Here is a 509325-nt window from a genome sequence, read left to right on the forward strand (position 1 = left end):
AAGGGAGAGAGAGAGTGAGAGAGAGCTGCCATCTGCTGGTTCATTCTCCAAATGACAGCAACAGCCCATGCTGGGCCAGGCTGAAGCCAGGAGCCTGGAGCTCCATCCAGGTGTCCCACTGGGGTGGCAGGGACCCAAGGACTTGGGCCATCTGCTGCCCTCAAAGGCACATCAGCGGGAAGCTGGGATGGAAGTGAATTTGGGATGGCAGCGTCACAGGCGGTGGCATCACGTTAGCACCGAGCCACCCCGACAGCCTTCCCCTGCGCTAACCGGCCTCGTGGCCAGCGAGCGAGCTGTGGGTGGGAGATGACCACACACCCATCCAGCCCCACGCCGCCCATCGCAGCGCGCAGTCCATACTTCTCGCCTGCGATCTGCACCGACCTCACGAGCTGTGTGACCAGAATCGCACACAGAAGTGGGGCCGTGTGACCTCCAAGGCCGGGCCGTGAGAATCAGCAGCTTTCGCTCTCACCACCCTATTATTATTATTATTATTATTATCATCAAGCAGTCATCGGGAGCAGCCCTGTGGCTCCCTGGCCGAGCGCCCCAGCCGGGCTCTGAGTCGGCTCTGAGGCCAGCTCGGTGTCCTGGCCAACACCACGGCTGGCAGAACTGCGTCAACCCACAGATGTGTGTCCTCCAGCAGCTGTTGGGCGCTTCAGCTACATAGTGCGGGGATGGTTTGTGACGCAGGAGAGAGCAGCCAAGGAATGACTCACCTCAAAGGCGACTGTGTCACCCCACCCGGCACCCCCTGGGACTCTGCCGGCTTTAGTTCTAGAACCTCAGGGCAGGAGCAGGGAGCGCCAGTGGGGCTGCGGCCGCCTCCGTGCCCGGCCGGCCCGATCCCTGCTCTGTGGCAGAATCTGCCTGGCAGCGGCAGCGCAGCTTCTCCTCGGTGGCTTCCCCTGCCCCTGTGTCCCCCTGCCCCCCACACGGAGAACGCGGGAGAGCAGACCTGGCTCTCCCCTCCTCCCGGGGCCTGCTCTGGCCAATGAGAAGGGAGCTGCTGTGGCAGCCTGGGCGCCTCTGTCCTCTGAGGCTGAACAACCTGGGGGCCCAGAGCAGCCTAGCGCTGCCCCCTGGGGGCGGAGCAGAGTGGTCCCTGGGTTCCCACCCCAGTCCCCCATTTCTCAGGGCTTGGGTCTCACCACCTGCACCTGGTGCCCCCCTGCGCCATCCCCCACCCACCCCCCTGCTCTCAGCATGGGGCCGAGCAGGCAGTGAGCACCCAGCCCCCACAAGCCCTTGAGGGGATGGAGCGGCAGGGGAGCTTTCTATGGCCCCCTTTTCATTCCTCCTCCGGGACCTGGGACCCACTCGTCCGCCCCCTGGAAACCAGCAGAAGGGAAGCGGGGCGGGCCACCAGAGGCTGCCCAGGAACACAGAGCCTCCACCCAGCGGCACACGGGGTCACACAGGCCCCTGTGGCAATGTCAAGTCCGACCGTTCTGAACTTGTTGCTCCTGAGCCCTGGCCCTCCCCTGTGCTGCACTGTGGCAGGGGAAACTGAGGCAAGAGGGCTCAGCCACGGTACATGCTGAAGGGAGGCAGTGGGAGCTGAGCCGGAGCCCCCACCCCACTCCTCCACTCCTCCACGGGCCTCTGGGAATGTGTGAAGGGGCTCGGTCACGCGTGACCCATCCCCCCGCACCTGACACTCCCACTGCCAGGTGTCCCCGGCGCACCAGGCCTGGAAGATAAACAGCGGGGCCCTGCGGAGGGTCCTCGCCGAGACTCACACAGTGCAGGGAACGTGGGATCTTTTATTGACAGCAGCGGTGCACAGCGCGGAGGGGCCTCCTGGCCCCAGCCAGGGGGGCTTCCCCGCCCCTGCACAGCGCCTGGACGCTTTCTTGGGGAGGGGCAGGCGGGGAGCAAGGGTGCAGGGCCGGGGAGGGACTTGTCCTGGAAGCCGAGGGCACTCAGGCCCGGGATCCGTGTCCAGGCGGCTCTCCAGGGCTTGCTCGGGCTCCTTCCCAGGGGGGCGACGTCTCCAGCTCTGCCTCTCAGGCGCTCAACACCAGAATGTCCTTGGGGGGCGGAACAGAGAGGCTGGTGAGCAGGGCAGGGTGGCTCTGGCCAGACGCTCGTCTGCCTTTGGTGGGCCCGGGGCGCTCCAGGGCAGCAGTAGCCCTGAGATCTGGCAGGGTCGCGGGGACGGAGCTGCCACACCCCCATCTCCCCTCTCCCCCAGATAAGAAAAGCAGGCTGAGCCGCTCGCCACGGTCATCTTGCAGGACCCAGTTTTCTTAATACAGATTCTGCAGCCACAAAGCAGTAACAGAGCATAACCCCCGTATGTGAGTGGTGCTAACATAAATCAGTGAATGAGTAGATAAATGAGTGGGGCAGAAGGGGCAGCTTTTCCTTAAGGAATCCCCATCAAGTGTCTAGGAACTGCAGAGACAGCAAACCACCACTAGGCGGACACTGCTCTGGTCACTGCTGCGGGCAAGACCCAGCCAGGAAGCCACAGCCAGTGGGAGAGGTCCGGTGAGAAACTGGACACCGGCAGTCCCACGGGGCGTGGCGCGGCGACAGCACAGCAGGGGTGCACCTGCAGGACTAGGTCCCACGGACAGCAGGCTCCCTGGCAGGGCCCTCGGGGAAGGCCACCGCGTCACCTAAGGGGAGTTTTGACTGAACCCCAGCACGGCAACCCAACCATGAGAAAGCATCAGTCGAAGCCAAACTCAGGGCCTTCCCTCCAGGCAGGCCACAAGGAACGGGCCAGGGACTGTCCCAGGCCGGGGGAGACGAGGGCGCTGTGGGGAAGCCAGCGGCTCCGGGGCGCAGGTGAGATCCTGGCTGGGTGGCGCTGTTGATTTCCTGGTTTTGATCATTAGACTCAGTTATGTCAGACTCTAACACTGGGGGAAGCTGGGAAAAGAACACTCTAGAATCCTTTGTACTATTTTTGCAATCAGTTCGTAAGTCTACAATTATTTCGAAATAAAAGTCAGACTAACTGGCCAGGTTCCTGTAGCGATGATAAGCGCAGCTGACACCCACCTGACATTCTGTCATAGATACTGTGTTATCTCCTTTATGACTCTGAAATCGAACTCACAGACTGTGTAACCCACTCACGCAGTATAATTCCTGACTGCGAGAAGTGGGAGGGGTGTCATTTACGATAAAACAAGATGTGTTCTGACGCGAGAATACGCAAGCACGACTTTCCAGGAAGGAAATATTCACCCCCACGGGTTCCAAAGAGGCCCTAAGAAGAGGGGCTGCAGGGCGGCCGCGGTGGGGACCCCCGGTTTGAGCTGCCTCCCAGGTGCCAGGGCAGACACCACTGCTCACTCGCTCGTGGCCGTGGCCGTGGCTGTGGCCGTGGCCCACTCACACAGCTGCAAGCGTGTACCAGGGCTGGACTCAGGCCCAAACCCCTGACGACTGTGCACAGGCACTAGGCACGCCGAGTCGGTGGTGGAAGTCGTGGTGATGGTGGTGATGGACTCGTGTCCATCCTCTCACGTGTCCTAGCCCAGCCCTTGGTTTACGTGAACGGCGCCTGTGAGCAGGAGGATGCTGCTTCGTTGGATCTCAGCACAAACTCCACCAGGTGGGTAGTGCCGGTGCCCATTCCCGATGAGAACACTGAGCCCCGCCCACAGTCACCCGGCGGAAACTGGCAGGGGCGGGATTTGAACTCTGGCCTCACTCCGTACGCCAGTCCACTACTGACTCCCTGATCTGAGCTGGGTCTAAAGGGGAGATCCCAGGGAGACTGGCGTGAGAACCAGCAAACTATTCCTGGGGGCGACTTCCGGGCTGCTTACACACTGGGGGAGACCGCCTGTCCGCTTCCTCTTCCCTGCGGTTCCCAAACTTCAGAGGACAAGCAAGCAGAGTTCTTAGCGTGGGAACAGGGCCCCTGTGTTCGAACCTCAAAGCACCCGCCATGATTCTGCTGAATCACTTCGACAGTCTCTGGGGGGGCCCCCTCCCCCGGGGGCTGGGGGCACGGCCAGGGCCCACATTCTGCTGGTTCACAGCTCGCTCCTCAGCCCTCTGCACAGTGCGGGCCCATCATCCTTCCACCTCGGGCCAGCTGCTTACCACTCTGGGCCTCAGTTTTCCCCACCTGTAAGATGGGAGCAGTGACCGCTGTGGTGCGGACCCAGTGAGATTGTGGATGTGAGTTTCCTTCAAGGACTTGAAACGGCCTTGCTCCTTGCTCCTGAGCCCCATGCTTTAGAAGAAGAGGCCTCTGTTCCCCGCCCTTCCTCCCCTCCTCCTCCTCCTCCTCCTCCTCCTCTAGTTCTGGCCTGGGCTTGCAGTGGTCCACGGTGAGCAAAGAGCTCCATTTCCTCCTACCTCCAAGAGGTCGATGTTTGCATTGCTAAAGTCGATGTTGAGGATTTTGGGGAGAGGGACGCCGGAACCCAGCACAGCTGCAAAACAAAGCCAGGGGCGTCAGCCTCGTGGAAGGTGCCGGCTTTCAGTTCCTTCCCGGACGACGCAGGCCTCACTCCGGCCCTCCCCTGCAAGGCTCCCGCACCCCAGGCCCAGTAGCCCCAGGCAATCGCCGCGCCCCAGCCACCCGAACTCCAGGACAGGAATCACACACTCTGCTTCCCTCTGCGGCTCCACAGCACCGTGAGTTCCTGGTGGGCATGGGTCTCGGCCCCAGAGGCACAGAGCCCTTAGCTGGGCCCAGAGCAGAGGGAGGGAGGCCCAGCCAATGACCACGGGGGACGGGCTGCCTGGACAGAGGCAGGCAAGGAGGTAAAGGAGGGCGGGTGGGGTCCTTGGCCTTCCAGGGAGCTGAGGACGCCGTGGGCTACTCTACGGGGGCAGATCGTGCTTGGCCAGGGCATCCTTCCCCCGGGGTGCTCCGTGGGATTAATGCTTTAAGGGACCCACTTTGGCCATCACAGGCTGGGCCAATCTCTCCCCAACATGAGAACTTGTACTTCAGGGAGATGGAAGGACTCACCCTGAGCTCACACCACCTCTGGGGGGTGGAGCCAGGTGGACAGGCCCCACCTCCTGCCTCCCCGCCCGTGCTGTCTCCCATGGAGCCACAGTTCCCCCCATGCCTTGCCCACGGCACCCCTGATACCACAGAGAGAGTTGCCAGGCTGGGCCTGTGCTGTGGAGGACGTGCGGCAGCGTGGCGGCCAGGCCAGGGTCGGGTCTAGGGGCTGCGGCCTGGGGGCTCTGTTCCCACCGCACTTCTCGCAGCAACAGCGTGCCCAGGGCGGCCCGTCACCAGCACACGCCGTTCTCGACAAGTCGGGAAACCTCTGTCTGTACTTTGTCAAAAACGGAGGAAGAGGTTCGGGAGGACGCGTCCCGAGGTGCTGAGGTAAGCCCACCTGTGTTCTGTGCTTTCTGAACGCCCACACAGGCTTCTCACAGACAGGGCAGGAAAACCGGCACCAGCCCGACAAGGGAGGAGCAAGGAAGGGGCGTCACCCCTGAGGCACCCCATAAACAGACACAGTCATCATCTGGCAACTAACAATAAATTTTGGGGGCCGGCGCTGTGATGCAGAAAGTTAAAGCCCTGGCCTGCGGTGCCAGCATCCCATACGGGCACCGGTTCAAGTCCTGGCTGCTCCACTTCCTGTTCAGCTCTCTGCTGTGGCCTGGGAAAGCAGTGGAGGATGGCCCAAGTGCTTGGGCCCCTGCATCCATCTGGGAGACCAGGATGAAGTGCCTGGCTCCTGGCTTCAGCCTGGCCCAGCCTCAGCCATTGCAGCCTTTTGGGGAGTGAATCAGCGGATGGAAGATCTCTCTTCCCTCCCCCAACTCTGCCTGCCAAATAAATAAATCTTGAAAAAATAAATAAATTTTAGGGGTGGGTGTTTGGTACACTGGCTAAGATGCTGCTTGAAACGCCAGCATCCTATATCACAGGGTCCGGGTTCGAGTCCCGGCTCTGCTCCCCCTTCCAGCTCCCTGCTGATGCACCCTGGGAGGCAGCAGGTGATGGCTCAAGTACTTGGGTCAAGACCCGGATGGAGTTTCCAGATCCTGGCTCTGGCCCAGCCCCACCCTGGCTATTGCAGGCATTTGGGGGATGAATCAGCGGATGGGTGCTCTGTTTCTGTTTTGCAAATAAATAAATAAAAACTTTAAAAATAAGCAATGGTTTAGGGACTGAAGAACACTGGATCTTAGACTTCAGTCAACAAGCTGCGCAAGTTCTCAGAAACACCATCCGGCGCAGGCCGCAGCCCCTCGCTCACCGTTCATGGCGGGCAGGAAGGCCAGGTCGAAGATCTTCCCCACCAGCACCTCCAGGAGGCCTACCTGCAGGGCGAGAGGAGCGCTGAACCCAGGCCACACTGCACCCAGCCCCCGAGGGCGCCCTGGCTCCCGCAGCCGCTCCCGGACGCTCTGAGCGTCCCCATGGAGCCCCTGCTCCCCTGCCTGCCCAGAGCGGGGTGAGCCCTGGCCCCAGGCCCCGCGGAGCAGGCGCTGAGGGAGGCCTTGTTCCCCGCCCGGGGCACACAGAGCACGGGGCAAGGGCAGTGGCCCTGAAGGCTTCGGGCTCGGGCAGCCGACCGTCGCGCTCCCAGCTCGCTCAGCTGTGCAGGAGTGCAGGGTGGGGGGCGGGGGGGGGGGCAGGTCACGTAAACTGCCTGGCCACAGCGGTCTCTCGTGTCTGGGGCCGTGCGTCCGTGGGTGCTGTCAGTGGTGTACGGGGAACACTCAAAACCATGACTATGTGTGCACGGAACAGCTACATGGCCTTCTCGTCTTCAGTCCCTAAAAACACAGCGTGCCAGCTGTTGGCACAGCACTCACACCGTGCTGCCCACACAAGGAACCCAGAGACTGTTTAAACACACGAGAGGGGCGGGCCTTGCAGCAGCGGCTAAGACGCGGCCTGCTACACCTGCGCCCCGTCCAGCAGGGCCTGGGTTGGGGTCTCAGCTCCATTTCTGATTCCAGCTTCCTGCCAATGCCCACCCTGGGGGCACAGGGGCAGCTGATGGCTCAAGCTCTCGGGCCCCTGCCCCCATCACGGGAGACCTGGGTTGAATTTCAGGCTCCTGGGCTGGGCTGACCCAGCCCCTGTCATCCGGGGGAGTGAACCAGCAGAGGGAGCTCTCTGCCTTTCAAGTTAATTAACTGAAAAAGAAGAAAGGACACGAGAGGACTTGCCGAGGGTTCTGTGCACAGACCACGTTCCACGGGAGGGGGTGGGGCATCACGGACCGGGCACCCGCAGGCTCCCACGGCCAGCCCCTCTGCCCGGGTCACCCCCCACCCAGAACCTCCCCAAGCCTCGGTTTCCATGTGTGAAGCCGAGAGCGGGTACAGCAGACGCGAGGCCCCTGCTGCCCGTGCCTCTCCCTGGCGCTGCCTCTCAATAGCACCGGGACCCGGGCAAGTCGCTTCCCCTCCCGGAGTGTGGCCTCCCTATTTGGAAATCGGATTGACAACAGCACACAAATCCTAAGAGCGCTGTGAGGCCGGAGTGAGCAAAGCTCACGAAAGAGGGGGAGGCGGCTTCGGGGCCCCACGCGGTGTCTGTAACACACATCCATGCGCACATCCATGGCGCATGAATACGCATCAGGTGTGCACAGGTGAACCCTGTGCTCCCCTTGGAGTCCAGAGACTTCCGTTCTAGTCCCGACTCCGCCCACGCCAGCTGTGACGCCTGGGCCAGGTCCTCCCTGGCGATGCCCACGTCACAGGCTGCGGTATTCAGGGTTCGCAGAGACAAGCACCCTAGCGACTAGGTTTGCGGCCTTGATGTGTGCACAACACTCACCCAGGCTCGGCCGGAAAGCAGCAGCTGGGGGGCTCTGGAGCCTTAGGTGGGGTGGAGGTGGGGTGCAAGAAGGAGCCAGGCGAGGACCCGGCACCAAGCCCAGGCTGGTGGGCGCCCCAGGGCACGGGGCTCGGAAGGGGGCCTGGGAATAGATCCATGCCTGCTTGCTTTACAGGTGGGAATCCGGGCTCGCAGTGGGTGGCTGTGGCTCCAGGTCACCCCATAACTCCAGCCTCATGACTCCAGGAGCAACGGGGTCCCCAAGGCTGCCCCCAGACCTCCTCACCCCGAAGTGGAGAGACCTGGGCCTGGCAGGTGGCCCCCACTGGGGGCAGCCGTCCCCACGGGACCGTGCCATCTGCACAGCAGGAGCTGTGAGTGTGCTCTGGCCACTGTGGCCTCAGTTTCTCCATCTGTAAAAGGGGGCTGACAGGGCTGGTGCCAAGCCTCTGGAACCCACATCAGTCTTGCGGGCCCCGGCAGCCTCCCGGGGATGCCCTTCCCGGGGCCTGGGCCGAGCACTTACGTCAAAGTTGCCCACATTGGAGGTTCTCAGGTTGAGCTCTGTCCTGCAGAGAGAGGACACAGCCTGTGAGAAGCAGTGATTGGTTCATGGCCAGGAACTCCTTCCCCAGCCTCCTCAGGGAGACTCCTGGCTGGCCCCGGGGCGGGCAGGGAGGGGCAGTGGTTACCAAGGACAAGGCTGGTTCCCAGCCACTGAGCACCGGCCTTGCTAAGGGCCTCCTACACATAAGGGCTCAAACTGCGGCTCTGCCACCGCGGGCTGCCTGCCCTTGGCCTACACAGCTCAGTTCTCCGTGCCTCGGCCTCCTTGTTGCAGAGTGGGCGCTGCTCGGGCTGGACGGAGGGCCTGTTATAGAGCACCTAACAGCTGCCATCGCTTTGTTCAATTCCTGGAGCAATGCCGCGGCGGGGGGGTTGGGGGGGCACTGAGGCCCAGGCACAACTTGTCCCAGTCCCAGAGCGAGGGCAGGACGCCAGGACCCAGGCCCTGCAGCTGTGCCCTTGGCCACCAACGTGCTGTTCTGAGAGAGGCCTGAGGCCCAGGTCTGAGTCATGGCCTCCGTCTCGTGGCACCTGCGTCTCACCTACAACTGCCAGTCCGGCTGGAGAGGGGCCGGGCCAGAGTTCCCCAGGGGTCTTTCCTAAGAGCTGCTCAGTGTGTGTGGGGGGGGGGCAGAAACGGGGACCGTGTGGGAGGGGGCTCTCCACATAAGGCTCCGCCCTCCCGGCCTCCACGCCCACCCCTGCCCCGGCCACTCTACAGCTCCAGGCTTTATCCCTTTGCTTCCCTGCCTGGAACTGCCAGCTCTGCCGGCCAGCGGGCTGTCTCCTCCCCTGCTTCGGGGTGAACGTCCCTTCCCTAGGCACTCCTGGGGCTCCATCAGAGAGCCACTCAGCGCCGGGCTGAACCAGTGCCTCTGGTAAGAGGCCCTGCGGTAGGGGTTTCGGTGCAATGATGAAGCTGCCACGCGGGAAGCCACGTGTCGGAGTGCCTGGGATCGAGCCCCGCCTGCACTTCCCATCCGGCTCCCTGCTGTGGCCGGGGAGGCAGCGGAAGACGGCCCAGGTGCGTGGCCCCTGCACCCTTGTGGGAGACCCAGATGGAGTTCCTGGCTCCTGGCTTCGGCCTGGCCCAGCCCTAGCATTTGGGGAGTGAACCAGTAGACGGAAGATCTCGCTATGTCCCTCGCTCCCTCTCTGCCATTCAAAACCAATCCTTAAAAAAAGGAAAAGAAAACTTAGAACGACACGAGCGCACAGTGGGAATTTTGCACCCAGTCTCCTTCATCCTGACAGGAGGACACCAGACGCACTTCCAGGAGCTGAGGTCAGAACGAGGTGAGGGCACAGCTCGGGTTCAGCTCAGCGCCCGGCACAAAGGCTTCCAGCAGTGTCCCTAGTTCTGGGTCCCACGTGCTGGAGACCAGCATCACACAGCTGTCACCAGTGTCACACAGCCTTCACCAGTGCCACACAGCCCTCACCAGTGTCACACAGCTGTCACCAGCATCACACAGCCCTCACCAGCGTCACACAGCCCTCACCAGCATCACACAGCCCTCCCCAGTGTCACACAGCCCTCACCAGTGTCACACAGCCCTCATCACTGATACACAGCTGTCACCAGTGTCACACAGCCCTCACCAGCATCACACGGCTGTCACCAGTGTCACACAGCCCTCACCAGTGTCACACAGCTCTCACCAGTGTCACACAGCTGTCACCAGTGTCAAACAGCTGTCACCAGCGTCACACAGCCATTACCAGTGTCACACAGCCCTCGTCAGTGTCACTGAGCCCCTCATCACTGTCACACAGCTGTCACCAGTGTCACACAGCCCTCGTCAGTGTCACTGAGCCCCTCACCAGTGTCACACAGCTGTCATCACTGTCACACAGCTGTCACCAGTGTCACACAGCCCTCAACAGTGTCACTGAGCCCCTCATCACTGTCACACAGCTGTCACCAGTGTCACAGTTGTCACCAGCATCACATCAAGACTGGAGCCCACAGTGCCTGGCTCTGTAGATGGCGCAGTTGCCACTGAACACAGACGTCGCACAACCTGGGTCAGCTCAGGGTCCTCTCTTGTGCTGTGCTCCCTGGCAGCCTGGAAACCCCCTCTGTGCTCCCTGGGCAGCCTGGGTGCCACTTCTGAACCTCAGTCTCCTCCTTGCAAAGCGGGAACAAGGGGTCTGCACTGTGGCACAGCCATTTAAACTGCTGCTTGTGTCGCCGCCATCCTTTATGGGCACTGGTTCGAGTCCCGGCTGCTCCACATCCGATCCAGCTCCCTGCTAATGGCCTGGGAAAGCATCGGAGAATGGCCCAAGTGCTTGGGCCCCTGCACCCACGTGGGAGACCCTGATGGAGTTCTGGGTTCCTGGCTTCAGCCTGGTCCAGCCCCTGCTGTTGCAGCCATTTGCATGAACCAGTGGATGGAAGATCAATCTCTCTTTCTCCCTCTCTCTGTCACTCTGCCTTTCAAATAAATAAAATAAAATAAAAATTTAAAGGGAGAATAACAGTGCTGACTTCCCAGGCCCATCGGGAGGCCGGAGCTGGGGAAGCCATGTGCAGGGCAGGTGGGGCCCAGCCTGGTGCTGCCCCATCACTGGCATCGTTATTATTACTGTTGCCGTCGTTGTTGTTGGCAACAGGTCCAACAGACCACGTTAGGGCCGTGGCTTCCCCCACCCTGCCCGTGGGCTCGGCAGGCATGGGCGTTGTTCACCTCTGCAGGCTCCTGGATCCCCCCGGGCCTGACAGCCACCTGGGCGCCGCGTCCCCCAGGGCCCCCTGGGAGCCCCGGCCGCAACCCCTTACTTGTCCAGCTTGGTGTCGATCATGAGCTTATCGCCTTCCACGGAAAACGAGGCCAGGAGGTCGGTGTTCTGGGGGGAGGCAAGGAGGAGGAAAGGTCACTCGGACCCCGGGGGGCCGCTGCACGCCTGGCCGAGCCGCCTCCAGCCCCGAGGTCGCCGAGGCCTTGGGCCGCCTCCTGCCCAAGCCCCAGCCTCTGGGCAACACGCACGGTGCACGGGGCCCCTCTGCGGGGAAGGGGTTAGGAAGAAGACATGATCTGCACGTCAGTCACGCTCACCACGTCGATGAGGCAGATGGTGGTCTCCACGTCGTTGGGCTGGGACACCACGACCTCGGAAGTGGCAAACACCTGCACCAGCGCCTTGTCTTTCTGCAGCGTCACCGACGGCGGGTTGGGCACCTGGATCTTGATGGTGAGTGGGCGGGGCTCGGGGTACTGCTGGAACACCTGTGGGCGGGCACCAGGCCAGGTGGGCGGGGTCCTTGGTGGCAGTGGGTGCCCAGGGGGTCATCGATCACCCTCTAAATGCAGAGCCCCGGGGCCGCGTCCTGCCCAGTGCAGGTGAAGCCAGTGGCCCTGGGGAGGACGGACCCCTCCCCCGCCTCTGACACGGGGTCACCACTGTGCAGATACAGTCACAGCCTGGAGCGCCGAGCCCTGTGCGGGAAACGCTCACGACCTGGGAGCGGGAAGGGAGGTGGGGGGGGGGGGCGCTCAGTCACCACAGCTGCTGCAGGCCGCGAGCCCAGGCGCTTGGACACCCCTCCCAGAGCTTCCCAGAGCGGGAAAGTCCCCACCTTGGGGTGTCCACAGTTTCGCTCTAGAGCGAGGCTCGGGCCATGCCACCTGCCCAGGACTTCTGGGTCCCCAGCTGCCTGCAGGCGGCTTCCCCCCCAAGCTGATCTGCTGACCAAAGGACCAGCCTGCCACACGACAAAATAACTGATTCACCCCCAAAAGAGCAGGGAGGGAGCACTCTTGTTAAGCGAGCACTGGCACCAGGTTGCAGGGGCAGGCGCCAGGGCCTCCGTCCCCGTCCTTGCCGCCGTCCCACGTGCAGCTCTTGGTCATTGGCAAGGTCAGCCGTCGGCTCACGTGCTGATCGCAGCCTCCGGCAAACTGGCTCCCGGCGCCTCGACTCCCCGGCTTCTCAGAGCGTCTCTGCAGAGCAGCCTGCATAGCCACAGCTCCCTCGCGGGGATGCCGGCGTCCCCAAGCAGCAGGGCCCCGAGCGTTCTCCTGGCTCCCGCCAAGCCTGTCCCCCCAGGGACTGCAGCCCAGCCGGGGGCTCCAGGACACAGCCCTGGGCATCGGCTCGACCTGCAGCCACCTCACGGCCTGAGGCTCCCTACCCCTTGGGCCCAGCCCTGCCCCGGCCGCATCAGGTGCCTCTCCGCCTCTACCTTCTCCCTTGTGGCCCCAAGTATGGGAGCCGATTGGGACCAAATGAAAGAGTGCGTTCTAAGCATAAGTCATGGGCTGGACAGCGCAGTGCAGTGCGCAAGCGCAAGGGTCCAGCCCCCCCCCACCAAAATGTCCCGGTTGGAGGGGGTCCCTGGGACAAGGTGGAGCCCCCAGCGTGTCTTAAGTCGGATTTTCGCGCCGCTGCAGTTCTGCCTTCAGCCACAAGACGGCGATCGCGACTGCCTGTTGAGCTTGGTCTCCGCCCCCCCAGATGCAGGCTTAGAACCTCGCCCTTGAATTCCACTCAGGACCAGACAGGGCAGGTGGGAAAAAGATGGAAAGCGTCCACGCAGCTGGGATCCCGGCCTCCCTGCGCTCCTGCGAGGTGAGTACCACCGACTGAGCCCTGGCTACCAGGTGCAGGCTCACGGGCTTCGCACAGGAGCTGGGCATCCCACAAGCCTTTGCTCCAACTGTGGATGGCCTCCCATGCGACGAGAGTGTGCTTGCGCCAGTTAGAAGGATTGGTTAACAGTAATAGTTAACGCTTGCCAAGTGCCTGCCCTGTGCCCGGGTTCCAGATGCCAGGTCCACAGCCACCCCGGCCGTGGGGGTGGCCAACGTTGTTAAGCCCATTTTCCAGCTGAGAACACTGAGGCTCAGAAAGATGCTGTCATTGGCCCAAGATGACGGGACTGGGATGTGCTGGTTGTGTCTCCCTGTCCCACAGAGCCGGCTGGTTCCCTCTGAGCGCCCAGGCACCCCGTCTGCCTGGCCCTGTGTCGGCGCCTCCCAGAACTATCTGAACCTGCATCCTGTTTGGACAGATGAGGAAGCTACAGCTCAGAGACGTTAAGGCTCCAGCCCAAAGTCACACAGCAAAGGAGCAGCCAGGCCAGGACCAGACCTGCACAGGCTGAGACCGGCTCCAAGCCTTGGTCACTGCCGCCCCACCCAGTGCTGGGCGTCTTCCCTTCTGCCTGCGGACCGGAGCCCCCCGCCTCACCTACCTTGGGAATCAGGGCCCCGAGCGTGGCTGTGGTAAGTGGAGGAAGCTCTTCAAACTGCAGGACAAACAGAAGGGTCACATGAGGCCCTGCGGGGACAGCAAGGAGCTGCTGGCGCAGTGGTCAACTCCCACCGCCAGAGGGCGCCTCTCCCTCCGAGACACTCTCCATCCCCCCACCCCACCCCAGGCGGCCACGCCCTCACATGGGGCAGCCGCTGACCGTGTACAGGACAGGAGGTTGTACCGGAATCGCTCTTCTCTAAAAACCCGCTGCTGGTTAAAACCGGGGTGCAACGCCGTGTCTGCGCACCCCTCTGGGGCCCAGGACGCCCTGCCCCTGCTGCTCTCTGTCTGGCTCGGCTGTCTTCAGGGTGGCTCGCTGGGCAGAGCTCCAGGCCGAGGGGCGGGAAGCCCGCGCCAGGGGCAGAGAGGGCTCGGAAGGAAGAGCGATGCAGCAAAAATGAGACCCGCCCCGCCCGCGGAGTGCAGCTCGGAGCGGAGGGCTCCAGCCACAGGTTCTGCTCTCTGCTGTCAGCGAGAGGCTAACCGTGCACTGGCCCCAGCGGTCACTTTCCTCTCGCTGGAATCAAAGATCGTGGTGGATCTTTGGAGAACGCTCTTGTTCTTAGAAGATGAACCATGGCGTTTGTGGAGCCAAATGTCGTAGTGCAGCTAAAAGCTCCAATCGCTCACTAACAGGGTGGACAGAAAGATGGGAGACAGAAAGACAGGCAGGTCCTGGATGACGGGATGGGTGGGTGAGTGATGGCGATGGACTGGAGGATGATGGGGCGGGTGGGTGGGTGGGTGGATGGGTGGGTAGGCGGCCAGGTGGATTGGGTGAGTGGCGGTGGGTAGGTGGCTAGGTGGATGAGTGGGTAGGTAGATGGGTGGATGGGTGGGTGGGTGGATGGATGGTGGATGTGTGGGTGGGTAGATGCATGGGTGGATGGAGGGACAGATGGGTGGGTGGGTGGATGGATGGTGGATGTGTGGGTGGGTAGATAGTTGGAGGGGAGGGAGGGTGGATGGGTGGGTGGAGTGGCTAGGTGGCCAGGTAGGTGGCCAGGAGGGCAGATGGGTGCCTGTGAGGCCAATGTGGCAGAATACTACCTGGTGGGCTCGGTGAGGGTCACTCGTATTTTCTAACTTTTCTGAAGGCTTGAATTTTTTAGGAAGCTGTGTGGCCAGGAGTCGGCCCCACCTTTCTGTTCCTTGGGCATCGGTGGCACCGCGAGAACAGGTTCTCGGCGCTCACGCGGAAGTGCACAGGGACACACGTGTGTGAATGCGGCCCCTTCCAGAAAGGACTGGAATGAACAAACTCGACTGGAGCGGGGAGCCACGGCCTCGCCTCGCCGCGCTTGGGTGTTGCGCCGAGCCTCGGGCACCCGGCCGAGCGCGCACACCAGGAAGCCGCGGTGTGGGGCGGCACGCACCATGCCGCTGGTGATGTCGATGTCCAGCGCCCGCTCTTTCTGCAGCAGCGTCAGCACCGAGCCCAGGAAGTTGGCGGAAATGGCCAGCTGGGAGTTGGTGTTGTCGCCCATCGGGGGCAGCTCCGGCATCCTGGGCCTGGGCGATGTGGCCGGCCGCCCCAGCGGGTAGTCAATGAGCTCTCCTCCCGCCTCCCCGACCAGGGTCTGCGGAGCAGAGGGGGCCCTCAGTGCGGGGAGGACGGGCGGACGGAGCCTGGAGGCTGGCTGGGCTCGGAACCTGCCTCCAGGCAGCCCTCCTTGATTCAACCCCCGGGCCAGTTAGGGCCCCAAGCCGCCTTCCATTTGTGCTGGGTTGGGACCTCGTACAGTCCCTGCTGTATGGTCACCACACACACAGTGACATGGATCCCCCTCTCCCAAGCCCCCCACCATGTGGCTTCCCCACGGGCTCTTCCCTCTATCGCACTTTTCCCCTGTTACATCCCACTCATCTGCTAGGTCTCTGGTCAGGTGTCACCTCCTCCAGGCAGCCCTCCTTCACTTCCCTGAGGCTCTATCACAGCACTGGATTGATAACTGCATCTTCGTTTGAGAGCGTGAGCCTCTACAGCCCATACGCTGCAATGGGTTGGCATTCCCACTGGGCAGGGAGGCCCAGGGCCCGGCACAGCAGTGACCCCCCCCCAGGTGTCTCTGGCCCAGATCTGTGTCTAGGAATGCGTCAGCTGTGCCCGTGTGCACAGGTGGGGAGCACGGGTGTGCACCTGCACGTCTGCGTGGGGTGTGGCAGGTGGGGGCCGCTGGGGAGGGGGTGGGAGCCTCGTGCGTGTGGGGGCCGGGCACTGGCGCCCAAGCCCCGACTGTGGCCCCTCTTCCCACCTTGGCCTCCAGCGGCCTCACACTGGGGCAGCTTGAAATCAGCCGCGGTGGGTGTGGCGTGCCGTGGCGGTCAGCAGAGCTGCGAATTGGGACTTTTTTTTTTTTTTACAGCGGTCTCCGTGAGGCGCTGGGGAAGTACTCCCCGGTGCTCCAGCAACTGGCAGGGGGGCCGCCGGGGTTCACATCCCAGGTCCATGCCCGTTAGCTGCATGGCCTTGGGCAGGTGGTCTGACCTCTGCTGCGAGCTCAGACTGAGTAGAACTGGGTATGCAGCGGGCCGGGGTCGGCTCTGGCTGCAGAAGGGGTCCGGGTGATCAGGGAAGGCTGCCATCAAAGGCTGCCTCCCAGGCACTCGCCAGGGGGCTGGGACCCTGGCTCCGCCCTGCCTGTGTGGGGGGACCGCTGCCCCAGCCCCGCCCCGCCCCGGCCCCTCCCCGGCCTCGCACTCACATTGAGGTCCAGCTCCAGGAACTCGCCCGTCACGAGCGGGAGGCTGGAGAAGGTGTACTGCACACTTCCCAGGATGCCCAGAGGCACGAGAGCTGTGGGCAAAGGCGGGGGTCACGGGGAGGCCCCGCAGCCCACCCCGGGGGCCGTGGCTGGGGTGGGGTGTGGCCAAGGCGCCAGCTGCAGACCCGGGCAGCCTCTCCCTTGCTGCGTGGCCTCAGGAGGTCCCGGCACCGCTCTCTGCACCTCGGGTATCTCCCCCATAAAGGGGTTCCAGGAGCCTCTCGGGGAAGGGGGACTGGGATCCTGGAGGCGTCTAAGCCTTGCAGACAGAAGCGTGGTGCACCAGGGAAACCAGTTTGGTGCTCCAAACTGGCGCTATGGGTAGCCCCACCTCCTGGGAGAGGCTCGCCCTTCCTCGCTTCCCTGACTTGGGACAGCCATGTTCAAGCTGCCTGGTGTCCCAGAGCAGTGGGCGCACCGTGAGAGAGGGCTGCCTTGCACAGTTGTAGAGGCCGCGCACTGCCCAACTCAAGGTGCTGCCATCCATTGTAGTCTACGTGGAAGGAGGTCCCTGGAGAGGGGCAGTGCACCAGCTGTACAGCCACCCAGGGCCGGCTGCCTTCAGGATGTTCACTCAGGGCTCCAGGGCCTGGTTCTGAGGACCTGCGCAGTATCTACTCGCCCTCTGGTCCCTCTGTGGGCTGCAGGCAAGCCCCTGGCTCTAGCCGGGAAGCAGCCAGGGAGGGGCTGTCCAGGTCCACACAGAGCCCTGCCGGGAAGCCCCTCCCTCCAGGGGGCAGAGGAGAGGCCAGGCAGCCGGCTGCCGTCCCCACGCGCTGGGCCCTCCTCCCACAGGCGGCTGTGCCGGGCTGGCCCAGGGCAGGCGTCAGTAGATGGTGGCGAAGGACTCACAATCCACGAGACCCAGCTGGTCATTCACGAGACCCAGCACCACGTCCACAACGGGGCAGAGCTGCAGGGGGAAACATCAGGGAGCCGCGGTGACGCTGGCCCTGCGCCAGGCACTGTCCTCCCCACGGCCCCGTGGGCAGGGCTCTGTCCTTACTCCCATACCACAGATGGGAAAACCAAGGCCCAGGCAGCTGGCGTGACTTGTCACCCAGCAGGGAGTTGATCCCAGAACTGGGCCCTTCTCCAGCTCCCCAGCTTGTCCCTAACTGGTCCGTCCCTCCGTGTTCCTGGGGAGCCTGCCCAGACGGCCAGGAACACGCCCAGCCCCTGGCTCCCCCCGTCCTGGGAAGGCCGCCGTGCGCCCTAGGGATGGAGGCTGGGCCGCGGCCCGGGCCTGGGGGAGGCTCGTGCTCCCGGCTCCCCAGGCCGATCCTTACCAGGTCGGGGAGGACGTTGGCCAGGACTCGGTTCACCAAGTTGTCCACGAGGTTCGGGAGAAGCCTGCAGAGAGGGGAGCAGGCTCCGGTCCCTGGTTTGGGCTCTGAGTGCCCAGAGGGACAGAGCCCGCTCCCCTGTGTCTGGGGCCAGGACACCCAGGGAAATCGGTTTGCTGAGCTCTTCCGCGGGTCTGGCTGTCCAGCTTCATAGCTGCAAAGCCAGTCCCTCCCGGCGCACTTGCCTCCGCTCTGTGCCTTCCCCTAGCGAGGCCGAGTGCATGGTTTTACCCACATGCAGCTGCCAACCCAGAACTTGGGAGGGCGAGGTAATGGTGCAGGTGGCTGGGTCCCGGCCACCCGTGTGGGAGAACAGGTGGAGTTCCCAGCCCCAGCCATGGTTGGCATTTGGGGAGTGAACCACCGACGGGAGCGCCCTGTCTGTCTACCTCTCTCTCTCCATCTGTCTGCCTTTCACATAAATGAAAACAAAAAAAAATTTTTTTTAAAAGATGGGGAGGTGTGATCCATTTTACAGATAGGGAAATCAAGGTCCAAGGGCGTGACCTAGACAGAGCAAGTTCTCAATGTACCGTCCCCCTCCCCCGCCCCCCAGGCAGCTGGTGACGGAGGGGAGTGGATGAGACCTGCAGAGCCACTGACAATCCAGAAGCTGGCCAGAACAGGAGGTGGGCAGTGTGGCCAGAGCCGCACCAAAGGCCCCTGGGGCTTTCACCCTCAGGCCCCCACTGGACGCCACCCAGGTCCCCTCCCACAGCGCAGTTGGGTAGAGCAAAGCAGTTTTGTGACCCAGACCTGCTCAGACCCCTCCCCCGAGGCTCAGGACACGGCCCCCCTTCAAGGCCCCCCGAGGTCTCCACGCGGTGGGGGGGGGGGTACGCACCCTCGCAGGAGCTTTACTTTGATGCCTCCCAGGAGGGTGTCACAGCGCTCGATGACGAGCCGCGGGTACCCCGTGCGGTCCATGGTCAGCCGGACCTTGGCGGTGATGTTCACCTCCACGGCGATGTCCAGGAAGCCGATGAGACTGCAGGCGACCCAAGGGCCAGGGAGCAGAGGGTCACCGGGCGGCCGAGGCCCTGGCTCGTGCTCGGGACCCCTCAGGTCATCTGTGCCCAGATCTCCTCCCCCTGACCCGCCCTGTGCCATCTGCAGGCTGGGGGAGCCCCAAAGGCCAGGAAGGGGTTCAGTGTGCACTCTGGTTGCCAAGGGGACCATCCCAGCCCCCCTGAGTTTATCAGAGGGGCCCTGAAGGTGGCTTTGTCGCTGAGTTGAGCACCTGCTATGTGGCAGGTGCCATCCAGGGAGGCGCCTTGCTTATGGCTATGGCCACAGTCATGTGACTCTGCCTCATGCCCGCGTTGGGACGAGACAGGAACCGACAGGGAGGCGCCGTGCCCACGCCCTCCTTGCCGAGTGGGGTGCACACCTCTTCCCGTTGATGGCCACGCGGGTGTACAGACTCAGGTAGACGCCGACGCCGGGCAGCAGCCGCACAGACACCCGTGGGAGGGTCAGCTCCACGATGCGTAGCCTGCACAGACCGGGCCGTGAGCAGCAGCCCCCCCCCCCCAGCCGCCTGTTCAGCCCGGAGCACCCGCCCCGCCCTCACGCCTTTCTCCTCTGAGGCCTGCGGCTCACAAACAGCACTTCAGAAAAATGCACAGAGGTTAAAGGCAAGCACGCCACGACCCAGCAGCCACAGCCTGGACCCGCCACCCACGTTCTGTCCGTGTCTTCGAGTCACTGTGCCACGTCAAACACCTCTTTTCCAGGCTTGTCCCTACGCCCCTCTGCGCGGGGCCCTCCCAGGCATCCTGCGGATTTCAGTTCCAGGCCCTCCTCCTCCGGGAAGCCTCCCCTGACCTGCCCTCCCTCGCTTCTCCATGAACTTCCTGCACAGCTGTCACTGAGCCACACCCATGAACCCCACCAGCCTGCAAGCTGCCCCAGACTGGGCTGTGTCTCTCCTTGGCTAACCATTGGCTCTGTCCCTGGTGCCGGCACGGTGTCCTTCACAGAGTGGGAGCTCTGGGTATTTGTTGAATTAAATAATGACCATGAAGAGGCGGGGCATTGTTGAATTAAAAAACACAGGGGCGGGCGCTGAGGCGCAGCAGATGGAGCGCCGCCTGCAAGACTGGCTTCCCATATCTGAGCACTGGTGCAAGTCCCGGCTGCTCCACTTCCAGTCCAGCTCCCTGCTAATGCGCCTGGGAAAGCAGGAGAGGATGGTTCAAGTCCTTGGGCCCCTGTACCCAGGTGGGAGACCTGGAAGAAGCTCCTGGCTCCTGGCTTCAGCCTGGCTCAGCCTCGGCCATTGCAGCCATCTGGGGAGTGAACCAGCGGATGGAAGACCTTTCTCTCTCTCTCTGTCTCTCTCCCTCAGTCACTCTGCCTTTCAAAAAAATAAATAAATTTTTTTTTAAAAAGCTATAGTATATCATCATTCGGCATACTCTTACACCTTTAGGCTTCTCCCACTTACCCTCTGCAACTGTGCATGCTACAGATGGGGAAACAGGTGAACAGGCCGAGTGGGGTCTGCCTGGGGGCGGGGCCGGGGCGGGTTGGTGGGCCCAGGGGAGAGCCTGGCCTCCTTACCCTGTGATGCCTTGCACGGTGCTGAGGATGCCGCCCTCTCCGAGCACGCCCAGAACGCCCCCTCCTCCGAGAAGTCCTCCGTCGCCCAGGAGACCGCCTCCGCCCAGCAGGCCACCCTGGCCCGACAGGATGCCGTCGGTCGCCAGCATGCCCCCGGTGCCCAGCAGGCCGCCGGGGCCCAGCGCGCCCGTGGCCACCCCAGCTGGGATCTCTCCGGGCTGCAGGTCTCGCCGCAGGTCCCGCCGGTGAAGCCGGTGCCCGGGGGCCGGAGCCTCCGCCGACCTGTAGCGCCCGGCGCCCGGGGGCCCGCCGTGCTCCCCCGGGGCCGCGCGGTAGTCGCCGCGTCGCAGGTCGCGGACGCTGCCGTCGGGCTCCAGGATCTCGCCGTAGCGGTACTTGCCGCCCAGCTGCGCGGCGTTGTCGCTGGCCTCCACGCGGCCGTACTTGTAGTTCCCGCCCAGCTGCTTGCCGTGGGCGTATGTGGGGGGCGGCTCCCGGAAGTGGAAGTCATTGTAGGGGACGCCGCCCACACCTCGGGGGAATTCCACGCGTCTGTAGTCGTCGGGACGGTGGCGACCTCCACCCAAAAGACCACCGCCCAACAGACCCCCACCGCCGCCACCCAGCAGACCCCCGCCACTGCTGCCACCACCGCCCAGGAGCCCCCCGCCGCTGCTGCCACCGCCGCCCAGGAGCCCCCCGCCGCTGCCGCCACCTAGGAGCCCCCCGCCGCTGCTGCCACCGCCGCCCAGGAGCCCCCCGCCGCTGCTGCCACCGCCGCCCAGGAGCCCCCCGCCGCTACTGCCACCTAAGAGCCCCCCGCCACTGCTGCCGCCGCCCAGGAGCCCCCCGCCACTGCTGCCGCCGCCCAGCAGGCCCCCACCCAACAGGTCACCCCCGCCCCCTCCACCGCCACCTCCAAGCAGACCCCCCAGGAGCCCGCCGCCCCCACTGCTTCCGCCTCCGCTTCCGCCGAGCAGGCCCCCCAGGAAAGGCCCGCCAGCGCCGGCACCGGCTTTACCCACGGGCACCTCGCGCAGGGCGGAGCGCAGGGCGTCGCTCTGCTGTAGGGCGCCCGAAATGGCTGTGGGGGGCAGGGGGCAAAGACGCGCCGTCAGTGGCTGAGCCCCTCCTCCGCCTCCACCTGCACCCTCTGAGCCCACGGTGAGCCTGGAGCTGGCTCGGCTCTCCCTGCGCTCGCCTAACCTGCTCGCTCAGCCCAAGGCCTGCACCTCCCTCCTCCTCCTCCCTTCCAGGGGCTGCGCCCTTCATAGCCGCCTGGGTCGTCTCAGCCGATCCCCGGGAAGGAGGCAAGGCCAGGGCCCTGGTCCCGCTGCGGGGAGGCCTGCGCACACATCTGCTTCTGATGGCCTTGGCTGGGAACTGGGGCGGGAGCAAGTCCGGGGGTGCCAGGAACCGTGGCAGCGCCCCCTGGAGGGCCTTCTCTGCAGCGGGCACTGTGCTGGTCTCCAGGGGGTCCTGTCATTTCATTCTAGTGCTTGCAGGTAGGGACCATAATTACACCCGCTTTCCAGATGGGGAAACTGAGGCCCAGAGAGGAGTAGCCGCCTGGCCGTTTGGTGTGGGGTCCGCCGGCAGGGGGAGGGTCCCTGGGCACTGATGGCCCCGCCCACCCCAGGCCACCCGACCCCCTTCAGGCCTGGACTCACCGTTGCTCAGCACGTCCTTGGTGACCCTGAGGACCGTGTTTGTTTTGACCGTGTCTTGGCAGACCCCACGCGCCACCACCATGGCCAGAGCAGCCACATAGCAGGCTGCCCACATGCTGGCCTCTGCCCTGCAGAGGGGACAGTCACTGCAGGGCAGGACCCCATGCCATCACCCCGGCCAGGAGAGAGTTGCATGTGGACCCCGAGACCCAGAGACAGGGGGACCAAAACTCCCTGTCTCACCCATTATCTGATGCCACAGTGCAGGCTCATTAGCCAACGTGACGCAGTGTGTGGACGTCTGATTCCGCCCCCAAGAGCTACAGACAGCCTCAGGGAGAGCAGTACCGGGGATTCCGACAGAAACAGCAAACGTAGCAGGCAGGCTCTACGGTGGTCTCTCCAGCATCTACTCACTGATTCACTCACCCACCCACCCACCTGTCCACTCATTCTCCCCCTTCCAGCCAGCCAGCCAGCACTATCATCCATCCTCCCATCCATCCATTCAACATTCTCCCATCCATCCAGCCAGCCAGTATCCATCCATCATCTACCCATCCTCCCATCCGTCCACCCACTGATCCTTCTATCTACCACCCATCCATCATCCATCATCCATCCATCTACTCATCTACTCATTCTCCCTCTCCTAGCCGTCAATCCACCCATCATCCATCAACCCTCATCCATCATCCTCCCATCCATCCAGCATCCACCCATCCGTCCACCCACTGACCCATCTATCTGCCACACATCCATCATCCATCCATCATCCATCCATCTACTCATCTACTCATTCTCCCTCTCCTAGCCATCAATCTACCCATCATCCATCATCCATCCTTCCCTCTACTCAACAGCACCTCCAGCCAGCCACCTCCACGTTCTCCCCATCTTTGCAGGGGTAGGTTCTGCACCACATGGTGGAGACGAAGGCTCCGGATCAGAGCTGTCTGGGTTCACCCTGAGGCACGAGACTGTACCTTTCTGAACCTGTTTGCTCTCTACGCGCGATATCTACTACAGCGCTGCTGTTTAGAGAGCGCTGTTTCAGGCCCCCAGGAGGCAGTGGGGACATAGGCGATTGGAAGGGTGACTCGGGCACTGTGGGACGAGCTGGATGCCAGCCTGCAGGAGACTGGGTCTTGCTGCCTCCGCGCCTCAGCCTACTTCTCTCGGGCCACCAGCCCAGGCCACCCACTCGCAAGACCCAGCACCAGCACAGGCACAGCCTTCCCTCCGGGCCCAGCTAAAACTGTTGGCTTCTGCCTCTTACGCCCCTCTTCTCTTTTCCCTGTCCCCAATTATCTCTCTCTCTCTTTTTTACTTTTTATTTTTTTGACAGGCAGAGTGGACAGTGAGAGAGAGAGACAGAGAGAAAGGTCTTCCTTTTCCGTTGGTTCACCCTCCAATGGCCGCCGTGGCCGGCGCACTGTGGCCGGTGCACCGCGCTGATCCGATGGCAGGAGCCAGGAGCCAGGTGCTTTTCCTGGTCTCCCATGGGGTGCAGGGCCCAAGCACCTGGGCCATCCTCCACTGCACTCCCTGGCCACAGCAGAGAGCTGGCCTGGAAGAGGGGCAACTGGGACAGAATCCGACGCCCTGACCGGGACTAGAACCTGGTGTGCCGGCACCACAAGGTGGAGGATTAGCCTAGTGAGCCATGGCGCCAGCTCTCCCACTTCTCTTGAAGTTCACAAAGACCCCAATTTCCTTCCCCACTCGCATCAGCTCCCAGGAGAGTATTGGAGGTGCTCATTTATACTAGAACATGAAGGGCTACCATGGACAGTCATTTTTGTCTGGCTTCCTCACCTCATGCCAGCACTACTGCCCAGAGAGCGCTGTTCACAGAGGAGTCAGCCCCTTGGGTTAAAACCACAGGTGCCAAAGGAGGGGTCTGTGGCCCCAGCAGGCCGCTGAGGCGCCTCAGGGAGGGAGCACAGCTCTCAGGTCCCTGTCCTCCCAGCACAGACAAGCGCAGGCCTGACAGTGCATGGCAGAAGTGCGAGGCAGGCCTTCGTCTTGCTCCCCAAGGGGTTCTCGGGATGAAGCCCCACTGCAGCAAGACTGGAGCTGGCGTGGATGCCCTGGCAGGCTCCTCTCCGGGGCTCCCCCACCTCCCCGGGGGAGGGGCTGCTCCTTACCCCAGGAGGTGCTGGCAGCTCAGTCCGGAGAGGTCCCTTCCCTGGGCCTCTGCGTCGGGAGGAGGCTGGCCCTGGAGGTAGCTTATATCCCAGTGAGAAGAGACACTGTGTAGTGACACGAGACCGGAATTCAGATTTGCTCTGCGAATCGGGCGTGGAGCCCCAGAACCACAAAGGTCTGTGGTTTGTGGCTAATTCCAGGAATGGTCCTCAATCCCGGATGCTGTCACATGAGCTGGGGTTTATCAGCCCCCGGGCCGGGCACATCCTGGAGACCCCAGCTGAGAAGCTGGAAACACCCCCAAGGTGTGTCTGGGGTCGAGCTCCACGGCGCCACTGCCCGTTCCATAGGTGTGGGCGGACAAGAGGTGCCCAGCACTGGACTTGGCATCTGCTGACCTGGGTTCAAACCCTGCTCCACCCGGGACTTGCTGTGTGACCTTGGGCAGCCACCTGCCTTCTCTGAGCCTTCAATCTTTGCACCTGCTCAGTGGAGGGGCTGCCTGCCTCCATGCTCGGAGGGGACAGGAAACTCCTCGGCCCTGAGGCTGGCGCACAGGCAGGATTCTCTGACCTGCACAGTTGCAGCAAATGTTTTATTACGAAACTTGCATCCTTCAGAGGTGAAAGAGTGGCACCCCATCCTCGTCCCCCGCCCCAGCAGCCGTCTCCGCCCGTGCCAGCCGCAGGGCTGCAGGCTCCCCGGGCTCCCCTCCGCCCCGCGCTGCACGGCTGGTTGCAGACACTGCTGCTTCCCCACCGAGCACCTCAACACCCAGGCCGGCGTGAGTCTCTTCTTCCCATGTCAAATCTCTACCCGGTGAAAGGCACGGCTCTGCGGTGTTGGCTGGCTGAGTCGTGACCACGGCACACAGCCGCGCAGCCCACGCCCTACCCTAGGGCAGGGCGTTTGCATCAGCCCAGAGCGCCCCCTCCTAGACCTGCTGGCACCCGGCCCACACCTCCGGTCCTGGCTCTCAGGGCCTTCTGCCCTTTCTCGTCGGCCCCTGGCAGCCCCACCTCTGGGCCTTTGCACACGCAGTCCCTTCCGTATTGAATGCCTTTCTCCATGCACCACTGGTCAAGATGCCTGCTGTTTCAGAAAGCTTCCCCTTCCCCCAACCACCCGGTTGTCCCTGGAGCCCATATTCCATGTGTCACTTTTTAAAAAGATTTATTTATGTATTTGAAAGTCAGAGTTACAGAGATCTTCCATCTGCTGGTTCACTCCCTCAGGTGGCCACAATGACTGGGCCAAAGCCAGGAGCCAGGAGCTTCTTCTGTGTCTCCCATGTGGGTGCAGGGGCCCAAGCACTTGAACCATCTTCCGCTGCTTTCCCAGGCTGTCAGCAGGGAACTGGACCAGAAGTGGAGCAGCCGGGACTTGAACAGGGGTCTGTATGGGATGCCGGCGTTGCAGGCAGTGGCTTTACCCACTTTGCCACAATGCCAGGGCCCAAGTGTCACTTCTTCCCCTGCGCCCCTGGGCCCGACGCGTTAGGGAAGCAGTTGAGAGCATGGGCTCCGGAGCTGGCGCCTGGGTCTGAATTCTGCAGCCTGTTCTTGCTGCTTCCTTGGTTGTGAGATGGTGACCTGAACCCCCGGACCACAAAGCTCCGCGAGCAGCGCCGGGCACGCAGTAGGGCTCCTGACACGCAGTAGGTGTTTAATTCAAGGCAGACAAGCGGGCAGGCAGCCGCGTCTGCTGCATCACTCCCCAGCTACCAGCAAAGGCCAGGGCTGGGCCTAAGACAAGAGTCAGGAGCTCCAGCCAGCTCTCGCACGTGCGTGGCAGGAACCCACTTCCTTGAGCCACCGCGGCTGCCTCCCAGGGGCTGTGCTCACAGGAAGCAGGAGTAGGAGCCGGAGCCAGGCACTGTGCCTCTTAACTGCTGGGCCACACGCCCGCCCCAGTGGTGACTTTTATATCTCCATTGTCCTGGTCCCTGCTGGGCTGCACGTGACAGCTGGTCTGGAAGGCCACAAGGGGAGGAGGGAGTAGCCTGGCCCCAGAAGTGGGCTGCCCATCACCTCCTGTGGGGGCTGGGGCCCTGTGTTCCCACACTCGCCTTGCCCTTCATGCCTGGACAATCCCTGCTCCTCCCAGCCTCGGCCTGGCTGCCTGGAAAGCGGGCATGGTTGCCCCTTCCCCTTCAGGGTTTCCAGGGTTACTCCAGGAAAATCTGGAATGTTCCTGGAGCCCCTCTCGGCAGCCTCCCTCTGAGCCCTCGGTGACAACAGCTGCTGCGCGCGCCGACTCGTCTGCAACCCTCACCTCTGCACGTCCTTAGCCCTCACCTCTGCATGCCCTCAGCCCTCAACTCTGCACGTCCTCAGTTCTCACCTCTGCACCATGGGAGATGCACCACGACCCCCATGGGGCTGGCGCTGTTTGCTCGCTGGCTCCCGGGTCTCCCCACTTTAACATCTCTGGGGGAAGGGGTGGGTGTTGCAATGCCGTGGGCTAAGCTGCCACTTGGGACACCTGCATCCCTTATTGCAGTGCCTGTGTGCAAGTCCTGGCTCTGCTTCTGATCCAACTTCCTGCTAGTGTCCCTGAGAGACAGCGGAAGACGGCCCGAGGGCCTGTTACATGGGAGACTCAGAGAGTCCTAGGCACCTGGCTTCAGCCTGGCCCAGCCCCAGCTGTGGTGGGCATTTGGAAAGTGAACCAACAGATGGACGATCTCTCTGTATGTGTCTCTCCCTGTTTGCCACTCTGCCTTTCGAATAGCAAAAACACCAGCTTTGCGAGGGGAGAAGTTTGGCTCAGTGGTCAAGGCTCTGCTTGGGGCAGCCGCATCCCATCTCTACGTGCCTGGCTTCAAGTCCCAGCTCTGCTCTGAGCCAGCTTCCTGCTCACACACACCTGGGAGTCAGTGGGTGATGGTCAAGTACGCGAGTCCCAGCCACCCCATGGGAGACCTGGATGGAGTGCTGGGCTCCTGTGCCCAGCCTGGCCCAGCCCTGGCTGTTAAGGCATTTGGGAAGTTATCCAGCAGATAGAAGCGCTGTGTGTGTGTGTGTCTGTCTGCCTGTCTGTCTCTTGTATCTGTGTTCCAAATAAAGATTTTTAAGATCTCGTGGTTGTCCATGGCCGGGCACGCTGTAAGGGTGTCAGTGCTTATTAAGCAGATGCGTTACCTTTTAAAATCAGGATAAAATGCCGAGAGGCAGGGGCGGCCACATGCTGTTAGCTGGAGAGGGCGGTGCCCACGTGAAGGTGTTGCTGTCAGCGCCCACGGTCCTCTGTCCTGAGGCCAGCCGGGCCTCCCTCCCGCCCCAATCCGGCCACTCTGAGGATTATTGTGGCCCTGGCGCCAGAGAGATCAACTGGGCTTAGTGTCCCAAAGGCCCCTTTGTCTGGGACTGGGGGGCTGGGCAGGGCCTGCCAGGAAGGACATCCAGGTCCCTGGGAGGTGACAGAGCCTGAAGGTGGCCTCAAGGGCTGTAGAGGTCTGGAGACAGAAGCAGACCTCCACCCTCCACTCAGCCCCTGACCCCCACCATCTGTCGGCCCACCAGGGCTCCACGGGCCAGAAGTTCAGACCAGGCTCGGCCAGGGACTGGCTTCAAACCCTGACCTTGGCTGCTACCCGGCTGGGTGGCCTTGAGCGCACCCCTCAGCCTCTCTAGGCTTTGGTTCCCACAGCTGTGGAACAGAAGGAAAGCAGCTCCCAGGGAGCAGGGCGGCTTCAAGGACCGTCCACAGCTGCTACCCACAGCCACCACCCACAGCTGCTACCCACAGCCGCTGCCCACAGCCACTACCCATAGCCATCGCCCACAGCCACCACCCACAGCTGCGTCCACGGCCGCTACCCACAGCCGCTACCCACAGATGCGCCCACAGCCACCACCCACAGCCACCACCCACAGCCGCTGCCCACAGCCACCACCCACAGCCACCAGCCCACAGCCACCACCCACAGCCGCTACCCACAGCCACCACCCACAGCCGCTGCCCACAGCCGCCGCCCACAGCCACCACCCACAGCTGCGCCCACAGCTGCGCCCACAGCCACCACCCACAGCCGCTGCCCACAGCCACCACCCACAGCTGCTACCCACAGCCACCACCTACAGCTGCTACCCACAGCCGCCGCCCACAGCCACCACCCACAGCTGCTACCCACAGCTGTGCCCACAGCCGCTACCCACAGCCACTACCCACAGCCACCACGCATGTCTAGGGTTGGAGTCACACCCGCCCCTTGGGCAGTGATTCGATTAAGATCAGAGACTCTGGTTCAAGTCCCAGTTCTGCCACTCGGGAGCTATCCACTTCCATTTCTCTGAGCCTCAGTTTCCCCGTATGTAACACAGGATGACAGCAGCCGCCCGTCAAGGGTGCTGTGAGATTCCGGACACTGTGTGATTGTCAGCCTTGGACAGTGTCTGCTGTACAGTAAGTGCTCGTGGGCATCAGCTGCCCCGCGCAGCCCCAGGACTCACCACCATGATGCAGGCACTGACCCTGACCTGGAGGAGTTCTCGGTCAAGGGCAAGAGTTAAGCCGAGGCAGCGGCCATCCTCCGGCCCTGTCCACAGCACAGGGAGGCAGGCGGCTGGGCTCAGGCATTCTGTTACAGCAGCACCACCAGACTCAGACAGGGCCTGGGGCAGAGGCAATTCTGCTCCCCGCCCACGCTGCCGGAGGAGCCTTGAATGCCAAGCCTGGGCGCTTGGGTGCTTTCCTGCCTGCACTGGGACTGCAGGCACTGAAGTCAGTGGCAGAGATGGGCGTGAAGGGAGGAGGGCGGGAGGCCAGGGAGGGATCCTCGGGAGAGCCGAGGAGGGTGCCCTGGGGCCATGGTGGACAGGAGAGAAGGGCAGACAGCCTGGCAAGGAGGTGGACGGACCAGCACCAACAAGAGCTGCAGGCACCAGGTGCTGCCTAGGGCCCCGTCTCCAGCCCGAGGCCGGCTTCCACCCTCCAGAGCCCACTGCTACCTCATGCTCAGGTCACTGATGAGGAGACCACAGCCTGGAGAGGTTGGGTGACTTGCCCAAGGCCACATGGCTGTCCAGACGCCGAAAAAGGCCTGGCTGCACGTTACTGTTCATGTAACACAGCCACACACCCACGTCTGCACTTCTCAGGACTGTCTGGCTTAACCCTCAGCCAGTTCAAGCCACTCATTTAACTACAGTGGCGATGAGGAGTAAAGATGAGCCCGTCATGTCACCCAGCACTGGACCTGGCAAGTAGTAGGTGCCAACATGGCGGGTGGACAAGAGAAAGGAAGGAGGGAGGGAGGGAAGGAGGGAAGGAGGGAGAAAGGGAGGGATGGTGGGTGTTGGGTGGAGGGATGGGTGGATGGGTGAATGGATGAATGATGAGTGGGCGGGTGGAGGGATGGTCACAGGGCCATTCCTATTGGAGGACAAACCTTCAAATGTCCTCCAACTCTCCTTTGCTTGGCCCCTGGCCCCAAGTCCTCTAATCCAGTCACCAAAGCTTTGCTGGCTGTCTCTCTTCACCAGGCCCACGTGTGGTGGCCAATTGGGGTTATGTCTCACCAAAGAGACCCAGCTGAAGCAGGAGAGAGGAGCCCAGGACCGAGACATAGGACCCTCATCCTCTCACCCCAGCTCTGCACTGGGACCTTGGCCAGCTGGGCTCAGCTCTTGCCTCAGTTTCCCCATATGCATCAAGGGCATTTGGCACAGCTTTGTTCTGAGCGTGTCCACGTGTGCTGTGCAGCTCACGGGGACCATCCTGGAGCAGAGCGACTCTCATTCATCTTCACTTCTTGGAGCGCTAGCTCTTTTTCTCCCTGGAAAACTCCTATTTACTTTTTTTTTTTTTTTTGACAGGCAGAATTAGACAGTGAGAGAGAGAGAGAGAGAGAGAAAGGTCTTCCTTTTCCGTTGGTTCACCCCCCAAATGGCTGCTATGGTCAGCGCGCTGCGCTGATCCGAAGCCAGGAGCCAGGTGCTTCCTCCTGGTCTCCCATGGGGTGCAGGGCCCAAGCACCTGGGCCATCCTCCACTGCACTCCCGGGCCACAGCAGAGAGCTGGACTGGAAGAGGAGCAACCAGGACAGAATCCGGTGCCCCAACTGGGACTAGAACCCAGGGTGCCGGCGCCGCAGGCGGAGTGAGCCTGTGAGCTGTGGCGCCGGCCTATTCACCCTTTAAAATCCAGTTCAGAAGTCCCTTCTGAGAAGTATCCCAAAGTCAGAGACAGAGACACAGACCCAGCGAGACGGAGATGGTGAAAGACAGAGGTGTTTAGAGAAGCAATCAGAGGGGGTGGGGAGCAGGGGAGAGGAGAGGGCCACGGGGGCTTGGGCCAGGGGAGGCTGCTCTGGCCAGCCAGTTAGCGTGGGCTCGGAGCCACAGTGAGCAGGTGCGGGGCTGGGGAGAGCCCAGGGGCAGAGGCGCCTCCGGGGCTCTGAGTGAGGAACAAAGCAGCCGGAGGCTCTGAGACCTGGGCGGAGTTTATTGAAGGCTCCAGACGCAGCTCTGACTCCCCAGGGCTCTGAGCAGCAGCCCGGCTGCCCACCCAGCCTGGGGCAGAGCTGTAGGGCCCATGGGCACTGGAGGGTCTGGGCATAGAATGGGCACAGGCACATAGGCTGGAGACTGCAAGGGGAAACCGAGGCAGGGCAGGCAGGTGGGCAGGACCCTGGGAGTGGCCAGCAGGGAGGGGGGCGGCCATCTCCCAGCCTTAGGACGCCACGGTGAGCACGACGGCGTTCTGCAAGGACAAAGGCTCCCGGTCAGGCCCCGAGGGCTTGGCCCCACATCCCCACCACCCCTGCAGCCCTGAGCCCGCCTCCATCACCCCTGCCGCCACCCTGGCTCAGCGCCAGGCCTGGACCACAGCGGGCACTCTTTCATTAAATGACGGATAAATGATGAAGACAGGGTGGCCGGCATGGGCCAAGGCTGCCTGGAGGAGAGACCAGCGTCCATGTGCATGTTTGCTGAGAACCCACTGGCCAGCCCTGGGCCCGAAGCACGGCCTCCTGCAGCCTTGCTCCCCGAGAAATGGGCGCAGGGCTCACTACTCTGCCCCCGCCCGCACTGTCCCGGGACTCAGAGCTGTGCTGCTCTAACAGGACTGCGAGGCCAGGCTGGTCGCTGCGGGAAAGCGGTCACCACCTGCAGAGGCACAGGACGGGGCAGCGCCGGGGTTCGCTCCCCGAGCACCAGGGCCCTGTTGGGGGCAAATCCCAGGCTCCGCTCTGCGGGCCAGCCGGGTCCACGCTCAGCAGGGATGTGACTGATGGAGCCAGCCCACGGGCCGCGTGTCTGCCGCTTGCAAGTGAAGCCCCGTGTGATTGTCTGAGCAATCCAGCAGAGGGCGCAGCAGCCCCTCCTCAGAGGCGAGCGAGGGCTCCTGGGGGAAGCTCACCTCGATGATCTCCAGGGCCGACGTGGCAAAGTTCACGTTGAGAATCTTCGGCAGGGGAATTCCCACATCCAGGCCCACTGCAAAGAGCGGATGGTGGAAGCAAAGATTTGGGGGGGGTGTATCTGGGACCCCGGGGGATCCTTCCCCTCTTAGGTGCTCAGCTTCTGGTCGGCAGACTCCTACATGTCCTCCTATACCCTGACACCAGCACCCCACTTCCGGATGGTGCTAGATCTCCCTAGAGCATCCCGCAGGCCCTTGCACTCCCTGCGCCATCAGCATTGGGTCCCCATTTGTGCGCCCGCTGCCCACGGCACTGTGGGAGTGTAAGGCAGGATCCAGGACAGATCAGCTCTGGGGGCCCGGAGCCTGGCCCGATGCAGGTGCAGGCGGTGCTGCCTGGGAGGACACATCAGTGCATCCTACAAATGGTATGTGCCCCTCTCTGTCCTCAGGGTCCCCCCAGAACAACAGGGAGGGGCAACTGATCTATCACAAGCCCAGACCTCCCTGTGCCCAAGAAGACAGCACGGGCCGCCATACCATTGAGCTTCGGCACATATGCCACGCGGACCACGGTGCTCAGCCATTCTTCCAGACGTGACACCTGGGACAGAGCACAAGAGGGGTGTGGCTTCACAGAGGGCAGCCCCTGGGGGGATCCAGAGGCCCGGCTGCACAGCCACCCCCATGCCTGGAGACCCGTGGGGTACACTATCTCTGAAGGGGACTCTAGGGTGTGGGCCAGCCCCACCTGCAGCCCCATGAGTTTGGAAGACACACCCCCTCCTAGGAGAGCCTGTGGGGCTTGGAGGGGGGTAGGGGCTGAGAAGGTAGCCATTCCAGAAGAACCACAGAGGTCTGCCCTGAGATGACTGTCAGTGTAGGGACCCTTAGAATGTTCTAGAGCCTGAGACCGTCAAGGTCCCAGAACCTCAGGACACAGAGACATGCACACATACCTACACACCCTACACACACACACACAGGCACACATGGAGAGACACACACAGATACACACATGCACGCACAGAGACACACAGACACATGCACACATAACTACACACACAGGCACACAGACACAGACACGCACGCACACATGCAACACGTACCTACACATACACACACATGTTTGCCCTGCTATTGGCTGGCTTGTTGGAGCTGCACCCAGACCGAGGTCAGCTCAGCGTCTGCAATGTCACCCCACCCGGAGACCCTCCCCACCCCACAGCCGCTCGCCGCGGAACATACGTCAAAAGTGTGGGCGGAGGAGGCCAGCTTGACCCTGAGCCTGTGGAGGGAGGAGGAGTGTTGAGGGGCCTGCCCCCCACACCACCGACCTCCGGTCCCCACACCCCGTCCCACCCTAGCCTGCCCTAGCCGTAGCTCACCGGGGTCAGGAAGTGGGCTCGCGGGCTCGGCCCTGCCTTGGGCAGCCATGGCCAAGAGGCCGCTTTCCTATCTGTAACGTGGGTCTGGAGGGAGCTGACCTCACTCTGGGACACCAAGACCAGCACCTGTGGCGCCGCAGCCTGCGCGGCCTGCGCTGCCTCCCAGCTGCGGGCCCCGGAGAGGCGGCTGAGCTCCCCTGAGCAGCGGCCCTCGCCCAGCCCTAGCACTGGACACAGATGCCCTGCACACAGCAGGCGCTCACCGCAGTCAGCATCCCGGCTGACCCAAATGCGGGCTCAGGGCCAGAGCCGAGGGAGGCACGGGGGCCCAGGCAGCGGGGAGGGACAGCAGTGGGCAGCGGCAGAACCACACAGGGACCAGCAGGGGGCACTGCGGTGGAGGCAGGCAAGCACTGGGTGCCCACAACCCAGGAAGGGCAGGTGCCAGAGACCCCTGGGAGAGCCCCTGCAGCCTGGGCAGGGACAGCAGGGGTGAGCACTGGGCCTGGACAGCGGAGCTGTGCAAACTCTAGAGCGCTGTGCCTGTTCTCAGAGAAGTCCCATCGTGCACAGGAGGGTGGTGGCAGGGCTTGAGCAGAAAAGGGGCAGAGGGAGAAGCCCCCTCTGGAGGCTGCCTCTTGGAGCCTCAGCTGCTTCATCTGTAAAGTGGGCTAACACCAAGCCCTCTGCCGCCTTGCCCTGAAGGCAAACCTGGCGCTTAGCCGATGCTCAGGGAACAGAGGCGTCGCGCCGGCGTCCCTAACTCTTACTCCTGAGGACAGCAGCAAGGCCCTGTTCCCCAGCCCCCATGTTACCGCTCCAGGGACAGGGAGATGTGCAGCTTGGTGGCCGACGGAGCCAGCTGGGCGTTCAGGGTCATGACCTGCATGAAAAAGCCAGCAGAGGTCACCCCGGGAATCAGAGAGCCCGAGGCCAGGCTGCCTTGGCCAGCAGGTGGGTCCCTGCCTGCTGCTCCCTCTGGCTGGCCTCTGCCCTGGTGCCTTGGTGGGTCTGGTACTGAAGAACCAGAGTGAAGACTGGGAGAGGCCTCCTCCTGCCAGCAGGGGGCGAGCAAGGCAAGGTGATGCCCCAGCCGGGGGAGGGACTCTGCACAAAGCCAGGGAGCTGGGAGGGGTGGTTGGAGGACCTGAGGCTTACAGAGCAAGGACGAGAGAGGCAAGGCCTGGAACCAGGCTCAGGTGCCCGGCCACAGGGAAACAGAGCAGAGTGAGCCAGGGAGGGACCTGCCTCGGCCCCCACGTGCCTGGGGCAACTTGTGCAGGTGGGGCGGACGCGAGCAGGCTGGGGGGAGCACAGGGAGCTGGGGGTGTCTGAGACGTGTCTGAGCAGAGAGGCCAGAAGACGGGGAGCAGTATCTGAGGTCCCAGCCAGGCAGGGTGCACGGCTGTGGGCCGGGCCATTCATGCTCCAAGGGGCAGGCAGCAGTGTGACCAGGTGCCCCAGGGGCAGGCGCTTGGTGGGCTTCCCGAGCTGGGCTGCCCCCGGGCCTCCCCACCCTCCCACATCAGGAGGAGACCCCCGCCGGCCCCTCCCACCCTCGGCCACTCACCACGTTCAGCTCAAAGAGGGCTTCAGGGGCCCCCGGCCGGACAGAGGCCAGCACGTGGATGTTGGCTGGGATGGTGACTGTGGCCTTCTTGTTCTGGAGCGTGACTGTGGGCAGCTCCTTCACCCGAAGTGACAGCAGGAGGTGCTGGCCCAAGGGCAATGTCCCCAGGGCCTGGACAGAGGCAGGGGCAGGGCAGGGGGCAAGAGGGCAGCTTAGCGTCTCTGCTGTTAGAATCAGTCAGTCAGTCAACAAACACTCCCCGAGCATCTACCAGGCGCCAGGCACGGTGCAGGGCACTGAGGTCCTCACCTGACCCAGACAGTCCTGGCCATGGCCCTGGGTGGCGACACTGAGTTGGGCAGACACCAACCCACGGGCCCCCAGCTAGACCGCCGCCCCCACTCCCTGCCTCCCGCTGCCCAGGCTCTTCTCCGCTCTCCAGACTCACTGGCCACTGGCTGCTGCCCCCACCTGCCGGGCGGGCTCCCACCTTGGGGCCTTTGTGCTTGCTTCTGCCTGGAAACACCTTCCCCAAGTAACTGCACAGTAGCCTCCCGCACCTTCTGCAGCCCTCCCTCAGCGTCACCTCCACGGCGAGGCCTGGCCAGGCACCTGCGTGCGTGCACGACCCCGGCGCTCGGAGTCCGCCCCCGCCACCCACCGGCGCCCAGCTCTGACCCTGCTTCCAGTCTGCTTGTCTGCGCAGTGCCGTCACCCCCACCAGAACAGCAGCCCCTGAGCAGGGGGGCCTTTGTCTGCTGTTCCCCTCCCGGGGGCCACCGGCTGTCCTTGTCCCGACACCACGGAAGGCACCAAATCACAGGAGCTTCCCACGGAATGGCGGCCCTGAGGACACAGGACCCCCGCGGGCTGGGACGCGGGGACCCGCTCCTCGAGCTCAGACACCCACGCTCAGGATCACCAGGAGGGGGAATCCCAGGTTCCACCCTCAAGGGACCACGGACTCCCAAGCCACGGAGCCAGGCGTGGAGGGTGAGGCCCACAGGTTCAGGGCGGAGGCCCCGTCTCCAGCACTGTGGCCACAGGACCCGCTGTGGCCCCGCTCTCCACCGCTGCCCCCAGGAGGCTCTTCTGAGTGTCCAACCCCCGTCTTGCCCCTCTGCCCTGTGGTCCAGGGGCTCCGAGAAGCAGAGGCCCCAGGCTTGCTCTCCAAGGGGGCTCTGGATCTCCAGCTTCAAGTTTGCCCCCTGCACCCCCAAGTTCACCTGCCTCCAGGCCTCTTCCCAGCCTCCATCAGAATCTGCCGTTGCAGATGGACCTCATAGTAGTCATTTCGACTTTACTGTGAATTCAGATGCTCACGCTGGAACGCAGTGGGCCCAGCCCCAGCTGGACGGTGGGGAAAGCTGAGGCTGGGTCCTGAAGTCGTGTCCTGTGCCCACCAGCCAAATCCCTGGCTCTTTCCCCCTTTGCTCCCCTCTCCAAAGCCAGTGCCCTAAACCTTCCCTCTGCAGTGAGAGAAGACTGAGATGGAGCCAAATAAGGCAAAGGAGGAGCCCACTGTCCGGAAGAAGGCCCTGCCCTCGGTGGCCGGTGACCAGAAGGCCCTGTCCCCTGCCTGCTGGAGGAGCAGTGGCCGTGGGACAAATGCCCAGTTGACTTCTGGGGCAGTCAAGCCCCAGTCCTTTCCTTTCTAAGCAAAATCTGCTATAAGGAAAGGATAAAGTGCTAACCACTCACACTTGAGTGTGAATTTGGCCTCAGCCCTGAATTGGTTTCCTGGAGAGCTTTACTGAGCCAGGTTCTGGAGTGCATTCAGGCTTGTAGGAGAGAGCAAAGCCAGGAGAGGGGCACTCACCTCAGGGAGAAGAGCCGCCAGGTCTGAGGTTGTCAGAGGGACGCGGCTGGGAACCTGGACCACCAAATGGGAGGGGGACCAGTGAGCGCAGGGGCAGGGCAGGATCCCCAGCACGCTCGAAGCAACTCTGCTCCTCCATTGACACACACACACACACGGTGACACACACATGGTCACACATGGCGACACATACACACAACAGACATGACAACACAGTGACACACATGGCGACCCATACATGTGACAACACACGCATGGTCACATACACAGTGAAATACACAGGGCAACACACATGGTCACACACACATGGTCACACACGGTGACACACACATACACACAACAGACATGACAACACACAGTGACACACGGCGACACACACACATGGTGATAGAATCACATACACACGACGACACACACATGGTCACACATAGCGACACACATGGCAATACACACGGTGACACACACATACGCACGACAACAAAGGCATGACACACACAGCAACACACACATAGTGACACACACAGCGACACACACATGGTCACACACACCAACCACACACACAGAGACACACACTGCCGCTGGTCCCATCGGCGGCAGTCACGAAGCACACACTGCGGCCCCCACATCTCAGGGCTTGGCCGGACTTTGCCCGACTTTCACCTTCCAGCAGCCCGGAGAGTAGGTGGTGCCCCCACCGCCTCGGAGGCGGCCGCTCGGTCAGCGGGGGCACCAGGACTTGGAGCCGAGGCTCCTTACAGACCCCTCCCCTGTCCGCCAGGGCTCACCCACTGAGGACCCAGAGTGTGCCCCAGCGGTGGTGCAGATTGGCTAGTCAGGGAGTCGCGTGCAAGCATGTGGCTAGCAGGCAGCAACATGGGGCCTGTTCTCCCCGCCACGGGGGCCACGAGTGGACACCGGCCCTGGCGCCCGAGACCCCTGCACTGCACTCTGGCCGTCTGAGAGCAGACCTGTTCACGCCGCACAAGCACCCGCCCGTCACACACCTCAGGCAGCCAGCGGCACGCCGTGCCGCCCGAGGTCACCTTCTCGCCAGTGCTCACACCCACACCCCGAGCTCCCTGGCCTTGCAAGCTCCCTGCAGGCCATGACTGCCCCTCCCCCAGCCGGAAGCCACCTGCCTCTCCTCTCAAGGCCCCGTCACTCTCCCAGAGCCTTCAGAGGTTCTCTGGACCCCGCGGGTAGGGAGTGAGCGACCCACCCTGGCTCCCCAGGGCCTGGGCTGCAGGGGCAGGAGTCCAGGCGGCTCGGAGCTCACTGACTCTGGAGAGAGCTGACACCAAGAACCTGCCTGTGGCCACAGCTTCTGGGGGCACGAGAGGGGTCGGGGTGGAAGCAGGGAGGCCCCAGAGACTTGGGAACAAATATGCGAGTGGCCCTCGGTATGGTCCACCCCAGTCGCCTGTTCTGACTCAAATCTGCTCCACAGACAGCGGCGGACATGTTAGCTAGCCACACTTTAGTATAAAGTTGGGCTTAGACCCAGACAGCTTCATTTCATAAGCCGGTTCTGACCAGTGCAAGGTGAATGCCTTCGGTGCTGAGTTGAGAAGGACTCAGGGGTCCCGTTCCAGCCTAACCCCATGGAGGGCTACCAAAGACCAGCAGTGCCTGGTCCACGCTGCCACCCTGCCCAGCTCTGGCCTAGGAGGGGACGAGAGCTCAGCGCCAGCCCGGCTCCCCGACGGCACACTCACCAGCTCGGGGGTGATGTCTATGTCAAGGGCACCCTGGCTCTGCAGGAGCCCAAACACGGTGCTGAAGAGGTACAGAGGCACCGTCACCTGGGACGTGTGGTCATCCTTGGGCGGCACCTTGACCGGGAGGCGGGGCTTGGGGAAGTCAATGACGTCACCAGCTACGCTCTTCACAATGGACTACAGGGGCAGGAGAGGGCGCGGGGGTCTCAGGCACTCATCCGTAGTGGGCCAGCTCCGGGGGGCCCCGCACCCCCACCCCAAGCCGCAGCAGGGCCTCACGGCACTCACGTTGACGTCCAGCTCGATGTATTGGTTAGAGATGAGGGGCAGCGTGGCCAGGGTGAATTCCACGGACCCCAGAGCCCCGAGGGGCACCAGGCCTGCGTGCGGAAGGGAGGGGCACAGACGCCCCGTGAGCCCCTCCTCCCGCTGCCGGAGCGCCTGTGAGTTCTCAGTGGCCTGCCAAGGATGCGCTCGGACGCTGCTGTGGTCTCCATTTCACAGAGGGGAAACTGAGGCTCGGACACAGGCCTCAGAGCCACAGGGTGGTGGGGCCAGACCTGCGGCCTTCTAGGGCTGCTGCCCCGAGGCCACAGAGGGAGGATTCCTGCCCCGAGCTCACTGGCACGCGCGCTCTCTCTCTCTCCGGGTGAGGCCTTTGGAGAACATCACCCCCTCCTCCCGTGCAGGGTGGGTTCCGCCCGGCTGCCCGCTGAAGTTTCCCTGACCCCAGAAAAAGGATGCCCGCAGGTGCTCCCGGCCCCGGCCCCCCGGGAATCCACTCATGGCTCTGCGCCCTGCCCCAGCCCTCAGCTGCCCTGCCTCGCCCGCAAGCTGCGGGCTCAGTGTGAGCAGGCAGCCGAGGGCCCCAGCATTCTGCCCTTCTCCCCGAGCCGCCGAGGGTCCCCGGGGAGGGGCGGGAGAAGGACGGAGAGGAGGACTCGGCCCCGCTTACCCAGCACACTGCCCAGGAGCTGGTTCAGCACGCCTAACACGCTGTCTACCACGGGGCACAGCTGTGGCGGGAGGAGACGGGTGTCACGGCAGAGAGAGGGAGGCCGCGCTCAGGGCCCGGGTCTGTGACTTGGGAGGTGGAGCCAGGGACAGGCGGGGGAATGAGTGAGGGGCTGGAGCTCGATGTGGGGGGGGGGCCGTGGGGGCCCCAAGCCCACTCCCCTTGTACAGGAGCCCCAATAGAGAACCCTGAAGGTTGCTGGGGACCAGGGGAGACCCACTTCAGAGACAGGCTGGGGCACGGGGACAAGGCCTTCCCAAGGCTGCAGGTGGGCACGGGAGGCCTAGAATGAAGAGCCCACAGGGGGGTGCCTCGCCTCCTCCACCCAGCGCCAGGCCTGGAGCTGGGGCGCCCACTCCACCCCCCACCTGAGCCGTGAGAGCAAACGGCAAGTGGTTCGACTTCCAGAATGCCAGGCCTGGGAATGACACAAGCTGAGGCCCATGGCCCAAGGGAGCAGGAACCTCAGCGGTCAGCCTGTCCAACCCCTTCAGCCCACAGCTGGGCACAGAGAAGAAGGGCCACCTGCCCAAGGTCAAGGCAGTTTGCAGGAGCCAGAGAGGGGTGCTGCTGCATTTGAACTGGGGACCCCAGACTCCAGGGCTTCTGGGGTTTGGCGAGTCACAGAGATGGGGGGAGGAGACCAAAGGCTGTGAAGTCCCTTGCTCCCCACCGGCACCAGCTCTGTGCAACCCGCAGGAGGGAGGCACCAGGCACTCGGGGCTGCTGACGGCACCAGGAAGCCTGAAATCGAATGTTTGGCAAAACCCCCGATCTCTGAAAGTTGGCAATGAACTCATCTTAGAAACTTCTTTGTAGCGCACAAAACCCAGCTGCTGGCCGGGAGCCCCCAAGGGACCAGGATTTGGACACTCCCAGGCGGCGGCGGGGGCACCCCTCCGCTGCAGGACTTCTTTCCACACTGGCTTCTTCGAGCCCAGGACGGCCTTGCCAGCCCCAGGGCCCCAATCCCCCACCAGCCAGGCAGTGGCCGGGCAGCCAGCTCTCGGGGTCAGCAGGCCTGTGGGCGCCACCAAGCCCCTGCCCTCCTTTGGGAGACGGGGCTCGGGCCAGACCAGCTTCCTGGAGTGTGGTTTGCTCCCCCTGGTGGAAGCAGGCTGCCCAGGGCAGGCAGGCAGCGCGTCTGGGGCAGGTGAATCACGGGTGTGTTGTGGCTGTGACGTGGGAACGTCTACGTGGGATCTTCTGGCCATGGCTGCCCAGCACGGCACTTAGCTGAAAGTCACCGCGGGAGGGCTGGGCGGGGCAGGGGGTGGGGGAATGCACCTGCCTGTCCCTAGACTCACGGGCAGCCAGGATGGGATTACCTGGGCTGGGAAGGGAAGTGCAGCCTAATCCCACCTGGCACCTGGCTGTACCCCAAGCCGGGCAGGGCGCAGCCGGGGGCGGGGGGAGCAGCATGCCTGGCCCAGGGCCCCACACTCACCAGTCCTGGCAGCACCTTGAAGAGTGTCTGCTCCACAACCCCGAAGAGTGGTGCGGGCAGCAGCCTGGGCGGAGGAAGGCAGTGAGGGCGTGGCTGCCGGGGGCCCGGGGCACCCCGATCGGGAGGCACTGGGGCTCTGGATTCTCCCGTCTCCTCTCTCGGGGCTTTGGAGAGCTGGGTTTAAATTCTGGCTCTGCCCCACCAGGGGGCCCGGGGTTGGCTTTACTTTCCCTGTCTGTGCGGCGCCTGACGTGGGGTGTGTGCTCGATCCATGTCTGTTTGCTTCAGGTGGCCTTTGGGACCAGATTGGTGCCTGGCTCAGAGTGGGGGGTCAGTAAGTAGTTGTTGAATGAATGAATGAATGAATGTGGGAGGCCCGAGGATGAGGGCTGTGTGTCGATGGGCTCAGGCCTGTTTGCAGGGAGAGTGGTGGCACCCACAGAGCCACCACCACAGGACACCAGCACACTCCCCACTGGCCATGCCTGTCCCGTGTCCACTCCCTCCTAGGCCCCTGGCAACCCAGAGGAGCAAGAGAGAGCCCAGAGCCTCTGTTAAGGCTGTTCTGCTCTGGCTCACCGTCGTCCTGGGGGCCATCACTGCTCAGAGCCAGCCACAGAGCTGGCTGAGGCTGGGATGCAGGGACCCATGGGGGCAGACACAGGTGCAGGTCAGGGGAGAAGGTACAAGGAGCTGAGAGAACCCCTGACCTGGTAGGAGACAGCCCCCGCCAGCTGCCTCAGTCCGGGTGATGGCTCCGCACAGGTGTGGGGAGGCTGAGGGGCCGGGCAGAAGCCTGGCAGCCAGCACCCGGGTTCCGGCAGACGAGGGACCGCCCCCACCACGCCCCGCGCAGGCTGTAGCTGGGGAAGCCGACCGCGGGATCCCGCACGCACGCAGCGCTGAGCCTCACCCCGAGAGCAGGCTGATGTGGCCCAAGAGCGTGCTGCAGCGCTTCAGCACCAGCGTGGGCGTCCCGCGCGGGCTCATGCCCAGCGCCACCCGCGAGGACACGTTCACCTCCGCCGCCAGCTGCAGGAGGCCCCCCAGGGGGCTGCGAGACCCGGCGCTGGGGGCGTGGCCAGGCAGCCAGGCCCCGCCTGCCACGCCCGCCCTCAGGAGGCGCGAGTCAGGTTCTGGTGGGAGTGGCCTGGGCCCTGTGTCCCTTTCTCACACCCTGCCTCCCTGCGCCCTCCTCCCATCCCCTCTGGCGCGCTCCAGCCGGTGGGGTAGGAGCCCCAGCGAGAAAGAGGTCCCTGGGGTGGGATCCAGTGGGAAACAAGGAAGGTGGGGAGTCCCCTGGGGAGGGGGGAGGGGATAGGAGCAGAGGGATAGGGATCCCCTGCGGGGTGGTGGGGCAGCTTCAGGGTGTGGCAGGGAGGGGGCACTCACCCGGAGCCATGCAGGCCCACCTTGGTGTGCAGGTTCAGCTGCACCCCAAACCCCGGCAGCAGCTTCAGCGACACCTTGGGCAGTGTGAGTTCCTCCACCTTCAGCCTGGGGTGGGAGTGCAGGAAGGGCGCTCTCCCAGACACCCCTGCCAGAGGGGCCCAGGGATCGCTCCCGGTGCAGCCCCAGCCCACAGAACCAGCTGTGAGCCCTCGGGCCCCAGGGGTCTCATCTGTGCGATGGGGCCACCTCCTAGGGGCGTCGGCAGAGGGAGATAGGGGGTGCAGCCTGCATTTTCTCCCCACACCTCAGCCTCAGCCCTGGCTTCTGAGCCCCGCCTGCCCCCTCGGGCTCACACACGTGCAACCCCAGTGGGCGCTCCGTGTCTCCTCGCCGCGCTCCGTATCTCCTCGTCAGTCGTTAGCTTTTCTGTCCTCTGGGCCTTTGCCTGGGCGGTTCCCTCTGTCAGGGACGCCCTTCCCCTGGGTCTCTGCCCTTCATCTCCTTGCAGCTAGCGCACTCTGCCTGGCACCCCCTCCTCCAGGAAGTCTTCTCTCCTGGTCCTAAGGCTGCCTGAGCCGCCTCCATCAGGGCCCTGGGCTCCTGGGCCTTAAGCCTGTACCATGCTCTGCTACCTCCTGGGGTCTCTTTGCAGCAAGGACAAGGTCAGGTTCATGTGTGAGTGCCCAGGCTCAGCCCCAGGGGATTCCACTGTGGGAAGGCTACTGGATATACTAATAATAGCATTTATTGAGCACTTACTGTGTGCCCAGCTCTGTTCCGCCTGCCACAGATCATTGTCCAGGCAACAACCCCAGGAGTAGCTGCTAGTCCTCCTGGTGAGGCCAGGCAGAGCCGGACAGTTCACATTCCAGCTTTGCCGCTGACTCTGGTGCCTGGGCAAGGCACGCGGCTGCTCCGGGCCTCCCCTTGCACACCTGCCTCCGAGTGACCCTTGGTGAGCTTGGAGCAACAGCTGCCCCTACCAGTGCTTTCCAGAGCTCAGATGCCAGTGAGGGAGGGGCCACCGTGCCGCTCAGTGGTCACTTTCAGACAGTGCATTTAAAAGGGTCCAAGGCCCCCCAGGGCCTGCAGCAGGTGGGCAGCTGTACGCCCCTCCGCCGGACTCACCCAGAGAGCTCTTCCACAACTCCGAAAACCCCTCCGTAGCTCAGAAGGCCGCCTCCTCCGAGCAGCCCGCCCGAGCCCAGGAGGCCCTGGTTCACGGACGTGATGGTCCCCAGCACGTTCTGCAGAATGGGGCCCCCGACCAGCGAGTTCTGGATGGCTGCAGAGAGGGTGGGGGCAGGAAGGCGCTAGAAACCCGCACCCCCACCCAGGACCTGGCTGCTGCCGCTTCCCCCGGCCTGAGGAACTCGCTTCTCCTGACAGAGCTGACCCAGCGGTCACACTCGGGGGGCTCTGGCTCCTGCTCGCCGCCTCGCACGTGGGGTACTCAGTGTCTGTGAATGGATGAGTGATTCCCAAGACGATCCCTTTACACCCTACCCCGTGTCTCCCTGAGCTGCTCGCTGCCCCCCACGGCCTCAGCCGGGGTCAGCCAGCCCACCTCTCGCAGTGATGGGACGGCCCGCGGGGGCCTGTGGGGAACCTTGGCCTCCAGAACACGCCCGGCCCCCCCCCAGAGCCCTGGAGAAGCCTCTCCAGGTGGGGACGCTCACCGCTGTTCTCATCTGTCTCTCAAAGCAGATCTGCTCAGCGTACGGGTGGGGTCCCCAGCACACTACCTGCCCCGGGCTCACCTTTGCCAAGCTCATCCTTGTCAATCCGAGCGAGCGTGCCCACTGTCTCAAGCAGTCCCCAGCACGGACTCACCAGGCCCCAGATCAGGAGCAGGGACCCTATACCCACCATGGTCGGCCGCACACCTGTGAGGGGTAGGAGCAGGAGCTCAGACACCCTGCATGCCCAAGCCCCGCCCCTCCCCGTTCCCCACCACCCACGCCGGCCCCTCCCACCCAACCAGTACAGCCCAAGTCCAGGGTCACTCCCAGGAAAACCCCCACCACATGGGGGCCAGCCGGTGGTGGCTAGCAGGTGCGCTGCACGGTACAGTTTCCCAGGCACTGTCCAAGCCTCCCCTGCTTCAGACCCCATCTCACAGATGGGAAAATTGAGACCCAGAAAACAGAGGGACTTGACCAAGGCCACAGAGCTAGTCAGCGGCAGGGCCAGACTCCAAGCCCGAGGCCATGTGACGTGCAGGTTCCCGTCTTCTGCAGCCTGGGTGAGCCCGGCCCGCCGTCTGGAGGGACCACAGGATGGTGGCTGCAGGTCTTGCCCTGGTTGCCGGCTGGCTCGTGAGGTGTGGCTTCATCCCAAGTGTTATAGAAATGGGCAGGCGGTGGGAGGTGAGCCTGGCTGATTTACCAGTTTCACCAAGTGGCAGTTTTCTTTAGGGAGACCACCTCTGCTGGAACCCTGCGGCGGCCCCCACTGCCTGTGGGAAGACTCCCAAGCTCCCCATGAAGTCCTTGCCGTCCCGACCCACTGCAGGGCTCTTCTCCGGTTGGCTCCTGACTCATTGTCATTCGGGTTCTGAACAGCTGTGACCCCCTGGGAGAGGCCTCTTCCCCTCCCTGTCTGCAGGGGCGTGGCCTTCACCAGCCATCACACCCTGTGTGTATCTCAAGGCACTCATCACAACTTGCATCCAAGCCCTGTGTGTTTGTGCTTTGCTGGCCACCTCGGGAGGCTCCCCCAGGGCGGGGCCCAGGCCTGGGGTCTCCATACCACCGTGTGCAGGGGCTGGAAAGCCAGCAGGGCTTCCCTTAGCAACCTTGGCCCTGGGCAGAGAAGGTGCCATCCTCATTGCACAAAGGAGCTGCCAGCAACCCGGCTGCCTCGCACTTGTCTCCCAGGCCTCACCCCAGAGCAGAGCGGTTCCCTGCTCCCTCCAGGGTCTCTCCCAGAGAAGAGCACCCCTCGAACCCTGCCCCAGGAGGACACGGTCCCCGGGCCCCTGGCCCTGCCATGGCCTTGCCCACCGAGCCCAGCTTCTCCACTCCTAGTGGGAGTTCTGTGCCCGGTGTTCAGATGGGACAGAGAGGGTCCCAGGGTCCAGGACCGGCTGGCCAGGGCTCAGCACGGGGTGGGGGCCGTCTCCCGCTGCCTTACCGCTGGCTTCTGCTGCTCCACAAGGGGCCGGTGGGGGCTCCGGCCTCCCGCTGTCTCCTCCACCCGCTCCAGCCCCGGGGCGGCCCTTATATGCCCACAGCAGCTCCAGGGACACAAAGGGGGCCCAGCGGCCAGAAAGCCGTCAGGGTGTCATGTCAGAGGCGAATTGCGGTTTTCCCAGAGGGCCTGGGCTAAGCCTTCCTTCTGCAGGGAGAGTGAGGGGCTGGGGTCAGTGCCAGGGGCGGGAGTGAGTGCCCCTCCTCGGGGGCTGGAGGCGGGCACGGGGCTCTGCCATCTCCCCAGCCCCCTTGGCTGCCCTCCAGCCCCGCCCCTGCCCCCATCAGGGCCCCGGGAGCCAGGGGAGGGGGTGAGGCTGCTAGGTCTTCTGATCACCTGTGTCCCCCTCCCCCAGGGCCTGGGGAGAGGAACTCCGGGTGGGTGGGGGAGGGACTTGCTCCGCCCCCCCCCACCTCCCGAGGTCCTGTTTGCCCTCCATCCCGGGGAGAACTTCATTCATTCATCCATTCGTTCATTCACACCCCCGCTCATTCTACAGCTGGCATTCGTGGGGCACCTGCTATTTTTAGAAGCTGTTTTCTAGATGTTCTTCTACAAGCAGAAGAGACAGACCCTGTCCTGGAGGAGCCAATCGCCATTTAAGTGTTCCTGGAAGCCATGTTTACAAAAAGGTGGAGAGAATCAGATGGGATTAATTGTAACAATTGTGACAGAGCTACACTGTTACTCAGAGCTAAAATCAACCTAAAACGTTTCCCACACCTTGCTGCTTTTTTCTTTCTTTCTTTCTTTCTTTCTTTCTTTCTTTCTTTCTTTCTTTCTTTCTTTCTTTCTTTCTTTCTTCCTTTCTTCCTTTCTTCCTTTCTTCCTTTCTTCCTTCCTTCCTTCCTTCCTTCCTTCCTTCCTTCCTTCCTTCCTTCCTTCCTTCCTTCCTTCCTTTCTTTTAATTAATTTATTTGACAGGCAGAAATACAGATCGAAAAGGAGAGAGAGAGAGATAGAGAGAGATCTTCTATTTGCTGCTTCACTCTCCAAACGGCTGAAATGGCAAGGGCTGGGCCAAGCCAAAGCCAGGAGCTTCTTCCCAGCCTCCCACGTGGGTGCAGGGGCCAGAACACTTGGGCCATCCTCTGCTGCTTTCCCAGGCACATTAGCAGGGAGCTGGATCTGAAGTGGAGCAGCTGAGACTTGAACTGGCACCCGTAAGGGATGGTGAGGCCGCAGGTGGCCCCGTGCTATGTTTCTTGTTTCCAAAAGCCACTGGCGGCGCGCCAGATGTGGCCCGGCCGCATCTCAAGCCGTCGTCTCGTGAGGCTGCTGGCCGCGGCAGTGGGCAGCACAGCTCTGGAGCCAGCAAACCCAGGAAGCAGCAGGTCACGCTGGTGACAACAACAACCCCAGGGAGGGGCTGTGGAGCACGAGAAGGGGTGCGTGGTCAGTGCTGGGCTGGGGAGAAGAGGGCGCAGTCCCAGGACCGCTGGGGGACGTCCTAAGTCCGTATGGGGGTGGGGCCAGGGAGGCCCCTGGGGGACCTGGGGCCAAGGACGGATTCAGGACTTGGGCTTTTCTTGGCATTTCTTCTAGAGGCCGGTCCCCAAGCGCAGCTTTCAGGCCCCCAGGCCCCGGGATTTCCTCTCTGTGAGTCTGTAACACCAGGCTGTCACCGCACGTCTGGGCATGTGTCTCCTGCCCTGGCCCTGAGCCCTTGCCTGGTGGTGTAACTCAGGGAATTCTCGCAGACTGAGCTCTCCAGGAGTCCCCCGATGTCCCCTCCAAGCCACTGTCCTGCCCTCCAGCACGCTCGCCGAGTCCAGCAGGCGCTCCCCTGACGCTCAGGTCACCCGCCCTATCCCAGTGTGGACCCCACAGCATCAAGACCCCTGGGCGAGACCCCACCTTCTGACTGTGATGGCACTGGGCCTGGGTCTCCAGCTCTGCACCCTGGAGATGGGGACAGAAGGTCCTAGGTGGCTGGGAGTGTCCTGTGTGAGCCCCCCCAGCGGGGGTGGGGGGAAGGGCGTCCCTGGCACACCCAGGGCCCGCCCCTGGCGCCCCTGGATTACCCGGGTGTCTGTCCCTGCCAGGCCAGCCTCAAGGCTGCCATTGTCCACATGGTGGGGAGGTGACAGCTGATGGGATTAGGGTTGGCTGTGAGGGACAAGGGCATACCCTGTTATCCGGGCCTCCCTCCTCCACGCCGTGGGCCTGTGCCAGGCAGGGCCAGGCACACCTGCTAGGGCCCCACTGGCTGAGGGAGCACTGGCCTCCTGTCCAGGGCTCTGGCCACACCTTGGACACGTGTGTGACCAGACATGGACCTGCAGACCCCTACACTCACAGACTCGCGGCAGGCTTGCTGACAGGTGCACGCACCAACACACGGATGCTGGGACTCCCAGCCAGCACCCCACAGTGCCCCCGGGCCAGCGCACTGCCTGGGAGACCCTCGGGTGCTTTGTACTTTCCAAATTCTGGATTTTTCACTCTCCATCAGGCAACACTGATCTCGGGGTCTGCCCAGAGCACATGTCTTTCACTGACCGAGGCAGAAACCTACACAGATGTCAAAGAGCCAGCTAAGGAAGAGCGGTGGCGTGAGTCCCAGGGCGAGGACGTGGGCAGAGGCAGTGACGCTGGGAGCTGATCCTCACGGGAGTGTGCGGCTGAAACACCCTCGGCCCAGGTCCGCGCGAGTGAGCCAGGAACATGGACACCAGCGAATGCAGGTGCCCCTCCCCCCCACAGCCCCTGGGCCAGCCCCGCCCCTCCTGGGGCCTTGCACTCAACAGCACAGAGCGCCCCGCTCCTGCTCTTGGCCTCAGGGACCCACCCGTGGCCAACAGTTGTCCCACTGACGGAGATCTGGGCAGTGCACCGAGCACTTTTTTTTTTTTTTTTTTAAATGTTTGTCTATTTGAAAGGCAGATTTACAGAGAGAGAGAGAGATGTCTTCCATCTGCTGGTTCACTCCCCAAGTGGCTGCAACAGCTGGGGCTGGGCCAGGCCCAAGCCAGGAGCCAGGAGCTTCTTCTGGGTCTCCCATGCAGGTGCAGGGGCCTAAGCACTAGAGCCATCCTCTGCTGCCCCGCAGGCCATAGCAGGCAGCTGGATCGGAGGTGGAGCAGCCGGGCCTTGAACCGGCGCCCATGAGATGCCGGCGTCTCAGGTGGAGGCTTAGCCCGCTGCGCCATAGCGCTGGCCCCACTGAGCACTTCCGTGATTTGATTCCTGTCACCCTCACAGCAGGTCATACTGTGGGGAAACAGGCTCAGACTGGTTAAGTGATGGCGCAGGACACACACAGCCTGCTCCGGAGCCAACATTCCCACCCCAGCCCTGCCTCGAGCTCGCTGTTCCACCTCGCTAAGCCCCGGTCTCCCCATCCGGGAAGCGGGCCCAGTCCTCGGCTCCCTCAACTGCTGTGAGGACGTGCTCCTGGGGGCAGGGCTCCCTGGGCAGGCAGCCACCCCAAGATCTGGGGGTGAAGAGCTTGCCCCTTGCTAAACTGAGCGACCTCGGACGAGTGGCCGACCCTGTCAAGTGGGGATGACGCCCTCGTCCTCCCTCCCCACCCCCACAGTTCTCGTGGAGGTTAAAGGACGTGGCACAAGCAAAACCCCGAGCGTGGCATTCAGCAGGTGCTCACCACATGCCCAAGGCCATGCCCACGGCTGCGGCCAGCTTCCCTCCACACCCACCAGAGGGAAGAAATCCACACACCAGTCTGCTACCAAAAAAAGAGAGAGACAGAGGCACCAGGCGTCTGTGAGGGTCTCTCTCCCATTTATTGCCAAGGATGCTGCCCAGGTTTGCCTGCCGCCGCCTTATCACAGACCATGGCCTCTCTGGCTCCTGGGGCGGCTCCTCCATGGGGTGCAGGCTGCTGGTGCTGCGTGGGCGTCCCGCTCCAGTCAGCCCAGCTTCAAGTCCAACACCAGGGCATTCTGGCAGGAGGCAAAAGACCAGCGGTGGGGGCTGGGAAGTGGGGGACGGGGTGGGGGTGGGGGGCCAGGCACAGGAGTGGGCTGGGACTGGCCGGGCCACCAGGGAGGTGATTCAGCAAAGGCTGTAGGAGACCCACCTGTGGCCCGGGGTGCTCCCGTCCCCTCTCTGGGCCCCGATTTTCCCAAGTGTCCCCCAGCATGGGGATATCAGGGAGGAATCGTGCCTGGGGCATGCTAAGCTCAAGGTCTGGCACGCTTCAGAGAGTTCTGGATAAATGGAATTTCCAGGAACTCTGGGAAGACTCCTCATATGCATCGAGCGCCTGCTGTGTGCCTCTGGGTGAATCAGGGCCACAGCTCTAGGAGGTCAAAGGCTATCATTGCCATCCCCATCCTCAGCACAGGAACATGGAGGCCTGGAGAGAGGCGGCCATCTGCCCAGGGTGTCAGAGCAAGAGAGCGACGGGGTCCACATCCTCCCCGGGACCCCTGGCCAAGGAGAGCCTGGGTCTTGGCTCAGGGCATTGGCAGGATTCTACTGGTGGCCACCTGCCCTCCCCAGCCCCTCCCTCTCCAGTTAGAGAGAGCCAGGCTCTTGTTCATCACCCCTGGGTCACAAATCAATGGTTGACGTAGCCTCCCCAGCCCCTCCCCTCACCTCCACTATGTCCAGCTCAGCTAGGTTGTAATTCACCGCCAGAACATCTGGGAGTGGGAACCCAACCTGGAGTACATCTGAGAAAGACAGTGAGAGTCATCTCAGCCCGCCTGCTCTGCAGTTGATTAGGAGTGCCTGTCCTGAGCAGAATGGTGGGAAACAGTGCAGTGCTTGATTGATGATGTCTGCCAGCCGCACAGGCAGAGCAGTCTAGGCTGATCTGCATGTGTTTACATCCCGGTCAAGACTTCACTCAGGGCCTGGGGTCAAGGGTCACAGTCCAAACTGTCTCCAGCCAGGTGAGATTTAGACATTAGCCTCAAAGTTTCAGCAATGAGCAGCCTCTCTCTTTTGGCCTCCCCTATCTGGAGCCAGTGATGGGACTGTCCCGCTTTTGTTGAATGCTTCTTGGCACCTGTGGGAGCCCTCACCATTGACGACTGGGATGTAGGCTTCTTGCAGGTAGTCAGTGATGAAGCCAGTTAATGCCTTCTCCTGGGGGAGAGATGGGAAGAGGCAGCATCCACGCGCCAGCACTCACCCAGCCCAACCCAGCCCAACCCAGCCCGTATTTTCCACCCTCCCTCTGGCTGGGCCTGCAGACCACAGGCATGACAATCAGACACATCAGTCAATTCATTTGTCCAGCCCACATCAGAACCCGGCCCAGCCCTGGCCCTGCTGGCCCGTCAGCCCAGGCCCCTCCCCTCTGCTCCACCCTGTTGGGTAACAAGTGGGGCTCTGAGTGCTGGTGTCAGAGGGAGAATTCAGGAGGCAGGAGGTGGCTCCCTGGACCCCCTCCTGCCCTGCAGAAAACTTGCTCAACCATGCAAGCGCCATCCCTGGGAAAGCACCGCGGCAGGGTTTCCATGAGGGCTAGGCGAGTGTGGGGAAAGCACTGTGCACCGTGAGCCAGGGTCGGGCTCTGCACTGGGCCCTGAGGCCAGAGAGACTCATCGACAGCTCGGCCAACCAAGGGCAGCCTAGGCTACCACCACCCAGGGCGCTGTTCCTACAAATCAACCCATGGTCACAGCCAGGTCCTATCTAGCAGAGGAAGGAGGGACCCAGGGGGGCTAAGGGACTTTGCAGAAGTCACACAGCAACTCTGGAGCCCAAGCCCTTGCCAGGCCTGGCCCTGTGCACCCTGCCTCTGTTCCAGGGCCTCTTCCCTGCAGTCCCCGGGGAGAATGGGCCCAGTCTGGCCCCCGAGCCCGGCCAGGCAGAGGCACCTGGGACACTCACATCGAAGTCGCCGATCGATGAGGTGCCCCGGGACAGGCTCAGTATTCTGCAAAGAAGGGGAAGACGGGTAGGGGTGGGGAAAGTGGCGGGAGCCACTGGCCTTGGCCCTGGAGGCAGGGAATCCCATGCACGCCCTTGCCCTCCTGGAAGCAGGAGTGCTTGCTACAGCCTGCAGCCCAGGGTCATGGCCACTGCTCTAGGCCACCGGGGATGGGCCACTGCCCCTGCCTGCTGGTAGGAAAGTGCCCACACTGTTTCCCACAGCTCAGACTGGGGGGGCTCACCTGTGCCTCATCTCACTGGGCTTGGCTCCACCCTCTGGGTCCCCAGGCCTGCCGTTCCTGCCCCAGGCCGGCCACGCAAAAGTTTATGGCCCAGCCGCAGTCTCCTGGCGGACCTGGAGTGGCAGCCCCACCTCCTGCACAGCCCCTGGGAGGCACTGAGGGATCCTGGCAGTGTCGCCGGCAACTGGTGGCCTCACCCTCTGTTCCTATAACAGCCCTCCATTTTCTACTCATGTTCCTAGTTGTTCAGAGGGGCTGGACCCAGAGCCCCTCGGGTGAACATAAGACCCACGCCTGGCTGGTCAGAGCATTCCATCTCACGGTCACAGCGACTGGTTTGGATGTAGTCATGTGACCCAGGCTAGACTCCCCCACCCCCAAGCCTGGGCAATTTTGTTAATCACTGGACCAAGAGGCTTCTCTTGTCGGGATGATGCTGCATCCCGTGGGGACCGTTAGCCTGAGAACTAGCCAGCAAAGTGAACAGGAAAGGCACAGGCAGGAGGAAGACAGACACTGAGAACGCTGTGTGCCTGGATCCAACCATGCCTGAAGGCGGACCTACCTCTAGAGTTTCCAATCATGGAGATAAAAGACTCTCTTTGGAGCTTAAGGCAGCTGGAGTTGGGATTCTGCCAGCCTAGTACAAGTCTGACTGTCTATTAAGGCGCATAGCGGGGTTTGTGAGCAGTCGGAGGGAAGGCAAGGGTGTGTCAGTCCCTGCCTCCCAGGGTGTGGCTCATGGCTACAATGGCTGCAGCCTGTGCTGCACACGTAGTGAACTCCACAAAGGCTAGGGAAGGCTTCCTGGAGGAGGCAGCCCTGGAGCTGGGCCCTGACTCTCCAGTGGCATTCAGACAGCACTGGTGGAAGTCTGTTTCTGGAGAAGGGGCCAGGGACCTGCGGCCACACCCCCGTGAAAGAGCCTGGAGGAAGAGTGAGGGCAGAGGTGGGAGAACTTGGAAGGCCTTGAGCCTGGCTAGGGTTTGAGACCGGATCCGGCAGACAGTGAGAGCCACTGGGGGGGGGGGGGGGCAGAGCATCCTGGGCGTGTGGGCCACGCTGGGTGGCATGGGGAGGGCCATGCAGGGGTTGCGGGGACCAGCAGGGGCCAGCAGACTCCTACCTGCCCAGAGAGGTGGCCATCCGCAGCCGGTTCCCGCGCACCGAGTACTGGATTCTCAGGTTGAAGTGCTGGTGCCGGGCAGGAAGCCGAGAGAAGACAGGGAGGCCCCCCGCTCAGGGCTGGCAGAGCCAGACTCCCCAGTACCACTGCCGGGGCAGCACAGGGGGCCTCCTCTCCACCCATCCCCCAAGCCAGGCTCCTTGTCCTGGGCCAGGGCCAAGCTCTCCCCTCCCCGCCAAATACCAGGCCCCGTGGCCGGCCGGCCCTGGGACTCAGCATGGCATCGCTCCAGGCCTTTGCATCCTGCAACCTCTGCCCGGGGTGTCCTCCACCCCCAGCCTTCCCCGGCCAGATCCTGACTAGGCTTCCAACATAACCCAGCTGTCATCACCTCTTCTGGGATGTCCTCTGTGATTTACCCAGCCTGGCTCTGGTCTCTCCGGCTCCCAGAGTCCCCTCACTGCCCCAGTGGGTGTGAATGGAAGAGAGGGAGCAGGGCTGACCCCCCATTGTGGGTGAGGCGCGTCCCACTCACAGCTTCCAGGAGGAAGAGGGACGCAGGGGGCTTGCCCCGCCCCCGGGCGGCGAACAGCTCCAGGGTGCCGTGGAGGTGCAGCAGGCTCCTGCCTGACTTGATGGTGACCTTGGGTGGCTTGTTTATTCTGATCTGGGTCACCAAGGGCTTTGGCTTGGGATAGGCCTCTGCCACCTACAGAAAGCAGACACTGGCTCAGGGCCGGTCCTTAGCCTGGTGGCTTCTGCCGAAACCAGGAGCCCCCGTGAGCCAGGTGGCTCCTGCCTGGATGCAGGAAGTAGAGAGGCAAGAGCAGGTGTCTGTGTGTGAGGAAGTGACAGAGCGCGCCATCGCTGCCCCTGTGCCGGGCTGGGGAAGGCTGCCTGCTGAGCTCCTCCGGGGCTGGGCCCAGGGAGCAAGTCAAGACCTTCCCACACTGGACAAGGGGCACGTGGCACGCAGCAGCTGCCTCCTGGTCTTTCTCTTTGGACTAGAGAACAGGGCAGGGCCGGGGGTGGGGACCATGGGCAGTCGGGGTGCTCACGTCTGGGATGAAGGCAGCCAGGGTCTCCGTAGTTTGCGGGGGAAGCTCACCCACCTCCAAAGGAAACGTCAAGGTTAGGATCACCAAAGCCCCCCGGCCCGATGCGTCCTAGCAGACACTTTCCCAACTACCTGAGACCCCCGCTTTGAGACTCCTTTCGTCATAGCACTTAGCACTCGGGGCTTAAGCTGATGAGAGCGTCCGGGTAGCCCAGACTGTGGCTGACGCATTCCAAGCCCCACAGCTCTTCACACAAGGCCACATGCTGAGAGAACGTTAGATGGAAAAGAAGCGAGACAGACAGGATAGTGGGTAGTTGCAGTGGATGAGAGGGGGGTGGCTGGACAAATTCATGGATGGAGAGGTAGCTGGATGAGGAAAATGGATTAACAGCAAATGGGGAGGAGGATGAACGGACAGGCGGATGGGTGGGTAGGTGGGTGAATAGGCAGGTGGGTGAATAGGCAGGTGGGTGAATAGGCAGGTGAGTGGGTGGTAGATGTTTTACGAGTGGGTGGATGGATGGATGATGGGTGGGAGGGTGGGTGGTGGGTGGGTAGAGGTATCGGGGTACATGGATGGATGAGGTGTGCATAGATGAGTGGGTGGATGGATGGATGAAAGGCATGATGGGTAGGAGGGTGGGTAGCTGGGAAGATGGTGAAACGGGATGATGGAAAGGAAGAGAAGGCATGGGGTTGATGAGGAAAGGGTGGATGGGAGGTGTACGCAGGGGGTGTAAGTGAACGGATGGGAGGACCTCTGAGATCCGTGAGGGATGGAGGGACACACGGGTGGGCAGTTGGACGGATGGCTGGCTGGCTGAGTGAGTAGAGGGCAGCTCATGGAGAGGTGGATGGATGCAGGGGTGGTTGTGGGTTGATGGCAGATGCATCGACTCACCCATTCGCCCGGGCAGGCCCTGTTCTGTGTTGTGTGGGTGTGTGGAGGGATGGATGGATGCTTGTTGGAGGGGTAGAACCGGGTCTCGAGTGCATGGTAGCTGATATGCGAGCACACAGAGGATGGTGGACAAGGGGAGGCTGGGAGATGGCCAAGGCACGTGAGATGGAGGCTGTGCAGACAGTGGGTGTCCAGATGAGGCCATGGTGGTTATGCAGCCAGAGGGATGGGGGCGGGGCGGGGAGCAGTGAACCGATGCTAGAAGCTCATGCCAGTGCTGCCGCCTCCCAGACCTGCGATGCCCACAACCCCAGGACTGTTCTCAACATGGACAGGCTGGGCAGGACCTGCTGTGCCAGGACAGAGCCGACAGCGCCAGGGCACCGCGGGGCTCACCTTCCTCTCCGGGACACTGGCGTCCAAGGACTCCTGCAGCAGGGCCAGCTGGCGGGTGAGGAAGGCGGCGGACAGCAGCAGCTGGGAGGAGCCTTCAGCGTAGCCCTCGGGGAGCACCGGGGGCTCCTCGCTCTCAGCAGCAACCTTGATGGCTCCGCCCTCCGGCCGCTGCACCACGGGCTGTGGGACAGCAGCAGGGCTGTGAGGGCAGGGGCTGTGGGTGGGTCTCCGGGCCCCAAAGGCACGGGCTCAAATCAGGTCCGCAAGTCACACAGAGCGTGAGGCCGAGGGGCTGGAGACCGCCGCCTCTCCCAGGGCACTGCAGGTGGGAGACCGAGGCCGAGGGGCCAGGGTGGGAGGGGCAGTCACCACTCCACAGCTGGTGTCTCCTGGGGCCGCTCAGGGAACCTCGGCTGGCCCGACCTGCTGATTGGAGCCCTCACTTATCCAGAATGCGATTTCTGCTTCATTTGCAGCCGGAAGGGGGAGCGGCCCACTGAGGGGGGGGGAGGGCCTGAGAAGACTTCCTGTGAGGGGCTCCTGAGGAAGGCTCTTCCCGCGCCCCCCCAACACCTGGGCCCTGGAGACCTGGAGGAGGCCTGGCCAAGCCCTCCGCACTGCGGGCCCCCGGGCTATGCACCACGGGGCGAGCCACTCGTGAGAAGCAAGCAGCCATGGACTCACGAGGGGACTCAAGGCTCACGAGTGGGGCAGAAAGGAGGCCCCCCGGGCCCGCCCGCCTCCACAGCCCTGTCCAGCAACGTTGCCTGCGAGCCTGGGACCCCAGCCCCTGGTGGCCCTCGGCACTCACGCTGAAGTCCACCTCGATGTAGCTGGCTGTGGTGATCGGCGAGGCTGCTAGCGCGTATCTGACGGTGCCCGCCTGGCCTACGGGCATGGGGTCTGCGCCGAGAGGGTCTCTACTCAGGGAAGTGCCAACCCCAGGCGTCCCTAGGAGCTAGCTCTGCCCCTTGTGTGGCCCAAGGCAAACTGCCCAGCCTCTCTGGGCCTCGGGAGCGCCAGCAGAACGGCCTGGAAAGCACAGGGTCCCCCCGGGGTCTTGCAGCAGACGGCCGGGGTCCGCACGGTGGCCTGCGACCCACACACAGGCAGGGGGAGACTCGGGGGAAGGACTGACTCTGCCCAGCCACGCTGCTGGGGATGCCGGCTGGCTTTCTTCCCTTCCCACCGCTGGGATTTCCTCCCTCCCACACTGGCGAGCCCTGGGGACCCCGAGTGATGGAGGCAGCAGATGGCCCAGCAAAGCAGAGCTGGGTCTGCCCGCAGCAAGGCAGCCACATCCTGGGCGCTCGGGGGCGCAGCCTGGGACAGGGGACGGAGGACAGTGTGACGCCCACACCCCTCTAATCCCCAGGCAGGGCCGGAAGCAGACCCTTGAATGGGGAGTGGGCTTCAGGGCTGACCCCTCTCAATGTCTGTGTGTAGGGGCACGGTGTCCCTGGGGTTCCACTCACCACTCAGGTGGTCCCACTTCCTGTTCACGTACACCAGGACGGCGTCAATGGCGGGGCACAGCTGGAACAGAGGAGGCCCTGGGCTGAATGTGTCTCCCCAGGGAGGGTCTCACCCCTCACAGGACAGTGGGCTCCACTGGGAGTCCCAAGGACACAGGGAGCTATGGGGAAACTGAGGCCCCACATCACACAGATGGTCTTTGGCAGAACCTGTGCTAGCGTCCAGTCAGTGAGGACGGGGAAGCAGAGTGGGCAAGCTCTGGTGTGCAGGCCGGTGTTTCCCAGCTTGTGCTCATGGCAGACATCACTAGATGATCGCAGCACTTCCTCCCACTGAGCCAGCCACACTCAACCCATGAGGCAATGGGGGCTGGGTGCTTGCACTCACCAGGCTCGGGAGGACTTTGTGCAGGGTGCTGTCCAGGAACTTCTTGACCATCTTGGGCAGCATGCTGGGTGGGCAGGACACACAGGGCCACGCGGAGGAAAGTCGGGCTCAGCAGCGGGACGCTGAGGCCGTGCGATGCGGCCCCGCCCCGCCCCGCCCCCGCCCCGCAGCCCTCACTTGCTGGGCAGGTTGGTCTTCACGCTGACCAGGGTGATCTCGCAGCCCTCACTGCTGAACACGGGCAGCCCCGTCTCCTGCGCCTGCGCCAGCCGGTTGGTGGCCGTGATGTTCAGGACTATGATGATCTCCATGTTCCCGCCCATGAAGCTGCAGGACACCATGGACGTCTCTGCCCCCAGGGTCACCGTCCCACTGGGGGCCTCCTCTTGTCCCACAGTCTCAGCAGTAGCAGAGGGGAAGGGCGGGGACCGTTCCCACAGGAACAGAGCAGGGCTGGCGTCTGCCCATGGTCACACAACCAGCCTGTCGCCTCCCCTTGTGCTTGTGTGAGCTCCTACACATCCTTCAGAACCCGCTCAGCGGTCATCTTTCTCCAAAGCCTTTTGTGACCCCCCACTCAGCCCAGTGCTTCCTTGGTCCCAGCCCAGTCATTTGGTCTGTGACTGCTAAGGTCTGGCTCCCAGCCCAGGTGGGAGCCAGGTCTACACCTCCAGCCCCAGCAGGCAGCTGGTACATGGTGCTCGCCAGGGTGAGCCAGGGTGGCCACCCCCCACCCCTCCTCTGCCCCCTCACCTCTTGCCAGTGATGGTCATGCCCGTGGACACACACTGGGAGATGCCCACTCCGGGCACGAAGTTCAGCGTGATGACAGGCAGCAGGACATCCTTCACCTTCATACTGGGGGGCACAGGCACCACCGTGAGGATGGAGCAGGGCAGACCCTGGCCCTCACCTGCTCCTCTGCTGCCTTGCTAGGTGGCCCTGGGAAACGCCCCCCTCCACGCACAGGGTAAGCCTGCCCCATGGGGCTGTCGTGAACAACAAACAAAAAATCAGTTTGCATGCAGGAAGCAATCGTCTTCCAGGTGGAGCCCGTGGCTGACCTGACCTTGGCCCTCAGTTTCCCCAGCAGCAAAGTGGGGCTGTGCTCAGATCAGGCCGCTCACCGGGGGCACTCCTGATACTCTGCAGTGGGAGGCTTCCTGTGCAGAGTGTTGAGTGGCGTCTCTGATCTCAACCCTCTAGACACCGGGAGTGCTCCCCACTCCCCTGTAAGTCCTGACAGCTAAAAACGTCCCCCTGGGGGCAAAATCGCCCTGGCTGAGAAGCCCCAGTTGAGAGCCAGGATAACAGACGTGACTCGTATACCTCCATCTGCTCATCCTACGCTCTTGGCAGGCATTGCTAATTGAGCACAGTTCCATTTCCTGCTCAGTCCTGATAGTGTCTCAGAACCCTCCCCGGCTGTCCCAGGCAGCCCCAACCAATCAATCCAGCATGGCATGAGGCACCGATTTCCTCCTGTCATTAGATGCTTGTGATTGCTTCTCCGCGCCATTTTTGAGGATGTTCAATTTAATATGCACATTCAAGAAGCTCCCACGGCAGGCCAGGAGGTGCCGTTCGACTTTGCACCCTCACTTCCTCCTCAAAATGACCCTGCTCCCAAGAGGACAGGAAGTGCCCCCAGGGGCTGGCAGAGGAGGCCCAGGCAGCACAGGGAGAGTCCCACCCCCAACCTCGCTCTCCCCTCCCCCGCAGCCCCTCCCACATCACTTCTCACTTGGTGATGCCCTTGATGGGTTTCATCCCCGGCTGGGGCTTGCCCGCCTCTGCCGCCATCTTTTCCAGGATGTGGCTCTCATCCATCGCGGTCTGCACCTCTGTGGGGGAGGGGATCCAGAAAGACACGTGGCATGGCTGCCCCTGCTCCTCTGGGCAGTGCCAGGGACGCAGCATTGAGTCCTGGCAGCCCCTACCCTCCTCCCGCAGCCCCGAGAGCCACGGTGGGCTGGGCACGAGCAGCGGGGACAACCACATAAGCGGTCTAGGCCAGGAAAGGAAGCTGAGGAGGGCTCCCAGGAGGAGGTGACATCTCCCTCAGTCCTTGAAGTAGGAGTCGGAAGTCTCCCCAGGAAGAACCCTGGGTGGAGGGCACAGCGCGTGCATAGGTGGGAGAGGGGAGGGTGGTGGCTGGAGCCAGGAGCTGGGAGCCTGGCAAGAGGCGGGGCGGTTTGCAGACCTGAGTGGTTGGGGATGGCTCTGAGGCTCGTCCAGGTGCAGAGTCTGGACTGGAAGCGCAGCCCCGCCCCGCCCCTGCGCCCAGCGGGGAGGACTCTCCCCCCCGCCCCGTCACTGGGGTGCCCCCCCCCGCCCCGTGTCCTGCGCTGGTGGCGCCAGCACAGGGGCTGGCGGCTTGCAAGTGGAAAATGAATTCTACTATGGTGCCCCCAGGCACTTGGGGCCATCGTCGGCTGCCCCCCGGGTGTGCGGTGGGAAGCTGGGTCGGGAGCGGAGCTGGCATTCAAACAAACCCGGGCACGGGTGGGTGCATCCCAAGCGAGGCTCAACCACTTGGCCAAACGCCTGCCCCATGCCCCTCCCACCTGTGGCCACTGACCCCTGCCTTTGGGGCCAAGGGACGCCACCCCGAGAGGAGTATTTCCAGCCCTGGCTCTAACTTGCAGACTGGCTCATCTCTGGGCCTCAGTTTGCCCTCTCTGTGCAGTGGGGGGATAGCACTACACTGCTTATAGACTGACTGTGCGGCTCACGGGCTGTTCAAGGCCGGCAGCCCCCGCCCCGTGCACCCCTCCAGCCCCCACCCGGGCGCGCAGGCTCACCGCGGTTCAGGACGCCCATGCCCAGCCGCAGCAGCGCCCCCGGCTCGGCTCGGGTGCCGGTCAGCAGGCCGCAGAGCGCCACACACAGGATCCGCAGCATGGCTCCGCCTGTGCCGAGGGGCCCGAATCGGGTGCAGCCCACCAGGCCCAGGCCCATGCGCAGGGCAGAGCGAGCCCCCTGGAGGCTGTCGGGGGCCCAGGAGCCTCTGCCTCAGCAAGGGCAGCGCTTACGGTGACTGCCTTCCCCGGAGGGCTCCCCGGCTCAGGAGGCCCCCTAGGCCTCCGGTTTCCCAGGGTTGTGGGGTGCTCCGAGCAGCCCACAGCAGCAGGTCATAGAAGCTCCTGAGTCCAAGTGTGGTTTGGGGCCAGGGCATGCTGGAGCCACAGAGGAGGTTCCAACCTTGCCCTGTCTCCCGGAGCCCCCGCTGCAGTGGAGGGGGCACCCTGACACCAGCCAATAGCACCCCTCTCCCCGGCTCAGCCTCACTGCCTTGTGGAGCCCCCGAATCGCAACTCAGAGCCATTGAAAGTCTCTTGAGACATTGTTTCACCAGTGGGGAAACTGAGGCACACCTAGGGTCTCCTAGCCAGTGAATGGCAAACCAAATAAGGGCCCCCACCCCAGACCCTCAGCAGTCCCCAGGAAAGCCTTCTCTGACCCCTGACACTGCCCCCCGCCCCGTCCCTCCCTCCCTCCTGCTTACCAAGCCCTGGAGGTCGCTCACGCAGCGGCCGAGTGAGTGCGGGAGCTGAGCCTGCGGTGGCGCAGTGGGGAGACTTCCAGCTGGCGCTCTGCAGACAGCGGGCTCAGGCCCTGAGCTCCCCTAAGACACAAACTAACGGTGCCCCTCCCCGTGGGCACGCCTGCCTGTCTGAGCCCGTGCCCTCATTCATTCATTCATTCTCCACGTACTGAGAGCCTGCTCTGCACCAAGCACGCTCCAGGGCGTCCTCCGGAATCCGAAAGGCGGGGTGCAGGGGGCAGATGAGAAGCCAGAAAGGGGCGGGGGTACAGAGGCGGAGGGGGACCCTGGGGAGGAGGTGCTCAGGCTGAGAGTGAAAAGGAGCCGGGGACACTGGGCCAACAGCGCGGGCGAAAGCGTCGGCCACCTCTCTCGCACCCCTGCCCACTTTGAGCATCCATTTGGACGGGAGAGCAGCAGTCACAGTACTTCCCGCAGCACGGGGCTGCAGGCCTGTGCCCGCTCCCAGGGCCAAAGCGCTCGGACACTCGTCCCCAGGGGCCTCGTGGAGCTCTGTGCCGGGGCGGCAGAGCTGGAAGGGCTTGGCGAAGGGCTCCCCGGCAGGAAGACTGAGCGCCACCCCCGTCTCCCCATTCCCAGCCCCCCAGGTCCAAACCCAGGCCCCTGGTGGGATAAAAGGTGGCTTGGGGTGACAAGGCTCTGCCCCTGCTTTGTAGCACACCTGACCCCCACCATGCGTCACCTGCGTGCCCCCTCCCCCCTCAGGCTCACCTGGCCCCGCTTCAGAGCTCACAGCTTGAACCTGACCCTGGCCATGACCCCTGCCAACAAGGAAGGGGTCCCCACTGTGCCCCCTTTGCTCGTTCTTCCTCCTCCAGCTGGAGTCCCGTGCTCCTACCTGCGCCGCCCGCCCCAGCTGACCAACGGCGCTCTGAGCTCCCGCCCGGCAGAGCCTCAGCCTCAGCCCTTCCCTAGGTCTTTCCTAGGTCCCGGCACCTGCAGCCTGTTACCTGCGAGGTGGGGGAGCCCTGGGCAGGTCAGGCCACAGAGCCAAGCCCTCGTTCTGGCTGTGTGACCTCAGCGAGCCCCTTTCCCTCTCTGGACCTCTGTTTCTTCATCTGCGAAATGATGGTACTGGACCCTCTTTAGGATAAGTTCCCCAGGCAGGGGCTGCCCTTACCTTGCTGAGCTCGGGACGTCCCACAGAGGCCGGGCCCCCAGGACGAGGAAGCCCTTATATTCAGGAGCCCGATTAGTGCTTGGTAGTTAAGGGTTTACTAAGGCCCAGATAATCATCTCGAGACCCACAGGCGGGAGCCCGGGGCTCACGTGACCTATCAGTCTGTTCCAACGTAAATAGCATAGAGGGCGAGGGCAGCCGCCAAGGACGGGTACTGCGGACAGGATGTGGCTGCCGAGCCAGGCACCAGTGCCCACGCTGTCCCCTCTCCCGGGTCCAGCACCTCCCGCAAGGCTGGGCACACAGCAGGCGTGCATGCAGCCCTTCAACAAGCACTTATTGAGCACCTACTGTGTGCCAGGCCTGTCGAGGTGCAGGGGTGATCACGGTGAACCAGGCAGTGGGGTTCCCCCCGAGGGGGACCGTGGGCGCTCCCCAGATCTCCAGCCACACCCTTCCCACCCCTGGGGGATGGGACAGAGAGCAGAAACAGGGTGATCCTTGGTGCCAGCCATCCTGCGAGGGGGGACGTTGGGGCTCATGCCAGCGGGCAAGCAGAGCCACTCTGCAGGGCAGGAGCGGGTGTGGCAGCCGGGCACTGAGAGGCGTGGACTGGACGCATCGGGCGCACAGGAAGAACAGCGGGTGTGGGACGGCAGGAGAGGCCTGTTGAGTTCAGGAATCTGAGTCCCGCCCCCTGCCACGGAGCCTCACGAAACATGTGGCCGCAGCAGCTCCTCTGGCCTCCATGGCCGCTGGTTCATCCCCTTTGTGCTGGGGAGAGGGGCAGCGCTCTGATGCTGACAACAGCAGCAGCAGCAGGGCCCAGTGGCCATGCCCTTGACCTGGGCCCGGCAGGGTGCTCCTTGCTGGACAGGCACTAGCCCGCTGAATCCTCAGAGCTGGCCTGGGAGGTGGGCACTTCGGCGATTGCCTCCATTTCAGACAGAGACTGAGGCTGAGTGCTCACCATGTGCCCAAGGGCACACAGCGCATGACGGGCACAGCGGGGCTTCCCAAGCTGGTGTGCAGAGGGACCCCAGGACTCCAGACCCCAGATGAGGACTGCCGGGGTGTCCCCAGCGGAGCCTCTGCCGCCTCTCTCTCTCCGGCCGCTGCCCCAGGACTGTCCTGGGGGCTCCCTGCCACCGTTCCAGCTCTGCCCGACCTTCCAGGAGCAGCTGGGGCTCGGGGGGCCAGGAGACCGCGGCAGCCCGGAAGCTCGGGGTCAGCCTTTCGCTTCCCTCTGACCCTCTGGGGAGTTCACTCGGAACTCTGTAAGCTCCTGTGGGTTTCAGCCTTGTGGGGGGACCACTGTCCCCCTCAGCAGCCAGTGCTCAGCAGGCACCTCACCCCGTGATTCCAGGGTGTCCCCTGGGGATCGGGTCAGCTGTCTTTGGGCAGATCACGGCTGCCTTCTGGATTGGGAACTTGACCTGAGCATTTTTCTCCCCCTCCTCTTCGAAGAACTCAAAGAATAGAATTAGGCACATTGTGGGCAAGGTCTGGAAGGTTGGAAAAAGTAACTGAATAAATGGATGGATGGAGGTAGGGATGGATGGATTGGACATAAAGCATAGACTGACAGATGGAAGGACAGACAGACATATAGATGGATAGACAGGTGGATGGATGGATGTATGGATGGATGGGTGGATGGATGATTGGCTAAGTGGTGGATGGGCAGATGGATAGATGGGCGGACGGACAGATGGATGGGTGGTTGGATAAGTGGATGGACAGACAGATGGTGCTATAGTTTGGCTCCACTCAACTTCATGCTGAGGCTTTATTCCACAGTGGGACAGTATTGGGAGGTTGGAGATATGGGGTGTGTTCGAGTCCCGCCACAAATGGATTGAGTGAGTTGTTGCTCTCGCAGGACTGGGCTAGTCACTCAAGAGCAAGCTGTTACAAGTGGATCAGCTCCTTCACCCCGTTTGCTCCACACGAGCTCCCACGATTCTGCCACGCACAGAGTGGCACGAGGCCCCTGCCTGAGGCCCAGCAACTGCCCAGCACCGTGAGCTGAATAAACCTCTTGTATTTACAGACAACCCAGTCTTGGGCCAGCAGAAAGTGGACCAGGACAGACGGATGGACAAGATGTGTGGGTGGCTGTGTGAGCTGACAGGTGACTGGCTGGCTGGGTGGGTGGATTAATGGATGAATGGAGGTGGCTGGCTGGGTGATGGATGGGTGGGTGATGGGTGGATAAGTGGGTGGATGGACGGATGGGTGGGTGGATAGACAAGTGTATGGGTGGGTGCATGGACGGAGGGGCTGGTAGAGGGATGGATGGAACCGTGCGTGGCTAGCTCCCTGGAAAGACTGATTAATGATGGATCCTACACTGTGCCCCTGATCTTTCTGTATGTTTACTTCCTCCATCGCTTACACGTTTCATGTCTCCCACCATGCAGACCACCTGGCCTAGAACTGAGCGAGCCCAAGTAAATGCAGGATCGATGCCGTCATCAACTAAGCAAGCAAAGAAATAAAAGCCCCACTGTCCTGAGCAAACCGTGAGTTGGATGTCATGGCCTGCCCCTTTCCACTCTCCCAGCACCGCCCCCAGCCTCCTCGAGACTCCGGGCTTGGTCCAGCGCCCTCTGCCTGTCCCACTTGCACCTGGAGGGATGAACCTGTGACCCTTGCAGGGAGAGCAGCCAGTGTCGCCCTATACCAAGGATGCGCCTGCTGACGGGGCTGCTCGGGCACTTTCCAGAGGCAAGACAAGCAGACCCTGAGCCCTGGGCATCTGGGCGGGGAGGAAGCCGACCCCAGCTAAGCGGGCAGCTGGGCAGGGGAGAAGACCCCGGCTCTGGCTGGCCTGTGTTTGCACCCCTGGCTCAGCCCCAGGCCATGTTGTCTTGTGTGCGCCACTGGCTTGGCAAGCATTCCGAGGGAGCAGGGTTAGACGTGCTCAGTGAGACCAGCGGGCACCAGCGATGGAGACGCCACCTAGAGATGTGGTACACTCCACTCCACCTGAGGGCTGTGACCCAGGGAGAGTCCAGGTGGCAGTGCTGGCGGAAGGCAGAGGGAACAGGACGCCCCGGGGCTGGGTTCCAGGAAAGTCGCCAGCCCGCGGCCCTGCCCACCCTTCAGCAGAGGGACTCTGCGGACAGTCCCCTTCTCACTGGACCTCCATCTCCACATCTCTGAAATGGAACTCTGGACTCTGCCTGTCTGGCTTACAGGGGTCTTACGAGGTCCTCGGAACAAGATGGGCACAACACTGGCCAGGGACAGTGTGGACAGAGGGCGTGGTGCCTGCAGCACCAGCACCAGCCTGTCCGGGCTGCTTGCCAGGGTCCTCTTCCCAAAGACGAGGTCCCCAGGCGAGGCAGCAAGAGGCCTCCGATCTGTAGCCAACAGAGGCGAGGTCCGGTCTTCCTCCTCTCCGGGCAGTGTTGCTGGCCTGGGGACTGACACGACCCAGGAGCTGCAGGTAGGGAAGCAGCCTCAGGTGTGCAAAGACTGTGGGGGCCTGGCCGGCAGGTGCAGCTCAAGAGAAGGTGTTTAATGCAGGAGGGGACAGGAGGGGACAGGGCTGCACAGCCCACAGGACAGAGGAAGGGGCAGGAGAAAGGGATGCAGGCACTAAGAGCACTCTGGCCCTGCCTCAGTTTCCCCAGTGGCCTGAGGTTAGTCAGAGGTTTCCCTAAGCGGTGACCTGGCCACCCTGGGCCCTCCCAGTGGTCCGGCTCAGTGCTGGTAGAGGAGTCCACTGGATATCACCACGTAGCCCTGCAGAGCAAAGGAGACCACAGGCTGGGTGAGAGGCCTCGTGCGGGTGAGCAGGGCCCCGGCCCCTGTCAGCTAGCCGTGCACCCTCAGCAGAGTCCTCGGCCTGTCTGGCCCCCAGCGCCCTGCTCTGTCACTTGGGCGTGGCGACAGCAGCCGCGCCGGGTGAGGCTGCGGCGAGCTCCAGCCACGGTCAGGGCCACTGCTGCCAAGTGCCCGGGAGCCCAGAACCCGTGCGTGCCGTCTGCAGCCCAGGCCTCCCCAGGGCCCCTCCCTCCATTCTGGAAGACAGCTCTCCATCCTTCCTTCCCCTAGTCACCCACCCAATCTTCACCGAGCCTCTACCACTCGCCAAGCCCAGCAGGGGACCAACCTGAGCCAGCCCTGCCTTGAGGCGCCCAGCCCATCAGCCACAGCTGTGAAGTACACGTAGAGCCCCCGAAGCCCAGCTCCCTGTCTGCAGCCAGCCCCCTTCCACATGGCCGCAACCGCTGAGCAGGTCACAGGCCGTGGCTTTGAACAGAGCAGATCCCCAGCCCTGGGCAAAGCCCCATGGAGCACTGCGGCTCTGGGGGTCTCTGACTTCTGACCCAGGGGCCACAGTGGGGCAGGCGCTGGCCACGCGGAGCCTTGGGGCAATTTCCCCTTGGCCCTGCCAGGTACCCGCTGCTCCTCCTCACGGGGCTGGGTGGCCCATCCCAGGGCACGGGATCATGGACCACCTGAAGGCCTGAGTCCCCTGCGTGTGCCTGCTGTGGCGTCTGCTGAGGGCTAGTGACACTCTCACACGAGCACCAGTCTCTTGGTGTCTGGAACTTTCCATCTCAGTGCAGTGAAGGACTCACAGCGTGGTCTTGGCAGGAGCAGGGCGCCCCCCTCAGGCCTGGCGGATCCCAGGACCCACTGTGTACCCCAGCAGGGAGGAGGACACAGGTGCTCCCCATCCCCCCCCCCCGAGCCAGCCTCTCGCCAAGGGCAGCAGAAGCCCCTCTGGCCGCACGCAAAGGCTCTCACCTCGTGGACAAAGACCTCAGGGTTGCTGTAGCAGAGGTTGACCACACTGGGGAGGGCAATGCCCATGCCCAAGAGAGCTGCAGAGGGAGAGGAGAGATCAAGTTCAGCTGCAAGTCCTCATGAGCGTCGTGGCCCTGAGCCCTCCCTCACCCGGGAGAGGTGGGTGCCATTGTTACTACTCCCATCTTATAGAAGGGAAAGCTGAGGCTGAGACAGGGCCCCGAGCGAAGATCACACAGCTGCCATGCAGTGTGCACACATGTGTGCCCAGATGCCCACAGGGGCCAGGGCGGAGCTCGGAGAAGATGCGGGTGGGGAGGGGGCCCACTGGAGCAGAGGGGAGGGCTCACCGTTGAGGTGGTCCAGCAGAGGCTTCTCAAACACCGTGCCCATGAGCAAGTGCACTTGAACCGGCTGCAGCCGTGGAGCCCGGGAGATGCGGGAGAGACTGGCAGTTAGGCATGTGCACAGACGGACAGACAGACAGAGGGATGGGTGGGTGGCAGAGACCCACGAGTGGAAGAGGGCACACTACCCAGGCCCTGAGTTCCAGGGGAGCCCAGCTAACCGCAGGGGCTGGCTGAGCCCTAGGGGAGGCTGGGGGACGAGCACTGGTTGGCTGACTCCTGTGCACAGGGTGGCCAATAGCAGGCTGTGTGGCAGACTGCCTGGTGCCAGACGAATGACGGACAGACTGACAGCAGGGCAGAGGGAGGGGCTCCCATGGATTGAGTGACAGGCCCAAGGACACAGGGATGCGCGGGGGCCAAGGGCCCAGCCACTTCCCGAGACAGTGTGTGGCTCATCTGGCCATGGACTTCTGGGCTGTGGGCTGGGCTGCATGCCACTGGTCCCCTGGCGGCGTGCAGGCAGGCGGGCTCCCGGCCCACCGAGCAGCAGCCAGCCAGACTGTGATAGCCAACAGCACATGTGGGCACAGGTGCACACACACCCCTCCCCCGATCCAGGCCGCCCACCCCCACTCACATCGATGGAGCCCACGTTGGAGGAGGCCACAGTGACCTGGACGTCCCTGAAAGAGGAGCAGGAAGCTTCCAGAGGGGGCCGAGAACCTCCCCGGCCCGTACCGTCTCCCCAGCTGCCTTGGCCTGTGAGCCCCCTGCCTGCGAATCCACAGCGAAGAGGAACACGTTGAGGCCTTGCTTACCCCAGCACGGACGTGGTCCCCTGGAGCTTCACCTTGGACACGGACAGCTGGAGGCTCAGGTTCACTACCTGGGGAGCACGGGGAGAGTAGGGTCAGAGGGAGCAGCACCCCGCGGGGGCTTCCCACCCATCCCCCGCTCAGCAGGTGCAGGTGTCGGTGGCGCACTTGCCATGGTACAGCCTGCACTGCGCACTGCGTACTGCGAACAGCATGGCCCTGGCCCTGACACCCAGCCCAGGCCTGCGGAGAGGCAAACGACAGCCCAAGTAACCAGACAAGAGTGATGGTGCCGTGAAGGCAGGGTGGTGGCTTGGAGAAGGCTGGAGGCGGCCCACTGTGGCTGCCACAGCTCAGCTGAGACTCGAAAGATGGGAAGGAGCCGCCATGGCAAAGGCAGGGGAAGAGAACCTCACGCAGAGGGGCGGGCAAGCGCAAAGGTCCTGTGGCACGTACGGCCTGACCTGTTCAAAGGGCAGCAGGGAGACCAGCGTGGACAGAGCAGAGCAAGGGAGGGGAGCACAGCAGGGGCGGGTGCTCCTTGAGCCGCCCACTGCCCTCCCAGCCAGCCCGCCCCACCCCAGCCCGCTCGCTCACCACGTCCAGGGAGAAGAGGGACTGGAAAGCCGAGTTGGAGGCCGTGGCCAGGACCTCGACCAAGGGCTGCAGCCGCAGCGTGGCGTTGTTGGTGTGCAGCGTGACCACGGGCGTGGCGCCCAGCTGCACCTTGAGCACCAGGGGCATGGGCTCTGGGAACTGGTGGGCCACCTGGGAAGCAGGGGGGTGAGGGAGGCAGAGGCTGGGGGCTCCCCAAATATCGACCAGGTCACCATCCCCTTGGCTGTGACTGGGACGTGGAGGTGAGTCAACCCAGGCCCCTGGATTGGACAGAGGGTTCGGACCTCCCCGGGGAGGGGGTCCCGGGCTTGGTCTCGAAGACGGATAAAGGGAAGGAAGGAGAAAGCCACCCCCTGCAGACGGCACTGCCTGGGCCAAGGCAGAGGGAGAGGGAAGCGGGCCGCGTGCCTGGGCTGCACGGGGAGCAGGGCCTGGAGTGAAGCCCTCTGGGGACGGACATGAGCCGCAGAGCCCCCCCAGCCCAGGGGAGCCCTCTCCCCGGCCCCACCCCGCCAGTCCCTGGAACCACTGGAGACGGCACTGACCTCGGGGATGAGCTGGCCCAGCACAGATGTGTTCAGCGGGTTGTCAGCTGAGTTCTGAAACCAGCCACACGCAGCGATCAGTCGGTGTCAGGGCCGCCGGCCCTCAGGCCCACGGCCCTCCCCGAGGGGCTCCATGTAGGCCTTCCACAGCCGGCCTGAGGCCCCAAACTCCCACAGGCTGGCCCTGGACGGGTCTCCCGACACCAGCCCCGCCCGCGGCCACCCCACCCGCCCTGGGGAGCAGGCCTGGCCCTCACCAGCTGCCCGGTGACATCCAGGTTGAGGGCGCCAGCCTTCTGCAGCAGCAGGAGGGCAGAGTCGAACAGGTGCTGGGAGAGGCCCACGGTGGCCATGGCGTCCTGGGCACCCCCGTCCCGCGGCAATGCGAAGGGGGTGGTGTTCTCAGGCAGGACAATGGGCGTGCCCAGCAGGAACAGAGCAGCCTATGCCAGGCACAGGAGGGGGGAGCCTTGTGCCACGCCCCCACCTCTCCCCCCACCCCACCCCCCTGCCTCTTTAGGAATCCCCCAGGACACCCAGGGCTCCAGCTTACATCTATGTCCAAGGAGATGTCGTCGCTGGTGATGGTGGGCGCGCTGACCATGACGTAGCGGATCTGGGACTCGGGACCCACGGGGGTGAGACCTCCGTGACGTCACAGCAGGGAAGAAACAGCCGCAGAGTTAGCACTGTGCACCAGCGCCTCATCCGTCCTGAACACTCAGCTCTCCGGCACCCTTGCTGGCCGGAGCCAGGGACCAAAAGGGCAGGGCCAGGCCCCTGAGCGAGCGCGTCTCAGTAGCACAGTGTGCACGCCACACGGCTCCCTCCGGCTACTCATAGCCTGTAGCCTGCTTGGTTAGACACAGCGCTAACAGGAATGGCTTCCGCCTTCCCAATCAGCAAGAGACGAGTGGCTCCAGGGGAGGGGAAGGGGAAGGGCTCAGAGGCAAGAAGGAACCACGGCAGCAAACACAGCGCTGCCCCGTGTCCAGGTGCTGAGAGCGGACTCACAGCGTCACAGCCGGCCTCACGGCGGCGCTCGGCGGGCGCTTTCAGCCCCACGTGCACCTGCACAGCACACACCGGGGCGACAGCCAGTCTGGCCCAGGACAGCTGCTCAGCCTGACTCCCAGACAGCGCCTCCCACCTGGCCACCCTGCCCTCTGCGGGAGCTCCTGACGCACATGGCGTGGAAGGCCGACCTCCTTACAGATGCCCAGGGCAGCTTTCGGGGAGGCACGGCGAAGGGCCTGACTCTGCCAGGAGGCCCGGGGCTTGGAGTATCGCAGAGGGCGGGACGCCCCTACCAACCCCACCTCTGGACATGGCTGGAAGGCACGGCGGGAAAAGGCTCAGCTCCAGCTTTCGGAAACATTCAACTCCTGGCCACAGCCCCTCCCCTGAAGGCTCTGTCTAACCCAGGCTGCAGTGTTTATGTGCGTGTGTACGTGTGTGTGAGTTCCTATTCCATGTATCTATTTAGACCATTCATATACTTACTATCAAATATCTATTATTTACATGTGATGTACAGCTGGGCTTATTTGTATATAGAATATATAAATTTATAGTTAATATTTTATATATCAACATGTAGTGCATAAAATATATAAATACAGGGGCTGGCGCTGTGGTGTAGTGGCTAAGCCTCTGCCTGTGGCACCAGCATCCCATACAGGCGCCAGCTCATGTCCCAGCTGCTCCTCTTCCAATCCAGCTCCCTGCTATGGCCTGGGAAAGCAGTAGAAGATGGCCCCAAGCCCTTGGGTCCCTGCACCCATGTGAGAGACCCAGAAGAAGTGCCTGGCTCCTGGCGTCAGATCAGCCCAGCTTCTGATCCAGAGTCGGGGACCCAAGAAGGGGTCCCAGGGGCCCCAAGTCTTACCAATCAAAGTGCCCAGGTGCACGTTGAGGTCCTGCACCAGGTTGGAGACCCTGAGACACAGCTGCCGGAGACAGGAGGAGGTGGGGGCGGGACTGCTGTCTGGAGTCTCCCACAGCCCTCACACCAAGCCCAGGAGCCTCTCCTCCCTCCACCACCCAGGGGGCATCTTTGGGGCCTTCCCTGGGCCCTGAGTACCAGGAGCAGCAGCCCAAGGTCGGCCGAGGGCGGAGTGGGCCCACAAGCGCATAAGAGAGACCGCAAGGCTGGCACTCATGGCCTGTCCAGGCAAGGCCACCAAGAGGAGACGGCCTGGTCTGCCTTCCCACAGCGCTGCCCACAGCCTCTCCTGGGCAGAAGGTGGCGGATGGGGACAGGGAGGACCACAGGGACAAGAAGTGAAACAGCTCCTCCCCACGACTCTTACCTTGCTGTTCATCGCGGCTTGGATGTGCGTCTGCACGCGGGCCAACAGCGCAGGGCTGGGGCTGCAGGAGACACAGGGAGGGGCCTGAACTCCGGGCGTGCGCAGCAGGTACCCTGTCTCAGCACAGCCCAGGTCTGCGGAGGAAGGCCAGGGAGGCCCTTCCACGCGCTGCCTGCACCAGACACCGCCCACGTACCCGTCCCCACGGAAGGGGAACCGGGTCTCAAAGGGCAGGGTCATCTGAGTCAGGCTTGGGAAGTGGCCGGGAAAGCGAGGCTGGGCCTGGGGCGGAGGCGGAGGATATCTCCCTGGGCTGGCTTCGGGGCCTCTCTGAGCGGAGCAAGGGGTACAGGCGCAGGTGCAGGTGCTAGCACCCTGGTGTCTGCTCCCTGGTGGCTGCTACCCTCTGCTGCGTAGCCCCGCCTACCTGCAGTACGGTTTTCCCTTGGAACAGTGAGAGAGGGCCACAGGACCTACACCTCCTCGGCTTGTGGGAATGTGAAGCGAAGTCCGAGCCCACCACACGGCCTCTCCAGGAGGTGGTGGAATGGCATCGGGGTCTGTAAGGCCACCCACCCCCGGCTTCTGCGGCCCAACCGCAGGGCCCAGCATGAACAGATTCGTGTGCACACAGCCCTTGTGCACACATTGCCTTCTGGGAAGTCTCCAGAACACTCAGCCACTCCCCAGGCCCACAGGGGCAGGTGGGGGCGTCAGGCTGCACGAGTCGGAATTTGGTGACACCGCGTGCCGGCTGCGTGGCCTTAGGCAAGTCTCTTATCTGCTTTGTGGCCCCTTTTGTTCTCCTGTAAAATGGGGGGGGGCAGGGGTTCACCCACCGGTAGGACTCAGGTTAGGGTTAGGCCAGGAGAGCTGCCTCAAGGGCCCAGAATGGGGTGCAGCACACGGCAGGTGTTCTGGAGGTGGGAGCTGCTGCTTGCCCATGCAGCCGTGGGCAGCTGCCTGACTCGCCAGGAGAGCTCGGCGGGCTCCCGCCGCTCCTGGGGCTCCTGGCTCCCCATCTCTGCCGGGAGAGGCAGCCCTCCCAGGTCCCTAACAGCCTGTCCCATCCGCCCATGTCCTGCCGGAGAGGATGCCGACAGTGAGTAGCACTGCCGAGTGGCGCGTGCCACACAGACACACTGCGCCTCTCTGAGCCTTGATGACCTCAACCATAAAACAGGCTTCACAATGGGGGTCTTTCGTGGGCTCAGTGCTGCCGGGGGGGGGAGCCCGAGGAAGAATCGGCAGCCCTGGCCCACCTGGGACCGTGGCGCCCAGCACTCACCAGGCACCCACCTGTTTTTGTCACCAGACATGGTGGCAGTGCCGAAGAGAGAGGAGCAGGCCGAGACGCTGACCACGGGGGTCCCGATGGAGCCCTGGGCCACGCGGGCATCGGCCTGCAGGACCACGGGCAGTGTCAGCTCCAGGGGCTCTGTGACCCTGCGGGGAGGCCAGGCCTGAGCCCAGTGGCACCACCCAGTGGCACCCATCCCAGCCGACAAGGAACTCCAAAACTCCCCTGGTCCGGGCCTGCTGCCCTGACGCCAGCTCGCCACCACCAGAGTGAGATGGCCCTGCCTGGGGGCCCGGGGGCCCTGGGATCTACCCAGGCATGGACACTCAGCACGTGGGCGTGAGCTCGGTCATTCACCCTGCTGAGCCTCAGCTCCTCTTCTGCAAAATGGACACAAGATTGGAGGTCCTGGGGCCAGCGCTGTGGTGCGGCGGTTACCACCTGCGACACCGGCATCCCATACGGATGCCAGCTCCCAGCTGACGGGCTGGGACAGCAGAAGATGGCCCAAGTGCTCGGGCCCCTGCACCCACGTGGGAGACCCAGAGGAGGCTCCTGCTGTTGTAGCCACTGGGGGAATGAACCAGCAGATCAAAGATTCTCTCTCTCTTTCTCTCTCTCTCTCTCTCTGTAATTCTGACTTTCAAGTAAATGAATAAATCTTTAAAAAAAGAGAGAGAGAGAGAGAGAGAGAGGGCCTATTCGCAGGGCCGTGCTGAGTTTCCGAGACGTTGACACCCGGCCCGGAGCCCAGAGCCCGGTCACAATAAACAGTCGTCAAACCGTAGTGTCGCCGAGAGGGGTTGGTAAGCGACTCTTCTGAAAGCCCAGCTCACGGTGTGGCAATAAAATGCAGCACCACAGTGTGCCTGAGCCACAGGACTAATTCTGATGGCTGCATTTAATGAGCACCGACTGTGTGCATTGTGCTTCAAACGGGAGGGCCATGAATCTATCTCCACAATCCCCCCCCCCCCCCCCGCCACTCTGAAACATGCCATCCCATTTCAGAGATCTCAGCACTGAGGGTTGCAGGGTGAAGCAGCTTTGCCCAGCTGCAGGACGCCAAGCAGGGTCTTGGTTCTCGGAGACTCACGCAGGCCCCCACCCTCAGGGTGGGAGAGAGGCCTGGGTGGGAGCCTGGGCGAGTTGCCAAGCCCTTTCCCCTCAGTCTTCTCCCCCGGAGCCCCCGCCCTCGCATTCACAGTGCAGTGCACACAGTAGGTGCTCAATGAATGTGGCCATCAGGATCTTCCCTGTGCATCAGGCGTATGGTTTGTCTGAGCATGCTGTTCTTGCGCTCTGAGCCAGGCTCTCAGAGTCGCTCCCATTCGAAGCCCCCTCGCCAACCTCCTCCCCCGCCCCTGGGAGACTCACCGAAGGACCTGGAAAGTGAAGTTGGCTGCTGCTGACAAGTGCAGCCCCAGCTCAGCGAGGAGCCGCAGGTGCAGGCTGGACACGCGAACCCTCAGGAGCTGGATCCTGCAGGGTGGGAATTGAGGCGACAGGGGGGCCCCAGTGAAGCCGTGGGCTCACCTCTGGGGCGGGCACACCGAGCCACGCCCTCACGTGGGTGTGACAAAGGAGGACTTTCTGAAGACCGGAACCATTTTGCGAAGGAGAGGGGTGATCCTGCAGAGCAGTTGAGGGGAGCGCACACCCAACATGGCACAGTGGCGTAAGGCTCACAGGTCACACGGAAGCCCTGCGCGCGAGCCGCCCACTGTCAGCCTTGGGCTGTGGTCCCCTGCCCCTTCTCAGGACAGATGGAGCTGTCCCACACCCACACACGTGGATCGGCTGCGTGGCCAGGCCACATGCCCGGGCAGGGTCTCAGTGACCCAGTGTCGCTGGCTTCCCAGTTCCCTGCCATCCGTAGCCACGCCTAGTCCAGTTTCAGTTTCACACCCGAGCTCCCAAGCCGCTGGTTTGGTGACCTGTGTGTGCTGAGGTCATCGCCACCATCTGTGTCTATACCCGCACAGACACAGCATCTCTTGGGGCCCCAGAGATGTGGGTGGGGACAAGCAGCCCGGCCACCAGAGGTGTCTGAGCGTGGGGTGCCCCCACTCCCTGTGGGTCTAGGGGCTGGGGTGTGGAGGAGGTGTGCAGCCTTTGGAGGCAGATCCTGCGCGCCCTGGGCCGGGGTCTCAGCCCTGAGGACAGAACTCACTAAAGCCGAGGCCTCCGGTCTCCCCAGCAGATGAGAGCTGCAGCCCACGGGCGCCCGGTACACAGGTGCACTCCCCGGTGAGAGCACTCACCTGGTGGCCCGCAGCACCTCGCCGCTCTCGTCCAGGTCCAAGAGAGGAGGGACGGTGACCCGCAGGGCTTGCTGGAGAGTGGCCTTCCCGACGTCCGACACTGCGGGGCCAGGGCAGAGCAAGGTCAGGCCCCACCGGAGCTACACGACACCTTCCAGCACCTTCCATCCGCCCTGCGGAGGAGGGGACTCGGAGACCGGAAGGGGCCCAGGCACAGAGGGAGCCGTGTGAGCAGGGCCAGGCCCTCTGCAGGCCACGCCCTCCCTCTCCTGTTCTGCTGCCTGTTCACCCCAAAAACAAGGAGCCTGGAGCTGGCACTGGGGCGCGGTGGGGTAAGCCACCGCCAGCCACGCCAGCATCTTGTCTCAGAGCACCGGTTCGAGTCCCGGCTGCTCTGCTTCTGATCCAGCTCCCTGCTGATGCTTCTGGGAAGGCAGCAGAAGATGGCGCAGGTGCCTGGGCCCCTGCACCCACGTGGGAGACCCGCATGGAGTTGCAGTCTCCTGGCTTTGGCCTGGCCCACCGCCAACTGCTGGGGCCATTTGGGGAGTGAACCAGCAAATGGGAGATCTCTGACTCTCTCCATCTCTCTCTCTCTCTCTCTTTCTCTCTCCATCTCTCTCTCTCTCCTTCTCCCTCTGTCACTCTGCCTTTCAAATGAACAAACATTTAAGAAAACACAGCAATAATCCTCTTGCCAGACTCCGACGCATCCCCCTGACAGACCCCAACAGAGGGTGCGTTCCCCAGGGGGCTGCTACACTGCGGAGACGCCCCCACCCCCAGCGGTGTCTGTTTCTGCATCGCTGCCTGTGCGGCTGCGCCGTGCCTTGGTTTCCCCATGTACGCATCTGCGGTGACTACCACCACTGTTGCCACACCTCTGGAGCTAAAGAGCCCTCGGTGAGTGCCGGCTCTCACGGTGCTGCCGCGGCGGCTGTCACCACACGGTGCCCCTCTCCTGTCGGGCACTGTTCTGGGCACTTTGCTTTTACCACAGTTGTGCCCATTTCGCAGGGAGGTGAGGACACCTGGCGGGGGAAGTTGGCCCTGCACTGGGGAGGATCCCGGCTTCCACAGACCACCCCACCCCCTGTGCTGCTGGGCCGGGGAAGCAGAATTAAAATGAGAGGCCATGGTGCCGCGAGGGAGCCAAGAGGTCCCGGAGTGGGATGTTAGGCAGTCCCTGGACCTCAGTTTCCCAGGCTGGGGCATAATGATGGTGGTCTCCATGCTCCCAGGACCCCTCTCCAGCCTGGCCATCGGCCGCTGAGCGGAGACTCACGCCGTGGCCTCGGACTCCATCTCCTGTGCTCCCCAGCACAGGGCTGGAACTCGGGGGCGTGCGGGGTGGGGATGTGGACATGAAAGACACCGCCCCGCCCTGCCTTGGAGCCGCTGATCTGCTGGCGGCTCCCATCCCTGCTGCAGGGCCGCAGGCTCCCACACGGGTCACTGACCCCCTTCAGGCCCGCCTGCCTGCCAGATCTGCCTGCCATCTGGGGAAGTGCACCCTCATGCTGCCCGGAGTCGCCGCCTGGCCTCCCTGCCTCCGGGCTGGCTCTGCCTGTGTGGCCAGGGTCCCTCGCCTGACCTTAGGGAAACAGCTTCCGATTTCTTGATTTCTCACACCCGATCCAGCTCTACCCCCAGCTCCCCAGGATGCAGCGGGGGCGGGGAGGGGTCGTGCAGAGTTCCGTGCTGGGGCTCTGGCCCGTGGCGGCCTCTGTCCCTCCCTGGCTCGGTTTCCTCACTGTCCCTTCCCCAGGGATGGAGCAGGACCTAGAAGGTTGTAGCAGCAGAGGTGTGGGGCAGAATCGTCGGCCACAGGGACCCCGGGAGGCACTGGCTCTCTCCCCGTGCCCTCAGCAGGGCACTGGGCTGGTCACGGCAGCACACGCGTGCACACAGACACCACACACGTACACATGTCAGGTACATGCCATGGGCAGGTACCCCTCCCGACAGGCACGTGTGGCCAAGAAATTCTAAACCCACATATAGACACACAGTTGCAGGCGCTCGCTGGCGTCCCTTACCGTAGCTCAGCGCCGCCTGGTTGATCCTGACCACGGTGCTGGGCCCGCCTTTGCCAACGGTGGGAAGCAGAAGCAGCAGCAGCAGGCCCAGCCCACGTGTGCTGGTCATGGCTGCCCGGGCCGCTGCCCCCAGAATCTGTGGGCTGGGGTCAGGGGACAAGCATCAGGGAGCCTGGCCAGAAGAGCCCTCAGCAGCCTGGAAGGCGCAAGCCCCGAGGGAGGTCCCCGCCTTGGCTGGGCCTGCAGACACCACTGTCCGCGGCCCCTGCCTGCCTCGTCAGAGGACACACAGCCTTGCCTAAGGCCCAGCAGTAGCCTGGCGCAGGGTGCGGGATCCAGGCTGTGTCGGAGGTGGGTGGCGACTCCTGGGGGTCTCAAGCCGAAAGCCCAGGCCCACCACCTTGAGGCTCTGGGCACTAGGCAGCCCGCCCAGGGTGACCGCCCAGGCTGGTGTCCAGCTGTCCAGACCCAGCCCTGGAGGACCCAGGGTGGCTCCCGCCCACGTCTCACCCTGGCAGGGGGAAGAGCAGCCTGAATGTCCAGCTCTCACTGGAACCCCCAGCCCCACCTGGCCCAGCGTAGCCTATGTAGGCAGAACCGGGCCTGACCCAGGGAGAGGGAGCCCCTGCTCAGCCAGGCAGACTGAGCCCCAGCAAAGTCTGGGGTGAGAGATCCCTCTGTGGACCCACTGAGCAGACAGAGAAGTCGAGGCCCCTCCATGGAGGCGTTTCACGTGCTCCTACCTTCACTTGCTGAAGCAGGGGACCCTACGCCGGTGGCCTGCTCGCCTCTGCTCCTGGTGCAGGGGTGGAGGCTGCCTTATGAGGCTCCCCAGTGCGCAGGGCTGTGGAGAAGGCCCCGGACGGGCAGGTTTGCTTGTGGTCGCAGGTGTTTTCCCTGCAAACACGGCCCGTGCCAAGCCGGGTCATCTCATGTGCCACGTCGCCAGGCCTGGCTGCCAACGGCTGCGAGACCCTGCAGTGGGGCCAGGAGGTCTCTGGAAGGCAGGCTGCTCTCAGGAGGTTCTCACCACCCCTGCCAGGCCCGGCCAGGGCCCGGAGGAGCAGGGACCCCAAAGGCGGCGGGACGGCTGTGCTGATCCCTCAAGCCTGGCTCCCCCGGACACACAGCCCTCTCAAGAGAAGTCATAAGTTCCCTGAGCTCCAATCCCTATCACTGACTGAGCCCTGACCCTGGCCACACACTGAGCCCTGATCCTGGCCATACACTGAGCCCTGGTCCTGGAGTCACACACTGAGCCCTGACCCTGGTCACACACTGAGCCCTGATCCTGGCCACACACTAAGCCCTAATCTCAGCTACACACTGAGCTCTGATCATGGTCACACACTGAGCCTTCACTTTTATCATTGACTGAGCCTTTTTCCCAGCCACACACTGAGCCCTGACCCTGGCACTCAAAGAGGAAAGAAAGTGTGAGTGACCCAGTCCCTGCTGTGAAACATCCCAGCCTCCCCCACCCCGGCACATCCCACTCACAACGGACTCAGCCCCTCACCACTTCCTACACCAAAACTGCAGGTGCCACCTTGGCTATAGGGGACCCCCGGTATCTAGCGTGTGTGAGGAGTTTGTGTATGCACACGTGGGAGTCTGTGTGCAGAGGCTCATGGGCGCGTGTGCATTGAGTCATAGTCCTTGGCACACAGGGAAGCTGACGTCTTTCTTTACGGTGTTACACCCCCACTGACACCGACGTGGGGAGTTGTGCGTGCACGTGTGCACGTATGGGTTTTGTCAACTGAGCGTAGGGTGTTAGGTGCATGTGTGCCTGTGTGTCCAGTGGGCCATCTCCTAGGATCGGGGCGCTGCATGTGTGTGCACATGTGTGTGCACCTCTACATGTACGTGGAGATGATGGGGGCTGCAGGGAAGGCCCCTCTACTCCTCTGTGTGACGCACCTGGCGCCTTCCCCCACTCCGTAGCCCTCTGTGACTCCCACCAACTCCACACCAGCCTGGATTCCAGTCCCGGAGCCCAGGCCCCCCCTGTGCTGGGTCCCCACGTGTGCCCCAGAGCTGACAGGGACCACAGAGCCCTCCCTGGGTGACCAGAGCTGCCTCCTGGCCAGTGCTCCCTCACAGCCACCCTGGCCTCGGTCAGTCCGTGGTGCTGAGATCAGGCCCTGCTGCCCCTCGCCAAGGCCAAGGCCAATGGCAGACTCAGGGGTCAGAGGTGCAAATATTGACTGAAGTCACGCTCAGTGTTTGCTCTTGACACGAACGCTTCCTCTTCCTCGACACTTCAGCACAGGGGACACTTGGGTGACAGCCAGTGGGCACAAAGCCTCCAGATCCTCACCAGCTCATCCCCAGCCCAGCAGTGGCCAGCACCGTTCATCATCGTGTGTGCAGGACGCGGCCATGTTCCCGACATCCCGGTTCTGCTCAGCCCTGTACCAGTGCCTGGAACACACGAGGCGCGGCATAAATTTCTGCCGCAGGAATGTATGATCGGAAGAGCCCGGCGACGATTATGGGGGCAGAATCTCCACGTTTGCCCTTCGATGAACACTCTCAAGGGCGCCCGGTCGGTTTGCTGTCGCTGCAGCGACAACACCCCAGACTCAGGGACCAGCTCGCCACCAGGGTCTCCCCCGGCTGAGCCCTTGATGGCGCTGGCAGGGCTGCGCTGTTTCTGGAGGCTGCGGCAGAGGAGCCGCTGTGCCTGCGTTCTTCGGCTCCCAGGCCCTTTCTCCACCAGCCATGCCGAGCCACGTATGGCTCCTGCTGCCGTTTCTCATCTCCCTCTTGCACTTACATGGACCCCTGTGATGGCACTGGACTCTCCCCATCTCGAGGTTAGCAACTTTTAAAAATTTTTATTTATTTATTTATTTGAAAGGCAGAGTCACAGAGAGGCGGGGGGGGGGGGTGGTCTTCTATGCGCTGGTTCACTCCCCAGATGGCTGCAATGGCCGGAGCGGCACTGATCCAAGCCAGGGACCAGGAGCTTCTTCTGGGTCTCCCACACAGGTTCAAGGTCCCAAGGACTTGGGCCATCTTCTACTGCTTTCCCAGGCCATAGCAGAGAGCTGGATCAGAAGTGGAGCAGCCGGGACTCAGACCAGCACCCATATGGGATGTGGCACCGCAGGTGGCAGCTTTAACTGCTACACCACAGTGCCTGCCCCAGCAACGTTTTTTTTAATATTTTATTTATTTGAAAAGCAGGAGGAGGGAGATCTTCCATCCTCTGATTCACTCCCCAAATGGCCACAACAGCCAAGGTTGGGCCAGGCTGAAGCCAAGAGCCAAGAGCTTCATCCAGGTCTCCTACGTGGGTACAGGGGCCCAGCTCTTGGGTCATCTTCCACTGCTTTCTCGGGTACATTAGCAAAGAGCTAGATCAGAAGTGGAGCAGGGGCTGGTGCTGTGGCACAGCGGGTTAGAGCCCTGGTCTGCAGCATCAGCATCCCATATGGGCGCTGGTTTGAGCCCGGCTGCCCCACTTCCAATCCAGCTCTCTGCTCTGGCCTGGGAAAGCAGTAGAAGATGGCCCAAGTGCTTGGGCTCCTGTGCCTGTGTGGGAGACCTGGAAAAAGCTCCTGGCTCCTGGCTTTGGATCACATAACAGCTCCGGCTGTTACAGCCATCTGGGGAGTGAAATAGTGGATGTAAGATCTTTCTCTCTCTGCCTCTGCCTCTCTGTAACTCTACCTTTCAAATAAACAAGTAAATAAATCTTTTTAAAAAGAAAAAAAAAGGAGAAGAAGAAGTGGAGCAGCCGGGGCTCATATGGGACGCTGGCGGTGCAGGCAGCAGCCCAGGGTTAGTGACTTTCATTCCATTCACCAACTGAATTCCCCTTTTCCAAGTAATTTAATTTGTTTATGTGTTCAGACGTGGGCTTCTTTGTGTTACCAAAATCTCAGAGCCTCGCGCAGGTGCCAAATCAAACTAACGAGGACAAGGCGTGGTCTCAGGAACTCCCCCCTGCTCAGAGAGGACCACGGGCATTTCTAAGGCAGCTGGGCTGCTGAGCCAGGGCCTGAGCCCGCTGTGGGTCTGGGAAGTCGGCCTGATGGCTTGGCTTCGTCACGAGGCGGTCGCAGCAGGATATTCCCAACCACGTAGCTACCAAACATGCGGCTGAGCTCTCTGGCAAGCCAGGCACCGAGCAGAGTTTAATCCAGCGACAGACGCGGACGGTATCAGTTTAGCAACCTCAAAAACTACGGTCTTCAGCCATCGACAGATTAAACTTCCTCTTTCCTCGACCCTCGACCCTCGACCCTTGTCTTTGTTCTTTTTGTTTCAGCACCCCGGACAGGGACTGAGCTTTCTGGAACTTTTGGGGGCCCAAGGGGAATTAGCCTGCAATTTTGAGCAATCGCCACTAGGAGGCAAAAAGTGAATTCATTTTGGTTTCACAGGCAGGTCAGGCTCTCTGGGCACCCAGCCAGGGATTTCCAACTCTGTTACGCTTTGATTTTTCATCAGTGAAAAGGTAGAACGCTATTTAAACAACAGCACACCTGCGCGATCTTGTGTTATGCGGAACGTCCGCCAGTGGGAACTCAGCATTACAATAGGCACCACCCAAGTGCACATCCCAGGGGGCAGGAGGAGACCCAGGGAACGAGAGAAGCAGCCGCTGCTCGGCCCTGAGACCCGGGCGTGGCCTCTCCTCCCTCGAAGCCTCAATTTCCCGATCTTACAAATGGGAGGTTGGAAGTTGGCCACCGCGGTGCCACTGGGGGCTGGAGGGGCAGCGCCCTGCACCCCAGCTCTATGAGGTCACAGAGCACAGCTCCGCCCGACCTCGCTGGGTTCCGCACGGCACCCTCCAGAGGACGCTCAGAGGTGGTGGCAGCCGCTCCCCCCTCGCCAGCTCCACCGCCTGCCCTCGAGAAGGAACCCGATGCCCCGGTCCGCAAGGAGCCCCCATGGGGACCCGTGTGCCCTCCCCGACGACGCAGCCCACAACGCCAGGCAGAGGAGGTGAGGGTGGCTGCCCCTCCGCCCACTCCTTCCCGCTGCCCGGACAGATGCGGCCGAGGCCGGGGCCGTCCTTCCCGCCTCCTGTGCGCCAGGCACTGCCACCAAGAGGACTCGGAGCACAGGGCTGCTCCCGGCCCTGGTGGGGCTCACGGTCAGGAGGGGGCGGTGCATGCTGAACAAGGTCCTGGAGACCTCACTGCCCAGGGGCAGGGCTGCAGGTGCCAGAAACTCCAACTCAGAGCGGCGTCTACCTCTGGGCCCCCAGCCGGGGCGTATATCCCCCACCATTGGAAAGAGGGGAGAAATGATTAGAGCTCCCTGATGTATGTTTTTGGGTCATCCTCTTTTAATTCCTTAGGAACGTTAAATAATGTGTCGGCCCACCTGGGCATTTATATACTTTCTTAATTAAGAAGCGTAAAGATACTGTAGCTACGATTTTTAAAAAGCCGGTGTGGAGATCACCGCCTTAAGAAACCATGATGAGCAGGCGATTGGTGCGGGGCTAGGCTGCCGCCCGGGGCACGTGCACCCCGGATCCCAGCATCTGGGTTCCAGCCCCAGCTTCCTGCTGAGGCGCACCCCGGAGGCAGCGGGAGGCAGCTCAACTCCCCGGGGTCCCTAACACCGTGTGGGAAACCCCGGCTGAGCCAGGCTCCCGACTTCAGCCTGGCCCAGCCCTGGCTGCTGCACGATTTGGGGAGTGAACATGGGATGGGAGATCGCTCTCTCTCTCTCTCCCTTTCTCCCTCTCTCCCTCCCTCTCTCTCTCTCCCTCTCCCTCTGCCTTATTCAATTCAATTCAACTAAAACTGAAGAAATAAAGCTTTCTCTCACAGCCCGAGAGGTCGCCGGTGCGGGGCTCTGGGGCTGGGTCACTGCCTGCTCTGCAGAGCCCCAGACCCAGGGGCCCGCCCTCACGTTGCTCCTCTGCTCCCTCCTCTCAAAGGTCTCCGTGCCCAGCAGAACCCAGGCCTCCAGGGCTGGAGGGCGGAGGGCACGGCTCACTGCCCCCTGCCGACGGCCCCATCCCTGAGCCAATCACAGCAAGACAATGGGAGTGCTGCATCAGGCTTCAGCCAATCAGGATTGTCTAAAATCACACCGGGCAGGAGTAGACCAGGGAGCAAAGCCAGCCTCTGCCTGCTGCTGGGACAGGGTGACGCTGCAGCAGCCTAAGCCTTTTCCTCCAAAGAGGCCTGGAGTTGGGGTCTGCCGATCTGGGGGTGCCCTGACTGGCAGGCTGGAGGCTTGGGCCAGCTTCTCTGTGACTCAGTTTCTTCACCTCGAATGTGGCAAGAGCACGTTCCTTGTCGATCATAAGCTGCCCTTGTGATTGTTGTCACCCCAGGGTCATCCAGCGAGGCCGGAACACGTGCAGGACAGCCGAGGACTCCTTGCCAAACACAAGTGAGCAGGAGGGGGCCCGGGGTCCTCACAGACAGCCAGGAGGGCAGGCTCGGAGATGTCAGACGGTCACCCAGGGCGACCCGGCGAGAGGCAGGGTCAGGGCTCTGGGTGCAAGCCCCATACCCCCCAGGTGGCAGGGACCTGACATGCCTGCGTGGTCCACAGGTGACGCCCTCCTGTTTCCTGTGCGCCTCAACACCCCCACCCTCGGCCTGACTCAGAGCGTGCTGGGATGCGTGTGTACGTATGTCCCGCAGAGCCGCCTGGGCCATCAGTGTGGCCCAGGCAGGGACCCAACCTCGGGGGGCAGGGGCTGCACTGGGCCCCAGGGGCAGAGGGAGCTGCGGGCTGAGCTCCAGAGGTCTCCCCGCCAGAGGGGCCTGCCAGCCAGGATCTCTCTGGAGGAAGGGACTTGCTGCTGGCAGGAGGAACCGCCTGGCCGCCCTCCTCCAGCCCCAAGCCTGGCCTCTGGTTCCACCCAACCCTGCAGCCAGCCAGTGACTCACGCAGCCGTTCACCCCCACCTCTGCTCATCAGCATGCACAGCTGGCCGTCCACCCACTCATCTGTCTGTCCATCTACGCTCTCCTCCCCTCCTCTCATCCGTCTTCCAAGCCACATTCTCTTCTGCAATCGTCCATCCACCCATGGATCCTCCCGCCTCCCCGCCCCTCCTGAGCGCCTCCTGTTTGCAGCACTCCCTGCTGGGCAGCCTGTGGGAAGGGGCAGGCGCCCACTTCAGCCCTTTTGTGCTCCCCGGCTGCTACTAAGTATCCACCCGCTGCCAGTGCCAGCAGCACTCACCCAGGGCCCCTGTGCTCCCCAGCAGGCTGGCGCCCCCCATAGGCAGGGCCAGCGCCTGACCTGCCAGCAAGCTGAGGCGGGCTCCCAGCCCCAAAGTCTCCCCAGAGCCCAGGACGGCCAGCGAGGCCTTGTGGCGGGAGGCCACAAGGGCCACGCGCCTCTCCCCTGTCTCCGCAGCCTGGTTCACCTGCCTGGCCTGTTTCCTGAGGACTCAGGCCCAGCAAGTCCTGTTCAACACCTGCAGGTGAGCAGGGCAAGGTAGGAGGAGGGCGATGGGGGCAGAGGAGAGGCGTCGCTGACCAAAGCAGCCCCTCCCCGCCCTAAGCCTGGCTTCTAGCAGTTGTCACTCTCACCCCAGAAGCCCTGTAGCTCTCTGCACTCCTCCTTGCCCCGGCCCCCTCCCCCTGCACGCCCTGACGCAGGCTGTGCCCCCTGCCAGGTGTGCCGCCCCTTTCTTGCCCTTCACCCGCCTGTCCCTGCAAATCCCACCTGGCTCATTCACTGAGCACTCACAGCTGAGACTGCCTTGCGCCACCCCCACCCCCAGCTCTCCAGGGCTCCCAGGCTCCTGGGAAAGGCAAGACATGGGGGAGTGGGGTGGGCAGTGTCAACTCCAGAGGTCCCAGACATGGAGGGCGGGACGACAGCACAGAGACAGGACGGGGGCAGGCGGCCGGCGGGCGAGCCCTGGCTGGGGACCTGCCGCCCACGCCGTGGCCCCCCAGGTGCAAGCTGATCTTCCAGAGGCTGATGGAGAAGACGGGCGTCCTGGTCCTCTGTGCCTTCGGTGAGTCCCAGGGCTGCTAGGGCTCCGGGAGGGGGCGAGCTGGGTTATGTGGGGAGTCAAGGAAGCAACGACCAAGAGCAAATTCTGTTCGCCCAGAAATGCTCTGGCAGCTGCCAGGCCCTTCCCTGACCCCCGTCTGCCATTGGCAACCCCCTTCCTGGGTCCCCATGGCTTCCTGCAGCCACCTCCCCCCAACAAAGGAATCCCCTCAGAATGCTGGCTCCCCTGGGGGTCCTGGGAAAATCCTCCAGCCACGGCAGCCGGCCCCTTTCTGCCTAAACAACATTGGTCTTTCCTCTGTCTCAGGGATCCGCCCATTCCAGATCTGCGCAAACGTGGAGGGAACAACGCAGACTCAATGTTCAAAAACATTTACTTTTATGAGGGAGGGGGAGGGAGAGAGAGAGAGAGAGAGGCAGATCTCCCATCACTGGCTCACTCTCCAGTGCTCACAACATCTGGGGCTGGGTCAGGCCAAAGCTGGGAGCCAGGAACTCAGTCCTGGTCTCCCACCTGGGTGCCTCTCAGGGTGCACCCTCCCAGGAACCTGCGATCAGGAGCAGAGCTGGACCTCCCGCCCAGTGCAGAACGCGGGTGTCTTAGCCTCTGTGCCACACACCTGACTCTGTGGCTGTTTCCACGCAGATTTGCAAAGTTCATCCGTGTTATAGAGAGTACTGCCCTGCATTCCTCTTTACGGCTCAGAACACTCCGGGGTGTGTGTGTGTGTGTGTGTGTGTGTGTGTGTGTGTGTGTATCCATCAGCTGGCGGGCATTGGTTGTTTCTGGTGCTATGAAATCCCCGCCCGTTTTTGGGTGAACATGTTTGCAGCACCCTCGGCTGTGTGTCTCGGAGCGGCATTGCTGAGTCCTGTGGTAACTCTACGCTTATCTGAGGGGCTGGCGAAGCGCTGGCTGAAGCGGCTCCTCCAGGCTCCTCCAGGCTTCCGACCTCCCGCAGTCTCCCAGTGCTTGTCGTTAGTCCTCTTTCTCGTTGCATGGTGTGCACCGGTGTCTGGCCGTGGTTTGGACTTGCACTGCCCTGGTGACTGATGATGACGAACAGCTTCTCCGGGCCTTATTGGCCGCTGGTCCGTGTCCTCTGGGGAAATGTCTGTGCAGATCCGTTGCTCATTTTCACTGGGAGTGAATACAAGTCCCTCATCAGATACGTGATTTGCAAATGTGTTCTTCCGTTCTGAGTTGTTTTCACTTTTTGGGAAGAATCCTCTGCAGCACAAAAATTTTAAATTCCGATGAAATCCAAGTAGCATGTGTTCTCTCATCCAGGTCTCCTACTCAAGTGACAGGGGCCCAAGCACGTGGGCCATCCTCTGCTGCCTTTCCCAGGTGCATTAGCCGGGAGCTGGCTAGCAAGTGGAGCAGCTGGGACCTGAACCAGTGCCCGTATGGGATGCTGGCGTCACAGGCAGCGACTTTACCTGCTATACCACAACACCAGCCCCCACGATCTTATTTGAAGTTTATTTTTTTTGTCTATGGTTTGAAGTAGGGCACGTTCTTTTGAATGTGCATACCGAGTTGTTCAAGCACCATTTCTTGAAGATTATTCTTTGCCCCACTGAATTTGTCTTGGTATCCCTGTTGAAAATGAATTGACCAGGCCGGCACCGCGGCTCACTAGGCTAATCCTCCGCCTTGCGGCGCCGGCACACCGGGTTCTAGTCCCAGTCGGGGCACCGGATTCTGTCCCGGTTGCCCCTCTTCCAGGCCAGCTCTCTGCTGTGGCCCGGGAGTGCAGTGGAGGATGGCCCAAGTGCTTGGGCCCTGCACCGGCATGGGAGACCAGGAGAAGCACCTGGCTCCTGGCTTTGGATCACCGCCTGTCCCTGCAAATCCCACCTGGCTCATTCACTGAGTGCTCACAGCTGAGACTGCCTTGCACCCCCCCCCCCACTCCCCCAGCTCTCCAGGGCTCCCAGGCTCCTGGGAAAGGCAAGACATGGGGGAGTGGGGTGGGCAGTGTCGACTCCAGAGGTCTGTCTGTATGTCTGTCTATAGACCAGCACTGCCCTGCATTGACTGCGGTAGCTTTGTAGTAAATTCTGGAATCCATATGTATGTGTCCTCCAATCTTGTTCTTTTTTAAAATTGTTTGGCTACTATAAATCCTTATATTTCCACAGGAATTTTAGAACCTACCTTTCCATTTCTAGGGAAAAAAAAAAAAACAGACAATGAGACTTTGATAGTGACTGCGTTGGTCTTATATAAACTTGGAGAGTAACATCAGCTGAACAATACTAAGTTTTCCAATCCATGAGCATGGGCAGCCTTTCCACTATTTAATTTCTTTCAGTGATATTTTGTTATTTTCAGAGTATAACATGTTATACTTTTTATTAAATTTATTCCTAGGCATTTTATCCTTTGTGACGCTATTGTAATTGGAATTATTTTCTTAATTTCTTTTTCATATTATTCATGGCTAGTATATAGAAATATGGTTGATTTTTGAGTGCTGGACTTTTGTCCTGAAACTTCATTGAACACAATTATCGGTTCTCACATCAGAAAAGACGCCTAGTCTTGGAGACCTTGGGATTCTATATGCAAGGTCATGTCATTTGCAAATAGAGAGAGTTGTACTATTTTCTATAGATAATCTGGTGCCTTTTACTTGTTTGTCTTGATTAATTGGCTTGTATAGGACCTGCAGTACAACTTTAAATAGAAACAACAAGAGCAGACATCCTCCCTTGTTCCTGATCTTTCGGGACACGTCCAGTCTTTCACCACTAAGTCTGATGTTAGATGTCAGTCTTCCACTGGCGGCCTTTATCTGCCCCTAGTTTGTTGAATTTTTAAATCAAGAGCAGCAAATCTGGAAGCTCCTCGATGACGGGTGGAGCGGTGGGGTTTCAGCCAGCCTGGAGTCACAACATCCGGGAGGGACCACCTGCCTCCTCCTCTTCTCCAGGTCTCCCCAGCAGGGTTGGGAAGGGCGGGTTACTTGGTTTATGTGATGTACATTGCATACATGACATCATCTGGTCATGACGCGGCCATTACTGCTATTCACATATTACTGAGAAGGAAAGTGAGGTATGGAGAAACTAAGTAACTCTCCCAAAGTTGCCCAGTGCTGAGTGGCAAAGCTGCTTTGAGCCCAAACGCCTTCTCCCCAGCGCCGAGGCGCCCGACCGCATGTGTTCCACGGCTCAGTCCTGTCCTCATGCCCGCAGGGTTCTGGATGTTCTCTATGCACCTACCCTCGAAAATGGAAGTCTGGCAGGTGAGTGTGTGCCTCCTGAGACCCACGGCGACGGTCTCCCCCAACCCGGAGCTGACCCCCATCAGCCCCCACGCATCCCAGAGTGCAGCCTTGGCCTTTGTTGGCACCACCCACCTGGACTCCTCTCTCCTGCCAAATGTGACTTCCCAAACCCAGACAACAGTCCCTCTCTGGGTGGCGCTCGGGCCACTCACCCCCAGAGGGGCCCCGCTTCTCCTGTCCAAGGCCATCACCTAAAGTGAGGTGCTGAGAACAGGAAATGCTTCACTGCACTTGGTTCTCTGCTCACATGCTTGGTTTGTAGTTTCTGGAGGAGAGGCAGAAGGAGACCAGTGGCCAGGGCTCCTGTTTATGGATGGCAGGAAGTCTCAGAGGGCTTGTGGGGAATGCAGATCTCAGGGGCCCGTCTCTCCCTTCCTCTTCTCTCCCCATGAGTTCCTTCATGCCCTCCAAGGTCCAACTAAAACGGGATCTCCTCCAGAAGCACCCAGGCAGGGGGAGCCACATTGTCTCTCTCCTCCCACAATTTCCCATCATCGTGAGTCAACTCTGTACTCACAACTCTCCCCAGCATGCTGGCAGCCCCTCGAAGGAAGGAGTCAGGCTGATTTCTCCCAGCAGTGTCCAGTGCAGTGCCAGGCACAGGGCTGCCACTATTGATGTTGGGACTGTGGCTAGCAGGAGAATGGACCAAAGGATGGATGGGTGGGTGGATGGGTAGATGGGTGGGTGGATGGGTAGATGGGTGGGTGGGTGGGTGGACGGATGAATGGGTAGATGGGTATATGGATAGATGGGTGAGTGGATAGATGGATGGATGGGTGGTTGGACAGGTGGATGGGTGGATGGGTGGAGGAATGGGCTAATGCATGGACTGGATGCAGATGGGACATCCGGGTGGCTGGATGGGAGAGTGGGTAGATGAGAGGATGGATAGATGGGGTGGGGCTGGGTGGGTGAAAAGGAGAGTGAAGTGGAGTGTGGATGGATGGTGGGTGGATGATGGATGGATGGGTGGGTGGATGGGTGGATGGATGATGATGGATGGGTGGGTGGATGGGTGGATGGATGATGGACAATAGATGGATGGATGGGTGGATGGGTGGATGGATGATAGATGGATGGATGGTGGGTTGTTGGATGGATGGAAGAGTTGGTGGATGAGTGGGTGGATTCACGGCTTGTGAGAATGGATGGATGGATGGATGGATAAAGTTTTTGGGGCCAGAACAGGCCAGCTGAAGGAGCTCCCTGCTTCCCTCAACACTCCGCCAGGATGACAGCATAAACAGCCCACTGCAGAGCTTGAGGTAAGAGGACGTTTCTGAGCTGCGCCAGGATCACGTGAGAACCAGAGCAATAGTGAGAGTCCAGGATGCACTGACCAACAATGTGGGCCCTGCAGTCAGAGCAACCTGGGCTTGAACCCCGGCTGCCTCCCGTGCTGGCCGGCTGGCCTCATACAAGTTGCTTCTTCTACCTGACCCTCGGATACCTCGTTTTCGAGCCGAGGCATAGTGTCAGTTATGGCCGTTAAAGAAAATGCAGTGTCTGGAGTAGCTCCTGGCCCATAGTCAGTGCTCAGTAAATAGTACTTGAGAAGAAACTTCAACCAAGACACTGCCCAGTAGCAGCACCCTTACCTACAGATAAAATGCTCAGACTGTTTGAAAGGAGTAAGCTGGACTTAACGATGTTCCAAGCAGAAGGCAAACAGCGAGCGTGTCTTAGAGATAAGAACTTGGCGGGTGGCTCCAGGCCCACAGGGGGCAGAGGGGTCTGAAGCTAGGGCTTTCAGAGCTCCCCAGCAAAGGGAGAATTTGAGGGCAGCAGTAGCAGCAGCACAAAGCCGTCAGTTCTCGTTCTCACTCCTTCCCCCACAAGAATGTACCAGGAGAAGGTGCGGCATCACACGGGGGAAATCCAAGACCTCCGAGGCAGCATGAACCAGCTCATTGCCAGGCTCCAGGAGATGGAAGCCATGTCAGACGAGGTGAGCTACAGGCCATTGCTCCCGGAACACCTCACGTCCTTCTTTGTCAGATGGCCTGTTTCCTGTGTCCCGAGTCGTCGTCTTTCTGGATTTCTTCCCCATCCGATGGAGCACAGCCTCTGGTGACTGCCTGTCTAAAAGCATCTTGATCCTGGCCTTGTACTCTGGATAGTCTGGCTGGGTATAGAATTCCAGCAAGCAAATGGTCTCCCCTGAGAACGCCACCACCGTAGTCAGGTGTAACACTGTTGCCATCAAGAAGTCCAATGCCACTCATTTCTGACCCTGGGCTCTGGTTTTCATTGCTGGGAGCTTGGGGGACGCTCTTGCTGTCTCCAGCGTTCTGTATCCAGTCTGCTCTGTTTAGGTTTAGCCTGATTTGCTGTTTGTTGAATCTGTGGGTTGTTGTTTTTCAATAGCTGTGGAAAATTCTTAGCTATTATCTCTTAAAATACTTCTTCCCCACCATCTCTCTTCTTTCATGGGCTTTGTTTACACACACGCTAGACCTGTAGTGTGTGCATCATGTGATTCCTGTGCTATTACCCGGTGTGCTTATTTCATTTTTTTCTCTGTGTGCTTCAACTTCTATATATTGTATCCACATTTATTTTGGTTCACCAAGAATCCTATGTTTTGTCTATCCAATGTCTGTTAAATTCATCTATTTCATTCCTATTTCAAATATTGTTTGTTCTAGATTACGCGTTTGATTCTTTTTCATAAATTTTAATTCCATGGTGAAATTCTCTAATTTCATTTCATCTATATTGTCCATCGTTTTCTTTATTTTATTGAATACATTAGTTCTAGTATGTATTTATTTATTTATTTTGGAGACGCGTTTCCCTGAAGCCCCTTTGTTCCAGAGAAGAGAGACACTCAGCTCTGAGCCCTGGGACTGTGCTTTGGCCAGGAGCTGCGGAGGTGCTCTGGTGCTTTCTTTTTTATTTATTTATTTATTATTTGACAGGTAGAGTTATAGACAGTGAGAGAGAGAGACAGAGAGAAAGGTCTTCCTTCTGTTGGTTCACTCCCCAAATGGCCACAACATCCAGCACTGTGCCAATCCGAAGCCAGGAGCCAGGTGCTTCCTCCTGGTCTCCCATGCAGGTGCAGGGCCCAAGCACTTGGACCATCCTCCACTGCCTTCCTGGGCCACAGCAGAGAGCTGGACTGGAAGAGGAGCAACTGGGACAGAACCCAGCACTCATATGGGATGCCCGCACCACAGGTGGAGGATTAACCAAGCCACAGCACCTGCCCCAGTTGTAGTTATTTTTAAAATTTTTTGAAAGATTTATTTTATTTATTTGAAAGACAGAGTTATAGAGAGAGGTAGAGACAGAGAGAGGTCTTCCATCCACTGGTTCACTCCCCAGATGGCCACAATGGCCAGAGCTGTGCTGATCTGAAGCCAGGAGCCAAGAGCTTCTTCCAGGTCTCCCACCCCGGGTGCAGGGGCCCAAGGACTTGGGCCATCTTCTACTGCTTTCCCAGGGTACAGCAGAGAGCTGGATTGGAAGAGGAGCAGCCGGTACTTGAACCGGCACCCTTATGGGATGCCAGTGCTTCAGGTCAGGACTTTAACCTGCTGCACCACAGTGCTGGCCCCTTAAAATTCTTGTTTGCTAACTTCAATACCTGGGTCATCCAGGATCTCCTCCTGTTTTTATTTTAAGAATTATTTTATTTATTTGAAAGACAGAATTACAGAGAGAGAGGTAGAAACAGTGAGAGAGGTTTCCCATCCACTGGTTCACTCCCCAAATGACCTCAACGGCCAGAGCTGAGCTGATCCCAAGCCAGGAGCCAGGAGCTTCTTCCAGGTCTCTCATGCAGGTGCAGGGTCCCAAGGACTTGGGCCATCTTCTACTGCTTTCCCAGGCCATCGCAGAGAGCTGCATTGGAAGAGGAGCAGCCGGGACTTGAACCAGTACCCATAATAGGATGCCAGCGCAGCAGGCTGGGTCTTTAACCCACTGTGCCACAGTGCCAGCCCCCTCCTTCTGTTTTTTCTCTTCAATGTCAATCACATGGTCTTGCCGCCTCTTGTCTAGTAATTTTCTAGTGTTTTCTGGACTTCTATACAACTGATAGCTTATTTTTAAAATGATTTATTTTTTTATTTTGAAAAGCAGAGTGACCAGGGTAGCGGTTGGGGGAGAACTCTTCCTTCCACCGATTCACTCCCTAAATGGCCACAACAGCTGGGTGCTGAGCCAGGCTGCAGCCTGGAGCCAGGAGCTCCATGGGGGTGTGGGGGGGAGCTCCTGCTGCTTGAACAGCCCCACCCAAGGGCAGGATCCATGACAGCTCTGGGTCCTGCTGGGTCAGCAGCATGCAACTGCCGCTCCCCAGGGAATGCTTGGAACATCTGGGCACGCCTGGGGTGGGGCCTGGGGTGGGGCCTGGGGCTGTGTGCTGCTTGGAACCCCTCACAGCACAGGTACAGCCAGTCACGGGTGGAGCCAGCCCCGGGCTCCCGCAGGCAGGGCTACTTGGCGGGGCAGGAGTGCACCCGTGCACACCTTGTGCTGTTTGCCTCCTCAGCAAAAAATGACCCAGAAAATCCTGAAGATGATCCAAGGAGACTACATTGAGAAGCCAGACTTCGCCCTGAAGTCCATAGGTCAGTGACGCCCCTGCGTCCTCACGCAGGGCCGTGGGGCCGGCGCGGCACCCTGCTCCCCTCCTCTCCTCTCGTTTTCCTTTTTTTTTCTTTCTTTTTTATTTTTTTAAATATTTATTTTATTTATTTGAAAGACAGAGTTAGAGAGTGACAGAGAGAGAGAGAAAGAGAGAGAGATCTTCCATCCACTTCCATCTAGGGAGGTTCACTCCCTAGATGGTCGCAATGGCCGGAGCTGTGCCGATCCAAAGCCAGGAGCTTCTTCTGGGTCTCCCACGTGGGTGAGGGGCCCAAGGCCTTGGCCATCCTCCACTGCTTTCCCAGGCCACAGCAGAGCTGGACTGGAAGAGGAGCAGCAGGAACTAGAACCGACATCCATATGGGATGCCAGCGCTTCAGGTCAGGGCTTTAACCCACTGTGCCACAGCGCCAGCTGCCCCCTCCCCCCTTTAAAGATCTATTTACTTATTTGAAAGTCAGAGTTACAGAGAGAGAGAGAGAGAGAGGCCTTCCATCTGCTGGCTCACTCCCCAGAGGGCCCCAAAGGCCAGGGCTGGGCCAGTCCAAAGCCAGGAGCCAGGAGCTTCATCCTGGTCTCCTATGTGGGTGCAGGGGCTCAGGCACTCGGGCCATCTTCCAATGCCTTCCCAGGTGCATTAGCAGGGAGCTGGACTGGGGCCTTGGGCTGGTGCTCACACGGGATGCCAGCGCTGCAGGTGGCAGCTTCACCCGCTACGCCACAGCGCCAGCCCCATCCCTGCTGGTTTTGTTGCTGGCCTGTCACGGGGTCGGGGAAAGGCCAGGGAGCAGGGATCCACGGGCATCCCCATACAGCACTGGGCACACGCGGGCCAGCAGGATGCAGTGTCCTGCCCCCAGCTGGGAGCCCAGCAGGTGGCCGGGATGGAGGAACCTCTGGTGGAGAGGATATTGAGGCGGAGACCTGGTGATGAGGGCAACAGAGTGAATGTGGGAGGTGCCAGGAGGAGGGCGGCCCGGCCTGAGCCAGGGAGGCACTGCTGAGGCAGGGCACTGCAGGGCCATCCGGGCAAACTGGGCCCCGCCAGGTGCCACCAGATGAGCCGTCAGAGAGCATCGGCCCCTCCCTGGGGACCCTGGGCCTCACCGGGTCCCCCTGCATCGCGAGTCCAGCTACCCTTGCTGTCATTGTTACTGTCCCCGTCAGTGAGTTCCAGGCAGAGACTGAGAACCCCACTCCCCCCAGGGGCCAGCATCGACTTTGAGCACACGTCGGCCACCTACAACCACGACAAGGCTCGCTCCTACTGGAACTGGATCCGCCTCTGGAACTACGCGCAGCCCCCGGACGTGATCCTCGAGGCAGGGGCCGCGGGGCGCCGGGGCAGAGGTCCAGGGCGGGGCCTGGGATGGGTTAAAGAAGGAGACAGAGACAGGGCAAGGGCAAGGGCAAGGGCAAGGTGGCGGGGCGGGAGGGGGCAGGGACAGGGGGGGGGGGTGCTCTGGGGCAGGGGAAGGAGCAGGGCACAGGAACAGCTGGCACCGGCATGGAGAACGCAGGGTCAGGAAACACTGAGGCCCTCGCTGGGGCTGGGCCCTTCACAGACCCATTTTGCAGAGGAGGAAACTGAGGCTCGAGCAGCCAGGTCACTCACTGCAGCCCTGAGCTCTCAATACTGCAGAATCCTGCCTCAGGGAGGAGGGACCCAGGCCTGGAGGGGAGGGGGAGCGTGAGCCTCAGCGCGCAGTGAGCCGGCTGTGGGCCTCGCCCTCGAGGGGCTCTGCGTGGGGCTGGGGCCACGACCTCGCCTGGCAGGGGTGAGACAGCCTCCTGAGCTCACCAGCAGGGGGCAGGCGCTGAGGACCCACAGGGCCCAGGCTAATTGCGGCAGGGGGGGGAAGCCTGCCGGCAGCCGCGAATGAAAGCTTCTCAGACCCCCCGCCCCCGGCCGCTCCCTGGGTGCATGCCCAGCTGAGTCCACTCCTCCAGGAGGCCTCCCGGGACCCCACGGCCCCCGCGCCCCCGTCCTAGCACCTGTGGTGCCCGGGGAGGAGCGGCCACGCTCCCTCCAAGCTCAGCGCCTGCTCCAGGAGCTCATGGTGATGAATGGAAGGTTCCAGAACTGGGTTGCACACCCAGCTCTGCCCGGCCCTGGGCCAGTCGAGGACTGCCCTGTGCCTCAGTTTACGCATCTATAAAATGGAGAGAGAGATGGTGCTCAGGGTGTAGGGTGACTGTGAGGCCATGGAAAGAAGGGTGGGGGATGAATGAATGAGTGACCGAATGAATGAGTGCAAACATGGAGAGGTGGGGATTGGGGTGTCCCAGGCAAGCTCCCTGTGCTGGGCCGCAAGGAAGTCTCCTGCTTGCCCCAGGCAATCGAGGGGGCTCCCTGGAGGAGGGTACTCAAGCCAAGCTCTGCAGCCAGTGAGGACCTGCTTGTCCGGGAGGGTCTGGGAGGGTCTGGGGGGGGTGAGGAGCCCCCCCAACCCCTGCTGCACCTGCCTCTCCCAGCCCAACGTGACACCTGGCAACTGCTGGGCCTTCGCGGGTGACCGTGGCCAGGTGACCATCCGGCTGGCCCAGAAGGTCTACTTGTCCAACCTCACGCTGCAGCACATCCCCAAGACCATCTCGCTGTCCGGCAGCCTGGACACCGCGCCCAAGGACTTCGTCATCTACGTGAGCACGCCCCGGCCAGGGGCGACACTGGCCTCAAGGGACAGTTTGTATCGCTGGTGTCCCAGGCCTGGTGACCAATGGCACCTACACAGCTCCTGCAGGATTAGGGCCCGGACAAGGCTTGGCGAGGGCTCGGGGGGTCGGGGGGTGGGGGTCAGGCTCAGTCTTCAGGGGAGGGGCAAACAGCTTCTCTGCTTGCATCTGAGCCGAGAGCGTGGTCGGGGCCACTGAGTGTGCACGTGGCCAAGAGGGTCCCAAGAAGGATCTAGACCCTTCAGTAAGATAAGGCCCAGAGGGGGGCTGGGGGACCCCTGGTCCCACAAGTCTAAGGTGGGGTTAGAAGGCCCCAGCCTCTGCCCGCCTGGCCAGAGCCCCTTCCTCTCCACGGTACTGCACTGCAATGAGACAGTGCTGCCAAGTGAGGAGCTCCCCGTCCCGGGAGGTGTGCAAGCCTTGCCCTGCCTGTGTCTGACACCCTCTCCTTGGTTCCGGCTGCACAGGGCATGGAGAGCTCCCCCAGGGAGGAGGTGTTCCTGGGAGCATTCCAGTTTCAGCCGGAAAACACCATCCAGATGTTCCCGCTCCAGGTACTGGAGCAAAGCTGCCTGTGCTGAGCACCTGCTGAATGCCCTGTGCGCACGGGCTGTACCCAGGGGCCCGAGAAGGCGCGCGGTCATTGCTAGCCCTCTTGGCAGGTGTGCAAGCTGAGGCCAGGTCACAGTTGCCCTGTCCAGCCTCTGCGGTCCTCCACTTTCTCCACATACCCGGGGCTTCTTGTCATGTTTCCTCCCCCGACAGCAGGACGGAGCAAGAGGTGCCATGGGAGAGGGCTGCTGGCCCCAGAGTGGCCAGCTCCATAGATCCACGCCTGGTTCCACCACCAGTGGGGCAAGCAGGGCCTGGAGGGGCGGCTACAGGGACTGCCATGGGACCTGACAGCGCAAGCGCCCCAGACCCAGACCAGCCCAACTACACGCTGTAATCTTGGGTCATTCCCCACCTCTCTGGTGTCAGTCTCCCCTTCTGGAATCCCTGGGAAGGCCAAGGGCAAGTAACATCTGAACACCAGCTCCAGCCTCCAAGGGGCGCGGTGCCGGGCGCCGGAGCATCCCTGCGCACCAGGCGCCTGGAAGCCGTGGGCCCCCTGCAGCCCAGGGAAGCAGGACCAGGGAGGAATGATGGCTCTTGCAGGATCCCAGCCACCTTCTGCCTGTCCTTTGGGCCTCAGCCCCTGGGGATCTGCTTGATGCGTGGCCTCGCAAGAGTCCACTCCCCTCCCTGGTTCTTGCTCCCCCCACCCCGTCCCCCGCGCCGGGCAGCTGTGGGCCTACAGGTGAGCTGCTCAGCATACGATCGTCTCACCCAGAACCAGCCGCCCCGGGCCTTCGGCTCCGTCAAGGTGAAGATCTCCAGCAACTGGGGGAACCCCCGCTTCACCTGCCTGTACCGTGTGCGCGTGCACGGCTCCGTGACGCCCCCCAGGACACAGCCCAGCTAGCCCCTGCCCGCTCCCCGCCCCGAGAGAGTAAAGTTTATTCTGTACCTGCTGGCTCAGGTCTGTGTGTGTCAGGGGCCCCGCGGAGCAAGCAGTGGCCACGTGCTGGGTGCCCGGGCACCTTCACGGCAGCCCCAGGAGCCTCCACAGAGCACAGCCAAGGCCTCGGGCAGCCAAGGGAGCCGCTGCAGGCGGCGGCCGGCAAAGGGCGGCAGCAGGACCCGAGTCCCCGCAGTCCGGCCCCGTGCCGAGACCTCTGGCTTCACACTCAGCTCTGCCCTGCACTGAGCGGTAACGAGCAGGTTCATCCTGCTCCCCGCAGAGTGCTCCGGCATGTAGACGGTTTGCTGTGTGACCTGGGGCAGGACCTGCTCCCTCTCTGGACCCCAGCTGTTCCAGGTGTAAAGGCGCTTGTAGTTTGCAGCCGTGGCTGCACCGCAGACTTGAGAGCCTATAGAAGGTTCTAGCACAGCGGCTCCTACAGGGGCCTTCCCTGACTCCACCCACAGAGTCCAGCAGAGCAACTCGACACACACAGGTGCTGGGAAAATGAGCACTGAGGCCTGCTGCCCTGGGACGCGGTGACAGCTGTCCCTAAGCAGGGCTCCGGAGCAGGGCAGGCTGGACAAGGCAGAATGGCACCAGGGACTGAAGCCTGCAGTTGGAGATACGGGGCAAGGGTCCCGCGGGTATTAGAAGGGCAGAGACCGGAAAGGAGCCATCTCCAGGGAAGACGCCCTGGACCGGCCTGGCAGAAGTGGGAGGAGCCCAGTCTTATTCCCAGGGCCTCCCCCTCCACACCATCAGCATGGCTGGGGCGTTACAGATCGCCACTCCCGCCGAGGTCCCTGTCGCGTGGACAAGGAGCCCAAAGCCCTGCCTGGGAGGACCTGATCTTAGCCCAGCCCCATGCAAAATGCTGGTTCCACCCGGCCAGGAGAGCACAGGCAGCCCTAGGCCTCCCCTGCCTACCCCACTCGAGTGCGACTTGGCCACCAGCCCAGCACTCAGCACAGAGGACTGGGCAGACGGCCAGGACAGGAGCCGGCTCTCCAAGGTGACCAGGACGGAACCGGAGGAGCAGATGGTGCCAATCCACCCCCAAGGGCCCTGAGCGGCGCCTCCGCTAAGCCTGGCTTTAGCTAATCCCAGGGATCCCGGGACGCCAGGCTGGGCAGCCAGAGAGGCCTTCGCTTCTCCGAGATTCAGAGTCCCCTGGACAGACAGCGGGCGACAGTCCCTGGAATCCAGTGTCCTGCCCTTGTCCTGTGCACCTGCACCGAGTCACCTTGCGGGAGTCACCCTCCAAGCCTTAGTCCGTCTACACCCGGCGATGCCAGCCCTCACCTCCCCCTGCCAGAGGTGGCACTGGGTGACCTGTTCCACACTCGGGGAGGGAAGCATCACGCTGGTCCTAGTCCCGAGCACCTGCACCCAGGCCCGGGGAGTCCCACAGCTGCCTGGTTCAGGGCTCTGGGGAAAGCTCATGGCTGGAGAGGAGCTACTGAGGCTGCCGGGCGTCCGCCTGTCAGTCACAGCTGGGGAGCAGGGCCCCAGGGATCCCTGGGAGGCCTGGCCCAGACTCTCCCCTCCACCGTTCTCCCCCACCCCTCCTAGGCCTGTGGACCCAAGGAGGCTGCTCCTGCCCCAACACTCATCAAAGAGGCAGCTGCACCAGCCCTAGGCTGGTTCCCAGGCTCAGATCTGGGCAGGAGGCGGGGGCAGCCTTCTGCCTCCAGGGCGGGCGGCTTTTTGTCCCCACAGCCTGAGTAAAGGGAGGAGGGTGGCCTTAGCCAGAAGGGGCAGCACACCACCCCATGCCGCCACCCAGCATGTAACTAAGGGACAGCCTTGCCTCCCAGCCCCCGGCGTAGGAGGGACATTTCAGGACAGCCCCTCCATTAGCACGAGCGTGGCAGGTGCCATCCCTAGAGGCTGTGAGCCCCAGGCCTTGCCCTGGGCTGAAGCAACAAAAGTGACCAGGAGGGCAGGTGACCCTGCCTTACTCCCGCCAAGGTGCACCCGATGGCTCAAGTACCTGGGTCCCTGCCAGCCATGTGGGAGACCCGGATAGAGTGCCACCAGTGCCAACGGGAAGCAGCTTCCTTCAGGACTCTGCTGCCTCAAGCTGCCCCTGGCGGCGCCCTGGCGCAGGCAGGAAGGGCTAGACGCCTGCCGAGCACCATTCAGGCCCTACCACCCCAGGGCGGCCAGGCTGGAGCTCACCCCGGGAGGTCACGCGGGAACATGGGACCCAGCTGAGCTGACACCTGTGATTGTGGGGGAGGAAGCATCAGAGGGGCCCTGCGTGCTCCAGGAGAATGGGCCGGGCTCCCCAGCGCTGGATGCCGGAGGGGCGGCTTCCCACTGGAGGCCAGGCCCAGGTAAGCCCACTCTGCTCACTGGTAGGGCGACGCAGGAGAATCGGAACCCCTCCGAGCCTCAGTGTCCCCCAGGGAGTGAGGAGGGGCCCAGCTCTGGCCCTCAGGGTCCCTGGGGAGAGAGGCACAGAGACACGCACAGCCTCCTGGTAACCACAGCAGTGAGGAGACAAAGCTATGCCACGTGCTGAAGCCCCTGCCTGTGTCTCCTCCCCAGGACGGAGGTGCCAGGGCTTCCCCCACTCAGCACACAAGGCCACGAAGCTGAGAGAGAGGCAGTAACCTGCCCCACATCACACAGCAACCCAGGGCAGCCAGAGGCCAAAGCCTGCGCTCTTAAGCCACAGAATGACCCAGAGCCCCCAGCCAGCCCTGAGTGGCACCAGAAAGGACTCTCCACCCTGAGGAGTCTGTGCCCCAAGGCGGGTGACCCCTTTCCCAGAAGGCGTGCAGGGACGTTTGGTTGAGGGGAGAGAGCCAGGAGGCGGGTCTGGGGCTGGCAGCCCGAGCTGTGCCCATTCACCTCCCCACCAGATCGTGGGTGCATCCGGGGGCCACACGTGGGGCTGCAGGGTGCACGGCCTGTGATGGAGAGAGGGCCGAGGCAGGGAGGGGCTCGCAGGCGCTGCCCCACCCAGCTTGGAGCTGGCAGTCACCTGTGTCCACGGCCTGGAGCGCTGGCCCTGGGCCGTGCTGCTCCCACCACACACCTCAGCGGAGGGAGGGCGAGTGAGCCTCCCCTGAGAGCCAGGGACAGGGCGCCAAACACCTGAACCACGTCAGGCCTCCTGGTGGTGCACAGCAGGAGGCTGCAGCCAGCAGTGGGGCTGGGCCTGGAACCCGGGCCCTCTGACCCGGGGATGCAGGAATCCCAAGTGGCATCGCAAATTCCACCTTTACTTTGATTTTTAATGAAATAAGTGTGTTTATAAAGGGAAAATGAGACTCGTTCTCCAAAAATAGAAAGCAACTGGAAATGCAGTCAGATCCCCCAGATGTAATTAAATGGTCACTCGGTGCTGAGGGCCGGACCTGGGGCTGCCCGTGTGTCGCCACAGAGGGCCAGAGAACATCAGGGCTGCTCCCAGAGCGCCATTGGCACCACTCACAGACGTCCCCACTGGCTTCGTCAGGAGATTTAACGGAAAACTGAAAATGCATACCTTTAACTCTTTCAATCCAGACTTAAATAATCCAGACTTAAACTGCCAATATCAAAAAGAGGGGGCCTGCGCTGTGGTGTAGCAGGTGGGGCCGCTGCCTGTAGCACTGGACCCCATGTGGGCACAAGTTCTGGCTGCTCCACTTCTGATCCAGTTCCCTGCTGTGGCCTGGGAAAGCAGTAGAAGATGGCCCAAGTCCTTGAGCCCTTGTACCCACGTGGGAGACCCGGAAGAAGCTCCTGGCTCCTGGCTTCGGATCAGCCCAGCTCTGGCTGTTACAGCCATTTAGGGAGTGAACCAGCAGATAGAAGCTCGCTCTCTCTCTCTCTTTCATATAAATAAATAAATCTTTAAAAAACAAATTAAAAACGGAAGGGACCGGTGCTGTGGCATAGTAGGCTAAGCCTCCGCCCAGGGCTTAGCCAGTTCATGTTCTGGCTCCTTTTCTGATCCACTTGCTTCTGGCCTGGGAAAGCAGAAAAGCAGAAGATGGTCCGTACACTTGGGCCCTGCACCCACGTGGAGACCCGGAGGAAGCTCCTGGCTCCTGGCTTGGGATTGGCCCAGCCCTGGCTGTTGTGGCCATCTGGGGAAGAGAACCAGTAGATGGCAATTCGCTTGCACACTCTCATTTCTCTCTGTGTGTGTGTGTGTGTGTGTGTGTGTATTGAAGGGCCAGATTAACTACTACATTTTGAAAAAAGTGCCTCCATTTGGGGAGGCAGGCCCGACTTCCCGGACAAGCAGCGGCACTCTGGGGAAACCGAAACTTACAACAGCACAGCTCCCTAGCGTTCACCATATAAGGAACTCGCCTGGGTCCGAACCAATCAGGAACAACCGCGTTCGATCAGGAAAAACCAGAGGTGACCCTAGCCAGTCCACTGTTACCCCACACCCCTCGATGACGTAACCCTGCTTTAAAAGAGGCTCCTGAGCACGACTCGGGCCTTCCTCTGCCCTCCGCTGCCTCACTCGGTTGGACGGGGCCCCTGCCGCGGCTTGTAAGTCCAATAAACCTTGCTTTTGTATTTTGGTGTGATCGACTCTCTGGGGGTCTCAACGGGGATCCAACGAGCTGGGCATAACATATGTGTGTGTGTCTTTCAAATAAATTATAAAAACAAAAAGAGTCCGGAGAGCCTTGTCCCTGCCACAGTTCGTGGGGGCTGGGGACAGGGCAGGGAAGGGGTCCTCCCAGTTGCTGCTCCGCGGTGCACAGCCCCAGCTCCCAGGCCCTGCAGGAGCCCGAGCAGACAGCAGAGGCCCCGGGGCGGGGGGAGACGCAGCGTGCAGGTTGCTCAGGGAGGGCTGCGGCTGGGCAGGCAGTGCCTTCGCCCCGTGCACAGGTCCCACACTTCCAGCACATCTCTGGGAGCCCTGCTCAGCTCGCCACAAGGAAGCCAGCGCCCGCCACGGCTAGCTGTGTAAGCCGGGACAGCGAAGGCTGCTGGGCCGGACTAGCAGGAGCTAAGGGAGCCTAAGCTCCAGCTCGTGAGCCCCAGCCAAGGCCCTGGGCCTGGTGTTTGTGTCTGCTATTGTGTGCTTGCTTCCTTAACGAAAGGCAGCCTTCCTTAAGCTTTAAGCCCCACAGCAACCGGATGTGCCTTAAGGGGCTGCCAGACCCAAGGTGGGGGGACAGGCCCGGGGTGGCCCAAAGGAGGGCCAAAGACCCTCTGGTGCCACACTGGGGTTGGCATCTGTGCCCAGCAGTGGAAGGGCCTCCAGCTAATTCATCCCAGTGCCCCCCTGTGGGGAGCAACCCGGACTAGACTGAGTTACTGGAATTAAGACTTATTCTATGCATCTGCTCTCCCATAATATGGCGCTGGGAGAGAAGAAAACAGCTTCTACACAGGTGCCTCCAGTTCAGCCAATAAACTGTAGGACTCGCTCCTGATTGGAGGAGAGCAGCGTACTCGGCGTGTGGGCAGCCGAGTTAGGATTGGCGGAGGAGGACTATAAAGGAGGAGAGAGACGGCATGCACCAGGAACATCTAAGGGGAACATCTAGCTGAAGGAACACCTGTGCAGCCCCCGAGAAGAGCCGGCCGGCGGTGTGCCGCTCCCCTGCGGAAGTGGGGAAAGCGGCCAGGGGGAACCGCCCTTCCACGGAGGTGGAAGGGATAGTAGCCAACCCGGGAAGAACCAGCAGCAAACCCGGGGAGGGCCGAGCAGACGAAAGAACAGCGCAGGGTCCTGTGTCGTTCCTCCACGAAGAGGGGGAGCGACACCCCCCTGCTCCGCACAGGCACACGTGGGCCAGTGCCTGATGCACTCACACCCAAGACACTGACGCACAGCACTGTTCTCCTGGGCCTGGGAGACCAGGGCCCACCTGCCCTGCTGCCCCGGACTGGCTCCCGGGAGAAGATGGCTCTGCTGGCCTGAGGCCAGCTGGCTCGAGAAGTCGGAGGGTGGCCTGGGAGATCTGTGTCTCCTGTGTCTCTGTGCAGCGACCACGGCGCCAGCTGGCTCGAGAAGTCGGAGGGTGGCCTGGGAGATCTGTGTCTCCTGTGTCTCTGTGCAGCGACCACGGCGCCAAGCCTGGAAGGACCTGAGCGGTTCAGATGTAGGGCAGAGAACTCGAGTCACACTGGAGAGAGCTGTGCCGAGGCCCAGATGCGCGGGTCCTTGGTTCCATCCAGGCATTGGTCTCCCGCTGCTCACCAGGGGCAGAGCGCGGAAGGATGATGTCGATCCCCAGAGCACGCTCACCTGGCACGGCCAAGGTCAGGTTTCCAGCTCAGGCCGCCCTGGGAGCTGGGCCGGCGAGGAAGCGGATTCTCCGCGGAGCCTCTGAGGACCCAGCTCTACCAAGCCCAGTGCCCACCCAGCGAGACAGACTGCAGCTTCCGGCCTCAGAACTGGCAAGTCACCAGCCACCGCATGAAGGAACCAGTACAGGCACCGCATCCCCCTCCAGGCCCACGCCTCCATGCAGGCCTCCTGGAGCCACTCACTGACAGACCCAGTGAGTCCCAGGCTCCTTCTAGGAGCACTGCTCCCTCCGCATCCTCCTACCCATCCCCCTCCCGGCCCCGCCTCCACCCTCAAGGAGTCCACAGCGGGGCTTAGGAACCAGGGCCCCTGCCTGGCTGAGGGGCTCCCACCATGGCCTCAGGTGAGGCCCCACACCTGCCTCTGTCTGACCGGAGAGTGGCGTTGTCCTGCAGACGCTAAATAAACACGTGTCACTCAGCTCCTGGGACTGCCTACTGGTTACCAGGCTGGAGGGAGGGGGTGGTGCCTTGGGACCACCTGTGCTATTAACTTGCTCTGTGACCCCATGAGGTCCTCTCGGGGCCTCAAGTTCCATTAAGAAAACAAACCCAGCCCAAGGTGGGGTGGGAGCAGCGAGCCAGGGGGCCCTTCTTGGGCTTGCCCCTTGGGAGTCTCAGATGGGACCATCCCCGCAGAGCCACCACAGGCCTGGGGGCACAGCCTGGAGCACACAGATGGAACCAGCCCCATGGGGGCACTGCACACGGCCTGAGGGCGAGCCCTGTGGCCCACAGCTGTCACCGCCAGCCTGCCAGGAGAGGCACAGCTGGTCCCAACCAGGCTCCACCGGCTCTGCCGGGGCAGGGGCCACACAGCTGGCAGCCCACAGCCATGCCAGAGGCAAAGCTCATCTTGGGGAGCCACCGCCAGGAGTGGTGAGGCCAGGCTCTGGGGGAGGTGGGGCCGTGGCCACCAGACAGGGCAGGCTCCTCTTAGTCTGCCCCTCTGTTTGCTCAGAGGCACCAAGCACCCAGATACTTCTTTCTCTGCAGCCAGGTGTGCGGCCGCTGGGCCTGGCAGGAGGCGGCGGCAGGCCGGGGATGCCACCCGGGGACTAAGACAGAGGCTCGGGCCTGGCCACCTGCTCCTGGCCCTGCGTGCCACACACTCACCCCTCCCTGTCTCCTGCACTGCAGGCCACTGTGGCTCACGCAGCTTTCCCCATCCTGTACGGGGATCTAAGTGCTAGGGGTGGTTATGGGTTGAACTGTGTCCTCCGGAAGACACAGTTCCAACCCCAGCACCTCCAAACATGGCCAGATCCGGGAAAGGGTGGGTGCAGGTGTCACTCTGGAGCGGGGTGGCGCTCAGTCCGAGGCCAGTGTCTGTCCAAAGAGCGGGCGCCCAGAAAGGAGAGCACGGCGGGCACACAGACACCCCAGGAAAGCACCTCTGACGCAGGGGCAGGCTGACGCGGCCGCCACAGCCCGGGACACCAAGGGCTGCATCTTTCAGAAGCTGGGAAGAGGCCAGGCTCCAAAGCCAACACGGCCCCACGACCTCCACTCCCAGCCCCACTGTTTCCTGCCACGCTGTTCCCGGTGCTCTGCTTCAGCCGCCTGAGAACGGACACAGAGGTGACGCTGGGGACAGCACGGGGACTCTGGCCTCAGTAACGCCTGGCTCCTTCACCCCAGACCCAGGCCTGGGACGGCTCAGATCACAGTTATCCATAGCAGCAAGGAGGCAGAGTGACACAGGGCTCCCAGACTGTGAGAGGGAGCCCGAGGTGGAGAGGGAAGCCACATGTTTGCCCCTCAGGGCTGAGCCTGGGGCTGGGCAGAGGTTGAGTGGGGGGAGCTGCAGGGACCCCCGAGACCCCCAAGGCCTGCTGCCTGCCTCCCCCTGCGCCACCTCAGGCAGGCTCGCACTCACCAAGGCGCTGCACCACCATGCACAACAGCGGTGTGGGTGGTGTGTCCAGGGGTCCCCACAGGCACGGGAGGGGCTGTGGGCTGGTGACAAGCAGGAGACAAGACAGGCAGCGCCACAGGGCAGCAGGGCTGGTGTGGTGGCATCCACCTCCCTCCCCGGCCTTCCGTGCACAAGGAACAGGGCAGTTTGGAAGCACCAGGGGCCTGGAGCGGAGCAGATGGTGTGAAAAGACAGATGGCAGGGGTCACACACAGCCACCAGCAGCCAGGTCAGCTGTGGGTCCCAATGTCCCTAAAGGATGAACCCAGCACCTGAGCCACCTGTGGCCACGCCCCTGGTGTGAGCACACCCCCAGGTGTGACATCACCTCTCTCCCTGCTTGAGGGAGCCTGCAAAGCCCTCCCCCTTGGGCTTCAGTCTGACCGCTGTGCTTCGGAGCTCCTGGGAGGAGGGGCTTCTCTCTGCATCTACCTGGGACCCGCCAGGGTTGTAACTGGTCTCAGACCCAGGGCAGAGACCTGTGAGCAAGGGGAACACACAGCAGCCCGACTTCAATGCCCGTGGAACTCCCACACCTGAAAACATTTATTTTCTTCTCCAAGACTCTGGTGGGGCCGGCCGGAGAGCAGATAGACCCGGGTCAGCCGGGATGCGGGGGGAGGCAGCCGGGAAGGTCCATGTCCTCTGGGCGCACCCGGGTGTAGGCCAGGGCCGTGCAGGACCCCGGGGGCCTGGCTGCCCTGCTGGGGGACCAGGGACAGGGCGAGGCACCTTAGGCACAAGGAGGGGGCCCCTCTTCACAGAGGACACAAACATGGCTTAGAGACGCCAGGGGTGTGGCCGCAGGGGAAGAGCTGCGGGCGTGAGCGTCTCTGGGCCGCGGTGGCTGACCAGGGCCGCAGCAAGGACACCGAGGACGGGCTCCGTGGGGAGTCGGAGCCTGGCAACCTGGAGGCTGGCAGGGATGGCAGGGAGGGCGAGGAGGAGGAGGAGGGGGAGGTGGCGATGGTCATGCTGGTCACGGTGTCCAGCAGGGGCCGCTCCCTGCCAGCCTCCAGGTCCTGCGGGACCTCGCGTACCACCCAGCGGATGTGCTGGACCTGCTGGCCCAGGGCCTTGTGCCGCAGGAAGTCGGGCTGCTGAGTGGGCATCAGCTCGCTGCAGTGCAGGCTTTGGTAGATCTGGGGTGAGATCTGGGGGCACAGGAGAGCAAGGCGGGCGCCCGTCAGGTCGGAGAGCACCTGTCAGGTGGGAGGGCGCCCAGGGCCAAAGCAGGCTCAAAGGAAGGAAGGGCCCGGGGTCTTCCTGTGTGAAGGCGGCTCCAGAGCTGTGAGTCAGCACTATGGCCAGCGACTCCTGGACTGGCTCCCAGCCCTCCCCACAGTGGACGGTCCTCTTCCTAGCGCTCGATCCCGTCACCAGCGAGCCTTCGGGGCTGCCTGGCGGATGGCTGTGCGGGGCCACCCCTCCCCACTAACCCCCTAGCCTGGGACAAGGGAGCCCGGGGGAAAAGGGGTGCCCTGCCCAGGCAAGAGGGAGAATGGGGTTCACCTCTGGCCCTTGCCAACACCCCCTCTCCTTCCTGCCCCCAGAGAGCCACACCTCCATCACGATAGCCCTCTGGGGTGCCTGGCCCTAGGGCACAGGGCTGCTCCTGAGGATAAATGCCCGGATGTGCAGATGCACAGCCACGGACAGCAGCGACACCTGCCTGCCAGCCCGAGGAGCACCTCCTCCCCACACAGGGTCACGCGGCCTCTGCCCCAGGCCCCCACCTGGTGCTTCATCCAGCCGTACTGCACCACGGTGGTGAGCTGCTTGGCGCTCCGCAGCCGCTCCTTGGGCTTATATGCTGCTCCCAAGACCTTGCTCACCTGCAGAAGTCATGGGCAAGAGTGAAGGCAGAGAGCCGGGGCCTCCTCCCCTCCCCATGCCCCCCCCCAGCCTTACCTGCTTGCCCTCAGATTCCCATTGGCTCCAGGTGTCCTCAATGTCTCCCAGGGGGCGCTCTCGGGTCCACGGGGACACCTGGGCCATCCTCTGCAGCTTGGCCCATGCCTTGGCCTCCGTATCCTCCCTCGAACTCAGGAGGTCCATAAGAACCACCTGCTCTCGCCGCTGGAACCCCAGGACCTCGGCAAGATCCCTGCTGCGAGGGGCGATCCTTCAAGAGCTGCTCGCCCACTGGAAGCAGGTGGCTCTCCCAGGAGCCAGAGAGGCTCCCCTTCCAAGGCTTCCTCCTCCAGCCATCACCGAGAAGGGTGATGTCCCGCCGCTCCTCCCACACGCGCATGCCCTTCCGGCCCTCCCCAGCCTTCCCCCCCAGCCCAGGGACCCTGGCTCAGCCCCGACACACACACACACACACACACACACACACACACACGACTATAAAGTGTAGCCTCCTTTACACAAGCACACAAGCCATGGAGATTCTGTGCGTGCCCAATAAGCACCTTTCCACGTCACAACCCCACCCCAGAATCTCCTCTCCTGTGACGTCAGCCTTCCTGGATCCATCCAGTCAGGCAGCCCGTCCTCCCAACCAGCCCTCTCCCTAATCCTTCCGCCACTCATGACCAAACCACAGCCAGGAGTCCACCTGTCCGCCTCCCTGGGTGACTGTTCTCAGAGATGCGACCTGGGTCTGGGTTGTCTTGGGGTTCTAGAAACCAGCACACCTGGCAATCAGGAGCCCAATAAATGCTTTTTTTTTAGATGAACCAAAATTATTTGACACTGGCTAGGAATCAAGATGGAGTGGCCAGAGTTGGGGGAGACAAGCAGCACGTAGACCAGCGTCTGCTGAACCCTGGGCAGGGACCCAGGCGCCCACCTCGACAGCCCCGAGCCTCCTCCCAAGTGAAGCCCATCCAACTGCTGGGGGCCTCCTCTCCCACTCCGACTGTTCAGTCTCTCAGCTGAGCTGCACTACAGGGGGCCCGGGCTCTCTGCCCACCCACACCCAGCACTACCCAACCCGGGAGCAGGGTGTTGAGGCGGTGGGCTGGGCTGACTCACTGCAGCTCGGGCTGCGGGGCCCTGCCCGCGGCGCCCGTGGAGTCGGCCTTCCCCTCGGAGCCTGCTCCTGCCTCTTGATCCCTGTCCATGGTGGCATCCTGGAGTCTCTTCCACATACTCAGGCCGAATGTCCCTGTGATGCGACAGACCCCACTCAGGAAAGACTGGCATGATGCCTCTGCCCCAGCCCTCAAGAGTCAGTGACCCTGAGCCCCGGCCCACGCCCCTGCCCTAATATTAAGCGCCCACTGTATGCCAGGTATTAAGCTAGGTGCTCAACAAATGTCAGGAGGAGGCAGGCACTAGGATACACCTGGTGCTCCCGCCCCACGTGCAGACAGACAGAAAGAGGACTCAGTGATGAATGGCCCTCACCTGGGCTTCAAGTAGCTCACCTATGAAATGGCCCGGAGTCACGGGAGGAACGGGGGGGGGGGGGGGGGGTGCAAATAGAAAAATGCGAGTTTTGTTTCCAAGCCAGGTATGGTGAGTGGTCGGCTACTCTCCTGCCGAAGAATGTTTTAAAAAATAATAAAACAGGCCGGTGCCGCGGCTCACTAGACTAATCCTCAGCCTTGCGGCGCCAGCACACCAGGTTCTAGTCCAGGTCGGGGCACCGGATTCTGTCCCGGTTGCCCCTCTTCCAGGCCAGCTCTCTGCTGTGGCCAGGGAGTGCAGTGGAGGATGGCCCAAGTGCTTGGGCCCTGCACCCCATGGGAGACCAGGATAAGTACCTGGCTCCTGCCATCGGATCAGCGCGGTGCGCCGGCCGCAGCACACCGGCCGCGGCGGCCATTGGAGGGTGAACCAATGGCAAAGGAAGACCTTTCTCTCTGTCTCTCTCTCTCACTGTCCACTCTGCCTGTCAAAAAAAAAAAAAAAAGAAAAAGAAAAAAAAGAAAAAAGAAAAGAAAAGAAAAAGAAAAAAGAAAGAAAAAAAATAATAAAACAGGCCAGTGCTATGGTGTAGCCGGTAAAAGCCTCTGCCTGCAGTGCCAGTATCCCATATGGGCACCAGTTCAAGTCTCGGCTGCTCCAGTTCTGATCCAGCTCTCTGCTGTGGCCTGGGAAAGCAGTAGGGGATGGCCCAAGTCCTTGGGCCCCTGCACCCATGTGGGAGACCCAGAGGAAGCTCCTGGCTTCAGGGTGGCACAGCCCTGGCTATTGTGGCCATCTGGAGAGCAAACCAGCAGATGGAAGACCTCTCTCAGTGTAACTATAACTTTCAAATAAATAAACAAAATAAATCTTTAAAAAAAAAAGCAACAAAAATATGGAAGCCCAAAAGCAACTGAATGACTTTTCAAATGTTTATTTATTTGAAAGGCGGAGAGAGAGAGAAACAGCACAGCTGGTTCATTCCCCAGATGTCTACCACAGCAGGGCTGGGCCAAGCCAAAGCCAGGAGCTCAATCCAGGCCTCCCCGTGGGTGACAGGGATCCAATCACTCGAGCCACCATCTGCTGCCCCCAGTCTGTGCTGGAACTGCACGCCAGGACTTGAGCCCAGGCTCTAATAGGGGAAGCAGGCGTCCCAGGCGGCATCTCAACTGCTAAGCCCGAGACCCAGCCCCGAATGATTCTTCTAAGTGCTGAAAGAAAAGAAACTGCCAGCGGACAGTTCTATACCCTGTACAGTGTCTCAACTTTTAAGACAAAATAAAGATGCTTTGAGGTAAATAAGAGTTTAGAGAATTTATCAGTGACAGATAACATTGTAAGAAGTGCAGGAAGTTCTTTAGATGGAAGGGAAATGACCACAGATGGAGTGCTACAACTCTGGGAATAGAGACCTCCCAAAACCACCAAGATGTGGGTGAACATAAAAACAAGGTGACTGCTGGAAGCACAAGCAGTAACAGCGTCTCTCAGGAAGGCAGAAGGCACACAGAAATAAAACACAGTAACAACACAAAAAGCCAGAGTGGGAAGATCCTCGCAAAGGAAGTAGTGCTATGTCAGGAGCTAATGTAATCCCGAAGGGAGTCATGAAAAAGGATATAAAAGATACAATTAAAAGGCTAATAGAAGGGTCAGTGCTGTAGCACAGCAGTTAAAGCCCTGGCCTGAAGCATCCCATATGGGCGCTGGTTTGAGTCTTGACTGCGCCACTTCCGATCCAGCTCTCTGCTATGGCCTGGGAAAGCAGTAGAGGATGGCCCAAGTCCTTGGGTCCCTGCACCCACACGGGAGACCCGGAGGAAGCTCTGAGCTCCTGGGTTCTGATCGGCCCAGCTCCAAACGTTGCAGCCATCTGGGGAGTGAACCAACAGATGGAGGACCTTTCTTTTGTCTCTGCCTCTTGTAATTCTTTCTTTCAAATAAATAAATCTTTAAAAAAAAAAAAAAAGGCTAATAGAAGAAAAAAGGCAGGATAACATTTTAAAAATATTGGATTAGGGGCTTGTGCCGTGGGGTAGCGGGTAAAGCCGACGCCTGCAGTGCTAGCATCCCATGCGGGCATTGGTTCGAGACCTGGCTGCTCCCCCTGCTCCCCACCCCGCACCCCTCCCCCACTCCAGCAGCCAGCTGTGGTTCAGCCTCAGCCTGTGGGAGAGGCCACGTGACTCCATCTCCACTTGGCAGAAAACTACTGCATCTTTCAAAGCAAAACCAAGATCATCAAAGAATACAGGTATCTTCACTCTGCTCACGGGAGGATGCGAGTCCAGGAAAAAGGAGGTGTCAAGCATTCATGGGGCGTCGACCACGACCCCTATCCATGGGGGCATTTTCTCATGATGGAAAAATACAGATAGATCCACTTAAGACAACAGACTTGGGGCTGGTGCTATGGCATAGTAGGTTAAGCCTCTGCCTGCAGAGCCAGCATCCCACATAGTCACTGGTTTGAGTCTCAGCTGTCCCACTTCTGATCCAGCTCCCTGCTAATGCACCTAGGAAAACAGTAGAGGATGGCCCAAGTCCTTGGGCCCCTGCACCCACACGGGAGACCCGGAGGAAGCTCTGAGCTCCTGGGTTCTGATCGGCCCAGCTCCAAACGTTGCAGCCATTTGGGGAGTGAACCAGTGGATGGAAGATCTCTGTTTCTCCATATCTCTGCCTTTCAAATGAATAAATAAATCTTTAAAAACAAAACAAAACATAGACGACTAGATAAACATATGAATCTACCCAGTCCCCACTTCATTCTCAATATACGGACATAATAACTATGAAAACAAATGTCCAAAGTGAGGAAATCAAATCTTCTGGAAGTGAAAAGGGAGCCCAAAACCATGGCAGAACTAGCCCGTGGGGAACACAAAGCTTCCCACAAAGCCCGTGGGGAACAAGATCAGAGATACAGCTTAGGGGCAAACTACACCCAGCTGTACACATAGAAAGTGGGTGAAGTCCTAGTACACATCTGACCTCCTAATAAAGCCGCTAAACGGGGCCAGCACTGTGCACAGTGGATTAAACCACCTCCTGCAACACCAGCATCCCCAAAGAGCAACATCTAAGTCCCAGCTGCTCCACTTCTGATCCATCTCCCTGCTAATGCACCTGGGAAAGCAGCAGAACATGGCCCAAGTACTTGGATCCCTGTCACGCACATGGGAGACCTGGTTGGAGTTCCAAGCTCCTGGCTTCAGCGTGGCCCAGTTCCAGCCATTGCAGCCATTTGGGGGATAAGGCAGCAAATCGAAGATCTCTAACTCTGCTTTTCCCATAAATAAATAAATCTTTAAATATATATATATATAACTGCTAAGTCGGCAATTGTTTTAAAAAGATTTACTTATTTGAAAGGCAGAATTACACACACAGAGAGAGAGAGAGAGAGAGAGATTCTATCCACTGGTTCACTCCCCAAATGGCTACATTGGCCAGGGCCTAGGCCACGCAGAAGCCAGGAGCTTCATCCAGGTCTCCCACGTGGGTACGGAAGCCCAAGCACTTGGGCCATCTTATACTGCTTTCCCAGGTGCATTAGCAGGTGATTGGATTGGAAGTGGAGCAGCTGAGACGAACTGGTACCCATATGGGATGCCGGCACTGCGGGCAGCAGCTTAACCCGCTGCGCCCTAGCACCAGTCACAAGTTGGCAATTAAAACAACAAAACATAAAACTCAATAGTGGCCAAATTTCCTAAAGAGATAATAAATTGTAAAACATCTAGTATCATCCCAAACACAGCCAAGAGTTCAATACAGAACAGAGAATACGAGATAAGCTGAGATGAGATGAGATTTTTAAAAATACTCCTTAGATACATATCTACTAACAGCCCCAGAAAGGATGTTATTTAGAAATAATGGCTGAGAATGTTGCTGAACTGAAGGTTTAAAAGGCTTAAGTTTTAAACGTCACACTGGGTGACAGAAAGATTAGTACATTCTTAGGCAAACTACAGTCAAAATGCAAAACATCCAAAATAAATAGATAAATCTGAAAAACTACAAATTGAAAAAGGCTGATTACTGCCAAAGGAATGACAAGGAGAGGGACCACAGACTTGTTTTACATAAGAGGGTCCAGAATGCACTAGAAGAATTGCTGTCAGCTGAGGATGCTATATCCGCCTAAACTACCATCCAAGAAAAAAGTGCATCGAGGACATTTTCAAACATACAGTTCCAGGGCAGGCTGCTGAAGCCTGGGGGACCCCAGGGAATACAAGGGAGCTGGGCGGCCTGCTACTGCCTCCCAGGACCTGCGGTGCGGCAGGCAGAGCAGCTCGGGGCGGGGGGGGGGGGGGGGGGGAGGAACAGCGGGGCATGCGCTCAACCTTCTGGTTTTCTAGGGCAGCCCCCTGCAGCCCCCTGCAGCTCCCCCAAAGCCTGCATACAGCAGACACCAGGGGCAGCAAAGATAACGAGCTCCTGAAAGGAGGCCACAGTCACCCTGACACCAAATCCAGGCGGAAACACTGCCAAGAACCACAGCCAATGTCCCTGAGAAGGAGAGATGCAAACAGCCTCAGCAGAATGCTAGCAGACCAAGTTCAACAGCACCTACCAAGAAAGGTCGAACTTCACGACCAAGCGGCATTTATCCCTGGGTCCAGCACATAGAATGGTTAAACACACAAGAATCAATAAGCCAGGGGCTCACTTGGTTAATCCTCTGCCTGTGGCGCCGGCATCCCACATGGGCGCCGGGTTCTAGTCCCGGTTGCTCTTCCAGTCCAGCTCTCTGCTGTGGCCCAGGAAGGCAGTGGAGGATGGCCCAGGTGCTTGGGCCCTGCACCCGCATGGGAGACCAGGAGGAGGCAGCCGGCTCCTGGCTTTGGATCAGTGAAGCACCGGCCATAGCGGCCATTTGGGGGGTGAACTAACGGAAGGAAGACCTTTCTCTCTGTCTCTCTCTCACTAACTCTGCCAAATAAAAAAAAAATCAATAGGCCAGAGAGGAGGAGGGGTAGGAGGAAGAGAAAAAGGACAAGAGAGAGAGGGAAGGAGAGAGGGGGGAGACATAGAGTCAGGAAGGAGAGACCAGGGGAGGGACCCACTCCCTGCTACTGTGCTTCAGAGGCAGTGGAGGATGGCCCGAGTACTTGGTTCTTGTCACCCATGTGGAAGACCCATCCTGGCTCCTGTGTATATTCGGGGAGCGAAGCAGCAGAGGGAAGAAATGCCCCCACCCCTCCTCACTGTCTCTGTGTCTGTCTTTCAAAAGTAACGAAAACAAAGTATACAGTTAACAATAGCATATACTTGAAAACTTAAAAGGGTAGATTTCACTTTTTTTTTAAAGATTTATTTATATGAAAGTCAGAGTTACAGAGAGTGCTGGTTCACTCCCCAAATGGCCGCAACAGCTAGGGCTGGGCCAGGCCAAAGCCAGGAGCCAGGAGCTTCATCCGTCTCCCACGTGGCTGACAGGAGCCCAAGGACCTGGAACATTTTCTTCTGCTTTCCCAGGCACATTAGCAGGGAGCTGGATCAGAAGTGGAGCAGCTGGGACTCGAACAGGCGCCCATATGGGATGCTGGCACTGCAGATGGCAGCTTAACCCGCTGTGCTACAGCGCCGGCCCCATTATTTGTTTTTTTACCACAATAAAAGATATTTTTGAAAAAATATTTTTAAAAAACATTAAACCATAAAGAGTGAGACTGATAAAAATGGATTGCTTTAAAATTAAGAACTTTTGTTCATCAAAAGATACTACTGAGATTTAAAAGCAAGCAAGTCATAAAATGGAAGGAAATATCTATAAAAGACCACTGTCAAAAGACTCATACCTGGAAAGTACTAAAACCCCTACAAATCCAAAAGACAACAGCTCGATAGCTGAGCAGGGTATCAAGTGAGCAATCAATCAATAAGCGATCAACCTCATTAGTCAAAGAAATTCAAAGTAAAACCACAATAAGACTCCATTAAATACCCATCAAAATGGTTTAAGCTTAAAGCATTGACCAAAAACAAGTGCTGGCAAAAATATAAAATAATGAGACTTCTTGTACACAGCTAATACAGAATGCAAACTGGCATCACTTTGAAAAACTATTTGGCATTATCAGCTGGGACTGACTGTCTATGAGGGTCTTCAATAAGTTCACTGAAGGTTGGCGCCGCGGCTCACTAGGCTAATCCTCTGCCTGCAGCGCCAGCACCCTGGGTTCTAGTCCCGGTCGGGGCACCGGATTCTGTCCCGATTGCCCCTCTTCCAGGCCAGCTCTCTGCTGTGGCCCAGGAGTGCAGTGGATGATGACCCAAGTGCTTGGGCCCTGCACTGGCATGGGAGACCAGGAGAAGCACCTGGCTCCTGGCTTTGGATCAGTGCGGTGTGCCAGCCACAACAGCCATTGGGGGGTGAACCAACGGAAAAAGAAGACCTTTCTCTCTGTCTGTCTCTCACACAGTGTGCCACTCTGTCAAAAAAAAAAAAAAATTCACTGAAAATAAGCATTATAAAAGAACTACATAAGAATTTCAAATTTTTTGCACCCAAAAAAACCTTATCTTTAATTTCAATTTTCCACATACTTTTTGTAGTTATTTTAAGATTGATTTATTTGAAAGACAGAGTTTACGGGGTCGGGGGGAGGGAGGGAGAGACAGAGAGCACTTCCATCAGCTAGTTCACTCCCCAAACGGCCACAACAGCTGGGGTTAGGCCGGTCTGAAACCAGGAGCTTCTATCAGGTCTCCCATGCAGGTACAAGGACCTGGGCCAACTTCTGCTGCTTTCCCAGGCACACTAGCAGGGAGCTGGATTGGAAATGGAGCAACCGGGACTCAAACTGGTGCCCGTACGGGATGCTGGTGTCACGGGTGGCAGCTTTCCCCACTGTGCGACAGCACCAGCCCCTTCCACACTTTTTGAAGTATCCTCATCTATATCCTATGGTTAGCAATTCCATTCCTACATTTTCACCATCCAAAAAATGAGTAAGAATGTTCATAGCAGCATTATTCCCTTTTTTTAAATAGAAACTTTTATTTAATAAATACAAATTTCAAAAGTACAACTCTTGGATTATAGCGGTTCTTCCCCCCATCACCTCCCTCCCACCCACAAACCATCCCATCTCCTCCTCCCTCTCCCATCCCATTCTTCATTGATTCATTTTTAATTATCTTTATATATATAGAAGATCAACTCTATACTGAGTAAAGATTTCAACAGTTTGCACCCACACAGACACACAAAGTATAAAGTACTGTTTGAGGATTCATAGCAGCATTTTAATAACTCAAAATAGCTGGAAACAATCCCAATGTCAACCAACAGTAGCATGGATAAACCAATCATAGTACCTCAAGAGAATAGTATTCAGCAATAAGAATGAGTAAACTACTACACTCAAGAAACGGATGGATTTCACAAACAGTGCAATAACATTCAGAGAAAGAAGCCAGACACAAAGGAGAACTGACTGCATGACTCCATTCACACAAAGTTCCAAACACACACACACAACCGGGATGGACTGCCATAGCAAGGGTGTGAGGGTAGCCCCCAGAGTGCTGGCTTCTGTTCTTTGATATGCCTTATAGCATACAAGTTTACTTTCTGGTGTGTGTACTTTTATTTATGTGTGTTAGAATACAATTAGGTTTATTTTTTAAAACATAAAGGAGTGTGCCTTAATAGACACATGATTCTAAGTATACATGAGGTATACTCTGGGTGGATGGATGGACAGACTGTAGAACGCATGACTGGGCAGGTTCACATCCTATATACTATTGGAGCAAAGAGCTGCCGTGGTTCAAACCCCCCCCCCCAGGGCCCAAGGTTCACATCAGCTTATGTCCTAATAGGGACAAGAAGGGCCATGGGCACAGCTGAGCTTCAGCGGGACTCATACCAATGGCATCACCGGAGAGTTTCCACGTCTTGACGTTCCGGTCCTGGCCAGCACTGATGACCACCTGGAAGCCGTCCACATACAGGATGTCAGTCACGCTATCCAAATGGCCTCTCCAGGTAATCAGGAGTTTCGGAGGAACCAGAGAGATGGTCTGGCCCATCACGACCTACAGGTGACAGCACAGAACTATTTACAGCAAAACCATCAAGCAGGCTTATCAGAAGGCACACAGGAGTGGAAGCAGCAGAAAAATATTTGAAATTCATGTATAGTGTTTTCACAATAGACATTTATAACAAATTCTTGAAGTTTCTTTTGTATACATGCATTTCAAAGTATTAGCATCCAAGTAAACATATCTTTTAATTCCATTTTCTACTGTTTTTGATGTATCCTTGTATTATGAATAATACTGCTGTAAACATCCATATACACGATTTCATGTGGGCACAGGCCTTCATTTCTCTTGGCATGTTCTTTTTTAAAGATATATTTATTTGAAAGTCAGAGTTACATAGAGAGAAGAGAGGCAGAGAGAGAGAGAGAGAGAGAGAGAGAGAGAGAGAGAGAGAGGCAGGTTGGGGGGGGAGTCTTCCATCTGCTGGTTCACTCCCCAATTGGCCACAACAGGTGGAGCTGCACTGATCCAAAGCCAGTATCCAGGAGCTTCTTCCAGGTCTTCCATATGGGTGCAGGGGCCCAAGGACTTGGATCATCTTCTACTGCTTTCCCAGGACATAGCAGAAAGCTGGATTGGAAGTGGAGCAGCCAGGACTCGAACCAGTGCCCATATGGGATGCTGGCACTCCAAGTGGCAGCTTTACCTGCTGCGGCACAGCACTGGCTCCCTTGGAATTTCTGGGGCTGACGCTGTGGCTCACTAGGCTAATCCTCTGCCTGTGGTGCTGGCACCGTGGGTTCTAGTCCCGGTCGGGGCACCGGATTCCGTCCCGGTCGCTCCTCTTCCAGTCCAGCTTTCTGCTGTGGCCCAGGGAAGGCAGTGGAGGATGGCCCAAGTGCTTGGGCCCTGTACCCGCATGGGAGACCAGGAGAAGCACCTGGCTCCTGGCTTTGGATCGGTGCAGTGCGCTGGCCATAGCGGCCATTTGGGGGGTGAACCAACGGAAGGAAGACCTTTCTCTCTGTCTCTCTGTCTGTAACTCTGCCTCATAAAAATAAAATAAAATAAGTAGAATTTCTAGAGAAAAAATTGTGGTATAGCCAGTAAAGCTGCTGCATGCAGTGCTGGCATCCCACATGGGCCCCATACATGCTCCATCTGCTCTACTGCAGATCCAGCTCTCTGCTAAGGGCTTGGAAAAAGCAGTTGAAGATGGCCCAGTGCTTAGACCCCTGCACCCACATGGGAGACCCAGACGAAGCCCCTGGCTTCGGCCTGGCCTAGCCCTGGCCCTTGCAGCCGCTTGGAGAATAAACCAGCAGATGGAAAATCAAAATCAATCACTCTCTCTCTCCTTCCATCCCCGCTCTCTTGTAATTCTTTCAAATAAATAAATCTTAAAAAATTAAAAAATAAAATAGTGGAATTCCTAGACCATTTGGTAACTCCATGGTTAATCTTTCAAGGAACTACGAGACTATTTTCCAAACTGGAGGCATGTTTCACAGTGTCCCCAGCGATACACGAGAGTCCCAGTCTGCTCACACGTTACTGTCTGTAGCCCATCTACTGAGTATGAAGCAGGATCTCATTCTGGTTTTGCTGTGCATTTCCATAGCTAATGATGCACAGCAGTGTTTCATATACCTATGGCCATTCACATATCTTCTTTGAAGAAATGTCCATTTAGTTCCTTTGCCCATATTTTAATTGGTTATTTATCTTTTTTATTATTAAGTTTTAAGAGTTCTTTACATATTCTAGATATGGGTCCCTTGTAATATATACAATTTAAAAATGTTTTCACCCATGTTATAAGGTTGTATATTTTCACTTCTTGATTAAAAAAGCTTTTAGGTGTTGGCGTTTTGTTGCAGTGGATTGGGTCACTGCCTGCAACGTCGGCATCCCGTGTGAGCCCTGGTCCAAGTCCTGGCTATTCTACCTCCAATCCAGCTCCCTGCCAACGGCCTGGGAAAGCAGCGGAAGATGGCCCAAGTGCTTGGGCTCCTGCCACCCATGTGGGAGACCAAGAAAAAGCTCCTGGCTCCTGGCTCCTGGCTTCTGGCTTCGGCCTGGCCCAGCCTTGGCCATTGCAGCCACTGGGGTAGTGAACCAGCAGATGGAAGACCTCTCTCTCCATTTCCCTGTCTCTCCTTCACTCTCTGTAACTCTTTCAAATAAATAAATAAATCTTTTTCAAAAGTTTTTAATTTTGATGACGTCCAATTTATTTTTCATTTTGTAGCTAGGGTTTTTGGTGTCATACCTAAGATATACTGCCTAATCTAAGGTCACAAAGCTTCTAAGAGTTTTATGATTTTAGCTCTTGCATTTAAGTCTATAATTCATTTGGAGTTAATTTTTGTGTATGTTGTAAGGTAGAAGTATAAATTCATTTTTTCATTATGAATTCTTGGTTTTTATTTATTCTCATTGACTTGAAAGACAAAGAGAGATCTTCCAATCACTGGTTCACTCGTCAAATAGCCACAGAAGCCAGGGCTAGGCCAGGCCAAAGCCAGAAGTGTGGAATCGCATTCAGCTCTCCCATAAGGGTAGCAGGAGCCCAAGTACTTGAGCCAGTTTACAGGAAGCTGGATGGGAAGCTGGCTAGCCTGGACTCGAACGTGTGGCACTCCAAGATGGGACACGAGAGGGAGTCACAAGTGGCAGCTACTCTACAGTGCCTGCCCCTGAATTCTTTCAGTGGTAAAGCACACTTGTCCCAGTACCATTTGTTTGACAAATAAAACACAAGAGTATTCTATCCTCAACTTGTTTGTCTCACGCCCTAGTCAAGACTCCAGCGACCACAGATGTAAGGGCTTGTCTTCCAACTCTTCACTCTGCCCCACTGACCTGTGTGCCTGTCCTTACGCCAGGGCCACGCTGTCATCACCATGGCAGCTCGGTGTCAAGTTTTGAAATTAAGCATGTGAGTCTTTCAGCTCTGTTGTTTTGGTTCTTTTTAAAGATATTTTTTATTTATCTGAGAGGTAGAGTTACAGACAGTGAGAAGGAGAGACAGGGAGAAAGGTCTTCCATTTGCTCGTTCACTCCCCCAGATGGCCACTATATAGTCGGAGCTGCGCCAATCCAAAGCCAGAAGCCAGGAACTTCTTCCAGGTCTCCCACGCAGGTGCAGGGGCCCCAGCACTGGGGCCATCCTCCACTGCTTTCCCAGGCCACAGCAGAGAGCTGGATCAGAAGAAGAGCAATCAGGACTAGAGCCAGCGCCCATATGGGATGCCAGCACTGCAGGTGGAGGATTAACCCACTCCACCACAGTGCCAGCCCCGTCAGCTCTGCTGCTTTTTAAGAGTTTTCTTTCACTGTTCTAGGTCTCTTGCATTTCCATATGAATTTCTGGATCAGTTTCTTAATTTCTCAAAAAAAAAAAAGAACTATAAACTTCACTGAGTCAAGTCTTAGAAATGTACTACTTTTTATTTATTTATTTATTTATTTGAGAGGCAGAGAGAGAAACAGAGTTCCCATCCAATGGTTCACACCACAAGTGCTTGCAATGGCTGGGACTGAACCCAGGAGCCAGGAATTCAATCCCGTTCTCACACACAGGTGACAGAAACCCAGGCACTTGACCATCAGCACTGCCTCCTGGGCTGTCCATTGGCAAGATGCCGAAACGAGGGGCCAGAGGCGAGAATGCAACGCAAGCACCCCAACATGACATACAGGCATCTGGGCCACGAGGCTCAACATCCAGCCCTTCGTTCCATTTTATTCTCTTTTGATGCTATTGGACATGAAATTTTTTAGATTCAAGTTTAGATGGCTCACTGCCACTGTTTAGGAACACACTGATTTTTTATATTGATTTTGTACCATGCAATCTTGTTGAACTCATTTATTAGTTCCAGTAGTTCTTTGTGGATTCTTTAGGATTTTTTCTATGTTCAAGATTGTGTCACCTACAGAGATAGTGTCAACATGTTTAAAAATGGAATATACACACAAGAAGTCTTCAAAAAATTCATGAAAAAAAATTTTTGACAGGCAGAGTTAGTGAGAGAGAGACAGAGAGAAAGATTTTCCTTCCGTTGGTTCACTCCAAATGGCCGCTATGGCCAGCGCGCTTCGCCAATCCAAAGCCAGGAGCCAGGTGCTTCCTCCTGGTCTCCCATGCAGGTGCAGGGCCCAAGCACTTGGGCCATCCTCCAGTACACTCCCAGGCCATGGCAGAGAGCTGTACTGGAAGAGGAGCAACCAGGACTAGAACCCGGTGCCCCGACCTGGACTAGAACCCAGGATGCCGGCGCTGCAGCGGAGGATTAACCTATTGAGCCACAGCGCCGGCCCATGAAAAATGTTTATTATGACAAAAATATGCATGGATTTCAAAAAGTTGTTCACAAAATAAACTTGTATTTTAACTCCATTTTTCATGAACCTTTTGAAGTGCATACGTACACTAGTGATGAATTACCAACAAAGGAAATCTATAAACAACCTCACTTACAATGGCAACAAGAAAAATACTTTGAGGTAAACTTAACCAAGGAGATGAAAGGCCTACGTACTGAAAACTATCCAAAACTGATGAAAGAAATTGAATACGGAAAACTATCTCTGTTCATGGATTGGAATAATTAATTAATTCAAAATTATGGTTAAGATGTCCATGCAACCTCAAGTAATCTCAGATCCAACATAATCCCTACCAAAATTCCAATACCATTTCTCACAGAAATTGAAAAAAATAGCCCCTTAAATTTCTATGGAATCACAAAAGACCCCAAACAAGCCAAAAAAATCTCAGGGGGGAAAAAACAGACTGGAAGTATCACACTCTCTGATTTTAAAATATTTACAGGGGCTGGCACGGTGGCGTTAACCGGTGAAGCCATCACCTGTGGCGCCGGCATCTCATGTGGGCACCAGTTCATGTCCCAGCTGCTCCACTTTGGATCCGGCTCCCTGATGGTGCGCCAGGAAGGCAGCAGACGACAGCCCAACTGCTTGGGCTCCTGTCACCCTTGTGGGAGACCCAGATGAGGCTTCTGACTCCTGGCTTTGCCCATATGGGGAGCAAACCAGCGGATGGAAGCTCTCTCTCTCCCTCTCTCTCTGTAACTGTCTTTCAAATAAATATGTTTTTAAAAACATCTATTATAAAGCTATTGTAATCAAAATCACGCAGTACTAGCACAAAAACAGACACGTAAACCAAACCAACGAATAGAAACCCCAGAAATAAACCCACGTGTTTGCAGTCCATTGACTTCGGACAAAGGTGCCAAGAACAACAGGGAAAGGAGAGCCTCTGCAGCCAACGGCAGGGAGAACTGGACGTCCACACGCAGGACGAACACCACGCACGGATTTCAAAAAGCTTCACCACATAACCTTATCTTTGTGAACGAAATTAACAGAAACTCCTCACACCACACACAAGTCAACCCAGAACGGACCCAGAATGGACTCAGACTCGACCCTAAGATCTGAAGCAGAGAGCTGTATGGAATGCTCTCTATTACTATCCCACAATGCTGGCTTTTTAAGTTAAAAAAGATAAATTCATTTTAAAAAGCTATTGGAGAATAAAACATCAATGGAAAGCTCCATGGCACTGACGTAGGCAGTGAGTCCTTGGATGTGACCCTGAAAGGACAGCACAGCAGTGGGGGCAGACACACGGGACTGCACCAAACCAAACGCTGCTGCGGGAGGGAAGCCATTCACAGAAGAAAACAAGTAACCCACTTAAAGAACAACAAAGGAATGAACAGACATTTCTCAAAAGAAGACACACAAATGGCCAACATGTCCATGCAAAAATGCTCAGCATTGCTGATCCGTAAAACGCACATTGAAGCCACAGTGCCGAGGGCGGGCACTGGCACACTGGCTGCTCGCCACTGGGCTAGCCTGCATCCTGCATCGGAGTGCCTGATTCAGGCTCTGGCTCTGCCACTTCTGATCCAGCTTAGCCCACTGCCAGCGCACACCCTGGGAAGCAGCAGGTGGTGGATCGCACACTTGAATTCCTGCCACACACGTGGGACACCTGTATTGCATTGTGGGCTCCTGGCTTTGGCCCAGCGCAGCCTGGGCTATGCCAGGCTTTGGGGAGTGAACTGGCAGATGGAATACCTCTGTCATTCAAGTAAAATGAAAATAAATAAATGAAAAAATCAATACATGGAAATAAATTAAACCACAATGAGATATTACCTTCCACCTACTAGAATGGCTATTATAGAAAAGAAGCTAACAAGTGCGGTAAACAAGGGAACGCTTAAGCACTTTTGGTGGGAATGTAAATTAGCTAAACGATTTTGGAAAATCGTGTGGAGGTTCCTTAAAAACTAAAAACAGAACGACCATAGGATCCAGCAATCCCACTTCCCGGTTACAGCCCAGGGAGCTGAAATCAGCATGCGCGGGGGACACCCGCACTCCCAAGCTGACTGCAGCACTACTGACAACGGCTAACAGCACCAACCAAGCGCCCACCCACGGGTGAATGGGTTGGAACGTGTGGTGTGTGCACACGACGGCAAAGAAGGAAACTCATCTGCAACAGCGTGGGGAGCCTGGAAGACGCCATGAGAATGAGACGCCCGCACAGAAAGACAAGCACGTACCACGCCGCCTGACCAGGTATGGGGGCGGGAGATGAGGAGCGGCGGGTCTGAGGGAGGAGTTTCAGGCAAAGGAGAGTTTTGAAATCTACCACACAAAACGGGCGACTACGGTCAATCACACTGTGCGCTTCAAAACAACCAGGAGGGAATTTCAAGTGTCTCACCACGAAAGTGAGGTCATATGGAATGTTGACTTGTCTGAGCCAAAAATTCCACACTGCACGGCATAAATATATAGGTTACGACTTGTCTAATTAAAATAATATCAGCCAAGTTCTACAAAGGAAAAAATATTTGATGAAACAGAGAATCGGGTCACAGAAAATACAGTCCTGTTTGTTAAAAGTATATCATTATGGATTATGGGGGCCGGTACTGTGGCGCAGCGGGTTAACGCCCTGGCCTGAAGCGCCGGCATCCCATATGGGTGCCGGTTCTAGTCCCAGCTGCTCCTCTTCTGATCCAGCTCTCTGTTATGGCCTGGGAGTGCAGCAGAAAATGGTCCAAGTGCTTGGGCCCCGCACCCATGCGGGAGACCCGGAGGAAGCTCCTGGCTCATGGCTTCAGATTGGCGCAGCTCCAGCCGTTGCAGTCAATTGGGGAGTGAACCACCAGATGGAAGACACCTCTCTCTCTCTCTCTGCCTCTCCTCTCTCTGTGTAATCAAAGCAATCCTGCTTCTAGGACTTTATCTACATACCTGTTTTCCCTTATGTGAAATAACATTGGCTTTTGTTTATAAATAAATAAATAAATCTTAAAAAAAAAAAAAAAGTGTATCATTATGGGCCAGGTGCTGTGACACGGCAGGGTAGGCCACCACTCAGTCCTTAAGCATCCCACATCAGAGTGCTTGACTTGGGTTCCAGCTCCTCCACTTCCAGTTCAGCTGCTTGCTACCACGATCCTGAGAGGCAGCAGGTGATGGCTCCAGTGGTAGAGTGATCATACTAACATTATAAATTCCTTCTATATTGAACCCATGGGTAATCAATTTTCAACAGAATTGAATACAGTGAACTTCTATTAAAACTAGACTGAACACAATATATTTATAGTGCAGATTTAAAAGGGACCTAAAGCCAGTGCTGTGGAGCAGTGGGTTAAAGCCCCAGCCCGCAGTGCCAGCATCCCATACGGGCGCCGGTTCGAGTCCCAGCTGTTCCACTTCTGATCCAGCTCTCTGCTATGGCCTGGGAAAGCAGTAGAAGATGGCCCAATTCCTTGGGCCCCTGCACCCATAAGGGAGACCCGGAAGAAGCTCCTGGCTCCGGATCAGCTCAGCTCTGGCCATTGTGGTCATTTGGGTAGTGAACCAGTGGAATGGAAGACCTCTCTCTCCCTAGCTCTATATCTTTACCTCTCTCTGTAACTCTTTCAGATAAATAAAATAACAAAAATAAATAAACAAACTAAAAAAGGGGGGGGGGAACCTAAGACTGCAAGATGCCCATCAAGACTGGAAAGGTCTAACTCTTTCGCCTAGCAATCCCGCTTCTAGGAATTTATCTACATACCTGTTTTCCCTTATGTGAAATAACATTGGCTTTTGTTTATGATTTGTATAAAAAAACACAATTTTCTCTTAAAAGGGGATTATTTCAATAGTATATCCTACGGCTTAGTGCACAGTTGAGAGAAGAGGAGAAGGGAGGGGAGGGGGCGGGAGGGGAGAGAGAAGTGAGCTGCAAAGGTCTCTAAGATGTATCATGGAATATGAAAAGCAAGGTGACAGCAGGTGGTGACAGTAGCTAAGACACCACTTGGGACACCTGCACACCTTATCAGAGTGCCTCAGTTTGAGTTCCAGCCCCGCTCCCCATTCCAACTTCCTGCTAATGTGCACTCTAAGATAGAGACCTCCCATCTACTGGTTCACTCCCCAAATTCCTGCACAGCTGGGACCAGCACTGTGGTGTAGCGGGTAAAGCCACCGCCCGCTATGCGACATCCCAAATGGGCACTGGTTCAAGTACTGGCTGCTCCACTTCTGATCCAGCTCCCTGCTATGGCCTGGGAAAGCAGCAGAGGATGGTCCTGGGCCCCTGCACCCACACAGGAGACCTGGAAGAATCTCCTGGCTCCTGGCTTCAGTCTGGCCCAGCCCTGGCTGTTGAGGCCATTTCGGGAGTGAACTAGCAGATGGAAGATTTCTGTTTCTCCTTCTCTAATTCTTTCGAATAAATAAACCCTTTTTTAAAAAAATCCTGCACATCCAGGGCTGGTCCAGGCTCAAGCTGGGCGCTGGGAACTCCATTGAGGTCTCCCATGTGTGGCAGGGACCCAAGAACTTCAGCCTCACCGCTGCCTCCCGGAGTGCACATCAGCAGGAAGCTGGAGTGGGGAGCAGCGCTGGGACTCACACCCAGGTGCTCCAACTAGGAATGCAGGCCTCGCAAGCTACGTCTTAACTGCTGCGCCGAATATCCACCCCACATGGTTTTAACTTACATTGATGTGCACTAAACAGACAAGTGCATACATACTAAATGGACCCCTGAATAAACATCTACAAGTTGAGCACAAACATGATCAGAGCCAGGCGATGAAACAGTGGTCAGGCCCCAGAAGCCCCCTGGGGTCTCATTCCAACCACTCCACTGCTCCCAGAGAAATAATCACTTCTAACAGGATAGATCTGCCTGGTGTCACATTCTAGAAACACAACACATCCTCATCTAGGCTTGATTTTTGCTTAAATTGCTTGAAGAGTTACCCATTTTGTAGTGAGAAGTGTATCCTGTTCGTTCCAGTGCCAGACACTAGTCTGTAGTGTGAGAACACCGCAATTTAGTTTTCCAGCCTACACCAGAGGCGTGAGTCGTTTCTAATGTGGAGCTACCACACACAGTATTTCTGTCAACATCTTTGCTTGTGTCTTTGAGTGCATGCACTTCTCCTGGGTGTAAGTCCAGGAGCGGAACTGCTGGATCATAGAGTAGGCACATATTCGGCGTCAGTGGCTGCTGTCAAACGGTTCTCCATAATGGTGACAGCCACCGACACCCCCTGCAGCAGTGCCAGTCCCAGCCGAGAAGCACGCTCCTTGCCAGCACCGGCTCTCGCCCGTCCTTTTAGCCTCGGTCATTCGGCAGGTATTCAGTGCCATCACGTTGTGGCTTTAATCTGAAAAGCTGCTCAACTCCCTTAGTCAGCATGGAAATATCAAGTGATTACTGAGCCATGCAAATGTGTTGCATTTATTAAAATATTTATATGTTGTATTTTTTATAAGAAGTCATTACCCCAGAGTCCTCAGTGCAGAGATCAAAGCTCGCGGGAGGGCGTGTCTGGGTGTGCACCTGTGTGCGTGTACTGGTATGCCTGTGTTGAAGCTCGCGGGAGGGTGTGTCTGGGTGTGTACCTGTGTGCATGTGCTGGTGTGCCCGTGTTGAAGCTCGCGGGAGGGTGTGTCTGGGTGTGCATGTGTATTCGTGTGCTGGTGTGCCTGTGCTGATGCTCGCGGGAGGGCATGTCTGGGTGTGTGCGTGTACTGGTGTGCCCGTGTTGATGCTCACTGCTGATGTGACTTCTGGTTGGCACTGATTTTCTCACTTCACTGACAGCCGTGAACAGAAAGCACGGAGGATTCTGATGACAGGAGGGAACCAGGGGCCCAGCATCCCAGTGGGACTCAAGGCGTTTTTCTGAGCAACGCTCCGGTGACCTCCCTACCTCCTTCTCCTTCAAAGGAATGTAGTAAGGGGTGCTGATCTGCAGCCTTTTAGGAATTAGCACCCGGAACTTGTTTTCCATTTCAGTGACAGCACTGCTCACATTGGGGTGTGGTGGCTGCTGGCCAACAAATACGCAGTAATCCTTGATGTCCCAGATCTAGGCAAAAAGTGTGGGTTAGCGGCCATGCACCCCTCGACCCCAGCCCCGACTCATCCTTTGGGCTCCTCGCAGGACACGCCTCTTCACTTTGGAGGCAGGCCTTTCTTGCCTCCCTAGGAAACCTTGCCACTCAGGGCCCGAGGGAGTCTTAGGGATCTCCTTGGCCAGAGCCCTTGGTCAGCAGGCAGGGCATGACTGGCTCAAGGACAAGGCCCTCCCGCCTCATGTCCATCACAAGCACAGAACCAGCTCTGACACAGCTCATCACAGAGCCAACACAAAATGGGTGACGATGACGGAGTGTGGCCCTCACTGCACGGGGCAGACCCCTGAGCTAATCTGTGATCCTCCCCCAGGGCCACAGGGACAGGGAGGCTGACGGCGGTCCCCGGCCCTGGGTGCCGATTCTTCCTCACCTTGATGCTTCCTTTACAGTCCCCCGTGATGAGGATCCAGTCATTTTCGTCAGTGGCCATGGCGCCCACGACGACATCCTCGTGGTCTTTGAGCTCCACGGGGAACTTCCCCAGGAGGCCTCCGTTGCCGTGGATGGACCAGGCGTAGATGAAGCCATCCATGCAGCTGCTCAGCAAGGCAGCCATGTGTGGCAGGCGAGGCCTGGTCTGCAGGAAGATGATCTGTGTGAGAGAGGTGGGTCCAGTTCAACGGGGCTGAGAGGCAGTGGGTACCCTGGCCATCGCCGCACACTGCTAAGGCACCCTCACGTGGCCCCCAGTTTCCCAGGTGCCCAGCGGGAATGGTGACAGTGACGTTATCCTTCCTGCCTGGCTGGTACAAGGAACTTCATACTGGATGATGAGTCACTTGAGGGTAGGGATTTCTGTCTTTTCTGTTTACTCTCTTTTTAAAAAATATTTATTTATTTATTTGAAAGGCAGGGTTGGGGCCAGTGCTGTGGTATAGTAGGTAAAGCTGCTGCCTGCAGTGCCGGCTTCCCATATGGGTGTTGGTTCGAGTCCCAGCTGCTCCATTTCCTATCCAGCTCCCTGCTATGGCCTGGGAAAGCAGTGGAAGATGGCCCAAGGCATTAGGCCTCTGCACCCATGTGGGAGACCCGGAAGAAGCTCCTGGCTTAAATGGGTGCAGCTCCAGCCATTGCAGCCATCTGGGGAGTGAACCAGTGGAAGGAAGACCTTTCTCTCTCTGCCTCTCCTCTCTCTGTGTAACTCTGACTTTCAAGTAAATAAATCTGGAAAGAGAGAGAGAGAGAGAGAGAGAGAGACAGAGAGAGAGAGAAGGTTACAGAGAAAGAGACAAAGAGAGCGAGCGAGATCCTCCATCAACCGGCTCACCCCTTAAATGGCTCACAGTGGCTGGAACTGGGCTGATTTGAAGCCAGGAGCCAGAAGCCTCTTCCAGGTCTCCCACGTGGGTGCAGGGCTCCAAATACCTGGGCCATTCTCTGCTGTCCTCCCAGGCACATTAGTCAGAAGCAGAGCCAACAGGACCGGAACCAGCACCCACATGGGATGCTGGCTGAGCAGGCGGTGGCTTTACCTCTGTGCCCTTGGCTATTCTCCCTCTCTCACGGTTACCTTATATGTCGCTCCTGTGGCCCACGGACAGGGCCACAATGGGAAGTCAAGTTGCATAGAGCAGAGCAGAAGAGAACGCCCTGCTGGCACCTTGCACAAGGCTGAGAACAGTCAGGGGCGCAGAATAGATCAGGCTTGCAGGCTTCCTCACACCTGCCAAGGCGGAGCTTCACAGTGTCTCCAAAACATGTCGCCAAGTAACTAACGGTCTCAACTATCCTTACTGTCATACAGACCGGGATCACAAACCAGGAGTCCCTTAAGCCCTGGATCTAATGGTTTCTCCTCTGAATTCTACCAAATATTTAAAGAATTAACAATACTCCTTCTCAAAACTTTCCCCAACAAATTCAAGAGGAGGGAACAAATCCTACCTCATCCTGCACAACCAAAGACACGAGCGGAATACTGCAGACCAACAGCCTTGGTGAACTCCGGTGTGAAACTCCTCACCCGAATGCCAGAAAACTAAATTCAGCAGCACAGAAAAGGCTCATACCCCACAAGGGATGCACTCCTGGGACGCAGATGGCTCACCACACACACAGTAACAAGGGGACACTCACATGATCACCTCAACCGATTCAGAAACAGCCCTTGACAAAAACTCAAGTTCATGCGAAACACACTCAACAAACTAGGAACTGAAGGAAACTACATCAACTCAATAAAAAAGCCATATATGAGAAACCCACAGCAAACATCATACTCAGTGGTGCAAGACTGAAAGCATTTTAAGATCAGAGAGAGCAAGACAAGGCCATCCTCTGTCACCACTTTTATTCAACAGAGTACTGAAGGGTCTAGCCAGAGCACTGCCAGAAAAAGGACTAAAAAGGCATCCAAGTCGGAAAAGAAGAAGTGAAATTATCTGTTAGCAGAGAATATGGTCTAACATGTGGAAAACTCTTTTAAAGATTCTTCCAAAAATATGATTAGAGCCAAGAAATGGATTCAGCAGAATAGCAGGATATAAAGTCAATATACAAAAATTAGTGGTGGGGCCAGTGATACAGCCCAGTGGTTTGAGTCCCGGGTGCCGGTTCAAGTCCCAGCTGCTCCACGTCCAATCCAGTTTCCTGCTAATGCACCTGGGGAAGCAGCAGAAGTCAGCCTAAGTCCTTGGCCTCTGCATCCATGTGGGAGACCTGGATGGAGCTCCATGTTCCTGGCTTCAGCCTGGCCCAGCCCCACCACTGTCATTTTGACCATTTGGGAAGTGAACCAGCAGGTGGAAATGCTGGCTCTCTCTAACTCTGCCTTTCAAATAAATAAATCTTTTTAAAAATCAGTTGGATGGGGCTGGTACTGTGGTGCAGTGGGATAAACCCCAGTCTGTAGCACCAGCATCCCATATGGGCGCCAGTTCAAGTCTCCTTGGGCCCCCCTAGGGACCAGTGCTGTGGCATAGCAGGTAAAGCTGCTGCCTGTAGTGTCAGTATCCCATATGGGTGCCAGTTTGAATCCTGGCTGCTCCACCTTGATCCAGCTCTCTGCTATGGCCTGGGAAAGCAGTGGAAGATGGTCCAAGTCCCTGGACCCCTAAACCCATGTGGGAGACCCGGAAAAGCTCAAGGCTTCTGACTTCAGATCGGCACAACTCCAGCTGTTGTGGCCATCTGGGGAGTGAATCAGCAGACGAAAGACCTTTGTCTCTGTCTCCTTCTGTCTGTGGCTCTACCTTTTAATTAAATAAATAAATAAAATCTCTAAAAAAAGAAGAAGAAAAGAAGTAACCCAAGTGTCTATCAGTGGATGAAAGGATAAGCAAAATGTGATGGACACACGCCGTGGAATAGTACTGACCCCTAAAAAGGAAAGAAAGTTTGACATAAGCTAGCTCCAGTATGAATAAGGACATTATGCGGGGTGAGAGAAGGCAATCTCAGAAAGACGCACACAGTGTGACACTGCGTGACCCCACTTATGTGAGATGGAGTCGCCAAAATTACGGAGCCAGAAAGCAGCTCGGTGGTGGCCAGGGGCTGGGGATGGAGAAGCGCTGTTTAGCAGGCCCAGGCTTTCACGTTCATGAGCTGAAAGGAGCGGCAGAGATGCACGGCGGTGACAGCTGCACCCGTGCGCGTGCTGAGCAGCCAGGCTCCACCTCACTGGTCCAGGAAAGTACAAAATCCGCTGGCCGAGGCTGCTGTTGCTGGCAGGGGCAGGGTGGCTGCAGCCAGACATGGCAGAACCTTTATTTTTTCTTCGTATACTTTTTAGAAAATCACTGTTAACTGGCATTACTTTTAAAATGTTGTCAAGGTATTTTTTAGTTTTTAATGTTTTTTAACGATTCATTCATCCACCCATTCATTTGAAAGAAGGACAGAGAGGAAGATATCTTCCATCTGTTGTTTCATTCCCAAAGCCTACAAAAGCCAGGCAGAAGCCAGGTGCCCAGAACTCCATCTGGGTCTCCCAAGTACTTGAGCCACCATCTGCTGCCTTCCAGGGGCACTAGCAGGAAGGTGGATTGGAAGCGGAGGCAGACCCCTGATGCTCCGATATGGGGTGCAGGCCACCCATGCGGCAGCTTAACCCCCTGAGCCACAACGTCCACCCTAAGGCATTACTTAGGAGGCAGAGCATTCGGGAGCTGGAGGAGACGCTGTGAGCCCCTCCCCAGCACGCAGGACCGGCTCTGAGGCGCATGCCTGGAGCGGGGTGATGGGGCGAGCCTGCCACACCCTGCCACAACAGGGGTTTGTGTTTTCAGGAGGGTCTTAAGCATCACAACGAGGGGCATCCAGGACAGAAAAGGAAAGGCACAGGAAGAGTTGAAAAGATAAACTGACCCCACCCACAAGCCACACAAAGCAGGAGGGCACTCTAACAGTAGATTCTGGAAATGCCACTGTCCTGCCTCCCAATCCAGCACCCTGCCCCCACAATGCCCCAGGAAGGAGCGCTGCTCACCCCCTTGGACACATCCAACCCTGCTACACAGGAACTCCGCCCAGACCCAGCAGCCCTAACTCCAGGTGCTAACCTGCACCACCCTCTCCACGCCGCCGGCCCAGGCCCCGGGGAGAGGCAGGCGCACGCCCCTGCTTTCCCAACCTTCTCCACCGACGCGTTGGACTGCAGCAACTTCTTCCGCTGGAACTCCCCTCTTTTCTTCTCGGCCTCTTTGTAAACGGACTGTTTGCCACGCAACTTGGATGTCAGCCCGGTCCTGCCGGCGCTGAAAGAGGCCTGCAGAGAGCAATGGGTCTTCCAGGTCACCCTGAGTGTGCCCCCTTCTCTGTGGGGACAGAGATGAGAGGCAAAGGAGCAGCCCCTCCCGGCCCCCGCGCCCTGTGGAGGCCGGCACAGAACCGAGTGGGCGCTGGGCCTCTGGACATGCTGATGCTAGGGACTCCCCTCCTGGTGAGCAGCTATTCGGGGCCGAGACTTGCCCTAAAAGTGACTAGGAGGCTGGGGGGCGTGTATCCCCTCACTCTGAAAATCCGAATGCAGGGCACAACCCTGCTACTTCAAAGACCGGGTGGCTGTCTAGAGCTGACGTAGAGAGAACGACAGCCTGGCAGCTCACACGGGAGTGAGGCCGTCACTGCCCAGCCTCAGCTCCAGGCACGGGGAACCAGACTGCGGTCCCCACCTCACTGCTGGGAGTCTGAGGCCTGCCCAGCCAGCCCCTGTGCGTACGAAGGGACAGCTCCTCCTTCTCTTTCTCCCTGTTCTCCCCAAAAGTGGGCTGTCAGTCATTCCTGGAAGGTGGAATCCTGGGGCAGGGAGTAGGGCTGAGCCAAGGCCTTTGCGGCCTGGTCTCCAAGGAGGTAAGGCTTGCGTCTGGGGAAGGCTGCAGGTCCCCCTGCTCACCGCCACACCTGGGCCAGGGCCAGGGCCAGGGCCTTGAGCTTTAGGCTGGGAAAGTGGCCCAGGAACTCATGTCCGGTTTTCAGTTCTGGGGCATGCTCCCTTGCAGTCTTGCCTTTAGCTTTCAGACTTGCAAGCCGGGGATTGCCTGCGGGCCGGGAAGCCACGGCGGCCAGGCCTGAGCAGCACAGAGCACACGATGCAGTGGGGTGAAAACAGGGAGGCCCCCGCCTGGCCCACCACACCCCCGCAAGGGAGCGGATGACGCTAACGGCGCTCCGGGAAAAGCGCACCCCCACAAGCAGACCCCTGCTCCCACCTGCTGGAGCACAGGCTTGTCCGACTCCTTGTCTTTCAAGTGCTTCAGTACTGGGGGAGCCGACTTCAGGTTCAGCTTCAGGCCGGCCCCGGCCGGGGTCTTGGTGCTAGGGCCGGGGAGCTTCCTGGGGGTCTTGTGTGCCCACATCTCCTCCATGTAGGATCTGTTGGGCCTGCGGCCCTCAGCCAGGAAGCTGCCCACTTCCCGTACCTGTACCAGGGAGAGAGCAGCCCCTACGCCGTTAGAGTCCTAGGGGAAACACCAGACCTGTCCAGTCCCAAGCTAGCACCAGGGGCCTCCAGCTGCCCGAGAACTTCTTCCCAGAAACCTCCCTCCTCGACAGACCCCAGACCAGAGCTAACAACCCCATCCCTGGGCAACCACTGGTGCCCTCAGGACTCTCAGAGGGGGCACTGCTCCTGTGAGAAACTGTTTCCTCATCTGTGCAATGCGAAGTAGCTTCCAGCTATTCCTAGGGTCTGACCTTACTGGAAATCCACAGTGAAAAACAGAAAGCTGAGCTGCCTGGGGGAAGCCCCACCCCCAAGCACTCCTCCCCCCACACACCTGGGAAACTGTGGCATGAGGTGACCCCCAAGGTCCCTTCCAACACAGGGCTACTGAGAGACGGTGGCACAGGTTTCCCAAGCCCCTGCCCTGAGCCCAGTGACATCCAACAGCCACCCGGGCAAGAAGGGAGCCACCATCAAGAGCAAGACATCCAAGAAAGAGGACAGGCTTGCCCCACCAGGCTCTGGAGCCTGACTGGCAGGGTTCGGATCTACCCTTCTTGGCTGTGTGACCTTAATCAAGGTGCTTAACCTCTCTGTGCCTGTTTCCACATCTGTCAGATGAAGAGAATCCCGAAAATTACCACACATCTGCTTAGCTCCCAAGCCCTCCAGAACAAGTCACGACCACCCCCTCTACTCCCCAGGACACTCCCCAGCCCCGTGCCCACACGACAGGCCCACCACGGGGAGCAGGTGGAGGGAGGCATGCTCCACGGACCACACCTTCTTGGGCTGTAAGGGCAAGGGGCTCTCGGAGGCGTTGAAGTTGAGGATGGGCTTGAACATGCTGACGTTCCAGAAGAGGACGTCCCCATTGTAGGAGGAGGTCCCGAGGAACTGGTTCTGGTACTTGGCCATGCTCAGGACGTCCTCGGTGTGGAAGGCCTGCCACTGCGAGGTCAGCAGCACTGGCTTGGTTTTGTGGAACCTGTGAACACGGCCAGGGCTGAGGCCTGAGCGCTCGGCCTCGCCACCGCAGGGGCTGCCTCGCAGTGCTGGGGCCTCACGAACCCAGGGACTCGCGCCTGTCCGGCGGTCTTTACACAAACCGGCCCTACAGATGAATTCTACTCTCCCGCTCCAGGCGCCTGGGTTAGGGTTAAGGTTTAGCAGGAAAATCAGGGCCCCACAAAGGCCCGCAGAGCAGATGGCGCCTTGCCCCCCTTCCCCTCCACACCAGCGGAAGTCGGGCTCCCCCCACGTCCCATAGGGGCCTTCACCTGCTTTCACCGCACTCGACACATTTTCTAATTCTGAACTAAATGACCGATTACCATCTGCCTGCTGAGGCACTCAAAGTCCGCGTCCCCCCACCCCCACCCCCCAATTCACACATCGGAACCGGTCCTCGGGGGCAGAGAAGTTGGAGGGGGCCTGGGAGGAAGGTGTTGTGCCATCAGAGCCCTCACACTTGGGATCAGAGAGGTCTCCTGCCCCTTTGACCACGGCAGGTTACGGCGAAGACACGGCCATCCCCGAACCACACCTGCCAGCGCTGACCCGCCCCTTCCCAGCCTCCAGAGCCGCGAGAGACGTCTGTTGCTTATCCGCCACCCAGCCCCTGTATTCTGCACTGGCAGTGAGTGACCAGGAGCACGGCCCAGCTGTCACACGGACTCTGCAGACCTGGCAGAAGCAGCTGTGGCGCTGGCTAACAGAGTTCTGAGAGGCGTGCCAGAAAAAGCCAGCACGGCCCTGCATGGCCCGCCAACGGCGACTCCAGTGAGGGCCCGGGGGGCAGCGGCGTCCAGAAAGCCTCCTCGCAGCGGCACCCGAGTGACCCTGAGCACAATGCTGACAGACTGCGGACGGGAAGGCCCACGTGATCAGTCTCAGACGCCACCGAGGCACGTGGACTGGGAGCCGGAGGCAAGGCCGCCGTAAAGTGACAGAGGACTTGGATGGCTCGTGTCTGTGTTCCAGCAGGCCAGTAGGCGGCAGCAGGCAGAACGAACTACCTGGCGCTTCAGCTCCTGACTTTGGCCCTGGCCCAACCCCAGCCATTGCAGCATTTGGGAAGTTAACTAAGTCAAGGGAATTCTTTCTTTCTATCTCTCTCCCCTTCCTCCTTCCCTCCCTCCTTCCCTCCCTCTCTCTCTCTCTCTGCCTTGGTTTCTCAAATCAATATTTTTTTTAAAAAAAAATATTTTCTAAAAAGAACAAATTGCCAATCAAAAAGGAAGCAGACATAAAGACTTAGGAAAAGTGCCCACCTGTGTGTCTGAAGGGAATGAGAAAACCATTCAGGAGAAAACGTGACAGGTGTGGCCAAGCACCCCTTTGACAGAGATCCACTGCCTCCACCACCCAGATCTCAAAGGACAAGGCCTCCTGCAGAGCCATGGTCCCAGGGAGACAGCCACAGAAACAGGCGTGGGGCCAAGCCACGCAGCCACCACGGGAGCAGGGCCACCCAGAGCCCTGTGGTCCCAGCCCCAGCCTGGCTCATGGCCCCAGTGGATCGCGAAGGCAGGCCCTCCACCCCAGCCAGAGGACCATCCTCAAGTCTCCAGGAATAATGGAATTTGCCCTGAGGGATTCTGGGCTTGCTCAGGACCTGTCACTCCTTTCTCTCTTCTTGTCTCTCCCGTCTGTCTCCCCGACGGCTGTCCCACCACCGTACTCCTCACAGTTCACGGCTGCCAAGGGATTTGTCTCACAGTGCCCTGAGTCTCGCCCATATCTAATCGTGGTGATACGCAGGTGAGACTTTGGACTTAGGCTTTAGAGCCGATGCTGGAGCAAGTGATGGCTCGTGGTGCTATCAGGATCGAACGGGTATTCTTGCGTGTGAGAAGGACGGGCATTTCTACGACTGGCTTCTGTATTCTCCCCAAAGTCTTACATGGATTGTAATAACCTGCAACGTGAGGCCACCTGGAGGCGGAGCCTCTGGGAAGAGATGAGGTCACAGGGCAGAGCCCTTGTGAATGGGATCAGTGCCCTTATAGAGAGGCCCCAGTGTGATGCCCCACCCCTTCCACCATGTGAGAATACAGCAAGAACGCCAGCCGTGAGCCAGGAAGCAGGCCCTCATCAAACACCAGATTTGTTGACACCTTGATCTTGAACTTCTTGGCCCCCAGTGCTGTGAACAATAAATGTCTATGGTTTCTACATCACCCACTCTGCAACGCTCTATTCCAGCCACTGGACAGACGCTCCGGGAAGACGGAGACTGTCATTCTTGCTCATACGCACCCTCAGCCCAGCACTGAGCCCAGGACGCAGGCACCTCAGTAATGGAGGAGCAGGTGAAGCCACGGCCAGTAACCACCGCGAGTTCCCCACCTGGAGTCCCACCCCCCGGGAAAGCAGGGCAGGGAGGACCCACTGGAGGAGCGCGGCCGAGCATGGCCAGCTGCCCTTGCCTACACACCACGCGTGCCCACAACTCACGTGAAGTTAGTGATTCTCTTAGTCCAGCCTGTCATGTAGTAGGTTTTGTTCATGTGGATGATTCCACTAATCTGGTGGGGAGGAGAGAAAACCGAACTCTCAAGCCCCTCAGAGAGCGCAGATCTGGGCTTCCAGTGCCTTCCCAAGCGCACGAGGCAAGACGCCAAGACCCTCTGTCGTGACGAGCCTCCGTGAGCCTCCTCCAGCTTCCGTGAGCTGGCCCCGCCCCCGCCTCACACCCCTCTACGGTCCCACCACCCAAGCCGGTGCACTCGGACCAGCAGGTGGGCTGAACTTATAGGAGGAGACAGGTTAGGGGTCCGTGTGTGTCTCACAGAGGGGATCGCTGGGAAGCAGACCAGTGACCGGCTCAGGCCACGTAACTGCCAGGTGACAAGCTCTGAGCCAGGGGTACCCAAACCGCGTCCCAGGGGTTAAGGCTGTGGGCTCAAGCCCCAAAGTGGAACTGCTGCTCTTTCTCTACATCACCCCCACAGAATATTCCCATAATCCTCTTGGGCATTTCCCAAGTCGGGGTGAGCACGGGTGGCTCTGAGTCCCCTGCCCCTGCTGCTAGAAATGCAACCCACAGCTCCAACCTGTGGGACACGAGGTGCTGACAGCAGGAAGAGCAGCAGTCACACTGTGAGCCTCATTGAGGCCAGGGCTGCCCCCTTCACTGTCCGCACGGAGACACACAAGGCTCGGGGAGGTCTGAGGCCGGTGCCGCCTGCCACGTGGACAGCCTTTCAGCAGCCCCGCCACCCACGGGACGGACTCGATTCCGGGCTCCAGCTGTTGTGGGCATTGGAGGAGTGAATCAATGGATGGGAAATCCATCTCTCTCTGCCTTTCAAATAAAATGAAAACTAAGAAACAAGCAATGTGTCCCAGAGCCACAGGAGCCGTGCGTGGCTTCTCAGACTGACCTCCAGCTGGTCGGGGTTGGGGAAGGTCAGCAGGCACTCGCCGCTGTTGTAGTTCCACATCTGCATGGTGCCCTCTCGCAAGCCCGTGAGCAGGCAGCGCTCCGACTCGTCCAGGGCCATGGCGGTCAGCTCCACTTGCTGGTCCCCAGACACAGAGAACTCCACCATCTTCCTGCCCGTGGTGATCTCCCACACGTTCACGGTGCCATGCAGGCAGCCGCTCACCACCTGCCGGGGAGCATGGCACTGAGGGCTGCGGAGGGGCCGGGGCCTCCCTGCCCAGGGCTGCCCCCGGCCTGCGGCAGCGTGCGCCCCCCTGCAGCAGGCTTCCTCTGCTGAGTTCTGGCAGACTCAGAGCTGGCTCTGCTTTTAGCAAGAATCAGTCTGGCAGAGTCCCTGTTAACTCAGAGACGGCACTTATCAGAATCCTCCCAGAGAAAATGATTCCTAATTCAGAAAAGACTTCTTAATGATGACAACACAAAAACAAAAACAAGCCAGAAATAAACCAAGTGCCGCCTGAGCAGGGGAATTATAATGCGCGGGGCAGACCCATGCTCCCTACTGAAAACACTGAGGAGGGCTGGGGAAACTTCAAAGAAAAAGCCAAACAAAGTGACGCCAAGCTGCAGGGAGGCAGTGAGGGGTGGAGGCAGCAGCCGGGAGGGGAAAGCAGGCCGGCGGTGAGCTCCCACCCAAGGCAGCCTGTCCGGCCCACGGCCTGACCACAGGCCCCTCGAGCAGGCGGCGGGCCCTGGCAGTGCCCCTGCTCCCACTGCACAGAAACAGTTCCACGCGCGCAGCTGCTCTGCCCAACATGTGAGGCTCTGCTCGGGCCCAGGTGCTCCCGCCCTTCCCACAGGGAACAAGGCCAAGCAATGGCTCCCCTGGAAAGCAGGGCTCCAGAACAGCGGCCCCTGGGGAATCTTGGGGAGACCCACAGCTAGCATTGCACCCCACGTTAGGAGGGTTCCTGGGGATAGCACTGTGGCATAGTAGGTTAAGCTTCTGCCTGCAGTGCCAGCCTCCCATATGGGTGCTGGTTCGAGTCTCAGCTGCTCCTCTTCCAATATAGCTCTCTGCTATGGCCTAGGAGAGCAGTAGAAGATGGCCCAAATCCTTGGGCCCCTGCATCCACGTGGGAAACCCAGAAGCAGCTCCTAGCTCCTGGCTTCAGATCGTATCCCCAGCCATTGTGGCCATTTGGGGAGTGAATCAGTGAATGGAAGACCTTTCTCTCTGTCTCTTCCTCTCTCTGTCTATAAATCTGCCTCTCAAATAAATAAATCTTTAAAAAGATAAAAGCAAGAGAGACAGACAGAGAGTCAAGCGAGCTGCCTGCCTGTGCGCAACTGCGGAACTGCCCAGGGACGTTGGGTGCCCCAGCAACCAGGGCCTGACCTCCTGCTGTGTGCAGACCCCACCCCACCCCCCGCTTCCTGCCTGCATCCCGCTGCCCTGCACCACCGAGCTCCCAGCCATGTCATGGGAGCCCACTGCTGCTTAGCTGCAGACCCAGGCCCGCAGGGCGGTCCCCACCCCACCACTCTTGCTGGCCTGAGAGCCACCCACCTGCTTAAAGATCTTGCTGTAGAGGACAGCACACAGGGGCGCGCCGTGAGTTGTGATCTTCCCTGCTTTCACAGGCCCCTGGGCCTCCGAGTACCCTTTGAGGATCCCAATCTGTAGGTGGACAAAGAGGCAGACGCATCCAGTCTGAAGGGCTCTGGTTCAGTGACTGAGGCCCCCCAGTGACGGGCTCCAAGGAAGAACTTGCAATAAATGAAGACCCACACACACCTCAGCCCATGGAGGCCTGAGCCAGCAAGTGTACTCTCTCCCCTGCTCTATGCACCACTGGGCTCCCAAACCCTCGTGTCCCTAGAACCCCAAAGGCCAAGTGCAAGGTCCCTCTCATCCTGTAACTTCCGAGAGCCCTCAATCAGGCGTTCCCTCCAGGAAGCCTTCCCTGACTACGCCTGCCCTAGGCTAGGCTAAGGATTTCTTTGTGCTCCGTGAAATGCTTGGCGTACGAATCTCTCATCACCCAACACTTTCTCCTGAAATTCTCTTTCTTGTATCCTATAAACCTCTCGAGAGATGGGGCAGGGTCTTCTTTATATAGTCTCAGCGCCTGACAAAGAGCAGGGAGGTGATAATGAACTTCAAAGTTCTATGTTTCGGGCTGGCACCATGGCTCACTTGGCTAATCCTCCACCTGCGGCACCGGCACCCAGGGTTCTAGTCCCAGTTGGGGTGCCGGGTACTAGTCCCGGTTGCTCCTCTTCCAATCCAGCTTTCTGCTGTGGCCCAGCAGGGCAGCGGAGGATGGCCCAAGTGCTTGGGTCCCTGCACCCACATGGGAGACCAGGACGAAGTACCCAGCTTCTGGCTTCGGATCAGCACAGCACCAGCTGTAGCGGCCATTAGGGAGTGAACCAACGGAAGGAAGACCTTTCTCTCTGTCTCTCACTGTCTATAACTCTCTGTCTCTCTCTCTCACTGTCTAACTCTGCCTGGCAAAAAAAAAAAAAAAGGCTATGTCTCATTCAACAAACACTGGTAGCCAGTCAGGTACTCAACAGGAGATGCAGGAAGCCACAAGCCTCCTCCCAGAAACCTGCAGTCTGGGGAGACAGCGAGTGCACAGGAGCACGGGTGCATCCCTGCAGGCGGCCTGGATGGAGGAAGCACACAGCCTGCAGAGCTCAACCTCAGATGACGCGGCTTCGCCTCTCCACAACCTCCTGTCCCCTGGCTGTGGGTCACCCTGCAGCCCGGCACAGGCGCAGACCTCGGGCTTATCTACTCTGTCCTGTCCTAGAGATGGTGTGCGTGTGGGCCTCCTTCAGAGAGGCTGCCCAGGTGGGCTGCCCGAGGGAGAGGCCAAAGGAAAGCCAGGTGGGGAGACATCGGAGAGCAAAGGGACACAGCAGACAGGACAGGCAGGCGCGAGGCCAGGCCGGAGTGTGGCCAGGAGGGACAGCCTGCCACCTCCCCGGGGCCCGGCCACCGAGCCACCGCCCCAGAGCTGCACTCACTGAGAAGGTGCTGCAGACGAGGGCCCCGGCCTCGCTGTGGAAGTAGGCGCTGGTGATGGGGCAGTTCCCCAGGGCGAACAGCTTCCCGCAGAAGGACTGGAGGCAAATATAGTCCTGCATGTCCCACACACGGACATTCTGGGGACAGGAACCACACAAAGAGGCCCAGGTGGGTCCTGGGGGTGCGGCTGGCCCGAGGCCGTGCAGTGCCCCCGCAAGCAGGGCCAGGATACACGTCCCAGAACTTGCAACACACACCCCCTGCGGCAGCACCTGCCGCCATCACAGCCCTGCCAGAGAGGCTCAGGTGGCCCAGGCCCTCAGCGAGTGAGGGCAGAGCATGTCAGGGCCTCTGCCTGCTGGAGTAGCTGACTTCACAGCCGAGGGTGAAGGTGCAGCAAGGCAGCGTGGGCCCTGCCCCTCCTGTGCCAAGACTCCAATCTCACCCAGGGAAAGCCAGCCTGGGATGGCCGGAGAGGAGGGGTCCCGAGTGCTTCCCTGGAGAGGCCCTAGAAGCTGCTCCAAGACCTGCATTGCCTAGAGGCAGCCCCAGCAAGCCAGGAAGGGTGCAGACTCAGGCTCAAACAGACCCAGGCTGCCTCCTGAGGACTGCAGCAAGCCTGGCCCTGTTTCCCAGAGCCCAGCCTCAGAGCCTGCATCAGAGGCAAAGACAGCAACTCCCAGGACCACAGCATAGGCAAAGATGTGCGGGGTAGGGCAGCTCAGGGGGCCCCCAAAGCCCCTGACAATTCTCCACCTACTGAGTTCCAGAGACCGCCAACTTGTCCCCTGCAGGAGGGCACCTGGAGCTGTTGGTCTGCATCCCCACACTGGCCAGGAGGCACCGGGCAGAATCCAGAACCAACAGGTGCATGGCTGCAAGGTGATGGGGCCCCGAGTAGGGGAGCCCAGGCATCTGAGAAAGACCCAGCCAGGCCCCAGCGCGCAGGGCAGCTGAGCGGCGAGGGCAGAGTGCGCGTGCGTACGGCACACCTCAGGGCCAGGCGCTGCAGTGTACCATCCGTTCTCCTCTAAAGCACTCGACAACCCACGCTACAGGTGGAGACTGAGGCTCAGAAAGGGAAAGGGACTTGCCAAGGCCACAGAGCAAGAAGCTGGACTGGACTGCAGGGGCCCACTCTGGCGGCCTGCTCGGGACTGGGATTGGGGTGCTGGCACCACGGCACAGCAGGTGAAGCTGCTGCTTTTGATACAATATCCCATACTGGAGTGCTGGTTCAAGTCCCGGCTACACCACTTCCAATCCAGCTTCCTGCTAATGTGCCTGGGAATGCAGAAGAGAATGCTCCAAGTACGTGGGCCCCTGCCACCAATGTGGGAGACCCAGATGGAGTTTCAGGCTCCTGGCTTCGGCCTGGCCTAGCCCTGGCCATTGTGGCCATCTGGGACGTGAACCAGCAGATGGAAGGTCTCTGCCACTCTCTCTCTCTTCCCCTCTCCCCCCATGCTCCATCTTTCAAAGAAATGAACAGTAACCCTTTAAAAAAAAAATCCAGGCTCAGGCCTCCGTGGTGAACCCTGGGCACTCCCACCAGGCCCATGAGATGGTCGCAGGCGGGCACCCGTCCCTCCGGGCCGCAGCCTCCCCCAGCAGGGTCCCTACGGTGTCCCCGGGCGGGGCGGTGGGGCGCGCCCTGAGGTGGCACCTTGTCCTTGGAGATGCTGATGAGGATGTTGCTGCTCCTGCTGCTCACCATGACGTGCGTCACAGAGGTCTGGTGTCCCTTCATCAGCCACACAGGCTTTTGTGAGACAAAGGGGTTCCACAGGCGGATGTTGGGGTCATAGCCACCTGTCACTGGGGTTGACAACTGGGCATCAGCCACCTGGAGCCTACACTGGAGACTCTTCCAGGGCTAGGCCACGGTCCCAGCCAGGCTGGTGGGGAGGGAGTGGGGGCAACCCTGTGACCCACCTCCCTGTCCCTCCCCCCGCCCCTCCATCACCAGCGGTGCGGAGGCTGTGTCATCACTCCTCCCCTGGTGCCCAGGAGTGGGAGCATGCGCAGGGCGGCCAGATGCTGCCGACGGCCCCGGAGCCCAGCCGTGCTGGGCCAGCAGCCCGGGGGGTGGGAAGATGACTTACCCAGGAAGTTCTTGTCTGGGCAGTAATCAAAGCAAAGAATTCCTTTCCTTAGATTCAGCATCGACAACCTACGACACCGAAGGGCAGGGCTGCAAGGCCGGAGCAGCGCCTGGCAGGGAGGGGCTGCTGGCAGGAAAGTCACTAGCTCTCCACCGGGGAGGGGCACCCAGGGCTCAGTCTGCAGGGACACCCACCTTCCAGGGGAAGCCAGCCCCCAGCGGCACACACCCTACTCCCCCGTTTGTAAAGCACCAGGCTTCATTCCAAGGGTAAGTTCACCCGATTTCCACTTCAACCGTCCCAGGACAGGTGTCTTCCACCATGACACCAACCGACCCAAAGGGAGGCCCCCAGGGCCAGCGAGTGCCGTGTCCTTGCTATTGCTGTCTGTGCCCAGAGCCACCCTGTGGGTCATCTGGGCGCCCCTGAGGAGGACCATCAGCCTGAACTGGGACACGGACACTACAAGAAACAGCCAGGGCGACCGAGGCAGGCGGTCCAGACGGGCAGGGTCTGCAGCTCTGCACAGCTGTCTCCCGCACCACAGCAGCCTGCCCGCGGCTCCTGCGCCTCTCGCCTCTACAGGTTAGTTCGTGGCCACTTGGAATCAGGCCCCACCCTCTAACGCAGAGCGTCCTCCAACAGCACACCCAGGTCGCCCTGTACATGGCTTCCACTACCCAGAGGGGCCCCGAGTCCACCTCTGCCAACCTCCCAGCACAGCCGTGGGCTCTGCTGGTCCAGGCCCCTTCATGTCCATGGCAGCCTCCTGCTGGGTTCCCATCTCGTCTCACTCTCCCCCAGCTTCTCTCCACTCTAAGCCCCAAGAATCCCTCAAGGACTCAAAGTGTCAAGAGTCGAAGGCTGGGTACTGTCAGAGCAGACACACCCCTCGCCACACTGTGCGCAGAGAAACATTCTGGAAGAACGGTCACAGAACGTGGGTGGCATTACTTCGGGCTGACCCCGGCAGGGTCTCCGTTACGGTACAGACACAGCGCCTGCCCCTAGAGTCTGGAAATAGGAGGAGCATGCAAGGGCAGAGACCGGGAGAGGGTCCCTGATGGACAGCGCAAGTCCCGCGGGGGGCACAGACAGGGGCTTCGACAGGAGGGGCCTGGAGCCCAGCTCTGACAGCCTCCCTGAGCAGGGGGCAGGGAAGCAGAGACCTGAAGGCGCAGAAAGCAGCCCCCACGGGAAGAACTTGGGGAGGGGGGCAAAGAGGGAGGCAGGGGAGGATGCGGCCCTGGCCCTGAAGGCTCCACACGGCTCCAGCCGGATCAGCGCTGCAGCAGGGCTGTGCAGGGAAGGCGGCCAGAGGGGGACAGAGCAAGGGTGCCAGGCAGGCCACCGCCAGCAGTCTTGGGGAGAAGTGAGAGGAGAGGAGGCGGGGGAGGCGTGGCGGGTCAGCCCACCCACCCTCATTGGCTGGAGCCACCCCCAGCCCTGCTCCACAGCTCGATTCATCCGGGCTCCAACCACTGGGAGAACTCAGGTGAGGCCAGCTGCAGAGTAACAGACCCTCAGGTCCACCCTGCCTGGGAGTCTGACGGCAACGCCAGAGGCCGAGTGTGGGTGGCAATGGCCACCTCTCAGAACAGCATCTACCAGAGCAGGAGCCCAGCAAGCGGTGGATGGTGCCACCTGCTGGCCAGTGTGCTGTACTGCATACAGGTAGGAAGGAAAAGGTGTGGGTGTGGCATGAAAACACTTTCCAGCCCCTGCATCTCACCCCACGGGCCAGCTCCAAGCCGCCATCACGCCACCTGGGTTACAGCGATGGTTTCCTCGCTATGTCCCATCGTTGCTGCCTGCAGGCACAGTCTACTGTGACACGCAAGTCAGACTCCACCATTCCTGCAAAACCACCCTGGAACCATGCTCACATCCCTTCCAAATCCCGCGAGAATACGCTAGGAGACACTGGAAACAGCAGCTTGGGTGGGGCACTCTAACACCACCATGTACCCAAGTGGTGTTGAAGAAATATGCTATTTTATAATTTTTGTGTACTTGAAGTTTTCATAAAAGATTAAAAAAAAAAAAAAAACAAACCAGCATAGCAGGTAGAGAGGAGCAAAGGCCCTGGGGCAGGAGCTGCAGGGGGAAGGAGGCAGGGGCGGGATGAGGAAGGCAGCAGAGCCAACCACAGGGGCCCTCGGAGCACGGCGAGGTGATCCCCCACACCCTCCAGCGCTGGGAACCAATGAGACAAGCAGCAGAGTGAAACCCACGCCACAGATGTGAGGTCACACCATACCACCCAGACGCGACCTCGGCAAACCAGGCCCAGGCAAAGTCCATGCAGAAGGCAAGGCTGCAGCCATCACGCCCACAGTCCCTCTGGGCCGTCCGGGCCCAGCACAGCCCGGCTCGGGAGTGTGCTGGGAGACAGCGCCCCCCCGCCCTCCGCAGCCCGGGAAACGAATGCAAAGCAGCGCTGGCAGCCCAGGGCTGAGTGACCAGGCCCAGGAGGGAAGCCGACAGGATCCCAGGGCCCTCAGTGCCTCACCCAGCTGCTCTCCAGTAGCGCCTCCAGTCTGCTGCACTCCCAAGAAGACGTGCTGCGACGTGCACTCAGCACTCAGCCTGCACGGGAGCTGCCGTGGGCCCCCAGGCTCGGGGGAGACTTGGGCCAGGAGGGAAACTGGAGGCAACGGGCGCCCAGCGGAGAGACCCCAGGAGGCCCCTGCCGCACTCAGATAAGGGTGAGAGAGACAACGGGGACTGGGTGGGAGGAGGAGCCCACAGTAGGCCAACGCTATTCATGGTGTCTTCATTCTACACAGACAATGCACTTAACACACACTTGCATGACTAATGGCGGATTTTTTTTTTTTTTTTTTTTTTTTTAAAGAAAAGAGGGGAAAACTCCCTCTGGAGCAGACTCTAGAACAAAGGCAGCTGAACGGAACATCCACAAAGAGCTGATGCCACACAGAATCTACACGCATCACATAGGGTGCTCCCTTGAGTCATCTCGAGGAGCATGAACCGCTGTCGTCACCCATTTCACAGATGGGGAGACTGAGGCTCATGGAAGAGAACGGACTCATATCTATTGCTTCATTCAGCAACATTTCTTGACTGCCTGCTTAGCTTCTATGCTGAGTTTTGCATATAAAAGGGGAGGTCCAAGAGGCCTGTGACATCCATGCTGCTGGTGGCTGCTGGAATGATCTTAAAACCCAGCCCCAGGGGCCAGTGTCGGGTGCAGCAGGCTCAGCTGCTGTGATACCAACAGCCCATATCAGAGCACTTGTTTGAGTCCCGGCTGAGCCGCTTCTCATCCAGTGTCCTGCTAATGTACCTGGGAAGGCAGAAGATGGCCCAAGTGCTTGTCCCCTGCCACCTGTGTGCCACATTCCTGGTTTTGGCATGGCCCAGCCCAGGCTACTATTTGAGGAGTGAAGCAGCACATAGAAGTGCTCTCTCCTCTCTCCCCTCTCTCCCCTCTCTCCCCTCTCTCCCCTTTCTCCCCTCTCTCCCCTCTCTCCCCTCTCTCCTCTCTCCCCTCTCTCCCCTCTCTCCCCTCTCTCCCTCTCTCTCTCTCTGCCTTTCAAGTACATAAATCTTTAAAATGAAAACAACAAGGTCCAGACCTGTGCTCTAAGCACTGCCCACTCACTGCTTCCCAGGACCTCACACAAACTGCAAGACACTGCACTGGCCGCCGGGGAGGACACTGACCTTCCAGGGGTCCTCTTGGCAGGGATGAGCACAGGCCAGACCCACCCACGGTAACTCACCATTCGCCTCCCTCCACCCACCAGCCCGTACCTGGGCTTCTCCGAGGCTTTGGCTGGCAATATGGACAGCACCAGAGAAGACCTATCGACGGCTGAACAGGAGACCACTACGTTCAGCTCGGGAATGAACTTGACCTGTTGGCACCAGTTGTGATGAATAGCCTGAGGAAGCAAGTGGCAGTGGTGGCAGACCCACAGAGAGACAGGGCTCCAGGCTCAGCCTGCAGAAGGCACCCAGGGACAGGGAGGCCACCACCCTTCTTCTGGGGGTCCCAGGCCGGGCAAAATGTCGTAGCCCACAGCCTCAGCCTGCATCCTAGACAGCGAAGAGGCACACAGCTTACTACTGTGGAGCTCTGTCTTATAAGCTAGAGGGTAGGCAAGGCTGGGCTGCTACTGACACCATTCTCCCAAGAGAGGAGAAAGGCCGGGTCTGTGTGTGCCTGGGCCACAGTCCATGAGACCCAGCCCCCACAGAGAGCTCCCGGCGCAGGTGAGCCGTGCCTCCGGGCCAGGCCGCCCTTGGCATCGGCTGCAGCGCAGCCCACGGAAGGATGACAGCCCAGTGCTGGGGTGGCCGGCGGGGCTCTGCATCCCCCGGCTCCTGCTCTCAGCCCTGGGCCCACGCTTGGCCCCCCAGTGCAGAGCTTTCCCTCTCTGGCAGGTAGAGGTGGGATCCTCATCCACCACACAGAGCCTTCTCCACGCCAGGAACTGGGCAAGGCTCTATGTCGCTGTTGCACTGTGCACCTGCCACGTCAGATCAAAGCCACGGCCCCGAACAGGATACTCAGCAACTCGGAGGCAAAACCAAGCCCAGGATGGATTCCCACAAAAGACAGAAAAGGGAGGTGGCACTGGGGGCCGGAGTGGTGGCCCTGTGTGTCAGGCTGCTGCCTGTGAAACTGGAATGCCATCTTGCCATCTGAGTGCCAGTTTAAGCTGTGTCTGCGCCATTTCTGATCCAGCTCTCTGCTAATGTGCCTGGAAAAGCAGCAGAAGATGGCCCAAGTGCCAGGGTCCCTGTCACCTACATGGGAGACCCAGATGAAGTTCCTGGTTCCTGGCTTCAGCCTGGCCTAGCCCCAGCTGTTGCAGCCATTTGGGGAGTGAGCCAGAGGATGGAAGATTCTCTACACCCCCAACCCTGCCTTTCAAATAAATAAATGAAGGAGAAGGAGGAGTGTGTCACAGGGGCTAAAGGGCTCTGGGCCGGCCACCCAACGATGCTTGTCCTTAGGGTCTCAGGCTCACTCCTTCATTCACTCAACAAATGCACTGAGAGCCCATCAGGGCCTGGGTGTTGTTCTAGGTACTAGGTACTGGAAACATAATGAGAGCACACACATAAAGTCCCTGTCCTCAAGGAGCTGCCAGTACCACGAGGGAGGCAAAGCAAGAACGGAGGACAGGGGCGGTGCTGCAGCATAGTGGGTAAAGCCACCACCTGCAATGCTGGCATCCCATATGGGCACCAATTCAAGTCCTGGCTGCCCCTCTTCCGATCCAGCTCTCTGCTATGGCCTGGGAAAGCAGTAGAAGATGGCCCAAATCCTTGGGCCCCTACACCCATGTGGGAGACCCAGAGGAGGCTCCTGGCTTTGAATTGGCCCGCTCCAGCTGCTATGGCCATTTAGGGAGTGAACCAGTGGATAGAAGACCTCTGTCTGTCTGTCTGTCTCTCTCTCTCTCTCTGCCTCTGCCTCTCTGTAAAGCCTTTCACATAAATAAATAAATAAATCTTTAAAAGAAAAAAAAAGGAGCAAAGGACAACGCAGAGTAGGGCAGTGAGCAGGGCTGCAGGGCTGCAGGAAGCCAGCTGAGGAGCACCTGCGAGGAGCAGAGTGTCCTACAGGTACCTGGGGAAGAGTACTACAGCCTGCAGAACTGCATGTGCCAAGGCCCTGAGGTAGGGAAGGACTTACAGTGTTCAGGGGAAAGCAAAGGGGTCTGTCTCTGCAGCAGAGTTAATAAGCAAAAAAAAAAACAACAACAACAACAAAAAAAAACCAAGACCTAGAACAAGCCAGGAGCCAGCTCACCTCGTGTCCTGATGGTCTTGGAAAAATTACCTTCTGTTCCAAATGCAATGAGAAGCTACTAGAGTGACAAGACTTGTTTGGAGACAGAGACAAAGAGAAGTTATCTTCCAACCACTAGTTCACTCCCCAAATCGCCACAACAGCCAGGGTTGGCCCAGCCTGCAGCCAGGAGCCTGGAATTCCACCTGGGTCTCCCGGGTCGGGGCAGGGGCCTAAGCACTGGGCCGCCTTCTGCCACCTTCTCAGATGCACTGGCAAGGAGCTGAACTGGAGTGGAGCCACCCTGACTCAGATCAGGGCCCACATGGGATGTGGGCATCACAGGTGGCAGCATGACCCTCTGCACCACAACGCCGGCCCAAGACTATTTCCTAAGTCGCAATTCCTCTGGCTTTGAAAGGAGAGAGAACGGCACAGAGAAAGGAAGTGGAACCAGCTGGAAGCCTCCACAGCCACCCAGGAAGAAGGTGGCACTTCAAGGGCCAGCTCAGCAATAGGCGTAGTGAGAGACGTGGCCGCACGTGGCATTCAGCAGGTGGAACAGACGAGATCCAACAGCGGCCTTGACACCACTCCCGGGAACCAACGCCCAGGTGGGTAAATTCACTTTTTGCATTTATTTTTGAGTGCTGCGTGCGTGTGGATTCAACTCACCTTCAGTCGGTAACTTCTATGCAAGGTGGACTTTTCATTTAAGAGTTTCTGGGTAGAAATGCTGGTCCAGTGATCTAACAGGAAAAAATGTCCACGTCACTGGCTCCCCACCCCCAGGAGGCGAGCAAGACCCAGAGGAATCCTGAGTCGCCTGGCAACCCCTGAGCTTCTCCAGAGGCCTCACCACCCCCCGCGCATGCGTCCTGGCAATTCAGGGGCTGCCTTCACCCGGCACCTAGGCAGACTCTCACGGCCACCCCGTGCCCCTGCAGCTCATAGCAGAAGGGCAACGAGATTTCAGGGTCTCGCCCGCTCCCCAGCTGCTGAAACCTGAAAACACTGATTCCCCACCAGGGAGCTCAACTTCGCTGGGGAGGAAAATGAAGTGCGACTCTAGGCTCCATTCATGCTGAAAAGGAATCATGCAGGAGTTGGCATCGTGCCTCAACACCCACGTGCTCCGGGTGGGCGTTTGGCCTAGCAGCTAAGACGCCACATCCCACATCCGAGTGCCTGGGCTCGATTCCCAGCTCCGGCTCCTGATTCCCGCTTCCTGCCAATGCAGCCCCTGGGAGGCAGCAGGTGATGGCTCAAGTCATCGGGTCACTGCTGCCAAGTGGGAGACCCAGACTGAACTGCCAGCTCCTAGCTCCAGTCCAGTGGCCGCTGCAGGCATCTGGGGAGTGAGCCAGCAAATCTGGGGTGCGTGCTTGCTCTCTCCCTGCCTCTCAAATAAATGGATTTTTTTTAAAGATAGAAAGATTAAAAAAGAGAAAACGACATGCTGTCCCTGTGCAGAAGGCTGCCTGTGGTGACTGTGGTGAGCCAGCACTGCACTCAGCACAGCCCTGGCCACCAAAAGCACCCAAAGCCAACAGCTGGTGACCCTGCAGGGAAAGCAGGCTGCTCACAGGTGGAAGGAGCCGAAGGCCTCAGGGACCCAGCGAGCCCACCTTCACGGCAGTTTAAGGAGGTAGGTCAGAGATGCCCGACAGGGGCTGGCGCTGTGGCGCAGCGGGTTAAGCTGCTGCCTGCGACACCAGCATCCCATAGGGGTGCCAGGTTGAGTCCCGGCTGCTCCTCTTCTGATCCAGCTCCCTGCTAATGGCCTGGGAAAAGCAGTAGAAGATGGCCAAGTGCTTGGACCCCTGCCAACCACACGGGAGACCCAAAAGAAGCTCCTGCCTTCAGCCTGGCCGTTATGGCCACCTGGGGAGTGAGCCAGAGGATGGAGGATCTCTCTCTCTCTAACTCTGCCTTTCCTTTCAAAATAAATAAATCTTGAGAGAGAGAGAGAGAGAGAGAAGGAGGGAGGGAGGGGGGGGGCAGGCCAGACAGTCCAAGAGAAATGCCCAAATGCCCAGGGAACATGAGGGAAAAAAAAAAAAAAGAGAGAGGTGGGCTGTGGGGATTCAGCCAAGCATCTTCCTGCAGGTCGCTGGCCTTGTGTGGCAGGAGGCAGCTTGCAAACGCAGCCCCAAGGTGGGGGATGCTGCCCCAGGCTGCACATGGGCACAGAGGGAGAGGGAAACGCAGCCCCAAGGGGGGGATGCTGCCCCAGGCTGCACATGGGCACAGAGGGAGAGGGAAACGCAGCCCCAAGGTGGGGGATGCTGCCCCAGGCTGCACATGGGCACAGAGGGAGAGGGAAACGCAGCCCCAAGGGGGGGGATGCTGCCCCAGGCTGCACATGGGCACAGAGGGAGAGGGAAACGCAGCCCCAAGGGGGGGGATGCTGCCCCAGGCTGCACATGGGCACAGAGGGAGAGGGAAACGCAGCCCCAAGGGGGGGGATGCTGCCCCAGGCTGCACATGGGCACAGAGGGAGAGGGAAACGCAGCCCCAAGGGGGGGGATGCTGCCCCAGGCTGCACATGGGCACAGAGGGAGAGGGAAATGCAGCCCCAAGGTGGGGGATGCTGCCCCAGGCTGCACATGGGCACAGAGGGAGAGGGAAACGCAGCCCCAAGGGGGGGGATGCTGCCCCAGGCTGCACATGGGCACAGAGGGAGAGGGAAATGCAGCCCCAAGGGGGGGGGATGCTGCCCCAGGCTGCACATGGGCACAGAGGGAGAGGGTGCTCCCACCTGTTTACCTGCACAACTGCAGGCCATGGCCACTGGCATGTGCTGTCTGCCCACCTCCATGCTCTCCTGTTCCACAAATCTTACAGCAGAGCCCTCCATAAGCCTGGTCATCCCCATTGGAATAGAGGAACCAAGGCACAGAGAGGTTATGCAACTGCCTCCAGGTCACACAGAGCTGGGTGCATACCTGGGTGTTCATCTCCTCCCAAGTCAACACGCGGGGCCCTCGTCGCCATGTGCACCCCAGCCTCTGGCCAGCAGCAGAATGGAAGGACTCACATCCACCACTCCAGCTTCACTTGTCCCGCCCCCAAGTTCCCATCTACCACTCAGCTCAAAGACCGCCACACCTCCTGTGCCAACTCCCAGGACGACAGAGCGACCAGGGCAGGCCCGGGGGCTGAGGTGGCAAGGGTCCAGTGGGTCCCGGGTACTGCTGTGTCCAGTACAGGACCCATCTGTGCCCTGACAGTGGCGTATGCTGCCCCAACAAGCCTGGCAGCAGCGTCCCCAAGGCTTAGGATCCCCTGGTGGAAGCCCAAGGGGCAGCTCTGCATCCTGCATGGAAAGGGAGCCCAGTGTCCCTGGGCCTCTCTGGATGGACAGGGAGTGACCTGGAGGCACAGCCTGTGCAGCCACAGCTCAATTTTGGCTTTCAGATGAGTCCCCCAGACAGCCCCCGGTCCTGCGGTCTCTGGGGACCCAGCACCCCTCGGGAGAGCAGCTCCAAACAGTCCCTTCTTAATGTAATCCCAACCTGTGAGGCGGCCTAGCAAGCGGGCGTCGGATCTCAGCCGAGGAGCACAGCTGTGGGCCTGGGCCACGTGTGGTCTCCACCTTCTATGCCTCTCTCGCCCAGGGCTGTGGCAGCAGCCACCCCCTCCAAGGGAGAGGGGGCTCCCGCAGAGGATGCTCCCAACGCGCTCAGCACCAGATCCTCAGCATGGCTGGCTCTGCTCAAGCCAGGCTGTCCTGGCCCCACAGAGCCTGGCCCTGGGCAGCCTCCCTACCCCGAGGCAGCTCAGGAGCAGAGGGTTCCCGGGTCAAAGGCTCTCCCCTCATTCTCCCGGGGGGTGGAGTTGGGGAGGCAGAGGCCCATGGCCCTGGGCCTTGCTTGCACAACCTCCCACCCTCCAGAAGCCGCCCCCTTCCGGTGTCCTGCTGCCCCCATCACCCCCTCCTCCCACAGCCGCTCAGCCGGGCTCCAGCAGCGGAGATGGGGCCTGGCCATCTGGGCACCGGTTTCTATGGCTCCCAGGCCCCGCCAATTCCCCTGAGCCTCTTAGTTACCCCATTTGGAGGCCTTGGGGAGGATGTGGGGGTTGAACAGCCCGTGGGTCATGTTGTCGGAAGTGAAGATGATGACACTGCCTTTGGTATCCCCATAGCAGAACACGCCTTTGTGATAGTCAGACCTGGGGAAGACAGGCAGGAAGTGAGCCTCCGCCTTGGGCACGAGGGCAGGTCCAGCAGGACAAGGCTTCCAGCCCTGCCCCCAACACCTGCCTAGGGGAGGAGGGGCCCAGCAAGAGGATTCACACCATCTCAGAGCCAGAATTCAGTTGACATTTTTTTCAACCAAAATTAAGCCTTGCAGCTGCTGGGTGTCAAGCCACCCCGCCTTACAGGCTGACACTCCAGCGTCTGCAGCCAAAGCGGGACCAGCCTGGGGAGGGACAAGAGGAGTGACAACCTTGTGGTGTGAGTGACCGTGAAAGGGGGCCCCAGAGCAAAGGGTGAGGGGCAAGAGGACACAGGGCCCTTCCAGACCTCCTTCCGGGGGAGGGGGGTTCCTCACCAGTAGTCCATGGCCAGCACGCAGCTGTCCACATCAACCAAGGTGAAGGCCCGGACACACCGACGGTTACTGATATCAAAGAACTCTGGGGAGAGACAGCGAGACGGACGAGTGGGCCCGGCCCTGCCCCGCAGCTCTCCCGCAGCCTCCACCTGTGCAGTCGAGGCAAGCCCATCCAGCCGGTACCCTGCCAAACTGCCAACACTTCCCACCGCAGCTGCGAGAACGTCCCAAGTACCCGGCACAGCCTGCGAGGCGCCTGGGGCCTCGCCCTCCATGCCCCTCCCCGCCCCTCCCGCCCCACTGGTGCCCAGCTCGCCCTGCACAGCCTCCCCACCTGCCATCCCCTCCATCAGGGAGAAAGACCCAGCTCAGAGGTCGCCTCCTCGGAAAGGCTTCCCGCCTGGGCTGGGACCCTGCTGTCAGCCCCCTCGAGGCAGGCATTTATCTCAACCTTGAATGCTTCTTGGTTTGTTTGCATTTTTAGGGTCTGTCTCTCCTGCTACAAAGCAGGCTCAGTGAGGGAGGGGGTGTGTCTGGGCGGGGCCCGTGGTACCCGCAGGGCCTAGAGCCCTAGAGAATCACAAAGTGACGGGGCGGGGCGTGACCAGCAAACAAGAGAGCACTTGCCGGGCCCTGGGCACTGCCGTCACCGGAAGCTCTGCCCATCCGCTCACTCTCTCTCAGTGCTTCCCAGCAGGTGCGCAAGCAGTCAGAAGCAAAGACCCACGTCAGAGCCCAGCGGCCCCCTCAGCAACCAGGGCTCAGCCTGGCCCCTCCAGCCCCACCACAGGAGACTCATAATCAGGTGACGCCCAGGCGCACTGGGGAGGGCAGTAAGGGTCAGCTCCCCCAGGCTCGCTGCCTTCCCTCGTCCTGTCCTGCGCCAGCCCCTGCCATGCATCTTTTGCCAACACTCTTTCCACTGTGTTCAGCAGCCTTCAGTGCAGCCCTTCCAGCCAGTGCCTCAGCGCTCAGCACCTCTGAGGTCTGCCTCCCTCCAGGAGGCCCAGCTGCAGGTGCAGCCCCTGGCTAACAAGCAGCAGAGTGGCAGACTCTCAGCCACCTCTGCTCGGGCTGGGGCCTCGGAGGCTGCGGGTCACGCTGGGCCACGGCAGCCCTGTCTCTGGCCATGCCCAGGTGTCTCCGGGCAGATGGCAGCTGCTCAGTCAGGATGGCTGTGATGACACCTGATCATCTCCAACATGGGCTCCTGGGGCTGGCACTGTGGCCCAGTGGGTTAAGCGTTAAACACTACTTGGGATGCCCACATCCCGCAGCACGGGGCCTGTGACAGTCTCTCCTCTACTTCTGATAGAGCTTCCAGCTAACAGGCGTCCTAGGAGTCCACAGAGGGCAGGTCAGTACTTGAGTTCCTGCCACCCACGTGGAAAACCCAGGTGGAGTTCAGAGCTCCCGGCTTCAGTCTGGCCCAGCCCCAGCTACTGCAGGCACTTGGGGAGTGAACCAGCAGGTGGAAGATCTCACTGTGCCAGGAGCTCCACACACCTAGCCACTAAGCCACATTCACTCTGAGGACGTGAGTTATTAGCCCCATTTTACCTGAGGCATCCACCTACAGAGTGGTGGGACAAGGGTCTGAACGCAGGCCCTCCTGACTCCAAAGGCCTGCTTGTTCCAGAACAGCTGCTCCCCGTCCTGAGGGGCTTGTGCCACTGGCTGCAGTTCCGCACATGAGTTTCCTCTCCCTGGCTACCTGACAAGGTTGCTGCACAGGACGCTTTGTTCACGCAGCCACTGAGATACTGGGCTGAGCAAGAGTCTCCGACCCTGTGCAGCTTCCAGTCCAGAGGAAGAGACAGACCACAAAACAGGGCTGTGCTAACAGCTGCGTGACAGGGCGGCAGCAGGGACCTTGGAGGGGGGTCGATCTCACTCTTTTGGAAGAGAAGAACCTGACTTTGACTAAGCGGGGCAGGCAGAGGGGACTGCCAGGGCAGCAGGGCTCGGCCCGTCCAGGTCTCACGGAGCACATTAAGATCCCCTCTCCGTTGGAAGAGCAGGCTTTCTGCAAACGGGCATTTTAAGTGCCACCCTGGCTGCCATGGTGGGCCTGAGGGGAAGTGTGAGTAGCAGCAGGAAGCTTCCGTGCCATTCCATGGAGAGATGGAGGTGGCCAGGACCGGGAGTGGCAAGAGATCAGAGGCAGAATCGGGGCTGGATGTGCACTGCCTATGGTCTCCAGCATACAGACTCGGGTGCTAGTCATTCCAGCAGTCACCCAGCGCTCCTGCCTACAAAGTGAGGCTTGGGCTGCCAACCAGACAAGTGACTCAGCCCAGCCGGTTCTCTCCACTGGCAACACCCCAAGGGCCGGCCGACGGCAGCCCCCAAGGACGGCTGAGAGGAGGCACTCACCGATCTTCAGCTCCGTTGACGCCACCGCCAGGAGGTTCATGTTGTGCAGACACACCATGTCGGTGACCCACATCTTCTGGCTGCGGGACGGCTGTATCTGGTCAAGCTGGCCAAGGAGGAGCAGAGGAGACAGGCTGGGGACGCTCGCCTGAGGAGGCACACCAGGAGCCCTGGGTCCCTGAAACCCCCTCCTGCCACACAAAGCATGCAGCCCAGAGCGACCACTAACTACTAAAAGCCTAATATTCAACTGAGTCTGTTTCTACAGGTGCAAAAAATCAGCTTAAAGAACAGCCAACGCTGGCCGGCGCCGCAGCTCACTAGGCTAATCCTCCGCTTGCAGCACAGGCACCCTGGGTTCTAGTCCCGGTCGGGGCGCCGGATTCTGTCCCGGTTGCCCCTCTTCCAGGCCAGCTCTCTGCAGTGGCCCGGGAGTGCAGTGGAGGATGGCCCAAGTGCTTGGGCCCTGCACCCCACGGGAGACCAGGAGAAGCACCTAGCTCCTGGCTTCAGATCAGCGTGGTGCGTCGGCCGCAACGCACCGGCCGCAGCGGCCACTGGGGGGTGAACCAACGGCAAAGGAAGACCTTTCTCTCTCTGTCTCTCTCACACTGTCCACTCTGCCTGTCAAAAAAAAAAAAAGAACAACCAACAGATCTACCCAAGTCTTGGGCGCAGCACTTTTTTTGACAGGCAGAGTGGACAGTGAGAGAGTGAGAGAGAGAGACAGAGAGAAAGGTCTTCCTTTTTGCCGTTGGTTCACCCTCCAATGGCCGCTGCGGCCGGCGCGGTGCGCCAGGAGCCAGGTACTTCTCCTGGTCTCCCAATGGGGTGCAGGGCCCAAGTACTTGGGCCATCCTCCACTGCACTCCCTGGCCACAGCAGAGAGCTGGACTGGAAGAGGGGCAACCGGGACAGAATCCGGCGCCCCGACCGGGACTAGAACCCGGTGTGCCGGCACTGCAAGGCGGAGGATTAGCCTAGTGAGCTGCGGTGCCGGCCGGGCGCAGCACTTTCAATCGGGGATGCATTTCCAAGACACACCTGTGTGCACTCACCAGCAAGTGCGTGCCGGGAAGGGCACGAGCTGAGCCTGGCCATGACAGTGACCAGAAACCAGCCTGAAAGTACAACTCATGCGGACCCTCACCACCCACCCACCGACACACACACAGACCCTCACCACACACACACAGACCCTCACCATACACACACACACATACACACGTACACGTGCGCGCACGTGAGAACCCTCACTTCCCCCACACACACACCCCACCCCAGACCAGCCTGAAAGCACAGCTCATGCGGACCCTCACCACCCACCCACCGACACACCCACCCCCACCCCTAGCCCATAGCAGCTGTCTCCAGGGAGAGAAGTCAGGGTCTCAGGGAAGGGAGATCACCCTTCCACCGCCTGACCCTCTCCACATCTGACTCCTGTTTACCCTCTGCAGGTGTTGCCTGGTCAAAGTGGCCCTGTTAGCAAGGATTCGTTCTGCCAGGTTCAAGGAATGAATGGCACCGGGCACTCAGTGCCAGGGCCCTTCCACTGCCTGGTGCTGCCTCACATGACCCCCATGTACACAGTATTGGGGCTGGCACCCCAGTGGGGAGGCACAAGCAAAGCCGTACCTCCTCCCCCATATCCGGAGAGGACAGGAGGCCAGAGGGGCAGGCTCTGGGTTAGGGCTCAGTGGGAGATGGCTTAGGTGGGGCACCGAAGGACTCTGCTCCCTGCGTGAAATTCATGTTTTGCACAAAAGAGCAGGAAGGGGAACGACCGGGTCTGTTTCCAAGGGAGTCAGTCCTCCACACAGACGTTCAAAAGGAACTGATGGGGCAGGACGGGCGGCCTGTGTGTCAGGACCCAGGGCGCAGCAAGGCCCGCACCTGTGCTCCCACACAGGCTCTGGCGGTAAGGCAAACAGGCCGGAAACTCGCTGGGCTGCAGTCTAACCCACAGCGGCGGAGCCTGCCAACTCGCATCTGCCATCCCTCCCAGGACACTCCGAGAGCCTTGGGCGTCTCAGTGCCTTGGTCAAGGTGGCACGGCTAGTGAGTGAAGCCTGGGCCCCACGCTGCGTTCAGGTAGAGTCCACCTGCCAGAGCAGCCTCTCCAGGAAGAGCCTCCAGGTCTGCTGGGCCTGCCCAGGGAGCCTTCTGTCCTCCTCTGTCCTCCTGTGCCACCCAGGCGCCCGCGTGGCAGACACACCCAGAGCTCAGGCCACAGTGCACCTGCCCTCTAAGACGCACAGAGAGAAAAGAAGGACGGAGGGGCCAGAAACCTGTGCGTCAGGGAGGCAGGTGTGAAGGCCTCGTGAGGGTCCAGGCCCCTGCAGACCTTAGCTCCACGGCGCGGAACGCTCGCCATCGCCGGCTCCCACCCGCTCCTGCAGCGGCAGCACCCGCGGGGAGCAGGGCTTTCCCCACCTGCTGGAGGACTCGGCCTCGCCACGCTGCGCACACAGCGCCTCCTGAGTGTGATCACTGACTCACTCCTTGCCGGGGGCCCCCCGGCTGTTTGCAGGGTGCGTGCTGTGTGCCTTGCCCCAGCCCAAGCACTACACGTGTACCACAGCAGTCAAACCCCATCTCCCCCGCCCGCCCCCCACACAGCCCTGCAAGAGGTTCTCTTACTATCCCTGTTTACAGCAAGGAAAACAGGCACGGAGAGCAACACAGTGGGTGGCTGGGGCAGCCAGGCTCCGGAGCCTGCACTCGAACCCGCCATGATTTCCTGCCTGGTCCAGGCGAAGGGTTTGCATCAGAACTTGGGGACAGTGTGTGTGACAAAGAAAGGAGAGGAGGCTAACTTCCAGCTCTGGTGCTTTCTGGGTGATGGTGCCCGGCACCTCTATGGCGACACAGAGAAGCGAGCCTCGTGGGCAGTGAAATCAAGGACAAACAGGCATTGCGGTGTCTGCTGGACAGCCAGGTGGAAGGGACATCCAAGCAGTATCCTGCTTAGTGAGGGCAACAGGAAGCTCCCCTGGGGAAGCCACATCTTGAACCCAGGTCCCACGAACGCAGGTCCAGCGGGCTGGCACAGAAAGCCAGAAGCTCCCAGCCACCCCACGGGGCCCCACTCACCCTAAAGGAGCTGATCAGTGAGAAGCTCTCTGACCAGAACTGCAGGAGCCCGTCCTTACTGATGCTCAGGAAGCACCCGATCTTCTTGAACCGCAGCTTCAAAAACGCCACTTTCACAATCTCACATCCATGATTCCTGCAGTGGGGGGAGGTCAGGGGAGACTGCAAGCAGGACCAGCTCAGGCTGCAGGCGTCCCCTGCATCAGGACTGAGAGCCCACAGAGGAGAAGGGAGCAAGGACAGGAGCGTCCCTCACTTCCATGAGCATGGGCCCATACAAATCTGCAGCTGGCTGCAGGAGACGCGGGCCCCAGGCAACTGGTGCCCCAACCCATGGTGGGCTCCAAGAAGGCAGCCAGTGGCCATGGCAGGTCAGCTCCAGAGCCCTGGCCACGGGGGCTGCTCTGAGCCGGTGCAGTGCTCCTGGTTCTCAGAAACTTGGAGGAAGGCAGACTCAGTGGGTGTGGGCAGGGCCATGGCCCGGGAGGAGGAGGAAGCTGACAAGACGCCTCCCCCAGTACAGCACCTGGGCAGGTGAGTGTGTTACACTCAAGGAACTTGAAGAAGCTACACACACAGGGCGGACACATGGTGAGAGACACGGCCCTCCACGCACAGGAGGGAAAGCGCTACTGATTGTCAGACATGGGACATGGGGGATTCTGAGCAGACAGGCCTGGCCACGTTCCCGTTTAAGATGCTTAGCTACAGGCCAGCGCTGCAGCTCACTAGGCTAATCCTCCACCTGTGGCACCAGCACACCGGGTTCTAGTCCCGGTTGGGGTGCCGGATTCTGTCCCAGTTGCTCCTCTTCCAGGCCAGCTCTCTGCTGTGGCCAGGGAGTGCAGTGGAGGATGCCCAGGTCCTTGCGCCCTGCACCTGCATGGGAGACCAGGAGAAGCACCTGGCTCCTGCCTTCGGATTGGCACAACACGACGGCCATAGTGGCCACTTTGGGGGTGAACCAACAGATTTAAAAGGAAGACCTTTCTCTAATTCTGCCTGTCCAAAAATAAATAAATAAATATAATAAGATGTTTAGCTACAAGCCAGTGTTGTGGCGTAGCAAGTAAAGCTGCTGCCTGCGATCACCAGCATCCCCTACGGGCACAGGTTTGTGTCCTGGCTACTCTACTTCCAATCCATCTCCCTACTAATGTGCCTGGGAAAGCAGAGGGACCCAAGTGCTTGGGCCCTTGCACCTACACAGGAGTCCCAGACGCAGCTCCTGGATTCAGATGGGCCCAGCTCTGATATTTGTGGCCATCTGGGGAGTGAACCAGTGGACAGAAGATCTCTTTCTCTAATTTTGCCTTTCAAATAAATAAATAAATCTTTTTTAAAAAAAGTGCTTTGCTGCCACTCACTTTGTCCTATCACATCCTCCCATGTTTTGGTCTGCTCCTCAAACCCAGCCTGAAACATACTTGAACTACTTCTTGGGGTCTTCATTTTCTTACGAAGGCTCCCTGGACACATACACTAATATTAAATAAATTCTCACGGTCTTCATCTCCTGGGTCTGTCTTCAGTGACAGGGACCCCAATCAGTGAATCTAACATGGGCAGAAGGAGAGGACAATTTTCTTCCCCTTCAAGGCCAAGGTCCAGTGTGAACAGCAGGTAGTGGAGCCACAGAAGCAGGGAGCAGGCAGGCTCAGGCAGGAGTTGGAAGAGAGACAGGGCCATCAAAGCCCATCAGTGACTGAAGGAGCCGTCCCAGGACCAGCCACGCTGAGTTTCACTCCTGTCACCCCAGATGTACACATGCAAGCCATCTACAGCCCTGTGGGTGAGGCTGCCAGCCCACAGGGCCCTGGCCGTGGGAAGAAACGAAACAATGTAGTGTCCTGGGGGACAGACTCAGAGGACCAAATACAGCAACCCGACCACCCCTGCCTCTGACCTGGGACAAGCTGCCCACCTCTCTGAGGCCCAGTGTGCTCTGTGAAAGGAGGACAAATCACCCTCTCGGCCCTCCCAAACACTGCAGGGCCACGAGCCTGAAGGAGCTGAAGGACACAGAGCGTCAGCTGTGGGCAGGCCCCGGGGCAGCACCGAGAGTGGCCTGTGGCTTGAAGGAGTCTCAACATAAGGGCCAGCGCTCGTCCTACCGCCCCCGCCCAGGCCCAGGCAGAGGCTCCTTACAGGGGGACAACGGTCATGGGGAGGTGGAAGCGCAGGCGGTACTGGCTCTTCCTCATCTCCTCCTGGCCCCGGAACTCGCCCATCATATAGTCCACATACTTCTGCTGCCTCAGGAAGAAAAGGCAAGGGAGGGAGGGTGCAGACAAATCAGCCCCGCATTAGGCTTTAGGAAGCCGAGCCTGGTTCTGTGCCCCCACCCAGCCCTGCCAGGGTGCACACAGTAGGAGACTGGCATAGGGAGCAGAGCCGGGACTCGGACCCGGGCGATGTGATCCTGGCTGGAGCCACTGTAACTAGACAAAAACACCCTCCATGCTGCACAAACTCTGACTTCAAAAAGTTCACGGGAATGTGTGTTATGAAAAAACTGCCCATGGATTTCGAAGTTTTTGTACCACAATAAACCTGTCTTTTCGGCTTATCCATTTCCCTTCTTACATCTCAACCAAGGAGGAGGTTTGAGTGGCAGAGCACACGTGGACTCTTGAGGCAGAGGGCCTAGGTCTGAATACTGGCTCTTCTGCTAACTACAGCTCTGTGACCCAGGGCAAATGTCCTAACTTCCCTATGCCTCCGTTTCCCAACCTGGCTAAGCAGGGAAATCGTTCTGCGGCTTCAACGCCTGAGTGCTCACAGTAGGACATTTACTGTCAGGAAACAACAAAAACATTATTATTACCATGCTAGAAAGCCCTAGCATTTTTGGTTGCTTGTTCCTGAGTGACCATAGACAGCCATGGAACAGTCAGCTTGAATGCCCACAGCCAGACAAGCAGCTTGGATGCTGGGATGCAGGGCAGCCTGTGGCAGGTGGGGAAACCTTAGCTGCTCACCATTGCACTCAGAAGGTCTCACACAGGGGCTCATGACACTTATCACACACTCTCCAGCACCCCAGGAAGGTGTGGAACAGCAAGGAGCCCAGTTCCCAGAAGTCTCAGAAGGGACCCCTCCAAGACACCTAGGGTTCCTTCCAGCCAGCAAACACCCCACGGGACTGCCCCCACCTCTGGCCCTCCCTCCACCTGTTCCTCCGTGCCCTGAGGCAGCAGGGGCACCCTGCTCACCCAGGTGACAAAGCCATTACAGTCTGAGTCCACCTTCAGAAACAGTGCCTCCAGCATGTCATCTGACGCATTGCTCAGAACCCTCTTCATGGTCTTAATGAAAGCTTCCAAATCCATGACTTCAGAGAGAGAAAGAAGAACAGCCATTTAGTCGCTCGGCCCATCACAGACCCACAGTGCGCAAGGGTGTCCGGCTGCTGAGGGGCACGGGCAGAGGAGTCATTTTGCAGGCGCCGTTGGTCTGATGCCTCAAGCAGCCGGACCAGAGCGGCTGCTGCCCTCTCACCGTCCCACAGACACCATAACTCTCCTGCCCCACTGATCCGGCCTGCACGTTGCCAGCATCCACCTCTTCACTTGGTCTAGGCCTGACCCCTGACATTTCTGCCAGCTTTCACCTCTTACCTGTCCAATGCTCAATCAGCCCAAAAAACAGAGGCTGAACAGTTTCCACTGCAGGGTTCCACAGCGATTGGGGGGGGGGGGGCAGTACATAATTTAAAAGATCAGATGCCATTGCCATTTCCAAATGTCTTAGCCTAGGCAGGGTGGCAGTGAAAACCTTCAACACAGAGGACAAGTGAAACACAGGAGTGGTATGTAGACCAAAAAAAAAAAAATCATTTCTTAAAGAGTCATTCATTGATTAAAAGGCAGAGTGACAGAGAAAGAGAGAGGAGGAGGAGGGAGGGAGGTCTTCCATCTGTGGTTCACTCTCCAGACAGCCAGGGCTGGGTGAGGCCAAACTCCACCCGGGACTGCCCATCTGTTGCTGCTTCCCAGGTGCATTAGCAAGAAGTTGGACTGGAAGCAGAGTGGCTGGGACTTGAACCAGCAATCTGGTCTGGGATGCAGGTGTCCCAACCAGCAGTTAAACAACGCCTATCCTGAAATACAACGTTTTTTATGTTTAATGTATTTATTTGAGAGGCTAAGAGACAGGGAAACAGTTCCCATCCACTGCTTACTCCCACAACACTCACAATGGCCAAAGTTGGGCCAGGCAGAAGCAAAGAACTCAGTCCAGGTCTCGCATGTCAGAGACCCAAACACTGAACCATCACCTGCTGCCTCCCAGAATGCACACCAGCAGGAAGCTGAAACAGGGAGAGGAGCTGGTAATCAAGCCCAGGCTCCAGTACAGAAAGTGGGTGTCTTAACCACAAAGCCAAAGGCCCGCCTGTGAAGTGCATCTGTTATCAAAATACAAACCTTGGCTGGGGAGAAAGAAGGGGCGGGGAGAGGAGGAAAGCGCAAGGACAAACACTCGCCCTGGGCTGGGTTTTGTGGCTGTTAAGGGAATCTGAGACTTGGGCAATAACCTCTAGGTAAATTTTATATGCACATTTACATTACAGCCTTTAGAAAGTGCTTCTAACACTCTACCACAGCTTGGAATCCTCACTGTGGCCCAAGACCATGCATTTCCCTGGCTGCTCTCAATCAACCCTTGCCTCCCACCACTGTCCCTTCATCCTCTGCCCCTCACCACGTGTCACAGCACCAAGCCCAGGCCTGCTGCAAGGCTTCTGTGGGGTCTGGATGTCCTCCCACAATTCAGCTCGTTCCTTCCAGAGAGAGAACCTTCCTGGGGTCAACCTCACTGCCCTCGGTCCTCACAGCCTGACACACCACGTTGGACCTTTGTCTCATCTCCCATCCAGCCTGTGGACTCAGAGGGAAAGCCCGCACCTGTTCCTCCCGTGACTGTCCACGGATGCCTGTGGGCACCAGGGTGTGATGGGGATGTGACACTGGCACTAGGCACTCTTCCCTTGTGCATGCTGCCACTTCATGAGGGCGGGCGTGTGGGGAAACTGGCTGAGAGGAGAGATCACTCGCCCACGCTCTGCAGCTGGGCAGTGGTGGAGCCAGAGCTAACACCGGCAATCTGCTCGAGTTCACACTTTTCACCCTCCTCCGGCCGCAGCAACGATTAGCAGTTGTTGCTAGGTTAAGGAACAGGTGAAAGCCCAAACACGATACGCCTTGCTGAAGGAGGATCCATCCTGCCTACCCGAAGTTAGAATCCAGGCGTTTTATGCATTCTGAGTGGCCCTTCATGGTCCTTTCACCTACAAGATGGACATCAGGTAACAGTCCATGACCACTGGAAGCCTCCCTCAGGAGACAGATGGCGTGAAACACCTTCAAGCGTGCTCTCAAACCCTCCTCTGGAACCACTATTCTACTCCCTTCTAGAACATCAACTTGAAGGGGAGGGTAGAGAGGACTACAGGGAGGTAAGACAACAAGTAACAAAATAAGCTTAGATAAGGGGAAGTACTGGTGTTCTATAGCACAGCAGTTGACATCAATGTATCATATATTTTATAAAGAGCCAGAAAAAAAACGGGTATCAGGTACTGTGGTCCACACACTGCTTGAGACACCCAGAGCCATAACGGAGTGCCTGGGATTGAGTCTCAACTCTCCCAATTCCTTGCTAATGTGCACCCTGGGAGGCTGCAGGAAATATTTTTTTATGTTTGTTTGTTATTTATTTGAGAGGTAGAGTTATAGACAGTGAGAGGGAGAGACAGAGAGAGGTCTTCCATCCATTGGTTCACTCCCCAAAGGGCCGCAATGGCTGGAGCTGCACTGATCTGAAGCCAGGAGCCGGGTGCTTCTTCCTGGTCTCCCATGCAGATGCAGGGGCCCAAGGACTTGGGCCATCTTCTACTGCCTTCCCAGGCCACAGCAAAGAGCTGGAAGAGGAGCAGCCGGAACTAGAACCGGTGCCTATTTGGGATGCCGGTGCCGCAGGCGGAGGATTAGCTCACTGCACCACGGTGCTGGCCACCAGCTAACAACTTAAGTAGTTGTGTCCCTGCAACCCATGGAGCACACTTGGATTGAGCTCCCAGCTGCCAGCTTCTACCTGGGCCAGCTCCAACTGTTGCAGGCATTTGGGGAATCTGTATAAGTCTCTCATATAAATAAAATAAATGAATAGATTATTTCTAAAGAACTAGGAGAGAGGAATTGAAAGGCTCCAACACAAAGAAATGATAAATGTTTAAGGAGAGGGGCCAGCACTGTGGTGCAGTGGGTAAAGTTGCTGCCTGTAGTGCCTGCTGGTTCAAGTCCCATATGGGTGCTGGTTTGAGTCCCAGTTGCTCCACTTTTGATCCAGCTCTCTGCTATGGCCTGGGAAAGCAGCAGAAGATGGCCCAAGTGCTTGGACCCCTGCACCCATATGGGAGACCTAGGCTCCTGGCTTCAGATCAGCCTAGCTCTAGCTGTTGTGGCCATTTGGGTAGTGAACCAGCAGATGGAAGACCTCTCCCCCTCTCCCGCTCTCCCCCTCCCTCTCTCTCTCTCTACCCCTCTCTGCAACTCTACCTCTCAAATAAATAAATACATATTTATAAAAAATGTTTAAGAAGATGGAGATGCTAATTACCCTGATTTGACCATAACACACTATTTGTATCAAATTATTACACTGTACTCCATAAATATGCAGAATTCTTTGTCAACTAAAATTTCCTTTAGGGGCTGGTGTTGTGGTGTAGCAGATTAAGCTACTGTCACAGCTCTGGCATCCCATATGAGCGCTGGTTCGAATCTCAGCTGCTCCACTTCTGATCCAGCTCCCTGCTAATGTGACTGCGAAAGCAGTGAGCCCCTGCACCCAAGTGGCAGACCCAGATGAAGCTCCTGGCTCCTGGCTTCAGCCTCGCCCACCCCTAGTTGTGGCAGTAAACCAGCAAGATCTCTCTCTCTCTCTCTCTGTCTCTGTCTCTGTCTCTGTCTCCTCTTCTCTCTAACTCTCAAATAAATAAATCTTTAACAAATAAATAAGTTTTAAATAAGTAAATCTTTTAAAAAAAATTTTCATTTAGCCAGCGCCGCGGCTCACTAGGCTAATCCTCCGCCTTGCGGCGCCGGCACACCGGGTTCTAGTCCCGGTCTGGGCGCCGGATTCTGTCCCAGTTGCTCCTCTTCCCGTCCAGCTCTCTGCTGTGGCCAGGGAGTGCAGTGGAGGATGGCCCAAGTGCTTGGGCCCTGCACCCCATGGGAGACCAGGAGAAGCACCTGGCTCCTGCCATCGGATCAGCACGGTGCGCCGGCCGCAGGCGCACATTGTGACACAGCAGGTTAAACTGCTGCTTGGGAAACCTGTATCCCATATTGGAGTGCCAGTTCAGGTCCCAGGTCCTGGGCTTCTGATCCAGCTTCCCAATATACCTGGGAAGAGAGCGGATGATGGCCCAAATACTTGGGTCCCTTCCACCCACATGGGAGAACCACATGGAGTTCCAAGCTCCTGGCTTCAGCCCAAACCTAGCTGTTGCAGGTATTTGGGGAGTGAACCAGTAGATAGGAGACCTTTCTCTCTGTCAACCTCCACTTCAAATAAATACATAAATCTTTTTAAAATGTTTAAGTAAAGGCTGGCACTGTGGCATAGCAGGTAAAGCCACCACCTGCAACACTGGCATCCCATATGGGTGCTGGTGTCCCAGCTGCTCCGCTTCTGATCCCGCTCTCTGCTAATGACCAGGAAGAGCAGCAGAAGATGGCCCAAATACCTGGGCCCATGCCACCCCCATGGGAGACCCAGAAGAAGCTCCTGGTTTCAGCCTGACCCAACCCCATTAGTTGTGGCCACCTGGGGAATGAACCAGTGTAGGATGAAAGTTCCCTGTCTCTTCCTCTCTCAACATAACTCTTTCAAATCAATAAATAAATCTTAAATTTTTTTAACTAAAAAATAAACTCCCCAGTAGATCAATACATCCTCCTCTTTCAAAACCACTGACTGGGGGCCAGTGTTGTGGCACAGCAGGTTAAGCCATGCCCTGTGACACCAGCATCCCAAATGGGTGCTAGTTCAAGTCCCAGCTGCTCCACTCTGATCCAGCTCCCTGCTAATGTACCTGGGAAAGCAGAAGATGGCCCAAGTGCTTGGGTCCCTGCACCCACGTGCAAGACCTAAAAGAAGCTCCAGACTCCTTCCTGGCTTTAGATCAGCCCAGCCTGATTTCGGGGAGTAAACCAGCAGATGAAAGACTTCTGTCTGTCTCTCTAACTGCCTTTCAAATAAATAAATCTTTAAAAAAGAAATTCTGACAATAAAATTGTACTTTAAAAAAAAAAAAAAAAAAACCTCTGAGTGCCAACATCCCATATGGGCGCTGGTTCAAGTCTCAGCTGCTCCACTTCTGATCCAGCTCCCTGCAAATGTGACTGGGGAAGCAGCAGAAGGTGGTCCAAGTACTTGGGGCCTTGTACCCATGTGGGAGACCCAGATGAAGCTCCTGGCTTTGCCCTGGCCCAGCCTGGCTGTTGTGGACATCAGGGGAGTAAACTAGCAAATGGAAGCTCTCTTCCCTTTCTCTCTGTAACTCTGCCTTTCAAATAAATAAGTAAATCTTTAAAAAAAAAAAAAAAAAAAAAAAAAGGCACCACTTAGGACATCCATATCAGGAGTGTCTCGGTTCAAGTTCTGCTTTCAGTTTCGGCTTTCTGCTGGTGCGCAGCCTGAGAGGCAGCAGGGATGTTCAAATAGTTGGGCTCAGCCGGCGCCGTGGCTCACTAGGCTAATCCTCCGCCTTGCGGCGCCGGCACACCAGGTTCTAGTCCCGGTCAGGGCGCCGGATTCTGTCCCGGTTGCCCCTCTTCCAGGCCAGCTCTCTGCTGTGGCCAGGGAGTGCAGTGGAGGATGGCCCAAGTGCTTGGGCCCTGCACCCCATGGGAGACCAGGAGAAGCACCTGGCTCCTGCCATCGGATCAGCGCGGTGCGCCGGCTGCAGCGCACCGGCCGCAGCAGCCATTGGAGGGTGAACCAACGGCAAAGGAAGACCTTTCTCTCTGTCTCTCTCTGTCCACTCTGCCTGTCAAAAAATTAAAAAAAAAAAAAAAAAATAGTTGGGCTCCTGCCACCCAGATTGAGTTCTTGGCTTCAGCCTGGTCCAGCCTTGGCTATTACGGGCATTTGGAGAATGAATAAGTGGATGGAAGATCTCTTTCTCTCTCTGCCTTTCAAATAAAAAAAAAAATGAAAAGAAAAAAAGGTCAACCTACAAAAGTACTGAGGCTTGGAAAAGGCAACCTGCTGAGCCGGCAGAACCCCAGGTGTCCCCTTCTCCCTCAAGGCCACACGGTCGGCCTGGGCCTGTGGAATGCTGTCAAGCCCAGGTTCCTAGCCCACCACCTGTAAGACCTCTAACGGAGAAAAATTATCATATTTTCTTTTCCTATGTCAATAAAAGGTGAAATTTCCTTTCCTCCAATTAACACTATGGTTCTTTTTTAATGAGGAAGTTCTTTTTACATTCATATGAAAATATCTTCAAGATATGCCATATAAAAAGAAAGGCAGGGGCTTGTTAAAAATTAATTTTTCTAGAGGCAAGAGATTGTGGCACAGCGTGTTAAGCCACTGCTTGGGTCACTGCATCCTGTATCAGAGTGCCTGGACTCAATCCTACTGCCTCCACTTCCAATCCAGCTCCTTGCTCAATGCGCCTGGGAAAGCAACAGGAAATGGCCCAAGTCCTCGGGCCCTTGCACCCATGTAGGGACCTGGAAGAAGCCCCTAGCTCCGGGCTTCAGCCCTGGCTGCTGTGGCCATTTGGAGAGTGAACCAGCAGATGGAAAATCTCTGTTCCTGTCACTCTGCCTAAAGAGCAAGTGCAACAGAGCTGCAAGTGCCTATGAAAAGGAGGAGACATGAGTAAATCCACTTCTGGAGTCTAAAGGTCTCAGGACACATCTGGGCAGCACGGCGGGGGAGGGAACATTGCCTCTGGGTGCTGAGAAGGTATCACGAGAAATGTGCCTTTTGAATTCCAATCTGTGTGACTAGACGCCCATGGGCTGTGGGCCTCCCGGCTGCCAGCAGCAACGGAGGCAGCTGTCTTCACGTCAGACACAAGCTGCTCTTCCCACGCCTCACTTTGCTCATCTGTAAACCAGGCATGTGTCAGCCTTCCTGCCCACTTCAAAGCACGGCTTAACACTCAGAAGAAATTAACAGGGCAAGCTGACGGGGCCTCAACATCGACACTCATAGCCTAGTAGACATAAAGAAAGACTCCGGCCGGCGCCGCGGCTCACTAGGCTAATCCTCCACCTAGCGGCGCCGGCACCCCAGGTTCTAGTCCCGGTTGGGGCACCGGATTCCGTCCCGGTTGCTCCTCTTCCAGGCCAGCTCTCTGCTGTGGCCCGGGAAGGCAGTGGAGGATGGCCCAAGTGCTTGGGCCCTGCACCCGCATGGGAGACCAGGAGGAATCACCTGGCTCCTGGCTTCGGAGCAGCGCAGCGCACCAGCCATAGCAGCCATCTGGGGGGTGAACCAACGGAAGGAAGATCTTTCTGTCTCTAACTCTGCCGGTCAAAAAAAAAAAAAAAGCAAGATTCCTTTTACATACTCCTATGATTTGACTTTTAAGAGGATCATCTTAAGGAAGAAAAAAATCAAGTTTATAACAGAGAAGTCAGATGTACAAAGACTAGCCTCAAAAACAGTGTTTCAAATCAATAAAGCTTAAGTAAACTAAAATACAGAAATGGCTTAATCAGTGGGACACTTGGACACAGTAGTAATGGTGGCTTGGAAGACTGCAACAATACGAAAAAGTCTTTGAGAGATGAAGAGTCATCAGGTAAGAGGGAGGGGCTCCAACGACACAGGCAGACAGTCCCTGAGGACAGAGCCACTGGACAGGGGTGCACACACACCCACACCACTGCGCTCTTCACACTCAGCACCGCTCTGACTTGTGGGCTAGTCTACACTTAGTGAAGGACCGGCTCTGAGGTCGCTGGTTTTGCCCAGCTGTAGGCGATCTAAGTGTCCTGCGCACCGTGAGCTGGGCTGGGCCGGGCCAGGCCCTGACGGTCAGCAGGCATGGTGCAACAACACGTTTGACTCACAGCATTTTCAACTTTCAGGGAGCTTTTTGGACATACCCGGTCACACGCTGTGCAGCATGACCACACAGTATGGATACAGCCACAGGAAGAGACACGGGGAGGCCCCTAATGCGTGCTCCCAGGTGTCTAAGCCCCCTCCTCGGAGCGCAGGGGGACCCACACAGCACCGCACAGATGACAGGACGACAGGACGCGCGGAACTGTGTGCTCACGATGTGACAGTCAGGAAGCTGGAAGTGGGCCTGTCGCGGCGAAGGGGCCTCAGGAAAACAGAGCACTGCACAGAGGAACGCAGCCGCTGCCGGCCGCCTCGGAGGCGCCTTGATTCCACGCTACAAAGTCTTGCCCACACCCCCATGGCTGTGCAAGTGAGCCCACTCAGCCCTCCTCCCAAGGACGCACCCCAGAATCCTCTGTGCCCAGCACCAAGAGGGCTACCTAGTCTGATAACATTGGGTAATACAACCTTGGGAAGAGCTTCGCCCATTTCACACTAAGGAAATGCTCTGTCCAGGAGAAGAGAGTGGGGGCAAAGAGAAACAGCAGGAAGAACAGGACCCCACTGCCTCACGAGCCCCAGTCTGAACGCAGACTGTGCTCCCGGCTCGCTCCTGAGATGCCTGCTGCTCCACCAGCTGTGTGTCCCTCAGCTCGCAGCTGAGACGCCCGCCTGGCCTGTCAGGTGTATTCTCTCCACTAGACTTGGCAACCTTTCCTGCCCCGGTCTGAATGGGTGGGCACTCTGATTTCATCCAGAAAGATGCCCACCTGTTCTGATGGATACCCTACCCCATTAAACCTTCCTACCTTGCTTACCACTACTCTGTTCCACACCTGAATTCTTTCTTTCATGAAGTGAAAACCCTGCTTCAGCCATCTCCGTGAACCCTATGAGACATGCTATATGAGACTATAACATCTATCTTGCTGGAATCTCTCTTGTTGGCTTGAGCCTTGCAAGGAGCCAGGCTGGTGAATCCTACAAGGCCAGGAACTGTGGGAGTCCCTACAAGCTGAGTCCTCCCCCTCACAGCCAGGAGCAAACAGATGCCTTCAATCCTACATTTGCAAGGAAATGAACTCCATCAACAAGCAGAGTGAACCTGGACGTGTGTCCCTGCCTGGTGAAGTCCCAGAAGAGATCACAGCCGCTGAAAACTTCCTGCAGCTTTGGGAGACCCCGAACAGAGAAGCCAGCTAGGCTGTGGCCACACTCGTGACCCTCTGAGATGGAGGTAATAGACTTAAGCCACTAGGGCTGGAATACTGTTCAACAGCACAGGCAGTAACGCACTCACATTACAGCGTCTGGAAGAAAACCACCAGGTGACGACACTGCTGCATCTGGATGTTTGCACAGGGAGTATTACTGAAATCTTGCTCGACCCCGAGTCACCTTCAGTGTGCTTAGAACTCCTTTTTTAAGAGATTCATTTTATTTATTTGAAAGGCAGAGTTAGAGAGAGAGAGAGAGATCAACCTTCCACCAGCTAGTTCACCTCCTAAATGGCTACAATGGCTGCTCCTGGGCCAGGCCAAAGCCAAGAATCTCATCCCAGTCTCCCAAATGGGTTGCGAGGCCCATGGACTTGGGCCATCTGCTGCTGCTTTCTCAGGTGCATTAGCAGGGAGCTGGACTGAGGTGGAGCAGCTGGGACTCAACCAGCACTCACATGAGATGCCAGCATCACAGTCAACAGCTTACCCTACAATTCTTAAATTTAAACATATTGCTTTGTCTTGCTTTTTAAAGATTTCTGTTTGATTTGAAAGGCAGAGTGACAGAGAGAAAAAGATCTACCATCTGCTGGTTCACTCCCCAAACGGCTGCAACGGCCAGGTGGTGGCAGGCCAAAGCCAAGAGCTCTTTCTGGGTCTCCCACGTGGGTGGCAAGTGGCCCAAGTACTTGAGTCATCTTCTGCTGTCCCAGGCACATTAGCAGTGACCTGGATTGGAATCACAGCAGCCAGGGCTCACAGTCCAGTATGGGATGCTGGCGTTACAACTGGTGGCTTAACCCGCCATACCACAACTCTGGCCCCAAAATTAAAAGTTTTAAAGTAGACACTAAACGCAAAACTGCTTGTCAGGTCTACGCCCTCCACACACCCCAGGTACCGGGTCCCACTCTGCAGCAGTCACAGAGACTGAGCCTACAGTGCAACTTTACCTCCAGCCTTGTTGAGACCCTCCTCAAATATTCTCTCCACCTTGGCCAGTGGTACCTCAATAAACAAGTGAGACTTGTGCTGGACTGCAGGCATCGGGCTGAAGGTGAAGGATGACGTCGAGGAGCTGACCGCCTCCCTGTCCTCCCCAAATTCACTTAAGGCAGACAGCTGAAATGAATCTGACTACAAGAGCCAGGGACACAGGGGGTTAATCGACTGAACCAAACATGTTTGAGCACATCTATTTAAAGAGGAAATTTTTGCAAGTAAGTCTTAACTATTTTTAGCCCTAGGGAGGTCAAGAAAAAAATCCAGACTGCTTCCCCTGACCTTGGAGGGTTAACCATCACTCCCATTCTACAGAACAGATGCCACCACTAAAGCTCAGGAAGGCTACAGGACACAGCCAAGGCCTCCCTCCTAACAGGACTCTAAGCTGCTCCAGTTTGCTAAGTAATCTCAAATCTTCAGCGGTCAAAATTCAAGACCCAGGGAAGCCAATGTGATATGGTTCTGAGCAGCCCAGATAGCCTCACCTGCCCCTTTCCTGGCCGCCCCACAGCACACACAGCTCCTGCAGACCCCTCCATCTGGGCTTCCCCTTAGCTCCCTTCCTCTATTCAGCCTTCCCCAACCCCCCAGACCCAGAAACGCTGCTTCTCCCAGCCCCTGCCTGTCTCAGCAGCACAGTGCTCCCTGTCACTAAAGGCTGCCTCCCTGAGATGCCTTGGAGGACAAGCAGATGCCCACCGACAACAAGCAGGCAGTGCTGCCTGCTGAGAGGCACTGCCCAGGGCCTACAGCAGTCAGAGGAGTTTAGTTCAAACAGCCGAAGGACAGGGGCAGGCATTTAGCCTAGTGCTGAAGATACCAATGTTACATAGTGGAGTGCCAAGGCTTGCTACCCACTCCAACTCTGGCTGCTAACTCCAGCTTCCTGCTAGCACAGACCCTGGGTGGCAGTGACAATGACTCAACTGGGTTCCTGCCACACATGTGGGGGACCTGGGTGAAATTCCCAGATCCCAGCTTTGGCCCAGTCCATTGCAGGCACTTGGGGAGCAAACCAGCAGATGGTAGCTTTCTCCCGATTCCTGTCTGACTTAATAGATGATACATATCTGGCTTAACAATTCATACAGCCTATCCCACCACTATCACAATTCTGCTGGAAAAATTCAATACAGTGCATGCACTGACTGCAGGTGGGTAGCCTCGGGGGCACTGGCTCATGCACTGTTTCAAAGCCAAGAGCAGCCTGCTTGCAGTGCACTGAGGTCACCTACCTGGACCTATAAATGCCTGGCTTTGCAACCCTGGAGTGGAAACCACTGGACCCCCCTGCTAATGAGTGATGTCTTGGGTGGCTCTGGAATGCTCCCTCCCCGTCCTTAGATTGTCTTACCTTTTGAGATAGAGGGCCCTCTTCTAAATCCACAGAAGACATTATCTGTGACCTAGAACAGGGAATCAGAGTGGCTTGACCTGCAGGCTTTGTATGGCCCATGTGAAAGGCTGACCATCCCAGGTCCCAGGTCCCAGGTCCCAGGTCGGCAGAGACGTCAGGGGCAGGCTCACACAGGCCTACTCCAGCATATGGTAAGCATCCTTTCTTCCACAGACATTTCTCTAGCAGCAGGATGGGGCAGGATGGGCCTCAGGTCTCCCAGTGCCCCTGGAGACAGGACTCTTCACCGTGGAACGAGGGTTAGGTGAGTGCCTGTGGCAGCCCTGCTTCTGGCCATGTTTCTATTGCGTCAGCAGCACCCTCCCCAAGATGAAGTCAGGATTTTTTGGGGGATTCTTGGAGCCCATCCATCTCACCAGCAAGTCCCACCAGGAGTCAAAAAAGCACTCTAGGACAGAGAACAGTCAGGAAAGAGACCCCCAAGACAAGCACCGTGACAGACGAAATGAGCCAGCTTGGCTTGAACAATGGGCTCCTGGGAGACAGAGGGGAGGGAGGGATAGTGGAAAGAAAAACCAGAAGCAGAATACACAATCTTAAATACCTGGCCAGGGAGTCAGAGGAGAACGTAGTGCAATTATGAAAAGTCATCAGCACAAGATGGGAGGTGGAAGACTGAAGTCTGGCCAAAAGTATCCGAACCTAATGGTGTCTTGGCAACAATCCAGACGCAAAAAGCAAAGTTGAGAAAAGAGCCAAGGGAGAGGTGTGGGAGCCAAGAACCAGGAACTGAAGGAAATGCCAGGACCATCTTCAGAAAAAGGAGAAAGCAAGGGCCAGAGTAGTGGTGCAGCAGGTTAACATGCTGTGATGCCCCCATCCCATGAAGGTACCAGCTTGGGTCCTGGCTGCTCCACTTCTGATCCAGCTCCCTACTAACGTGCTCGGGAAGGCAGCAGAAAATGGCCCATGCACTTGGGTCCCTACCACTCATGTCCCTACTACCCAGAAAAAGCTCCTGGTTCCTGGCTTGAGCCTGGCTCAGCCCTAGCTGTTGCAACCATTTGGGGAGTGAATCAGCAGATGAAAGATCTCTCCCTCTCAAAAAAATAAATAAATCTTTTTTTAAACAAACAACCGCCAGCGCGGCAGCTCACTAGGCTAATCCTCCGCCTTGCAGCACCAGCACACCGGGTTCTAGTCCCGGTCGGGGCGCCGGATTCTGTCCCGGTTGCCCCTCCCTGCAGCCCATGGGAGACCAGGATAAGCACCTGGCTCCTGCCATCGGATCAGCGCGGTGCGCCGGCCACAGCGCGCCAGCCGCGACAGCCATTGGAGGGTGAACCAACGGCAAAAGGAAGACCTTTCTCTCTGTCTCTCTCTCTCACTGTCCACTCTGCCTGTCAAAAAAATTAAAAAAAAATAAACAAACAACCAAAAAAGCAGTCCTAGCTAACAAGTAATTAAAGTTACTATCAGCAATCATGGAGCAAAATGACACCATGCATGTCTAGAATCTTCAAGCAAGATGTCGCTGCAGTGGTGATACCAACACACACACACAATCTGAATCTTACCATGTGGAAACAGGCCAACATATAATTGCAAGGCATTCTAAAAAATCTGCATTTTATGTTTTTAAAATGTCTATGAAGAGTGGGCATTGAGTCTAGCAGTTAAGAAGCCAGCACCCCAGGGTGGGGGTTGTGGCACAGCAGTTAAGACACCACTTGGAATCCCCACATCCCAGATTGGAATGCCTAGGTTTGAATCCCAGCTCTGCTTCCGATTTGTACTAATGCACACCCTGGGAGGCAGCAGGTGATGGCTCAAGTCCTTGGGCAACCTGAATGGAGTTCTAGGCTCCTGGCTTCAGCCTGGCCCAACCCTGGCTACTGCAGGCATTTGGGAGAGTGAACCAGCAGACAATCTCTCTCTCCCTGTGTCCCTGTATTTCAAGTTAATAAAAAACAGAACCTTGGGGGCAGGGGGGTTGGAAGCTGCATCCCATGTCATAGCCCTGGCTCTAACTCCCAGTTCTAGGTTCCTGCAAATGAAGACCTAGGGAGGAAGCAGTGATGACTCACTGGGGTTCCCCCACCCAGCTGGGAGAGGTAGATCGAGTTCCCAGCTCCCACTCAGGCCCAGTCAGTGCACCTGGAAGTAAATCACGGGGATGGGAACTCGTGTTCTCTGCCTCTCAGTGCAGTCAATATTACACAAAACATAAACGGCTAACGAACTATCACAGATTAAGGGTTACTTGAGATCCAACAAGTGAAGACAGTACACTTTTAAAAAAAAATGTTATTCACTTATCTGAGAGGTAGAATTATACACAGTGAGAGGGAGAGACAGAGAGAGAGGTCTTCCATCTGCTGGTTTCTCCCCAAATGGCTACAATGACCAGTGCTAGGCAGATCTGAAACCAGGAGCCAGGAGCTTCTTCCAGGTCTCCCACACAGCCAGCCCCAGTAGTACACTTTTGAACTGGACTCCAGACTGGATTAAAAGATGTTATCAGGAGGACTGCCACTATGGCATAGTAGGTTAATCCTTTGCCTGCGGAGCCAGCATCCCATACTGGCGCCGGTTCAAATCCCAACTGCTCCTCTTCTGAGAGCTCTCTCTGCTAATAGCCTGGGAAAGCAGAAGATGGCCCAAGTGCTTGGGCGCCTGCACCCACGTGGGACACCCAGAAAAAGCTCCTGGCTTCAGATAAGCACAGCTCCAGCTGTTATAGCCCTTTGGGGAGTGATCCAGCAGATGGAAGACCTTTCTGTCTCTCCCTCTCACTATCTACAACTCTACTGCCTAAATAAATTTTTTTTAAAAATGTTATTTTCACTATTAGGTGAAATTTGAATATGGACTCTACATTATGAGATACTGTTTTTCTGCTTTTGATAATTTTATTTTGGTTATAAAAGAGAATGCCCTTTTTGTTCTTAGGAGATATACATTTAAGTATTTAGTGGTAAAGGACATGATGTTTGTTATTTTCAAATGGTTTCAAATATAAATATATAAAAAGCAAATGTGCGGCCGGCGGCATGGCTCACTAGGCTAATCCTCCGCCTGCGGCGCCGGCACCTCAGGTTCTAGTCCCGGCTAGGGCACCGGTTCTGTCCTAGTTGCTCCTCTTCCAGTCCAGCTCTCTGCTGTGGCCCCGGAAGGCAGTGGAAGATGGCCCAGGTGCTTGGGCCCTGCACCCCATGGGAGGCCAGGAGGAAGCATCTGGCTCCTGGCTTCAGATTGGCGCAGCACACCAGCCATAGTGGCCATTTTGGGGGTGAACCAACAGAAGGAAGACCTTTCTGTCTAACTCTGCCTGTCAAAAAAAAAAAAAAAAAAAAAAAAAAAGCAAATGTGGCAAAATGCTCACAATTTGGGTGGAGGGAAGTTCTTTATACTATTCTTACAACTATCTAATAGGTTTTTAAACTTCTGTTTATTTATTTGAGAGGCAGAGAAGAAAACACATGAAAGAGATCTCATCTGCTGGGCAAAACAAGGTCTCTCACATGGGAGGCAGGAGGCCACCACCACTGCCTCCCAGGGTCTGCACCAGCAGGAAGTTGGCGTCAGAAGCCGGAGCTGGGTATCAAATCCAGGCACTCCAGTAGGGGACACAGGCATCTTACCTGCTACACCAAATGGCCACCCTTTGTATTTTTAATTATTTCAAAACTAAAAGTTTTGTAAGAGAAATAGGTCTTTAACCAGGAGAGCAGCAGCTCTGTTTATATTCATAGACTGAGGCAAACCAGCAAGTGGAATAAAACACTGGTTGCTAGCAACAGAAGCTACACACATACAAGGTTGTGGAGAGAAGAGTTGGGGCATGGACACGGAGAGTAGAGAAACTCGTTACTCCAAGACTGTGGGGAAGAAAAGGAAAACCAAGACGTAGAATTCAATTTACAGTTACAATCAGAGAACACATGGGATCAGAAGTCAAACCCACGGGCCTTGATCTACTCCCTGCAGTTGTTTGGCTCAGAGCAGTCTGGTGGGGAGGGGTGGGAGGTAGGGTGCAAATCTGTCAACAGAGGTGGGAGCTGGGAGTAGCCAGTAGGGAAGCACACTGGAGACAGGAGGGAAACAACTGGTCGGCTGCACAACTGGTTTGAAGAACCTGCAGGGGCAGATGCCTTACAGCTAAATGCACCTAAAGCTGCCCCCAGAAACAGGCAGATGATCTCATGGTTCCCATCCAATCTTGGCTCTCAGGGAAGCAAATCCTCAGGCTGAAGTGTTCACACTTTCAGAGAACAACTTTAACCCAAAACCCTCACTCACCCTGACCCAATTTGATCTCCCCAGGTAACCATGCCGGATGACCTAGAGCTGCCAGTTTTCGAGACCCACGTCAACTGAGACATCTTGGCAGTTGTCTCTGAATCCGAGCAGCTCTTCTATTAAGTCACCGTGGAACTCAGAAGGCTTCTACCTGCCTGAGGCCAACAGGTCATATTAGAACCAGGAAGAGGAGAATTCCGGACAAAAACAGAAACGGAGCAGTAGAATCCAAATCGCAAACCATAGCCATACAGCCACTTTTCACCCAATCTGAGATACTTTTTATTGATGAAATTGAACATACAATAGACAGGACACAGCACAAATAGCCAGGACACGCAGGTAAACAAAACAATCCATACAACAAGCACAGGCAGAGAGATCCCACCTCTCACACACTGCGGTAATCGCTGGGGAGCCCCATGGTAGAGTAGGGTTCATCCAAACTGAACTACCTCTCACAGTGGAGACAGTAAAAGGCACAGCAGATCCCTAAGCAGCCTTCTGCATGAGCTCCAATTCTTGGAAAAAAAGGAAGGTGAGAAGAGCATTATGTGTGAGAAGAGGGACTTAAAAAGCCAGGCTTCCGAGCAGGACTGACTGCATAGAGCCACAGTGCAATCTTGGCCCACCGGCACAAAGCAGGTAAGTCTCCAAGGACATGCATTCCAGATTTAAAAGGTACCCAGGTAAATCACATTCCACGAGGAACCAGATGTTACAGAAACGTGAAGTGACCACCAAGCAAAACACGCTCAAGAGAACATCAACATACACACGCAAACCCTCCTCTGGTTGCGGCATGATGCCAACAAAGGATCTGGTCAGATTAGAGTGTGGCTGAATGAAATGTCAAAGGGTGGAGAAGTCCTTTAAATCAGGGTTTTAACTAGACTAGGTATTAAAAAGCCAAAGGTGGGCTGGCACCATGGCTCACTTGGTTAATCCTCCGCCTGTGGTGCCGGCATCCCATATGGGTGCCGGGTTCTAGTCACGGTTGCTCCTCTTCCAGTCCAGCTCTCTGCTGTGGCCCAGGAAGGCAGTGGAGGATGGCCCAAGTGCTTGGGCCCCTGCACCTGCATGGGAGACCAGGAGGAATCACCTGGCTCCTGGCTTCAGATTGGCATAGCTCCAACCGTAGCAGCCATTTGGGGGGGTGAACCAGCGGAGGGAGGACCTTTCTCTTTGTCTATCTGTCCCCCCCCCAAAAAAAAAAAAGCCAAAGGTTTAAAAAATAATAATAATAATTGGGTCAGCACTGTGGTGTAGCAGGTAAAGCTGCCACCTTCAGTGCCGGCATCCCATATGGGCTCTGGTTCTAATTCTGGTTGCCCCTCTTCCAGTCCAGCTCTCTGCTATGGCCTGGGATAGCAGTAGAAGATGACTCAACTGCTTGGGCCCCTGCACCCACATGGGAAACTGGGAAGAAGCACCTGGCTCCGGGCTTTGGATTGGGACAGCTCTGGCCATTGCGGCCATTTGGGGAATGAACCAACAGAAGGAAGACCTTTCTCTCTGTCTCTCTGTCTGTAACTCTACCTGTCAAATAAATAAAATCTTTAAAAGGGGGGGGGGGTACTATTAAGATGTATTCCACTTTTTAAATAAAAGTTCAGAAAACTGCTAAAGAGTGAAATATGATCATCACTAACCAAGGTTTAAAAAAAAGAGTAAAGATATTTAGAAGAAAAATCTAGATAAACTTCACCAAAATAATTCTGGAAAAAGATTTTAAAAGTCCCACTTGAGACTAACTTGGGAATCATTTGCTGATCCCAGGGAACCCTGACCTCACAGGGGTGGGTGTGGCCAGACGACAGCAACTCAGGGGGGAGAGGGCAGCCCCCACAGGTCACTGCTCCAGGCAGGCACTTCCTGCACTGCCCCCAGCAGCACCACTGCTGGCCTTCCAACTTCAACACTGTCCATCTGTAAGATGTCAGAACTTCCATCCTTCCTCAGCTCGGTATGTCAAAAGTTTCCAAATGCAATTTAGCAGTCTAAAATAAACTGTTTTCTTCAAACAAACAAGAAGACAGTAGAAGTGACTGACTGCGAGAACAAGGGATCCTGAAGCTGAGGCTCAGGGTCACCCTTTGGCTGGTGACGGATGGACGTGACAACCTGCCCTGCCCATCACACCACACGGCCAAAGAAAACTCAGGACTCAAAAAAACCATGACTCACAATACAGCAGATTCCTAATGTGGTTGAACAGCTACTTTTTAAAAAAATTACTTCTTAAGCTATAAATAGTGGGTCGGGTGTGAGTGCGTACATTTTGAGAGTGTCTGAGAACTGAAGGGAACTACACGAGATGACTTAAGAATCATTCCATTCAAATAGACTGCTTTGTCCTAAATAAAATATTCAGATGAAAAAAACACTTCTTAAAGTGGTAAAGCTGCTGCCTGTGGTACCTGCATCCCATATGGGCGCCAATTCGAGTCCCGGCTGCTCCTTTTCCAACCCAGCTCTCTGCTATGGCCTGGGAAAGCAGTACAAGATGGCCCAAATCCTTGGGCCCCTGCATCCGTGTGGGAGACTCAGAGGAAGCTCCTGGCTCCTGATCGGCGCAGCTCCAGCCACTGTGGCCAGTCGGGGAGTAAATCAGCAGATGGAAGCTCGCTCGCTCCCTCTCTGCCTCTGCCTCTCTATAACTCTGCCTTTCAAATAAATACATAAAATATTTATTTCATTCTGAGAATTGTTACTTCCTCTTTCAGGCTTCAACGTTAAAGTACACATGGGGCCAAAAACACAACAGTGCATTTCATTCCCCCAAGCAGAAAGTTTCAAAGTAAAAGCAGCAGTCATACCTTATACTTATGGTGTTTTGTACACGAACATATAAAATACCACCACCACCACCCCCCCCCCCGCCTCCGGCACAAAAAAAGGAGTTCTATTAGGTTAGAGAACGTTACGTAAAAAGCTAAAATCCAGAAAATCTTGAGATTATGCTGGGTCTCAAAATCACTGAAACTACATCATAATATAAAATGAGCCCCATTACGAGAAGTATAAAAATTGACAGAAAACTGAGAAGCAAGGCTTGTACAGGGAAATAAAAGTGAAGGTCACTCAGGCTTAAAACAGGAGAAACCATGACAGACTCTGGGTAAAAATAATGGAGATTCGTGCACTACATGATGAGTTGGGATCATCAGCAAGACTCTCTCCGCAATTTGCAACTGTGGAAAACGCTGAACTCAAGCTGAACCACTTGTTACTTCTCCTGTCAAAGCCTCCCCTGTTGGGGCCAGTGTTGTGGCAGCAGACTGTGTTAAGCCACCGCCTGTGATGCCTGCATCCCACAGAGGTGCAAGTTCGAGTACTGGCTGCTCCACTTTCAATCCTGCTCCCTGCTAATGTGCCCGGGAAAGCAGAGGATGGCCCAAGTAGCTGGGCCCCTGTACCCACATGGAAGAACATGAAGACGTTCCTTGCTCCTCAATACCAAAAGTATTTAACTATTAAAATACGTACTTAAAATTTGTTAGTGGAAATTGTTTCAAAACTCCATATGAAACACTATGTGCTTTTCTGAATCAAGAACTAATAAAAAATTAGCCTCCAGAAGCAACATTGGTAGGAACGGCGTACTCCCCCACTCCTTTCCGTTCCAGTATCCTTTTGCTTTTATAACCCCAGGTAACCCTTCTCAGCTGAAAGGGCTCCTCTCCAAGTCAACCAATGAAAAGCCACGCTCTGCAAACCTGGGATGCAGAGCCTGAATGATGACCCGCATGCCAACTACAGTCCAAACATGGCCTTACAACTACGGCACTATCATCTTTTTTTAAGATTTTATTTATTTGAAAGAGTTACAGACAGAGGTAGACAGAGAGGTCTTCCATCCACTGGTTCACTCCCCAGATGGTCGTAACGGCCAGGAGCCAGGAGCTTCTTCTAGGTCTCCCATGTGGGTGGAGGGGCCTAAGGACTTGGGCCATCTTATACTGCTTTCCCAGGCCATAGCAGAGAGCTGGATAGGAAGAGTAGCAGCCTGGACTAGAACTAGCACCCATATGGGGAGCCGGCGCTTCAGGCTAGGGCTTTAACCAGCTGCACCACAGCGCTGGCCCCTATCTTCTTTATCTTGGTAAAGACCAGATAGGAGGCTCTGGTCACATCTGTTTTCATATAATCAGGCAATCCAATTGTATGCTTAATCTTGAACTTATAATGGTCTTCATTACAATCTATGGATCATCCATTAAGGCAAACTAATAAGAGCCACAAAACTAACCCAGGGTGCTGGCGCTGTGGCCTAGCAGGTACAAGCCACTGCCTGCAGTGCTGGCATCGAGTATGGGCACCAGTTAAGAGTCCCAGCTGTTCCACTTACAATCCAGCTCTCTGCTATGGCCTGGAAAAGCAGAAAAAGATGACCTAAGTCCTTGGGCCCCTGCACCCATATGAAGATAGCACCCAGAAGCTCCGGATTCCTGGCTTCAGATGGGCCCAGCTCCAGCTGCTGCGGCCACTTGAGGAGTGAACCAGCATATGGAAGATCCCTCTCTCTCTCTCTTCTTGCCTCTATAACTCTTTCAAATAAAATCAAATCTTAAAAAAAAAAAAAATGTGGGGGGTGAACCAACGGAAGGAAGACCTTTCTAACTCTGTCAAATAAAACAAAACAAAAAAATGTACCCAAGGTGTCACGGCACCTGTGACACGGCAGGTTAAGCCAAGGCCCACAATACCTGCATCCCACATGGGTGCTGGTTCGCGTCCTGGCTGCTCCACTTTTGATCCAGCTCCCTGCTAACGCACCTGGGAAAGCAGTGGAAGATGGCCCAAGTGCTTAGGTCCCTGCACCTACATGGGAGACCACAAAGAATCACCTGACTTCGGCCTGACCTAGTCTAGGTTGTTGTGGCCATTTGAGGAATAAATCAGCAGATGAAAGAACACTGTTCTTCCTTCCCTCTGTAATTCTGTCAAGTAAATAAATCTCAAAAATAAAGACTTATTCGTATGGACCGAATCTTATCTATTAAAAGCTTCCCACATCGTATTCTACTGCCAAACTGTATGTAGACATCATATGGAATAAATTACTTTTCCTCTTCCGCAGAAGACAACGGCCCAGGTCTTTGGGCCCCTGCACTCATGTGGGAAACCTGAATAGAACACTGGGCTTTTGGCTTCAGCTTGGCCCAGTCTTCACTATTGCAGCCATTTGGGGAATGAACAAGCAGATGGAAGATCGATACCTATGTATCACACACTCTCTCCCCACCCCCAACTCGCTCACTGTAACTTTCAGAAAGAAAGGAAGGAAGAAAATAAAACCACTTCAAAGCCAGGAAAAAGCTAAAAGAGAAATTTATAGGGGTCGGCATTGTGGCACAGCAGGTTAAAGACCTGGCCTGAAACACAGGCATCCCATATGGGCACCAGTTCGAGTCCCAGCTGCTCCACTTCCAATCCAGCTCTCTGCTATGGCCTGGGAAAGCAGTACAAGATGGCCCAAATCCTTGGGCCCCTGCAGCCATGTGGGAGACCTGGAAGAAGCTCCTGGCTCCCGCCTTTGGATCAGTGCAGCTCTAGCCGTTGCAGCCATCTGGGGAGTGAACCAGCGGATGGAAGATCACTCTGTCTCTCCTTCTCTCTCTGTGTAATCTGACTTTTAAGTAAAACAAATAAATCTTTAAAAAAAAGAAATTTATTTTAATAAGGCAAGATTTCTAGAGAAATTTGCTGACAAACTGCTGACAAATCATTTTACAATTCTCAATCATTTTCTTGCTGCCTTTCACAAAGTTCTGGGCTCTGGTGGGTAACCAACCTGGTTTTTTGTTTTGTTTTGTTTTTTCCCCTTTTGTGGTATGCTTTCAGATGGTCACAGGACAAAGGGTTGCCTCTCCCCAGACTCACACACACTTTCAGGAAGGCTAACTTCATTCTACACACAGAACCAGAAAGCCTCCGACAGGAAACAAAAACGCGGGTTGTTCACATTTGTAGTTTATGTACGCATAAAGATGTAACGCTCTGGACTGATGAGCAGTAAGCCTGGAAATGAGACTGACTCCAGGGCCAGCCCCCCTCACCTACATGAGCCAATGAATGAAGCTACTCAACTACACCCGACAGGGAGTTCCCGTGCTCCATGGACCACGTGGTATTGCTCTCCATTCAGATTAAGCCATGGGGGAAAACATCTTCAAAAGTGAGAGCCCGCAGGCGCAGCGGCTCACTAGGCTAATCCTCCGGCCTGCGGCGCCGGCACACCAGGTTCTAGTCCCAGTCGGAGCGCCGGATTCTGTCCCGGTTGTCCCTCTTCCAGGTCAGCTCTCTGCTGTGGCCTGGGAGTGCAGTGGAGGATGGCCCAGGTGCTTGTGCCCTGCACCCCATGGGAGACCAGGAGAAGCACCTGGCTCCTGCCATCAGATCAGCGCGGTGCGCCGGCTGCAGCGCGCCGGCCGCGGCGGCCATTGGAGGGTGAACCAACGGCAAAAAGGAAGACCTTTCTCTCTGTCCCTCTCACGGTCCACTCTGTCAAAAAAAAAAAAAAAAAAAAAAAAAAGGTAAGAGCCCAAGACAAGCTGGCCAAAGCCTTCTAGTTTAATGGTTCTAATTAAGAGTCAAGTTCAGACAGGAAGTGAAGAATCCTCCTCAGGCTTTCTTTCAGACAACTCTGCACATTCAGACTCCTACTTCTGGAATTGTGAGAAAAAAGCTGTGAGTGTAATGAAGGTACAGAAATAACTCACCCTATTTTGAAACTAAATGTCTAAATTCAAAAGTAACATACTGTGAACAGTGCCACACCCAGAAAATGACTAAAAATTCATGGAAACCGATCACAGGATACAGTTCAGCCTGGTTCTAAGCAATTACTTTTATCCTCTATTGACAAAGGCAGATTTGGGTCACACACATGCTAGCAAGCTAACCTGATTAGGCTTATCAGGCCTAAAGCCTAGGGTTTTATTTGCTGACCAAGCCAAGGAAGAACTGTGGTAAATATCACAAACGGGGCTCCTCGTTCTCTGTCTTACAGGACAACCCTCAAAGAGCAACTTCTCTAGACAACCACCAGGTTACTGCAAAAGGAATCTGCTTCTTTTCCAAAACCATATTACATTCTAAAGAATGAACCTTGAACAGATTTTTTGAAGAAATTATTTTTCTTTTTTGAAGATTTATTTAAAATTCAGAGATATAGAGAGAAAAATCTTCCATCCACTGGCTTACTCTCTAGATGGAAGGAATGGCTGGGGCTGGGGTTAGCGCTGGGCCAGCCAGAAGCCAGAGGCTTCATTTGGATGTTCCATGTTGGTAGAAGAGGCCCGAACAGTCTGGGCCATTCTCCATCGCTTTTTTTTTTTTTTTTTTTTAAGATTTATTTTTATTTGAAAGGCAGAGTTACAGAGAACAGAGGCAGAGAGAGAGAGAGGTCTTCCATCCGCTGGTCCACTCCCCAGATGGCTGTAATGGCCAGAGCTGCACTCATCAGAAGGCTGGAGCCAGAAGCTTCCCCCAGGTCTCCCACGCAGGTGCAGGGGCCCAATGAAGTGGGCCACCTTCTACTGCTTTCCCAAGCCACAGCAGAGAGCTAGACTGGAAATGGAGCAGCCGGGACTCAAACCAGCGCCCATATGGGATGCCAGCACAGCAGGTAGCAGCCCCACCTGCCTAGACTGGAAGTGGAGTAGCCAGAACACAAAACAATGACCGCAGATGGAAAGCCAGCATCACAGGCAGCAGCTTGTCTCACTATGCCATAACACTAGCCCCGAAAATATTCTCTTAAATCCGTGAATCTGAGTCGCTGAATCTTGGTTTAAAAGAAAATGATGGGGTTGGGTGCTGTGGCACAGTGGGGTAAGCCACTGTTTGGGACACTCACATCCTATATTGAAACACCTGGATCAAGTCCCGGCTCCTCCACTTCTGATCTAGGTCCCTGGGAGGCAGCAGATGATGGCTCAAGTGCTTGGGTCTCTGCCACCCAATATGGGAGACCCAAAATGAAATTCCAGGCTCCTGGCTTCAGCCTGGCCAAGCCCTGGCTGTTGCAGGCATCTGGGGAGTGAACCAGTAGACGGAAGCCTACTCTTGCTTTCTCTCACTCTTTCAAGTAGGTGAAAATAAATGTTTTCAAAAACTGTATTTTAAGGGGTCAGTATTCTGGCGTAGCAGGTAAAGCCGCAGCCTGTAACACTAGCATCCCATAATGGGTGCTGGTTTGAGTCCTAGCTGCTCCACTTCCAATCCAGCTCCCGGCTCCTGGCTAACGACCTGGGAAAGGAGCAGAAAACACCCAAGTGCTTGGACCCCTGCACCTGTGTGGGAGACCAGGAAGAAGCTTCTGGTTCCTGGCTTCAGTATGGCTCAGCCCTTACTGCTGCAGACAACTGGGGAGTGAACGAGCAGATGAAGACCTGTCTCTCCCTCACTCTGCAACGCTGCCTTTCAAACAAATTAAATAAATCTTAAAAAAAAAAATCAAAACAGTGAAATGTGCGTGTAGACCTCAAAATAGGATGAAAAATCAGTCTGAATATGGTAAAGAACTTGACTTTTGAATACCACCAAGCTGAAAAAGAAACTTTAAAATTTGTTGCTTATTTTACAAAATACACAAAGCCTATCTTAAGAATGGCTTCCTGAATTTCCAGGATACTAAAGCCCCATCTTAAGCACTTCCTAATCTATAGATCATGAAGGCTGGATCTGAAGAACCAATGCCATAACTAATGCCTCAGGTCCATTTAGAACTTCACGCTGTGGTGACTTTCTTCATCTGCCAGTTCATCCTGAACCCAGCCAGCACCCAGTGAGGCAGGCGCTTCAGCCATCACCACCACCCCCGTATTGTGGGTGAGAACGAGAGGTCAATTAGCTCAAAAATCACACAACTAGGAGGGATTGCAAAAGGATACAAATCTGATGCTCCCTTTGCCAGAACTCAGACTGGAAGTCTGTGAGCCTAAGGTACAGGCCCAGGTTCAGGTCTGAGGACTACATCCAGCACAGATCACCTGAGGTGCATTATTATAATGCAGGTCTTCAAGCTCTAAGCCCAGCATTTCCGGGGAATGGACTCGACAAACAGGCTAGGCCGAACAAGCTCCCCCAGGGATTCTGAAGCCCAACCCTGGTAAGAGCATCACCAGCCTGAGGAACGGATGCTGAGCCCGATCTAGCCACAGAACCCCTTTACCCTCTTTAACACATGCAGAACTTACCAAGCAAACCAAGCAACTCATTGGCATTTAGTGCAGCAGTGACCCAAACTGAGCTGGTAACATTCAAAGACTGCGTGTGCCTTAGCCCCGAGAGCCAGCACAGGGTCACAGGTGCGCACGGGGTCAGCTTTAGTCCTTACATCTCAGCTGGCAGCACCCAACAGTATCTTCACACACGCCATGCTCTCCTGGAGGTATCTTCTTGGAGGTTACCAAAGCATACGATGACAAACTTCTTCTGAAAGTGTATTACATTTCAAGGAAGGCTTCATACTTTACCTTCTAGAGGAAATAATTTGGAGTTAAGTCTGGTCAAAATTAGCATCCAGTTGGGTTTACAGAACAGCCATAACTGTGGAGATTATTCTAAAGGTCATACAAAAAAAAATGAGCTTCTGCCCATTTCACTTTTCTGTGGACTGGAAATGGCAGCAAGTTTCCTGAACTCATTTCGAAAGGCACACAATGTTATAGGGGAGGGAGGAAAAGTGTCAGTTTTAGATTTTATAGATTGACACTTTATAAACTGCCTCTGAAACATCTTTCAAGAGAAAAATGCTGCCGTCTGCCCTGCCGCCCCCAGCCTTCGTCACCAGCCACGCACGACCCTGCTCTATTTCTCAGGAGCAAACAGTCTGAAAAGGCCTCAACAGCAGGCGACAGGCCTTGGACTTCTGAGGGAGAACCCCTCGCATCAACATCAGGCGGCTAGCCATGTAATGCGAATGAAGAAAAAAGAAGCGGGCTTAGAAATGAGCGCATCTGAAAGACAGTGAGGGTGTGAAAAGCCCAGTCCCAATCTAAGAAAGCAGCACTGGTACCACTGCACTTGAACCTGAAGGCACACACCCAGGGCAAGACAAACTTCAGAAGACAGGACACTCTTGAAATACAGAATTTTATTTAGAAACTGTTTAAAGTAGAAAAAAACCCTGTCAAGAAAGACCAGGTGGAAAATGGGTTCCCAATAAAATGGAATTTTAGGGCAACAAAAGTCTAAAAGGCCACAAAAGAGAAATAGCACCACTGTCAACTGAACAATGGCTAGTTACTTGCATTTTTTGGCATTGTTAATCACTGAATCTGGGTTTTCCTCTGAATTCCACACAGAGCATGCACTACACAACAATTTTATCATAAAATATCTGCTTTCTACACACGTTTTAGGACAAGCTACCACCAGAAACGAATCAATACAAACACGTCAGGCTGAACAGTCTTAGGAGCGGGTAACATACATTGTGCAGAATCCTGCCAAACAAAGACTGAATCGGTGCGGGCAAAGCAAATGAGGGAGAGTTAAGGAATGGAATATTTTAAATATTAATAATTAATTCAGACATGGTACTGCATTTTCTGCAAAAGAAAACATTTAGTAACACGCTAGTGAATTTTATCTCCAAAGAGATTAGTGCACTGGCAAAGTATTCAGTTAACAGTGGAGAGCTATGAACAGCACATCCCAAAAACACCCCAGTCAGCTTTGCAGATCACAAAGAAATGATGGCCTTCACTGCTCCCTCCCTTTGCCAGAGGTCCAGAAAGAACTTGCAGCACAATCACCCACTTGCTGTGCTTCCAACTCTAAGCAGCAAACTGTAAGGAGCCAATGAGGAATCCCCAGCGGACGAGGGGAGCAGAGAGAGGAACGGGTTCAATGTAAACTTAGAAGACGGTAAGGTGGGACACAACCCCCATTCAAACCCAGAGATACTGGCAGGTCCCCCAGGAGTGGCTGTTTGATTAAAAAACCGGACACACCTCATTCCCTCAAAAACACAATACACAGAAATTTCAGGAACAATTGGAAAAATCACCAGGAGAAATGCTCAATGAAAATCAAGCTCTCCAACTCAACCATCTCAGAGCTGAAACACCCACTATTCATCCAGGAAATAATGCCTCCTGCTTTTCAGCAGGGATCAGTTAGTCAATGACACCAAACCACTTTTCAAACTCTCCTTGGGCCAAAGCCTAGAACTGTGAGGATTCGAGCAGCCCTGGAAGGCCTGTGACAGCAGGTGAGCTCACAGAGTCCCAAGGTCTGGCCCTTCTTTCCCAGATACAATGTCAAACACAGAAAATATCCTGTCATGTTACATTTTATATTTTGAAATATGGAAGCATTTTTTAAATACTCTTAAGGCATTTATTTATTAAAATGTTCTCTGCCAAGATTTCACATTAGCTTAAAATTCAATTCAGTCTTTACATTTCTCTACTGAGGTCCCCCCTCAGCATATTACATAAAACACCTTCTCCAGCAATCAGTGTGACCAGCATCCACATGGTGAGAGCCCCACGGTCAGCCTCTTTGTTCCCCAGTGAACCACCTAGATGTTAATACTGCTCTGCTATAAGGTAAAAGCTCCTAGCTCAAACTTATTGGAAAAGGAGTGAAACTTCTGCAAAGTGCACTTTTAAGAAGAGGTACTTTTTGCTTTTGAAAAGAAACCAGTGAGTCCTCTAAGGATAATAAAAGGGAGTTATTTTACAGTTAAGCACATGATTTGGAGTGAAGAATTCGGATGTTGCTCTGCTGGCCACGTTATTAATACTCTTCTTGTTCTTCCTGGGGGCCCCCTTCATCAGGTATCACAAAGCCTTCCTGGAAGGGCAAAATGAGACAGAAGTTATTCTTCAGCACTGAGGGAGAGATTCCAACCCCAGTTCACGCTCCTCACTGACAGCAATCTCGTCAAGGCAACAGCTCTTCCTGTCTCTACCACACTTGTTTTACTGAATCACACATGCCACGTGACTGCAGCCGTATTTCTCGGACAGCAGAATTAGATCTCATATGAAGAAAAACTGAACACAATCAAATCACCTTCAAAATTCACCTCTTTAGAGTGATGGCTATGTAAACTATCTTGATGATGATGATTTCACAACATCAAAGGCACACTTTAAATACGTGCAGTTTATTGTATGTCAAATTATACCTCAATAAAGTTGCCTGAAAAAAGAACATTTACCCTCAAAAGTTCCTTAGTCCCCATAAAGTTCATTCTATGCTCACCTCTCAGTAAACTGTTACCTTTCCTTTCTGCTTTCTAGTTATAGTTATAATCATGCTTTACCCAAAACCTTTACAACAGCAAGGGCAACCCAACTTCAGTAGTATGAGAAAACTGAGTGTGCAAAGGAGAGCAAGACTCACACCCGCTGCCTCACACTCACTCCAGGAACCTCTGGCATCCACTGACAGAGAGGGAGTAGACTGCTCTACCATAAAAACCACGTTTCTCCTTCAACCACTTGATTTTTTTTTTTTTTAACTAAATCCCCTTGGCCATATGATTCCACAAAAATACTCCTACTAGACCTGGAACTCTACGTCTTCATCATTTTTGTTTTCACTTCCTAGCACTGAACAAGCCCTGAATAAGGATTTATCAACCAAATTATAAACTTTTCAGTCATCTATCTTAATCCCCTCAAATACACAAGAGACATTAAGAAGACAGTGAATACTAACAGCATTAATATTACCTTATATTTATATAGTGCTACACCTAACACATACCATAAATCACTTGTAGCTTAAGCCTACCGACCTTGCTAGGCATAGAGAAGAATTATAAATACAACCATTAAGGGCCGGCACTGTGGCACAGCGGGTTAAGCAATCACCTGCAGTGCCAGCATCCATATGGGCACTGGTTCAAGCCCTGAATGAGCCACTTCTGATCCAACTCCCTGCTAATGGCTTGGGAAAGATGGCCCACTCCTTGAGCCCCTGCACCTGTGAGGGAGACCCAAAAGAAGCTCCTGGTTCCTGGCTTCAGATCAGTCCAGCTCCGGCCACTGAGGCCATTTGAGGAGTGAATCAGCAGGTGCAAGATCTATCTCTGCTTCTCTCCCTCTCTGAAACCTTTCAAATAAGTAAATAAATCTTTTTAAAAAATTAATTTCTTTATTTGAGAGGCAGAGGTACAAAGAGGCAGACACAGAGAAAGTGAGGTCTTCCATCTGCTGGTTCACTTTCCAAATGGCCACAATGGCCGGGACTGGGTCTATCAGGAACCAGGAGCTTCTTCTGGGTGTCTCATACAGGTGCAGGGGCCCAAGCACTTGGGCCATATTCCACTGCTTTCTCAGGCCATGGCAGAGACCTGGATGGGAAGAGTAGCAGCCAGGACTTGAATCGGTGCCCATAGTGGGATGCCAGCACCACTACACCAAAGCACCAGCCCCAATTAACAAATCTTTAAAAAATAAATAAATGCAACTATCCAACAGTGGGCAACAGATAACAAATCCTAAATCTAGAGAAAATTAGCCTTCCTTGATGACATGATCATCAGCAGCAGCTTTGGCTTCTTTTATAATAAGCACGATCCAAATAAACTTGAGGGAATGGGAATAAGGCAAGCTCCTGGCAGCAGACATGGGAAAAGGAACATGTGCCTGGTTCTGCACAGTACACCTCGGCCTGGATAAATGCAGACAGCACCTCAAGCCAACAGGTCTAAGCTGGAGGGGCGGGTGGGAGTGAGAGTGCTTCTGGCTAAGAGCCTTTGGCAGCACTCGTCACTTTCAAGTGGCCACAAACTGGGCAAGCCAGCCACCTCCTTGTCCTACCCCTCCTTCAAGGATCCACAGATCTCCAGGCAGGGGCTCAAGCTGGGAAGAGGTATCCTCTGGCTGACTTTGAGGGGTCAAAAACAAAGCCTGCTGATAAATGCTCACTGGAACTCAACAAGCATCAGCAAATTTGCCAAAATCAAGTAGATTAAACTTATTTCCTCTTAGGTGGCAAAATGGCAAAGAAACATTCTCATGTCGACACATACGTCTGTAGCATACAGAATGTCCACAATCCTCTGCAAAACAGGGTCATTTTCCCCTTCATTCTCTTGGCAAATCAATTCAATATTCCTTAGCTTTCCAAAGTAGAAATCTCTCTCTTTCTCCAAGTCTTCAACAGTAAGTTTCAATACGTTGACCTGTGCAAGACATTAGAGTGAGACATTTGGCATTAGCGCACCAACAAAAAAATCAAAAAAACTTCCAACCCCAAAGTGTATGTATTTTTTTTAAAGATTTATTTATTTATTTGAAAGGCAGAGTTACATAGAGACAGAGGCAGAGGCAGAGGCAGAGGCAGAGAGAGAGAGAGAGAGAGAGAAAGGGGTCTTCCATCTGCTGGTTCACACCCCAGATGGCCACAACAGCCGGAGCTGCACCGATCAGAAGCCAGGAACCAGGAGCTTCTTCCGGGTCTCCCACGCGGGTGCCAGGACCCAAATGCTTGGGCCATCTTGTACTGCTTTCCCAGGCCATAGCAGAGAGCTGGATTGGAAGTGGAGCAGCGGGAATAGAACTGGTGCCCATATGGGATGCCAGCACTGCAGACCAGGACTTTAACTCGCTGTGCTAGACCCTATATGTGGTCTTTGATTCAACTCTAATGCAAGCAAAAATCCCAGAAAAGGCCTGACTACACCTTGAAATACACTGGAACTTCTCAGGACTAAGATAAGATCAAGGAGGGGAGTAAAAAAAAAAAACAAAAACAAAACAAAACAAAAAAAACACCACAGAAAAGCTTGAGACAGACACAGAAGGAGAATCCACAAAGCAGCCATAAATTGTCAATCATAAATTCAGTCCTCACCTAGAGAGTGGTCAACACAGTCTAGAGAGAAACAAAGAAAAAGGGAGACTCTGATCCTCCAGGAGCCCTCCAATGGGGTCTGATTCCCACAAAGAAGCTACCAAGAAATAAATCTCAATGCTCAGGCCCATGACTCTACCTAGCGAAGAGCAATAAAAGTCTTAGAAGTCTTATTAGGGGCCAGGGTCACGATGCAGCAGGTTAAGCCATATCTGTGACACTGACATAACCTAAGGGCACTGGTTTGAGACCCAGCTACTCCACTTCCGACCCAGTTCCCCTGTTAATGCACCTGGGAGAGCAGTGGAAGATGGCCCAAGTGCTTGGGCCCCTTCCATTCACATGGGAGACCAGGATGGAGCTCCAGGCTGTTGGCTTCAGCCTGGTCCAGCCCTAGCTGTTGCAGCCATTTGCAAAGTGAAACAGCAGATAGATCTCTGCCTTTCAAATAAATAAATACATAATTTAAAAATAAAGTCTTAGTAACTCTCAAAGTCCTTTGTGTACTTTAACTATAAGTCACCTTCACTGCAGTCTTCAAATCTGTATGACAACTGAATTCTATTGAACTCTCACTGAATGCAAACTGCATGGCACACCAGGCAGCATAAAGCCCTCAGAAAAACCCAGATTTACAAGATAGTTCCTGGCTCCTGGTTTCAGCCTGGCCCAGCCCTAGCTGTTGTAGATATTTAAAGAGTAAACCACCATATACTAAGCTGATCTTCTGTATATTAAGATAATCGAAAATGAATCTTGATGTGAATGGAAGGGGAGAGGGAGTGGGAAAGGGGAGGGTTGTTGGTGGGAGGGACGGTATGGGGGGGGAAGCCATTGTAACCCATGAGTCGTACTTTGGAAATTTATATTCATTAAATAAAAGATAAAAAAAAAAAAAAAGAGTAAACCACCAGATGCGTGTCCTGTGTCTCTCAAATTGTACACACACACACACACACACGTATATGCCTTTCTCTTCCACACTCTCAATCCCAGAGAACCCTCAGAGGACTCCAGAAATATCCAAAAATGTTCTATTCTAAGGGTCGGTTTCCAAATAGACACAGGTTTTTGTCACACTGAGAGTTCAGAGATGTCCGATTCCTCCTCTTCTACCTCTATGTTCTTCTTCACACAGCATCCAAAGTGCTCACCCAGGTCACAAGGTCTGCTCCAGCAAGAAGGTAAGTCTGCGCTGGTCACTGGGGCAATGTCTCCCCAGGCGACTTCCGATCCGACACAGAGGCACTCACCTGCTGCATCAACTCAGCTGCTTCGTCATCGCCATTGCCCACACCGGGATTCTTTCGCACCACCCCTGGACCAGCCTTAGGAGTTGCAGTAGTCCTCTGCGTTGAAATGGGTCTCTGTGGAGCTGAGAGAGGATGAGAGAGAAGTTTAACAGAAGAAATCTCAAAGACAAAAAAAAGGGGAGGGGGGGGGCTTACAACCAACTGCCTCCCGCAGGTGTTCAGTGAAGGGAACTGATGCCAGCCAGCCTCAGCATGTAAGACAACATGCTGAAATTGGCTTAAAGTGGTTTTTATCCTGGAAGCAGAGTTAAATACCGACTCTGGCCATGACCGTTCATTCTGGAAGTTAAGTCTTTCAGTAAGGTCTTTTCTCCACTCCAGTGAACAGGACTATCATCTGAGAGGTACAGTCATTCCGGTGCACAGGGATAACCTATCTTAACCCAACTCCAGTCAAACCCACAAAGGCCAAGTTAGTGCCCTAACGTATAACCAACCTCATACTCCTTTGACTCAAGTGGGAAGACAGAGGCCCATAAGGCTGCTAGAGCCTGCTCTTACCATTCTTTACTTCAAGACCTATTATCTAATGCTATAACTAGTACTCAAACAGTATTTTTCACTTTATGTTTCTGTGTGGGAGCAAACTGTTGAAATCTTTACTTAATGTATGCTAAACTGATCTTCTGTATATAAAGAGAATCGAAAATGAATCTTGATGTGAATGGAGAGGGAGAGGGAGTGGGAATGGGGAGAGTTGTGGGTGAGAGGGACGTTATGCAGGGGAAGCCATTGTAATCCATAAGCTGTACTTTGCAAATTTATATTCATTAAATAAAAGTTAAAAAAAAAAAAAAAGACCTATTATCGTGGCCAGCGCTGTGGCGCATCCAGTAAAGCACTGCCTGCATTGCTGGCATCCCATGGCGCCAATTCAAGTCCTGGCTGCTCCACTTCCTATCCAGGTCTCTGCTAAGGTCTGGGAAGGCAGCAAAAGATGGTACAAGTCCTTGAGCCCCTGCAGCTGCATGGGAGACCCAGAGGAGGCTCCTGGCTTAGGATCAGCACAGCTCCGGCCATCACAGCCATCATGGGAATGAATCAGCAGATGGAAGACCTCTTTCTCTGCCTCTGCCTCTCAAATAAATAAAATAAAAATAAAAATAAAAAAACTATTATTTTTGCTTACCTGTTAGAAGGTCTTTGTTGGTTTAACATTTATTTGAAAGGCAGAGAAACATATTTCCCATCTGCTGCTTCACTTCCCCAAATGCCTCTAACAGCCAGGCTGGGCCAGGAGCTCTACCCATGTCTCCCAAGTAGGTGGCAGGGACCCAACTACTTGAGCCATTACCTGCTGCTTTCTAGGGTCTGCATAAGCAGGAAGCTGAAACTGTGAGCAGAGCCAAGACTAAAACCCAAGCACTCTGATACGGGACATAGACATCTCGTGCAACAATTTACCCGCTGCACCAAACGCTCCCCTCTAGTGGAAAGATCAGGAGATAAAAGCATCACATTCACTAGGACTTATATACTGATTTTTCTCAATATTTGCAGCCAAAAACTGATAAAGACTAGGAAGAAGTAGTAAAGAGGCCAATCTACCTGCAAGTTAATAAGAACAGGTTACCTCAAGGTAGAGGCATTTCCATTCACAATTTTACTTGTTCATTTAGCAACTGCTTAGTAAAGCTTGCACACTGTGCCAGGTTAAGCTGCTAATTAAAATGCCAGCACCCCACACTGGAGTGCCAGTTCAAGTCCCAGTTGTTCCAATTCCTACCTAGCTTCCTGCTAATGGTCCTAGAAGGGCAACAGAAGACGGCCTAAGTGCTCAAATTCCGACACCCACGTGGGAAACTAAGATAGAGTTTCAGACTCCTGACACTGGAATGGCCCAGACATGGCTGTTGCAGTAATTTGAGAAGTGAGTCAATGGATGGAAGGTATCTCTCTCTTTTTTTTTTTTTTTTTTTTTTTGACAGGCAGAGTGGACAGTGAGAGAGACAGAGAGAAAGGTCTTCCTTTTTTGCTGTTGGTTCACCCTCCAATGGCCGCCGCGCTGCAGCCGGCGCACCGCGCTGATCCGATGGCAGGAGCCAGGTGCTTATCTTGGTCTCCCATGGGGTGCAGGGCCCAAGCACTTGGGCCATCCTCCACTGCACTCCCAGGCCACAGCAGAGAGCTGGCCTGTAAGAAGGGCAACCGGGACAGAATCCGGTGCCCCGACCGGGACTAGAACCTGGTGTGCCGGCGCCGCAAGGCGGAGGATTAGCCTAGTGAGCCGCGGCGCCGGCCTCTCTCTGCTTTTCAAATAATCAACAAGCAAACAACAAGAAAGATCTAATCTTTCAAACAGCTCAAACTCTATATAACCTTTCACTCACAACAACAGGCATTTCCTCCAGATGGCTCTAATATGTGTATTCTAAAGACTAAACGTTTCATTCAAGTTTCCACTTGACTGTTGGTGCCCATCTAAAATCTGAAATGTACAGTTATCTATGTAGTTGTTTGAGAACAAAAGTGGTCAGTATCTGGAGAAACCAGAACCCTAACACACTGCCAATATGAATGCAAGTGGTTGTGTGACTCTGGAAGACGGGCTGCTCTGCAAAAGGTTAAGCATGCATCATCACACATCCCAAAGTCTCGTTCCCAACACACACTCTTGGGGCTAGGCCCCAAAGAAAAGGAAATATACGTCTACACTGACACTATCCATGAATGTTCACAGAAGCATTACTCCTAACAGTCACCAAGTGACAAATAGGTACAATGAGGTATAGCCATACACAGAGTATCATTCCACAATGAAAAAGAATGAAGTACTGATACCTGTTACAGAATGAATAAACCTTGAGCAGCTGGCACCGTGGCACAGTAGGTTAAAGCCTCGGCCCGCAGTGCCAGCATCCCATATGGGCACCAGTTCAAGTCCCGGCTACTCCAGTTCCGATCCAGCTCCCTGCTGGTGCACCTGGGAAAGCAGGAGGATGGCCCAAGTCCTTGGGCCCCTGCACCCACATGGGAGACCCAGAAGAAGCTCCTGACTTCCTAAGTGACTATGCTTAGGCATGAATGAGGTTTTTAAAGTGACCAAAGTGCTCTAAAATTGATTGGGGTGAACACTATTCATACACAACTCTGAAAACACTATAAGCCACTGAATTGTACATTTTAAACAGATGAACTATATGGTGGGTGAATTATATCTCAATAAAGCTGTTTAAAGAAAATACTCAACCTACCCTCTCTCAAGAAGTTACTAAGGGACCATAATGTTTTTTGTCATCTTCTAGAAAAGGAGGAAATAGCATCTGCAGGACATCTACCCTCCCCCAAACTACACACACGTTCTACGAATACACTACTGCGAACACGTCTTGAAAAACCTACCAAGCCAAGACTTTTTAGAAGATCTCTTAAAAACAGCCTCCCTTGGCGTACCCAACTCTGCTAGATCCATAGCAAAGCCAAAGCTTCTGACCAGCCAGGGTTCTAGGGATGGCAGGGAAGTCCTAAGTAAGCATGGGAAGCTGGTCTGCAGACAGAATTATGATGCAGATAGCCAAGAGCAGGGCCTGAAACACCTAGACAGGTCCCCCAGGCCCTGGGAGTAACCTTCCAGCTCAGCTTTCTGTGAAATGCCTTTGTTTTCAAACTAAAAGCTCTCTCTGGGAGTTAACCTGAGGAATTTCTATTACACACAACTAAAAAATATTAGCAAAGTTGCATACAGTAACTCATTTAGACCTCAAGAGCAACCCTTTGGGGCAAGAATTAAAATTCCCATTTAACAGAATAGGAAATGGTGGGCCAGAGCTGAAGCAGCTTACGACAGAAGTCCACAGAGCTAAGAACACACACAGATGTACAAGGTCAGAATCTGTGCTCCTGCTACATGCCTGGGATTACGCTTAAGATCCCTAAGCCCATGGCTACTGAGAGTTCTGGCTGAATGTTGAATGACGAATACCTGGAATACTGTCATTTGGAAACGGTGTTTGGGGTTGTTGTTTACCTGCACCACTAGAGCTGAGAGGTTTCTTGGGTTTATTCAGAGCTGGAGCAACGAGGGAGGGAGCCACAGCAGTTTCTTGACCTTGTCTGGCAGCTACAGGGTCATAGTCTTTTCCATCATAGTTCGCATCAAAAAACTTCTTGAACCACTGAACAAATTCAAAATTGTCCTGAAACTTTCCTTTTACTAATTTATCCACAGGAATTATCTGCAGAGAAAAATCAAGATTATTTAGCCCAAAGGGAGAAGTTTTTGGCAAGCATCAAATCAGTCCATGCATCAAATCGGTACTAAGCTCTACCAAAAGAAGACACAAATATTTCAGAGAACTTACTGCTACATCTCTGATGTTTACAGAGGTGTCCTTCAGTGTACCTTCATCTGAGCACCTATGCTCACCAGCCCCTCTCCAGTCCCTCAAACTCGATGTGATATACTGTCATTCCACAACAGAGTAAGTCCCCCATGTAACTCACAGTCATAGTCCCTGTCACAAAGCATGAAGTCCACAGCACGAATCAGACACCTACAATGAACTGTGTTAAAGAAAGTTCTGACTTGAAAATAAGTCACCACAGCAGAGGGACCAGTCAACAGTAATATACTGTACACTTCCAAGTAGCGCAAAGACAATATTACAAATGGTCTCACCACAAAAAAATATTTGAAGTAATGAACATGATTACCTGAATTTGATCATTATGCATTACATACACATATGAAACATCACATTGCACCCTATAAATATTTATAATTAGTATGTGTCACATAAAAACACTGCCTGCTGGGCCAACATTGTGCTGTTGTAGCAGGTGAAGCTGCTGCCTACAGTGCCAGCTCCCATATGGGCTCTGGTTTGTTTCCCAGTTGTTCCACTTCCGATCCAGCTCCCTGCTAATGGCCTGGGAAAAGCAACAGAAGATGGCCCAAGTGCTTGGATCCCTGTCACCCACATGGGAGACCCAGATGAAGTTCCTAGCTCCTGGCTTCAGCCTGGCTCAGCCTGTCCACTACGGCCACTTGGAGAGCAAACCTGTGGATGAAGACCTCTTTCTCTCTAACTCTGCCTTCCAAATAAATAAATACATCTTGAGCCGGCGCCGTGGCTCAATAGGCTAATCCTCCACCTTGCGGCGCCGGCACACCGGGTTCTAGTCCCGGTTGGGGCGCCGGATTCTGTCCCGGTTGCCCCTCTTCCAGGCCAGCTCTCTGCTATGGCCAGGGAGTGCAGTGGAGGATGGCCCAGGTGCTTGGGCCCTGCACCCCATGGGAGACCAGGAAAAGCACCTGGCTCCTGGCTCCTGCCAGGATCAGCGCGGTGCGCCGGCTGCAGCGGCGGCCATTGGAGGGTGAACCAGCGGCAAAGGAAGACCTTTCTCTCTCTGTCTCTCTCTCTCACTGTCCACTCTGCCTGTCAAAAAAAAAAAAAAAAAAAAAAAAAAAAATACATCTTTAAAAAAATTGCCTCATTATAATAGCATGAGCATACTACCCGAAGTGTGTCTCTGACCACCTTCTCTCTCACTAGAATGAGCATATTTGGATTGTTAGCAGTGTGAAAAGCAGGTGGAAGATGAAAAGCTGGAATTTAACACAAATCACCAGATGTAAAGCTGCAGTTGTGGACACAGCCAAAGTTGGTAAAGGATCCCAAGATGGCGGGGCACCAACTTGCTGTAAAAGTCATTGGGTGGATAACTTTTGGGAAGATCATACCCCAAAACCAGAAGGCCACTGCTGACGCCCTGAAATCCTGGGATGAAAACCCTAAGTCTGGAGCCGGCGCCATGGTGCACTAGGTTAATCCTCTGCCTGCAGCGCCAGCATCCCATAAGGGCACCGGTTCTAGTCCTGGCTGCTCCTCTTCCAATCTAGCTCTTTGCTATGGCCTGGGAAAGCAGCAGAAGATGGCCCAAGTCCTTGGGCCACTGCACACACAGGGGAGACCATGAAGAAGCACCTGGTTCCTGGCTTCGGATTGGCGAAGCTCTGGCTGTTGCAGACATCTGGGGAGTGAACCAACGGATGGAAGACCTCTCTCTGTCTCTCCCTCTCACTGTCTGTAACTCTACCTCTCAAATAAATAAATAAAATCTTTAAAAGAAAAAAAAAAAAAAAACAAAACACCACCTAAGTCTAGCTTGGCTATTCTACCACAGCATCCACCACAACTACTGGGCTTACTACAGGGCCTGCATGGCTCCCTGGAGAAGAAGGTAAATGATGAGTTTCTGTGCCAGGAAATAAACAAACATATACTGCCCAGGTGAAGGCTGAAGAAACAGAAGACAAGAAAGTTGCCTGGGGCTGGCTCTGTGGCACAGCAGGTTAAGCCTTCACTTGCAGGGCTGGCATCCTTTATGCTTGTGGGTTCATGTTCCAGCTGCTCCTCTTCAATCCAGCTCTCTGCTTACAACCTGGGAAAGCAGTGCAAGACGGCCCAAGTGCTTGGCCCCTGCACCTGTGTGAGGGGCTGGCACTGTGGCACAGTGGATTAAGGTCCTGCTCTGTTTCACCAGGCATCCCATATAGGCACCAGTTCATGTCCTGGCTGCTCCACTTCCAATCCAGCATCCCTGCTAATGTGCCTGGGAAAGCAGTGGAGGATGGCCCAAGGCTTTGAGCCTTGGCACCTACATGGGAAACCCAGAAGCTCCTGGCTTCAGACAGGCTCAACTCTAGCTGTTGCGGCCATTTGGGGAGTAAACCAGCGGATGGAAGACTTCTCTCAGTGTCTCTCCCTCTCGCTGTCTGTAACTTTACCTCTCAAATAAATAAATAAATAAAATCTTTTCAAAAAAGAACTGGAGCAGCTGAGACCCGAACTGGTACCCTCCTTGTGGGACGCTAGTATTGCAGGCAGTGGCTTAACCTATTACACCACAGTGCCGGCCCCAAAAGTAAATCTTTTTAAAAAATCTGTTAAGAGGGGAAATCTCAAGTCAGGAAAATAAAGAAAGAAATACAAAGTAACATGATTTTTAAGTAATTCTGATCCTATTAAAAACATACTTAAGGACCTTGTAAGCTGTTATTATACAAGAATACTGGGTATAATTATTTCAGGTCATTGAGGTGTTAACCAGAGCTTAACTATTTTTTAATCACCAGTTGCAAATTCTATCCACTCCTCTGACAAACATAATTATTAATTACTTTGTATGACACCGAAACATTAACAAAACATTAAGAAATAAAATCTAGGCAGCAGCTGAGCCTAGCAGTTAAGACATCTATCTTCACACATCAGAGTACCTGCATTCAATTCCTGGCTCCAGCACTGATTCCAGATTCTTGCTAATGTGGACCCCAAGACCCGAGAGTGATAGCCCAAGCAATTGGGCCCAAGCCACCCGTGCATGAGAACTGGAGTGAGTTCCTAGCTCCCAACTTTGGCCTAGCCCAGCTCTGGCCATTTCAGGCATTTGAGAAAGGAACCATCACACTATTTCTTCTATGTGTGTATTTTTTAGGAGTTTCTGTATTCAAAACAATAAAATCTAACTCCATAAAAAAAGAATAAAAATTACAGTATATTAGCTACACCTATTAGCTATGCCTGAGCAGATGATTGCTGAATTATTCAGGTTTCCACCACCGATGTGTGAGATTCAGACTTGAGTTTGTGGCTCCTGGCTTGGGCCTGTCCCAGGTCCAGATATTGAGGGCAATTTGGAGTATGAACCAGCAGATAGAAGATCTGTGTTCATGTGTGTATGTGCACATGTGTATCTATGTCTTTCAAATAAATAAAAACTAAAAATTAAAAATAAACTATGGAAACAATATTCATGTAATACAAATGCTTATTTTATATATTATACAGAGACAAAACTAAAATTAAACTGGTTTCAAAATAAATAAAAGCCAGGCACATCAGCAAGATAATTATGGGGTGTTATAAGCTTTACCAGAAAATGTATCCCCCAAAAAAAGGCTTTAATGGCTAACCCTTCTAATGGTGGAGGGGCAGGAAGAAAAATAAACTACTGAATTTTGTAGTAATCTACTGTCTGGTAAACAGAGGTAGTGCTTGTACTCATGAAGCCTAGTGTACTCTCTTTCTGGCACCTTCAAACAACCTTAATGGCAGAAGGGAGATTCCTGGGGCCAGCGCTGTGGCATGCCAAGTAAAGCCACTGCCATCTAGGTGCTAGCTCCCATCCTGGCTGCTCCAGTACCAATCCAGCGCCCTGCTATGGCCTGGGAAAAGCAGCAGAATATGGCCCAAGTGTTTGGGTCCCTGCTACCCACATGGGAGAACCAGAAGAAGCTCCTGGCTCCTGGCTTCCGCCTGGCCCAGCACTGGCTGTTGTAGCCATTTGGGAAGTGAACCAGCAGATGGAATCTGAATCTCTCCCTCTCTCTCTCCGTAACCCTGCCTTTCAAATAAATAAATAAATATTTCAAAAAAAAAAAAAGGAAAGGAGTTTCCCAGGACCCATGAGGGATCCCTTTGTACCCCAAAAGAAAACAAAGTATCTCTATAAACCCCTCTCATTAAAAACAGGTCAAATATAAATTTTTTTAGTAACTGGTACAGATTTACAGGCTAACTCCTCCAAACAGTTCCTAATTTCACAGATGATGAAGTAAGAAGACAGCAAGCAGAGTCAGAGTAGAAGGCAGGGAAAACTCTGCTCCCAGCAAATACCATTTAACTAGAGAAAAGATAACTAAATAAATTAAGAAATATCCAAAGTCATGGGCTAACACTTGTATCCTCAGTAACAATCATTAGTTAAGAAACATTAATGAAACAAAAGAGTAAGATTTACTTACTTTGTCAACACCCATTCTCTTAAAACCTGCTTGCAGTATTTTGAAGTTCTGGATGTATTCGTGTTCTAGTTTAGCCTGGAATTTCACCTTCTTCAAAGCAATGGAGCCAGGGAACAACATGTCCATAAACTGACAATACGCAGCCCCTGAAGGAACAGGACAGAGCGATGAGACAGATACGATGTCACCGGCTGCTTAACCCAAACACAACTTAAAAAGCTGTAAAGAAGGGGCAGGCAGAGCAGGTAAGCTGCCACCCGTGCCTGTTCAGGTCCTAGCTGGTCCACTTCCGATCCAGCTCCCTGCTAAAGGTCTAGGAAAAGTAGTGCAAGATGGCCCCGGCACGTGAGCCCCTGTCACTCACATGGGAGACCTAGCTGAAGCCTATATGGGATGTGGCATCATCCCAGGGGGCTGTGTTACCCACCATGACACAAAGCTGGCCCCGGAACTCCTATTATTGGAAATAATCATGATAAAAAAGAAAGCTAAGGAAAAAAAAGAGGAAGGGAGGGTATGGCATGAAGTTTCATTATGCTCTTAAAACTGTATATATGAGGGGCCAGTGTTATGGCATAGCAGGTAACGCCACCTGTGATGCTGGCATCCCACATGGGCACTTGTTCAGGTTCCAGCTGACCTACCTCCAATCTACGTCCCTGCTGATGGCCTGAGATAAGGAGCAGATGATGGCCTAAGTACAAAGTTGAACAGAAGACATTTTGGTGTTCCTCTATTAAAATTCAAAATTTTGAGGGGCAGGTGCTGTGGCATAGCAGGTAAAGCCACCGCCTGCAGTGCTGGCATCCCATATGGGCACGGGTTCAAGTCCTGGATGCTCCACTTCCCATCCAACTCTCTGCTACAGCCTGGGAAAGCAGTGGAAGATGGCCCAAGTCCTTGGGCCCCTGCACCCACGTGGGCGACTTGGAGGAAGCTCCTGGCTCCTGACTTCAGATCAGCACAGCTCCAGCCATTGCAGCCTTCTAGGCAGTGAACCAGCTGATGGATGACCTCTCTCTTTCTCTCTCTCTCTCTCTGCCTCTGTAACTCTGCCTTTCAAATAAATAAATGTTAAAAATTCAAAAATTTTTCCTTTAAAGACAACTATAATAAACTGCTCCATATATTTTTATTCTATTTGCTCCCCAATTTCATTCCTTCCACTTCCAAAAAATGTTGTACTAGTGCTTTAACTTTCTAAAAATCTGATTTCTCTAACACTGCCTAAACTTGACTCCTAATGTAAGGCAGGCTTCCCAGGCACTCACTGCCCTTCCAGGGCAAATTCACATTCACTAAGACAACAAACCAGGAAAGTAGGCAAGAAAATCAGTGGCTAAACAACACATGTTCTCCAGGACTCACAACAGCCATAAAATGTACATTCAGGGGCCAGCACTGTGGCGTAGGGAGTAAATAAAGCCACTGCCTATAGTGCCAGCATCCTTTTATAGGCACCGGTAAAAGTGCCAGTTTGCTCCACTTCTGGTCCAGCTCCCTATTAATGTGCCTGGGAAAGCAGCAGAAGATGGCTCAAGTCCTTGGGCCCCGTACCCATGTGGGAGACCTGGATGAAGCTCCAGGCTCCTGGCTTCAGATTGACCCAGCTCCAGCCATTGCAGCCATTTGGGAGTGAACCAGCAGATGGAAGACCTCTCTCTCTGCCTCTCTGTAACGCTTTCAAATCAATCAATCGTTTAAAAGAAGAAAAAAGACAAAGCAAGATAAAAAGAAAAATCTATCACAAGCCTTTAAATATGAAAAAGTGACCACCTTCAACAGCAGCATCCCATATGGGCCCCAGTTCAAGTCTGGCTCCTGCACTTCCGATCCAGCTCCCTGATAATGCTCCTGGGAAGGCACCAGAAGATGGCTAAAGTGCTTGGCTCCCTGCCACCCCGACGAGAGAGCCGGACTGAGTTCCTGGCTCCTTGCTTCAGCCTGGTCCAGCCCTGGCCATTGCAGCCATCTAGGGAGTGAATCAATGGATCAAAGTGCATGCTCTCTACCCACCCTTCAAATAAATGAACCTTAAAAAAAAAAAAAGACTACAGACAGATGTGGGGTTGCAAGAGAGAAGAGGGCACCATGCAGTTAGGAGGCCTATGTGGCATTAGTGAGCAAACTGAGAAGCGTCTGGATCTGAGATACCTCTGAAGGATCAGATCATGACGCGTGTGCCCTGGGCAATGCTGACAGCCATCTTACATAAATTCAAGGGCTGTATGGGCCCCACAAGAAGCTGCCTGGGACATCTGAACATCTCTCCTATTCTTTGCAGCACAGGAACTATAAAGGAGGCCAGACTGCAGGGGAAAAGGAAGAAAAGAGAGGTGAGAACATTCAGTGAGGGCCCTCTCTCAAGGCAAAGCACCGTGCTGGCCCCCCGAGACGACGCCGAAGGGCCTCAGTACGGAATGGAAGTGGCAGGAGAGAGGGATGGCTAACAAAAGGCATCTCCAACCTCTTTCTGACAAAACCCCTCCTCAAAATCCTGTGAACAGATTTAACTATCTTTCCAAAATCCTTCAGAACTCTGAATGCAGAATGGAACCTAGAAACAACCTGCCAGCCCTCACTCAACATTATCCTTGCCTCAGCTCACCATGCGAGCCGAGCACAGGCCCACTTCACTGAGGAGCGGGAACTCCCGGGGCTGACGGAACTCGACTCTTCAAGGCAACAAGCAGACTGACAGCACAAGAGCCCAGAGCCTGGCCCTCCTCCCGCCGTGGTGGGAATGCTGTCTGCTTAATCCTCTGCTGCTCGGAGGCAGGATCAGGAGGGATCAGGCTCCAGACTTAGAAACTACCGGGATCCTCCTCGGGCCTCGGTATGCATAAGGCACCGAGGAGCCTCACTCTCCCTGCCTGTAAGCCCCTGGCAGCAGGCTGCAGGCCTTCCTCAGGGACATGGCGTCTGCACCTCATCCTGTTTGGTCTTCTCCTGGAAGCGAGACCCAGTTTTCAAAACACCCATGTGAAACTTGATACAAGCACACTCCAAAAGAGGTCCTGCACAGCTTCCAAGAGAACCAGTTATGAATGAATACAAGTCTGTTTACAGTTGGGCATCTTGCACGTACCACTGTCTACAGGGCAAAAGCATTTCATGTGGATAAAAAAGTGGCAGACGTCAAGCAAACCTGACATACTTTACAGATTTTCACAGTGAAATGATATTATAAATGTAATTTACATTTGTTTATCCTCCAAACTGTTCTTTAAAAGGTTTAAAAATGGACGCAGTAGAAAGCATGAGAGCTGTGTAACCAGAAAGATGTGGGCTCCAGCAGGCTCTGTAACGCCCAGGCGAGGCCGTGGGCAGTTCTTCCACCTGTAAAACGAGGGTGTGCCCCTCAGACATCCACATGCAGCTCTGCAGGTACACAGAGCATCAGCAGCTGAGCGCTGTCAGTACAGGTGATGGTCACAACAGCCCGATGTGGGGCCAGCGACTGCCCCCACCTACAGATGAGGAAGTAGAACACCAAGGAATTCATTCAAAGTTACGTGGCTCACAGCGGACTAAAGTCTCTTAAGCCCAGTCCTGTCCCTGACAGTTCTTTACCTGAAACAGATAAACCTAGAGCCAAATTAGAACACGTACAATTTAGCGACCCAGGAAGAGATCCCATTTTCCAAGTAACTAGATGAGACAGAGATACCCTGGAGTGCATTTATTCAAAGAGGTAAATTTTAGGAAGAAACTGCTAGTGAAAAAGCCGGCTCCAATAAAAACTAGGATGACCTGGGGCCAGCACTGTGGTGCAACAGGCTACGCTGCTACTTTTGACATCAACAATCTGTGCTGCATCTGGTATTAAGAGTGCCAGTTCCAGTCTTGGCTACTCTGCCTCTACACCAGCCTCCTGCTAATGCACCTGGGAAGGCAGTGGAATACAGCCCAAGTGCTTGGGCCCCACCTCTCATATGGGAGACCAGGATGGAGTTCCTGGCTACTGGCTTTAGCGGGCCCAGCCCTTGCTATTGCAGGCATTTGAGGAGTGAACAGGCAGAGAGAAACACATGCTCTCTTTCCCCTTCTATTGTTCTTTCAAAGTAACCTTTAAAAAAATAAAATGACAGGGTCAGTGCTGTGGCATAGCGGGCTAAGCCACCACCTGCAGCACCGACATCCCACATGGATGCCAGCAGGATTCTTGGCTGCTCCACTTCCGATCTAGCTCCCTGCTAATGCACCTGGGAAAGCAGCAAAGGACAGCCCAAGTGGTTGGACCCCTGCCACCCACATGGGAGACCCAGAAGCAGCTCCTGACTCTTGGCTTCAGCCTGGCCAAGCTCCAGCCATTGCAGCCAAGTAGGGAGTGAACAGCAGACGGAAGCCCTCTCTCTCTCTCTCTCTCTCTAACTCTGCTTCTCAAATAAAAAATAAACCTTTAAAAAAATAAAAATAAAAAAAAAAACGAGGTAGCCTGGGAAAGCAGTGGAAGATGGCCCAAGTCCTTGAGCCCCTACACCCGCATGGGAGACCCAGAAGAAGCTCCTGGCTTTAGACTGGCTCAGCTTTAGCTGCTGTGGCCATTTGGGGAGTGAACCAGCAGAGAGAAGACCTCTCTCTCTCTGCCTCTGCCTCTCTGTAGCTCTGCATTTCAAATAAGTAAATAAATCTTTAACAAAAAAAAAAAAAAAAAAGGAAAACAAAACAAAACAAAAACTAGGATGATTGCATCGCTACACTGGCCACAGATCACAGAGCAAATAAGTGCTTTAAAAGCCCTAAACAAATGGGGATATGAAAATGAATACCGAGAAACAGAAAATAGGGGAAATCAGCACAAATTAAAAATTAACAATGTGTGCCCATTACTGTACTGTTCATCCTCACACACAGCCTCTCCCTTACCATCTGTGAAACTGAGATTAAGCCCCACAGGGGAAGGGCCACACTGTGGCGTAGCCAGTTAAAGCCCAGGCCTGCAGCACCAGCATCCCATTCGGACACTACTTTGAGTCCCGGTTGCTCCACTTCTGATCCAGCTCCCTGTTGATGCATCTGGGAAAGCAGCGGAGGATGGTCCAAGTGCTTGGACCCCTGTACCCACCCAGGAGACCTGGAAGAAGCTTCTGGCTTCATTGCCCAGCCTCAGTCATTGTGGCCATTTGGGGATTGAACTAGCAGATGGAAGACCTCTCTCTCTCTCTCTCTCTCTCTTTACCTCTCTCTGTAACTCTGCCTTTTAAATAAATAAAATAAATGTTTAAAAAAAAAACCCACATGGGAAATATTAAGACAAGCATATGAAATTAAGACCAAACCCAGTTATAAATTAAAAAAGCTGCCGGCGCCGCGGCTCACTAGGCTAATCCTCCGCCTAGCGGCGCCGGCACACCGGGTTCTAGTCCCGGTCGGGGCGCCGGATTCTGTCCCGGTTGCCCCTCTTCCAGGCCAGCCCTCTGCTGTGGCCAGGGAGTGCAGTGGAGGATGGCCCAGGTGCTTGGGCCCTGCACCCCATGGGAGACCAGGAAAAGCACCTGGCTCCTGGCTCCTGCCATCGGATCAGCGCGGTGCGCCGGCCGCAGCGCGCCGGCCGTGGCGGCCATTGGAGGGTGAACCAACGGCAAAAGGAAGACCTTTCTCTCTGTCTCTCTCTCTCACTGTCCACTCTGCCTGTCAAAAAAAAAAAAAAAACAAAAACAAAAACAAAAAAACAAAAAAACAAAAAAAAAAAAAATTAAAAAAGCTGAACTCAGCAGGGGGAAACCATACAAGCAGTAAAACCTTTAAATCAAACCAAATGGCACCAGTACATAAAGAAAAAAGAAGTCTAAGAGTGAATAGGGTACTCGGATTAAAGAACAAGGGCTCCTGATTTAGACGAAGGTTCAAACCTCAGTTCTGCTCTCGGCTGTATGTGTGACCTGGACTTCTTACTCAGAACTCTAACCCTGTAAAATGGAGATGGCTGAAAAGAACTTACATGGCCCCAGCACACAAGTGCTCAATTTAATGATTGCTGTTATTATTAGAATAGACAGAGGGTAGATTCTCACGGACAGAATTTAAGTAGCACAGTATACACACCCCATCCTTTTTCTTTAATTTTTTTAAAGATTTATTTATTTATGAGAGGCAGAGTTACGGGGGTGGGGGTGGGGGGGACGGACAGAGAGGAAGGTCTTCCATCTGCTGGTTCACTCCCCCAAATGGCCAGAGCTGGGCCGATCCAAAGCTAGAAGCTTCTTCCAGGTCTCCCATTTGAGTGCAAGGGCCGAAGCACTTGGGCCATCTTCTACTGCTTCCCTAGGCCATTAGCAGAGAGTTGGATCTGAAGTAGAACAGCCGGGTTTCAAACCAGTGTCCATTTGGGATGCTGGCACTGCAGGCAGAGGCTCTACCTGCTACACCATAGCACCAGCCCCTAATTTTTTTAACTTTAACTTTTAATTAGTTTTTACCAGATTCCATGTGATTTGTAGATACAATTCTAAGAACACAGTCTATTCCCTTCCTTCTTCCTTCCCTCCTCCCACTCCCTTTGTCCCTTCCTCTTTCTGACATACTCCTGACCTCATCTCCTATCTGTGGTCAATCTGGCTTAGGGAACTCGGACATGTTCCTCACCATGACAGAACTCAGGCAGTCAGCAGAACTCTCAAAGCTTAAAGTCTTTAGAGGAAGTATAAACTGCTAACACCTTTACGAAAAACAATTACCAATAGCCAACAGTTCCTAACCTTTGATCTAGTAGTTCTACTTTAGCAATCACTGAGGAAATAAGCCAGACCAAGAGGTCTGCAGTCTCAGAAAAAAACAAAACAAAACCAAACCAAACCCTAGTGTATTTCTCTTACCTGAGCACAACTGCTCGATCTTCGTCAGATTCAACTGCAGAGACTCGTTGATCCAGGCCAGCATGTCATGTCGACTGAGGTTATCACTGGTGACCGATGTGGAGTACACGTTCACTGCCATCTTCTGCAACACGTGAGGAAAGATAGAGGCTCATGTTCCAGTATGTAAGTGAGGGCAAGCGTTTTCTTGAAAGTCACCCAGAGCACTCAATTTTTCTTGAAAGTCACCAGAAGCACTCATTTTTTTTTTTTTTTTAATTTATTTGTTTGAAAGAGAGACAGAAATCTTCCATCCGCTGGTTCACTCTGCAAAGGCCACAACAGCCAGGGCTGGGCCGGGCTGAAACCAGGAGCCTGGAGCTCCATCCAGGTCTCCCAAGGGGATGGCACAGGTCCAAGGACTTCAGCCATCGTCTTTTGTTTTCCCAGGCCATTAGCAGGGTGCTGGATGAAAAGTGTAAAGCTGGGACTTGAACAGGCTCCCATATGGGATCCAGCATTGCAGTAGTGGCATTACCCCTGTGGCACAACACTGGTCATGCACTCAATTTTTAAACCTTCTCTTCTTCCAGAGAGAGGATTCCAATCACAAGCCTGGACTTCCACATATAAACAAAACTTGAAACAAACTATCTGATGCCAGCAGCCTAAAATTTAAGCTCCATTTGAAATTTTTCTTTTTTTATTTGACAGGCAGAGTTAGAGAGAGCGAGAGACAGAGAGAGAGATCCTTCACCAGCTGGTTCACTCTCCAAATGGCTGCAACAGCCAGTGCCAGGACAGAAGAAGCTTCACCCAGGTCTCCCTCGTGGTTGGAGGGACCCAATCACTTGGGTCACCTTCCGCTGCTTTTCTCAGGTGCATTAGCAGAGTTGGATTAAAAGTGGAGCAGGGGCCGGCGCTGTGGCGTAGTGGGTTAAAGCCCTGGCCTGAGGCGCCAGCACCCCTTATGGACGCCTGCTCTAGTCCCGGCTGCTCCTCTTCTGATCCAGCTCTCTGCTGTGGCCTGGGAAAGCAGTACAAGATGGCCCAAGTCCTTGGACCCCTGCATTCGCGTGGGAGACCCGGAAGAAGCTCCTGGCTCTTGGCTTCGGAGCGGCACAGCTCCGACCATTGCGGCCAATTGGAGAGTGAACCATCGGATGGAAGACCTCTTTCTCTCTCTTTCTCTCTCTGCCTCTCCTTCTCTGTGTTAACTCTTTCAAATAAATAAACAGGTCTTAAAAAAAAAAGAAAAAGAAAAAAAAAAAAGATGTTGCTTGAGTTCCTGTGTCTCACGTGGATGGAGTCTCTGGCTCCTGGCTTCAGCTTGGCCCAGCCCCAGCAACTGTTGATATGTGGGCAGTGAACCTGCAGATGGAAGATGTCTCCTCTGCTCTGCCTTTCAAATAAGTATTTTTTCATTCTCATTTTACGAATGAGAAAAGAGAGGCCCTAGGGACTGATAGCCACGCCTGCCCAGCTCCATCACAACATTCTCTCTCTCCCCCAGGAAAATGCTGCTGGGGCCTGCGTTGCGGCATAGCAGGTTAAGAAAATGCTGCCCCTCACCTTTCAAATTCGATAAACACACTGTAACAAATCTCATTTAAAATGCCAGTAAATGTGGCTGCCACTGTCTATCAGCTTAGTCACTCCCATCCATTCAACAGACACGCCTACCACCTGCTGGGCACTGTTCTAGGGGCTGGCAATCAGACAAGCAAGAGGCAAGGTGCCTGACCACAGGGAGTTCACATTCTAGCCGTGGGAAGCCGACACTGACCCAACACCAACACTACTTCACCCACTGCTTAGTCGGAGGCTGGGGAACGTGGTCAGGGAAAGGGCTTAGGAATCCCAAGGAAGCAGCCCTGTGGGGGGCTGGAAGGGTGCTCCCGCCCCAGCAAGGAAGGCAGAGCAACGCAGGAAAGGCAGTCAAGGGGTCAGGTCCTCCCGGGGCTCTGACGGCAATTTTGAGAGCTTAGAATTTATTCTGCTAGACTCCACTGCTGGGTTTTGTGCAGGATGGAATCTCATTCGCACAGAAGTCTGAGAAAGAGCATCTAACTGCTGAGGAGACCACACACACGTAGGACAGGAAGACTCAAATAACAGGAGAGTAAGGGCAGGCTAATCCAGGTCCAGGTGAACCCCCCAGTCACCACGAGAACACACCCCAAAACACTGCCGATCACGGCAACCTCGACAGCAGGAGACAGCAACACTGCCCACATGTCGGGCGGCATTCAGAGCACCCTGGAAGACCACCATTCATTCCCCCCACCCAGTGACTGGCGTGTGAGCCCATCTCCCCACGTCCACCCACAACACCACACCGTGCCAGCCTCGTGAGTCGCACAGCTCCAGGACGTGAGAGCCCAAAGAGACAGAGATGCACCCAATCTCCTTTTTAAAAGCAGGGGTGACTGAAGTCCACAGAGGCGAACAGTTTCACAAGCCCACAGCTCTTGACTCAGGGCCCTGCACAAAGTGGGCATTCGGCAACTACTACTTGTTTTCAGGTTGGTAGGAGGGTCAAAAACAAAAAAAATGTATCTATGTAAACTTTTGTCCAAAAGCAAACCATCAACACTCCTACATTTCCAAAGTCGGCTTATAAAACCATGCTATGCAAAGATTAACACAATTTAGTTCCTGACTCCACTGAGAAATTAATCCCTATGTTCTCAGAGCACTTCATTCAAACCTCTAGAACAGGAATAATCACACTATTTTGTCATTAACTCTTCACTCTGAATCATCCCCACCAAATTTGGGGCAGGAAGCAATCCCTTCAATGCAAAGAGCTGAAAATTTCAAGCCAGAAGGACCTTGATTCAAATATGAGACTGTTACTCACTGGTCATACAAATTACTTAAACTCAATACACCTCAATTATCTTACAAGTTAATACTACCAGTCTGAAAAGGATCATGGAAGGGTTTAAATGAAATGACGTCCATAAAAATAACTTGGTAATGGGGGCCGGCGCTGTGGCGTAGTGGGCTAAGCCTCCACCTGCAGAGCTAGCATCCCATATGGGGGCCGCTTAGAGTCCTGGCTGCTCCACTTCTGATCCAGCTCTCTGCTAATGCACCTGAGAAAGCAGCAGAAGATGGCCCAAGTCCTTAGACTCCTGCACCCAAGTGGGAGACCATGAAGAAATTCTTGGCTCCTGGCTTCAGATCAGCCCAGCTCCAGCCATTGCGGCCATTTGGGGAGTGAACCAGCAGATGGAAGACTTCGAGCTCTCTGCCTCTCTGTAACTCTGCCTTTCAAATAAACAAAGAAATATTTAAAATTAAAAAAAAAAAAAAGATCCACTACAAGTCTCTAAATGAGTCTGTCTTCAATCTATTCTTTCATAAAAGCCAGATAATTTCTTGAATCACAAATCAGATCAAACGTCTCTCCTGTTCAAATCCTCAAATGAGGGGGCTGGAGTGTGGCACAGTGGCTAAAAGCTGCTGCCTGCAACACTGGCATCCCATATGGGTGCCAGTTCAAGTCCTGGCTGCTCCACTTCCAATCTAGCTCCCTGCTAATGTGCCTGGGAAACAGGGGAAGATGGCCCAAGTCCTTGAGCCTCTGTACCCATGTTGGAGACCCAGAAGTCGCTCCTGGCTTTGGTCTGGCCCAGCCCTGGTTGTTGTGGTCACTTGGAGAGTGAACCAGCAGATGGTTCTACTGCTCTCTCTGTAACTCTTTCAAGTAAATAAAATAAATCTTAAAAAAAAAAAAAAGTTGGGGCTGGCACCATGGCTCAATAGGCAAATCCTCTGCCTGCGGCGCCGGCACACCGGGTTCTAGCCCTGGTCGGGGTGCCGGATTCTGTCCCGGTTGCTGCTCTTCCAGGCCAGCTCTCTGCTGTGGCCCGGGAGTGCAGTGGAGGATGGCCCAAGTGCTTGGGCCCTGCACCCGCATGGGAGACCAGGAGAAGCTCCTGGCTTCGGATCAGCACAGTGCGCCGGCCGCAGCACACCGGCCGCAGAGGCCACTGGGGGGTGAACCAATGGAAAAGGAAGACCTTTCTCTCAGTCTCTCTCTCTGTCCACTCTGCCTGTCAAAAAAAAAAAAAAAAGTCTCTAAATGAACGAATAAAAGAAATGCATGCTATTATCAGATATCAAGGAGAGACATCCAAACAAAAAACATAGTCCCAGGCTGAGCACTCAGCAACATTCATACCCACTTCAGGTATGCTGTGTGTCACGCTGCCGGAACACCTATGCAGCTGGCGAAGCCACGTGTAGACTCTCCTGACCACACCCGGCTCAGGACAGTTAATGGCCTTTCATCATCATGTAATTTAGAACTCTTTCATTAGCAGACGTTAATACCTGGTCCCATGTGCTCTGCAAACTCTGCAGCCACTAAATACATGGGATTAGACACCCTCTGGATGTGCAATAAATATCCACTGCCTCACCCAATTAATTGGCTCTCCCAGGCAGCCAGAGCAGAGCCTGGTGCTCGGAACCCCAGCTCCAGCGCCCTCACGTAGGAAGTCCATTGCTGGAATCTAGCAAAGACCCAGCAGTACAACACAAACCTCACCTCTACAGGGCTCCTGGATGACACCCCCCCCCCTTCAGCAGCTCTCCCAGCAGGCCCCCAAACTCACTCTCATTCCATGCCGGCCTGAGTGAAGAGCACCCTATTACTCTCAAGGCACCCAAGCTGAGCCCCGCGGCAATAAGGTGAGGGAGGTGCACAGGAAGATCTACCTAACCCTGGAAAAACACTTCGCCCTCTGGCTCACGAAGGGCCCACCTGTGAAATGGGCACAAAGTGCGGCGAGGATGCCAAGAGCCTCTAAGCGCAAACACCGAACGCGTCCTAAGCTCCCCACTGTGTCGAACTCTGCCAGGCACCCTGACAGCCGCAACAAAGGGCGCACGGGGAGGAGAGCTCTCCAGCTCTGGCCCGCGGGGAGACAGGGCACTTCAGAGGCTCGGGGTCAGACACGCGCAGCCATCTCACCCCGTCTCAGACTCCTCATTTGTAAGATGAAGATGATATCTCTCAGACAGTGTGAAAATCAAACGACACAAGGCCACATCAAGCACTCAACACAATGCCTGACACACATCAAGTGCCCAACTAACAAAGAGCCGCTGTCCTTACTACACTCACAGAGAGCCCATCAAAGAGGCGGACGCCAGGCCTGGCAGAACTTCCCCCACGCGCCTCGGGACCCCCAGATCCGCGCAGGGTGGAGCCAGGCCTGGAAACGCGCTGTCGCCCTCACCCCATCACGTCGTCCTCCCGTAATCACAGAACTCTTGCCCGAGGGTTCCTGTGATTCCGCAGCCCACCAGGCCTCCGCCCCTTACTCCCAGGTCCACGGCCGGCACTCAGCCCTCAACAAATACCTGTGGAAGCAGGGCGTGCGAAGAGCGGGCTTACTTCGTGCCACACACCCCACCAAGCCACTTCAGGACACATGGCCGTCCCCGAAAGGGAAGCCGAGGCCCCAAGATTAAAGCACCTGCCCGAGGTCGCACCGCAGGAAATCGAAACCAGCTCTGAACCCACCACCCCAACTCTTAATCCTCCCGAGAAACAAGCGCCCACGTCGCGGCACCCCAGTGACTCCCAGCAGGGCCTACCTCGTCCACACACACACCCCCTTCCCGAGCACAGCCACACAGAGCTCCGGCCGCGGGACTGCGGGCTCCACACCTCCGCCGCAGCCGTGGGGGCTTCTGGGCCGCCACGGAGCAGCCCCCACTTCCGGCCTGAGGCCCCGCCCCCCGGGCAGCGCGGAGCGCGCGCCCACCGGCCCCAGCCGCGCGCGCCGGGTCACGGCCCCGCCCTTCCCCCCACCCGGCCCGAATGGCACCGCCGTGTGGAGCGGCCTGGCTGCTGCTGCCCGCGGGGCCTGCCCAGCCGAGGCCCACCCGGCCGGCGCCACGGCCGCGGCCCCGTGCCCGCTAGCCTACTCACCGGCTCTCGGCAGAACCGCGTCCACTGCCCGCGCCCGGCTCCGGTTCCGTCTTCGTCTCGTTCAAACCGCCCGACCCCGCCCGCCCGCCCGCGCAATGACCTCACACGCTCCCCCCCGTTACGCGCCGACGTAAAGGCTCGTCATCCCCCGCCGGCTCCTTTTATAGAGAGGGACTCGTCCGCGCGCCGAGGGCGGAACCCAGCCCTTGATCGACAGCTCAGGCACCTGGGGGGCGGAGTGCGGGCGACTTGGGCACGTGGTCGGCGGCAGCCAATGAGGTCCCGCCTTGGACCGGGTGTGACTCCGCCTAAAAGGCGGGGTCCAGTTACAAATTCGCCCAGGCAGCAACCAGGAAGAAAATTGGTTTTACAATGAATTTCTACAAATATGGATGATTGGGTAATAAAGAAGCAGTACGTGGTGGGGGCTTGACAGTCTCCTTGGAGGCACATCCTGCGGCCAGATGGCCCTGCAATGGCCGGCTTATTTCCCCCTTTGTACTGTACCGTATGAATTTGTTCTCTTTGCTTCTTCCTTGACTGTCCACGTTCCGGCTTGAGCCCACAGCAGCAGGAGCCTTCTAGGTGCCTGCACGGAGGTTCTCAAGAGAGCCTTGCTCAGAGAATGGCATGCACCGCGCGGGAAACAGTTGGCCTTTGCAGAGTCACCGATAAAGAGGCAGCTTTCTCTATCCAGGTGTTCATTTTGTTGAACACCTGGAGAGTCCCCACGGGAAATAGGGATTTGGTGTTCGGGTCTGGTCGGGCAGGGCAGGCAAGGACACAGTTAACAATAGTAAGGTTACTAAATTCTAAGTCTTTAATGTCTGTAATCAAATGTCAATTAATTGGTGTCAGCATTATCTATAGGCCACTTTGGTTAATGGGATTGGGATGTGCTGAGGACGATACTCTGGGGACAAGAGCAGAAGAAAAGTGAAGTCCAAAAAGAGCTTCTGTCTGTGTTGGGCACTTGGTGAAGTGGAGCCACCCACATGCCTAGGTTCAAAACCCAGCCTCTTCTAATGAGCACCTGGGGAACTTGAGTAGTTGGGTTCCCAACTATATGAGGCACCTGGACTGAGTTCCTGCCTGCCTTTTTCAGTCTGGCACAACCGTGGCTGGTGCAGACATTTAACGAGCAAACCAGCAGAGGAAAGATTCTCTCTCTCCCTTCCTCCCTCCCTCCCTCCCTTGCAAATAAAAAAGTGAACAAATGTGGGTTTCTTTTTTAAGGATTCATTTACTTGAAAGGTAGATTTACAGAGAGGCACAGGCAGAGAGAGAGAGAGCTCCTCCATCCACTGGTTCGCTCCCCAGATAGCCGCAACAGCTGGAGCTCTGCCATTCGGAAGCCAGAAGACAGGAGCCCCTCCCGGTCTCCCATGCAGGTGCAGGGAGCTGAATGGGAAGTGGAGCAGCCAGGACACCCATATTGGAGGCTGGCACTGCAGGCAACCACTTTACCCACTATGCCACAGCGCCAGCCCCCAAATGTTTTTTTAAAAAAGATGGGACTAAATGCCTTCTCCTTAAAAAAAAAAAAAAAAAAAAAAAAGAGCCCCTAGTGCCAGGCTACAGTTTGAACCTGGTTCTGGGGGCACAGGAAGTCAGAGGCTCTTAAGTAAAACTCCCCCCTGCAGTGACAGCTCCCAGACAGATGAGAGGGGCACATGGCTTGCTCAGAGTCCCCTCGCCTCCCTGAGGAGGAAGCAGGCCCAAGTTAACTGGGTCAGGTTAAGCCTCGACTGTAAAACCCAGAGGGGAAAAAGAAAAAATTCCGTGCTGCAGGAGAGACCGCTTTGAGACTTTCCTGTGCCTCTTGAAGCAGCTGTTTTTGAGAAGTAAACTCCCCATCACGTGAGGCCGCTTCACTATCACACATAGAAGTTGTGACTCTCCCCTCCAAAAATAAAGTACAGCATGACTTCAAGGTCTGAGCTTCACAACTGTAGGGCAACTTTATCTGAACTAAAAGATGTCAGATCCCAGCTGCCCTGAGGCTCCTCCAGGCTCAGCGATGACCGCGGCAATGGACATCACAGCCCTGAGTCCGAGGCCGGCTGGGGAAGGACTCGGGTCAGCGGAGCTCCTGGAACAGGGGACAGGAAGCCTTCCTGAAGAACTGAGCAGGTGAAGCCGCCGACTGCGATGCCGGCACTCCTGTGTGGGTGCTGGTTCTAGTCCCGGCTGCTCCACTTCCAAGCTGGCTCTCTGCTAAGGCCTGGGAAAGCAGAACATGGCCCAAGTCCCTGGGCCCCTGCACACACGTGGGAGACCCAGAGGAAACTCCTGGCTTCGACCTGGCTCAACCTTGGCCATTGCTGACACTTGAGAGTGAACCAGTGGATGGAAGATCTGTCTCTAACTTTCAAATAAATAAATATCACGAAATACAGAGGGAAACTAATTATTGGAATAGTTGGGAAATTCTAAATAAGGTCTGTAGACTAGGAGACTAGAATGCTCGCTCCCAGACTGATAAACGTATTGTGGTTGTAGAAGAAAAGGTTCTGTTATTTTTTAGGGAATCATATACACTAAAGGATTTAAATATAAAGAAATAACGCCTGGGGCCAGTGCTGCAGCATAACAGGTAAAGCCACCTCCTGCGGTGCTAATATCCCATATGGGTGCTAGTTCCAGTCCCAGCTGCTCCATTTCTGATCCAGCTCTCTGCTATGGCCTGGGAAAGCAGTGGAGGATGACCCAAGTCCTTGGACCCCTGCACCCTCATGGGATGGGAGACCCAGAGGAGGCTCCTGGCTCCTGGCTTCGGATCTGCACAGCTCTGGCCATTGCAGCCAACTGGGGAGTGAACCAGCAGATGTCAGACTCTCCCCCCCACCCCAAGCCCCGTAGCTCCTTCAAATAAATAAGCCTTTCAAAAAAGTCTGCGACTCTCTAAAGGTTCAGAGAAAAATATTAACATAGAGGATGACAAAGCAAATGAAGCAAAATGTTAAAATCTGGGGAGGGGGGGCAGGGGTTGATGGGTTACTCAAGAATGCCTTATCTTATTGCAAGTTTTCTGTAAATCTAAAATCAAAAATTTCTAAGTGAAAGGTTTGAAACAGTCAAAAGTTTCACAGAAAGGAGGGAGGGGCCAGGCTGGAGGCAGAGAAGGGGACAGGAAGGTGTGCACACGGGCCCGGGTTGCCAAGGGAGCAGGTCCTTACCAGCTCCAGCAACACTAAACAGCAGGTGAGGCCGGGGAGGGAGACCAGGTTCCAGCTGTGACAGCAGCTGTGTGAGGACGCCCGCACTCATCCATGTACCCAGCATTCACTTTTCTGCATGCTTGGCCTTTGACCTCAAGTCAATGAGGTAAACTGAGGCAAGAGGCTATAGAGAACACAGGCCATTAGCAGTGGGTAGCCCCAGGAGGCACGTTGGCTAGCAAACCAGACTGAGAAATTGGCCTGTGTCGACTGCCCACTTGCCCAAAGGCACGTTCGCTCTTCCGGATAAGTTCACACGCACAAGGCCTCTGGGGTGCAGGATGCCAAAGCCACACTCATCCAGTCCCCCAGCAAGCAGCATGGGACACCAGCATGATGCCAAGGGTGATGAGGGGTCGGGGATCCAGAGCAGCTGCTGTCCCCTCACCACCAGCTAGACATCTGCGGCTTCTGAAGACTGGAAGACTGGTAACCTCGGGCTGTTTGCATCCTCACCAGCAGTCATCATTGTCACTAACACTGCAGCCACTGCTGACCTGCTGAATCATGGCATCCTCATGAGGACTTCCCTGTCAGGCTCGGGGCGAAACCCTCTTCCCAGATCTGACCTTATGAGGCAGGTATTAGCTCCACATTTAGAGATCAAAACCTCCAAGCGGTTAAGTCATCTGCTCCCAGTGACAAGGCAATGTGCAGGAGGGGCCCGGACATACCCCCAGGGCACCACAAGACTGCTTTGCAGAAGTCTTACAGGTACACAACGCCCACACCAGCCCAGAACTTCCACCTGTTTTCCCCTGCGTTCTTTTGGAAACGCACCAAGATCCACTCCCCAAGCTTCCCCAGCCCAGCCCACCCAATGAAGGGCCCCTCACCTGGAGGGCTTGGCCATCTCCCCTCTTGGGGTTTCGAGGTCGGGAACGTTTGTTTTGCTTCATCCTGCCCTGGCATTTGGCGCAGCACTGTACACAAGATGGCTTAATTGGGCCACAGCTCAGCAGGAGCCCAACTTGCTAATTGCCAGCAGCTCTCTCCCCATGGCAACCTCACCTGGGCAGCACCTTTCCTACCACGCCCACTGAGGAACACAGCTGTCCTGAAAGCCTCATATCAGAGGCCAGGCCTTATTCCCTCCCCCCACACTATTACCAATGTTGGGCAGGAGCTAAGTGCTGGGCCAATGGTAGCTTTCTGTCTGGGGCAGTAGCCCACTGAGGACCTGCTCTGCCCAGAGGAAAAGGACTACAGTGGAAACCGCCACTGCCGACCCGGGACCCGGAGGCTGACCCGGCAGCAAGGTGCAGGGGGACCACAGAGAAGTGGACAGGAGCAGCCCTGGGGCTCTTGTGACGGGCACTGCCTCCACCGGCTGCTCAGTTGCTGACATGGGTGTCCCAGACATGCAAACACTCAGTGGGAAACCCACTTACTAGCCCCTAGGGCCCAGAACCTCAAGCCCTCCAGGTAAGCTCAGGCAAATTTAGACCCAAAAGCAGTGCGCCAAACCCAAGTTCCCAGTCTGCCTTGGGCCCCCAGAGCCCTCCTGCCCCAACCCTTGCCCTCCACACGCACTGACCCATCTGACAAAAGGAATGCCAGTCATTTAGCGAAATACTGATTTTAATTAAACATAATAGGGTAAACTCTAGGCATCATCATCTTCCAGCCTAAAAATTAGCAAAAACTGTTGAAACAAGGCACAGTTTTTTCCGCATACTTGTTCCGTGGCTCCAGTTACAAAAAAAAAAAAACTTTTAATGAAAATGTTGAACATAAAAATAGAAGTCTGAGATTTTAAAAAAAGATGTATAAAAAGCCCCACAAAACTCTTCAACGTTGTCTCTTATCCTACAAAATAGCACCAGTAAGAAGAGTAAAAGATGTTAAAAACCGTCACAGACAGCATTTCTGAAATGCAGCGTGCTTGGCCTGGCCTCCCCTTCCTCTAAAAACACGGGATAAAAAAGGGTTCTAAAATCTGCAGGGGAGGGGCGAGCTGCTGTTGCGTGTCCCCTGGCCATCTCTTAGATGAGGGGAAAGTGAGAACCTGTGCTTGCGCCCCTGGCTGTAGGGCCAGGATGAGGCATGAGGGGTGGGGTGGGGGCTGCGCCTGTGTGTGTGTGTGTGGGGTGTCCCTCCTTCATGCCCCTCACACAGGGAGAGGGGACAGCCGGGACTCGTATACACAATATGGCAGCTTATACAACACAACCAGTCCACCCCTTCCTGAGGTCCCCTGAGGGGTGTCCTGCACTTAACTGGGAGGGACTTTGCTACAAGTGGCCCCTGCCCTTGGGTGTGTGGGGGAAAACAGCCCTGAACGTGGTGATGACGTCATCCCTGCTGACAGTCACCATTGTGGAAAATACACAGGGCCTGACAGCAGCCTCCAGTCCTTGCAACCCTTGCAAGGGGAGAATGTGCCAGGTCAAAATCAAGACCGACATTTACATCCATTCCTGTTGCTAGCCCTAGAGACAACCCAGGCCCTGAAAAAGTCCCTTCGCTACATGTCTCAGAACATGGAGGGGCAGGCATTGTTAAAAATCCGGTTTACAGTCGCTGTCTTGAGCCATCTGCCAGCAACAACCCGAATATTGGAGAGCTGTCGGCACTGTGGTTTTGGTATCTTAGCCATCGTTTCCTCTGAGCGGTAACCCAGGCCGGGGGAGAAACTACCTACTTCAAGTTTTTAACATTTAGAAGTAAAAATGAGCACCGTGTGTGGCTGCTCTCAGCAGCCAGGTCTGAACTGTGCACAAGCAGGTGGCACCTCGTGGTCCCCTGGAAGAGACAGGGTCAGGCGGCTCTGCTCCCACCAAGCAGGAGAGAACTGAGGTACACGGTGAGACCCCACCAGCTGAACTGAGGCAGGGCAGAGCCTGGTCCTGCCCCTGCGCACACCTGTGTGGGACTATTCACAGGCAAAGTAGTCCTTCAGCGGGGCGAAGAGGTGTCGGATGACGGGCACGCTCCACGACCTCCCGAGCAGCTTCTGGCGGGCGCCGCGGCCCATGTTGGACACGTCCGTGTAGTGTACGGGAAAGCCGAAGATCCTGGGGGGACACCAGGGCAGAAGGCAGCAGTCAGCAGAGCTCACCCTCCGGCACACTTGCGCACTCGTGCCCTCCCCGTGGCACAGAGGCTGTCCCCAGAGCACCTGCCTCCGGCACCCCCAGCGATGCCCCTGGGAGTGGCCAGCCAGGTAACAGACACAAGGACAGCACAGACTTTCTCACCACAGACTCAGGACCCAGCTGCCCTCTTCAAATTCCATTCACTAGTGGGAGTGCCAGACAGGACTTCAGGCAGGTGGCAAACACACCACTACTTAGCAGGACCCCACCAGGCCTGGTGAGCAAGTGCAGCAGAACCTCCAAGGATCCAAGGTTGTCATCCAATGGGCAATGACAAATGGGTGTTGGGAAACTAAAGGTGCATCTCTTTGCCTACATCTCTGTATCTACAGAATGACATGTGTCACACCACACTTTATCTCACAAATCCGGCGCGCTGGTTCACACTTGGTTCACAAAATACAGAGTAATGCACACCAGAAGACATTGTGTAAACCTGACCAGTCTGTTAGTCAGAAGTGACTAAAGAACTAAAGCCAGTTATGGGAAATTCTCAAAGTCTGTTAGAATGCAATCAAAAATGTAAAGAGGAACATTCACAACTACATCTAGCTAATATTAAAGAATAAAGTGTGTCAAAGAAAAATAAGTCAGAGGAACTGAAATGCAAGAGACGGCTCTTGATGTGAAAGTAGACAAACTTGGCCAAATCATGAGACGTAGGAGAACAGACTGAGTAGGAGCCAGCAATGCAAAGAGCACCTCGCGCCTCATGCGTCTGGGTGCCCCCGCGTGCTGGGGCAGGAGACCCAGGGCGGCAGTGCCGGAGGTGCAGTTTAATGACTTGGCAGCACCTGCACCCCTCTGCCCTTACTAAATTATCCATTCAACGGAGAGGCAGAAGAGATCTCCATTGCCCAGTTTGTTTCCCAAAGGTTTGCATTGGCTATGGTTAAGGAAGTCCAAGTCAGGAGCCAGAAACTCAATCCCGTGTGGGTGGCACGAGCCCAGTAACATGAGTTGTCTCCACTGGATCTGCAGTAGCAGGAAGCTGGAAGCCACAGGCCAGAGCCAGGGACAGAAGATGCGGGTAAACCCCTCATTTCTACCAGGAACTAAGGACTGGCTTGGAAAACACCCAGTCCCACAGCTACGAGGCGGCGCCTGCCCTGGCGCTGGGCCTCCGCCCCATGGTTCCCCTCTGGACGCTGCACCTTTTCCCTCTCCACGTGCAGCCTTGCTCACCTTTCGAGCTCAGTGCACCACAAAACATCTTCTTTGCCATTCATGACAACAGGGAAAAGTTGGTTTTTCCCCTGTTTGATCGAGTTCGACTTGGTGGTTATTGTCTGTACTTTCTTTAACTGGAGAACAAAATGACATCATGGAGTGAGCACAGAAGGGGTTCGGGAAGGAGGTGGGGACCAGAAGCGCCTCAGGAAGATGGAGAAGGGAGGGCCGGTGTGGGAGAGAGGGTGGCAGGGAGTGTGTCACAGAAGGAGTGAGCGTCAGGACCAAGAACATCTTGTGCTTCCCACAATCAAAGTTCATCCACAGGAAGGAGCAGCCCCAGAACGATAAAAAGTGACGAATGAGGGTCACGTGGGGACTTGGGAAGAAACCAGAGTGAATGGGAATGAAATCCCCCAGACACAGAGAACGATCAGAGGGCTCTCCACCTAACACAAGCACCGAGAATTAGGCCCATGGAAGTCATATAAGATTATGACTTGACAGCAAAAGCATCACCACTCCTATCCAAGAGGGAGAGGGGAAACGCTGTCTCTTTGTACCCAGTATCTCCAGTGGGAAGTACAGCTGCCTTCCCACAGTGATTATTTGGTTATCGAGAATGTTTCCGATTCTCTGCACTTGAAGATGAAGACAGGACAATGACGTGGGAGGAGAGAGGCCCAGCACCAGGGGGTGTTGTGGGGGAGGGGTAGTGAGTGGACACCACCAAGGCCGTGGCTCCTGGGCGGCGGCTCGGAGGAATGCGGCGCAGCGCCAGTGAGCACGTCTTACCTTTGCTGTCCTACTGTATTCCAAGCAGTCCTGCAGCTCGAGCTTATCATTCTTTGATGCTATCACGGGCCTGGGAACAGCCAAAACCCATTACTTCCTACCATCTGTGAAGGGGCCTCAAGGCGGGAGGGCCAATGCTATCAGAACCGGCCCTGACAGTGAACTTGCTACATATACAAGATGCTGGCATAACCACAGGTCTGTGTGGCAACAAAAGTTGCCTTCAAATCGGATGGAACAACGTGGAGGGATGGGGGCTCAGCCCCTGAGTGGCCTGACCACGTGGGCTTTGTGAGCGACTTAACCAGGCACAGCAGAGTCAGGCGACTCTGGGCGGGAGACACAGCTTGAAAAGTGGACGCCAGGAGGAGGATCACAATTACCCTTTCAAGGTTCACCCTTGCAAGGGCTTTTGCAACTGCACAAAGAAGCAGATGCCTGGGGTGTGCCAAGGACAGAGCAGAAACCAGCACAAGAGGTCTGAAAGCAGCAATCATGACCACAGTATCGCCGGTGGTGGGAACTTCAAGGTCAAAATAAACTCTGCCGTGCACATGCAGCACAGAATCTGCTAGAGTGGGCTCTTCCCTGACTCACCTTCCAGGTTTAAGTGAAACCTTAGCACCATCTACACCCCTGTCATGGTCCCAAGGGAGCTGAGGGGACCAAGAGGACAAGGGCTCAGCAACAAGCCAGGAGAGGAGTCTCAGCCCAGGCTTGACTCCCCAGCCTGTATGCTGCAAGGGCTCAGGCCTCAGCCCACATCAGCCCTTCCTGCTAAGTCCACACACAGGCTTATGTGGCCCAAAGCCCACATCAGTCGTCCTTCCTGCTGTCAGCAATGCCACCAATGAGAAACTACCTGCCCAGAGCCCTCTGTAACTCCCCAATGCAAAGTGGGGTCCACTGCTTCTAATCCAGCTCCCTGCTTATGCTGATGGGAAAGCAGTGGACCAAGCTTGTGGACCCTGCTGCTCACGTTGTAAACCACATAGAGTCCCGGATCCTGGATTCAGCCTGGCCATTTGAGAAGTGAATCAGTGAATGTCACTTTGCCTTTTAAATAAATAAATCTTTTTAAACAATAAATAAATCTAAGTGGTGTCACTGCAGTTCCTGCTGGTCGTGGCCACAGCCACCCCACAGCACTGAGGTGGTCAGGCCACCCCCAGGGACTGGAACGTGCTGCTGACTCCATGGCTCCATTCCTCCACTCAGGCCCTGCTGCAGTGCAAAGCCTCCCCCACCTTTAGTCATGAACCTGAGGGAGCTCCAAACTTGACAACGGCAGTGAGAACTCAAACAATGATGTAATAATAAAGCACACATAGTACCGTGTGACTGTCACAGTCAGGACCCTCTGGCCCTTTGCCCACTCTTAACTGAGATCATGTTACTGTCACTGTTTGCATCTTAGTTAGCAAGGTGTTCTTCAAACTATGTATAGAGGATGCACAACAAAGACAGTGGCTTTGCGTCAACAGGTGCATCTTAAACTGCCTTTGCCATGTGGTAAGGTGGAAAGGCCTTGGCTGTCTTCAGGCTACTCGCTGTGGTCAGTCACCACAGGTCTGGGCCAGTGGCTGCTCCACCGCAGGAGCGGCAGAAAGGGACCTTGCACAATCTTCTACAGCAGCTGGGTAGGGGAGATGCTCCAGTCTCCAGCACATGGAATCTGTAAAAGTAGCCCCACCGGCATCCCAACTCTAACACTGCAGGTAGGCGGGGGAGCCAGGCACGGAGCTCCTCCAGAGGCAGCTCTTTCGTCCCTGCTCCAATGTGAGGGCTCGCATTTGTCAATTGACCGTGGCTGTCCCTGCCAGAGCCACAGTTACCTGTTCATCCCAGGCAGGTTGCCCCAAAAGTACCGGGCCCTGTGAGCAGCAGAAACTTTGATGGCATCGATCATCACCGGGTTACACTGCAGGGAGGGAGAGAGTGAGACAGAGTGAGTGAGCTAGCTAGCTGCTAGGAGCCCATATAACTGAGGACGGGCTCCATGTGTGTGCCCTGGCAATGGACAGGTTGAGAGACTGTCAATGAGGTAGTAAAAGTCACTGGAGGATTACAATTCGGCCATGCCATGTGGGCAATTGGTGGTGTGTACCATCTGGCTGCAGTGCCACAGCACAGCACAGCACATGGCCACCTCTCTTTGTAGGCACTAAGTAAGCTTCTGGCACAGTTAAATGAGTCAGTCTACCAACATCCTTACTGCAGTGCCTGGACATTGGAAAATGAACAATAACTAGCAGCATGAGCAAAGAAACTACTAAAAGGCATCACGTCTCAGGGGTCTATAGAAAATGTACAGGGTTTCCCTGAGACCAAATGCCCCAGCATCTAGGAGAAGCCAGTGACGCAATCATTCTTGGACGAAGGACACACACACACACTCATTGCCAGCAGGGAAGCCCTGAGAGCCAGGCTCCTCCCTCCCCTCACCTCCAGGAACCTTGAGATGTCCCTCTTGTCTCCAACCTTCATGGCTACAACATTCTCAAACATCCAGAAGAAGGGCCGGTCGTCACCCTCCTTGGGCCGGGTGTAATTCAGCAGGTGGTAGAACTCAAAGAAGAGCCGGCCTGTGCCTTCTGCATCCAGAAAAATGCATGCAGAGCAGGGTTCATTCCTTATCTTTATTACAGCCCTCCCTATTCCCGGCCACTGAGCTCCCAGTGACTCGCTGAAGTCTGGGTTGGCTAAGCCATCATAGTCCATTAATGACAGATGTGTGCACAGACAGTTCCCACAGGCCCCATCACGCTCCGCTTAAGGGCCGTCTGGGGGTTGCTCACCATACAGGCCTTTCCGGGCAGGATTCACATTGGAGAGGTCGTTGCACGGGCTGCCCCCAATCACCAAGTCAAAGGGCCCCCATTCGTCAATCTGTGGGAGAAGAGGGTCAGCCTAAGCTTCAGGGGTGGGGTTAGGGCAGCAAGGGTGTGCAGAGGGCCTGGACCCCCAGGGGTAATCTGCAAGAAATCCCACAGCTGACACCTTGCATGGTCATCACCCACCTCTGACCCCAGGAAACCTACTGCTCAGCCCGAGGTCTGAATCCTCAACCATGCGCCTGAGGTCGCGGCTCTCGGGCTGCGCAGGTGCACCACGCCAGCAGCCTGCACTTACGTTTTTCTTCGTGATGTTCCTGACGTCATTCACATATTTGATGTTGCCCTCGTGCTTCACGGTCCCCACTGCGATGGATTCTTCACACACTTCTGAAGCGACGTACTTTTCCACCTTTATGCCCAATTCTTTGAGGACCAAGTACCCTGTAGTTGGCAAGAGACACTTCCTGAGCTTCCTGAGCTGGTTCCTCCCTTCTCCAGGAGGGTGAGGAGCTGTGCCATTCACTCTACAAAGTAGGCCGCCATGGGGGATACAAGGGGACAACACTGGGGACAGCAGTTGAATGCCTGCACACAAGGAACAGCTAATGCAGACATCGTTGTAAAAGGATCACGGATGGGAGGTTAGAATCAGGGAGTCACAGGGCAGACACAGGGAACCCCTGGGGTGTGGCTTGGCGTTGATGGCATCACCTGGACAGGTGTGTGTGCAGCTCCCTGGCTGGCCCCTTACAAGGTGGCAACAGAAGAGAAGCCTTGGTGAACCCCAAACCTACCTGTCGCAATGCCATCGAACAAGGACAGGACTCGAATGGGCCGCCTACGGGCTGCAGGAATGGCAGGGTACAGCTTGGGGGCTTCCTGGGGGGGTAAAGAAGGGGAGCTGTAGAGGTGGTGGAGCAGGGTGGGGGAGGGCTGTCCTTCCTCCAGGGACTCAAGCCCTGCTGTGGTTAGCACTGGAACCAAGCTGGGGTGTGGCAAGGAAGGCCATCCAACACATCTCTGTAGCCACAGCCACCCTGCCTTGGCGGCGACCTCAGGCCTCCCTCCTAGGACAGCTGAGAGCAGTCACCTGCTCCAGCTCACAGGACAGCAGGGAGGAAGCCCTCGCAGGCCCCCACGCTGCCCCTCCCTGCCCACTCACGTATTCGTGCCCCATGTCGCTGGTGAAGAAGGCCTGCAGGCGCACGTTCCAGTCCTTGCGGCGCCGCAGGACCCCATGGCAGCGCTGCGGGACGCACATGTAGCAGCTCCAGGGCTCCTGTAGTTTAGCGTCGGCTGCGGTGCCGCTGCCCACCAGCACCTCCAGGCACTCCACGCAGAAGCACCTGCACCAGGGACGAGGCGCAGCTGAGACAATCAGGCGGCTCGCCTCGGGGCCCTGCCGGCCACCCAGGGACTCAGCAACTGGCACCTCCAACTTGACCAGGGGTGGGAGGTGCCTGTGATGCCAGCCTCAGTCATCTCCGTGAATCCCTTGTATTGTAGGCCAGCTGGCCCATGTCCAGGGGAAACAGTTTAACCTGCTGCTCCCCACTGACCACAGGTCCCCCACTCATCCTGAGCTCAGCACTCTAGGCCCTGTGTGTGCTAAGCCGATCCATGGCCCCTGCCCGCAGGCCAGCCCGGAGGGGGAGGGGCCTGCTCACCGGCAGCAGCTCGTGTTGCTACACAGTAGCAGCTCCCGGCCCTCGCAGCACACGGTGCAGTATGACTGATAGCCGTCATCATCATACATGTAGAACAGCTCGAGAAAGCGATCCTGGCAGGCAGACAGAAACGGGCGTGAAACCGGAGACCGCGGCTCGCTGGCTGCAGGCCCAGTGGCCTGGTGCTGTCTTCAGGGACAACTGGTTGCAGACGCACCCCACAGCGCTGCAGGGCTGCCTGCACGCAGGGCTGTCCTCCCTGGAGGGGGGGGGGGCGGGGAGGAGGAGCAGCAGCCGCCGGGGCCATGTTTTGGGCAGGAGCACTCACCCGGCAGGTCTGGCAGAGGCCACCCTCAAAGAGGGGGTGGAAGGACACGGGGTTTTTCCTCCCGCAGGACAAGCAGCTGTCTGTAAGAACAACAGGGATCGCCGGAGCAGTCACCACCAGCTGCTGAGTGCTCGGACCCCCATCACTCCAGCCATGTGCCTCGGACTCTGCTGTGTCCTGAGTCCTCATGAGATTAGAAAATCCACCAAGGAGTCAGGCAAGGGTTCAGCCTTCAGGAGGCAAAGCTCAGAGCACTGCCCTGCCATCCCCAGGAGTGCTGAGGGTCCCAAGTGCTCGGGTTCCAGTCACCCGTGGGAGCCCCAGATGGAACCCTGGATTCAGCCTGGCCCAGCCCTGGGGAGTGAACATGTGTTAATATCACTGACATTTAAGTGAGAAACTAAGCTACAAAGACATCATAAAGCCAATGACTGGGGGGCCTGCACTGTGGCCCAGCAGGTTAAACTGTTGGCATCCCATATGGGTACTTGTGGACTCCTGTCTGCCCCACTTCTGTTCCAGCTCCTGTTAATGGGCGTGGGAACGCACACTAGAGCCCCAGAAAGCACTCCTGGCTCTGGGCTTCAACCTGGCCCAGCCCTGGCTGTTGCAGACATATGGAGAGTGACTGAGCAAACAGAAGCTCTCCCTCTCTGGGACCTTGTCGATTTTGCTGTCCTGACAGGACCTGCCATGGTCCCCTTAAAGACACCCCTTGGCCAGATCAGCATGGGGTTGATTTCCCTCACTCACCAGGTGGCAGGAAGGAGGGACAGGAGGGATATGGATGGAAGTTTGAGAGCGTCAGGGATTGCTTCCAACTTGAGCCAGCGTTGCCCAGGGCTCTCTGGATCATGAGTTCTCTTCCCCAGCACTGACTCATAGGACTGACGGACCTCAGACAGGAATGCGCCCCAGGCACTCACAGTGCACAGGGGCCAAGCAGACAGGGGCTCAGGAGTGAAGTCACTCACTTGAGGCGTGGCTCCAGTTCCGTCTGCTTTGTCTGATTTGAGAAGGCTCAAGGCACCGCTGACCTTACTCTCACAGCTCTGGGGTTCCCGTGGCCAGAGGGCCCCGGATTCTATCCTGTGCCATTCTCAGTTCCCATATCCTCGAGCAGGAATCAGTCTATTATTAGGCAATCAGGAGACCCATTCTGTACATTGAAATTATAGCAGCCAGGATTCAGGAGCCCAACACAAGCCTGAACCCCAAGCAAGGAGGGTAGAACTCTACCTTCGAGGTTGCTCTTGTTGTTGGTCACATCGGCAGCCATTTGCTCTGTTTGGAAGAAAGGAGGTTTGAGATGTGGTCTGGTCCTGCTCCCTGGGCAGCGCTGCTGCTTCCTCTGGGGCGGCCTCCCCAACTGCTCTAAGACAGTGTTCACTGGATGACCCCCATCCCAACAGTCACCTCGGCTCTGATCTTCCTCTCCTCGGTCTTTGCCGTTGTTGTAGCAGTTGGTCTTGAGGCGCTTGGGTGGGGGGCAGTGCTCTGAGGCAGTGGAGTCCTCGGCCGTGCGTCTCCGACTCTTATTCTCTAGAAAAGATAAGAGCGCACCCATGGCTCGGGTAGAGGCGGGACCAGGACCAGACCATGCTGTGCCGTGCCTGGGTACCAGCCATGTCTGGGGACAACAGGACAGCTAATTCAAAACCACTCAGCACCCTGGTCTTATGTTTATGCATTTCACAATCATCTATGTGTAAGAGGAGTAGATTCCCTGAAGGCCAATGCGCCTGCCCTGTATCTGACGCCACAGCACTGAGCACTTGACATGCACAGAGAGCCCAGGAACTGATTTTACATGGAATGCTCATGTTAACTTAGAACTGATGTCAGCACTACCCTGGACATCACAATCTACCACAGGAATTCAGTTAATTTGCATCAGCTAATATTCTATTAGTATTCAATAGCTCCCAGCATAGAGATGAACTGTAAGACGTATAAGATATTAAAGATGATTCTAAACCACAAAAGCTAAACCTTACTCTCCCTGAATCTTTACTTGTTCCAATGAGGCATCAAGAAAAAATGTTATCTGTAAGTTCTTGTTCTATTACCTGTACACTAATGGACATGGCTGAATCTGACACTGCCAATATAATAAAATTAAACACACTAAGGACCTCTTAGTGACAAGATGACATTTGACAATGCGTATAGTATTGAGAAATAAAGGAGAGAGCAGCAATCCGACAAGTGCACAGAAAAGGCAGGAAGGGTGCACACCCAACAGCGCAAACCTGGGGGAGGCATTTGTGAGGGTAGGGGGTGAGGAGCCCTGGGCCAGGAGTTCAGGCTTTATAGAGTTTTATAGTTTATAGAGTTGATCTTTTTCCAGTGACCATCATATTGGCAAAGAAATCCCAGGTGGAGGGAACAGCAAAGGAGTAGGTGGGATGAGTGGGAATACCGTTTCTCCGTGCTTCTAAGTTCCTATTGCCTGCACGGCGCACCTTCGACTTATTAACCACTTTTTTCGGGGGGAAATAAAACAAAAACAGAAAACACATAAATGTATTGGCTTAAGGCAGTCTAAATTTTCAGCAAATCAAAAGGTTCATAAAGTAGGGCGTATCACATAAAAGGAGGGCTTTTTCCTTTGCACATGCCCCAGGTTCTCTCCAAGGAAGTAGGCAAGATTTCTCTCATTTTCAGGGGAGATAACTCCAACTGTGAGAGCCCTGGCAGGAAGGTGACCAGTGAGACCACACTGGGCCAGACTGGTCTGCTCAGGGCTGGATTCCTTTTGCATGGCCCTGAGGTTCCTGGGGCAGGAGATGGGCTTGCGGGGTTGAGTCCAGTTTCTGGAAGGTGGGTTTGAGCCTGCCCGAGCTTCTCCCTCCTGCTGTGCCATGGGTGCTGCCACAGGGCCTTATCCCCACCTGGTTGCTTGCTGTTGTCGGGCTTGAGGCCCTCGGTGCCGGTGGGCTTGAAGCCCCCATGGGCCCACTCCAGCATGGGCTTCAGCTGGTCCTCCAGCGGGTCTCCAGGGCTGGTGGAGAAGGTCTTGCCAGCACGGACCCTGGCTTTCTGCCAAGATAGAAAGGCAGAGTCTGATGAATGCGGGCAGGGGTGCCGGCTGGGCCCGCCCCAGGGACGTCCCCAGCTGGGGCCTATGTTCCCCTCCACTGGGGCCCCTTTCACAGGCAGACAGCTGTCCCAGGCTGTGGTATGTGGCAGGAGAAGGGAGGAGCCTGTGCAGAGAGCCAAGCAAAAGATCAAGGGGGCTGGGGGAGGGGAGGCACCAAATCCCCAGAGGAAATGGGTGCATCAGTCCCCTGTAAAGGAAGGGGTAGGCTACTCAGAGGGGGCTGCTCCACAGGAGAAGCCCTGGCCAGTGCTCAAGGCCTCTACTTTGTCAGTGAAGGAAGCCCTACTGACGCACTGGGATCTACCAATCCATCTACATTCTAACAGCTGGCTCACAAACTTAGCACAAAGGCATTTCCAAGTTCAGCTGGAGAGGGAAGCCTGATGGGTCCTACAAGTGCCCCTAGCCAAGGGGAGCGGGGCACAGGCCCCCCCTCAGAAGGTGGCTTTATGGTCACTGGCAATCACAGTACTGGCCCTACCTCTAGGGCCCACCTGCCAGACTCTGCTGCAGCCTGTCCCAGTGCCAGGAAATCTCCAATCCCTGCCCTTCTGCCAGCACCAGGGAGAAAAACCCTTCCCTTGTGGTCCATCGCCCACCCCCATTCAGGGCCATCAGGTGGCCATCCTGGCTTTCTTATTTTTAAAGATTTCTTTATTTGAATGGCAGAGTTAGAGAGTAGAAACAGATCTTCCATCCGCTGGTTCACTCCCCACATGGCCGCAACGAGTGGGGCTGGTCCAGGCTGAAGCCAGGAGCCAGGCGCTTCCTCTGGATCTCCCTCGTGGATGCAAGGGCCCAAGCACTTGGGCCATTCTCTGCTGCTTTCCAAGGCGCATTAGTATTAGCAGGGAGCTGGATAGGAAGTGGAGCAGCCAGGACTCGAACCGGCACCCATGGGATGCTGGTGCTTGCAGGCTGTGGCTTAACCTGCTGTACCATAGCACCAGCCCTACCATCCTGAGTTTCTATGTCTCTTGCTTCTCCCCTGCTCAAGGGTCAGGTGGCCATGCCCCTCCCCCCAGCCCCACATTACCTCCAGAGCCTGGAACATGGCCTTCCTATAGGAGACCAGTTTATTAAATGTTGCAAGGTTGAAGTGCTGGCTGAACAACCCCAGAGCAACAAGCTTGTCTGCAGAGACCTACAAGACAAAGATGGCATCAGGTTCTATCCACCTGTGTGGGCGAGGCCGCAAGCACACTGAGTCAGAGGCATTCTTGCCACTTCCAGGGAATCCCAGGCTGAGGCCAGCATGACTCCAGGACACCTGTCCTTCTGCTCCCCCTGCTGGTCACAGGGGCATTGGCTAATAGTCTCACCCACCAAGGTTAACTGCCATGGATTTGCCCTTGGCCCCACTGTGTGATGACAAATGACCCCAGGGGAGCCCAGGTCAAGGAGCAACCAGAACCTCCCACTGAAGCTGAATCTCAGGAGGTACCAGATGGATGCTCACAACTGCCCTCATCCTTCCACCAGCTACACCTCCAGGTGGCCTTCTCACCTTGGGCCTGAACTCAAACCTGAAAGTCCAGGTGGACTACTCGAATTAGCACCCTTAGAGAACACCCATAGGGGCTAAGAATAAGAAAGCAACATCCAGAGACCATCTGATCATCACTAATGTCACAGAGGCTACCCACGCTGCAAGGCAAGCAACATCCCAGCACGGAGCCAATAGCGTCCTGCTCTCGCCACCTGTTTAAGGTGGAAGAGGGGAGAGCTCGGTGCTTCCACCCCCAGGGTCAGGCACAGTGTCCTCCATGAACAGAACCCCCCCTCCCCAGCTGAGCTCTGCCCTGGACTTACCTCAGAGAATTTTCCATCGCCAAACCATTGCACCCATCGCATGCCGGCCATGGCCTGGCGCTTGGAGGTGGCCTTCCAGGACACCACCATGGCTGGCCACCAGGAGAAGCCCTTGATCTTTCCCCACACGAGGTCCCCTATTCCAAACTCCTTCCCATCCTGGAAGAAAAACCACATAAAGGAATCCCAGAAAGAGGTCCCAGCGTTTGCCATAAATGTGAGGTGCTCATGTGTACGGACATGAGATGCTTCTGATAGGGACCAGCAGTCAGCTTGTGCGCTGGCAACCCATATCAGAGTGCCAGTTCGAGTCCAGGATGTTCCAGCTCCCACTAATCCACCTAGGAAAGCACTCAAAGCTGGCCCAAGTACTCGGGCCACTGCACACACATGGGAGACCTAGAAGAAGCTCCTGACTTCAGCCTGGCCCAGCCCTTGCTGTTGCGGCCTTTGAGAGTGAACCAGCGGACGGAAGATCTCTGCTCTCCCTCTTTCTGTAACTCTGCCTTTCAAATAAAAGGAATCTTTAAAAAGAAAAAAAAAAAGACATGAACCTGAGATATCTCAGTTTATATAACTGTGTGTAGTAGGTATCATGTATACAAACAGTACACTCATTGTATGCAAACAGTACACTTCCGGATGGGACCATATTCTGAGAACCGCACCTCTAGGCAATTCTGGGTTGTGGGAAGCTCACAAGCCCAGATGGTGCAGCCCACTACACGTGGAGTTAACTGCTCAACAGCATTATATATATCTGGTCTGTCTTTGACCAAAACATTCCTGAGCCCATGACTCTCCCTAATTCTGTGTACAAACCAGATCTGGGGGGTAGCTAAGTGGTGCCTGCCTTCTGCCTGGGAGGGGAGTAGGGGATAGGAAGAATCAAGCAGCAACACGAACCATCTAGAAGTTAGCTCTTGTGCTAAATGATAAGCCACCAATACCTTGGGACCTGCTCTCTTCCCTAAATGCCAGGGGTTGGGCTCGTCGTGGTACCTGGTACTCCGCTCCATCCGCATCTCTGTCTCCATCCACCTGTGAGGACTCCAGGCTCTCCAGCTGGCTGTCCTGGGCCAGGCCAGTGTAGGGGGTACTGCTACTCTGGGGTGTCACGTCGTCATCAGTGAGGTCGATGGTGAGGTAGGGACTGGCAGGGGATGGCCACGGCGTGCCTGTGGATGCTGTGGCCCTGCGCCTCAGGGACTGCAGACAGAAAAGACAACTTGTAACTACGCAGCAGGTGCCTCCCCAGTGTGTTCCCAAAGCAGCACAGAGAGTGAAGACAGAGAGAACAGGCTCATGGAGGGTGGGAGGCGTAGAAGGTAAGGCACGGTCCCAGGCAGCACCAAGAGGCTTCAAGAACCAGGCTCACAGACCTCGCTGGCCTGTGAGCTCACCCCTGCTGTACCCACTGGGCTGGGTCAAAGAAGATACTAAGGAGACAAGATGGTCTGGGGTCCAGTGCATTTCAAGTGGTCTAAGAGCCTGGCCACAGGGAATCCTTGCAACCCAAGACAGTTCCATCCGGGATGAGACCAGGAGAGAGGCATCGAGCAGGCCTGCAAGAAGGAGTCCACCAAGAAGCCAGGATGAAAGAACAGCACAGTCCTAGCAGCAGGGAGCGTGAGGAAAGGCCCGGGGAGTGAGGCTGCCACCCTGAGGCCAGGGCGAGGGCGTGGGCATCTGGAGAACCAACCCTGGTTGCTGGGAACTCCACGGGGGACTCGTCCACGTGACTGTGGCCCTGCCGGCCTCGGGTGGAACGGGTGGACCGTGGGGAGGGCCTGTACCTCTCCCGGCTGGAGGCACTGTTGCTATTTCGGGTTCGGACCTGGAAGCAAGAGAGGATAAGCACCAGGACTTAGCTGACTGGAGTCGAGTCGGAAGCATTCGGCCTTGATACAGCCCGGGAGGCCCAGGGGCTCGGGCCAGCTGCAAGAGAACAGGCTAAGTTGCTGGGGACACTCTGGCCTCACCCCAGTGGGGCGTGGGTGCTGGGCTGAAGTACATACAATCCCTGTTCTGTCCCAGCAGGCAGGGGCATGGCTGCCAATGAGCCTGTGAGGGGCTTTGCGAAGCCAATGTATTACTGGGATAGAAGCCCCTCCGCTCTGTTGTTTCTCAAAATGGTAGGAAGGTAGGTATTGTAGGCCTGTGTACAAAACAGGCACAAAAAGGTATTATTTGGAGGGCTGGCATTGTGGCGTGGCAGGTATCCCATATGGGCACTGGTTCAAGCCTGGCCCCTTCACTTATAATCTGGCTCCCTGCCAGGGCCTGGGAAAGCAGTCCTTGGGCCTCTGTACCCCTGTACCCACATGGGAGACCTGGAATGAGCTCCAGGCTCCTGGCCTCCGATTGGCATAGCTCCAGCCATTGCGGCCAACTGGGGAGTGAACCAGCAGATGGAAGATGGTCTTTTTTTTCTGCATCTCCTTCTGTTTAACTCTTTCAAAATAAATCAATCTTTTTTTAAAAAATGGTAGTAGCTCCTGGCCTCAGATCAGTGCAGCTCCCTGCTGTGATCATGGAGTGAACCCAGAGATGAAAGACCTTTCTCTCTCTCACTCTCTGTAACTCTACCTCTCAAATAAAGTTTTGGTTTTTTTTTTTTTTTTTTTTTTTTGACAGGCAGAGTGGACAGTGAGAGAGGCAGACTGCCAAAGTTTTTTTTTCAGGCAGCGCAGTGGCTCACTAGGCTAATCTTCTGCCTGCTGCACCGGCATCCCGGTTCTAGTCTTGGTTGGAGCGCTGGATTCTGTCCCGGTTGCTCCACTTCCAGTCCAGCTCTCTGCTGTGGCCCGGGAGTGACGTGGAGGATGGCCCAGGTGCTTGGGCCCTGCACATGCGTGGGAGACCAGGAGGAAGCACCTGGCTCCTGGCTTCAGATAGGCACAGTGCGCCAGCTCTAGTGGCTACTTGGGTGGTGAACCAAGGGAAAAAGGAAGACCTTTCTCTGTCTCTCACTGTCTAACTGCCTGTCAAAAATAAATTTTTTTTTTTTTAAAGTAAATTGACAAGACTAACATAGGTAACTGGAAGGTAAGCTATCCATCTGCAAGCCATCACCCCTAGACTAGCGCTGTGGCACCTGCCTTTTTCTGCAGTGACCCCCACATTTCCTGTTAGAATCAAGCCCGGTCCCAGCTGCCGCACTGCCCAACCCCCTTCCTACTAAGGCATCCTTGGAGGCAAGATGGCTCCAATGCTTAGGGCCCTGCCACCCACATGGGAGACCCCAAGGAGCTCCTGGCTCAGTCCTGGCTATTGTAAGTAAATATGATTTGTGTTTTTCCTGTCACTTCCTTTCAATTAAACCATTTTTTATGATTTATTCATTCACTTTGAAAAGCAGAGTTGGGGGGTGAACCAGTTGATGGAAGCCCTCTCTACCTCTCTGTAACCCTTTCAATTAAATTTTTTTCTCTGCTATGGCCTGGGAAAGCAGTGGAGGATGGCCAAGTCCTTGGGTCCCTGCACCCATTCGGGAGACCTGGAGGAAGTTCCTGGCTCCTGGCTGCGGATCGGCGCATCTCTCTCTCTCTGCTTCTCCTTCTCTGTGTAACTCCAACTTTCAAATGAATAAATCTTTAAAAGAAAAAGGAATTGTGTGTGCAAGGAAGTCTTATTCAGCGACAGTCCATGAACGTTGCTATCACTTTCCAACAGTCACCGCTCCTCAGCTCTCCCAGGGAGAGCTCCCACAATTCTCAGACAGGCCCCGGTGGCAGGGAGCCCTGGCTCCGCAGGCGACTTACTGCTGGGCTTTCAGAGCGCGTTCTGGTCTCACGGAACAGTTTAGGCATCACTGGAGTGTCTGACCCATCCCCGTCCTCGCCTTCATCTCCATCGCCCGTCAGATCCTTTGTAAAGGAGAGGAGAAGGCCTTTGAGTGCACTTACAGTCCGAGCAGAAACCAGTTGCTCTGAAACTCATTGTAGTGATCAGTAAGATGCTGCAGTGGCTCACTGTGGGTTCATGCATTTAAGACAGGATTTAAATATCATCAGAATGCCACCCCAGTGGGCATGGCAACAGGCGAGAGACTGTCTGGACTATGACCAGGATTCCCCACCACGCACGGTGATGCTTCCTCACTGGGCAGCAGTGCAGGGGACCCCCAGGTGCCGGGCATCCTGTAAGCATACCAGCTTGAGTCCCAGCTGTCGACTTTCCTGCTAATTTTGCCTGGAAAAGCAGTGCAAGATGGCCTAGGAGCTCGTGCTCCGGGCTGCTGGCTCTGCCCCTGCTAAGCCCTGTCTGTTGCGGTCATTCTGGGAGCAACCAGCAGAATCTCTGTCCCTCCAATTCTGCCTTAAGTAAATACTTGAGGAGGAAAAAAACATCACTTTTCACACATCATGTGTCATAAAACAAATCTCTTCTACTTTTTCACACTAGAATGACATTGTTTCTCCTTGCACACCAGGGTAACATAAGGTTTATACAGTGATCCAGTAATGCATTAGCCCAGGAGGTGCTGACAGCTACAGAAACAAAGTCCTTGCTTATCCTCCAATCTGACCACTACCCTCTTTAATCCTCTACCCAATTCTGGAAACTTCCATCATCCCGACTCTTGTCCCCACTGACCCCAATGCCTGACTTCAACTGCATAAAAAAAGGAACCAAACTGACAAAACTAGATTAAACATCAACAATAGAAAAACTGTATCAAAATGATCAAGTAGAAAACCTGATATCACAGCTAATGTCCAAAAGTATTAACGGTTGTTTAGAATCTGCAAATAGTTAAAACACACTCAAAGATCTTCTTAGAAAACTTCTTTGAGGCCACACAACCTGGACTATCAAAACTACAGATGTATTCAAAGCAAAGTCAAAACAGATGACCAAGTTCTATTCATTAGGTGAGTAATGTTTGCCTTATTGAAAAGCTAATTGATCACCCAGAAAATATTATTACAAGTATTTCAGAATCACATCCTGTAAGATAAAATAGCAAAATAGATGATTTCAGTATTTAAATCTGATGAATGCTATGGAAGAGAGGCTGTACCTGGGTGTAACTCAGCAGGCTGGACACCTCCCTCCGGGACAGTCGGGAGCTCGATCGGCGGCCTGTCGGGAAGGCCAGGCTGTGTTTGTGGAGGGGCTGACAGCAGCCAGGGGCACTGGCTGCTCTCCTCCAATGCTGGTCCCCTCTGCTGCTCTGCCACTAAGGTGACAGGGCCCAGGCCAGGCATATAATGGACCCCAACACAATGCGGAGGGGCAGCACTGGCCCAGGTGCTACCAGTGAGAATCGCTCAAGGGCCTGTCAGGAAGTTGGGGTGTCCATACCCCCCGGGGCTGAAGAGTGCGGGGGGGCAGGGCAGTCACAGACCCCCCCTCTCCTGTCCCAGTCTGGGCAGGGATGGGTCCTACTGGGCAAGGGCCACCCAGGATCCCAGGCTGAGAGAGACTATCAGGACCCACAAAGGACAGGGACAAGTCAAACTGAAGGTAAGGGCCGGGGGGTGAGGGCAGGTAGGACAGGCATGGGAGCTGGGAGCTGTCTTCCCTGCCAGCCCGGTGCTGTGGGGGTGAATGACACCATCTCCCACAAACCTCCCTTGAGCCTGCAGGAGGCTCTGGGCTGCAGCCCGCCCACCCCTGGCCCAGCCACCTCTGATCTCCGGGGTGCGGATAGCCTCCAGGATGGGGGGCGAGGGGGCGTCCTTGGAATCAGAGGACTGGTCGCTGCAGGCCCCGTTGACGAGGACAATTGAGTCTTCCCTCCCGCTGGCGTCCTCCTCTCCATTGAGGTGTCTGGTGTCTCCCTTCATTGTTTCCTGTGGGAACAGGCCAGGATGAGCCGGGTGGAAGGAAGGCACCCAGGAGCACGTGGGGGCAGCGTTCCCCCAACTTCACGCCATGGACTCCATGCTGTCAGGAGTGACCCCTCTCAGGGTTTAGCTCCTGCCCCTAGGCCCACCCAAACTGCCCCCCAGAGCCTGCCCCCTCACCAAACTCGGAGGCTCAGGGCTTGCATCCTCCATGTGGCCGGCCAGCCTGCCTGCCTGAAGGCTCAGACACCAGGACCCCGGACACCAGGACAGAGGAGGGGGCCGGAGCTTGGGTCTGAGGCTCAGGCTGCTCTGTGCAATTAGCCGGCCCCTTCAAACAATGCCATTTAGGCCCTGCCTGCCCCGGCCTGCCTGCAGTCCGTCTTGGTCCCCTCGGAGCCTGGCCGCCTCTCCCTGGCCGGCCTCTGCAGGGCCTCAGGAAGCCGGTGCATTATTTTCCCTCCTGACCCCTTTGTTTGCTCTCTCCCTTCCCCTCAATCTCCAGGTCCTCTTCCCACCCGCCCCCTCCTCCCCCACAGAACAGCTTCTCTCCTCTCCATGGCAGCACAAGCCCCGCCCCACCCCATCCTCAGGGGTCCATTGGTCTGCTGGCCTGTCACTCACTCCCCTCCTCCCTCACCAGCTGGGGCTCGGAGTCCCAAGTTCCCAAGGAGGGGAGCATGGAGGAGGCGGGAGGGAGGGAGGGCTGGGGTGCAGTTAATAGGAAGGGCCGCAGTCGTCCCCCCACTTCTGGAAACTGGCCTCGCCATGGCCACCAACATCACTGGGTCAATCACCCAAGGCACAGGACCAGGTCCTCACTAAGTGGGGCGGGAGGGTGGCGCGACCCTTTGGCCTGGTGAGCTGCCTGCATTTACAGATGTGCTGGCTGCAAAAGCCTATACCTTTCTCAAGGTGACCCACAGACCAGATACTGTGTACCCGGGTGAAACCCAGAATTCTATAGACCACACCAAGTCTCAGGGCAGGAGCGCTAAGTGCCAGGTGTCACTGGCCATGGATTTTTGCCCATCTTGGGTTGGCACAAGTGACATGTAGAGGGCGAGGGTCAGACTCCCATCGCAGCTTCCCTCCCACAGCCCAGGAGGTTGCCTGCACCATACCTTCTTGTCCCGGGACCCTGCCAGGAACAGCTTCCTTCTATGGCTCCAAGCCCGCGTCTCGTGGATTCATGCGCCCCTTCTCTCCTCCCAGAGTACCTTCGAGAAGCCACACCTGGGGTCCCCGGCACTGTGCCGTTCCCACCAGGGGGCGCTGTGTGCCCAGCCAGAAAAGGCCCGTAGCGCCCCACGAGGTGGACTCGCAATTCATTGCGTAGAGTCCCAATTCCACCCTCAATGTTTGCCCATTTCCGGTATCAGCTCTGCTAGTCCAGGAGCCAGTGCCCTCGGACCAAATCCATTGGCATCACCGGGACCCTTAGGCCACTTAGAAGGGCTACACTTCAATGCCTAACTCTCTAGGCAGCACCGGCTATGCACCCATGTGTACCTCTATGCATAGCGCATGGGCCCCAGCTCCTGGACCCCTGGCTTTCTCACAAGAAGGAATCCCTTCCTCCCCACCCCCATACACAGGACAAGGACAAGCCTGGCCCGGCCGGATCTGCTCTGGCCAAGCTGACCTGGATGGACAGGCTGGGCTGACCTGGGGCTGACCCAGAGCCAGTGCCCTATCCCAGGGAAGCTGCTGCAGGGCAGCTCAGAATCATAATGGCAAGCATTCGCCTTAGGCCAAATGCCTGGACCCAATAACCTGGGAGGCCTGTCATCCTCCAGGGGCGCCCCGCCTCTGGGAGCCTGGGGGAGGGGCGGGGGACATGGGGACATGGGGACATGGGGAGCTCACAGCCAGGAGCTTCCTTTGCTCCCATCTGGGAGCCAGGGTGGCTTCTCAGAGGATGCTGGGACCCAGTGCCCAGTGCCCTAAGTCAAGAATGTGCCCTGCTAGCCAGGCCTGGTGGAACCTGAGGCCAGGAGCTGACAATGATTAACCTCCCAGGGTTGCCCACAGGACACAGCAGCACCCCACAGGGGACCTACCTATAGTCAGATCTCACCTTGCAGGAAACCCCCCCTGTCCTAGAGCCAGACTCAGGCTCTGGATGAGGACTCAGAGGGAAACAGGCTGGACGTGCTCCCCTTCCTTCCTGCGGCAGGATTCCCTGTCATGCCCTCGGGCCGCCTCTGCCACAACTGGGTGGACCACACACCAGCTCCCAAACAGGCTCCTGCTTCTGCCTCTGTGCTGCTCAGCTGAGCCTCCCACCCTCCCCACCACTGCCTCCTCCCTTCTCACACTTGAAAAGCCTGGGCATTGTCTCCAGGGCCTCTGCCCAGGAAGTACCCTGGGCCTCCTTCCCCTTCCTATCCTTTGCCTTACCTATGCTAACTCAATTCTTCAACACCCAACTCCCATTGAACAGATGGGAAAATGGAGGCAGAGAAGCTAGAATCAACCCCATCCATGCTTGGCCAACATGCAAGCAAGTTCAACGTGAATTTCACTACAGGCTCCACGCAGGGAGAATGACATTTGCTTCGTGCACTGGTAATGACAGCCACAAACTTCCCACCATCTACCTGGGCCTTGGTCTGACACTTGCTGGCCACCATGGCCAACTGCTTTATCTAATCTGACTGCTCAGGGCTGGAGGACAAGGACAAGGACAGAGGTAGAGGCCCGTTTCCTGTGACAGAGTATCTACCAGTCCCTTCTGTAGGCACTCCATGGCAGACACCTTTAGCTTCCTCCCCACCTCCACCCAGACAGGTCGGGTCATCACAAGCTCAGATGTGCTAATTAAGTCACACAGTAAAGTGGCTGTGCCAGGTCTCATGCCCAGGCAGCACAGGGCACGTGCCTGAGCGCCTACACCAGAGACCAAGCAGACAAGAGCTACAAGTTAGCAACAATGCATCAGGCACCCCAGGGGCAGGAGGGAGACACCACACTGGCTGGCTGTTTACCTCCACAGGAAGTGTCTGCCTAACCTACCCTAGAGAGGAGTGAACTTTGGCCCTTTCCCAGAGGGGGGGGTCTAGCATGTGACCCCGGGTGGGCAGAGTGCGGGGACCAGGTCAGACATGCTCAGATGCAATGTGGCAGATGGGCAGGGGGAGTGACACCCCCAATTAGGAGATGAGGCTCGGGCCTGCCCCCCAGCCCATGCCAGCAATAAGGCTTCCAGCAGCTATTTCCTAACACCTTACAAGCATTAATTGCATTCATTAAACCTCACAGTGGGGGGTGAGTGAGAAGGGGGCCAGTATGGGCATCTTTGCTATGTCCAACCCTGAGGGTGAGTCAGAAAGGGAGATTGGAAGATACTGCCACCTCCTGTCTGAGCCACTCCTGCGGCCTTGCGGGGAGACAAGCTCCTGCATCCTGCACTGGGGCTGTTCCCACTGCCCCTGCAACACAGCAGCTCCCTCCCCACATGGAGGCCGACCCGGCTGGGCTCCCATCAGCCGGTGCAGAAGGGAAGAGGCCTCACCTCGGTCAGCCCAGGAGGACAAGGATGGACTGCATGCAGCAGGCACCTCCCAGAGCCAGAGGCTGCTGCTCCCCAGAGCACAGCCCCACTCAACTCCAGAAAAGATGAAACAGAAACACAGGTTAGAAACGGCTTGGCCCTGGTTCTGCAGCCCCAGTCCTGAGCTCTGCCTCTGGAAAAGCAACCAGGAAGCCTCCCTTTGGTCCCCACGACTCAAGGGATTCTGGGAAATCGCTCAGTGCCTCCAGGTCAGGACCGCGCACAGCATGGTGGCTGTCTGCTCACAGCCAGGCCTCAGGATGATAATCAGAATTATCAAAAGAATTTGCCACAGGGAGGACTGCACAAATGCACAATACTGGCCATGCACACATTCCTTGCAGCCTTGATGCTGATAGCACCACAAACTGCCCAAACATTACCGACTTAAGCTTATATACCACTCAAAAATGTGTGCATACCATTACACATGAGACAAGTATTTGTTTTCAGAAAACACTTGAGTTACCTATGCAAGGGGTTCAAGAACTTTTATACTTTCCACTCCTTTTCCAGCAACCCCTTGAAGTACAATTGATTCACAGGAATAAAACCTAGGAGCATACAGAAAGATTGAACAGGTATGGCCACTTCACGTTTAAAATCGAAAATTTAGAAATGCAAGCAACCAGGCCCCCATTGAGGGGCGACACCCCCAGAAAGTGCAGTTAAGGACCACTCCAGAAGGGGGAGAAGCAGAATTCTGGGAGCTACTTCCCACCCCCAGAGCCCTCTGCACCAGAGCCAAGGCCCCTGCACTTCTGCACCTCCCTCCCACTGCTGCAGCTAAGGATGCCTTCGACGCAGTCCATCTGAGCATCAGGGCAGCCTTGACCTCATCTGCTGCACTGCCAAGCTGTTTATGATTCCAGTACGCAAATCCCCCAGCCAAAGAGCGCACCAAAGCCTCTGTGCACGGACACTGACAGTCACTGCAGTCCTGCAGCCCAAAGGCACCACTGGGCGAGGGGCACCTGTTAGAGGTGGGAAATCTGCACAATGCAGTGGCATTGGTTTAGGTGCCCCCCTTGCACCTGTATTCTCTAACTGAAAACTCCCTTAGGACTCCCAAGCTCTTGTTGAGGATGGTTTTACAGGACAATCGCACTTAAGTCTCCTGTCCAAAAGAAACTTCCTTTGTGTTGGGCCACTTGGGTTTAATCCACCTGATTATTTGTCTGTGGTAAGTCAGGCATCCAATATTTCCCCAAGGAAAGCCAAGACCCCTGTGATGCCAAGGTGCCCAGCTCCACCTTGCGCAAGGCTTGCTTATTTCTCTATTTGAAAGGCAGAGTTACAGAGAGGCAGAGAGAGGTCTGTCTGCTGGCTCACTCCAAGTAGGTGCAATGGTCAGAGCTGGGCCAATCCAAAGCAAGGAGCCGACACTGGCACTGGCATCCCACGTCAGAGCATCAGTTCAAATCCCCACTACTCACTCCTGATCCAGCTCCCTTGCTCAGGGCCTGGAAAGGCAGCAGATGGCCCAAGTGCCTGGGCCCCTGTACCCATGTACGTGGGAGACCTGCATGCAGCTCCTGGATCCTGGCCAGACCTGGCTGTCAGTCATCTGAGGAATAAGCCAGCGGATGAAGCTCTGTCTCTCCCTTTGTCACTGTGCCTTGCAAATCTTTTTAAAAACAAAAACTGGCCAGGTACTGCCCACCTCAATGGCAGAGACTCAATGAGTCTTCTCCAAGACTCATCCAGCCAGCTCTGGGAGGTAGAAGGGGCTGCGTGAAGTCTTCTACAGTACTTGACACTCCTCGCAGGCTGGCCTTAGCTCACGCAGATTTTCACACCTGACTATGCTTCCAGCTCAACCCAAACACCCCAGGACACAGGAGGAGACAGAGGACTTGGGCCAGCCAGCGTACAGCACTGGGGTCTAAGTACAGCTTTCTTGCTGGTTCATGCCAACTAGCTCCCTGGGTCTGTGTGCAGACTGCAGGGGGTAGGGGGCAGCCCCCCAACCTCTTCCCACCGCAGGGGCCTGCAGCTGGCCCCATCCACCCCCAGCCTCTCTGCTCTGCTGGGCATCCATGCCAGGTGCTGAGGAATTAAGGCAGGCAGAGAGCAGTCCTCCCAGAGCGGCCAGTAGGGCAAGGAGGGGGTCAGGAAAAGCAGAGTGTGCTAACAGAAGCTAGCTCCGCCCACCAAAACCTGCACTGCTCACTTCAGGCATCCTGCTGCCCAGAGTTCACGGGACAAGATTTTCCCACACCCCTGTGCTCAGAGCTCTCTAAATCCAGGTGCAACGCATCCCATATAGGATAACCCAGAAAAGCCCCTGCCATAGCCCCTGCCTGTTGAGGCATCCAGCCTAGTGGGTGCCTTGCCCCTGCCCTGCAGGCCCCTCGGGGTGCTGCCTGTGGTGGTGGCTGTGTGCAACCCAGCCCGCATCCACGTGGCCAGGAGGAGCTGGCAAGGGACAAGCAGGAAGGCATCACCCCTTCTCCAGGAGCTCCGGCACCATCGTCGGCCCAAGCGCGCACTAGGACAGGAAGCCAAGCTGCTGCACTCCAGAAAGTCTTAGGGAGAAGCCTGCTTCCTCAGTGCAGGGGGAGGTCTCCTGCCAGGACCACCTTCTCAGCCTGGTGCAGGGGCACCCACACCCCTCCCAGGCTGGTGCCCAGGCCAAGATCAGAGGAGGGAACAGACTGGAATCCCCCAGGCAGAGCCTTGGATGTTTCAGATGCTCTAGGGAACTTCCTCCAAAATGTGAGACCCCCTAGGACAAGTTCAAGTCCCCATCCTACTTTCAACAGTTGTTACATCCCACAGGCAATGCTTGGTATGACTGTGGCAGAGCCGTGCCTGGGAAGGCAGAGCTAGGTGTTCCAAGCACTTAGGCCTCTGCACCCATCTGGGAGACCTGGATGGAGTTCCAAGCTCCTAGCTTTGGCCTGGCCCTGCCTCAGCCTTTGTGGGCAATTTGATATGTGAATCAGAGGAAGGAAAATCTATTTGTAAATAAATCTTTAAAAGTGAAAATGAGGGCTGGCATTGCGGTACAGGCAGGTGTAAAACATCCCTCCCAAATCAGGCATCTTATTAGCAGAGTGTGGGTTCTGGGACCAGCTACTTTGCTTTTTTTGTGCCCTAAGCGTGAAACAGCTCCGGCCACCAACACAGGCATCCAGCTAGGATGAACAAAGGACTGTGCATCTGCTCTGCCCCTGGCTGATAGAAGAGCAACACCACAAAGAGGTGTCTCTCTGCCCAATGCCAGGGGTGGTACTCTACTTCTGACCCAGCTTCCCTGCTTCTGCCTGGGAAGGCAGCATGATGGCCCAAGTGCTTCAGCTCCTGCCACCCATGTAGGAGACCTGGTTGGAGTTCCTGTCTCCTTGCTTTGGCCCTGCCCTGGCTACTGAGCCCATTTAGGGAGTGAACCAGTGGACCTGTTTCTTTGCTACTCTGCCTTCCAAATAAAATTTTTTTAAAAAAGTGAAAATATTAAGATACTAATAGTGGAGGGGTTGGAAGTTAAGACATAACCCAGAAATAAATCCCACAGGCTGGAAAGCTCACCATCTGACTAATAAAACTTTCCCAAAGAGCAAAGGGGGAGCTGGTGCTGTGGCACAGCAGGGTAAGCCACGTCTACAGAGCTAGCATCCCGTATGGGCGCCAGTTCGAGTCCGAGCTGCTCCACTTCTGACCCAGCGCCCTGCTGATGTGTCTGGGAAAGCAGTGCAAGATGGCCCAAGTGCTTGGACTGACAGATCGGGAAGTAGCTCCTGGCTCCTGGCTTCAGCCTGGCCCAGTCCTGGCATTTGTTTCCATTTAGGGAATAAACCAGCAACGTCTCCTTCTAATTCTGACTTTCAAATTAATAAAAAAAGATCAGACAGGAAACATGCTCCAAATCACTCCCTCAGAGACAGGGACACCCCTCTCCCGGTGCCCAGCCCGGGACACACCTGTGCTGTTCTTGGTCAAGAACCTCCAAGACTGTTTCTCCTGCCCACCGACTCAGTCAGCCTCAGGGCAGGGGAATGCCATGGCTCCCCCAAAACTTGCAAAAGCTGTGAAACTTAGGTGGCAGAACTAAAGACACCCAGGAGGAAGGGGGGGGGTGTGCTGTGGTGCAGGGCACTAATCTGCCCGCTGTCAGAGTTCCTGGCTACTCTGCACTCTGCACTCAGCTCCCTGCTAACCTTGTCTGGGAAGGCCAAAGTATTGGGTTCCTCCCGCCCACATCTGAGTCCTGGAAGGGAAGGAGCTCCTGGCTTCAGATCGGCCCAGCTCCGGCCTTTGCGGCCATTTGGAGTGCATACGGTGGGTAGAAGATCTAACTATCTTTCAAATAAATGACTAAGTGGTAAACATTTCAAGGGAGGAATGGAGAAGGAAAGAAGTTAATCTGTGCGTGAAGGGACGTAGGCACCTGCTGGATCATCAGCAGATCCACCTCTTCCACTGCTGCAGGGCAGCCAGCCCGGCAAGACACCTGTCACGCCCCCTAAAGAGGGCTGGACCCGCTGCGTCCACAGCCCCGTGCCTCTGCCTCTGTGTAGGGTCAGCCTGTCCCTCTACTTTCTCTCCATTTCTAGCCCCAAATGGCCAACAGTGATTACCTTGAGATGAGGTTACAGGTGCCTCCGCAGTCCATAAACTTGATTTGTATTTGTATCAGAAGCAGAGAGAATATCATTTGTTGAAGTACTGCAGTTTCCCTCCCCACAAAGAACTGAGTTATCCTCTGCTAACTTAGGATCACGTTTCTCCCACAAGGAATTAACTACTTGCTAATATTGGTGTTTCCTATTGAAACGAACATTTAGTGTGTTCCTTTTAAAATCTATTATCAGGGGGCCAGCGCTGCAGCAGTGGGTTAAAGCCCTGGCCTGAAGCACCAGCATCCCATATGGGCATTCATTCTATTTCCAGTCCAGCTCTCTGCTGTGGCCTGGGAAAGCAGTAGAAGATGGCCCATGTCCTTGGGCCCCTGCACCCACGTGGGAGACCCAGAAGAAGCTCCCGGCTCCTGGCTTCAGATCGACGCAGCTCCAGTCGTTGCGGCCATCTGGGGAGTGAACCATCGGATGGAAGACTTCTGCCTCTCCTCTCTGTAACTCTGACTTTCAAATAAATAAATCTTAAAAATTTTATTTTATTTATTTGAAAGAGTTACAGGGAGAGGAAGATAGAGGTCTTCCATCCGCTGGTTCACTCCCCCAAATAGCTGCAATGGCCAGAGCTGAGCTGATCCGAAGTCAGGAGCCTCCTCCAGGTCTCCATGTCAGCGCCAGCCCAAATAAATTTTTTAAGAAGCTGTTATCAACCCAATAAAAGCCCAACTTCCCTTGGAATTGGCCAGGGATTTAAGTGGGTCCAGAGGCTCAGGACTGCCTTGTAAGTGGAATGTGCAGGAACACAAACCAGATCTCATTGCAACACGCAGGCCCCTTTGGTCCACTGCCTCAGTTGCATTTTTCACAATGCTGGGGCCTCTTACCAACTAATTTTGTGGATAAGCAGCACAAGCTTGCTAACTGCAAAGGTGCTGGGATTCCATTTAATCCTCTTAGCAACCATGCTATCCCTTATACCCTCTTCATAGATGTCTCCACCCAGAGCAAGACCCACCTGAACATCTGCACTGGGCTTTTCCCTTCCGGGAGGACCAACCCTGCCCTACAATGGTGAGACGTGGAACGTCTCCCCACCTAGGTGCAGGACCACGTGGGTCTGGAGCTCAAGCACCAGGGACAACATCAACACCAGGAGGGAAGATGAGCCTGCCTGTCCTCTTTACTGATGAACTCCAACCCGAATTCCTGATCTAAAGGAACAACTTAACTGTTGTACCTGAGGGGCCAGCATTGTGACACGGCAGATTACTGCCTGCATCCCATATCCTAGAGTGGGTGCAAGTTCTAGCTGCCAAACTTCCTACCCAGCTCCCTGCTAATCCACCTGGGAAAGCAGCAGAAAATGGCCCAGGGGCTTGGGTCCCTGCCACCCATTAAGTGACCAGGGTGACGTTCCTGGCTCCTGGCTCCTGCCAGCTCCAGCTATGGTACCCATTTGGTTTGGTTTTATTAATTTTTTACTTGAAAGGCAGAGTTACAGAGGGAGAGAGGAGATAGAGATCTTGCATTTTGTGGTTCACGCCAATGGGATGGTGGTCTTGCAGGAGGGCTGATCCTGCCTTACACCACAGCACCAGGCCCATAAATCTTTAAAAAACAAAAAGTACCTGAGCCGAGTCCTTGCACCTGAGGAGCTAGCAGGAGGGAGAGCAACGCGCACACTGCAGGGCCCAGGAAGAGCTGGCTTCTTCCTCGAGTCAGGCCATCTCAGCTGGACCTGGAGAAGGTGTCGGAGCCTGGAGGTGCGGCAGTCAGGGTAGGGACTGCTCTAAGGCATGTTTTCCCAAAGAACTTGCCCAAGTCCCCTGTGGAAGCAGGTCTCTGGGGCTGGAATAATGAGGGGTGACAGGCGCCTCTGGGCCACAGGCCCCACGTGGCTGGAGGAAGGGAAGAGGGGAAGCAGCCTCTCCAGCCCTACCTCTCTGGCCCCTCCCTCCGCCCCCTGCAGCTCAGCTACCCCTCCCCTCCCCCCAGCGTCTGCAGGGGTAGAGGTGATGACTAAGCCTTTAAGAAGGATGTGGCCAGTGGCCCTGGCCCCTTTGTCTCAGCCCTCTCCAGCCCAGTGGGGAAAGGCACAAGCTCTCCTTAGCTCCTCAATTACACCTTCACCGTTGGCCCCAAGCATGGAGGGAAGGCGGAGTTAAAAATGGCCCCAACCCATAAAAAAAAATGGCTCCTTTCAAAAGGGAACAAAGGCAATCCCTCCTGCCAAGTCCCAAATCATGGACAAGGATTTGGAAACGCTTTCATAGCCGAGAAAGGAACAGAATGCCTTCGTGGTGAAGACAGGAAGAGGAGGGGCACGCGAAGGTGCCTCCCTCCACTCCGGTTCTGTGCTGACCTTCCCAAGTTAATTCGCACCTTAACACCCAGCACGTGCTCGCCCACGCCAGCCACCAGAGTCCCCATCCTGGCGCCCAACATCAGAGAGCAGAGCTGCCTTCATCCCTACACCACCTGGGCTTCCTGGGCCAACTCCCACCTAACAGAGTTTAAACACATGCGCGCAGCCTAGGATGCAGGAGGCAGGCAGCCCGCTTCGCTAATAAAGCCAGCATTGCCAACATTTGAGCGCTCACTGCTCTCTGGAAGACAGAAATCGGTCCCTGGGGTTTCCATGAGCCAGAGACCATGAAGCCGCAGCCGGGCTGGTGCAGGCTGGCAGAGCAAGGGCAGGGCCCCCGGCAGGAGCTGTCTCCCCACAACTGCCTCCAGTGCACCAAAAGCCACAACGTGCAGAACTCAGGTGGCACCTCACAGCTCGCCTCCCTTAATTCCCTCTAATTCATGACGCGTTCAGCTTGGGGGTGGGGTACTCGGGCGCAGAGGCCGGCGAGCCAGGGCTGCAGGCACAGGCTGGAGAAAGTGCCCAAGGGCCGCTCCTTCTCGCCAAGTCGATCCCTCTCATCTCCTTGCCTCCACTTCCTCCGTAAGTCGTGCTCAACAACCGCGCCCTCTAACTATCATCAGAGCAGGAAAGCGTACTTTGGGGCCTCGGTTTGCGAGTTTGGGACGTGGGGGCGGCCTCACTCTGGAAGAGGGCTGAGAATGCAGAGTGAGACCCCAGGGCGAGCAGCGTGGCAGGCCAGGGAGGGACCGCCCCCAGCCGGCTGGTCCCGGGCCAGGTGCGCACACGGAGCGAGCAGCCCCTCCCCGGGGCGTCTCGGCAGCCCGGCTACGCCTCGCCCTGGGCGGCTACGTCTCAGGACCCCGAGAAGAGTTACGGCTCCCGCCCAGGCTCACAGCACTCCGCAGCCCACCTGCTGCCCGCACCAGACCCCGCCGCCTCCTTCCGACCCCTGCGCTGCATTACGACCACGGACAGAGCCCGGGTCCCAGTCGGAAGACGGACGCCCACCTCTTCGGCAGAACTCCCTCCGCGAAGCTCCTCGCTGGCAGACGCCCCCAGGCCGAGCCCAGGTACGGACCCCCGCTGCCCACGAAAGTTTCCCGCTCCACTTCCCTAAGGGGACGCGCGACTCCTCCATGCTGCACCCCGGGGCGCGCGCGCCCGCCCCCAGGACAAACTTCTCGGGCTCCTTCTAGGTCCCCTGCACCCGGGGCGTCCACGCCCGACACACGCCCCCCGCTCCTCGCCCGGCTCCTAAGCTACCCTAGGGAGGAGGCTCAGGGGGCTCTCCCTCGGCGACCCCTTGCACCCACCCGAGCACCGTCTCTCCACTGCCCGCGCCCTCGGCAAAAGGTGCCCGGGCGAGGGCGCCCCGCGGGCAGAGCCAGCGCCGCCGGCCCCCTCCCCCACCAGCCTCGGGGCCGCCGCCCCGGCGAGGCTCCCCGGTGCCGCGGGGCGCTCACCTGCCGGGCGGCGGGCTCGGGCGCGGCTCCGCGAGCGCGCCGCGGGTCTTGACCGGCGGGCGGGAGGCCGGCGGGCGGCCGCGGTTGGCGCTGGGCTCGCGAATCTCCTGCGTCGATCGCCGAGCTACGTTTACTTGGGCGGCTTAACCCCTGCGCTGCCGGCCCTACGGGGCCGCCCGCTTGCCCTCCCGCCAGCGGGCCGGTCCGATCCGTCCGTCGGGGGGCGCTCGGCGCGTCCACGCGGGCGCGGCGACGGCGGAGAGGGAGCGGCGCGGGCCGGCCGGGGAGGCGGGAGTGGGTGCCGGGGGGCGGCGCCGCCTCCCTTGTAACCCCGGCCCGGCCCTCGCCCCGCCCCCGCCCGGGGGCGCCCCCGCCGCAGCCACTCAGAGTCCGGCCCGGCGCGGGAGGGGGCGCGGGCGCGGGGGAGGAGGGAAATTTGAAATGGCTCGGGGAGCCTCCCCTCCGCCCCTCCTCTTGGGCACGCCTCCGCCCCCACCCCCTCCACCGAGGAAGGCTTCCCCCACGCCGAGATAATGGGACCAGGGTAGGGGGTCCCCAGGCATCCCCAATAACTTCGGTGGGAGGCCCTTCCCCGTGCCCCATTCCTTCGCGGGCACGCACCCGGGTCTGCAAGTGGGGGACCAGAGAGGGAGGGGGCCCCCATTGGGGTCACACAGCAGCCCAGTCTGGGCTCAAGCCCCCTTCCAACTGCAGTGCCCACTGGCGCCTGGCGCCCTGCTGTGGACCCTCGGATCTTGCTTCCTCCCAGCCTCTCTCGCCGCGCTCGGCCCTAGTCAGCCATCTTGAGGCGCCGGGAGAAGGGAGACCGTGGGCAGGTCCCTGGGGGCCTGGGTTCACAGCCCCCCAGCCTGTCGCCTGCTGAGGAGCCAGGCCCAGTCTGTTAGCAAAGGCCAGCCCCTGGCCCTGCCTCCAAAGGAGCCCTGAAGCCACTAGAAAGCAGCGCTCCTTTCTAGTTCCAGTTCCTGGTATTCACATGTATTTCCTTGCCTACCTACCTGCTTTGTCTGTCTCTGTACGTTGCACTGAGGGCAAGGCCTCAGTAGATGCTCAGTGAACTGACGAGTGCCTGCACCCTGGATGCAGACTACCAGGGCCTTTATGAGCTGGTCCTGCCTCCCTTTCCCGCATCTCCTCCCCACCCCACCCCCGCCCCTCACCCCAGCCTCCCCCACTCAGACCCCCAGCTGGCCCTAGCCACGGGGCCTGGCCCTCACTGTTGCCCCCCTGCAGGCTCTGTCCAGATCTCCCCCGTGTCTCACCAGTCTCTTCCAAGAGGCTGTGCTTGACCACTCAGAGCCATCTCAGTGTCCCATTGCGTCCCCCTAAACACACACACACCGCGGAGTCCACCCCACAGGGTGCAATGGCATCTCTGCCGTTTGTTCCGAAGTGTGTCTCCAGCTCCTCCAACCACAGGACATTAACACAGGTTTCTGGCCTCCCCGGCTGCAGCGCTCTGAGCTGAGACTCCGACTCCTTCCTGCCTCTCTTACTAGGCCAGAATGAATCAATGGTGCAAGGTCCTTGGGGACTCTCTTTCTGCCTGAGGGCCTGGGGAAGTCTCAGGAGACCCCAGGGGAAATGGGCACAGCCCGCTGCCTGGCGCCTGGAAGAGGACCAGCAGGGACTCTTCCAGGCGCTGGGTGCAGGACCAGGGGGCTCCTGAGGAGATCTGGGACCAGGCCTGGGGCAAAGGCGGCAGGAACAGCGTCTGTGCCCTGAGCCAGCGCTGGCTACCTGGCCAAGGCTGCCAGAGGAGATCCTGGGAGGTTTGGCTCAGAGGCCAATGGCTGGATGGGTATTTCTGGGAAAAGCAGACCACCCAAACCTAGGAAGAAAAGGGAGGGGGTCTGAGTGAGCAGGGGTTCAGCCCTGTAATTTGGGGAGGCTCAGGAACGGAGAGAGGAAATTGCCTGATGTCTCCCTAGCGGGCGGTGTCCCTCATTGCCCGATCACAGTTGGCCTGTGAGCCTCCCCATCACCCGGTGATGAGGAAAGGAGCGTGGGGTCCCACCTCAGACAGGGAGGTCGAGGTCCAGAGGAGGAGTGGATTATCCAACACGGGTCCCTTCTACGGCAGACCTTGGTGGAGATGGCGCACCTGCTCTGTGGTGGGCACTTAGCAGTGCTCACCTTGGGCTGGCATGGTGGTGCAGTGACACTGGTATCACAAATCGGAGCACCAAGGCGAGTCCTTGCTGCTCCAATTCTGATCCAGCTCCATGCCAATGCCCTGGAAAAGCGGCTAATCATGGCCCAAGTGCATGGCCCCTGCCACCCCTGTGGGAGACCCGCAAGGAATGCCTGGCCCCTGGCTTCAGCTTGGCTCAGCCCCAGCTCTTGTGGCCATCTGGGGAGTGAACCAGTGGGTCGAAGATCTCTCTCCCTCTTTCTCTCATTCTCTCTCTCTGTATCACTGCCTTTCAAATAAATAAATCATTTTTTAAAAATATACAACTTTCTTAGAGTAATCGTGGAACTCTTCTATATATTGGACATTGCATCAAACAAAAATTTACTCTGAAAATTAACATTAAAAAGAAAAACTACCTACACATATACACATCCCAGATTCCCTTGTGCTAATAAATTGACATTAATGACCATATACCTGTGTTGTGGTTCAAGATTATAGTTGTGTTCAATTTACCATCATCTTTTCAGCTCTTAGAGCACCTGTAAGTTTTAATAACACCTGTGACGTGCTCAGCATGGTACCTGATTCATCAAAGTACTTAATATATGGTAGGTACTTTTATACACACATGAAATTAACTTTCTGTGCCTCAGTTTCTTCGCCTTTAAAATGGAGATAACTTTTCCTACAACCTAGGGTTGCTTTACAAAGTATATGAGTTGACACATGTAAGGCATGTCAAACAGTGCCAAGTTTATGAAAACCTCCAAAAAATGCCAGTTAAATGAAATGTGTGCATTGTTAGTGGTATGGAGCATATCCAGTGCTGCTCTCCCGGCTGCCTGGGCTCCCGGCAGGTGCACAGTTGAACCCCGTCTGGCAGGCTGGCCTGGCTTGTCTCTGGCAAGTGTAGTCCAGCAGTGGGTCAGGAGGTGTCCAGTGCAATACGCCCCACTTTCCAGCTGAGGAAGCCCCTGAGGGCCAGGGAAGGGCTGAGGCTTGGCCCCCACGACCCCCACCCCAAGCGTGCAGCTCTGCAGTTCCAGCCCGCTCGCGTCTCTCCCAGCCTAATTAGAATCATAATTGAGGTGATGCCTGCATTTGCTCAGCTCCTGTATGTGAAAGCAGCCCATTGTGAGGGACTGGGCCTTAATCGAGTGTCATTAGGGGCCGCGTTCACTTGCAAAGTGGGCTCCTCACCTTCAGTTTTCGGCAGGAACACCCAGACTCCTTTCCTTTCTCCTTTTGTGAACCCGAAACTGAGCCATTCAGCTATTTTCTTTGCATCTGACTAGACAAGGCCACAGAGTCAGGCCCTGCAGTAGCCTTAATTATGAAATAAGCAAGAGAGTAATGGCGACAGGTGTTCCAGGCGCTGTGGACGGGCGTTTTGCAGATGTTACACTTTCACTCTTGCAGTAGCCTTGCGAGGTAGGAAGGAACGTCACCTCCATTGTACACAAGGGGAAACTGAGGCAGAATCCAAAACCAGCTTGCGGGGAACGAGCCTGGAGCACAATGCAGGCCAGCCTCAGAGACATCAGCTGTGCTTAGCACTTTCGCCACTGAGCACCGTGCAGTGTTTCGCGTCACACGGGTGCTGCCAACCTCATTTTTGCAGATGTGTAAACAGAGGCCCGGGAAAGAATGGCAAAGCCCCTGAGGCCACGCAGCAAGTGCCCAGAGGCTAGCAGGATGGATCTTGGAGATCCTGACCCTGAGGGGCCTGCAGGCCTTCCTCTTGCTACACAGCTGGCTCACTTCCTGGCCGGGAGGTGCACCGGGCCATCTTCTGAGCAAGGGAAACTCTGTCCTGAGGCCCTGCTCCTGGTATCAGCCCTCTCCCCTGCACACAGAGGAATCCTGGGGTGTTGGCTGGGAGGTAGGGAAGCCGGCGCTACCTGCCGTGTCCTGGTACCATACCCTCCCTATCTCCTGCCTGGAAGCTCTTGCCTTGCTTCCATCAGTGAAGGGGGCACCTTGGGGGAAGAAGGCTGTGGATCTGTATTGAGTTATTGAATCTGTGGACTACACACCAGGCACGTGGTAGGATCTAGTAGGAACAGGATGTAGCATAAAGCAAAGACAGCCTCGGTCCTCCCCTGCCCTGTGGGGTTGACAGCTGCGTAGGGGAAGCACACGTTAACCCCACGAAGACCCAGGAGATGACAGCAGTATTGAATGTGAGAATTAGAAGGCGGAAGACTAATTGGGTCAGAGGGCCCGAGAAAAGTTCCCTAGGAGTCCTGCGTTGTGCCACAGCAGGTTAAGATGCTGCCCGTAACACTGGCATCCCCCAGGTGTGCCAGATTCATTTTCTGCCATTTTACTTCTGATCCAGCCACTCTGCGCCTGGGAGGGCAGCCGAGGATGGCCCAGGTGCTGGGGCCCCTGCACCTACTTGGGAGACCCTCATGGAGTTCCAGGCTCCTGGCTTCAGGCTAGTCTAATCCTGGCCATTGCAGCCATATGCAGAATGAACCAGGGGATAGAAGATCTCTCTGTCCTTTCTCTCTGTAACTCTGCCTTTCAAATAAACAAAATAAACCTTAAAAAGAAGAGTGATGGTCAAACAGGGATCTGGGGCTGCAGTGGTTATACAGGTGAAGGGGGAGAGGGAAGTATGTCCATGGCATCCCATGGGGATGCTCTTTCCAATCCCAGCTGCTCCACTTCCAGTGCTGCTCCCTGCTAATGCACCTGGGAAAGCAGCTGAGGATGGCCCAAGTACCTGGGCCCCTGCCACCAACATGGGAGACCCAGATGGAATTCCAAGCTCCTGGTTTCTGTCAGCACCCAGCATTGTAGCCATTTGGGGAGTGAACCAGCTGATAGTAGATTCTCTCTCTCTCTCTCTCTCTCTCTCTTTGTGTAATCTGCCTTTCAAATAAATAAATAGATCTTTAAAACAAAAGCAGCTAGCTTTTGGAAAGCATCTAGCGCAAAGATAGCATACCTGCATGCATGAGATAAAGACAAACCCAGGCCAAGCCTGGAGATGCATCAGCTAAGGCAAATTTTTATTTTATTTTTTATTTTCTTTTTAGGACTTATGTATTTATTTCAAAGGCACAGTTACAGAGAGAGGAAGCAGAGTTGGAAGCCATTGCTAGTTCACTCCCCCGATGACCACAATGGCTGGGCCAAAACCAGGGACCTGGATTGGAGCTGGGAGCTGGGAGCTGGGTGGGAAGTGGAGCAGCTGGGATTCAAACTGGCACTCACATGGAATGCAGGCGTTCCAAGTAGGGGCTTAACCTGCTGCACCACAATGCAGGGTCCCCCCTAAAGCTAATCTTGAGAAATATGATGCATTGCATCAGAGAACCCCTGGCCAGAACCCCCAGCAATAGCTCTGAGCCCTGGCCAGTAACACCTCTCTGCCCTGGATGACCTCAGGAGAGAATCTCCCTGACAACATCTCACTGCCTAGTGCAGCTGGCAGGGCAGACTCTCTCCCCACCTCTAAAAATGTAGCTATTTTGGAATTGAACTTCAGTCCAAATTGAACTCAGGCCCTGACCTCTCTGAAACCTGGCCCTCCAGTCTGCGGGAGTACTGGTGCATGTGGCCCTGGGAAGAGGCTCTGAGCTGTCTTCCTTAGACGCTAAGCTGAGTTCTTTGCTGGCACCCTCCTTGTGAAGTGTACTTTGCTTGCAAAGTCAATCCTTGTTGCCCACACTTACTGTCTGTGAGTTTCATTGACCCTTATCCGAGGCTCAGGAACCTGTCCTTCGTGCCTACAGCAGTAATGGTTGTTATCAGAACGGCCCTGCACTGCACACCAAACCCAGGAATTCTGCTTTGTGCTTTTTAATTTGGAGTCCAGAGCTGCACCCACTAATCATGGTCTCCATCCTTTAAAGCAGGTGGCATCCTCCCTCCGCCAGCTGCCCCCATCCCTGCTGTTTGGAGTCCTCTGGTTCATTCAAATTCAGGGACGTTCATGAAATGAGGTAGCACTGACTTAAATGCACCCACACTTGGAGCTCCCTAAAAACGGGCTGCGTGTACCTGACATTAGCAGATGAGCTGACTCATTCTTGCCTCACCCCCACCCTCGGGCACAGCAGAAAGTGCTCCCGGAAGGGCCGAGGCTCAGGTGAGACTCCTCAGGGGCTTAAGGTGGTGAGGGAAAGCCGGTCCCGGCCTGGTTCTGTTCTTCCTCCCACTAACCCAAGCTGAACCCTCAGACAAATGAGTGCCCTTCTTTGGGCACTGGCTTTCTCCACTGCCAAATGAGGCAAATGCTTTAGCCTGGAATCGATCCCAAATCCTGGAATCACCGAAGGCTGCCTTCTCTGTTTCCTGGATTCTACTTCCTGGATGGGCTCTGGGGTCAGACTCTGCCTGTCTGCTGTTTTGAGATAAATACAAGGGGACAGATTGCTCCCTTGACAAAACCTGTCCTTAGGGCCCTTGGGCAGGTCCTGTCCCTCTAATCGCTATGCACAGAACGCCTGGGCCCTTGTCTGCTGCCTGGGCTTTCGAAAGAATTCCTGAGCCGCCCTGCAGAGTGGTGGGAGAAGGCAGGAGTGAATACCCAGACACCAGGGCTACACCTTCCGTTCCTCTTCCAGGGCCTGACCCAGGCTCCGGCTCAGCCCGCCCAGCTTAGGTCCATCTTTCAGTCCTCCCCGCACCTGGCTTCCCCTCCCCCCTGCAGGTTGGCTCCCGTGAAACCGGCTGACAACCCCATTCTCCTTCCTAGGATTTATCTCCTTTGCAATGTCCTTAAGTCATTCTTCCAGTAGGGTGTGACTCCCGTGTTAGATTGTGGCCAGCAGGAGGTGTGTTGGGTTCAGTGCCTTCCCTGCACCCACCTTGGGACCTGACACACAGCAGGTACCCAGTAAAAAGGGTCGGCCCAAATGAGTGAGTGGCCTCCTCCATCCTGCAGATTGCTGAACACAGTGCCGAAGGACCGGTTCTCCAGGGGCTCCTCCTGGGTTACACCCCAAGTCGTGTCCGCAGCACCCAGCAGCGATCTGCATTGCAGTCCTGAATCCCAGCCAGGCCGGGCATTCACTTTATAATTGTACTGAGCACGAAAACAAAGCAGACAATAGAGAGCCCGGCCTCATTTTCTCACGCAAAGGGATTCCTCCCATGAATTTGAAATGAGGGGGGAGATTTCCGAAAGGTGGTGGCATTGTCACCCCCTCCCTCAGACCAGGAACTGCCAAAAGGTCCTTTAAAAAGCAAATTTCGACAGGTGACAGCTTTAATGTCCTTTGGAGCTTAGGCACAGGGATCATAAAAAGGCTTAACCTTTCCCCCAGGAACTCCAGGTTTGCAATTTATCTCAACCTCAGATCCTGAGACCTGGAGGGAGATTTTTGAAGGAGCAAGCCAGTTTATCCCCCTATCCTGTGCAGAAATCAGAGAATTAGAACTGGCCTGTAGGTCTGACCGTGGACGATTATTTACATTAACTTATCTGAGAAAGGAATTGCTCCCCTTCCCCTTGGCTTCCAGGGAGCTCAGAGCAAGTTTGGAAACTAATCAGTCAATAGTCTCTCCATTGCTCCGTGTCCTGGTGAGCTGATGCCTACCTTGCCCACTGCTCCTTATGTTTCCCAGGCCTCAGCTCTCCCTGCCTCATCTCTGCTGCAGCCGAGTTGTCTGGCTCACCGCTCCGTCTCAGCACCCAGCAAGGTGCCTGGTGCATAAGGGCTGTTCTAGAAAGGCACATTGCAGAAAGGGACAAATCTATCTGCAAGGGTCGTTAAGCCCTGCCCTGTTTCTCGGGAATCCAACTGTTCCTAACTTTACAAGTCACTGACTCAGCAGTTCCATTCTGAAGCTCAGTAGCTCCCCTCAGGAGACGTTTGTTTGTACAGCCTTCGGTTTAGCCCGGTTCCTCGCGGTGAAAGCCAGGACGTTCTCCCGGCCATCATGAGGAGGCTGCTTCCATCGGACGAGGAGACGCCGGGCAACTCTGAAAAGGAACACGCCGAAATGCACAGATCTCCCAGAAATATTGCCAAGTGAAAAAATAAGAGTCTGTGCTGTAAAAAAGGAAAACAAAAGAACATGGAGAAAAAGTCTCCTGGGTCATTCCAGAAGGATCCCAAGAGCACGTCTGGGGGGCTCCGGTCTCTGTGCTGCTGCTCACCAGAGCGTGACCTTGGAGAGCCCGGCTCCCTTCTGAAGTCAATCCCCTTCTACCACACACACACACACACACACACACACGGGAGCACAACTTTCTGTTGGATTACCGAGAGGATTAATGGGAAAGACACATGAAAATAAATGTGCAGCTCTTCTCCCAGTGAGAACTCAGAAATGTATTAGCTGATATAGAAAGTCGCTGCCCACCCTGCACTGTGGCCCAGCACGTTAAGTCTCCACCTGCAGTGCCGGCATCTCGCATGGGACCTGGTTCAACTTCCCCCTGCTCCATTTCTGATCCAACTCCCTGCTAATGCACCTGGGAAAGGAGCAGAAGATGGCCCAAGTCCCTGGGCTCCTGCACCCTCATGGGAGACCTGGAAGAAGCTCCTGGCTCCTGGCTTCAGGTCTGCCCAGCTCCAGCCATTGCGGTTATTTAGGGAGTAAATCAGCAGATGGAAGACCCCCCCACCTTCTCTGCCTCTCTAACTCTCCCTTTCAAATAAATAAATAAATCTTTTTAAAAAATTTCACTGTCCCTGTAATTTTTTTTAAAAATTGTGGTTAAAAATAACACATAGGAGGTGACTAACACTTGAGGTCGACTCTCCTTACTATGTCTAAGTACACAATCCAGTAGTATTACATTTAGTTCATATTGTTCTGCCAATCATGCCTTTTCAGAAACTAATTTTTATTTATTTGAAAGATAGAGAGGCACAGAGAAACAGAGACAGACGAGAGAAACGTGCTGTCCACTCCTTCACTCCCAGAATCCAGTCCAGGTCTCCCATGTGGGTAGCAGGGACCCAGGAGCCACCACTGCTGCCTCCCAAGGTGTGCAGTAGCTGGAAGCTGGGGTCTGAAGGGGAGCCAGGACGTGAGCGCAGGGGCTGCGATTTGGAACGTGCGCATCCCACGTTAAGAGAAGTCTTAAGGGCTGCTCCAAAAGCCTGCCCCCACTTGGCTATCCTGTCATTTTCAGTTTTGGATGACCTGGAGCAATTCTTGCCTTTCAATGGCTTTCATCACACAGACGTTCAGAGTCTAGGCCAACTGTATTTTTTACACTTTTTGTTATGTGCTTTTATAATAAAGGAGCTAAATATTCAGAATCACAACGAAGATAGCAAGAATAGGCAGAAACATGAAAATGCCCAGCATTTTCTTCTTCCTGGTTTTGGGTGGAAAGAGGACACAGAAAGAAGCCTGGGGCAATGTTAGGTCCTTGCTGGGGTGGGGGGTGGGGGGGGTCTTGTCTGTCTTGACCCTGGCCATGTCACAGTAAACGTGGTTTGGTCACGGAGCGTCTGTGCAGGGAGGGACCCTGGGGTCAGCAGTTCTTACAAAGGCATGTGCATCCGTAGATATCTCAAAATGAAAGTGTAACTTCAAGAAAATGCCCTTGGCGTTTCCGGGGTGTGAGGGGTCAGACCTTTCCCCAGGGTGAGAATCCCAGCAGGACTCCTGCCCAGCGACCGGCGGAACTCCTGCGTAATGAACGCCTTTCACTTGCAGGAGTAGGGCAGCTGGGGGAGCGGGGACTTCCCTGGCCCTCCCAGGACATTTTAAAGTGAATACAGGGAGAAGGGTCCTTCCTTAAGGCTGATATGGGGATGGGAGGTTCTCTGGGAGGAAGGCCAGGCTCTGGCCTGCATTTCCTGCTACAGTTAGCCCATTAACAGGAATCCCCAGGCTTTGGGCGGCCCCAGGCTTTGGGAAGACTGTGTAGTAGTCTGTAGTAGCCCCCACCTTACCCTCAGGGATGGGTGCGTACCAAGCACCCCCCCCACCCCCGGAGGTCAGAAACCATGGATCGTACCCAGTCTATATACTGCTTCTTCCCACACACTGCACCTATGACAAAGTTCAATTTATAAATTAGGGACATGAAGAGATCAGCAACAGTGATGACAATACTCTGTACTGGTTACATAGATGTTGTTCCTGTCTGCCTCTGTCTCCTCTGTCTCAAAATATCTCATTGTCCTGTGCACCCCAGAGGAATCCGTCCTCCCCTGGGTTTTGCCCTGGTGCCTCCTTTACACTGACGAATGCAGTTCAGTCTATTGGGTGTCTTCTTGGAGGAGCATTTGAAGACTTGCTTTGACTGGAACTCTGCTTCCTTAATCAACTCAACTCTGCAGAAAAAGTGGCAGCAGCTTCTGCATCAGCAAATGCAGTCTTTCCAAGAATATATATTTTTTTAGTAAATATTTTATTTATTTGAAAGAGTAACAGAGAGAGAAGAGATAGAGAAAGATATCTTCCATCTGCTGGTTCACTCCCCAGATGGCTGCAATGGCCAGGACTGGGCCAGGCTGAAACTGAGAGCCTTGAACCCATCTGGTTCTGCTAAGTGGCAGGGCTCTGAGCACTTGGGCCATCCTTCAGTGCTTTCCCAGGTGTGTTAGCAGGGAGATGGATCAGCAGCCGAGCAGCCAGGTCTTCAGCAAGTGTCAGATGTAGGATGCTAACATCCAAGCTGCAGCTTAAACCTGCTGTGTCACAACATGGGCCCTCCAGTAATTTTTATATTGCTCAGTCCCAACCAGTTCCTGAGTCTGTGAAACCATCCCTTACTTGCAGTAAATGGCTGGGAGTCACTCATTCCTGGGCAGCCCTGGCTAAAGTCATTGTATAGACTCAGTTCCTGCTCATGTCCTCCACCCACGATTTAATGCCATTTCCATCTTCACTAAGTCCTAACTTTTCCAGCTTGAGGGGCAATCGCAGCCCTAGCTTGGGATTCGTCTTCCTTCTGCACAAGGTTGTGGTAGAAGACTCCTTGCTGTAAACCTTAGCAACCTCAGCATATTCTTTTCTTTATGAATTCAAAAACTTTTACCTTCTCTTCTTTTTTTTTAAGATTTATTTATTTGTTTATTTGAGAGGCAGAGTTACAGCAGAGAGAGGGAGGTCTTCTATCCACTGGTTCACTCCCCAGATAGCCACAACAGCCAGAGCTGGGCTGATCTGAAGCCAGGAGCCAGGGGCTTCCTTTGGGTCTCCCACGAGGATGCAGGGGCCCAAGGACTTGGGCCATCTTCTGCTGCTTTCCCATGCCATAGCAGAGAGCTGGATCAGGAGAGGGGCAGCTGGGGGACTCGAACCAGCCCCTATATGGGATGCTGGCACTGCAGGTGACCGCTTTTACCCACTGCGCCACAGCTCCAGCCCTTAACTTTTCTTTTAAATGAAGGAAGTACTTTCCTACTTCTCTTTGCCAACATCACCGGTCTTGAGCTTTGGAGCCATTATTAAGTGTAGTAAGTGCTGCTTGAACACAAGTACCTCAAAAGTCAACTTGAAATCTGACCTGAAAACCAAGAACATTAAATGGTCAGTGGGCAGGTGGCCAATGCAGTGGGGATATCCTGGACGAAGTGTGGATTCGTGCCTGGGACAGACGGAGCAGGACAGCACCAGATTCCTTCAAGATGACACGCAGCTGAACGCTTAGGAATGGCTCATTTCTAGAATTTTCTATGGCAACTGAAACCATGGAAAGGGAAACCATGGATAAAGGGGTGACTATGGCTATTGCCTGTGTAAGTTGAAAAGTTCTTAATAAGAAAGAAAGGTAATTGTAAAGACCTAAACAGGCAAGCAAGGGGATTAGTTATGGGCTTTGTTATGTATTCTCTCAGCAGACTCCTTCTGCAGCAGGTTGTGAGGAGTCTCTGTAGCATGTATAATTGACACCGAGAACAGCACTGCTTGAAATTTTGAGGTTTCTTTTAGAGGATTTGGATTCCTTCTCCTTGGGGTGGAGAGGAGGCATGTTGGAAAGAGAGCACAGCCCAGGGCCTTATCAAGAAAATGCATCCCCTCCCTGTTCAGGCTGAAATGCTAATTTCCAGATGTTTTCAGAAAGATAGATAATGGTCTGGTTTCTCCCTAAATCAAAGGTTCCTCTAACCTTTTTTTTTTTCTTGAAGATTTACTTATTTATTTGAAAGTCAGAGTTACACATAGAGGCAGAGAAGACATTGAGAGAGAGAGAGAGAGAGAGAATCGATCTTGCATCCACTGGTTCACTTCCCAGATAGTTGCAATGACCAGGACGGGGCCAGGCTAAAGCCAGGAGCCAGGAGCTTCTTCCAGGCCTACACATGGGTGCCAGTGGCCCAAACACTTGGGCTATCTTCTGCTGCCTTTCCCAGGCCATTAGTAGGGATCTAGATGGGAAGTGGAGCACAAATCAGTGCCCACATGAGATGCTGGCATCCCAGGTAGCGGCTTAACCCTCTATGCAAGGATGCCATGAGGCCGGCCCCCCTCCAACCTTTTGATGTATAGAACCCAGGGAATCTGAACATAACATCCCCTGACCATTCTAGGAACTTCTAAGAAATAATCAGATGAGGGGACAGCATTGTGGCATAAAGTGTTAAGTGGCCTCCTGAGAGGACAGCATCTCATATGGGTACCAGTTTGAGACCCAGTTGCTCCACTTAGGATCCAGTTCCCTGCTGATGTGCCTAGGAAAGCAGCAGAAGATGGCACAAGTGCTTGGGCCCCTGTGCCCATGTCAGAGACCCAGAGGAAATTTTGGGATCCTGGCTTCAGCTTGGTATACCCTGGCCATTGCAGCCAACTGGGGAGTGAACCAGCAGATGGAAGATCTCTCTCTCTCTCTGTCTTTCTCTCACTGTCTCTCTCTCTCTGTCTCTTGCTTTCTCTGTAACTATGCCTTTCAAATAAGTAAAAAGTGTTTTTTTTAAAGGAAATAATCAGATGAGAAAAAAGATTATGTATAGGAATGTTTATGTTCTCTTAATGAGATTGAAAAATTGGAATAATGACAAGGACACCATTTATGGAGCACTTATCCTTACCTGGGACCACTTGCTATCTAAGTTTTTTTTTTTTTTTTTTTTTTAAAGATTTTTTTTTTCCTGACAGGCAGAGTGGACAGTGAGAGAGAGAGACAGAGAGAAAGGTCTTCCTTTGCCGTTGGTTCACCCTCCAATGGCTGCCGCGGCTGGCGCGCTATGGCCGGCGCACCGCGCTGATCCGATGGCAGGAGCCAGGTACTTATCCTGGTCTCCCATGGGGTGCAGGGCCCAAGGACTTGGGCCACCTCCACCATACTCCCGGGCCACAGCAGAGAGCTGGCCCAGAAGAGGGGCAACCGGGACAGAATCCAGCGCCCCGACCAGGACTAGAACCCAGTGTGCCAGCGCCGCAAGGCGGAGAATTAGCCTAGTGAGCCGCGGCGCCGGCCAGATTTTTTAAAATATAAGATTTATTTATTTATTTGAAAGTCAGAGTTACACAGAGAGAGGAAGAGACAGAAAGAGTGAGAGATAGAGGAAATCTCCCATCAGTTGGCTCACTCCTTAAAATGGCAGCAGTGGGCCTTGCCCAGACCAGGAGCCAGGAGTCAGGAGCTTCTTCCAGGTCTCCCACATGGCTGCAGGGCCCACCCACTTGGGCCATCTTCTGCTGCTTTCCCAGGCCATCAGCAGAGAGCTGGATTAGAAGTGGAGCAGCTAGGGGGCCAGTGCTGTTAAATAGTAGCTTAAGCATCCACCTGCAGTGCCAGCATCACAAATAGGCATCAGTTCAAGTCCTGGCTGCTCCATTTCTGATCCAGCTCTCTGCTATGGCCTGGGAAAGCAGTAGAAGATGCCCCAAGTGCTTGGGCCCCTGCACCCACATGAGAGACCCTAAAGAAGCTCCTAGCTCCTGGCTTCTGATTAGCCCATCTCCAACCATTGCGGCCAATTGAGGAGTGAACCAGGAGATGAAAGACCTCTCTCCCACTCTCTCTGCCTCTCCTTCTCTCTCTGTGTAATTCTGGCTTTCAAATATATAAATAAATCTTTAAGAGAGAGAGAGCGAGAGAGAGAGCGCTTTGTGGCACAGCAGGGTGAAGCCTCCCTTGGATGCCTGTTGGGGGTGCTCCTTTGACTCTTGGCTGCTCCTCTTCAGATTCAGTTTCCTGTTAATGAATCCTAGGAAGAGCATTTGATGGCTCAAGTGCTTGGATTATCTGGGTGGAGTTCAGGTTTCTAGTTTAGGACTAGCCCAGACCTGGCTGTTGCAGGAATTTGGGAAAAAGATGAGCAGATGGAAAATCTCTCTTTCCGTCTTTCTCCATTATTCTGCCTTTCAAGTACATGACAAGAGAAAAATAAACATTAAAAAAGTTAAACCAAAAACTTAAAAACAGGAGTATTGTACATAAGTTATACCTAAAGACAATTGATGTAACACTTAAAGATATGGATAGCCCAAAAACAAAACAAATAAAGGCCAGCGCTATGGCTCAATAGGCTAATCCTCCGCCTTGCGGCGTCAGCACCCCAGGTTCTAGTCCCGGTCGGGGCGCCAGATTCTGTCCCGGTTGCCCCTCTTCTGGGCCAGCTCTCTGCTGTGGCCAGGGAGTGCAGTGGAGGATGGCCCAAGTGCTTGGGCCCTGCACGTCATGGGAGACCAGGATAAGTACCTGGCTCCTGCCATCGGATCAGCACGGTGCGCCAGCCAAAGCGCGCCAGCCGCGGCGGCCATTGGAGGGTGAACCAACGGCAAAGGAAGACCTTTCTCTCTGTCTCTCTCTCTCACTGTCCACTCTGCCTGTCAGGAAAAAAACAAACAAACAAACAAACAAAAAAACACAAAGATATGGATAAATGTGATGTCTTAGAGGGATCTTTTTAGAAGATTAAAAATATAGATTTTAATGAATTTACTTATTAATTTGAAAGGCAGAGAGAAAGAGAGGGAGAAGGAGATCTACTGGTTTACTCCCCAAATGGCTGCAAAAGCCCAAGACTGAATGAGGCCAAACTTAGGAGCCAGGGGACTCCATCGGGGTCTCCACATGGGTGGCAGGGAATCAATACTTGGACCATCATCTACTGCTTTTCCCAGGCACATTAGCAGCGAACTGGATCAGAAGCAGAGTAGCTGGGACTCAAACTGGGACATGGGTATGGGATAGTGCTGTCTGAAACAGCAGCTTAACCCGTTGTGCCACAGCCAACCTCAGGTAAACATATTTTAAAATAGAGGCTGACATTGTGGCTCAGTGGGTTGAGCTGAAGCCTGCAACACTGAAATCTCATATGGGCGCCCATTCTGGTCCTGGCTGCTCCACTTCTGATCCCTGCTAATGCACCTGGGAAAGCAATGGAGGATGGCCCAACACTTAGGCCTCTGCACCCACGTGGAATACTCAGATGAAACTCCTGGTTCCAGGCTTTGCCCTAGACAATGTAGTCATTTGGGGAGTAAACAGGCAAATGGAAGATCTCTCTTCTCCTTTTCTCTCCTCTCCTCGCCTTTCTCCCGCTCTCTCACTCTCCCTCCCTCCCTTCTTCCTTCCTTTTCTCCCTCTCTCCTTCTGTAACTCTGCCTTTCAAATAAATAAAATACATATTAAAAAAAAATTAGAGGTCGGCACTGTGGCATAGAAGGTTAAGCCTCCACCTGCAGTGCCAGCTTCCCATAAGGGAATTGGTTCAAGTCCCAGCTGCTCCAATCCAGCTCCCTGCTAATGTGCCTGGGAAAGGCAGTAGATGATGGTCCAAGTACCTGGGCTCCTGCTCCCACGTGGCAGACTCAGAAGAAGCTCCTAGCTCCTGGTTTTGGTTTGGCCCAGCACTGGCCATTGCAGCCATTTGTACAATGAATCAGTGGATGGAAGATCTTTCTCTCTCTCGCTCTCCTTCTCTCTCTGTATCTCTGCCTTTCAAATGAATAAATAAATAAATATTTTAAAGATTTTTAAATAAAAATTCCTGGAGTTACACAGTTTATACATGTGTTAAAATATCACATTATACTCCTAAATTTGTATAATTCTCTGTCAGTCAAAACTAACATAAAATGAACATTTAAAAAAATCTGAATGGGCCGGTGCTGTGGCTCACCAGGCTAATCCTCCGCCTGCGGCGCCAGCACCCTGGGTTTTAGTCCGGTTGGGACACTGGTTCTGTCCCGGTTGCTCCTCTTCCAGTCCAGCTCTGTGCTGTGGCCCGAGAGTGCAGTGGAGGATGGCCCAAGTGCTTGGGCCCTGCACCCCATGGGAGACCAGGAGAAGCACCTGGCTCCTGGCTTCGGATCTGCGCAGCGCGCCGTGACGGCCATTTGGGGGGTGAACCAACAGAAGGAAGAATTTTCTCTATTTTCTTTCTCTCTCTCTCTCTCTCTCACTGTCTAACTCTGCCTGTCAAAAAAAAAGTCTAAATGAATGAGGGGGCCGGCTCTGTGGTGCAGTAGGTTAATCCTCTGCCTGCGGCACCAGCATCCCATATAGGCGCCAGTTCTAGTCCCGGCTGCCCCTCTTCCAGTCCAGCTCTCTGCTGTGGCCCGGAAAGGTAGTGGAGGATGGCCCAAGTGCTTGGGCCCTGCACCTGCATGGGAGACCAAGAGAAGCAACTGGCTCCTGGCTTTGGATCGGCGCAGCATGCCGGCCGTGGCGGCCACTTTGGGGGGTGAACCAACGGAAGGAAGACCTTTCTCTCTCTCTCTCCCTCTCACTGTCTATAACTCTACCTCTCAAATAAATAAATAAATGAAATACTTTTTTAAAAAGTCTAAATGAATGAGGACTTCTTTGTGAAGTAGCAGTCTGACTTTGTGATCAAGTGATGTAATATAGGAATTGTAGAAAAGGGAAGAATTGAGGCCGGCGCCGTGGCTCAATAGGCTAATCCTCCACCTTGCGGCACCGGCACACCGGGTTCTAGTCCCGGTCAGGGCGCTGGATTCTGTCCCGGTTGCCCCTCTTCCAGGCCAGCTCTCTGCTATGGCCAGGGAGTGCAGTGGAGGATGGCCCAGGTGCTTGGGCCCTGCACCCCATGGGAGACCAGGAAAAGCACCTGGCTCCTGGCTCCTGCCATCGGATCAGCGCGGTGCGCCGGCTGCAGCGGCGGCCATTGGAGGGTGAACCAACGGCAAAGGAAGACCTTTCTCTCTCTGTCTCTCTCTCTCACTGTCCACTCTGCCTGTCAAAAAAAAAAAAAAAAAAAAAAAAAAAAAAAAGGGAAGAATTGTTGGATACTCATCTGTTAAAGAGGTACTTCAGTGGCTCCTTGATTTGCATATTTAATGTTCCTAAGGTTACGGCTTTTCCTCCTTTTGGCAGTATAGCAAATTTGTGCCTTATTGTCACATTAAAATTGTAGTCCTCAATCTATCACTAAATAGTTGTGGTTAAAAAAAATTCCTGGCAGGTGGGAAGGGGCTCTGAGTTCCTGCTCTCTTCCGGGAGCCTGGGACTCAGAGGCACCCTGCATATATCCCCAAAGCTCGCTGTACTTCCTGGCATCACTGATTTATTCATTAGATGTATGCATTTATTTGAAAGGAGCAGGAGAGACAGATCTGGTCAAGGGAGAGGGAGAGACAGATCTTCCATCCTAGCTGGTTCACTCTGCAAATGGCTACAGTGCCTGGGACTGGGCAGAGCAGAGGCTGAGAGTCTAGAACCCCAATCCAGGTCTCCCACAGGAATGGCAGGACCCAAACACTTGGGCCATCTGCCTCTGCCTTCCCAGGTGCTCCAGCAGGGAGTTCAGCATCATTTAATGGTTCCACACAAACATGAAGTTCACATGTGTGTGTCTGTCGCCCTTGGTGAACTCTGACCTCTCCAGGGCCAGGCTCTGTGTGTGGTTTCATCCCTGTGTGGTCCCCGGCTCCTGTGAAGAAATGGGCCCACGGGAGGCACTCACTGTGTGAGTGAACGCATAAAGGAAATAAGGACTAGGAGGCACGGGTGCAGGGTTTTGTTCAAACCCACCCAGCAGGGACTTTTAGGGAATGGTAGTGGGGAAAGCTTGATGGGGAAGGCCAGCCAGTCTCCCAAAGATTCCTCCAGCCCAGGTTTCATAGGCACTCCCCTCTCTCAAGGCTCTTGGGCTTACGCGTCAGGTCCTAGTTTCCAGGATCAAACCTCCATCTGGTCCTCTGTCCAGTGGGGACCAAGGTGACAGTCCCCTGGGGCTGAGAGGTCCCTGAGCAGAGAGGATGGGCTTCCTGGATGACAGTGACCGTCTGTCTCACCCTGGACTCCCACCCTGCCCTTGCCCTTCTTTTATTTTTAATCTGTATTTATTTGAAAGGCAGGCCGAGAGGGAAAGATCTGCTGTTGATTCCCCAAATGCACACAACAGCCAGGGCTGGGCCAGGCCAAAGCCAGGAGCCTGGATCTTCATCCTGGTCTCACACGTGGGCGCAGGGGCCAGTGCTTTCTGCCTCCCAGGGTGTGGATCAGCAGGAAAACCCAGGCACTCAGATATGGGATGAGGGCATCTCTAGAAGTGTCCTAGCAACCAAGCCAAAGGCCAGTCTCCCGTGCCCTGCCCTTCTGTGAGCAACCTTTGGTGAGTCCATTGCCCTCCACAGCAAAGGTTCTCAAAGCATGGTTCCGGGAACAGAACGTCCCGCAAATTCTGAGGCTCCATAACCGGGGCCCAACAACGGCACTGCAGTAAGCCTAAGCCGGCGCGGCCAGATGCTACAGATGCGGCCTGGGGTCCCGACCCGCTGTTCCTCGCTGATGCATGCTCTGGGAGTGTCGCTCCCGCTCCCGCCTGCGCCTGGACGGGGCGGACGGGCAGCGAACCGTGACCAAAGGCTAACAGCAGTGGCACTAGCAGCTAGCCATCGCCAGCCGACCTCCTGTGTGCCCGACGCCGCCGGAGGAACTCACCCCAGCGGGCACCCCAGCTGTCACTTTACAGACACGGAAACTGAGCTTCCGTGAGGCCACGCCTGTACCCAGGGGTCACCCCGCGGGACTGGCAGGGGCCTCCTCTGTTGGGCCGTACCGCTCCTCGGAGCCAAGGGCCGAGCGCAGCTTGAGGCGCCTGTTCCCGGCCGCTACTGCGCCCCGGCCCCAGCCCGGGACGGCGGGGGAGGAGCGCGGCGGCCGCCGCCGTGGCGAAAGTGCGGCTGCGGACGCGCGGCAAGGCCGGCGGCGGCGGCGGCGGCGAGGGACTAGGCTGAGGAGCTCGGCGGCCGCTGCGGGGCAGGGGCCAGGAGGGCGCCATGGGCCGCCTGCACTGCACTCAGGACCCGGTGCCCGAGGCCGTGGGCGGCGACATGCAGCAGCTGAACCAGCTCGGCGCTCAGGTGGGCCGCGCGGCCCGGCCGGCCGGGTCGGTGGGCGCCGCGGGGAGGGGCGGCGTCAGGCCGCGCGCTCCCGGGTCAGGGGTTTGGAGGGGGTGGGCAGCAGTGCAGGGGTGCCGGCGTGCGTTTGCGGGGTGTGCAGTGGGCCGGGGTCCGCGGAGTTGGTGTCTGAGGAGAATTTACGGAACCGGAAGGCCTCGTTCCATCTGAGGGGGCCAGGGGCGTCGTGGGGTACGCAGAGATGGGACGAGGGGCCTTCGGGGGGTCCTAGGGGCTGCGGGGAGTCTTCGACGGAAGGCGCGGGAGCCGGAGCGGGGCTGGGCAGCGGGGGCGCTGGCCGAGGCGTTTGGGAGCGAGCCCGGGAGCGCGCAGCACCGGGGAAAGCTGGTGTTCGAGGTGGGGGGGGTCCTCAGAGGCCTGCAGGGCAGGGTCTGGGGCTCGGCCGGCCGCGGGTGACCGCCCGGCTCCCAGCCAGGGCGTGCCCGGAAGTGCCCATGGAGAGGACCCCGGCCGCGCGCCAGGAGGTGGCCGTGGGGGGCCGACCGGGTCCGCCCAGCAGGCCGCCCACCCCTGGGCTGGTGCAAATGCTGAGGTCATTCCCCAAGGCCACACAAAGAAATAGGTTAAAATGACTTAGCCCAGCTCCATCGGGAACATGCCTCAGCCTCTTTCATCTTTCATCCCCCCCATGTAGGTCTATTTATTGAATAAAAACCAAACTTCCTGTTTCTTGATAGAGTAATGATAAGATGACATCAGGCATTTTCTTTTATTTTAAGATTTATTTATTTGAGGGCCCAGTGCTGTGGCGTGGCGGGTAAACCCACTCTGTGCCGCTGGCGTCCCATAATGCTTGCATGGCTGCTACCCACATGGGAAACCCGGAAGGAACTCCTGCTGGCTTTGATCTGGCCAGGAATGGGCAGTAGTGGAGTGAACCAGCAGATAGAAGATTCTCTCTGTAACTCTGCCTTCTAAATAAATAAGTCAGTCTTAGGGAGAAAAAAAAAGAAAGAAACATGGCTCACAATTTATTTCTGTTGGACAAGGCAGGCTTATCACATGCCTGGCTGGGTGGGTGTTGTGGCACAGTGGGTTGAGCTGTGTGGGATGCCTTCATCCCATATCTCATATTGCCTGGGTTCTTGCAATTCAGCTCCCTGCTAATGTACGTGGTAGCCCAGGGTTCCTGAACACCATCGTGGAAGACCAAGGAGTTCTTGGCTCCTGGCTTCAGTCTGAGCTAGCCCTGGCTGTTGCAGGCATTTGGGGAATAAACCTGTGTCGCTCTGCCTTTCAAATAAATAATATAATATAATATATAATATAATATAATATAATATATATATAATATATATATATAATAATTATATATATATATAATTATATAAATTATATATTTATATATATATATAATTATATATATATAATTATATATATATAATTATATAAATTATATATATAATTATATAAATAATTATATATATATAATATAATATAATATATATAATATAATAATATAATATAATAATAATATAATATTTATTATTTATTTGAAAGACAGGGAGGGAGGGAGGGAGGGAGACAGAGATCTTCCATCCTCTGGTTTACTCCCAAAATGGTGGCAATGGCCAGTCCCAAGCCAGGAGCCAGGAGGTTCATCCGGGTCTTCCACATGAGTGGCAGGGGCCCAAGGACTTGGACCACCTTCTGTTGCTTTCCCAGGCACATTAGCAGGGAGCTGGATCAGAAGTGGAGCAGCAGGGATTCAATCTGGCACTCAGATGGGATGCTGGCATTGCAGGCAGCAGCTCAACCCGCTGAGTCACAATGCCAGTCTGTATTTACTTATTTGGAAAGCAAAGTGACAGAGGAGAAGAAGAGTGAGATCTTTCATCTGTTGATTCACTCCCCAAACAGCCCAACAGCCAAGTCTGGGCCAGGCTGAAGCCAGGGACCAGGAACTGCATCTGGGTCTCCCATGTGAGTGGCAGGGGCCCAAGTTCTTGGGCCATCTTCTGCTTTCCCAGGCACGTTAGCAGGCAGCTGGATTGGGAGCAGAGCAGCTGAGACTTCAACTGGCACTGAACTGAGGCAGAAGCCAGCAGCTCAGGCAGCTGCTTAACATACTGTGCTACAATCTACAATATTGGCTGAGGTATTTCAGTTTTTCCTACTAAATTTTCTAAATTTGTTATATACTTTATACTAAGAGCGCATCCCAACTAGCCCTTGTCTCATGCTCACGTGGCTGGTAGCTACTGGACTGGACGATGCAGTTGTAGGTCTTTATTATTCCCATCTTACAGGTGAGAAAAATGGTTCAGGGAAATAAAGTGACCGGGCAGCCAGGAAGTGAAGGAGCCAGGAGTCCAGGATATCTGCCTTCAGACTAAGGAGGTAGCTCAGCTTCTACGTGGCGCCAGTGTTCTCTGGAAGATTTCTGTGTGGAGAATCAAAGATTCTGTTGCTAAAAAACTCAGACGTTGGGGCCAGCACTGTGGCATAGTGGCTAAGCCTCCACCTGTGGTGCCAGCATCCCATATGGGCGCTGGTTCTAGTCCTGGCTGCTCCTCTTCAGATCCAGCTCTCTGTTTATGGCCTGGGAAAGCAGTAGAAGATGGCCCAAGTGCTTGGGCCCCTGCACCCACGTGGGAGAAGTGGAAGAAGCTCCTGGCTCCTGGCTTCAGATAGGCCCAGCTCTGGCTATTGTGGCCCTTTGGGGAATGAACCATGGATGAAAGACCTCTCTCTGTCTTTCCCTCTCTCTGTCTGTAACTCTCTCTCTCAAATAAGTAAAAATCTTAAAAAAAAAAAAAAAAAGAAAGAAAAGAAACTTGAGATGTTTGTAAAGCTCCTGGATTGTGTGGGTGTGGGTGTGGGTGTGGGTGTGTGTGTTATCCCCCCGGGCTACCTCCAACTTGATAGTAGTGGAGAATCTGAGTCACTTCCTTCGCATCTGGGCTGGACTCAGCTTCTAATCTCAAAACACACAAAACCTTTGCTTTGTTAAGTGCAGAGTGCTGTTTTTACATTTTTAAATGGACATCATGTAGTTATTTTGAAATGCATAATTAATTTTTAGAGACTATAGTTACACTACTGAGTACAGTAAGGAACTTAGCAGAGTCACTTGGGCTGTTTCCCCTCCTTCGCTGGATGAACAGACTTCTCCACGTGCCACTCTATCAGTCACATTTACTTTGAAGTCTGAGGCACAGGTCTCAAGGAGTAAAAGCATGGTATTAACTTGGCATCAAGTTATTTATTTATTTATTTATTTGACAGAGTGGACAGTGAGAGAGAGAGACAGGGAGAAAGGTCTTCCTTTGCCGTTGGTTCACCCTCCAATGGCCGCCGCAGCCGGCGCGCCGCGCTGATCTGATGGCAGGAGCCAGATCAGCTCCTGGTCTCCCATAGGGTGCAGGGCCCAAGTACTTGGGCCATTCTCTACTGCACTCCCTGGCCACAGCAGGGAGCTGGCCTGGAAGAGGGGCAACCGGGACTAGAACCCTGTGTGCCGGCGCCGCAAGGTAGAGGATTAGCCTAGTGAGCTGCGGCGCTGGCCCTGGCATCAAGTTATATACCACTGCTGATTCAGTGGGTATCTACCTGAATGCTTGCTATCTACTGGAGAGCTCCTACTCCCAGTGAGTTTTAGGAAAAATTGATAGACACAGTCACTTGTCCTGGCAAAGCTGTGATCTCCTAGGGCAGGTCACAAAGTGAAGAAGCAGGGACCGACGTGGTACAGTGGGTGAAGCCGCCGCTGCCTGGGATGCTGGCGTCCTGTGTGAGCTCCGGCTCCAGTCTTGGCTGCGCCACTTCCTATCCAATTTCCTGCTGATGGGCCTGGGAAAGCAGCAAAAGATGGCCCAGGTGCTTTGGTCCTCCCACTTACATGGGAGACCCGGGAGAAGCCCCTGGCACCTGGCTTTGGCCTGACCCAGCTCCAGCTATTACATCCATTTGGGGAATGAACCAACAGATGGAAGATCTCTCCCTCTGTCTTTGTAACTCTTTCAGATAAATAAATAAATCTTTAAAAATCAAAAAGGAAGACGGAGAAGCACTGTAGTACCAGAGTGAGTGGTGTGCCGTCTGACACCTGGTAGCGTGGAGCCTTGCACGTAGGTAGGAATTTAAAATAACCAGTTTTTAGGATGGTTATGAGAGCGTACATTCAGAAAAATATGAAGACACATGGTCCACGATCCTCTGTCTTTACTAGAAACAAGAGCGGGGCCGGTGCTGTGGCACAGCGGGTTAAAGCCCTGGCCTGAAGCGCCAGCATCCCATATGGGCGCCAGCTCTCTGCTATGGCCTGGGAAGGCAGTAGAAGATGGCCCAAGTGCTTTGGCCCTGCACCCACATGGGAGCCCCAGAAGAAGCTCCTGACTTCCGATCAGCTCAGCTCCTACCACTGCGGCCATCTGGGGAGTGAAACAGTGGATGGAAGAACCCTCTCTCTGTCTCTACCTCTCTCTGTAACTCTGTCTTTCAAATAAATAAATCTTTAAAAAAAAAAAAAAAGGAAACAAGAGCAACACACCAGTTGGGAAAGTCTGACAGTATATGAAAGTATAGAAGTAAGATGTGCCGGCGCCGCGGCTCACTAGGCTAATCCTCCGCCTAGCGGCGCCGGCACACCGGGTTCTAGTCCCGGTTGGGGCGCCGGATTCTGTCCCGGTTGCCCCTCTTCCAGGCCAGCTCTCTGCTGTGGCCCGGGAGTGCAGTGGAGGATGGCCCAGGTGCTTGGGCCCTGCACCCCATGGGAGACCAGGAAAAGCACCAGGCTCCTGGCTCCTGCCATCGGATCAGCGCGGTGCGCCGGCCGCAGCGCGCCGGCCGCGGTGGCCATTGGAACCAACGGCAAAGGAAGACCTTTCTCTCTGTCTCTCTCTCTCACTGTCCACTCTGCCTGTCAAAAATTAAAAAAAAAAAAAAAAAAAAAAAAAGAAGTAAGATGTGCATTTCCCTTACGCTCAGAAATGGTCATTGTAATAGTTTCCTTTGTATCTTTAGTGAAAAAGTCTTCATTTACCAGCGTATATATGGATATCCTTTAGAATTTTGTTTATGAAAGAATTTGAAATACACATTTTATTCCTTATTAAAAAATTAATAGTGTATCATGGATATGACCTCCATTCAGCAAAAAAGATCTGCATTTTTAGAAAATTATTAAAAATTTCTTTGAACTTTTATTTAGTTGAGAATCTATTTGCTGATTCACTCCCCAGACGCCCAGAATGGCTGCGGGATGGGGCGGGGTGGGGCAGGGTGCGGAGGCTGTGGAATGGTGCAGGAGGGAGGGCCAGGGCTGGAACTCAATCCAGGTCTTCCACAGGGGCGACAAGAACCCAGAGACTGCGCCACTGCTGCCGCCTCGCAGAGTCTCGGCGTTAGCAGGGGGTGGAGTTAAGCTGGATTCCCCAGATCTGCATGCTTCATTTTTTTTTTTTTTTTTTTTTAGATTTATTTGTTTATTTGAAAGGCAGAGTTACAGAGAATGGAGGGGAGAGAGAGAGAGAGAGATTCCATTTCCTGGTTCACTCCCCAAATGGCTGCAATGGCAAAGGCTGGGCCAGGCCAGAGCCAGGAGCCAAGAGCTTCTTCCAGGTCTCCCACGTGCGCACAGAGGCTCAAGGACTTGGGCCATCTTCGCTGCGTTCTCCGGCACATTAGCAAGGAGCTAGATCAGAATTGGAGCTGAGGCCGGTGCTGTGGCACAGCGGATAAAGCCTCTGCCTGCAGCGCCGGCATCTCATATGGGTGCTGGTTCGAGTCTCAGCTGCTCCACTTCTAATCCAGGTGTCTGCTATGGCCCGGGCAAGCAGGAGAAGATGGGCCAAGTCTGTGGGCCCCTGCACCAGGCCCAGTGGGAGACCCGGAAGAAGCTCATGTCTCCTGCTTTGGGTCAGCCCAGATTCAGCTGTTGTAGCCTTTTTGGGAGTGAACCAGTGGATGGAGGATTCTCTCTGTCTCTCTGCCTCTGCCTGTCTATAACTCTGCCTTTGAAATAAATAAATAAATCTTAAAAAAAAATGAAGTGGAGCAGCTGGGCTCTGTAGGGGATGCTGGCATCACAGGTTGTGGCTTAACCTCCACCACAACACTGGCCCTGCATCCTGCATTTTTTTTTTTAAGATTTTATTTATTTATTTGAGTTAGAGTTACACACTGAGAGGGAGAGAAGAGAGAAAGGTCCCCCATCTGCTGTTTCAATCCCCAAGTGGCTATAACTGCTGAAGCTAGGCCGATCCAAAGCCAGGAGCTTCTTCCAGATCTTCCACGCAGGTGCAGGGGCCAAGCACCTGGGCCATCCTCCACCGCTTTGCCAGGCCATAGCCAGAGAGCTGGATTGGAAGAGGAGCAACCAGGACTAGAACCAGTGCCCATATGGGATGCCGGCACTGCAGGCGGATTAACCTACTGTGCCATAGCGCTGCCTCCCCTCACCCCCCCACATTCTTTTTGCTTGATAGCTGTATGGTATGCCTTGAAATGGATGTACCTCCTCGTAATAGACAGTTAAATTGCTTTCCCTTGTTTATTTTTGCAAAAAACAGTGCTTTCAAAGAACAGCTTTTGTAGTATGCCTAGACTGAATCTGAAGTAAAGCATTTGCTTTTTGGAACATGCATGAAGGAGATAGTTACTGGGTCAAGGAGAACAATTTCTTAAAAGTGTACTGTGAAATGTTCTTCAGGAAAGGGTGCCCTGGGCAGCAGCCTGTCTGCTTCCTGGACTTTAACCAGCTCTGGTGTCCTCAAACTTCTGTGTTTGCAGAGCTGATAAGTGGAAAGTGGGATCTCTGTTTTACTGACCTGCATTTCTCTAGTCCAGAGTGACCTTGACCATCTCTTCTGTGTTTACTGCTGAGAGTGGTTAAGATTGTGATAGGCATGGATAGTCCCGGAGGGTGGGGTGAGCATTCCAGGGAGAGGCAGCTAGGGGAGAAGATATATTCTGCAGATACCGGGCACTTAAAATATTTAAGGTGCTGTGATAATACACAGCCCTCAAGGAACTTTATCTGCTAGCCATTTTGTGTTCCTTATTCTCGGTGCCCAAGGCAAGGTTTGCAGAGGGGGCCTAAGAAGTTGGGCATCTGACTGGATCTCCTCCTTTTCTCTCTCTCTCTCTCTCTCTCTCTCTTTCTTGTGAGGGTTTCTTTTTAATTTTTCCTTTTTTTTTTTTTTTTTAATTAAAGATTTGACATGGGGCTGTGGTATAACAGGTTAAGCCACCACCTGTTCCTACCCTGGCTGCTCCACTTCCAATCCAGCTCCCTGCTAATGTGCCTGGGAAAGTGACAGAAGCTAGGCCAAGTGATTGGGCCCCTGCACCCATGTGCGAGATCTACATGAAGCTCTTAGCTCCTGGCTTTGGCCTGGTCTAGTCCTTCCTTGCCATTGCAGCCACTTGGGGAGTGAACCAGCAGATAGAAGACTTTTTTTCTCTCTCTCTTTCTCTTTCTCTCTACCTTTCAACCTTTCAGGTAAATAAATAAATCTTTTAAAAAAAATTGGCATGAGATTGTATATATCATGTACAACGTGATTTGGAATATACGCTTTATGGAACAGTTATATGTAGATAATTAATTAACAAATGCAATTCCTTGGATAGTTATCATTTTTGTGATGAGAACACTTCATATCCACTGTCTGCATTTTTTTTATTCTTTTAAAAAAGATTTATATATTTATTTATTTGAAAGGCAGCATTACAGAGAGGCAGAGAGAGAGAGAGAATCTTCCATCCACTGGTTCATTCCCCTCAGATGGCTGCAATAGCTGGAGATGTGCTGATCCGAAGCCAGGAGCCAGGAGCAGCTTCCCAGTCTCTGACACGGGCGCAGGGGCCCAAAGACTTGGGCCATCCTCCACTGCCATCCCAGGCCATAGCAGAGAGCTGGATCGGAAGTGGAGCGGCTGGGACTCGAACCAGCGCCCATATGGGATGCCAGCACTGCAGTCTGCGGCTTTACCTGCTATGACACAGCGCCAGCCCTGCATTTTTAAATTTTTTTTAAGATTTATTTTATTTATTTGAAAGAGTTACACAGAGAGGTAGAGACAGAGAAAGAGAGGTCTTCCATTCCATGGCCACAGCGCCAGCCCCCATTCTGCCTTTCAATAAATAATACATCTTTTAAAAAATGCAGAGGGGCCAGTGCTGTGGCACAGCAGGTTAAAGCAGTGGGAGACCTGGAAGAAACTCCTGGCTCTTGGCTTCAAGATCGGCACAGCTCCGGCCATTGCGGCCGACTGGGGAGTGAACCAGCAGATGGAAGACCTCTCTCTCTCTGCCTCTCCTTCTCTCTCTGTGTAACTCTTTCAAATAAGTAAATAAATAAACCTTTGGAAAAAAAGAGAAAAGGCAGGACAACAGAGAGAGAGAGAGAGAGGAAGATCTTAAATCAGCTGATTCACTCCCCAATGGCTGTAATGGACGAGGCTAGGCCGGGCTGAAGCCAGGAGCCAGGGCTGCTTCCAGGTCTGCCAGGGCCCAGGCACTCGGGCCATCTTCCGCTGCTTTCTTAGGCGCATCAGCAGGGATCTGGGTGGGAAGCAGAGCAGCCAGGACTTGAACCCGTGCTCTGATGTGGGGTGCAGACGTCAGCAGCAGCTGCTCTGGCTGTGGCACAGCGCCGGCCTCTGTGCGCTGCTTCTATGAGGTCAGCTTTTTTAGATTCCGCTGATGAGTGAGATCAGGCAGTGAGTGGTTCTGTATCTGGTTTATTTCTCTTGACATAATGTCCTCTAGATTCACCGTGTTGTTGCAAATGACAGGATATTGGTCTTTTGGCTTTAAAATTTTTTTTAAATCTATTTAAAAGCAGAGCAAGAGAGAGAGAAGAGAGAGAGGAAGAGAGAAAGCAAGCTTCCATCTCTTGATTCACTCCCCAGATGTGTGCAGCAGCTGGGGCTGGGCCAGGCTGAAGCCAAAAGCCTAGAACTCCATCTGGCTCTCCCACTTGGATAGCAGGAACCCAAGTTCCTGCACATTGGCAGGAAGGAAGCCGCATCTGAAGCAGAGTAGCAGGAACTTGAACCAGGCACTTTAATTTTTTAAAAAGATTTATTTATTTACTTGAAAGTCAGAGTTACACATGTATTACTCTCCCACATGTATTACTTTTGTATTTTCAAAGATGAGTTTCATATTTTATTTAAGATTTATGTATTTATTTATTTATTTGAAAGGCAGAGACAGAGGAATCTTCCATCCACTGGTTTACTCCCTAAATGGCCACAATGGCTAGGCTGCTCCAGGCTGAAGCCAGGAGCCGGGAGCTTCTTCCAGGTCTCCCACATCATGTGCCATCTTCCGCTGCTCTCCCAGGTGCATGAGCAGGGAGTTGGATCGGAAGTGGAGCAGCTGAGACTCGAACTGGCACCCACATGGGATGCCGGTGCTGCAGGCAGCAGCTTTATTTTGTAGCTGGTGTGCTACAGCGCCAGTCCCACTAGTTTCATATTTAAAAATTTTAGAGTAAGATTTTGCAGGGCCCTGGCCCATATGTACATGGAATTTAGTTAGTGTGTGATAGCCAGAGAGGCAGGTGGGTTTGACAGCCATGCTGCAGGTACAGCTTTGGGGACTTAGGTCTGAAGTGTCTGTTTAGCATCTTTTTTTTTTTTTTTTTTTTTTGGATGATTTCTCCTGGAAGGTGGAGCAAGTGGCCTAGTGGCTCCAGTTATGTAATTATGACTGGTCATTGCAGCTGTTTGTGTAGCTTCTAGCTTGACCCTGTGCTGGGGGCTTTGGCTTCAGTGCTCTGGAAGCTGTGTTACCTCTGCCTTCCCTGTGGGGACCAAGACAGCAGCCTCAGGGGCTTGCCCAGGCTCACCTCAGCGGTCAGTGGCAGCACACTGACCCACATCTGGGCCTTTGACTTATTTGCATTTTTATTTTCCCCTGTTTTTTTCCCCCCTCCATTTTATTTGAAAGTCAGAGAGAGAGACAGAGAGGGATCTTCCATCTACTGGTCCAGTCTTCAAATGCCTGCAACAGCCAGACTGGGTCAGGACAAAGCCAGGACCTTGGAACTCAGTTTGGGTGTCCTGTATGGGGAGCAAGTGCCCAAGTACTTTAGTCATCGTCTGCTTCAGAAAGCTGATGTGCAGAAGTGGAGGAGCCGGGACTGGAACCAGGTGCTGCAGTTAGACTGTGGTCCTCCCAGGTGACAACTTACTCTGTGCCAAACAGCAGCCTCTGTGTGTGGGGCTTTCAGACGTTGGCGTCTCTGTTTCCCCTGTGAGCTGTTATTATAGCCATTTGAGAGGGGATGCAGGAAGGTAATGGTGGATGTCTCTGCTCAGGCTACCATAGCAAAATACCCTTGACTGGGTGGCTTAAACAGCAGACTGATTTCTCACACCCCTGGAGGTGGGCGGTGCAGGACCAAGTGCGAGCTAGTTTGGTTCCTGGCGAGGGTTTGCTTTCCGCCTTGTAGATGGCTTCCTTCCTGCTGGATCCTTACATGGCCACGAGAGCTCTGGAGGCTCTTCCTCTTCTCCTAAGAGCACCAGCCCTGTGGGGATTTGAGCCCCACTCTATACTCTCATTTAACCTCATATCACCCCCCCAAGCCCTGTCTCCAGATACAGTCACACCGGAAGTCAGGGCTTCAACATATGCATCCCCACCCCCAACCGGGACACCAGCATGCTGTCCCTAACTATACAGTGCCAGCGTAGAGAGTAGAAGGTTAACTTGCACAAACCAGAGCCTGTCCTAAGGCAGTGTACAGCAAAGTGTTACAGTCTGCCATTTTGATGTGTGAGTAACGTTATGTTCATTGTTGTGAAGGGAATCCAGAAAATATGGATAGGCAAAGCAGAAGAGCATCCGAATCATCCAGAGTCACAGAGAGGTCACTGCTGTTGGTTCCAGTGGTCGCCCCCTCAGCCTGTTCGCGTGTCTGTGGTGTTTGCATACGTGTGTGTGCGTGGTTGCACATGTGTTATGTGTATTTGTACCCTAGAGATGTAGGTGTGCACCTGTGCCTCCCGGTGTGTGTCTCCTAGGATCGCAGCACAATATGCGTGCTTTTCAGACAATGTAGTGACACAGATCTGGAGAGCCTGCTGGTGCGTATTGTGGATATTTATGCCTTTAAGACTGGCAAAATGGGTATCAGCGTCTGTCCCGGCTCCTTTCTCTCAAGGGTCTGTGGCTAATGGGATGTGGCACTCTGACCCTGAGGAAGACGTTTACTCATGCCATGTGGTGTTCTCTTCACAGCAGTTCTCAGCGCTGACAGAAGTGCTTTTCCTCTTCCTGACCGAGCCCAAGGAGGTAAAGTGCACCGCACCGCGAGGATCCTGAGCGCGGGGTGTGGCGCTGAGGGCCGTGGGGAGTGAAGCCTGGTTTGTGCTGTCCTCTGCAGGTGGAACGGTTTCTGGCTCAGCTCTCAGAATTTGCTGCCACCAATCAGATCAGCCTTGGACCACTCCGAAGCATCGTGAAAAGCCTGCTCCTGGTTCCCAGTGGTGAGTCGTTTCTCTCAGCCCCTGGGCCCGGGCCTGAGTCACCCAGGAGTGCCCAGGGCACAGAGCCAGAGATTCAGTCGTGAGCCAGCCATGGGTGGGGCTCCCTGTCTGGGGCGGGAACCCAAGTAAACATAAATGTGGCACAGTCAGCCCCCCAGCCCCCACATCTGTGGATTCTGCATCTGTGGATACAACCAACTTCAAATTGAAAATATTTAGGGGCAAAGAACTGTGTATGTACTGGGCATGCACAGACTCTTTATTCCCTAAGCAGTGCCATCTAACAGCTATTTACAAGGCGTTCACGGTGTGTGATAAGGTCACATAGAGGCGGTGTCCGGTGTCCAGGAGGGTGTGCGTGGCTCATGGGAAATGCTGTGCCGTTGGGTGTAAGTGGCCTGAGCATCTGTGGACGTCGGCATCCGCAGGGCATCTTGGAACTAACTCCCTTGGATGCTCAGGGACAGCTCACAAAGGCTCCGTGCGGAGCAGCGCCACTCAGGGTTCAGCCCTCCCTCCAGGCAGTCCCCAGGCTCCTCTGCTTCCTGTTGTATCAGCACAGAAACAGAGAGGAAGCTTCTAGAAACCTCTACAGCCACTTGACAATGTCAGATCGAATCTAACAACTTTAAAGATGAGGCACGTATTTTTTTAAATCGTGGTAAAACATACATAAGATTTACCGTTTTAACCACCTGGGGCTTGTGTCTTCTGTGTGTTTCACTTCTTATTTCTAGGAATTAGTTTTCATTGGATTTTACAGAAATGTCAGTTCCTGATGGACTGAAAATAGAGATGCTGTATAGAGACAGGTGTGTTAGAAAGTTGAGTCTGCCAAATCAAGAAGAGTTTCCGGTGGAGAGGGAGGTGCTCCCGGGGGCTGATGTGGGACGTTCCTCCTGGCCCTGCTTGCTGCCGGGGCGCCCGGCGACTGCAGCCGGCTTTAACAGGCTGTGGTGGCCTTGACGGGGAAACAGCATGGTGATCAGACTTTCACAGTTCCAAGCAGATGGCCTTGATTTTGAATTCCTGTCCGTCCTGTGTTGAGTGGTGTGCTTTTGCCAGGTACTTGAGCTCTCTGATCCTTCAAAACAGCCTCTCCCAACAGTGATTTTTACCCATAGCTGAGCTTTATTTTCCTAGAGGGCATGGAGAGTTTGAAGATTAATGGAAATCATGGAAATAAAATGCTTGACACAGCGCCTCAGTGAGGTTGCTCTTATTTTTTCCTATTATGAAGTCATTTTTTAAAAGATTTATTTATTTATTTATTTATTTATTTATTTATTTAAAAGTCAGAGTCACACACAGAGAGAAGGTGAGGCAGAGAGAGAGAGGTCTTCCATCTGCTGGTTCACTCCCCAATTAGCTGATTCGAAGCCAGGAGCTTCTTCCAGGTCTCCCACACGGGTACAGGGGCCCAAACACTTGGACCATCTTCTACTGCTTTCCCAGGCCATAGCAGAGAGCTGGATCAGAAGTGGGGCAGCCGGGTCTCGAACCATCGCCCGTATGGGATGCCGGCATTGCAGGCCACAGCTTTACCCCCTAGGCCATAGTGCCGGCTCTGAAGTCTTTTTTTTTTTTTTTATTTTTTTTTAATATTATTTTCTTGAAAGGAAGCGTTACAGAGAGAGAAATAGGGAAAGGGAGATTGAAAGAGGGAGAGAGAGAGCTTTCATCTGCTGATTGACTCCCCAGAGGGTCACAACAGCCAGGGCCTTGCCAGGCTAAAGCCAGGAGCTAGGACTCCATCCAGGTCTCCCTCATGGGTGGCAGGAACCCAAGTACTTGGCCCTTGTCCACTGTTTTGATGGGAAGTGACGTAGCCAGCACTCAAACTGGCACTGTGATATGGGACATGGGCATCCCAGGCAGGGCCTTAACCTGCTGCCCTCAGTGCCCACACCTGCAGTAAGTATAAACGATGCCTTTGAGGAGAGCGTAGCGACACAGAGAACCTTTCACAATAATACTTTGCAAAATGGTATATCACAGGCCAATTTTTTTTAAAGATGTATTTATGTATTGAAAGGCAGAGAGAGAGAGAGAGAGAGACTTCCATCTGCTGGTTTACTCCTCAGATGGCCACAATGGTGATCTGAAGCCAGGAGCCAGGAATTTCTTCTGGGTCTCCCACGCAGGTACAGGGGCCCAAGGACATGGGCCATCATTTACTGCTTTCCCAGGTCATAGCAGAGAGCTGGATTGGAAGTTGAGCCGCCAGGACTTGAACCAGCGCCCATATGGGATTCCGGCACTGTGGGTGGTAGCTTTACCTGCTATGCCATAGTGATGGCCTCCACAGGCCTGTTAAGAAGAAAGTATTGGGGCCGGCGTTGTGGTGTAGCAGGTTAAGCAGCAGGCTGCAACGCCTGCATCCCGTATGATTGCTAGTTTGAGTCCCAGCTGCTCCAATTCTAATCCAGCGTCCTGCTAATGTGCCTGGAAAAGCAGCAGAAGAAGGCCAAAGTGACTAGGCCCCTGCCACCACATGGGAGACCTGGATGGGGTTCTGGGCTCCTGGCTTCTGTCTGGCCAAGCCCCAGCTATTGCAGCCATTTGGGGAGTGAAATAGCATATGGAAGATCTCGCTCTCTCCCTGTGTAACTCTGTCATATAAATAAAATAAATATTTTGTTTGTTGTTTTTTCTAAAAATTTATTTATTTATTTATTTATTTTGAAAATCAGAGTTATGGAGAGAGAGGCAGAGACCTTTCATCAGCTGGTTCACTCTCCAAATGACCACAGTGGCCCAAGCTAGACCAAGCCGAAGCCAGGAGCCAGGAGCTTCATCCAGTTCTCCCACATGAGTGGCAGGGGCCCAAACACTTGGGCCAGCTTCTGCCGCTTTCCCCAGGCCATTAGTAGGGAGCTGGATGGGAAGTGGAGCAGCAGGGACATGAACTGATGCTTGTATGGGATGCCGGCATCACAGGCGGCAGCTTTACCTGCCATGCACGATGCGGGCTCCAATATTTTGTCTTAAAAAAAATATTAACTGTGTCTATATCTGGGTGCTAGGACTCCAGGTTTTTTGTTTTTAAAATTTTGTTTTATTTGAAAGGAAGAGTTCCGGGGGGGTGTGGGAGAGTGACATAGAGAAAGAGAGTGATATCTTCTATCTCCATTGACTCACTCCATAGATGGCTATAATAGCCAAAGCCAGGAGCCAGGAGCTTCATATGGGGTTTCCTATGTGGGTGCAGAGGCCCAAGCACTTGGGCCACCATCTATTGCTTTCCTAGGCACATTAGCAAGGAACTGGATGGGAAATGGAGCATCTGGGACATGAACCAGTGCCCATAAGGTATGTCAGCATGACAGGTAGTGGCTTAACCCACTACACCACAGTGCCAGCCCTTCCAGATTGTTTTAATTGTTTATTTTTTTAAAATTTATTTTATTTATTTGAAGGGCATAGATATATATAGAGAGAGAGAGAGAAGGAAAGACAGGGAGAGAGGTCTTCTGTCTGCTGCTTCACTCCCCAGATGGCCACAATGGCTGGGGCTGGGCTGGGCCGGGCCAGAGCCAGTAGCTTCTTCCAGGTCTCCCACATAGGTGCAGGGTTCCTAAGCACCAGCCACTGCTTTCCCAGGCGCATTAGCAGGGAGCTGGATGACAAGTGGAGCAGCCAGGACTCAAAGCAGCACGCATATGGAATGCCGGTGTTGCAGGTAGCATCTTTACCTGCTAGGCACAACGCTGGCCCCTAATTGTTTATTTATTTATTTTTTTGACAGGCAGAGTTAGAGAAAGAGAGAGAGACAGAGAGCAAGGTCTTCCTTCCATTGGTTCACTCCCCAAATGGCCGCTACGGCCGGCACACTGCACTGATCCGAAGCCAGGAGCCAGGTGCTCCCTCCTGGTCTCCCATGGGGTGCAGGGCCCAAGGACCTGGGCCATCCTCCACTGCACTCCTGGGCCACAGCAGAGAGCTGGACTGGAAGAAGAGCAACCGGGACAGAATCTGGCGCCCCAACTGGGACTAGAACCCTGGGTGCCAGCGCCACAGGTGGGGGGTTAGCCTAGTGAGCCATGGTGCCGGCCTACCCCTAATTGTTTATTTTGGCATGTATCATCTGAAAAGTTGTCAGTGTTAATTTGGCAATCTAATTAATGTTAATTTGGGGGCTGGCGTTGTAACACAATTAGTTGAGCTCAGCTCTGCAGTGATGGCATCCTAGATCAGAGAGCCTATTCCCAGCTTCTCCATTTCAATCCAATTTCCTGCTAATGTGCCTGGGAAGGCAGCAGAGGGTGGCCCAGGTGCTCTCCCACTGCACCCATGTGGGAGACCTGGATGGGGTTCCTGTTTCTTCACTTCAGACTCGCCTCACCCTGGAGCTGTTAAAGGGCATTTGGGGAATGAATCACCAGATGGAAGATCTCTCTCTCTCTCTCTCTCTCTCTCTCTCTCTCTCTCTCTGTTATTCTGCCTTTAACATTTTTAAGGTTGGGGCAGCATTGTGGTACAGCCAGCTATACCTCACTAGGGACACCAGCATCCCATATCGAAGTGCCGGTTCCAGTCCAGCTGCTCTGCTTCCAGTCCAGCTTCTTGCTACTGCTCCTGGGAAGGCAGCAGCAGAAGGCCCATACACTTGGGACCCTGCCACCCACGTGGGAGACCCTGATAAACCTCTTGCTCTTGGCTTTGGCCTATCTCACAACTGGCTGTTGCAGCCACTTGGGGAGTGAAACAGTCGATGGACGATGTCTCTCTTTCTCTCTATGTCTCCCCCTCTCTCTGTGGCTCTGCCTTTCAAATAAATAAATAAATAAATAATTTTTTATTAAAAAAAAAGAGATATAGGTTGACTAAAAGAAATCACATGCAGTCATCTAAAGAATGCAGTTGATGTGGAAAGAGCGTGGGAGGGGCCCAAGCACTCGGTCATCTGCTGCTGCTTTCCCAGGTGCATTAATAGGGAGCTGGATTGGAAGTGGAGCCGCCAGGACTCAAACCGGCACTCCAGTCCAGGATGCTGGTGTCACAGCATGGTGTCACAGCACGGGTCAGCTTGCTGTGCCACAGAGCCAGTCCCAAATTCATTTCCAATTTGCTGGACTTTTTACTTGTTCTGGTTTCTCAGCCTCAAATGACGCCACAGTGAGCATCCTTATGGCCTCTGGTACTCGTGCGTGTGAGTGTTTCTCGGGAGAGATGCTCCACGTGCGGAACTGAGTCTTTACTCTCGCTCTCTGGTCTGAGGGCTGAGACCTGTCTGCCGAACAGCTGCTGTGGGCAGACCTGAACCTTCCCGAGACCTCTGGCGTCCATCGCCGTGCTCACCCCACCCTGCCTGTTGGACCACCTTTGTTTGTTCCCAGCCCTGGAGCCCAGCCCCATGCTGACTTTTTCAGAAAGCCTTGCTCAGCCACTCAGGCCACAGGGGCCCTCGCTTCCTCTCAGCGTGTGCCATCTGCCTTTTGTCTGTAGCTATCATTTTGGACCATAGTCATTAGCAGGTCTCTCTTGTTTAAGCTGTTTCATATGTGTCTGTCTCCTGGCTCTAACAGAGAGTTCCTGGAACTCAGGAGTGGGTTTTCTTTTTCGTAAGTTGTGGTTGCACGCTAAGTCTTTTTTTTTTTTTTAAGGTTTGATTTATTTATTTGAACAGCAGAGTTAGGCAGAGAGAGAGAGAGAGAAAGGTCTTCCATCCACTGGTTCATTCCCCAGATGGCCGCAATGGCCAAGAGTCTCCTCTGGGTCTCCCACGCGGGTACAGGGGCCCAAGGACTTGGGCCATCTTCTGCTGCCCTCCCAGGCCATAGCAGAGAGCTGGATCAGAAAAGGAGCAGCTGGCACTTGAACTGGCACTCACATGGGATGCCTGCACTGCAGGTGGTGGCTTTACCCGCTACGCCACAGCGCCGGCCTCACAAAGTCCTGACTTAAAGCAAGTAATTAGAATATGCTTGGTGAGTTGAACCAAAATGTTATGCTGTTGGGCTTATATTTTCAAGCAGGATTGTCAGTGTGTGTAGCAGATCATTTTCTGTAAGCACAGAGAACATCAAGGAATGCGTCACTTACAAGTAAGAGATGGGGGATGCGTCTTGGTCACGTCACATGATGTAACTACTGGGCTCTGGAAAAATGAGCCTACAGGAGTAATAAGAGCAGTTTGTGATGGAGTTGTTAGAAATAAATGAATTAATATATGTAAGGCACTTAATACAGTGTTTGCTAAACTATAGCCTGTATTTAATATTTTTTTAAAGATTTATTTATTTATTTGAAAGGCAGAGTTATAGAGAGAGAGGGAGAGACACAGATCTTCCATCTGCTGGTTCATTCCCCAAAGGGCCCTGGAAGCCGGAAGCCTGGAACTGCATCCAGGTCTCCCAGGTGGGTCAGGTGCCCAAGCTCTAGGACCATCATCCAGTGCCTTCTCAGGCGCCTTAGCAGGAAGCTGAATTGGAAGAGGAGCAGCCAGGATCAGCGGTCCAATAGGATGCCAGCATCCCAAGCACCTTAGCGTGCTGTATCACAGTGCCAGCCCCTGAATTCATCTCTTGGCGAGTAGATGTTCCAGAGCCTTCCAGGGTCTCTGGCCTGCTGTCCTTCTCAGCTGTCAACAGTTTGAGAATTTGGCCCTTCCTTTGTTCTCCTGGCAGCATGACTTTCTAGGGCTCTCCTCTTGAGTCCCCGTTTCTCCTAGAACATTGTGCAAGCCTCTGGGATTGTAGCTGGCAGTGTCTTGGTTTAGCCCTTGGCTTTGCGCGTCTCTTTCCAGTCGCAAGGGCTGGCATCCTGGAACGAGTCCTTTGCCCCCATACCTGGTTACGGCAGTCACATCCCTGCCTCTGTTCTCCTGTCCCAGAGGCCCCTGTGCCCTGGGTCCTGTTCAGAAGGTAGTGCTTCCTTGTCATTCAAGGCCAAGGCCGCCCCCACCCCAACCTAACCTAAAATGTAAGAGCCGCAGGCTTCCTCTCCTCACGCTCTCCTTCTCCTGGTCGCACCTGTGCAGTAGACTTTGGTAGAAGTCAGCTTCTTTAGAGCTGGAGAGCCGGGGAACCCACCGGACCAGTCTCCCCAAGTTGATGGTCCATCAATAAAAGGCTTGAGTGATCAGAGTCAAAGGACTGTCCCCCTTCCCCCAGCACTGGAGCCTTGGGGAGTCACACAACATTAACATAGCTCAGATTCTAAGAAGTCCTGCAATAAAGAAACCTGTTTAACCAGTGTCTGAGAGACACAGTTAACCATGGAACTCCCTTTTTTTTGTCAGGGGGAGGGCCAAGTAAAAGCTATGTAAAGCTGATCTTGGTGGGGTTCTCTATCTAGGTTTTTTTTCCTTTTACTATTTAGTATATAATTTTTTATAAAAATATTTATTTATTTATTTGAAACGCAGAGTTACAGAGAGGCAGAGGCAGAGAGAAAGAGAAATTGAGAGAGAGAGGTCTTCCATCCACTGGTTCACTCCCTGGATGGCTGCAATGGCTGGAGCTGTGCTAATCCAAAGCCAGGAACTTCTTCTGGGTCTCCCATGTGAGTGCAGAGAGCTGGATCGGAAGTGGAGCAGCTGAGACTCGAGCCGGCGCCCATATGGGATGCCCGCACTGCAGGTGGCAGCTTTACCTGCCACACCACAGCACTGAGGGTCCTCCTATCCATTCTTCCTCTCTGCTCTCCAAATTGTATTATTTTAAAGAAATATATTTTAGCCAGCACCGTGGCTCAATAGGCTAATCCTCCGCCTGCGGTGCCGGCACCTCGGGTTCTAGTCCCGGTCGGGGCGCCAGATTCTGTCCTGGTCGCTCCTCTTCCAGGCCAGCACTCTGCTGTGGCCCGGGAGTACAGTGGAGGATGGCCCAAGTGCTTGGGCCCTGCACCCGCATGGGAGACCAGGAAAAGCACCTGGCTCTGGCTTCGGATCACCTGGCTTCTGCCTTCAGATCGGTGCGGAGTGCAGGCCGCAGCGCACTGGCCGCAGCAGCCATTGTGGGGTGAACCAACAGAAAAAAGGAAGACCTTTCTCTCTGTCTCTCTCTCACTGTCCGCTCTGCCTGTCAAAAAAAAAAAAAAAAAAAAAAAGAAACAAAGAAAGAAAGAAATGTGTTTCATTCCCAAATACCTATTTATCTGTCCCTAAAAGATAAAGGATTTTTCCCTTATCAGACCACAATGCCATTATCATACCTGAAAGGAAAATATGCAGTCAGTGTCCAAGTGTCCCCATTGTCTCCTGCATTGTTTGTTTACGAATGGCTCTTCTTGCATTTGGTGGCAGGCTGACCCTCCTGAGCCACCTTGCTTATTCACTAGGGCTGCTGTGACACCTGGAGCCAAGTTCCTTGCTGTGTGTGCGAATCAGTTTCTTCAGCGATAAACGGAGCTGATGGTACCTCATATGTTGTTCTAAGGATGGAGAAAGAAGCAAGTGAAAAATGCCCACTTCAATATGTGGTCCTTGCATTGCTGCTAATATTGTGACTGTCATTATCATTGTGTGGTATCTCCTTGGCAAGATTAGAAAGTAAAGCTACCACCTACGGTGCTGGCATCCCATGTGGGCACTGGTTCCAGTCCCACCTGCTCCACGTTTTTTTTTTTTTTAAAGATGTATTTTGAGCCGGCGCCGCGGCTCACTAGGCTAATCCTCCGCCTAGCGGCGCCGGCACACCGGGTTCTAGTCCCGGTTGGGGCGCCGGATTCTGTCCCGGTTGCTCCTCTTCCAGGCCAGCTCTCTGCTGTGGCCCGGGAGTGCAGTGGAGGATGTCCCAAGTGCTTGGGCCCTGCACCCCATGGGAGATCAGGAAAAGCACCTGGCTCCTGGCTCCTGCCACCGGATCAGCGCGGTGTGCCGGCCGCAGCGCGCCGGCCACGGCGGCCATTGGAGGGTGAACCAACGGCAAAAGGAAGACCTTTCTCTCTGTCTCTCTCTCTCACTGTCCACTCTGCCTGTCAAAAAAATAAAAAATAAAAAAATAAAATAAATAAAAAAAAAAAATTTAAAGATGTATTTTGAAAGGCAGAGTTACAGAGAGGCAGAGCAGAGGCAGAGAGGTCTTCCATCTGCTGGTTCACCCCCCAACTGGCTGCAAGGGCCAGAGCTGAGCCAATCCAAAGCCAGGAGCCAGGCACTTCTTCCGGGTTTACCATGTAGGTGCAGGGCCCCAAGGACTTGGACCATCTTCCACTGCTTTCCCAGGCCACAGCAGAGACCCCGATCGGAAGTGGAGCAGCCAGGACTCAAACCAGGGCTATGTGGGAAGCCGGCACTGCAGGCAGAGCTTTACCAGCTCTCGGCTGTGGCCTGGGAAAGCAGTAGAAGATGACCCAAGGCCGGCTGCGCCGAGGCTCACTAGGCTAATCCTCCGCCTGCGGCACTGGCATCCCGGGTTCTAGTCCCAATTGGGGCACTGGATCCTGTCCCAGTTGCTCCTCTTCCAGTCCAGCTCTCTGCTGTGGCCCAGGAGGGCAGCGGAGGATGGCCCAAGTCCTTGGGCCCTGCACCCACATGGGAGACCAGGAGGAAGCACCTGGCTCCTGGCTTTGGATCAGCGCAGCATGCAAGCCGTAGCGGCCATTGGGGGGTGAACCAACAGAAGGAAGATCTTTCTCTCTGTCTCTCTCTCTCTCACTGTCTAACTCTGCCTGTCAAAAAAAAAAAAAAAAAAAAAAAAAAAAAACCAAAAAAAAAACCAAAAAAAAAAAGATGCTCTAAGTCCTTGGACCCCCAACACCAGTGTGGGAGACCCGAAAGAAGCTCCTGGCTCCTGGCTTCCGATAGCCCAGCTCCAGCCATTGCAGCCATTTGGAGAGTGAACCAGCCTATGGACGACCTCTCTCTGTATACCTCTGTCTGTCTCTATCTGTAATGCTGACTTTCAAATAAGTAAGTCTTTAAAAAAGCAAGCAGGCAGGCAGGAAGGCCTCTGTATAAGCATGTTTTTATTTTTTATTCCCTTACCCCACACTTAATTTACTTTGAAGCCAAAATCATGGCAGCTCAGAGGTGCATGGTTCATAGTGAGAGGCTGGTTTTTGTTTTAATATTTACCAATTTGTGGGTGATCAGTAACTTTTTTTCTTTTACAAAAAGTTAATAATTCCCCTTCTCTACTTCCCACAGAGTTCTTTCTGGCTGGAGAAAAAAAGATTAACATTGAACAGTAGTCACAAGTGGTATTTAATCAGATGTTGAATTAAGTCCCCAAACTGCCAGCCTCCTCCTGCTGTGTGGCTCTGCCTGCTCCACGGCTTTTCCCTTAGGGTTCTCCCTGTGGCTTCCTCGTTGCGTTGTTGCCAGTTTTCCTCCTCCCAGTACCCTGTGAGCCTGGCAGGGGCATTTTCCAGGATCCAGCTCAGTGCTGGCACAGGGCAGGTGCTTCGTGTGTGCGTGTGCGTACGTGTGTGTGCATGTGTGCGTACGTGTGTGTGTGCATACGTGTGTGTGCGTATGTGTGTGTGCGCGCACGTGTGTGTGTGTGTAGTGGCTGAGCCTCCCAGTGTGTGTGTGTGTGTGCGTGTGTGTGTGTGTAGTGGCTGAGCCTCCCAGGGTGTGTGTGTGTGTGTGCGTGTGTATGTAGGTGTGTGTGTGTGTGTGTATGTAGTGGCTGAGCCTCCCAGGGTGTGTGTGTGCGTGTGTGTAGTGGCTGAGCCTCCCAGGGTGTGTGTGTGTGTGTGTGCGTGTGTGCAGTGGCTGAGCCTCCCAGGGTGTGTGTGTGTGCGCGTGTGTGTGTGCGTGTGTGCGTGTGTGTGTGTGTGTGTGTAGTGGCTGAGCCTCCCAGGGTGGATTCAGCCATGGCTTCGGGGTCGGTGACTGTCGGGATGCAGGTGGCTCACTCCCCTCCCGCATCTGCTTGTTCTTCTGAGCTTTCACGTGGCCTCTGCTGTGGTTTGGGTGTGCTCGTCCCCCAAGGGTCCAGTGTGGCACTGTGGGAGCTGATGAGACCCCCCAGGAGGCGGGGCTTGGTGGGCAGTCCTTAGGTCATTGGAGCTGCCACCTTCCGAGGGAATGCTGCCCTCTGGAGTGAGCTCTTGTTAGGAAGGCCTGAGTCTGCATGGCTTCCTATTCATGCTTGTTTCTTTTTTTTTTTTTTTTAAAGGTTTATTTTACTTATTTAAAAGACAGAGTTAAACAGAGAGGTAGAGACAGAGAAAGAGAGAGAGAGGTCTTCCATCTGTTGGTTCACTCCCCAGATGGCCGCAACGGCCGGAGCTGTACCAATCCAAAGCTAGAAGCCAGGAGCTTCTTCCGGGTCTCCCACATGGATGCAGGGGCCCAAGCACTTGGGCCATCTTCTGTTGCTTTCCCAGGCCACAGCAGAGAGCTGGATCGGAAGTGGAGCAGCCGGGTCTCGAACTGGCGTCCACATGGGATACCGGCACTGCAGGCTGGGGCTTTAACCCACTGCACCACAGCACTGGCCCCTCATGCTTGCTTCTTAATGTGCATGGTCCACCATTCACCACGGGGGAGCCTGTGCTGCGCGCTCTGAACTCATAGCCTCCAAAACTGTGATCTAAATACATATTTTCTTCCTAGCAAACCACCACAGGTATTTTATTACAGCATCAAAACGCCAAGTGATTCCACGTTGTCCTGTTCTTCAGGCCTCCCTGATGACTCCGAAAAGGCTCACTTAGATTTTTGGCTGGAAGAACAATGTTTAATGCTTCTTAACTGACTCTTGGGGAAATCCTCCTCCTCCCTTACACCCGTTTTGTCCCCTGCGCTGTTTGACAGCTTTAGTCACCACCCAAGGGACTGGCGTTGTGGCGCAGCTGGTGAAGCTGCTGCCTGCGATGCTGGCATCCCAGATGGGCGCTGGTTCGAGTCCTGGCTGCTGCACCTTGATCCAGCTCCCTGCTAATGTGCCTGGGAAAGCAGCCGGTCGTGTCCACTTGGGGAGTGGACCAGCAAATGGAAGATCTCTCTCTCTGTCTCTCCCCCCCTCTCTCTGTAATTTAAATAAATAAATTTTTTAAAAAGAAAAGCAAAACCCACCCCAGAGAGAGAGTTTTCTGCACCCAAAGAAGAGCATCCCAGTTTTCTCCAGGTGACGTGCTGGTGACTCCAGCCTGGTATTTGTAAAATGTTCCTTCTGCTAGATACGGGGTCAGGGCTACCGGCCTGCTTGATGGATGCCATTACGGAGAACAAAGGAAAAAGCTGGAAAGAGCTAGAAGCTTGAGGTCTAACGCAATGCAAGTGTCCTTTCAGAGTGTGGCTCCTGCCTGGCCACAGTAGCTTCGGTATGGAGAGCTTGCTGTTTGTCCCTTGGAGCTTGGTGGCCTTGGCGGCCTTCTGTGTCAGTCACCGTCAAGTGATACCACTTTAACAAGCAGCCTAGAAGAATGACCGGGAGTGGAAGGGCCTGTGTTGTGGCGCAGCAGGCTAACCTACAGCCTGAGACACTAGAAACCCACGTCAGCACGCCGGTTCAAGTCCTGTCTGCGCCACTGCTGATCCAGCATCTTGTTAATGTGCCTGGGCCAGCAGCAGAAGGTGTCTCATGTCCTTGGGCCCCTGCCACACACGTGGGAGGCCAGGCTGGAGTTCCTGGCTCCTGGCTTTGGCAGAGCCATTTGGAGAATCACCTTCTCTCTGTCTCTTCCTCTCTCTGCATCACTTTGACTTTCAATATAAGTAAAATAAGTAAATAAAAAAACTCGGGTGTGGGCACCCTCTGGCCTGTAAGCTCTTTGGCTTTGCTTTTTGCTGGCTGTTGTGTGATTCATTTAACTGATTGCTTTTGAAGTAACATTTTTAATTATAGAAATGTACAAGAAAGGGAACAAAAATGATCCACAATTCTTCCACTTGCACATAAACAAACACACACATATTTAGAAAAGAATTTTATATAGCAAAAAGGAAGAAAATAAACAAGTTCCATCCAGTCAGTCCCTTTCTCCAATGATGTGCACCCTTAAGTTTTTTGTCAGTATGTTCAAAAACTAAAACGCGTTTTACATCTGCTAACTTAGCTATTGGATAAGGATAGAATTCAAGATCTAAATAAGGATCTGCTACAGCCGATTTCATTACCCAAAGGGAAGACTGTAACTGCTCTGTACTTTTCCTTTTTAAAAAATTACATTTTGCAAACTGGCAACACTGAGTAATTTCTTTTTCTTCTTAAAGGCTGCAGAGTATTCCATTGTGTGACTTTTCTATCATGTTTTCATCGAAGGACAACAGTAAACAGTGCAGGGTGCTTTTTTAGGAGCTTGGTGTACAACAGTGGTGGGAAACAAACCAAGTTCTTGTTCTCACTGAACTGATGTGCTAGTGAAAAAAAGGACAATAGACATAACGTTGGTTATAAACACAAAACAGCAGTGGGGGATGGTATTTGGTACAGTAGTTAGGATGCCTGTATCCTGGGTTCGAGTTACAGCTTCACTTCCAATTCCATTTTCCCGCTAATATACACCCCGGGTGACAGGAGGTGATGCCTCAAGCAACTGGGTCCCTGCCACCCGTATATGGGAGACCCAGATGGAGTTCCTGGCGCCTGGCTTCAGCCTAACCCAGCCCCTGCAGTTGAGGGTGTTTGGAGAGTGAACTAACACATAGGAGTCCTCTCTCTCTCTTCCTTACAAATAAATGAAAACCAGTTTTTAAGAACCGGTATGGGGGAGAAGCAGTGCCATTTTAAATGGAGTGCTCTGGATCCGCTCAGGAGGGTCAGGTTCAAGCAGAGCATGAGCTGTGCGCGAGTCTGAGGAAGAGTTCCCAGCAGAGGGGACAGCAGGGACAGTCACCTGTGTGGCTTAGCGTGAGGGATCTTCCAAAAGCTGGTGGAGGGACAAGCATTTGGCTTAGCATCTGAGCTGCCTGCTGAGACGCCTGCATCCCCTGTTGGACGCCTGGGTCCGAGTCCAGGCTCTGGCTCCAATTCTAGGCTCCTGCTCAGGTGCAGTCTGGGAGGCAGCCGGTGATGCCCAAGTAGGCAGGTCCCTGCATCCCCAGCTTCCCAGTTCCCGCTTCCACCTGGCCTTTGTGAGTGAGTGACAAGGAAACCAGTGCATGGGAGCGTCCTCTCCCGCCCGGCCTCCCTCCACCTTTCAAACAAAGCAGTACAACAACTTTTGAGAAGCTCATGGAAAATTGTATAATGAAAAACTGCGCATGGTAAGGGTCCTTATCTTTTTTTTTTTTTTTTTTTTTTTTGACAGGCAGAGTGGACAGTGAGAGAGAGAGACAGAGAGAAAGGTCTTCCTTTGCCGTTGGTTCACCCTCCAATGGCTGCCGCGGCCAGCGCACCGCACTGATCCGATGGCAGGAGCCAGGTACTTATCCTGGTCTCCCATGGGGTGCAGGGCCCAAGCACCTGGGCCATCCTCCACTGCACTCCCTGGCCATAGCAGAGAGCTGGCCTGGAAGAGGGGCAACTGGGACAGAATCCAGCGCCCCGACCGGGGCTAGAACCCAGTGTGCCGGCGCCGCTAGGCGGAGGATTGTCCTAGTGAGCCGCGGCACAGGCCAGGGTCCTTATCTTAAGATCGTATCTGAAAAGCATAGCGGGAGAGTGGAAAACACAGAGAGAAAGACCTCTTCCATCCTCTGGTTTATTCCCCAAATGGCCGAAGCCAGGAGCCTGGGACTCTGTGGAGATCTCCACATGGAGAGCAGGAGCCCAAGCACACAAGGAGGCTTCTCTCTCTCAAGTGCATTAGCAGGGAGCTGGATTGGAAGTAGAGCAGTAGGAGGGGGCCCAGTGCTCACATGGGATGCCAGTGTCACAGGCAGCAGCTTAACCTGCCGCACCACACCCCTTGCTCCCCCAAGCTTATCTTCCTTGCTTTCTTTTATTAAAGGTTTATTTATTTACTTGAAAGGCAGAGTTCCAGAGAGAGGGAGAGAGAGAGAGATCTTCTGTCCTCTGGTTCACTCCCCAGATGGCCCCAAGGACCGGGGCTGGGCCAGGCTGAAGCCAGGAGCAAGAGGCCTCCTCTAGGTCTCCCACCTGGGTGCAGGGGGCCCAAGCATTCAGGACATCTTCCAGTGCTTTCCCAGGTGCATTCCCAGGGAGCTGGGTCGGAAGCGGAGCAGCCAGGTCTCCAACCGGTGCCCGCCGTGAGACGCCAGCTTCACAGGTGGAGGCTTGAAATGCCATACCACAACTCCAGCTCCAGTTAGTGACCTCCTTCCCCACCACGCGCATTGCTAAAGAGCTTCCCCAGTGCAGCTCCGTGGGCTTTTTGAGGCATATCTTTGGATGAAGTTTCGGCAGTACAGTTTATTACTTATTTATTTAATTTATTTGAAAGAATTACAGAGAGAGGGAAAGATAGAGCCAGGGAAATCTTTCACCCACTGGTTCACTTCCCAAGTGGCTGCAACAGCCAGGCTGAAGCCAGGAGCCGGGAACTTCATCCTGGTCTCCCGCACGGGTGGCGGGGCCCCAAACACATGGGCCATCCTTAGCTGTCTTTCTCAGGCCATTAGCAGGGAACTGGATCGGAAGTGGAGCAGCCAGGACTCGTTCCGGCAGCCATGTGGGATTCCGGTGTCACAGGCAGTGGCTTCACCTGCTATGCCACACTGGCCATCCCTAGTACAATTGTTGACTGTATGCAGTTGCCAAATTTTCTCCTGTAAAAAGCTTAATCTTTCTGATCTTCAGTTTCCTGTTAAATTAAAGGTTACAGTCATAATCCCCACTTTACAGTCTTTTGGGATCATGAGGCAGAATACTGGGTTTGAGGTGGATATAAACTAAGGAGCAGTTCTCCTGGGAGCTGTGAGTTAATTGGATTGGCTAGGAAGCAGGCCCTGTCAGGCAGGGCCTTTGTGGCCGAGTTTCCTGGGGTCTTGCTGCTTTATTTCCCTGTGGCTTCCTTGCCCAGCCTGATTTTGGAGATAAAAGATTTCCTCTCTTTGTTTACAGGGTTGATCTCACAGCCTTTAGGATTGTGTTTCTGGGGTGGGGCGGGGGTGGGGCCTTGGGCTTAGGGTGTAGTTTCAGGGCCCTCCCTTCATGGAGGTGGATGGCCTCCCAGTCTTTAACTGATCATCTTCTGGTAGACTAAGTGGAAAAACTTTAACTGGTCGCCAAATTACGACTCTAGGCTGCAGCTTGGGGATGAAAGGTTGAGAAGCCTGATTGCTGGCTACACTGTTTTCAGGAGTCACAGCAGAACAATGCAGGCTCCACAGGGGAGTGCTCCTAGGGCCTCCGAGGGGAAGCTGTGACAGCCCCTTTGGAAGTGACTTGTGCTCTGTACAGGCCAAACTGGTCAGTCCCTCTTAGTACACTGTGCGAAGGCCGTTTCCTAGGCCAGTGCTGCCCGGGGGGATGGAACTGACCTGTGGCCTGTGGCCTGTGCTCTCCAGGACAGTGCTCACCGGCCCTGCATGCTACTGAGCTCTCGAAACAGCTGGTGCAACTGGAGAGCAGAATTCTACATTTTACGTAATTTTCATTAAAATTTAAGTAGCCTCATGGGACATGTTGCATCCTGCGGTTTTAGGCTGCTACACCTGTGCCCAGCCTGCTGCTGAACCTGGCCCTGCCTCTTGGTTCCTGGAATGTGTAGCCTTCTTCATCCCTCAGATCTGTTACTCCATCCCCAAGCCCAAAAAGCCCCTCACTTGCTGCAGGAGTGGATAAACGTGCCGAAACAGCAAACACAACGTGTGCTGTCATTCTTGCTCTCCAGGGCTTCTGGGGACACACAGAGAGACCTTCCATCCACTGGTTCATTCCCCCGATGGCCAGGGCTGGGCCAGGTCTAACACAAGAGCCAGGAGCTTCATTCAGGTCTCCCGCGTGGGTGGGTGGCAGGGACCCAACACTCGAGCCATCTGCTGCTGTTCTTCCCTGGCTGTTAGCAGTGAGCTGGATCAGAAGTGGTGCTCATATGGGATGCTGGTGTCACAAGTGGCAACTTAACCCACCCGAACATATTCCTTTTGTCCTCTGTGTCACACAGATTATGTCCATTAAATTCTTAGCACCGGCACTGAGGTGCAATGGGTTAATCCTCCACCTGTGGCGCTGGCATCCCATGTGCTGCTGGTTCAAGTCCCAACTGCTCCTCTTCCAATCCAGCTCTGCTATGGCCTGGGAAAGCAGTGGAAGATGGCCGAGGTGCTTGGGCCCTGCACCCGTGTAGGAGACCCGAGTAGGACTGACGCAGCTCCGGCCTTTGTGGCCATCTGGGGAGTGAACCAGCAGATGGAAGACCTTTCTCTCTCTTTCTCTCTCTCTCTCTCTCTCTCTCTCTCTCTCTCTCTCTGCCTCTGCCTCTCACTATCTGTAACTTTACCTCTCAATTAAATAAAATGTTTAAAAAAAATAAATTCTTATCACTGACTCATTCATTGGTTGGCTTCTTCTAACTGATTTGCCTGCTTCCCAGGTGCCTTGAAGAAGAGCCTGACGGCAGAGCAGGTCCGGGCGGATCTCCTGACTCTGGGTAGGTCACCCGCCTGGCATCGGGCGTCGTTGGCAGGGCTTCTGCAGCTGCTCCTTATGTTAATGAGCCCTCTGTTCTCTTACAGGTCTTAGTGAGGAGAAAGCCACTCACTTTTCTGAAAAGGTATAATTCCTCTTAATCAAGGTTAAGATCCCTTGCTTTTATTTCCTGAAAAGAAAAGGAAAATGCTGACTAAGGCAGAACTCTCATTGTGTCGTTTCATTTGCCTTCACACAAATGACGAATATAGAACTTTTAGCCACCAGCACTATTTGCTGCTTCTGTTTCTTCTCTGATTTGGCTGAATTTAAATGTCATATGGTTTACCGTTTGGAATGAAATAAAGCATTGCTGTGAGTGGGTGTTTCCTGCCTCTGTCCCCTCCTGGTCCCCCAGTCCCGCACAGATAGGCCGTCCCCGGGCTCTGCACTCTGTCCCCTCCTGGTCCCCCAGTCCCGCACAGATAGGCCGCCCCCGGGCTCTGCACTCTGTCCCCTCCTGGTCCCCCAGTCCCGCACAGATAGGCCGTCCCCGGGCTCTGCACTCTGCCCACTGTCTGTGGAGACACTGCACAGGGCTGTGTTTGGGGCAGTATCAGGAGGTGAGAGTTCTATGGTTGTGACTTTGGTTTTGTGCTTTTGTTCTAGTGGAAGCAGAATGCCCCCACCCTTGCTCAGTGGGCCGTAGGCCAGACTCTGATGATTAACCAGCTTATAGACATGGAGTGGAAGTTTGGAGGTAACGAGTTCGAGCCCACCCTGGGTCATTTTGGGTGGCAGAGGCTTTTGAATAGCCTCGGTTGGGGAGACAGGGCCTCAGTCCTCTCCACCGCTGGGGCCAGCCGCGGCCTTTTCTCTGCCGGCCGTGTCAGCAGCTGTTTCTATCCCTGGCTCCATCGGGTGACTTCCTGAGCACATCTTGTGTGTTCATAGTGCCCCTCCCCCATGCCTCCTGCGGGAAACCACAGAACTGGGGTCTTCAAGGTAAGCTCCCAGTCAGCTCTTATTTCTCTCTTGTGTGTCGCAGTGACGTCTGGGAACAGTGAACTGGAGAAAGTAGGAAGTATTTTTTTACAAGTAAGTCTGCTCCTCAGCCTTAACATGGATAGTTTTTGACTTGATTAAAAATTATTAAATTAACATTTGAGTTTCTTTAAATACTTATTTAAATGGGTGTTCTACCACCGTGCTTTGTCCATGTCAGTGTGGCCAGCTAAAGCCTCGGTCACTGGCGTGCCCGCTCTGACTAGTGGACCCTAACAGTGTTCCCAGAAGTTTGCTCCTGGGGACTCTTGCTGGTGGACCACCCAGGCTGCTTCCGTGCAGCCCTCAAGCGAGAGGCTGATGCTTCTGTGTTTCATAAGGTGAAAGAAAATAGAGAATTTCTTTGCTCAATTGTCTCCATTTTAATTTGAATTTCTTTCTTTCTTCCCCACTCAGTTAAAGTTGGTGGTTAAGAAAGGAAATCAGACTGAACATTTGTACCTAGGTGAGTGTGAGTTTCCATGGGCGCCTTCTCACCTTTTCCATGTTCCTTCAGCCAGCGGCGTACGCAGCTCACCGCACAGGTCGTCTCTTGCAGAAAAGGTCCCAGCCACACGGTGGAGTCGCCATGCTGCTGCCTGTGCACGCGGAAGCCATGGACGGGGCGGGGGGCAGGGGGCGTGTTACTAAGCCTTTGGCAGGCTGGCGACCCCACAGTTGAGGAGCCTTTTGGACAAGGGGAAAGGTGGGGCAGGAACAGCTGGCATCCGAGGAGCCCTGGCCGGAGATGTGGGTCCCGCGTCCTGAACGACGCCCTTTCGTCTCTGCAGTGGGGCTGTGCCATGTTAACACAGCCTCTTTTGGAAGAGGGAGCTGAGGGCCTCCTGCGTTCAGGGCTCTCGCTTCCGCATTACAGGGAATTACCCATCAAGAACCGCTTAGGAGTCCTAAGCCAAAACAGAGAAGGTCTGGGTGGAAACTGATTTTCATGGGTGATTCGGTGGAGTTGGAAACACTGACCTGAAGCTGGGTTTTTTCTCCCCAGAATTAACCTTGCCTCAGTTCTACAGCTTCCTGCACGAGATGGAGCGAGTCAGAGCCAGCATGGAGTGTTTCAGCTGATGTCTGTTCCCCCGCGTCCCGGGACCCCTCCTGCCTTCCGTCCCGACTGCTCTGGGAGGCACTCCCTCCCGGCCTTGGGGTGCTCCACGCCGCTGCTGGCTCCTGGGAGTCAGGTGCGAGGCTCCTGAACAACCCCGGGATCCAGCCCTGGCTCCCCTGTAAAGACGTTGGCAAGGCGACCCCGCCTGTCTCCCAGGACGCAGCGAGGCGCTCCCACAGGCTGCTCACCCAGGTTCAGGGCAGCAAGTCAACCGCCGCCTCCCGATCCAAGTCCTCAGAAAGCTAAAGGTGCCATCTCGTGATGCTACGCGGATAACCCCTCTCCCCAGAAGCAGCGCTCCTTATGGCCAAGGAAGAGGCAGGCTGCGTGAGTGACAAGGGCAGTGCCCCGGCCACTGGATGTCTCCTGCTGGTGCTGTTGGTTTTTAATGAGTCACCTGTGTCTAGATCCCTGATCAGTCTCTGAAAAGAAGAGAGGCTAAACTCCGCCCCCACTTCCGGTGTTGTCCAGTGGTATTGTAGTAAGACAGGATGTTGAGGCTACCGGAGCTTGTTTTGGTTCAGGCTGACCACGTCTCGGTTAGACGATGAATAAAAAGCTCGTGAAGGTCTTGACCCAGTTCTTCTCGCATGGATTAGAGTCACCTGCTCCTCAGAGAGCTGGGCGGGGGCCCCTTTCCAGATGTCTCTCCCTCGTTTCAGTGGAAGCCCAGGGCGTAGGGTGAAACCCGCTGCGGTCCGAAGTTGGAATCTGTGGGAGCAGCTCCCGGGGACCCGGCTGACAGCATCCAGATGAGCGCTTTGTGCCCTGCTGACTTCAGCCCTCCTCCTCCTTGCCTCTCCCCCAGGCCTCAGATACCTGACTTTTTAAGAGATGACGCGTGCCTTCAGCTCCGAAGATCCCGTGTGAAGTTATTACTCCCGCCCTGCTCCCTTTCCCCGGTCCTCTTCCCCAGAGGCAGCCAGGACTTTCTGTGCTCTGGAGACAATTGCTGCACTTGCAAATATATGTGCGTATACTTTGACTTTTCTTCCCACACTAATGGTAGCGTACTGTACACACCACCCTGCACCTGCCTTTTCTACTCACCTTGGAAATCATTCCATGTCAGAACATAGAGCCGCCTCATTCTTTGAAAGTACCATGTCTCTTCAATCGATGATTTTTTTAAAAAAAGATTTATTTATTTATTTGAAAGGCAGAGTTATAGAGAGGCAGAGGCAGAGAGAGAGGTCTTCCACCTCCTTGTTCACTCCCCAAACGGCTGCAAGGGCCAGAGCCAGGCTGATCCAAAGTCAGGAGCCAGGAGCTTCTTCCGGGTCTCCCATGCCAGTGCAGGGGCCCAAGGACTTGGGTCATCTTCCACTGCTTTCCCAGGCCATAGCAGGGAGCTGGATTGGAAATTGAGCAGCTGGGACTCAAGCCAGTGTTCATATGGGATGCCAGCACTGCAGGTGGCAGCTTTATCCACTATGCCACAGTGCCAACCCCTCAAACAGATGATTTTTAAAATTTATTTATTTATTTTTTGACAGGCAGAGTGGCCAGTGAGAGAGAGAGACATAGAGAAAGGTCTTCCTTTTGCCGTTGATTCACCCTCCAATGGCCGCCGCGGCAGGTGCGCTGTGGCCGGTGCATCGCGCTGATCCAAAGCCAGGAGCCAGGTGCTTTTCCTGGTCTCCCATGTGGGTGCAGGGCCCAAGCACTTGGGCCATCCTCCACTGCACTCCTGGGCCATAGCAGAGAGCTGGCCTGGAAGAGGGGCAACCAGGACAGAATCCCAGGACTAGAACCCAGTGTGCCGGCGCCGCAAGGCGGAGGATTAACCTATTGAGCCACGGCGCCGGCTGAAACAGATGATTTTTTTAAATGATTTATTTATGGGGTCAGTGCTGTGGTGCCTGCAGCTCTGGCATCCCATATGGGCACTGTGTTTGAGTCCCGGCTGCTTTACTTCCAAACCAGCTCCCTGCCAATGCTCCTGGGAAAACAGCGGAGGATGGCCCAAGTCCTTGGAACTCTGTACCCGCTTGGGAGACCCAGAAGAAACTCCTGGCTTCAGCCCTGGCCCAGCCCTGGTCATTGTGGCTATTTGGAGAGTGAACCAACAGATTGAAGGTTTTTCTCTCTCTCCTCCCTGTCTCTGACTCTGTATTTCAAATAAATAAATAAATCCCTATAGAAAAACAATGTTTATTTGTTATAAACCTTCCATCGCTGGTTTCTCCTCAAATGCCCACAACAGCCAGGTCTGGGCCAGGCCAAAACCAGGAACCAGGAATTCCATCTGGGTTTCCCATGTGTGTAGCAAGAATCCAAGTACATGGGCCAGCGTCTTCGGCCTCCCACATGCAGTGGAGGCTGGACTGAAGTGTGGAGTAGCCTGTACTCAAGCTGGGCACCTTGGTATGGGTGTGGGCTTCCTGAGAGGCAGCTTCACTGCTCTAGCACAGCGTCCACCTGTCCATTCTCTCTCTCTCTCTCTCTCTCTCAAAAGATTTATTTACTTGGTTTTTGAAAGGCAGAGTTCCAGAGACAGAAAGTTAGACAGAGAAAGAAAGAAATCTTTCCTTTGCTAGTTAACTTCCCAAATGACCGCAGCAGCCAGGGCCGGGCCAGGCCCAAGCAGAAAGTCCAGAACTCTGCCCGGTCTCACGCGTCGGTGGCGAGGCCCAGACACTGGGCCCTCCTTCTTACTATCCTCCCAGGCACATTAGTCGGGAGCTGGATCAGAGCGGAGCAGCTGCGACTCCAGCCAGTGCTCATATGGGATTGACTTAATTCGCTGTGCCACAGTGCCAGCCCCATTCTTTCCTTTTTTGTTGTTTTTTTAAATTTATTTAAGATTGTTTAATTGAGAGGCAGAGTTAGACAGAGAGAGGGAAAGACAGAGAGAGAGGTTTTCCACCCAGTGGTTCACTCCTCAAATGGCCACAAAGGCTAGAGCTGTGCCGATCCAAAGCCAGGAACCAGGAGCTTCTTCCGGGTCTCCCACGTGGGTGAGGGGCCGAAGGACCTGGGCCATCTTCTACTGCTTTCCCAGGCCATAGCAGAGAGCTGGATCGGAAGAGGAGCAGCCAGGACACCAACTGGAATCATATGACATGCTGGCGCTGCAGACGGAGGCTTAACCTACCACACCACAGCACCGGCCCCCAACCCCCATTCTTAATCTCTTATAAACAGTGCTTCAATGGAATATCTTTGTATTTGTGTCATTTTGCACATATGAAAGTTTATGTATGTGGTTCTATAATTACAGGGCCATAGCGTATGTGCGTTTGTCAGAGAACATGAAAAGGAACAGGGCCAAGAGGTCCGTTCTGCCCAGTCCTGCGTTCACTCAGGTCTGTGGCGCTGCCCCAGCAGACACCCCTGTGGCTGGTGTCTGTCTTACCATCCCAGAGAGACAGAGACAAGTTTTTATTTCCCCGCCTTTTTTTCTGTTGCACAGTTGATCGCATCTTCTACACAGTGTCTTTAAGTCTGCCTCCAGTCTGTGGCTGGTGGGTGCGTCATAACCAGCATTTGCCACGTTGGTAAGCAGCGCTGGTGTTGCTCAGGTTCTCCAGAGAACAGAATCAAGATGGAGCTGCTTGGGTCCGTTTTTCAAGATTGGCTCTCCTGACCGCAGAGGGCTGCTGCGAAGGCAGAGCCACGCCAGCCCTTCCTGCAGGGGCGGGGGCGGCGCTGGAATCCGGCTTTTCCTTTTCTTTTTCAAAAAAGAAAAACAGCACAGGAGTTTTTTTGTTTGTTTTTAAGACAGATCTTCCATCCATTGATTCACTTCCCGAATAGCCACAACAGGCAGAGCTGGGCCGGGCTGAAGCCAGGAGGCTGGACCACCACCAGGGTCTCCAGTGGGGGTCACAGGAGTCAAGTGCTTGGGCCATCTGCTGCTGCTTTCCCAGGCGCATTCGCAGGGAGCTGGATCAGAAGTGGAGCAGCCGGGACCCAAACTAGCACCTGTGTGGAAGGCCAGCAGTGTAGGCAGTGGCTTCACCGCTCTGCCGCAGTGCTGGCCCCAGCACAGAACTTTTCTTAGTATTTGCACGGATTGGGATTCACCAAGAATAGGTCTCTTAGAGTGGAAAGTCAGCCACGAGGGGCTTATTTTTCCTAATGAAACACAGGAAGAAGTGTTGGGGATTATGAAGCAATGTTATAGGAGCCCCCCACTTGCACTGACAAAACTAGAATGGAGTTAGGTAGTTATCAAATTAAAAAACGGGCTGGTTTTCTAAGAAAAAAATTTTTTTGTAACAATCAGAAATGACCATGAACTGGAGCCTGTATAAGAAGTTCCCCTCTTGTGGCACAGTAGGCTAAGCCACTGCCTGCAGTGCCAGCATCCCATATGGGCACCAGTTCAAGTCCTGGCTGCTCCACTTTGATCAAGCTCTCTGCTATGGCCTGGGAAAGCAGTGGAAAATAGCCCAAGCGCTTGGGCTCTGCACCTGCTTGGGAGACCCAGAATCCTGGCTCCTGGTTTCAGATCAGCCCAGCTGCAGCCATTGCAGACATCTGGGGAGTGAACCGGTAGATGAAAGATCTCTCTTGTCTCTCCCTCTCTTGGTTTGTAGTTCTACCTCTCAAATAAATAATCTTTAAAAAATAAAGTCCCCTCTGTTAACCCTGGAAAACTAACTTTTTAAAGATTTATTCATTTATTTGAAAGTCAGAGTTGCACAGAGAAAGAAGGAGAGGCAGAGAGAGAGAGAGGAGAGAGGTCTTCCATTTGCTGGTTCACTCCCCAGTTGGCTGTGCCAACTCGAAGCCAGGAGCCAGGATCTTCCAGGTCTCCCACGTGGGCACAGGGGCCCAAAGACTTGGGCCACCCTCCAGTGCTTTCCCAGGCCATAGCAGGGAGCTGGATCAGAAGTGGAGCAGCCAGGACTCGAATCGGCGTCTGTATGGGATGCCGGCACTGCAGGTGGTGGCTTTACCCACTATGCCTGAAAACTTAACTTTGAGATGATTCCGGAAAATGTCAGGGCTCGCTCTCGTCATTTTTGGTTGGGTGGGTTTTTTCGTTTTTTTTTTTTAAACCTTCTGATGACCAGTAAGTATGAGGTCTGTGAAGGAAGGGGGTGTCAAGGCCGCTTGCCTCGCGGTCTGCGGCACAGGCCCATCTCGCCTGGCGCCCATCTCGGGTGAGCGCAGTCAGTCCCGGGGAAGGGCGCCTCCTGCAAGGGGCAGTCTGCACCCTCCTTTTAGGGTGGTAGAACCGCACCCGCCTTTAGCTCCAAGTAATCCTTGTCCTAGGAAGGCTGTTTCAGAGTGAAATGCTTTGATCCCTTTCAGAGAAAGTTAAGGGGTCATAGAACAGTGAACCCTAAACAAATGGCCAAACCTTTTTTTTTTTTTTTTTTTTGTACCAACACTGTGCAAGTTCTACGAAAATTGCAAAATGTGCTCAGTGGGAATTACTGTCAACGTCAGCACTGACTTCAGCTGCTGTCCTAAAACAGGGGCGGCCAGGGTTGTTCCGGTCAAGGTCTGCACCTGACTGGAGGAGGCCACTCTCGTGGAGGGATGCTGCACTCAGAAGTCCACTCGTCTCAGCTTTAACCTCACCCAATAGAACACCAGAGTAGCGCTCCACCACCTACGAGCGCTGTGCCTCAGCCGGGTGGGCTCAGTGCTAACTCAGCCTTCCGGGAGTGTTTCCATTTATGCAAAGTCATGTCCACAGGTTCCACAGAATACTTGAATGGCTTTTCTTTTCAAGATTTATTTATTTTGAGAGGTAGTTAGGGAGGGAGAAAGTTCCACCAGTTCATTCCCCAGATGGCTGCAATGGCTGGAGCTGAGCCGATCCAAAGCCAGGAGCCAGGACCTTCCTCGGGGTCTCCAACGTGGGTACAGGGCCCCAAGACCTTGGGCCATCCTCTGCTGCTTTCCCAGGCCACAACAGAAAGCTGGATCAGAAGAGGAGCAGCTGGGACTCGAACTGTCGCCGATATGGGATGTCGGCATTGCAGGTGGTGGCTTAGTCCACTATGCCGCAGAGCCAGCCCTGAATTTTTTTTTTTTTTTTTTTTTAAGATTTTTAATTATTTGGAAGGCAGAGTGACAGGGAGAGGGTAAGACTGAGATGTTCTGTCTTCTGGTTCATTCCCTAAATGGTCACAATAGCCAGGGCTGGGCCAGGCTGAAGCCAGGAGTCAGGAGCTTTCCCTGGGTCTCCAACGTGGGTGGCAGGGACCCAAGTTCCTGGGCCGCCTTCTGTTGCTTTCCCAAGAGCATTAGCAGGGAGGTGAATTGGAAGCGGAGCAGCAGGGACTTGAACTTGTGGTCAGATATGGATGCCGGTGTCGCAGGCAGCAGCTTCACCGGCTGTGCCACATCGCCTGCCCCCTTCTACCTCTCCTCTGTTAGCTCCAGCATCCCTTCAACCTCGCAGAGCTTTACTTTGCCCATTTGCAAAATGGGTACAGTGGCTACAGGATTATAGTTCTTACCTCACTTAGTATCATGCCTGCTCACATAACCGGTCAGCTACACAGGATCAAATGTTTGCAATTTTTTGTCCCGGAGTCCTCTTCTCTGCTAGCCTTGTTTGTCAGCTCAGGACCTTAGTGCTCAGCAACATTCGGTTCTGCTCCACCCCCGCCCCGTCCCAGCACCCCCTCGGAGCAGATCCCGTCCCATGCTGCCGTGGGCAGGAGCCTCCATGGCCGACTGGTCACTAACAGGCCTGGCTTTAGAGGAGCGTGTCTGGGGAGGTTGTTTTGCTGTCGGTCAGTGTGGATCACAAGGTGAGGTGGGCAGGCTGGGCTCCGTCTCCCGGGGGCCGCCCTCCAGAGCAGCTGAACTTGCGCTTTGGTTTGCTAACAGCCTTGGAGCGCCTCCTGGGGGTGAGGGCTCCCCGGGCCCTGCGGGGGAGCCTGGCGAGTTCACTGTCCTGAGGGTAGGGAAGACCCGCAGCCCACTCAGAATTCAGAGCCCTCATGGAGTTCAGGAGCTGCCCCGGGGATTTGTCACGAGGAAGATCTGCAGAGTGAGGGGCGCTGGCCAGGGCCTGCGGCTGGGCGGGGGTTTGGGGGGTGCCGGGGACGTCAGAACCCCTCTCCTCTGGTGTGCTCTCCATCTTTGCCTCCATCCCCTCGTCTTCCTCTCGCGCTGCTTGGAAACCTGCCTTCCCTGCACCTGCGCTTTGGCTGCAGCTTATTCGGACTTTCCGCGGAGTGCGGTGTTCATTAAGATGGTGGTGGCCGGGCTGAGAGAGGATGGAGCAGAAACGCCTGTGTCCTAACCCTGAAAGACACAGGACCCCCAGGCTGCCATGGGGGGCAGCGGGGAGTGGCGCAAGCAGTGTTCACCGTTCCACTCTGACACTGTCGCTTCTCCTTACTCTGGTGACATGTTTTTTTGTTTATGTTTTTGTTTTTAAGATTTATGTATTTATTTGAAAGGCAGAGAGAGAGAGAAGTTTTCTATCCACTGGTTCACTCCCCAGGTGGCTGCAACGGCCGGAGCTGTGCCAATCTGAAGCCAGGAGCCAGGAGCTTCTTCCGGGTCTCCCACGTGGGTTCAGGGGCCCAAGAACTTGGGCCATCTGCTGCTGCTTTCCCAGGCCACAGCAGAGAGCTGGATCAGAAGTGGAGCAGCCAGAACTCAAACCTGTGTCCATATGGGATGCCTGTACTGCAAGCAGTGGCTCTACCCACTTTGCCACCGAGCCAGCCCCCATTTTATTTTATTTTTTAAGGACATCACCGCAGGACCCAGCCTTTTTTTTTTTTTTTTAAACAGGCAGAGTGGACAGAAAGAGAGACAGAGAGAAAGGTCTTCCTTTGCCGTTGGATCACCCTCCAATGGCCACCGAGGCCGGCGCGCTGCGGCCGGCACACCACGCTGATCCGATGGCAGGAGCCACGTGCTTCTCCTGGTCTCCCATGGGGTGCAGGGCCCAAGGACTTGGGCCATCCTCCACTGCACTCCCTGGCCACAGCAGAGAGCTGGCCTGGAAGAGGGGCAACCGGGACAGAATCCGGTGCCCCGACCGGGACTAGAACCCGGTGTGCCAGCACCACAAGGCGGAGGATTAGCTTAGTGAGCCGCGGCGCTGGCCTGGGCCCAGCTTTAAAAAGAATAAAAAGCTGGTGAAGACTAGGCAAATCTGAAAGTAGCCCAGTGGTCATCCCCCCAGTGGTCATCCCCTCAGTGGTCAGTCCCCCAGTGGTCAGCCTCCCCCAGTGGGACCAGCTGCCCCAGTGGTCAGTCCCCCCAGTGACCAGCCCCGCAGTGGTCAGCCCCCACTAGTGGTCAGTCAGTCCCCCCAGTGGTCAGCTTCCCACAAGTGGTCAGCCTCCCAGTGGTCAGCCTCCCCCAGTGGGACCAGCTGCCCACACAGGAGCATTCACTGGAGTGGGAAATGGCCTTTCCTAAAGGCAGGTAATCAACAGTAGATATTTTCCTAAAGGATTTTTTGCTCTTTTCTGGCCTGGGTGGGGTTTTTTAAATGTATTTTTTATTTTTTGACAGGCAGAGTGGACAGTGAGAGAGGTAGAGACAGAGAGAAAGGTCTTCCTTTACCGTTGGTTCACCCTCCAATGGCCACTGCATCAGGCGCACCGCGCTGATCCGAAGCCAGGAGCCAGGTGCTTCTCCTGGTCTCCCATGCGGGTGCAGGGCCCAAGCACTTGGGCCATCCTCCACTGCACTCCCGGGCCACAGCAGAGAGCTGGCCTGCAAGAGGGGCAACCGGGACAGAATCCGGCACCCCAACCGGGACTAGAACCCGGGGTGCTGGCGCCGCAGGTGGAAGATTAGCCTAGTGAGCCGCGGCGCCGACCCTGGGTGTTTTTATACTTGTGATATTTCACAAAGGTGTTCTAGAATTTCCACGTAAGACGCTGCAGGTGTCTGGTGGTACGCTATGTTCTTTTGCGGGAGTCAAGTCTATCAAAGCACAATTCACCTGTGGGAAAATCCACCGCGTTTGAATGTACAGTTGAGTGGAGTTTGAGGAAAGCACGCGGCCGTGTAACCAGCACCACAGTCAACCAGAGACCACTGCCATCACCCAGGGTCCCTCCTCCCTGCCCTCCTCTCGGCAGCCGCTGGCCTGGTTTCTGTGTTTTCCGGAATGTTCTCTAGCGGAATGGTGCCTGGTGCTGCCGTCTGTGGCTCATTCTTCGCGAGCACAGGTGTGATACAGAGCGTCGTGAGGTCTTCCTTCATGGCTGCCCCGTGCTCTCCACTGGGGACGCGTCCTTTTCCTCCTGCCTGTGGACTGGCGTAAACGGCCCCTGGGCTCCTGGGGAATGGGCAGTTCCGGGTGGAGGCTGGCACTGCGGTAGCTCCTTCTGTCGCGGCCGTCGCCTGCGGGGACGGTCCACTGGTGTGACGCTGGTGCTCTGCTGGGATTAGGCCACGTGGCCTTCTGACTGCCGAGTAGAAAGGGTCCTGTTAGGTTTTTATTAAGGTGTAATTCACTCTTGACAAAATTCCCGTAGGAAAGGTTTTAAAAGAACTTTCAGAAAAGCGAGCCCCTGCGCCGTAACCGCTCCATGCATGCTGCGTCTCATGGAGGAACCGCAGACCGCCATCTCCCGATCCAAACGAGGCTCCTCGGAGCGTGGGTGACCCCGTGGTGAATTCAGTGTAGCGGGTCCAAAACTACACGAGCAGGCGCAATAGCGAGCAACTGCTTCCAAACACTGGCTGTGGGAGCCCTCAGGTGCACGGGGGCTCACGTGTATCGCGGAGCAGCAGGCGGCCCCTGAGGCTGCCACGGGCGTTCCAGGAGGCTGGTGCAGGCAGGGAGGGCCCGGTGCCAGCAGTCAGTGCAGGTGAGCCCACTGCTGAGAAAGGTAAAGCGCGTGGAAGCAGAGGGAACGGGAAAAAGCGAACATAAAGGGAAATGTTATCAGTGCTAGACTGCACGCCGGGCTTACGGGTTTTTAACTTTTGCTAATCAGTAGTTTCCAAAATTCTCAATGTAAGCATAAATTAGTATGCTCCATTTTTAAAGACCTTAAATAAAAAGTGTACAATTAGACATACAAGCATCATAACATTGAGAAAGATCAAAGTACCCTGCTTCCCAGAGCCACCTGCTGTCCCTAGTTTCTGTTTTTTGTTTGTTTGTTTGTTTGTTGTTGTTGTGGTTTTTTTTGTTTGTTTGTTTGTTTGTTTTTTTACAGGCAGAATGAACAGTGAGAGAGATAAGAGAGAAAGGTCTTTCTTTGTCGTTGGTTCACCCCCCAATGGTGAGGATCAGCACTGCGCTGATCCGAAGGCAGGAGCCAGGTGCTTCTCCTCGTCTCCCATGGGGTGCAGGGCCCAAGCGCTTGGGCCATCCTCCACTGCACTCCCAGGCCACAGCAGAGAGCTGGCCTGGAAGAGGGGCAACCAGGACAGAATCCGGCGCCCCAACCGGGTCTAGAACCTGGTGTGCCGGCGCCGCAAGGTGGAGGATTAGCCTAGTGAGCCGCAGCACTGGCCTCCCTGGTTTCTATTTTAGATTCCTACTCAGAGGCTGGCACTGTGGCCTATCAGGCAAGCTGCTGCCAGCAGCCCCTGTGGGTGTTGGTTCAATTCCCAGCTTCTCAGCTCCTGACCCAGCTCTCTGCCGATGGCCTGGGAAAAGCTGCGCATGATGGCCCAAGTGTTTTTGTGTTTTACTTACTTTTAAAAAAAGATTTATTTACTTATTTGAGAGTCAGAGTTAGAGGGAGAGAGAGATCCATCTTCCATTCACTGGTTCACTTCCCCCAGATGGCTGAAGCGGCCGTGGCTGGTACAGGCTGAAGCCAGGAACTTCTTCTGGGTCTCCCTTGTGGGTAGCAGGGACCCAAGCACTTGGGCCAACCTCTGCTGCTTTTCTCAGGCCATCAGCAGAGAGCTGGATCGGAAGCGGAGAAGCTGGGACATGAACTGGCGCCCATACAGGATGCTGGTGTCGTAGGTAGCAGCTTTACCTGCCACGTTACAATGCCGACCCCAAGCCACAGGCCTCAAAGAGAAAGGGAAATGAAGCAAATGGATTCGTAGTAGGTAGCTACTCTCCCACCCCCGTGAGTCTCACTCCAGGACTACATGAATGGCTAGGGGATGGCCTTGTGGGGCAGAGGGTTGAGCCGCCACCTACAATGCCAGCCTCTCACATGAATGAGCGCCAGTTTGAGGCTCAGCTGCTCTACTTCCCATCCAGCTCCCTGCTAACACGCCTGGGAAAGGAGCAGATGGCCAGAGTGCTTGGGCCCCTGCGGCTACGTGGGAGACTCTGATGGAGTTCCTGGCTCCTGGTCTTGGCCTGGCCCAGCCTCTGCCACAGCCATTTGGCAAGAGAACCAGAGAATGGAAGACCTTGCTTCTCTCTCTCTCTCTCTCTCTCTCTAACTCTGCTTGTCAAATGAATAAATAATCTTTCTTAAAAAAAAAAACGAATGATGGGGCCAGCGCTGTGGCGTAGCAGGTTAAGCCTCCACCTGCAGTACCAGCATCCCATATGGGCACTGATTCTAGTCCCGGCTGCTCTACTTCCGATCCCGCTGTCTGCCATGGCCTAGGAAAGCAGCAGAAGATGGCTCAAGTCCTTGGGCCCCTGCACCCAGGTGGGAGACCTGGAAGAAGCTCCTGGCTCCTGGCTTTGGATAGGTGCAGCTCTGGCCATTGTGGCCAATTGAGGAGTGAACTAGCAGATGGAAGACCTCTCTCTCTCTCTCTCTCTCTCTCTCTCTCTCTCTCTCTCTGCCTCTCCTTCTATCTTTCTGTAACTCTTTCAAATAAATAAATATTAAAAAAAAGAATGAATACCTGGACCAGTGCTTCTCAAATTGTGTTCCCCAAGCCAAGAGCGTCAGCGTCAACTGGAACTCACTGCCAGTGCACATTCTTGGGCCCGCTCTGGGCCTGTTGATTCAGAGGTGTGTGTGTTGGGGGCAGGCAGGGCTCTGTGTAGGATGTGTCTGAGAACCACCATGCTACACCATGCCCTGCACTGGGGAGACCCCCAGATATGCCGTTAGAAAACGTGGGAGCCAAGATTCTCCCCCCAGCAGAAAAGCCTTCAGGTGGGTTGTCGGGCCTTGACATCAACCAGAGTTACCGACACCCCCCCCCCCCCAGGGAGGTTCCAGCGGTCCCATCCTGCTGTATGAAGCAGGGCAGGTCCGAGACCCCACGGAACCCCTCGCGCCCTGGCAGGTTCAGAGCAGTTGAGGGCTCTAGGAGCTGCTCAGGGGGTGTCTGGCAGGGCCACGTTCAGATGTTTTTGCCCCTGGTTCTGTGGGTTTGGTTTGGAAGTAAGGACCCTTGCGATTGTGTGCCAGGGTGGTGGGCAAGCAATGGGTGAGGAGACCTGGCCGCTCATCCTCAACAGGCCCTAAATCAAATTTAAGAAACCTTCCATCTGTGTGGACAGGCTGGAGAGGGGTCACCGCGCCCAGGGAGTGCTGGGAGTGTGGGGGCTGGGCCATGGGACTTCAGGAGCAAAGGGCAGGTGCTAGCCACACTTCCCTGGCCTGGCCACGGGTGTGGGCAGCCAGGAGCTGTGGGGGCCTCTTTGGAGAGCCCCTCTTACCTACTGTTGACTAAATAAAGGCTTAGAGAGGCTTAGGGAGGCAGGCAGTTTTCACATCAAAGAGCCCTTACAAAACAGCTCGGTGAGGACTTAAGTACAAATGAATCAGAAACAGATGGACTCAATTTCCTAGAAAATACCCCTGGGCTTCCCCGAAGAGGGAAAGTGCTCCGCCAAGGGCCTTGTGGGTTTTTGCTGATCCTAAACTATGCTCGAGGAGCTGGCCTGAAACGGAGCCGAGATGCTGGGGACACGTCAGGCTTCAAGGCGCCGGAAGCCCCAGGCCGGGGTCCTGCCAACACCGTCAGCCAGCTGTGCACCCCGCGCCCCGTCGCCTGGACCTGCCCTGAGTCTGCACAGGACTGCTGGTGAGAGCTTCCTCCTCAGAGTCAGTTCTCTGCCTGTGAGATGCCGGAATTCATTGAGAGGATGTGCACCCCCACCCCACCCCCCCCAGCCTGGTCACAGTCACACCAGCGCTCCCCGAGTGGTTCCGTGGGCTCGGCACTGTGTTCGCTACTCCCTGCAACCCCGGGTTACACGTGAGGGTGCTGAGGCTCAGGCCGGCGGGTGAGCCCCGCGAACCGCAGGTGCTGTGTGTGGAGTCCGGAGTGCTCCCAGCGGCTCCGCGTCCCCTGCCCCGGCAGAAGCCCACAGCGCCTGCGCGAACTCTGTGCCTCTCCACAAGAAGCAGGAGGCCTCGGCCTTCTGCACACAACCCCGCACGTGCCAGCTCGGTGTCCGCTGCGGGGCACGCAGAACCTCTCCCTGGGACGGACAGCGACTCCTGCACAGCATGCTCGACGCCCCAGAGGGAGCCGGTGGGGGCCGACCAGGGGCCCAGGCCAGGGCGCCTCTGACTCCCACCAGGTGAGGTAAGGGATGGCGTCACTGAGGGACGCGGGTCTGGCCTGGCACGGAGGTGAGCAGGCGCAGGGCACAGAGCCCCGGGTGAGTGTTGGGCATGAGGGGAGGAAACCAGGAAGCCCGGCAGTGTGACCCGTGGTTCTGGGGGCCGCACAGCAGGAGAGGGGCTGGCGCCTCTGTGCCTGCCTGTGGCCCTGCCCCGGCCGCCCGGCCAGCGCCGCCCGTGTTCAGTGCTGCCCTGGCGTTCACGGAGGCGCTGGTGATGGCAGCTGGGGGGTGCTGGCCCTAAAAGGGTGATCTAGGCCCTCAGCCAGAGGGCAAGCCAGCCCCTGGGCCAACGGTTCTCAAGCCTGGCTGCCCAGAACAGGGAGTGTCTGACAAAGGCCACTGTTGGGTGCCCAGCCCAGGGGCACCTGGCACTCATCTCTGCACAGGCACCTGCGAGAGGTCCACGCTCGGCCGGGCCCGGAACCACTGACCTGGGCCAACAGGTCCCAGACTCCCGTGTGCAGCAGAATCTCCCTGGAGTGGGCCTTGCCCAGCCCCCAGCCGTGAGGTTGCCGTGGGAGCGGGTGGGCGGTCAGGCCTCTGCGCACCACACGGGCTCCGCGGGTGATTCTGCTGTGCATGGGTGCTGAGGCTGGGATGTGGAGACATCTGCCTGGGTGAGGCCCGAGCCCCGGTGCTCAGTGCTCGCGGGGGAGCGGCTGGGGGGTTGGTACAGCCTTCACCCAAGGTCGCGGGCATCGGAGGGCTTCCGCCACTTTTGCTTTGTTTGCTTGCTTTCTTCTTTTTTTCTTTTTTTTAAGATTTATTGATTGATTTGAAAGGCAGAGTGAGAGAGGGAGAGAAAGAGATCTTCCATCTGTTGGTTCACTTCCCAAATGCCTACAGCAGCCAGGGCTGGGCCAGGCAGAAGCCAGGAGCCTGGATCTCCATCCAGGTCTCCCGTGTGAGCGGCAGGGGCCCAGGTACTTGGGCCACCTTCTGCTGCTCCCCAGGAACCCAGCAGGGAGCTGGATCGGAAGAAGAGGAGCCGGGTCTCGACACCCTGCTACAGAATGTGGGCGTCGCAAACCGTGGCTTCAGCCAGGGCCCCCGCGTGCAAGCCACAGGCCTCTGCCCTGTTGGGAACACGGGGCAGTGGTGGTGAGGGCAGCCTGCACACTGCTTTACTGCACGAGGAGGCTCCCTTGCACCAGCCAAGGGCTCGGCTCTCAGGGGCGCGCTGACCGGCAGCTGGCCCCGCCCTCCCACTCTGCGCTCTCCTTGAACGTCGAGTGAGAGTGCACCCACGAGGAGGAACGGCCTGCGTGCAGCAGCAGGCGTTCCGGTCACTCACGGGGAGAACTTGGTCGACTGTGCCTTTAGCACAGGCTCACTGCGGTCTGCCGTGGACCGGGCCTTACTCACACCGAGCAAGACCGGCCTCGAGGACTTACTCCACCTGGGGGAAGGAGGCAGACGAAGCTGTGCAGGGGTGAGGGTGGGTGCTGTCTGCATGCAGGAGGAGGGAAGCCGGTCCTGCAGAAGGGGGTCTGATAAAGGGCCTGATGTGCGATGGATGGGAAACCAGAGAGGTGGCATGTGCAAAGGCCCTGAGGTGAAAGCATAGTTGGTGTGTTTGAGTAACAGGAAGACCAGAGTGGATGGAGACAAACAGGAGTGAGTAGAATGAGGGCAGAGGGTGGCAGGGCCCAGACACGCAGGGCTGTGGTTAGGAATTAAATTCTTGGGGCTGGCCTTGGGGTGAAGTGGGGTAAGCAGCTGCCTGCACCTCCTGCATCCCATATGGGCACCAGTTCAAGTCCTGGCTGCTCCACTTCCTATCCCGCTCCCTGCTAATGTGCCTAGGAAAGCAGCAGAAGATGACCCAAGTCCTTGGGCTCCTGCCACCCAAAGGGGACACCCAGATGGAGATCCGGGCTCCTGGCTTTGGCCTTGGCCAGCCCAGGCTGTTGTGGTCATTTAAGGAGTGAACCAGCAGATGGAAGATCTCTGTCTCACTCAGTCTGGCCTTCTTTCTGTAACTCTGCCTTTCAAATAAATAAATAAATAAATATTAAAATCTTCAGCAGGAGAGAGAGAGATGAGCAGTGCCAAGAACAGCATGGAAGGCTGTGGACATCGTGGGGACATGGCCCTGCAGTCGGAACTCACCTGTGACCAGGGGTGTCACCCCTGGGGGGAGGACTGACCCTAACAGCTGTGTCTGGCCTGGTCCTGGGGGCCCCTGGCTGTGAAGATAAGGCTGGTCCAGGCTCCAGTGGCCCTGCTGATCACAGAGCCCTGCTGTCTCCACGCTGCTGCTGTCCCCGGGGCAGACGGCTGATGAGCCGAGGCTGGGCCGTGGTGGGAGGGAGGGGTGGGGGGCAGGGTGGGTGAGCGGGGAGCTGGGCGCCGGGCAGGTGTCATTTTTTATGAATGATTTCCTGACAGGTAGAGAGGCTGACTCAGCCCGCAGCCTGCCTTTCCGGAGCCCAGTGCTAATCAGCCCAGGGCAGCTGGCTCCCGGCAAGGAAGGGCCTCCCGCAGAGGGGGCCGGTGCTTCTCCCCCAGAGCTTTTCTTAGCTTGTCCGGGGTGGGCTGCTGGTGGGGGGAGCCGCCCACCCAGCCTCCTCGCAGAAGCGCCAGTCCCACCGCCTGCCTCAGGCCTGCGAGGCTTCAGCAGCTGTGTCTGCCAGAGGGGTGAAGGCTGGGGCCCGGAGCAGCCCTCCTGCCTACCCAGCAGCCTCTGCGGCCAGCCCTGGAGCCTCCGGAAGAGACACGGGGCGGGCTGGGGTGTCACCAGGGCTGGCTCTGTCACCTCCCCTCCGGAGAGGCCTGTGCCTGTGGCCAGCGCGGGAGGGCATTCAGGTCTCGAAGGCCAGAGAAGAAAGGCAGAGAGGCCGGGCGTGTGTAGGGTGGCCCATCCTCATCCCCCACCTGCTGGGGCCCCTGCAGATCCTGGAGACACCTCATTCCGTTAATTATTTTAAATATATTTTTTTAAAATTTGAAATGCACAAAAACAGATGGAGAGAGAGCCGGAGCCAGCTGGAGGGAGGTTGTCCACCTGCTGGTCTACTCCCCAACAGCCCGAGCAGGGCCAGGCCGAAGCCAGGAGCCAGGAACTGCATTAGGATGTCCCACTGTGTGGCATGAACCCATCCTCTGCTGTCCCCGGAGTGCGTCTCAGCAGGAAGCTGGACTGAGAATGGGGGCGTGGCTGCTCTGCCAGCCCAGGGCCATTCCTCAGGCTTGTGGGGGGGGGGGGGTGTGAAGAAGGGGAAGTGCTAGACAGGGGTGGGGGAGGCGGTCGGGGCTTGGCCTGCCCCCCCAGCCTCACCTCTTGGGTGGCTGTCCTTGCCCTGCTCCTCCGCACCACGTCTGCAGCACAGGAGGTTCCCGGTTCCTGCTCGGAGCCCCTCAGGCCCCTGCTGGCGTCCAGGGCGGCCTTGCCTCGCCAGCGGCTGGACACTGCTGTCCTGGCAAATCCTGACCTGCCCCAGCTCGGCCTGCCCCGCCCTCGCTGTCATTGGCCCCGAGGCTCGCTCTGCTCGGAAGAGGACGGGGCTGCTGGGAAAAGCCAGGCCAGGTTTGCCTGGAAGAGTCTGCCAGGCCTCAGAATGAGGACCTGGACATGTCCCAGGCGCTCCGGGGAGATGACAGGTGCCGGGCTGATGGGCTCCAGGACACCCCGAGGGAAGGAGCAGCCCAGGTGTTGACTGGATTGGGCCTGCTGCTGCCGGCGACCCCTGGAAGCCATTTGAGGCAGTTTTGGGCAGTGGGAGGGGAGCAGAGGAGAGCGAGCCGGCAAGGGAGGCTCTGGAACCTTCCTGCCCATCGGCATCGGGCCCAGGCTTCCTCCTCCTGCCTGGCTGGTTGCAGCCGGGGCCCTGGGCCCTGGAGAGGCGCCCACCGTGCTGGTGGAGCCGGAGTGGCTGGCAATGCTGCGGCAGTTAGAATAAGCTGGCAGCTTGCGCACAGCGGGTGCTGGAAGCGCCGTCAGTGTTACCTAGGGGGCATCTCTGGAACCTGCAGGCCAGCTTCCTATGTCCAGCACTGCCCTTCCTGCCGGCAGGCCCGTGGGCAAGTCGCTCACCTCTCCCTGCCTTGCTTTCCCCATCTCTGAAATGGGAGCAATGCCAGCTCTGGGGCAGTGGGTGAGCTACACACCCTCGCGCTCCACTGGACCCGGCCCCACGGCCGGACCTGCTCCCACGGCCAGCCCCGGCCCCACGGCTGGACCCTCTCCCACGGCTGGCCCCGGCCCCACGGCTGGACGCCATAGGCCCCTCTGTTCTTGGAGCACCGTTGTGTGTGCTACGTGTACTTCTGTGCAGCTGTCTCCCAGCTCCAGGGGAACTGGAACTCTGATCACCCCACAGCTGACGTCGTTACTTTTGGGGGCTCTTCCTCCTGCTCTGCACGCTCCCATGCCTCAGTTTTCTCGTTGGGAGAGTGGAGGTGCTGTGGTCATCTCCGAGGCCGGCCACCCCAGGAGAGCAAATGCTCGCCTGGCTGCCCGGCTGCCCGGGGGAGAGCCGCCCGCAGGCCAGGCGCTTCCTCGCCCCCTCCCACCTGCCACATGCTGAGCGGCTGGTTCCTGCTCCTCTGCCAGAGCTGATAAACAGCCGCCTGGGGAGGCCCCAGCTCTGGCCGCTGCACCTCCCCTGCATGCCCCAGGCCCTCAGCCTGGGGTGCTTGTTTTTTCTAGGGTACAGTCCTCTTGCACCCAGGACTGAGGGCCCAGGGAGGGCAGCTGCAGGGCCACGCGTGATTAACCTGCTTCTGTGCCTGGGTCTCCCCAGCAGTAAGGAGCCCTGTGCCATCCGGTCCCTGCTGTTCCTCCTGCTTGCTTTGGCCAGCTTCTCTCTGACTTCACTCTCTCTGCTGCTCTGGCCTCTTGTGACCTTCCAGGCTAAATCCTCGTTAGTCAGCTCTCAGCCCCCGGGGGTCATCTCCTCCAGGAAGCCTTCCTTGATCACCGGTCTGCACAGGATCTTTATGACACTGACATCATGTACAACCATGCATTTATTTGATAGAAAGAATAAGAGGCACAGAGAGATCTTCCATCTGCTGGTTCATCCCCCAAATGGGTACAACAGCCAGGTCTGGGCCAGGTCAAAGCCAGGAGCCAGGAACTCCATCCAGGTCTCCCACAGGGGTGGCAGGGGCCCAAGCACTTGGGGCATCTTCTGCTGCCTTCCAGGTGCCCAGCAGGGCACTGGTTGGGCAGAGCTGTTGGCGCTTCACTGCACTCTGGGTGGGATGCCTCTGAAGCCACCGCACCCCAGTGGCGGCCCCCGGTGCCCTTCTCACTTCTTCCCTGACCCTGGCTCGGCGCTGGACGAACGAACAGCTGTGCCGTGAGGGCTCTGCCGGCTCAGGGCCCCCAGAGAGGGTGCGGTGCGTGCCTCAGCCCGGGCCAGAGTCAGGGAATCACACATCGAAACGCTTTGCAAGGGTGCCAGGAGGCCCCCACGGCCTCAGGCCTTAGCCCAGAGCAGGAGTGAGCTTCTGGAGTCACCACCGTGGTGGGTGGTCACCGTTGTTGTGGTCCTTACTGTCCCAGCAGCCTCCCCGGGCAGCTGTGTGTGTGTGCATGTGTGTGCGTGTACCAGCGGTGTGGTGGGGGGCTGGGCTATGGGGGAACCGGGCTGGGGCAAGCCGACTTCTCCAAAGGTGTCACACCTGCCCTGGGTCTCACCAGCAGGCAGTTGTGCATCCATGGCAGGTGCCAGGCTGTGGGCTCACACAGCTGGGCACAGCCAGGTGGCTCGAGGTGAGGGCAGCGGTGGGCTGGAGCCCTGGAAGGCGCAGGCACCCCCGGAGTTGTGTTAAAGGCTGCAGGAGAGGTGGTCTCCCAGCTTCCTCCTCCCCTTCCAGGCCCCCCCTCCTCCAAAACTGAGAGACCACGCGTGTGTGTTTCATGTTTTTGTAGCTCCAGGCAGGAAAAGGTTCTTTTTATTCTTCGTTTACCAGAGCCAGTAGCGCGGGGGTGTCCGGACTGTGGTGGGAGAGGGAAGACAACCAGAGATCCCGGTCCTGAGCAGCCAGGAAGAGGAGGGCGCGGTGCTGCCCTGGGCAGGTGGCGAGGCCCAGAGAGGGCCTGGCTCCGGGGGCGGTGCAGGGCCCTGAGTCAGGCAGAGCCTCCGTGTCCAGCCCAGACCCAGGCCGAGGGCGGGAGTGGAAGGAGCCTGTGGTTTGGTGATTTTATCTCAGCCCCTCCTGATGGCCGAGAGAACCCCTCCCCTGGATTCCTTGGGTGGAGGCACAGGGGTGAGTCAGGCGCCCGGAGCCCCAGTCGGGGAGCGGGTGCTGGGTTTAGAGACACTGAGGTGGGGAGAGCTGAGGGGCGGAGCCAGGGCTTGCACGTGTACTCCAAACCCCAGGCGTGGGCGCGATTTCATTCACGTCTTAGTCCCGCCCCCGCCCCGTCTTCACCTGCTTCCCCGCCTGATCGTGGGATTTTTAAATCAAGGTTTTTAAAACATTGTTCAACACATCTATTTTCATTATTTTTTTAAAAAAATTAATAGAGAAAGGAATAATGTTTATAGCATCCTTTTGTCATGAGACCCAAGGTAGCCTTCACATAGATCAAGTCCCAAATTCTAAGGACGACCTCAGGCTCCGGGTAGCGTGGCTGGCAGGAAGGGCAGAGCGGACGGACACGGACCAGGGCGGTAATTGTCTCTGAAGTACAAGGTGTCATTTAAATGAAGGACTTGGGGGCTCACCTGCCCAGGCCCTGGTCCCCAAATGCCTCCTAGTGGTTGATTGTGAAAGTGCTTCTCTCTCTTAAAACAACCTCCAGGGGCCGGCGCTGGGACACAGGGCGCAAAGCCACCTCTTGCCACACTGGCTTCCCATTTGGGAGTGCTGGTTCGAGTCCTGGCTGCTCCACTTCTAATCCGGCTCCCTGCTTACGATGTGCCTGGGAAAGCAGTGAATGATGGTCCAAGTATTTAGGTTCCTGCCACCAGCATGGGTCCCCGAATTTGGCCTGATCCACATGGGACGGTTGTGACCATTTGGGGAGTAAACCAATAAACGGAAGATGTCTCTCTCCCTCTGTCTCTGTAACTCTCCCTTTCAAGTAGATAAGTCCATCAATCTTTAAATGAATGAATAAAACAAGGCTCGGTGTTCCTCTTGCCTACCCCGGAGCACCAGACCCAATGGAGCTCACAACATGGCAGGCCTGGGTTACTGGGCACTGGCATCTCTCTCTCTCTCTCTCTCTCTCTCTCTCTCCCCCTCTCTCCCTCCCTCCCCCTCCTCTCCCTCCCTCCTTCCCTCCCTCCCTCCCTCCCTTCCTCCTTCATTTATTTATTTATTTATTTATTTGAGAGGCAGAAGCAGAGAAAGGTCTTCCCTCTGCTGGTTCACTCCCCAAATGGCTGGAGATGGGTCAATCTGAAGCCAGGATCATTATCTGGGTCTCCCAAGTGGGTGCAAGGACCTAAGTACTTGGACCATCTTCCACTGCTCTCCCAGATGCATTAGCAGGGAGCTGGATTAGCAGAGCAGCTGGGACTCGAACCGGCACCCATGTGGGAGGCCGGCACTGCTGGCGGGGGCTCAGCCCACTGCGCTACAGCACCGGCCCCAGGCACCTCACTTTCAGGCAGGTTGCTAGGGCGGCCATCTCTTTCCAAAAGTTCTTGCTCCCACTCTTGCTCCCTTTGATTCCTTAGAACATGAAGCTCCAAGACGTGGCAGCTGGATGGGTCATGCCTGCAGGGTCTTCTCCATGACAGGCAAGGGCTGGATTGAAAGCCAGACACCAGAACACCGGTGGAGGGACCCGGTCTCTCCTGCACCGCGTTGCCCCAGTTTGCTCTCAGGGACGCTCGGGATGGGCCCGGCTGCAGTGAGGTTCAGCTGAGCTGGCAGAGGCAGCTGCCGGGCAAAGGGACAGCTTGGGCTCTCCGCGGCCTCTCCCCCCAAACCTCCCTGCACCCCAGCCCTGGCCCTTCCTGCGGCAGCGTGTTCGTCTGTTCCACCAGCGCCCGGCCAGGGCCACTTCCGCCCTCTGCCCCATGCCAGGGCTGACATGGTGAACAAAGGTGGCCGTGTCCCATGCCTGGAAGCACCTCAAAAGTAAATGAGTCATTACACAGGGAGCCTCTGGCTCAGAGGAACACAGGTGGAGCCACCTGCCGTGGGCTCTAGGGCGGGGACTCCTGTGGTGGGGACTGAGTGAAAGCGCCCACAGAAAGGTCGGTGTGTGCTCCGGAAGGCGCTGTCTGCACCTGCCGGTCCCTCACATGTCCCTTGCCCCCTACCTGGGAGCCAGTGGTAGCTGGGGCTCCCCCAGCCCAGGGAGTGAGTGGCTAGGGCCACCTTGCTGGCCACTTCCGCCCTCTGCTCTCCAGGTGGTTGGCTCTTGGGGCTGAGCTTGGTCTCAGGCTGGGCTTTTGAGGAGCTGGGGGTGTCGCTGGACAGTGCCAGTGGGGGCAGCAGGGCCTCCCAACTCCCGGCCATTCATCTCTGTCCTGGGTCTTGGCAGGACAGCATCTCTTGGCCTCTGCCCAGGCCCTCCGCCCCAGGCTGTGAGATGGTCAGACAGGTGTCCAGCCTTCTGGCCAGGTTGGACAGGGACTCTGTTGCAGGTACACCCCGGAGCCCTGCGCTCCTGCAGGCCCCGAGCCCTGTCCTCCTCGAGTCCTTGGGACTCCCCCTAGCTGGACTCCGGCATGCTGTCTCTCCCCCGCAGGGCTGGCCGCTATCAGTTCCAGCCTCTGGAAGGGCTTTGTGGAACCACCCGCAAAATGCTGTGGGCCTGGGGGAGGCAGGGGAGCGAGCGCCCTCTCCTGGGCCTCCAAAGGCAAGGCCCGGTGCCCTGAGAAGTTCCTGGAATAAAAGAATGAGAGCGGGGGCGGGGTGGGGAGTGGAGGATGCCTACTATGGCTGATCTCCCCACCAAACTGAAGCCATTTAATTTGAAGACATATTCTCTTTTTTTTTTTTTTTTTTTGACAGGCAGTGTGGACAGTGAGAGAGAGAGAGAGAGAGAGAGAGAGAAAGGTCTTCCTTTTGCCGTTGGTTCACCCTCCAATGGCCGCCGCAGCCGGCGCACTGCTGCCGGCGCACCGCGCTGATCCGAAGGCAGGAGCCAGGTGCCTCTCCTGGTCTCCCATGGGGTGCAGGGCCCAAGCACTTGGGCCATCCTCCACTGTACTCCCTGGCCACAGCAGAGAGCTGGCCTGGAAGAGGGGCAACCAGGACAGAATCCGGCGCCCCGACTGGGACTAGAACCTGGTGCCGGCGCCGCAGGCAGAGGATTAGCCTAGTGAGCCGTGGCACCGGCCGGACATATTCTGTCTTTTAAATTTCCATTTACTTATTTTAATTCTATTCGAGAGGCAGAGAGACCTTCCACCCACTGGTTCACTCCCCAAATGCCTGCAACATTTTGAATATCTTCAAACAGTAAGGGTTGGGCCAGGGTGAAGCCAGAAGTCAGGAACCCCATTAAGGCTTCTTTTTTTTCCTGTTAAGTGTTTGTTTATTTTATTTTAGCTTTTTAAGATTTATTTTATTCATTTGAAAGACAGAGTTACAGAGAGAGGTAGAGACAGAGAGAGGTCTTCCATCTGCTGGTTCACTCCCCAGGTGGCTGCATGGCTAGAGCTGTGCCGATCCGGAGCCAGGAGCCAGGAGCCAGGAGCCTCCTTCAGGTCTCCCATGTAGGTGCAGGGGCCCAAGGGCCTGGGCCATCCTCCACTGCTTTCCCAGGCCATAGCAGAGAGCTGGATTGGAAGTAGAGCAGCCGGGACGCAAATCAGCGCCCATATGGGTTGCGGGCACTGCAGGTAGTGGCTTTACGTACTGTACCACGGTGCTGGCCCCTCTTCTGTGGGTCTGTGGGCTTCACAGCTGCAGTTCTTGCAGCAGGTCTGTGTGTGGAGAGGGCCAGAGCACACTCTGGTTCTGCCGCGTGTGGACACGTGGTTTTCCCAGCGCCATTAGCTGATTGGCTGTCGGCCTTTCCTGGCAGGAGGACCATTTGTCAGCCTCTGCAGTTCCCTGTGGTTGGTCTGCAGTGTTGCTGGTCTGCGTGCTCCTGTGACTGAGAGCCTCCGAAGTCTATTACAGTGACACATTGTATAACGGTAGTTCATTTTTCACTTGAAAGACAGAGAGACGGAGGTCTTCCATTTGTTGATTCACTCCCCAGGTGCCCACAATGGCTTGGGCTGAGCCAGGCTGAGGCCAGGCACCTGGAACTCAGTCTCGGTCTTCCGTGGGACTGGCAGGGATCAACGCCCTTGAGCCAGGGTGCACACTGGACTCAGAAGCCGAAGGGGGTCTTGAACCCAGGCACTCTGATATGAATGAAATGAGATATGAGCTGCAGGTACCCGTGGGTGGCGTCTTAACTGCTACACTGAACACTACCCCATGGCAAATTATCCTTTAACAACAAGAGCATGAGGTCCAGTGTACGCATGGCTTTTTTTTTTTTTAATTTATTTATCTGTTGGAACTCAGAGTTACAGAGAGAGAGAGAGAATCTTCCATCCACTGGTTCACTCCCCAAATGGCTGCAATGGCTAGGGCTGTGCCAGACTGAAGCCAGGAGCCAGGAGCTTCTTCCGGGTCTCCCACATGGGTGCAGGGGCCCAGGGATTTGGGCCATCTTCAGCTGCGTTCTCAGGTGCAGTAGCAGGGAGCTGGATTGGAAGTGGAGCAGCCGGGACTTGAGCCAGTGTCCATATGGGATTCCAGCACTGCCAACAGCAGTTTAACCTGCTGTACCACAGCGCCAGCCCCTACACATGGCTCTTGTGAGGGGAGAGGGCAGTCAGAAATGTTCTAGAAAATCTGGGTCATTGGGTGCGTATCCTCAGAGGCCACGTCGCAGTCTGACTGGCAGCCAGTTCTTCTTCCCCACTTTGCTGCAGGGGCTGGCACAGAGCAAGTACTCAGTTAACCCTGGTTCAGTCCAGCCCAGGATGCTGCAGTCCAGAGGGTGAAGCCCTTTGCCTACAGCACAGAGCAGGCCAGGCGGAGGCCACGGCAGCCCAGGCCTGCCCGTGCTCGGTCCACCACAGGGGGTACTGGTTCTGAGTGCCCACACTGCGGCTGAGCCCTCCTGCAGGAAGCCCAGCGTGGTTAACTGTCTTGTCCCAGGTTGCACAGCCAGTTAGAGGGACTGCAGGGGTTCACACCCGGACAGGCTGGCGCCAGCCACCACCCAGTCGCTTCCTTTCCTTGCTCAGAGACGCGGGCTGCTGGGAGATACAGCAGGTGGCAGATGTTTCGGTTCTGGGCCCCTGGCAACATTTTTCTGATTGGATTCTTGGAGGCTTTGTTAGATAGCAACAGTGTTGATTTCTTCCTGAAGGCAGGAGGGGGTAGGCTGCTGACTCGGGTGGAATGAGAAGTGGGGGACAAAAAGCAGATGGCGAAGCCCCTCACCCAGTCTCCCCACCTCGCCACAGCCCCTGCAGTGTCCCTGCAGCCCCTCCAGGCTGTCACTGAGGCTCCCGGCCACCTGCAGCCCTCACCTGGGGACCTGTTGGGGCAGCCAGTCTCGCTGCTCCGAAGCACCCCCAGCAGCAGCCAGAACCAACTTCTGGGGCAGACGCTGCGGTGCAGCCGGGCGCCCACCCCGCTCTGGGAGTGAGGGTTTCGGTCCTGGCTCCCCTGCTTCTGATCCAGCTTCCTGCTGAGTTCCTGCCGCCCACCTAGGAGACCTTGATGGAGTCCCTGGCTCCTGGCTTCAGCCTGGCCCAGCCCCAGCTATTGCAGACGTTTGGGGAGCAAACTAGTGGATAGATGATCTCAATCTGTCTCTCTCTCTGTAGCTCTGCCTCTCAAATAAATAAATATTGAAAACAAAGCCAGACAATCAACCTTTAAAGACACCAGTCAGGGGACCGGCACTGTGGAGCAGTAGGTAAATCCTTTGCCTGCGGCGCCGACATCCCATATGGGTGCCAGTTCTAGTCCCGGCTGCCCCTCTTCCAGTCCAGCTCTCTGCTATGGCCTGGGAAAGCAGTAGAAGATGGTCCAAGTCCTTAGCCCCTGTACCCACATGGGAGACCAGGAGGAAGCACCTGGCTCCTGGCACCAACTATTGTGGCCATCTGGGGAGTGAACCAACGGAGGGAAGGCTTCTCTCTCTCTCCCTCTCACTGTCTGTAACTCTATCTCTCAAATAAATAAAATAAAATCTTTGGAAAAAAAAAAGACAACAGTCAGATTTCATCATTGCACCCTTGTTTATCTAAAACCCTCTTGGGGCCAGCGCTGTAGTGTAGCAGGCAAAGCCGCCGCCTGCAGTGCCGGCATCTCCCATGGGCACCAGTTCAAGTTCCGGCTGCTCCACTTCCCATCTAGCTCTCTGCTGTGGCCTGGGAAAGCAGCGGACGATGGCCCAAGTCCTTGGGCCCCTGCACCTGCATGGGAGACCCAGAAGAGGCTCCTGATTCCTGACTTTGGATCAGCACAGCTCGGGACATTGTAGCCATCTGGGGAGTGAACCAGTGGATGGAAGACACCCCCACACTCTCTAACTCTGCCTTTCAAAAAAAACTTTTGTGCTCAGGGTTACGAGCACACCGGGGACACCTGTATCCTATATTACAGTGCATGGGTTCAAGTCCTGGCTCTGCTTCTGAGTGAACCAGCAAACGGGAGCTTTCTGTGGACATCTGTCTGTCTATTAATGTTTCTCTGCCTTTCAGCTAACTCAATTTAAAAAACTTCCCATGGCTTCTGGAAGCTCCGGGAGTAGAAGCCCAGGTGACCTCTGCCCACCTCTCTGCTCCGCACGCTCGAGCCCTGCTGCCCGAGCCAGGGGCCGCCCGCCTGTGTGGCTGCTGGGCAGGTGAGATAGGTGGGGCCAGGCGGGACCGAGCTGTGCCGTCCACGTGAGTACACACTGGGTCTCTGACAGCAGTCCAAGGAAAACGATGTAGAAACTTCTGCACTGATCACATGCTGAAACGACAATATTTTTGCATGTTGGATTACATAAGAGGTATTATTAAAATTAATTTCACTTTTTTAAAAAGATTGATTTATGTGAAAGGCAAATTTAGAGAGGCAGAGAGAGAGCAAGCAGCCAGGATGGGCTTGGGCTTTGCTAGGTGGCCCAGAGTCCCTCTCAATACCACCGCACAGGCATGGTGACCTTGGCAGGTCACCCAGCTCTGTGCTACGTGACCGGCTCACTGGTCAAGGCTGGCGAGGACCAGAGCGAGGGCTGTGTGTGCCGCACCACTGGGCACAGGGGAGTCCTGCCGGGCCACTCCCCAATGGCCAGGGCTGGGCCAGACCAGAGCCAGGAGCCTCACTGGGGATAGGACTGTCTTCTGCTGCTTTCCCATGCACACAGCAGGGAGCTGGATCGGAAGTGAAGCAGCCTGGACTTGAACCGGCACCCAGATGGGATGCTGGCTCTCAAGGGGCAGCTTAGCACCCCAGCTGCTTTCAGCGCAGAGCTGGCGTTGGTTCTGGCTGTCCTGTCTGCCCCTCAGTTTCACGTTGCGAGGTGACAGCAGAGGATTCGCATTTGTAAAGCACAGCAAAGCCTGCCGCCACCTGGACACTGGGCAGAGGACTCGCCCTGTGCGCCCAAGGCTTAGGTTGTTCACCCGCAGGTGTGCAGCCCGCCTCGCCCAGGCGGCGCTGGGTCTGCCCGTCTTTCTGGATGACAGCGTGGGCCTGAGCTGGTGGAGGAGGGGTTCTGTGGCCCTCAGCTCAGGTTTTCCCTGTGCCGCGAGTTGGCAGCATGTTCTGGGGCAAGTCTGCCTCCCAGGCTGGGGAATGGGCCTGTGGTGACCTTGGCCTTGCAAGGCAGCCGGACTCGAGGAGATGCCACCACCTTGAGCCAGCATTGCTGTCAGTGGTGGCACAGGTACCCGGGTGTGGGTGTTGGACGGCCTTGGGCCCTGGAGGAGCTGTGGAGCCCTGGCTCAGAGTCCACAGGTCCTGGAGCGTGCAGGAGCTGCGCCCTGAACGGGTGGCCCTTGCTGACCTCGTGGGTACACAGCCCTCAGCTTCTGTGGCCCTGCTCTGCTGTCGTCCCCAGCCACAGAACTGTGCCCGCAGCCCAGAGCCAGGCCCGCGGAGGCTCACGGAGAGCCCCTGGGTTTGCTGTATTTCCCAGCCCTTCTGGAGAGACGACGGGGTTGGGCTCAGGGCTCAGGGGTTTCTAGGCAGGCTCTCGGGCCGGACTGGACAGCATCAGAACACACATTTTGGGAGGGCAGTGGCCGGGGTGCCCTCTGTGCCCAGGAATGCGAGCACTGAGCTTGGCCCGCAGGAGATCCACAGAAGTTCCAACAGAGCAAGGCCCTGGTGATGCTGCCTGCCCAGGGCTCCCTCTGCATTCTGCCCGGCTGTGCGGGGAGCTCTGGGAGGGCTGGGACAAGCCCAGGTCATCGCTGAGCCCTCAGGGCCCGGAGAGGAGACTGTCATGGGGCAAGCGCCCGGAAACCACCACAGTGATGGAGAGTGGGCGGTCGGGGAGTGCTACCCTGCAAGAACCAGAGCTTCTGTGCAGGCCCCTCCCCCGCCGCCCAGCTCCCCACAGCGGGGTCCTTCCCTCCCCCACCAGGACACGCTGGGGCTTCCGGGCTGTGAGACCTCGGCCAGGACACTTGGCCTCCCCAAGCCTCCACAGTGTCTTCTGTACAATGGGCTGCCAGGGGACTGAGGATTTGTGAGGCTCCGTGGCGGATCCCGTAGAATGGCCAGGGACCAGCGCCCACTGCTGTTGGCAGAGCGGGGCTGCTGTCCTCCGTGTGAGCTTCCTGGCAGATGCAGCTGGCCCGAGAACTGGTGCGGGGACTGGGCTGATCCTGGGCTGGGGACCCGAGAGGCAGCAGGGGCTGAAGGATGCCCTGAGCCGCTGGTGGCCGTCTCTGGCACCTCCCCCTTGCCTTTGTCATTCCCACAAGGAAGGGCACCCGCCGGGCTGGGGCTCGGCCGGCGACGGCCCCGCCCCCTCACTGCTTTGCAGCGCTCACGCCCGCGCTGTCCAGCACCGGGCAGCGACAGCAGCCCTCTCAGCCCGTCGCCCAGCTCCCGGGCCAGCGGGTGGGGAGAAAGCGGGACGGATTTGCAGGTCTGCGGAGGGGAGCAAGTGCCCCGTGGCTTTGCAGCGCTCCAGCCGCCCGTCCCACCCCGCCCCTGATTAGCATTCCCAGCAGCCAGCCCAGGCAGGGGGCGTGGCCGTGGCCCAGGGAGCAGAGCGCACAGGCGCTGTGCTTGCACCTGGCCCAGCCGCACGCCACTGTGGCACCGGGCGCGGGCGCGTGGCTTCGCTTTCGCATCCTCGGACTGCAGGGCTCCCCAAGGTCATGCACGGGAGGGGTCAGGCCAGGGCCGGCCTCAGAGGAAGTGGCTGCTCCAGGTGCCGCTGCTTTTTTTTTTTTTACGTAGACTTACATTTTATGTTCAGATTTATTTTTGGTATCTGTAAGAATTAGAGAGAGAGAGGGAGGGAGAGGTCTTCCATTCCCTGTGCACTCCCCAAATGGCTGCAACAGCCAGAACTGGACCAGACCAAAGCCAGGAGCCAGGAGATTCTTTTGGGTCTCCTATGTGTATATGGGAACCCAAGCACTTGGGCCATCCTCCACTGCTTTCCCAGGTGCATTAACAGGGAACTGGACTGAAGGTGGAGCAGCTAGGACACAAACCAGTGCCCACATGGGATGCTGGTGCTGCAGGCGGCGACTTAACCCACTGCCCCACAGGGCGGCCGTCCAGGTGCCCCCACTGTGAGCTCCTGGCCCGGTCACTCAGGCTCCCCGGGCCTCACTTGCCCACCCGGACCTAGGAGACAGAGACCCCAGCCACTGCCAAGGTCTCCAGGAGGATAAAGGTGGGTGGACCACGTCACTCATGCAGCGCGCAAGCCGGGTGCACGCCAGGGCTCCTGGAGCTATGGTGACGGGTTTCTGCTCAGAGCAGCAGAGCCTGGACGAGAGCAGACCCAACCCCCAGGGCTTCTCCTCCCTTGCACACTAAGAGAACTGAACACACAGGACAGGGGTGACCTTCACCAAGCCACAGCTACACTCCCAGCCGCTGCCACCAGCTCCCCGGAGGCCGCAGCGGGGCTCAGCTGGGCATGCGGGGCAGGCAGGCAGGGCAGCTGGGCCCTCTCCTGCCGCGTCCGCCCACGTGGACGTCCGCCCACAGCTGCAGGGTCAGCACCGCCCACCCTTCCTGTTCTCACCAGTCAGGGGCCCAGCCCAGCGCCTGCCATGTAGCAAGGCCCTGATGCTGTCTCGTTTTCTGACTGTCAAAGTATTTCTTGTTCATTGCAGGAAGAAGTGGACAATTCAGCAAAATGTAAGAGTACCCTCAGTCCCAAACTGTGTGCATATACAATGTGCATATAGCTTTTTTTTTGCAAGACAGTATCCTGTGGTAATTATTTAAAAAAATTAGAATGAGTATACTTAAAATATTTTTAAAGGCTTATCTATTTGAAAGGTAGCATTACAGAGAGAGGGAGGGGGTAGAGAGAAAGAGGTCTTCCATCTGCTGGTTCACGCCCCACGTGGCAGCAATGTCCAGACCTGGGCCAGGCTGAAACCAGGAGCCAGGAGCTTCCTCCAGGTCTCCCACATGGGTGCAGGGGTCTAAGCGCATGGGCCATCCTCTGATGCTTTCCCAGGCCATAGCAGGGAGCTGGATCGGAAGTGGAGCAGCCGGGACTCGAACTGGTGGCCATATGGGATGCTGGGACTGCAGGCAGAGGCTTTACCTGTTGTGCCACAGCACTGGCCCCCAGTGAGATGTTTTTAAGATTTCCCCAGGTCATAGCGTGGATCAGCAGTTCCTTTCATTTTGTTGCTAAGTAATATTCCACCGCGTGAACACACCAGTGCCTGCTACCCGTCTGTCCGTTCCTGGACACGTGTGTTGGTTCTCATTGGGTTTTATGCATGACACTGCTATGAACAACCATGTGAGTTTTCATGTACATACAAGATTTCAGTGTCACATGGGAATTCGTTTTTAAAAAAATAAGATTGATTGCTTTGAAAGACAGACAGACAGACAGACAGAGAAGTCTTCCATCCACAGGGTCACTCCCCAAATGGCCACAACAGCCAGGGCTGGGCTAAGTCAAAGCCAGGAGCCAGAAACTCCAACTGGGTCTCCCACGTGGGTGGCAGGGCTCTAAGACCTTGGGCCATCTTCCACTGCCTTCCCAGGCGCATTAGCAGTTAGCTGGATCAGAAGTGGAGTGCCTAGGACTTGAGCTGGTGCCCGTATGGGATGCCGGCACTGCAAGCCATAGCCTAGCCTGCTACACCACTTTTGGGATTGTCAGGTGTTTCCCAGGCAGCCACGTTGGCTCCGGGTCCTGCAGCGGTGAGGAGGGTTCCCAGTCTCCGCGTTCTTGTTCACCCAGTGGGGTGAGGGGCGCTCGCTGTGGTTTCCATTTGCTCTTCCCCTAGTGACCGGTGATGTTCGGCATCTTCTCATGGCTTTCGTGGACATTCACACTTCTTTTTTGCATTCAGATCCTTTGCTGGTTTTATTTTTATCTTATTATGGGTTGTTTGCCTTTTTTTTTTTTTTTTGACAGAGTGGACAGTGAGAGAGAGAGAGACAGAGAGAAAGGTCTTCCTTTGCAGTTGGTTCACCCTCCAATGGCTGTCATAGCCGGCGCACTGTGCTAATCCGATGGCAGGAGCCAGGTGCTTCTCCTGGTCTCCCATGGGGTGCAGGGCCCAAGCACTGGGCCATCCTCCACTGCACTCCTGGGCCATAGCAGAGAGCTGGACTGGAAGAGGAGCAACCAGGACAGAATCTGGCGCCCCGACCGGGACTAGAACCTGGTGTGCCGGCGCTGCTAGGCGGAGGATTAGCCTAGTGAGCTGCGGCGCTGGCCAGGTTGTTTGCCTTTTATTATTGAGTTGTGAGAATTCTTCTTATATCCTTTTTTTAAAAAATTATTTATTTGAAAGTCAGAGTTACACAGAGAAAGGGGAGGAAGGGAGGGAGAGAGAGAGAAAGAGAGAAAGAGAGAGAGAATCTTCCATCCACTAGTTCATTCCCCAAATGGCTGCAATGGCCAGAGCTGAGCTTCTTCCGGGTCGGAGCTGAGCCAGGAGCTTCTTCTGGGTCTCCCACGTGGGTCTAGGGGCCTAAGAACTTGGGCCATCTTTTACTGCTTTCCCAGGCCATAGCAGAGAGCTGGATCGGAAGGGGAGCAGCCGGGACTCGAACTGGCGCCCATATGGGATACCAGCACAGCAGGCGCCGGCTTTACCCGCTACGCCACAGTGCCAGCCCCCATATATTCTTGCTATGGGTGATCTTTTCACTTTTTTAATAAATATTTATTTGAGAGGGAGAGAGAGTATCTTTCATCTGCTGGTTCACTCCTCAAATGTCCACAACAGTTGAGGCTGGCCAGGGCAATTAGGCAAGAAACACCTGTCATCCAGATTGCAAAGGGAGGGGTGAAACCGTCTGTTTGCAGGGGACACGGTCTCGTGGCTAGAAAACCCTGAGATTCCAAGAAAAACTTCAGAACTAATGAGTGAGTTCAGCACAGCTGCGGGCTACATGTGCAACACAGGGCTACATGTGCAACACAGAAAGATCGATTGTATTTCTACACCTTTGCAATGGGCACTTCAAAAATAAGAAGATACTTCCATCTATACCGCATCAAAGAGAATAAAGTGCGTGGGAATAAATTTAACAGCAGCACAACACTTATCCTATGAAAATGATAAAAACAGTTGAAGGAAAGGAAAGAGACCCCGGAAGTGGAAAAGCCTCCGATCCCAGGAGTCTGCAGACCTAACGGGGTCAGGATGGCGAGACCGACTCCGACCCCCCAGATGGCCTTCACATTCAACAAGATCCCCATAAAATCCCAGCTTGGTTCTTTGTAGAAATTGAGGTGCTGAGCCTAAGATCCGCATGGAGGTTCCAGGAATCAAAACAATCGACTGCACGTTGTATGGGAAGTCCTTTATATATATTTAAGATTTATTTATTTATTTGAAAGACAGGGGGACCAGCACTGTGGCGTAATAGGTTAAGCCACCACCTGCATCCCATATGGGCGCTGTTGGAGTCCCGGCTGCTCCCCTTCTAACCCAGCTCCTTGCTGATGTGCCTGGAAAAGCATCAGAAGATGGTCCAAGTCCTTGGGCCTCTGCACCTGCATGGGAGACCTGGAAGAAGTTCCTGGCTTCTGGCTTCAGATCGGTGCAGTTCCAGCCATTTTGGCCCTTTAGGGAGTGAACCAGTGGATGGAAGATCTCTTTCTTTTTTTATTTTTATTTTTTTAACAGGCAGAGTGGACAGTGAGAGAGAGAAACAGAGAGAAAGGTCTTCTTTTTCCGTTGGTTCACCCCCCAATGGCTGCTGTGGCCGGCGCGCTGCAGCTGGCACACTGCGCTGATCTGAAACCAGGAGCCAGGTGCTTCTCCTGGTCTCCCATGGGGTGCAGGGCCCAAGCACTCGGACCATCCTCCACTGCCCTCCTGGGCCACAGCAGAGAGCTGGCCTGGAAGAGGAGCAACCGGGACAGAATCCGGCGCCCCGACCAGGACTAGAACCTGGTGTGCCGGCGCCGCAGGCAGAGGATTAGCCTAGTGAGCCATGGCACCGGCCGGAAGCTCTCTTTCTCTGTCTCTCCCTCTGTCTGTCTGTCTGTAACTCTGCCTCTGAAATTAAAAAAAATTTTTTTTAAAAAGAGCTAGAGAGAGAGAGAGAGAGAGAGAGAGAGATATCTTCCACCTGCTGGTTCATTCCCCAAATGACTGGGCTGGACCTGGCCGAAGCCAGGAGCCGGGAGCATCTTCTGGGTCTCCCACGTGGATGCAGGGGCCCAAGCACCTGGGCCATCTTCCACTGCCCTCCCGTACACACCAGCAGGGATCTCAAACCAGCACCCATGAGGGATGCCAGGTTGCAGGTGCTGGCTTTACCTGCTGCACCACAGCGCCCACTTATATGGGAGGTCCTTGAAAAAGAAAAACAATGCTGCAGGACCCACACTTCCAATTTCAAAAGTTACTGAACACCTACTTCAATCCAGACAGCGCGGCATAGCAGTGGCCCAGAGATCGATGGAGTAAAAGTGAGAGTCCCGCCTTTGTGGTCAATTGATTTTAGCAAGGGCACCACAGCAAACTGTTGGAGGGAAAGCCTCTTCAGCAGATGGTGCTGGGACAGCTGGATGGAGGGTGACAGCAGGAAGCGGGGGCGCGTGGTACAGCAGGTTAAGCCTCTGTGAGGAGCTTCATCCGGGTCTCCCACATAGGTGCAGGAGCCCAAGCACTTGGGCCATCTGCTGCTGCTTTCCCAGGCCATAGCAGGGAGCTGGACTGGAAGTAGAGCAGCCGGGATTCGAATCCATGTGGGATGCCAGCGCTGCAGGAGGAGGCTTAACCTTCTATATCACAGTGCTGGCCCAGGAATAAATAAATATTTTAAAATAAATAGGTAAATTGGCCTTCATCAAAATTATTATTTTTTGCACTATAAAGGACACCATCAAGAAAGTAAAAAGAAGGGGCCGGTGTTGCGGGCAGCAGGTGGAGTGGCTGTTAGGGACGCAGCATCCCCGAGGAGGGTCTGGGTCGAGTCCCGCCTCCCCTTCAGACCCTGCTCCCTGCCAGTGTGCACCCCGGGAGCAGCAGTGTCCTGGGGAGCCCTGGGTGGGGCTTCGGGCTTCCATCTGGCCAGCCAGGAACCTCCCCAACAGCGCTGGATGGAAGTGGCGAGAGGGGGCGCCCTTATCTTCTCTCCGATCTCAGGGGAAGCATAGTTAGCTGCAGCCAGGCTCGCTCTAATCTTCCTGCCACAGCCCGCTCACAGCCTCCCTTCCAGCAGTGTGTGAGAGGGAGGCCCCGCGCCTGCCCCGGCCCTCGCCCACGCAGCAGCCTCCGGACAGCTGCCCTGGCCAGGGAGGGGAAGTGCCATGTGCCTCGTCACACAGCTGCTGCTGCCCACAGGGCAGCCATCCAAGTCACTGGGGTGTGAGCCGCCAGGACCCACCTGGGCCCACCAAGGCAAGCCCTGGGGGCAGAGGGAAGGCTGGGCTCTGTTCTTGGCTCAGCCCCTGACTGGCTGCATGACCGTGGGCAAGTCTCTTCTCCTGCCCTGGGTCTCAGTTTGCCTGTCTGTGTAGTGGGGTGGGTGTTCCACTTGAAAGTCTTCCAACTCCAACCATCAGCAAATACCCTGCCCCACCCACCCTTAAACCTAGCAGACGCTCCAGCTTCTGCCACTGCCTTGAGTAGCCACCAGAGGGCGCCCCAGACCAGTATTTGACCCACTTGGGTGCACAGGGCCCTGGGGAGGCTGAGAGGCAGGGCGTTTTTTCCAGAAGCCCCAGGCTTTGCTTGCACAGGCATCCTTGTGGTCCACCTCACGGGCTTCCTTGTGGTCCACCTGCCCGGGCATCCTTGTGGTCCACCTGCCCGGGCTCTCTGCCTGGTTCCTCTGGCAGAGCCCTGATCTCTGAGGAGGGAGAGATGGATGCCTCACCCCCAAAGGCAGAGGCCGTCTCTGCCTGCCTAGGGCTGGCTGCCTAAGGCTGACCCTCCCAGCCCTGGAAGCCTCCTCGTCCCCTGGCCACTTCAGCAGAGCTGCAGCCTTTCCCTGCCCTTCCTAGTGGTACCTGGCCTCCGGAGGGGACACCGCAGACCTGCAGACACCCGTGGATTCACGCTGGGGCCTGGACAGTGGAGCTGCTCACCACGGCATCCAGGACCCGGGAGACCTCCCTCCGGGGCCAGTGGGCATCATGGGCGTCAGGGACCCCCCGGAGGGAGCTGTCACTGCCACCCAGCTCCCCAGTGCTGACTCACTCTCCAAATCAAACCAGCACGACTGCTTGGGCAGGCCGTTCTGCACACTGAGCTTGAAGTCAGAGCGACCTCCCCCAGTCCGGCCTGGGCCTCCCGGGAGGGATCCTGGCGCTCCCGAGAGGCCCCGCCCTGGCCCTGCCTTCTCCTTGTTTGTTTTTCTCTCCTTTCCTGGCCTGGGCTGGCCTGGGCTCCCCTTGGAGGCACCGTGAGGCTCGCACTCACCCGCAGAGTGGCTGGAGCAGGTCTCTGCGTCCACAGGGGGACCCAACTCCGCAGAGGCCCAGGGCTGCCCCGCGAGGCCGAGGGCCTCTGCGCTAGCCCCTTGACCTCTCTTCTCTCTTCTCTCTCTCTCTCTCTCTCTCTCTCTCTCTCTCTCTCTCTCTCTCTCTCGGCAGCCGGTGCTGTGAGGCTGCGCACCCGGCCACAGCCCGCCACGCCCCCGGCGCTGCCACTCCACGCCTCCCCCCCACCCCCCCGCCACACCCTGCCTTGGACTTAGGGCAGGGACAGGAAGCTGTGAGTCTTTTTTTTTTTTTGAAGTTTTATTTATTTGAAAGGCGGTGTGATAGAAAGGAAGGGAGCGAGAGATCTTCCATCCACTAGTTCAGGCCCCAGACACCCACAACGGCTGGACCCAATGTGTGTCCCCCACGTGGGAGGCAGAAACCCAAGCACCCGAGCCGTGGCCTGCAGCCTCCCAGCGCCTCGGCAGGAAGCCTGGGGGAGGGACGTGGGGTCCCCGCTGCAGCAGACCCTGCTGCGCCCCAACGCCTGGCCCAACTTTAGAGGCTTTGCATGCGGTGTCACATGTGTCACACGTGTCACACACACACCCCCCCCCCCACCTGGGGCAGCCGGAGGGCAGCAGGATACAGGCTGTCGGGGGCTGTCAGGGAGGTGGGCGATGCAGCCCCGGGCACGGCTCTGGGGCTCTAAAGCCCGCATTCAGGCCTCGTTTCCAGCAGCCCACCTCTGTTTCTCTTTTCTTTTTTTTTTTTTCAGGATGTATTTACTTATGTGATATCTTCCACCCACTGGTCCACTCCCCAAATGGCCTCAAACAACAGAAGCCAGGAGCCAGGCAGGCGCTTCATCCGGGTCTCCCACGCCGGTGCAGGGGCCCAAGCACTGGAGCCATCTTCTGCTGCTTGCCCAGGCCATAGCAGGGAGCTGGATGGGAAGTGGAGCAGCCTGCTCTGCTCTGGGACCTGGGACAGGGGGGCCTCGAGGCCCCCCGGGGCTGGGCGCCTCAGGCACCCCCACCTCCTCCCTTATCGGAAGGCACTTGGGCTGGGGCAGGGCCGGGGGAAGTGAGATAGGGAAGGCAGGAGGGGGCTTTGGGTAAGTCGGGCCGCGCAGGCCGGGCCCCCGGACAGGTCTGGGGCTGTCCCCACTCTCTCTCCTTGCCGCGCAGGGCGCCGCCACCTTGCACCGCTGCAGCGGCCTCTCCCGATTCATCACAGTCACCGTTTAATTAGCCGCGCCCGCGCCGCCGGCTTCCCCGGGCCGCCGCCACCCGCCTGGTCCCCGGCGCCGCCGCGGCTTCCTCCTGCAGCCCCACGCCGCACCGGAGGCCTCGCCCTCGTGGGCGTTGGGGAGGGGCTACAGGGGCCCTCGCGCGACCCCCGCCCGCGTCCGTAAAGGGACGCCCCTCCCCGCTTCTTCCCGGCACCGGAGCCCCCAGGGCCGGGCTGTGGGAGGGGCTGGGGGTCCCGGCCCTCCCCGCTCTGCTGGTGCGCGGGGCTCCAGCGCGGGCCTGAGGCTGCACCTGCCCGAGCGGAGGGCCGGGGCCTGGGGCCTCCCCGCACCCTCTGGGGCTTCAGGCCGATCGCGCGGAAGCCATCCGGAGGCCAAGGGTCAGCCCGCCTGCTCTGCCCGCCAAGGTCATCTGGGGGCTGCGGCCGCGCCGCGCCTCAGTTTCCCCACCTGGACCAGGGGACTTGCCACGTTTCAAACACTTCGAACAGGGCCGGCAGAGGGAGCCCTCAGCACCCACGGCTATTTTCGCCTTCGAGCAGATCTGTGTGGACTGCCCTGCCGGGCAGCGGGAGCCGGGGAGCACCGGAGACGCCCGCTTCCTGCTCCTCGGACTCCGCCCTCTCCCGGGACCGGCCGCGGACTCGCAGCGAGGCCTGCAGCTTAGTGAGTGGTGAGGTGTCCACGTCAACACCCTGCATTTTAATTTTTTCAAATGTATGTATTTAAAAGGCAAAGTGACAGAGAAGGAGAGGCCTTGCACCTGCAGGTTCACCCCCCAAATGCTGCAGCAGCCGCGGCTGGGCCGGACGGAAGGCAGGAGCAGGGAGCTCCCTGGGTCTCCCTGGCACTCGGTTCAGCACTCTGTGGCCTTCCAGGCACTCTAGCAGGAAGCTGGAGTGGAAGCGCCGAGGGCCTGGAACAGGCTCCCGGATACAGGATGCAGGTGCCCCAAGCAGCGGCTTAACCTGCAGAGCCCAGCGTCTGGGTTTGGCTGGAGATGGTCCTACACCGGGACAGTCTGGAAGGATCAGCTGGAACACTGGGCATCTTCGCGACTCTCCTGTGAATCTAAGATTGCTCTCAAAACACATTTACTGTAAACAACAACAAGAACACAGTTTTGGGCAATGCCCAGTGCTGTGAAGAAAATAAGCAGGGGCAGGAAGAGACCCAGAAAAATGGGTCTAGGGGAGGCTTGAAGGAGGCGGGGCTTGAGCAGAAGGGGCGGAGCTTGAGCAGAAGGAGGCGGGGCTTGAGCAGCCAGGGGAGGGGCTAACCTCACCAAGATGAGAAAAATGTGTGGCAGGAGGGAACAGCCAGAGCAAAGGCCTGGAGATGGGAAGCGGCTTGGGGTGTGGGCCCCTCAGAGGGCACGGGGGGGGGGCACCTGGGGCAGTCACAAGACACCGGGCAAGCACCGGGAGCCCTGGAGGTGAGGGAGGGCAGATGCGGGTGTGGACAGCCCCGGCCCTGCTGTGTGTGTGGCTGCTGGGGCAGGGTGGGGGCTGGGACAGGCACCCCAGCTCCGAGCTGCCCCTCCCCAGGCGTTATGCTACCCTAAGGACGGGAGGGCAGAGGGACCCCGGGCCGTCCACACAGCACATCTTCATTTTAATCCTCGTTGTGGTCCTAGGGGAGGCGCGGGCGAGTGGCGGATGGAGACTCTCCCCACGGCAACCGTTTTGAGGGATTTATTTTTACTGATTTATCTGAGAGGCAGACAGATCTCCAGCCGCTGGTTTGCTCCCCCAGTGCCTGCAACGGCCTGGGCTGGGCGGGCTGGGCTGGGTGGGCCGGAGCCAGGAGCCGGATCTCCATCCGGGTCTCCCACGAGGGAGGGGGGAGGAACCCAAGTACCGGAGCCACTGCGGCTGCCCTCCCTGTTGCGGCTGCACCTTTGCAGGGAGCTGGAGCCAGAGCCTGGCATCGTGGAGTCAGGTACCTACACGCTGAATCCGGGCGCCCCAACCTGCATCTTAGCCACCAGGCCAAATGCCCACGCCCCGCGTCGTGGGTGGGCGACAGGCTTGTGCTTGCTAGGGGGTCCTCGTAGCCTTGAGGCTGCACTGGGGTCTCCCTGCAAGACACGGAGCGGGTGAAAGGGCAGGGCTTGGGCAAGGCACAGGTGCAGCTGGGGCGGGGTGGCCCCTGAAGCCGAGCGTCAGGCGGTGGGGGGGGCAGCTCTGCAGGACACATGATGCACGATTCTGAAGGTGCAAAGCAACACAGAGGGACCTGCTGGGGTCCCCACCCTGGTCCCGTCCCCAGAGGTGACTTCTGGGACCTGTTTCCTGTGCTTCCTTCGGGAGCCCGTGTAGACGGCCCCACCTGGATCTCAGCAACTGCAGGCAAGCAGAGTCCATGTGGGCCTGCCGGGGAGCCCGCCCAGCCGTCTCTCAATCCTCACTGGCCACAGCTGCAGCAGGTGATGTTTTAATCAGAGGGCACAGGACACAGACAGGTGAAGTCACTCATCGGAGGCCACACAGCTGACACAATTTAAATGCAGACTCTGATAGACTTATACGGACAGGAAGCAGAAGCACAGAGGTTGAGTGACCGGGGAGGAAGCTGCGGAGCCAGCAGGCCTGCCCTGACTGTGCTGCGGGAGCCGGGGCCCAGGGCAAGCCCTGCTCCTGTCTGTGGCCCGCGCCTGCACGGCCCCAGGGACAGAGTGCAGAGCTGCTCCCAGGATTGGAGGTGGGCCTGCGCAGGGCTGTGCCCGGCACCTCATTCTCCCTCTGCCAGGGCTGCAGTGCCTGTGGGAGGGAGCGGGTGGGGCCTCTTGCCTGCCCACCCCACCTCACCGGCCTCTGGGTATGTTGACCCTGGAATTCTAGGAAGTGGGGCGTGGTGTGTCTGGGGGCCGGGGACACCTAGGAGAAGACAGCGGGTTTCCCTAGGGCCCTGGAAGGCGGACAGGCCCGTGGGCAGGGTGCTGGGAGGGAGGCTGCCTCCCTGGGTGAGTTGGCAGGGTCCCCCCAGGCTGGCTCCTGCGTCTCCACCCCCAGATTCGTGGGAGCTGAAACCGCAGCCTCTCTAACCAGCAACCCCCAGTGGCAGTGTCTTCCTGCATGACGTGGGCCGAACTATCCGGGGCTGGCTGCGCTGTCTCCCAGGGAGCGCTCTCCCTCCTTGCCTGGCCCTGAGTCGGTCCTGAGCGGGGCGTGGGGAGCAAGGGGGGCACCTTGTCGGCCAGGCCCAGCAGACAGCTCAGTGGAACGGGCTGCGTCGGGGGAGTCCCCGCCTGCTGCATCCCTGGCGTGTTAACTCAGCGCCACGAGCCTCGATGTGCCCATCTGTGAAATGAGGTTAATAGCAGAGCAAGCTGTAACGTCAGCATACAGATAGCCCTTCTTGCACAGTGTGTGACATACAGTGGGTGCTCAATAATTGTCACTCTCCTCCACGGGTGAGCTGATTCCTCACGGGCTCTGGAGCAGAATCTTGGCACTGGTCCTGTGTTCGAGAAGCTGCCTGGGGGGTACACACGTGGGGATTGCTGAGCCGTCCGCAGGGAGGCGTGAGTGCCTCGGTGGGGTGGGGAGACGGCTGAGCCCCCACCGCCTCCCTCGTCCAAGGCCGGCTGCCTCAGCCCACACAGCTGCTTTTTTGCAACTCCTTTTTCTAGAAGGCTCCTCGCAGATGCCGCCTGCTGTCCTGGCAGTGTGCTGGGAGTCCCGTGTGGGCTGTGGGAGCTGGAGGTGACCGCGGGGGATGGGCCGCCATGCGTGCTGGGTGTCCTGGAGGCGGCTCGGCTCTCTGAGCCTCTCTGGTCCCTGGGACGGGGTGAGAGCATCCCGGGGGGTGGGGGGCACGCGTCCGTGCCGGGCTGTGCGAGTGTCTTAGAAGCCGGAAGTTGCTTCTGAGACGCAGGCAGGAGGACAGCAAACCTTCCTGTCTTTTCTGAGTGCAGGAGCTGAGAGTGGGGCATGACCTTGACCATGCCAGGAGGATGTTACATTGCTGTTAGGCAGGATAGGGCATTCGTCATCAGATAAATCTGGGAGACACCAATGCAAACACCCAGCCCCGGTGGTCTCGGTCTCGGTGTGAGGCGGCCCGAGGCCCCTGGCTGGACGGGGCGGCCCTTTGTGTTGAGTTTGCATCCGTGGAACCTGCTTTGGGAGATTCCAAAGAAGCCAGCAGTTCCCCCTCCCCCCACATCACAGTTGGAAGAAGGGGGGTGCTCTAGCCTTTATCTGACTTACTTTTTGAGTTTTAAGAATTTTATCTGATTGGTAGACTGAGAGCTCCCGTGTGCCGGCTCACTCCCCGAATGTCTACAATGTCCAGGGCCAGGCCAGGCCATAAGCAGGAGCTGGGAGCTCCATCTGGGCCTCCCGGTGGGTGGCAGGGACCCAGGCACGTGAGCATTGGCTGCTGCCTCCTGGGTGCGTTCATGCAGGAAACTGGAGTCGGAGCAGAGCTGGGCCTGAACCCAGACACCGACTGGGATGTAAAGGCATAGTTTTGCCTTTTTTTTTTTTTTTAAGATTTATTTATTTTATTTGAAAGGCAGAGTTGCAGAGAGGCTGAGGCAGAGAGAGAGAGATGTCTTCCATCCGCTGGTTCACTCCCCAGATGGCTGCAATGTTAGAGCTGTCCTGATCCGAAGTCAGGAGCCAGGAGCCTCTTCCGGGTCTCCCTGTGGGTGCTGGGGCCCAAGGACTTGGGCCATCCTCCACTGCTTTCCCAGGCCATAGCAGAGAGCTATTTCCATGATTTTTAAATATCTACCTACCTATCTATCTATCTCAAAGGTAGGGGCTGGTGCTGTGACATAGCACGTTAAGCCTTCATCTGCGACACTAGCATCTCATAGAGACGCCGGTTCAAGATCCAGCTGCTCCGCTTCCGGTCCAGCTCCCTGTTAATGCTCCTGGGAAAGCAGTAGAAGATGACCCAATCCTGGGGCCCCTGCCCAAGACCTGGAAGAAGCTCTGGGCTCTTGGCTTCAACCTGGCTCAGCCCTGGCCATTGTGGCCATTTGGGGAATGAACCAGTGGACGGAAGATCTCTCCTTCTCTGTCTTCCTCCTCTCTCTGCAACTCTGTAACTCTGCCTTTCAAGTAAATAAAAATCTTTTTAAAAGAATAAAAGAAAGGCAGAGTTAGGAAGAAAGAGAGAGGGAATGAGGGAGCTTCCATGCACTGGTTCACTTTCTAAATAGCTACAACAGGCTGATCTGGGCCAGCCTGAATCCAGGAGCCAGGAGCTTTTTCCGGGTCTCCCATGCAGGTACAAGGCCCCAAGCACTTGAGCCATCTTACACTGCTTTCCCAGGTGCACTAGCAGGAAGCTGGATCAGAAGAGGAGCAGCTGAAGGGCCAGCGCTGTGGCACAGTGGATTAAAGCCCTGACCTGCAATGCCAGCATCCCAAATGGGCGCTGGTTCAAGTCCTGGCTGCTTCACTTCCAATCCAGCTCTCTGCTATGGCCTGGGAAAGCAGCAGAAGATGGCCCAAGTGCTTGGGCCCCTGCACATGCGTGAGAGACCCAGAAGAAGCTCCTGGCTTTGGATCAGCTCAGCTCTGGCCGTTGTGGCCATTTGGGGGGTGAATCAGAGGATGGAAGATCTCTCTCTCATTCTGGCTCTACCTCTCTCTGTAACTCTGTCTTTCAAATAAATAAAATAAATCTTTAAAAAAAAAAAAAAGAGGAGCGGCTGGGACTGGAAGTGGTACCCACATGTGATGCTAGCCCTGCAGGTGGTGCTTTGCCACACTGCACCACGATGCTGGCCCAGTCATTTCTATTTTAAAAGGGTAAACCAAGGCATTGCCTAAGGTCCATGGCTAGCCAAGAGCAGAGCGGGGCCTTGAACCCAGGCTGCCTGGAGGAGGCCGCTCTTGTCCCCTCTCCTGGCCATCACAGTGCAGGCCTGTTAGGCTGTCTCTGCTGCCTGACACACACAGCTCCCATGTGGGGGGCAGCCGCTCGCAGGGACCGACCTTGGGTGTCCACACAGGAGGCCCTGCTCCCATCTCACAGGGGGACAGCCCGCGGCCTCCCCATCTGCAGCCCGGCCCTACCGAGTGCCCGCGGGAAGAGGGTCTCTTTCTGGCTGTCTCTCTCCGTCCCCCAGGGGAGGGATAACTGCTCAGGGTACACAGCACGCAGGTGGCAGCAGGAATTAGCAGCCAAGTGTTCAAGATGTGGGAGTGCGTGGTGGTGAAGCTGCGGGCCTTGGGGCCGGGGCCAGGCACAGTCCCCTCCGTCCCAGGCCACAGCGGCCCCTCCGGACAGAGGAGCCCCGCCTCCCTGCTGGCCTCCCCGCAGCACTGGGCAGGCAGAGGAGCAGTTGCGCGGGGCCTCTTGCCCGCTCAGAGCTTTATCTGCACCCCCGGGAGTGGGGCTGCAGCCGTTTCCTCCTCCGAGTGCAGGCTTCGGGGTCTGGGTGTCTTTCCTTCCCCTTCGCGTCACTGGGTCCCAGCGATAATCTGGCTGGCTGGCTATCACGGACGCTCGCCGGGCACCTGTGGTGGGCCAGGCCCCAGCAGGGCTTGCTCCTCCGGCTGCTGGAGTGGCCCCCAGCTGCCCAGGGCGGGGCTGGCCTCCAGGGTGCGTGAGGATGCTGGCAGAGGCGGGAGTGTGGGATCCGTGGGTGGACAGGCGCGCACTGTACTTCCAACAGCTTATTATTGTTATTTTAAAAGATTTATTTATTTGAAAGGCAGAGTTACAGAGAGGCAGAGGCAGAGAGAGAGAGAGAGAGGTCTTCCATCTGCTGGTTCACTCCCAAGATGGCTGCAATGGCTGGAGCTTCACCAATCCAAAGCCAGGAGCTTCTGGGTCTCCCATGTGGGTGCAGGGGCCCATCTTCCACTGCTTTCCCAGGCCATTGCAGAGAGCTGGATTGGAAGCGGAGCAGCCGGGTCTCGAACCGACGACCATATGGGATGCCAGCACCGCAGGCAGCGGCTTTACCCGCTATGCCACAGCCCCGGCCCCTCCAACAGCTTATTAATAAAGACATAATAACCTGGTTTTGGAGAATCTGAGATTTCTCCCAAGAAGGTGTGTAACTGGCCACTAGGCAAGTGAAAGACGCCCGTTAACGCCCCTCGCTGTCGGGGATGCACGGACCACAGCCACTGTGCGCTACTGCTTCTGGCTCACAGAGATGGCTGAAAGGAAAAAGAGAAACAGAAACAAGCCCTGGCCAGGCTGTGGAGAGACGCCCCTCAGAGACCCTCCGAGGCTGCCAGCCGGGAGGGGGCAGTCCCGCTGGGAGACAGGCTGGCAGTTGCTCAGAAGGCTGACACGGGCACAGCCCTGGGTGCACAGCCCACGCGAGTAGGAAGGATTTGCCAGAATGTTCCTGTTGTAGAACAGCGCTCAGAGCCCAAAGTGGCGCTGCCTGCCCCCAGCCAGCTGCAGGATCGGTGGGCACAATGTAGAGCATCGCCAGCCTCGCACAGCACAGGTGACGCTAAGAAGCCCATCACAAAGACCCTCGGATGACACGTCCAGGCCGCGCAAACCTGCAGGGGCGGGAGCAGAGTTTGGGAAACCGGGCGTGGCAGCCAATTGGCCAGGGGTACCAGGGGTTTACCAGGGGCTGGTGAAAATGTTCCTACATTGACTGTGAATTGAGATGGTGGTTGTACAATTCTGTGAATACCCTTTGAAAGGGTGATTTATTTCTTTGAAAGGAGAGGAGGAGAGACAGGAAGAGATCTTCCAAATCTGCCGATTCACTCCTCAAATGGCCACAGCAGCCAGAGCCGGGCCAGGCACCCCATGCTGGTCCCCCGTGTGGATGGCAGGGCCCCGAGAACTCGGGCCATCCTCTGCTGCCTTCCCAGGTGCGTTAGCAGGGAACTGGATTGGAAGTGGAGCAGCTGGAGCTTGAACCATTGCTCCGACATGGGCTGGGCACTGCAGGCGCTGTCTTAACCCACTGTGCTGCAGCCCCAGCTGAGTTATCTGTTTTAAATGAGTGAATTGTGTGGTATGTGAATTACATCTCAATAAAGCTGTTATTTAAAATTTAGGAAATGGAGGCCGGCGCTGTGGCTCAGCGGGTTAATGCCCTGGTCTGAAGCACCTGCATTCCATATGCTCCAGTTCAAGACCCGGCTGTTCCACTTCGATCCTGCTCTCTGCTATGGCCTGGGAAACCAGAAGATGGCCCAGGTGCTTGGGCCCCTGCACCCACATGGGAGACCAGAAGAAGCTCCTGGCTTCAGATCAGTGCAGCTCCGGCCACTGTGTCCAATTGGGGAGTGAACCAGTGGATGGAAGACCTCTCCCTCCCTCCCTCCCTCCCTCCCTCCCTCCCTCCCTCCCTCTCTCTCTCTCTCTCTCTCTCTCTCTCCCCCCCTCCCCCTCCCTCCCCCTCCCCCTCCCCTTCTCTTCCTCCCTCCCTCTCTCTTTCTCTCTCCCCCTCTCCTTTCTCTGTGTAACTCTGACTTTCAAATAAATAAATCTTAAAAAAATAAAATAAAAATTAGGAAATGTAGACAATCAGGAGAGAGGAAACGTCATGAGGCCCATGATTGTGTCCCCGAGGGACAACCGCTGTTACCATTTTGGTGACACCGTCCTACGTTGCACTCTGCCACCTGTGTGCTGCCTTCTCCTCTAACACTACACTGCAGGGGCCAGCACTGTGGTGCAGTGGGTAAAGCTGTGCCTGCAGCGCTGGCATCCCACATGGGCGCTGGTTCAAGTCCCGGCTGCTCCACTTCCGATCCAGCTCCCTGCTAATGCACCTGGGAAAGCAGCGGAAGATGGCCAAGTGCCTGGGGTCCCTGCACCCACATGGGAGACCTGGATGAGGCTGTTTCAGCCTGGCCCAGCCCTGGCTGTTGTGGCCATTGGGGGAGTGAACCAGCGATGGAAGTGCTCGCTCGCTCGCTCTCTCTCTCTCTCCCTCCTTCTGTCTCTGGAACTCTGGTTTTCAAATAAAATAAATCTCTTTAGTGAAAAAATAGTGCACTGCAAACATCTCCGCGTGTGGATAAACACACAGCCACATCAGAACAAGTCCTCCCTGCTTCTCTGAGCCGCATGTCTCCATTTATGGAGGTGGCCCAGGACCCTCGTCCAGGGCACGTCGTGGGGAGAAGGGAAGGAGGCCGTGCGTCTCCAGCACCCGGCCGGCACAGGCCCTGGCCCTCAGCGAACTCAAGGCCAGCCCCACTGCCTGGTGCCCTGGGTGGAATGTCCCTAGTTTAAGAGGAGGAAGGGTGGTGAAGGTGGACCTGGGAAGAGTCCTCCTTCCCCAGAGGTCCCGCCTGTGCCTGGCACAGTGACCCCTCCACCCCTGCGACAGCTGTGGAAACCGAGGCGCTGTGACTGCTCAGGGCTGTCCGAGTGAGCCGGGGGCTCTTGCTCCCCAGACCGGAAGGGGGCAGTGTTCAAAGGGGAAAGTTGTGACACTCTGTTTCAGTGAAGCAGGACTGTTTTCTTGTGCACCTACTGTGTGCTCCATGTGTGCCTACTGTGTGCTGCGCACAGGTTGGGGGTAGCTGGGCTCCTTGCTCTGGGTGGGGGACGGGGCAGCCCGAGAGCCAGACAGTTGGCATTGGAGACCAGCCCCTTCCGTGCTGTGACAGGCGGGAGCATAGGGCCAGTTGGAGCAGCACCTGTGTGGAGCAAGCTCTGGGTGTCACCAGGGCCTGCAGGGAGCCCAGGAGGGTGCCCACTCCAGCCTTTTAATTTTTTTTTTAAGATTTATTTATTTTACTTGAAAGAATCCAGCCTTTTTTTTTTTTTTAATTTATTTAAGAGGCAGAGTTACAGAGAGAAAGGGAGGGAGGGGACGGGGCTGGCACTGTGGCGTAGAGGGTAAAAGCTGCCGCCTGAAGCGCCAGCATCCTGTATGGGCACCGGTTCAAGTCCCAGCTGCTCCACTTCCAATCCAGCTCTCTGCTATGGCCTGGGAAAGCAGTAGAAGATGGCCCAAGTCCTTGGGTCCCTATGAGAGACCTGGAGGTAGCTCCTAGCTCCTGGCTTCAACTCGGAGCAGCTCTGGCCATTTTGGCCAATTGGGGAGTGAACCAGCGGATAGAAGACTCTGCTTCTCCTCTGTGTAACTCTGCCTTTCAAATAAATAAATCTTTTAAAAAAAATAGGGAGAGACAGAGACCTTCCATAAGCTGGTTCACCCTCAAATGGCCACAATGGCCAGGGCTGAGCCAGGCCAAAGCCAGGAGCCAGGAGCTTCTTCTGGGTCCCCCACATGGGTGCAGGGGCCCAAGGACTTGTATCATCCTCTACTGCTTTCCCAGGCACATTAGCAGGGAGCTGGATTGGAAGTGGAGCAGCCAGGACTTGAAGTGGTGCCCCTATGGGATGCCGGCACTGCAGGCAGCCGCTTAACCTGGTAGGCCACAGCACCGGCCCCGACCCCAGCCTTCTGTGTGCCTCTCCCCAGGTCCTGTGGACAGCGGCCAGCTGTGTGACAGGCAAGAGACTGGCCCATGACGTTAGGGGAGGAGAGGCAGGGCCGACTCTGCGGGAAGTCGGCCAGTCTCCTGGCCCCGGGCCTCGCTGCTGTTCCACACGTCCTGAGCATGCGCTGGCCCTGGCCACTTCAGCACCTCCTCCAGGATGGCTACCTAGGGGACTTCAGCCTTCGTGGAGTCTGTGGACCTGGCGTGAGCCCCAGCGCGGCCTCTGACAAGCTCTGTGTGGCTTTGGGGCAGTGACTCCGCCTCTCTGAGTCTTGTTCCTCCTCTATAAACGGAGCTTGCAGCTCCTCGGCCAGTCACGGCCTAGAGTCTGATCCCTACTCCCCACTTACTTGCTGGGGTCCTCTGCTTGAGCAACTCAGCCGCCCAGGCCTCGGTCTCCTGATCTGTGAAATGGGGCCAGCAGTGGCACAGCAGAGAATTGAGAGAAAGCACACGCAGCCCTCAGAGTGCTGGGGACGCAGTGTGGCCAGTGTGTGTTGGTCTCGGTTCCCACTATCTTGCCCTTTAGGGCACTGGGAGAGAGCGGGGGTCCTGGCCCAGACACCCCGGCTCCGGGGGTGGGGGCCTTGCTTCCTACACAACCAGGTGTGACGGCTCTCTGAGTCCTTATCCAGGCCTCTGCCCTCAGACTGGGCGCTTCGCTTTGTACACACACACGCACTGACACAGCCGGTGCCGTGTCTATGGGACACGTTAAACAAAAGCCCACACGTAGGGGGAGAAGGCCAGTGGGCTCTGCCTCCTACAGGAAAAGGCAGGGTTCATTCACTCATTCAGTCAATCACTTATTCACTCAGTGACTACTTGCTGACCAACTCCTGTTCTAGGCCCTGGGGACGCTGCAGTCAACAAAGCAGACAGAAGCGCCCACCCTGTCCGTCCCGTGGCGCTGACTCCCGTGGGACACGCGAGGCAGGTCAGCTGGTGGTAAACGTTAGGGAGCTGGGAGGGCGAGGGCTGTCGCTTCACACAGCGTGGTCGGGGAGGTCACGGTCCGTCCGTCCATTCAGTCCGTCAGTCGTTCCTCCAGCCATCAGCAGTGTCAGCAATGTGTCCTTGGGCCTGATCTGCCGTCTGGCCTCGGCAGCACCCCTGGCAGTGGGCTCGCGAGCTTGTCTGGCCATGCTGGCAGGAGCGAGGGTGACGACCCCCTGGGTTTCCCCGGCAGCAGGGGCCAGCAGGCAGGGCTCCGTGCGCTCCCGCGGGGGACTGTCTCGGGCGGGCTGAGATGTGGGCTCACGTTAGCAGAGGCTGCCTCAGCGCCCCGGGGGGTGGAGGGAGGCCCGTGGGGGCCTCTGCTTCTTCGAGGAGGTGACGTCTGGGAGGTTGTGGCAGGGAAAGGCCATCGGCAAGGAGGCAGCGGCGTGTGTGGGACAGGGCAGGCTGGCGAGCAGCGAGGCAAGGGGGCAGCGGGGTCTTGGCTGTCCACAGGGGGCTGCACAGACTGGGCAGCCAGGCTCCAAGCAGGCCGGTGGCGTGGCTGGGTTTGCAATTTAGCAAGACCTGTGCTCTGGGGGCTGGCGCTGTGGCACAGTGGGTTAAGCAGCCACTTGAGACGCCAGACCCTGTCTCAGAGTATCAGTTCAAGTCCTGGCTGCCCCACTTCCGACCCAGCTCTCTGCTGTGGCCTGGGAAAGCAGGAGAAGATGGCCCAAGTGCTTGGGGCCCTGCACCCACATGGGAGACCTAGAAAAAGCCCCTGGCTCCTGGCTTCAGCCTGGCTCAGCCCTGGCCGTGTGGTTATTTGGGGAGTGAACCAGTGGATGGAAGACCTCTCTCTCTGTAACTCTGCCTTTCAAGGAAATAAATAATATTTTAAGAAGAAGAAAACCGCGGCCGGAGGGAGCGGCACCGTCAGCACCGTGCCCTTCATCTTCTTTACTCACTCAAACCTCCCGGAGCCCCAGGCCTGGCAGGGGTCGAGACGCCCGCACAAGTTCAGCAAGCCTGTGCAGGGGGCGGGGGGCGACTCAGGGGGCAGCCCCAGGGAAGCAAAGCCCTGCGGGAGGGGCCCTGTGAGCCCAGGGAGGAAGGAGCCAGGCCACGCCCTTCCCTCCCTCAGCTCCCGGTCCTGTAGCGCGGGAAGGACCCAGGGCAGGCCTGGGGCGCTGGGGGACAGGGAAGGACGTTCCGACAGAGGAGCCGCAGGGGCCGAGGTGCCCGGTGCCGGGTGCGGCTCGGGGGTGGCACAGGATGGCCGGGCGGTCGGGCCCTGGAAGGAGGCTGGGAGGGGAGCTGTGGCCTTGTGGCCTTTGACCTCCTGGAGTGAGTCTGGCCTCCTGGCTGCAAAGTCGGAGGACATCAGAAATGCAGCCCCTTGCTGAGCCCTCACCCATGAGAACCACTGTGCAGCCGCGCCCACGTGCCTTCCGGGACCTTCCCGTGGGCATCTGCACAAATATGTCTCCCACCACAGAAAAATCAAACAGCTTGCATCTGGTTGGTTCTTAATTAATTAATTAATTAATTATAAAGGCAGAGTTACACACACACACACACACACACACATACAGAGAGAGAGAGAGAAAGCGAACAAGCACATGAGCTTCCACCTGCTGGTTCACTCCCCAAATGGCCGCAACGGCCTGGGCTGGGCCAGGCTGAAGCCAGGAGCCTGGAGCTCCATCAGGGTCTCCCACATGGGTGTCGGGGTCCCTGTCCCCTTCTGCTGCTCTCTCAAGCTCACTCGCAGGGACCTTGATCAGAAGTAGAGCAGCTGTGATTCAAACAGCACCGTGAGGGATGCTGGCATCCCAGCGCCGACCCCACCGCATCTTGCTGTTTTTTCTCTTGAAATCACACCGGGGCAGGTGTTGGGTACAGCGGTTACGGCGCTGCGTGGGACGCCGGCATCCCTTGTCAGAGCGCCTGGGGTGAGTCCCAGCTCCGCTCCCAATCCTGGCCTCCTAGTAACGAGCATCCCGGGAGGCAGCAGGTGATGGCTCAAGTCACGGGGGAGACTGGATGGAACTCCTGGCTCCTGGCTGCCGCCCGGCCCAGTCCCAGCTGGGACAGGCGATTGGGGAGTGAAGCAGCAGTTTCCGTCTTTCACAGAGATGAAATAAATCAGGTTTTAAAGAATTACACCAGAGGCATTTTCTGATGCCACCGTGGTCTCAGACCAGCTGACTTCCGAGGCCCTTGGACCCCTCCGGCCCGTGGTGGCCCCGTGGCTGACGTGGCCACTCCTCGTGGCCGGGCCCGCTGTTTCTGCTGGTTTGTGGTCGTAAATGACACGGTAGTGAGCACGCTCCGTGCACGTGTAGCTCCGTGCCCACATCACTGATGAGTTCGTCCTTCCTGATAAATCTGGAAGCCTTGCCTTGCCCAGAGCCGCTGGGCAGCCAGGGGCCCCCCTACGAGGAGCAGCTCGCGCTCCCCCTCCTCGTCCTCATCTTTCCAGAACTCTCTGCAACCTCCCCCAGGGAGCTTTCCCAGAGCTCCCAGGCTGGGAACGTCCCCCGGCCCCCAGCCCGTGCCCCGGCTGCCTCCCCCGGGGCTGCCCTCTCTCTGGGTAACCGGGGGCCCTTTCTTTGCGGCTTCCTCTGCTCGCCTGCGTGGAGGCCCGGGCTGGATTCACCGCTGAATTTCCAGCACCAGGGGCAGGGCTGGCTCATTTCACTTTCAGCAAATGTTTGTCGAGAAAGGAATCAGGACTTGGACAAATGAATGAACAAATGAAACTAAGTCCGCGGGGGGAAAGCCGAGGCTCAGACCTTGGGCTGCAGTCCAGGGCGCTGGGCTGGGGTGGTGCAGAGCAGGGCCCCCCAGCCTGGAGTGGGACCAGGAGGCCGTGAGGGGAGGGAGTGAGCCAGGGCCAGGGCACCAATGGGCAGTGTGGACAAGAACCATGCAGAAGGGGGCCTGTGTCCATGTCCAAATCCTGGCCCTGCCACTCACGAGCTGTGTGGTCCCGTGCCAGCCGCTCGGCCTCTCTGTGCCGTGCTGTGTCCACTTACAGAACGGGAGTCACAGGTGTAAGGGCCTCACCCGTGCATTCGTGATTCTCTCTCAACAAACACTTGGTGCCGCCAGCTCTGGGCCAGGACGGGAGGCTGTGGTGGAGCTGACGGACCACAGCAGGGGTGGGACCCGGGTGGGCCCAGCACAAGGTCCCTCTGCAGTGCCCTGTGCCCCGGCTCCTGGGGCTGCGTGAGGACGCAGCAAGTGCCCTCCCCCAGGGCTGCTGTGGTAGTTCAGGTGTGGCTGACCCCAAGGGGATGCTGCCCCTCCCCCTTCCTCCAGAGCCGGGGAGGGGGGTGAGGGTGGGGAGCGGGGGCCAGGGGCGGGTCCCCGGGGGTTCCTCATCTGTAGTGTGGGGCCACCGGCTTCTAGCACACGGGCAGGCGGAGCCCTTGACCCGCTCCCATGAACATTAAGGACGTGCGTGCAGTTCCAGGTGTGAGAAAGGGAGAGCCGGCCCCGGAGCCAGCAGCGCTGCTGGGGGGGAGGCTCTGAGGTGCACGTTTCCCGCGAGCCCGGGCAAGGTGCCACACGCTCCTGCGTGTGCCGGGGGCGGGCTCTGACGGACCCTGCGGAAGGCCCGCTGGCTGGGGAGATGCTGGCTTTTTGCTATTTGTTCTTTTACATGGTTTGAATTATTTTAACCCTTCGTTTTCAAGGTGCTCAAAAAGCTCCCCAACTTCTGTGTGTCCAAGAGTCCCCCACCCCCAAGCAAAGAGCAGAGCGCCCCACTCCGGCCAGCCTGAAGAAGGGCTCTGCGCCTGGCCCTGGGCCCTCTCCCCTCTCCGCCCATGACCCTGCTGACCCGCGAGTTCCGGGACCACAGCCGGGCACTGCCTCCTCCAAGCTGGGAGGGCACCTGCAGCGCCGTGCACCCCACCGCCCTGCGTGTCCAAGGTCCCCGTCTGGCCAGCCCCAATGGCCTGCGCTGCCTGCCCTGGGGGGGTACGTGGACCTCTGACCTCAGGGGTCTGCCACCCTCAAAGGCAGTTCTTCGTGGGGAGGGGTACAGGGGGGTTAGGAAAAGACTCCAGACAGAGCTTGAGACCACCACGCAGGCCTGGCCCCCTCCAGACCCCACCTCCTGGGAGCTTCCAGCACGTGGCCAGGATCTTTCATGTTTTAAATTTTTAGCACCGGACATGTATTTTGGGGAAATATTCTCATAGCCCATGAATAAAAGGTAGCAAATAGAAGACCTTGTCATTCCCTCCCCCTCCTTTGCTGCCCCCTCAGAACACTGTGGGCAGGTGCAGGGGTCGGGCCCCTCTGAGCGGCTTACGGCCAGGTGCCTTTCCACCCAAGGCGATGCCCGTGTCCTGCGGTGCGTGTCTCCCCCGCCGGGCCATGGACTTGTGTGATGTCAGCGCCACAGGCCCCTATGACTTTTTGGTAGCTGTGTGGTATCTTTTTTTTTTTTTTTTTAAGATTTATTTATTATTTATTTGGAAGACAGAGTGACAGAGACAGAGGGAGATCTTGCATTCACTGGTTTACTGCCCAAATGCACACAGCAGTCGGGGGCCGGGAGCTCCATCGGTCTCCCACGTGGGTGGCAGGGCCCCAAACACTTGAGCCATCGCCTGCTGATGCACACGGGGAGGAAGCGGGATCGGAGGCAGAGAGGGGACTCGGTCCCAGGCCCCGGGGACCAGGGCCGCAGGGGTCCCAAGCGGCTCGGTCTGCCGCGCCACATCACGCAGTCCCCCACCGAGGATCGTCTGCATGGCGTCCCTCGTCTGGCTTCTGCAGGTGGCCCCGGGCAGGCCTCGCTGTGCACCCAGCGATTTCCTGGGGACAGGTGCGGAGCCACACCCCGGGCCACCACGCAAGTGAACTGGCTCCAGGTCCGTGCCAGGTACCGCGTCGGCCCTCCGGGAAGTCCCAGCTAAGCAGCCCTTTCTCCCTGAGACAGGCACGCTGTCAGGGTGGCTCTCCCCACCCCCCTCAGAAAATTCTAGCCACAGGGGTGCACCCTGCTGGGGACTGGGAGGTGTGGCCTCGAGTCGGGGGGGCAGGTTTCAGGGCAATGGGAGGAACCCCCTGCTCTGCATTTCCCCCCTTCTAATGCCACCCATCCTGGAATTCCACCACAAAGGAGAGCGTTTGGTGAAGGCCCTGCCCCCACTTTGGCTGCTGTGTGCAGGAGCCCCACCATGCAGTGGGGAGGGGCACAGGGTGGGGTGGAAGGCGGGACCCAGACCAGGCTCTGCACCCACCAGGGTGCTAAAACGGGGCTACAGGGGGCGCTGGCTGTGTTCCCCAAGGCCAGAGGGGAGAGAGGCTGGAGGATGGGATGTGCGTGTGTGTGTGTATGTGGGTATACACGTGGGTGTGCATGTGTGTGTGCACACATGAGTGTGCGTGGGCTTGTGTCTGAGTGGGTGCACATATGGGTGTGTATGTCAGTGTAGGTCAGTGTATATGTGTGTAATGTGTGTGCACGTGTGTGTTGTGTACGTGCTTGTGGGTTGTGTGTAGATATGTGTTGTATGTGTGGGGAAATGTGTGTGTATATGGGGGATGTGTGTTTGTGTGGGCTGTGTGTGATTTGTGTGTAGCTGTGTGTGTTCTGTGTGTGGTGTGTAGATGCGTGGGTGTGGGTGTGGGTGGGATGTGTGTATATGTGGAGGACGTGTTTGTGTAGGGTGTGTATTCATGTGTGTGTATAAGTGTGTGTTGTGTGGGAGTGTGTGTTGAGTGTGGTGTACGTGTGTGTTGTGTTATCTGTGTATGTGTGCTATGTACAAGTGTGTGTATGTGTTGTTTGTGTATTTGTATATCTTGTGCTGTGAGTATGTGTGTGTTGTATGTATATGGGTATGTGTTGTGTATATTGTGTATATGTGTTGTGTGTGTTTGTAAATGTGTGTTGTGTCATAAGTGTTGTGTGTCTGTATGTATGTGTTATGTGTATATGTGTGTTGTATATGTTGTGTGCATGTGTATGTATATATGTGGTGTTGTATGTGTATTATGTGTATATGTTGCATGTTGTGTGTGAGGTATGTATGTATTGTGCATGTATGTGTGTGGGTCTGTGTGTATGTATTGTATGTGTTGTGCTGTGTGTGTTATGTATTGCATGTGGGCGTTGGTGTATATGCGTTGTATGCATGTTGTATTATGTGTTGTTTGTGTTGTGTGTTGTGGATGGGTGCATATATGTGTATGTTACGTGTTGTGTGTATATGTGTATGATTTTGTGTGTGTATTGTGTGTATGTGTTGTGTTTGTGTATTGTGTGTTGTATGTTATGCGTTGTATGCGTGTTGTGTGAGGTATGTATGTGTTGTGTGTGTATGTTGTGTGTGGGCGTGTATATGTGCATTGTGTGTACATACACAAAACACACGTGCATGTATGTTGTATTGTGTGCATGTTGTGTGTTGTATGTGTTATGTGTGTGTGTGTGTAAGGTGTGGGTGTGTATATGTGTATGTTATGTGTGTTATGTGTGTTATGTGGAATGTGTGTGGGTGTGTGGATATTGTGTGTTTGTATATGTTGTGTCTTATGTGGTATCTGTGTGGGTGTATATGTGTGTTGTGTGCTATGTATATGTTGTGTGTTGTGTATGTGCATGTTGTATGAGTGTGTATGTTGTGTGTTATGTGGAATGTGTGTGGGTGTATGTATGTTGTGTGTTGTATGTGGTATATGTGTGGGTGTATATGTGTAGATTGTGTGCTATGTTCATGTTGTGTGTCGTATGTGGTATGTGTGTATATGTGTGTTTGTGGGTGTGTATATGTGTGCATGTTGTGTGTTATGTGGAATGTGTGTGGGTGTGTGGATATTGTGTTGTGTGTATGTTGTGTGTTGTATGTGGTCCGTGTGTGGGTGTATATATGTGTGTTGTGTGCTATGTGTATGTTGTGTGTGGTTGTGTATGTTGTGTTATGTGGAATGTGGGTGTATGTAGTGTGTTGTATGTGGCATGTGTGTGGGTGTATATATGTGTGTTGTGTGCTGTGTGCATGTTTGTGGGTGTGTATGTTGTGTGTTATATGGAATGTGTGTGGGTGTATGTATGTTGTGTGTTGTATGTGGTATATGTGTGGGTGCGTATGTGTGTAGGTTGTGTGCTATGTGCATGTTGTGTGTTGTGTGTATGTTGTGTGTGTGCGCAGGAGGAGGGATTGCTGAGTGGGGAAAGGCCTGCCAGGTGCAGGGAGCAGCCTGGCGAGCTGACGCCGGGTCACAGCGCCACCTGCAGGGCCGCTGTGGGGGCGGGGCGGCTGCAGCCACTCGGGCCTTCACCGCCCAGCTCGCCGCCACCCAACCCGGCCAGGACTTGGGCACAGATGAGGGAAACAGGACTGAGAGCCCGGTGGGGCAGAAAGAGGGCTGTCAGCCACCTGGGAACTGCCCAGCACTGGGTGCCCGCGAGGGAGGAGAGAGACAGGCGGGAAACAAGCGCTCAGCGGTGGTGAGGCGTGTGGTCCTGCCCACAGGGGTCGGGCAGGCCAGACAGACGCATGTCGAGGCCCTGGGCCCTGCTGGAGGAGGGGAGATCCGGAGGGCCTGGCCAGGCTGCCGCAGCGCCTGTGCTTGGGGCGGGGTGGGGTGGGGACACGGCAGGCAGCCTGGCCTGGGCCAAGCGTGCAACCCCCGGCTTGAGGGGACACAGGGGTCACTGGGGCGGGGTCGGAGCGGTCACCCTTGCTGTTGATTTGGCCTCAGGTCAGCAGCAGGCAGTGGGCCCTGGGGAGCAGAGGTCACGCGTGCAGGGCTCTCACCGCTGCCATGGACTGCGCCTTTTGCAGGGACCCCTTGTCTCTGTGCCTCTGTTTCCCAGTCTCTAAGACGCAATCCCCATAGTGCTCCCTCTCGGGTGTTCTGGGGACACCGCGAGCAAGCCCCAGGACAGAAACCCGGTGCAGAGGGGCAGGTCGGCAGTAGGACCGGCACATGTGTGCTAAAGCCTTGGTCCCGGCAGGCACCCTCCAGGGAACACACCTTCACCTGTCGTTTATGGCACCGTCACCATCACAGAACGAGCCCTGGTGCCCCTGCTCAGCCTCCCTGTCCACGCTGCTTTAACGAGTGATGGCCCCAGGATTCTGCCTCTGGCAGGTGCATCTGGAGCGCTTCCGCACAAGACTCCCACGTGCTATGGAAACAGCTGGACCCCAAGGAGCAGTGGGGGGTCAGGGACGTGCCCACGCAGTCTCAGCTGTTCTGGAAGCTGGAAGACGGCAGGTTCGTTGAGCCTGGAGCTCCTCAGAGTTTGCCCACCTGTAAGACACGGGTGATGGCAGGCAGACGGGATGATTCCTAGGGCCACTTCTGCTCGCACTGCGAAAGGCAGTAGGCGGGGCCCAGTCTCGCCTCCTGCTGGCCTCTTTCTCAGGAGGACGGGGACCCTCCACCAGGGCATGGACTGTAAGGCCAAGTTCAACTCCTCGCACCTTCTAACTGCAGCCCTGCAGCCCTGAGAGACAGTACAAGGTTCCCGCTGGGGTGGGGGCTGGGTCATCCCCCCTGCCCCGCCCCTTCCCCACCAGGGCGAGTTACTGGACTTCTGCAAGCCTCAGTTTACCCTTTAAGAGGGTGCTCCTGCCTGCCAGGCCTTGTGCCGGGGCTATTGGAAGGTAGCCTAAGCGGCTGAATTGGAAAGAGCATTGCAGAGGGGGAGCCCTGGCCCGCTGGGAAGATTTATTGCTGGGCCTGTTAGTGTGAGAGCCAAAGGTCATGAGGGCCGGGCAGGCCACCCCTCCCACCCAGGGGGCTGTGCGGAGCCCAGGCCGCCGTCCCCATGAGCAGCCGGCTCCCCTCAAGGCCCTCTTTTCAACAAGGCTGCCCTTGTATCTTGGCGTGTTCGCTTCTCAGGCAGGGCCCGCGGTCAGCAGCTGGATGACCAAGGTCTGGAGAGGGAGTACAGGCAGCTGGGAGCCCTGCCCCTCCCCTCCCCCAGGTCCTGTCCAATCACCTCTTGAACCCACTGCCCAGGGGCCTCGCCTCGCCCTTGCCTCGCCCCCTTCCCCGCCTGCAGAGTGCCCATGCATTTCCCCGCTGGCCACCAGGAGGACCTGGGCAGACCTGCATGGGACCCGAGGGGTGGCAGGGTAGGGGAGGAACGGGCCAGGGTGTCCTGTGCTCTGTCGCCTGCTGACCCATGTCCTGCCGGCAGGTGCCTTGCCGCCTCGCTGCCAGAAACAGTCCTGGGCGCAGCCAGCACCTGCCCCTCGCCACAGCCCACCCCACTTCCTCTTCTGGCCCCTCTTCCCATGCTGCCTGCAGCCGGGGTGGGGGAGGGGCCCCATCCTCTGTGTCCAGACTGAGTCCTGGGCCCTCTGTGCATCTCCGCAGGGGTCCACCTGCTTCCCACAGGGCTCTGAGCCCAGCAGGGGCTGGCGCAGAGAGAGGCGTCTGCCAGGGGCTTCCAGTTGCTCCCTGGGCGCCTGGATGAATGGCCACAGGGCACTGAGGAGTGGTGACCTCCAGCTCCCCTAGGCTGAGCTATATTTAGACATGGGGGCCAGGGCAAGCCTCTGGGACCGAGAGGGTGGCGGGCAGGCAGCGGGGCCCCCGGGGGGTGGGGGACCTGCTCACCTAGGGAGATATCCCTGCCTGCGGGAGGTCAGGTGCCCTGCGCCAGCAGAGGAGAGCTGGCAGAACAAAGGGGTTCCTGGCAGCGCCGCCGGTGCGTGCGGGGTGATGGGCGGCAGCAGTAAGTTGTGGGCTGGCAGGGGCCGGGGTGAAAGTGGGGCCTGCTGGCCACCCCTGGCTGGCCCCGCCAGAGCCCGCCCGCCTGGCCCCGGCCGCCTGCCCGGCTCAGCTCCCTGCATCCACGGGGCGGGCGCGGTGCCAGGCCAGGCGCGGCCGGGGCGAGGAGGGGCTGGCCCGGCCGGGCTGCGGGCTCAGGCTCAGCGGGCAGGAGGCAGGAGGGATCTGCGCAGTAATTACCCAGCTGCAGCCGCCCCGGCGCTGCCGCCATGGCAACGCGGCCCCAGCCGAGCGGCCGAGTGGCAGGAGGGGGATGCGGGCGCCCTGGGCAGGCCGGGAGGGGCGGCCGGCCGGCGCAGCCCCGCAGGCAGCCTTTGTGGGCTCCCTCCCCCGCCCGCCCCTCACCAGAGGCGGGGCAGCGGGGCGGGGGAGCTGGGCTTTGTGTGGGCGCAGGGAGCGGCCCAGGGGAGGCCTGTTCGCTCTGCCAGGGCCCCTGGGGCACGGGGAGCAGGTGTCAGGAGGGACCCAGTGCTTAGGTTCTTTGTGGGGCATGCTGGTGCCCCCCACCCCGACCCCGGTAACCCCGCATCTGATCACCCAAGTTGTTGGTGTCCCTCTGCAGGGGGTCTGAGCTCCGTGGGTGGGGTTCACCTGCCAGGGGGGTTTATGGTTTATGACTACCCAGAGCGGCCCTGGGCAGAGAAGGCCCCAGAACCAGCCCTGTGGCCCCTGCCCACCTCTCCCCCCGCCCTTTAGCAGGAAGCCCCGTTGGCCTGATGCGGGCACTGAGCTTAATTCCATTTTACAGATGGGGAGACTGAGGCTGGAGGAGTATGTGACTTGTCTAAGGTCGCACGGCTGAAAAGTGTGGTGCCTCAGTTAGGTTAGGCCTGCGTTCCCTGGGCACTGTGGGGGGGCTGGTCCCGCTGTCCAGAGCCCTGCTTGTCCCTCGGCTGGCTGTGCCCCCAGAGGCTCCTGGGAGGGCAGGTACTGGACTGTGGGGCTGAGGCAGCCTCTCCACACTTCACTGTTCTCCTCTGTGAAGGGGGGATTGATTTTTATTTTAGTTTTAAAATATGTATTTATTGGGGCCGGTGCTGCTGTGTAGCGGGTAAAGCTGCTGCCTGCAGTGCCGACATCCCATATGGACGCCGGTTCGAGTTCCGGCTGCTCCACTTCTGATCCAGCTCTCTAGCCTGGGAAAGCAGTGGAAGATGGATCAAGTCCTTGAGTCCCTGCACCCGCGTGGGAAACCTGGAAGGAGCTCCTGGCTCCTGGCTTCATATCGGCTTAGCTTCGGCCGTTTTGGCCATCTGGGGAGTGAACCAGCGGATGGAAGACCTCTCTCTCTCTCTGTAACTCTGCTTTTCAAATACATAAATAAATCCTTTAAAAAATATTTGTTTTTCATTTTACTTGAAAGGCAGAGAGCAAGACAGAGGAGAGGAAGCGCTCTTCTGGCTGCTGGTTGACTGCCTGCCCGCCCACCATGGCTAACTTCATCGCGTGGCAGGAACCCAGGTACTGAGCCGCCACCTGCTGCCTCCCAGGGTGCGGGTGAGCAGGGAGCTGGGAGGGGAGACAGAGGCACTAGGACATGGGGTGCGGGCAACCCGGTAGTGCCTTAACCACTGCACCAAATGCCTGGGGATGTCGTGGGCGTTTCCTTGGGGAGCTGTGGCTGGGATGAGAGGGGCTGTGGTGAGCTCAGCCTGGCACATGGGCAGGGCTGGCTGCTGTTGGCCCTGGAGCTGTTATCTCCTCACTGTGGTTGTAGCAACAGGAGGGGGCGGGCCTAGCTGCTCTCCAAGGCCCCTTCCGGCGGCAGCTCCCCAGGCACTCTGGGCGGGTGCCAGTGGTAACAGGCGTGCAGGGCCTGATCCCACGTGTGCTGCAAGACCGGGCGTGGGCTGGCAAGGGTGAGACCATGCTGGCACGTGACGAGAAGGGCCTTGCTGGGAGAACGGCCTGGAATGGGCAGGAGAGGCTTTGCTGACCCAGGACAACCAGAGAGAGCTCTGATGCGCAGAGCAGGCCAGAGGAGGCCGGGGAGACTGAGGCAGGGGCAGTCACTGCTGACGGTGGGGTCCTGGGGCTTCGGGGACCGTGTGTAGAAGAGAGGTTTTGGGTGAGATTTTAGAAGTTATGGAAGGAGAGAAATTAGTATTTGTGAATGAACGAATAAATGTGCAAATGAATGAATGAAAGCGCGATTCTACACTGGCCAGCCGACCCCAGAGCCCCCCACTCGGCCGCCTGCTCCTCCTCTCTCAGACCCCTCCTCCAGCACCCCAGCCCTCACTGGGTGACTCAGTCTTTTATCAGCTGCTGCCCCTGGGAGCCTACGGTCATCTGGTGGAGGATCAACAAGTAAATTGAAACGTTTCAGGGAGCAGCCCAGCTGGTATGGAGGTGTGCCCTAAGGAGAGCTGAACCGGGTCAGCTGGGGCACTGCCTAAGAGGGGTGCGGAAGGATCAATAGGAGTTCATCAGGCTGCTGAGGCAGAGGACACAGACCCCGCCTAGGACAGGCTTGGAGACAGGAAACAGCACGGCACGATGGGGAACTTTTTTGGAAGTTTTATTTATTTATTTGAAAGGCAGAACATCAGAGAGAGAGAGAGAGAGAGAGAGAGAAATCTTTCGTCTACTAGTTCACTTCCTGATTGCCTGCCACAGCCAAGGCTGGGCCAGTCTGAAACCAGGAGCCAGGAACCCTATCTGAGTCTTCCATGTGACTTGGGCCATCATCTGCTACGTCCCAGGCACGCGGACACGAAGCCGGGTGCAAAGCAAGTGGCTGGGACTCGAACTGGTGCTCAATACGGGTTGCGTTGGCTTAACCCGCTGCACAGCATCACCTGCCCTGACGGAGATGTTTTCAGTTGCTTCACAGGGGTGGTGATGAATAAGGGCAGCTACGTTTATTGAGCACTGGCTGTATGCCCAGGTCAGTGCCACAGGCGTGAGCCCACTGCAACCCGGCTCCCTTTGTGGCAAAGACCGAGTTCACCCTCGTGGGTGAGGAACTGAGGTTCAGATAAGTTCGGGAACCTGCGCGGGGTCACACAGTGACCCGAGAGCCTGTGGTCATGATAGCGTGGGGACTGGAAAGGGTGGGGTTGGGAGACAGGCCCCCTGGAGTCATGCAGGGGTGTCAGGACCCAAGCGGGGGGCTTGGGTTTTGGAGAGTGGCGGTGGGGTTTTGAATGGGGAGAGTGGAAGGGTGGCCCGGAACAGTGTGGAGGCTCCTGCAGTGGTGCGGGTGAGGGGCCGTGGGGGCCGACCCCGAGGGGGAGGTGCTTGGGAAGGCGAGCAGGGCTGTCTGAGGGAGGCGGAGAGGCGGGTGGTAGGCCGCTGGGCAGAGGCAGGGTGCACCTCGCAGTTCAAGTCCTGTGAATCCTAACAGGAAGTTGATGCTCCTGGTTATTGCTTCATGGATATGTTAAAGACTTAACTTTTTTTTTAAAAGATTTATTTATTTGGAAGACAGCATTAGAAAAAGAGAGAGAGAGAGGTCTTCCATCCATTGGTTCACTCCCCAGTTGGCCACAACAGCCAGCATTCGGCCAGACCAAAACCAGGAGCCGGGAGCTTCTTCTGGGTCTCCCATGCAGGTGCAGGAGCCCAAGCACTTGGGCCATCCTCTGCTGCTTTTCCCAGGCCATTAGCAGAGAGCTGGATTGGAAGTGGAGCAGCTGGGACGTGAACCCGTACACATGTGGGATGCCAGCGTCACAGGCAGTGGTGGCTTTACAGGCTATCCGCCATGACCCACTACGACCACAACGTCGGCCCCAAGGCCATATTTTGACTCACGAGATTACAGGTATATTGGGGAAAAGAAAATGTAGGTGGATCAGGTCAAATGGTGCCGGCCTCAGCTGGCAGCACTGTGGGTTTCCCCAGGGCCTCCCAACCAAGCCAAAGGCAGAAGGCATCACCTTCGGTCACACTTGAGTGTGTGTGTGGCAGACAGCATTTGTGAGGGGGGTCCGGGCAGGGGTCAGGCTGCCCTGGGTCCATTCCAGAAGCCGCTGGGGCTGCGGAAGCTGGAGAAGCTTCTGGAAGCCTGGCAGCAACATTCCTGGCAGCTCATTCTGGACTCCCCGAGGCTGAGCCCGTGAGCGGAGGCCCCTGGCCAGCCCTCCGCCCTGGGAATCCTGCAGCGCCAGGCCAGGCAGGTGGGGGCTCAGGCTGCAGGTGCTGTCACCTGAGCCAGCCCGGGCTGCTCCTCGGGGAGGAGGGAGTCACGCTCATGCCCGCCTGTCTGCCGGCCAATTCTTCCTCTCTACCGGGAGCCTGGGCGCTGGGGTGGGGGCAGGGCGCAGCCTGGGGCCCTCCCTGGCCCAGAACCCGGGCTGGGGGTGGGCAGAGGCTGCTGCTTTGTAGGCACCCCGCCCCAGGCATCATGTGTCGGGGGGAGCAGGGACTTGGTAGAAAGTGTAGGTTGGAATCCAACAGTCCTGGGTCTATTTACTCATTTGTTTCCAGAGAGGGTCAGAGAGAGACGGAGGGAGAGACAGAGTTCCCATCTGCTGGTTCACTCCCCAAATGCCTGCAGCAGGGGGTTGGGCTAGGCTGAAGCCAGGAGCTGGGAACTCAATCCTGGTCTCCCAGGTTGGTGGCAAGCACCCAGGTACTTTAGCCTTCACCTGCTGCCCTCCAGGGTGTGCGTTAGCTGGAAGCTGGAATTGAGAGTAGAACTGAGACTCAAAGCCTAGTGCTCTGCAGGAGTCCCAGGCAACAAGTTAGAGAGGGAGAGACAGAGAGAGGTCTTCCATCCACTCCCCAAATGGCCACAAACACTAAAGCTGAGCCAATCCAAAGCCAAGCACCAGGAGCTTCTTCCCAGTCTCCCATGCAGGTGCAGGAACCCAAGGACCTGGGCCATCCGCCACTGCTCTCCCAGGTGCATTAGCAGGGAGCTGGATGGAAAGTGGAGCAGCTGGGACTTGAACTGGCATGCATATGGGATGCCAGCGCTGCAGGCGGCGGCTTTAACCCACTATGCCTCAACAGCGGCCCCTTCCGAAGCAGCATCTTAATCACTGCACCAAGTGCCCATCCCCAGTCGTGAGTTTAAACCCTGGCTTTGCGACTTCACAGCCAGGTGACCGTGGACAAGTCACCATCTGCTCTGAGCCTCAGTTTTCAAACCAGCCCATGGGGTGGGGGCAGGGCAGCAGGAGCCAGAGCAGACAGGAAGTGGGAGCTTCTCTCTCAGCTCGCCTCTCCATCAGGGCGACCCACGAGGAGTGGGGCCTCAAACCACAGCATTGCCGGGGGCCTGACGGAGCTGAACGCTTTCTTGTTCTGGGTGACCTGCTCCGGTGGATGTGCCAGCAGCTTGGTGGCCAGAGGGGCACCCAGAGCAGGATGAGCCTGGCCAGCCACAGGCGCCGATGGCCCAGCCAGGTCTCCAGAACAGGAGCTAGGACTGCAGTGGGACAGGTAGGGGAGGTGGCTGGGCTCCCGTGGCCTCTAGCCCCTCACTTCCTCCTGCCTCAGCCAGGAGTGGTCACGCTGCTGATCTTGGTACTGAGGGTAGCCAGCCCTTGGGAGCCCTTGTCCGGCCGTGAACTTGTACCCTGCAATGAGGCAGGCAGGCTTCACGTCCATGTCCTGGAGGCAGCAGGGAGGAGGAGGAGGAGGAGGAGGACCCCAGCTTCTATGCACACAGCACGGTCCTCTCCAGCGTGTCCCAGGCTCCTTGGAGGAAGGGACGGTCCCTGGGGTCCCACCACTCTGGAACTTTCTCCTCCCGGACTCTCCTGCAAAGCAGCCTCTGCCCATGGTCACAGGGGCTTCCGCCACCTCTACCCTGCAAGCAAACAGTGCAGAGGCACAGCCCCGTCTGTGTGGGTTTTTCTTACATTTTGATGTATTTATTTGACTTGTTTGAGAGAAAGCGAGCATCCATTGATGGTTCTCTCCCTAAATGCCTGCAACAGCCAGGGCTGGGTCAGGCTGAAGTCAGGAGCCAGGAACTCCATCCTGGTGTCCCACGCGGGTGACAGGGGCTTGAGCACTTGGGCCGTCTGCTGCTGCCTGCCCAGGCGTGTTCATAGCAGGGAGCTGGCTGGGAAGCAGAGCAGCAGGGCCTGGAACCCGCCTCCAACATGGGATCGGGGTATCGCAAGCAAGCAGCAGCTTAACCTGCTGCGCCATGACGCCAGCCCCGCTCTCAAACACATTTTGTTTCGTGAGAGCGCGACTGTCGGCCTCCTCACGCTTTGGCCTGGGAATGGGAACCCCGGGAAGGCAGGGGGCTTTCGGCTGTGCAGGGCTGAGCCCCGGGGCCTGTCCCGGGCCTGGTACAGAGGGGTACCCAGTGCATTTGTTGAATGAGTGAATCAGTGCAGGAATGAATGATCAGATGAGCACGTGGATCCACGCGTCACTCGGCACAGCCAAGCCGCTGCTGGGGCAGGATCTGGCCACGGGTGCAGCCCAATCCCTCACACGCTGGCTTCAGATGGTCCCGGGACACAGAGCAGGGGTGCCTCCTGCCATCCTTCCTAGCCGTGAAGCCCAGAGCTCAGCACCGGCCCTCTACGAGCCCCACGGTCCTCACGTATGAAGTGGAACCGCCCGCCCCAACAGATTTGCATGGCTCAAAATTCAAAAGCTGTAGGAGGAAACATGGAGAGAGAAACGTGTCCCTCGCAGGCAGTCCTGGGCCACGCAGCTCCTCCCCAGGGCCAGAATGGCTCGCTCGATTGTCCTCTGTCACTCCAGAGGACGTTTTGCACACACGTCAGCTGGGGCCCACCTGCGTCGCCTTTCTCAGAGCAGGAAGCCCCGTTCTGGGCACATAACTCTGCCCCTGCCTTGATCCCTGGACATCTAATGGGGAGAACTTCCAGGGGGTCTTTTTAAAAACTATGTAACATAACTGGCCCCACCCCTTCCAACTCGGCCTACAGTGAAGTGCGAACTTGCGGAGTCCCCCAGGGTCTGGCCGCCGCCGTGGTCTCTGCCCGCACCTGCCTCTCTCTCGCTGGCTTCCCCCCACCCCCAGCCGCGCAGGGCCTTTGCACTGTTGCTCTCTCTGCCCTCTTCCCCCGAGATCCCTCAGCTCCCTCCCTCTTTCTCTAGGTCCCTACTCACCTGTCACCTGCCCAGAGAGGTTCTCCCCCATTACCCCAACTAAAGTGCCTGCCTTCCACCCTGTTCCTTCTTCTCCTTCCTTTGTCTTGATGGCGCGATTGCCACTGGGGAGGGAACAGATCTGTCTGTCTGTGGAATGGGGCCTTCCTGCCAGGGTCTGACAAGCGCTCCGTGAGCAAGCACCCGTCGTCGTCTGAGCTGATCAGCCAAGAGAGCCGGAGTGTAGAGACGCAGTATTCCTTGGTCAACGGAGGCTCAGAATTCGCCCCGCCCTACCTGGTTCCCACCTGAGCCCCGCCTCCCTCTCCCGCCCCACCTGGTTCCCACCTGAGCCCTGCCTCCCTCTCCCAGCCCAGTGGTGCGGGCCGAATGCTTGCCCTCTCAGTTTCTTTTCTTTTCTTTCTTTTTTTTTTTTTAATTTTTTTGACAGGCAGAGTGGACAGTGAGAGAGAGAGAGAGAGACAGAGAGAAAGGTCTTCCTTTGCCGTTGGTTCACCCTCCAATGGCCGCTGCGCTGTTCCGAAGGCAGGAACCAGGTGCTTCTCCTGGTCTCCCATGGGGTGCAGGGCCCAAGCACTTGGGCCATCCTCCACTGCACTCCCTGGCCACAGCAGAGAGCTGGCCTGGAGAGGGGCAACCGGGACAGAATCCGGCTCCCCGACTGGGACTAGAACCCGGTGTGCCGGTGCCGCAAGGTGGAGGATTAGCCTAGTGAGCCGCGGCGCCAGCCGCCCTTCAGTTTCACAGGCTCACCTCCCACCCTGGGGCCTGGGAGGACCTCGAGGCAGGTGTCCTCAGCACTCCCCAGGGAGCCGAGCTCCACCTGCACTCACAGCAATTCCGGCCTGGGAGGGGCTTCCGGCGCAGCGGGGAGGTCCAGGCCGCGAGCGCTGTCTTTGGACGACAGCCCCAAGGAAATAGCTGTGAAGTCCGCGGCGCACCAGAGAGCAGCTCTGAGTTGTGAACCGTCTGGCAGCCCTGCCGGCATCGTTGGCCTCTTCCTCCTCCTTTTTGATAGATAAGATTTATGTGAAACACAGAACGAGAGTGCGCGCGCACGCAAGAGAGAGAGTGAGCGAAGAAGAGAGAGAGCAAGAATGAGCACTTCCATCTGCTGATTCACTCCCCAAATGGCCATGACAGCCAGGTCTGGGCCAGGCTGAAGCCAGGAGCCTCATCCAGGTGTCCCACGTGGGCGGCAGCGCCCTAGGACTTGGGCCGTCGTCTGCTGCTTCCCAGGTGCCTCAGGGAGCTGGATCCCATGCAGAGTGGCTGGGAGGTGAACTGGTGCTCCGAAGCAGGACCTGGCGTCGCAGCTGGCAGCTTAACCCACACCACCGCCCCCAAGGCACCGGCTTCCTAAAACGCAAACGCCGGGGAGGCCGGCATCACAGTCGCGGCTTAGCCCCTGTCCCCGCCGCTGCCCCGGCCGGTGCTGTTTCCTGACGGAGGTCATTTTGACACAGAGAATCGTCCTCCTGCTACTTCATTCTCTTCCGTGGCAGGGAGAGGCACCCCTTTTCCCAAGCACCCACCCCACCCACAGTGGTCATGTGCAAACTCCAACTCTCCCGCCTCAGGACAGTGTCTGTCAGTGGGCGCCTCTGGGGAGGCTGACGGGTGTCCTCACCAATGGCCAACCTGTGGCTGTTTAAGAGCCCATGGGGCCTGGTCAGTGAGGGTGGATTAAGCACACTCAGAGTGAAGTGCGAACTTGTACGGAAGCCCCAGGGCCTGGCCGCTGCCGTGGTCTCTGCCCGCACCTGCCTCTCTCTCGCTGGCTCCCCACCCTCTCCAGCCGCGCAGGGCCTTTGCATTGCTGCTCTCTCTGGCCTCTTGCAGATTCCTGTGCAAACACCTAGCGGTCGTCCCCAACCTGGGAACCCTGCCCCCGCTTCACGAGGTCTTGGGTGCCAGCCTCCAGGCTCTGCCTGCATCCGTGACCTAGGCCCTGTCTCTGGCCTCTGCCCCACCTCCACCCCCAGCCTCGGCTCTGGGGAGCACAAGTCAGATGAACCCGGGTGGAGAGGCTGAGGCCTGGGTTCCAGCGTTGGTGATGTCGCAGACTTAGCTAAGTGACCGTGGGCGAGTCACCAAACCTAAAGCAGGAAACGCATGATCTGGATTCAGGGCGGTACAGTCGGGATTTAGGGCGATTAGGGATCCACTCAGCAAACACAGAGAGGCCACCTGTGCGAAGCAAGGCGCTCCTGGAGGTCCCACCCTCGTGGAGCCCATTCCAGGTGGGGAGTCAGATCAGCAGCTACACACAAGCACCCAAGCAATGCCCAGGGATGGGAAGGGCCATGGAGCATGTAGGGCCGGGAGGGGCGCGTGGGAAGCGCTGGGGGTGCAGGGCAGCGGTCGCTGTCGCCCCTCTCTGCACAGCCAGGAGGCAGTTGGCAGTGTTGGGAGGCTGGGGCGGGGGCAGTGGAGGCAGTGCTCCCAGAGAGTAGTGAGTAGGGGCCAGCCGGTCACACGTCCTGCAGTACAAGTGGCACTGCAGAGCCACCAGCCGTGCATGGCCAGCGCCAGGACACCCTGCTCTGGGCTCCAGCGGCCACTGCCGGTCTGGGGACTCTGGGTAACCCGGAAGCCACGGAAGGACACGATGTGTTTTAAAAGCTGTCCCGTGACTGCTGGGTGTCAGTGGCTGTTCCAGGGAGCAGGGGCGCCAGGCGCTGGGCAGGTGTCTCTGCAGGTGCACCCGGTCCCTCGTGGGATCCACACATTTCGCTGGGACGGCACAAGGAGCTGCAGATGAGACTGAGCAGGGCCTGCCCTCAATGAGCGTGCACCCTGCTCAGGGACCCAGAGCCCTCGAGAACCATCTCCCCTCCCACTGGGCACAGCTCCAGGGTCCACAGGCTGTGCCTGGGCCCTCTCTGCTCCCTCTGCCCCACACTGCTGCCTTTGGACTCACCAGGGGGTCATTGGGCAACATCTCTGCCTGGGTGTCCCCAGTCCCCTCCCCACGCCCTCATGACCCTTCCTGTGCCCACCACCCTGTCGGAACAGCCTGCATCTCTGCGCTCACCTGTACGTCCCTCATCCTCCTGTCCATCATTCATTCATTCATTCATTCATTCAGCAAATTCTCAGGGAGCCCAGCTACATGCAGGCCCATCAGGGGATGTGGTGGGGAATGAGACCGGCCGGGCCCTGGGACCCTGGGCTCCCTGTTGCTAGGGGGCCAGGTGTTAATAACCGCACAAGTGCGTGATGGCCACTGTGAGAGGAGTGGGAGGGCCAAGGTCTGGGGTCCGTGAGCGCGTACAGCAGTGGGAGGGGCTTCTTTGGGGAAGGGGCTGCAGAGCTGAGATCAGAAGGGAAGTGGTGGGGGAAGTGTGGGGCATTGGGCAGGGGGTGGAGCTGGGTGGTGGATGAATGTGCCCAGCCTTGGCGGGGAGTGGGTAACGGCGAGGCCAGGCAGCAGCAGAACATGGAGAGACACAGGGCTGGATGGAGGCTGGTGGGAGGAGGTCCAGACGTGACCGTGGGCTCAGGTGTTTGAGACCCTGCAGATGTGGATAAGGAGGCCAGGAGAGGCCTGAGGTAGTGGGGAGCGGGGGCTAGTTTATGTCCAAACTCCTGCTCTCCGACAACGGCCTGCAGTGGAGTGAGGGAGGCAGCGGGGAGAGGGAGAGAAAGCAGGAAGTAAGAGATGGGCCCTGGGGCAGTGGCTACGAGGAAAGAGCAAGGGAGGAGGCAAGAACTCGTGTACCCACGGAGTCACTCCTTCTCCAAGTGGAACCAGGCAGAGCTCACGCTGTGCACCAAGGAGTCCACTAACCAGGAGTCCTTTCACCCATCCATCACCATGCACGCACCCATCCGCCACCCGTCCATCCACTCATCATGTGTATACCCATCCATCACCCACCCACCCATCCTCCCACCCACCCACCCATACATCTACCCACCTACCCACCAATCCATCCATCCATCCACCCATCCATCCATCCACTGTACATCCATCACCCTTCCATCCACCATGCATGCACCCATCCGCCACCCGTCCATCCACTCATCATGTGTATACCCATCCATCACCCACCCACCCATCCTCCCACCCACCCATCCACCCACCCACCCACCAATCCATCCATCCATCCATCCGCTGTACTTCCATCACCCTTCCATCCACCACTCATGCATCCATCTGCCACCCATCCATCCACTCATCCATCCACCCACCCATGCATCCATCCATCCATCCATCCACCCATTCGTCCATCAGAAAACCATCCATCCACCATGCATGCGTCCATCCATCCATTCATCCACCCACCAATCCACCCATTACTGTACATTCATCACCCTTCCATCCACCATGCATGCATCCATCCGCCACCCATCCATCCACTCATCATGTGTATATCCATCCATCACCCACCCACCCATCCATCCATCCATCCATCCATCAGAAAACCATCCATCCACCATGCGTGCATCCATCCATCACCCATCCATCCGTCAGAAAACCATCTATCCATCTACCCATCTATCCATCAGCCATCTCTCCATCTATCATCCATCCATCCTCCCTCCCTCCCTCCCATCCATCCATCCTGTAGACCATCTTTCCATTCTGTGTTCCTCAGCACCTACCACGTAGCAGCATGGATGTTGAGACCCAGGGACTCGAAGGCCCAGGATCCAGTAAATGTGGCAGGGACCAGGGCCTGGTTTCAGGGAATGGATCTTAGCATGGCTGGAAGGCACCTTTGGTGTCGCAGAGTCCACCTCCCATTTTTCCAGGGATACCGAGGCCTGGAGAAGCCCGGGGCCCCATCTGAGACCACAAGGCCAGATGTCAGGAAGAGCTGGCCCCATGCCTCTCCTTGCAGTCTCTTAAAATCCTTGCCAAGGAGCCCCCATGAGGCCCTGCAGCAGGCAGGGGTGTGGCAAGTGTCCACGGTGGGTCCAGAGGCTGACCTCCATGTCCTACCCGCCCCTACCCACCCTATTTGCTACAGGAGGGGACTGGCTGGGCAAATGCTTGTGATGTCCAGTGGGCCCCTGGGACGCTGGTTCATGGCCCAGAGGCGCTGCCTGTTCCATGTATGGAGCGTGACTGGAGCCCGTGCCTGTCCCTTTAAGGAGGGCTTAGGCCTCTCTGCCCAGCCTGCATTCCCCAAGGAGCAGGAAGCGGCAGGCCTGGTGGCTCCTCTGGCATAGACGTATTGACTGCAACCTGCAGGGCTGGGCTGCCTGGGGGTGGGCTCAGAGGGGCCCTCCCACCCACAATCACACTCCCAGGAGGGGTGCGGACCTGGATCCTAAATCAGCAGCCGGTAACCGACTGGCCAGCTTGCTTGGGGCTGAGGGGTGCAAACTGTGACCGTCCCAGGCAAAGGTGGATGACACTGTTGTGAGTGTTCCATTGAGGCCAGGGCAGGCAGATTCTCTGCTGTCCGAGCTCTGTGGAGCACAGAGTCCTGTCCCACCGGGGAAACAGCTGTGCGGCCTTGGGCAGGGCCCCTCATCTCTCTGAGCTTCCATGTCCTCGGGTGTCACCGTGCAGGTAGGTCAGTGGGCAGTGCAGCGGGCAGCGGCTGCCAGGGTGGCATTGCTCCTGCCTTTCAGTCAAGGCATCGTCACACACTTCTGTGCATTGCCTGGCGGGAGGGGGGCCTCTTGATTCTCCCGACACAGGTCCTGGCACAGAGGGTCTGCTCTGTGCACGCTGAGCGAGTGAATGCGTGGGTGAATGAATGGATGGGAAATGAACTATGCACCTGTGCCTCCACCGTGTGCAGAGCTGGGAAAACAAGAGCCCTGGGCCTGTCTTGGCCTCGGAGGTCATCCCAGGTGGGAAGGGGAGACACACAGAGAAGGAGCCAGCGTCCGGAGTGGCCCTGTGTGATCTGCCGGGCTGTGCCAACATCCGGGGAACTTGGGCAGATCTACGCCCCACGCCCCCATACTCTGCCTGAAAACAGCATTAAAAACGGCGCCGTCCTCATGGGGAGTTGGGGGAAGTAAATAAGTTAAGACATATAGAGCCTGGCACCAGGTCAGTTTTTATTGCCACTGTTGTGGGAGAGAGACAGGTGGGAGGAGAGGGGCTGCAGGAGGAGGGGGCGCTGGCGTGGGAAGAGCCAGGAACCTACAGGGTGACCTTGGTGGGTGCCCAGCGCCTGTCCTGGCTGCTTGCAGAGGGCGTCAGCAGCCAGCCTCTCCGAGCTGTGGGTCTGCACAGAACTCCAGGAAGCAGAGCCCCTGGACTCAGCCCTGGCCCTCTGCCTGCCTGCAGCGCGGCGAGGCAGGGGCTGGACCCGAGCACAAGCCCTGCCATCGGCCACTGTGCTGAGCACATGCCAGCGCTTCCCAGGGACCACACCGTAAACCCACAGCAGTGGGAGTGGGGGCTCCGCAGCGCCTCTTCCCCAGGGCCACCCCCGCCCCCCGCCATGAGCAGGTGAAGAGCCCGTACTCAGGGTTCCCACATCAGCCAGAGGCAGCCGAGCGGAGAGGGCAGCAGCGCCCCGGCAGAGGCACTGGGGCCTTATCAGAGCCCTCCACCCGTGCCAGCAGGCCCACTGCCCGCAGCTCCGTCGCCCAAGGCCATGTGTCTGCCCTGCTTCGGGCCCCCCAGGGGCTCTGTGGCCAGGCCCATTCATTATGCAAAGGCCTTGGTGGCTCCCAGCTGACTTTTCCACGGGCCTGGCCTGGGGACAACTCACCAGCCGGATGAGGGGCAGCAGCCGCCACTGTGCTGGGTGGCCGAGGTCCCGAGCCACTTCCGGGCAGTGGCTCACTCGCTCGGCAGCATTTGCCATAATTATCCAGCCATCCCCTTCAAGTGTACGGCAACCATAGCAACAGACAGATGTTCTGTCCCAGCCACGGTCCACAGCAAGCCAGGAGCCAAGCACAAAATTTAACCCCTTCCAGGCCAGACAGGCTAGGGCAGGGCTGGACCATGGCCCAGAGGCCCCGAGCCAGGCGCCCCGCCTTGCTGGACTGTGTCAGGTGCACGGAGGTGAACAGGGGTCTGCTCGCCTCACACCCACTCCCCTGGTTGCCCTCTTCCACGTTCCACAGCCCACAGATGGGGGAAGGGGCGCAGGCCGTGCCTGGGGGAGGTGCCAAGGACGGAGCAGGCTGGACAGCCCGGGCGCAGTCAGGTGAGCTGAGCAGGGCTCTTGCGGAGCTTTGGCCTCTGCTTTGCTGGGTGACCTTGAGCGAGGGACTCACTCTCTCCGAGCCTCTCTCGCTTCCTCCGACAAGCCCTCATCCCACACCGCTTACTGCTTGTCTGCTGGAGGCCAGGTCCCGGAGACTCCTGGGAACGAGGCCCCAGGGGGCGGGAGCACAGACAGCAGGCAGGCCAATGGCCGCGGGGGCACTGTCTCTCACTGCTTAGGGACAGGGAATGAGAGGTGGGGCAGGCCTGCTTTAGACAGGTGGCCGGGCAGGGCCTCCGGGGAGGGAACATTTGAGCTGCAGCCCGGGGCTGTGCAGGAGCCAGCCGGGGCGGTGTGAGTCCCCCAGCAGGACCGGCGAGGGCAAAAGTCCCTGGCAGGGGAGGAATGAGTGTGGTGTCAGGGCCCGGGGCCTGGCGGGACGTGTGAATGACTCACAGGGAGTGAGTGCAGGCTGGGGGTGGGGTGGGGGCCCTAAAGACAGCTCACCTGCCCGCAAAGGTTCTGACAGGTGCAGCCTGGCCTGACCTCTGGGTGCTCCAGGCCCTCAGCGAGCGATGGCCGAGCTCAGAGGGGCAGGAGCAGGGCCTCCATCTGCGCCCCAACAGGCCCCTTGGCCTGGAAGGCTGCGGGCAGCTGCTGACCCAGCAGGGCCCCACCTGGGTTACCTATTAATGAGCAGAGCATGGGCAGTCCCAGGCTCTGGCCTCACAGCCCAGGCAGGCCCGGGGCCAGTCCTGCCTCTGGCACGTCCTTGTCTAGTGGCCTTGACTTAGCGCTTGGCCTCCCGGAGCCTCCGTTTGCCGTCCTGGAGAAGGGTTCGGTATACGGCTCCCACGCTGGTCACCCGCACTCACCTCGGGCCTCACCTGCTGTTTTCTGAGCCCCAAGCTCAGCCCTGGCATGGGGGCCCTCGTCCTCGCCACCTGCTTCCCCCACCCACACCTGGCGCTCAGTCCTTCACGTCACTGGCTCTCCACCCAATGCCGCCTCCTCAGAGAGGCCCCCTGGACCACCCCCATCAGAAAAACACCTCCCGTGTCTCCCTGTGTTCACAGAGCATCAAGATGCATCTGGTACCATCCCCAGGGCTGCGGAGAGCCCGGCCCACCCCACCTGGAGGGCACGTTCCTCGGGGCTGGACGGGGCAGACAGACAGCAGGGAGAGGGTGCGAGTCCGGGGGGACCTGGGACTGGGAGCGTCTGAGCAGGGTCTGGGGCAGGAAGTGGGGAGGCCCAGGTGGGGGCTGCTGGGAAGCCATCTGGGGCACTTTGGCTCCAGAGCTAGAATGTGCCTGCAGCGGGCAAGGTCAAGGGTGTTTTCTGATTGCTCCACTCTTGGCGCCTGGCACACAGACGAGCTTAACAAACGGCTGGTGTTGCTGTCACTGTGGGTCGGTGGAGGATTAGGCACTGCTCCAGGAGCTCCTCGCGGGGGCCAGTGCGCTGGAGGCCCCCAGGAAGCACGCCAGGTGCCTGGGCGGCGACCGGAGAAGCAGTGAGGGAGCGAGAGCTGGCCTCGGAGGAAGGGGCGGGGCCTGGGGCAGGGCTGGGGGTCAGCCCAAGGCCTGGGGGAGGGGACAATGTGATTGGGTCCAGTTTGTTGTCATTGTTGGTTTTTGAAAGGCAAAGCAACAGAGAGAGACAGAGACAGAGAGATCTTCCACCTGCTGGTTCAGTCCTCAAATGGCCACAACCACTAGGGCTGGGCCAAGCTGCAGCCAGGAGCTTGGGACCCCCTAGAGGTCTCCCGCAGGGGTGGCAGGGGCCCAAGCCCTGCAGCCATCACCTGCTGCCTCCCAGGGTGCACGTGAGCAGGAAGCTGGGCTTGAGAGAGGAGCCCAGACTTGAACCAGGAAACTGACCTGGGGTACGGGTGTCCCAGATGGCAGCTTAACAGCTGTGCCACCGCTCCGCTGTGGAGGGTGGAGTGGGTCTCAGGGGGGCCAGGGGCAGGGAGCCTTGGGCGGGCAGGTGGCCCAGCGGCTGGGGGCGGAGTCGCGGGTGGGGGTGGGGGTCCTGAGCGGAGCTGAGGCTCACCAAGCCCCGCCCCATGCGGTTGTTGTGGTGCTGAGGGGACAGAGCCAGGGACAGCGACAGCGAGGGTTGGACAGCAGCTTGGGGTCAGCAGAGGGGCCTTCCTCAGCACGCTCTGAAAGCAGAGATGAGGGACCCTGGAGGGCGGACCCGGCGGGGAGGGGCTGGAGGAGCCGGAGGTGCACCCAAGGTCCTCAGGATGCCCGGGCTTCCTCTGCAGGCGCGGGCGTGGAGAGCAGATGAAGGGGCAGAAGCTGGGGACCAGGCAGGGTGGGCAGTGGGGCTGGGAGCCAGGTGGTGGGTGCGGCGCTGGAGGCTGGTCCAGGGGAGCCCGTGGACTTGCGGACATAGTCCGTGCAGGGCATAGGAGAGAATCGGACACAGAGACCAAGACAGAGATGAAAACAGGGACAAAGACACAGGGACGGGGCTTGTGGGTCAGTGGGTTAAGCTGCTGCATGCCATACTGCCATCACATATGAACTCCACTTGGAGTCGCAGCTCTTCCAAAGAGAGAGACAGACAGACAGACAGAGACAGACAGAGAGAGAATCTTCAACTACTGGTTCACTCCCCAGATGGCTGCGATGGCCCAGGCTGGGCCAGGCTGAAGCCAGGAGCTTCATCCAGGTCTCCCACGTAGGTGGCAGGGGCTCAGATACTTGGGGCGTCTTCCACTGCTTTTCTCAGGCCTTTAGCAGGGATCTACATCAGACGTGGACTAGCTGCTCTGCTTCTGATCCAGCTCCCTGGAATGAACCTGGGAAAGCAGCAAAAGATGGCCCAAGTACTTGGGTTCCTGCCACCGACGTGGGAGACCCGGATGGAGTTCTAAGTTCCTGATTTGGCCAAGCCCAGCCCTGGCTGTCTTGGTCATCTGGGGGAGTGAACCAGCTGACGGGAGATCTCTTTCTCTCTCTCCCTTTCAAAATAAATAAATAAATCTTTCAAAAAAGACAGAGATAGGAGAGACAGAGACAGGACCCAGAGCCTGAGAGGGCCAATCGGAAGGAGGCCAGGATGGCGGCGGGCATCGGCCGGCACCCAGGAAGAGGGGGTGCACTCTAGAGTGGCACAGTATCAGGAGACCAGGTTAGAGGGCTAAGCTGGAACAGCTGGGAGGCAGGTGCACGCCTTGGGGCCCGGGGAGAGGCCGGGCTGCTGCTCCCAGGATGGGTGACGGCGGAGGAGCCCTCTGCAGGGGCAGTGGGAGGTAGGGGTGGAGAGGGGCAGAGGACCAGGGATTGAGCCCCCAGCCCTGCGGGGCAGGGAGAGATGGCGAGAGCGGCAGAGGGACGCGGGGCTGCCAAGGAATCAGGGTTCAAGTGGTCTCCCCACCACTGCCTCCAGTGGAGGAGCAAGGAGCTTTAGCTGTCGGGGGATTGCCCTCAGGGCAGGGATGAGGCTGGCCTGGGGTCTCCGCATCCCAGGGCCTTGGACTCCTTGGGAGGGGAGGGGATTCAAGAGAGAGACCCTGGGGGAGAGTGACCTCCTGTGGAGAGCAGAGAAGGGGCGGAGAGGGGTGGGCTCCAGGAAGCTCCAAGCGGCTCCTGCAGATGCCAGAGGGGCTGAGTCCAGGGGAGTGGAGAGCAGTTGGGGAACTGGGGCTCTCAGCACCCTGGGGACGCCCTCGGCCACAGGGAGCATGATGAGGGCTCGGGCACAGGGCGCAGGCCCAGGGAGGGGAGATTCATTCTCACCCAAAGATCCGGGGAGGCTTCCTGGAGGAGGAACTCAAGGTGAATCAGGAACTCCCACAGTAGCTGTTGCCGACTTTGAGTAACGGCTTGGGACATCTGGGCTCCAGCGCCCAGCGAAGCAGGCGCTACCCTTAGTCCCCTTTCCCAGATAAAGACACGGAGAGTCAGGGTGCCATAGCCTGTGAGAGAGCCTGAGCCCACCCCACGGCCCTGGCAAGGCTCACTTCCAAGGCCCCCCGGCCCCTGGCCCAGGAAGCAGGGAGCAACCCCCCAGTGTCAGGCACCCAGTTTCACTTCCCACAGCACAGCCCTATTTTGGGTCCTGTTGACTTCCTCTCTCTCACCCTGGGCCGTTCGGGAGCAGAGGAGTGGGCAGTGCCACGGGCCCTTCCCAACGCCCCTCCGACACTGCCCGGGAGCCGGGGAGTGGCTGGCTGTGGCCCCCTTCCCTGCTGCGGGGGTGGGAGGTCAGCCGCAGGGGCCCGACTGCCCCGCCCCTCTGCAGCCCAGGGACCCGGCTCCCCTGCCAGCACAGCCCGAGCGGCACAGAGCGGGGTCCCCGCCCCCGGCATCCAGGCCTTGTGACCTCACGCCCGTCGGTTCCCCACTGACCTCAATTTCCCTCCTGCTGCCGGGGGCGTGGTGCCCTCCATGGGAGTCACCAGAACCCCCTGGGGGCGTCCACCGGCTTGTGGCGACCCGCTCGCGGCTGCCCCGGATCCTGTGTTTGGCACAGGCAGTCCCGAGCCTCCTGCCCTCAGGAGACTGAACCCGAGCAGGGCTGGGCCCCGGGGACCCACAGAGGAGCCAGCCAGTGACATCGTGCACTGCGCAGCCGCGAGAGGAGGTGCAGGGGAGGAGGGAGGGTTGCTGTTTTGAATGGGTGCTCGGGGGCCAAAGTAACTGCTGATGACAGGAGGACAGGACAAGCCCTGCAGCCCAGGAAGTCCCCCCGGGCAGAGGGCACAGCCCGGGGCCAAGGAGGCAGCGCGCGGGAAGAGCAGAGGAGGAGAGTAGGGAGCCGGGCGGACGAAGGGCTGACGGCGGTGGCTGGGAGGCCAGAGCGGGAGGCTGCAGGACTGCACTCGGAGGGGCCTGGGGGCTTCAGAGCAGGGCAGGGAGGCGATGTGACTTTGCACTTCGGCGAACGGGGCTGCAGGCGTGAGAGCCAGAGAGGCTGGCATTACCCGCCGGGTGGTGGCCTGTGGCAGGGGCAGCAGGCGGGGAGCAGGGCTCCGAGCACGGTGATGTTTGGAGCTGGAGCCCAAGGTGGATCCGCCGTGCGGGCATTGGCCTGAGCTAGGGGAGAATGGAGCTGTGCTTACCGGGGCGGAAAGGCAGGGACGGGGGTAGCATGGGGGTGGCACCGGGAGCTCAGGTCTGGACACCTGCTGCCAAGAGGGGCCAGGCGCCAGGTGGAAGGGGGTGGGGCGGGGTAAGCAGGTCTGGAGGCCAGAGGAGGGGACCGGGCTGGGCACAGTGCTCCTCCCCCCCGCCTGCAGGCGGGGCGGTCCCTGGAAGCTAGAAGGGTCAAAGAACCCAAGGCCGAGAGTGTCTAGGCCTCTCCTGCCCAGTGATTTCCCACTTTAGGGCCTGGAGTCCAAACTCTGCTGCCTCATCTCACTCCGTGGCCTCCGCCTCAGTCCACCGTTGGCTGGCTACGGGGCCTTTGCACCTGCCATGCTGGGCTCTGGCCTGTCACCTACCTGCTGGCCCTGAACGTGACTTGTTCTTTTCCTGGCCCTCGGTTTCTCTACCTGTGAAAGGGGGCACTTAGACCCCCTGAGCCCTAAAGAGAGGACCCTTAAGTTTCCTCGCTTGGGGTTCTCAGATCCCCAGAGAAGCTGCCTCGCCGCCCTTCCCTGGGCCGGCGAGACCGTGGGCAAGGTGCTTCCTGTGGCCCACGCTCTCAGGCTCGCCTGCCTCGCGGGGTCTGTGGCAGGCACTTCCTGCTGGGGGAGCGTGGTGTGGTCCCTGGCTCAGGTTCCTGGAGGCGAGCAGAGACTCGGGCAGACCGGATGGCCTTGGCTGAGGCCCTGCCCTGCGCTGGGCCTTGGCTTCCCCCACCCCATGAGCAGACACTGGGCCACTCAGAAATGCACCTAGCACTCACTGGGCGCCACCCCCACACACACTAGGCACAGTGTGGTGGCCAGGCAGGGCACACTGGGGTCCAGCGCCCACAGGAGAGGAGGCCTCCACCTGCTCTGTGCCCCCGTGCCTGCTGCCCGGGCTCCCCCCAGCCAGCGAGGATGTGCAGCCCCTGGTGGCCTCCCCCAGGGAGCCCCCACCCGCACCAGCCACCCTCCCTCACTGCTTGTCCCTGGGCCCGACAGGGCTGAGTGATCACAGGGGCAGGCCCCGGGCTTGGTCACAGCCCGAGGGACTGGGACGAGTCACCCGCCTCGGCCTTGGTTTCCACGCTTGTGACATGGGCGAGACCCGGAGCCTACTTCTCAGGGGGGTGCTGAGGGTTCCACAGGCTGCCGAGAGCTGGGGTGCCGCCGGCTCGGCCACCGTGAGGACAGCAGCCCCTCTCCAGGAGCCGGCGCGTGGACCTGTGGACGCCGAGAGCGGCTTGGGCGCCTGCAGGCTCCCCCTACCCCCCGCGGGCGCGACTTGCCTCCTAGCACACCTGGCTCCTAGTGCTGTTCTACACGGGGGTGGGAGGAAAGTGAGGCCTGGAGAGGCCAAGGGACCCAGCGATGCCACCCAGCCGGAGTGGGGGGGGGCCGCTCCTGCCCCCCAGACCCCACTTCTAGAGTCACCTGGCTCTGACCCCTCAAGAGTGGGAGACACATTCCCACCCCACCCCCCACCCCCGCCTCTACCAGCCCTGGAGTCCTGCCCCAGCCAGCCCGGAGCGGGGGCGTGGCCTTCTCCAGCTGGGTGGCTCCCCAGACACCTCCCACCTGCCCTCTGCCCCCCCCCCCCCCCCCCCCCGCGGGGAGGGGAGCGCCTGAGGCCCTCAACAGTCTCCCTTTTTCCTCAAGTTCAGGTCTGTGCTCTGTGGGTGCCTGGAAGGAAGAGCTTTTGTGAACAGAGGCGCCCCTGTGCTGGTCCATGGGCTGGAGAGCACCTGCCCGGGCCAGGCCCTGTCCTGGGTGTCGAGGGCAGATCCCGTCTGTGCCTTCCTAGAGTTCACAGCTGGGGTGGGGGACAGGACCTCAAATGTGAAATGCACGGGGCGGGGGCATTGAGTACCACAAAATCGGGGCTCCCTGAGCGTGACTCATGCAGGAGGGGCTGGGTGGGGTGGGGGAGGGGTGTTCAGGAAGTGAGAGCTCTAAGGATGAGCTGGAGTTAGGTGAATTTGTGGCTGGGGGGGAAGGCTTGTGCAAAGGCCCTGTGGTGGGAGGGAGCTGGGAAATTCAAGGAAGCAAAGGCAGCCCAGTGTGTGTAAAAGCTCCAGTGGTGGCCGGGCCCGAGCCCCTGGGGTAGCCAGCGGTTCCCCAGCCTCAGGAGAGAAGTGGTCCTGGAGACCATCCGCACTCACAGCACAGGTGAGTCTCAGCTGGGTCACGGCCATGGCCAGCATCAGAGCACCGGGGCAGAGCCAGGGGCAGAACGCAGCTTCCCAGCTCTGCCCAGGCCTCCTTCCGCACCTGGTGAGCGGCCTGAGAGAAAGGGGAGAAAAGCAAACGCTAACCTGGCACCTGCCGTGGAACCCAGAGTCCCGTGTGCACAGGTGGGCCCCTGGGCCCGAGGCCAAAGCCTTGGCCCTGGGAGAGCCCTCCAGAAAGAGGAAAAGGCCCTACCGCTGACCGGGAGGCTTCACCCTGTCCTCTCTTCTAAGTCGGTGGCACAGGGGTTTTGTGTGGCTCGGCAGCCCAAGGCAGGAGAGGCGACGCCCTGCCCTGGAGTCCATGGTCACCGGCACTCAGGGCAGCCCCGACGCCAAGTCCTTTCTGAGCCAGCACACGGCCCGGCTGTAACCGCCCCACAGGGCGGAAGTCCTGCTTGCTGTCTGGCTGCAGTATCTCTCGCTGTCACACAGCAGCTGCTCCTTGGACAGCTGGCTGAAGATGAGGGGAGCTGGGATCCACTGGTGGTCCCTGGATGTCTGTCTTGGGGGGGGGCTGAGCTGTGGAGTAGGGGAGACTCAGGATCCCCGGCCCCACCCCACACCAGACATCTGAGCCCAGGTGGGGTGGGTTTGTGGGGTGAGGTGGGGAAGGAGGCAGGTGGACCATGTGCCGTTGGACGTTTCATCCGAGGGAAGTTCTGGGAAACTTCTAGAAAAAATTCCCAGGAAGAAGTCCTGGCTCACCCAGGGCCACTGCCCAGGGCTGAGCTGGGGGCCAGCAGCTGGCGGCACCCAGGCCCCGGATCCACGCCTGGGGCCAGGCAGCCTTGCGTTCCCCCAGCACATAGCCCCGTCTGGCTCACTGGTCAGAACCCATGCAGCAAAGCCCAGTCTTGCAGAGCCCCGACGAAAATGCAGGGGACGGCTCGGAACAGAAACAGCCCCTTCCGGCGCAGGGATGGACCCCGGCGGGCAGCCGCGCCTCGACCGGTGGCCCACGGCCCACGGCTCGCCAATGAGCACGGGGACCTGGGGAGCCATGTGCCCGGGGCTTCCCGGGAACGCCGGGGCTGGATGCGCTGGCACTGCCCTCGGGGCTTCCGCGTGGACTCCTCGCGGGTGCGGGCATCAGAAGTCACCCATGCAAGTCACATGGCCGGTCAGCTGGGCACGAAGCTCCGGCACCGCAGCCGGCGCGCCGAGTGCGTGGGGCCCGAGGCCGAGGACAGAGCACTGGCCGAGGGGAGCAGGAGGCTGGACTCCGACCAAGTGGCCAGGTGTGGGGTGGGTGGCCTCAGCTCCCCGTGTGTGCGTCAGCTCTCTGTCAGGGGGCTTCAGGTGCCATAGAGCATCAAAGGCTCTGAGAAGTCCTGCAGTAAATGACCCAGCACGCACGGCTGGGTACTGGTGCACAGTCCCTCTGGGCCTGACCGCGGACGCAGGGCCCCCTCTGTGCGAGGCGCACTGACAACGCTTCGTGAACAGGCCTTGGGAGACAGGAGACGGTCGGCACCTGAGCCTGGGCTGGGGGAAGGGCGCCTGCAGAAGGTGTCGAGGACCCCGTGTAGTCATTCTCTGATCCCGTGTGGTCATTCTCAGCAGGGGGCGGCGGGGGAGCAGGGAAGAGGCATCTCACCCTGCCATGGGGTGAGCAACAGCCAAACGGGGTCTTGAAGGATGAGTAGGAGTTCTCTCGGAAGAGAAGTGGCCAGGAAGGGAACGTGTGCAAGTCATAGTCTTGATGGCCAGGGGCCGGGGACGTCCCAGGCAGCTGGCCCAGAGAGGAGCAGGCCGGAGCAGGACGAGAAGCCTTGCACACTGGCCATGGGGCTGGCACTTGCTCCTGGGAACCAGGATCTGAATGGAGGGAAAAAGCTAGGGGCCTCGCGCCAGGCCAGACGAGGCCACATCGTGCTGCACAGATGGAGGAGGCCACACCACACTACACAGATGGAGGAGGCCACACCGCGCTGCACAGATGGAGGAGGCCACACTGCCCTGCACAGATGGAGGAGGCCACACCGCCCTGCACAGATGGAGGAGGCCACATCATGCTGAGCAGATGGAGGAGGCCACACCATGCTGCACAGATGGAGGAGGCCACACCGCCCTGCACAGATGGAGGAGGCCACACCGTGCTGCACAGATGGAGGAGGCCATATCATGCTGAGCAGATGGTAGATCTGACAGCGCCCTTTCCAAAACCTTCGCTCTCTAGTTTTATTTGGAAGGCAGAGAGACGGGAACAGAGACCGTCCATCCGCTGGTTCACTCCCCAGATGCCCACAGGGACTCGGGCTAGGCCGAGCCACAGCTAAGTGAAGACCCCGATCTGGGTCTCCCACATGGGAGGCAGGGACCCAGGTGCTGGGGCCATCACCTGCTGCCTCCCAGGGTGTGTGCTAGCAAGAAGCTGGTGTCAGAAGCGGGGCTGGGACTGGAACCCAGGCTCTCTGATAGGGGATGTGGGAGTTTAAACCACTGCACCAAATGCCCACACCACTGGGCTCTTTGGGCTGCAAGAAGCCAGCACCAGGAGGCCAAAGTGAAAACCAGGAGAGCCGCTAGGGACGGCCGGATCCGGGAGCTCAAGCCGTGCGGCCGGGGGCCTGGCGTGAGCACAGTCCAGGGGCCCAGCGCCGCTCTGAAGGTGGAGGAGGCGCTCCCTCCACGGGGACTCAGGTGCCGGCCCAGAAGCCGAAGGCAGCCCGGCAGGTGAGGGCAGCAGCCGGCCCCGTGGGCGGTGAGTGCCGCGGATGTTAGCGGAGACAGGCCTCTGCCCAGCCCAGGCCCTGGTGGTTCTGGGGCTGAGGCCTGGCGTGGTCAGGGCAGGCTTCCTGGAAGGGACCCACGAGCAATGGGCAGCCTCTGGCATAGCCGGGGGAGGGCCCCGTGAGAGCGAAGGAACAGGGCTGAGCATGAACAGGAAGCGTCCTGGAGCCACCGAACCTGCTGGCTGGAGGCGGAAGAGCAGTGGGGGAGGTGAGGCTAGAACTGGACCTCCGTACGCCCCCTCCCTCCGCCTGGCTGGCCGCCCCTGGGACTCTCCAGGTCAGGGGAACCGGCTGCCTCGCTCAAAGGCTCCCAGGGCTCCCCAGGGCCCAGCCAGGGGGCGTTAAGGCCCCTGCACACCACTGCCGTTCCTAGGCTCCCTGTGCGGCCCCACGTGGGCACGCCCAGCACCCTCCCAGCTCCCTGCTCCCTCTGCCACCCCCAAGCCTCCCTGCACCCAAGCACGCCCACCCTTCACCTCCACCCACCTCCTGGAGGCCAGCTGGGTTCTCGGCCTCGCTCTCCGCGATGCCCAGAGCTCTTTGGTGAGGGTCCGTCTTTCCCTCGGCCCTCGGCCTGGCCAGCCTGGTGGGGGCAGGTGGTGGTAACAAGCCCGGGCTTCCGAGCAGGGTGGATCTGGGTTCAGCTTCGCCCCGTGCCACTCACCAGCAGTGCGACCCTTGGCACACTGGCGTCTCCTTGGTGGCGTTTCCTGCCCGGTAAAATAGGAACAAGACTTCACAGGCGGCTCGGTGTGGCTGTAGGAAGTCCTTGCACATAGTAGGCCCTCAGGCAGCGCTCACTGTTGTGGTTCTTCAAATTATGTCCATCTGCAGGAGCCCAGGCTAGGCAGGGACCACCCCTGGTGTCCCCGTCCCTGGTGCCTGGCAGGTAGCGGGTTTAAGATCTCACTTCCTCATTCTCCTGGGCGGGGCGCACCCACGCTCCCCACTCCTGCCCACCTGGATGGGGGCGGGGGAGGCCCTGGGGGCCCTACAGCTGCTCCCTGAGACTGACCTAGCAAGCTGCTAGGTGCCGGCATCCAGCATCAATAAATTACTGGCGAGTTCAGGTGACGGCACAGATCCAGTGTCAGCTTCCTTGGTGTCCTGCAGGAGGCTCGGGCCCTGGGATCCCCCTCCAGGGGCCTCCCCCGTCCACAAGTGCCTGCAGGACAGAGGTGCACACAGGATTCTGCAAAGCAGGCGCCAGCTCCATTTCACAGATGAGGAAACTGAGGCCCAAAGGAGGGAAATGGCGTTCCATAGACAAAACCAGGTTTCAGCCAGCAAAGGGGCCTTTCCCTCTGCGACTCCACAAAACGCTTCCCAGGTCGCACTGCAGTGTTACGCACGCACGCGCCCGCGCGCACACACGCGCATGCACACATACACTGGGGTTTCTTTTTTTCATCCATGTGTTCAGCAAGTACATATTGAACACCTGTGAGGTGCCAGGCCCTGTTCTGGGCATCAGAGAGACGGCAGCAAGCAGGGCAGAGCCCGGCCCCTTTGTAGCACGCATTGCAGTGGGTGAGAAGAAGAGGGGGAAGGGGACAAAGCCCATGGTGGGGGGGGGTGCTGAGCCTGTGAGGCTGAGCCAGGCGGGGAGGGGTGGAGCGTGGCTGAGGGGCCACTGCTGAAGGGCGGCGCTGCAGGGAAACCCCCAAGTGTCTCTGCTTCCCTCCTGATGTGTGATTGGAGAGGGGCTTCTGGACTCCAGCGGTTCTTGCGCAGAGCTGCCCCCCACCCCCGCTGTGCTCCAGCGGCCACGCAGCGGGGACCATTTTCTCCTGCAAAGGCCCTCTCCTGAGTGCCCCCACCCAAAGCACCACAGGTGGGTTCCCCGAGAGACTCCTCCGAGCTCTGGCTAATGACATCTTTTATGAATTTTCATTTTCTCTGAAAGGTAGAGAGACAGAAAGAGACAGAGCTCTTCCATCCACTGGTTCACTCCGCAAATGCCTGCAACAGCCGCAGCTGGGCCAGGCTGAGCCAGGAGCCAGGGACGCGACGTGAGTCCCCCACACGGCTGTAGGGACCCTGGTACTTGAGCCATCATTAGCTGCTACCTCCCAGGGTGCACACGAGTAGGAAGCTGGAGTCGGGCGTGGAGCCAGGACTGGAGCCCGGGCGCTCTGACAGGGGACATCAACGTCCCCCACAGTGTCTTAAGTGCTGTGACCCCCTGATCCTTTTTTTTTTTTGACAGGTAGAGTTATAGACAGAGAGAAAGGTCTTCCTTCCCTTGGTTCACTCCCCAAATGGCCACTACAGCCGGTGCTGCGCTGATCTGAAGCCAGGAGCCAGGTGCCTCCTCCCGGTCTCCTATGCGGGTGCAGGGGCCCAAGCACTTAGGCCATCCTCCACTGCCCTCCTGGGCCACAGCAGAGAGCTGGATTTGAAGAGGAGCAACCGGGACAGAATCCGACGCCCATATGGGATGGCGGCGCTGCAGGCGGAGAATTAACCAAGTGAGCCACGGCGCCGGCCCCTGATCTTTTTGTTTTTAATTCCAACCCGTTTGTCATGATCTTTTAGAAGTCGGCTAGTCCCCAAGCCTCCTGCAGACCCAGGGCCGCGTGCACGTTGGTCGTCACCGTCGTGGCCCCAGCAAGCCCGGCTCTGCTGCAGGGGCGGGAGATTGAAGCCGGGCAGAGCGCTGTTTGGGGCTCACGTTCAGTGGCTGCGCTGGGTCTGATGGCTGATAGCCCCATTTTACTGTCACAGGAAACCGAGGCTTTCGGAGATTAAGGAACTCGTGCAAGGCCACCCAACGGCCAAGCCAGTGAGAAAGCACAACACAGGCTGGAGAAGGATTGATTCTGTGGGGGCAGAGTGGTGCGGCGGAAAACGCTGGCGACTTCAGCTGGACACCTGCATTTTGAGAACCAGGCCATCCATTCGTCCATGTCTTTGCTTACCTATTCAGTTATTCACTAATCACATATTTAGTCCTTGGCTCCTGGGTTGGGTCCCAGGACATCCAGACAGGAAGTCACAATGCTAGGTTGTCGGGGCTGGGGTGGGGAGAAAGCCCAGCATCCGAGAGGGAACACAGGAAGCCTTCCTGGAGGAGGTGGGCATGAGGCAGTCACTCAGTGCAGCCATGCAGACTTCTGGGAGATGCTTGGGAATCAGTGTGGCGAGCTGCTGCCGGGCCCTTAATGGAGGTGGCACCAGCACTTGACAGCACAGCCACTGCTCTGCGGGGCTCCTCCCTGCTCTTCCCAGCCCTCTGTAGACAGGCAGCCTGACTCACTCTGCCCCACCCCAGGCCTGGAACTTCCGGAGAGCGGAGAGCGGGGCAGACCTTCCCACTCATCTGGGCCCTGGGGCAGGGCTCAGCAGGAGGCAGGTGATCTGGGCCAGGGACCTGGCTCCGTCCTGTGGCCCCGAGCCTCTGCCTTCGGCAGGACTCAGTTCACCCACCTATGAAGTCCCTCAGTCTCGGCCTTGGAAGTGGCCGTGAGCCCTGGAGCTTGGTGTTCCCTGTGCTGCAAGCCCAGCCTCCCTGGGACGTCAGGTTAAGGATGGAAAAGAGGAATTCTGGGGATCCGCTGGCCTTGGATGGGTGGGGCGGCCTGGTCTCCTCCTTTGGCAGGTGTCTGGACCGCGACTGCCACCCCTACAAGCTGGGCCCGACTCCTGTGAAGGGCGTGCTGACCTGCTCAGGCCAGAGGTGCAGGGATCTGCTCCCGCCCACCACTTGGCCACCTCGACTGTCCCCAGTACCCCTTGGGGCAGGAGGCTGGGACGTGCCTGGCGTGGAGTGAGCTGACACTGGGGAGGGAAATGCAGGCTCCTGCCCTCTGAGACCACTGCGCTGCCCTCCGCCCCTCGCTCCCGTCCACTCCCGTCTCCCCCCTGGAGAACTCGCCCACGGTCCACTGGCCCAGTGCTTTCCCTGTGGTCTTCCAGGCTCCTGCCTTCCAACGTCTCCCCATGAGCTTCAGCGGAACCACACTGGCCTCCTTCCAGCTTCTGGAAAATACCAGTCTCTCTCCCACCTCGGGGCTTTTGCTCTGGCCTCTCTGCTCAGAACTGAGCGTGGCTGGCTCACGGCACCTGCCAGTAAAGTCACCGCTCAAATGCTACCTCGGAGGGGTCTTCCCTGAGCCCCCCAAGAAAAGCAGACTCTTGTGCGTTCCTGGTGGTCGGTCCCAGCTCCCTCGTCCCATCCCAGCCCGTCCTCCCGGCTGTCACGAACGACAGTTGCTTTGCTCTGTGGCTGTCTCCCCCACCCACACACTGGGGAGCTCCGAAAGGACAGGGACTTCTGGACTTCATGACTGAACCCCAGCACCTGCTGCATAAGGGCCGCTCGATGCCAGTTTGTTGAATGAATGAAAGATTCAAGTATCAGCGACGCTTGTCTCCTTCCTTGAATACTTTGCAGCCCCTGTGCAGAAGACAGTATTTATTGTGTACCTGTTATCTGCCACTGTCACGTGTATCGTCCCACTAAGTCTTCATAACCATCCCATCGCACCCAATACACAGGCGGTGGAGTTGGGATCCTGCGGCCATCCGAGGCTGCCCAGCTAAGGGCGGGTCACTCAGCCAGGAGGCAGCCAAGTGGGCGGTGCCTGAGAGTGCGAAGAAGGGCGTGGCAGCCGGCGGCCGGGATGCATCAGGAGTCTGAATCTAGGCGTGCTATACCTTCTGCCATGCCAGAACGCAGCCCAAGGTTCACAACCAGATCTGAGGTTCCGAGAGCGAGGCAAAGACGCAGGCAGGAGGTACATCTTAGGACTGGGCTTGCACGGGGACCCCAACTCCTAGGGAAGAGGGCAGGCTAACTCAGAGTCACCGTTGGCATCACTGCGCCGGGGCTCCTCTGCTGGAGGGACCAGTGTCGCAGTGCCCGGGAGGCACCTCGGGGCTCTGTCACGTGCCACACACTTGGGAGGAAAACTCCAGGCCAAGCTGGGCGTGGGCTCCCCAACCCTGTGGCAGGTCCTGCATCCCTGAGGCTGGTGGTCTCTGGGTGGGGGGTGCCTTCCCCTCTCTGAACCCCTGTGGTCATCTCTTAAAAATGGGCATGCCAGCACAGATCCAAAAAGAGCTCCTGGGGAGATAAAGAGGAGAAATGACTGTGGAGTTGTTGGTGTATATAAAGTAACATGGAAATGTAAATTATCTAAAAATAATCTCCTATGTGAAATGCAGAGAGAGGTTGGGACTTGGAAGACCTCTTGGGTTCCTTGAGCATTTACTGGCACCTACTGTGTGCCGGGTGCTGTGCTATGGCTCTGACACACAGGGATGAGTCAGGGATGGGCCGGAGCACCTGGCTATCAGGGAGGGAGCCAGGGAGATGCGGAGCAGGGGGCTCCCTCCCAGCCGGGAGCTGGGAGAAGACTGTGAGCAAGGAGGTAGCAGGAGCCAGACAGACCTGAGCTGAAACCCACTCCTTCCTCCATGACCTTGAGCAGGTCAGATCACCACCCCACTCAGGCCTCCATCTGTAAAAGCGGGCTGTGCCCTGTGCCTTCCAGAGCTGCCACACAGTAGGTCCCAGGTTGGGGGATGCTGGGAAAAGGAGTAGCAGAAAATGGTGCCCCCTCCCCCCCTGGACAGAATCTGGGCCTCAGGCCTTGGGCAGTGACTTGCCTGCAGGAGTGGCCTGAGGACAGGGGCTGGGGTGGACCCCAGGGGACAGCAGAGAGAAGCATAGCATTTCCTCCTGACCTGTTAAAAAAGGAGGGCAGAAATCCTGGGCAGTTGGCCTGTGCCTGCGATTTTATTAAGAGGGAGGGAGCTAGCCCCAAGCAAGGTCAGATCTGGGGGGTGGGGGCTGAGTTTACTCAGCAGGAGACTCTGGGCCAAGGAACACCTGGTCTTCGAGGGTCCCGGGCCAGGCTCGTGGGCCTGCTGAGCACTGTCTCAGGTGGGATTGCCTGGGCAAGGCCGCTGGCCAGCGCGCTGACTTCCCCGAGGTCCACAGTGGCCCTAGAGCAGTGGGGCGGGGCAGAAGCGGCGCAGGCCAAACTTTGGGGAATTGGAGGTGAGGCAAAGGCAGAGGAAGCAGGGACTGGGGTTTGGGGTTTCCCAGGGGGAACACGCTCTTCTGGCGCCGGGCTCCTGAGGGAAGGCATGCCAGTCGCGCCAGGGAGGGAGGAGAGCCTGCCCCAGGCGGCCCGGGCCGGGCTAAGTCGGGCGGGGAGGCAGGGACGCGGGTGGCTGGGCCGGGGTCTGTGCCCGACTCCCCGCGGGACCGCCGGGTCCGGGCGGAGCGCAGCCGGCGAGGCTCCAGCCGGCCTCGCCAGATGGAACGCGGTCCCTGGGCTGGGCACTGCGCGCCTGCGGCTCCTGCCCTCCTGGCGGCTGCGGGTGCGGCGGCCCCTGCGCCCCCAGGGGCGGGCCGGGCGGGGGCTGGGCCCGGCGGGCGGGCGCGGGAGGGAGGGGGGCGGGCGGCGGCGAAGGCTGCGCCGCTCTAACAGGTGGGATCCCGCGGCGTGGTGGAGGCGGGCGAGGGAGGAGGAGGAGGAGGAGGAGGAGGAGGAGGAGGAGGAGGAAGAGCAGCGGCAGCGGGAGCTGAGCAGGAGCAGGACGAGCCGCGAGAGCTGACAGCCACCGCCGCCGCCCGCGCCCAGGCTCGGTCTCGCTCCCCGCGCCCGGGGCCGCTCCCCGCCTCCCGCCTCCCCCGGCCGCCCGCGGGGCGGCCCGCCCCCTCTGCACCTCCGGGCCCGGAGCTGCCTCCATCGCTCCTGCATCCCGGCCGGGGGGAGGAGGAGGCGGAGCAGGAGGCGAGCCGGAGCCGCCGCCGCCAACGCCGCCGCCGCCACCACCGCCGCCGCCGCCGCCGCCGCCGCCCGAGCAGGACAGAGCGCGCCGCAGCCCCGCGCGTCCGGCCGCCGCCCGCGCCCATCCAGCAGCCGCGTCGGAGCCACACCGCGGGACAGCCCCGGCCGCGGTGCGCCCCGGCCCGACCCAGCCCAGCCCAGCCCGGCCCGGCCCCAGCACCGGGCGGCCCGGTGGCCGGCCCGCCCCCGAGGGCGCCGGGCGCGGCGGGAGGATGCCGAAGCCGACGCTGCTGCTGCGCGGGGGCTGGGAGCGCGAGCGCAGCCCCGGGGACTCGGAGCTGGGCCGCCAGTTCCGGGACTGGTGCCTGCGCACCTACGGCGACTCGGCCAAAACCAAGACGGTGACACGCAGCAAATACCAGCGGATCGCCGAGGTCCTGCAGGGCGGCGGCGGGACCGGCGCGGGCAGCGGCCCCGCGGCCGGCGAGAAAGGCAAGTTCCAGTTCTGGGTGCGCTCCAAGGGCTTCCGCCTGGGCAGCGGCCGGGAACCCAAGATGGGCCAAGTGGTGTATGTGCCGGTCAAGACGGGCTCGGTGAGTGCGCGCGCGGCGGCCGCGGGCCAGTCCCGCGGCGGGTTCCGGGCGGGCGGGGGCGCGCCGGGGGGTGTGGGTGTGTGTGTCTGAACGTGTGTCCCGCACACCGTCCGTGTGTCGGGCCCGCCCGAGGCGCACGCGTCCCTGCGCGTCCGCCCTGCCCGGGCCGCCTGGGCAGCGCTCCGGCTCGGGGCGTCCCTGCCCCCCTCTGCGCCGCTGCCCGGGCCGTGGCCGCGCCGGGCGGGCTGTCCCGGGCTGCTCACCCCGGCATGTTCCGTCCTCCCGTCCCCTCCCCCCGCCAGCAGGCGGCTGCTCCGGAGCCCGAGCCTCTCCCCCCGCCCGCCCCAGGGCTGCCTGTCCCGGGCGCCTCGCGCTCCCGCCCCCGGGCCGGCTGGGCGGTGTGTGCGTGTGTGTGTGTGTCTGTGTGTGTGTGTATGTGTGTGGAGGGTGGTGCCGCGGGAGGTGGAGGCCGGGGCCGCCGCGGGACGGGGAGCAGGGGAGGGGACCGGTCCGGGCACTGTCGCCCCGACCCCACCCGGGGTAAGCCCGGGGAGGGGCGGCCTGAGCCGCAGCCTGGCGCAGGAGCAGCTTCCCGCGGGTGGGTGGGGCGCCCCCTCCGCGCCCCGGGCCCCTAGCTTCCCCCTCCCCGGGATGGGGGCGGCCTGACCTACCCATCCCCTCCCCTCCCCTCCCCCGTCCCCGGGGCCGGCCGGGTCCGGGCGGGGTGGCGCGGGGGAGGGGGCGGGGAACCGCAGCCGCCGAGCGGGAGGAGGCCGGCGGCCGGGCGGGGGCGTCCCCTCCGGCCCGGGGCGCCCTGGAGAGGGCGTGCGGCGCGGGCCCCGCGGCTTCCCCGCCGGGACCTCATTGTTCTGCAGAGGGTGGGGGCTGGGGGGGGCGGCCGCTCCCGGGGCGCTGCTGAGCTTTGAACTTTCCGGGGCCGAGACCCTCGGTTGATGCGTCCCGCCCCCGGCCCGGCCGGGCCACGCTCGCCTCCCTCCCCGCCCCCAGCTCCCTCCCCGGCCTCGCCCGGCCCGAGCGCGAGAGCGGGGCCGCCCCGCGCCGGCCTCCCTCCCGCCCTCGCTCCCCCGCTCCCCCCTCCGCGCTCCTCCCCCGTCCGGCGCGCCCGCCCCGCGCTCAGCCCTGTCCCCGGCCGGAGCGGGCTCTTCACACACAATTGATTCGGTCGTTACGAAAAGTGCACTTGTCCCCTCCCCCTCCCCCTCCGGCGGCCGCCCGGGCCGGGCCCGCGGGGCGAGGGGGCCGCGAGGGAGGGAGGCAGGAGCCGACGAGCGGGTCTGAAGCGCCTCCCCCCGCGCCCAGGGGACGGGGCTGCAGGCCGCGGGGAGCGGGGAGCCGCGAGCGCCGAGGGCGGGCGGCCCATCTGCGAGGAGCGCTGATAACCGCGCCGCTGCCGCTGCGGCCGCCAGCAGCCCATCTGCGCCGCTGCCGCCTCCGGCGGGACCGGGAGCCGGGGGCCGGGCCGAGGGGCGCGCCGGGACCGGGTTCCCGGAGGGGGCGGCTGGGGCAGCGCCCCTGCGGGCGCGAGTCATGGACCCCCTCAGTCTACATCAGTGCCCTGCAGGAAAACCCAGGGAGCCGGGGTCATTGTCCCCTCCCTGTCTGGTCCGGGACCCCTCCCCCAGCCCAAATCAGTGCCCGTTTTCCGTGAGGATCCCATGGGTCACTACCCAGCCTGGGCTGGTCCTTGCCACCCTGCCAGCTCTGTAGCCGCCTTGGTTCTCCTCCCCATGTGGCCGGTACCCAGGTCACTGACTCTCCCTGTGATTGGCTGAGTCCCTGCCCCCTTCCTGGGGTCAGTGCCTTCCACCTTCAGTGCTTCCCAGGTCGTGGCTGGCCCCCCACCCCCATCCTGGTCATCCCTCCCCAAGGTGCTGTAGGCCTGGCCTAACCTTAGCACGAGGCAGGAGCCCCGAGCCCCACACCCCGGAATGGGACCGGCCACTGCCAGGCGCCCAGACCTGGCCTCTGGCTCCCTGGCTCCCAGTGGGGGTGGACCTCTCCACTGGGTTGTAGGCACAGAAGATACTCCCTCCACCCTCTTATCCACATAGCTGTTAGGGCCGGGCACCCTTCCCCCTACCCAGGCCACAGGCAGAACTGGGTGCAAGGCTTGGGCTCCAGGTCCTGCCAGCCCAGCTGGTGGCTTCACATCCTTTGTGGCCTGTGCTGGCCTCCCCTGCCCTCCCTGGCAGCAGGGGCCCCGCAAGCCTCTACCCGGGCACTCAGACCCATAACAAACCCTCCCCAAGGGACCACCTGCCTGGGAGGCAGAGGAAAGGGACCCAGGCCTCCCAGCCCAGCCCTCCAGGAGGAAGACCAACAGCAGACTCGTGTCCACACCTCCGCTCCCGACAGTCCACCCCTCGCCCCGTCTGCCTGCCCCCTGGCCTGCTGGTCCCCAGGGAGCCCCTTAGTTACCTGCACCCGCCCAGCCGACTGGAGCCAGCTGCTGGAGGTGCCCCAGTCCTGCCGCCCCAGCTCCAAGTGCCTTCCTGGGACTTATTATTGTTGTATTTCCATTTTCCTTCCTACTGATTTAAGAGGAGCAAATCCTGCTGGGAATTCTGGGGCAGCCATGGCCTCTTCCTGGGAGGGGCCGAACAGGACCTTCTATGAAAGGTGCAAAGGACATCCCCTGCCTTCACTCACTCACACACACACACGCACACACACATGCACGCACACACAGGTGCACACATGTAATTAAAGTTGTCATTGCTGCTGGTGTCAGTTGAGAGAGATCCCGTAGTGTTGTCCTGGGTGGGTTTGATGAAGGTCATTGGGCCATACACCTTTGTCCTAGGCGTTTGTTTAGTGTGTGCAGCCCTGCTGGGGGGCACTAGGCTGTTGGGCTGGGGGGGACGCTGTGCCTGCTGCCTGGGCGCCCAGCTGGCAGGGGAAATGGCTTGTGGGGGGTGTGTGACACAGAAGCCCACAGAGGCGCCTGGGAGAGCAGGCGGGCGGAACACTCTCTGGGAGGATGTGGGAGTTGGCTCCGCCAGCGGCAGCACGGAGGGCCCCCTAATGTCCTCGGTCCCGCAAATGGCCAAGGCGTGTTGCTCCCAGGCGGCCCCCACCCTGGGCCCCTTTGCTCCCCCCGCGGCCATATGCGGTGCTGCGGTCGGGGCCCTTGCCTAGCCCCGGCCGGCCGCGGGTCGATGATCTGACACCACTTGTCCTGTCCCATCTGGCCCCGGAGCTTTCCTGGGTGTGTGTGACAAAGGCTTAATCTGTCCGGACGGGCCCAGGGCGGCGAGGAGGGCGAAGGGAATTGCACTCTGCTGGGGCCTCCCGCAGCTGGGGCCCCGGTGGGGGAGGGGCGGGGGGCGTGGGCCAGCGTCGCAGCGGTCTGCAGCACAGCACGCAGGTTGTCACAGGAAGTAGAAGGTGGAGGCCCAGGGAGCAGGGCGGAGTCCGCCACAGGCAGCGGTGCTCGTGGGGATAAGATCTTTTTATGACCAGAGCCAGCTGGGCCTCCCGGCTGGGCAGAGCCTGCTGAGGACCTCTCATTTCTCCAGTTCGGCCTGCTCCGGCCACTCGGTGCCGCCTGGGAGGCCACGCCCTCCAGTTCTGTCCCGCGTCAGCCCTGCCCACCTCTCCCCTTGGTTGGAGGGCCACAGGTGACAGCTGGGGCTGGGCCCTTATCCAGAGAGCCTCACGGCTCCTTAGAGGCAGGTGTTCTTAGCCCAACCATACCATCTTGCAGGTGGGAAAACTGAGGCGGAGAGCGAGGGAGAGCGAGCGGTGGCAAAGTTTCCATTGGTCAGGAGCCAGGGCTGGATGGCGGATCCCTGGGCTCCATGGTCCGCCAGGAGCCCCACCATCAGCGTGCAGTCCCCAGCGGGAGGCACTGCACTCCCCACCTCCCTCAGCAACAGGGGGCTTGTGCTGGTGGCCGAGCCGGACCCCAGGTGTTCCCCCGGCCAAAGTGACTAATGGGGGTCTTTTCCCGGGTTGCACGCGGTGCTCATTTGGTGGAGAGCATTTTCACAGACTTGAGTCCCCGTCCCCAGAGCTTTTACGTAAACCTTTGGCACCTGCGGCCCCCGGGCTGGGCGGGAAATGGCCTCTGACTTCGCGCGGCGCAATATTTGCTGTGACCTTTGGTTGAATACCTCGGTACTTCCTGGTTTTCTCCAGATGGCCACCCCAGTGACCGTTTCTGAGTCACCTACTGTGTGCCTGGCTCTGGAATTCTCGACGGCAACCCAGAGGTCAGGGCTGCGATGGGTGCCATCCTACAGATGCATAAACCGAGGCTCCGTGAAGTGTAGGAACGCTGCTTAGGATAGGTTCTGAGCCGGGTGCCGCTGCGTGGGCACCTCCCTCTGACCCCGCAGTGTTGTGGTACCTGATCCCCCCAGGTCCTTCATGACCGGCTTTCAGCCCATTACATTCTAGTCTGAATTAGTTTAGCAGAGTCCCTCTGGTCAAGATGTCTGCAATCACAGGCTGGTGGGGTGGGGTGGGGTGGGGAGCAGGGGGAGGTCTCTGTTGGCCTGGGCCCCGGCTGGCCGCTTTGGAGAGAAGGTTGACAGCAGTGTCTGGCACCAGTCCCACTGGGATCTGTCCTGCGTAGCAGAAGCGGCCTTTTTGTGAATTGAATCTCTGTGATTTGGGGGATGTGGGCCTCGGGGCTCTGGAGGCCCGCACGGTGGAGCCAGGGTGGCGCTGGAGGGCCAGCTCTGCCTTCCCAGGCCCTGGGTCAGTCTCTGCTGGGCAGTGCGGACAGCATCACGCTTTCTCCTCGGGTGCCCCTGGCGTGAGAATCCTCTCCTTTAGGGTCCCTAGAGGCTGCCTTTCCATCTCTTGGGCATGTAGAAGTCCAGGGGACCCATCTGGGACCCGGAAAACGCTGCTGGGAGGACTGCGGGGTGGGGGGATCTGTCTAGGAGCAAAGGTCACGGGCCTCAGGGCCTGGCTTCTCCAGGCCAGCCCTTACCTTGGGGGCTGTGCTGTGCTCCTGAGCAAGGGCTGTGCACGTGCACGTAGGGGGTGGGGGCTGCATCTGCACCTGTGCTGCCTGGGAACGCTCCTGCGCTCGGGTGTGCCGGGGCAGGGTGTGTGTGCACAGGTGGAGGGAGACGGCCAGCGTCTGTGTCCGCGGGTGTGACTGTGCACGAGTGAGTGAGGGCCTGGCTGGCAGCGCCCGGCTCCCAGGGATGTCTTTTCTGCCTCACGTCCCTGGCCGAGGGGACCGCCTGTCTTCTCCAAGTCTCCACTTCCTCGTCTGGAAAATGGGCTCCCAAGCTCCACCTCTTAGTAAACTCTCACTGAAGATGCTGGCTAAGCAACGTTTCAAGGTCGCCCTGCTAACGGGCAGGGAAGCCAGGCCTGGGGGCTCCTGGGGGCTAGGCCTTCGAGCCCACCTGACACAGAGGGCAGGCGAGGGACCTGTGCTTTGGGGCCTCAACCCTGGGTTCAAATCCCAGCTCCATCCTTCTATCAGTTTGGCCTTGATTTTAAAAAAATTATTTATTTATTTGAAAGGCAGAGTTACAGAGAGGTAGAGGCAGGGAGAGAGAGAGAGAGGTCTTCCATTCATTGGTTCACTCCCCAGATGGCTGCAACAGCCAGAGCGGTACCAATCAGAAGCCAAGAGCCAGGAGCTTCTTCCCAGTCTCCCTTGTGGGTGCAAGGGCCCAAGGACTTTCCCAGGCCATATCAGAGAGCTGGATCAGAAGTGGAACAGTCGGGATTCGAACCTGTGCGGATGCCGGCACAGAAATGGTGGCTTTACCTGCTACGCCACAGCGCCGGCCCTTCCTTGATTTTTTCATCAATAATGTGGAACTGATTATCGTCCCCCTCTCATAGACTGATGGGGAAGTTGATGCTTTAATGCTTGTAGAGCCCTCAAAATGGGTGCCCAGTGGCTAAAACGCAACTTGGGATGCCCGTGTCCCATATCAAGGTACCCAGGTTCAAGTCCTGGCTCTGCTTCCAATTCCAGCTTCCTGCTAACATATACCCTGGGAGGCAGCAGGTGAAGACTCAAATAGTTGGGTCCCTGCTGCCCAAGTAGGTGACCTGGCTGTTCCTTCTGCGGAGTGAACCAGTGGCTGGAAAATCTCTCTCTCTCTCTCTCTCTCTCTCTCTCTCTCTCTGCCTTTCAAATAAAGAAAGAAAAGAGAGCCCCCTCCCCCCGATGTAGCAAGTCTTAGGAAATGCTCGCTGCTATATGACCTTGCTGAGTCTCGGTTTGCTCATCCAGTAAATGGGGATGGTGATGAAAGACATCGCGGGCAGTGAGGGTGAAGCACCCGGCCAAGACCGGCCGCCCAGCAGGCAGGCCGCAGCGATGACGTCACCAGAGGTTGCGTCTGCGTGTCCAGCACCACCAGGGCCGGGGAAATGTTGCGTGAATTGACCAGCAAAGTCTAGGTGAGGACGCGGGTGTGGACGAGCCCCTGGAGCTGGGAACTTGAGGCCCAGGGGTCTTGCTGCTTGGAGTTGTGCCCTGGGCTTCCGTGTCCCTAGGAGTTCCCCGGGGAAGGCTCCCGCGCTCCCTGGTGCCTCTGGATCCCCCCAGTGCCACAGGCGCCAGACCCAGAGGTGAAGGAAGGGTGCTGGGCTTGGCCCAGGCCTGGCAGGCACCCTCAGGCTGACGGGACGGACGAGCCTGCATCTTACCCTCGCCACCCCGACGCCCTGGCAGGGAAGCCGGGTTCCTGGGCTCTAAGGGAGAGCGCTGTGCCGCTAGTGGCGCGATGACCACCCCCCTCCTCGGGTGGGCATCTGAGTGAGCCTCCCAGTCTTTCAAGATTCTGGGAGACGGCCAAGAACCTGGGGCCGGAGAGGCCAGAGCTCCTCCCCAAGGCCCACGGTGAGCAGCCAGTGCAAGGTTCCCGGCCGCTGCCCCTCAGAGCCCTGGATCACCGCCCAGCCCAGGCGCCCGGTGCCCCTCACCTGAGCGCACCCCACAGAAGCCTGCCTGAACTCGAGGCAGCCCTCCTGCCTGCCCACACCTGGCCTGGTGGGAGTCAGACGCCACCCCTCCCCCTCCCAGCCCAGCGGTGGCAGACGGGCCAGTCCTCTCTCCCACCGGGTCTGCGCATCCTCTTGGCCACCCAGGGACATGGGCTGCTCCCCTGCAGATGGGGAAACTCGGGCAGAGTGGAGGGAGCTCGCTTCGGGTCTCGTGAGCTCCAGAGCTGCCCGTGAACCACGGCTGCTTCCGACGCCTGGTCGTGCAGGCATGCGTTTTGCCCCCTCATTCATCCCCTCCCGGACCCCACAGCCCAGCAGTCCCGGACCCCACAGCCCAGCAGCCGCATCCCGCACCTCCCTCGGGCCGCACCTGCCCGTCCTTCCTGCCTCCTTTCTCTTTCTTCCTCTCCCTCCCCATCCAGCCCATTTGCAAATCTTGATGGTTCTCCCTTCAAAATACATCTCTGGGCGGGCGTCTGACTTAGCTGCTGCCGGGGACACCTGCGTCGCATATGGGAGTGCTTGGCTCGAGTCCCGGCTCCGTCCCCAGTCCCAGCACCCCCTCTTGTGCACCCTGACGGCAGCAGGTGATGGCCGTGCTTCTATCCCTGCCACCCACATGGGAGACCTGGGTTGAGTTCTTGGCTCCTGGCTTTGGTCTGGCCCAGCCCTGGGAGAAGGTGGATGGGGACTGATGTGTATTTCTCTGCCTTTCAAATAAAAATAAAAATAAAAAACAAATCTCAAATTCTCCAACTTCTCACCACATGCAGGCTGGCCCCTACCTAGAGGGACGTCAGCCTCCCCGCCCCCACCCCCCGCCCCGGGCTCCCGGCAAACCCTTCTTTTCCCAAACAGCCAGAGGATGCTTTGCAAAGGAAAAGCAAATTCTCTCCCTGCTGTGCTCAGAACCTTGTCTCACGGGAGCCGAAGTCTTCCTATAGCCCACAGAGCTCAGCATCGTCCGACCCTGGCTATCTGCTGCCCCCTCCCCGCCCATGCCTACCCCGGCTCCCCCCCCCCCATCCTGTCAGTCTCAGCCACTTTGGCTTTGCAGAACAGTCCTACCCCAGGGCCCTTGCACTGGCTGTTCCTCTCGCTGGGATGCCCCTTCCCAGATAGCTGCATGGCTAGCTCCCTCTTGAGTGTCACCTCCTCTGAGAAGCCCTCTCTGACCACCCAGGCAGGAGCACCTTGGGTCCCGAGGGCCCTCTCTCCCCACGGCTCTCTTTTCTACTTAATTTTTCCTTTCAAGCCCTTATTGGTCCCTGACGTGATATATATTTCACGAGTTGAAATGTTTAGGATCTGTCTCCCCCTGAGGCTGTGCGCTTTGCCAGGGTAGCCGCTTCTGTTTTGTTCGCTGCTGTATCCCAAGGGCCCCTGCCCCCCAGGGGCTCCCCACCAGCAAGGAGGTGGGCAGGTGCCGGGTGTGAGAACCGGCTGTCCAATTCTGCTCTGAGGGCCCCGGCCGCCGCCTGGCACACAGCCATCCCACCCGAGGTCGGCCACGAGGTCTTGGGGCTGTGAGGTCTTGGGGCGTCGACCTTGGAGGCCAGGGTGAATTTTCCTGCGTGAGCAGAGCACAGACTTCCAGGGTGCCGGCGTCTGGGCAGTAGCAAAGAGGTGGCCTGGGTGGGGCAGGTGCAGAGTAGAGCCACTGGGGGGCCAGAGAGGAAAGCTCTGGAAGCCACCTGGGAACCAATGCCTCGCCGTGCAGGACACAAGTGGCAGGCGGGTGGGGGCGTGAGGACAGGGGATGAGGGCGGGCTCTGGCCCGAGAGGACCCTTGCCCTGGAGTGGGGACCAGCGGCTCAGCTGGGGTTGTGAACTGGGATGAGGGCTCCAAGGCAGGGGCTGGGGGCTCTGAACCCGCGAAGCTGGTAGCAGGTGGCCATGGGAGGCCGAGGAGGAGGCCTGGTGACTCGGGCCTGGCGGGGCCGGCTGGGGAGTCCTCGGGCTCACGGGTCCTCCCGCCGGGCCGGGGCCGGGGCCGAGGCAGGCTCCGGGGAGGCCTGCGCTGGCCTGCATGACTCATCGTTTTCTCGGCTTCCCCGGGCTGGGGAGATGTGCGAGGAGACACCAGGGCCTTCCTGCAGCCGGCCGGGCGCTCACTGCACACCAGCCCGAGGGGAGAAGCGTGCCCGAGCCTCAGCCCTGTCCCGGGACGTCCCGTGGGGTGTCTCAAGGAGCCGCTGACTTCCACGCATTGTGCGGCCTGCAACCACCCTGAGCGGTTTTGCTATGACCCCATTCTGCAGGTTAGCAAACCAAGGCACAGCTCCTGCGGGGCCCCCAGGCAGAGAGCCACGGGGACCTGCAGTCTGCTCATTTGAAAAGTGGGCCCCGCGCTGCTGGGGACGCTGGAGGGGAGCGCAGGGGAAGGGCTTCCGCGCCTGCATCGTCATGGTCTCGGGCACGGTGGACGGGGTGGACGGGGCTGCGGGGCAGCCACAGCTGCGGGTGGAGCCCAGCCCTGCCACCAGCCATGAACTTCTGGGCAAATGGCTCGCCTGCTCTGATCCCTTGACCCCTTGTATATGAGCGACATGAAACCCAGCCTGCCAAGCAGGTCACACACAGGAGCTGCTGCTCCGGCCATGAGGGTCCCCAGTAAGACCCTTCCCCAGGGTGGTGGAGAGTCCGGGCGGGGACACTGCGTGGGGAGTCCTGGAGGCTGGGACGGGAGGTGGGTCTGGAAGCCAGGGCTGGGTTTGGGATCTGTCGTCTACTGCTGTTCAGGCTTGGACAAGTCGCCTCCCCTCTCCAAACGCTAGTTTCCCAGTCTGTAAGATGGGCTCATGACAGCTGTGAGGTCAGTGACACGGCCTCTCCGTACCAGATGGGGTGGGAGCCTCTGTGCTGGGCATGGCCATCGTCACCAGGGAAAGGGAGCTCCCGGCGGGAGGGTGAGCGGATCGGTCACCCTGGAGTCTGCGGGGCGGCCACCCGCCGCAGCGCCCGGACCGGCCTGGGGTTTGAATTGCGCTCTGCTGCCTCGGAATGAGTCACTGCCCTCTCTGAGCCACAGTTGCCACATCTGTAAAATGGGTCCAGTGCCTGCTTCACAGGATTGCTGTGGGAGGTGGAGAGGGACTCCGGGTCCAGTGCCCAGCATGAGAAACAGGAGCTGTTCCCTGCTTACACCTGTGCTGTGGCCAGGAAGTCGGGCGGGGCCGAGGGACCCTGGAGCAGAGTTGCAGAGGGAGAAGAGGATGAAGCAGGAGTGTGGCAGGGGGAGCGGGGCGGAGGGCTTCTAGGAGGAGGCGGTGGTCAGCTGGGGCTGCCTCCAGGCCTGGCGGCTTCTCACCCCACATCTGCATGAGAGAAGGCCTTGGTGGAGAGCAGAGGGGGGGCCCAGCCAGAGGAGTTGGGAGGCAGGGGCCACAGGTCCCGTTGGGCCATCAGAGGAGAGCAGCCCGCTGTGGGGCTGGGGGCAGCCACGCTCCCAGGGGCTCTGGGTTCAGATCCTGCTCGCCTGCCAGCTGTGCAGCCTTGGGCACTCTGACCGATGAGCCTCCATTGCCACACCTATAACCCAGAGACAGCGTCGTCAGCTACCGTTTTAGCACTGTGGGGACGATTTGGGACACATAGAGCACTCAGGCCCTGCCTGCCACAGGGTGACCACAGTCACGGTCAGACACCGCTCAGCAGGCCCTGTGCCCAGCGCACTAACGGGCAGGACCCGTGAGGCCCTCCAATGGAGCAGCGAGGATTCCTCCTGCGGATGCAACTGTCGAGGCTCAGAGAGGTTAGGCCACACGCCCGAGGCCACACAGCCGGGAGGAGGCCCAGCAGGCACTAGAGCGCGTGTGGTGAGAGGTGTGTCCTCGGCTGCCCAGTTCCCAATGCTCTTGCCAGCAAGGCTTCCATCCTGGGCCACGTGGGCTTGGCCGGTGGCTCTCCCCAGGGTGGAGGATGAGTGTGAGTGTGGCCGGCCGAGGGTGCCATCCGTGGGGCGTGCTGCTTGGACACAAGTGGGGCTCCTGGGAGGGGCGACCTTCAGGGGTCACCGAGGGGTTCGTGGAGCCCCCTGGGCTGCTGCTGCACACCCACCGGCAGGGGCCCATGCCAGCCCCTGGGTAGGGTCTTCACGGGGAGGCGTGGTGCGAGAGGAGGCGGGTGGCCTGTGGTGAGGTCAGGGCACTGAGGGCATGCCTACGAGACTGAGGGTCCAGGAAGGACGCCTGGGAGGAGCCGGGGAGGGAGGAAGGGGGTGAAGGCTGCTTGGCGGGGGATCTGGATCCTGGGCTTCCAAGGCCGCCCCACAGCGGTCCCCGGGGCAGAAGGAGCCGGGGCCGCCTTGCTGCGAACCCGGGACACACCACATCCCTGCTGTGTGCCCCGGGCTCTGTTCCTCCGCCTAAGAAGTGGGTGTCTGCTCAGGGTCTGTCGCGAGAGCTGAGGGGGTCTGGAGGCTGGCAGAGTGCAGGCAGTGGCGGAGCAGGCATGGGGCACGCGTGCTGTCCTTGGTGCTGCCGCCCCCACGGTTGTCACGGTGTTCCGCGCAGGTGCAGTGGGCACGCGGTTTGAGCGCCCGGCTCCCCAGGAAGTTCTTGGCGCTCAGGGTGCGTGGTTTCTGCAGAGCTGAGGGGTCAGCCTGAGGCCCACGCGGAGGACCCTGGTGCCGGGGGGCCTAGCCGCGGTCTTCCTCTGCCGCCCCCTGGCCCTCCCGTCTTTGCGAAGGTGCCCGAGCCCAAGCCTGGGCTCCTTGTGACGAAGCTGGCAGCAGGGCTGCTGCGGGGGCCGAGGTGGTCCTCGGGAGGGACAGAGGCCTGGGCTTGGGCCCCGGCGGCCCCAGCAGGGTCCCAGGGGTGCTGGGAATGATGCTGCCGTGAGTGAGAGTCCACTGTGGGGGGCTTTCAGGTGCAGCTGAGAACGCAGCCCTGGGCTTGACTTTGGGCTGTGCTGCTTCGTAGCTGGGTGACCTTGTAGAAATGAAGGAGCCTCCTCGGGCCTCAGTTTCCTCCTCTGTGGAATGGGTGCAGCCATGGAACGGGCTGTGCAGGGTTGCGGTGTGCAGGCCTGGCAATCGGCAGGGTTCTGATGGCTTTGAGGAACTCAGACTGAAGAGAGAAACCATCGGCTCCAGGCCCCGCTCATGTGCTGACGGGTCCTGTCTATCCACCCACACAGGTTTCCTGAGCACCTACTATGTGCCAGGAGCTGTGCTCCGTGCCGCCCCACTGCTGATAGACAGGGCGCACTTGATCTCCGGCCTCCCAGAGCTAGGCGCCGCCCGGCTGGGGGTCAGGGCAACCTGGGGCGTGGCGGGCAGCCCCGTCCTTGTGCCCAGTGGGCTGGGCTCCAGGGGCCGCTTCTGCCTGGAGGCCCCAAAGCCAGCCCTTCCGCCCTGCCCAGCTTCTCAGAGTCCCTATACAGGGGGCCTCCTCCCCTGCCCCCACTGCCGGTTCTGTCACCTCCTCCCCAGCAGTAGCCCTCAGGGGCCTTCCTCCGGCTTCCTCCCTCTCCCCACTGTGGCCAGATGCTGTGTTAAAGCTGTAGCTGCGACCACAACTCCTTCTCTGCTCAAAACCCTCCCACCCCCCCATCGCTCTCTGAGCCATGCGGCCCTGCTCCGGCCCCTGCTCTCTGTCCTTGGCCACACAGGCTTCTTGGCTGCTCCCCTGGACCTCACTGGGCTCGGCTGAAAGGCCACCTCCTCAGGGAGGCCCTCCCTGACTGCATTTTCAAGGCGTCCTTTGTCACTGTGGCTCTCGAGCCCCTCACCTAGCTCTGGAGCCTTATCGACATCTGGCAGATGTGTGTGTGTGTGTGTCCCCCAGGGGCTCCTTGGTGACAGGGATATTTGCTGTCACAGTCACTGCCGTGCATGGGTTAGATACAAGTCTTAGAGCCCCTCCTTGTGCCTCAGTTTCCTCCTCTGCAAGATGGGAAGCAGAGCCTTGGTGGGGCTGGGGGGTTGACGTGAGGCCGCTGCCCAGCTCCAGTGCCATTCTGTCCTCGGGAGAGCTGTGTGACCCCTCGGCCCCCAGCCCTGCCGCCAGCAGCACTTCTGGTCCTGGACAGACCGGGAGGCTGGCCGCAGCCGGGGCGCTGGGAGCCCCATGCAGAGGTGCGTGGGCCTGGCCTTGTCCCTGCTGGGAAGCCCGGGCGGAGAGGGGACCACGCGGAGAGGGGACCACGCAGAGAGGGGACCACGCGGAGAGGGGACCGCGGCTGCGGGCAGCAGGGAGAGGAGCCGTCGGCAGGGACGCCCGAGGCGGTGGGAGCCAGTGAGTGCCACGGAGCAACAGGCCCCGGGGCTGCGTCTGGTCCCGCGTGCACAGGGCTGAGACTGGAGTCGGGCCGCGGAGGTTCTGGGGCACCGCGAATGCCCCAGGTGGGAGCAGGACCCACAGGAACGCGGAGGCCACGGCTGGGGCACCGGGGAGCGGCTCTGAGTCTCTCTCCTCCTCCTCCTCACTTCAGCTGCCCTGTTTTCCAAAAAGCCTGCTTCATCGTGCGTGCAGCCGCTCACAGGGACAGGGCCTCCTGGGCGCCGTCGTGAGCCCCCTGTGGGACCCCTCCCCCAGCACAGGTCAGGACACACTGCAGGCGCCAAAGGCTATGTGGTAGTATGGTGGTGGTGATGGTGGTGGTGGTGATGTGGTGATGATGGCAATGATGGTGGTGGTGGTGGTGGTGATGGTGGTGGTGATGATGGCGATGATGGTGGTGGTGGTGATGGTGATGGTGGCGATGATGGTGGTGGTGATGGTGGTGATGGCGAGGGAAGTGGTGATGGTGGTGGCAGCAATGGTGGCAGTGGTGGTGACAATGGTGCTGGTGATGAAGGCAGTCATGGTGGTGGTGGTGACAGTGAGGATGGTGGTGGCAGTGGTGGTGATGATGGCAACGATGGTGGTGGTGGTAGTGATGATGATGATGGTGATGGCGATGGTGGCAGTGACGGGGCGATGGGGATGTAATGCTGCTGGGTTACTGATGGTGGTGATGACAGTGTGTCCACTCGGGTTTACTGAACACTCCCCAGGTGCCAGTCTTCCCAGTGCTTCCTGTGTGTTTGCTCACTGGCTCCTGCAACAACCCTTCGAGACACCGAGATCTTTTGTGACTTGCCCAAGGCCCCCTGTGAGCAAACAGTGGCCCCTGGATATGACCTTGGCTTGGGTGACCAGCAGCTGTTGCATTGTGGCCACCTGCCACTTCCGGCAAGCAGCTCCCTCCCTCAGTCATGGGCCGCGTCCTGAGTCTGGCTTCGCCCTGGCAGCCTTGGGTAAACGGTGCCCTCATCTATGCCCCGTGCACCTTGACTGTGACAGCAATGAGCCATCTTCCGTGGAAGCCTCAGGGGAGGCCAGGCCTGGCCCCTCCCCATGGCGGCTGAGGTCGGCAGGGTGAGATCCCATCCCCTCAATCAAGAGGCAAAAGAGAAAAGATTCTATTCTTAGCCCCGCCTCTGGGATCTGGGCTGGGGAGCGGGGCGGGCAGGAGGCCAGTGTCTCCCAGGAGGACCCGCTGTGCGTATCCCCCTTGCTGGGCCCCCTCAGGCCCCAGTGAGGGGGATGCTCCCCCATCCAGACCCCCTGGGAGAGGAGGGAGTCAGGGACCCAGGCTCTGCACCTCCGGGTGTAACAAACCCAAACCCTGCGGAGAGGGGAGAGCCGGAGAGCCGTCGGGGGCTGGGGAGAAGGCGGGGACGTGCTGTGGCCAGGGCCTGTGGCTGTCTCTCTCTGGGCTTCGGTTTTATTGATCTGTCCCAGTATGTGCTGAGCACCTGCTCGGAGGTGGGCTGCTCGCTCCAGAGGCAGGAAACCCCTGCCGGTGCAGTGCTGGCCGGTGGCTGGGGTGTGGTCGACACCGTGCCCGAGCCAGGGAGGCACCCGGGTCAGATGCTGGCAAAGGCTGCATGGGGGACCTAGAGTGCTGTGGCCTGGAACAGGTGTAGGGAGGCTGCAGGAGGCGGCACTGGGGCGGAGCCCTGGGGGAGGTGTGGAGCCAGCTGCGCCTGGATGGGGGCGTGGGGGAGGGGGCGCCTGGGGCTGGCGCTGCGCTGTGTCCCCAGCTCCCGCCCCTTGTATTTGGGGTTTGGAGACTAAAAGACCACATTTTCTGAGCTGGTCCCAGGGAGCTGCCAGCCTGGGGGGCGGGGGCATCTGGGCCAGGGGCCTTGCTGCCGGCTGCTTCTCCCTGCAGAATGTGTTTGGAGATGCCCAGGAGCTCAGATGCGAGAACCTCAGTGTCCTGACTCCTCGCCCTGTGCTGCTCGGCTGCTGCTCTGAGGGCCCTGGATTCGAATCCCGACCCCGGCACTTTCTGGCTGTGGGTCATAGGCGAATCGTCCCGAGTTTCACTGTCCTCATCTGCGACGTGGGGGCAGGATGCGTGCAGGTGAGGACCGCGCAGGACTCGCAGCGACCCCTCCAGGGGGAAGCCCCTGCAGGAGGCCCCTGTGAGCCCGCCCAGCCTCAGGCCTGGCTTGGTGCAGCCTGGGACGACTTTCGGTTGTCACATCACGTGCGTCTTCTAAGGACAACATGGGGGGTGGGGCAAGAGATGGTAGCCCCACCCAACTTCCAGCGGGGGTAAACTGAGGCTTGAGGAGCATGAATGACTTAAGGCAGGGCTGATGCAGGGCGAGTGGAGACTGTCCAGCATCCACCCTCTGCCATGAGTGTGCGAGTGCACACGCGTGTGCACATACACACACACAGACCACACGCTGACAGCCACTCTCAGGGTCGTGGTGTTGCGTAGCCTGGCGGCTCACAAGGTTCTGGAAGGTGTGGCCTGGTGGCTCACAAGGCCTGTCCTTAGGGTGTTAAAGGCCCCGAGCATGGGGAAGCTCAGGGCCCAGGCCGGCGAGAAGAGGAAGAGGTACACATGTGACTGTGCGTTTGGCCTGTTTGTCCATCCGGTGTCTGCTCCCGCCGGGCGGGGGGGCTTGGGTGTCCAGACTGTCCTCCCCGCAGCCCGTGCCCCGTCCCCTGGGCCCCGTCCCTGTCTGCTTCTCCAAGCTTTAGAGACCAGCATGCTGAGGTCTCCAGAGGCCCCCGGCTTGCCTGGTCCTGGCCCCAGGAGCCAATAGCAGCTCAGACGGGGGCTGGCCGGGGGCTCCGTGCAGCGGGCGCCTCCTCCCCTCTGGCCCTCCTGGCCTCTGCGCCCTAGACTGCAGCCTCCCCCGCCGGTCTCTGCCCCCTGTTGCTGCAATCCCAGCCCCCATCCCATGGAGCTCCCAGCCCCAGTTCCGGCCCGCCCTAGCTCCGCCTTCCGTAGGGCACCAGCTCACTGGCCCGTCTGCAGAGAGCAGGGGCCACAGCTTGTCCAGCCTTGCTTGTCCAGGACAGCCTTTCCCCAGTGCCCACGCAGCACAGAGATGTCGCCACCCATTTTACAGATGAAGAAACTGAGGCACAGAGAGGGAGGACCGTGTTCTGGAGCACGCAGGACGTAAGAGGCAGAGCTGGGACTCCCAAGCCCACGCTCTCCAGTTCTGTAGCCATGTGCCCTCCGTTTCCTGAGCTGTGCGATGGGAGGTTGGGCACTCCGTTCAGACCACAGTGGGGCAGCCCTCAGGGGTGCCATGGGCTGAATTCTGGTCTTGGCTCCTTCGCTCCCTGGCCGACTGGCCTCAGGGGGTCACTTCATCTCTCCATGCCTCGATTTCCCCACCCGTCCATGGGGTCAGGAGCGATAGGCTGCCGTGAGGTCCAGGGACCAGCACAGAGTGCCCAGGGAATGGTGGGCTCCGGTGGGAGTCGCTGGCTTCTGCATTGTGGACTCCATCTCCCCACAGAGCCCCGGGGGCGTCAGCACCAGCTTAAAGCTCTCTGTGCCGACCTGGGGCGGGGCCGGCAGCGCGGGCGTCTGTAGGTGTGTGGTGGGGCCTGCGCCGTGGCTGCTGAGTGGCAGGTGGTGCTGGAGGGGCAGCCGCCAGCCAGGGGCGCCTCTGTCCCCTTTGTCTCCTCTCGTGCAAATTAGCAATTACCTTTCCCGCTCCTGCTCCTGCAAACTCGGCCTTCCGGGGAGAAGCGCTCCGGAGCAGCCACCGAGCGAGCGAGCGAGCGAGCAGAAAGCCGCCCGGCTAATTAGTGGGTGGCCGCTGGGGATGGGCTCAGGGCCTCGTGGCCAGAATTGGGGCCACAGCTTCCTGGGGGCTGGTGCCAGCTCAGCATGGGACCCAGGCATCATGAGGTTTAGCTCTGAGCCCAGTGGCTTTTCAGCTGTGTGGTCTTAGATAAGTCACTTGGCCTCTCTGGGTGTTTCCTGTCTTGAACTTTGGGCGAGCCCCCATCAGCCAGGGTCCTGACTCCTCTTACCGCGATTACTCTCCCCGCTGCCCCTGCTGTGGGCCTGTGCTGGGGCCCCAGAGTGCCACACGGTGGCACCGGCCGCAGCAAAAGCCCGACCCGGCCCCTAGCCCTTGGGCAAGAGTGGGCCTTACTCTCTAAGCCTGAGCCCCGTTTTGTTCCTCTGTAGAGCGGAACAATTGAGATACTGTGTGGCCGTGTGCCTGGCAAGGGGCCTGACCCAGAATCAGAATGCAATGACCGGGGGCTCCCTCTGCCCTGAGCCCCAGGATCACGCAGAGACTACAGCAGCAGGAAGAGCAGGTGGGGGGGTGCACGGGAAAGGCTGCCGGAGGGGGAGGGGCCGAGCTGGCCTCTGCTGGACAGTGGGGTGCTGAGCAGTGGGGGGAGGGGCGCTGTGTGCAAGGGCCCTGAGGCACTGCAAGGAGGGTGCAAGGCAGGAAGAAGCTGTGGAGGATGAGGGAGGAGACCAGGTAGGCCCTATGGGCCCTGGGTGCCAGGCCAGGCTGCATTGTCCTCTCTAGCCTGTGGCTCCAGGGAGATGGCCTAGAGGTGTAGAGCCTTGGTGGCATGGAGCATTGGAGCAGCCCCTGGTGGGGCCTGGGAGCCCCTGGGCTGGTAAGCCTTATGGCAGACCTCAGGGCTGACTCCCCAGGGGGCTAAGCAGAGGGCAGGCGACCCAGGCGGAGGGGCAGCCTGGAGAGCTGGGTCAGCGGGGCTGCATCACGCAGGCCTCCCGGGCCTGGCAGGTCAGCATGGATTTTCTCTGGGCACCGGGGAGCCAAGGAAGGTGTGAGGCGGGCAGCGTGGTGATTTTTGGGGTCAGTGTGCAGCCCTGCTGGTCTTCACTCTGGGAGGTTGTGACAGTGAAACTGGAAACCTGACAGGTGGAAGTCAACCTGACAGCTCAGGGCACCCCACCCCCCGCAACACCCCCCCCCCCCGCCTCTGACCCAGGAGCCACTGCCTGCCTCCCACGGTGCTTTGGGGTGAGACGGCAGGCGTCCCTGGGCTGCACACGCCCCAGCTCCAGCATGCGTGGAGAGGAAGGAGCAGAGCCGGGAGCTGAGCCCAGGCTGGTCTGGCCCCGGAGTCCTTGCTGTAGCCCCTCCACACCCCTGGCCCCAAGCTGGGCCCTGGCTGGGGCGTGACCCGGCTCCCAGCCAGCTCCCCGGGGTGGGGGGTAGTTAATCCCCTCGCAGGGCCCACCAGCCCGGAGCCAATTACAATTAGCGCCTGCCACGCTGCCACCAGCGGGGCTGCACACCTGTCCCCAGGCCCTGGGCCCCAGGCCTGGCCCTGCCCAGCCCCTTCAGGCACCCCCCCACCCCCGCCGCCACTCCTCCATCCCCGGAAGCTGATGCTGCCAGGGCCGCACCACGGAGAGAAGGCAGGCTTGTTTTCCAGCAGGGAAGCCGGGAGAAAGCGCAGCCAGGGAGGCAAGCGTCCCAGCGGCAGGATTTTCCAGGCCTTGCGAGCGCTGCCTCCCCCCGCAGGCTCCCCGCTTCCCACCCTCCACCTGGGGCCGCGGAGCCCTGCAGTCCCCGGTGACGGTGACGGGGGCTGCTGGTGGCTTCGGCTGCAGTTTCTCACCTGCGTGCAGGGTCTGGCTCCCGCGAGAAAGGAGGCGGAGGGAAAAAGGTCCTTGAGATGGTGACAAAGGTCTGAGTGTGGGCCGCAGAGCAGCGGTTTCCAGGCAACTGCTCTACCCAGCTCCCCGCGGCGGCGGGCACATCCGTCATGCCGCCGCCGCCACTTGGCTGGCTCGGCGAGGGAGCTCGGGCCGCCCCGGCAGCCCAGGTGTGCGTCCTCGGGACCTGAGGGCTCGTCAGCAGGGGCTGTTAGAAACCATGGTGTCCCGATGGCTGCTGCCCGCCAGCCCCTGCCGGCTGCCTGGCCTTGAGCCTGGGACACGAACGGCAGTGCTCCGGTTCATTCGCCTGCCCGTCCAGTTTAGCATGCAGACTCTGGGTGGCTTGTACCCTGCGCCACCACACACTCACTGTTTGCCCTTATGCACGTCGGTCTACCTGGCCAGGCCTCAGTTCCATCATCTGTGAAATGGACCGGGTAGTTCTAACCGTATAGGGCTGCTGCAAGGATTAGACACCTTAATACAGGCAGTGCCCCAGGCAGGTGCCTGACAGGTGTCACATGCCTGAGGAGTGGCAGTTGTTGCTGTTTTTATTGCGGATTGTTTGTAGAGACCGGCGTGGGCATGCCCGCCCTCCTTTTAACTGTGCGGTCTTAGGCGAGTCGCTCTGCCTCTCTGAGCCCCATCGCCTTTGGATGCAACTGAGGAGAATGCTCGGAGCTGCCTGGCCGCCTGGGCCTCACTGAAGCCCATATGTCACGATGAGGATTAGCACCCGCTGTGCCAGGGCCCAGAACGGTCATTATTTAGCAGGCCTCGATCGGCGCCCACTGGGTGCCGGGGTAGGGGTGGGGGAGGAGTCAGCTGCCAGCCGCGCCCTCCCGGGCCCCTTGCCCTCCCCCACTGCTGCCCCCAATTAACCCGCCAGGGGCTCCCCCCGCGCCAGCCCTGGCCCTCGTCCTTGCCTCCACCTCCTTTGTGAAAGCAGCTTCCACGAGTGCCCCGGGGCCAGGGGAGGAGGGGAGGCGGCCACCGAGTGCCAGCGAGTGGGCATGCCGCCGCCCTTTGTCTGGGCCGCCCAGGCGGCCAGGGAGGCTCCAGCCCCCGGGGCAGGCCATGCCGCCCGCCTGCTGGCAGACGGGGGAGGCTGCGTGGGCGGCAGGGCCTGGGCAGGCCTGGGCTGGGCTGGCAGCCGTCCCCTGGGACAGCCTGGCCCACTTGGGCGAGGTGGGGGACCAAGTCTGGTAGCAGAGAAGGATCACGCGGTGGCTCCCTGAGGCCATCAGCTTAGGGGTGACCGAGTCCTCCGGGGCCCAGTACAAACCCATCCGTGCCTGCAACAGGCCCGGAGCAGTAGCCACCTCGGGACCCTCACAGAGGACCACAAAGTCCAGGCGCAGGGCCGGACAGCCTGGCTACAAATCCCTGAGCGTGTGTGCATGTGTGTGTGTGTGTATGTGTATGTGTGTGTAAAGGCAGAGCAGCAGAGGGAGGGAGGGAGGGAGAGCGAATCTTTCTTCTGCTGGCTCACTCTCCAGTTGGCCACAACAGCCAGGTCTGGGCCAGGCTGAAGCCAGGAGCTGGAACTCCATCCGGGTCTCCCACGTGGGTGCAGGGGCCCCAGCACTTGGGCCACCTTCCACTGCCTTCCCAGGTGCATTAGCAGCGCGCTGGACTTGAACTGATACCCTGGTACGTGATGCCGTCATTATAAGCAGCAGCTCAATCTGCTGAGCCGTCCCAACACCGCCAGGCCGTCCCACCCCCACCGCCGCTTGACAGGGGCGGCCCAGACACCTCCCCCAGCCTGTGTGGACCCCCGTGTGTGGCGTACAGTCAGCAAAACTACAGCCCAGCTCAGGGGCTCCGCGCTCCGCCTGGAACAAAGCAGGCTCGCAGTGAGTGTGCGTGCTGCCGCTGCCATTCTTGTCATCATCGACTGCCTCGAGGGAGGGCCGAATGGCTGCTGAGTCCCTACTGTGTGTTAGATCCCTTTCCTGGAGTGAATCCAACTCCAAAACCATCTACTGCACCTACTGTGTGCCAACGTCTGGGATGGGCCTGGGGGCATCCGGAGTGACGACCTAGGGCCTGGGGTGTCAGGGAGAGAAGGGGAAAGAAGGGCTAGATGAAGTCCTACTGTGTGCCAGGCTCGCTGCTGAACGCCGGCCAGCCAGACAGGAGGGAAGTGGCCCCAGCCTTCAGGGTGGGGAAAGACATGGAAGTCCAGGTCCCCTGAATGTGGCCCAGGGTAATCGATGGGGCTACCAACCCATTTTATGAGTCAGGGAGGCTTCCTGGAGGAGACGGCCTGGAGTCTTGGCCACATTCATCCGTTCCCCTTTGGGACGGCTCCCTACGGTTGTGGTCTGGCCTGTGTACTCGTCTGAGGGCGGGGTTCTCGCTGCCAAGGCCGCGCACGCTCCTTCCCTTTGCAGTCAGCTGACATCGGGACCCAGTGGTGCCCACCCTCCCTGCCCCCAGCCACTCTAGGGTCTGGCGGTGGTGGGCCGGCCTGCGGCTCCCTCTCTCGCCTCTGCAGTTGCTTCTCCACCCAGCAGCCAGAGCAATCTTCTGGAACATAAATCAGACAACATCAGCTCCTAGCCGAAAACCCTTCACTGGCTCCCCAGGGGCTCCTAGGACAAAGACCAGACTCCACACTGCAGCCTGCAGGGCCGGCCAGGCCCAGCCTCCACAGGCTGGGGAAGGGGCCGCGTCCAGGCCGGGGCCTCCACCTGCGCCTGCGGGGGTGACCTGGGTGCAGCTGGAACCCCCTGACTCTGGCTGCCGAGGGGCTGGGTGGTGCAGGGCCGGGGGGCAGCACCCAGTCTGTTTTCAGGTCTGTGCCTCAGTTTCACCATCAGGAAAACGAGGAATCTGCCTGGGTGATGTCCCCAGAGGTCTTGTGAGAATGCTGGCGCACATGGGCTTTTGTGAGCCCAGCCATACCTTGCAGTTTCTGTGGTGGGATGTCCCACGGCCTCTTCCCCAGTTGAACTCAAAGAAGAGACCAGTAGATGAGGGTAGAACACCACGATGGCTTCCCCAGTACCCCTTATCCTGGGGAGAGCCCGAGGGCCATCGGAGACATGACCCCGCCCTGCTCGCCCTGCAATAGCCAAGTCCCCGTGTGGCCAGTTGTCAGCTGTGGGTGGCAGTGACCCAGGCGGTAACACGGAGGATCCCACGTGCCCTGTCACCCGGACTCAGGAGATTGGAGGCTTCCATCCCTCACTCGGAATCTAGATTCTGTTACTATTTTTAATTGCAAAATTGCAAAATGCAAAAGTTTAAGCAGATTTGGCATAGGGGCTGGCACGGTGGCACAGCAGGGTAAGACGCCACCTGCGACACTGGTCCCCCATAGCAGAGCAAGGGTTCAAGTCCAAGCTGTCCTGCTTCCGATGCAGCTCCCTGCTGATGCGCCTGGGAAGGCAGTGTATGATGACCCAGGTGCTTGTGCCCCGCCACCCACATGGGAGACCCAGAATGAGTTCCAGGCTCCTGGCTTTGGCCTGGCCCAACCTGGGCTATTGTGGCCATTTGGGGAGTGAACTAGATGGAAGATCTGTCTTTCTGTCTTCCTCTGTTGCTCTGCCTTTTTAATAAATACAGATAAATCTTAAAATGTTTTTCTTTAAATGTGGTCGAAATCTACCTTTGTCCCCTAGCCAGCCGGCCCCTTCCTGGGAGGTGACACCATGACCGGCTCCTTGTCTGCCCCCCAGATTCTCAATGCACATGAAGGCAGATGCAGGAGCTGGAAAGAACCGCCCTGGGCTGAGCTGGCCGCCTGTCCACCGTTATGGGCTTGCCCGAGGTCACAGGGCTGGGTGGGGAGAGCCCCTCACCGTCGTCTCCCCGCTGAGCTCCTGGGAGCTGGCCGGAGCCGCTGCACGCCCCACTGCCTTCCGCGTGTGTCCCTGGACAGTGGTCAGTGGGGACCTGCGGCGGCAAGTGGGGGGGGGGTGCAGCGTGGTGCTGACTCAGCAGCAGGACCACGGGGGAGGGGGAGATTTGAGGAGTGGAACGGGCACAGCAGGTGGCACTCGCCTGAGGTGGCAGACAGGCTCATCTGTGTCCAGGGCCTCCACACGTCGGTTCATTTAGCCCTCACCCTGTGCCCACCAGCTGGACTCTGTCAGTCCCCGAGGGATGGCAGCCCCTGCCCGAGACCACATGACTGAATTTGCGCTCAGCCCCACTTGGTTCTGGAGATTTTCCCATCCTGCCCTGCTGTGGGAGCTTGGTCAGTGTTGCACAGCCTGAAGGGACTAAGGTGCCCATGTGGCCAGGCTCTGCGCCCTGAGGGCCACCCTGCTGTCAGGTCCCTTCTCTGTTAGGGTGGGGTCGCTGAGTAGGGGGGGGGGGAGTAGCTTCGCCTGGGGCTGGGTCAGATGAGCCGGCCTCTGCTTGGCTGCGCGACTTTGGGCCATGCTCTTTCCTTCTTTGTCTCCAAGCTCTGAGGAGTGAGTCGCTGTGGGAGGGGAGCTCTGGGATGTGCCCCCTGGAAGCTGGCAGGCTGTGAGGAGGGCTGGCGTGGCAGGCGCAGGGCTCAAGGCAGGGCACAGAGGGGCACAGAGGGTGGGGAGGCATGTCGCCTTACCCTGCAAGGGTTTGATGTAAGGTTGCAAGGCCCAAGTGGGCCCCAGGCAAGTCCCCTCCCCCTCCCCAAGAATGAGGTTGGAGAGTTCTGGAAGCCTTCCTTGGACTTGCTTGTTTTATGGTGAGGGAAACCGAGGCACAAAGGCCACAAGACAGTTCCCCAAGGGCGTTGTCCTTCACCCTGTCATCTCTCCCTTCAGCCACACTTGGGGCCCTACTACGTGCCAGGCACTGCCAGCGAGTGAGGCAGACCCTGGCCGTGCCGTCACGGTGCTCAGCATCCCAGGGACACAGCCACTCCCCGAGGCATGGCGGCTGCGATAGGCGCCGTGAAGGTAGAGTGGCCCCCAGGCCAGCCCGGGAAAGGGGACCAAGGGGGCTCCGGGGACTTCCGCTCAGCATCTATCAGAGCACCGTGGCCGCTGGAGGCCGGGAGGCCAAGGCCAAGGTGTGGGCGGGGTTGGCGTCTCCTGAAGTCTCCCCTGGCTTGCAGGTGGCCGCCTTCCCACAGGGCTTTCCTGTGGCCTCAGCTCTGCCGATGGCTGCCCCAAATGCCTTAAAAAAATTCTTTGAGAAGGGGACGGAGGCTACCTCTGGTTCACTCTTTTATTTTATTTTATTTTATTTTATTTTATTTTATTTTATTTTGACAGGCAGAGTTAGACAGTGAGAGAGAGACAGAGAGAAAGGTCTTCCTTTTTCCGTTGGTTCACCCTCCAAGTGGCCACTACAGACGGTGTGTTGCAGCCGGCATGCTGCGCCGATCTGAAGCCAGAAGCCAGGTGCTTCCTCCTGGTCTCCCATGGGGTGCAGGGCCCAAGACCTGGGTCTTCCTCCACTGCCTTCCCGGGCCACAGCAGAGAGCTGGACTGGAAGAGGAGCAACCGGGACAGAATCCAGTGCCCCGACCAGGACTGGAACCTAGGGTGCCGGCGCCGCAGGCGGAGGATTAGCCTAGTGTGCCGTGGCGCCGGCCATGGTTCACTCTTCAAATGCTGGCATTGGCCGGGTGGGGCCTGGCTGGCCTGAAGCTGCAAGCCAGGAACTCAGTCTGGGGACCCAAGTACTGGAGCCATTGCCTGCTGTGTCCCAGTGTGCATGAGAGCAGAAAGCCAGAACGGGGAGTGGAGCCGGGACTTGAACCCAGTCACTCTGATGAAGCACCGCCTGCAGTGCCGGCATCCCACATGGGCGCCGGTTCTAGTCCCGGCTGCTGCACTTCGGATCCAGCTCTCTGCTGTGGCCTGGGAAAGCAGTAGAAGATGGCCCAAGTCCTTGGGCCCCTTTACCCACGTGGGAGACCCGGAAGAACTCCTGGCTACTGGCTTCGGATCAGCGCAGCTCCGGTTGTTGTGGATAACTGGAGAGTGAACCAGCGGATGGAAGACCTCTCTCTCTGTCTCTACCTCTTTCTGTAACTCTGCCTTTCAAATAAATAAAATAAAATAAATCTTAAAAAAAAAAAAAAAACAGCCTTGAGCCGGCACTGTGGTAAAGCCACCGCCTGCAGTGCTGGTGTCCCACAGGCATGCTGGTTCAAGTCCTGGTCCAGCACCAAGCTCATGCTCCTGGGAAAGCAGCAGAGGATGGCCCAAGTGCTTGGGCTCTTGCACTCACATGGGAGACCCGGATGAAATTCCTGGCTCCTGGCTTTGACCTGGCCCAGACCTGGCCATTTAGGAAGTGAACCAGCAGATGGAAGCACTCTCTCTCACTCTCTCTCTCTCTGGCTTTCAAATAAATAAATAGAATCTTAAAAAAAAAAAAAAAAAAAAAAAAAAAGCCTCAGGACCTGGTTTAACTTAATCACCTCTTGGAAGATCATGTCTCCAAATACAGCCGTGTTCTGAGGCATGGGGTCAGCGTGTGAATGGCGGGGCACAGTGCAGCCCATAACAGGTGGAAACACTTGAGCTGAGGTCAAGTAGAAGTTAACTTAGTAGTAAGAAAGAGAGGGATTTCAGGCAGGGGCATAGCACGGGCAAAGGCCCGGCGGCAGGGAGGAGTGTACAGTGCAGCTGTGTGGAAAGAAGCCGCGTGGCTGGGGTGCGGGGAGGTGGGGGGGCCGGCGCGGCTGGGGTGCTGGGAGGTGGGAGGGAGCCGGCACGGCTGGGGTGCTGGGAGGTGGGGGGGAGCCGGCACGGCTGGGGTACGGGGAGGTGGGGGGGCCGGCGCGGCTGGGGTGCGGGGAGGTGGGGGGGCCGGCGCGGCTGGGGTGTGGGAAGGTGGGGGGGCCGGCGTGGCTGGGGTGCGGGGAGGTGGGGGAGCCGGCGCGGCTGGGGTGTGTGAAGGTTGGGGAGCTGGCATGGCTGGGGTACGGGGAGGTGGGGGGCTGGCACGGCTGGGGTGCAAGGAGGTGGGTGTTCCAGATGAAGTGGCGGGGACAGGTGTGTGCCACTGGGGTTTAGCCACTGCTTGGGGTGCCCACATCCTGTTTCAAGGTGCTGTGACTCGAGTTCCACCTCTACTTCTGAGCCAGCTTCCTGCTGATGTGCGCCCTGGCGGCAGCAAGTGATGACTTAAATACCAGGGCTCCTGCCACTGGTGTGGGAGACCAGGATGGCGCTCCTGGCTTCAGCCAGGCCCAGTGCTAGCTGTTGCAGGCATCTGGGGAGTGAAACAGTGGGTGGAAGACCTCTGTCTGTCCCTCCCTGTCATCACCACTCTGTCCTTCAAATATTCACACAGACATACGTGCACACTCACATTCACACATACAGTGCGTGCACACTTACCAGGAGGCGGCGCCTCCCTGGCCTGTAACTGCCGCTCTTCCAGACCCTGGTCTCCTCCTCGTTGAAGCGGAAACCATCACACCGGTTCGAAGGGCAGCGGGCTAGGTCAAGGTCGGTTCTCGCTCAAGATGAGCCATTCGTTTTCTCTTCCCTTCCAAGACCACCTTGGCCACCCGGCCCCCACCTTGTCCCCTGCCCTGATGTGTCTAACAAGGCTGGAGCTGGAGAGCGACAGGGCCAAGGACTCTGGGCAAGCAGAGAGGCCCCGGGGCCCCTGGGGTGGCCATGCCTGACTCCTGAGCACTGCAGGGCCAGCCGGGGGGCTGTCTCTGAGGCAGTGTCCATTGGGTCTCACTGACACTGCAAACCCCCAGCGGGAACCCTCGCCTCCCAGTCTGCTCCTGGGTCCCCACATCCATCCTGATCTCACGAGTTATATAAAGAACTTACTATTGGATCAGTTTTTTTTTTTTTTTTAATTTATTTCATTTGAAAGAGACAGACAGGCAAAGAGAGATCTTCCATCCTTTGGTTCACCCCTCAGTTGCCTGCAACAGCCTCATCTGGGCCAGGCTAAAACCAAGCACTTGGAGCTCAGCTCAGGTCTCCCAGGTGGGTGGCAGGGGCCTGAGACCTGGAGTCCTCGCCTGCTGTCTCCCAGGTGTACGAGCAGGAAGCCAGATTGGAAGCAGAGCCAGCGCTCTAGCCAGGTAGTTTGAGATGAGACGTGGGTGTCCTAAGTGATAACAACTGAACCACTATTTTAGTGTCACAAAAATGTAGCAGATACCATCCGCAGGGGCCCTGCAGCCCACACCCAGTTCCCCTGTTGGCATCTGACATCCGGCACCAAGGAGCCAGGAGAGCGGTCACAACTTTCTCCAGATCCCGCTGGCTGTCCCTGCCCCCACCTTCCTCCCAGGTCCTCACCAGGAGGCCACAGCACGCGGGAGCAAAACGCGGAGCAACTCCGTGACCCAGTTTTATTCTAACATTTTCGAGCCCCAACAATGTGCATTGTTCCTGATGCTGGGGAAAGCAGCTGAATCCCACCTCCCCTGGAGGCTGCCCTTAGAGGAGGGAGACAGCACGAAGGGGTAGAAGTGAGTGTTGGCGTTGTCAGGGGCTGCGTGGGGAAACGCGGCCGCAGAGGGCCAGGGCCGGCACTGTGATTTGATGTGGAGAGGTCTGGGAGCCTCCCGATGCAGGTGAAGCAGCTTCCATGGGGAGTGTCCCAGGTATAAGGGGGCGGGTGCAGAAGCCCTGTGGCAGGCACAGGAGGTGGAGCTGGCTCACCTGTGTGGGTGTCAGCAGGGGGTGGAGTCTGCGAGGGTCCAGGTGAGAGAGGATGGTGGTCCAGACCACACAGGTGCCTGGGCAGCGGCAGGTGCTGGGCTTGTCTTGAAGGGGGAGCACAGGATTAGCTGGTGGTGCTGAGCGCCTCTGCGGGAATAAAGCAAGGATGGGTGTTAGCGAGATTTGGCAACCTATAAACTGGGATTCCTCTGTCAATGTCATTTGTTTTCTTTTCTTTCTTTTTTTAAATTTACTTGGAAGGCAGAGTTACAGAGAGAGCTCTTCCATCCGCTGGTTCACTCCCCAGCTGGGGCTGGGCCAGGCTGAAGCCAGGAGCTTCTCCCAGGTCTCCCCCATGGGTGCAGGGGCCCAAGCACTTGGCCATCTTCCACTGCTTTTCCAGGTGCATCAGCAGGGAGCTGGATCAGAAGTGGAGCAGCCGGGTCTCAAACCAGCAGTGTCACAGGCGGTGGCTTTACCTGCCGCGCCACAGCACCGGCCCCCAGTGTCGTTTGTGCTCAGAGCCACCTCACCCAGCCCGTCCTCCAGCTGGGGGTGAGCGAGTCAGAAGCCACTGCACTGGTTTCCCTTCTGAAAGGTGATATGATTTCATTGTTGACCAACAACAGGGGTGGGCGTTGGGCATGGCGGTGAAGGTGCTGCTTGGGCTGCCCTCCTCCCATATGGACCGCCCGGTTCCAGCTTCCTGCTGAGGTGCGCCCTGCAGGCAGCGCGAGGACCGAGGGCCGAGGGCCGAGGGCCGGTAGTCACGTGCCTGCCCCCTGCGTGGGAAACCAGGTTGTGGGGGGGGATGAACCAGCCGATGGAAGCTCGCTCTCTTCTCTCTCTCTTTTATGTAAGTAAATGAACATTTAAGATAAATAAAGCAATTCATCAGGGCCCAGCGTGCAGTGAAAAACCAGTGCTGCTTGCCGCCTGGCCCGGGAGTCACCCAGTCCCCCCCAGGGGCAGCCACACCGACTTCCTGGGTGTCACTCCAGGCATTTTATCATTGATGAGTGGCACACTGAACAGTTTGGAGAAAACAGAAGTAAAAGATAAGTTTGCTTCTGTGCAAAATATGTTAAATCCATGCACAGGGAGTTCAGAAAGTTCATGGAAAATGTGTGTAATGAAAAAATTATGCATAGATTTCGAAGTCTTTTTGCACCAAAATATATTTATCTTTTAATTCTGTTTTCCACCAAGTTTTTGAGGCACCCTCATGTGTGTGTGTGTGTGTGTGAGTGTGTGTATGTGTCCCTCGGTTTTGTTTCTGTTTTTACACACAATATGTTGTGCACTGTTCTGTCGGTTCCTGATTTAAATATAACAACTTCATTGGGATGTAATTCACATACCACATAATTCTCCCATTTAAAATACAGTTCATGGGTTTGAGTACTTCAGAGTGATGCATCCATTTCCCAAATTAATTTTGGAACATTTTCATTTTATTTTTTTAAATTTTATGTTGGGGCCAGTGCTGTGGCTCAGTAGGTTAATTCTCCACCTGCAGTGCCGGCATCCCATGTGGGCACCGGTTCTAGTCCCAGCTGCTCCTCTTCCGATCCAGCTCTCTGCTATGGCCTGGGAAAGCAGTGGAGGATGGCCCAAGTCCTTGGGCCCTTGTTCCCGTGTGGGAGACCCAGAAGAAGCTCCTGGCTCCTGGCTTCGGATCGGCACAGCTCCAAACATTGCAACCATTTGGGGAGTGAACCAGCGGATGGAAGACCTTTCTCTCTGTCTCTCCCTCTCACTGTCTGTGACTATCTCTCAAATAAATAAATAAAAATCTTTAGAAATTTATGCTATTTACTTGAAGAGGGAGAGAGGATCTTTCACCTGCTGGCTCACTCCCCAGATGAAGGCAGAGTCTACAGCCAGACTCTATCCGGGTCACCCATGTGGGTGCAGGGGCCCAAGTTCATGGGCCATCCCCTGCTTTTCCAGGCGCATTAGCAGGGAGCTGGACTGGAAGTGGAGCAGCCAGGACTTGCACAGGCGCTCCAGTGTGCCCGTGTCACAAGTGGTGGCTTCACCCTGTATGCCGCAGCGGCGGCCCCTGGAGCACCTTTCACCCCTTTGAAGGAAGCTCCCACGGGTGCGCGGTCAGCCCCCGTTTCCTGCTGACCCCTCCGCAGCCCGAGGAGCCATCTCCAGGTCTGCCCTCCCTGTAAGTGGAAGAGTGCGGTAGGTGATCGGCTGTGGACTTCTTGGTCTGCTGTTTTCTAGGTTGGTCTGTGCGGCAGCACGCGCCCGCGCTGACTGCTCTCCGTCGCGGAGGAGTATTGCGTGGTGCGGTCTCGGCACGTGGTGTGGACTCGGCATGTGGTGTGGACTCGGCATGTGGTGTAGGCTCGGCACGTGGTGCGGGCTCGGCACGTGGTGCGCATCTCTAGCAGCCTGTGGGCTCGGGGCTCGCTTCCGCATTCAGCCGGCACGGGGTCTGGGGGCTGCTGCGCCTGGTCCCGGGCGAGTCTGCGTGGACGTGTTTCAGTTCTCTCCCACCGAGGATGGAGTTGCCGACTCACGTGGCAACCCCGTGTGTAGCGTCTCGAGGAGCCACCTGCCTGGTCCTCAAAGCACCGCGTGTTTTGTCTGAGCCCCGGCAGTCCCGTTTCTGCATCCTCGCCGACACTTGTCACTCTGGCTTTTTGACGGAGCCGTCCTGTCGGGCGGGAGGGGGTCTCGGACTGCGGTTTGGTGGGCAGTTCCTGGGTGGCTAATAAAGCCGAGCGTCTTTCCACGGGTTTGGTGGCTGCTGGAGCGGCTTCTCCGGAGAAATGCCTATGTAGGTCCTTTTCTGATTTTTTAAAAATATTTAATTATTTATTTGAAAGTTACACAGAGAGAGGAGAGGCCGAGAGAGAGAGATCACCCATCTGCCAGTTTACTCCCCAAATGGCTGCAATGGCCAGGGCTGAGCCAGGCCAAAGCCAGGAGCCAGGAGCTTCTTTTGGGTCTCCTACATGGGTGCAGAGGCCCAAGCACTTGATCCATCTTCCACTGCTTTCCCAGGCCATCAGCAGGGAGTTGGATCAGAAGTGGAGCAGCTGGGACTCGAACCAGCGCCCCTATGAGATCCTGGTATTGCAGGCAGTGGCTTAACCCATTCTAACACAATGCTGGCCCACTTTTTCTGATTTTTAAAATTGTCTTGTCATTTTATTTATTTTTAAAGATTTATTTATTTTATTTGAAATCCAAAATTACAGAGAGGCAAGGCAGAGAAGAGAGTTCTTCCATCCGCTGGTTTACTTCCCAGATGGCCACAGTGGTTGGAGCTGTGCCTATCAAAGCCAGGAGCCAGGAGCTTCTTCTGGATCTCCCACACTGGTGCAGGGGCCCAAGGGCTTGGGCCATCTTCCACTGCTTTCCCAGGCCATAGCAGAGAGCTGGACTGGAAGTAGAGCAACTGGGACTCAAAATAGTGCCCACATGGGATGCCGGTACTGCAGGCTGGGGCTTTAACCTGCTGCGCCACAGCACTGGCCTCGTCATTTTATTTTGAATTGTCAGGGTCCTTTATATATTCTAGATACAAATCCCCATCAGTAGATGGTTTACAGGTATTTTTTCCAATCTGTGGGTTGTCTTCATACTTTCTGGATGGTGTCCATTGAAACAATAGTGTTTTTTTTTTTAAGAGTTATTTATTTATTTGGAAGGCAGAGTTATAGAGAGGCAGAGAGAGAGAGAGAGAATCTTAGATCTGCTGTTCACTTCCCAGATGGCCACAACGGCCAGAGCTGTGCCCATCTGAAGCCAGGAGCCAGGAGCTTCTTCCGGGTCTCCCACATGGGTGCAGGGGCCCAAGGACTTGGACCATCTTCTACTGCTTTCCCAGGCCACAGCAGAGAGCTGGATCAGAAGTGTAGCAGCCAGGACTCGCACCGGCGCCCATATGGGATGCCGGCACTGCAGGCAGCAGCTTTACCTGCTAAGCCACAGCGTCAGCCCTGAAACAACAGTTCTTCATATTGATGAAGCCCAGTTCATCTTTCTTCTCTCCTGTTGGCCACAATAGCTGGAGCTGGGCCGATCTGAATGTGGTGCTTTCACTGTCATAGCTAAGAAATCGTTGCCTGATCCAAGGTCACAAAGAGTTATCCCTGTGTTGTCTTCTAAGAGTTTCATGGTTCTGGTTCTTTCATTCTTCAGGCTGTGTTTCCTACTAAACAGAAAATCTATGTTTTCAGTGCATAAGAGATGGTCCCATGCTTTTTACGGCTGTATAGTATTCCACTCTGTGGTTTGTGTACTGGGGCCTGTGCTGGTGGTCATTTGGGCTGCTTCCCCGAGTTTGCTCTCACAACAAGGCTTCTCACCTGTGACCATCCTCCAGCAGGTATGGTGGCTCTTTTATACCTGCGTGAGTTTGTGGGAAGGTGGAATTAAAAGATAGGTTTATTTTGATGTGAAAAATTTAAAAATCCATGCATACACGTGCAGCCTTCAAAAAGCTCACGGGATTTCAATTTCGTTGGCTCCGAAAGCTTACCCATTCATTGCCCTGTTTCCACAGACTTGGTGAAGTTTGCAGGATTGCTGGGTCCACGAGCTTGCTTGTACGTGTGGTGCGAGATCACCCCCAGGGCCCCGGGTTCCCACTTCCCTCCCAGGAAGGACGTCTAGCTCGGGAGCCGTCCGCTCATCCCTGGCCCCCGCGTGTCAGGCCCTTGCCACGACCCTGAAGGTCAGAGTTGAAGTCTCCAGGGCTCAGGGATCTCAGCCTGCCTGGCCTGTCTCCCTGCGGACCCCGTGCCCTTCCCCCCATGCTGTCCGAGTGCCCGGCCACGTCTGAAATAACCACGCTAAGGGTGCACTTCTTCAGCGGCCCCGGGACTCTGGTCTGAGGTCACAGGTGTGTGCAGGGGGCGGGGCAGGGGCGGAGCTCTGGGCCTCCGCCCTCAGGCTGCACCCCTCTGAGCCAGGGGCCAGGACGCCCAGACAGGCGGGCTGTGGAGGTCTGGCTTTGGGTTGGGTAAATGTGGATTCAGCCCCAGCTCCTCCTCTGGGACCTTTGCACAACTCACTGCCGAGCCTGGCACCTCAGTTTCCACATCTGCAAACTGCCGTGACCCTCGGGGCCTCCTGGCACATCAGGCGCGTGTCAGGCACTGCTCTGTCGTCATCGCCTTCGGTGCCGGGCCGGGGGAAGCGAAGGCCGCTGGGATGCGCGCTGCGGGCGGGTGGCGCAGGAGCGGAGGGGACCGTGTGCATCCAGGAGCAGTGTCCAGGAGGAGAGCAGCCAGGGAGGCTGTGTCTGTGCTGGCCCTGGTGGAGGAGGAGCTACAGAGGACCATGGGGCGGGCGGCCCTGCCCTGTGTTTCCCATCTGCCACTGGGGCTGTCTCTTCGGGGTCGGACTCCCCAAGCCTCATCTCTTCTGGAGAGGCAGCCGGGATCAGAGCTTCCAAATGCTGGGTCTGGGGCAAGGCTGCCTGGGCTGGTCAGCCCCTTAGGAACTGTGTGGGCTTGGGTGAGTTACTTAACCTCTCTGGGCTGTGGTTTCCTCAACCATAAAAAAGGGAATTGTTTCTAGCTCCCGGGGTCCAATGAAGAGTAACGAGTCACCATGGGTAAAGCACCTAGCCCACGGGCATTGCTCCCTGACAGGTAGTTGTTACAGAGAACAGAGGCAGTGCCCTTCAACTGCTGCACCCACTTCTCAGATGGGAAGACCGAGGCCCTCTCCAAGCCAGTACATGCCCAGGGTGCCCTTGGTGGACCAGGAGGGTTCATTCCTCATATTTCCTTTCAACGAATGCTTCCTGCGTACCTACTCTGCGGCAGAGATTGGTGACCAAGCGGTCAGCATCCAGGGAGCTCCGGACTCAGGCCCAGGGTGTGGGGAGCCCGTGCAGTCAGTCCCCCGATGCCCACGTTCTTTGCCTCCATCCCACTGTCCAGGCCAGAAGGGAATTCAAATTTGAATGTAAGTGCCTCTCTTGTTGCAGCTCCAAAACCTGGGCAATGGGATGATGGGATGCAGAACGACCAACTCCATCCCAGGCTTTTTTTTTTTTTAAGATTCTTTAAATTTATTTATTTGAAAGGCAGAGTTACAGAGAGGCAGAGGGGGAGAGAGGGAGAGAGAGAGGGAGAGAGAGAGGGTGAGAGAGGGAGGTTTTCCATCCACTGGTGCACTCCCCAAATGGCCGCAATAGCTGTGCTGATCCGAAGCCAGGAACCAGGAGCTTCTTCCAGGTCTCCCATGTGGGTGCAGGGGCCCAAGGACTTGGGCCATCTTCTACTGCTTTCCCAGGCCATAGCAGAGCTGGATCAGAAGAGGAGCAGCTGGGACTAGAACCAGTGCCCACATGGGATACCGGCACTGCAGGCGGAGGATTAACCTACTGAGCCACAGCGCCGGCCCCTATCCCATCCTTCTACAGACAGGGAGGATGGGAGCCCGGCCCCAGGACACCTGACTGCCAGCTGGTGTCTGCCCTGCACCCTACTCTGGCACAGGAGGGCGCAGTGCAGTTGGATTCTGGGTACAGTTTAAAGGTGGGGGCAGCAGGACTTGCTGATGGATAGTGGGTTAGCTTTTGTTTTTTTCCACTTTATTTAAAGGTAGAGAGAGACAGGTTGGGAGAGAGACACTTCCTTCCGCCAGCTTCTTGTCACTCTGATGGAACAGTGGAGACCACCCGTCTTCATCAAGGAAGGTTGACACTGGCTCATGGCTTTGGAGAGTCACAGCCCAAGACCAGGTGGGCTCCGCTGGTTCACCCTCTGGTGATGGCACAGTCCCAGGGCAGCACAGGGCCTCATCCAGCAGGGGACATGGAATGTGCATATCTCCATCCCAGATAAAGCCACCAGCCCGGTCCTATCTAATCGCTTCCCAGAGGCCCCACCCCCAAACACCATAGCTGGACGAGGTTCCCACCCTATTGGTACCATCAACATCAGACTTGGGACAGAGCCCTGGGTTCAGTACAGACGCCTGGACCTTAGCAGATGGGCTGTGTGGGGTGGCAGAGGGAGGGAGAGCGAGGGAAGGGAGCCAGGACGCGCGGGGAGGGCAAGGTGGGGGCCCCGTGCTCGTTGGATGAGTAAGCGGCTGTGTGTGTGTCCCTGGCCCTCCCTGGACACACGTGCACTTGCTTCCTGCTGTCCAGGCGTGCTTGGCCCCAGGACAAATCCGTTCTAAGGGCGGGGCCCTGGGGCTGCCCAAGTCAAGAGGCCCTTCTGCTTCTGGGCGCTTCCCAGCCTTTCAGCGGGCAGAGTGTGACGGACCCTGCGACCCCCAGCGTGCTTCCTGGGGCTGCTTTGGGTGGGGGCTCTCCTGGCTGGGCCCTGGGGTATGTGGGCTGTGCAGTGAGATGGCCCGAATCTGAGCCTGGCTCTCCATTCCCAGCCGTGTGCCGTTAGGTGAGTGACACAGCATAACTTAGAGCCTTGGTTTCCCCATCTGTAGAATGGGAACGAGGATAGCACCCACCTCCTGGTGCTGTAGCATGGGCCACACGGCTGACGGTTACACAGAAATCCTTCTGACTGTGGGCTATAGCTGGTAACCCCGGTAGACAGTGCCAAGGGCAACAGGAATGCTGGATTTGGAGTCTGCCCTGGGGATGTCGGGGCAGGGAGGCACCCCAGCTCTGCCACTGACAACCTGTGTGACCGCGGAGTGGTTTTTATTTTTTTAAAAATATTTATTTATTTGAAATGTAGAGGGAAAGAGAGAGAAAGATGGAGAGACAGGGAGAAAGGAATAGATCTTCCTTCCACTGGTTCACTCCCTAAATGACTGCAACAGCTAGGGCTGGACCAGGCTGAAGCCGAGAGCCAGGAACTCCATCTGGGTCTCCCACATGGGTGCAGGGGTCCAAGCACTTGGGCCATCTTCTGCTGCTTCCCCAGGCACAGTAACAGGGAGCTGGATCGGAAGTGGAGCAGCCGGCACCCAAGCCCGCTCCAGTATGGGATGCCGGCGTCACCAGCATGTTTTGACCCCCGGCGCCACGGTGCCAGACCTCTCCACCTGGTTTGTAGACCTCTCTGAGAAAGTTTGCTGCTTCTGGGGTTGGAAGATGGCTGAGGTGCCTCCCGAGGCCTCTCTGAGTCCCTCCCTGCCTCCCCTTCCAGCCTCACCCCCTGCTGCCCCCGCACCACCCCCTCCCCGCAGCCCGAGCACAGATCTCAGCGCGGTCTCTCCCTGCCTGGAGACAACCTGAGGTCGGTTCCCCACTGCCTGCAGCACACAGCCCAGGAGGCCCTCGCTGCTCTCCTCCCGGCTTCCACCAACGCGCAGAGGTCCACGGGGGTCCCCGCTGCGAGCAGCCCCTCGCAGCAGCAGCAGCAGCCGCCTCGCGCCCACCCCCGCCTCTGCCCGCCAGGCACTCGGGTCCTCCCGCCGTCCATGCTCAGAGCCGCTCCTTTGCCTGAGGCCTCCCTGCGTTCTCTTACCCGCCCCTGCCCATAGCCACTTGCCAGAGGGAAATCTGGGCATCGCCACCCACCTGCGCAAGGTCCCTCCGTGCCTGCCTGCACTGTGACCAAGGCCACCGCCCCACTGTCCACCTCACCACTGCCTGACCCACCTGGGGCCTTCACACGGGCTGCGGCCTCTCCTGGGGACGACACCATGGCTCCGGCGGCACAGCTCTTCCTGGCCCACGGACAAGTCACTCACTCAGGAGCCAGGGCCTCGGGGCTGCCTGTTAACTCCATAACCATGGTGCCCACTGCTGGTATCCACCCTTTCGGTTGGCAAAAACGCCACTCATCCTTCAAGGCCCAGTCCAAATGTCACCTCCTCTGTGAAGCCTTCCTTCACACAGTCCCACATTGCCTCCCGTTGCATCCCCTGACAGCAGACGAGCTTCGTTCTCGTCCCCCTCGGTCTCCTCGCTCATCCCTGCATGGCGCACTCGAGGCCGAGAGCGACAGTGCCGGCAGCCGGTGCTCATCGCATGCTCTGCACCCCATGGGGGTCAGTTCTGAAAGCCCATTTTAAAGAGAAGCCATGGGGGCCGGCGCTGTGGCGTCACAGGTAAAGCTGCCGCCTGCAGTGCTGGCATCCCACATGGGCACCGGTTCGTGACCTGGCTGCTCCACTTCCAATCCAGCTCTCTGCTATGGCCTGGGAAAGCAGAAGACGGCCAAGTCCTTGGGCCCCTGCACCCACGTGGGAGACCCAGAAGAAGCTCCTGGCTCCTGACTTCAGATCAGCGCAGCTCTGGCCGTTGCGGCCATCTGGAGAGTGAACCTAGAGAGGTCTGCCTCTCCTCTCTCTGTGTAACTCTGACTTTCAAATAAATAAATAAATAATTCTTAAAAAAAAAAAGGGAAAAAAAAAAGAGAGAGAGAGAGAAGCCAGCGAGTTGTAGAGAGGTTAGGTCCCACGCCCAAGGTTCCTACACATCAGACCCCAGAGCTGGGGCTTGAGTGAATAATAGCGGTGACAGCCAGAGCTCCCTCCCAGTGCCAGGTGTTTCATCCCCACAGTGGCTTTGATTGCAACTGTTTTACAGCTGGGGAAACTGAGGCATAGAGGAGTTAGGGAAGGCATGGAGTAGGAGGGGGTGAGCCACCCGCTCCCGGGGCCGCTCTCCGATGCCACCACTTACCAGCCTCTGTCACCTCCCCCCCATACCTCCAACCCTGCACTAGCACCTGGTCCCCAGGAGGCGCTGTTGAGTGTGTAATGTGTGAGCGAGCAGACAGGCGGTGGACAGACGGCTCTGCCTGAGCCCACTCAGAGTCCTAGGTCCAGAAGCCCAAAGATGCGGCCCAGCCCCTTCCGGGTTCGGTCCCCCACACCACCTAGCTGTCCAGACAGCCCGGGGTGGGGGGGAGGACCAGATGCATAAACATGAGGCTGCACGCGGGCATGGGGGAGTGCTGGGCACTGTACAAGTCCTCAATATTATTGCTTCATTGTCATTGAAATGGAGCCTGCCGCAAACAGGCCACCCAGTTCTAGCCACCAGCACTGGACAAAACCTCCATTGAAAAGCCAATTACAATCACTCCATCTAAATTGTCATGGATTTGTATAGAAAATTACATCTCCATTTAGTTCTGAAGCGACATCCTAGGCCGGGACAGAGGGGAGGCTGGCCCATTTACTCGCCAGCAGCACGGGTGCCGCGGGCAGAGAATGCCCAAGCTGCCGGGCCTCGGCTGGTCCGGGGAACAAAGGCCAGTTTGTGGGGACCCGTGGAGAAGCCGGGCCTCTGAGGGCGGCTCAGATTCCAGGCCTGGGCCCAGGGACCCTGCCCCGCCAGCTGGTCGCCCCTGCTGGCGGCTCTGGCCAGACGAGCTTCTGACAGACGGCTTCAGGCGGCCGTCAGCCTCGCCGCCGTCCAAGGTGGCCGCAGCTTGGCTCGTGTCCACGCTGCCAGGAGACGAAGGGGGTTCGCGCTGGCCTGAGCCCCCGAGATCTCGGTTCCACTCATTCATTCACGCACTCACATGTTGTCGAGACTTGGGAGCGTCCTCGGTTCGATTCCGGACCCTGTCCTCCGTTGCTGCGAGGCCACGTTGTCTGTTTTTTTTTTTTTTTTTTTTTTAAGTTCTGAACTCATTGTTGAGCACCTACTGTGTGCCAGAGAACCGGACACAATGCTGCTGCCTCTCAGCCCAGAGGTCCCCTGGGGCATCCTGTATTTGGCCAGCAGTGAGGGCTGAGAGGGAAAGGCACAGGGCGGACATGAGGCCAGTGGGGGTGCCCTGTGCAGACTCTTCTCCGAGCCCGTCTCCTCACCTCTGAGAGGGGGCAGCGGCCCCCCTGGCTGGGGGCTTGGCCAAGGGCTCGCGGTGATCTCATGAGGTGCCCTGCGTGGAACTGGACACAGGACGCTCCTGGCTCAGAGTTTGATGGCGTTCTTGTGGGCCAGACACAGACCAGGGGCTGCACCTGCATCCGCTCCTCCTTCCTCCCTCCCATTCCACAGATGAGGATCCTGGAACAACACAGGTCCACTGATTCCTCACTATCTCAATTTTTAAAAAGATTTATTTATTTGAGGCCAGCGCCGCGGCTCACTAGGCTAATCCTCCACCTTGCGGCGCCGGCACACCGGGTTCTAGTCCCGGTCGGGGTGCCGGATTCTGTCCCAGTTGCCCCTCTTCCAGGCCAGCTCTCTGCTGTGGCCCGGGAGTGCAGTGGAGGATGGCCCAAGTGCTTGGGCCCTGCACCCCATGGGAGACCAGGAGAAGCACCTGGCTCCTGCCTTCGGATCAGCGCAGTGTGCCGGCCGCAGCGCGCCGGCTGTGGTGGCCATTGGAGGGTGAACCAATGGCAAAGGAAGACCTTTGTCTCTGTCTCTCTCTCACTGTCCACTCTGCCTGTTAAAAAAAAAAAAAGATTTATTTATTTGAAAGGCAGAGTGACAGAGAGGGAGAGATCGTTCATCCACTGGTTCACGCCCTAAATGGCCACAATGGCTGAGCCAGAAGCCCGGAACTCCATCCAGGTCTCCCATGTGGGCGCAGGGCCCAAGCACTTGGGTCATCTTCCATTGCCTTCCCAGGCGCATTAGCAGGGAACTGGATCAGACCAGCGCTCCTGCTGCACCACAACTCCAGCCCCCCAGTAATTCTTAGGGGTTAGACCAAAGCCTGACTCAGGGCAGAGCTTCCAAGGGTACTGGCAGGAGAAGGGGGTGCTGGGCAGGCGGGGGGGGGGGGGGAGCAGAAGACTCCTGTGGCTAAGCTGGTGACTGAGATGGAGTGGGCCTCTGCGTGTGGCCCAGTGACTGTCACTGTGTGTCACCGTCACACACGTCCTCTCCCCGAGTCCTAACCCAGATGCCTGGTGGCTGCAGGGGCTCTGTCAGACCGACTGTGCGTCCCAGCCTACACACATCTGTCTGGGCCTGGAGGGACACCTGGCACACTTCCTGGGGTGGCTGGCAGGCCTGTGTGCTCCCTCGGGGCAGGACAGGCAGGTGCAGAGGTGCAGAGGGCAGAGTCCTCGCCCTCCCCCGCCCGGCCCCGCTGGCAAGTGGAAAAAATGTTCATAGGCAGGCTGCCCCACCAGCGCCTGCTCTGCACAGAAAACAAGTTCTTCTGGTATCAGCTCGAGTTTGGCAGGAAGTGGCTTTTGGGTGGCAGGAAGTTGGATTCTGCTCCTATATCAGCCCTGGCCGAGGGGCAGGAGAGCGGTTATCAGGGGTTAAACAGAGTCACCAAGAAGTGGGGCCCCAACACCCCAAACCCGATAGAGTTGAGGGTACCGCCCACCCATCCTGGTCATTCGGGATGACAGGTAGGGGGCTTTTGTAAACAGCGCCGCCCATCGAGTCCCCCAGCAAGGCCCCGGGCTCTAGTCACTCTCACTAGCCCGCTGGTCCCTGTGAGACTCTGAGAGACAGTGACTTGTCCAAGGTCAGCCTGACAAGTGGGAAGGGGGGGAGAGAGAGAGAGAGAGAGAGAGAGGCTACAGGAGATTCCCAGCTGCTTAGAGCAAGAGGAAAACCAGGACAAAAGAGCAAAGAGGACCCGCCCCATCCGTGTCCAGCCGTGCACGGCCACCACGTGGACATCCCAGCTGGCCTGCTGGTCTTCAGCCTGTTTCCCAGGTGAGAGCGAGACCCAGAGACTCCCTGGCTGAACCAGGCTTGGAGCTCAGGTGTGATTCTGAAGGCTGGGCTCTTTCAGGTCCTGCCCCTGTGCCCAACTTCCAGGGAAGGGAAGCGGCTGTCCTAAGTGGAGGCCCAACCCAGGAGCTCGCTGAGGAATTCCCCCAGGGCCCGGCCAGTGGAGAGCCAGGGTCAGCCTGGGCAGAGCGGCGCAGCGCTCCCGTGCATAACCATGCGGCCGGGCGTGTCCAGCACCGGGCCAGGGCCCTGCCCCTGGGCTGGGACCCAGAGGGTCCAGTGTCTAGAATGAAGCCTCACTGCTGGTGAGAATCCATGTCTCCCAACACCCGGCTCTGGCCGCCCTGCACTCTCCCAGCCCCCACTGGATCCCCCTGGGGAGTGGGCCCCTGGTCCTGCTCCCATCCCCAAAGGGTACCCAAGCCGCTCCTGGCTGAGATGCTGATTGGAAGCTCGGTTTGCATGTCGTTTGCACATTACTCAGTTCGTGTCAGAAGGTACGAACATCTCCCTTTCCGGGGCAGGCCTGCTGGGCCCCCCGCCCTCCTCCAGACAGCAAAAATGCCAGCCGGCGAGACGGGAGCTACGCCCTGGCCTCTCTGACAGCACCCGCCTGCTGCCACCTCCCCCATTCGCTCCTGGAGCCAAATTTAGGCAGCTCTGCTACTGAGAGATGGGGAGAGCGGAGGCAGGAGGCAGCCGGCCCGGCCCTGGCCCTGGCCCGCTGTGCGGGGTGGGGCGGGGCGGCCCCGGAGGTGCCCCTGGCCCTAGAGCCCCAGGCCTAGCCTCCCCCATCCCTCCTCCCACAGGAATGTGCGCGGCACCCGATTGGGGAACGCTGGGTTCTCAGCTGCAGCCTGGGGTGCTGGCTACCCTGGCCGTGAGGGAGGAGAGAGGGAGGGCGTGTGGGAGGGAGGGAGGAGGTCACGGCCGGGGCAGTGGGGAAGGGATCAGATAGCCTCCTCCTGCCCCAGACACCCGCTGCCGCCACGGAGGACACAGAGGCTCTGCTGCTCAGGGCTTCCTGCCCCTCCCTGCTGTGCCCCCCAGGCCTGACTGCGGGGTGGGGGCAGGAGGCTCAGCTGGGCCTGAGGGCACTCAGCCCCCTCCTCCCAAAGCTCCATCAGGCCACCCCCACTCTGGGTCAGCCTCTGCCTTGGAGGCCTGGGTAAACTGCAAGAAGCAAGGGCTTCTGGGAAAGCAGACAGAAATTAGGGACGTGGTGGTGTCCTTAGGCCTAGAAAGTTCTTCCATTTCTCAGGTGTGGCCTGGAGAGGCAGCAGGGGAAGGGAGGAAAAAGACCTGGGCTGAATCCAGGGGTGGGGTTAACAGAGCTGAGCTGTTGGAGGCTGGGAGCCTGGGTCTCACTGGCCTGGGTTGGAATCCCAGCTCAGCCGGTTCTGTACCTTGTGACTGTGGGCAGGTCTTCCCGCGTGTCTGCCTCGGTTCCCCCACCCTCAAGGTTCCTGGTGCCGCAGGGAGAGCGAAATGAGGGGGAGAACGCTAGGCACACAGTAGGTGCACAACGTGGCTCAGAGGCCCCCGGAGCCGTAGCGGATGTGGGCGCTGGTACTTGGACGATTAAAGGGGCATTCGGATGGGGGCTCCGTCCGTGTGACCCGGAGCAAATGGCCACACCCCGCTGCGCCTTGGGCGGGGAGCCGCAGAGGCGTCTCTGCCGAGGGTCTATGAGGATTACACATGCTCAGCCTTGGCACAGCGCCTGGCACATAGCGGGAGCTCCCTGGAGGAGAGCTGGCTCGATCGAGTGGTACCGCCCCGCACAAAGGACAGGTGGGCAGCGTCGCGAGAGGCGGAGCAGGGCAGGTGCGCCGGGAGCGAGCGGGGAGGCGGGGCCGGGAACGCGGAGGAGCGCCGGGGCGCGCGCGCGCGCGCGCAGCAGGTGCGCGTGGGTGGGCGGGGCCCCGCGGGGCGGGGTCCCCAGGTGCGCGCGCCTGGTGGCCGGAGGCTGGGGGAGGCACACCGCGCTGGCCCACCGCCGCCAAGTGTCCTTGTGTCTTTAACGTTCTCCTCCCCGCGTACCCCCCGCCCACTTCGTGCGCCCCCACCCCAGCCGGGCTGCAGCCGCCGAGCCGTCCCCCCTGCACTGACAGCTGGTATCTAATTACTGTGTGAGAATGGAAAGTCAGGCTGTCCCAGCTCCGGGGAGAGGGGATTAACGTCTCCTGCAGAATACACTTCCTCTGGTGGGTTGCCATGGTTACTCTCATTACCTGCCTGCCCGCGAGGAGCCCGCGCGAGCCGCTCCAGCAGGCCCTCCGAACCCGGGCCGGGTGCGCGCGCGCCTCCGTGCCCCTCCCGGCCTGGGCGCACGCGCGTGCGCCGTGGAGGGGCGGGGGGCCGCCGAGCGGTCTCGCCCCGCCCGCGCCGGAGCAGCTGTCAGCGGCGCGCGCACCCGGCCCGCCCCGGCGCGCGCTGTCAACAGTCATTAGGCGCGGGCCGCTCCTCCCCCAGCCCGCGATGGGGCCCGCACCTGGGGCCCCCGCTCGTTAGCGGGCCCCAGCCCCGGAGGGACCCGCCGCGGGGCCTATCTGGCTCAGGGCCGCCCCCTTCCGCCACCCGGGATTCCCCGTCCTAGGCCACGGTGCCCAGGGGAGGAGGGTCCCTCCTCCCAGAGAGCGCCCCTCAGCAGTAGTGGCGCCAGCGGGGCATTTGGGTGGGCGCTGTTTGTGCATCCTTCGCGTTCCCACAGCAGCCCTGTAAGGCGAGGAGAGCCATGGTGTGCAGAGGAAACAGGCCCAGGCCAGACACCCCTTGCTTGGGGTCAAGGGCGGATTGTCCTCAGGCCACCCTCCTGCCCCCGACCTGCACCCCCACCCCAGCTCTGTCCTGGATGGCAGAGGAGGTGGGGCCTGCCCTCCCCTCCAGGTCACCTCCTGGGAGCTGCATTTCTCTGAAACCTCTCCTGGAGGGGGGCCTGGGGCCCACTGCACCCCTTTCTCCTCACACCCGTTCTCTCCAGGCACCCTTTCCGCAGGGTTGTTGAGACCAAGAGAGAGAGGAGAGTGGGGGGAGAGCTCCTGGGAGTAGCCATGGCTTCCCTCAAGGGACGCGCTACTTGGGGGCAGATCCCGGGCACCTTCCCTGCGGCCCAGGCTGTGCGTGTCAGTCCCCAGCGTGATTCCCAGGAAGGTAGGGGTGCAGCGAAGCGGAAAGGCGGCCGTGGAATATGGGAGGTCTGTTCCAGATGGCAGGTGCGCCTCGGCGGTGCCAGCGGCTCGGCACTGACAGTTGGAGGTTGTGCACGGGGTGGAGGAGCGGCAGGTGCCTCACCGAGTCCCTGCGCCGTGTTTAAGGACTTATTTACTCCCGGAGGGGAGGAGGGGCGCAGGGGGAGCGGTCCTCCTCCCGCTGCCCTGTACGGGCCTCCAGAGCTCAGTGGCAGCATGGTCCTAAAATCCAGGTGTGGATCCCACGGTGACGGCTTTCTCGCCCCTGGTTTCCAGGCCGCCGCAGCCCAGAGGAATTAAAATACTGTCTCTGCCCCATTCACGCAGCCCCTCCTCAGTCGCTGGGTGAGGACCAGCCTTTCCGGGCGATGCCGAGGGAAGAATTCTGGATGTTGGAGTGATGGTCTCGGCTCGGCTCTGCTTTCCGTTGTCTCGCCCCGGTGTGGTTTTTAATTTCCCCCATCTCTCCTTTCCCTCTGGGGCCCCTTTGCAGGGGGCTGCTTCCTCCCCCTGGGTTCCTGTCCCTGCCCCACCAGGAGCTGGAATGAGGCGTTGTAGGACACCCCCCCCCAACACTACCCAAACCGCAGTCCTGGGGCCCAGAGGCTGGAGGAGCTGCCAGGGTTGTGGGCGCTGGGAGGGGCTCAGCCACCAGCCGCTGCCCTGGGGGAGATGGAGCTGCAGCCTCACACTTCCCGCGCACTCAGCCCCTGGAGCCCGGGATCCCCCCACGGGTGGTGGCCAAAGGGTTGTTTCCCGCAGGTGGGCCCTGCCCGCTGGCTTTCTCGCTGATTTTTCATGCCTTGTCAGGCATGGATCCGAAACGCACCCCGAGGGCCTACCCAGGGGCTTTTTCTGTGGTTTCTTCTCCTGCCAGAGGAGGAACCCAGTTGAGAAACGTTCCCACCCTGTAGCTGGGTCCTCTCCACCATGGCCTCGTTGCTGCTGGAAGGTGTGCGCCGCGTAGCCGGTGAAGCTGGCGCACCCAGGGGCACCCCAGTGGCCTCACGGGGTAATCCTCCCTTGCTAAGCACGTAACGTATTGCCAGCAAGTGACCGGGAGGTTCAGTGGAGATGACAGAACTGTGGTCCATTAGCAGTGGGGCTGCTCCTGCGGCCGAGTGTAGGGGTCCACTTCATTGGCTTCTGTGGGCAAACAGGTGGGATTCAGGAGCTCGCCCGAGCTTTGTGATGGCCGGTCCCCTCAGAGGTCTGCAAGCCTGGAAGTGGCGTCTTCCTCACGCCGAGCGTTCAGATCCCTTGAAGAAATCGAGGGACCCAAAAGCCCTGCTCCAGTATTAATACACATTGCCGAAGAGGATCTCAAAACCCAAGGCCCCGGGGCTGGCGCTGCTGCCCCAGCGATGCCGGATCCACACCGAGCCTCCAGGCAGACGTGTGAATTTCTACTCCTGTGGCCCAGTACGAGGCGTTTGTTCCCATCGTTAGGGAAATTGGCCTTCGATGGAGATGATTGGCCTTCGTTGCAGATGAGAGTGTTAACACGTTGGGCCTGGAAGCGCAGGGCATGTCTATACATAATGAGCCGACACCAGTTTCCCCGAGGTAGCTTCGCTGTCTCCACCATGGGACGCTGCCATCAGCGGTCCTCAGTCCCTGTCTCACGTCCAAGTCACCTCGGGGCGGGGGGACAGCCCAGAGCATCACATTTGGTGGGTTTGAGGTTGAATCTCAAATATCTCCATTTTAAACAGGTTCCTGCCATCCCAGGGACCACACCGTGAGCACCGCTGTCCTAAACATTCCGAAGTATCAGCAGTGTGAAAATAGACATTTGGCAGTTTCCTCAACACTCATTGGCCTTTAGTGTGGAGCCCGAGCGGGTGAGGTGCAGGGAAGTTAGTGTTCCATCCATTTGTACACTGTTGCCACGTCTGGTTTTGTTGGCCTGGGTCTGGCCAGCTGTTCTGGGGCTTGGATGGATTGAGTGGATGGAGTGTGTTACCATGGCGATGCCCCCCTACATGCTGTGGAAGGTCCCAGAGGGTGATCTTGTGTTTTTCGTGGTTGTTCCCATGGGACGCTGCAAAGGTTCCTTTCCAAAACTCCTGCTCAGCGTTTCCAGGAAGCTGGGGGTAGTTAGGAGACGCCAGCCCCCTCTTAATCCAGCTTCTAATGAAGTGACTTCCTTTGTCAGCCCATGCCCAGCTCGCTTGGAGCAGTGGATTAGATGAGGCTAATTTGGGTAGAAGGCAGAAGTGGGCTGGCAGGGGCATCCCAAGGCCATGGGGAAGGTGCCTGCTGCTCTCTAATCAGCAGCTCACGCCTCGCAGCAGCACTGTGTCTGGATCCTCTGGGCCGGCCTGCAGGTTCTTACCCCTGCGGATGCAGGGCGTGGCACGCGTCAGGTCTTCCCAGGCTTCTCCTGGAAGGCCGCACGGAGATCTGGTCCTCTTCCCGTGGGGTGCAGCACGCGCCGCGTCTGGGTCGAGGTGTGCGGGCGCAGACCTGGCGTGGTGTGTGAGTCTCACTTGCTTTGGGGCAGGGCCTGTCTTCTCCCGTGCACATCTCTGCCCTGGAGACAGGAGGACCTCGGGACCCGGGTTTGAACGTCAGGAGAGATCAGAGTCAGTTCTTAAAGGGGTAGCTGCTGCTGATCGCTCCCCCAGAGAGCCCCTGGGGAGAATTTTCTGAGTACATCAGACCAGGGGCAGAGCTGCTGTGTTCCCGGAGACTGCCCGGGAGTGGCGGTGGGTGGCTGTTCCGGGTAGCTACCCTAGGCTGCGGAACGCTTCTCCTGGGTTTGTGGGACCGTTTCCGAGTTAAATAAGGCCACGTCTCTCCTATGATGGTGGATGTCACAGTCGGGTGGGGGTGAGGGGGACGTGTCATAACCCGAATGGCTCCCAGGGACGGGAGATGACAGTAGATTCCTGAACACAAAATGTCCAACTGAGTCGGTCTCAAGGGAAGAGAGGATGGTTCTCCAAGCCTGTGTGTGCCAGGGGCCCCAGAGTGCTTCTTCCCTGAGCCTTGGAATATGCAACCAGCACCAGTCAGGCCCCGTTTACCGGTGGGGAAGCTGAGTGTCACGGGTTTCACGAAGTGGGACCCGCCCGAGGTCTCTGAACCAGGTCGGGAAAGTCTCCCTCCTGCCTGTCTGCGATCCGTCTCCTCGCCCAGAAATAGCCGCGTCCTGGCCTGACACAGCTCTGGGAGCAGGGAAGTCTTGCTCGCTTCTGAGCAGCTCGACCGGTGGCGCCGCCCCTGGGTTCAGAATATCCAGACACTGGGGGATGACCCCCCTCCCACTCTCTCTACAAAGAAACACTCTTTCAAAACCACAGTTGAACGGATGCACAGTCAAGTACACAGACTGTAAGTGTCCAGGCGGGAGACTCATTGTAAACCCCGCACACCTGTGCAACTCCCACCCAGCCGGCCAGAGAGAGACCCAGCGTGGCTCGGGCTCGCTCGTCGGGCTCACTCCGTTCGCTGCCGCCCAGGGGAGCCTCTGGCTGCAAGTGCCCTGGAAGTGACCTCTCACAGCATCCGTCCCCTCCTGGCAACATCTGAGACTCCTCAGCCTGCCGGGCAGCTCCAGGTCAGCTAAGGAACAAGGCAGCGACTGGCAAGGCTGGCCAGATGCCCTCAGACTTCCCGGGGTGCATACCCCCAAGAAAGAGAGAATAACTACTCCTGGGGCCGACGTTGCGGCATAGCGGGTTAAGCCATTGCCTGAGTCACTGGCATTCCATGTGAGTGGTGGTTCAAGTCCTGGCTGCTCTATTTCAGATCCAGCGCCCTGCTAAGGAGCCTGGGAAAGCTTCAGAGGCTGGCCCAAGCGCTTGGGCCCCTGCACCCATGTGGGAGACCCGGATGCTGTTCCATGCGCCTGTCTTTGGCCTGACCCAGTCCCAGCCACTGTGGCCGTTTGCGGAGTGAACCAGATGGAAGATCACTCTCTGTCTCTCCCTCTCCTCTGTAACACTGGCTTTCAAATCAATAGATCTTTATTTTTTAAAAAAGTAACTCGTAAGAGAGGTCTTTAAGATTCAAAGATTATTTGGAAAGCAGAGAACCAGACAGACAGATCTCCCGTCTGTTGCTGTACTCCCCATATGCCTGCAACAGCCAGGGCAGGGCAGGGCGGGGCCAGAGCCAGGAGCTGAGAACTCAGTCCGGGTCTGGACGTGGGTGGCAGGGACCAAGGCCTTGAGCCCTCACCTGCTGCCTCCCAGAGTGCACAGCAGAGGAAGCTGGAATCAGAAGCAGAGCCAGGACTCGAACCCACGTACTCTGATACTGGATGCGGGCGTCCCAAGCAGTGCTGTAGCCACTGTGCTAAATGCCTGCTTCCTGCCTCCCCACGAGTTTAAAAACAGAAAGGCTGCAGACATCTACAGCTCAAGGAGGTTGAAGATTTTCCCTAAGGTCACATGGAAGCAGGGCCAGGAGGTGGCTTTCCCCTGCCACACACACACACACACACACACACAGGGCCACACATGGACACGTAATGACGCCCGGTTGAAATGGGCTCTGACCAGGAAGGACGCCATTGGCAAGAGGGCCTGGGCTCTGAGGTCTGCACCCACACTCGCTCTGGGGTTCTGTGTCCCCCTCATCCCAGATGCCCACCTGCCCTTCCTCCCCCACGTGCCTCAGCTCTCTAGTAAGCTCCTGACAAAGAACCCTGCGTGCCAGTCCCAGCATGTCGGGAAAGCTGCTGGAGAGAAGCAAAGCCCGTCTGTGGCCAGGATATGTTGGGAGCCAGCGTCCATGACAGCACAGCCTGTCTGCTCCAAGCCCTGGGCCAGCTCTGCCACTTCGCTGTGGCTAGCGCAGCCCAGGCCCTGACCCCACAACCTTCCAGGCCATCGCCATGGCCAACTCCGTCACGCCTGGGGGAACATGGCAAACTGCAAAGCACTTTTTAAATTTTTTATATATTTACATGTCATCTACTTGAAAGAGCAAGAGAGAGTCGGGTGGGAGGATCCTCCATCCACTGGTTCACTCCCCAAATGCCCACAACAGCCAGGAGCCCAGAACTCAACCCAGGTCACCCACATGGGAGGCTGGGGCGCCAGATGTGCATTGACAGGCAGCTGGATTAGAAGTGGAGTAGCTGGGACTTGAACCGGCACTCTGATGTGGAACGCGGGTGTCCCAAGCAGCCATTTAACCCAACCGCTCCACGCCGTCCGGCCTCAGAGCACTTCTGCCTGATAGCAACAGCCAGGCGGTCCCCGCGCCAAGCTGGGTGCAAGAGCTGCACGAGAAATCATCGCTTCACTGATAGGAAAGGTGCTTCTGGAATTCCCAGTTTATGGATGAGGATCCTGAAGCCCCGAGAAGCAAAACAACTGCCCCGGGTCCCACAGCCACCCGAGCGCGAGCGCGGTGCTCAGGGGCTGCACCCGTAGCCAGTCGCCGGCCGGCGGTCACTTCCTGAGCGGCGTTCTCAGTGCCAGAGGGACAGCTGTGAGCCCAGGCTCGGCCCAGAAGCCGACGGTCTTGTGTGAGGGTCCCCGTGAGGAGGAGTGGTCTTGGAGGCACTTTTAGAGAAAAGCCTGCCTCGTTTTCCCCAAATCCCCGGTGCACTGCTTTCTGCTGATCTCGGACACCCCCTGGGGCCCTCCCGGTCCCTCCTGAGGGCAGTGATGGCCGAGGTGTCCTGGGTCCGAGAATCAGATCCCTGACTCATTTCCTGAGGACGCCGGCCTCGTCCCAGCCTCACGCCCGCCCGCTGCCTCTGCCCCACCCTCCCTCCTCTGCCGGTGGGGGAGGGCAGGTGCCAGCCCTGCAGCTGTTAGCGACAGAGGACCCCGTCTCGATCCTGGCACACCTCACAGGCCACCTCCACGTGACCTCCGGCCTGCCATCCCGCACATGTCCCCACACAAAGAGCCCGGGCGCTGGCGCTGCGCTCAGCTGCCAGGGTGGGGAGGGCGGGCGGTGGTGAAAAGCTTGCTAGAAAGGCCAGGGGCGGAGGCAGGAGTCACCCAGGTGATGGGAGCCGGTCCCCAGGGACCCCGGCCCAGGCCCACAGTGAAAGGTTACTGCTAATTGGCAGGCTCGTGACGGGGCCGCATCTACTTAGCACTCCCCTCCCCAGAGACGTCCGGGACGGGCTTGGCACAGCGTGTGATTTGAGAGCCCCCGCCCGCCCAAGTCTGGCACAATCTGTCTGAAATCGTGAACATGGAGCCTCTTGGCTCTTTAATTTGTATTTGTGTCGTCGCCGTTCTCTGCCCATTGTTGCTGGTACATTTCGTAGCAGCCACCCTGATTCTGGGACCCCACCCCACCCCGCCCCCACCCCCACCCTGGGAGGAGGCGACAGGGGGTCAGGGAGCAGCGCCCATCCCTGCCCCCCCTGACCTCGGGGCCTCGGCCCCCCCACTCCCACCCCGCTCACCCCACCGTGAGCCCTGACACTAACACAGCTTGTCCCCCTGTCGCAGGGGGCAGATGGCCTGTCGGAGCCCGAGGGCATCTCTCTGAAGCGGGTCGCTGTGGTGGAAGATTTCTTTGACATCATCTACTCTATGCATGTGGAGAGCTCAGCTGAGCCAGGCAAAGCCCCCAAGCACGCCGGGCAGAAGAAAACCTACCGAGCGGTGAGCGCCTCCCGTCTCCGCCTCTGCACGTGGTCCCGGCCTTGGCAGGAGGCCGCGGGCTCTGCACTTGGCGGGTGGGTGGGTGGGTGGGGGCTTGAGGAAGCAGCCTTCAGGGATCCCAGAGCAGAGCATGGGGCAAGGACACGGGCAGCTGGAGGCCGCTCCTGGGCCAGGGCGGGCTCTGTGGGCTGAGCAGAGAGAAGAGGAGAAGGTTGAGGGCGTGAGAGGAGGGGAGAAGATGGGGGCTGGTGGGCCGGCTCTGCTCGCTCCTCTTCCTGGGGGCCCTTACACCTGCCTGGGGGGAGGGGTGCAATGCAGGCAGGAGACCCATAGTCAATCATCAACAGCAAATGGCTTGGTATTTGCCAGCACCAGGCCTGTCCTAACTGCTCCTGGCGGCTAGCTCAGCCCTGTGACGTCAGCACTAGGAGTTCCCTGGGGGAGGGGGGAAGTCTGGGGACCTCCCCCACACCCCACGAGGAGATCACAGAGGGATGTGGGCTGGGGAGGCTGAGAGCAAAAGCGAGATGCAGGAGAAGCAGAAGTGTTCCCAAGGCCAGCTTCCAGAGAGAGCAGGAGCCTGGCTGCCCAGGCGCTCTGCAAAGGCACCTCCAGCCACGGAGACACAGTGCTAAGCCCCGCGGGCTCCATGGAGGAGGTGGCATGGAAGCTGAGCGTGGGTAGGCAGGAGGGAGCAGAGACAGCCACTCAGGCATGGCAAATGTCACAGATGTGGGAAGTGGCAGTTGTGGGGACTGTGGCCAGAGCAGAGGCCCCCGCTGTCCCCTGCAGGAAGGGCCTGCTGTGTTCCCATCCTGTCCCCCTGTTGACCCCATGTCTGAGTCCCTCACCAGGGCTCGGGCACAGCTCTGAGCCATTGGTCCGGTTCCTACCGCTCAGCCGGCCAGGCCAAGCTCTTGGTGTTGATGGTCCTGGTTCACACTCGGGGAAACTGAGACCCAGAGAAGGAGCAGCCTGTCTGAGAACACGCAGCAGCTGGGTGGCAGCCAGCCAGTGTCGCAGGGCCCCCTCCATGCCGCTGGGAGCCCCCCCCCCATCGAGTGCTTTGTCTAAGCAGCTTCAGCCCGCGGCAGCGGTGTCGGTGTGGTCTGTACTTCCCCCACATGGCCTGATGTTTTAAGAACCCAGCGGCCTGACTGTCCCCTGTTCTCGGAAGATAGCCTTGGCCCTCATCGGGTCTTCAGGATGCACCCCGCCCCCCATTGTGCCCCAGGCCTCAGGGAGGCAGGGAACTGGGCCACGGGAGCATGGGGGTGATTCCACACGCACCCCCTGCTTTGCCACATGTGTCCCTCAGGAAGCGACCTGTGGGGAGGGAGTTGTGAGGGCTTTTACACCCCAGGGTCCGAGAAGAAGGGAGGGGTACCCAGGCTGGGGCCCATGGAGGCCCCTTGGTGTTGAGGAGACCCCTGCACGTTTTCTCAGCATTAACCTTGGCATTGATCTGGGCACCTAGCACACGCCGGCCTCTGCCCTCGGCACTGCCCACGCACCAGCTCCATGCGCCCCAAGGTTTCGTGTGTGAGGCCAGCACTGTTGCCACGGCCATTGTAAGCTGAGAGATGGGAAACCTGCCAGGGTCACACGCAGCCAGGCCACAGCCCCAGGCTCTGCCTCGCTCCACCCCGGCGACTTGGTGTTGTCCAGGCAGGTGGTCTCCCTGGCCCCCTTAGCGCCCAGCATGGGGCCTCAGCCACGAGCACGCCCTAGGGCTTGGGGTCTCCGTGCGCCGAGGAGGGCAGGGCTGGGCTGCTCCAGCCCGGTGGACATCAGCCCTTGGCTCTGCACTTCCTGGCTTTTTGTCCATACGCTCACCGCGTGCCCCACTTCCTGCCGCCTAGCCTGGAGCTGGCACATGACTGGCATGGAGCCAGCCAGGCTGTGCAGAGCTGGAATTTCAGCGGCAGGGCCAAGGCCAAGCTGAGCAGGCCAGGGCCCTCCCGCAGCGGGCGTGAGGCTGAGGCCCACGCGCCTCCCTCCCCCTGCCCCTCCCCCTCCCCCTCCCCATCTGTCGCTCTTCTCATGCCACCCTGTTCCTTTTTGGGGGGTGGGGTGGTGCCTGGATGCTTTTGTCCCCCTCTTTTCATCTGCTGCCGTGGTCCTTGACCCAAGCCTAGCCCTTCAGCGTCACTGCACAGACACGAGCCCCATTGTGCCCCCCGCCCAGTGCTTGCGGAAAGGGCCCCCGAGGAAACCCCGTGCCAGAGGCTGCAGAGAGGCCCGGCCTGGCACCGTGCAGTTGTGCCAAGCCCTTGCCACGGAGTCCTGGGATCTGCCCTCGTGTGTTTGCCGAAGCTGAGTCCTGGGCCGGCCGCACAGCCTGTGGGGCACAGGGCAGGCCTTAGGCAGTAGGAAGGTGGGAAGATGGGGGGCACTTGGCAGGGGACGCCGGAGGAGGAGGAGTCTTCCGTGGGCAAAGGAACTTTCTAGCTTCTCCCGCCGTCCTGCGCTGGTCAGAGACAGCAGGTGGGGCGCTTTCTGCGCCTGGGGCCACCGGCCACTTACGTCCAACAAAGCTGGAGGGAGGGCGATTGTTTCCCGTCTTGAGCAGAAAGCCCCTGCCTTACTGGCCTCTGCTGCCGTGTGACCCGAGGTCCCGTGGATCCTGGGGGGTCTGAGGAAAGTGCCCCGTGGTGCTGCTAAATTTCCCGAACTCACCGCGAGGGCGGCTCCTTTGCTCAAGGGGCTCTCCTGCTTGCCTGGCGTCCACACCTGTCTGGGTCGCAGCCACGGCTTTTGCCTCCCTTCGCTTGCCTGGAGCACGGGGAGTCCAGATCTGGCCGCCCAGGCCACTGAGGAGCTGGGGCCAGATGTGGTCAGCAGCTGCTCTGCAGCCCCCCACCCCACTAATCCACCCACAGGGTGAAGGGGGACCAGTGGCCTCGTCTTTGCCTCTGAGCTGGGAAGGGGACAGGGGCGTTGGGAGTCGGCGACACAGCATGTGGCTCCCGCCCTCCCTGCTGGTGAGCTCTCTCCTGGCTCCCACCTCTAGGAAGAACTTGAGGAGCAAGTTCAGTGCCGGGTCTCAGCGTGCAGGGGGCCTGGGAGAGGCAGCAGGCGGCCCGGGTGCCGGACCTTCCCCCTCTTACACCCAGCACCTCCACCTTGGTGAGGCTCAGAATCCGTTTCTAGAACAGGGCCTGTGGCTCTCCCTCCACCCCAAAGCTAGGCTTTCCCTCCTGGTCCCCACTCATCTTGCAGTTCTGTGACTTGAGGCACCCGGACACCGGACGGAAATAGAGGCCCCTTTCTGATCCTGGGCAAGCCAGGAGGGCAAACCGAAGGATGCCTGCAGGGGGCCGGGGTGGGGGTGGGGGCAGAAGTCCCTGCAGCAGGGCTGGGCCCCAGGGCGTCTCACTGTCCAGGCTTTGGTGCACTCCTCCGGGGACCCATCCGCAGCCTCCTCCCTCTGCAGCCAGCCATGGTCCCTGCAAGGCTGGGAGAGATGTGGCTACCACTCCGTCCCTGTGTCCTCCACGGGCCAGGTGGCAGGAAGGGCCCCTGCCTGGCCCATGTACAGCCTTCTGCGGGGCAGGAGGCCCTCCCTGAACCCAGTGCCACGCACGGAGCAGATCTGCGTCTACAGGCGGCTGCTTCCACCGTGCGGACCCATCCCTGTTCTCCCCCAGTCCTCTGCCCTGCCCGTCTGTGGCCCGACATGGGGACCCCGAGGGTCATCCGTGCGCCAAGGCAGACTCAGCCATGCGCTGTGCCACCAGGGCTGCTCCCCCTGGCCGGTGGGCTCTGCAGCCCTCGGCCCTTCAGCTGGGCCCGTTCCTCCCCGGCCAAGAGCCCTGACTCCAGGCAGCTCTGGGCTAGGGATGGCCTCATCCATGTGTGTGGCAGGCCTGTCCTTGAGCCCTAACACCCAAGGCAGCCCAGCTGCACCCCTGGCTGTCACCCCCCTCCCCATCTGCGGCTCCAGCTGGGAGACAGCTCATCAAGGAGCGTGCCTGAGAAGTAACAGTCGTGTCCCCAAAATTAACTCTGCGGGAACGGCCCCTGGGAGGCCGCAGGCAGACTGGGCTGGGAGTGGTGCCTGCCGGGAGCACCCTGGGCCTCTGCCCCGCAGCCCACAGCCCTCGCAGGTGGAGCAGGCAGTGTACTGTCCCCGGGGCGGAGGCGGGGCCCAGCGCTGGCCAGCAGCCCCCTCCGGCCTCGCCAACTTTCCCAGCGAGGGCGGAGGACAGCAGAACTCTTGGGTGATGCTGCCCCTTAGTGGAGAGGAGCGGGAGGCGCGGGGCTCCCGGAAGCCTGTGGGAAAAACCCGGGGAACCCCGCAGGCCAAACCGAGAACAGGAAGAGAGGGCCTGACTGCTGCCCCTACTTCTCCTTCTCTCCCCACCCCGTCCCCCCTCTGCCCTGCTGGGAGAGGCTCTCCGAGGGCCCTGGGCCCGGGTTTTGACCTGACACAAGGGCCAGGTGACCGTGAGTGATTCCCTTGGCCGCTGGGCCTCCGTCCCCTGAGAGCCTGGAAGCTCAGGTGCCCTGGCACTAGCCTTCGGCCGCTGTGCCTGGGAGGGCGCTGGTCTGTGGGCCATCGCAGGCAGTGGCTTGTGGGAGGACAACCTCAGTGCTGTGTGTGGGCTCGGAGCCAGGGCATTCATCAGCGGGTCCCAGTCTGTCGCTCTTTAAGAGGGAAGCTGTCCGTCCCCACCCTTGAGCCTCGGAACAAGCTCATGCCTCAGTGGCAGCAGTGGAGTGTGCAGAGAGCGGTACCACGCGGTAGAGCCCAGGTTAAAGGCCAGGCAGCATTCGAACGCTTCGCTCTGCCAATTTCATCCCCCGTTAGTCAACGTTTTCAAACAGTTTTCTGCAAACATGCACTCACCTTTGCAGCCAGCCCCGGGGACACCTGCCCCCGGCTCCTCAGCTCCCTGCCTTCCCTGGCACGGGTCACAGCACCTGTCACCCACACACAGACCTCGGTGACCCCGCGGCCCCGTTGCCCCGCTGCCCCGCCAGCCCCGACCTCATAACAAGCAAACATCCTGCCTCCCCAGATTGCGGAGACCTACGCCTTCCTCCCAAGAGAGGCCGTGACCCGGTTCCTGATGAGCTGCACCGAGTGTCAGAAGAGGATGCACTTTAATTCCAACGGCCTGGAACCCAAAGGTAGGAGAGGTGGCGTCCGCGACACAGCCCACCCCTTGCCCCGGCCGCAGTGGTCGCCATTCCCAGAGACCGCCGTGGGCCTGTGCATGGCCTGGACAGCCTCGTTTTCCGGGTGTTAACAAGTTTCCCTTAAAAACCAAGCAACCCATCCCTCCCGCCCTGGCAGGGCCGCTCCTCCCACCAGGGTTCCCACAGGGCACTGCTGCCCCACCCCATGCTGGGAGTCGTGTGTGGGTGTGGCCTTCTGCTCTCTGAGAACAGACGCACACCCCTTGGCACGCTGTCTTTCTGCCCCATAGTCTGCACCTGTCCACGGAGGCCCCGCACCTGTGCAGGCTGCACTGTCTGATCTGTGGGAGCCGGGGATGCATCGGCATCTTAGATGCCCAGAGTACTCATGAACCAAAGTCGGTCCCTCCTTGGACCATTGTGTGTGCTCGCCAGCTCTGTCCTACCCACTGAGAGCAGTGAGGACCCCACTGTGGCTCCGCCCGCTGTGAGTCGGGGGACCCCCATATGCTCGCAGGTGGCTCTGGCACGGGGAATCAGGCCAGCACGTTTGGCTGCTCTGGTCACAGCTCCACCTGAGAAGCGGGGCCCCAGCGCCCCCAGCACCTCGGCCCGGCTCCTGCCGCCCGGTCAGTAGACGTTGGCCTGAGGATGCGACCAGACTCGGAATGATGGGTGAGATGCCTCTCTGGGCGGCGTGCGGGTGGCATCCGCTGACTTCGGGGAAGGAAAAATCAACAGCAAAGCCCGAGCCGATAAGAAGGACATCGGCGCACAGGCGTCAGGCCGAGTCCCCGGGCCACAGGAGATCGACTTCTGATGATGCTGGCTCCCCAGAGCCAGGGGCACTGTGCTCCTGGGAGCCGCTAGCCACGGCCGCTTGGTAGGAGCACACGGGAGAGCTCCTACACCTCAAGCGACAGGGATGCAGCTGGTTAATCCTCATCATGCTGGTGCCAGGGCTAAAAGCAGGGCTCCAGGCCTGGGCTGTGTGGCTTTGGTTGGCCACTCAACTGCTCTGTGTCTCCCTGAGCCTCAGCGTCCTCATCTCTGGTGCCTCCCTCAGTGGGCTGAGATCTGACGGTCTGTGCACCTGGCCCAGGCACCCCCCCACCCCACCCCCACTGCAGGACGAGTGAGCCGTGCTGCTGCAGTTACTGTGGTAACTGAGTCCCTCGGGGATGTGCCCCACGTGGCCGGACACGGGCTGAGCGGCTGCAGCTCCTGTGGCACCTGCAGGTGGGCCCGGAGGACTCTCCCTGCCACACTCCCCACCCTGCTGGGGTCTAGGCCCCAAGGGCACGTGCCCTGCTGGTAACTGTAGCTGCCTGGTTCCTACCCACCGCCTGGCCTAATTGTTTCCATAGCAACTGGCGGAGTCAGCCTCAGAACGGCTGGCCTGGAGGAGCAGAGGCGAGGCTGAGAGGGACCGCACGTGCGGACTGCTCTGGCGTCGGCAGGCTGCATCCGCTGTGCCGACACCCCCACCCCCGCCCCCACCCCGCCTTCACCTCTCCCAGCTCCTCACTGAAGGCCCTGGGGTCTCCCAGGGCTGCGGGCTCCCTTCCTCCTCGGCTGTGGCTTCGTCTGGCCAGGAGGGGCGGATGCCAGCACAGCAGCGGCTCCCTCTCCTGCTCTCCTCGCTGACTGCCACCACCGTGCCCTCCCTCAGGGAGGAGGGTGGAGGAGGAGGGAGCACACAGGCTGGGAGCTGCTTAGAATATAAACCAGCTACGGGGGCTCTGTGCTGGGGCCTGTCCCTCCCACTCGCCTCGGGCAGCACAGGAGACCGGCACCGTGCCCATCCGTGCCCATCCGCAGGGCAACCCTGGTCCTCTGTCCCCGGGGCTGGTCCTTTTCTTTTCTTTTTAAAGGTTTGTTTATGCATGTGAAAGGCAGAGTTCCAGAGAGAGATGGAGAGACAAAGAGAGAGGTCTTCCATCCGTTGGTTCACTCCCCAGATGGCCGCAATGGCCAGAGCTGGGCTGATCCAAAGCCAGGAGCTTATTCCGGGTCTCCCATGTAGATGCAGGGACCCAAGCACTCGGGTCATCCTCCATTGCTTTCCCAGGCCGTAGCAGAGAGCTGGATCAGAAATAGAGCAGCCGGGATTAGAACCGGCACCCATGTGGGATGCCGATGTTGCAGGCGGCAGGTTAACCCACTGCGCCACAGCGCCGGCCTCTCGCTCCTTTTCATTGCAGGGAGGGGAGAGCAGGAGCCAGGGGGTTGGGGTCAGGGAGGCCTGGGTGTCCGGCCATGTTCCCAGCTGTGTGTCCTCGGCAGCATAGGAAGCCGCTCTGAGCACGTGCAGCTCCTAACAGCCTGCAGCTCTGTGAGCTGTGAGTCCAGGTTCACAGCAAGGAAACCGAGGCTCGGGGAGGTCTGAGCTGAAATCACACACCCGGGTTCTCTGGGGAGGAAGCAGTGGGAGCAGCAAACTTAGTTGCTCATCAGCGAGATGGAAGCCCCGCCCTCCTCTCGGGGCAGCCGAATTAAATGAGCCTGTTATGTAGGGCACCTGGCACACGGGGCTGCCTGGGGAATGTCAGCCTGACCCCCTCCCGGGCCTGCACGCCGGACTGCCTGTGTCCAGGTGGCCCCACAAAGACACACACTGCCAAGGTAGGGTCAGCAGTGCACCGCACCCCCACACCACCCCCAGGTGAACCCATGGGGTCAGAGGGGAGGGTCTGGTCCCTCTGCAGCCAGGGCAGAGCTGCAGAGCTTGCAACACCCCCCATCCTACCCCCGCCCCGCCCCGCCCTGCCTGGCCGAGTCTGCCAAGTGGCCAGAGGCGCTAGCCTCCTGGACGGCCCTTGCCAGCTGGCGGGCTGCCCCTCCTCCTGCCCCAGCCCAGAGCCTGCAGATCCTATCTCGGCATGCCCTGCTGGCCTCTCTGGATGCGGTCAGCTGCGGGCTCTGTCACAGGCACCCCTGCCGCGCCAGCCCTGCCTGCTGGGAAATCGGAGCCCGTCCCTGGCCCCGGAGGCAGGCCCAGTGTTCCTGTCCCAGGAAGGGGGGGCAGGGGACAGGATGGAGACTTCTTGAGGCTCTGCTGGGAGGCCGCCTTGCTTCCTGGCCTCTGGTTAAAAAGAAAGGAAGGAAGCAGAGCGGCCTCCTGGCTCAGCGGTTTGTCCCCGGCAGAGCCTGGGGGCCTGGACAGCCCCTGCCCCCCTCCCCGCCCCCAGCGCCAGCAGCACAAACAAAGGAGGCTGCGAGGATCGGGAAGGATCGGGAAGTCCGGCGATGGGAAAGTCCAGGGCCTCCCAGCTCCACGCTGCTCTTCCACCAGCTGGAGCGAACCTAGGCCAGAGCAGGGACAGAGCAGGAGGGCAGGGTGTGGCCTCCGCGCAGCCCCAGCTCCTGGAGGGTGGGGGAGGCCTCCGGGGGCTCGCTTCTGCCCCGTCTGCTTTAACAAGCGTTGCTGGCAATGGGCAGCAACACTGTCACCCTTCCTCCGCGAACGAGTGGTCCACTCATGTGGCGCCCAGACCGCTCCGTGGTTTCCTGCCCTTCCCCGACTTGGTCCCACCCCAGCCTCGCCTGGCCTGTCCTCTCCCAGCTCCCATTCTTGCTGTGTGACTATGGGAAGGTTGCATGGCCTCTCTGTGCACTGTCGCCACCTCTGTAAAGTGGGGGGTGTTCGTTCATCCAGCACCCCCTCATGGGGTTCAGCTCAGGAACCATCAGCTGACGGAGTGAGCGTGAGCCGTGTTCACGTGCTTGGCACGCAGCTCTCTGAGCTCCTGGCCGCTCCTGTGGGCTCCGAGGGACTCCCTGCTGCTTCTCCGTCTCGCTTCCTGAGCCTGTGTCACTCGCGGTCTCCCCATCCGCCCCACCCCGAATGCTCACGTGCCGGCCACTGATTCACTTCCCCAAAAGGCGAGTTTACTACCTCTTGAGCCGGCCCCCAAGTCTGAACCCCCACCCCAGTCTGTGGACCCCAGGGCTGTAAAGGAGAACGGCCGCCCTCGGACCCACCCGGAGACGCGGTGGGCTCTGCCTGCGCTGAAACGTGTGCTGATGGGTGGGTGCCATGGGTGCCGGCGTTTGGCCTGGCTCAGGTGAAACCAGCACAGTATCGATGGTTGCCAAGGCCACGCACAGCCGGGTCTAGAGCCCAGCCTGGCTCGGCTTTTCTTGGCAGGGCGGTGCTGAGACGATTCCCGAGCACCTGCTCTGCAGCCTGCTGGCTCCGGGCTGGCCCCTTGCCCCCTGGTGGCAGTGAGGCCACCATGTAGGGGCCTGGCTCATCTCAGCAGAGCCCCGGGAATCCCTCTCTTACTTGTCCCTGCTTGCACCTCGGCACGCCCTATCCTGGTATTTGTCTCCCCCATGAGCCCCTCCTCCGAGGACCCTGCGAAGCCGGCCCTCTGGATGTGAGCCCACTTCTATCCAGAACACAGTGGGCAGAGCGGCTCCCACCGTCCAAGGCCTGCCCGACCGTCCTGCCCGCCGCACAGCGAGCCCCGTCCTCCGGCTCCACTCCCGTGGGGCGGGTGCCCCGCCAATAACTGCCCCATGTTTCCTGTGCTCACCTGGCACACCTGTGGGCCCTTCGATGGCGCTGCTGGCGAAAGAACCAACCAAGGAAAACCCTTTCTCCCGCCTGCCAGGGGCTGCTTCAGCTGCACCCGGTTTTATCAGCGATACCTTCTCCTGAGCAGGATACTGCTGACCGTCAGCAAAAGGACTCGGGGCTCCCACTGCACGGGCTGCCCAGCGCGTGTCACCATCGCACCCCCGCGGGGAGGGGCCGGCCCGTGCCTCGTTGTCGGACAAGCTCGTCTCTGAGGAAGCAGAACAGAAGCGGCAGAACTCTTGGTCTGAAAACAGGAACTGCACTCCGCACTGCGGCACCATCGCCACGGACTCACGGGACCATCTGGCAGACGCTGACCCAAGCTGGCCCGATGCTGGGGGCCGTGGCCTAACGGCCCCCTGGGGCTCAAGACATCCAGTCTCGGCGGGCACTGAGGAGAGGGCACGCAGCGCTGTTTGCCTTGCTGGGCAGGGGGCAGAGCCGCCCCGCCCTCTCTGGGTTGCCCCTTGGTTCGCAGATGCTTTTTCTTTTTTAAGATTTTGTTTGTTTCTTTGAAAGTCGAAGTTACAGAGAGAGAGAGGATGAGAGGTCTTCCGTCTGCTGGTTCACTCCCCAGATGAGTGCAATGGCCAAACCGAAGCCAGGAGCCAGGAGCTTCCTCTGAGTCTCCCACGCCGGTGCAGGGGCCCAAGGACCTGGGCCGTGTGCCACTGCTTTCCCAGGCCATAGCAGGGAGCTGGATCAGAAGTGGAGCAACCAGGACTCGAACCGGCGCCCATATGGGATGCTGGCGTCCCAGGCAGTGGCTTTACCCACTACACCATAGTGCCGGCTCCAACGATTTTATTTGCAGTAAAATATTTAGAACATGAAAGTCGCCATTTTTGTAATGTCTGTGGCACCGTTTCCAGGACACTGATCCTCACTGTTGAGCAACCATCACCACTGTGTAGTCCCAGAGGTCTCCCTCGGCCCAGACAGAGGCTCTGTGCTCACCAAGCAGCCACTTCCCGTTCCCATCTCGCACCCCCAGCCCCCAGTAATCTCTGCTCTGCTTCCTGGTGCTAGGAACGCACCCATCTAGAGGCTTCATACCAGTGGTGCTCTGGGTCTGGAGGGGCAGGAATAGCAAAGCCATCCTCAGATGTCCCCTGCGTTTCCGCTTCCTTGGCCCTGTCCCTCACCGTTGGCTAGTCGGGGAGTGGCCCACACTTCTGCTCCTGTCCCAGTCCATCAACAGATCTGTGTACCAGGGTGACCCCTGGATCAAAGGCCGGGCGTGGAATGAACGTGGCCTGGAGCCCTTGCAGGAGGAGGCCGGAGGTTGGGTCATGGAGATTGGTTGCCTGGGCAGCGGGGCCAGAGCTTCCAAGAGTTCATCAAATATTCCTATCTTCCAGGCTCTGAATTCCATTTCTTGGAATCTGTTCTAAATAAGAAAAGATCAGAAGGGCAGACCAAGATTCATGCACAGAGATGTTCCCTGTAGTGTTGTTTATAATAGCCCTGATAGGAAACAACATAAATAGCCAATCTAGTCAATTCTGGTAAAATGGTACATGGCTATACAAATGACATTCACAAAGCAAAACAAGATTTCTTCAAGACTTTATTTTTGAGAAGTAGAGTGACGGGGAGAGAGAGGAGAGATCTTCCATCGGCCAGTTCATTCCCCAAATGCCCGAAGCAGTGGAGGATGGGCCAGGCTGAAGTCGGGAGCCAGGAGCTCCAAGTGCTTGGGCCCCCATCAGCTTTGCAGGTGCATTAGCAGGGAAGTGGACCGCACGCGGAGCAGGCCTCCCTCCCACCTGGGCTGCAGGTGCCCCAAGTGGTGGCTTACCCCACTGCACCACGAGGCCAGCCCCACTATACAGGATTTGTGATGGAGGGGAAAATGCCTATGACAAAACATGAAGCCACCCCGGCCCCCCGTATTAGAGCAGACTGTAATTCTCTGTATGCATCGTGCTATCAAGTATGTAAAGAAGAAAATCATAGGGAAAAAATAAACAGAAGCATATGCCAAGCTTCTTGGTGCAATTATGGCTTTTAAAATTTGTCTTTACATCTTTCCGCACTTTGCAAGTGCTCTACAAAAAGAACATTCGTTCCTTTGATCTCCAGGACAACAAAGCAATAAATGGAGGCACCGGTGCTCCTCTGAATGTCATTAAGGAGAAACCGGAATTTAGGGAGGGGGTGCTGGAGGCCTGGCTGGGCCTGGGAGGGGGCCTGGAGTCGGGGGGCAGCACACGTTCCCCAGGAAGGTGGCTGACGTACACCGGGTTTGGAAGCTGAGATACCTTCAAGGGTCTGGCAGGCATCCTAACTGAGCAAAGCTGAGCCGTTTGGGCGTGGGCAGGAGTGTGGGGAGGGCCTTGGCTTGCCAAGCTTGGCTGCTGACTCCAACTTCCTGCTAATGCAGACCCTAGGAGGCAGCGGCAGTGGCTGGAGGGAGTAGATTCCTCGTGGGAGACCTGGATTGAGTTCCCAGGGCTCCAGGCCTTGCGCCCAGCCGGTGCAGGCATTTGGGGAGCGACCCAGGGACTGTGGCAAACAGCACACAGCCATGTGAGAAAGCCACAGTGGCTGTGTACCATTGGCAGGGGGGCCCCGTGGGGCCAGCCCATCCACTGTTTCAAAGGAGCACAAAATTCATATATTTTAAAAGCCTTTGTTTTACTTATTTGAAAGAGAGGAGCTGTTTTCTTTGCTAGTTCACTCCCCCAGATGCCCGTAAGGGCTGGGGCTGGGCTAGGCGGAAGCCAGGAGCCTGGAATTCCATTCAGGTCTCCCTCGTGGGTGGCAGGGACTCAAGTACAGGAGCATCACTGCTGCCTCCCAGGGTGTGCATCTGTGCACCTGCAGGAATGAGAAGTGCAGGGCTTGGCCCGGGCGTCCTGGGCGACGTGGGTGTCCCGGTGACTGCTTCAGCCAGTGCGCGTGGTTGCCAGCTCGGGTGTTCTCTTGAACATGGGCACCTAACCGGAAAGCATCTCTGTCCAACCCGTGGAGGGGCCGCGGGCAGTCCCTTCCCTGTGGGGGCTTCCTCCTGAGCAGGCTCGGTGCGCACTGAAAGGGGTCTCCTTTTGTTCCCCCCGCCAGAAAGCGAGCCCCCGTCTCCTCTGGTGTCCGGGATCATCGACTACAACATGCCCCTCACCTCCACGTACCTGAAGCAGATGAAGCTGCGTGTGATGAACTCACAGGAGCAGGTAAGGCACCGCCCCCCGCCCTCCGCCCACCTGGACGCACCCGAATTCGCCCCGCTGTGGTTGACTTCCTCCAAGTGCGGACCAATGAGCCCCTTAGCTCTGATCGGGGGAGGGACCTTGCTGCAGCCCGGGACTCCTGGGTGGTGCTCTCCGCTCTGCCCTTTGTCTGCTGCCTCACTGGCCTCCCTTCCCCCTCCCCGGTGAGGGAGAGGCCCTGGCCCTGGCCGTCTGCCTGTGGCCTGTCACTCCTGGGGCCTTGGAGGGTGGCCCAGGCTAGATAAGGCCCGAGGGCCCCCTGGCTGCCCACGACTTCCCCAGCTGTGCTTTGCCAAGGACTGTCAGGCACCATGGCAACAGGCTATGAAAAGCAAATCCCTCTCCTGCCTCCCCACACAGCCCACCTCCTAACCCCGCTCAAAGCAGGTGGCCCGACCGACCGGGCGTCCTTCAAAGAGAGGCGGGCTGAGCGCCACCCTCCCTCCATCGCCGCCACCGCCGCCACCGCCAGCCGGGGGATTCACTGGTCACTTCTGGCTTCAGGTGTCTCTGCTGCCCGCTGCCTGATGGGGGAGTGGGGTCTTCCTCCCCTCCCATGGAAAGACGGGTCAGAACTCGAGTGGGACTGCTGTCCCACGCTGCCATCTCCTTGGCAACCCGAGCACGTGGGCCAGGGAGGCCCGTGTGAGGGTTTAGGGCGGTGGGCTTTGCTGTAAGAGAGGAGGGCAGCGCCCCCCAGTGCCCCTGGGACCGCATGAGGTCAGCCTTGCTCTGGCCTCACCTGTGCGAGCCCGGTCAGCGGTGGCTGCACCACTGCCAGACTTGCTCGAACCGTTATCCGTTGGGGAAGGGCGCTGGCCCCGGTGTTGGCTGCAGGAAGGTCACGTGTGGGGGCGTCGCTGCGTCAGGGAAGTCTCAGCAGTGCGGCTAGTTCAGCGCTAGGCCCTCCTCCACCCACAGCGGGAGGCGCTGGTGGTCTCTGTCTCCTGTCACCACCCACACTGTCCCAGGCACCCAGCTCCTGACGAATCCTCTTCATGGTTCCCATGGGTGGCTGGGGAGGGTGGCACCCAGCCCTGAGGTGTGCCATGCCTCCAGCAGCTGGTCACTGCTGGGACCAGGGTGGCCAAGCGTCGTACCCCTAGAACCTGGTCACTGCTGGGACCAGGGTGGCCAGCGCCGTGCCGGTTGGGGTCCTCATCCAAGGAGCCTGTCGTGTGTGATCTGGTTAGAAAGGTTTCCTGTCTTCGCTTGTGGTAGCAGAAGGAGTGGTTAGGTCTGTTGGTTAGGTGCCGCCAGGAGAATTCACTCAACAAACGCTTAGGGAGCAGGATCCTGGGGGAGCAGCTGGAAGAGTTCCTCGGTCTTAGAGGCTCGTTACCGCCCACAGACCCCAGCTGATGTGAGGAATGGGGCGCCGTGGCGTGGCCTGAGGGGGTGTTGGAGGTCCTTAGGGTGGGGATGGGGCTGTGCCGTGAGGCGGGGGTGCTGGGAAGGCTTGCCTCAAAAGAGGGGTGCTTCTGCCGGGCTGCAGATCTGCAGGGAGGAGAGCTCCGGGCTGAGACAGCTTGTGCAAAAGCCCTGTGGCTGCAGGGTGGGCGGGGCAGGGCAGCAGGGGAAGTGGAGAGTTCATGTGGAGATGGGACTTGTGGGCAGGCGTCTGTCCCCAGGATGCTTGGGGGAGGTCCCCAGGGGCCATGACTGGGACTGAGGTGGCCTCTGGTCACAGCGAGGTTCCATGCGTCGTCTTTGTCGCACCGCAGTTTCTCAGCTGGGGGCCGTCTGAGGGTGGCCAGCTCCTCCCGGTGCTGCAGGGCCTCCCAGCCTGTGCCCTGCCGCCACACGGGGCCTTGCGCCATCAATCCCCATGCACACCGGGCAGGGCCTTGTGCCGTCAATCCCCACACACACCCGGGTGGGGCCTCGCGCCGTCCTCCCCCACAGCGGTGCCGCGCCTTCCGCCACCGTCAGTCCCTGTGGACAGGATGGGCTCGAGGCCTCAGCCCCGCAAGCAGCGATGACAGCGCCGTCCCTGGGTCGTGGTGAGCCGCGGTGCCGCAGGAAACCGCCCGGCGCAGCACACGGTGTACCCAGAGCAGCACAGAAGGGCCGCGGACCCGGACGTCTGACTCTTCAGCCCGAGTTGGAGCTGCTTTAGCAGCGCCCTCCTTACACAGAGTAGGCTCCCTTGGGGTGGGGTCATGGGTGACCACCCCTCCCAGAGAGCCAGGACAGCACAGTCCCCGTGCTATCGAATTGCCGCACCCCAAGACCAGGCCCAGAAAGCGATTCCGTGGGGCTGGCGTTTTGTGGTGCGGGGGTTGAGCCGGCGTCCTACATCGGAGAGCCGGTGCAAGTCCTGGCTGGCTGCTTCTGATCCAGCTCCCACTGATGCATCTGGGCAGGCGGTGGAAGACAGCCCAAGTAGGGCCCTGCCACCCATGAGGAGGACCCGGATGGAGTCCCGGGCTCCTGGCTTTGGCCTGGGTCAACCCCAGATGTTTTGACCCCAGCAGTTGTGACCTTTTGGGGAGTAATCCAGTGGATGGAAGATGTCTCGCTATCACTCTGCCTTTCAAATAAATAAATCTTCAAAAATAAAATGAGAGACTGAAACTCATTCTCTTTAAAAAAAAAAAAAAAAAGCAACAACAATAGATGGGGCTGGTGCCGTGACGTGGCAGGTGAAACATCAGCATCCCATATGGGCACTGATTCGAGTCCCAGCTGCTCCACTTCCGATCCAGCTCCCTGCTGATGTGCCTGGGAGAGCAGTGGAGGATGGCCCGAGTGCTTGGGCTCCTGTACTGATGTGGGAGTCCCAAAAAAACTCTTGGCTCCTGGCTTCTGATTGGCCCAGCTCTGGCCATTGCTGCCATTTGGAGAGTGATCCAGTGGATGGAAGATCTCTCTCTTTCTCTCTCTCTCTCTGCCTCTCAAATAAATAAATAAATCTTTTTTAAAGATAAAATAGAGGCCGGCGCCGCGGCTCACTAGGCTAATCCTCCGCCTTGCGGCGCCGGCACACCGGGTTCTAGTCCCGGTCAGGGCGCCGGATTCTGTCCCGGTTGCCCCTCTTCCAGGCCAGCTCTCTGCTGTGGCCAGGGAGTGCAGTGGAGGACGGCCCAAGTGCTTGGGCCCTGCACCCCATGGGAGACCAGGAGAAGTACCTGGCTCCTGGCTCCTGCCATTGGATCAGCGCGGTGCGCTGGCCGCAGCAGCCATTGGAGGGTGAACCAACAGCAAAGGAAGACCTTTCTCTCTGTCTCTCTCTCCCACTGTCCACTCTGCCTGTCAAAAAAATAAAAATAAATAAATAAAAATAAAATAGAGGTTTCATTCTGTTACTCTGGCCACAAAATGCCAATACAGGTGAGAACATGGGTATTTTTCTAAGTCAGTTATGCAGGCCACATGGAAAATCAACCAATTCTAATGGAACCAGGAACCAGGATGTGTGAGCTTTATTAACAACGGACAAAGCTCTGCATCTAAGAACTCTGGGAGAGACAGACCCCAGCGGTTCTTTTTCTGTTTTCGTGGCGTTACACATCCGTGGGACAATGGGCAGGAGAGATGGCAGACAGCGTGCAGGTGGGGATGCGCCCCGAGGGCCAGACAGAGCCCCGTGACTGCTGTTCTGGGGAGTGAGTCTGACTCTACAAAGGTCAGTAAAACGTGAGCACCGACGACCCCCTTCGCACCGAGAGAACAGGTGCTTGCCGAGGCCCGGCTCAGTGCAGCCAGCGTCCGGGGTGTGCCGCCGGCCCAGGAGCTGCTGTCAGGACAGCGCGCTGAGCGGAGGGCACAGAAGTGCCCACTGAGGAAGGCTTGTGCCCGCCTTGGGGAAAGCATCTGAAGACGGAACGCTGGACTCACGGCTCGCTGTGCCGAGGACGAGCCCGAGTCCTTGCGGGGCAGGAAGGAGGACTCCACAGAGAGCGAGCGGGGCCTCTTCTTTCATTCTTTCTTTCATTCTATTATAATTTTTGTTAAGTACACAAGTGACGCACAGCCTCAGTAGAAAAATCGATATTCAGAACCCCAAAACGTGGTGGCAAAAATCGCCAGCAGGTTAAGCTGCCGCCTGAAGTGACCACAGCCCATGCCAGAGTGCCTGGTTCAGCCCCAGCCACTTCATACCTCCCATCCAGCTCCCTGCCGATGCGCCTGGGGGGCGGCGGAGGACGGCCCCAGCGCCTGGGTCCCAGCCAGCCGTGGGGGAGACCAGGATGGAGCTCCTGGCTCCTGGCTTCAGGCTGGCCCAGCCCCAGCTACTGTGGCCATTTAGGGGGTGAACCGGCTGGAAGATCTCTCTCTCTCTCTCTGTCTCTTCCTCTTTCTGTCACTCTGCCTTTCAAATAAACACATACATGTTTTTTTAAAAAATCTCCATCATCCCACCACTGTGATGGCTGAATATCTCAGTGCCCGCCCCTTCAGACTGTTGACTGACAGGGGATTATCCTGTTGGCGCCGATCTGCAGCCCGCTGTCTCTCTGCTGCGGACTCCCTAAATGATCCAGGTCTCCTTACCCTTTGGGTCTTGCTGCTTCTCCTATCCAATAATAAGCTGGTTGTGTAGTTTTCCTGTCACTCATTTGCTGTCCCACTCACCCATCCGTCCGTCCGTCCATCCATCCGTCCACCCATCCATCTGACACTTCATGTCAGACACTGTTCCAGGTGCCAAGGAGACAGTGATGAACAGGGCCCCTCCCTGCCCACACGGCTCTCGTGGGCCAGTGGGTGGCTCTCTGGGGTCCTTGGGAAGCATTCAGAGTAGGGACAGAGGAGGGACTCAGGCGCGGTAGGCAGGGTGCTGGTGGGGGCAGGGGGTTCCAGGCAGTACTTTGCTCACTGGGTCCCCCAGCTTCAGGACTGCAGGGTCCCACTGCTGTCCCCCTTTAACAGATGTCACAGCTGGGGCTCAAAAGGGTCAAGCCCTTGGGTCACGCAACCTCTAATGTGAATGGAAACCCAGACCTCTTCTATCCCCAAACCAGTGCACCTGCCACCCGCCAAAGCCTGCCTCTCCTGACTCTGATCGGATAAGGAGGTGCTAAGCAGAGCCTGAAGGGGGTGTGCCCACTGCAAGCCTAAGCCCGCCCCACGTGACCGTGGCCCACAGGGGTTGAGAGGGACAGGGACAGGTGGAGAGCCGGGGAGCCACCTTCAATTGCAGGGAAATAAGGAAACACGGGGAGAGGAGCTTGTGGAGGCAGGGCCACTCTGTGGTTTGTGTCCACATTGTCCTGGTGTGTCCCGAGAGCCGGCGTTTGCGCCAAGCCCCCAGTGCAGAAATCCGCCATGGACTGATGGAGCCTTTGTTGTGGAGGCCGAGACCCAGCGAGCTCACTCTGTGCTCCGTGCAGAGGGGAAGGCTGCGAGGCCCTCTGCAGATCCCGAGGCAGCGCTAATGTCCCGCTAATGGTCTTAATGGTTCTCACGGCAGCCTGGGAAGTGGTGGCTGCTCCATTGTTTAAGCCCACGTGACAGAGGCTCTTGCCTCCATTAACCTCTGCCTCCCTCTGCTCTGCCCTCCTGTCCTGGCCCAGGGCTCCTGCAGGGCAGGGAAGGAGGCGCAGGCCTCCCGCCCCCAGGGCACACAGGCAGACCCTGCAGGGTGCTTAGCCTCTGCCCAGGGCCCTGGGGGCTGCTCTCAGCCACTGTCCGCCCATCCACCAGCTCACAATTTATTTGAAAGCGAAAGTTGGAGAATCTTCCACTGGCTGGTTCACTCCCCTAATGCTGGGCCAGGCTGAAGCCAGAGCCAGGAGCTCCCTCTGGGTCTCCCACGGGGGTGGGAGTTGTTGCCCGCTGCCTCCCTGGAGGAGGAAAGGACTGGAGGCCAAGTGGGGTGGGGGAGGCAGGGGAGGCGACGTTCTGAGCAGGAGCTTCCTCGGGCTCCTGGACCCCAGCAAGTGGAGGACTCCAGCCCGCCTGGGAAAACCCTCCAAACTGCTCTTTTTAGAAACGTTTTGTAGATACACAAGTCATGGAGCTGTGGGTTCCAGCTGTTTGTAAGTGCGCATGAGCGCCCCTGGCCCTGAGCGTCTTCACCCGTTCACCCACTGCCAAGCCGTTTCCAAACCTCTCCCATCAGCACAGCAGAGACCCCGTTCCTCCCTCCCCCGCCCTGGTAACCGAGGTTCTATTTCCTGTCTGGGACTTGGGCTTGGAATCCGACCACTAGTATCCTTTGGGAGTCAGGTGACATCTTCAAGGCTCCTCCATGCCATCGAGTGGGTCAGAGCGACACTCCTTTTTATGGCTGGATAGTACTCCACGTGTGGCTCTGCCGCATCTTATGTACACGTCGCCTGTTGGGGACCTTTGCGAACTAAGTGCACCCACTCTGCAGCCCTGATCTTTTGGACCAGAGGCAGGACGGGGGTGTTTGTTTGAAAGGCAGAGCTTCAGAGAGAGAGGGAGAGAGAGAGAGAGAGAGAGAGAGCGAGCGAGCTGGTTCAGAGCACTGGTTTCATCTGGTTCAGTCCCCAAATGGTCACAACAGCCAGGCTGGGCCAGGGAGAAGCCAGGAGCTCCATCCTGGCCTCCCACAGGGGTGGCAGGGACACAACCATTTAAGCTCAGACTTGAGCCAGTGCTCCAGTCTGGGATGGGGGCGTCACAGTGGCAGATTAACCCCTTGCACCAGGGCACCGACCCCAAGACATTTTTTTTTTAAAGACACAACAAGGCAAAGGCAAGAAAGGGCAGTGGTATTAATGTCAACCCAGTAACTAGTCATAGCAGAAAGCGATCAGCTGAGCAGAGAGGGATGATGGATGGTGCCTTGTCCCAGTGAGGTTACAGAACTTGGGGGTGACCCTGGGGGGGCATGGAGGAGCTGGCAAGTCTGGTTGGGCCCCAGGGAGCACCCCGGGTTCACACATCCAGCCAGGCAGCAGAAGTAGCCTGTGTGGCCCTCGGGGTGTCCCTGCCATGGGCGCTCTCTTCCTGCGGTTTGCAGCTTTTGCTGCTGACTCCCTGGAGCAGGTGTGTGCGTGCTCCCTGGGCATCGGTGAGGCCAAGGGGTCTGCTGTGTACCCCTCGCCCGGGGCTCGCCCACCCGCTCTCTGCCCTCCAGCTGCCCTTGCGCCCACCTGTTACTTGGTACACAGCTGAGCTGAGAGCACCCAGGCCGCCACAAGAGCACAGCACAGGTCACACTGGCGAGATCCGCGGATCCACAGCTCAGACCTTTTCCGGTCTCAGTGGATCCCTGGCACGGGGAGGTTGGCGCTGTGACACTGACCTTGAGCAAGGCCGCTGCTTGGAGTCCTGCAGGCAGAGTGGTCCTTGGAGCCTCTCCACTGTGAGAACACGTGCCTCGGGGAAGCCGCTGTCACGGCCACCATGCTCCCCTTGGCAGGTGCCCTCCGCAGTGGCTTCCCAAGCCACCCTTTAGCGTTCAGGCTTGTGTTCATTTTTATTTTTATCAATAGGATTCAGTTTTTAGAAACTGCACAGGGAAACAACAGGCCCTGCCTCAGCCTCCCCACTGAGTTCTCACTGGCTAGGGCCAGCCCTCTTCCTTCTCATCCTACATGTCTCTCCTGGCTTCTGCCTCCCGCATCTAAACAACTTGCTATAATCCAGTTCTTGACTTACTTTTTAAAAATAATTTGCTTATTTATTTGTAAGGCAGAGTGACAGGGGGAGAGAGAGAGAGAGAAAGAGATCTTCCACCTGCTGGTTCACTCCCCAGTAGCCACAATGGCCAAGGCTGGGCTAGGTCAAAGCCAGGAGCCAGGAGCTTCATCTGGGTCTCCCACATGGGTGCAGGGGCCCAAGCACTTGGGTCATCTTCTGCCTTCCCAGGCACATTAGCAAGGAACTGGATTGGAAGTGGAGCAGCCAGGTCTCGAACTGGTGCTCTTAGGAGACATGGGTGTTGCAGGCAGTGGCTTAACCTGCTGGGCCACAAGCTGGCCCCTAGATTAATTTTGAGAAAAATTTTAGATTTACAGAAAAACCAGGGAGAAGCTGGGGTCTCCGCATCACTGCCAGAGTTTCCTGTCTTATTAATACCTTGCCTTAGGGTGATACATTTGTTCTAACCGATGAGCCAATATTGATACATTATTGTTATTTTACTTTACTTAAAGATTGTTATTCATTTATTTGAAAGAGCTACAGAGACAGGGAAAGACAGTGAGAGAGAGAGAGCTCTCTTCCCACCTGCTGACCCACTCCCTCAGTGGCCGGAACAGCCAGGGCTGGGTCAGGTGCCAGGAACTCCACCCAGGTTCCCACCTGGATGGCAGGGAAGCAAGTGCTTGGACTGTCACCTGCTGGTCTCCCACGTGCATTAGCGGGAAGTTGGATGGGAAGTGGAACAGCCGATGTGGGATCCCACACTGTTTAACCCACTGCTCCACAATGCTGGCCCCTGATGTATCACTGTATTTTTTTTAAGGATTTATTTATTTATTTGAAAGAGTTACACAGAGGGAGAAGGAGAGGCAGAGAGAGAGAGAGAGAGAGAGAGAGAGAGCGAGCTTCTATCCGCAGGCTCACTCCTCAATTGGCCGCAATGGCTGGAACTGCGCCGATCTGGAGCCAGGAGCTTCTCCCAAGTCTGCCACATGGGTGCAGGGGCCCAAGGACTTGGACCATCTTCTGCTTTCCCAGGCCATAGCTGAGACCTGGATCAGAAGTGGAGCAGCCAGGTCTTGAACCGGCACCCATAAGGGATGCCAGCCCTACAGGCGGCAGTTTAACCCATTACGCCTCAGCGCCAGCCCCACCTGATGTATTACTGTTAACTCTAGTCTATGGATTTCTTAGTTTTTTATCTCTAGAATTATTTTTATTTATGGCTGATACATAAATATTGTGTATATTTCTGGGGTACCCTCTGATAATTCAGTACATGTAATGTTGAAATCAGGCTAAATGTGACTGCCTCCTCAAGAATTCTTCTCATTATTAAATTAATTAGCTTATTGGAGAGGCCGAGAGGCAGAAAGTGCTTCCATCCCCTGGTTCATTCCCCATCTGCACACAAGACACCCCCTCCCCCAGCCACAGGCTGAAGCTGTTCCCAGCTGTCCCACGCGGCAGGAGCCCAGTCACTTGTGCACCATGGCTGCCTCCCCGGGTGTGCACGGGCAGGAAGCCGGTGTCCAGAGCAGAGCCAGGGATGAACCTCGGCTCTCCAGTGCAAGACATGGGATTCTCAACCCAGGGTCCCGGCTGGGAGGCCAAACGCGCACATGTTACTCCTCTGTGGTGTGCATTTCCTTCGTCACCACCCAGCATGCGTTCCTGTCCCGGATTCCGTGCCGTCCATGCAATCGTGTGTGCGGGCACCTCTGGGCTGAGACTGACGGCCGTGGCAGTTTGAAAGAGTGCTGGTGGCGTGTGTGACAGGAGCTTGGAGTCTGTGTGACCTTCATCCTCAGCCTAAAGCACAGCTTTTTCCGGTCTGTTAGGAGGCAGCCCACTGACACCGAGTGTCCGTCCCTTCCACCACGCCGGGTCAGGGGCACGCTCCGTCAGGGTGATTGCGGTCGCTGACATTGGCCTTGGTCACAGCTGGCTGGGCTGGCGTTTGCCAGGTGTCTTGGAAGCTGCTCTGCCTGCTTTGCCCAAGGTGCAGCCCACACCCGGGGCAGCAGGGGCCGTGTTCTCAAGGGACGCACCCCGGGGTGAAGAAGTAGCCGTGGGAATTGTCCGGAAGTCTGGCGTGGAGGGCGCTATCTCCCCCGCACCTGCATTTGTCGGTTTATTCAGCGGTTATTCATGTCAGAAGGGGTCACGGCCATTTGTGCATTGGGTCTCCCATGTGGGTGCAGCGTCCCAAGCACTTGGGCCATCGTCCGCTGCCTTGCCAGGTGCAACGGCCGGGAGCTGGGCGGGAAGCGGAGCAGCCGGGACTTGAGCTGGTGCTGGGGTATGGGCTGTGCCACACGTGGACCCCGCGGTTCTGCGCTCGTTGGCCTTTTCACAACAAGTTTTACTGACTGCAAAAATTTATTAATTCCCAATTAATCTGGTGGATCTGCCCTCATCAGCATTTCACAGACACTTTGGCCCAGGCCTTTGGTTCACCTGACAAATAGGGGTGGGCTATGGCCCCCAAGCCCCGAGTCCCCTCAAGCAGTGGGGGTGTCTCTGCTCAGGGAACCACCCCTGGGGGGCTCTGCTTGGTGAGGTCGGAGAGGGGCGTGGAGGCGTGAGTCTCTGAATACCCTCGGGAACTTTCTAGAAACCTGCTGCCACTTCCAGATATGTGTTTCCGCTGGGGCCAGAGCACTGTCTCTTCCTCTCCCCCTCTGGCCTGAGGCTGGGGGAAGAGGTGGGAAGCTGGCGGCATCCTGTCTGCAGCGAGCAGGCCCCCAAGCCCCCCGCAGCTCCTGCAGGGCCCACCCCCACTGCCGCGGCCTTTTAACTTCATTACCCGGGAAAATGCAGGCAGCGCCCGTAACTCACTGCCCATCCAGTGGCAGAAATGCTGCCTGCGTGCGGGGCTGACCTGGGGATGCTGCTTCTGGGTCAGAGGGAAAAGCCGGACCCTGTGAGCCCTGCCTGCCGGCCCCCCGCAGGGCAGCCTGGGAGCTGACTCCCGCCCTGTCTCCAAGGAGGAGAGATCCCACAGGAAAGGAGGCGTCCTGCCCCGGGCTGGGCCAGGAAAGAGCGGCTGGAAGCATCCAGATGGTCACTGAACCGCTGGCCGACCTTGTGACCCCCCTCCCCGCCCCCCGACTCAGCCCCTCCGCCTGACTGAGATCCAGAGCGGATTTGTGGGCCTGAGGCTAAGTCCGGGCGGGCGGGTTTCTTGTTTGTCTCCTGTGGGTTGTCTCCTACCTCCCGCTTTTGGGTGCCCCTGTCATCAGCGAGTAGGGCGTTAGGGGCAGGTGCCATCTGCAGCCCTTGTGGGTTTTGTCCTTTTCCCTAGAGGATACAACCTTGCTGGCTCGGTGGAGCCCCCTGCCCGGCAGCCCCAGGCACCCGGGAGCCCAGGCCCTGGCCCGGAGGCACGCATGCCCTTCTCATCGGGCCAGAGGGTGGCTGCAGGAGGCCCCCTCCCCCATGGGTGGCCGGGCAGCCGGTGGGCCGGAGCTTTGTAACCAGACCTGGAGGAGCAGGAGGGCTTCCGCGGCTTCGCGCTGCTGTCTGGAGATCAATTAGAGATAATGGCTGCGGTGCACTCCAGAGGCACGGCCCGGCCTCTCCTGCCTGCGGCCGAGCTCGGCTCATCGCCGCTCCCCGTGCTGCCGAGTTGGGGGGTGGGGTGGGGGCAGTGCTCCAGCAGGGCTGGCTGCTTTGTTTTGCTTGGGGTGCCTGGGTGTGGCCCCCCAGAGGTCAGTAGCTCCCCACCCGCCTTTTGCTCCAGGCCCACCAGGCAGACCCTGCCCCTGCCCCAGCAGCGCTGAGCGGCCGCGTGCACCCCAGACTCCCATGTCATGTGCCTGCGACGAGCTGGCTGCCATTCTGAGCTCTGAAGGCACAGCAGTGGACGAGACGGACAGGGTGCCCACCCTCTGGGGCTCACGGGCAACCAATCAGGACAAAACATACAAACGGGAGACACTTGGGGCAGAATTAAAGTAGGGCAAGACAACAGACTGCATCTCTGGGCAAGAAGCCCTGTCTGAAGGGGCGGCACAGAGCCACTGCCCGGGCGATGAGAAAGCAGCTGGCCCTGGAGGCAGGAAGGGCACAGCTGTTGGCAGATGCAAAGGCCCTGGGGCAGGCAGAGCGAGGAGGCCAGGACTGGCGGAGTGAGGGTGAGCTGTGCTGGGCCCCAGGTTTCTCATGTGAACTGCTGAGCCTCGCAGGCGTCTAACCCCGCCGGGGGTGGCGCCGAGAGGGAGCTGAGCAAATCCAGTTCGAGGCGTGGCCTTGCCCACGAGTTGCTGTCAGACTCTGTCCTGCTGTCCTGTGGTTTCCCTGTTACTAGAGCAGCAGGTTTGGGCCAGACTCAGGCAGTTTTGTTTTTTCTTTTTTGGTTTGTTGGTTTAAATATTTATTAATTAATTTATTTGAAAGGCAGAGTTACAAGGAGAGAGAGAGGTCTTCCATCCACTGGTTCACTCCCTAAATGGCTGCAACTACCTGTGCTAAGCCAGGCCAAACCAGGAGCCAGGAGCTTTCTCTGGGTCTCCCTTGTGGGTGCAGGGGCCCAAGCACTTGGGCCATCTTCCACTGCTTTCCCCGGCACATTAGCAGGGAGCTGGATTGGAAGTGGAGCAGCTGGGACTTGAACCGGTACCCATATGGGATGCTGGCATCGCAGGTGGCGGCTTTACCCCCTACGCCACAGTGTCGACCCCATGGAAAAGAATTTCAGTTTTCCACACTGTGTGATTGAGAAAGACGAGACAGCTGATTGGGAGGATCAGGCGAGCCGGCCCGCAGTGCCTGCCAGTGCCCGGATGCCGTCAGCTGAACTTGACAATGCCTTTGGGTGTGAAGATGCCGCAGGCTTGGGCAGGGAGGGGCACGCGGCACTGTGCCAGGCACCTCACAGATCCAGAGCCCTGTCCTTGGGGAAACTGAGGCCCCACTTGTCTGCAGCCTTGGAGCTGGTGGGAGGGAGAGCCCCGTGCCCCCCGCATCAGTGCTGTTACTTCCCGAGGGAAGGATAAAGGACAAGCCAGGCAGCCAGGCGACAGTCAGGGTAGGGACAGGCAGAGGCCCTGGCAGTGCCAGCACCATGTGATTTGCGGGGACAGACCCGGCTCTGCTCCTTTCCGCTGCGGTCCCTGTGCCTGGAGCCCGGCTCAGTGAATGCTCGCCAACCGCCGATCGTGGCGTTCACGGCCTGCCTTCCACGTCTGTGTTGGCGTGGGGCCCTCTCCCAGCCTGCCCGCGCTCCAGCAGGTCTCCCGGTGTAGAGATGAGAAACCCGGGGCTCAGAGGTCACCCAGAGGGGGGACCCGATGCAAGCAGAACACAGCCCACCCGGATACCCACCTCCCACACGTGAATCCACACGTCCTGGCTGCGACCCACAGCCCGACACCGCGAGCCGTGCCGGGGAGGGAACGAGAGGCTGCCTGGTCCCGTTTCCTGGCACAGGGCTGAGTGAGTGTCTTGGGGCCTGTAGAGCGGCTCTCGGCTCTCCAGAGTTTCACCCCCGTGGGCATCCAGGGCCCCCCTGCCCCAGGCACTGTGGGAGAAACCCCACGGCTCAGCCAGAGCCCAGTGCGTGGGAGCCATCCCAGCCCGGCCACATTCCCAGCCCCTGGGAAGCCTCTGGACGTACCCTGGTGGGCTCTCTCCCCACTGCTGGAGGACAGCCAAGTGTGGCATCCTGTGGGTGGTCTGACCCAGGGGTCTCACTGTACAGGGCCCACCATGCACTGTGGCTTGGCTGCTGCCCTCTGAGTGCCACTGGGCGACTGGCTGTCACTCAGCTTCCTCCCAGAGCCCCGCTCCTCCTGTGCACAACAGCAACAAATATTGGCCCTAAGTCAGGTGACATCCATGTGTGTCCCGCCAGGCAGGGGCCTAGCGCCCAGAGGGCTGTGGTCATGATGGCGAAGAGCTGCAGGCTGCTCAGCCGTGCTAGCCCACCGGATGTTTTGGGCCTTGCATAGTCGTTTACTGGACACACATCTGTATTAACACTGCTCAGTAAATTTCTGCAAACTGACCCCACCGCCTGCCACCAAGATCCAGGTAGAGAAGCGATAAAGACCAGGGCTGATGCTGTGGTGCAGCGGGGTGAGCCGCCACGGGGGCACCCACGTCCCCTGTCCGGGAGACCCAGATGGTGCTCCTGGCTGCTGGCTCTGACTTGGCCCAGCCCTGGCCATTGCAAACATTTGGGGAGTGAACCAGTGGATGGAAGATCTCTGTCTCTCCCTCTCTCTCTGTCACTTTGCCTTTCAAATAAATAGATAAGTCTTTCGTAAAGGAAACAGCACATCTTCAGACCTCAAAGAGCCCTGTGTCCCCCGCAGCCTCTGCCCCCTGCAAGGATGACTGCGGGCCTGGCTTTTGAAAGCGTGGGTCGGTTACGTGCGGTCTAGGAGTTCACGTAAATGCAGTCGCACTGCGTGTGCGCTTTTGCTCCTTTGCCCACAGGCACGGGCACACAAGCCTTGCCCCATTTGGACACTGAGTGGCAGCTTGGTGGCTTCCAGTCGGGAGCTACTGTGAGTGGTGCACCTGTGACCCTTTAGTCTTTGTTCTGGGGGGGGGGGGGGAACGCCTGTGTTCCTGTTGTTGTAGGTGTACTGGGCTGAGCCTTCCCAAAGGTGCTGGGAAAGAGAGGAAGGGGCAGGTGCGTGCTCTGGGGGAGGGGCGCTGCCGGCCCCGGGTTCAGGATGGCAGGCTGAAGTCTGAGCTTGGCCGAGGGGGCAGTGGTGGAGCCCCACTGTGTTCGGCCCCTGAGAGCTTATGGTCCAGTTGGGGAACTGAGGTGAGATGCAGGAGACTGGAAGTCTGCATGGAACAGCCGCAGGCTAGTGCAGACAGCAGCAGGGTGAGCTGTCAGCTTGGCCTGGGCTCTGCGGGTGCCGAAGGCCTCTCTGTCCAGCGGACACTTGTGCACCCTTCAGTGCCCAGCGTATTCGTTCCCTCCTCAGCAGAGCGCTCCTGGGTCCACTGGACCCTTCCTGGCAGGTTTTGCCACTGTCAGTTACCAGCTGAATACACCTGCCGTAACCAGCAGGCAGGTGGGGAAACCACGTGGTCTTTTGTTTGGTCTCTGCCGGCTGCTGGCCTGCAGGCCCTGTGTGGGCATTGTTCCTGGCTGTATCACCTGGCTTGCCAAGGAGCTTGGCCTGTGGGAGGGGCTTGCGCCTGAGAGCAAAGCCGTGGGGGGTAGAGGTGGAGGTGGGGATGGGATGGTGACTGCCTGCAGCAGGGGTGCCCGAGGGGAGCTGGAGATAAGGCTGGAGGGCAGCGGAAGGCCTCGCTCCCACACTCCCACGCTCCAACGCCAGGCCAGAGAGAGCGAAGACAACTCTGCCAGCCACAGGGAGCCATTGACGCTCCTGGAGCTGGAAAGTGACACCATCAGAGGTTAATTGATGACATTTCAAAGCGAGACGTTTCTGAAAAGCGGAATGATGGAATTGCAATTTTCGCCTCTTGCTGTGGTTTCCAGGAGAGTGTATTTCAGCAAGGCGGGCTCTTTCAGTTGTGTTCCTGATGGGGAATTGACCCAGATGGAGAGGAAATGAGGAGGCAGCGTCGGACTGTTTCCCTGAGACGTCAGCCGCAAGGTTGCAGCCAGCTGCACAAGGACCCACAGACCAGGGGTTCTGGCCCCTGGCGTGCGCACAGCCGGGCACCCGCCACAGAAGCCTCCTCGGCTGGGACGCCCTCCCTGCATCCCACCCTTCTCATTCCTCCCACCCCTTGTGGCTCAGAGCTCACGTCACCTCTTCAGGAACCTTCCCCACGCCCCTCCAGAGAAACATCCCTCCCTTGCCCATAACGCACGCCCCTGGAGTGTCTCCTGGCTGTGTCATTGGCTTGATTTTTGGCCACGGTGTGGGCAGGGACAATTCCCTGGGGCAGAGACAGGTGCTGGTGACATACATGTGTGAGGCTGTACTGTTGGGACAGGAGCACACAGATCAATGGAACAGAAGATAAGTCCAAAAACCACGGGAAATGAATGTGTCATAAAGATGGCATATCCAATCAGTGGCTAAAGATGAGTTATTTAAAGATGGCATTGGGACAACTCGGATAGCCATTTAGAAAAAAATAAGCTGGGGCCGGCACTGTGGCACAGCAGGTTAAAGACCAGTCTGCAGTGCCGGCATCCCATATGGGTACCGGTTCGAGTCCCGGCTGCTCCACTTCTGATCCAGCTCTCTGTTGTGGCCTGGGAAAGCAGTAGAGGATGGCCCAGGTCCTTGGGCCCCTGCACCCGCGTGGGAGACTCAGAAGAAGCTCCTGGCTCCTGGCTTTGTATCAGCTCAGCTCTGGCCATCGCGGTCATTTGGGGAGTGAACCAGCAGATGGAAGACCTCTCCCTCTCTGGCTCTACCTGTCTCTCTAACTCTTTCAAATATATAAAACTTTTTTTAAAAGCTAGATCCCACTTCACTACTTATATGGAGATAAATTACAGAATGGAATAAGGACTTCAATGCAGTGAAGATATAGATGTTCCAGGAGAAAATATCAATTGCTTTTATAATCATAGAATGAAAAATAAACCTTTGTTTTGACTTCAAAACCCTAAAGTCTTTAAAGGAAAAAATCAGATGATATAAAAATATGATTTTCACATGGCAAAAAATAAAAAAAATCCTACCATAATCAAACCAAGACCACACAAGGAAGACATGTTTGCAAACTGTATCACCAACGACTCATTTTCTTTATCTCCAAAGAGTTCAAATAAGAAATGGGCAAAAGATGTGAACAGGTTGTTCTTAAAAAAAAAATGCCAATGAGGGATGAGCACACAGGATGCACACGCTGAGGCTCCTGAACCAGGAGGGAGTGAAGGGAGCTGGCTGACGCCATCTGTCGCCTCTCAGTGGCGGACACCAGACACTGACGAGGGTGCCATGGAGCGGAGCCTCCAGGTCCTGCAGGTGGGCAAGTAACTGGTGCAGCCTTGGCCGACAGGGGAACCATCCTGATGACGACAGTGGAAGCTCCCTTTGCCAAGTCCTCCCTCTGGGGAAGAGAACGCGCTACCTTTTACCATCTCCCTCCGAAGTCACAGCTCCCCAGTGGTTCCACGGCCCTGCTCGCGGGTTGGGGTGAGGTGTGCTTCCAGGGCCTCATGGTCAGGTGGGTTCCGGCAATTTCTAGCCTCACGGGGAACCCTGGGTGCTGGCTGCCACATTAAACCTGCCACCTCGTGGTCCACTCTGCGGATGGGGAGACAGGCTCGGAGAGGTGTGGTGCCGGTCACTTGTCCAGTGTCACAGCCAGAGCTTGTCCATTGGGTGAGACTTTTCTCTTTGCCTTCCCCACTGGTCTCCCTGCTGCCACTATGGGGCCCTTACAAATCTCCTTGCCCATCCCAAAAATGTAATTGGGACCGCACTGCTTCTTCCCTCTCAGAATCGCATCGCACACCTCAGGGTGGCAGACAAGGCTCCTCCCACCTGCCCCGGACCCACCCCGCGCCAGCAGCAGTGGTCACCTGCCTGTTCCCTGGGGTATCTGCATCCCCTGAGCCCCCAAGTCTCCATCCTCTGCAGGCTGTGGCACGGGCTGGCTTACTCTGGGGAGGGACGGCCCTGCCTGCCCTGCCCAGGGCCCAGCCTGGTCTCCGGCTGCACTCCAGGCCCAGGCTCTAAACAAGAATGTTGGGTGGTGTTCAGTTGTTCCTTGCGTTCGGCGCCTCGACTTAGCACAGTCATGTTTACGAGGGAGGGCCTTGGTCTCTCTTTCCGGGTTTCTTGTCTGCTGGCCCCTGCTTGATCATATCCAGGTTAAGCATTCTGGGGGTGAACAAGAAGTGGGGGTGACACGGCGTCTTCTACCGCGTCCCTTGCAGCAGTGAGCACACCCTGCCAGGCGGCCCCATGGTGGGGCTGCCACGCTTGCCTGCCTGGTGGGGAGGTCGCTCCCCCACAGCTGCAGTGTGCAATCCCACTTTCCCCTCCGTGGTTAATCAGCAAGTGTGGGGCCCCTGGGGTTCTTAACAGTCTGAGATGCTTGCAGGGCCTGCTCTGGCCATCCCAAGGTCCTGTCTCTCCTAATACTAGCGACCCGCTGTGCCCCATGGCCAGGCATCCACTTGGGGGTGTGCTTACTGCACAGAGGGAGCTGCTGGAAGGGCTCAGCTACCCCCAGAAGACCCAGTGAGCCTGTGCGGAGCCAGAGGTGGGAGGTGGCAGGGAGGCTGTGTCGTCCCCTTCAGCAGATCTGGGGGGGGGGGTCGCTTTCCTTGCCCTGGTCTCCCAGCAGGTTGTGGCATGGACACAACACTGGGACAATCAGTGGCCAAGAAACTAGGCCACTGGTTCCTGGTTGGGACCCTTGCTGTGGCCACTTTAAGGATGGAGGGATCCTGCAAACTACCTGCAAGGTGACTCAGGCAGCGGCAGCCCCTGCAGGAGGGCGGGGACAGCCTGTGGATGCTTTGGAGGGCTCCACCTAGCTCCACCCTGGCTCTCAGCGCTCTGCCCACTGAAAGGGGCCCACTGGGGTCCTCCCTGGGGGTACTGGTGCTCTGCGCAGCTAGAGAAGAGGCAGGTTACCTGGGTCCCCTCCCACCTTTGAACTTGGGCTGCCTGCGGCCCACATATCCCTCCGCTGCTGGCCAGAAGTCAGGGGTGTCTGGGGGTGTGGCGGAGGGGGAGGGCAAGCTCCTGAGCCTGCATGATCTCCTTTCGGAGTGAGGGCGGCAGTTCTGGTGCCGGGAACGCCCCCATTTCTGTGAATGAGCTCTGGAACCCGGGCCCCCGCTTCATTCTGAGAAATCATCCTTAGGTAGCAGCACGTGTGGGTGTTGAGGCAGTGCAGGGCCTGGGACGTGAAGATGCAATGGAGAACACGAGAGAGGGGAGTGGCTGGAAAACGCATCTGATGTCAGGCATAAAAGGCGCTAATGAGGAGCACGCCTCAGCCCTCGCTCCCCGGGAAAGTGTGAGCTCTGCGCTCTTCATCCCGATCTGCGGCGCTGCACTCCCAACTCTCACCTGTAGAGGGAGCCTTGCTCACCTTGTGGATGGTTCACAATGCGAAGCTTTCAGGGAAAGAAAGAAAAGGCTTTTTACAGAAAAAAAGTTGGAGGGTTTAAGGGCAGCCTATCTCAGCGCTGCGAACCTCCGCGGCGGCGGCGCTCGTCCCTGCTGGTTGCGCGGGGAGAGGGTCGCAGCCCAAGCAAGGCGGTGCGGTCGCCCTTCCTCCTCCGTGCAACCCCGCCGCGGGACAGCGCGGGCATTTTTTTTCAGCCAGTGCCCCCCAGAATTCCACAAGGGTCGCTCTTGCTCCCTGCTGCAGCGCAGGCTTTTCCCTGGACTGAACTGTTGCACCAGGGCCTGGTTCGGGGGGGGGGGTCTCTGTCCCTGACCCATTTACCGCGTCTGAGGGTCTGAGTCTGCGGTCTGGGGACAAGCGCTTTAGGGTTCGGGCAGCGGCCGAGGTTGCTCGGGCCTCCAGCTCCCCCCTCCCCGGTCCCGTCTTCTCCCGCGCGGCGGCGGAGGTGCGCTCGCCCCAGGCACCGGCCTCTGCGAGGCGCGCGTCCGCGGACGGTGCGCGCCCGGGTCCGGGATGGAGCCGCTGTCTCGCTTCTCTCCTCTCACTTCCCGCGGCGGCTGGCGCGCGGTGCGGAGCCGCACCGCACGGTCGGGCGGCGCACAATGAGCGGCCGAGGGGCGGGGGCCCGGCCAGGGGGCCCCGGCGTCGCCGAAACGTTTGGGTGGAACAGGTGAGCGCGGCCCGGGCGCTCGGGCGCCGCGGCGGGCGCGGGGGAGGGCGCAGGGCCGCTGTAAAGTAAGTGGTGGGAAAGAGACAAAGGAAGAGTGAAGAGGCGAGACGGTGCGGAATTGAGGGAGGGGGAGGGGGCGGCGGTGGGCAGCGTGCGCGGAGCTCGAGCTTGAACTTGATCACGAAAGGGGGGGGCTCCGAGGGGGGAGGGGGCCCCGCAGGGAGCCGGCCACGTGCCTGGCTCCCCAGGCCGGGGTCTCCGCCCGCCCGGGTGCCGAGCACCCAGGCCAGGCAGCTCCGCCCGCCGAGGACCCCAGTCCGCTGGGAACCGAGGGGCGCGCAGGGGTCGCGGGCTACTCGAAGGTCCCGGGGCGCCTAGAGTTCCTGACCACGCCTGAGTCACTTTCTTTGGGCTAAGTCTCCCTCTCCCGGCCTAAACGCGGACACCCCGCCGGGGGCCCGGTCCTCCGCACCCTTCCCGCACCGGCACCCCGCCCCCCGGTCCTCTGCCAGGCTCCTTCCCCGCCGGGATCCTCCGCGGAGCGCTTCCCCCTTAAGAGCGCTCTCCCCGCGGGGCGCACGGCGGCGCGTCCGGCGCGCCCTCGTCCCCCTACCTGGCCCGGCGCCCCCCTCCTGCCTCCTCCCCCACCCGCCTCTCCCTCCTCTCTCCTCCCGGCTCCCTGGGTGCCTCCTTCCCTCTCCCCCGCCCCCCCCCCCGTGCCCACTCCTCCTCCGGCTGCTCCTCCTCCTCCCCCTGCGTGCGCCCTCCCTGCACTCCCCTCCCCCCGGCCCCCGCCCCGTGCCCGGGCCCGCCCCCCTCCCCCGCCTCCCCGTGCCCGGTGCCCCCTCCCCCTTCCTCCCTCCCGGCCGCGGCGCCGCCGCCGCTGCCGCCGCTCGCCTGGGCCCTCCCCCTGGCCACCCCCGCCCCCGGGCCGGGCAGTGACGCGCCGCGGCGGTGCCAGCCCCTCTCCCCGGGCGGCCGCGGCGGCAGCAGCAGCAGCAGCTGGAGCTGTGGGGCTGTCACCGCCGTCCGCCCCGCTCACTCGCGGAGCCCGGCCGCTCGTCTCCGCCTCGTCGCCCGCTCAGGTACGGAGTCCGGCCCGGATCCCGGCGATCGGGCCGTGTCCGGGCTCTGGGCCGCCGCCCCCTCCTCCCGCCGCTGCCGCCGGCCGTTGAGCTGCGGTTGGGGGGGCGGGGGGCTGGGGTTCCGGGGAGGGGGACGCAGGGGGCCCTCCAGCGCCGAGGCTGGGGAGGGGGCGCGGGGGAGCGGGCTGCGCCCTGGGCCGAGTGGGCCGGGGTGGAGGGCGGGCGAGGGTGACGGAGAGTGGGGGGGAGGGGGCCGCGGACCGCCGGAGAGGTGTGCCTGGGCCGGGCGCTGGGGGCCGCCGGGCGCACCCCACTCCCGGGCCGTGCGCGCCGCCGGGCCTGGGGGGCGGTGATTGTGTGCGCCGCGCCGCGGTATTGTGCGGCGGCCGCACCGTTTGCAGCGGGCTCGGCGGCGCGTCCCGGAGCCGGGAGGAAGGGCTCGCGGGCGGCGGGGCGGGGGCCGGGCTCGGGTTGCCGCCGCCGCCGCCGCCGCCGCGCGAAGGGAAGTGGACTGGGTTTGGGGATGTGAGGACTGGAAGCGCCCAGCGGCAGGGAGGGGCTGCCCGCCACGGCGCGGGGAGTTGGGACGCGGTTTGCAGAGTTGAGCCCACTTTGGCAGGCCCCTGCCGCTCCCCTCGGGGGGCCGGGCGCCTCTCCCAGGTGCGCCGTCCGAGCTGAAGCCCGCGCCGAGCGGCATTCCTTAACCGAGGGGCGCTCGGGGCCGGGGCGGCCGGCCGGAGGGCGCGCCGGGGCCAAGTTGGGTTCCCAGTTCTGCCCGCTGCCCGCGGCCCCGCACCTCGTCCTCCGGGGCTGGACGCCCGGCGTGCCGCCCGCGGTCTGGTTCCGGCCACCCTGGTTCAGAAGTGACCCCACTCCTGCTCGGAGCTGCATTTGCGCGAGTCGCGTCTCCCCTACCGGGCCTCGCTTCCTGGGGGAAGTCCTCATTAAGCCTCGCTAATTAGCATTATTCCCGGAGAAAGGTTAAGGTTAGACCGGCCCCTTCCTTATCGCTGAGGTCCGCTCCCCCTCCTGCGTTTCCCCTCTCCCTTCCCACTCCCAGGGAGCACAAAAGCGCAGAAAGAAAGTGTGAAGAGGGCGGATCAATGACGGAGCCACAAACCCATTAATTCCAATGGAGCCCCCACCCCCCACCCAAAATATTGATTTTTCTTTCTCTGCTCCGAGGGGAGATGAATAACCTCCTGACTCCACCTGGAATGCTGTTTGGATTCTGATTTCCTCCCCTTGGAGAAGGATTGTGGGTTGAAATATACACCCCCCCCCATAAAGCCCTGCTTATCCCAGAATCAGCGAGAACCCCAGGGGGCGCGTGGGCAGAGGTGTTTGGAGCGTCTCATTGCTCCTCTGTGGAGAGCCAGCTGTGATGGGACGGATCGGGTCTGCTCTCAGGACCCCTGCACACACCAGCTTCCGGGCTGGGCCTAGGTCCCAGGGAGAGGGTCTGCCTGGTGGTTCAGCTCCCGGGTAGTAAATTATCCCCTCGTTGGAAAGCCATTAGGGCCAAATGTGTCCTTGGATAACATCAAGCTCCTGTCTAATCCAGGCGTGGCCTGGGTTTGTCTCCTGGAGCAGGGCTTGGCTGACACCCCTGCTGCACCCCCGGCTCCCCATCTTCCCAGCCCTGCAGGCTGGCTTACGGGAACTTCTCGGTGGCCCAAGCTGCCCCTGGGCGATTCGGAGCTGGACCGCCTGGCGTTGCCCAAGAACTTGGTTGTGCCATGTGGGTCCTGCCCTGGCAGCCCTGCTGTCTCCATCCCTCCAGCCTCCCCTTTCAAGAGACCCCTGTTCGCGGTCGGGGCTGGGGGTATCCACGAGACCCCGGTGGTAAGGAATGCTGGGAAAACAGCCAGTTGAGTTGTGTGAGCTTCGGAACAAAAGCCCATTTTACGCTGGAGGCAGTGGTGGGGAAGTGTGGGGAATGCTCACTCCCAGTACCCTCCAGTACTGTAAGGACAGAGCATCCATAGGGATGTGTGGACACCCTCCTGGGGCGGGGGGAGGGTACCTAAAGGGTGACAGGAGATTGGCCGTGTCTCAGCCCTTCCAGCTTCCTGTTTCCCAGAAGAGCTTGGGCTCCGGTGACTGGCAGGCAGGGAGGCATGCTAGCAGGAAGGAGTGGACCTGGGCAGGGAGTGTCCCCAAGGGCTGGCCTTCCACTCCGATGGCCAGGTGGGCTTGGAGCACTGCAGGAAGTAGCAGCCTTGTGACTTCATAGGGCCCAGGAGCCGTGACGGAGGCCACCCTCGTATTTTGTTTGTGCAGTCCCCCTTTGCCACAGGGACCTGCACCCTGGTTGCCTGAGATCCCGGGGGTTTTTCGCCTCCCATTCATAAGCCATCTGATGAACCCAAGTGGTTAAGCTGGGGTCAAGTGCGGTTCAGTACCTTCTTGGCATGCTTAGAAGGCTGTGTATGTAATGCTCACCCCCGGGGAGACGGAGGGGTCCCCTGGTGCTGAAGAATCTGCAGGGGCCCCGGAAGGGGTCACAGGTGGTGCGCAGGGGACCCTCACCTGTGGATTAGGAAGCCGTTTCACCTGCACACCTGGGCGCCTGTGCTGGGGCAGCTGCCTGAGCCTGCTGCCTGCAAACCCGGGGGCTGAACAGAGAGGGGTCTGTTTCCTGCTGGGCCCAGAAGCATCCCCTGCACCTCCCCACCCCTGCGCCCTGCCCAGCCTCATCAAACGTGTACCCAGGGCTGCTGGCCGAGGCTTAGGGCTTACAGGGGTGCGCACTGCCCAGCAGATCCCCCTCCTCCTCCTTTCTCCGGCAAGTGGCAGATAGAGTTACAGCTCTGAGGAAAGGCCTGGAAAACACTGAGCGAGGCACGCCCCAGGAGCCCGAGCCCTGGAGGATGCAAACGGCTCCACTCCAGAGGCCCCAGGAACCCAGTTCCAGAGAAATTGACCCCAGTTGTAAAATAATCAGGTTGCTGAGAGCACCTGCCTGTGGTTACCAGCCGTGGCTGCCATCCTGTTGGCACCATCTTCCTTCTGCTCTCCCGGTTTGCCCTCCTCCCCGGGGCTGGGCAGTGGCTGGTGTTAGTGGCCTGCCAGGGAGGAAGGGCCTCTGTTGCTGGGTGGAGAGAAGTGGAACCTGCCCGTGAATTTTGGACTGCAGATAAGAGTAGGGAAGGCTTGGGCAGCTCCTCTCCCTCTGCCCTGAGTCAGGGCTGCCAGAATGGGGTGTGCCCCGGGTGCTGACTAGGTGCTGCCCACCTGCCGCCTGCTCACCTCTGGGGTGTGTTCCAGGAGGGCAAGGTGGCCCCAGGACCCGTGGTGGCTATGGTCCTTTGGTGTCAAATACATGGCAGGGTGTGTGTGTGTGTTTTTTTGTTGCTGTTGTTGTTTTTGTTTGTTTGTTTTTTGTGTTTTTTTGACAGGCAGAGTGGACAGTGAGAGAGAGAGAGACAGAGAGAAAGGTCTTCCTTTGCCGTTGGTTCACCCTCTAATGGCCGCCGCGGCCGGCGCACTGTGGCTGGCGCACCGTGCTGATCCGAAGCCAGGAGCCAGGTGCTTCTCCTGGTCTCCCATGGGGTGCAGGGCCCAAGTACTTGGGCCATCCTCCACTGCACTCCCGGGCCACAGCAGAGAGCTGGCCTGGAAGAGGGGCAACCGGGACAGAATCCGGCGCCCCGACCGGGACTAGAACCCGGTGTGCCGGCGCCGCAAGGCGGAGGAATAGCCTAGTGAGCCGTGGCGCCGGCCCTGTTTTTAAGATTTATTTCTTTGAAAGTCAGAGTTGGGAGAGGGTGTGGAGAGAGATCTTCCATCCACTGGCCCACTCTCCAGATGACTGCAACATGAGTGGCCATCCACCACTTTTCCTAGGCCACTGACAGAGAGCTGGATTGGAAGGGGAGCAGCCAGGACACAACCCGCGCCCACAGGGGATACTGGCCGTGGCTTTACCTGCCCCGCCACAGCGGCCCCCCATGATGGCACTTTTGTTGCTGAGTGGACAAGGCCACAGGCTTCCTGGCTTCCCAGGGGCAGCTGACTGCACAGTCTCACGGGTGCTGTGAGAGGGACCCAGAAGGGGTGGGACGCATGCGTGGTCTGTTGCCTACAGAAAGCGAGAGTGGCGGCCCCAAGTCCTTGATTCCAGAAGGCCAGAGCAGGAAGCATTCACCTTGTGACCTCTGGGGTAGCAAGGGAGCACCTGGGGTCTGTGCAAGCCTCACCCAGCCGGTCCCTCGGGACTGGGGTGCCGCGGGTGTTCCAGTGAGTTCTCGGCTCCGGTGCACAGCAGAGCTCTGCCGTGGTGGGCGGGCTGCCCAGGTGTCTTGGGAAGGCGGCTTTTCCAGGTTCGTCCTGAGAGTGTGGGTGTTGTAGGCGTCTGAGTCCTTCCAAATCTTACGTGGTTGTTTGTTATTTTTTAAAGATTTATATATTTATTTGAAAGGCAGAGTTAGAGAGAGAGAGTGAGCTTCTCCATGCTGGTTCACTCCCCAAATGGCTGCAACATCCAGAGCTGGGCTGGTCCAAAGCTAGGAGCTTCCTCCAGGCCTCCTATGTGGGTGCAGGGGCCCAAGTAGGTGCATTCGCAGGGAGCTGGATCAGAAGTGGAGCAGCAGGGACTTGAACCGGTACACATATGGGATGCCAGCGCCACAGGTGGCGGCTTTACCTGCTACACCTCAGCGCCGGCCCCTGTTGTTTTTTGAAGTTAGGTTTAGCAGACTTGATTTCTCACTTTAAAAAAATTGCTGTAGCAGCAGGTGTCAGAATCGTGGACAGACCACTTCTCACGGAGCTGGGGTCTCTGGCAGAGCCCTGGAAGGATGAGGGAACCGTGGTCGCTCAGTAACCTGCCAGGGGTTCCCACAGCCAGCCCCTCCACACACACAAGTGGGTCAGCGTTTCTAGCTGGTTCTTCTCCCTGGGTAATGAGGCCCAGGGGGAGGAGCCCGCCTTCATCAACTAGCACCCTAGCGCCATGCTGGCACATAGTAGATGCTTGATAAATGTACATCAGCTCACCGAGGGGAGGGAGTGTGTGTGCACACACAGCTTCATGATCCGTGACTTCCCTTTGGGATCTTATCTGGAGACGCTTTATCTTCAAGGAATGTGGTTCTTTCAGTGGAAGTGAGGAAGTGTGGTGAGGTGGGCGGTGGCCTGAAAGTTCTGTGCTGGTAGCCTCTGGGGACAGCTGCCTGGCTTCAGACCCCTGCCCTGCCACTGGCTCTGTGCCTCTGGGCACTTGGGGCGGCCTTCTGAGGTGCAGCTACCAGCTCTGAGACGGACCTGCTGTGGCTACTTGCTTGATGGGACTGTTATGAGGTGCCGGATACCCCCTTCATTACCAGGCAGTTTCAGTGTCGCTTCTTGCCTGTGGGACCCGTCAGAGCAGGCAGGAGCAGAGGGGCTGTCTCGGTGAGCAGTTCAGCCGTCTGAGCTGAGGCAGAGGGGCCCTGAGCCCTGGCCGATGGCTGCAGGAGGGGACGTCGAAGCCAGGTCCTGGGCTTGCACACGGCCTCTGTTCCAGCACCACGCACAATGGGACCAGAGTCCTTAATTGTCAAATTAATGCTGCGTCCTCATTAAACACCAGCGTCGCGCCAGCCAACTCCGTCGATTCAACAAGTCTCTCTGGTCTTGGGGGGATACGGAGAGCGCGCGGCCCTGGCCTCACTCTGCAGAGGACCTGCGGGGTCCTGAGACCACCTTAGATGACCTGCTGCGGCTGGTGACGGCCTTGGCAGGCGCATGGCTTAGAGCAGCAGGGATGATGGTGGGGGGTGTGTTTGGAATCGGGGTGTGGAGCACAGGGGCAGGGAGGCAGGGAGGCGAGTGCGGCTGGCCCTGCCACTTGTCAGTGCGTCAGCTTGGACAGGTCCCATAACCTTGGTTTCCTCATCTGTAGCGTGGGCCAGCAGTGGTGCCTGCTCGGAGGGCCCATGCGGATTGGACAATGAGCTGGGCCCGGAGGAGAGCTCAGGGTCTAAAAAGCTTTGGTTTCTGTTGTTGCTGTTTTTGAACTTGGCTGAGCGAGGCCAGAACACGAGAGCCTCCAGTCCTGTTCCCAGTCGCTCTTTCTCCTGCCCCTCCGCGAGCCAGGAGCATTGCTGGAACACTCCACAGAGCTTTGTCTGAGCTGGAGGCGGCAGGTACAGCCCTGCCCGGGGCTCCGTGCATGCAGGAGGGCCGGCCCCGGTGAGGCTCTGCTGCCCCTGAGAGCTCGCCCACTCCGGCCGCAGCCGCCGCCTCCGTGCCCCTCCCAGCCAGCAGCGTGTGTCCAGCTTGCTGCTGCCCATGCCCAGAATGCTCCCCCTGGGGGACATCCAAGGCCCCTCTCTGCTTCCTGAAGGCCCCGGCTGTGGGGGCTGCCTGGGCCCCCTGCCCAGGTCCCCTGCTCTGCTGGGGTTTACGGTGCCCCTTGCGGAGGCCTCTTGTGGTTTCCTACCTCTTGTTCTTCACCCCCACTGGATGGGGAGTGCCCAGGAGGCCGGAACTTTGTCTTGTCCGCGCTGACTTTCCCAGCACCTGCAAAGGTGCTTGGCCCCGGGTAGGTGTTCCATAAATACTTGTCCAATGAATGGCCAGGGAGTTTGAGTGGGTGGTGCTTCTGAATGTTAATACAATACTTGGACTTTAATTCATGAGCGTTTCTGACACTACCCAAGCAGCAGCAGTCTCCCTGCTTCAGCCATGACCCGAGCATGGCCCTGTGACCCCCGCCCGGAAGACCCCTCCCCTCCTGCGCAGGGATGACCTGCTCCTGGTTCCCAGAGCTGCCTTGCTCATGCCTCCAGGGACCTCCCCCCCCTCCTGGCTCTGCTCTCCACCACTCTCTGGTTCTGTCACGTTAGCATCCGGATTATTTTGTCGTCCCTTTGTGCAGAGAGAGCCCTTGGACGTGGGTGTCCCTCCAGCACGAGGACACAGTTGCAGGGAGTGGAGTTCACAAAGGCAGGCTGCAGGTGGATGGGCCCGTGTGTGTGCGTGCGCGTGCATGGGTGTGTGCGTGTGTGTGTGTGTGTGTGCATGTACGAGGAGAGGGCATGGAGCACAGGAGAGCACTCTGCCCCCTGAGGCTCTGGGAGTCTGGCCCAGCTCTGGGTTCAACTGCAGGGGGGTCCACACAGAAGCTGCAAATCCCAGGCTACCCCCTCCCAGGCAGCGGTGGGGGAGGGAGTGGCCGATCCACACTGGCTTCCCGCACTTAGAGCAGATGTGCCTGGGGACAGGGCGAAGAAAGTGCAGACCAAAGCGTGTCCGCTGGCTGTAGGGGAGGCGGCTGAGGAGCTGGGGGCCCACGGAGCTGGTGTGCCTTGCTGGGCAGAGGGCCTGAGGCCTGAACCCCGGGCTGGGGCTCGGGGAGCCGCTGGGTCGTCCTCCTCCTTGTTTTACAGCTGCTGCTCCTCAAAGAGGCTGGGCCAGAAGGAGGTGGGGTCCCTTCCTGCTGGGTTGAAGGGGCCCCGCCCCGGGGGTTCCCGGATGACTGGCCAAGGCTCGCAAAGCCAGCAGCCAGGGGAGAGGAGGCAGGCGTGGTCCTCCCGGCAGCCCATCCGGCTGTTTGGAAGGCCCTGGCGGCCCCCCAGGCCCTTGAGCCGAACCCCCTTTGTGGTCTGATTGGAACCCTGGCCCGCCCCACCCCCTTCTCTCTCTCCACTCCTGGGGCCAGCCCTTTCGGTCTGGAAGCCGCCCAAGAGCCTATCTTTGAAGCTCAGGGAAGGTTAGGAAGGAGGAAGACAGAAATGTCCTCTGGGCCGGGGGAGTGGGAGAAAGGAATTCTGAGCATGCTCCACGGGAGTCCGGCCGGGCCTCGGGCCCAGTGGGGGCGGCCGGCGTGGCCTCCCCGGTGCCCGTGCGCGTGGAGCCAGTTCTCTTCCCGGGCTGCGGGCGGGAGCCCTGGCCCTTGTTTACAGAGCTCGTTGCAACCTTGGCTCGCGAGGGTAGGAGCCAGGCCCTGCTGTCCGCCCCACAGGATGCGAGACCTCGTAATTGTCTTCAATTACAGACAGCGCGGGCCCTGGGCCCCGGCTTCCGACAGGAACCAGAGCCCCAGCCACGTCCACGGGAGGGGGGGGGGGCGGCGCGGCGCCTGGCCCTCGCTGCAGCATGAGGGGCTCCCCTGGCCCCAGGAGCGTGCCCGCCCCTGCTGAACCCACCTTTTTCGTCCCTGCCCAGGATGAGACTTCAGTGAGCAGCGGAGATTTTGATATGAGCGACTCCGCATGGATGTCAGCTGACCCACACCTGGCCTCCAGCCTGAGTCCCGGCCAGGACGAGAGGATGCGGAGCCCGCAGAACCTGCACAGCCACGAGGACGGTGCGTGCCCCTCGGCGCCGGCGGGGGGGGGGGGGGCAGCTGTCCTGGGGTCAGCCGGGCAGATAGCCCGCTGGGCGGTGGGGCACGGACTCAGGCCAAGGTGTGGAGTTGCTCCTGGTGCTGTCAGCATCTCAGCGGGTCCCCACTGTCCCCAGGGCCCAGGCCTTCCTCCTGGGGGGTGATGGCTCCAGCTCGCGGGGGCGGGGCTGGCTGCTGGGGAGCTGTGTCTTGGCACTTGCTGGCTTGTGGGATCCAGGCCTGGGATGGTTACAGTGTGCCTGACCCAGACCAGGCCATCTGCTAGGCAGTGACAGGAGCTGTGGTCCCGCGGCTGGGGGGTGGGGGTTGGCTGCCGGACGGGTTCTTCAGGAGATGTGGCGGGGGGGGGGGGGACTCCTCGTCGGGTCAGGAGTCCGAGGCACCAGCTCCCAGAGGCTCACTTTAGCCCTCCCACGTGGGGCTCCCAACTGCTGGGCCCTGGGCTCTGGCATCTGCCTGGGTTTGGCAGGGCTGTGGGCGGCAGCGGGGGGTGGGGGGCAGCCCCTGTGGTCACAACGCTGGGGAGGAGGGGGCTGGGTACGGGGCGGGGGGGGAGCCTCAGAGAACCGGGGTATAGGAGCCGGCAATTAGGAGGGGTCGAAGGTCGGGGCCTGGTCTGTGGCGGGGAGGCACAGGGTTAAAAAGGGGTGTGAGGTTAACTCTGAACCAGCGGCCTTAGAGAGTAAATAAGGAGTAGGAGCCTCCTGGTTTGGGTCAAAGTTCGTCTCCATGGCAGAACCCGAGCCCGTCTCCCGACTGCCCCCTCAGCCTGAATCCGGCTTTGTCTGGGAGGAGACCCAGCCTGGAGGCAGCTGGAGGGGTCTGGGCCGGGGGCTGGGGAGCCAGGGAGCACTTGTGCGAGGAGTGGGGTGCGAGGCTGCTGGGAAAGAAAAGGTCTTTGTGCCTCTGTGCCTCGTGAGGTCAGCACGACCCCTCGTGCTGCAAGCCTCCCCGGCCATCCAGGGCCGCCTCTCTGCGTTCCCACGGGGGGGTGGGGGTGGCCAGGCATGGCCGGGCAGCTGACCTCCCGCCTCGCTGGGCTGCTGGAGGGCCACACCCAAAGGCACGCCCAGGGTCCTGCAACCAGGTTCAGCCCAGGGCCAGGGGTCATTCCCGCCCAAGGAGGACTCCGGGCAGCATTTGTAAAGCCCGGAAGAGGACAGAATGGGGCCGGCTCCCCCTGCTCATCCTCCGAAGGCCTTGTGCTTCTGGTCCTCACAGCCACCCCCGGGGAGTGGCTCGCGGCCTGCGGTGCTTCCGGGGCAGGCTCCACACCCGGGGGCCTTGGCGACCAGGTAGCAGTGGGTGCTGCCCACTGTCCACGAGCGCAGACAAGCCTCGAGCAGGCGAGAGGGTGGGCTGCGGTGGTCCGTGGGGGCCCGGCTGGTCTGCTGACAGGACCAGGGCGTTTATCAGGGCGGCGGTCAGAGCTGGAGACCGGGAGGATGGTGTTGACCGTGATACCACCAATTTAATTATTTCATCAGAGGCCGTGTCTGCAGGCTCTGGGCTGGTGTGCTGGCGTGAGACTGGCCCAACCCAGCACAGGGGTCAGGCTTGAGGAGGCACAGACAGCTCATCTGGTCCCTGCTGCCTCTTTGGGTCCCCGGGGCCTGTTGCGGACTGCTGCGTCTGCCCAGGGGCCGTGGCCAGGCACAGCGCCGGCCCGCGGTCCCGGGCCAGCCTCTGCACATGCGAGCTGAGCTCGAGCTCCTTGGGGTGCGTCCAGAGGACCCCCCGCCAGGCTTCCGGGTGTTTTCATGGCCCCTGTTGTCCCTGAAGGACCAGGGTGGGGACAGGCTGGGCAGGTGGCTCTGGTGGGCCCTGCATCCTGCACCCAGCTACGTGGCTGCTCCTGTGTGGCCTCTGTGCTCGCTCTGCCCCCCGGGGCCTCTGCCCGTGGGAGAGCTGGGTGTCTGCGGCCCCCACTGTGAGCTCTGCCCACCCGGCTCTGTTCTGCCCCGGACACCAGCTGCGTGCTGGCATTCCTTGAGACCCAGCCCCTAAGCACAGCATCCAGTGAGGACACGGTGTGCCCCTCACTGGGGACAGATTGGGCCCTTTGATCCTGAGGACGCTAGCCCCCTCCAATCCCCGCGGCCGTGCTGTGTACCTGGGTCTTTTCCCTTCGCCGGCAGCACCTCCCAGCCCTGCAGAGCAGCGGTCAGCCTGGAGCCATCCCAGGAAGCCCGGCCCTTGGCACAAATTCACACCTCCCTGCTGGTGGCCGTGGTGAGGGCCCTCTTCCTCCTTTCAGGTTTCACTAAGGCTGGGCGCTGGCAGGGCGGGTGCCACGGCAGAGCTGGGGCTGTCTCGGAGGTGCTGCCAGCTGAGCGTCTGCACCCTCTGTCCTGCTGCTGCCGCCTGCCTGCCCCCCACCTCCCTGCCCCCCACCTCCCTGTCCCCTGTCTCCCTGCCCCTTGCCTGCCTGTCTCCCACCTCACCTTCCTGTCCCCTGCAACCTCTTCGCCGCAGTTTCCCGTGCCTGTACTGAGGGTCCCATCCTGGGTGCCCCTAGCGCTGGGCAGGGAGCTGTTGCCCAGCCCCTCTGTTGGGCTGTTTGGGGGAGTGCATTGCTCTGGTCCCACAGGGGAAGAAACTGAACATCAGGGAGACTGTGGGTGGCCCAGCCCGCATCAGGGGCGCTGCAGAGGCCAGCCCACGTGGAGGGTCCCTGGGAGATGGGCGGGGAACTCTCCCAGAGCACCGGCTTCCGCCCACGCTTCCTGTCCACATATGGGCCAAGCCCCACTCGAGGCCTCGGCAAAGCCCTAGCGAGGTTTTCTGTTCTTTCTGCTGGCGTTGGGGTCCCGGCAGTGTGCTGTGCGCATTGCAGGTGCTTGGGAAAACACCCTGACCCGGGGCAGCCTCTGGGTGTGGAGAGAGGCTGCCTGCTTGAGACTTGGCCCAGAGACTCTGAGCTGGCATTGCCGGGGCTGTAGGGACGCCCCCCTCTGTGGGGTTATCTGCTTCAGGCCCAGCTCTGCCCCTGGGGCTGTGAGCAGGGCTGCGGGAGAGCCTGTGGGGCGAGCGCTCGGGTGTGTTGTCGGTACCGGGGCAGGGCCGCTCCTGCCATTTCCCTCTCGCTCAGCCCCTTCCTGAACGGAACATGTGAGGCCTGGCCTCTGGCAGGGACGCGCCCGGCGGGAGCGAACATTACTCACCTCCCGCACAGACAGGAAGCCCGCGCCAGGGACAGCCAGGGTCCTGCTTCCGCCTCCTGCGGGTGGGGTGGTTGGGGGATGTGTGGGGCCCAGGAGCCTCCTCTGTCCTGGGCTGGGCCTGCGCCTCCTGCCTGGTGCCTCATTGGCCGGAGGCTGGACAGGGACGCTGGGGGTCCCTCCGGGCTCTTCGCCAGTGGCAGCCCGGCTGGGAAGCCCCATCCCCACCTTTGCTTCCCAGGAGTCTGTGGCACCGTTGCCGGGTGGGCAGCACTCAGAACCCAGTCCCTGCCAGGCCATCAGCTTCCTGGACAGGAGCTGTGTCTTGGGAGCAGTGACTCTTGTCTTCCCCTTACGTTCATGGCAGAGGACTGGGAACGACAAAGGGGAAGCAAAGACAGCATTGGGGCACAGCCCTTCCCCAGGGTTTCTGTGCATGAGGCCGGAGCCTCATTTTGTTTTTTATTCCCTACTTATTTTTGAGATGTATCTATTTATTTGAAAGGTGGAGTTAGAGAAATCTCCCATCCACTGGTTCACTCCCCAAATAGCCACAACAGCCAGGAGCTTCTTCCGGGCACCCCACGTGGGTGAAGGGGCCCAAGGATTTGGGCCATCTTCTGCTGCTTTCCCAGGCGCATTCAAAGTGGAGCAACCGGGACTTGAACCTGCACCCATATGGGATGCCAGTGCCGCAGGCAGAGGCTTAAGCTGCTACGCCATAGTGCCAGCCTCTCGTTTTGTTTTTTAAAAGGGGGTGAGGGGAGCATGGAGGTGCTGCATGGTGTCGGTCAGCTCCGTCCTGTCCCTGGTGTGCACCTGCCACAGTGTTAAAGTCTGTGACCGGAGGTCCTGGCCTTGAGCTCCCTGCCCGGCTGCGACCCTGTGAGCTCAGACCTGTAACTGTTCCTATCACTCACGGGAAACATGTGCCAGGGGGAGTGTTTCACCTGGACCCCAGGGGCACGGGTCTAGCCAGAGCCCAGGCTCCGCACAGTCCAGTCTCCTAGGCTGGGCTTCCCCTGGGCAGGTGTCAGGTGATCCACGGTGGAGATGAGACACGGGGACCGGGGAACAGGCAGCCCCAGCCTGAGGCAGCAGCAGGTCCCCCCGAGGAGGGTGCTGAGGGCCAGGTGGTCCCCAGGCCATGTCTCCAAAAGGTCCCTGTGCCCCCAGGAAAAGCAAGGCAGCATGGACACAGCTAGGCCGCCTGGCAAGGGTCTGGCACGTGAGGGTCCGGGAGGATAGAGAGTGGTCGGGCCGTCCCTGTGGGCTTGAGGTCTCAGCTGGACGGGCTGCCTAGACGTGGTCCCTGTGCGCTGCTGTGTGTACCCTGAGCGGGCCCTGCAGTGTAGTCTGGAGCTCACTGCTCGCCCTCTCTGAGCCTTGGCCTCTGTCTATGGCATGGTCCTGGGGCCGTGGCCATCAACCCTGGAGTCCTTGGGAGTTCTTGGTAAGAAGACCAAGGCTTCCTGCCTCCTGGCCCTTGGTGCCCTGGGCGGGGCCCTCCACACCCGGAAATGCAAACTGGGTGGCAGGGCGGCCCCCGGGGAGCAGGTGCGTGACCGGGGCACCCAGGGTGCAGTGTTCGCGGTGGCGCTGCCTCTCTTGTCCTCATCAGCCTGTGCCCTTCTCTCCCGGGTCTGCAGGGAGGCACGGGGCCAGCGTGAGGCCCCAGCTTGGCTGCCTCTGACCCAACCCCAGATCCTGCCCCTGCCGCCGCCTCACTGTGTGGCCTGGGCAAGCCCTTCCCTCGCTGGGCTGTGGGATGGTCACCTTGCTGTCTTGTGACCCTGTGTCCCCTATGGCCCTACGCTTTGTTCAGATTCACCCAAGGGTCCCACGCCGGCAGGCAGCTGCAAGGGCGGGGCCGCTGCCCGCTCACCTGTGTGCTGGCCACTCTGCTGGGCACTGAGGATGCCCCGTGAGGGGCCCCAGCAAGGGGTGCTGAGAGGGGCTGCACAGGGAGTCAGAAGGGCTGGGGCGAGTGGGCATCGGGGCCAGGCCGTTTGGGCTCAGAAAGGGCTCCTGTGTGGCTCCTGTGCCTTGGGCCTGGTGACTGTCCCTGGCTTAGGGGTGGTGTGGCTCCTTTGCCGCAGCCTCACTGGGATGGCCTCAGAGGGGCTTTTAAACTGAGCCTTCTCTCCCTGCACCTGCAGCCCTTGGCCCTGCCCCTCACCCCGGCCGTTTCTCTGAGGGGAGGCTGGAAGCCGGGGCTGGGCCTCATTTGCTCCCTCCGTCTCCTCGGAGAGCCAGAGCCGTGGGTGCCTCTTCAGGGCTCCAAGGCCGCCTTGCCTCTTCCCCTCCCCTCCCCCAGGAGCAGGGAGCTGGGGCCCAGGCCCTCACAGGGATTGGCCTTGGGCCATGCCAGCAGTCCCGGGTTTCAGGGAAGTGTCCGTGGCCAGCTAGGCTGCAGACGACATAGATGGTGCTGGCCCGTGCTGGCTCCTGGCCTGCTGGGGGCTGCGACGGGCTGGGAGACAGCTCTGAGAGATCCCTTTATCCTGAAGGCAGGGGGCCCTGCACAGCCCTGGCCTTGTCCACACTGCTGGGGTCTCCAGATGCTGGGTGACAAGCTGCAGGACAGAGAAGGTGAAGTCTACCTGCTGAAAGAGAGAGGGAGACGCCCTGCACACGCACCTGCCCCCTGCTGCCTCCACTACCAGGGATCCTCGGGGAGTCCTCCTCTCACCGCCCCCCTTCTGAGAGAAGGCTGTGGGGGCACCCCAGCCTGTCCAAGGACGACTTTCTCAAGAACCAGGAAGTGGCCAGGGCCATGTTGGCGTCATCCCTGTGACCTAAGGACCGGGATGCACCGAGGCCAGACCGGTTTCTGGGAGGGGTGGCGGGGAGCCTGCGGGGTTGCAGGTCGTTCCCACACGGTGGCCTTCTGTGGCTCTGTCTGCTCTCGAACACGCGCGTGCCCAGGTGTGCGTGAGCGTGCACACGGATAACTCAGCTAAAGCTTTGCACACGGACTTGGCGTTTACTTCTCACTGCCTGTGCTTGGCCCAGAGGGTGGGGCCGGGAAGAGGGCAGGCCTGGGAGGACAGGGCCCCGGCAGTCACTTGCGGGTGTGTTTCCCTGAACAGAATTGGCCAGATGTGCTAGGAGAGTCCAGGCTGGGGGTGGGTGGGGCGGGTGGGACGTGGCTCCAGTGCACAGACGGACAAACAGAGGCCAGGAAAGGAGCTGGCCTTGAAGACCAAGGTGGGGTGGGGCAGGGCAGGCAGTGCTCGGTGGGGGTCGGGTGGGCACCATTTCTCACTCCTGGCGGTGAGCTGTCTGCTTCCCCCAGGAGCCCGTGGATCGCTGCTGACGGCTGCTGGGAGGGGCCATCGCACAGGTGTGGCGGGCCACCTGCACCGGAAGCACTGACCTGATGCAGGCACTGGCTGACCTGCACCCATGCAGAGAAAGCCTGTGCCAGGCTCTCGCGAGCGCAGGTGCAGGCGGAGGCACCGGGCCCCTGTGAGCCTCGGGGAGGAAGGAAAGAAAAATGTCCCCGTGTTAGACAGCGTCACATGCTTGTTGACACACGTCTTGGCTGTATCGAGTCAAATACAATAGATTGTTAATTTCATCTGTTTCTACGTTTTAATAATACGGCTACTAGCACATATGAGGACACGTAGGAGGAGACGTTGACAAGTTTGTGGAGGGGCAGGTGCCTGGCAGCAGTTAAGATGCCACTTGGGGGGCAGTGTTGGGGACCCCTGTGATGCTGGCATCCCATATGGATGCCGATTCTAATCTGGGCTGCTCCCCCCCCCTTTTTTTTTGACAGAGTGGACAGTGAGAGAAAGAGAGACAGAGAGAAAGGTCTTCCTTTTCCGTTGGTTCACCCCCCAGTGGCCGCTGCGGCTGGCGCACTGCACTGATCCAAAGCCAGAAGCCAGGTGCTTCTCCTGGTCTCCCATGGGGTGCAGGGCCCAAGCACTTGGGCCATCCTCCAGTGCACTCCCGGGCCACAGCAGAGAGCTGGCCTGGAAGAGGGGCAACCAGGACAGAATCCGGCGCCCCGACCGGGACTAGAACCTGGTGTGCCGGCGCCGCAGGTGGAGGATTAGCCTGTTGAGCCACGGCGCTGGCCTGCTCTACTTCTGATCCAGCTCCCTGCTAACACGCCTGGGAAAGCAGCAGAGGATGGCCCAAGTGTTTGGGCCCCTGTACCCACGTGAGAGACCTGGAAGAAGCTCCTGGCACCTGGCTTCGGCCTGGCCCCGTCCCAGCAATTTAAGACATTTGGGCAATGAACCAATGGATGGAAGATCTGTCTCCCCCCCACGCCACTCATCTGACTTTCAAATAAATAAGTAAATAAATCTTTTTTAAAAAGATTCCACTTGAGGGGCCAGAGCCATGGCCCAGTAGGTTAATCCTCCACCTGTGGCACCCGGCATCCCATGTGGGTGCTGGTTCTAGTCCCAGCTGCTCCTCTTCCAATCCAGCTCTCTGCTATGTCCTGGGAAAGCAGTAGAAGATGGCCCAAGTCCTTGGGCCCCTGTACCCACATGGGAGACCCAGAAGAGGCACCTGGCTCCTGGCTTCAGAACGGCGCAGCTCCAGCCATTGCAGCCATTTGGGGAGTGAACCAGCGGATGGGAGACCTTTCTCTCTGTCTTTCCCTCTCACTCTCTGTAACTTTACCTCTCAAATAAATAAATAAAAATCTTTTTTTTAAAAAAAGGTGCCACTTGGGATGTCCCCATCTCATCTTGGGGTGCAAGGGTTCGAGTCCCAGGTCTGCTTCTGATTCCAGTCTCCTATTAATGTGTACCCTGGGACTCACCACCACCCACACAGGAGGCCTGGGTGGATTTGGAGAGTGAGCCAACTGATGAAAGATTTCTCTCTTTCCGTCTCTGTATCTCTCCCTCTTTCTCAGCCACAAATAGAGTAAATTTAAAATTTTTAAAATATTTTTAATTTATTTGAAAGGCAGAGTTAGAGGGAGAGAGACAGAGATCTTCCATCCACCGGTTAACTCGTCAAATGGCCACAATGGCCACGGCTGGGCTGGGCCAAAGCCAGAGCCAGAGCCAGGAGCGTCATCTGGGTCTCCCATATGGGTTCAGGGGCCCAAGCACTTGGGCCATCCTCTGCTGCTTTCCCAGGCGCATTAGCAGGGAGCTGGATTGGAAATGGAGCAGCTGGGACTCGAACCTTTACCACACTATAGGCAGCAGCTCTACCTTCTCCCCTACAATACCAGTCCATCAAAAAAATTTTTTAAAGCGTTATTTATTTGGGAGGTAGGGTTACAAAGATAGAGATAGAGAGAGGGAGAGACACCCATTGGTTCACTCCCCAAATGGCTGCAATGGCCAGGACCAGGCCAAGCCCAGGCCAAGAGCCAGGAGCTCCATCCAGGTCTCCCGCGTGGATGACAGGGTTCAGCACTTGGGCCGTCTGCTCCTGCTGCCTTCCCAGATGCATGGACAGGGAGCTGGGTCTGAAGCGGAGCCTCTGAGACACAGAATGGCACTCTCATGTGGGATGCTGCTGACGCAGGCGGCACCTTAATCGGCACCGCAACACCGGCCCCTCAAAATTGTCCCTGCACCAAAATAAACTCACGTTGTCATTTCTGTCTTCCACGAACTTTGGAGGGGCCTTTGCAGGTGGCTTGGGTCCCCTTTCTGCAGACTCTGTGGCGCCAGGTATTGGCACCTGCTAGGGGCTGGGCGGGAGCCGCCGCTGCCAGAGCACCGAGGGGTGTGTGCGGCGGCAGAGGCGGCCACTGTGGGCAGAGGCGAGAGTGCAGCCCAGCGCTGGGATGGGGCCCCTGCCCCTCATTGGGGCTGGGCCGTTCAAGCCACGGGGACTGAGCTGTGGGCTCAGAAGGAGCAAGGGGCAGGCGCCCATGTGGCCCACTGCCCTGCATGGTGAGAGCCCAGTGTCCGGTGTGTGACCCCCGGGCCTCCCGCTCGCCTTCCGGGAGGAAGAGCCGAGTAGCCGCCAGGAGCCTGGTGCTCCTTGGAGCTATGCATCATGTAAACACAGCCCTGGCCACTGGCCTCTGTCAGAGCGGGCGGGCTGGCGGGGGCAGCTCCAGCGTGGTGCACGCCCCAAATTCCGGGCAGAGTCAGGCCCCAGACCACAGCCCAGAGCTGCCTCCCACATCCGGCAGGTCCTGCCCTGGTGCCCCCCACCCCCTCCCTGCCTATCTCACGAGCACGCATGTGTGTGTGTGTGCACACACAAATTCTTGATGCCCGTGCTCCCCTGCCCACTACTGCTGTGACTGAAACCCTGCCAATGAGGCGACGCGCACGCTGGGTGCCGGGGATGGTGGGCCTTCCTGCTCTCACTAGTCTGGCCTGGCCTGGCCTGGCCTGGCCGGCGCGGGTCGCCCACCGGGAGAGGGTGCCTCGCTGTGGCCCCGGGGCCCAGCGTGGCAATTGGCGGCTCGCACAGAGCCAGGCTTGTGCAGGCTGCGGGGCGCTGGCGCCCACATAAGGGCATTGTTTGCCGAGGTCAAAGGGGTTTTTGTCTCCTTCTGGAGACGGGACAGAGGGAGGAACAATTTCCCCCATTCATCACTAATTCCCCCATTTGAATAGCAGCGCGCTGCCCGGGCTGCAATAGATGGGCACGGCAGCCGGCCCTGCCCGCAGGCGTTCCGGGCACAGGTGGCAGGCTCTGGGGCCTCCCCCGTGGGGCGCCACCCTTGGCCGCGACTGGGAAGGCCTGAGTCTGTAGCCATGCTCAGAGGGGACACCCTCCCGGCCGCGTCCCCGGCTCACACAGTCGCATTTGGGGCGGCCCGCCCCGCTGGCATGGCTGCGGGCTCCGGCAGGCCGGCCTTGAGGAGGGCGTCCCTCCCAGGAAGGTGAGGTGCAGGCTGATCAGGGCACCCTCTGCTCCCACTTCCAACTGCAGCCTGCGGTGGGTCCAACCCGAACACGCCACGCAGCCAGAGGCCTGCGTCCCTGGGTGTTTTCACAGTCATAAACTGGGGCCCGGGAGGGCGGCCACGGCAGCTCCCTGCGCTGCAGATAAGAGGCGCCGAGGAGGCCGGCCGCGCCCAAGGTCGTGCACACCGCGGGGCCCGGGTGCCGTTTGGGCCCGGGTTTGGGTTCCTCTTGTATCTCTTCAGTCATGCTTGGGGAGGAGGGCTCAGGATGGGCCAGGTCCCAGCTGGCTTCCCCGTCGCCTCTTTCCCCACGTAGCTGCAGGTGCTGTTCCGGGGGCGGCGGCCCTGCAGCTAGCACCACCGTGGGTGGCGGGCACCTCAGGTCTGGGCTGGGGGCAGGAGTCCCAGGGAGGAAAGAGGCCAGTGCCCAGCTTCCTTTCCTTGGCCCCTGCCTAGGGAAGACCCTGGATTACTCAGGGACCAGACCAGATACACGTGATGCAGACCCGCGCCTCCAGCCAGCCCCCAGTGTACAGGAAGCCCTGGCTCCCGAGTCGGAATCTGGGGCCTTTGGGTTTAGGCAGAGGTGGATTTCGGGGGTCCTCACACCCCTGCCCATCAGCCCTGCTCCCCCTCCCTGGGCCCCTGCCCCCAGCAGAGCCAGCTCTTCTTCCCCCTCCGTCTGGGTCACATGCTGTCACTGGCCGCTGTGCCGGGCTCTGCTGACTGGCCAGCCCTGGGGCACGTGCTCACCGGGAGGAACCCTGGAGGAGGAACCCTGGAAGACGGGGAGCCCTCACCAGAGGAAGGGGCGTGGCTTCTGGGGAGGCAGGCTCGGTCTGTGCCCACCCACAGCCGCCCTGCCCGCTGGGTCTCCAGGGCGGCCGCTGCCAAGCCACAGACACAGTAAACACAGTAGCATTGTGAGGAGGTGATGAATGTGCTGGGGAAAATAGGTAAAGGGGTCAGCATGTCAGAGCAGGGCTGCCCAGGGCGGCCTCTCCCGGCAAAGCCCTGGCAGCGAGGGCGCGCGCCAGGAGGACTGCCGGGGAGGGGGGGCTGAGGTGCAGAGTCCCCGTCACAGCTGGAGGCGGCCGGCCGGGCCGGAGGGCCCAGAGCCAAGCCCCTGAGCGGCACCAAAGGCCTCAGCGCTCGGCCCAGGGCCTTTCCTCACAGCGCCCACCCTCGTCCCCCTTGCCTGGTGTTGTGATGGGGCTCAGAGGAGGCAGCCCTGGAGGAGGAGCAGGAGCTGGCGGCAAGGGGTGCACACGGGTCGGGTCCTCCTTAGAGCCCTTTGTTTGCTTTCTTGCTCACTAGAACCTGAGCCCCGCCCCCGCCAAGGCCCGCAGCACCCCGTCTGTCTACTGCTGGTTCCTGAGGGCCACCTCGGGGCTGACACCACCAGCAGCAGGTGTCCCGGAAGGGAGGGCCCTGGCCCCCTGCCTGGCTCTGACCACCTCAGATGGGGTAGCGGGTCTGTGCTGCGCTTACCTCCTGCCTCGCTGTGACCTCCTCAGATGGGGCAGTGGGTCTGTGCTGGGCTCGGGGCTGCAGTCCGGGGGAGATGCACGTGCAGGGAGTGAGAGTGTGTGGGGTGCGGTAACCGGCTCTTCCTGGGGCGCAGCTCCTCAGCAGTGGGCGTCGGCGGCTCCCTGGAAGCCCCACTGTCCCAGCGTGAGGCCCGTGTGCAGAGGGCTCTGCTCGGCCCCAGCAGGTGAAGGGGGGGCTGCTTGGATACAGAGCTGGGGCCCCTCCTCCCCTGCCCCACGGCGACTCTGCTTTGTGCCAAAACCGTGGCCACGGGTTGCGGGCAGCCCCGCGAGCGGATTGTCCCAGGGCAGGCTGTGCAGGGCGGTGGGCAGCACCCCAGGGTGGGCAGCCAAGACCTTGGTGTGACTGGGGGACAGGGGCTGTGTGCTTAGGGTTTTCTGTCCCTCCCTCTGGTGTGGGTACTGTGGGTGCCACTGCGCAGGTGATGGGGTGGCAGCAAACGGGGATGCACAAGCCCATGGTTTGGGGCTATGTTGGGGGGAGGTTATTAAAATATATACAAGGGGACTTCAAAAAGTTCATGGAAGATGGAACTAAAGGGCGCTTGCTTCTTTGGGCGCCAAAGCATCGTGAAGCCGCGCGGACTTGCGCACCGTGGGAAGCGTTCTATACACCTGCGGGGTCAGCAGCCAGCACCGCTGCTCCCACAGCGCTGAACGGCGCCCGTGACACAGCCGCTCCGGCTCGGCTCCCCTGCCCCTGGTCACCACGTGTGACCGTCTGGCCCCCTGCGGCCCTGCAGGCCAGGGGAAGCAGAGAAGTGCCTGTCCGTTGTGCCCGGGTCCTTTCCCTCTGTGCCGGGAGCGGCAGCAGTGCGTCATTCCTTTGGAAGACACAGCGATATCCTGTACGGACACGCCACATTTTGTCTTTTTGTTGTTGTTGTTGTTAATTTTTTAAATGTATTCTGAGAAAGGCATAGAAACAGAGCGGGGGGGGGGAGGGGAGGGGGAGGGCACTGTTTCTATCTGCTGGTTCGCTCCCCAAAAGCCAGCAGCTCAGAACTCCATGTGGGTCTCCCACATGCATGACAGGGACCCAACCACTTGAACCATCGTCTGCAGGAAGCTGGATTGGAAACAGAGCTGGGACTCTGACGTAGGCTGCAGCCGTCCCAAGGGGCGTGTTAACCCCTGTGCCAAACCAGTCTCCGGTATCTAAACACTAGGCACTTACAGAGGATGCAGGGTTCCAGTAGGTGGGCGTGCGAGGTACAGGCTCCCGTTGCCCCCGCCCACTCCCTTTGCTGGGGGGACGGACCCACTGGAGCCAGCACCAGTTTTTCCCTGGTCAGACGGCACAGGTGCACAGCCCTGGGAGGAAGGTGCTGGCAGCCGGAGAGTCTGGGCCCCCCTCTGGGCCTCTGACCAGGGAGGACCAGGGGGTCCATTGCCCTGGGAGGCAGACCGCGGCCTTGGGCCTGTGCTGAATGCAGTGACCGCCAGGTGTGGCGTCCACTGAGGAGCAGCCAGCCCATCCTTCCACAGGAGGAATCCAAGGTCCACTGTGGCCAGGCACGTGGCCTGCACTGGGTGGTGCCCCAGCAGGGTGTGCTGAGCTCAGGGGACCAGCCAGTGGCTCCTCAGCTCCGCGGGCCAAAATGCAGTAGGAAGGAGGCCGATTGCAGGGCCCAAGCACAAGCCTGGAGAGGTGGGGGGGGGGGTCCCGTGGCTGAGAGGCCCCCACGCTCCTCCCAGCAGGTCAGGGGAGGCTGCCTGTGAGAGGGAGGGCAGTTCTGTGGGGGCTGGGGGGTAGCGAGTGGAGTTTGGCTGGCGAGGACAGCTGGTGTCCTGCTCCCCTGGAGGTGCGGGGCTGGCACCGGGGTTGCAGCGAGCACGCAGGAGGTGCTCAGGAGTGTGCGATCTTGTGTGCATTCCATAGGCGTGGAAGCGCTGCCCGGAGAGAAGAGCCCCCTCTGTGGGGGAGGGGAGAGCGCGAGGATGGCGGGAGCCGTGGAGCCAGGCTGCCTGGAGGAGGAGGAGAAGGAGCAGCCCGGCCCCGGGGACCTGCGGCAGCTGAGGGGGAGGGGTGCCACCGCGCTGTGGCCTTTCCCATCCCCCTCTGCCCAGGGCCCCGGCTGCCTGATGGGCAGCCTAGTCCCGCCCCCCGGGCAGCCGGGAGACCCATGATTGGTTGGGATCCTAGAGCCGCTCCGTCGCCATGGGGACGCTCGGGAGGCGCGCGTGCCCAGTGCCCAGCACCCAGCACGGGAACTAAATCTTCATAATCTACCGGCTGGGAGGGTGGGGGCCGGCGCGACCCTGCCCTAGGGGAAGGGGTAGCCTGGGACACCCGGGACACGGGTCGGTCTGGCTAACTGTGGCCACCCATTAGCCCTCCCACGCTGGGTACCTGGGCGCCACCGTGAACCGCGCGGGTAGCTCCCCTGACAGTGACCCCAGGTCTTCCAGGGCGGCTTCGTCCTCTGCGTTTTCCTCGGGTCGAGCAGGAGGCTGGCGCCTGTGGGGAGAGTGGCCTGGGGTTTATCTGGAGCGGCTCCTCTCCCAAAGTTCAAGTTTGTTCTCCCGGGCCCCGCGCGGGCAGTGCTGTACTCGCGGCAGCAGGGGGCGCCCTGCGTAGCGCTTTGTTGGGGCTGCCCACCTCAAGCAAGCAGGGATGGTCGTTTGAGGAGCTGGCGGTGCACCCTGGCTCCGAATGTCCCAGAGCACCAGGATGGGGCACGGCCTGCTTGGAGGAGGGAGTAGGTGACCAGACGGTCACACTGCAAGGCCACCCGCCTTCCCTGAGGACGTGCAGGCAGCATGGAGCAGAGGTGCAGTGCGGCTGCACGCGGCCACTCCTGGGAGCTGGGGGGCGGGGAGAGCCCGGCCAACCCCCCCCCCGCAGCCTCTGGGGCGTCCTGGGACCTCCAGCGGGGCCCCTCACCACCAGACCCTAGAAGCTGGGCCTCCCTGGACCGGGCAGGAGGAGATGCCACGCCCCGGCCACTCCGCTGCTGACGGCCCCTGTATTCTGGGCCGAGGACCCTGTGGTGCTCGGGAGGGTGTCAGGGGCAGGTACTCTGTGGGGGCCGCTGTGGCCACCATCCTGGGGGCGAGGCCCCGGGGGCCGGCAGGTACAGGGCTGGGGCCTCACAGCCAGGCCTCTCTTTGCAGACGACTCCTCCTCCGAGAGTGGCAGCGGCAATGGCTCCTCCACCCTGAACCCATCCACGTCCAGCAGCACGCAGGGCGACCCCGCCTTCCCCGAGATGAACGGCAACGGCGCCACGGCCCCCATGGACTTCACCGCAGCCGCTGAGGACCAGCCCATCAACCTGTGCGACAAGCTGCCAGCGGGGCCCGCGCTCGGCACACCCTCCTACCCCTCGGACGGCTGCGGCCCCGACGGGCTGCGGAGCCGCGTCAAGTACGCCGTGAAGACGACCCCTGAGGTGTGTACGGCTCAGAATCGGGCCCAGGCCTGGGTCCCCTCTACAGGTGGGAACGCAGACACCTGGGGTTTAGCTGGAGCCGGCCAGCGCGTGTGGCACCAGGGCTGTGCAGAGGCAGTGGGCCCGTGACGGGAGTGGTGTGCATTGCCCCCCTCCCTGGAGCTGTGTGCTGTGAGGAACAGCAGCGAGTGGCCCACTCAGCACGTGCTGGCCACTGCGCCTGGCTGCCCCATTTCACAGATGGCGCAGCAGAGGCCAGGCTGCAGGGATGCGGAGCGGGAGCTGACCAGGGTGGGCACCCGCACTGCTTCCTGAGGCCGTAAAGCTTCCTGCAGCCTGTAGGTGGCGCTGGCAGGCGCCAGCTGGGCTTGGGGGGCCGGAGCAGCCTTCTTGGTTGGAGCTGTACAGTGCAGGCCAGGGATGGGGGATGGTGCCCGCACCGCCTCAAGCAGCGTCTCCCTGGAAAGTTCTGGACTGAGAGGTGTGAGGTTGTCATTGTATGTCTGATTCAGGCCACCGAGGCCTGGCGGGGAGTGAGCGCCCCTGGAGCAACGTGACCGGCCCCAGTGGGCAAGCAGAGCTGCTGTCCCTGGGTAAGGCGGGTCCTTCCTGGCAGGGCCCTCCAGCTATTGTCGTGGGGCCCAGCAGCTCCTGTCTTGCGGTTTTCTCCACTTCTGCCGTGGCCCTGGCAGGGGATCTGGCTGGGGAGCAACAGGGATTGTGGGTTGCCCAGGGCCCTTGGCCTGCAGGCGGCCGGCACTGTGCCCCAGAGGTCTTTGGACTCTGCAGTGCTGTCCACTCACGTCTGCACAGGAGGAGGAGATGGGCAGAGAGGGCGGTGGTGGCCAGGCCAGCAGCAGGTATCTTCACGGACCCACATCTCGGGGAGCGCTGGGACCCCTGCCACCACCTGTTCCTGAGCCTGCTCACCTGCCGGGGCCGCCCCTCGGAGCGCAGGAGACAGGTGGTGCGAGAGTCCAGGCCTACAGGGTGACGAGGTGGAGAGGGGCAGGCTCGCCCTAGGGAGGAGCAGGTGCTGGCGCAAGCGATGCAGCATGGCTTGGCTCCCCCAGCCCCTTATTTATTTAAGAGGCAGGGAGACAGAGAAGAGACGGTGTGCCCATCCGCTGGTTCACTCCCAGGTGCCTGCAAGGGTAGGGTTGGGCCAGGAACTCAGGTGGGGAGCAGGGACCCAACCACCCAAGCCACCACCTGCCCCCTCCCAGAATGCACATTACCAAAAAGCTGGAATTGGGAATGGAAGCGGGACTTGAACGCAGGCACTCCGATAGAGGATGCAGGTGTCCCAACCAGCTGTGCCAACCCCCTCTCCTTCCCTCTCCCCCTTTCCCTGTTCATGTTGGCACTGGGGTGTGGGGGCATGGACAGGAGAAGCCGGCCCGGGAGCTCTGAGAACACACTTTGCCTAATGGACCTGTCGCCTGGGCTGGCTCACTCTCCCAGCCCATCTGCTCCTCCTCCCCAGCAGACAGCACACTCGCCGCTTTGGTGACAGCTTGCTTGTCAACTCAGGGTTGCAGTCCCCTAGGGATCAGGCAAGAAAACCCTGAAGCCGAGAACAGATCTTGGCGCCCGAGGAGGCGGGCGGGTGGCGGGGATCTCCTTCGTGTCTGGCTTTGCCTTTCACGGTTGTGCAGGTCCCGGTGCAGGTGCCACTGGGGTGTGAAGCTTCCGTGCACTGCTATGTGGCCAGTGGTCCCTTCCACGGCTCAGGGAGGTGGCAGCGGCAGGCACTGTCTCCATCTCACAGGTGGCGGGATTGGGAGGGAGAATGACTGGCTAAGGCTCAGGTGGCAGCTGGGTGTGCGCGCTCACCACCCTGCAGACCGAGCAAGGGCCAGGGGGCGGCTGGGCTGACCCTGCGCCTCGCCCCCTGCGCAGTCTCCCCCGTACAGCTCCGGGAGCTATGACTCCATCAAGACCGAGGTGAGCGGCTGCCCCGAGGACCTGACGGTGGGCAGGGCCCCCGCGGCGGACGACGATGACGACGACCATGACGACCACGAGGACAATGACAAGATGAACGACTCCGAGGGCATGGACCCCGAGCGGCTCAAGGCCTTCAACGTGAGCAGGGCGGGCTGTGGTGGGGCGGGGTCCTGGCCGGGGACGGCGTGCCCACGGCCCGTGTCGCCCACAGATGTTCGTGCGTCTCTTTGTGGACGAGAACCTGGACCGCATGGTGCCCATCTCCAAGCAGCCCAAGGAGAAGATCCAGGCCATCATCGAGTCCTGTAGCCGGCAGTTCCCCGAGTTCCAGGAGCGCGCGCGCAAGCGCATCCGCACCTACCTCAAGTCCTGCCGGCGCATGAAGAAGAACGGCATGGAGATGGTGAGCCCCGTGAGCCCGGCCGAGGCCCGGCAGTGGGGAGCGCAGCCCAGGAGGGCCGCCCAGCGGCTCTGGAGCTGGGCCCTGGCGCCCAGAGCCCCGCCCTGACCGGCCCCCCCCCCCCCCCGTTCCGTTCCGCCTGCAGACCAGACCCACGCCTCCCCACCTGACCTCAGCCATGGCAGAAAACATCCTGGCAGCTGCCTGTGAGAGCGAGACGAGGAAAGCGGCCAAGAGGATGCGCCTGGAGATCTACCAGTCTTCGCAGGTGCCCGCGGCTGGGGGGCGGGGGCGGGAAGGGGAGCAGGAGGGCGAGGCGGCAGCAAGAGGGGGTGGGGACAGTCGCAGGACGCGGTCTTGGAGGCCCTGCGGACCCCCGAGAAGGCCTTTAGCTGGGCAGTGACTGGCAACCACTTGCCCTGCAGAGGAGCGGGTGTAGAGCCCAGGGGGCGGGAGCAGCCAGAATCCCCCAGCCGTGCAGGGTGCCGGGAGCCCCGGGACTGGGCTGGAGCTTGCCTCTCTTCCTCTGCAGGACGAGCCCATAGCCCTGGACAAGCAGCACTCCCGCGACTCCGCAGCCATCACCCACTCCACCTACTCACTGCCAGCCTCCTCCTACTCCCAGGACCCCGTGTACGTCAATGGCAGCCTCAACTACAGCTACCGTGGCTACGGGGCCTTGAGCAGCAACCTGCAGCCCCCTGCTTCCCTTCAAACAGGAAATCACAGTAATGGTGAGCAGGGCGGCGGGGCGGGGAGGAGACGGGCCTGGGGGGTGGCCTGTGAGGACGAGAGGGAGTGGGAACGGTGGCTCCCACCCCCTCCTCCTCCATGCACGTAGCTGGTCCTTGGATTGCAAGGCCGGCAGGAGCTCAGCTGGCCTAAAGGAAACCCGGAGCCCCCTGCCCGCCCTGGTGACCCCCGTGCTGGTGCTTCCCTGGCTCCTTCAGGCTCCGGCAGGTAGGGCGCTGCTCATGGGGAAAGCTGGGTGCGCCGGGGCTGGGAGCCCCCGGCCGAGTCCCCGACGTGTTCCTGCAGCTCCGCTCCCGTGAGCCGAGCGATCACGCAGGTGGCGGCCCTGCGGGCTGTTGGGGAGCCAGGCTCTGAAGAGATGGGATCTTGCTCGTGCCATCCGGTGCTACGCCAGGTGGCACGGACCTCAGGCCCTCGCACCACGTGGCAGCAGGGAAAAGTAGGGACAGCCTGCGGAGAACTGGCCGGTACTGCCCGGGGGGACCCAGGGCCTCTTGGGCGGGGCACTTGGATGTGGTGCCTGCAGGGGAGCCCTGATGGGTTTTTGAGCACAGAGGGCCCCGGACTGTGCCGTCACCATCCTTGTGCCCGCCCTGGGGGCGAGAGGGCTGAGTGTGGGAGACAGGGCAGAAGCAGCGACTCTGGGGCTAGCACAGGGGTAGGGAGCGAGGAGAGAGAGGAGTGGAGGATGCCAGGGTGCTAGGGCACCTGGTCCTGGGTGTGGACTGAACACACTCGAGAATGCCGTGAGCCCTGTCCCGGCCGCAGGAGGGGCTGAGCAGCCAGGGAGGGGGCTGGTCCCTACTCGGGGCACAAAGCCCAGGCCCCCGCCACTGTCCCTGACCCCAGCCCTTGCCCCTGGAAGTGGGGAGGATGTGCAGGTCCCTGCAGGGTTCCTGCCTGGGCTTAGCGTCTCATCCCTTCCTAATGCCTCTTAACCTAAAGAGGAGGCTGCCTGGCCCTAATCCCCGAAGCCAAGGCCAGTGGGGCGGCACAGCGCGAGGTGGGGTGGGTGCCAAGGCCCCAGGGCCAGTGGCACCCAGCGCGGCTGTGTCAGAGCTGTCGCTGCCGGGGCTCCTGGGAGGGTGCTCCCTGCCCTGCTCACATCGGCCAGCGAGGCACGAGCAGCCCCTAGATGGCTCCCCGCCCCAGCCGCCCCCAGCCTCGGGACGGCGGTCGGTTTAGCTCCTCAACTGGGCCGTTGGGTCGGTGGCTCATTATGTTGCCATCTGAAGATGCAAATCAGCTTAGAACCCGGCTCTGCCTGTGTTGCTGCCCGCCGGCGACCCGAGCAGACTGGCCCTGGGAGGGGCAGCAGGGGCCGTCTCCTCCCTAGGTGTCAGCCACCACCCCAGGGAAGGAAGGAAAGCAGTGACAGGGCCGCCACTTAGGGATGGGGTGAGGACAGGACGTGGCACGCAGCTAGAGGGCGAGAGCCGCCCATGTCCTCTGCATCCCCGGCCGGTCCTGCGGTAGTGAGTCCCCCGTAGTGCACAGCCCCCCGCCTTCTCCACGTCTGTACCCCGGCTCTCAATTCCAAGGACATTGTTTACTGAGCGGGTCCTGGGACCTCCCTGATGCTCTCGTTCTCTGGTCAGAAGGGAAGTCACCCCTGCGACCAGCTGCTCCGTCCTGGACTGCACCTGCCTTCCCGGGCGGGTGCTGAGCCAGCGTCCCTTACGCAGCATCCATAATTTATTGCCAGGTTTTACCTCGGGTGCGGGTGTCTCCAGTGACAAGTGCCTCGCTTGTCCATCTCCCTCTGTAGCCACTGTAGATGCAGGAATGGGTGCGCCTGGCCATCTGAGCCTCCCAGGGAGTGGGGAGGTGACTGGGGACCCAGAATGGCCTCAGGCGTAAGATCATCTCCTGGGCGTGGGCGCGCAGGGGTGCAGCCTTGGGTGCCGGCTCCGGCTGCAGCTCTCCAGGGTCCTCCCCAGGCGTTTCCCTGCTGAGCACTCCTGGCTCTGTCCCCCGGGAGCCCCATACTGGGCAGGAGCCCTGTCCTCGTGGGCGGGGGCAGGCAGCCAGGCCCTGGGTGGTGAAGCCTTTCACCCACAGCCTCCGGCCTGCATGGACAGTCTCCCAAGAACGTGGCAGAAAGAGGCTTACCGCCCGCAGCCTGTCCCGCGGCCACAGCGCTCTGGGCACCTCCCTTGAAGGACCATGCGTGGGATACATGGAGAACCCCCTGGCCCATTGCCCAGGTCCCGGAGGTCAGGACCGCGAGAGGGCGCTGCGCGTCCCCCGCCGTCTCACGGCCTTGCCTCTCCGCAGGGCCCACGGACCTCAGCATGAAAGGCGGGGCCTCCTCGGCCTCCAGCACGCCCACGCCCACGCCCTCCAGCAACAGCACCAGCAGGACCATGTCGTCGGCACAGCTGAGCCCCACGGAGATCAGCGCCGTGCGGCAGCTCATCGCCGGCTACCGCGAGTCGGCCGCCTTCCTGCTGCGCTCGGCCGACGAACTGGAAAACCTCATCCTGCAGCAGAACTGACGCAGCGGCGCCCGAGCGGCCCGGCCCGGCTCCCCGCCTCCCCAGTTGGTACCTCTCGCTTTCTGCACGAGCGGGATCCAGAGGAGCACTCCAAGCACCTGAGACTTTGGGCACAAGGACACTTTGGAACCTCACCACACGGGTGCTCTGAGCTGCTCCAAGAGGCAGCGGGGCCGCTCTGGAGGGGCTGGGGCTGCAGCTCGCTTAGACGCAGCCCCGTGGACCCTGATGTTAGAACCCACCCCCAGATAATTACCTTTCAAGTCTTAGGTGAGCAGAATTGCATATTTATTGAGAAAAACAAAGTGGACCCTTTCTTCCTCTCCCCTTAGTAATTTATTTTTCTGAAAATGGATTCTTTTGTGTTTGTACAGATTGCCAGTCTGTGTGTGTCTGATCAGAAGGATGTACCCCTGTAGCCCACATTGCATAGCACTACACTGACGCGGGCCGGGGCTGGCTGGCCGCGCCCTCAGCCGGGCCGTCCCAGGGACGCCACCAAGCACCAGGACCTTCCCCACACCCATTGCAAAGCAGAACAGAAAAGGCACCCCCGCCCCGATGTGCAGAAGCCCCGGTCCCATGGTCACCTGTCTTCTACCTCACACTCCAGCGTGGGCTTTTTCCAGGATGTGCCCTGAGCCTGCTCTGAACGGCTGCTCCCCACTCGAGCTGGCCACCGGGAGTCCCGGAGCCGGAGCCCAGGGAGCCAGGCCTGAGCGCCTCTCTGCGTAGCTGAGAAGGAAGGGGCCACGGTGTCAGGGTGAGCCCTGGCTGGCAGGCAGCCGGAAGCGCTAGTGGGACCACAGCTCCTGTGCCCTCGCCCGTCATCAGTGAAGCGGAGAAGCCGCTGGGGGCTGTCCCGGGACCGGCCCTCTCTCGGGAGGGGCCCGTCCTGGAGGAGACCCTGTGACCCCTGGAGTGTGAAAAAGGGCAGAAAGCAAGCTGGCCGGTTCCCTTTCCCCGTGACAGGCACTTCCTCGTGCTCAGTGCAATACCTACCAGTGCTGCTAAAACCAGGGACTCACCAGACCTCAGCAGGCCCCCGGGGCCTCTCCGTGCAACACTCCGTAGCCATGAGAGCAGCTCTCTGCTGCCCGCCCGCCCTGCCCAGAGCTGGCAGGAGCCCTCTGTTGCCTTCCCCCCCACCCCGCGGAGCAAAGAGGCCCCCGGGGAGTCAGGGCCGAGTGGACCCTAGGATGGCCAGAGAGAGCCACTCGATCCCAGAGCAGGCGCCAAGCCCCCCGCCCCCCAACCCCAGACCAGCCTCTCTGCAGCCGACTGCCTGTTGCGGCCACTGCCTCTTGGCACCGTGGCAGACCACCCCTCAGGAGGGGCAGGACGGGTACCAGTGTGGACGCCCCATCCTGCCTCGTGTCCAGAAACCGCAAGGTAGGGTACCCCACCCTGGGCTCCCTCCCAGCCCGCGTTCCCCCACCTCGCCCCCTCGTGGCCTCCAACACCTGACCCAGCCACACCACCTCTGCCTTCCAGCTGCCCCCCCCCCCCAGGCCTCTGGCCAGGGCCGGGACACCCAGATGCACCCTCAGCACAGCACAAACTCCAGTGCCCAAGGCCTCTCCCACCCCACCGTCCACACAGCACTCCCCACCTGCTCAGTCCGACTCCCTGATGTTTGAATTTGTGTAAATACTTGTGTGTGTGTGTGAACAATATTGCAAAGTAATCATTAGATCTTTTGCAAACTGTGACCCCAGGCCATTTGTGAGAATCTTAATGTTAAGAACTGGCAGAGACAATCGCCCTAGAATTCCTGGTACTTAACATGTCACTTCTCCTCCCAGAGGAGTGCCGAGCTGGACACGCACGGCAGGAGAGAGACTGGGGAAGGGGCTTCCTCCCACCTCCCGTGCAGAGCACAGGCCCCTGGCCATGTGGGCTTTAAGAGAAAGGGAAGAGGAGTGCCAGTGGCAATGGCCCCGGGGGAGCCCCTTCGCAAAGGAGCCGGGGAGATGGCACCAGTGGGAGCAGGTGACGTGGTGCGATGGACTCGCGATCTAGTTCAGTCAGGGGACTTATTTCACTTGTTTTAAAAGACGCAGCTTCAACCCCTTCCCTATACTCCTGAGGTGGAGAGAGCGCCCAGCTCGCTGCCGTGCCACCCTCACCACAGAACACCCCCGCCCTGGGGGTGGGGGTGCTCAGGACACAAAGCAGCCATGTGGGGTCCTAGAGTCAAAGGGAAACACCAGAGGGGACCAGCCATTCGAGTCTCTGCAGGGCTGACCCTGGGAGGAGGGGTGCAGAGGAGCAGCCACTGGGTCTTGTGGGGTGACCCAACTGGAATCCACGTCACCGCCACCGCTCGGTGGTGCTCAGTCTGTCCCCAAGGATGGCGCCGAGGGGGAGGAGGATGGGCAGGGGTTGGGGGGTTTGAGGGTTTCCCACAGGTGGCACTCATCCGTCCCCACCCTGAGGGCCACTTGGACTCCAGGGGCGGCCACAGGAGTAACCACCAGTTCACTTTCAAAATGCTGCTTTGAACTCAGAGGGTTGATACTTTTAATTTGTAATTTTTTGTAAAACTTTTTACAAGATAGTAAAGTATTTCACCAGAACACCTGTTTCAATCCGTCCGTGGTCTGATTTTTATATAATTTAGTGGTGCTTTAGAAACTTTGTTTTTTTGTTGTTTCTGAGCTCAACAGCTCGACCCGTCTCCGCCTGTATCTACCTAAGACCAATGTGAACCTTTGTATTTTTGCTCCTAATTTTGGACTCAGTGAAAGTGTACTGTTTACATGTACAGAAGCCCCGCGCCCTGTGTTCTGCAAGACTCCCTCTTGAGGAGGAAGCTGCACCTCACGACGCTCATCTGCTTAGCAAAGCCACGAAACAAAAACCTCTCGCTTTTCACCTACGTTTCCACCTAAAGAGGAAAACAACTACGCACCCGTGGAACCCAGCCTCGCTGCGCAGCGCCTGGGAGCGGCAGCCAGAGCCCTCCAGCAGCCTGGCCCTGGGACGCTCACGATGCCTCGCGTGGCCTTCAGGACCGAGCCACCCAGGACTTGGGGACAACCCATGAGGTCGTCGATCCCCTGGCATATGTAGACCCGTTTTGGAAGAGCTGAGTGCGCACGCGAGACGAGGCGCCGAGACCTCCCCGGAGGCAGCTGGCTCCGACAGCAGCGCGCGGCTCTGCAGCCGACGGCGGACGGCACCGCCTTTTCACGGTGACTCTGACTCGATGGCTTCACCTCTAAATTATATTTTTACAGCTATGCACCTATGCAACTTAACGTGGCTCTTCTAAGCAGGTGACGACTTCCTCCTCAATGCTCTCCAGACAAACGATTTGTGTTCTCTATAGTGAGTTTTCCCGGTAAACGTGGCTTACTATTTTAATTCTTAGAGTGTGTCTTCTCTCCGTGATGCGACTAACCCGTTTTGTTTGTGGAATGACTGGCACAGGCCACCTCCTCTCCCCCACTTAACAAAAGACCAATGAGCTGTTAATCGAGCTGTTATCTCCATGGTATTACTTGCTAAATGCACTGATTTCTTAAGTATGTGGAATCCTTTTCCTCTTGAACTGTATATCATATATAAGACTGAATCTACTTAATAAACACTGAACGGCAAACCCAGCGCTCCGCTTCCTTCCTCTGTGTCTGTCGCCGGCGGCCTGCAGCCAGCCCCACCCTCCTCAGCCTCGTTGGGCACGGCGGCGGCTTTCTCCTGGTGGAGCCCGCCGTTTCCTAACCAGCCACCTGGTCCGCAGCAAGCTTCCCCCCCACCCCCCCCCACCCCCGTTAGAAAGGGCAGGAGACCAGCCCTGGCCAGAGGTCGGCGGGTGCCCAGCGCCACAGTAAGCCTCGCCACCCCGCCGTCCTACCCCGACCCCCACCTGCAGCTGTAGCAGAGGCAGTGGGCTGCACCGTGCCCGACTTCAGCCAGTAGCCACGGGCCCCAGGGCAGTGCCTGCCAGGCCAGCCCTGGCCTCTCGCTGCAGCAGCCCAGGGCCCGCTGGCCAGTCCCCTTGGAAACAAAAGGGCCCTTTCCCAGGGCCCCCGGGCGCAAGCCGGCTTTTCATCCTCCAGAGGCACTCAGGGTCAGCCTTAGGAAAAACTGCAGGCGCTTGGCTGGCAACACACACTCACAGACCTAAAAACAGCCAACCGGCGCCGCGGCTCACTAGGCTAATCCTCCGCCTTGTGGCACCGGCACACCGGGTTCTAGTCCCGGTTGGGGCGCCGGATTCTGTCCCGGTTTCCCCTCTTCCAGGCCAGCTCTCTGCTGTGGCCAGGGAGTGCAGTGGAGGATGGCCCAGGTGCTTGGGCCCTGCACCCCATGGGAGACCAGGAGAAGCACCTGGCTCCTGCCATTGGATCAGCGCGGTGCGCCGGCCGTGGCGGCCATTGGAGGGTGAACCAACGGCAAAGGAAGACCTTTCTCTCTGTCTCTCTGTCCACTCTGTCAAAAAAATAAAACAGCCGAGTTAAGCGCATGATTTCACCAGCGAACCTGCACATGTGGATGCCCGCATGGCCATGTGGCCCTTACCAGAACCTCTTTCTCTTACACTGGCCCAGGCATCCTTTTTTTAACGACAGATTCTGAGCAATAGCCACAAACACACGACGGGTTTAAGAGACCAAGGGGGGGCGGGGGCAGCAGTCTGGGGCTCTGCACGGAGGGTACGTACTGCGGCCACACACACATACGCACGCACAGGCAGGCCTGGGCCCACAGGAAGCACCTGGACGCTCACCTCCCCGTCAGGAGCCACACACCCCCAGTTTGCCATGGGAGCTCCTCGTCCTACCCGGACAATCCCTGCCGAGACTCACTGAGGCACAAGGGACCCGCGGCAGCCAGGGGGGACATTTCCGGAACACGCAGCAGCCAGGGGGGACATTTCTGGAACACGCTGCTCCATGCGCACACTCACCTCTTCTGCAGGAAAGGTGCAGCTGTGCCGAGATCCCTGGGAAAAACCATCGATGGCAGAAGGCGGGTGGCTCATCCCCGGGAGGCTTCTTCACGTGCAGCTGTGGGCCAGGGCAGTGAGCAGTGGACACAGGACACCATCCGCCGGACTGTCCCAACAGTGAGCTAAAAGGTACTCCATGGCCGACAGGCAAACCTCCCTTCATTTGGGGGAAAAAGAGCGCGTGCACGCACTTCTTCAAGAAACCTAACACGCACTCAGGAAGCTTAGAAGCTACGAGAAACCTAGGCAAAACCTTTACAAAGTCCCGTCTCCTCCTTAATGACTTCTCCTATATACACCGCCTGGCTCAGGCTTGTCAGCCAGAAGGCGGGACGGGGCCCGGCTGTGAGGGCGCCTGAGGACCCTGGCCAGTGGTGCATCCCTGGGGGAAGAGTCCACGCAGACGCAGCTCCACCCACGGGGGGAGCGCCACTCACCCTGCACTCTGCTGGGGGCCATGTGAGTATTTATAACACCATTCGCGTGCCATACGCAATTATCAACCCGAAATGAGCCTGCCGTAGATGTACTGAATTCTGGCCCGCAGCCGGCACTCCCCACCCCCGGCACCCGAGAGGCAGTGTGGGTGCTGTCCTCGCTGTCAAGGTCGCAAGTCCCACCCTCATGGTGGGTCCCGGCGGCGCCCCCACACAAGGGCATCAAGGGCTGGTCCCAGGTGGCCCCGGCGGATGCAGGCCACTGTTCAGCATGCACACAGCCCTCACCAGCCGGCTCTCACTTCAAGAGATGGGCACATGTCAGATGAGTGAATGATACCTTGCTGGGCCAGCAAGACAATTTTCTTTCCATATTCTGAGCACGGCTCTTTGTCCTTTCCACCAAGAGTCAAATAAGCCTCCTGCACAGAACATTCAGGACCGCACTCAGCTACTGGAGCAGGAGACCAAAGCCACACGTCAGCTTCACAGCCCACAGGGCCCCAGCAGCAGCTCCCCTCCCGGGGAGGGGCAGGGGAGGCAGTGAGGCAGGTGGCAGTGGCCGTACACACCTGTCTCAGCCTGGCGCAAGCTGACGGTCACCAAGCCATTTCCTAGGCAGCACTGCTAACCAGAGGAAGCAGGAACTATACTCCAAGTGGCCCAGCACAGTCAGGACAGTTGGCATACAGGTTACGTAGGTTCCACTGAGAGCCAGCCCTCCACTCCGCCACTCTCCCACCTCCCTGAGGAGATGCAACAAGCCAGACGAGGCCTCAGTCCTGGGTCCCAATGCCTCCTACCTCTCACAGCCACGGGTGGGCAAATGGAGTCTAACAGGAAGGCACAAGTACCCTTGACCACCAGCAGGTGGCTGCCGGCCACCCCAGATGTGGGCACTGTGTGTGGCAGCGCAGCTCGGCCTGCTGCTGCACTCTCTCCAGTCCACGGGGGAGAACGCCTGCAAATGCACGTGGGCTTCCCCGTCTGGCCCCACTCGCAGCTCATTAACACAGACAAGACTCTCACGCCCATTTACGGACTCCAGAGAAGCCCTGCAGCACAGAACTGGTGCTCAGCCTCTCAAGGCACACCCTGCCACCCCCGCACCCCCGCACCTCCCAGGTGCAGTCTGGCAGGCAGCCGCAGAGGGACAGCACTCATCGCTCTCAGACCCCCAATTCCTGTCCACGTAGCGCCAACCTCGCCCAGCCCCGGGCAGCTGCAGAGCTGGCTGACCTCATGAGGGCGGGTCCCCAGAGGACACCCGCCTGCACTGCCCTGGCCAGCTCTCTACGTGCCAGCCTCAGCTTCCCGAAGCAAGGTCACCGACTCCACAGTGCTGGTTGTATAGGTTTATTTTTCCAATACCATGAGAGACATACAATAGCAGTGCTCTCCTCTGGGCGGCCCCCATGACAAGAACCCAGCTGTACCTTCAAACGGGGAGCTGCCAAAGGAAGAAAGGGACCGGCCACCCTCGGGCCCCCGCTCCTGGTCTTCAGTAAGCAGCCTCTTGAGCAGGCTTGGCCAGCAGTGCATTCTACGTCACCGCATGCATCATCACCAACTCCTCCCCCGCGCTTCGGAGGCAAGACGGCCACAGCAGAGTAAACGCGGGAGGCAGCGCGTGAGAGCCTGGGAGGTGAAGGGAGACGCGGCCGAGGCACACAAATCTACTTCCTCCAGACGCACTCGCGCACAGAGACTCAAGTTCAAGGAGTCTCAATCCACAGTTGGTGAAGACACAAGATAGAAGGCAGGCCAGAGGGTGAGGGCGCATGCGCGTACACACACACACACACACACACACACACACGGTCAGAGCATGTGCATGTGCGCGCACACACACACACACACACACACAGGGTGAGGGCGCACGCACACACACACACATGGTGAGGGCACGCGCACACACACACAGGGTGAGGGAGGGCACGCACACACACACACAGGGTGAGGGCATGCGCATGCGCGAGCGCACACACACACACACACACACACACACACAGGGTGAGTGAGCGCACACACACACATGGGCAGCTACTTGCTGTAAAGGTGCTGGAAGAGATGGGGCAGGCACGGCTTCGTTTCTTCCCAAACCTGTGGTCAAAGTAGGTCAAAAGGGGCCCAGTGACCCAGGAACTGCTGTGCCAGGTGGGCCTAAGGGCCAGATCTGGAAGGCCTGCACGGAGACTGCCCTGGGGACCCACCCGGAGTCCAGAAGCACTGCACGCTGGTGGTGGTGCTGTGTCACCCATGGCAGCGAGCAGCCAG

The 509325-nt window shown here is 58.0% G+C and overlaps 10 protein-coding genes, 3 long non-coding RNA genes and 2 other non-coding genes across 43 annotated transcripts; 5 read left to right on the plus strand and 10 right to left on the minus strand.

The window, feature by feature from the left end:
- Positions 1–1755: 1755 nt before the first annotated feature.
- Positions 1756–22046, minus strand: BPIFB4 (BPI fold containing family B member 4). Its single transcript, XM_089309033.1, has 15 exons — positions 21932–22046; positions 20262–21477; positions 19087–19191; positions 18541–18684; positions 17640–17703; positions 17203–17263; positions 16291–16382; positions 14962–15165; positions 13524–13577; positions 11386–11556; positions 11109–11176; positions 8283–8325; positions 6219–6282; positions 4339–4415; positions 1756–2042 (listed from the first exon to the last, which is right to left on the minus strand). Exons 1-15 carry the CDS (start codon positions 22044–22046, stop codon positions 2019–2021), a joined length of 2502 nt encoding a protein of 833 aa, XP_089165159.1. The 3' UTR covers positions 1756–2018.
- Positions 22047–30509: 8463 nt separating this feature from the next.
- BPIFB3 (BPI fold containing family B member 3) lies at positions 30510–43677 on the minus strand. Its single transcript, XM_070053167.2, has 15 exons — positions 43560–43677; positions 42928–43084; positions 41800–41904; positions 41321–41461; positions 40408–40471; positions 38901–38961; positions 38234–38325; positions 37943–38122; positions 36228–36281; positions 34409–34579; positions 33654–33721; positions 32699–32738; positions 31991–32054; positions 31448–31524; positions 30510–30787 (listed from the first exon to the last, which is right to left on the minus strand). The coding sequence occupies exons 1-15, from the start codon at positions 43669–43671 to the stop codon at positions 30758–30760; spliced, it is 1416 nt and encodes a 471-aa protein (XP_069909268.2). The 5' UTR covers positions 43672–43677; the 3' UTR covers positions 30510–30757.
- A 5039-nt stretch (positions 43678–48716) lies between these two features.
- On the minus strand, positions 48717–62716 carry BPIFB6 (BPI fold containing family B member 6). Of its 6 annotated transcripts, XM_089307177.1 has the most exons (17): positions 61118–62716; positions 59938–60263; positions 59234–59341; positions 58174–58273; positions 57183–57287; positions 56607–56756; positions 56430–56493; positions 56042–56102; positions 55378–55469; positions 54567–54746; positions 53268–53321; positions 52745–52918; positions 52210–52277; positions 50800–50845; positions 49986–50049; positions 49555–49631; positions 48717–48896 (listed from the first exon to the last, which is right to left on the minus strand). In XM_089307177.1, the coding sequence occupies exons 3-17, from the start codon at positions 59331–59333 to the stop codon at positions 48864–48866; spliced, it is 1368 nt and encodes a 455-aa protein (XP_089163303.1). In that variant the 5' UTR covers positions 59334–59341; positions 59938–60263; positions 61118–62716; the 3' UTR covers positions 48717–48863. The 6 variants fall into 6 exon arrangements, with proteins under 6 accessions (XP_089163303.1, XP_089163304.1, XP_089163302.1 ...); XM_089307178.1 differs by lacking the exon at positions 59938–60263; XM_089307176.1 differs by having other exon boundaries at positions 60147–62716.
- Positions 62717–64622: 1906 nt separating this feature from the next.
- Positions 64623–77003, minus strand: BPIFB2 (BPI fold containing family B member 2). Its single transcript, XM_008256114.4, has 16 exons — positions 76868–77003; positions 76125–76267; positions 74086–74185; positions 73199–73303; positions 71821–71967; positions 70522–70582; positions 70098–70158; positions 68763–68854; positions 68467–68652; positions 68210–68263; positions 67644–67814; positions 67050–67117; positions 66869–66914; positions 66232–66295; positions 65882–65958; positions 64623–64870 (listed from the first exon to the last, which is right to left on the minus strand). The coding sequence occupies exons 2-16, from the start codon at positions 76231–76233 to the stop codon at positions 64829–64831; spliced, it is 1383 nt and encodes a 460-aa protein (XP_008254336.4). The 5' UTR covers positions 76234–76267; positions 76868–77003; the 3' UTR covers positions 64623–64828.
- Positions 77004–81009: 4006 nt separating this feature from the next.
- Positions 81010–96131, plus strand: SUN5 (Sad1 and UNC84 domain containing 5). The gene is made up of 13 exons (XM_002710834.5): positions 81010–81089; positions 82441–82499; positions 82665–82739; positions 83481–83547; positions 84029–84090; positions 87297–87346; positions 88622–88656; positions 89231–89339; positions 91893–91971; positions 93197–93312; positions 94466–94633; positions 95134–95220; positions 96000–96131. The coding sequence occupies exons 1-13, from the start codon at positions 81010–81012 to the stop codon at positions 96129–96131; spliced, it is 1119 nt and encodes a 372-aa protein (XP_002710880.3).
- An 8761-nt stretch (positions 96132–104892) lies between these two features.
- EFCAB8 (EF-hand calcium binding domain 8) lies at positions 104893–170965 on the minus strand. 4 transcript variants are annotated; one of them, XM_089307181.1, is made up of 25 exons: positions 170737–170965; positions 160679–160797; positions 159612–159715; positions 157464–157599; positions 154368–154473; positions 151989–152073; positions 151481–151605; positions 148105–148178; positions 145440–145570; positions 141660–141727; positions 141221–141372; positions 139554–139691; positions 138085–138195; positions 136513–136740; positions 135584–135654; positions 132908–133112; positions 131892–132101; positions 130814–130948; positions 126611–126832; positions 126033–126191; positions 115623–115791; positions 107353–107485; positions 106282–106477; positions 106107–106205; positions 104893–105524 (listed from the first exon to the last, which is right to left on the minus strand). In XM_089307181.1, the coding sequence occupies exons 1-25, from the start codon at positions 170828–170830 to the stop codon at positions 105129–105131; spliced, it is 3666 nt and encodes a 1221-aa protein (XP_089163307.1). In that variant the 5' UTR covers positions 170831–170965; the 3' UTR covers positions 104893–105128. The 4 variants fall into 4 exon arrangements, with proteins under 4 accessions (XP_089163307.1, XP_089163308.1, XP_089163310.1 ...); XM_089307182.1 differs by lacking the exons at positions 157464–157599; positions 159612–159715; positions 160679–160797; positions 170737–170965 and having other exon boundaries at positions 106282–106480; positions 154368–154622; XM_089307184.1 differs by lacking the exons at positions 135584–135654; positions 136513–136740; positions 138085–138195; ... (10 more) ...; positions 160679–160797; positions 170737–170965 and adding an exon at positions 133811–134076.
- A 15569-nt stretch (positions 170966–186534) lies between these two features.
- Positions 186535–214166, minus strand: MAPRE1 (microtubule associated protein RP/EB family member 1). 2 transcript variants are annotated; one of them, XM_008256117.5, is made up of 7 exons: positions 214089–214166; positions 208157–208280; positions 201339–201484; positions 196557–196764; positions 192530–192651; positions 190453–190605; positions 186535–188261 (listed from the first exon to the last, which is right to left on the minus strand). In XM_008256117.5, exons 2-7 carry the CDS (start codon positions 208275–208277, stop codon positions 188205–188207), a joined length of 807 nt encoding a protein of 268 aa, XP_008254339.1. In that variant the 5' UTR covers positions 208278–208280; positions 214089–214166; the 3' UTR covers positions 186535–188204. The 2 variants fall into 2 exon arrangements, with proteins under 2 accessions (XP_008254339.1, XP_002710850.1); XM_002710804.6 differs by lacking the exon at positions 214089–214166 and adding an exon at positions 213752–213923.
- Positions 214167–218872: 4706 nt separating this feature from the next.
- DNMT3B (DNA methyltransferase 3 beta) lies at positions 218873–250918 on the minus strand. Of its 10 annotated transcripts, none has more exons than XM_089307189.1 (24): positions 249882–249996; positions 247676–247785; positions 237755–237920; positions 237146–237207; positions 235884–235988; positions 233822–233956; positions 233122–233328; positions 232120–232278; positions 231344–231451; positions 230099–230246; positions 229627–229686; positions 228621–228746; positions 228444–228488; positions 227205–227284; positions 226877–226989; positions 226372–226555; positions 226004–226088; positions 225505–225650; positions 225171–225261; positions 224818–224966; positions 224208–224293; positions 222373–222442; positions 221593–221711; positions 218873–220326 (listed from the first exon to the last, which is right to left on the minus strand). In XM_089307189.1, exons 3-24 carry the CDS (start codon positions 237912–237914, stop codon positions 220185–220187), a joined length of 2580 nt encoding a protein of 859 aa, XP_089163315.1. In that variant the 5' UTR covers positions 237915–237920; positions 247676–247785; positions 249882–249996; the 3' UTR covers positions 218873–220184. The 10 variants fall into 10 exon arrangements, with proteins under 10 accessions (XP_089163315.1, XP_051701052.1, XP_089163314.1 ...); XM_051845092.3 differs by having other exon boundaries at positions 247676–247804; positions 249882–249988; XM_089307188.1 differs by lacking the exon at positions 249882–249996 and adding an exon at positions 249054–249482 and having other exon boundaries at positions 247676–247804.
- Positions 244561–244704, minus strand: LOC127491234 (small nucleolar RNA SNORA48). Its single transcript, XR_007919822.2, has one exon. It is a non-coding gene; the product is annotated as a small nucleolar RNA SNORA48 (small nucleolar RNA).
- A 10107-nt stretch (positions 250919–261025) lies between the features above and the next one.
- On the minus strand, positions 261026–269033 carry LOC149123380 (uncharacterized). The gene is made up of 2 exons (XR_016215879.1): positions 268826–269033; positions 261026–261475 (listed from the first exon to the last, which is right to left on the minus strand). It is a non-coding gene; the product is annotated as an uncharacterized LOC149123380 (long non-coding RNA).
- A 49-nt stretch (positions 269034–269082) lies between these two features.
- On the plus strand, positions 269083–300865 carry COMMD7 (COMM domain containing 7). Of its 6 annotated transcripts, none has more exons than XM_051845096.3 (9): positions 269083–269247; positions 280504–280557; positions 280649–280751; positions 298089–298145; positions 298231–298268; positions 298793–298883; positions 299172–299221; positions 299585–299633; positions 300174–300865. In XM_051845096.3, the coding sequence occupies exons 1-9, from the start codon at positions 269164–269166 to the stop codon at positions 300248–300250; spliced, it is 603 nt and encodes a 200-aa protein (XP_051701056.3). In that variant the 5' UTR covers positions 269083–269163; the 3' UTR covers positions 300251–300865. The 6 variants fall into 6 exon arrangements, with proteins under 6 accessions (XP_051701056.3, XP_089163318.1, XP_051701057.3 ...); XM_089307192.1 differs by having other exon boundaries at positions 300199–300865; XM_051845097.3 differs by having other exon boundaries at positions 280507–280557.
- Positions 290677–290755, minus strand: LOC127491243 (small nucleolar RNA SNORD105). Its single transcript, XR_007919829.3, has one exon. It is a non-coding gene; the product is annotated as a small nucleolar RNA SNORD105 (small nucleolar RNA).
- Positions 300866–301098: 233 nt separating the features above from the next.
- On the plus strand, positions 301099–302438 carry LOC149123381 (uncharacterized). Its single transcript, XR_016215878.1, has 2 exons — positions 301099–301260; positions 302217–302438. It is a non-coding gene; the product is annotated as an uncharacterized LOC149123381 (long non-coding RNA).
- A 36320-nt stretch (positions 302439–338758) lies between these two features.
- Positions 338759–352505, plus strand: LOC149123382 (uncharacterized). Its single transcript, XR_016217097.1, has 3 exons — positions 338759–338882; positions 348199–348287; positions 351994–352505. It is a non-coding gene; the product is annotated as an uncharacterized LOC149123382 (long non-coding RNA).
- Positions 352506–388875: 36370 nt separating this feature from the next.
- Positions 388876–502030, plus strand: NOL4L (nucleolar protein 4 like). Of its 6 annotated transcripts, XM_002710921.5 has the most exons (11): positions 388876–389646; positions 439292–439447; positions 444472–444583; positions 452244–452353; positions 480908–481049; positions 495776–496053; positions 497956–498141; positions 498215–498406; positions 498549–498671; positions 498936–499137; positions 501434–502030. In XM_002710921.5, the coding sequence occupies exons 1-11, from the start codon at positions 389326–389328 to the stop codon at positions 501652–501654; spliced, it is 2043 nt and encodes a 680-aa protein (XP_002710967.2). In that variant the 5' UTR covers positions 388876–389325; the 3' UTR covers positions 501655–502030. The 6 variants fall into 6 exon arrangements, with proteins under 6 accessions (XP_002710967.2, XP_089163322.1, XP_051701061.1 ...); XM_089307196.1 differs by lacking the exons at positions 388876–389646; positions 439292–439447; positions 444472–444583 and adding an exon at positions 447094–447217; XM_051845101.3 differs by lacking the exons at positions 388876–389646; positions 439292–439447; positions 444472–444583; positions 452244–452353 and adding an exon at positions 471535–471668.
- The last annotated feature ends 7295 nt before the right edge of the window (positions 502031–509325 follow it).

Source organism: Oryctolagus cuniculus, chromosome 11, assembly GCF_051225735.1.
Source record: "Oryctolagus cuniculus isolate XC-2025 breed Fujian yellow rabbit chromosome 11, ASM5122573v1, whole genome shotgun sequence".
Classification (NCBI taxonomy): Eukaryota; Metazoa; Chordata; class Mammalia; order Lagomorpha; family Leporidae; genus Oryctolagus; species Oryctolagus cuniculus.

Excerpts from the sequence above, each read along its gene's own strand:
- BPIFB4 (XM_089309033.1), bottom strand. The coding sequence starts at position 22,046 with ATGTGGGCAGCCTGCTATGTGGCTGCTCTGGCCATGGTGGTGGCGCGT. Across the intron at positions 19,192-20,261 it reads ACCGTGCAAGGCATCACAGG|GCTACGCATCGTGGAGCTGA; the intron begins GTAAGGAGGCCA and ends CGGTCTGTGCAG. Across the intron at positions 8,326-11,108 it reads ATCGACACCAAGCTGGACAA|GACAGAGCTCAACCTGAGAA; the intron begins GTAAGGGGTTGC and ends CTCTCTCTGCAG.
- BPIFB3 (XM_070053167.2), bottom strand. The coding sequence starts at position 43,671 with ATGGTGGGTATAGGGTCCCTGCTCCTGATCTGGGGCCTGGTGAGTCCG. Across the intron at positions 43,085-43,559 it reads CAAGGATGAGCTTGGCAAAG|CCATCCAGAACTCGCTGGTC; the intron begins GTGAGCCCGGGG and ends CCCTCTCTGCAG. Across the intron at positions 32,739-33,653 it reads ATCTCCCTGTCCCTGGAGCG|GCTCAGGGTCAAGCTGGCCT; the intron begins GTAACATGGGGG and ends CTCCCTCCACAG.
- BPIFB6 (XM_089307174.1), bottom strand. The coding sequence starts at position 59,390 with ATGGGCCTGGGCCTGGTGGGCTGCACCCGATTCGGGCCCCTCGGCACA. Across the intron at positions 57,288-58,173 it reads CCCATCAAGGGCATCACCAA|TATGAAGGTGAAGGATGTCC; the intron begins GTGAGAAGTGAT and ends TGTGCCCCCCAG. Across the intron at positions 54,747-55,377 it reads ACATCGAGGTGGACTTCAGC|CCCGTGGTGCAGCGGCCGGA; the intron begins GTGAGTGCCGAG and ends GCTGTCCCACAG.
- BPIFB2 (XM_008256114.4), bottom strand. The coding sequence starts at position 76,233 with ATGACCAGCACACGTGGGCTGGGCCTGCTGCTGCTGCTTCTGCTTCCC. Across the intron at positions 70,159-70,521 it reads AAGCCGCGATGAACAGCAAG|CTGTGTCTCAGGGTCTCCAA; the intron begins GTAAGAGTCGTG and ends TGTCTCCGGCAG. Across the intron at positions 67,815-68,209 it reads TGGGCCAGCTCATCCCCGAG|GTGGCCCACCAGTTCCCAGA; the intron begins GTCAGTGCCGTC and ends CCTGCTTCCCAG.
- SUN5 (XM_002710834.5), top strand. The coding sequence starts at position 81,010 with ATGCCCCGGTCCGCAAGGAGCCCCCATGGGGACCCGTGTGCCCTCCCC. Across the intron at positions 82,500-82,664 it reads GGACTCCTTGCCAAACACAA|GTGACGCCCTCCTGTTTCCT; the intron begins GTGAGCAGGAGG and ends CGTGGTCCACAG. Across the intron at positions 83,548-84,028 it reads GTCCTGTTCAACACCTGCAG|GTGCAAGCTGATCTTCCAGA; the intron begins GTGAGCAGGGCA and ends GTGGCCCCCCAG.
- EFCAB8 (XM_089307181.1), bottom strand. The coding sequence starts at position 170,830 with ATGCCTGCAGTCCAGCACAAGTCTCACTTGTTTATTGAGGTACCACTG. Across the intron at positions 126,833-130,813 it reads CCAACGCGTCGGTGGAGAAG|ATCATCTTCCTGCAGACCAG; the intron begins GTTGGGAAAGCA and ends TCTCTCACACAG. Across the intron at positions 115,792-126,032 it reads TTCCTTTGAAGGAGAAGGAG|GTCGTGATGGGCCAGACCAT; the intron begins GTAGGGAGGTCA and ends TGTCACCTGTAG.
- MAPRE1 (XM_008256117.5), bottom strand. The coding sequence starts at position 208,277 with ATGGCAGTGAACGTGTACTCCACATCGGTCACCAGTGATAACCTCAGT. Across the intron at positions 196,765-201,338 it reads AGAGAATGGGTGTTGACAAA|ATAATTCCTGTGGATAAATT; the intron begins GTAAGTAAATCT and ends TTTTCTCTGCAG. Across the intron at positions 190,606-192,529 it reads CAGCTGAGTTGATGCAGCAG|GTCAACGTATTGAAACTTAC; the intron begins GTGAGTGCCTCT and ends TGTCTTGCACAG.
- DNMT3B (XM_089307190.1), bottom strand. The coding sequence starts at position 237,914 with ATGAAGGGAGACACCAGACACCTCAATGGAGAGGAGGACGCCAGCGGG. Across the intron at positions 232,279-233,121 it reads CGGATGGAGCGGAGTACCAG|GATGGGAAGGAGTTTGGAAT; the intron begins GTACCACGACGA and ends TTTTTCTTCCAG. Across the intron at positions 224,294-224,817 it reads ACATCTCAAGGTTCCTGGAG|TGTAACCCGGTGATGATCGA; the intron begins GTGAGGGGAGGG and ends CCCTCCCTGCAG.
- COMMD7 (XM_089307192.1), top strand. The coding sequence starts at position 269,164 with ATGGGCCGCCTGCACTGCACTCAGGACCCGGTGCCCGAGGCCGTGGGC. Across the intron at positions 280,558-280,648 it reads TCCTGACCGAGCCCAAGGAG|GTGGAACGGTTTCTGGCTCA; the intron begins GTAAAGTGCACC and ends TGTCCTCTGCAG. Across the intron at positions 280,752-298,088 it reads CCTGCTCCTGGTTCCCAGTG|GTGCCTTGAAGAAGAGCCTG; the intron begins GTGAGTCGTTTC and ends CCTGCTTCCCAG.
- NOL4L (XM_002710921.5), top strand. The coding sequence starts at position 389,326 with ATGCCGAAGCCGACGCTGCTGCTGCGCGGGGGCTGGGAGCGCGAGCGC. Across the intron at positions 389,647-439,291 it reads TGCCGGTCAAGACGGGCTCG|GGGGCAGATGGCCTGTCGGA; the intron begins GTGAGTGCGCGC and ends CCCCTGTCGCAG. Across the intron at positions 439,448-444,471 it reads AGAAGAAAACCTACCGAGCG|ATTGCGGAGACCTACGCCTT; the intron begins GTGAGCGCCTCC and ends CTGCCTCCCCAG.